This window comes from Vulpes vulpes, chromosome 2 (assembly GCF_048418805.1).
Source record: "Vulpes vulpes isolate BD-2025 chromosome 2, VulVul3, whole genome shotgun sequence".
NCBI lineage: Eukaryota > Metazoa > Chordata > Mammalia > Carnivora > Canidae > Vulpes > Vulpes vulpes.
In genome coordinates, this window is record NC_132781.1 from 125,059,232 (window position 1) to 125,609,140 (window position 549,909).

The 549,909-nt window shown below is 41.0% G+C and overlaps 3 protein-coding genes, 1 long non-coding RNA gene and 1 pseudogene across 16 annotated transcripts; 4 read left to right on the forward strand and 1 right to left on the reverse strand.

Moving 5' to 3' along the window:
* Window positions 1–13,662: 13,662 nt before the first annotated feature.
* PPP2R2B (protein phosphatase 2 regulatory subunit Bbeta) lies at window positions 13,663–456,691 on the reverse strand. 13 transcript variants are annotated; one of them, XM_072749919.1, is made up of 12 exons: window positions 456,341–456,550; window positions 456,142–456,219; window positions 257,946–258,030; window positions 199,182–199,269; window positions 119,329–119,426; window positions 116,292–116,457; window positions 110,527–110,639; window positions 66,494–66,671; window positions 52,305–52,469; window positions 26,871–27,040; window positions 17,800–17,891; window positions 13,663–14,382 (listed from the first exon to the last, which is right to left on the reverse strand). In XM_072749919.1, exons 4-12 carry the CDS (start codon window positions 199,195–199,197, stop codon window positions 14,103–14,105), a joined length of 1,278 nt encoding a protein of 425 aa, XP_072606020.1. In that variant the 5' UTR covers window positions 199,198–199,269; window positions 257,946–258,030; window positions 456,142–456,219; window positions 456,341–456,550; the 3' UTR covers window positions 13,663–14,102. The 13 variants fall into 13 exon arrangements, with proteins under 13 accessions (XP_072606020.1, XP_072606017.1, XP_072606016.1 ...); XM_072749916.1 differs by lacking the exon at window positions 199,182–199,269 and adding an exon at window positions 279,350–279,543 and having other exon boundaries at window positions 456,341–456,444; XM_072749915.1 differs by lacking the exon at window positions 199,182–199,269 and having other exon boundaries at window positions 456,341–456,691.
* LOC112935029 (uncharacterized) lies at window positions 427,290–470,943 on the forward strand. Its single transcript, XR_003238099.2, has 3 exons — window positions 427,290–427,407; window positions 427,850–427,976; window positions 469,169–470,943. It is a non-coding gene; the product is annotated as an uncharacterized lncRNA (long non-coding RNA).
* LOC112935020 (probable UDP-sugar transporter protein SLC35A4) lies at window positions 442,295–445,715 on the forward strand. Its single transcript, XM_026018604.2, has one exon. It carries the CDS (start codon window positions 443,834–443,836, stop codon window positions 444,806–444,808), a length of 975 nt encoding a protein of 324 aa, XP_025874389.2. The 5' UTR covers window positions 442,295–443,833; the 3' UTR covers window positions 444,809–445,715.
* On the forward strand, window positions 443,093–443,404 carry LOC140597940 (SLC35A4 upstream open reading frame protein-like). The gene has a single exon (XM_072749922.1). It carries the CDS (start codon window positions 443,093–443,095, stop codon window positions 443,402–443,404), a length of 312 nt encoding a protein of 103 aa, XP_072606023.1.
* Window positions 470,944–518,719: 47,776 nt separating the features above from the next.
* On the forward strand, window positions 518,720–519,250 carry LOC112907634 (large ribosomal subunit protein eL13 pseudogene; annotated as a pseudogene).
* The last annotated feature ends 30,659 nt before the right edge of the window (window positions 519,251–549,909 follow it).

Genomic DNA, 549,909 nt, shown 5'->3' on the forward strand with positions numbered 1-549,909 from the left:
CCATTGAGGTGATCATGTGATTTTTATCCTTTATTTTGTTAATACAGTCTATCATGTTGATTTGTGTATATTCAACATCCTTGCATCTCTGAGATAAATCCCACTCAATCATGATGAATGATCCTTTTTAAGGTATTGTTGATTGCAGTTTGCTAATATTTTATTGAGGATTTTTGCATATGTGTTCATCAGGGTTTGTGGTTTCATGGGTCTTTTCCGTTGGTTTTTTAAGTTTCTATGTCTTTTATTTCCACTTGGATCTTTAATTTCCTTTCTTCTACTAACTTTAGGCTTTGTTTGTTCTTCCCTTCTAGTTCCTTTAGGTGCAAGCTTAGATTGTTTTTTTGAGATTTTTCTTGTTTCTTGAGATAGGCCTGTATTGCTATAAATTTCTCTCTTTGAACTGCTTTTGCTTTATCCCAGACATTTTGTATTGTTGTGCTTTCATTTTCATTTTTCTCCATGAACTTTTTTGTCTTCCTCTTTAATTTCTTCATTCACCCATTGGTTGTTTAGTAGCATGTTGCTTAGCTTTGCGTATGTGTGTGTGTGTGTTTCCAATGTTTTTTCTTGTGGTTGATTTCTAATTTTATACCATGGTAGTTGGAAAAGATGCATGATTCAATTTTAGTCTTCTTAATTTATTGAGACTTATTTGTAAATTGACATGTGATCTGTCCTATCCTGTAGAATATCCTATAGAATGTCCAATAGTGTTCCATGTGCACTTGAAAAGAATGTATATTCTGGTTTTTTTTTTTTTTGGATGAAATGATCCATATATATCTGTTAGTCCAACTCATCTGAAGTATTGATCAGTGACACTGTACCCTTCTGTTTTTTGCCTGAATGATCTATCCATTCAGGTAAATGGGGGCATTAAAGTCCTATTCTATTATTGTCAGTTTCTCCCTAAATGTATGTTAATATTTGTTTTATGTATTTAGGTTTTCCCACACTGGGTGCACTGAGATTTACAATTGTTAGGTTCTCTTGTTGGATTGATCTCTTTATCATTATGTAATGCTATTTATCTCTTGTTGCAGTCTTTGTTTTGAAGTCTATTTTGTCTGATACAGCTATTTCCACCCTAGCTTACTTTTCCCTTCCATTCCAAAGAAATATCTTTTTTCATGCCTTCACTTCCAGTCTTATATGTGTCTTTAGGTCTGAAGTGAGTCTCTTATAGGCAGCATATAGACTGGTGTTGTTTTTCATCCCTCCTGTCACTCACTGTCTTTTGATAAGAACATTTAGGCCATTAATATTTAAGGTAATTATTGATAGCTATATGTGTATTGTCATTTTCTTTATTGTTTTCTGGTTGTTTTTGTAATTCTTCTCTATTATTACTTTTTTATTCTCATGCTCTCTTTCCTGGTGGTTGATGACTTACTTTAGCATTATGCTTGCCTTTCTCTTTATTTCTTTGTGTATCTATTAAAGGTTTTGGTTGGTGGATACCATGAAGTTTATATGTAACATCCTCAGTATATAGCAGCCCATATTAAGTTGATGGTGACTTAAGTTTGAACACATTATAAAAGATATTCATATTTCTTCCCCCTCCATAAGTTATGTATGTGTTGTCAAATTTTACATCTTTTTATTTCGTGAATCCCCTTAACTAATTTTTAAGATATAATTGATTTTACTACTTTTGTCTTTTAACCTTCCTATTAGCTTTGTAAATGATTGCTCCATTCTTACCGTATGTTTGCTTTTACTCATGAAATTTTTTCCTTTCATGATTCTCTTCTAATTATGGTCTCATGGTTTCCTCCATCCCCCACTTAATGAAGTCCCTTTAACTTTTCTTTGAAACCTGGTTCAGTGGTGATGGAGTTCTTTAACTTTTGTTTGTCTGGGAAAGTCTTTTTTCTGCTTTAATTTCAAATGGTAACCTTGCTGGGTAGAGTATTCTTGGTTATGTATTTTTTTCTTTAAGTACTTTCAACATATTATTCTACTATCTTCTGGCCTGCAAAGATTCTGCTGAAAAATCATTTGATAGCCTTATGGAGTTTCCCTTATATGTTGCTACTGCTTTTAAAATTCCTTATCTTTAATCATTGACATTTATTCATTATGTGGCATGGTTGGATCTCCTTGTGTTCATCTTGTTTGGAACGCTCTGTGCTTCCTGAACCCGGATGTCTCTTTTCTTCCCCAGGTTAAGGAAGTTTTCAGGTACTATTTTTAAGTGTTTCCCCCCCTTTCTCTCTTCTCCTCCTGCAATCCCTATAATATGAAGGTTTCTTCACATAATGTTGTCCAGGAGATCCTTTAACATATTCATTTTTTTAATATATATATATTTTTTGCTATTCAGCTTGGGTGCTTTCCATTACTCTGCCTTCCAGATCATTTATCTGTTTTCTGCATTCTCTAATCTACTGTTGCTTTCCTTCAGTGGATTTTTCAATTTGGTTATTGTATTCTTCATCTCTGATTCATTCTTTTTAATTTTTTATCTCTTTGTTGAAGTTCTCACTGGATTTATCCATTCTTGTCTCTAGTCCAATGAGCATCTTTATAATCATTACTTTGAACTCATTACCAGGTTATTTCCATTTCAGTTGGTTCTTTTTTTGAGGTTTGTCTTGCTGTTTTATTTGGAGCATATTCATCTGTTTCCTCATTTTGCCTGACTTCTGTGCTTGGGTCTATGAATAAGCAGTGTAGCGATTTCTCCTACACTTGGAGGATTGCTCTTGTTTACAATTATCCCTTGTGTAGACTATGTTTTGGATGACTTTGGCTGGCTGGCTGGCTCACTGCAGCTGTGGGCTAGGGGTCCTCAGGCACTCTGTGCTAGGGCTGCACTATTGAGATGGCCAGAGAGCTGAAGTGGGTGTGGGTTGGCATGGTGCCAGGACTCTCTGCATAAAAGGTGCCCTGTCTAGACAGCTGAAGCTGAAGTTGGTGCAAGGCAGGGCTTTCCAGGGCTCTGCATATAGAGAACACCCTCTCAGAATTAACTGAAGCTAAGGTAGGGATAAGTCTGGAGGTCCTGGGGCTCTCTACACAGAGAGTATACTGGCAGGCTAGCTGAACCTCAGGTAGGGGTGGGTCAGCAGTCTCCGAGTACTCTGTGTAGGTGGTACTTTGATGGGGTGACTGGCCTGAGCCAGGTGGCCCAGGAGTGGTCAAAGTCCAGGGTACCCTAGAATTAGTCTAGAGCCAAACTAGTGTGTCACTGGAGTGTTCTGGGGTACTTTGTACCTGTGTCACCTTGATGAGAGGGATAGTGAGTACCAACCCAGGGGTGTCTGGGTGTGTGCTGTGCTGTGGCCACCTTGGTAGGAGGGATTGGGCTGGTGTGGACTAGGGGCTCTGGGGCTCACTGAGGTTGCTGGCCAGTGTTAGTGCCTGGAACCTGCTCCCTTATGCACTAGCAAGGTGGAAAGGGAACTTAAATCAGATGCTCAACCTGGAGAGTTCCATCAGCAACTCTACTGTTTGGCAGGGCTTGAGGGCTGTTTCCTTTATATTCCAGTTCCCTTCCTAAACTGAAGGTTGTTTTGTTCTGTGCCCCAGGTCAGATTAATCTGCTCACAGTCTGCAGTACTATCTTTCCTTACTGCAGTTTGCTCTGTGGGAGGTGGGGCTTCCCTTCCTTACCCTGTCTTTCCCATTCTCTGTGGTCTTTTTCTGTGCAGAAGCTGTTCAGTCAGCTCTCAGTTCTTCTTCAGGGGGAATTGTTCTATAAATGGCTGTAGACTTGGTGTGTCCCTGGAGGAAGTGGGTTCAGGGTCTTCCTCTGTCATGATCTTGGTCTGGAACCCTGTTTTATTTTAAAAAATAGATTTGTTGGACCTGTATTTTCCAATGGGGGAGTTCTACTCTCTTGTCTCCACGATATGCTCTGCCCACGGTTCCTTTGACTCTGATGCTTTCTTCCCTATTGCTTGGGGTGTGCCCCCTTACCTGGTGTCTGCTTCCCAGGGTCCTCTCCTCAGCTAGCAGAGTTTTGATCTCTACTCTCCCTGTGCCATCTCCTCTATAAAGGCCAGGACACATTAATGACTAACACTCCATCATATCCAGTGATATCTAGGTCATAGTACTTTTTTTTCTTGCTGCCCACTTTTTTTTTCTTGCTGATCTCTCTTTATCTGGTTGCCCCACTGGGCAACTCATTTTTTCCAAATTAGATCCCTTATCTATCTCTCTTCCTCCCCCTGAGCCCTGGTCTCATTCCTTCAGTATCTACCTCTTTTCATACCATTGCTTATAATCTTATCTATTAACTGTTTGCTCTCATCACACCAGTTTCTAAGTTATACTGATCTTACATCTTCAGTTTTTCCTACACACTCAGTTTAGGCCCTCATCCTCTTTCCTGGACCACTTCAGCAGCTTCCTAAGCTTCCTGCTTTTCAGTCTTGTCTACTTCACATATGTCATTTATACAGTTGCCAGAGTGATCTTCGAAAACGTAATTGCATCTGTGTCAATTCTCTTCTTAAAAATCTTCCAGCAGTACTCCATGGACTGCTGAGTGACACCTAAGTCCTCTAAATGGCCCTCTGCCATCTCAGCCTGCTTCCTCCCTAGCACTTGAGACAGTCCTAGCCAAGAGGTTTTCAGCAAAATCAAACTGCTGGTGGTGCTCAGAAATTGGTGGTTGCCTTTGCTCATGTTTGTGCTCATCTGGTTAGCTGCATCCTCCTTTGGGATTGAACTTCATTTTATCCATTCCAAGAGATCAGATGCTCTAACCCTTTACACACGTAATAGATTACACATATCTCTGCCATTGCATTAGCCATGTTATATTGAAATCACCCGTTGGAATTAAATTTTTTACTAGACTATCCTCCTAGAGATTAGGAATTATATATTGTTTATATCAGTGGGATATAATCAAATATGGACAATGGTTTAATGAGGAGATCTACAGGAAGGCAAATAATGTAGCATTTAATTTTATGGGTAGATAATACTTAGTGAATAAATGCAATGGTCCACCTTTTTGAATCAGTGCCAGTGTGGACACTAGTGAGATTTGGCGTGAGAAACATCTCCAGCACCACCTGCAGAACTGTCTTCAGTACCATAGAAATGTTGAAAGCTCTTTGAGTAGGAATTAAAACTTCTTATTCAGACATTTTGCCTAGGTTTGAATAGATCCTTTAGTTTTAGGCACACAGAAAAATAAAAAAGCCACACCAATGAAATAAGGCTCATCTTAGAGATTCAGAAGACCTGGTATCAGTCTTGATTTTGGAGTAACTTTCCGTGCAACCTTAGGCAGATTACACCACTTCTCTGGTTGTGAAAGTGCCTGAGTAAACTCAAGTGTCCTTACAAACTATAATAGTCAATTATTGTTCATCACCAGGATAGTTATTCCATCCAGAATGTTGTGACTGAGCAATATAACAAGCAGGTGAGAAAGGAAGTCGTTATGTTCTTATGTGGAGCCATATAATTTTATTATCAACCCAGCCAGCAGAGTTTTACTGTGTAAATGAATCCCCAGTTCTGATATAAAATGCAGTAAAATAATTTACAACATTTGTTTCCAGGTTGTGTTCTTAAGTAGCTGAGAAGCACCTACCATTCTGACCGGAAGAATAATGAATTCAGAGACGATTCCCTGAGAGAGGAATATCGGTTAGTGGGGCATTGAGGCTGTGTGTGTGTGTGTGTGTGTGTGTGTGCGCGTGCGCACGCATGCATGTGTGCATGATACATTAGGAAGAATCTATCATTTGTTTAATGCTGGAGAAGAGGGAAAACCTGTAATTGCCTTTCTTGCAGGATTCAACCCTATGTCCCTCTTGGGACATCTTTAGAAACTGATGGGAGTTAGTTAACCATACCTGTGCTGGTCAAAGTGAAGAGCTGTTTTGAGCCATGTTCTGTTCCTGAAATGGCACATTCTTTTTATACTTTGGAAAATATTAGCTTTTAAGCTGACCTTTATTTTCCATGATGGACACACTGAGTTTCTATGACATTTGTCACATCTTCAATGAATATACCCATCTTTGTGCTTCAGCTGATTCCTTTATTAAACCAGCATCTCAGATGTAACTAAGTAGCCTTTCTACATTTTCAAAAAGAATATGACAAATAAGTTATGCCCCTCATCTTGTTAGGAAATGAAGGGCTGAGAAATGGAGGCTGCCATTAGATAAATGCCCCCCATGGAATTGAGAAAACAACCCTGGTGTCCCTAGCCCTGCTCTTCTTCCTGTTAAGAGTTCCATCCCAGGGTAAAGAACCATGCTGCAGTGTACTTAGGAGCAGTACTGCTTTGTGGCTACTATGTAACATGGCCACTTCCCCCTCCCCTGAGATATAGGTGCTGTTTAACATGCAATTGTTTGCTGCTCTCTTTGATAAATTCAGACTGACTGTTCATAAGCCACTTGCACTTACAGTTGGAAACCACTGGTCTAGATGAAATATGACTTTCAATTATGCTGCAGTCAAAGAAGCTGAAATAAGAAAGTGAAACTGGGGGGACTCAAGTTTTTTTTTTATTCAAGTGACTTGGGCATGGAGAATAAATTCCAGCATTCACACCTCCCACACTCCCCACCAATCTGACCCTCCATCCCCTGCTCCTTCCTTTAATTTGTTGTTGTGCTTCTCAGCTGCCCACAGAGTCTCCCCTTCTAGATTGTGGACACCCAGGCAAATGAAAATGCCAATCTTCTCCCATCCCTGTCTTGCTGTATTAGGCGTGTATTAGGCTCCAAGTGATTTCTTTGGGGAACTGCTTGCCTTCCCCTAAGAACGTCCCGGGGAAGGTTTGCGTCACCTCTTGCTTCCAAGGGAAAGGGTTGAAAATAATAGCTCTTGTCACTTCTCTTTGCCTTGTTATGGGGAATATTTAGTGCTGGAGCTGGGATGTGGGGGTAATATCTTGGATGTGATAATGTTGCTCCCTGCATCAGTGAACACGGTATTGATTGTAAGCTGTCAACCTTTCTGCATGCTCTGTAGGGTCCCAGAAGGCTCACTACTGCTGGGAGGTAATGCATCAGTCAGGGACACATGTGCTCTATTAACTAACTTTGTAATCTGAACTTGGTGGCTTGGTCTTAAAGCATCTTGGCTCACTGGCTCTTTTTTTTTTTTTTTTTTACTATTTTATCATGCCAGAATAATGTAAGTTCCTCAGATACATTATGGGCTTGCTCTCTCTCTCTCTTGCCTTTGCATATACTATCTTGACACCTGGAACACTCTTGTCCTTTCTGTTCCTCTGGATAATTCATTCCCTATTTATCTATTAAGGCTTGCTTAAGGAGGAATAACCTCCTTTTAGTAGCTTCTGGTCTGGGTGAACCACAGTTACTTTGCATTGTCCTGGCACCCTGAGATACCCATTAGAACACACACCATGCTGTTTTATAGTCCTACAAGAACAAGAGCAAGAAACATGTGTGGGGTATTCATTGTTGTCAAGCACCATTCTGATATGTCTTAAGTTGTTCAGTTCTTATGTATATTAAATAATTTGGTCTTCATGGCAATCTTATGATATAGGTGCCATTTTAACTTTATTTTATCAATAAGGACATTGAGACCTAGACAGGTTAAATAATTGATCAAGGGTCATTCAGCTTATTAAGTGGTGGGAGATCAGTTTCAACTTACACAGGCACCCTGGGCTCTTAACCATGACATTCTACTGGGACCGCTGCCTGTGAATTTGTATCCCACACAACACTGTAAGCCCTTTGAGGACAGGTACTGTCACTACTGCTTCCCCAATACTGCTTTGAGGCTGGGCTTCACAGGCAGTACACGATCAGTCATTAAATGTTTATTGAGTGAATGAAAAAATGCATGAGCATGACTCAAACATAACTCATGAGCTGCTGTTAAGAATGTTAAAATATTGTTTTTCCTTTTGCAAATGAAGCAGACCCCCCTCCATCACGTCTTCTCCAGCCCTCCTGGGGTTCTCTTTGACCCACACAAGAATTTAGTGATTTTGCTGGGAAGAGAGTGTACCAGTAGCCAATCAGAGCAAGGATCCCAGCACTTGTGGTTGGTCCTACATCCCTATGGCTTCACAGTTTCTGTACAAGGGTGAGTCTGGGGAGAAGTGCTTTCTCTAGTCCGATTCAAACTGAAGGCAGCAGCCCATATGACCAGGGTCATGACAAAGAGAAGTTGGGAGGAAGGGAGCTGTCTATCAAAAAGACCAAAGAGGACTTTTCAGGGAACTGGGGTGTAGGGAGTGGATTGGGAATATGACAGTTACGAAATCCCTGTTTCTGGCTTGGCAGCAATCACTGTTTTGACAGCATCGAGGCAGGAATCAGCAAAGGTGACAGATCACCTTGTTTGGCTACCAGCAGTGTAACCAGTGGTGTGTGAAAGATCTAAATTGGAGGACAGTTAACAGTAATAATAAGGTCAGGGTTAGGGGTTGAAGACCTCTGTGAGCCACTTGACTTCACTCTCTGCTTTAGTGATGGGCCAAATTTGTACTTGTTGTCAGCTGTCAGCCCATATTTGGTTGCGGAGGGATGGTTTGCTTGTATCCTCAACAGTGTTAAAAAACAAAACAACAGGACAGGGTAGCTATGTGTTACCCATTACTGTGATGGAAGAAGTACAGCATCTGGGACAGGAGAGATCTTGATGAAACTTCTGGCTGGGTCACAATGACTGTCATTGAACCTTTTTGAGTACATTTCTCAACTGTGAAGAAGGAACCCATCAGGTGACTGGTAATGATTTTAAAAAGTGCCTATCTTGTGCTTGTCATATAATTGGTGCCCATAAATATTAGTTTTCCTTTATTCTTTCCATTTTTACATTGAAATATAGGACTTGGATGTGGGAGCTTACTAAATAATTGTTATTGGATGAATGAAAGAAAGAAGGGGGAGGCCAGTTCTGGCAAACTGAAAAGGGGTTTTTGATAGAATGAGAGAAAGACCAACTTCATGCTCCCATGCCATATTCATGCTTGCTTCAGGACCTCATATATGTTGTGTTCTGTACTGGAAATGCCATATTGTGCTTTGACTATTGACTAAACCCCTTTAAAACTCTGCTTAGATATCCCATATTGTGAAAAATTATTTTCTTATCAGTCCTCATTAACTATTTCCTTCTTTGTATTATTTCTGCAGTTTACAAATACCTCAGCATATTGTAGATAGGTTAACAACATCCATGTTGCTACTCTATGGCTGTCATCTCCTGGAGGGTGGGGACGAGTGGCTTATATACCTCAGTAACGCCTCATGCATGTCACATGCCAGGAACTCACTACATGATTAATAGTGAATTTATGGGACAGTACTGGGACTTGATTTCTAGTCTGTAACTTCCACCCATGTATCTATGTATCTGTCGATCATCTATCTAGAAAGTGAGATAAGCTAGATGAGAAGTACACAAATGTCTGGCTCTGTCACTTGTGAACTGTGTAAGCTTAGTGAAGTTACACAAATCCCTCTCAGTTTCCTTATTTGGAAAATGGAAACAATAATAGTATTGGCTTCTAGAATTCCAGAGGTAAGTGAATTAATACATGGGAAATTTTTGAACCAAGGCTGGCCCGTAATAAGAAATGCTCAGTGAATGTTAGCTACTATTGTATATTAGAAACAGTATTTTAAGAACTGTTTTAGAGTCAGATAACCTTGAGTTGGAGTCCTGGGTCTCTATCTTCCTGGCTAAGTGTCCTTGGCTGGGTTGACAACTTGAGTCTATTTCTTCACTTCCAAAATGGAAATAATACTGGCATAATCTCATGGGATTAAAGAAGGAAGTTAATGAGAAATTACTAGTATGTCCTTTTAGAAGTATTGTTGCTGTTATTATTTTGTGGTGCTTTAAACTTATCCAAGCTATTATAAGTTAATACATTTCTTGTGCTTCTCACAGTAGTACTGTGAGCTAGGACAGATGGTTTTCTGACTATTTTATGGTGATGCGACAGATATACACATTGAGTGCCTTGCATAAATTCCTCACTTAGCAGGGGAGCCAGGGGCAGGACCCACATTTCCTATCTCCTAGTTTCTTCCAATAGAAAGCAATTCCTGAGATTTGACTTAGAAGTACAAGAGAAAGTGGCAGGTTAAGGTCTAACAGATGTCCAGTGACTGGATGGATGGATGGATGGATGGATGGATGGATGGATCCAGGGTGGATGTTTCCTAGTGGTGAATCAGTGGATTGCAGTGTTTTTTTGGGGGGGTACTGTTTAAAACACACCCGCCTCATCCACACATGGACATAATGGAGGAGGACAAATTAGAAAGAGTTCCCTTATTCTGGCTGGGCTGGCTGTAGACTATAGTGTCACCCCCAGAGCTTTGCTCTTAGGCCTACTAGGGCTTTCTTGAGAGCTGCAGGCAGAGAGAATAAAAAAGCATGCATTGACAGTGGTGGGAGGGTGTGAAGGAAGGGAGCTGTAGGCAGTTGCTTTGCTGGTTTGAAGGAGTGAAAATTATGGTCTCCCACTTTGTCAGTGATTGAGCACTTTTGGGTCAACTTTTAGTTTAATGGACCCTAGAGTGATGAAAAGAAATACAGGGGGGATGGTTGACTTATTTCATTGGGTACTCAGCTGCAAGAAGTGAAGCCTCATCCTCGTTCCACCTGACTGCTGTTGTGCCTCTCACATGCTGGTTGCATAATAAGTGTTGGTAGGGTTGAGTTAATTAGGAGATCAATGAGAGGTTTAAAGATGTTGTATTCCCTACCCCCAATACAGAGTAAAGACAGGAGCCAGACCTTAAGGATTTCAGAAGCATATGGGTTCTTACTGCCCGCTCACCTGTGTACACTCCACTACTCTGATGCTTGTTTGTGTCTTTCTTCTTTGTTTCATCGAACATCCTCTTCCAGCTAAGAAGGCATGGATGTCTATTCAAGTGCAGCTTTTTAAATGTCAGGGACTGTTTCACTTGGATTATTTCAATAAAGGCTGGGGGTGTGGGCAGCGCTCCTGGGTGGCTGGCTCAGTGGTTGAGCATCTGCCTTTGGCTCAGGGCGTGATCCCAGAGTCCTGGGATCGAGTCCTGCATGGGGCTCCCCACAGGGAGCCTGCTTCTCCTTCTGCCTATGTCTCTGCTTCTCTCTCTGTATCTTTCATGAATAAATAAAATCCTTAAAAAAAATAAAGACTGGGGAAGCTGTGGCTCCCAGTCCCCCTCAGTCACCTGCCGCCCTGCAGTTTAAGTTCACAGCTCATACCAAGCAGTAGGCCTTGGAGTATTAAGCAGTGCAGGATTCTTAGAACCAACAAACTGTTGAAAACATGGCAGGGCAGCTGTCCAGTAGCTTTTAGGGTCAGCTGGAATGGGGACTGAGTTGATGATGAACATCTCCAGCACTGGGACAGAAGGAAGTTGCAACTGCAAAATACCTAGCTCAGTACCTGGCACAGGGCGGGTCAAGTGCTGATACATGGTGGTGGTTATTGCTGCCTGAGGTTCAATCTCTGGGGCATCCCCTTCCTGTTCTGGTCTAGGAGTCTTGGATGTTTTTTCTGATGCATCCTTTGAATGGCCTTAACTCTGAGATCTTTGAATCTGCTCTTAACTCTGAGATTTTTGGCAAATTCCTCCCACTCTCTGGATTTCAAACTGTAAATCTTTGTGCTAAAGGTATGGATAACTTTAGGGGGTTTTATGTGGAGTTCAGGTAGCCTGCAGGGGTGCCTGTGAATCCCTTAAAACCATGACCAAAATTATTATTAGATGTGTTGTGGGGAGCACTCTTGGCTCCAGTTAGTGAAGAACCACTGTCCATTGGGATTCTTGGATGCTTCTAAGTGTTCTCTGACACCACTCAGTGTCTCAAAGTTCAATAAACATGTTCCCGGTGGTTCGCAAAAATGATTGCAGGTGGTACACGGGTATGTTTGTTATATCACTCATTATGTGATTATTTTAATGTTAAAAAATATTAAAATGGACATTTCATGATTATCGTTTCTTTGGAGGAGGCTAAGTCTTGCTTTTTTAAAAAAAGTGACTTAAATGAGTAATAGCACAGAGGTAGGTTGATACCTAAGTTTGAGCAACAGTTATCTCCCCTGACCCCCACCTGGTACTGAGAGAGGAGATGAGTCTCAGGAGCAGAAAGGCCAGAAGGAAGTTGACAGTAAACTCTAGATGATAACTCACTGGTCCTTTTATCTATCCTTATATCTCTCTATAAATTGGAGAAGTTTCTGATCCTCTCTTAGGTTTTCCCCAAGAACATTGCCCCAGTCAGGCCAGGAATCCTGCTCAAAGAGTTTCTATCTGGGTCACTTTGTAGGCAATGCTTGAAGAGAGGCTCTCATTGCATCAGAGGAGAAACCTTGAGAACAGAGTCACATCTTTATCCACATACTCCTTCAGGTTTGAGAAGTACTTTTCACATTTCAATGTTTGTGAAATTGGGCCACATCTTACAAAGTGGTGCTTCCTTAAATGCTAGATAGCTATTACCTTGCCAAGAAGCTGTTATTAAGTGGATAGTAGCTTAGTTGAAACAAGGTTCTTGAACCTTGTTGAAGGTTGAAACAAGACATACCCAAAAGGAACAGACCAGCCTTACACTGTTTTTTCCCCTCTTCCCAGGCGAATTACACTTGGAAAGTTGGGACTTCTAATAAATACACAACTCAAAAGAGAATTTCTCTTTAAAAGAAAAATGCTCATCTCAAACCATTTCCTGTTAATGAAATGGAAGTTAAAGGGAATGAGTCATTGTGACAGGTATGGAGATACTAAGTCTGGGCCCTGCTTTCTGGGTTCCTCCCACCTCCACTCTGAGATTCCTTTTCATATTTATAAACCCATTTGAATTCATTTAGTCTCCTTCCCAGAGGGATGCCACGTAGAACCTTCTGGAACTTACAAGTCTGAATTCTAATCAGAAGGGGAAAGATAGAGCAGACTGCACAGGTTCAAGCAGACTTCATGATATTGTGAAAGATTCCTGACTCCCTCATATTCCGTTTTTGTAGGAAGAGAGTCCTTTGGTGTATTTGTCCAGATGATGAGCTTGGGGTGGGTTAGAAACACTTGATGAGACTTCACAAATCAGCACTTTATTGGCCATTTCTGTTTTAGCTGCAGTGGAGGTGGATGATTGTGACTTTCGGTTACCCAACCCAGGAAGAGGGGAGGGGGCTGCTAAGCAGACACACCCAAAAGGAACAGACCAGCCTTTCTCAGGGAACCAGGGGAGGTGCCACTGCTTCATTTAGAATGCCAGATAATAAACAACCGGGACTCGGCCTTTAGAAGTCAATGGAATAAAGAAACTGGAAAAGGTTGAAGAGAAAAAGCCAATGAACGTGTAAGTAGAGGATTATATGAAGCCATTTAAGATCACAAAAAGCAAGAGTAACAAGGCCCCAGATGGAATCTGGCCCCACATGGCCTTGCCAAGCTAAGTCTGAGAAGCACTGTGTAGAAAGTGTTCTCTTTATGTCCCCTGAAGCATTCATGGGGTTTCCTAGCCAAATTCTCAGGCTGTTTCTATGGTGCTTACAAAAAAGGGTATAGCAGTGTTGATATGTCCCTTCCCTTCGCATTCTGCGTCCCTTTCGCTGCCTCGTGACATAAATCTCTGCTTCAAATGAGCCTCTAATAAAAAAGTGCTGCAGGGGCAGGAGACACTGATTTTTTTCCACCAAAAAAAAAAAAAAAAAAAAAAGGAGAAATTCTCTAAGAGTAAACGGTGTTTATTTTTTTTGTTGATTTTTTCAATCAAATGGAATTGCTTAATTAAAAAAAAAACTTATCTCTTTTCTCTTTAAATACTACAGACAACCTCATTTTATCTCAGCAGACACCTAGAAACAAAACACTGGACCCACCAGAGAAAACTGGGCAATAAAAGCATCAGAAATTCAAGTCAAATATGGAGAATTAGTGTTAGCTGGCAGCTCTCAATTCTAAACAGAAGTGTCTCAGAACCTATTGGGTTTGACAAAAGTTTCTTAGAACTGGGAATCTGGGAAAGTTGGACTCCTTTTAATTCTATTCCAATTGTTTTCTGCATAGGGAAATTAATGTCAATGCATCAAATGAAGACCCAAAGAAACATTTAAAAACATGTCTGACTAGTATTCAGTATGTGAGATTATTAAGTAATAACTTGTCCTCCTAGTTAACCTTGTCCTGGAATATATATAGGTTATTTGTAGCCGCCACTGCTATAATATTTTCTGAAGGATGCCAAGCTGTATGCAAGATCTTTTTGCTAAAGTCCAGACTGTCGACACTGATCTCATCTTTTCTCCGCTTGCCCCCCACGCACACTTTCCGTGGTTTTAGGATAGCCCGAGGTTTGCTGTTTTCCCTCGAGGCCTCCAGGGTGACATCACGCTTGGTGTTCCTGTCGAACATTCTGAAGAAGTTGTTGTAAGAGCCTGTCATGATGACACTGCAAGGTAGAGAGAAAAGAGGGAGTCACTGAGTGCTCTGGAGGAAGGCGGTAGCACATCCCTTTTGTGTCTTTCTGGAGCTAATGACACCACATGGTGGCCAGCTAATGGTGCCAAGTGTTTTACTAAAAACCAAAAACCCAAACAGGTTTGCCTGACTGTGGTCACAGTTTTGAGCCACTAAAAGCAACAAGTTCTTGGGTTGGTTTGGCAATGAAGGATCATGATAATCCTCCTTGTTACTTCCTTCTTCGGTTGGTAGATAGCTTTTGGTTCTTTGGCTCAGTGAGTCCTGTGGTTTTAATGATCCCTGCTCTACCTCCCATAGGACTGTGAAGGTGGAGAGGGGTCAGGAACACTTGTGAAGACACTAGTTGTGCACACTGGAAGTGTGGTTGCAGGAGTGGGGCTTCCGTGCTGATGGAATTTCTGCCATCAGCACAGCGGGAGAAACACTGATACTACAGCACAGAGGAGCCTGGTGTGTCCTCCCCCTGCTGAGGAGCAGCCTTGCTGGAACCCTTACCTAAGAAAATGGATGTCAGAACATGAGAGTCTCCTAACTCCGGGAAACAAACAAAGGGTAGTGGAAAGGGAGGTGGGTGGGGGGGTTGGGGTGACTGGGTGATGGGCAGTGAGGGGGCACTTGATGGGATGAGCACTGGATGATATGCTATATGTTGGCAAATTGAACTCCAATAATAAAAAAAAAAAGCAAAATTACACAATAGCAAAATGAGACCCATGCAAGATATTTATTTGCAAACCAAATATAAACAGTTTTGTCACTGGTGCCATAATTTTCTAAGCTGGTGACTAACTTCTGACAAAGTTTCAAAACATTGAAAGTGGTATGTATACAATGGAATGTTCCTCAGCCATTAGAAATGACCAATACCCACCATTTACTTCAACATGGATGGAACTGGAGGGTATTATGCTGAGTGAAGCAAGTCAATCGGAGAAGGACAAACGTTATATGGTTTCACTCATATGGGGAATATAAAAAATAGTGAAAGGGATTATAGGGGAAAGGATAGAAATGAGTGGGAAATATCAGAGAGGGTGACAAAACATGAGAGACTCCTAACTCTGGGAAACAAACAAGGGGCAGTGGAAGGGGAGGGTGGGCGGGGGGGATAGGGTGGCTGGGTGATGGGCACTGAGGGGGGCCCTTGACGGGATGAGCACTGGGTATTATACTATATGTTGGCAAATCTAACTCCAATAAAAAAGAAAAGGAAAACAAAACAAAACAAAACAAAAAACAAATGGATGTCATTGTGGTTTCCCCCAGGAAGAGACTAAACAAACTCGAAGTTTAAAAGAATTTGGGAGGAGAAGAAAGACTTGCTAGTGGATTGACAGATGGCTTCCACATTTTTATAAGAGTGCTTCATCCTCAGACTTATTTATGATGGACAGAGGGCAGTGACTGCCAAAGCCTTCCAGAGGCAAAGGACTGACTCTTAACTGGTGACAGTTTGTACACAGGGACAGGCTGAGGGGGTTTAATGCTGTTCCAGTAACACCCCAAGGTAGCTGCTGCTGGAGAGGTGGGCTTGGCCTCATTTCTGAGCGAAGCCCTGACCAGCTGGTTAGGAAAGCATCTCATCAATGTTCACGTGGTGTGAGTGTGTAGACAGGTGAAGGGAAAGCTGAGAGCATGGGACCACAGCTAGGGGGACAGGTTTTTGGGTGCTGGGTCAGCTGTGCCAGGCAAATCAATCAAGGGTGAGCTTTCATAGCTCCGGTCCAGGAAATGCGGGCGGTGACATGTGTTTGTCATTGTAGCAGAAGAAGCTGTTGCCACCTTATCAGGTAGGGTACTGACAATGTCACTTGGACTTACCTCATCCCAAATAGGGGAGCTATGTCTGAGGAAAAGTGAGTAACTTGCTCAGTGTCACACTGTGACAAAGTGGCCAAGTCAGGCCTCCAGCCCCCATCTGCCTGACCCCAGGGCACAGCACTCGGCCCTCAGCCTCACTGCTTCCCATGAACCCACACTTGCTTCCTCCATCCTGACTTGTTTTTAAACAGAGAAAGCCCTTATTTTTTGTTTTTTATTTGTTGGTTTGGAAACAACAAGAACAACTCTCAATCTTATCTGAACCAAGAATCTTCTTGGTTATGGAAGGAAATAGTGAAGTTATGAAAAGAATGTCGATCTTAGGATTTGAACTCAAAACTTCTTACTCTTATCTCTACTACATACTAGCTCATGAGCTGGGGCAGTTTACTTTACCTTGCTGAGCCTCAGTTTCCTCAGCTATGGAATGGGGATGATGACAACAACTTTGTCATCTTGTGGTCAGGATTATATAACAGGATGTGTGTGAAGGTAGACTAATAAGTACTTTGTGAGTCTAGGTTAAGGTAAGTTATCAGGGTGATAACAAATATAAAAAATTTATTAATAATGGAAAAGTGAATAAATTCTATATAAACATATGAAAATATATAGAAATGTATTTATAGAAACATACAAATAAAAATTAAGAAAATAGGGCCAGGGCCAGCGACTTTCCGCCTTAGGAGCTTTGGTCTATGTATCACAGCTGCTCTGCTGTCTCTCCCCACTGCCCTATAGTAAGTGCTGTGACTTGGGTCCTCTGTCATGTGGTGGTTCTTTCCAGGCCTGCTAAGTGGAAGGCACATTTTGGTTCATTGGCAAAGGAAGCCAAATAACAGTCAGAAAACACTTGTTTTTACTAGAAGCTCCAGCCTCTGAGTGCCTTGCCCTGACAGACTGTAGTGCTTCCAAGCACTACTGTTGGTGCCACATTTCTCAAAACACTAAATCAGCTCCTGGTAGCCTGTATTTTGTTCTGGAAGCTGGAGAATCATCTGTATTTGTCAAACTAAAAATGAACCATTAGAAGGTAATATGAAGTATTGTTGAAATAAAAGGCCTTAAAACAATAATAAATCACTTTGAGGGAATATGATAAATGAGGCCAACTAGAATTCAGCTAATGAACCACCAGGGCCTTTGGCCAGGTCTACACTAGAAGTGTCTAGCATTAATTTTTGATCAGGAAAGCGCACTTCGCAATAATCTGAACTGTTTATGCTGGAATGTACTGGTGGATTGTTAGTGTTCTTCATTTCAGCCATGTTGACCTAGCTCTGGGGGCTGCTGGCGTGTGAAACATGGGATTTTCGCACTGATGTCACATGGTCATCAGTGTCAGTCCTGAAAGATGATTCAAGGGTGTCACTACATCCCATCCTCCTTTCCAGGTCTGACCTCAAGGGAAATCCGGGGATCAACATGCTGAATTCCTGCTAGGCCCTGGGGCCTGAGTCTGACCTCCCTTTGGCCACACCCTGCTTAGGATAAATTGCCCAGGGCTTCAGCAAATACAGGGCCCACCCTCTGGAAGGTTCCCTAGACACAGAGCCCTTCTTACCTGTCTGACCCATTCCACACACACTCAAATTTATCAAAAATGCAGTCGTTTTCGTAGAGGGAGCACAACTTGCTGCGGAGGTAGTCATGAACCTGTTGGGGGAATACACCAAGACGGTCAGTTACTATTTTAAGCATGCTTATTTCTGTGAAGACCTCCTCTTGGGATGTGAGCTGTTAATTCTTCCAGTATAACTCTGCCTTGAATTGGATGGCCTGGGTCAGAATCCAGTCTGGGCCCTCTGCTGCTTAGGTAGCCGGTGACATGCAGAAGGGCCCGGTAAGTGATAAGAGTCCTATTCTATAAATTGATTTGCTAATGGGCATGAGAGGACACTACTCTTTTGGTCTTTAATTCAGCAAATGTTTATGGCCGGCCTGCTCGGTGCTTGGGATATGCAGTGAACAAAATACCCTTGGTGTGTTTTCATCCCAGCATAGGGGCAGGTGAGCGTTCACATGGGCCTTTTATATCGAGCAAGGTAAGGAGACATCACAGAAAGGACTGCTGAGCTGGCTATGTTGTGATCATGTGAGACAGCAGAGTCAGGGAGGCCGGTGATAGTCTGGTGACAGATGACAATGGGGAGCAGGGTGAGAACAGTGGGAGGAAACGGTCAGCTTCTCAGTATGTTTGCAGGGAGAATGGATAGGATTCGTGGATGATGTAAATGTGAAGCATGGAAAGAATGGGAATCAAGATGGCTTCTGGATCTTTCTCTTGAGCAAGTGGAAGGATGGACTTGCCATGTTCATTTTTGGGTACGATAATTTGAATAGGTCTGTGCAGGTGGAGCTGTAAAGAGACTCTGATGTAAAGGTTGTGGTCCTGAAGTATGTGATAGTTCTCTCCTGTTTCTATTTTTCAGTGAAATAAGAAGGAAAGGTACCAGGTGAGAATGAGGCAGGGTAGAGGATGCTTGGGAATCAATGCAGCACCGTTGGAAGGCACTGAGGCCTCATGAAGTTGTTGGATGTAAATCTTACATGAGACCAGTCAGCATGGTTGGGTCATTCACTCTATGTTCCATGACATGTTCTGGGTATTGAAAAGCTGAGTCATTTGGACAGTGCAAGTATGTCTAACTCTGCAAATGACTGTTCCTAGATAGTCCTGGGCCTTGTCAAGGTACCTGCCTCATTGCTTTGGTGACAAGAGAATTCATCTGCAGCAGGGCTTCTGGCATTGTTAGATGGGGAAGGGGATGCGAGGGTGAGGTTTATGGCCTGTACTTGAGATGTCTGCTATAAATTAACTCCTTGTCATTCCCTTCCTCTCCTGCCACCATTTGGGCATATTAGAAGTGGCACAAGACTGATGTAGGAGGCCATTTCTGTTTGTAGGACTGAAGATCTCTAGTGATTGTTAGGAGTCTTTGAGCAAAGAAGCATTTTCTGCTCCTTTGAGGGCAAACAAAGGACTGATTCTTTATCTTGACCAGGGTTTGGCAAATCTTTTCTATCAAGGGGAAGAGAATAAATATTTATGCTTCGTGTGGCATTGGGCCTCTGTGGCAACCACTCAACTCAGCCCTTGAATGCAAAAGTAGCCTTGGGTCATACATAAACAAATGAGTGGGGTTGTGTTCCAACAGAACTTAACTGATTTACAAAAACAGGTGGGGAGCAGGATGAGCCTCTCGGTCCTGGTTCTGCCTACAACAGACCTTTCTTGCCTTTTCTTGGCTTTTCATGGACTTTTTCTGGGCTCTTTATAATAGAGGAAAAAGGGGGATGAGACTTCTGAAGGGTAGTATGCCAATGGGGAAGTTAATCCAGTGGGCAATGGAAGCCAAGTTTGTTGCTCTAGTATAGGCACACCCTAGAGACACTGTGGGTTCGAGACTGCAGCAATAATGTGAATATTGTAACAAAGTGAGTTAAGTGGACTTTTGGGTTTCCTAGGGCATGTAAAGATTATGTTTATTACACTATACCATATGAAGTGTGCAATAAATCACATTATCTAAAAAAACAATGTATATACTGTAATTTAAACAAAACCTTAATTGCTGAAAAAAATGCTAATCATCTGAGATTTCCAGAGAGTTGTCCTTTTTCTGGTAGTAGAAGGACATGCCTCAGTGTTCATGGCTGCTGACTGGCCATAGTAGTGGTTGGGAAAGGCTGGCATGGGTGTGGCAATTTCTTCAAATAAGACCGAGGATTCCTCTGTAGCATGCGATGCTGTTGGACAGCATTTTACCCACAGAACTTTCAAAATTGATGTCACTCCTGCTGCTTTATGAACTACGTTTATGTGATATTCTAAATCCTTAGTTGTCATTGCAACAATCTGCAGCATCTTCACCAGTGGATTCCAGCTCAAGACACCACTTCCTCTGCTCATCCGTAAGAAGCGAGTCCTCATTCTTTCAAGTTCGATCACATCTGTAAGGCTCCGCCTGCTATCTCCACCACATCTGCAGTGGTTTCCTTCACTAAAGTTTGGAACCCCTCAAAGTCATCCATAACGACTGGAATCAACGTCATACAAACTCCTGTGCCTATTGATAGTTTAACTCCATCCCATGAATCACCAATGTTCTTTTTTTTTTTTTTTTTTTTAATAAAGAGCATAAGATGACAGAGGAACATTAGAAGCAGTATCCCTGGTGAGCAGAGAGCCCAACTTGGGGCTTGATCCCAGGACCCCAGGATCATGATCTGAGTCAAAGGTAGATGCTCAACCAACTGAGCTATCCAGGTACCCCACCAATGTTCTTAATAGTATCTAGAACAGCGAATCCTTTCCAGAAGGTTTTGCCTACACCTGTCAGAAGAATCACTGTCTAGGGCAGCTATAGTCTTATGAAATGTAGTTTTTCAATAATAAGTCTTAGAAGTCAAAATGACTCCTTGATCCATGGGCTACAGACTGGATGTTGTTAATAGCAGGCACGAAAACAACATTAACCTCGTAATACATCTCCATCTGAGCTCCTGGGTGACCAGCTGCCTTGTCAGTGAGCAGTAGTACTTTGATTCTCTTTTTCTGAGCAGTAGGTCTCAGCAGTGGGCTTAAAATACTCAGTAAGCCATCTTTTAAACAGAGTGCAGTCATCCAGGCTTTGTTTTTCCATTTATAGAGCAAAAGCTGAGTAGATTTAGCATATTTCTTAAGGGCCCTGGGATTTTCAGAATGGTAAATGAGCTTTGGCTTCAACTTAGTCACCAGCTGTATTTGTTCCTAACAAGAGTCAGCCTGTCCTTTGACACTTTGGAGCCAGGCACTGACTTCCCCTCTCTAGCTATGAAACTCCTCGATGGCATCTTTTTCCAATAGAAGGCTATTTTTGTCTACATTGGAAATCTGTTGCTTGGTAGAGCCACCTTCACGAATTATCTTAGCTAGATCTTGGATAACCTGCTTCTCTTGAGCTTTAATGTTACAGAGATGGCTTCTTTCCTTGAGCCTCATAAGCCAACCTCTCCTAGCTTTCAGGTTTTCTTTGGCAGCCTCCTCACCTCTCTCAGCCTTGCTCTGGATTACACTTTGGCTAAAGGGGGTGTTGAGGCTGGTTTGATCTCCTCTCTGGACCACTCAAACTTTCTCCATATCATCAATAAGGCTGTTTCACTTTCTCATCGTTCATGTGTCCACTAAGGTAGCACTTTTAATTCCCTTCAGAAACTTTCCTTTATGTTCACAACTTGGCTGTTTGGCACAAGAGGCCTAGCTTTCAGCCTACTTTGCTTTTGACATGGCTTCCACACTATGCTTAAATCATGGCTAGTTTTTGATTGATTGATTGATTGATTCATGAGAGATCCAGAGAGAGAGAGGCAGAGACATAGGTAGAGGGAGGAGAAGCAGGCTCCATGCAGGGAGCCTGATGTGGGACTTGATCCGGGACTGCAGGATCACGCCTTGAGCCAAAGGCAGATGCTCAACTGCTGAGCCACCCAGGCATCCTTAACTTTTGATTTAAAGTGAGAAATGTGTAACTCTTTCTTTCACATGAAACTTGGAGGTCAGTGGAGGGTTATTGACTGGCCTCATTTCAATATTGTTTTGTCCAGGGAATATGGAGGCCAGAGGAGAAGGAGAGAGAGGGAGGCGGGAATGACCAGTTGGTGGAGAAGGCTGAACACACACAACATACATTGTTTAAGCTCACCATCTCATAGGGGCACCGTTCATCACACCCCAAAACAGTTAAAATAGTAATGTCAAAGATCACTCATCACAGATTGTCGTAACATATAATAAAGGCTTGAAAATGGTGAATGTGACAGAGACACGAAATGAGTCAATGCTGTTGAAAAAATGGTGTTGGTAGACTTGCTTGATGCAGGCTTGCCACCTACCTTCAACTTGTATCTTAAAAAGGCAGTAGCTAGGAAGTGCAATACAATGAGACACACCTGTACTCTAGCTCTCCTACTTTTTGAGGGAAAAATATAAGACAAATAGCTCCTTATTTTTAGCCTTCTCTCCCACTACTCATTCCTCTGATCTGGTATGGAGCACTTTTCAGGCAAGGCACAGATGTGAATGTTTGGAGATGGGAGAAATTAAGTTTTAAAAAAAACGGTTAAGCAGGTTTCCATTATGCAGAACTTCTCAGAATCCTACATGGGTTAAGGAATTGTAAAACTATAAGAAATGGATAGATGATTATTTCATTTCACTAGAGTCACTAAGATTTGTTTTTTGGCTCAGGCTTACAAACTTTTCTTGACATACAAACTTTCACCTTTGGCATTTTGTCTTACAGAAATATCATGGGTGAATAGTAAGTATCAAAACATGTGTGCTTTGGAAGTGTGGTTCCATTAGCAGGAACCACATTGCCAAGAACTCTAAACAAAATTCTTGAAAGACAGAAGTCGGGGGGGTGGGGAGGGGATCTAAAGGAAAATCCAGTCTGAACCAGTATTTTGTCTTGCCCAGCAGCTAAATTTCGGGATGCTCCTGTTGCCTTGATTTCATCATCTTTGACTATGAAGGTATGGTGTTTATGTCCTGTTGCTCAAACAAAAAACAAACCCTTAGGCAAACAAGATGGACTTATCTCCATCAGAGGAGAGGATAAGGTAAGAAACATTGATTAGAAACATCTAGAACACAGAGCAAGAGAAAACTTAAAACTCACCCAATTTGATGCTTTTTTCTTCATGTTCCAAATATTTGTTGTCCATGTTCCTATTGTGTATGGCCTTCTTGACACTAAATTGAGACTCCCAACATAGAGGTTCTCAAATCATGAACTCGTAGAAGCCTCATGTTGTAGTTAATGGGACTGCTCATGAGGCCCAGCAAGAGTGAAGTCTGTTGGTTGGTTCTTAGATTTCAGGGCTCAAAAAACTTATCTTATAAAGAGTCAGAGAGCAGATATTTTAAGCTTGTGGGCTCTATCATCTCTGTCACACCTATTCATCTCTGCCATTGTAGCATGAACTAACCATGGACCATGTACACATGATGGGGTATGGCTGTGTTTCAGTAAAACTTCTTTTACTAAAACAAATGGAGACTGGATTTGGCCCACCAGCCAGCCAGTTTACCAACCCCTGTTCTGTAGGAGAACTTGAAAAGAGCTAATGATACTTAAGTCTACAGTTTCTTATTCCTGGAAGGATGCCGGAGACCAGTTGATACAGGTATGAAAATACATGGCAGGAACATTACTTACTTCCCTCTTCAGGGAAGGCATTAGTAACTGGCATTGGAAATTACTTCCCATTGGGTCAGCCTTCAGAATCTTTTTCAATAGTGTTCTAGAAATTCAGAGTTTATTTACCATATTTTACACAGTATGTTACCATGTTGGTTATAGTTTATAAACATAACCAAATTACTTTGAAATATGCTATCTGAAGTTAGACTTCTGTAATATTTCATTTCAGTATGTGTACTGTGAGACCTATCTCAAAGACCTATCACTAGCTGAAGCTGTTTTGAGAATCATGCTCTTGGCTAGCTCACTGGGTTCTTAAACCCTTTCTCCAAAATGAAAGTAACTAATGGCTCCTGCCACTGTAGTGACTAAATTCAGTTTTCACTAATCCAGGTTCAATCAGAAGGCCACAAGTCTGTTCATACCACACACATACCACACACACTCAGGTTCTAGCAGTCATTGCCCCCTGTCATATGACATATTTGTGAAGCTGGAAGAGGACACTTGAGTTAGCTTAGGCCTGGGTTGAACATGAAGGTAAGAGTCTGGAGGCAGGTGCTGGGAAGTAGGGTCCTGGAGTTTGGCCGGATCTGGGGGACAGGAAGACCCCAAATATATACGGCATGCTATTTCAACCAACAGACTATCTCAGCTACATATGTCGTCTTGAATTCTGGCCCTAAAACCTCACAGCACCCTGCATTACTCACAGTTGGTCAAAGTCCTTGGGGTCCTCAATCTTCTCTCTGAATTTCTTCTGAAAGATTGGCTTGTCCTGTGGCCACTCAAGTGGTAGGTGCTCACATGTGTCAAAGTGGGGTAGTGGGCTCCTTGCTGCTCTAGACAATGATTCCTGTACTAAAGCCTTTGGCTCTTCTCTAGTCATGTCATCAACTAAACTCCCTGCTGTCTACCTTGTTAGTGTCAGCAATACTTCTGAGTCCCTCTGCCACATTCCTTGGAAGTAATTCTAGCTCTCAAATCCGCTGCCATTATTCTTCGTAATCATTACTCTGGTTTCTCCGTTACTCAGGCCTCATCATTTTCAGTGTGTTTTGTCTTTTGCTTCCTTGATCACATGATGAGACTAGCCATGACCCTAACTGTATCTGTTTAACAAGTACTACTCTATTGCTACCTCCTATCTTTTTAGTTCACTACCTTTACTATCTTTATTCCATCAGTTCTTCAAATCCATTTTTGTCTACTTTCCTTCACTCAATTAATTCCCTCCTCAACTACCTGAGGTTCAGTGACCTATCATTACACTCACACCTTAAGTATCTCTCTCCTATATTGTACTCAACTGGATCCCTGAGTAACCCTACCTCTCTCTTAGATGATTATTTTCTGCTTTTCTTTCTCATTCACCTAATGACCTTGCTTCTTATTTTGTGAGAAAACAGAAGCAACACGAAGAAATCATCTATGGTTCCCATCACAATGCATCCATAGCTATTTACTCTTCTCTCCTTTCACTGATGGATGAATTGTCCACCTTCCCATCTATGGCCAGTTTCGCAATGGACTCTATTCCCTCTTGCTTCCCTCAAGGAGTCAGCTGCTTGAATTGTTCTTTCTCTCCTGGCTTACTCCCCTCAGCATAAAATACACTGTGATAACTTCCTTATGCCTGTATCCCATTCCTGCTACAACCCATTTTGCTGTTACCCTTTAGACTAAAATTTCTTGGAAGAGTTACCTGTACTCATTACATTCACATCTTCTATTTACAGTCTATGTCAAAATCCACTCCAATTAGACCTTCATTAATACCATTCACCTACACCTATCTCCTCATTACTAAATCCAGTGGCCAATTTTCAGTCCTTTCCTACTTGATTCAGCTATTGGATTTTCAGCTATATAGCATTTAGTAGTTGGTGATTCCTCCTCCTTGAAATAGTTTCTTTACTTGGCTCTTAGAACATTCCTCTCACTTTTCCTCTTCCAACCTCCAAACACCGGGTTCGCAGGGCATAGTCCTGATTGCTTCTTTTCTCTAAGCTAAGGTATACCCAAACTCAAACTGAGCTGTCTACTTGCAATTTCTGGATGTTTACTTAGCTCTACATGTCTCTGACTAGATCTTGATTCCCTCATCTACATAAAATGGCACCATCATTTTCTTAATCACTCAGGATAAGAACCTTGGGATGATGATCCCTGGTGTTTCTTTTCCTCTTACATCAAATTTGTGGTCAAATCCTGTTGATTTTACCTTGGAAATATGTAAGGAATCTGGCCACTTCCATTGCTCACATCCTCATCTAAGCTACTATCAGCCCTTGCCAGGATATTGCAATAACTTGTTAACTGTTCTGTTTCCTCCCATCTCCCCCTAGAGTCTCTCCTCCCCAGAACCACCAGAATATTAGTCAGTGATGAAAATGTTCTGGAATTGGAGAGTGGTGAGGGTTCCACAACTTTGTAAATATACTAATGTAGACTTCCAGAGGGTGAATATTACAGTATGTGAATTATGTCTGAAGAAAAAATATAAAGTTAAATCCGTCGGTCCAGAATTTTCACACCTCTTTAACCCAAAATATATTTAAAAAGACCAGTTTATCCCTGCCTCTTGATCTTTGCTTCTATTGTGCTCTTACCTGAAATGAGCTGCTTCAAATCCTTTCTACCTCACAGTCTGGTCTTCCATTTTCTAAAAAAAGCCATTCTATTCTAAACACTGCCTGCCTTCTTCTTTGTTCCCTTTGTCCATAGACCTACCAATCATTTAGCCAAGGCTCAGGCCAGGAACCTGTACAGTCTTCTTGACTCCTCCCTCCACATTGAGTCAGCAAGTGTGCCTCCCCAACTCTCCTCTTACCTCTCCCTTTATCTGTATGCCACCATTCCAGCACCAATTGCCGTCATCTCCTCCTTTATTTACAGTGTCAAACCTTTTAATGGTTTTCCATTGCACTCAGCCCGAAGACAAAATAACCTAATCTTCATTACTAAGGCCTAGATTTCTAGACTCTTCTTTTTGCCTGTGTTCTATATTTAATATACAAAGAACTCCTTTCTGAACATACCACCTGTGAATATACTATCCTCTGGCTAGTTCCTGGCAATCAAGACTCAGCCTTTGGGTCTCTTCTCATCAGGCCCTCCTTGCCTGTGGTCCCATATACCCAGCACCATCTCTGGCATCACTGCCTACTCAATCCCCTGTTCATCATCGTGCTTCTCCACCAGTCAACTAGCTCTAAGAGAACATCTCTGTCTTCAATATTCATCTCACAGGTTAAATTGAATTCAAGCTCCTCCTTATGTACTCTTGTTTAATATCCTATGGAACTTATAGACTGTACCATCTTATTGAATATATGATATGATGACGTAGTGTCTCTTACTCTTGTGCATTGTAAGCCTTTGCAGGCTGATGTGGAGGCCCACAAAGGAAGTGCCTTATGTACCTACAGTGGGCGGTGGTCCATACCTGGTAAGTCTCAATGGGACGATTTTCCATGTTGAGATCCCAGACTTTAACGGTCAGATAGTCTCTGGTCATGATATACCTCCCACTGTGGCTGAACTTCACATCCGAAATTGAAGAGATAATTTCAGAGAAAAACGACCTGTTGCTTGGATCTTCGGGCTCTTCAAAAACTGTAGACCAGAAGCAAAACAAGACAAAATTAGCATGTCCTTACCCACTAACTCTACCATGTTTGGGCCAGCTACAAAGCCAACACTCTAACTTGGAGTAGAATGTGCAGAGTCTAATCTAAGTGACACAGAGAATCTGAAAGCAGAAACCTTTCTCATGGAAGGACTCACATGGGACCTGTACCATCCAGAGATATGGCACAGAGCCTTTCCAAGCTTTGGGTTGACATATCTGTTTCACAGTTCCACTGGCCTGTGTGTGACTGCACTTAGCAACACGTGGAGTCATCTGCGATGCTTAAAAAATGTGTTTACAGCTTTTTTTGAGATATAAAATTACATACCATAAAATCTGCTCATGTGAAATTTACAGTTCATTTTTTTAGTATAATTACATAACTATATAAAAGCATCACTAATTTCAAATTTTTTTCATCAACCAAACCCCCAAAGTCCATTCCCATTTGTAATAATTCCTCATTCCCTATTCCTGCAGCCCTAGGAACTGGCTAATCTGTTTTCTTATTCTATGAAATTGCTTAATCTGGAAATTTCCCATAAATGAGAAATTATATGAGATAGAGTTTTCCTGGGGCTGGCTGCTTTCTCTCAGTATACTGCTTCCTGTAGTGTATCAGCACTTCATTCCTTTTTATGGCTGAATAATAATCCTTTGTATGGATTGTACCACATTTGGTTTATCCATTTTTCAGTTGCTAAACACTTGGGTTTCTACTTTTTGACTATTATGAATAATGTTGCCATCAATATTCATGGACAATCTTGTGTGTGGACATTTATTTTTATAGCTCTTGGGTCATAGTTGTTAATAGTGGCACTTGACTGAACCTCAGTTATTTTGTATATATTGTGCCTTTGCTCTGACATCCAGGCACTATTACTTCTCAGTAGTTTCAGCTGATTTCCATTTAGAGGAATGAACGTAAGGCTCCTCAGTTGGGACAACAAATCCTATCAGATGCTGCTATAACATGCCTCTCTACCTTAACTTTGAACTTATAGAAGATAGCTTAGGTATATCTTGACCTTTCCCATTTCTATGCCTGATTGTTCTGTCTATATTGACTCAACTTCTGCTGGACTCACAGGCCTCATCTTTCACTACTATCTGGGCCTTAAATGATCTTTTCACACTTGGCCTGGCGCACTCACTTAACAGGACCTCGGGTACTCTCACAATATGATTTAACAATCCCTGCGTTTGTGTTATCTCAACTGTAATGTAAGCTTCTTGCACATGAATGTTTAATAAATATGATTAGAACCAGAGCTAGATCAATGAATGAATGAATGAATTTGCCATCTGGGTGCTCAGCATGTATGATGGAGAGGTATATGCATTTGCCCATACTTATTTTTAATCTAGACCAATGGTAATTGAGTATGGTTCCACTTAACAAGTGTTTGCATCACAATTCTGAACACCGGGATGTATTATTTAATACATCTTCCAGAACTTTCTCTTTCCTGCCTGCTCAACACAGTCACAGAGTCCGTATCAAATTCTATGTAGAAAATCTAAGGCTATAATGAATTCCCTTTCAAACCTTGCTGAATTAAACTCGGAGCCGAACCAAAATACTAATTGTCACCTAACCATTTAAGAGAACAACAAATAACCCTCATCAATCAGAATTGAACTTGAGAATTAGACTCACTGAAACAGAAAAGCCTCTTGGACTTTAATCAGGCATTCATGAAGGCCCCTGGACTCTGACTAGTGTCCTCATAATTGAGAACTAGATTTTCACATTAGTTTCTCTCCAAGGGACTCTCGTTAGGACTGGGAACTTCCAAACTCCAGACAAGCCCCATGCAAACATCTCAATAGCTAAGTGGGAGCCCTGAGGCTTAGCAACTTCCCACCTGATGCACCTGCAGTGAATGGGAAGGGATCAGCACACTGCCCTCTGGAGTCCATCAATTTCTACCTCTGGCACTTACCAGCTGTTCACATTCTATTTACTTCTCTGAGATTCAGTTTTCCCAGCTGCAGAAGGGGGATGTTCCATATTGCTTGGAACATATGATTGGCACATTGTAGGTTCTCAATAAATGTCAGGAGCTGTTTTTATCCTCATTAGCATACACTGCCTCTGTATAGGCCAATCGTATTTTATTCCAGACTGAGACTTGGGGACTGAGGAGTACAGAACTTGTGGGCTATTTCAATGACGTAAAGAATGTTTACAAGGTTATACCTAGCAGCCTGTTCTCTGTATGCATGGCATATTGGGATGTTAGCGTAGCAACCCCGTAAAGCCCGAAAAGGACAGCCCCAGAAGATGTAGCGGAAATGAAAGAAGGCAATTCTTTCATCAGCCTACCACTAATTACCATGTACGACACAGAAGGCAGGTTATAGACAATGGATTGGCCAGCACAGCACTTGGCAGATTTTTCCATGACTATATTTACTGAAGTCTTAATATCAATGCCATGACTTCTTTTCATTCGTTCAGCAGCAACATTTCACATATTGGTAATTACCGTTTACAGGAAGCTTACTATGTTCCAGGCCCTGGGCTTTTCATCTATTTAGTCCTTACACTAATCTCACATAAGAACAGTGATTCCTTATTTCAGATGTGAAGTATTAAGGCACAGAGAGGTTTTGTAACCTGAGGACCGCAGCTCAACTGAGGTAGAGGCATTTTGTACTCCGATCCATCTGGCTTCAAAGTCCTTGTTCTTAATCATGATGTGATTCTGCCCTGCATCATGTGCACATGTACACATCTGCATAGCTGTGAAAAAGGTAACCAGAGTAGAATCTAGAGAGAATCACAGAATCTCAAAGCTGGAAGGTTTTTTCCTCCCTGGTTATCACACTATTTTTTATTATGTATTAATTAGATGATAGTCAGCGGGGGGGCTCTTAATGATGACTGCTCCTACCCTATCCTTTTTGTACGGCCAGAGTCCTCAAAAGAATCAACTCCTTTCAAACACTTAAGGAGCACAGTTTCTACAGTAAGGGGTCATGAGTTCAAGCATTACACCATCAACAGCCAGCATAGTTGGGGACCTCAGAACTTTGTATGACTTGAGACCCTCATATCACAATAAGCCCATACACTCAGGCCATCTCTCACTCCTGGGCTCTAATCACTATGGCCTATCAGCAGAGAGCCAACCTTTCCTCCCACTGGCCCTCACCTCCAGTTTATATGCATTGGCTTTTAATATATTTTGTGTCTCCTAATATGCAAGCTCTATGAGGGGAGGGGTTTTTGTCTGTTTTACCTGGATGTATTCCCTGAAACATAGGCATGCTCAGTAAATATTAGATGAATGAATATTGACAAGCCATTTTAATTTCTACAGGAAAATAATACTTATTAGTTCAACAGGTCCCTAGCTAAGCAGTGCTCTATACACCTCGGATTTGTTCCAATTCCTTGAAAAGTATGAAGATAAATACATTCAATAGGAAGTCATCTGTAATTTAACGTTTTCAGTAATTCAGCCTGTACAATCCTTTATCAGCTATTTAAGTGTCTTTTACATGCATTCATACACATGCAAGAGCACTTAGTACATGACCTAGAACACTCAAAGTATTATTATTATTATTTTTTGGATGCACACATGCCAGGTCCTGTACTATTGATGAAGGACACAAGGAGCAAGATAGATCCAGTCCTACTCTCCTGGAACTCATGGGCCAAAGGAAATGATAAATGTTAACCAATCACACAAACTTAGTTACAGGTGTGAATAAGTGATATTTTTTACTGTATTATCAGAGGCAAGGGAAGGTACTGGGGAACCAGCTAGGGGAATATAAGTGGAACATCGCTGTGTGTTCCACGTAATTTACTAAACTTATGGTACAAAAGGTTCGAGTACCTGGGTATTTCTCTTGGAGCCCCTTGGCTTAGCATTAAAAATCCTGTTGACCTACATGGTTGCCAAAGAGGCTCTAGAATATAAAGCACTCAGGAAGAGAAAAGAAGAGACTTTGGACAGAGAGAAGACAAGCTCTGTTCCCCTTGTGAGCAAAGATTCTGGATGAATGAGAATCCAAAGAGCCCAGATCGAGGCCCTGGGAATGTGTTAGATTTGCCAACAGGGAGTGTGTGTCTCAGAGACAACATCAAAAGCAGTAATGATACCTATCATTTCTTTGCACACATCATCCCATTTACGCTCAAACCTATCAGAATGATACTCTCAGTGTCCTGAGTTAGAGAGGAGATGGACCAAGTGAGGCTGAGTAGCTTGCTCAGGATCACACAGTAAGTGAGTAGCAGAGGGGGACTTTCAAAGGACTATCCATCTGCCTCCCTGTTACACTGTCTCCACAACCAGGCCTTCCCTTGCTCTGTCAGTATCATTTCTCTGCTCATACAACTGAATCAAAGTGGGCTCCCTCATGTTTTAGAGGTACCTGTGAGTTCCCACTTCTGTACTTCTGTTCCTCCTTACCTATTCATGTACCCATCAGAAGATACTGGAAAGACAGTCAGTCAGCCTGAGAATTGCCGATGCTGGGTTGGAATCCAGGCCGGACACAAAATAGCTGCTCCTATTAACACCTATTATTGTTGAACAATTACACTGTGCACTTTACATATATTAACTTGCTCAACATTCACAGGTATTATTTCCCTTTTGGACAAATCAGTCTAGTTCATCAACCCAGGCATGGGTTCTCCTGCTCATAGGCAGGAGGCAGAGCACGGATTCTAACTTGGTCTGTTTCCAGCCTATGCTTTTAATCTCTTATCTGCCTCTCATTTCAATGGCTGAACCACCATTGGCACTCTGGACCCGTCCTCTTGTCTATCATATGAAGGAGGTAGGATTGTCTACCAGGTGACTTCCCCCTCTGGGATCATAAGACCCATGGATTCCAGAGGTCTTATCTTTTAGTTTTCTTCTACCAATGCCCAGTACTCTAGGTTAGCCTTCCCAAGGTGACTTCAGCAGAATACTCATGAATATAGAGGCTGAGGTCAAAAAGAGCTGGGGAAACTCCTACTCAGTTTTGGGGGTGGACACTGAAATTAGGTACAGAGGTACCTAAGGTACAGAGAAGTCCGGCAGGAAGAAAAGGCTTATTATTCTTTAGGAATCCACGTTTTTCAACTTTTGCACTACTGAATTTTGGGACACATAATATTTTGCTGTTGGGACGCTGTGGGATGTGTACCAACATCCCTGGCCTGTGTCCACTGAGTCCCCAAACCCCAGATGAGACAGTCAAAAATGGCCTCAGAAACTGCCAACTGTGTCCCCTGTGGGGCATGACTTGCCCCTGGTTGACAACCAACTGCATTTGTCCTGCCTTCACATCTTATTGGATCACACTTTCTCCCTTCCCTCTATTTACTGTCTCTTTTTTTGGACAAAGCACTCTCAGCCCACGCTCTCCCTCAGAACACCAGGGGTTACAATACTATAGGCAAAAAGCAACCAACACTTCTTTTAAGTTCTACAGGCTCTGTTAGGTGCCCTGTGCAGGAAGAGGTCTGCGTTATAACACACGCACACATGAACATGTCTGCATGGAACTCGAGTATTATCCTTCATGGTGCTTGACACAGCGCTGTTCGCCTGAGAGAACTCAGATGACAGGGTAACTGAAGATTTATCAGAATCCTGGGAAGGAGGTGAGGCAACAAGACAGGAAGAGTTAAGAAGAAAACTGCTGACTCCGGAGAAATCTAGAGCTAAACCCACCCACATTACAACTGGGACAGAAGCTGGTAGGAAGCACAGCATGCTGCGTGTGGTGTAGGCTCTGGGGCCAGGAGAAGAGAGGATGGAGGGAATCCAGAGCTCATATAGGCTGTTTCTGTATGTGGCTCCATTCATCGGACCTCACATTAGACACTGCCCTGGAACTCATGTCCACGGTTGGTGGCTAAGAGGACAAGTGGTTCCAGGTTCAGCGCGTGGGCTGAAACGAGCTCTGTGGCTTCTAGGTTATGAAGCCTTGGACAAGTGGCTTGCCTCCTTCCAAGCTTCATTTTCCTCGGAGGGTAGGTGAGATAGATTTTTCATGTTGAGCCCTTGGCATAGTGCTCATACCCAGAATAACAGAGAAGAGTGTGCTGCCTTAGGGAAGCTTGGCGCGAGAGGAGCCCAAGAGCCTCATGTGTTTTTCCACCAGGGTCAGACAGTAAGAGCTACAAGTTGTGAAATGGATTTCTAGGTCTTTGAACTGGGCTGGAACACGGACACAGCTTGTCTCTGGACTATCACTTGGAATACCCCTTTCTCCGTACAAGGGGTTGTGATTCGGTGCCGAAGGATGTCACCACTGCCCTGCCTTGGATGACTCAGGCAGAGGAGAGGGAGAATAAAGGAAAGAAGGCAGCCGGATGTGATGGTTGCGTTCATGATGCAAAAGGCACAGACTCAGAATCACGCACGGGTTTGAAATTGCTCACTTCTGCTGACATTTCTTCTGTGGAGAAGGACAGCTGGCACGCTCTTCTGTTTGGAGACACGGCTGACAATCTCCCCATAATGGGGGCACGACTACAGAGTGAGGCAGATGGCAATTTTCCTTCAGAGATATGCAGGCCATGGTTTTGCCCCTGGAGAGAAAAGGCTCCACAATTGAGATGTAGCCAGTAATTTTTACCACACAAGAAGCCATGTCCAGTAATTCTGCCCAATGAGAGACCCGGCCAATAATTTTCCCAGGGAGGGTAAGAACTCCCATGAACGGGTAATGCTGGCTTTTCTCCAGCTGAGGACAGTGAGAGAAGGCTAGGATCTAATTAGCGGCTACTATACTACCGTGGGCCTAGTGACACAGTCCCCAGACACGTCCGCCTAAAGGCAACGGAGATCATATGCAGACTCAGAGGCTTCTGCGTTGGGAAAGAGCGATGCCCAGTGACTCACCCTTAGCGATTCACTTTTCATACAATCCTTGATTAACTCTACAAATAACTGTTCAACAGTGAACACCACAGCAACACAATGCACAGCAGCACGGAGAGTAAGCGATACATCTAGAAGGGGTGACATCGGTCCCTGACTTGTATAACTTTTTGAAATAGGTCAGCCTATCCGATACTTCACAAATAGATCTTTTATTAAACAGTCATTCAAAGTTAAGAAATAGTAAGTGAAAAACTTGTTTTTCTTCAGAGAGGAAAAAAAATGGATTGAAACTCAGAAGGAGGAGAAATGATGATGCTCTCTTGCCCAACCCGACTCTGGGAGGCTGCTCTCATGCTCCTGGGCCCAGTGGCATCTCCGTCTCCCTGTAGGTCCCCGAGGAGCCTGCTCCCTCTCAGCAGCTGCTGCTCCACAGCTGGCCCAGAAAGCAAGCCAGCGTGGGCTATGATAGGTTTGGGGAGCCAGTGAACCTGCATGGTCCAGCCACCCTCTCCTCTCTGTGTTCTTGCCACTGCCCTGCTGCTGCACCACCCACAGGCTGACACCACCCAGAAGAATCAGGACAGAGCAGCTGCAAAGAGAGCAAGCCAGGAGGCCCAGACGCCAGGAAGATGTGGTGTCACTGCCCTTTCCTCTTCTGCTCTGATACCCCACTGTGGCCTCACTGGCCTACTCATCATTCGCACCAGGAGCAGAGAGCTCCCACCTCCAGTGGTCGGGCACACAGTGAGACAGTGGCAGGGACTGTGGACAACTGCTGTGTCCATAACCAATAACGGGGGTGGTTTCCACTCAGCACCAGCCCATCACTGCCACGCAGGAATGTGAGTCCAGCACAGCCAGAGTGTCTCATTTGTAAAGTCTTAATTTTTTGAGAAATCCAGATGTTTCATTGTTAGCAACCAATGAAACTATTTTAGTGTGCGGTTGGACATAATCCATCTGTCAGCTGTGCGGGCGGGAGCCTGTCATGTGTGGGTCATGTGCTGTCATACTGATGACTGGTGTTTATGGAGCACTCAGTAGGTGCTAGCCCGTGATGCATGCTCACACCTTCCTGACATAGTTTGGGCTGCTCCTGCAGGAGAGGATAGATGGGTGGCTTATCAATAAGAAGTGCTCACAGTTCTACAGGCTGCAAATTTGAGAGTAAGGTGCCAACAGGATCAGGCTCGGGTGAAGGCCCCCTTCTGGGTTGTGGGTGACCATTGTATCCGTGTAATGGAAAGGGTGAGAGAGCTTTCTGTGGCCTCCTTTATCAGGGCATGAATCCCATACATGGGAGTTCTATCCTCATGATGTGATTACCTGCTAAGGGCCCCACCTCCGAATACGATCAAGTTGGGGGTTAGGATTTCAACATACAAATACTGAAGGGACACATTCAGTCCAGATACCACCTCTCTCTGCTCCCATGTTTCTCTGCCTCCTGCTCTTTTCCAAGAAGCCTTCTTTGACTACTTCAGCCCTCTATATCCTTTTCTTCCTCTTACTGGCTAATTTTGGCCAGCCTCCTTACTTTATTAGAAGCATAGGCATTTGTTGAGGATCCATAAGTTGCTGAGCAGTCCTAGTGCAGGGGGCAGGCCCCACAGAACGGGGGGAGCAGTGATGGCATGGGGTACCTGCCAGGTGCTGTCTGGGGTCAGAATGAGTTCCATCTCCCAGCTGAGGGATCAAGGGCTTGGAGAGATGGGGACCATGTGCCCCCTGAGTGAGGACAGCATCTTAGAGCCTCATTAGCCTCATTTATCATGAAGGAGCCTCAGTTGGAATCTGTGATCTAACAAGAAGGGAAGCAGGAACCTGTGTTTGGCTGAGGGCATACCTGCCCATCTAAAGGGGCAATTTGGGCTAACAGCCACAGACAAGTGTATTAATGAGGGGCTGTTTGTCTTTCCTTTGTGAGGAATGAGCACTTATTAGCCAAGTGGGGCTGGTGCCTTTCTGAGAACTGTCATTCTGGAAAGATGTTGAGTGGAGATTTCTGAGCACATTGTCTCCACCTGCAGCAGGGAAGGGAGGCAGCACCCGTCCAGATGACATGACGACTGGGCATTGGGGTCTTGACAGGAGCCTAATGAAGAAATCTCGTAACAGTGAGGCCTGGCTACACACGTGCTCATATTTGGTCTTTCCCTCCAGTATAACCTCTCTCTGTAAGGTGAGTGAGTTGCAAAGGCATCTATGGGTCCTTATGTTCCCGCTGTGGAAGTACAAATTCCTATAGCCACTGGGCTGCAGACAATGACAACAGGGTCCTCAGGTCCCTGGGCCCACTCTATACATGCCAGGTTAGAGACCTCTCTGATTTTTGTCTCTTGCTCTCAAAATCTGTTCCCAGCAGGAAGCTTTGTGCAGCTGCTCCAAAAGAAGCTCAAGCTCCCTGGGGAGCCTCTGCCCAAGTGTAAGGGATGGTGAGTGTGTGGTGGTTATTAGGGGTGATTGCTGGGAGGCTGGTTGTCATGGCACCACAGAGGCCAGGGCCGCACTCCCAGGATGTCACCATTTCCCAGGCTGGATACATAATCACCGCAATGAGAGGCGCAGGCACGGAAAGGGAGAGAGGAGCGGTTCCCCGCTGACAATAATCTCCTGCCAGAGCAGAGTGAGGGGCTCACGGCTGAGCCGGGGGGGCCCATCTGGACATGGACCAAGCTCTGCATGGAGAGGGGCCTGGTGTGGGCTGGCTGTGGCTTCGTTGTGCTCCATGCTTGGGTGCACTGCCTGGGTTCCAACACTGCTTTTACAGGAAACCCTTGTTCCTAACCCGCTGACAGTCAGACCTGGGTCTCGGGTATTCCTGGAACTCGCATCCTCGGCGTGGCAATAGCTACCGTGTCAGAGTGTGACGAGGAACAGCCTCACGTCTGCCGGGCACCACGCTCAATCCACTCCACTCTCTCAAGCTGTCTGTTTTGCAGATGAAGAGATGAGGCTCTGGAGTCACCTGGCCCTAGCACAGGCCGGGAGGAGGCAGGGCTGGAATGGGAGCCCAGCCGCCACAATGTGGGCCACCACTGTCCCCCCTTCTACATCATTAGTCCTCTGGTCCTGTGATTAGGAAGGGTGACCCCTCCGGCCTGGAGATAGCACCAGAGGGCAGGGCCCCAGGACTATGCATCAGGGTGGTCTACGGATGAAATGTTGGGTCTGGGTTTCATTAGCTGGGTGCTCCCACCCATCACAGAGAGTTACGCTGGGCAGAGATACCTCTTTACAGATGTAACACAGTGCAGCAGGGGCAACATAGACAACAGTCACCAGACTGACGGAGCACCTCACCTGCTGGCTACTCCCTCTCTTGTTCCTCCCTGGCTCCGCACAGACCATCCCCGCATGGGCTCCCCTTCCCCTCCAGGAGCCTCTGGGCCCTTCAAGCCTCTGTGCTCTGAGGCAGAGAGAACACATTTTGCAATTGCTGCACAAAATACAGGCTGTTGTCTCTCAGCAAGCACTTGGGTTTAACGACTTGGTCAGGGGGAGCGAGGGACAGGCTGTATCCCATTCTCGTTTTGAATCTTGCTAAAGATGAAGTGATCTTTGCATTGTTGCTCACCGGCCTCCCTGTGGTGCACACCAGGCGTCCGCTCAGCAGGTGCTCAGGGAACATGAAGCCACGGTATGCTGATTTCCGAAAGCCAGACTCCACCAGTGAAATGCCTGAGCCCTCCTCTGCTCTCCCAGTACCTGGCTTACCCTGCCACCACCTGCCCTGGCCTAGTGATGTAATGGCAGGTAGTATTTCTAGGCATTTTTTCTAAACAGCTTCAGCCATGGGCTTTTATTTTATTTTATTTTATTTTAGATGTTATTTATTTGTTCATGAGAGAATAGAGAAAGGCAGAGATATAGGCAGAGGGAGAAGCGGGCTCCCTACAGGGAGCCTGATGTGACACTTGATTCCAGGACCCCGGGATCACGACCTGAGTTAAAGGCAGATGCTCAACCACTGAGCCAGGCGTCCTCAGCCACGGGGTTTTGACCTGGGTTTGAATCTTGGCTCTCCCTGTGACTAGATCTTTGATTTTGCCTGTTACTTGCTTTCTTGAGCCTCCATTTTTCATCTAAGACTCTGAGTTCATGGGTTGTTGGGATAAGAATAAAATATTAATAAATACTGAGTGCTTTCTGTGAGCCAGGCATTATCTCACTGAATCCTTCTCATAATGCAATAATTCAGGCTCTATTATTATTGTCCCCAATTTGTAGAGGGAGCCGCTGAGGCGTACAGAGCTTAAATGCAAGAAGTTAGGTCCAAGTTACCCACACCGGGTTTGTCTGATGCCAGAACCAGTGCAAGTGACCATTGGAGTATGCGTCCTTTCTCTATCCTCATTAACACCTAGTTTCCAGGGGCACCTGTATGGCTCAGTGGTTGCATCTGCCTTTGGCTCAGGTCATGATCCCAAGGTCCTGGGATCCAGTCCTGCATCAGGCTCCCCGCAGGGAGCCTGCTTCTCCCTCTGCCTATGTCTCTGCCTCTCTCTGTCCCTCATGAATAAATAAATAAAATATTTAACAAAACAAAACAAAGCAAAGCAAAAGAAACCAACCTATTTTCCAAACCACAGTCTCACCAATACCTATAACTGGCCTTTCGAGTTTACCTTCATAAACTTCAGTATAGTTGGGAACTTAATGCCAGAAAGCTATAAGGTGGTCGCTCTGCTCCACTGCTTCCTCTTCCACTCCCTGTCCCCTCTTTTCCCTCTGACCGACCCCACCCATCTCCTTCTGGACAGATGACTCAGGAACAATCATTTTCTTCCCTGAACTTTGGGAGCAGAGCTCTCAAGTTCTCATCAGGACATGAAAGTCAAAACATCATAAAACATGACGATATATTACTCTTAAAATAGGTTGTTATCTAACTCAATAATGATTTAATAAATATAATTTTGTAAATATGATTTTCACAAATATGATTTTGTACTACAGGCATATATACAGACCACAAATGTTTCAGGAAAATTGCTAGGAGGAAAGCTTAACAGTGAGAAAATTCTGAGTTTGAGCTCATTTGACTTTCCTGGGCACCGGGGGGGAAAAGTAACACCCTATGTTTCCATTTACATACTTGGCTCAGAACCCTAGCACCAGTAGATTGTGAGGCACACGCTATATCTAATCTGATATGAGTTCTTTCATAAACAGGTCTATCATTCCTTCATTCCCTCACTAAGTATGAGTTAGCATGCGCTGTTCAGGAATGCGCCTGCTACCTCTGACCTCCTTGGATGTGAGCAACCATGTGCTGTAGTAATACACATCTGTATTTCTCTGGCACTACAGTGACATAAATACAGAGGAATCTCAGTAAACAGGGACTGAAAAATAGGATTCGGAACTTTGGGGGGAATGCCCGGGACACACTGAGGATGACATTGGGCATGGAAGTTCATCTTAACAATGTAACATGATATTCAGCATAAGTACTACGTATGTAGCCAGCATTTTTTCTCCCGGACTCTGGGAATCTAAATTTCACATTCCATTTGAAATGAAGTGTATGTTAGAGACACACCATAGTTTCATATCCTCTTGTCTGAGGTAAGTACACTGAACCACGGACTGCATCCTATGCGTCTGTGTGCCTGTCCCACTGTGTTGAGCACAATACTTTGCTCACATTTATTGACCGGTCGGGTCCTTGCTTTGTTTGATCTCACTACCCCTTTTTTTCCTAAGCTGGGCGATCCTATTTTCTCCTATGTAAACTCTTCAATGACAATTCCATTACATTATGGGGATTTTGAAATGATACCAAAATTACAGAATGAACTAGTCGACCCCAGGATTAAGGATGCCCACCTATAAGATAAACCCTATTTAAATCTTTATGTCCAGGTTAAAGATGTAAGAGAAGATAGAAGCAAGTATCATTATAAGCTTTGTAGGGGTGAGCTTTCCCCTGCCCTCTGCTGCCTCTGGGCTGTGCTTGAGGACGATGGGAGGCCAGCAGGTGCTCTGAGTAATTCAGCAGATAAAGGGACCTGCACTGATGGGGCTGGAAGCTGTGTGAGTGGACAGCAGCTCTCACAACTCAGTTATGGATGCCACCTACTGAGCTGTCAAAATAGAATTATGTGAACTGCACAGGGGGCTGGAATTAGCCGATATACTTAAACATGGGTCAATTACACACGTGAGAGATTCCCCATTCCCTTCTCTACCCTCCAGTGCTGGGCAAGTACGGGAGACGGCCGTATTCATTATAGGAAGAAATAAACCCGCGATAAACCCATGATCTTTGTCGGTGTATGAGATTTAACTTTTCTGGGTTTTCATTTCCTCAAGCTGCAAAAAGGAGGAAATACTCTGAACTCACAGGGTTTTGTCAAGATCAATATAATAACAGAAGGGGCTCTGTAAATGGGAAAGTGCTAAATAGTAAAAGGTATCAATATATTCGTATAGACCTTTTTTTTTTTTTTTTTTTTTTAAGATGCATCTTTTGAGTCCACAGAATTTGTGAGCTTCTTCCCCGAATGGACTTTTCACTAGTCTATGCCAGCTCATCCACTGCCCGGCATCTAGGCACGTGCTTAGGACAGAATGCTGGGCATCATCCTGGATTCTTCCCTTTACCTCACCTTCCAAATTTAGGTTTCAAACAAGTCCTGTTCACATTACACTCAAAGCACAGCCCACATGGGGCCAGTCTAGATCTAAGCCTCCGTTCTCTCTTGCCTGAACCATTTGATGTCTTTCTAACTCTTCTCCCAGCATCTGCTTTTCCTCCTTATGTAGCCTGAGTGATATATTTACAAGTCTATGCATGGCACTTTTTTTTTAAGATTTTATTTATTTGTGAGAGACAGAGCATGCACAGGGAGGAGGGAGGCGGTGCAGAGTGAGAGGGAGAAGCAGGCTCCCTGCTGAGCAGGAAGCCAGTCGGATATGGGGCTGGATCCCAGGACTCTGGGATCATGACCTGAGCCTAAGGCAGGTGTTTGAGCCACCCAGGCACCTTGGCTATGCATGACACTCCTTTGCACAAGCCCTCCTAGATTTCCCTTCCCACATACAATAAAAGCCAAATGCCTTACATTTGCATACAGGGCTACTGACCAAGTGCCTGACTCCTAAACCCTTTGCATGGAATACCCTGAGATTGAGGCCCGGAGATTGTGTGGGGTGACCCCTGAATACTAGTGATCCTCTGATGACCTCTAATGAGTTCTCACTAGAGTCCTCTGGGACCTGGACTACCCAAATCCCCTCCTGCTCTTCCCTCACCATACTACAGAAGGACAAACTGGCCTTCCTCTGTCCCTCAACCTGGCAAAGCACAGTCCAGATTCAGAGCCTCTGCATTTTCTGTTGTTACTTTTCCAGAAACACTTTAGATTTTTTTTTTTTTAACCAAATCTCATGTTACCTTATTTGCCTGTGTGTGTTATCTACTTGGATAGGGTGCCATGGGGGCAGGCGATATCATTTTCCTACTGCCTAGAACAGAGCCTGGCACACAGTAGCAACAATCAATAGTTGTCAAATAAATGATCAGTAGGTTGATTATCATCATTTCGGAGACTCCTCTTCCTTTTATTTTTGTCACCTACAAATGCCAGTGTGTTCCAAAAGCTAGAAACGAGTGAACACAGATGGGGCCAACCACTCCTTAGTGTGAGCCTTTTCATTTATATACAGAGAAGACTCAGGTGCAAATTTATCCCACTGCATGACTATAGCTGTTCTACAGGCATTTGGTTAGCACCTTCGCTATGCTAAGTGCAAATGGGATAAATAAGAGCTTCAGCAATAATGGAAGAGCCATTTAATGACAGAGACACAATGGAAACAGATAATTTCCACCAATAGTATCAGGTGGTCAGTTGGAGGGCACTTAATCCTACTTAGTGACACTTGAGGAATAGGGTAGGCAGAGTCATGACTCCCGAAGGATGTCCACGTCTTAGTCCCCAGAACTCATGAATATTTTACCTTTCATGGCAGAGGTGAATTAAGACTGTAAATGGAATTAAGGTTGTTCATCATCTGACCTAAAATAAGATTAGTTTGGATTACCTGGGCGGATGCAATGCACTCACAAAAGTCCCTACATGTGGAAGAGGAAGGAAGAAAAGCAAAGGGCTGTGTTAAGGATTCATCCCACTGTTGCTGGCTTTCAGATAAAGGGACCATAAGCCAAGGAATGGGGGTAAGCTCTTAGAAGTTCAAAAAACAAAGATATGGATTCTCCCTTAGAGCCTCCAAAAGAACACACCCCTGCCAACACCTTGATTTTAGGCGGTGAGACCCGTGTCTGACTTTTGACCTATGGAACCATTAGATGATACACTTCTGTTGCTTTCAGTCACTTAATTTGTGATAATTTGTTACAGGGGCCAGAGTAAACTAGTACATAGAGGAAGAGGTGAACTTTCTGATGTCACCTGCGGTGGGAGGACCTATCCTGCCCAGGCCCATGCCTCTCTCTCCAGGTACTCCCTTGACTACGGTTCTCTTGAACCTCAAGGTCAGGATGCTCACCCAGTACCTGTGACTGCTTTGCTGATGATGGCTTGTCATGGATGAGGCCAGTTGGTTTTGAGATGTCCCAAGCCCAAAGCGGCCCAGGGCCACCTACAAAGTCATGGCCAGCCTTTCCTGTTCTGTGTCTCTGGGGCTGTAGCCACGTGCCTGAGCCAGTTGTGGCTCTAATGCTTTCTCATCTAAGACCCCCTAGTGAGGGAGAGAGCAGGGCCCAGGAAGGTGTCAACTACTAATGAATGATACTTGCCTCCAAAATTAATAAGCCTTCTACTTCTTAGGAAAATGCATTCAACTGGAGTCTCTAGGATGACTAATTGACAGAACTGGTTAAATTAATCAAAAATGGAAATGAGGATGGGGGAAGGGGGGAAAGGATTATATTTTTACTCGATGGCTTGGGTCTTGCCTATTCAGTTGTTAATGGCTGCTAAACTGGAAGGGGGTTGGCACGGGGTTGGGGTGGGGGGAGGGCTGGTTTTAGTGAATTCTACTCCTTGTAGCATGTCTCTGGCTTTTCCCCAGGAGGGGATGGTGTCTCTCTGTGTGTAATCCTGTCACCAGGCAGAAGCATTTTAATAAAGGGCCTTGTCTTTTTCACCTAAACTCCCCTAAAATAAACAGTTAATTATGTGCCCGATCAATACTGAACCTCTTTTGGAAGCTCTTTCAAACCTCAGAGGTTTTAAGATTCATTGCAGCTGTATTCTCGCTGATGTCTTCGGGCACATTCCACCAGAGACCCGGGGAATGAGCCGTAGCTTTATTAAGGGATCTAGCGGTCTAGAGAAGCAGGACTTGGCAATTAAGTTTGTAGATGAGGGTGAAGAAGGAGACAGTGGGTTTCACATTCTCTGCAAGGGCACAGTTAGTTCTGAAGTTGGAAATCACTGGGCTGGGGGATCCAGCAGGTGGGCAATTATATGAAATGGGGTCCGGTGAAATAATCCTTCTGGATGTTAGCAAAGGGTCATGCTCCTTCGCTAACTGCCAAATAGCCAGGAAAAGAAACACTTCTCTTGGAAGCAGACAGATCACATGTTGGCTCCTTCATTCTGACTTGGGGCAGGTGTCTTGACCTCTGTGCCCCATCTGTAAATTGGAGTTCCTGGTATCAATCTTCGTGGGCTGTTGTGAGGTTTAAACCAAATATAGAGGGGCTCAAAAGTAAGAGGCACCCCCTTCCACTATACACACTTTTGGAGGAAAATGGAATTTCTGATTTGATTGGTTAGAGTGGGCATCGAACTGCTTGCAATGGAACCAGGCTGTTTTCCCAATGACTACGTTATTCACTAAAATATGAATAAGACTTTATGGCCTCCAGGACTTCTATCTATCCTCCACCACATAAAAAAGTCTGATCATCTTCACACCAGCCACATGGCCACAGGTGGAAGTGCACTGTAGGGTTGGTACTGACTGTCCCTAGCTAGGCAGCCTGCCTTGGTGTCATCTGAATGAGGGAATTTCGGTGGTCACATCTTGAGCTGTCGGTGCAGAAGGGCCTGGCTGCTGAAAGACAATGACTGCATGGAGCAGACTCACCGGTGGAGCCAGGCAAGGGGACGGGCGCTGCACAGCCACCCGTCACTGCTGCACACAGGAGCCCCGACTCCTCACCCCCCCTTCTCCCCTCTCTTGGCTTCTATAGCACAGCCTCCCCACGCCCCTCTGTCCTCCAGCCCTTGTTTTCCTCTTCCCTCATGGCAGCTCACTCTCAGACCACCTCCCCTTACCCCCACCCCACTGGTGAATGTTGCTGGGCCTTAGGCCTCTGTCTTGGACTCTCCACTCCTCCCCACGGACATGCTCTCCCCTAAGTGACTTCACCCTGTCCCTTGGCTTTAAATATCATAACAGCTCATGACTCCTAAGTTCTCTCTTCAGCCCACACCTCTCTTCCGACTTCCACACTCAGGTGTCCATGCATTGCACATTTCCCTACATGGGCTGGTCAGAGCCATCTCGATCTGGAACATCCCAAAGAGAATGCTTGGTCTTTCCACCTCAACCTATTCCCATGCTCAGTGTCCTCATCTCTGGATGTCATCACTACGCCCTCAGTCAGTCAAGACCGATACCCATGAGTTATTTTATGCGCCTCTCTTTCTAGATCTCTCCATCACCAGCCCCTCAGTGGGTCCGCTGAGCTCTGCCTCCTTGGGAGATTCTGCATCTGCCTACTTACCAGCCCTTCAGGATTGAGGTCCTGGTCAGAGGCACTATCGTTTCTTGTCCAGGCTGAGGCGAGCACCTGCTAACCAGTCTCTCTGCTTCCAGCTCGCCACCCCGTTGAGAACTTCTCTTATGGCCGTTAGTAGAGTACTAGCCACTTCTCTGCTTAGAAACATCTCCTGGCTTCCACCTCACTTTAAAGGGAACCCAGGGGCTTTGACTGGTCTCCAAGACAACCTTCTCTGGCTCCCCCTACTTTTTTGGCCTCATTCTCCACTCTGTGGCTCGGCCCACCAAGCCTCCATCCACTGGTCTGTCTCCTATTCTTCAAACACACAAGGTTGCTCCCCTGTGAGGGCCCTCATACTTCGATGTTATCTCTCTTTATCTGCTTCTGACAATTCCAATCTCAGTTCAGGGTCACCTCGGTGGCTCAGTGGTTGGGCTCAGGGCATAATCCCAGGGTCCCAGGATCGAGTCCCACATTGGGCTCCCTGCATAGAGCCTGCTTCTCCCTCTGCCTGTGTCTCTGCCTCTCTCTCTCATGAATAAATGTTCTTTTTAAAAAAGAGATGGGCACGTTCATTTGTATATTGGTGTGTTCCCCGTGACCCCTGACTCCCTGCTGGCAATATGAGTTCCATCAAGGCAGGAGTGAGTATGTGCTGAATAAATCTTAACTGAATAAGAGACTTCTGGTGTCCTGGTTAAGGAGTGCACATCTGGATCAAACCCTAGCTCTGTCACTGGGGAGCATTTGGTACTCTGCCACAAAAAGGAACATTTGGTGGCCATCAGAGTATTGTCTCCCCTCTTCATCATCTGTAAAACATGACTCATGGGGCAGCCCGGGTGGCTCAGTGGTTTAGTGCTGCCTTCAGCCCAGGGCATGATCCTGGAGACCTGGGATTGAGTCCCACGTCAGGCTCCCTGCATGGCGCCTGCTTCTGCCTCTGCCTGTGTCTCTGCCTCTCTCTCTCTCATAAATAAATAAATAAAATTAAAAAAAAATGTGACTCATGATGGTATGCGCCTCAGAGGCTGTCAGGAGGGCTGAATGAGCTCACCCCTTGGCCTACTTTCTAGACATCATAAAATGTTCTAGAAGTTAGCTGTGATAATGGCCTCTGACCTTACTACATCTATGGCCATTGCTGCCGCTGTTCCTGTTCTCATTTTTTTTTTTAATATTTATTTATTTGATGGGGGCGGGGGGGAGGTGTGGTGGAGAGCACAAGCAGGGGGAGCAGCAGGAGAGGGAGAAGTAGGCTCTGTGCTGAGCAGGGAGCCAGGGAGCCTGAAGCAGGGCTCAATCCCTGGACTCCAGGATCATGACCTGAGCTGAAGGGACAGGCTTAACCAACCAAGCCACCCAGGTGCCCCTCCTGTTTCCACTCTTAAAAGACACGTGTGGAAAGGAAGCAGGATCGCACCAGCATCCCAGCCGAATCTGACACGGAGCTCCCACAGGCCGGGCACTGCTCTAAGGCTTCACCTGTAAGGTGTGCATTCCCACTGGTCCTAGTTTATAGACGAGGAAGCTGAGGCACAGAGGGGTTAAGAAACCTGTTCCAGGTCACGCAGTTAGGCCATGGGCACAGACTACAATGGATACCGGACTGATGTCCCTCCCTGACACTGGCCCTGTCTCTGAGCTCCTGCACTACTGTCAGTCTAGGCCGGAAGAAGGGAAGAAACAAAGCAAAACGTTCTAGCCTGTGCCGACAGGGAATGCTCTGGACCGAACGTTTGTGCCCCTCGCCCTGGGCCAAGGTCACATGTCGAATCCTCCCACCCCCCGCCCCAGTGGGACAGCATCTGTAAGGGGGGTCCTCGGGGGGGTGATTAGGTCTCAAGAGTGGGGCCCTCATGAATGAGAAGAGCGCCCACTGAATGCTCCCTCACCCCTCCCACCGTGTGAGGACACAGCACTATGACACTGTCTAGGAACCAAGAGGCGGGTCCTCACCACACACTGAGTCTGTCTGGGCCTTGGTCTTGGACTTGCCAGCCTCTGGGATAAGAGAAATAGATGCATGTTGTTTAAGCCTCCCACTTTGTGTTCTCTCCCGGCCTCCTGGATGGATGAGGAAAAGGAGCATCCTGCTGGGCTCTGCACTGTCTTGCCCACCCCAGTACCTAAGGCAGGTGTGAGCAGCCAAGTCAAAGGATGTGTGTGTGTGTGTGTCTGTGCGTGTGTGCGGATGCAGGGAACCCTATGTTTCCACCCCGGAGCCAAGGCACCCAGCAGGGTTTGCTTGTTATTCACAGACTTCAAATCAGGGAAGTAAAAATACGACCCTGGGGGGAGTGTGGAAGACAGGCAAGGTGCCTGCCTCTCAGGAGTCTGACCTCACCCCTTTCACCCGGGCCTGCCAGCCTCCATCTATACCCGCTCTCCTCACATTGCTGCACGTGGGGGTCTGGAACTCAGGCCTACCTTCACGCTTATGCTAGTCACCTCCCACTTCCTCCCTCTTTAACTGCATCCACAGGTTGGTGGCAGGTTCAGTCTCTAGGGCCCTTCAGGGGAAACCATCGCCCCCGCCGCCCTCTGCCTTCTCTGTTTCCATTTGAGGATTTCACCTGCTGCTTTCCTCACCCACAGTAGCAAGAGAGCCTGGGATGCACACCTGGCATTGCTGCTTCCAGGGCCAGTGCTCTTGATTATTTTCCTGTCTCCTGTTATGCGCTGAATTGTGTCCCTTGCTGCCCAAATTCTTATGTTGAAGCCCAACCCCTAGTATGTCAGACTGTAACTGTACCTGGAGGGAGGGTCTTTAAAGAGGTAGGTAAATTAAAATGAGGTCAGTAGGGTGGACCCTAATCCCATATGACTGGTGTCCTTAACAGAAGGGGAGTTTGAGATGTAGACATGTGCCAAGGGAAGATAATGTGAGGACACAGGGAGAAGACAGTCGTCAGTAAGCCAGGGAGAAAGGCCGATAACAGAAGGCCTTTCTGCATGGCATTCAGAAGAAGTGAACCCAGCTAATGCTCTGATATGGGACTTGTGGTGCCAGAACTGTGAAATAATTAGGTTTGGGTAAGCCACCCCATTGGTGGTACTTTGCTACAGCAGCTCTAGTAAATGAACACACCCTCCTTCACCTGTCACTTCCCATCTGCCTGCTTTTCCACCACAGAGATCCAGTGAAGCCCTACCTGTAGCTGGCACTACACTAAGTATTGGTAATTCAGTGGTTGGTAAGATAAAGTCCCTGCCATCATGGAGATTACATTCTAGGTGGGGGGGACACAGAAAGTAAAGAAAACATCTAGAGACGAATGCTACAAAAAAATAAATAAAACAGGGTAATGAGATATAAACAGGGTGCAAATGAAGTAAACAGGGAATTCAATTCCTCTCTGAGGAAGTGAGATTCTCCCAGAGACCTAAAAAAACAAGAACAGTCCAGATAAGCAGGAACACGCTGGGAGAGCATTCCAGGCCGAGGAATAGCCTGTGCAAAGGTCCTGAGGCAGGTCTGCATGCATTAGAGGAGCAGGCCCTGTGTGGCCAGACTATGGGGAACTGAGGTTGGAGAGGTGGGCAGGGACCAGATTCATGCAGCGCCCTGGGAAAGAGGTCAGATGTAATTTCTCTTTTATTTCCTAGGTTGTCATTCATCTGACCTGGGCCAGTGTCTTCACTCACCTGCCAATAGTCATGCACTGGGAAGGGAAAGCACGGTGCAGCCCAGCCAACTGCTATTGTTCCAGGCATTAAAATCTCAAACTGTGAACGCAACCCTTGTCACTGCTGCCAGAAGGGATAGGAAAAAAAAAATAGAGAGATGAAGGAGAGCATCATCCCTTCCAACCCCTGCTGAGTATGCAGAGTGAGGGACATATGGAAATTAATATATGCAGCCCTGATCACACGGCTCTGCTCGGCATTTTGATTAAACGCCAACGGTTATTAAATACTCTCCTTCTCAGAGCTCATCTCCGAAAGCCAATGTTGCTTTTCATCTTGAACTCTGATGAACTGTCTCAATTCTGTTCACACACCTCGGCTGCACCGTCGCCCACCGACGGCTGGCGTTTGAGGAGGATGGAGAAAATCAATATGAAATGTCAGGTGAGAGGTCAGAGCGAGCCCGTTTCCCCAGTCGGCAGGAGCCAGGGCCGCCGCCGCCACCGAACAAAGGGGGATGTGCATCGAAGAAGGTGGGCACTTCGGATGAGTCAGGGAAATGCATTTTGTTCGCTTCTTAATTAGATTAGGAGGCTGGCACTGGCAATTCAGAGCAGCGCTGTGGCCGGGGTGGGGATGGAGCGTGGGAGGCAGGGCTGCAGGGGGGCCTTGGGGCCTTCCTGGGGACCGTCCCCAGGCTCTGCCTCTAGACCTGTGTGACCCAGGCCCCTGGGAGGCACCTGGGGGTGTGGCTCAGCAGGCCTCCTGCTTCTGTGGGCCCCATGACTCTTCCTGGGTCTCTTGTGGAGGGTCAGGTCACAGCTCGGAGGTGACGTCGCACTCCCTCGCAGCACCATGAGCCTCTCCTACCTTATTACGGTTGCAATGTCCTGTTTGTCATTCCCTGATGAATGGGTCTTTCTTTCTTCAACCTGCCTGGGCCGTGAGGTGCCCAGATATTTGGTCAAGCATTATTCTAGGTGTTTCTCTGAAAGTGTGTCTGGATGACTTGAACATTTAAATTGACAGACTGAGTGAAGCAGATTGCTCTCCTGAATGTGGGTGGGGCTCATCCAATCAGTTGAAGGTCTGAACAGAACAAAAGGCCAACCCTCCCCAAATAAGAAGAAATTCTTTCGCCGGACCCCTATGAGCTGGGCCGTTTATTTTTATTTCCCCCTGGATTCATACTTGAACTGAAAATACTGGCTCTTCCCGGATCATGAGCCCACTGGCCTTTGGATTAAAATTATGCCATCAGCTCTCCTGGGTCTGAGGTCTTGGACTTGGACTGCAAATATACCATTGGCTCTGTGGGGCTCCTGCTGCACCACTGTGGATCTTGGGACTTGTCGGCCTCTGTAATTCCATGAGCCAAATACTTCTAATAAATCTCTCTCTCATATGCACACATGTATATGTCTGTCTGTCTATCCATCCACCTCCTATTGGTTCTGTTTGTCTGCAGAACCCTCACTAACAGAGATAGGATGCTCCATGCAGAGGAAACCAGGTATGTCCTCCGCCTGGCAAAGTACCTGATGTATGTATGTAGTATGTGCTCAACAAAAACAACTAAAACAAATGAATAATGGGGCTTCATGTCATGGGAAAAGAGTTAAGGCTGTAGCACTGCACCCCAGCTGCAGGCCCAGTTTGGCGGAGTTCAGGTCTTCTGTGGGAACTACTGCTGCCACTTACTGTCCCCTGTGTGTCCAGCAGACACCAGGTTCTTACGCACACGTTGGCATCTCCTTCCAGTGAACAGTCGGCCCAATGAGGCCGTCCCGATGAATTTTACTTTCAGGCGAGGAACTTGAGGCTCAAAAGGATTAAATAACTTGCCCGAGGTCACACAGGAACTGAAGGTCAGAGTGCAGTTCCAATTCCAAAGCTTCTGCTCCAAACCTTTCTGGTTCTGGGAGTTCCTTTTCCCACCCCAAGCTCCGGGTTCATCAAACCTCCCAGTGAGCTTTATTCTTCAGTACCTGGGTCTGCCACCCAGGGCTGTGAGCACACTGGAGTTCCTTGCGCCACCTCCAGCATCCACCTTGGTCAGGGGACCTACCAGCCAGTTCTGGCTTCACTCACCAGAGACACCTGCCCCCCCACTTCAGGCTGCTCAGGGCACCCCACACAGAGCAGCTCCCCAACTGACTCCCAAGCCTTGACTCTGCCCCAATGTGGCTCTCACCAGTCCCTGTTTCACGTGCCATTTATGTCAACCTTCAGGCATTCATGCATTTATTGAACAAGTATTTACTGAGCACCTACTTATGTGCCACGCATTGGCAATGTGGTGTGAGCAGAACAGATTTAGTGCTTATCCTCAGAGGGTTTGTGTTCTGGAGGGGAAGGGCGGTGAGCAATGACTATCTACGCGCGATGAAGGCCAACCTCTGATAATGCTTACGTCACCCGTAGTTATTTAAAAAACAAATGTCCCTTTTCCTCTTCTCTTCCTTCTGATTTCCATCCTGAATGTCCTTTGTCTTGAGACCAAAGCAATATTTTCTACTTCTCCTTTCTTTCTTCTCACTGCCACTATGTTAATCTTCCATAAACCATAAATTCTATCACTCTATTCTCCAGCCAAACGATCTCAAATTACTCTCCACATGTTAGGGACTGTTTTTCTCAAATTGGGACACATGTACATATCTGAGGAGGAGTGGGAGGAGGAGGAGATGGTGATGCACCAGGCAGTGCAGAAAGCCATAGGATAAACACTCTCTTTTGGGAACACCAATTTTGCTTGAAATCTGGGAGTAGGGTAGAAATGTAATTATTTAATTAAACTGAAAATAGACATTTTATGGGAGTAAAATGCAAAATCCATGCAAAATCTTAAGATGGAGAAGTAAGACTTCAAAGAACATCTGTTATGGTTGGCACTTCCCCAGGGTCTCAGGTCTCACTTACTGTTTTGTTCGTGCTGGTAGACCTGGCTGAGCCCACGAGAGAGGGTGGGCTGCTACTGGGCTCCCTTCCTCCACCACAGCCAGGCCCTCCTGGTCTACCCCAGTACTCACTGTTGGGGCCAGCAGGCTTCCCCTGCTCAGGGAGCTCGTGGAGCCTTTGGCTTCTAAGCACTCAGTCCCCGCTAGTTGAGCTACTTCTCTCCAACAATGCCTAGAAAACCATCATGACTGTGGCTGGTGAGTCCAGTTGCTCTTTATTTAACCCATCCTCTTCCTCTGAAGCTTTTCTCTAGTGCACACTACGGCCACGGGCATTTCTAAAGTTCTGGTCCCAAAGCCACCACCTCTCCAAGAGGGTACTAACCACTTCCTACAGGTGCTGGGTTTTTTTTTTTCTAATTGACATATAATTGAAATATGACATTATATAAGTTTTAAATATACAACATAATGATTTGATATATGTATATACCACAAAATAATCACCAATAAGCCTAGTTAACATTCATTCCCACACAGAGTTACAAGTTCTTTTTCTGGCGAAGAGAACTTTTAAGATGTGGTCTAGCAACTCTTAAACATGCAAGAGAGCTTTATTAACTTAGTCACCATTCCCAGTTGCCATTTGTGATTGCCTGTATACTCTCAGCCTCTCACATAGTCCAGGAGGCCCTGTTACCACCAAGATCTGTCCAGAACCCGCCAGCCCCTCTCCACTTGCACACTAGCACCCCTGTCCAGGCCACACTCATCCCCAGATCGCCTGCCAGCACATTGCAATGATCCCCTAACTGGTCTCCCTTCAGGGAACTCTGCAGATTCATTCTCTCCATGGCAGCAAGAGTGATGTTAAAACACAATTCGGATCATGCCACAATGTGATGTGACAGGGTCTCATTCACCTCTGGATTACATGCCTTAAGCGAATACTTGTGGAATTGAACGTGAGGGTTCCTATGTACCCACACACCAGATGTGGAGCGGATTCTGAGTCAGGCCAACACCTGGACTTTGCTGCCAGGGGGTGTCAGGTGGGGAAGGAGATCCAAATCCTCTAGGTTCTCCCCTCCTCCTCCTGCAGTTCAGGGGCCTGGCCTGCCCACCCCATCACCCCATCCACTGTGCACAGCTTGCTACTCACACTTGCTGTGCCTGTCACACAAGGCCGATGCCCTCATGTCACACAGCCGGATTGTCCCTTTGCTGCTGCTGTACACGAAGCTGTTGCAGTGATGCGGGTGGAACTCGGCTGCTGTGATCACCTCCGTGAGCTCCTCCATGTTGGCCGGCTTAATGTCAACGATATCTGGCACAGGTGAGTCAAGGACGGGACCAGGACCGGGGGCAGAAGCTCAAGGGTGATGAGTAGCGGCACCGCCTAGTTTTAGGGTAACCTGCGAGCATCTACCACACACAGGGAATCTTCACGGTAAACTTGCAAGCAAATGAGGCAGGGCTTACTGGTCTTGGCAGATGAGGCCCAGGGATGCCCAGGTCTGAGGCATCATTAGAACTCAGGTCTCCCTGGCCTCTTTTGAATATTTCATCCTTCACCACATAGGGAAAGCGTCCCATCGCCCATCAAAGTTGTCTGCTCATGCAATCAGGCTAAAATGTGCCAAGCCACAAAGACAACAGTGGTGAAGAAGCTAGCCCCATTCCAACTAAATGATTCAGTTCATTTGAATCTTTCCCCCGATTAGGCTGATAAATGATACCCACAGTAGATTGTGAATCCTCTTCCACGAAATCCCTGAGATCTTCTTTAATAACACGCTGGTGAGAGTAAGAATAGCTGCTGCTACCATTTTGTGAGCACTGACCATAGGCCCATTGTTTGCAAAGCAGATCAGTACTTTAGTGCAGTTAATCCTTAGAACAGCTCTGTAACCTGTCCTTTTCTTATTCCCTCCAGGGATGGAGATGGGGGCCTGCCCTGTGTCACAAGGCTGGAGAAGCAGCACCAGGATTTCCTCCCAGGGGCCAAACTTGTGCTTTTGAGTAATTATGCAAAATGTCTCTCATCGAAGACACTACAGAGGACCTCAAGCTTCCATAAGCTGTGATTTGCCTTAAGAGCTTGGGTGGGAGTTTAAGCACCAGAAAAAAAGCCCTCCAGTTGGATGGTGGGACAGTTTCAGCCTCCCATGGAATAGACCTTTGTTTTATCATCTGTTTTTTTCTTCCTCAGTATTTTCCTTTCTGATCAAGAATGATTATACCTCCATTTTCAAAGACCTCGTCCTTAATTACTGAAACGGATCATTTGGCCCTTTAATTGTGGAGATGCCTCAGTGGACGTAAGGACTTTCAGGAGGATGTCTGGCATGTGGGAGGGAATGAGTCTGTGCTACCCTGGAGTTTGGGGGACCTGCGTGCAGGGTAGGAAGCACCTGTCTGAGGCTGTGATGCCGAGGACCCGAAACTTCCTGCAAAGAAACGGGCCTCGTGATGTGGGTGCTGTTACACAGGAAAGCTGACCAAGGTGATTCCCACTTTCCCAAGACTTCATCACTTTTGAGCCAGCTTTCTGATTGGGCCCCATGTGTATATCAACAGGTGGTATTTGCTTAACATTGTCCTTCCGGTCGGCTTAAATCAACTCTGTTTCCTAGCCTTGTCTAAGCTGTAACCCACTATTCATAAAACTGTGGGTTTAACGAGCTGGTTACATTTTAAATAATATGCATGAAATAAATGCATACCAATTAAAATAAAAATGTTTACGTCTGTGCCAGGAGCTTGTATATCCCATTTGGGGAAACAGTGCAATGATTCAGCAAGAAGTAACTTAACACAGACTCTGCTATTAGGTGGGGATGGATGTTTCATAAAGTTAGTAACACAGTCCCCCTTTTTAGAGTATACATAAGGGGGGCACCTGGGTGGCTCAGTGGTTGAGGTCTACCTTTGGTTCGGGTCGTGATCCTGGGGTCCTGGGATCCAGTCCCACAGTGGGATCCCCGCAGGGAGCCTGCTTCTCCCTCTATGTCTCTGCCTCTCATGAATAAATAAATAAAATCTTTAAAAAAAAGAGTATATATACGGTACAAATAAATGTGCTTGTATTTTTAGTCATACCAGCATCAACATAGGCATCTGTTACCACACACCACCTAAGCTCCAGCACACAATCTGGTGCAATAATGGCTCTGTACTTGGTTTTGCCTCTTTCCCCTTCAATGATCTGTTATAAGTCCTGTCGTGGCTTTCCAAAATTAGTCTGAGACTGAACTAACACTGCATTTTACTACAATTTGCCCCACCAAACTCAGATGCAAATATCACTTGGGTCTGCAGAGCATGTAGGTCCCCTGGATTCACAAAATACTACCTTTCAACTCAACTGCTGCCCGAGTTATAAATATGATTGCAGTTAGCACCACATGCTGGGGGGCAGGAGGCTGTGTCCCCTAGGATGTTCCAAGCTGCACCTCTGATGTTCTCTCCAGCTCCCTGACCTATACCCTGGGCTTGGTGTCCACACCATGGGATGGGGTGAGCAGAGATTAGTGTTCAGTTACCGTCAGATCTCATCGCCCTCCAGAAAGAGCTTCCATACCCTACTGTGCCAGTGAGCATGTTTCTCTTTTCCTAAAATAGGGCAAGAAAATCTGGTGTCAGCTTTCTCAACCTCTACCAGTAGAGCTCTAAAAACAAGCTTAACTGGAAAGGATCTTTGCTGTGTGGGAGGGGGAGGTGCCGCATCTACTATTTCTTTCTTACCTAAAAATAAAGCCCCAAAGTCAGAATGTGTGAAAATGAAGTGCTTAAAGATATCTATGAAAGCAGGAAGGAACATCGCCCAGCATCTAGAACAGCATCACGGGGATGTGCGCACGGAGTCTGCTGAGGGCTGCTTCCCCTGGATCCATGCTCCCTCCCTCCCACCCCCAAGCTGGACTTTTTTGAGCCTCCCCATCATCTCTCATCCTCAAGCATCACCCCTTTGACTAGTATGTCTGACTCTACGCAGTTCAGAGATGATTCAAATCCTCTCTTTAATAACTGTGAAGGACAAGAGAATAATAACCAATAGTTCATGTTTACCAAGTGCCACACATTGTCCCATTTGACCTTCATCTCAGCCCTATGCGATCAATACTATGAACAGGCCTATTCTCCAGTGGAAGGAGCAGTAACTGAGGTGAATTCATCAAGGTCACAGGACTAGGAAGAGGAGGAGCTGGGATTCCAACCCAGTCTGTCTGGCTTCAGAGCCTGGGTTCTCGACCACATGCTACTCTCCCTCCTCTGAGGAAAGGCCCTTCCAGAGACAGCCATTCTGAGTGCAGTCATTCTGGCTCTCTCGAAACAACCTCTGGCTAATCTGAGAGGGCAGCCAGTTCTTTTAATTCACCGACCACCCTGGTGGCTGCATTTTTCGAAATCAGAATTTGGACATAGCATCTCAGGATTTCTGCGTCCTAGGATGTGATAATTACTTTTCTCTTTTTTGAACCATGAACTGGAACAGAAACATATGGAATTTCTTGAACTGTTAACCGATGGAGGATTTGCTGAGTTCTAAGAACATCTGGGACGAGACTAATAACTAAAAATTCAATGGCTTATGGGGATGATGGGACAGGGTATTTCACATCTACATCATCCAGAAACCCAATCCTCTCCTCTGACTCTGTTCTAAAGGGAGATGCACACCTTCAGCATATGTGGTTTTGCCCTTCATGTCAGGAGGGAAAGAGGAGAGAGATAAGCAGTGAATGGCTCCCTGTATTATCTTGAAAACAGAATGATGCATTTTGACAGTCAATTTTCTCCTCCCTATGCTTTAGAGCTCTCTATCCAAATTCTTTCCCTGTTGTCCCAAAGAACTAAATGGCAAAAGCAAAACATAGCACTGGATTCTCGGCTAATATACAAGGCAGACAGCCAACAGATTGCTATTAAATTAACCCTGGGGCTTGACAGATCTGTTCTTCCTGACCCCAACTGCTTATGGCATTCCTTATTAATGCTGAGCCCAGACAAATTACCTCTACTAACAAAAGGGGTTAATCTGCTTCTCTGTTGGGACTCTGGAGGCAGCTTTGAGGACAGGAGGGGGCACAGCTAGTTTGGCAGCTGAGCTCCATGCTTGGAAGGCAGAAGGAGGGAAGGTGAGGGCATCACTGTGCCAGGCAGGGCCTAAGGCATCATTTAAAATAATAATTGAAGACACTGGGAGGTCACCCCTTAAGGGATTGGCTTCAAACAAATAAGAAGCCAGAGCCATAAATTACATCACCAGTGGGGTGAGGGAATGGAGAGGGTAATGGCAGGATGCTAAGGGGTAGCACAGGAGCCATTCAAAAGTCATTTCCCTAATCTCCAATTTAGAAAAAGCTTTCTATGAAAAAAAAAAAAGTCTACTGCAATGTGATAAAAGAGATTGACAATAACCTGTGTATAAAGAAATAGGGAAATGATTAAAATTTGATCTACCTCAATAAATTGTTTCTGAAATGGAAATTCCAAGTCCACTAAAAACCATGAAATATTGTATCTATAGCATGATCATAATGTCATTTAAAACTTACACTCTGAAAATGATGAGCTAAAAGGCAAACTACTAAATGTTAGTAATGGTTCTGTCTGGGTGAGGATAGGGATTTTCAATTATCAGTTAACATTTCCACAATTTCTTTTGACCATGTTGTCTTAAAGGACAGAAAAAGACAAGGTATTTTCACTTCTTTCTATCTATATACAACCAGTAAAATACAAAATATATATATAGTCTGACCAGAATCATGTAAAAAATGAGAGAGAGGGAAAGACAATAGAGAATGGAAGGAAATATGGTTAATACCTTACAGGGATTAGTTGGAGGGTCAGCATGTAAGTCACCCTTTAGTAACTCTAGCTTACAAAGGGTGATTTACCTTTACCATTGGTTCATTTATTCCTCCATGTAAATCCACAAATGTTAACAACGAACCTGCTAGTACTTTTCTGGGTACAGGGGATACAGTCATGACCAAAACGGACCAAAAATCCTCCTGATCTGTGGAGCCTATATCCTAGCAGGGCATATGGTCACTAAGCATGGCAGATAAATATAATATAGAATAGACTAGATGGTAATAACTGCTAAGCAGAAAAATAAAGCAGAGGCGAGAGAGAGAGAAATGGTGTATGTGTGTGTATATCCTGGACTGAACAGGAGAAGGCTTCCTGGATAAATAGAGTTAAGATTTTTTTCCCCTTTTATTATTTATTTACTTTTCTGAGTCCTTATAGCTCAATTAGCTAGCACGATGTTAAAATGGTGATGCTATTCCCCTGTATATACACCAAAACTAGGTGGGGAGATTACAGATGATTCTATATATCTCCACGATAAGTGCTTATTTTTAAACAATAAACAAAAAAAAGTTTCCTTGTGTTAGAACCACCTATGAGAGAGTTGAGAGACCAGGAGCCTCATCAACATGGGCAAAGTTCAAGATAATACTGTGATAAATAGGGATCCCTGGGTGGCTTAGCGGTTCAGTGCCTGTCTTTGGCCCAGGGTGTGATCCTTGAGTCCCGCATCGGGCTCCCGGCATGGAGCCTGCTTCTCCCTCTGCCTGTGTCTCTGCCTCTCTTTCTTTATCATGAATAAATAAATAAATAAAATCTTTAAAAAATACTGTGATAAATATCATGATTGTAACAAAACTGGGTCAGGAGATTGGGATTCAATTCTGATTCCAAGTCTGTTTTGCTTGGAAAATGTGGGAAAGTCATTTTCTCTCTCTGGGTTTCGATTTTTTAGCCTTTGAATGGGTATAATCCTATTTACCTCGATAACCTCTGAGAATTGTGATTATGAAATAATTTCACGAGACAATTATTAAAGTGCTTTATGGTAGCCTGGATAATCCCATCTCTCACTCTCTCTCTCTCTCTCTCTCAAAAAAAAAAAAAAAAAAGCATCTAGTTTTCCCCAGATAGCTTTATATGTTTCAGTTTTGTGGGCTTTTAAAGGTGATGTCCTTGTACACTTGTCTTTATCAGTGCCGATTCTGACATTTTTTGTTTTGTTTTGTTTTGTTTTCTTTCTAAGCCCTGCCAATCAAGGGCAGGAAAGCCAAACAGGAAGCCTTTCAGTAGGCCAGGCTGGAAATCTACGTTCGCCTGGGAAAGACACCCATGTTCAGGAGCAGTTGAAGTTTTTCATGTAGCTGTACTTAGAGTCTGCCAATACTGAAGGTGGAGAACAGCCTATCTTGGCCCTGAGAACTACCCGCATTAGAGTTGGATTTCCTTTTAGGAGACTTGAATTGCTTTGAGGGCTTTTTCCCCCTTTCCAAAGTCTGAATGAAGTCTTTGGATATTAAGTACTGATTACAAAGCATCCAGATCTTATTAGCTGAACGGATGTGTTACTTGATGATAAGACACTGGCAATCTCTGAAGAGGACTCCAAGGGATATTCTTCTTTTAAGAGCTTAAAAAAAGCCAATGTGCAAATATTTATGGAGGGTTTGCCAATTGCTAGGCTCAATATGAGAGACCGACAAAGAGACATATGGTGCCATATTAGTTACTGCTTTAAGTATGTCCTGAGCTACAGAAGACACAGGGCTGAGATGAAATTCATGATTTGGGTTGGGGGGGCACTTGAAAATCTCATCACCACAGACTCTTTCCTATTTTATTCGTGTGACAGAGAGCTTGAATTCCACCATTAGGAAACACCCAGTATTTTCTTCAAAGGTCAGTTCAGATGTTACTTTCTTTATGACTCATTCCAGCCGAATTTCCTTCATGATTCTCCCTATCTTGTGTATCCATAGCACCTTGAATACACCTAACACTTAACACATATTATTATAATCAATTGAGTAATTTGAGACGGTGTGATAGGGTATAGTTTACTGGAGTATAGAGTATGAAAGACTGAATCTCCAAGTCTGGACTAGTTACATAATCATGAAAGCCTTTAAATTTGTTAACTCATCTACAAAAAGGCAGACAACTATAAAGGATGATGTGTAGATTATACCTGGTGCTTAATACAGGCTCCAAAAATTGTTAGTCTCATCTTCCCTAGTATGGTGACATGTCTGTCTTCCTCTGTCCATATACTTGCTTTGCTGGTTTTGTGATATGTTAAGTTGGTTAGGCTGAATCCTTAAGAGTTCCCTTTCTAGGATGTCTCTGGTTATGGTGGGATAACATGGGCTCAGGAAGGTTGAAGGACAGAAGAGAGGAAGCATGTATCACACACACATCTCCTTTCACTTATTCAATAAAACACAAATCCAGGTGCTTCTGTAAGGGAATCTGCAATTCTACAGATGTGATTAAAGGCCCCCACAGGTTGACTTCAAGTTAACCAAAGGAAGATTCTCTTTGGTGGGCCTGAATTAATCAGTTGGAAGACCTTTAAAGGAAAGCTTAGGCCCTCCCTGAGGCTCTCTCTTCCTGACTGCCATGTGTGGACAAGCTTCAAATCATCCTTGTGCTCTTCCAGCTTACTTGTGATTTTCCATTTCTGACTAAGTGCCTAACAGACCCTGACTTGCTTGGCCAGCCTCACAACTGCAAGTCTAGTTCATTAGAGTAAGTCAGTCTCTCTCCTTCTCCCTCCTCTCCTGCCTTTCCCTTTCTCTGTAGACAGATGGACAGACAGACACACACATGCAAAGAGCACACACACATACAGTGCTCCTGCAAGAGTTTTGCTTTTTGCTTGAACTCTAGCTGATACATCTAAGCTTCAGATTACAAGAACCATAATACCAGGGATGGAGTTTTATTCATCTTGGCATTCCAGTACACATAGTAAGTGTTCAATAAATGTTTATGGATTTTACTTTAATTCATAGTGACTTAGCAGCATTCTCTAGGCATAGTTTTTTTTTTTTAATGCAGAAAATCCATCATAGGTCAATAATAGGTCAAGATGCCAGGCCTGGATACTGTAAATCGTTTAGCTTGTGGTTTTCTTAGGAAAGAACGGGATCCAGGCAACAAGATTAAAGAACAGGGAGATGGGGAAATGTTACAGATAATAATAGCTACTATTTATTAAGCTTTCTCCCTGTGCCAGGTACTTGGCTAAGAAATCAACACTATGATCTTATTTAATACCCACAACAACCTTACAAGATAGATGGTATTATTATCTCCATTAACCGATGAAGAAATGGGAGGGTCAGAAGATGTTAACAACTTGTCAAGGTCATACCGATTTTAGGAGAAAAAACTGGATTCAAATCCAGTGAATCTGACTCCAGAGTCGAACTACTAACTACTAAGCATTCCTAACTACTATGCTATACTGCACTGAGGAAGCTCAAAAAGCCCCAGAAGCCTACCTAGTTGCATTCTTGCCCTCTGCCCTGACAACATGAAGTCCAAAGGGCTTTCCTCATGTAGAGGGAAATCCCTCATCTCATAAATCCCTAGGTAGGACGGATACGGAGGGTCAGCATCCTCACAAGCAAAGCATCAGGCCTTCGAAAACCCACCAAGGCAGCACTTATTATGGGAAGGAGGAGGCTGCCCTGGTACATGTGGGCCAATGTGCTGGAGGTGTTACTGGAATGCTCTCCTTTTACACCAAATGCCAGTCTCAACTTGATATGGGAGAAATGGGAGGGTACACTTGTGGATGGAAGCCAGAGCAGCAACAAGGGAGACAGACTTGTATCAGGCCCCACAGTTTGCTTCAAAGTCTGTCTGCAGAAAGAATCCCATCAGAATAAAAGGCAGGCCGCTGTCCATGGTACTACAGAGAGACAGAAGCCAAGAGTTGAGGTTATACAGTCCCCTGATCAGGGAATAAAGTCCAAAAAGGCCTCAGCTCAGTTGACAAATGAAGCTGATACACAGGGATGCTAAGACCAAGGCCAATGATGAAACACCCCAGAGTCCAGATGTCTTCTCTCAGAGAAATCCTGTCTCATGCCCAGAGACTTACAGAGTTCTGTAAGATGTGGCTTCTGCTGACCTTTTCAGTCTTGCTTATACCATGCTCCACCAGAATGTGTAAAGCTTACACATTCTCTGGGTTCCAGTCACAGTGGCCTTTTTAGATTTCCTCCAACATTGTTTTATTACCTTCTGCCACATGCCCTTTGTACATGCTAGACCAATCTCTCCACACCTCTTTCCCAACTTAGCTCATATTCTTCATCTTTCAGATCTCAACTCAATAACCAGTTCCTCTGCAAAGTCTTCTTTTATTCCTAGTTTCTATCAGATTTGAAAAAAGAAGCATTCACACAAATGTATTTCCTTTCCTCACAGGGCTTTCCTCTGTTTATAATTATATGCTCATTAATGTGATTATTTGATGAATGTCATTCTGAAAGCAGAAAGTTTCTTTTCGCTTCTATATCTCCATGGCCTCAGTACAGTACTTGACACAAACTAGGTACTCGGTATACAGTTATTGAGGGCTGTATAATATTTACTTTTACTTGATAGTAGCCTATTAATAGGTCCCATATTGGACTAGGTAAAAGTCCAGATTTAACTCATTCTCATCCTTGAGAAAAGAATTCAAAAGATTCTAAGTGTATCATAGAAAACTAGTTTGAAAAGTTAGGACTGCTTCTTGCCCTAGAATACCACTAATCTAGAAATGAGTTATTATTGTCCAAAAGTAGTTAACCCACTAAGGCCAAAGTCTGACCACTTTAAGACAGAACCTGTTACATCAGATAAGGACAGACTGGCTATGGAGGGAAAGGAGAGGACTCCAGATGTCACGAAGCCAGGAATGTTTCAATCTGATCTAGTGTTAAATACAAGGCCCCGGACCTCAGAGATCCTGCAAATATGTGGTCTATGGTATAATGAGCAATGTCTTAAAAAGAGCATCCAACTGCAAAGCCAAAGGAGGAGTCTAGAATTGAGAAGATGACCCAGGTAATGAATTCAGTAGAATAGAAACCACCATACTAACATCTAACTTTTTTAGTTTCCTTGTCCTTTCCATGATAATCAAGCTTCTTTTGAAATCTGTTTATCATTCATCTAGCAGGGTACTGGCCTAAGCATATATATGTGTGTGTATATATATGCATATGTATATAAAGAGACATAGATGGATATATTTTATATACAGTTGACCCTTGAACAGTGTGGGGACTAGGGCCAGTGATCCTTGTGCAGTCAATAATCCACATATAACTTTTGGCTCCCTTAAATCTTTGTAATTAATACTTCAATGTTGACCAGAAATCTTACTGATGACATAAGTTAACACAAATTTTGTATGCTATATATAATATATACACTGTAGTCTTACAATAAAACATTGGAAAAGAAATTATTGTCTAATAAAGAAAATTCATTATTGCATTTACTGAAAAAAATCTGCGTGTAAGTGGACCCACATAGTTCAAATTCATGCTGTCCAAGGGTCAATTGTATGTATAACATTTATCCACATATACATATTAAAGATATAAATATATTTTTATATATGTGGATAATCATATATATAAACATATTTTTAAAAATTCTCACAATCCTCTTTGATAAAACTCCTCTCTAAAGATCAATTAACAGAGGGTTGGTTAAATTAAGAACCTTATTAAAGCTTACACATCCAGCAAGTGGTAGAGCTGAGTGTGAACTTCAGTCTTTAAGATGTTCAGAACCTCTAGAACTTTTAGGACTCCAAAGCCTGCATTCTCAATCATAATGCCAGTGTCATACCAAATGCCAGGCAGTGGAAGTCATGACTTTATTTTTTAACCACACTGCAAGACCACTTGTCTTACTATTTACTTTTCTTTACATAAACTTACTTTGTAATTTAAGTGGATTTTTCAGTATCTATGAAATTGCCAGACTGATATGATAGTTGTCTTTTTTAGTATTATTATGAATATCTAATTATGAAAATGAAAAAAAAATCCACATAGTGCTTAGAAGTACCTTGACTACCACCCAGTGGTACTCATACCACGTTCTGGGAACCCCACATTATTCTATCCTGCACCATGTTTTTCAGCCACATTATAAAAATGGTGCTAAACAATGTTTGATTTAATAAGACCTGTTGGTGTTTTTTTGAGGGTGTTTTGAAAGATGGCCGCTTCCTACCCCAGAGGTGGCTGTACTTCAGTGACAAGAGGCAAAAGGGTCCCAGTTTGTACAGTCAGCTCAGTGCTTAAGGCAGTGTAGTTGAAAAGAACTATATAGATATCAGTGATCATCATTCTCATGATGACAATGATTATTTTACATATGGCTGCTTTAAGGGTGAATGGCACAGTCTCATTTGTATGCCAGCATCTGGCAGACTGTCACACATCTGCAGAATATAACCTAAATTGTGCTATTAATATTTCCCCTTTGCATTTTCCCCAAGGCATCTGTCTCCCCAAAGGCCTAAAGAAACCACCCCCCTCCATCTTGAAGGCCTGGAGGCAAATCCAGAAAACATGTCACCTAGACTGGGGACAGCAGATGCTCAGAGTGACAGCAGCTGAGTCTGAGCAGATTTCTGGTTCTTGGAAAAGATGTAAAGGGAGAAAGGGCACCACAACACACATTCATTCTATTAGCAGCTGTACTTCCAGGCAAAATCTGTAGGCAGGCTCTCTGAGGCTCAGACAGCATGTAGAATCCACTGTGCAATCAATAACAGATGCCAGTCATGGTCCTGAGGGTCAGGTCCTAGTACCTCCATCACTGCCATTACTTGCTTAAAGCTCCTTTCCTTAGAATGCCTTGGCAAACCAGAAAAACAGACTCTTCAGTACAGAGAACAAACTGAAGGTTATCAAAGGGGAGGAGAGGTAGATGGGTGAAATAGGTGATGGAAGCTTAAGGAGGGCACTTGTTGGGAAGAGCACTGGGTGTGGTATGGAAGTACTGAATCACTCACTATATTGTACACCTGACGCTAATATAACACTATGTTAGCTAACTGGAATTTAAATAAAAACTTAAAAAAAAAAGGCTTGGACAACCATCAAGTACTCTTCTATGGTAGAGACTAGCTAGCTGTGTAGCAATACCATGTCAATTTCTTTTTACATGCACAGCTACACTACATTTCCCAGCCTGCTCTGTAGTTAGAAGTCGCCATGTGACTGATATCTAACCAATGGAATTCATACTATTTTAGGGCCTGGCCCAAAAGAGCCTCCAGTATGTGGTTCTCTACAATCTCCTTTTGCTGTCCTGACTGCAGGTAAGCCTGGTGAGAGTGGGGAGCTGAAAAATGGAAGGACCTATTTCTCTGGTTCACTGTTTGGAGGAGGTTGCTTTCTAGTGGGGATCATCACAATGGACTTTATAACAGAAATTATTTTTTATGTGTTTGAACCACTATGAGGTCTGTTTTTATCAAAACATTCAGAGCTTTACTATAACCTATGTACTCTTACAGTGAAATTTCTGGGTTAAATTTCATGATCACTGGGATGCCTGGGTGGCTCAGTTGGTTAAGCATCCAACTCTTAGTTTCAGCTCAGGTCATGATCTCAGGGTTGTGAGATCGAGCTCCTGTACCAGGCTCCATACTCAGCAGAGATTCTGCTTGGAATTCACCCTCTATCTCTGCCCCTGCCCCAGCTCATGCTCTCTCTCTTTCCCTTTCTCTCTCTAAAATAAATAAATAAATCTTAAAGAATTTCATGATTAAATGTCTACTAGAGAGTTCCACTTCAGCGACCTATCATACTTCAAACTTGACTTGTCCAACCAAAATGGTATTTTCTATCTCAGAATGTTCTAGGTACTAGAGTATAGGAACAGATCATACAAAGTCCTTCTCTCATAGAATTTACACCTGAATATGGGGAAATCCAAAATATACACACAAAATTTCAAATAGTGATATGTGCTGTGATGATAAGAACGATAGAGGGCTATTTGGGGGCTACTTGGCAGTTAATGGGAAAGGACCTCTGAGGAGGCAACGTTAGATTGAAGTCTGAATGCTGAACATGTAGTTAGTCATGTGAATTTCGGGGACAAAGTATCCCAGAAAGACGGAACAGCAAACATAAAGAAGAGACATGAGATCAAGGTTTATCCAGGAACAGAAAAGAGGTGAGTTGGCTGAAGTAGAGAGAATCCTGGAGAGTGCTATGACTGGATATCAAAGAGGGAGGCAGGGCCCAGATCATGTAGAACCTTGTAGCTCAAGGTAAAGAAATTGGATTTTATCCTAAATCCATTGGGGAGTTATTAGAATGTTTTAAGCTGGGGAAGAATGATAACTGAATTAGATACTGAAAGGTCCACTCTGACTGTTATGGGAACATGAACTATGTAGAAGATCAAGAAAAAAGGGAGATTAAGCATAAGCAGGAGATTATTGCAGTCACACAGATGAAGCGGCCTATGCTAGTATAGGGTGGTAGGAGTGGAGAGGGAGAGCAAGGGGTGGCTTTGAGATATATTTCAGAGTAAGCACTAGAGGGCTCATAGATTGGGTCAGGAGTAGGGAGGCTGGTGAGTGAGAGAAAAAAAATACTGACTCCCAGGTCAGGTGCTTAGCTGCGTGGGTAGAGAAATCATTACCTGAGAATGGGCATTCAAATGAAGAGTCAGGTTTGTGGTGGGATGGACCACAGGATAGGTAGTGAATAAATGACTCATCTATATTATGAAACGGGGTCATTATAACGGGATTAGGATGTGGGCTCAAATACTCATTTAACAATTTTCTTGATGTCACTGGATTTTAAATAGGGGATAGTAATATTTATATCAGGGGGTTGTTATATCAAATGTACGTTTCGTGTATGAAGACTAGAAGGAAGCATGATAGGGATGTGAGGATTGCTAATAAAGTTTGGTTTATTGATCTGGATGCTGGTTAAACAGGTGTGCCCTGTGGAAAGCCATCAGGCTGTAAAATTATGATATGTGCACTTCTCAAAATGAGGTTCTATATATTGTAGTGCTTAGAATTCAATAAATGGCAGCCAGTATTATTTTCACTATGTTGACAGAATTGAAACCCTCTCATGTGTACCTGTGGTCCATGCTGCCCATACAGACCATTTATAAATCCTTTCACAATAGGAAGGAACCCTAACTGAATTCTGGGGTCTTATATCATAGTTGATAAAGTTGCAACTGACTTTAATTCATGACACGCAAATGACTTTGTGTAAATGAACTGATGCAGAGTTCCAACCCAGAGGTAGTCCTGGACTACTACTTCAGTAAGTCAATACTTCTCTAAGTTTGTTAGGATGAAGGATGGATGCCAACATAGTTTACAAGGGAACAGTTCACCACAAGTGCTAGGAGTTGTGGTTGTGATTGTTTCTTTCTCTTCTACTTCCCCCCAAGCCTGCTCACAGCTGAATACTTATGATTCAAATCAACTGGTTATTGGCCCCCAGTAAAGGATACTAAAACTTTGATTGGTTATTTCAAAGTTCCATAGGTTAATCCTCAGGTCATCAGCTGACATGTAGGTTTCGTAGTCGCTGTTGACTGATATAGAGTTGATGTGATATGTGTGTGCGTTGGCAAATACTCTTCGCGGGGTGGCCTCCACCATCAAGTCCATGGGTCTCAGGACAGGCACCTGGGATGGAAGAGAAACAAATAACTTCAGAATCAAAGCTCTTCATGAGGGAAAAAGTATGCATGTTGATGTCTTTTATCATCACACACAAAATCATAATCACATTCAAAAACTTGAATTTAGAGGAGCCTGAAGACTATCAGAAGACTGATAAATCACATGTTCCTGTTTCCTCTCTCCCTTTTAGTTTTATTTTTTTTCCTTCTACTCCTTTCAGGTTTACTTCTTTCTCAAAAGCTGTCACCATCACTTAGCCCTCATGGGCAATTTCATCTTTTATAGATTCTAAGCTTTCTTCCTGGCCCCTCTAGGTGGCCTCATCCTGGGGGAACTGAAATTAGAATCTACTGTGTGGTCATTAGCTTTCTGAGCTGTTGTTCCAAGCTGCTTGCTTGTTTGTTTTCAACATGAAGTATAGTTTAAAAAGGAAGTTGTGGGCAAATTTTAGAAATATGTAGTTCAACTTTGATCTAAATTTATACTTCAGGGCTTAGGAGGTCTAGACGCCATCCTGGCTTTTTCTTCAATCTTTACAGGGATTTTGGGAAAATATATAACCACCCAAGATTCTAATAGCCCAAATTTAGCCATTAATATAGACGGCACTCATCGACATCCTGTTTTACCTGGAAAAATCTTGGTTTATACCTGTTGTCTTTGTGTACCAACTACAAAATATCTACTTTCACAACAAAACTGTCCTAGTTTGGACAATAAAGTATGTGGTCATCTTAGTGATATATAAGGTGTACTCAGTGATTATTTGTTGAATGAGTAAATAAGAATATTCGAGCAAATGTTTTCTTTCCTGTGGGTCAAAGAATCAGGCCGTTAAATCGATTCCCACACATGAAGCTCTTCCTGCCAAATATGAACAAAGATTCATCACTCTTCTGACTCCCTCTTTGAATTCAAGGGCACTTCTGACTACACCTGGGTCAACTGGCTCCTGAGAAAGTGAGAAAGAACACCTATGCCTGACAGGGGATAGACTAAAAGCAAAACAAAACAAACACAAACACAAACACAAAACACCAGATGTGGTCCTTAACCAACAGCTATTTCCCTTTCAAAAAAGTCATCTTTTGCAACTGAGCAGACTTGCTGACTGATTTGCTTCCAGATGGTCAATGAAGACTTTAATTTCTGGATTTGTTTCAACCCAGGGGGTGAGGGGAAGAGGACAGAAGCAAAGGTTACATTCTGTGAAGTGTACTCACTTCAACAGTATAACCTTTTACAAAACAGAATTCTCCCAGTTTGGTCTTGAAGGAGCTTAGGTCCCTCACACTTTTGAGAGAGTTTTAAAATTGAATAAATAATTCAGGGAATCAGAGTCCTATGTAGCTGTGGTGCTATATATCCTGGAAGGCAGAGGTGGCTTTCAATGTGGATATAGGAAGAACCAGTTATCCTCTGAACACCAGGAAAGGGAGGGGAAGGAAAGTCTTTGTGAGACTTCCACTCCAATTATGGATAATGATTTTAGAGCATAAGCTCAGGGATGGCAAGAACTGGAAGACCTGGGTTCTCATCACAGATTCACGACAAACCTAAAGGCTGTGTGACCATGGGTGGTTAACCTGCCCCTTCTGGGCTCTCAGGATACTATCTGAAAGTTATCAGGAAGGGGGGGTTGGGATCTGTGGAGATAATATGCCCTTTGGTTCACCCTTCTCACCCTTTCAGAAACTTTTATTGGGCTCTATACAAGGTCCTGGGGCAGTGGTTGAGCATTTGACTGCAAGATCCTGGGGGATACAAGTAGTGAGCAAAACCAGACAGTTCCTGCCTTCATCCAGCTGGTCTAGATGGAGGAGGTAGACACGAAGTCATATCATAATAAAATACAGTAAGTGCCCCAAAGGAGAGGATATCGTGCAAAGGGGGGATGATCAGGGAGGCCCAGGGAGCCATTGCTGAGGAAGTATGGGATGGATGACTGCAAGGGATGAGAGGGGTTTGCTGGTCCAGGAGAAGCCACAGGAAGTCCTGTTGGCATTGGGAAACCTGTTTTGAGCTCTGCTACCTTGGGGTGGGTGCAGAGGAAGCACAGATAGCCCTCATAAGCTCCAGGTGGGATGTTCCTTTATGACAGACTACAAAAGCGTGGCATGTGTTGTTGAAAGCACACAGCATAGTCACCCTGATTCAAATACCAGGAACACCTACAACACCTAATTGAGGCTTCTAGAGGCAGCCTAAGTACAAAACTCGATGACTACCACTACAGTCGTCATCAGTAATACTGTCGATGCCATAAATACTACTGCTGGTTTATTTGGGGAGGGAAGAATGTTCCAGTTGGAGAAAATAGCATGTGCAAAGGTCCTAGAGTGGGGGTAGGGCCAAGAATGAAGGGCTGATAGGTCAATGTGGGTGAAACAGAGACAGTGATGGAAACCATGGTAAGAGCCAAAGTAACAGGGTAGGTCAGAGGCAAGCCCCAGCCCCCAAAGATTTTTGCCATTATTGTTAAGGAAATGGGCAGAAATAAAAAGATCTCCAATGATTGTGATACGATTAAAGTTTTGAGATCATTCCTGATGTACAGTGGAGAATAAGAGGCTAAATGAAGTAAAAATTTGGAAAGAAAGGTGATACCATCAAACACCACCAAAGAGTACATCTGAGTCAAGGCTTTGTAATGGATAAAAAAAATATGACTCTGCTTTTGGGAACTCTCCCCACAAATATTTCTTAGGCATTTACTCCTCTGGGTCATTCTTTATACCTCTGCTAGTATAAAGTATTTATTACCTCTGCTAATTCTTTCAACAGCTCTGTTAAATAGGTATGAGTGTAAGTACTTTTACAGAGACAAAGGTCAGGCTCAGAGAGGCGAAGTCACTGCCTAGGGTTGCCCAGCAATAGGAGGCCGTAGGAGTTATGAGGCATCGTCGGATTTTAGTACCAGAGCCTACCTGACTGTAAAGCTGTGCTTCTTCCACTGTCTCACACTACACTCTTATATCATACATGGTGGGAAGTGATAAATGCTCCATATGTCACATGAATAAGCTGGCAGAAGTATTTATGGCATCGACAGTATTACTGATGACAACTGTAGTGGTAGTCATCGAGTTTTGTACTTAGGCTGCCTCTAGAAACCTCAATTAGGTGTTGTAGGTGTTACTGGTATTTGAATCAGGGTGACTATGCTGTGTGCTTTCAACAACACATGCCACGCTTTTATAGTCTGTCATAAAGGAACACCCCACCTGGAGCTTATGGGGGCTATCTGTGCTTCCTCTGCACCCACCCTGAGGTAGCAGAACTCAAAACAGGCTTCCCAGTGCCACAGAAGAAATGCAATCTGCAAGGACTTCCTGTGGCTTCTCCTAAACCCTTCCCTGAGCATCCTTCCTTACTGTGCGTTGTCTGCAGAGGCTTCCCATGGCTGTGGTGACAGGGAGGGAGCATGACAGCTAGGATCAAGAGGCATTACAAAGTGGGAACTGCCAGCCCAGAGCATTAGCTTAACGTGACGGGCCTGCCTGCTAATTCAGTCTGACATATTCCATGATGTACCACTTAATGGGGAAGGCTCCATGGAGGTGTCTGGAGAGGGAGCCGCTAATGCGTTACCCAGATAAGGCAGAAGGATGAATGTCATCCATGGTATTCCAGCACCATTCTCTTGCCCAGGTCAAGGCCTGTCCACTGCCTAGTGATGCCCTTCCCAGGAAGGAAGAAGGAGATTAAATCTGGACAGCATGACTGGCCAGGAAGCCCTATTGGGACTCTGTGTTATTTGCTCTGGCTACATACTGTCTTCAGGGCTAGACAGGGAGAAGAGTAGGACACAATGCTTCAAGTTGGGCCCACAGGCCCTCATTAGGGCTTTCTCTATACAATATTCAAGGAGGGCTTCCATACTGTGTGCCAGTCACACTGTCAGAGATCCCCTGCCCCAAGTCCAGGGCTCTGCAGCCCTCTGCCTTCTCTGGGCACAGGCCTGGGGAAGGTTCTTCGGTTTGCCCATTTTACAGCAGAGGTTCAGGGAGGTGAAGTATTCTGTTCAATGTCACACAGAGAGTAAGCTGAGGAGTGGAACCTAGGCAGTTTGGTTCCCGAGTGAGCATACTATTGCAGATGAAACTATTAGAGGGAAATATGAAATTGCCATTTTTGCAGGAAAAAAACCATCAAGTCCCCATTACTGCAAACAGTTTAGCTTATTACTTTGGAAAGACTCTGGTATGCAGATGTGACACTGGGTCACAGAATAAAGAATCTTAGAAGGGTGCTTAGAGTCTTTTTCAAAGACCATCCTGTGTGTGCATGTGTGTGATGTAGAGGGGAATTTAATGAGCGGCTATGGCTGTCTAGGTTTTACCTTCTTCATCACTCTTGGTAGTACGTGTTTGTATTCTCAATCACATCTTGCTTAAATTAATATTTCTGTGATTAAGGAAAATTTGAAAACTACTGACCCAGGCAGTACCTACAATATGCAGATGACAAAATCAAGACCCACAGAGGTGCCTTAGCCATGGTTACCCAGGTACAGTCCAGGTCTCTACCTCCCATCCTAGAGCTTCCTCTGCCCCCCATACCATGTGCCTGAACCATTCTCCATGGAACCAGAGCCTTACTTTTGCCAAATGTCAGAACCAGAACTGGACAAAGCCCAGGATTAAGCCAGGACCTTTAGCTTGTAGTTCAAAGCCTCCTTTCTGAGCCATGTCAGCAGGTAGGGGACGAGGCTAAAATCAACTCTGAGACATGATGAGTGCTGGATTGTACTTTCAATGAGAAGAGCATCCTTGGCCCTCAGAGGGCTCAGGTGGGTCTGTGGTACGCTGTTGGATTTCCCTCACATCCCTCCCTCAGTACCTCCAATTCCTTCTGCATCTGGATTCCATTTCACCTCATCTCCCTGAGCCTGATTCTAAAGGGGGAACGCATTAGCCCAGCTGGCCAAGACAACCAACACTGTATTAGAAAATCAGCCCAATAAGGTCCCATCTCCCAAGAGAGTCTCAGAGTCTAACCAGCCGTAAAGCCTACACAGATAGCTCTTGTCTGTAATACTAGTGGGATGCAAAGAGCCCCAAGAACCACATAGCTGCCTCCCTCTCATCACTGAGGTCTCTGTTCAATTATCATCCCTTGAGAGAGGGATCCTTGAGAGAAGCTTCCATGTCATGCCCACCATATCTCAAATAGTGTACTCTCCACTCACTATCCTCTTACTCAGCTGATGGCTTAGTATGTTTTCTTTTTTTTTTAATTTTCACTCTATTTTTTAATAATAAATTTATTTTTTATTGGTGTTCAATTTGCCAACATACAGAATAACACCCAGTGCTCATCCCGTCAAGTGCCCCCCCTCAGTGCCCGTCACCCATTCACCCCTACCCCCTGCCCTCCTCCCCTTCCATCACCCCTAGTTTGTTTCCCAGAGTTAGGAATCTTTATGTTCTGTCTCCCTTTCTGATATTTCCCACACATTTCTTCTCCCTTCCCTTATATTCCATTTCACTATTATTTATATTCCCCAAATGAATGAGAACATACAATGTTTGTCCTTCTCCGATTGAGTTACTTCACTCAGCATAATACCCTCCAGTTCCATCCACGTTGAAGCAAATGGTGGGTATTTGTCGTTTCTAATGGCTGAGTAATATTCCATTGTATACATAGACCACATCTTCTTTATCCATTCATCTTTTGATGGACACCGAGGCTCCTTCCACAGTTTGGCTATTATGGACATTGCTGCTAGAAACATCGGGGTGCAGGTGTCCCGGTGTTTCACTGCATCTGAATCTTTGGGGTAAATCCCCAACAGTGCAATTGCTGGGTCATAGGGTAGCTCTATTTTTAACTCTTTGAGGAACCTCCACACAGTTTTCCAGAGTGGCTGCACCAGTTCACATTCCCACCAACAGTGTAAGAGGGTTCCCTTTTCTCCGCATCCTCTCCAACATTTGTGGTTTCCTGCCTTGTTAATTTTCCCCATTCTCACTGGTGTGAGGTGGTATCTCATTGTGGTTTTGATTTGTATTTCCCTGATGGCAAGTGATGCAGAGCATTTTCTCATGTGCATGTTGGCCACGTCTATGTCTTCCTCTGTGAGATTTCTCTTCATGTCTTTTGCCCATTTCATGATTGGATTGTTTGTTTCTTTGGTGTTGAGTTTAATAAGTTCTTTACAGATCTTGGAAACTAGCCCTTTATCTGATATGTCATTTGCAAATATCTTCTCCCATTCTGTAGGTTGTCTTTTAGTTTGTTGACTGTATCCTTTGCTGTGCAAAAGCTTCTTATCTTGATGAAGTCCCAATAGTTCATTTTTGCTTTTGTTTCTTTTGCCTTCATGGATGTATCTTGCAAGAAGTTACTGTGGCTGAGTTCAAAAAGGGTGTTGCCTTTTTGCTTTTCAATTAAAAAAATAGTTAAGAAATTAGTTCTAAAAAAAGCTAATTTGAAAAAAAAAAAAAGTCCAAGATATACTGTTAAATAGAAAATGTCCAAATGGGCAGAGTAGTATTTTAAAGTATGCCATGAGGGTTTTCAAAAGGGGAGAATGAGAGAGAAAGATGTTCTTATAGGCCCAGAACATTTCTGAAATAACCTACAAAGAAGTATGGTTACCCCAGTGGAATGGGAGGAGCGTGGATCAGAAATACAAGGAGGGCAGAAACTTTTTGCTTTATATTCCTGTACAGTTTGTTTTTTTAACCACGTGTTTTTAATGCTTTATTAAAAAAAAAAAAAAACACTAGTTAAAAAAAAAAAAAAGACATCCCTGTCTTGTTCCTGATCTTAGGGGAAAGGCTCCCAGTGCTTCCCCATTGAGAATGATATTTGCTGTGGGCTTGAGAATATTTGCTGTGGGCCTTAGTATGTTTTAGTATGATGTATTATTTCAGCAACACATCAGGGAATTCTCATCAGTACTGATAATCATCAGTATCCTATGATTTAGTTTGGTAGATATTATGATCCCTATTGCACAAGTGAGGCAACTGAGGCCAGAGGTTAAGTAATTTGTATAAAGTCACACAGCTGGTATGCATGCCTGGTTCCCTTGACTCTGTGTTCTCCTCTAGGATTTTGATGGAATCTTGTCTCACATTTAGATCTTTCATCCATTTTGAGTTTATCTTTGTGTATGGTGAAAGAGAGTGGTCTAGTTTCATTCTTCTGCATGTGGATGTCCAATTTCCCAGCACCATTTATTGAAGAGACTGTCTGTCTTCCAGTGGATAGTCTTTCCTCCTTTATTGAGTATTAGTTGACCATAAAGTTCAGGGTCCACTTCTGGGTTCTCTATTCTGTTCCATTGATCTATGTGTCTGTTTTTGTGCCAGTACCACACTGTCTTGATGACCACAGCTTTGTAGTACAGCCTGAAATCTGGCATTGTGATGCCCCCAGATATGGTTTTCTTTTTTAAAATTCCCCTGGCTATTTGGGGTCTTTTCTGATTCCACACAAATCTTAAAATAATTTGTTCTAACTCTCTGAAGAAAGTCCCTGGTATTTTGATAGGGATTGCATTAAACGTATAAATTGCCCTGGGTAACATTGACATTTTCACAATATTAATTCTGCCAATCCATGAGCATGGAATATTTTTCCATCTCTTTGTGTCTTCCTCAATTTCTTTCAGAAGTGTTCTGTAGTTTTTAGGGTATAGATCCTTTACCTCTTTGGTTAGGTTTATTCCTAGGTATCTTATGCTTTTGGGTGCAATTGTAAATGGGATTGACTCCTTAATTTCTCTTTCTTCAGTCTCATTGTTAGTGTATAGAAATGCCATTGATTTCTGGGCATTGATTTTGCATCCTGCCACGCTTACCAAATTGTTGTATGAGTTCTAGCAATCTTGGGGTGGAGTCTTTTGGGTTTTCTATGTAGAGTATCATGTCATCGGTGAAGAGGGAGAGTTTGACTTCTTCTTTGCCAATTTGAATGCCTTTAATGTCTTTTTGTTGTCTGATTGCTGAGGCTAGGACTTCCAGGACTATGTTGAATAGGAGTGGTGAGAGTGGACATCCCTGTCTTGTTCCTGATCTTAGGGGAAAGGCTCCCAGTGCTTCCCCATTGAGAATGATATTTGCTGTGGGCTTGAGAATATTTGCTGTGGGCCTTAGTATGTTTTAGTATGATGTATTATTTCAGCAACACATCAGGGAATTCTCATCAGTACTGATAATCATCAGTATCCTATGATTTAGTTTGGTAGATATTATGATCCCTATTGCACAAGTGAGGCAACTGAGGCCAGAGGTTAAGTAATTTGTATAGTCACACAGCTGGTATGCATGCCTGGTTCCCTTGACTCTGGAGTCTAAGCCCTCCGTTGAGCTCTATTCTGGGCTCTGGAAGAGCGCAGTGGGGAGTGTGGGACAGAGATAATAAAGAGACATGCCAATGCAGGGGATCTGTGCCATGATGAAGGTCAGTAGGTACTGTCCAGGCTGTTCTAGTTGAATGGGTTCTGTGGCTACCTGGGGAGGTCAAGGGAGACCTTGAAAGGGGAGGGTTGAGTGATGAAACCAGACAGGGTGCAAAGGGTTTGTAGGACTCCATCAGGCAGAGTAGGGTGTGGGAGGAGAAGGGATCATGCTTTAATCAGAGGGACCAGCACATGCAAAGGCTTAGGCAGGAGAGAACAAAAACAGGTGTGTAAGTATGTGACTCCACATGTTTCTGAAGGGGGGTATCCGTGACTTAACTATTGGCTCAACAAATACTTAAGTCCCTATTCTGTATTAGACATGGAGAAAGCCTGGATTGGGTAAGGTGGTAGACAGTGGATAGGGTGCAACTTGAGGTGGGATGTTTTTGGAAGGCCTCTCTTACAGCATGACTTTTGAGTGGAGATCTGAATGCAGTGAGGGAGGGAGCTTTATGGCCGTCTGGGGAAGAGTATTCGTAGCAGAGGGAAGAACAGGTACAAAAGTTTGAGCACCTGAGGTTGGAGCACGACACTGGAACTTGAGGTTATGATATAGGAGGAACAGCAAGGAATCTTTGTGGCCAGAGAGGAGTTTGGAAGCGAGCAATTGCAGCAGATGTCGGATCAGTAGTTAGTGCTGGATCACAGATGTGACTGTGAGGGTAAGGAAGATTCAGGGAGGTGCAGGTAGCTATCCAATACACACCCCCTTCCTGCTCAGGAACTCCTTGCTCACTCGCCCTCTCACCACTCCTTCTGTCTCTCCCCACCCCTCCTTCAGTCTTCTTGCCTTGGCTACTTTCTCATTATCTTCCCTGCCTCTCCTCTTGGAAAATACAAGATCATCTTTCAGTTCCCAGAACCCATTTACTAACAAAATGAATGTTGCTGTCATTTGGCTTATTTGGTGACCACACAGGCGATTCTTCACAATCTTCCACAGCACCTAAGCGGGTGTCTGTGGGTCACAAAGCCCCCCTTCAGAGATACACAAGGAAAGCTGTGCAGAATCCTGAAGCCCCTGAGGCCCCCACTTGAAACGACATCTGTGAAAATGCACAGCAGGGAGAGGCTAGAGGTGAGGACTCAAGTGCCTTCATGCACCGACTCTTCACAGAGAAAAAACAACAGCTGTGTTTACCATGGCAACCTCCAGTGCCCCAGCAAGTTGACAGACTCAAGGCAAGGCTCAGAGAGAAGAGATGGTGTGATAGGAGGTAAAAAGAGCAGAGAGAAGATGGAGTCATGCAGAAGGAAGAGAGAGATGGTCAGGTGTAGAAGGATGTGAATGGATTTTAGCTGATCGATAACAGTGGCTTAAATATGTTTGAGTTCGGCAGACAAACATTTGAATACCCTTGGTTGTCAAGAACAGTTAACATAATTGGCATTATGGTTTTTTTTTTTGGAAAAAATTGCTATCAATTTAAATCCATGCTTGCTCCATATCTTTTTCTCAATGTTCAACAGATGCTCCCCACTATTCCCAATAGTTCAGAGTACTTGATATTGGGACTGATAGGATACATTAGAGTCATGGGTTAGGTGGTCTCCATGTCATCACTTAGGAAGTACATATGGCAATGTTATGACCACATACTGGCCCGAAATAAAGCCTTCAATAACCATGCATTGAGCATTTATTACATGCTAGGCAGTTACCACACAGAGGATCTTCAGGAATCTTACTGGAGGCAGATATTATACAAACTCTCCTACCTTTTCTTTTTTTCCTAACAAGCCCTTTGGGGAAGCTGAAATCATGGCTGCTGTTTGACATAGAAAATAAACAGATGAGAGCTGTCTACCTCCTCCTTGGTGAAAGGAAACCATGACCCTGGTGCTTGGGACCACAGATGTAAGGCTGAGTGGAGAACTGGGGTGAGTATCCTATCCCATCTAGAAGCAGTAAGTGGTTAGGCAGGTGGAGAATCTAGGAGTTACAGATCCCAACCTAACTTCAAGTTGGCCACCATGCTTCTCTCTGGGCTTTCTTCAAGAAAAGTCCTTCATGGCCCTCCAATGACAATTACTATAAGCTTAGGATAAAGCCAAAGTTAAGAAGAACTCAAGACTTCAGTGTCAAGGAAGAGTGAGTAGGTCATCTTAAAAATGGAGAGCCATTGGGTAAGGCTCCTTGTTCCAAGGATCATAGATTTGTGGCAGAGCAGCTCTCTTCAAACAGGAGTATGGGATGGCTTCCCAACAACTACATGGAGTTTTAAAAGCAACCCTCGGGGATCCCTGAGTGGCTCAGCAGTTTAGTGCCTGCCTTCGGCCCAGGGCATGATCCTGGAGTCCCGGGATCAAATTCCACATCAGGCATCTTGCATGGAGCCTGCATCTTCCTCTGCCCGTGTCTCTGCCTCTCTCTCTTTGAGTGTCTCTCATGAATAAATAAATAAAGTCTTAAAAAAAATAAGAGCAACCCTCTTGGAGCATCTGGGTGCCTCAGCCGGTTAAGCATCTGACTTTTGATTATTGCTCAGGTCGTGATCTCAAGAGTTTTGAGTTTAGATCCAACATTGGGCTCTATGCTGGATGTGGAGCCTGCTTGAAATTTTCTCTCCCTTGACCTGCATCCCTCTCCCACCTCTTAAAAAAAAAAAGTCAACCATTTCCCCATATCTAACTTACACATATTTTCCTTTCTGAAACCAAATCATCTCAGGAGATACCCACAGCCTAAGTCTCCTTCTCTTTGCAAATAGAAAAACACAGAAGAAATACATTCACCCATCTTCAATCTTATTGTGGTGAACTATAAACACTTCTCGGAGAGATAACTGGATAATGCCTTTAATCAGTGCCCCACAAATGTCACCAGCCATAGCTCAAGATAGTATGAATTTCTAATAAAGTTTTACATTTTATATTTAATTATTATTTGTCAGAATTATATGTCTATGTCATTCAGGTCAACTGTATTCTATTAATTTTAGAAACAATTATATTCACAATAGAATTTTAAACCGTTACAGTCATACATTCATTGGGTGGGACCTATTCTTGCTACAGAAATGATTTTTTTAAAAAGGCTTTTAACATTTATTTGGGGGAAGTGAAAATACATGTTTCAAGAAGAAAAGCAATGTAAAGTTCTGACTTTTAAAGAATTTGCTCATGTATTCTTTTAATGGATAGTAGTGGGTATCCAGTTAAGATGGTATTTAAATTCTAGTGGATGCATTAAAAAGGTGATATAATTTTAAATTAAACCACCTATGTTCGAAATACTCCTGTAATCATCTTCAATAATTATATACCATTACAATGGAAAATACTTAGTCTACTTATAAACCTGTGTACCTCAGAAATGTACACAGGTTTTCAAACTGGGGTACACAAACACAAAATCTGAAGTTGTATGGTATAAGAGAATTTCTGAAGTAGAACTGGGCTTGAGGGATGCCCGGGTGGCCCAGCGGTTTGGCGCCTCCCTTCGGCCTGGGCTGTGACCCTGGAGACCTGGAATCGAGTCCCACGTTGGGCTCCCTGCAGGAAGCCTGCTTCTCCCTCTGCCTGTGTCTCTGCCTCTCTCGAATAAATGAATAAAAAAAAAAAAAAATAACTGGGCTTGAATCCTGGGTGAGCCATTTACTAGCCACATGGTCCTGGGGCCCTGGTGCCTTCCACAATGTTAGAGATAGCAACTTTCAGTAGCTTTTTTGAGAAAACTTAGCACAGGGCCTGATGCATACCATCTAATAAGGAAGAAACACTTATGGAGAACCTAATTTGGCCAGGATTGTGCTGAGCTCTTTATGCATACCATGCTACTGAACCTACACAATGACCTTAAGAGGTAGGTGCTGGTATTGTTCCCACTTTCCAGACGTGGATTCTAAAACAACAGAAATCATAATGCTTATTCAAGGTTATACAGCTATTAAGTTGTGAAGCTGCCCTTGAACTCGGCAGTCTTGCTTCTATGTTTGCTACTATTAGAATTTTTACCATTAACTTGCAATTGTAAAAATATGGTCCTTTCCGAGACTGCTGAGGGAAGATTTTAAGACTTTTTCTATTGGCTCTGGGGTTTAGGCATCCCTTCTAGGGAAATCAGTCATGATTAGAGAATTCAGCATGGCTCAGGAAAAGTGGATAGTGGGATGATTATTCACTGGGTAGCAATTAACTTCATAAGAAAAAAAAAATCCAAAACAGCTGAAGGCTTTTCTGGTTAGGAGTTTTCCAAATAGCTTCTGTCCACATTGTCATGAAAACCTTGGAACAATATGGTCGTTCATCCAATTATCAAACCAACCTGGGGGGCAGAGTCTGGCATTACGTGTACCCATTATTAAAGGGTAATTCAGTGTAACAAACCAAATCGAGTATGTACAAAGACTGTCAAATAAAATAAACCACTAACAAATTAAATTACTTCCCATTTTCAGTGGGAAGAATGCCAGTCATTTTTCATTTTAAAAAATATGCATCTTAATTCCATTTTTTAAAAACATGAAAAGAAGCATTTGAAGGTCTCTTGTGCTGTCAGCACTGCCGTTTATTTTCCACAGGCGCATCTTTCCTGGTCCTGGGGCATGTTCTTTAAGAGACTTAATGAAGCATTAAGTCTCACCCTGGTCAAAAAACTTGTTTCCTCCATGGACCAATGGTGGATAGAGTTTAAAAAGCAAGAGCGATAGGTTGGCTCTGGCTTACAGCGACATATCAGAGCTGTTTGCAGAATGAAACTGCCACTCAAGAGCACCCCGCCAAACCCCCAGGGAATCCTATCCAAATAATATAATTTTTAGATTTCCCTGATCACACCCTTCAACAGCCTCAATATGGCCCTGATTTCTTTTACTGGCTTTGTCATGTAGATTGAAATATGCCTTAGAGGAAAAACCCCTTTGGACCAAGTCAGGCTTTGTGCTTCAGGTTCTTAAATATCCGAGAATTATATTCTTTCATTTGACAAACATTTATTAAGTGCCAATCACTGCTCTAGGTGGTACGTGTATAGACTGAACAAAACAGATTAGTTGTGGCACTTAAAGTCTAAAAGAAAAGAAAGACATTAAGGTCTCAAGGTAGATAATCCTGTCCTCAAGTGTCACTGATGCAATAAAGAGATGTATAATGTCTCAAGAGAGAAAAAAAAAATACTGTTTCATTTAAAAAAAAAAAAAACAGGGGCTCTAATTTAGATTGGGGAATTAGGTAAATTGTTTTTAAGGAAGTGAAAATTCACCTCCAAAAAGCAGAACCAGGGCAGTCCCGGTGGCCCAGAGGTTTAGCACCGCCTTCAGCCCAGGGCCTGATCCTGGAGACCTGGGATCAAGTCCCCTTCTGGCTCCCTGCATGGAGCCTGCTTCTCCCTCTGCCTGTGTCTCTGTCCCCCCCCCCCCCGCTGTGTCTCTCATGAATAAATAAATAAATCTTTAAAACAAATAAAAAACAAAAAGCAGGACCATAGTATCCTCTAAATCAGTGCTTCTTAATTGAGGGGAATTTTACCATTTGACAAATCTGGAGATATTTTTGGTTGTCACAATTCGGTCTATGCTACTGGCAACTAGCAGGAGGAGGCCAAGGATGATGCTAAATGCTCAATGATGTAAGGATAGCTCCCAGTGACAAATAATTATCTGGCCCCCAAATCAACAGTTCTGAGGTTGAGAAACCCAGCTTTCTAAGGAAATCCATCAGATACAATCTCTAAATCTAGGATAGAGAAAAGAAACCCAGTATTAACTTACACAATATGCAGCAAAGAGTTTCTGTTCATTCACAGAGATGTTTGGAATTAAAAATACACACACTCCTATATACATAAATACTCCTGTAGATACATATACACACGTATATAAATACTTTCATATACATGAAAGTCTTATCCTCTATTACCAGCTGTAAGAACAACACAAAACCCATAAAAACTGCCTGAGGAATTAATATATGTATTTTAAACCCAATGCATCAAAGATAGTTTTAATGGCAGACGAACAATTTCATGCTCTTAGTGTCTTTGACTTCTTTTGGCCTCTCTATGGAAAAGACAGGAAAAATATCTTTCCCTCAGAAGATAAACTCACTATCTAATTACCAGTCCATGCAGCAGCCTGTAATTCTGCCAATTTTATCTTATTTTTTTTTCTCCCAGACACTTCCATTTTCTGCCAACATTGCTATTTCTCAAAGCATGTTTCCCTATTCACTGCCTTTCCTGTTATTTCCCTTGATGTTTCACATTGTGTAATTCTGCATGAAAAAAGGAGACATCTTAAAATATCCCAGTAGGGGAAAATTTCAATTAACGCCTATAGGTGGGGAAGGAGATGGGATGGGAAGAGGCAGTGGTGTAATTTCTGATTAGTTTGGTTAAATTAATCGCAAAACTGTTTTTTGTCTTTCAACTCCTACTGATAAAAGTGTTTCTAAAATCTGTCCACACACTTTCTTCTATCAGTGATTAGCATAAACATCGCTGAGTCTTTGATGACCAAAGACTGACAATACCTCAGGAGCATCATATCACATTCTGTTATTCATTCCTGCAGAATATATAAACCAAGAAGAGAAATACAAATTTGATATTTACGTCAAGAATATTAGACTTGGAAGTTACGTCTAAGAGGTCATGACACTGAAAAGATGTGGAGGTGTACAAAGAACTTTGAAACATGGCCTTTCCTAGACATGCACAAAGCTTTACAAATAGCTACATGGCGAGTGCTGCCTCCTGCCAACAGATGGCAGTAGTGATTACTAATGATGCCACAAGTTAGGAACAATTGACTTAATGAATCACCTTTCAGAAGTGCATCCTCTGGTTCCCATTCCTGGCTGCCTATCAGAATCAAATGAGGTTTCTTATTAAAAGCTGATGCCTGGGCCTGACCACTGATCAGTTAAGTCAGAATGCCTGTGAAGTGGAACCCAAGTACTGGTATTTTCAAAAGTCCCCTAACTGACCATATGTAGAACCAAGGGTGAGAGCCAATGAGTCCGAGGGGTTAGATGGAAGGATTTCATACAATAAACTTGCAACAATGATTATATTTCGTATGAGACTATATGAATTTAAAATTATGTTTATGGTTTTGTACTGATTGAGGTTTTTTTTTTTTTTAAGAATTTTATTTATTTATTCATGAGAGACACAGAGAGAGGCAGAGACACAGCAGAGGGAGAAGCAGGCTCCCTGTGGGGAGCCTGATGCAGGACTCGATCCCAAGACCCCGGGATCACGACCTGAGCCCAAGGCACCTGCTCAACCACTGAGCCCCTTGATTGAGGTTTAAACTCTGTTTTAAATAAACAAATAAACAAATAAGAAGGATTTCATTTATGATTTCCAAAAATGGCAGCAAAAGGTTACTATTCTAAATATGCAAAGAGTTCCTAAAACCTGATAAAAAAGACACTCAGTAAAAAAATGGGCAAAGGATATGAACAGAGTTGGAAGTGAAAACCGAACGACCAGGAAATATACAGAAATATGCCCAGCCTTATTAGTTGTCAAGGAGATGTAATTTAAATTTGTGAATCTTTAATCTTATAGAAGATTAATCTTATTAATCTTTAATTTTTACTTATTTAAAAAATTTACTATATGCTAGCCACTGTTCTATCTTTATCACTATTAATTCATTTAATACTCATAACAATTTTATGGGGTAGGTATTCATATCTTTACAAAGGGTGATAACAGACATAAAGCAGGTACATGTCTTAGCTTAAAGTTGCACAGATAGAATGTGCTAGAGCTGAGATAGGTACTTTTATATTCTAGCCAAGAGCATCCTTACCCCTAAGGACTACACTACACTCTCTTGTCTGCAGTACCTCCACTGGTATGGGTAAAAGTTACAATGACTAATAATACCCTATCCTAGAAATGGCAGGAAGAAACGGGCACTTGCCGGTGGGATTCTAAAGGGCAACAAAGATTTTCAGAAGGTGATCTGGAGTAGCTATTAAAACAAAATAATGTACACATCTTTTAATTTAGCAAACTCTAATGAAAACTACAAAAACAAAACATTAGCTTCTGATAATACACGTTTGCGAACATTTATTGCAGCATTGTTAGTTATAATTGCATTGTAGCAAAATCTAGAAACAACCCAACTGTTTATCAATTAGGGGATGATTTAACAACTTGTAGTGCACCCATGCTTTAAAATATCTGCTGCTATTTCAGAGAAGAATTGACCTGAAGAGATGCTAATATTACTGAGCAGTGTAAAGTGTATAGTATGGTCTCGATTTTGTATGAAAAACATAACAAAGTCATATCCATCTATGAATGTTAATATGTGTTTGTGCAGGCAAAGAGAAAGGTATGGGAAGACACACAGCAAACAAGTAATATGGATTTAGTATGAGTTAGTATGATTTGACCTGTTTCTGTAACTATGTGTTAATTTTGGAGCATAAAAAAAAAAAAAAAAAAAAAGCAGAGAAATCCTTATGTCTAATGTCCTGCCAGGGCAAGATTCTTAGGATTCTTAGTCTGCACCAGACTCTTCCTGGGAAAATTGAAGTGGCTCAAATGAGCACAACTTCCTCATTCCTATGAGCTCAAATCTTCTTTCCTTAACTGTCTACCTATTAGTTCCCTAGGTCATCAAAGAGCCAGGCCACCCGCTTCTTCCACGCAGAAGCACTTCAGATATTTGAGGCCAGCTCTCAACCCATCCTATTCCTCGTTAGTATAGCTATACCTAGACCCCATCTTCACACCCCACCAATGGTCAGGGCTGTTCACCCCTACTGAAGCTTTGCTTTACTGAACACACCTGTCAGTTCAGAACATAAAGGGATCTGTATTCTTCTACACAAGACGTGTGTTTTTCCCCTTAGTTTTTTTTTTTTTAAGATTTTATTTATTTATTCATGAGAGACACAGAGAGAGAGGCAGAGACACAGGCAGAGGGAGAAGCAGGCTCCATTCAGGGAGCCCGATGTGGGACTCAATCCCCGGACTCCAGGATCACGCCTTGGGCCAAAGGCAGGCTAAACCGCTGAGCCACCCAACCGTCTCTCCCTTAGTTTAAAATTGATTTACCTCTCTCTTAGTCCATATCGCATGATCAATTAAAATTGCTAGGCCTTTTTTTTCTTTTTAAATAAATGGGTATCAATCAAGTCAAATATCTTCTCCACTACTGACTGTTTTTAACTTGAGTATGAGTTCCTAAATTCTCCCTGCCTCATACAGGATTTACCTCTTTCTCTTAAAAGTGAAATGCAGGGGTGGGGAAATGGTATGTGTGTGAGTGTATGAAATTAATGATTTATGGATTCCAGATAATTGGATTTTCTGGATAATGAAGACGATGGGTGAATGAGTTAGGAACACGAAGAGGACAGGATAATGCCCTGTAGTTTGGCTGCAAAGTGGGAGGTACCTGAAATCTTCCATTCTCCAACGGCAGGGTTGAATTGGAAATGTAATAACCCCAGAAAATAAAACTGTTACGTGAAGTGGGTGAGGAAAGAGATAGCTCTGGAGGATAAGTTTTGCTAGTTTTTGAGAGAAGAGAGGTGCATGTGCCTGAGAGTGAGTGGGAGGAGGGGCAGACAGACTTCCTGCTGAGTGAGAAGCCCAATGCAGGGCTGGACTCCACAACTCTGAGATCATGGCCTGAGCCTAAACCAAGAGTTGGACCCTTAGCCAGCTGAGCCATCTAGGCACCCCTGGGGCTGCCTGGTCTATTAACCTGCTTCTCCCTGGATGTCTGGCCCTTTTTCCTCTCCTCGCCAACAAAAGTTAACTCCATCTGTTTATAAGTCTGACTGTGGCTTCCAATGAGTCCCTCTAGTCCTATCTCTATTATACTTTCAAACCAAGTGCTCACGACTATTATAAAGGAGAGGAGGGAATAAAGTAGGAAGAATGGAAGAGTCATCCTTGTAAAGGCATCTCACCTCTACCCTTGTACATATCATGTTTATAGTCACCTCCATGCCTCACTTCCGATTAAGGCTTTTTAAAAAGTCTTCCCACGTTCTGACTGTGCCAGTTAACAGATCTCCCCTTATTCCTCATGCCACATATATACTCAACCCAGTGGAAAATCTGGCATTTAAAGAGTCCCGTAGAAAATGGTGAATTTTCTAACTTCCTCTTTCAACCTGGCACTATTTTGACGGCCTTCTTGGAATCATTTCCTGACTAAAGCTCCTAGTATTATAATTCAGACTTCTGACAGTCTCTCGTTCAAGAGCAAAACACAATTGGTCACTACTCCCTGGATAGAAAATTTATTGTGTTTGGAATCCTATTATGCTGCCCTTCAATCTGCTTTAGGCAATGAACCCGAACCCATTTCTTTAACTCTATCTTACCATTTTCCCTCTATTCCCTAATAATTGTACACATTGTGACTTGTCTGTGGCAATCACATACTTTTTTAGGCTAGATTGTTAAAGCGTACTAGAATAAGAGTTTATCTTGAATAAGATTTGGTAAGTACTTCTTTCAGAACAACATTACTATTTTGGATGACTTAGGCCTATCTGGTTCTACTAACACTTTTTAAAAAAATTATTTTATTTATTTATTTGACCAAGAGAAAGAGCACAAGCAGGGGGAGTAGAAGAGAGTGAAGCAGGTTCCTCGCTGAGCAGGGAGCCTGATGCAAGGCTCCATCCCAGGGCCCTGAGATCATGCCCTGAGCTGAAGGCAGACACTTAACTGACTGAGCCACCCAGGCGCTCCTTAACTAACACTTCTATATTATTATTCACGAGGACCCTGGGATGTTTTTCTATACATTTGCTTCCTCTTTTCACATTCTATACATGAATGGTAAGATTTTCTCTTTCCGTGTACCAGCACTATGCTTTGTCCTTTTAGAACTCTGTACCCTTTTAGAACTATTCCCCTCAAGTTTGTAAGGTTGCCATTCATTTCCTTACTCATTCGTGACCTCTCCTTGTCCCCTAGTTTTGCAAAATGTGAGCCTATATAATGGTGGGGAGCAGGAGGAAGGACGCAAAGATGGAGCTTATAGCCTTTGAGGCTAACTCATAGGACTATAAACTCTATTAATTTTCTTTTCTTCCTTAAGGGAAGAATATAAGTTATTTTCTCAAAAAGCCAAAGCAGGGGAGTCCTTTAAAAACCATAAATCTCTGAGGCTAACAGTTAAAAGGAAGGAAAAACTAATCATACAGATGGAAAATAGGACAAATATGCAGTTCATTTAAAATCACTGTAGTTGAACACCAAATTATTCCACCTGACTTCCACTTACTCCACATTTTTTTGAGAATCCATTTTGCATCTAATCTAGGAATAATTATTATATACTGAATTGCATTAATATGTGGATTCAACTATATATGCTTAGCATAAAACAGAAAAATGAGGGAAGGAAACAAATTTAAATAATGTTGACTGCTGTGACTGCATTCCCCTCAATGGATAGAAACCCTGCATAAGTATGAGATGGCCATAATCAATCTGCTCTTTCCTCTGACTGACTGACTGTGTGGATCTCATCTCCTAGCATCTTGATATGCTGAATGAGCTACTAAGGTTTAAAGCAATCTTGGGGCTCCTGGGTGGCTCAGTTGGTTAAGTGGCTGACTCCTGATTTTGGCTCAGATCATGATCTCAGGATTGTGAGATTGAACCCTGTGTCGGATTCCATACTGGGTGCCGAGCCTGCTTAAGGTTCTCTCTCTCCCTCTCCATCTGCCCAATCCACCTGCCCCTTTCTCTCTTCCTCTCTTAAAAAACAAACAAACAAACAAACAAACAAAACTAATGTTTTTCATAAACGGCCTTTCAGATTTTTTGTATAGCTTTATATTACAAATTATTCTTCATATGGTACATATTTATTTATATACATATTGTATAGGGTTTACAAAAACTATGTCTAGTATATCTTTAGGGTGATGTAAGAGATTTTTCAAGGATATTTTTGAACAAACTTGACTCTTGCATTAGGGGATGACTTTGGAACCTAGCCTCTTTAAAACTGTAACTTCACTGACCCTTTTACAAATACCTACTATTTCCCATATGCCATTAGATCCTTTAGGCTTCACAAAAATCCCACACAATTGATATTGTTTTATAAACAGAATTGGGATTCAGTGAAGTTAAATGACATAGTCATGAGGCCATTTGGTTAGGATCAGCAGAGATAGGATCTAAACACAATCTGAATTCATGAAACATATTTTTTCTATGTCAGGGACTCTATGTCATACTACTATGACATAGTATACAAACATACTATGTCAGGGACTCTAAAATCCTGATATGTTTCAAGCTCTTCAATGGCTTATACTACAGATATTCTATCTTCTTTTGCCAAGGACTAGATAGCATACAATATTCTAATACTTTAAAACGTTAATATACCAATTTATAAGCAATATTTTTTGAGCACTTACCAAATGCAAGGTGCTATTATATACTCAGAAAATGAGAAGATAAAACAAGAAAATCATCAAATAATTTGTAGGCAGGAACCAATAATAGGGCTCCAGTAAGTCATGATAAGGACTTTGGAATTCATTCTAAGTGATAAGAGAAACCAATGGAGGCTACTAAAAGAGAAGGGAGAGATCTTATTTGCACTTTTAAAAGCTCCTTCTAGAGGCGCCTGAGCATCTGCCTTCAGCTTGGGTCATGATCTTCCAGTCCTAGGATCAAGCCCTGCATGGGCGTTCTGCTCAGTGGGGAGCCTGCTTCCACTTCTCCCTCCTCCCCTGCTTGTGCACACTCTCTTTCTCTTCCTCTTTCTCTCTCAAATGGATAAATAAAAATATTTTCTAAAAACTATAAATTCCTTCTAAGTGTTTGTGGTTATCAGGTTGTTGGGGTGGAGGAGTGACTGAATGTAGGAATAGCAATCGGGAAGCTTTTTACATCATAGTGATGGATATAGGTTAGAAATAAACTAGCAGAACACAGAAAGGTAATAAAACAGTTATAGATACAAGCTGCCTTGAAACAACTATACTCAAACAGAGAAAATGTGGAAATCAGAGTTATCAACATGCTTTATAGACTTGAGGATATATTACAAAACAAAATGAAAAAGTACAAAGATATAAAAATCAATGAAGAACAGAATATATATACACAAGGATCCAATGTATGTATAATTGTTGGTTATGAAAAGATCAAAAGAAGTGAATCTAAAAAAATGTAAAATGTATTTATAAAAACTTATAAAAGTGAAGACTCAAATCCAAGATTAAAAAGATGGAAAGGGTATAATAATCCAAGAAAAATGGGCAGAGGAAGTTTAATACCAAGTTATTAGTGAAGTTATGTTACTTCAAACATAAAGAATATCTATGGGTTACACAGATCTTTAAAATGAGTCAAGTACAAGAGGTAAAAATAAAGACTGGCTTCAGACAGGAAACTCAATGCCAGAAACACAACTAGTGTCCACAAAGTTATAACAATTGAATAAGCTTTAAGGCTGTGATTTAGCATAGGAGCAACTTTCTTAAGGAAGCAAAAAGGGAACACAGTATTTACAAGCTTCTACTAGAATGTAAGCTCAATGGAGGTAGGGTCTACTACTGTATTGTTTTCCATTCTGTTCTCAGCATCCAGGAAATACAGCATTACACACAGTAGGTACTGAGCAAATGTTTGTTGATTGAATGAAAAAATTACAGAAAGGAAAATTGGAAATTTTTCTCAATCAGAGATTTCTAAGCTGATTTTTTATCAGAACCACTTGACACATCTTAAAGAGAAGCAGAAAATACAGATTGCTCAGATTTACACTTTGGAACTCAAATTCACTTGGTCTGGGGTAAGGCTTGAGTATCTTCATTTTGAAAAACTTCTTCGATTTTTTTTTTTTTACCTTATCTGCTTTACCCAGACTATTACTTACTTAGCATTTTCTTCAAATGAATTTGCTTTTTAGTTAACTAAATTAATTCTGGTAGGGAACTTTACATTATAGCAATACATGAAAACACAGTTTTCTTTGAATTGAAGAAAAAAAAACATTGAAGAATGTAATAAAAATAAACACTAAGAAAAAAAACTTGTTCTTAACCTACCAAAACTAAAGCAGAAACAGAAAACGTGAACAGACTAAATACCCTAATGAAATTGTGTTAGTAACAAAAAACCTCCTAAAAATAAAAGTCTAGGACCAGACAGCTTCACAGACAAATCCTACCAAACATTTAAAGAAGAGTTAGTACCTAGTGTCCTCAAACTATTCCAAAACTAGAAGAGGAAAGAAAACTTCCAAATTCATTATATGAGGCCAGTATCATCCTGATATCAAAACCAGATACAGATATTACAAAAAAAGAGTACTACAGGCCAATATCTCTGATGAATACTGATGCAAAAATCCTCAACAAAATATTAGTAAACCAAATCCAACAATAAATTTAAAAAAAATCACAGACAAGGGTGGTTTACTATTCATAAAACAATCAACATGATACATCACATCACAAAGAGAATACATAAAAACCATATGATAATTTCAATAGACACAGAAAAAGCACTTGACAAAGTACATCTCCATTCACAATAAAAACCCTCTGCAAGGCAGGTCTCAAGGGAACATATCTTAACATAATAAAGGCCATATATGAAAATTTCACAGCCAACATCATACTCAGTGAGGAAAACTGAGAGCTTTTCCCCTAAGGTCAGGAACAAGAGAAGGATGTCCACTCTCACCACTTTTATTCAACATAGTAATGGAAGTCCTAGCCACAGTAATCAGACAACAAAAAGGAATAAAATGCATCTGAATTGGTAAGGAAGAAGTAAGACTCTTGCTATCTGCGGATGATAGCATACTGTATATATATAACAGTATATAAAAAGAGTCCACCAAAAATCTACTAGAACTGATAAATGAATTCAGGATACAAAATAAATGTAGAGAAATCTGTTGCATTCCTACACACTAATAATAAAGCAGCAGAAAGTGAAATTATGAAAGCAATCCCATTTACAATTGCATCCAAAAAATAAAATATCTAGGAATAAATGAAGATTATAAAACACTGATGAAAGAGATTCAGGATGACACAAAGAAATGGAAAGACATTCCTGCTCATGGGTTAGAAGAATAGATATTGTTAAAATCTACAGATGTAATGTAATCCCTATGAAAATACCAACAGCATTTTTCACAGAAGTAGCACAAACAATACTAATATTTGTATGAAACCACAAAAGACCTCAAACAACCAAAGCAATCTTGAAAAAGAAAAACAAAACAGGAGGTATCATAATTCTAGATTTCAAGTTATATTACAAAGTGGTAGTAATTAAAACAGTATGATACTGGCATTAAAATAGACACATTGGTCAATGGAATAGAGAAGAAAACCCAGAAATAAAGCTACAACTATATGGCCAATTAATCTTTGACAAAGGAGGAATGAATATACAATGGAAAAAAAATAGTTTCTTTAACAAATGATATTGGGAAAACTGGAGAACTACATGCTAAAGACTGAAACAGGACCAGTTTCTTTCACCCTATACAAAAATAAATGCACAATGGATTGAAGACCTATATGTGAAACCTGAAACCATAAAAATCCTAGAAGAGAGCTTAGGCAGTAATTTCTTTGATACCAGTCATAACAACACACTTTTCTAGATGTGTTTCCTGAGGCAAGAGAATAAAAGCAAAATAAACTATAGGGACTATGTCAAAATAAAAAGTTTCTTCACAGTGAAGGAAATAACAAAACTAAAAGACAACCTACTGAATAGGATATGTCATTTGCAAATGACATATAAAGGGTTAGTAGCCAAAATACATAAAGAATTGATTCAACTCAACACTTGAAAAAAGAAATAATCCAATTAAAGATGGGCAAAAGTCATGAACAGACATTTGTTCAAAGAAGACATGCAGGAAAGCTCGGGTGGCTCAGTGGTTGAGCGTCTGCCTTTGGCTCAAGGCATGGTCCCAGGTCTGGGGATTGAGCACCACATCAGGCTCCCTGCATGGAGCCTGCTTCTCCCTCTGCCTATGTCTCTCTCTCTCTCTGTGTCTCTCTCATGAATAAATAAATAAAATCTTAAAAAAAAAAAACAAAGAAGATATGCAGATGTCCAACAGACCCAGAAAAGATGCTCAATATACTCAGCATCAGGAAAATGCAAATCAAAATTACAAAATTACAATGAGCTATCACCTCACACCTGTCATGATGGCTAAAATTAAAAACAAGAAAAGCAGGCAGCCCCGGTGGCGCAGCGGTTTAGCGCCACCTGCAGCCCAGGGCGTGATCCTGGAGACCCTGGATCGAGTCCCACGTTGGGCTCTCTGTATGGAGCCGGCTTCTCCCTCTGCCTGTGTCTCTGCCTCTCTCTCTCTCTCTCTCTCTCTCTCTCTCTCTCTCTCTGTCTCTATGAATAAATAAATAAAATCTTAAAAAAAACATAAGAAAAGCAAGTGTTGGCGAGGATGTGGAAAATAAGGAACTCTCTTACACTGTTGGTGGGAATGCAAACTGGTGCAATCACTGTGGGAAATAGCATGGAGGTTCCTCAAAAACAGAACTACTCTACAATCTAGTAATCATATTACTATTTACCAAAAAAATACAAAAATATGAATTCAAAGGGATACATGTTCCCCCATGTTTAGAGCAGTATTTATAATAGCCAAAGTATGAAGGCATCCCAAATGTCCACTACTAGATGAATGGCAAAAGAAGATATGGAATAGTATTCAGCTATAAAAAAGAAATGAAATCTTGCCATTTGCAGCAACATGCATAGGGCTGGAGGCTATAATGCTAAGCCAAGTAAGTCAATCAGAGAAAAGACAAATACCATATGATTTCACTCATATGTGGAACTTAAGAAACAAAACAGATGAACAAAGGGGAAAAAGAAAGAGAGAGATAGAGACAAACCAAGAACAGACTTTTAGAGAACTAATGGTTACTAGAGGAGAAGTGGTGGGGGATGGGTGAGATAGATGATGGAGATTAAAGAGGGCACTTATCAAGATAAAAAAAAAATGTTCTTAAATTCTAGCCAGATGGATCACCTAGAAAGACTAAACTACCTTCCAATCTTAAAAAAACCAAGGTTTAGAGAGGCTACAAAATAATAATATCAAAGTAGGGCTTTGGGCTTGATATAATCAGAATGATTTTTTTTAAAGATTTTATTTATTCACAAAAGACACACACACAGAGGCAGAGACATAGGCAGAGGGAGAAGCAGGCTCCCTGTGGGGATCACAACCTGAGCCAAAGGCAGATGTTCAACCACTGAGCCACCCAGGTGCCCCAAACAGAATGATTTTAAAAACGAACAAGAAAGGAAAAACTTTGTGCGTTATATGATTCAGTATTACTTAAAGCTGCATCTTTGTACCAATACAAAGAAATACAGAAATACACAGCCTAGACTTTGGGGAACAGAGTGACATTTGACAGTGACCAGCACAATACTGGAGACATGTCAAATATTTATAGGTAATGTACTTTGCGTCAGGCACAACACTGGGTCTTTGGAACGGGACATCAAATAAGATGGTCTCTGTCTTTTGGTGGCTCAACGCTATTTTATGTGCCTCTACACAGTTGGGAAGTGCTAAGTGTTTCCTGTGATGAGCCATTTGCATAAACAGAGAGCTGGTACCCTTGGCTGGCCATATTTAGCTACAGATTCCAAATCCAGGAAGGTGTTAGATATTGTCTCTTACACTTGCTTTCTAGAACCAAAATGGTAGCTAAAGCTTCTGGGGTGGGGCTTGCCATCTGCCACTCCATCAAACACGTGACATGATTTATCTCACTTAATCCTCACCACCGCCATAGGAAACAAGGACAGTATGTGAGGGTTAACCCTCACACAGCTCAGACACGAGGCCCCATCCATGCCAGGGAACACAAAACTACCTACCTGATAGTCACCCTACTATGGCTTTACTTCTATTGTATCGCCTGCTACTGCCATTAAATTCTGTTTCCTTATCATGGTGTCATCAGAAAAGGAGCATGTGACTCCAATGGCTGTCTCATTAACTACAGGTTATTAAAAGGGAAAATGAGAGGAATCAAGGCAGTTGTAGATTGGGGACAGTTGGACTGAGAATTAAGCGAAATGATAAGCAAGACAGAGGGAGAGAATCAAGAGAAGATTTTACTGGAGGTTAAGAGAAAAATAATGAGCTCTTTTTTAAACACAAAAGGAGCATGTAAGCAGTGAAGAAGGAAACCAGACTGCTGGAGCCTGGCAGGGGGTAATTTATTGATCGACAAGAATGTGCCCAAAAGAAAGACATAGAGGAGGAAAATTATTCGCTGCAGTTTTCACAATGGGAGATGTCCAAGGAGGCAAAAGATGTAAATTTCCCAGGGGAGAAGATTACGAACTAAGATTTTTCAAGTCCTCCAAAAGAAAACACTGCCTTTTTTTTTTTTTTCCGGGTTTTGTTGATGAACAAGCAACACACCATCAAACCACACAGTTGGCCTCGATGCTGACAGACACCTGAAACTGTCTGGAGTAGAGGAAACTGGGACTAATTATTCCTTAGTCTCCTAATGACTGGGTCAAAGGAGACCTCGATTCACTCAGGGAACAGACTCAGTGGGTTTCTGTGGACTCTGTCACAGAAAGGAGGAGAATCCTAAATTGAGGGCAAACGAATAGCTTCTCGACAAGGAGAGTGCCGGAATGGGGGATGCCTCCACAGACACAGAAAGCATAAGGAGAATTTGTCCAAACATTACAGACGAAAGCTACATGATCAATCTTGACAGGGGAAGCGACTGGCCGAAATGGAGAGGCCTAAGGACCGCTGGGGAAAAGGGACCATAGTAGGGTTCAGCATGGAAACAAAGGTGGCAGACAAACCTCTCGCCCTTTACAAGGAGAACCTGCAGCTGTTCAGGTTGGAGGGGTCATTTAATATTCTTCTGTTCATTCCTAAGCCTTTGAAGGCATCTTGACTCCAGACTATCCCCAACTATTTATTTTTCCTTCACGAGAACTCTTTCATTTCAAATGACATTCTCTTCGAGATATATTTATAGGTCTATAAATTTTTTTGTCTTTAATTATAGAGAAGGAGATAAACCCAGCTCTTGAGTTATGATACCAAATATAGGGAGGCATTTTCATTTTTTAAGATTGCAGATTTAGGCAAGCTAAGTTTACAGACTGTTTGGAATTTCAATCTTTCAACATATAAGGCACTTGCAAATGCTTCTGCTCATATATATATTTTTTTCCTTCCCTAGAAGGGACCAACGCCAATAAAGCTCATCTCTGCCTGAGTTATAGCTTTTTCCTTTCTGATAATCAGTAAGAATTATGCAGAGGTGTAGCGTTGTTAGCAAACAGAAAGAGCAATCTAATTCCACCTGATTATTTGTTTTTTCCAGAACATACCTTACCACAGATGCTGGCAGGATGGTTTCTATAGAAAAGCGGTCCAATTAAGAGGAAAATTTCTGCTAGGTCAATTTTAATGTCCAATGTTGAATTCGAATTTGTGAATGTGAAATAGATTAATAATGGGCTTGTGCTGGAAGAAAAAATTAGAATTCTTTCCTCAGTGGTCAAAACAAGGAGAAAATACTGAGAGAACTTTTTGGGTTTTTGGTTGTTTTTTAAGTGAAAGTGACATTTGTAGAAGGTTTTCTTCATTTCTAACAAAATAAAGACAGAAGGTCTAACACCCTAGAGTGGATCCTTTGACCCAAGTAAAGAATTCTACACTTTTGCTGACTGACAGTTGGAGGCTGAGGTGGAGAATCTAAAAGACTTGCAGGCACCTGCATGGCTCAGTGAGTTAAGTGACTGATTTTGGTTCGGGTCATGATCTCAGGGTCCTGGGATTGAGCACCATGTCAGGCTCCCTGCTCAGTGGAATGTCTACTTCTCCCTCTCCCTTTGCCTCCCACCCCGCTTATGTGCGCTCTCTCAAATAAATAAAATCTTAAAAAAAGAAAAAAGACTTGCTACCAGAGTCCTGAGGCCAACTTTTATCAACCTTCCGGGGAAGGATTAAATGCTACCCCAGAGGCTGCTCCCACCAGGGCCGCAGCTTCTTCTCTACGAAGCAGTTACTACTAAGCCTGGAATTTTTCTCACTGGAAGTTCACTGGTCTTCCAAAAAAGGGTGATACAGCATGGGAACACACCTCGATTTATCCAGAGATTCAAATCGATGACTTATTTTCCGTTATCTCCTTATCTTTGCTTACAGAGTTTGCCATTGTATATTTATGAATCTTTAATGGTAATTTCCTTTAAGCCAGTGATAGGAACATTCACGGAAAGAGTCTTAAATATTGAGGTTGATGTGGCTTAGGTGAGGGAACTTTGGCCATTTAAGTCAGAAGTCTTTCCTTTCCCACCTATCCTCGGAACTGTATGCTTCCACCCAAAACCAACAACTGGGGTCTACTGATGATCTCTCTTTACTGAGGATTCCGGATTCCTAACCGAAGGTAGCTATCTATTGCTGAATGGTTAATACTAAAAGCCAGATCCTCTGCTGGTATTTTTTTCTGCTAAGTACTATGATGTAGGTCCTTTCCGATGATAAAATCCATACTTTGAGAGCTTAAAGGCCCAAAGCCAGAGGCGCTTGGGTGGCTTAGTCAGTTAAACACCTATCTGACTCTTGATTCTGGCTCAGGTCATGATCTCAAGGTCCTGGGATCAAGCCCTGCTTTGGGCTCTGTGCTCAGTGGGGAGTCGGCTTGAGGATTCTCTCTCTGCCCCACCTCCCTGCCCCACACATAGACTCTCTCTCTCAAAAATAAAACAAATAAATAAAAAGGCCCAAAGCCATACAATGACAGAGTTGGGATTTGAATCCAGAGCTATTACTCCAAACTCTTTTAACTGCCATACTAGACGGTCTCCCACAAAAGTTCCAACTGTGGGCTTCCTTCCCTTACCAGAGGATAAGTAGAACGAAGTCGGCCTCACATTTCTTCTGGCAATAAGAACATTTTGCTCACACATTCTGAACAAACAAGCAATTATTCTGTTTTATTTTAAAGTACCCATGTGACTTGTTCCCTCGGCTCCCACATCCCTCTGTGTACTGTCTTGACTCATATTTTGGGTTTGTTCGCAAAAAATATACTGCATTTCTAACTCCTAGGGAATTTTAACTGGCAGCCAACACATTTTGGGCTGTGTTGTGATTTTGAAGATATGCTTCTCTTTAAGATACATGAAGGCAGAAAAGAAGAAAGACTCTTCTATCATTGGCAACAGGAATATCTGAGCTGGACAAACATATGTTTTCCTTTCAATGCAGGTGCTACTGACCAAAGCCCCTTTCAAAAGTCCTGGGAACTGGATCTGTCCTGGAGAATGAATGAGTTCCTCCTTGGTTTTGTACACTCTGTCTGCCATAGCCCACAGGAAGCACAAGACAGTATTTCTTGAGGTTTGCTACACAAGTTAGTAGTTTGGGTTTACCCAGCGCTGGGGCTTCTCCAACTGGAATCTTCCAGAACCCCACATTCTGCTAGCTATTTGGTATTTTATAGAACATAAAATGCAATGAATATTTGACTGCTGTCCCATCAGTTTAAGCTTTTATATTTTTATTGAACATCTTTGGACTTGCTATTCTTCATTCAATTCTTTTCTTCAGATTTTCTGCCCCTAGACGCACCTTGACATCTTAGACTATGGGACAGCAGGTTAGCCCCAGTTGGTCCCTGACTATCTTGGAGATTTTTGGCTAGAGAATGAGAGAAGGAAAATGTTGAAATAACCATGATTACTACGGTGATTCCACAACAGAGAAATCAAGGACCATACAAAAAACAAGCATAGTACCAAATGTGCTCCCTTTTGGAGCCTGGGAAAGCTTTGGTGGCTGCTCTTATTAGATGAGCAGTAAAAGCCCTCAGTAAACACCAGAGAAACAAACCCCTTCCTGGAGCCAGTGGGCATTTGTCTCTGTCCTTCTTCTGAGCATGGGGCTCCGTTCTCTTTGTGTGGATAGCAGCGCAAATCCTGCATTGGAAGCAGGCAAGGGCTCTTCAGAATGGTTCTGCACTGCTAACCAACCTCAGTCACTTCTTTCTCTCTGGCCCAATTCTTGCATGGAAAATTGAGGTAATGATTTATATGTCGTAAGCAGTTCTGACAGGTGCACTCTGTCTTGGCTTCCTCCAGCCCCAGGACTAATCGGAAGCTTATCTTTTCCTTTGTGTAATAGGGAGCTGTCAGGTTCCATGACCCTCCAAACAATTCAATCACTCACAGGAGGATTCACCTTGGAGGGAGGACGCCTTTGTACTAGAGAAGGTCATGGAGGCCATGACCTGACATGTATCAAAACAGTGGCAGGCAAGGGGCTGGAGGGTGACATGGCCACACTGACAAGACGCCATTTGCTTCCTCAATTTAAATCCTTCATATCTGCCAGTAACTTCCTGGTTTGTGCCAACAGCTTTTCTACCATGGTGTATATCCTGTCTCATGTGCAGAACATTTTGCTATCTGAGCAAAGAAGGGGTCTTTCCGAAGATGACCAGTGCAGAGAAGAAAGGGCTTGTATTGCTCTTCGAAAGAAGGGGCAAATTCCTTGGCAAGGTCTATGATGCCTACTAGCATGGTCTGGCCATGATTGGCCTGCTTTGTCACTTGAACCTTGATGTCACCACACACTTCCTTGTGTGTGCATTCCAGCCACTCTGGTTTTCATTCCATCTCCTGCTCACCTGTGCAACCTCCCACCTCGTGGCCTTCTCCTATGGTATCTCCTCTGCCTGGAATGTCCCTCCCACTCCTCTCGTCACCCACCTCCTGCCTCAGCTCAATCCAAAGTTGCTCAGGAACTTATTCTCTGCTCTCCCCAAATGGATCAAAATATCCTGTCTGTTCTCCCATGCACCATCCACCTCTCTTCTGCAGCCCCTGCCTGGCATGAGTTTCACATTAGGGGGCATTTGATTTGTGCCCTTTCCAACCATAAGAGACTGTCAGATCCGTGAGGGCAGGAACCAAGTCATTCACTACTGCCACTCCAGGGCCAACCACAGGGTGTGGCTCACAGTAGGGACTCAAGGAGTACTTTTAGAATTAGTGAGATCTGGGTGGTATATCTGTTGTTGGTCCATTTGACCAGTGCATAGGGCAAAGGCACATTTAATCAGGACCGATAAGTCAACTGTGGGTTCAGGTGCAGGGATGACTTTATGTTTTATTATCATTATTTTTTAAGAATTTATTTATTTATTTATCTATCTATTCATTCATTCATTTATTTATTTTATTCATTCATTCATTCATTCATTCATTCATTCATTCATTCGAGAGAGACAGTGAGCGCATGGCAGAGGGTGAGGAAGAAGCAGGCTCCCCACTGAGCAGTGAGCCTGATGCAGGGCTTGATCCCAGGACACTGAGATCATGACCTGTGCAGAAGGCAGACACTTAACTGACTGAGCTGCTCAGGTGCCCCACAGGGATGACTTTATCATGGGAAAGAACAATGGTAACCAACATGGCTGTCTTTTGTTACTCCTGTTTCAATACCTAACCTCACAACTCCTGAGCTCATTGATAATCTTACATTCCCCCATTTCCTTCACCCTCTCACCCCGAATAATTTTCTCAGATGCTTTTGAATTTGGAGAGCAAAAGATTTTTTTTTCAATTGAGCTTTCACATGTTTCTAAATGTCTGCTTGTTTGCTACTGAGATAGGATAATTGGATGAAGTTTGTTCCCCTTGTGTCTAGATGTTTTGGCATTAAACAGACAATGCCCTTATTTAATTCAAAGTTGCAGAACTCTAAACCTCTGAAATAATTAGAGGAAGTGGAATCAAAGAGCAGAAAAGGAAATGTGGAGAAGGTGCTGGGGCAGTGGGGTAGGGCTGAAATGCACGACAGGATGGGCTGCAGTGTCAGGCACAGACCCATGAAGTTGGTTCCATTCCGTTCTCAAACAAAAGCATGTATCCACCTAGTTCCTCACTGATGGTCAGCCCCATGAGGGTGCCCTGTCTGTCTAGGACTATAGATGTGGAACCTTCTTTTTATAAATGTAGATTAGATGCTAAGCTACACAGGAGGAAACGTTTGTGACAAATGATGGTTTCTGGATTGGCTAATGCAGTGTTCCTGCGTCAAGAGGTCTCTGACAATGGGATAAAACCTCCACTGGCTTACATGGTAAAAACCCTTGCTTTGGGGAAGCCATTTAAGTGGCTAAGAGGGGGGAGTCTACTTTCAGATAAACAGGAATGAACTCTGGTTTTGCCACTTGGTAGTGAGCAAACTGCTTTTTCCATGTAGAGCAGCTGCCTTATCTGAAAGAGCAACAATAGATTTTTGCTTTTGTTTTAAATATTTTATTTATTTATTTATTTTTTGGAGAGGGAGAGAGAGAGTGTGAGAGTGTGGGTACCTGAGTGGGGTGGGGGATGAGCAGAGGAAGAGTGAGGATCTTAAGCAGACGTGGGGTTCTATCTCACAACGCTGACATCATGACCTGAGTAGAAACCAAGACTTGGGCACTTACAGACTGTGCCACCCAGGTGCCTCTGGCAACAATAGTTTTAAGCTCGTGGAGTTAAGGTAAAGCTTAAATAGGGAATATGCAAGGTGCCTGGTGCTGTGCCAGGTACTAGGAAGTGCTCAGTTAATGTTAATGAACCTGAAAGTTAAGGACACGTGATTCTGTGGCAGCAAGGCCATAAGAGCAGAGGGAAAACACTGCCAGGCAAACTCCTCCTTCCCCAACCCAATCCTTTCAGCCAGCATTTCCCTAAATGAGGTTCTAGGGCTGTGCTGCTTGAAATAACAGACCCACAAGCTGCCTGTTAATGGTGGGTGATAAGATAAGGAGCTTTAGACAGAATCAATGCATTGCTTCCTTCAATGAGAAAGTCTTTCTATGGAAAATAAAAGTGTCAGCTGAACAAGGCAGTGGCTGGGTGATGTGACAATTCATACTCTGGTACCTTATCTGTGGACTGGCACTGGGCCAAAGATCACATTTTGAGGAGAATGTCATAAAGAAACATGATCCCATGAGCTGAGCCAAGGGCTTTTCATAGTCTGCTAAGTTTGGTGGGAAATATCGCATGTTGTGTATCTTTCTTGGAGTAAGATATCTCTGTCAGTAAAGGTTTCGAGAAACCCTATGAAGTAAATAAATTTGTTTAAATGTGTTTGAGTGTTTCCCCATATACTCTTGAACAAGAAACATTTGTGAGAGTGAATGTGTCTATGTGTTTTTATCACTGCCTTTAATGTTTTCCTGGTAAAGGATGTGAGCCCAACTGATCATCTGATCATAACAAACGACCAGGGTGGGATCCATTCTCCTCTGCTCAAGCAAATACAAATTAACACCCTAGGTGGAAAGTTCTTTTCCTTCGGACTCAATCATTCTAAGGAAACTAAAGAATTAAGTATTTTCTCTGTTAACAATCTCCTTTACCATGAAAGTACCCTTATATCTTCCTCCAATCACTTCCTGTGCACCCCTCCCCCCCAAAGGGATCTCCTTGTACATTAACCTCTGGGGAAATATTTAAAATCTTTTTCTCAGGTAAGGACAGGTAGGGGGTATTTAATATGCAATATCAATGCATGAGGTAAAGCCTGGTTTGCAATGTACTAGGATCAAAGTGATATCTTCCACTGAACTTGATTTGAAACCTATTAGTGTTAATTATTTTCCACAAAAATCTTATGTATAATGAGCAGGAGCCCTAGACTTTCTTCTGTGGCTTCAAATTAGTTCTGTGTATAAGCCGGTAGCAAAAGGGGGATAGGCACATATTTCTGATCTCTAGTTAAGTAAGTCTAACTGAAAAACAAATACAAATCCATTCTAGGCTTTGTGAACATTCTAAGGTTTTTTGTGCCCTGTGCACGCCTATACATGCATATATGAGCACGTGTCTCTTCAGGGGATGGGGCTCATATCTCTTACAGCGGCAACAGTGAGTTCACATTTCAAAGCCAGGACTTGGTCTGAGGACGGTGTCTTTCCCATCATACTCATAAATCAGGTTATTCCACCCGAAAAATTCAGAAAATGGAGATACTTTTCTCCTTGAATCAACTGGTTGTACCTGGATTTTCCACTTACTGTAAAAATATACAGACAGCCCTTAAAAGGAAAAGATGGGTGAAACTAATACTGGTAACTTCTCTTCTGAGAAAAATCCAGCAGGGTCAGTGTGAATTAGGTTAGACACAGTGACAAGATCTTTGCTTTCAGAGCCTGAGAAAGACCAGCAGCTTGCCTGGCCTGGCCAATCTTACCACCCCTCTGAAACCCAGGCGAGTTAATGAGCAACATTAGGAAGAGACTAGAATAGGGTCCTGCCTCATGACCAAGATAAACTGCATCAGAGGCCATGGAAACAGCAAGATTTTCTTCCATAACAGGATTCTTTTCTTTTTCTAATACTAGTAGGTTTCTCAGCCTCCTACTGGCATTGAGTGTACATAAAGGGAGAGGCATTTATCAGTTCCCATCACATTCAAGAAGCCACAGTAGCCTTCCAAAATGGGTGGGAGCAAGAGACAATGAGAACTTGATCTTGAACGAGGTATAGGATTCTGCTTATATTTACATTTACGTTGGATCTGTAAAGGCAGCAGAACAAAGGTAGCTTTCAGATGAAAGAAAATATTTTATAATCTGTGAATACACTCTGAATCTGAGGCAGCTTTGCAGAGTCAGTACAAACACATATTCAAAATAAAGCACAATAGATTGCTGGTCACCAGACGTCACACTGCTTTGAACCTTTACAATTATATTCATTAGACTTTCCTGAAACTCTTGGTGTCCAGGTGACAGACAAGAGGGGAGGGAAGCAGAGAAAGGTGGTGGTAATGCTGATCATCCACAGTTCACAAGGCATCGCACTACATATGTCGACATGTTACTCTATTTTATTAGCATGACCTCTGTGGGAAGGACATATGGTGATTTTCATCTTACAGATGATGGCTAACATGTGGTCAGAGCCCCTAGCCCCTTTCCTGGAGACCTGCAGAGTGGTGTTAACGTAGAGACTCCGGAGTCCGTGTGAATCTGCCTAAAAATGTGACCCGGCCACTTAGCAGCTTATGGCCTGTGGGCAAGTCATTTCAGGTTTCTGAATTAAAGTTCCTCTTCTGTAAAATGGGGATAACAATATTATGTACCCCACGGGGCTACTGTCAGGCGGCAGTAGATGGTGTTTGCAGTGTTCCCAGCAGACGGTATATATTTAATTAATGTCTGCAACAGTGTTAACTGGCCATCAGGTGGGCTGTCCCCTGATTCCATAAGGAGTAGGATGGGAAAAGAACTTGAATTTTAAAGGTCAGAATCACTCACACACAACCTAAACCTCAATGGCCTGCAGAAGCTTACTCCAGGGTGCCTGGGTGGCTCAGTGGTTGAGTGTCTACCATTGGCTCAGGTCATGATCCAGGGTTCCGGGATGGAGTCCCATATCAGGTTGCCCACAAGGAGCCTGCTTCTCCCTCTGCCTGTGTCTCTGCCTCTCTCTCTCTGTATCTCTCATAAATAAATAAAATCTTTTAAAAAAAGCAAACAAACAGCAGCTTACTCCAAATCAAATCACTCAGTATAGGACCAACTTCATTTTGATAATAAGGTTGCCCTCAGATTATTCTGTATAGAACTTTGATGTAGGAGGAAGGAAGATCACAAAGAAAGAACTTAAAAAAGGAAACCAGAGAGCCTTTGAGGTCATCATGCCAATGCCCCTCAAGCCCAGGTGTTCTTCAGGATAGCCTGGGATAGAGCTGAAAGGTAGGGGGAAGATTCTGAGTCACTGAGCTGGGAATGATGTAAGCCATTCCCAGAGTCTGATCATCATCCAGGTTTGGTTCCATGCATCCTTTCTGCTCCACTATCCCCCAAAACGACATGGGAAACTGACCTGGGCCCAAGGCACCAGCAGCTTCTACAGTTTCCTCAACAGGCTGTCCTCTAGTTCCTGCTGACTCAGAGTGTGGTTTCCAATGAATATTCATTCAGATGAATATACCAGATACTCTATTTTGATATGAGAGGAAGGATAGTAAAAACACGAATTCAAGTCCAAACACTACCACTCACCAGCTGTGTGACCTCAGGCATATTGATTAACTTCTTTGGCTTCTGGTCCCACTTCTCTAAAATGGGTTTTTTTTTTTTCAGTCCCTACATTGAGGCTTTATCTCAAAGGTGAAATCAGCCAGTACATGCAAAGTGTCCCTGGAACACAGCAAATGCTCAATAAGTGTTTGCTGCTCTTATTATTATTCCAACAGAATTAGTACCTTTGCCTAACAATGAACACAACTAGCACTGTCTCACCGAACATTAGCCAAAGAACAGGACAGGGACACGCACAACCCTCACTCCCAAGAGGTGAAACCCATCAAAACGCAGGGGCTTGTCAGTGAGGGCTGCGCTTGAGGTTCCTGTGGAGTGCTTTCTGATCCCATAACTGAAACCCCATGACACAGACAGATACAATCAGATAATGATGGCAATCAATAATGATAACAGAAATTATTATTTATTTTCATAAACACAGACTATGTGCGTCCCGCTGAGTTACACACATCACATGCCAGCATTCTCTTTCGGGGCAGTCAATCAATGGGAAATCTCAATATCCACCCGCCGAGGCAGGAGGGGGAGGGATGGAGCGAAGGTTGAGAAATTACCCACACCAGACTGACACATTCACAAAGTTAATCTAATCCAAGGGGCCATCCGGGTGCCATTGCAAGCCTGTGAATATGGAACAGGCTTGATTGATTTTTCGCTGCAGTAGCTAAACACTTCATTGTTATTTGCAACAAATATAAGGAAAGGAAAGATGAAACTGTAAAAGGATTGGATATTAAGTCCCCAGCACAGCAATAAATCACAAAATGAAGTCTAGAAAAATTAAAAAAGGGTCGGGAAGGCTGCATCTGTGTCCTAAGAGGCCTTGGGTATCAAAGCATAAAACCAAAATTAGAACCTGGGCAGGCCTGGCTGATCCTGACTCACCTGCTAATCTGTCCTGAAACCAGCCTGGAGTTACACACCCACCCCCTCACCCCCTGCCCCTCGCCCTCTCCGGAGTGAGCATCACCACATAGGCATCACAGAGGCAGCAAGAAAGCATAAAGGTTGTGTCTACACAGGAAGTGTCTGCTTCTCAGAGCCTCAGTATCCTCCTTTTATAATGGGGATACCTACATCTATACCACTAGAAAGAGCAAAATATCAATTCATGTCCTGCTTGCCTCCCAGGGTCCATGGGAGCATCACATGAGGTTCCCAGAGTGAAAGACCGTCTATCCTTGAAGATGCATCTTGGAAACTCCTTCCTAGTCCTGCACCTCCTTCTCCCCTGTTCTTCCTCTGATACGGCAATCTTCTATGCTGTCCCAGGACACTTATCCCATCCTGTGTTTCTCAGAGGGTGGCCCAGGGACCATGTGCATTGGAATCATCTGGGGGGTTTTCCAAGAGGCGTCTTGTCAAAGATGTCACGGGGTGTAAGTCAGACCTTTTAACTCAGAATCCTTAGTGAGAAAGCCAGGGACTGTCCTCCACAAAGCATCACAGGTCCCATGAGGCCCTCCAAAGTTTAAGAACCACTGCTTTGATTAATGTCATGTTGCACCGCTTACATTTTGTTCTCTCCTTCCTCTTGAGGAAAGGGGGTGCCAATTCACACATCTTTGTGAGATCCGCATGGTAGCACATACATACTTAGCACAGTGCCTGACACACAGTAGGCACTCACTGACTAGGATAAAAATACATGAAAAAGTCCTACATGTCCGATGCTCTCACCTTTACTGTTTTCCGGATCAGGGGCCACACAATCAACAGTCCTGCATGATGGTGAAGGGCAGGTGCTCTGGGATCACACTGGGGCTCTATTCTTGGCTCTGTCACTTATTATCTGTGGGACACTAAGCCAGCACTTACCTCCCTGAGCCTCTGTTGACACGTCCATAAAATGGACATGATGCCGAAGTCACAGGATGGTGATGAAGAAAGAATTGTAAAACATACATTACTCTGCTCAGCCCAGAGCCTGTCCCTCGGAAAGGCTGAGTCCACGCAGTTGCTATTAGTAAACTTAACCCACTGGCCTGTTTAATCAGTTCTTTAGGAAACAGGTCAGGTAGTGAGAGTAGCTGTTTCACTGGAAAGGCTCACTTTCGGGAAAACAGCTAGTCTGTTTAATCAACCCTACTACCCCCATGACCTGTTAGCAATAATCCCCAAGATGACCTCTTTAGAGTGCAGAGCTGGCAAATGCTCATGCTGACCGGCCACGGTGTCGCAGATGGTGGCTGGGGGAGATCCAAACAGCCACTGATGAGATTTGCAAACATCAGGGTCACTCTATGTGGAAAAATGTTAGTCTGAGACATCCCATGTGTGTGTCCTGCGGCTGAGAGGAAGACAGAGGCCATCACCAGCAGAAGGCTCGTATATAAAACAGGAAGCCATTTGATCTTTCTATCTTTAATCTCTCTAGAAACAGGGCATCCACTGAGTGCCCACCCCGAGACAAAAGCCTTTGCGGTCCTTGTCCCCCACTTCCCACTGCCAAATTTAAGCTTATGCATTAAGAAAGCTCTGCTGAAGGATTGTGAGAAACACAAATAATGAAACTCCCCTCACTCTCCGATCATGAACTAATATTTTTTTAGAAGGCAGAAGCTATAAGGAATCATAATGGAAATATTGGGTTCAGGTAGACTAGATCTGAATCCCAGTCCTACTCTTTTTTTCTAGCCATGAGATCTTGGGTAAAATCCTCGTCAATGCTAGGACTCCATTTCTACTTCTGTGTACTGCATTCATTTGACAAATACATGGCCTTACATGGGCCATGGGTTCTTCTAGGTGTTGGGGCTCCCAGAGAAAACATAACGTGTGAGATTTAAGTGGAGGTGGAGGGGCAGCAGAAAATGGACAAATAGCATCCCAGGTATGATGCAAGCTAACAAAAAATGGGACAGGGTGAGGCCATTAAGAGTGAATGGGAAGATGTGAGCGTGCAATTTTCCCTAGGATATTCTAGGAGAGCTTCTCTGAGGGAGGAAGGTTTTGGGTGACTCAGAGATAACAGAACATACCTCACAGAGTTACTGTTGGAGCTACATGATTAAGGATATGAAATCCAGCCTCTGGTGTATAGTAAGCACCTAATAAACATGGTTATTATTATTATTTATATTAGCTGTAAGGAAGATTTAGGTAAAACCCATTAGAAAACTGGAATTCATTACATCCCCTACATTTCTGTGGGTGGTTACGGCAAGTCACAGCGTGGGAGATCACACTTTCTGAAATCTATATTTACAACTGGTTAAAAAACAGATTCCAATCTGGCCTAGGTTCCCAGGGCACTGGCAGCCAACCATAATGAGGCAAATAATAACTCCAGGCTCCTCCTACAGGGAGAAATATGCTAAGTGAGATTTTTCAACACCCAGCTCCCATCCCAGACTGAAGAAGTTACTAGAACTATGAGTTTCTGTTGCCAAGGGCTCTGAGGGCCTCTGACATCTTGGTATTGGGAGGCCAGGGAAGAAGGCCAGGGGACTCTCACTCAGTGGAACTACAGAAGACCTCAGGGTCATCGTTTTTGCACGCTGAGCTCAGGGATCTACAAACTCACTGTGTATGAATGAGAAAGGGGAGTGGGTGGGGACAGAGACAGACATCCTGATGTAGAATAATAATGGTATTAATTACTGAGAAAGCCATTTCAAATCGTCAAATGTATATGTCCAAGTGTAAGAGCCATAGCTCTGGATTTTTAGTCCCAGCTCTGGAATAACCAGTTAGCAGTCACTTCTCTCTCTTGGCCTGTACCAGGTCTAAGGGCTCAGGTCCCAGAGCAAAGTAGATCAAGATTTGATTCTTAGTCTTGCATGATCCTGGGCATATTATTTACCCTCTCCGAGCCTCATTTGTACAGTGGGTATTTGACAGTAAGCTGGACCTCACATGGTAGCTAATGCAGACACAGTGTACAGTATGGTGCATGGGATATAATAAATGCTAAGTACTGGACACCAGCATTTTCACTGCCCTTCCTCACTGGCTGTTCTAAAGGTGAATCAAAAGATTAGGTAAGAAAACACTTGGTGACATAAATGGCACTTTACAGCTATAAGGTGTTATTATTAAATTATCATTATGATTATTGCTGTGAATGTTATATACTGAGCAGGCAATATGGTTTTCAAAAAGCACTTCTCATAGCCTCTCTGGGTGAGTGATTGGATTTAAGAGGCTATCTCTTCCATGAAAAAGGGGAAAAAAATAGCTACATTCTTATTTTGAAAAGCTGAGCCTCCTAGCACTGAAACAGAACAGGTTCATTACTCAGTGAGGATTAATTAGCTGTCGGGTATTATTAAACGTTCTCACTCTTCAGATCCACACAGAACTGGATTCTCTGAAAGTGAGCAAGAGGTAATCATAAGACAGGGAGGAGGGAAAGAGCCACAAATGCTGGCAATGCAAATTTGAGAGAGGAGCATGTTAGTAAATTACAGTCTGATTAATATCATGTCAGCTCATTCTCTGTTTGGAGTCATTGTTCTGAATCTATGGTCTTCGGGTTTGCTTGTTTTTTTTTTTTTTTCCCCTTCTTCTACTACTGGGATCAAAAAGAAAAGGAGGTTGGCCTTTTCAGTGTTTTCATCCAAAGAATGCCGCAGTGTGGATGATTACACTGAAACACAGGATATTGGAAAGCCTAGGAAAGTAGATGGGGTGAAATCAAATACGGGTATTTACGTGATTATAGCAAATGTGTCTCTCAAATTGATGCAGTAACTATTGAAATGATTGAAAAGTAGTAGAGGCTTATAAAAAATAATAGCTCGGGAGAGCCTTAGAGATGATAAAATCCAGTGACCACAGATGCCCCCTACTCAATCACCAGGGGTTTGTGCTAAACATGTAGATATCTCTGGATCACCCCCATTTGCTGAGGGGAATCACTGCGGTCAGGTCCTGGGAATCTGCATTTGGAACTTGTACTGTGGATACAAAAGCACAGACCACACAGTCCTCAGGATGGCAGTTCAGAAACGAAGCTTGGAGAGGAGAAATGCAATTCACGGGCCCAGGGTCACACAGCTGGTTTAGATGAAAGCAAGAATCAGAATTGAGGTGTTCTAACTCCCAGCCACATTTCAAGGCCTCCTTCCACGTGGTCGCAAGTCCACTTCAGCATTTCTGCTCTAATGGAAACATAGAGATAGGCCTTCTCCTCATCATCGGGGTGACATCTCTGAGTGGCTAACCGCAGGTATATGAAATCCTATAGGACACCATGGACAACAGGAATTCATTGTGGGAACTCCAGACGGCATCTGAGAAGGTCAATCCAACAGAGGAAACCAGGACAAGGTGACATCTGGGCAGAAGTTCATGTTGTGAACTCCCCAGTGGCACCTACACCATCTGTTTCCCCCACAGGACTGCAAAGTTCCAAGGGGCGAAACACTGTCTTATTCCCCTTGGAGAGCCAGAAGGTTGCCCGCCACTCCCTAGGTACCAATGAATAGCTAGCTTGTAGACTGAATACAGTAGAATAAAAAGTATATGAAAAGGGAAAGCATATTAATTTTCTTATATCAGTAGGGAGTAACAATAGCCAGGATAATAATGATGAAGACAATATTAAACCAACAGCAGGGAACGAACATTAAGAAGTGCTTTCTGTGAGTGAGACACTACAAGGCTAAGTACTTCATCACACACAATGTAGCATAGATTTCTCACAAAAATCCCAGGAGGCAGTGAATCCTTGTAATGCACATGGGACTTTGGAGGCACAAGGACTTCAGTTAGTATGTCCAAGGTCCCCAGCTGGAGACCTACAGTGCCATTGTTCTAACCCAGGACAGACAGACTCAATGTCCACATTCTTCACTCTTCACCACCCTCCCCTCAGGTCTGCAAAACCTCTGAGCATTTAGAGCATCAGCCCAGTCTGATATGGAAAGAAGACTTGTGTGGCAGTTCTTCAGGCTGAAGGTACAGGTTGACAAGAGGAAACAGAGCAGCCAATGCTTACCTGCTCAGAAGCAGCTCAACAAAAGACCAGCTACCCGTGAGTACTGGGTCAATACTTGGCAGCCTAGCACTGTGGGCAGCAATGAGCCTATGTTCAAAAAGCACCTGCTGGGGGCATCTGTGTGGCTCAGTCAGTTGAGTGTCTGACTCTTGGTTTCAGCTCAGAACATGACCTCAGTATTGTGAGACTGAGCCCCGCATTGGGGTCTGTGCTTGGTGGGAAGTCTGCTTGCGATTCTCTCCCTCTATTTCTGCCCCTCCCCCTGCTCATGCACTCCCCCTCTCTCAAATAAATATTTTTTTTAAAAGCACCTGATGAATAAAGAGTGGAACAAATGAATTAATGAACAAATAAACAAGTGAGCTAATCAGGCACACACTGATCATTCAATCCCTGTATCTGCTTCTAAACCCTAGAGTGACAACCTCTTTTCCCCACATGCACTGCACTGCCTCCCTTTTCAGTTTTTGGTCTTCAGTAAAGCAGCTGGTATCTGAAAGCACATATTTGATACAGTTTTGAAAGTCCCTTGGGGCTAGGGCTGGTCTCAATATGTGCCTGCCCTTGTGCTCATTCATGTTAAACACATCCCAACCTAAATTCACCACCGAGTCCTAAACCATTTTAACCTGTATCTGGAGAGCCTTCCCTTAAAAGTTTGCTTTTAGAAATCCATTTTTAACAATCACTTTCCTAAGAGACCTTTCCTGGTTCTCCTAGAGCCAAATATAATTTCTTCCTCCTTTGATCAAACTGTAACTCTCTGACACTCTCTGCATTTATCTTACTCTATTTAGCACCATAAGCATTTTTATATTAGACCTACAAATCCCTTCTTCACTGCGTTTCTGGATGGCAGGAAGGGAGCTATTCAGATTAATAGCAGAGATCACATATTGAGTACTGGCCACGGAAGGAGGGCTTTCCACCCTTACCACCTTTTCACCCAAGTATGAGGTTCACTGTTTTACAGACAGAGAAACTAAAAATAACTTACATGGCTCAAGTTCAAGAGGGTTAAGCAACTACAGGCGATTCTGGTGAGTGGCCAAATTCCAACCCAGGCCCATTACATGCAGAAGTTCGTGTCCTGAATCACAAAACCCCAACCTGCCATATGGGCAGTCCCATCACCTGGACCTTGAGTACAAAAGACGCTCAAGACATTTTAGGAAACGTGAGCAGAGGCTAAGAATATAGTAAGGCACGGTGGTGGCCATGAAGACCAGTCCTAGGGGAATAAAGGAAGGACACACACTCAGGTCAAGTCTCTGCTTCATCCCCTTCACTCATACATTCCAGTTGCATCCTAGGGCAGCACCCAGCCCATGCACACCAGGGGGCCCTTCCTTTGCGCTTGGTGGCCAAGACAAATGAAAGATGGTGGCAAAAGCTGCCCCCGGGCTCACCCTCAAGGTCGTGATGGTGGCAGGATCCCGGAGCCGGCCCTCCTCATCTTTCAGATTGTAACCTTCTGGCCTCTTATCACGCTCGCTGACTTTCCACAGCTTCACAGTTTTATCTGTGGAGGGCAACCAGAGGAAATCAAAAGTACAGTGAAAACAAGCTTGTCAAGGTGTTCTATGTGTGGATGGCAGGAGGAGAGGGGTGGAGAAGCAGGGAGAGGTGGAGATGAGCACCGGAGACATGCTACCGACGCTGGTTCGAGTCAAGGGCTCAGGGCATAACTCATTTGTCTGGAGGCAGCGCTCATGTTTCAAAACAAAACCATATTATACCCAGACCAATGGTTTTCCTGACAATGGCCTATGAAATCTGGAGCTTAACCATTATTTTGGTTCATTCAATAAAAATATTTATTGAACACTGAATAAGAGGAGCCACATGGACAGAATTAGCCGTGTAACTATATTATCAGCACTTGCCCTGGACAATTTATTTAATGTGCACCCTAACCCCGGGAGGTAGGTAACCCCATTTCAGTGTCCACCCCACAAGCACTGCCCTGACCATGACCTGAAAGGTCTTCCATGATCTGTCTTTCCTCACCCTTTCTGGTCTCATTGATTGCCTCCTTTGCCCTGTGCTCCAGCCACATGGCTTCCTCACGGCCCCCCATACACGTCACCTCCACTCCTGCCTCGGACTTTGCACTAGCTGCGCTTTTTGCTCAAAAGCCCTTGACCCTCTTCTTCATGTGACTTGTTCCTTCCCTTTGCTCTGAGTCCCACCCTCAGAGGGGCCTTTCCTAACCAACCTACATCAAAACGTCCCCACCATTCTCTCGCCTGCTCCTCCTGCTTCAAAATATTGGTGCTTCCCTCTATCTGATATAGGCTTTTTTATGTCTCCCTTCCTAGAAACTCACTGGAGGCAGGATTCTGTGTTGTCCATCACTACACATCCAGCACCCACAACAGTGCCTGGGACACAGTGGATGTTCAATACATATTAGGTGCGTGAATGAATGAATCCTATCTCTACAGTGCATATCTTGCTAGCGATACTCAGAGATAAACAATGGTAAGAACATTCATCAAAAGGCTCCTTTCCCCTTGCACTCTCCTTGGAATCTCCAGCTGGAAACTACCTTTCTCACCTGTGTACTGTTCCAGAGCTTTATATCACTTGCTGACACCTATCATTCTCCATAGCAATAAAGCAGGGCAAGATCTCCAATGTCTACAGGGGTGAGGCAGTCCAGGGGAATGAGTGCGAGGGGCTGGGGGCTCTGGGAGGCAGGAGATGGCATGCCTCACCTGTAGGCTTTCGATCCCATTTCTTAAGTAAACATGTTTGGGCCAATCAGATCATATGTGGGGGCCATGTGACTTGTAGGCTTTGCCGAACAGGTCCTGCCTTCATTATTTGTACTTCCTCTAGCTTTTCTTGTGGGAGGCCCCTTCCTTAAATACCTCCTCTGTACCTTCCTCTGTGCCTGCACAGGGTAGGCTTTGGAACCAGACAAGCTCGGGCCACACCCTCATTCCCACTCCAGCCAGCCAAGTGGCTGATGACTGGGATTCTCATGTAGTAGGTGCCTAGTTTCTTCAAGTGACAGGAGCACCCGACTGATCAGGAGAAAGAGTACAGAATGCCTAATTCAATTTGAACCTCAGAGCAGCAACAAATGACATTTTAGGATGTGTCCCAAATATTTCCACCTCACAAATAAAGACACTTAACTTTACTATGCTTTGGTTTCTTTATTTTTAAGTTGGGGCAAACAGTGTCTTCCCCACGGGGCTCTCAGAAGGATTACACGGAACACCCTGTGTACGGTGTTGAACACGGGTGGCCTTCTAATACTGGCTGACAAAGGGTAGCTGTTATTAGAATTAGCAAAGTGGGCGACTATTCTCTGATAATAACATGTTGCTCTGACAGCAACAGTTTCATCCCGGGGTGAAGTCAGCACATTTTGTTTCCTCCCTAACACTGTGGGCAGAAGAGCCACCCCCCCCCCAGCCTCTATTAGGGTTCCTTTTCTCCTTCCCCACCCTCATCTTCCTTCCCACGCCTCCTCACCAAAGGCCTTGTTCCCAGTGGTCTGAAATGCACCTTCTCCTGAAGTGGGCTTTCAGCAACCATCTGGCTACTTTAACAGGTAAGTACCCCTGTTTCCTCTTATCTGGGGACTCCTCCAGCTGGTCATGTCTGCTGGCACACCTGGCTGGGTTGCTAAGTGTAAGATCTGTGTGCTCTGAACTGTGTGCCCCCCCCCCCCCCCCGGCTTTTACTGGGAAAGAAGGCAAGGAAGCCTTTCCTGAGACATTGAGTTGAATTCTGAACTTCCTATCCATACAACAACATGCCTCTGGTCCTACCCTCTCTGGACACACTGCAGCATAATGCCCGGTATTTTAGGGTGAGAAAATGAAGCAGAGGCTCTGCTTTATACAGTCATTGGATTAGTGATGGTCAAGCTGTGACTCAGAACAACACAAAACGGGGACTTTCAACACCAAATATTTTCTATTGCTTGGCTTTGGAATATATCCTGTCCCATTCGGCAATTCTTCTATTTCTCTTATTATGGATGATACGTTGTGACACAGAGAAATAGAGAAATCACAGGTAAAACATAAAGGGCAAGAATCAACTATAATCCCTCTAGTCAGGGACTATCCTTGTTAACATTTTGCAGAGACATTTGCAGTATTGTTTCTCTACATTTTGGCAGGAAGAGTACAAACCTCAATAGGGATACTGCATATACAGATTTTGTATTTTCTCATTTTATTTCCTTTTATTATACAAGTGGTAAGTGTAATTGCAAAAACTGAAAATGGGCCCTAAAGTTAAAAAAAAATAAATTAAAACCTTCCTCAATTCCACTAGATAAAGTATTATAAAAATTTTGAATGAAATATCCTTTCATTATATTTATGTATATAATTATATAACTTAATATATGTAATATGCTATGCATAGCTTATTTTTTCCTGATCCTATCTATCCATACTAACATCTACTCCTATAAATATATAATTTATTAAGAATAAGAATTTCTTGATAATTAAAGGTTGAATAATGGGAGATTTATTAGCAAATTATAGAAAACTCATACAAGGGAATGCTATGCAGTCATCGAAAATGTGATGATATTTTAGAAGAATATTTAACAACTAGAAGATATTACTATTGTTAAGTGTTATATTATTAAGTAAAAAAATTTGTTGCAGAACAGCTTATCAAATAATCCCACTTTTGTTAAGAAGCAAAAAGATTTATCTATTTATCCATGTCTCTGCTTTTTTCTTTAAAAGACATCAACACTGGTTCTCTCTGGGTGTAAACACTTTGTTATCTTCATTTTGCTTCCTTGTATTTTCTAAAAAAAAATTTTATGGTGAATACACACTACTTTCATAGCTCACAAAACAAATCATTTCCCTTTCCCTCTCATCCTAAGAATTAAGATAGAAGTAGAAAGCTAGGTAAAGCAACGTGTTTGTACCTGGCAAATAATTTCAAAGTACTGATTCACAATGGAATGTTGGTTTTATTTTTCATGAAAAATGGTAAAGTTGAAAATATATGCTAGCAGAATGTAAAAACTGCACCAAACTGTAATGAGATAAGCACATATATATATTTTTTTAAGATAATTGATGGCAAATTCAATCCAATTCCCCATGGCTGGGTTGCCTGGAGTCATTCTCGACTTTATTATCACACAATTTTTCTTGACTTAGTATCTTGAAGCTTTGTGGATAAAAAAGTCTAAGGAACATGTGGCTGTTACTATGAGTAATGACTTTTTCTTTTTTCTGGCTGGCTCTCTGAGTAGTTTATCATTACTTGTGGCAGCTTTTAAACACAATCTTATCATCTATCTTCATTTTCTCTTTTGTACAGTAATTCCAATTGTCTTTCATTAATTTTTGCATGTTAACCTATTTGGCTTAAGGGGAATTCTCAACCTCAATATTAGTACAAAAAAGAAAATCGCAGAAGAACATGGGAATTTTTCTTCTCAGAATCATTTTGAGATGCTGTTGGCATATGAAATAGCATCCCAAATGGGAAGATAATATCCTTGTTAATCAAAAAACTATTTAAAAACTCAATTAACAGAACATTATGCTATATAATTAATCTTCATTGCATTTCAATGATTGCCATCCCATCCCCCCCACAAAGCACTTAATAAGTCTTTGGGTTTTATAGTAATAATCAATAGGGTAAATTTTGTAATATAAAGTAAGTTAGCCATAGAAGATAATCAGACACTTTTACTGCCTGAAATGATTAAGTCAACATCATCAGAAGTCTCTTTTATTCTAAAGGGTTGGATACACAGGGCCTTTGAGTAAAACCAGCAAAACGAAAAAAAAAAAAAAAAAGAAGAAGAAGGAAAAACATGCATGTGGTCTGGCTTTCAAGAAATCTGAGTTGAAAAAAGTAAAGTGAACAATACATACAGTTCTGAGAAACAATCAAATTACTGAGAATCTGGAAAAACAGAGGAGTGGAGATCTGGTCATGTTGAGATAAGCCATGCTTGAATAACCCTAAACTGGCTATTTCAGAAGTGCCCATGTTTAAGTTTGTATACTGGCTTTGTCATCAAGGGAGTTTTAGTTCATATGCTTTAAAAACTTTCCCCCTTCTTTTCAGAAGATTAACATAAAACTCACTGTAAAAGCTTATTAGCAAGTAAAAAATGATAAAAGGAACAAAATCTACAAGACATTCAACATGCATGATCCAAAATTAATCATAAATCTTTCTGTGTGCTTCCTGTCTTTAAAAACGTTAATATATACCTGATCATATTATATACATGTGAGCATGGCCTTGTCAGTGCTGGGCATAGGTAAAAAGCAAATTCCTGCCTTCTTGACTTATATTTAAATGTATATCCCTCTGAGGCAGACTCACATGTGGGATGAAATGAAGTGCTCTCCAGCTTGGTAGCGGGTTTTCAATTTTTATACACTAATCCTCTGAATTGTTATGCTATTCAATTAGCACCCTTTAGGATGTGATTTTACTCTGAATTGTTCTGAGCATAGATGGCTTCTTTCAGCAAGGGTATTATGAACCTTTAGGGTAGGTCATTTCACTGCATGAAAGTTTACCAAACAAATACGGAATTTGGCTCTCTGTTCAACCCCTAATGTCCTCTCTCTTTGACCTATTTCTATCAACTCCCCCTATAATAACAAATGGTATAAGAAGAGGATGGAAGGACCCAGAGAGAAAGAAATCACTTTTTGGTCTATTCTTTGGTAGGTCCCTCTCTTTTCTTGATCTGTGCTCCCGGCCAAGAACTTGAGGGTGAAAGAGAGACACAGCCATTTCCTTTACGAACCCCCAATACATCCAGGAACTAATAATTTTGATTCAGTATGCCCAACTCACAGGGATGGCATGTTGAATTGTCTGAACTGTATTCCCAGAATAACATTTAGTCAATCTTAAGAAAGGAAGTCAGATTCTAAAAACACCTGGAAATAATCTGCACTAGTCAAAAAACTACGGACAATGGGTCTCACATAATTTGGTCATAAATCCGTTATTTTTAAAAAGGATAATAGCTATGTACTGAGGGGATACCCTGTGCTGAGAACTCTGGTAGACATCTTGCATATACTGTTTGAAAGTTTTTCAACAGCTCAAAAAGTGAGCTCAAGAGAGATGGAAATACATGGTTTGCTGATTGTATCTCTGCAATTACCAAACAAGCAAAGTCACCTCCACGTACCATTAGTAGACAGAAGGAAGTAGGCTGCATTCTGCTGAGGGAGCCATCTTATTTTATTGATTTTTTCTTCTATTTCTAAACTCTTCAGGTAATCGAACTCGGGTTCATGGCTCTGGAATGTGCTGTAAACATTGTATTCACCCCTACGATGAACCTGATTCTTACTCTGTAGGAAGGGAAAAAAAACACACACAAAAGAAATGAAATCATATAAGCCAACTGCAAATTCACCAATTCCTTTTTTCTTTTTTTCCAGCATTAGAGTCCCTTGGGTGGGCTGGTCAGGCCACGTCAGTGTAGAATGAGGGCAGACCCATGGCAACTAGTTGATCTTACCTTACTGGCCTCCCCAGCATTTGATTGTGCATCCCTGTTGGTCATAACTGGCACCTCCAATATACATCTATTTATTTATAAATTATATGCATGAACTTCTGCACTAATATGTAGTGTGTACAAAATACACATAGAAATAGATGTCAAAATAGGACACGATTTAAAAATGCATGTAAAGAGAAATTCTAATATTTTCTTTCTACATCCTAATAGAGGTCTCAGACACCTTTAGGAAGGAGTCATCCCACAGCCACATCCACACTGACCTATATTAATCCCTCACAAAGACTCCAAAGCAATGATATCTATACCTTTTGCTGGCCTTTAAAAATCACACTGGATCCTCACAGAACCTCTGAGAGGTAAGCAGTGCAGGGAAATGGACCAAAGAGGTTCAGAGGTATTAAAATGACCTCTTCAAGGTCACACAGCTTATACACAGATTTGGGCATCCGATCTCTCCCTTCCCCATTTTCTTGTGGCACAAAAGACAAAACAGACATTGGCACAGAGATGCCACAGGAGTCCCTGGAGGACTGTCAGACTCTACCTCTGGCTTCCCCTCAGCTCCGGTTATGCATAGCATGGAACCACAGGAACTACGCACAAGATGGGAGAATGAAAGAGGATAGGATCTGCAGAAGGGCACAAGGGTAAGAAGAGGGTGGAAAGGAGAACAAAGAGGGTGTGAGGGAAAGACGAGAAGGAAAAAAAAGGGGGGGAGCTTTTATTGCAGGTGTTATAGGACATTATTACCAAGCGCTTCCAGATTCAGGCTTTGGAAAACTGCATACAAATTCAAATTCAGGTCTTACCACACATTTGTCGTAGAAACTTGACTCTAAAGAAAAGTCTCAATTAGAAAAACACAATCATATTCCTGGATGGATATTGAACATTCAAACCCAAGTCTCCATTTATTCCATTTGATGGGTGCTGGTGCCGATGGCCGGTGTGGGGTGTGTTTGCAAGGGTGCTGAGGGTCTATGAGCAAATTCTCCCAGAGTGTGCCTCCTGAGAAGCCACTCACACAAGTCGGCAGTGGGCCTGACCCTAGATGTTGTCCTATGGCTTTCTCAGGCTTCGCGTTCATTCCAACCCAAAGCCTTGCCACAAAGCAGAACACTCAACTGTATGCTACCAACCTCCACGTCTATATTTTATTGAACAAAACCACCCTCCTCCTTTGGAAAAACGTGTGCCCTTTCCTTCTGCTACTGACTCAGGCTTCCCAAATAGTTCAGTCAATTAAAATAGGTGAAATCCATAAATAGCTAATGGAAATCGTGATATAGAATATGACCGGCAACATGCTGCCTTGGGTAATTTATGTTAAATAGTTGCTCTGGATCTTCTTTATCATCACTATGAACCTAATTGGATTTTTTTTTTTTAATGGAAGAAGGTTTGAAAATCAGTTTTCAAAGGACTTTTAATGCTAATATCCTGCTTACTACAGAGACAGCCAGTCCACCTTAACAATAAATTTATGTGTGTTGATTTGCTACCATCCAAATCAGACTGTCAAGTGTGTGTAGTATGTGCCAGACCAATTAGCACTAGGCAGCTCTGGAAAAGCAGGAAAAATTCCAGGTCACGAAGAGCTATTAGTTCCTACTTGCCAACCACATTTTCGTGTTTCCAGGGCCAATGGAATAGGCCGGGTGCCTGATTTAATGCTGAACACTTGAATTTCTACGGAACCCCGAGGGATCACGATGCCCTTATAGAAATTAATTGCAAATAATGTGCAATTACCAAATATATCACCTCTAAATGAGGCTTTCCTTTTTTTGAGGGGAGGTGGAACATAAATGGCTTTGAGGCACAAAGCAGGCTTTAAATTGCTAGGGAAGTCTCTTGCGAAACCTTCCTCCTGCACTGGGCCTCCCCCTGCACTGGGCCTGGTGAATCTCAGAGGCAGGCGGTAACAGATGGGAGAGGTCCTAGAACACACACTGGCCTGCTGGAAGCCCCAGGACCATGCCAGGGGAGGCCAAGGAAATCAGATTGGGTTGTAATTCCATTCTGACAAAACAGAAGCAGGCACCAAAAACTCAATTTATATGAAAAAGAGAAACAATTCCTAGTGGAACCCAAGTCTCAGGAGGAAATGGGCTTTTCTGAGATTCAATTCACTGGAAGTTGGAACTCCTGCTCCGAATGCACACAGCACCGAGCTCCAGGAACCGTGATGACTCCTACAGTAAAGTGCACGCCACATGCATGACTGAGATGTTATTTTGTGGGTTCTCACTCCCTTTGGTAGGGTGAACTGTCCCTTTCTTCTCCACTGACCCAAGGTGTCCTTTTCATATCTGTTGGCAAAGAGCTGTCTTTTCCCCCTCCTACATATTCTGCAGGAGCACCTGAAATCTGGAGACTTCGTTTCAAAGGCTGGAAGAGAAATCCCAGTCAAAAAAGAGTTCTCTGCTCAGCAGCACCCATGGAGTTTTGCAGGTCGGATGGGAAGTGAGGTCGTTTTGAATGTGCAACACCCAGGTTTGGAAAGATTAGGCTCTAGCATCAGGTGCTTTCAATGAGCCTGAATGTGGAACTGTTGATGTTAATGACTTTTTGGCAGTTTTTAGCTTTCGAGCAAAGCGGCAAGGTTAAAGGCGACACGTGAGGATTAAGGAACAGTAGGAGGCCTCCTTTAAAAAGAGAAGAAAATGGGCATTTTGCATTCACTGCCACTTACCTCTTGCTCTCGTTGAAATATTACAACCCGACCCCCCTTGTCCCCTGTCGCTAGTAATTCTCCCGTGTGGTTGAATTCTACCGTAGAGATAATGTCAGCTGAAAAGGAGAAGACAAAGGCAATTAAAGTAACTGCACACTTACTTTGAAACGATAGATAATAGATATACTTTTCTGTGCACTGAAGGGCTCTGGGCTTTGTCTCTGCAGTGGAATTTATAAGAATTTGATGCTCCATATTTTAAGTGCCACGAGGAGTGGTGTTTGAGAAAGGCAATTTCCTAGATGCCCACACGGCAGCGTGGGCTCTTGGAACATCTGGGATGACAAAAGGGAGAAGCACATACAGACCCATTTGTTTGGGGCAAAAGAAAATGCCTTTCCTTAATGCCCCCAGGAAATGGCAATGTTTGCTTCTTGCTTTTGATTTTTAAGAATTTTTACCAACCGGGGACCTTTTACCCACCCGGGGCCTTGGGCCTCCTCCTTCCTTCTACACAGGAAGGACTCCTCCTTCCAAACTTCCCCAAACAGGTTTCAGTTGTGGCCTTTTGAAAGCAGGCTGAAGACTGTGAAGCACCAGGGCTGGGGGTGCTTGAAGCTCAGATGTGGGGATGCAATAGGAAGGTACCACTGGGATGCTAGGAGGCAGAAACTCAGCCTGACCACAAATACTCCAGGTTGACCCAGGCCCCCTCTTCCCTGGTGAGCCCAACACCCCTATCTGGAAGAGCATGGCCTTACTCCAACCCCAGGAGCAAGATGTTGAGAACAGGGTCACGAGGTCAGAGGGGAGAGGGCAATTTGTACTCTGTTATTTCAGAATGAAGAAAATACACAGGCGCCAGGAACTCAGATCACAGATAATTGCTGAAGGAATGCCAGCCTGCCAGGTCTTTCTTCAACCCTGGTTACCCCGGAGCAACACGGACAGGTAAATTACCTATGATTGGATTTATTAGGGCTATTTTTAGAAAAATGTCAGAGGTTAATTCCTCTGCAATTATTCCCCTGCAGGGCTCCAACAATTGCTACCCAGAGTACAAATGAGTTTTTTTAAAACAAAACAAAACAACAACAACAACAAAAAACAAGAGGTAGGGGAATTATGACTATGGCCTTTGACAGAGGAACATTCTGAAGATTATGTCCAGGTGAGGAAAGCAAAGGGGAGACAGTGAGGTGGAAAACGAAGGCAATTACCCCTGAATAATTCAAATCTCAAATCTCACTTTAATATCATCATTTCAGGATTTTCTTTGTATGCCTGATTTATTCAGGCAAGTAGTGTAAAATTCTCCACTTTGCAGGGAACAGTCCCGTTCCATATACAAAAACACTTCGATAGTCATTCTCTGTGCAGAAGTAAAAAGACTAAGGACAAGCCAAGGCCGCTCTCAAGTAGGGAGCATTTAAAAGAACAATTCACGATTTCCTTTTTTGGCTTCTTGGGTGTCTGACTCCAGTGGTAGCAAATTCAAGCCCTGCGGAGCCATGAGGCATCATGGCCCAAAGTAAACCAGGTGAAGGAGAAAGCTTCCTCTTAAGGGGAAGTGGCTACTTGTGGATATGAAATATTTCACGTGCTGCTAAAAATTTTTTTTTGTTTTAATAAGAAGCTGAAAATCCAGATTTTATGCAAAATCTCTGAATTTTATAATATTGTCAACTATTTTACTCCCCCAAGCCATGACATTAAAAAAAAAAAAAAAACTCGCCTGTGGGTAGAATGTGTTTGGTGAGTCATGAGTTTGTGACATCTGGTCTATCGAGTCTTTCTTCAGGAAAGGCCACCCCATTCCTTACAGATGATCTCAACTAGAGATCTAGTCTGTCCACTCAGGAAGATTCCTCCAAATGAATAGGACTTTTAAGGAAAGCCAATTGAAGCTGGGCGGTTCCTTGGTTCCTGATGTAAGTTTGGAAGCCCATTTCTAGAATGAGTGCTCACTGAGGAGTAAGCAAGCCCAGCAAGGCTGAGAAGCCAGCACCTCAAGTGAATTATGACGCCACTTTCCTTTGTTAGAGTTTATGTATCTTAGCAAAGCACTTTCATGTAAAGAGGAGAGAAGGTGGCTGTGCAGGGTTTGCAGCTGCCTCAGGATGCCCTGGGAAAAGCACTTGAGCACTAGGACACACTTCTAACACTTGTTACTGATTCTGGCCTTTCAGTGAGGGGTTGGCAATGGGGTTATCCACAAAGCTTCCTGACTTGCGTGCAACCTAAAGTGGACATGGCAGCTTCTGTCAGGTACCTCAGTAGGAGGCGGAAGCTCTCAAAATATTAAAACTATAAATACCTCCTGAAGGAAAGAGTGGTGGGGAACAAAGGGGGAGCGGTGGGGAAGACCCCCTGTCTCTGGTGGACAGGTTACCAGAGTCATGTTTAGGATGTCTTTAGGTCAACAAGCAGCCTAACGGCACTTTACACCCTTCCTCTTAGAAGCAATGTTGACACAGACTCCAGAGTTCTAGAAGGTGCACTGGGAACTAAAAGATGGGCCTTCCCTGTTACTGAAGTTAGGAATCAGAAGGAAGAATTAAGCACCATTTTCCAAGGTCAGTCTCCGACTCAGTTTCCAAGAAAACATCACACCAACAGAAACAAAATTCACTCTCCCAGGGATGACATACACATTTGTCTTTTTGCCCAGACTCCCTGAGAAAACATCTTCACTCTCCCTTTCAGAGATGCACAGGTCAAAACAAGGTCGGACTCCAGCTCACAGCTGAGCCACCTGATCCAAGCTGGTGTTACTCAAACTCTGCGTTATGAGGGATCCAGGCATGGCCCCAGCTAATAAACATGACCCATTTATTTTCTAGGTGTTACAGTTATTTGTGCTATGCCTCCCTCAAGAACCTTGTAAGAGGAAAAGGTGATTGGCACAGCAGGATTCTCAAATTCTTTAGTCTTTTTGCCAAGTCCTTAGTTTTGTTTTAATCCTGCCAGTGAGCTGGTCTGTATACTAGGTTGTTTATATCCAGCTATTGTCTACCTCCCTTCAGAGCACAGGCCACTGCAGCTCGAGTTAATACCTGTTTTGAACCTTCATGTTTCCTGACTCATTTATCACTGCTAAGCCAGTAGGTGTAACCAGAATACTGTAGGGCCCCATCTACCTCTGCAGATCTTCATCTATGACTGTTTAATAATTGATGCAAACCTCATGAATCACCCTACATTCCAATTAAGGACACTCAAACTTCTGATGCAAATACTCTGGTGTGCAATGGGCTCTCGGTAGAGCAACTGAAGTCAGAAAACCCATGCTGCTCAGGACAAAATAACTCTGGTTGAGTATAGAGAGGACACGGTGATAATAATCAACTAGCAAGCCTGAAACAAAAACTTCATCTGAGATCATGGCCAAAAGAAGTAAATTCATCAAGTTCAACATAACTTTCACCTTTAAATGATATGTGTATGTGACAACTCATTTTATCAAATGCCGAGCCCAGTCATACTATTATATAAAAAGCTGTAAACTGGAGCTTTTTCCCTCTGCTCCAGAGAGATGTAGATAAAGTGCCTGTTTTTGACTAAAAACAAAGACCAGAGGCCAAAAACAGTTATGGAGGTCAAATGTAGTTAACGTGATTTTTTAAAAGGAAACCCTGGGAGGTATGACGTTTGCCCTGTTCCACATTTATTTGTGCTGATTTAATTTCCACAAGATGGTGGCCTGGTAACCCCATTTCTAGTTCAATAGGCACTGCCAAGACTGAGTGTTTCTTTTCTAAAATCAATCTCTGCATCTTACAAAGGTTCCAAACTAGTAAATTCATACATAAAGTCTCCATTTACCTGAATAATAGAAATTGACGTGGCCTTTAAATGCCTGTGATTAGGTTGAAGAAATGGAGGGAACCGCCAGCACATGCCCTCGTCTCTCACTGTACCACACTAGGCTGGAGCCTACACAATGCCTGGGCTGAGCACAACGATTAGGCGATGGACAACCCAAAGAGCACGGTGACTGTTTCAATCAAATGATGGCTCAGTTTAAACCTGGAGAGGACCTAAACCCAGGTCCTCTGGTGAGACAAGGTCTTACTGACCAGGTCAGGAGCACTGGCCTCTCTGCATCAATCATAGGGATTCAAATGAGAAGGTAATGCAATTTAGCCTTCAAAGCCCATTAAATGTTTTATCTTTCATCTATGAAACATTTGGGAGATAATACTATAAAGTCATTTACTCTGCTTATATCAGCTGGCCAGTTCTGCTCACTCAATTCTTGGCTTTCTTCCAGATGGTAAGATGGGCTCTAGGCAGAGTTGTCTGCGTCTTTTGTGAGGATGAGGATGTGGCCAGCCAGGACGGAAAACAGGTGCCACAGTGGAATACAGGTAGTTGATGGAAAATTTGTGTTGAGAGTGATTTGAGAGGTCACTTGCAGGCTGAAGTGCTTTAATCGGCAATGGGTCCTGCGCTGCGTGGTGAAGGGCAGGGGGCAACATGTGTATCCTTTGTGGTCACTGCATAGGGGCTTGTAGCTAGATTGGCAATGCTTTTGTGGCTCATTAAATAAACAGGGAAGACAGACTCCCAGCAGGAATTAAAATTACTCCCTCCATCTACAGAAAACGGTGGCCTCCTTCTCGGGTTCTGGTTCACGGCCCAAAGTCAGCATCCATTTTCTTGGAAGAGGTTTCCTCTGGTAAGTTTTGATAAATGAAATAGTGTGTTACAGTATATTTTCCATCTCAAAATAGGGGGATAAAATGAAGTCTGGTTGTGGCCAAATAAGTTATGCCCAAGTTCTGCTACTGGGATTGTGTCAAATGGCCTAGTTGTTGAAAAATGTTAATATATTGTAAAATTCAAACAAAATTGGGCAATAAAACAGTAGGTGTGCAATGACTGCAATTTTTAAAAGGTATTCTCATTTAAAAATATACTTTTAACTGGTAAAGAAATATACACTTTCATTTATTCAATAAAAACTTTCATTAATACCAAGATGGTGCTTAAAATATAAAATGAAATTTCTCTTATAATCTGACTCCCTGGAAAATAATAATTAACTCCTATAAATACACACACACAGGCAAATAGTCAAAGGCCTAAGTCTGTTGTTAGAGTCCAAAATGATGTTCTAGTGTAGGATGTTAATGATTTAACTTTTCTTATAGCCTTTTTCTAAGTTTTTCAGGATTTTCTAATTTTTTTAAAAAATCAGGACCATCAATCTTGAATAATTTTTAACTTGTAAGCAATTTTAATTGGTTTTCAAACTGAATACAGGGTTTTAGCATTTATCTCAGCGATTCTATAGACGTTTTAAACAATTTCTTTTTAGGGAAGCCTGGTGGTTCAGCGGTTGAGCATCTGCCTTCAGTTGAGGGCATGATCCTGGGATCTGGGATCAAGTTCTGCATCGGGCTCCCTGCAGGGAGCCTGCTTTTCCCTCTGCCTATGTCTCTCCCTCTCTCACTCTGTCTCTTATGAATAAATAAATAAATCTTTTAAAAATTATTTTTAAATTAAATTTTAAGTTCCCAGATAGTAAGATTCACTCTTTGTGCCATACAGTTTTATGGGTTTGGATCAGTGGGTATAGAGGTGTATCCACTATCACCACCATGATATAGAACAGTTTCCAAACGTCAAAACCATTGTGAAGGTACAGAGGCTTAATACTGCTGGCTTCTATAGAAATAACTCAGGTGGAAACCAATGCTTATTTCTCACTAGTGAGAGTCAAAGGTTTTGTTTTTTAATCTCACTGTTTAGATAGTATCACTATTTAAAATTCTGCTTTTAGAGTGGCCGGAAACTAAACTCATCAATATGCCTTTGTTAGCCTGCATCACAAACTAGGTTTATGCATGAAGTTTTCTGCCTGTGAATTCAAAGTTTTCTTGGTAATGAAACAGGACTATGTTTCAGCCCTTAGTTCAGTAGTAGCATTAGCTTCGTAACTCAGTACTATTTCTCACATTCCTGGAGCTCAGTTCTAAGTGACAGAAGTAGTAAATATCAAGCGCTGAGCAGTGAAAACAAGTGGATCTAATTTTGTTCACGAATTTTGTTTATTGGCAAGAGCTTCCCAGTGAGAAGGATTCTGATATCATGCTGGGCTTGGTGGGAGGGTGCTGAGATCAACTGGTTATGTCCGGCATGGGTATGGCAATGGCCAGTACACATGCCATGTCCTTGCTATCCTAACCTTCTGTGTGTAATAGACACTCTCTGACTGATCCAGACTTGATTCCTTTGTCACCCAACCATTGTCTGGTATTTAGATACTGAATCCTTTTCCTTTCATTTGAATGTAATTAATTCTGTGCATATTGGTTTTAACTTCAATCTGGCACTGGTATTCCTCCTATACGAAAGAAAGCAGGTAGAAGGGTCCAATAGTCCCAATTCCCAAGAACTTATCACAACTGCTGCTTCCTATGTAATTGCAAGCCCAGTGCTGGAAAGTGGGCACTGTTTCAATGTCAGCCTGCCGGTATAGACCAAGCATACTAAGGGCAAATAATGTCTTGTGACAGATACTCTCAGTTAGCAGCTCCCACCTGGTGCTTTTCTTCTTTGCCTGTCTCCCACTATAGAGGCTGAAAAATCCAGATTCTTGCTTCCCAGCCTCCCTTGTATCTAGGGATGGCCATGTGACTGAAACATGGCCTGTGAGGCACACAGGAAGGTCTGCTGGGGAGCAAGGAGGCAGAGATTCTGGGAACAAGTTTTCCTCCCTGAATTAAAGGAAGGAATCAAGTGAGGAGCAACCTTTTGGCTACACTTACATACTCCTTGCACAATACTATTTTTTTAAAGATTGTATTTATTTATTTTGAGAAAGAGAGAGAGAGAGAGAAAGAGTACATGAGTGAGCAGGGGGGAGGGGCAGAGGGAGAGAGACAATCTCAAGCAGACTCCCCACAGAGCATGGAGCCCTGACATGGGATGTGAGGCTTAATATCACGACCCGACATCATGACCTGAGCCAAACCCAAAAGTTGGATGCTCAACTGACTGAGCCACCCAAGCACTGCCCCCCCATACTACTGCTTTTGCATTTGATTTTATGTGGCCACGACTGGTGAGGCTGTGGCAGCCATCATCTGACATGAGGTGACAAGCCATGATACTGAATATGACAGATGGAAGAAAGGGACAATGTCCTTGGTGACATCACTGAATTGCAAAAGCCTACAAGAATCTGAACTTGTTAAACAATAGATACCAAGGGGTTTAAACCACTGCTAACTAGATTTTCTGTTATTTGTATCTAAATGCATACATAATAAACATGTCTTTCTGTCTTTATTCTCTTCATAGCATTATGCACAGGGCTAGATTATCAATACAAGTTGAATTGGGAAAAAAAATGGTTCTTTGTCTTGCAACATCTGTACTTAAGCTCTCACACACTTTTCATGTCACTTTATCACATGATCAGTGTTCCTTCATACTTGCTTAGTTCCCAGCATTGAGGTGGTTTGTTTCCCCATCTTTCTCTGTGTGGAAATGGTACATTATTGTTCCACCGTTCAAATATGAAAGCAGCTTACTGGGATAGAAGCATCCCCTACCTCCAACTTATCATGGTGTCCATTATAAAATTATGACTTCAGAGAGACTGAGCCATGTTCTCCTTAGGAGCCAGGTTCTTTCACTAAGTCTAGGGAGCCTACCATGCTTGCTGAGCTGTGAAAATCCAGATGGTGGGAAGCCAGTGAGTAATGAATGCCATACTGTTCCTACTAAAATGCACACAGCTTCCCCACACTGACCAAATCCCCAGCACTAGCCGGGTCTGGGACGACCCAAGACATGTGGGTTGATGGAGACTGCCTTTCATTTAATACAAGTTCTTACCACAAAGAAGCTGAGAAGAAAGAACATTCCTGTCGTGGGGACAAAACCTGGGGCAAAGTCATTTTAAAAATTCTAAGTCCTCCAAATACAGAAAAATCCAGTGGGAAATTGGTAGCAGTCCAGACTTGCATACAAGCCTGCATGGTTTATAGTGGAATCTGCTGTCAAGGTATCTACCATCTGTCACCCCCTCTTTCAGAAAGCAGAGGAGTAATTAACTGCTTAGGCAATGCCAACTCTGTCCATCATTCAGATTTATTATCTATATAACATGGGTCATCTAGCATGGACCCCAAAGTTAGTGGGACTCTGGGTCTAAAGTGAGGAAATTCATCACATCTGCGGGTCTCTATAGGAGCTTTCGGGAAGGCCTTGTGCCACCCAAACATAACACAATGTGGAGTTCATTTGGCATGTCTTTGGTCAAAAATTTTGACCAGAGCCAGAGGCTCTGAAGTCAGAATATATGCACCTACCTTATGGGAGCTAAACATCCCCTGTTTATGTGTTGGATCTAATTTCACTTATTTAGGGAAGCCATGTATGTGTTCTCCCAAAACCCAGAGATCCTCTCTTACTTGGCACCTCTACTGCTCCCCATACTTCCCCTTCCTAACAGACCACTTACCATTTAGTGCTTACAACAGTGATTGAACCATTTTAAATGCCTTTATCACTCTCTGAATTGTAAACTCCATAAGGAACATATTCATCATTGAAGCTTTGGTGCCAAGCTTAATGTCTTAATACATGATGGATGCTTCTCAAATTTTTTCTTTAATCAATCACTGAACAGCAGACAAAGAGAGTCAACACCAAAGTGGGCCACCATAAAGAGAATAACCCTAAACAGAGTATCAACAAACAAAACATTTTTGCTGGATGAATGTAAGAAACACATTTTAAGGGGTGTGAGACAATGGGATATTCTTATTTTGGAATGAGTATTTTATGACTTTAGAACCATGTAGATTGATCAATAAACACCAAAAAGCCTACAAAGCCTTTGTCATTTGGCAGGGATATAAGGGTCCTGTGAATCACAGGAAGAGAAAACACCAAATGGGTTAGTGAAGAGAGGGTACCAGGAGAGGGCATGAGGTAGCAATGACACCCTCAAAGCAGATTTGGAGCAAACAGGTCTGAAATGCAAGGAATCTACTTAGTGAACACCTACTATGTACACATCACTGGACTGGGTGCCAGGTATATTCTATAAACAAAACACTCTTGGTCTTTGCCTTCTAGAAGCTTTCAGTCTACAGGACTGGGAAGCAGTGGTAAATAGGTATATGGTAAAAAAAAATGTTGGAGAAGAATTGTTCAAACACCCTATAATGGAAGTCTTTGAGCCAGAGAGTAAGAACTCTACAGTTGACCTAGAAGGCAAAAGGAAGTTACTAATAAAACTTAAGGTAACTCACATGTCATCCATATGCCTGTATTCAAGAACCCTATTTTTTTCTAAAGAACAAATTGAATAATCAATACTTCTGTGAGCTAAAATCTAGATGGACTTAAAGAATGAAAGAGGAATGTAGTAGGACAAGAGCTGGATTTTCCCCCCCTAAAACATGACGTTTCTATGTCACACACAAGAAAGATGCTAACATTTTACAAGGTATTATGCAATGATGGTTCTTCAATGGTTTTAGCAAAGAAAATAGAAAGTATTGGAACCAAATGTGTCATTTACAATTCTATGAGTCAGTATTTCTCTTTCTCTCTTTTCCTCTCCTCTTCCCCTCTTTCCCTACATTCTCCTGTCTCTCTCTCTCTGGCCAGGAGTTGTGGCGTTTTGAAGACTATTAAAAAATATTTACTCTCCAGGTGACTGCCTAGCTCGGTTGGTGGAGCAGATGACTTTTGATCTTGAGGTTGTAAGTCTGAGTCCCATGTTGGGTGTATATATTACTTAAAAATAAAATCTTAGAAAAAATATTACACCCAGGGCACTTGGCTGGGTCAGTCGGTTAAGTGTCTGACTCTTGATTTCGGCTCAGGTCATAATCTCAGAGTCGTGAGACTCAGCCCCACTTTGGGATCTCTGCTGGACATGGAGCCTGCTTAAGATTCTCTTTCCTTCTCCCTCTGCTCCTCCCTCCTCTTTTGGATATTGTTTTATAACACTGAATACAGTACTTTATACATAGTAGGTAAACAGCGAAAGATAGCATAAACAAGTGTTGATTTCCATCACCAGCATGACCAAAACTTTAATAAATATGCATCAGGCAAAAACACTAATGTATATCCCTACTGATTTTTTATATCTGCTGAAAACTGGATATTTAAAAAATCCATTATATTTGATATCATGTTCATATGGCAGTTTAGAAACCAACAAAAAATATAAAATGTAGAAAAGTCCTAGGACTACTACATGTTGATAGATTTATTCATAATTCCATTTTTCACTCAAAAAATATTCAGTGACCACATCTATTAGGTGTTGAACACTACTCTAGGAATTGAATGTATACATCTGTTAATAAAAGATAAAGCAGTTTTCCTCACAGCACCTACATTCTACTTGTAGAGAAAAAATAATCATCAAAAGAGTTCTGTAGGTAGGTGGGAGGTTTAGATTTGAAATAGGGTGATTTCAAATAGGCCCCACTGAGCCAACTTGAAAGAGGTGAGGGAGATTACCATGTGGGTATCTGAAGGAAGAGTGCTTCAGACAGGGAACAGACAGTGAGAAGACCCTAAGAGAGAGAGATGCATGTGTCAGCAAACCTGTGTAGCCAGAGCCATGCAAATAAGGGAAAAATGAGGTCATACAAATAAGAAGTTCAGATGATATAGAGCCTTGTAGACCATAGCAAGCACTTTGGTCTTAGCATGGGCACAACAATGTGAATGTACTTAATACCACTGAACTGTATACATAAAAATGGTTCAATGGTAAATTCTGTGTTATGTTCCTCTCACCACTGTTTTTGAAAAAGTGAGAAAAAATGGAATCAGAGGCCATTGGAGGGGACTGAGTAGAGGAGTGGGATGGCCTGACGTGTACAAGTATCACTGGGGACAGACTGCAGAGGGCTGAAGGAGCATCAGGAAGGGTATTGAGATAATCTCAGTGAGAGGTGAGGGTGGCTTGGACCAAGGCTGGCAGTGAAGGTGGAGAACCGTAAACAGATTCTGGAGTAGACTGAGTCACCTTGACAGGAAGTGCAGATGGGCTGGTTATGGGGTATGAAAGAAAGGATTCAGGATGACTCCAAAGTTTCTGCTCTCAGCATCTGACATGAGGGAGTTGCCTTCATTGAGATGGGAAGTTGGTGCCTTCATTGAATGGGAAGTTGGTGGGTGAAGCAGGCATTCTGGAGGAAGACCAGATAGTAAGTTTCTGGCATGTGGAGTATGAGGGGTTTATACGTAGAGATAGATATCAGAGTTTAGAATTCAAGAGGGGTCTGAGTTGAGGATATAAACTTGGGAGTTTAATAGTATCTCAGATGATATTTAAAGTCATGGGATTGGATGAAATCTCAGGGAGTCTATTAAATAAGAGGAAAGCCAAGGGCTGAACTTTGGGGGCACACCCAACATCTGAAAGGTTGGGAGAAGAATCAGGAAAAGGGAAGAAGGAGCAGTCAGTGAGATAGGAGGAAAATAAAAGAAGCCGAGTGTCCCAAAAGCCAGTGAATTGCAGAGAAGAGGGTGATCAATCACGCCACACACTGCTGATAGGCAAGGTAAAAGCCTTCAACTGACCTTTGGATTTGAACCACGGAAGTCACTATTGACTTCATCAAGTACAATTTCTGTGGTTCAGCAGAAGTAGTTTGGTGGAACCAGAGAGTGGGTTTCAGAGTAAATGGGAGGAGGAAGATGGGAGAGAGTGACTGTGGATACTTCTCTTCAAGGAGTTTTGATTGAGAAGCCTACCAAAGAAATGAAGCAGGGGATGGTAAGGGAAGTCAGATCAACAGAGCTTTTTTTTTTTTTTTTTTTTTTTTAAATCATAGACACACAGCAGCATGTACATAGGCTAATGAGAAAATTTCAGCAGTTAAGGAAAAATTAAGGGTGAAGAAGAGATTAAGGTGGAACTACTGAATGAATGAATGAAAGCAAGCATGAGTAAACAAGCCAGTGCCCAGGAATGGTCCACCAGTGAGAGGTAAAATCCCATCTGCCCAGGTTCAATTCCTACCCACAGCCAAAAGATGGTCAGGAAGAAAAATGCTATGGAAACCCTATCTTCATAAAAGACTTAATAGGATTTTCAAAGCATTTAGTACTACAAGAATTTCTCCCACAAACCAACCCATCAGATGCCCATGTGACCACCTTGAATCAAAGAAAAACCTCTTGATTTCCTTTTTGTTTCTTCTTTCCTTCCTGCTTGTCTTCCTCTCCTCTTTCCCTTTCTTTTTCCTTCCTTCCCTTTCTCTCTTTTGCCTTTTTCCCTCCCTCCCTCCTTCTCTTTTCTTTCAAATTCAGCAGCAGAAAGAAATGTATTCCTTCTGCTACTCTGGAGCTCTAGGTCCATTATCTCCTGTCTGCCAAAGGGATGGAAGCCTGCTCACCTGCAGACACTTTAAAATGCTAGATCTACTACAAGATCACTCCCACATGGATAGCCTGACCTCTTTATGGCCTTTCTTGGGTAACTTTCACCATCATTCCTAATATCACATAGAAAGAAACAAGTCTGTCAGAGGGGAAAGAAAAAACCCACACTCTCATCTGGCCCTGTGGAAGATTTATAGACACTTTGCAAATAGCCAGACACAGGTGATGGTGCCAGGAACTTTCCAAGTGATTTGTAGATCTTCCTGCCAGGAAGTCAGTCTTCAGTGGAAAACTTTTCTAGCTGAACATTCTTTTACTACGCGAGGCTACAGGGAGAGGATGGCAACTGTCATGCAAAAGATTCGCTGAAATTAACTAGCTATTCGCCTGGCCTCAAGATAGTTCAGTCTCACAAAAATACCACAAAAATATTCCAGTTTTTCTTTGAAGCAACTATTTACTGAGCTGGACTACTGTGTGCCAGGCATTGGACTAGATCCTTCACCCTAGACCCTAGAGGCCTTCTCTTCCTCAATCTGTATTATCAGGCTCATTTATCGAACACCAACTTTGGCCAGGATCTGTGCTTTGTGCTTTACATGATATCATTTAGGTGTCACTTGGACTCTATGATTTCAGTCCCTTCGTCCATTTTTCAGATGGGGAAATGGCTCAAGCACTGAAATGTCTGGAAGGCTTAATAGGGAGTTTGAGAGCCCATGCTTGCAACCTGCCTTTTGGGTCCTTTTCTTTTCCCTCTGCATTCTATTATTTCTTGTCCCCACTCCCATTTGTCTGTCATTAATTTTTTCCTAATCCTTTCTTCATCTTTCACTAGTAGTTACTTATAGGCTTTATTTCTTAACATGGCAGAGTGGATCTTCTGGGTTCAGCCTTAACTTTTCCATCTACCTTCTGTCCTCCTTGCCACCCACCTGGCACTTGAGCTACTTTAACTCTTGGACCCTATGCAAATATAGTCTGTGCTGACCAACTGTGAGGCAATTTCATGTTTCCTAAAATGTTTTCTTCCATTACTTGTGCCTGCTGACATGAATGCCCCTAAGGCCAAGATCTTACTCACTATTTTAGCCTAGGGACCAGTCTAGGGACTGGCGCTCAGGAGATTTGCACAAAGTGTGTTTAGTAGCCAAATGAAAAAAATGAACACCTGAATCCTTCAAGGTCAACTCAAATGTCACCTACTCCATGAAGTCTTCCATGAGCTCCCCTGATTGGAACATAATCCTTTCCTCCACACAGTTCCCCAACTCTCTGGACTACTCAAGTGTACTTATATAGCTACATAACTGAGAATGTACTTGCTCTATTTCCTTAATGAAACATATTTCATCAAGGGCACAAGTCCTATTTTACTCATCTTTGGCTCTGCCGATAAATTCCATATAAAACTTCACTAATTTAGCATCTTCTTATTGGGCCTGACTCATGCTGGATTATGGTATAAATATTAAGAGAATGCTTCAGTATCCTGTGTGTGTGTGTGTGTGTGTGTGTGTGATGTTTCTTTAACTAGATGGTAAGTTCCCTGAAGACAGAATCCTATCTACTAGAATAACAATAGATAACATCTTTATTGGTATCTCAGAGTCAGAAGTACTTCCTCCAAGCACAGCAGATGTAGAGAAGTGGAAATAGGAACATATTTCCATGTCTCTAAGTACTCTACTTTGGGGGACATTTCAAATACTGATTCCAACAACCTAAGTTATTGCCTTTGGAGAGTTATGGAAAAGTGTAGGGAACAAAAAAGGCAGTAACTGTTAAATGCAGTAGCAAAATTCCTTTCTATCCAACACACACCACAGCAGGTTCTTAGCCTAGATTGTGATGCATTAGACATTTCCCGCAAAGTCCATTGGAAGAAATTAAACATCAATATTTTATCAGGTCATAGAAGAAATAAAACCATTAAACACCAAAGATACAGACTTAACACTGTCCACAATCTCAAATCTTCACCCAAGCAAAATGTTACCAGAAGCCATATGAAGAAAACCTTTGGAAAATACAACATTTGGTAATTTATCACTAAGGTAACATTGGGAACTGGCCTTTTCCTGCCACTGAAACCTCATCTTAAATCATCTCCCTGACCCACTATCTTCCTACATTCTGGCCTGGCCAGTTTGCTTTCAGCATCTTATAAATGCCATGCTTCCTCCCACTCTGGGCTCTGCAAACACACTACTCTCTCTGCCCGAATTATTCTCTCCTTCCTCCCTTTCCCTTGGCTAACATTTATTAATTTTTTAAATTTCAGCTTAACCAGCACTTACTGAGACAAACCTTTTCTGACAGCCTGTGTCAGAGTCACTCTACACTGCTCTATATCACCCTATTCTTTCCCTTTAAAGTATCTACCAGAATTCCTCATTGTAGATTTGTGAGTGTTTATTGTTAATCTCCGTCTCCCCTCTAAGACTGCAAGTCTACCAGGGCAGGGATTACAACTGATTTTTTCACCTGCTATTCCTGGCCCACAGCCCCATCTTTCATACATGATCAATGTTCAATGAAAGTAAGGTTTTCTAGAATATTTGTTAACGGTTATTACCTGGGTTATCACTTGGGTTCATATTCTCCAATATTGTTCTTGCACATATGCACACACACACCATGCACACATTTGGTTTTCAGTCAAATTGGGTGTAGCACACCTGTACCATCATGAAAATTTACAAACCAACTAAACTTCCCTCATTCTCTTTAAGATCTACATTTGCCTTATTCTCCTGAGGGAATCACATATGAAAACTCACACATTATAAAATGTATACACACCCTCTGATTCTTAAATTCTAGCCCTGTCTAAACCAGTCTCCACCCTGTTCAATTTTCAGGAAGAAAGAGAACAGAACACCAGAGACTGGGTGGGAAGAGCTTTCTATGCCAAGAAGTCTGACCTAGTGAACTATTTCAGTCAAACACGCAGTTTGAGTTGGATTGCCCAATTGCTGAGAAGGGCTTTCTGGATTAGACAGTTCCCTAGTGGCTGAGCCAGTTTCTAGGACCTGTCCGTCCTTGCTCTGCATGTCTGGAGTTAGCAAAGTGACACAGTGAAGGTTGCTAGAGGGACAGGTTCTGGTGAGTCACAAGAAATAACGGGTGAAAGAGCAGGCTACCCAGAGGCGCCAACCCCACCCTTAGGCTCAGGATCCCTAGAGTGTACACAGCTGAAAATGGGGCTTGGTGTCAATGGAAAACTATTTGCTGAGCACCTTCTGTGTGCCTAATCCGGGGCGTGGTTTTGCGAAGCAATTCTATAAAGGAGTCAATGGCAGTCTCCTAGCTCCAGTTTTAATTCCAGCATCGCTGGTCAATAATTTTCTTTTTTTTCTTCAGTTTATGGTATTTAAAAAAAATTAAATTCAATTCATTAACATAGAATGTATTACTGGTTTCAGAGGTAGAGGTTAGTGATTTATCAGTCTTATATAATATCCAGTGCTTATTATGGGCAGAAGTCTTAACTTCTCTTTCCCCATCAGTTACCCTAATCTGTAAAATGGGGGTGGTATTATACCAACACTGAAATGAGTAAATTTATGCAAGGTACTTAGCATGGTGCTCGACATGCATAGCAGTAAATAAGAATTAAAATAATGTTTTGCCCAAAAGTAATACAATGAATGGTAGACATCACTTTAGATGTCAGAGAGAACCCATTTAGCTCTGCCACTTATAACAGATGTGCTTTTGAACAAGTTACCTGAATTCACTGAATCTCAGTTTTATTATATGTAAAATAAAATTATACTGGTATCACTTTGGCAGAGTGTTACAAACACTAACTAAGGAAAGTAAGGAGCTGAGCGTGATGCTTAGCATGCCATAGGCATTGGATAAATAGGATAATGGGTTGTTTCTCCATATGGATCCCAGAGAGGCAGAGCAAGGCCCCACACTCTGTATCATAGGAACAAATAGTCCAGAGACCACCACCTACAGTGTACCATCATATCTGGCCAGCAGGATTGTTTTATTTGACACTGCAATGTTAGTCCACATGAAGATCTCCAATCTTTGGAACGGGATGCTTACATTTAGAAATTATGAAGTTGTGTATAAACAATGCAGATTTTCAATTTCTTTAGAAATTAATGGTTGGGTACCACTGGACCGGCATTCCCACACAGCCACTCTGGGCCTGGGCTGGGAAATGGCTGCCTCATTTAGAAGGGCGCAAGGGCTTGAACTGACCACTCCCTACTGTTCCCCAACCTTGAAGCCAAATGTCAGCTCCCCTTTGTCCTCCTAAGGTTGCTCTCTACCTCTCTACCTTCATTTTTGATGTTATTGCCTCTGTAGGCACCTGAGTTAACAGCCGCTGGTCTTGGGTGCTTGCTCGTATCCTCTGGAAATGGATACCTCCACAAGTGTGCACGTAAGGAAGGAATGCATTTGTCCACATCGTCTGGCCATTTGTCTACAGAGGCAAACCATAGTGTAGAATGAGTCAATTCCACAGCTAAAGTCTGGTCTCTCCATGGAGCTGAGCACATCCTTGAAGAACAGCCTCCCACCCAAAAGCTGGCCCCATAAATTCACAATTTACTCACCCTGAGTCTTCTCTAGTTCCATTTAGACTGAGGGTAAATGATATGGGACAAAGGTTAGGGGGTGCTGTACAATAATGCTTTAGAGCCAAGTTTTCTAAAATATACCTTATGGGTTATCAGTCCCTCAAGATTCTGATCCATGGGTGAAAAAAGTCAAAATACTTTTGGGAAATAGCTCACACTTTATCTTACATCTTGAGGACTCATCTGGGAAATCTCTAACTCAGATATTTATATTGAAACTAGTTCATCCACAATTCATTCAACACATATTTACTGAGCATCTACTATGTGCCAGAAACTCTCCTAGATATTGGGTATTCAGCACAGATAAACAAGAACACTGAACTCAGGTAACTTATTCTAGTATGGAATATAGAAGGATGCTTCACTCTGTTTTAAAATTTATCCAGGGTGTGGTTTTGCTCTTGGGAAATACTGTTATATGCACAGTGATAAAAGTATGGTGGAGATTTTCCCTCTATTAATGCATAACAAAGTAAGACCACTCCAGAACTCTTCTCATTTGGAGAAATAGCTTATTTCTTGAGAAGTCACTGAACCCACTAGGGCGGATTTATGTGGGAACAACCATAGGCTCACCTGGGGTCTCAGATTTGGCCAAGGTTTTTTTGAGAACCACACAAAGGGTTAATCTGACTTTCACCTCCAAAGTGGAGTGTTTTTCTCTGCATCTAATATGACCCAGTTGGAAATGTATTTGTTTTTCACTGTTTAATCTTCTGCATCACCCACTGTTGATTAGATTTAATTAATTTATGTTTCTAATGAATTTAGAAACTCACACTGCTGTAGCAGGAAAAATTTCAGACAGCATCTGGCCACCAAATGGATTGATTACCTTGTCTGCAAAAGTCTTTCAAACATCTGGGGCCTGATTTTGTGAAACATCCAGAAGCTCTTTCAGACGTAAGCAACGCCCATTGAGGGGAGAGAGAAGGTACTAGAAATAGGTAGGTTTGCTTTGATTTGTAAATCTGGATGCTGGCATTCCCCCAATGTGAAATCACAATTTGCTACTCACTGGCACAGTTTCAATGGCGCCAAATAGACTGATCTGAATCTATTTTGTTTGACATAATCAGAATCTACCAGGCCCGAGCCCAGACTGTCACCCTGTGAACCCCTTTGGCACTTCTTTTCATGAGGAGGCCCCCACTGATCATTAAGATGAAACATTTATAGAAAACATTTAGAGAGAAGCACTTTGCTCTCATTCATTCAACAAACATGATCGGGGGCCCACTGTGTCTGGCACTGAGCCACTACACCTCCTCCTTAGCTGCTTTTGGCAGCAACCCTACAAGGTAAGCAAACATTGTTCTCCGATTTTCACAGATATGACCAAGTACTATAGAAAATAACAATTATGAAGATTAATATCAACACTACTAATAGGGGATATATAGACAAACATACACACACATACACAAACATATACACCCGATACTATATGAAGCACTTTAAATGCATTAACTCATTTAACCCTCACAATAAAACCATGAGGTGGATGTCATTATGACCCCCATTTTATAGATAAGAGTTCTGAGGCATGGGAGCGTGTGTGATTTGCCCAGAGTAACCCAGCAGCCTTTGGCAGGGCCTCAAACATAGGCTGTGCTCTAAACCACTTCGCATTACTGTATCTGCATAACATTTTTGGAGGATCTACTACTACTACGTGTTAGACACTGCCTAGGGATTTGCTGTATTATATTTTACTCACTGGCATTATATATGGTGGTATTACTATTTCTAAACAGGGAAGCTGAGGCCCAGAAACATCAACTTATCCAGGTCAGGAGAGTCAGTAACTCAGGTCTGCAGGGCTACAAAGGCCACATTCTGCCTACTGAGTCACCTGCTCATGGTCAAGAGGAAAAGTGGTAGTTTGAACCCCCTGCTTGCTCAAGGCTGTGCAAGGAAACCTGCTGGACAAGTCAGGGCAGACAGGTGGCCTGGAAAATCAGCATAGCCTAGACCACTCCAGAAAAAAGGAGATAAAGAATGTAAAGACAATCTAAGAAAAGTTCTTCATCTTCAAGAGGGAGAGGAAAGATGCTGGAAGTTTCATTGCCTGGTTGGTTTTTATGGCTCAGCTTCAAAGAGAAATGACGGACAACCAGGTGGGCTGCTTACAAAAAAAGCAACAATGAGAAGGCATGCCACACTAAGCATCTGAAATATTCCAAACAAAAGACACTGACTTGTGCCATCGGGTTGCCAGGATTATATGCTGGTGTTGAAAAGACCTGGTGTGGCATGGCTCCTGTGATAGAGTATCGTTTACGAAGTCTGGCTACTTCTCTTACTTGCAAAGCCCCTTGTCTCCGACCATTCTGCTCTGCCCAAGCCTCTACTTCAATATGGGCATTTGTCTTCTTTGTTCCTTTATAGATACTCCTTCTCTGCTTGGACCCATATCCATCTCAATCCCTGCCTTGGTCTGGCTCACCTCTGTTTGTCCTTAAGCCTCAGGGAGGGCATCTCTTCCTCTGGGAAGCCCTCTTTGACTTTACTCTTCTGGGTTAGGTGCCCATTTTAAGTGCAGCTGGTACTTCTTCCTATTTCAGCACTTGCTACAAGGGAAAGTAACTGTTTCTCTGTTTGTTGGTCTTCTCACCGAGAGAGTGTATGCTGGTTACTGTGGTAGCCCCAGTGTAAGGGTATGGTACACAGTAGGTGTCCTGTCCAATACATGTCCAACATGGGTGGATAGGGGGTATGTGAACCTTATAACGTCCTCCTGGCTGCGCTCCCTCTCTGAAATATCTCACCTTCACACTCCATGCTACATCAGAGACATCACTATTCTGGTCGTTACTCTCCACTATGTCATTGGCCTTTTCATTACTTCCTTTGAACACTTACATGGGAGTCAGATAGTGATATCTCAGGGGCGGGGAGGAGTTCAGTCAGAAGGGGCATGGGGTCCCAAAAGTCTCCTATATCTTGATCTTGGTAATGGTGACAGGGGTGTATAGGTATGTAAAAATCTTCGAGCAAAACATGTGTAAACAATGCACTCTAATTAATTAATACTTTAGTATCAATAAACATCCCTTAAAAGCTCATTGTGTTGACAGTGTAATATTTGGACCTCTTTGCTCCAGAGTTCAAGGTTCTTCACTCATGGGCCACTTGTCAACTTCCTTGTTCAAACTTATTGTACCAAAATACATGCCCTGAGCATCACAATGGTCCCCAAACTCTTGTCACTCGCTCCCACCTCTTTGCTTAAAATCATTACCATTATTATATATTATATAATATATATTATATATTATTATATATTAATATTATATATTTATATATATTTATATATAAATATTTATATATAAAATATTATATAATAATATATATTATATATTATTATAACAGTACCATCAGTACCATTATTAATCATTACAATGGATTAAAACACAAGGAATATATTTAAATCCATGAAGTCATATGACACTCTAAAAGTCACCAAAACAGATGCTTTATGTGCCCCTTATCACCACCCACCACATTTTTATTACTTTCTTTTCGACCCTTTGGTAGCTCTTCCCATTCTGGAAAGACCAGGATGAATCTTCCTTCACGGATCTCTTAATCTCTCTCTTCTCTGAACCACTGACTATTTTGGTTATTCATACATGGCAACATTTCCCAAAGACTGTAAGCAACTTGAAGGAAGAGACTTTATCTTATTTTCAATTTTTATATTCAGAATAGTGCCTGGTACAATGGTGGATTCTAAATATGTTCTTGTTATGAATACATTGAGGGCCAATGTATGTGCTCAGACCCTCAGCAGTTATTAGCTTGCACAGAAATTAAAAAGACAGGTTTTCTGTGTCTTCTAGGATGAAACCTTAGTGTTGCTGTGAAAACCATGGTCTTGGATTCATGCATGGTTTCAAATCCAGGTTTTGAAACTCACTGGCTCTCTGCATATCCTCAGCTGTCATCACAAAATCCCTGTTCCCTCACCTGTGTATTAGGGACTTTCTCATTAGGGCTGTTGTGAGAATTATATAAGAACATAATTATTTTCTTAGTGAGCACTTACTGAATCAGTCATTTTGCTAAAAAAGAATAATGGTACCCAAATAAAAGTCCATGCTCTTAAGAGTGTCAGGCAACGGATTCAGCCCAGTGACTGACTCATAGAAAACATTTAACACATGGCAGATATTATTACCAGAGCTATTAAATGGAGATAGTATAGTTTCAGGGAAGAAAACCTATGACTGGTAAAAATAGAGAAGGCAAGAAAAGTGGGCGCATCGTAAGATGCATGTGCACATAAACACAGAATGAATTTAATCCAAAAGCAATTCCTTTGGGACATTCCATCACATCCCATTATCACGGTCCCAAAGGCAAGAGCTGGCCTCTGATCTTTACATATTTAATATCTTTGAAAAAATTCTGAAACTATAACCATCCAGACACGGTATACAAAGGCAAGTGTATGTGGGAGTTGTGTGCAAAATCGTTGTACTTTACTTCTGGCTCCCAGAATTCTTTAATCATCGTAATTCTTCATGCTTCTCTGCCAACTTTTGACCTTAGGATAGCTCTTTGATTGCTCAATAGGATTTGACAGCAAGGAAGGGAGAACAGTGAGGAACACGTTCTCTGCATGCTCTTACACACTCATTGAAAAGACAACAGTTTAATAATTCTAATTCATATATACTTCTACTCATGCAATCAATAATTTATGGCAATTCCTCTGCAGCATTTTAGTGACAACAGAAAGGGCAAGGTATTTCTTCTCTTCCCTTCACCTTCCTTTCTTCACATAGTCGTGCCTGGAGCCTGGAGAGTACAGAATCTCAAGAAAACAGTTTCCATGGTGATTCTTCCTTTGAGTACCCGACTGTATTTCACTCTTTCTGGAGTGAATTAATGCTTTTTATTGCTTTCATGCTAAATATATTGAAGATTAGATTTGAGTTCCTCTGCAGTGATACAGTTTTATCAGGAAAATAGAAAGTAAAAACACAGCATGACCAAACTCTATCTTTCTGCCACTACACTTTCAGAAAGAAAAAAGACATTTCAGAGGGAAAAATCACCAGCCACAGGGAAATGGATGCAGGTGTCTGGAAGCTTGGATATGCATGTGTGTATCTCAATGTTAGAAAGCCTGTCTTTGAGAGGAAATGATCTTAATTCTTCTACATGTTGAAGGTGGTATAAGTTGACCACAAACACTGAGTTATAAGAAATAATCTAATTTTTTATAAAAATTATAAAGAACTTATTAAACTCAACACCAAAGAAACAAACAATCCAATCATGAAATGGGCAAAAGACATGAAGAGAAATCTCACAGAGGAAGACATAGACATGGCTAAAATGCACATGAGAAAATTCTCTGCATCACTTGCCATCAGGGAAATACAAATCAAAACCACAATGAGATACCACCTCATACCAGTGAGAATGGGGAAAATTAACAAGGCAGGAAACCACAAATGTTGGAGAGGATGTGGAGAAAAGGGAACCCTCTTACACTGTTGGTGGGAATGTGAAATGGTGCAGCCACTCTGGAAAACTGTGTGGAGGTTCCTCAAAGAGTTAAAAATAGACCTGCCCTACGACCCAGCAATTGCACTGTTGGGGATTTACCCCAAAGATTCAGATGCAATGAAACACCGGGACACCTCCACCCCGATGTTTATAGCAGCAATGTCCATAATAGCCAAACTGTGGAAGGAGCCTCGGTGTCCATCGAAAGATGAATGGATAAAGATGTGGTTTATGTATACAATGGAATATTACTCAGCCATTAGAAATGACAAGTACCCACCATTTGCTTCAACGTGGTTGGAATTGGAGGGTATGATGCTGAGTGAAGTAACTCAATCGGAGAAGGACAAACATTGTATGTTCTCATTCATTTGGGGAATATAAATAATAGTGAAAGGGAATATAAGGGAAGGGAGAAGAAGTGCGTGGGAAATATCAGAAAGGGAGACAGAACATAAAGACTCCTAACTCTGGGAAACGAACTAGGGGTGGTGGAAGGGGAGGAGGGCGGGGGTGGGGGGTGAATGGGTGACGGGCACTGAGGGGGGCACTTGACGGGATGAGCACTGGGTGTTATTCTGTATGTTGGCAAATTGAACACCAATAAAAAATAAATTTATTATAAAAAATTTTTTAAAATTTAAAAAAATCTAATTTTTAATGTACTACCTTCTCATTAGGACAGAAAATACAAGAGTGCATAGGATAAGGAAATCTTCAAACCCATAAGACCTACCTACTCTATTCTTTATCAAGGAGAGTCTTGCTTTCTATTTAAGCTAAATAAATGGCCTTCCTTACTTTTCAAAATGGTTCACAGACTCTCCTAAGGTTCCCTAGGCAACTCTGAGTTTCCTGCCAGAGAACCTATCCCACTAGTACTTAACATCTACTGTACAGCTTCCCCACCATAAGCATCATCCCCACTTACTCCCTTGCACCCAGTACAGCATGCAGAGGGAATGAAAATGAGGACCAGGAAACTATGAATGGGTAACTCCGAGGCACTGAGTGTATAAATGAGAAACAAATCTCACCAACAGCTATGGTTTCATGGTCTCTCTTCTATCTTGGGGCAATCAGGAGTTAAAGGGAAGAATTGGTGTTGGGAGGTGGTGGTAAGCAAAGAGCATACCATCCACTGAGGCTTCTTTCTTCACCATTATATACCCACCTCACGGGGGTATATAACCAGGAGAAAACTGGGATTTTTAGCCAATTTGAGCCAACTAATAAGCATCTATGCCAAACCAGGTGGTGACCCAGGTGCAGAGGGGCACAGAATAGAGCACAAGAATTTTTATCCCCAGAAAGTTTAGAGTTCAAGAGAGATATTTTGAGAGATCATGGGGAAGGGGGTGTGGCTGAGTATAAACACAGATACCTTTGATTACCAGTAACAGTGCCAAAACTAGTATTTACTCAACAGTATCTTAGGTACTCTTTTAAGCACCAAAAATGCATGAACTCACTTGATTGTTGCAGCACATCTACAAGTTGGTACTGTTATTTTAATTAACATAGAAAGAAACCAAGGCTGAGGAAGGCTAGGTCACTTGCCTAACAAGTGCCTAAAGCCACTTAGTAATGGAGGCAAGCTTCAAATCCGGACAGTGTGGTCCCTGAGTCAGTATCTTTACAACTACAAGGTTCTGAACCTCAGGCTCCTGGGATCTCACTTAAGAAAACTATGAAGTGTTTCCCACAGTCTCATTTGCTGTATAAATCACCCAAAGTCCATTATGTTCATAAATCCTGGGCAATCCCCAGGATTCATAAAGGGCTTTGTAAAATTCCAGATTCCAAAAGGAAAAGTACCTTCTGTGGCTAAGTAGATGTGTGAACAGACTGACTTACATGTCCTTCTAACTCTAACAAATACTATGACTCTGGTTCAGGGAGAAGTTTTCAAAAGGACTAAGTGTTGAAGGACTGAAGGTTAGGTTTCGTCCCATAGAACTATTACACTCCAGTTGTGAGGTGGGTCTACAAAGGGGCCCTTTTGGAGCTCATTTTCTAAAGTATCTTTGAGGAAATACAAAATTCACTAACTGTATACTAAATTTCACTCAGTAGAAAACAGTGTCAAGAACAAGGTCTCAGGGTTTTAGCTCAGAGACACTTCCCTTCACTGCAAAGAGTGTGGATCCACTCAACTATGGTAAACACACTCATTAAATTAAAAAATCACAAGAAGGAAGTGTATTAAGCCTCAAAGTGCAAGATTCTAAGGCTTTAAATTTTGCTTTTGCTTTGCTGAGATAAATTTCTGTTTCCTGTAATGGGCATGTATAATTTTAACTATTACAAAATATCTCATTTAAAAAGATGCAATGACTCCCATCTCACTGAAAGATGGGTGAGAGAGACATTGATTTAGTGACTGCTATCTCTTTTGAGTTCAGAATTAGGAAGAAAAAAAATGATTTAACCTCTAGCATTCTCTGTCCTACTGCATGACTCCCATACATGGAATATTTTGAAATGAGACTCTTCCATAGTTAGTAACGAGAGTCATTACTTATCAGGTAGTGAAAACTGCAAGTGTGTGTGTTTGTTTTCACCAAGGAAGAGAGATCGGGTATCTCAGAGTTAACCAATCCCTGTGGGTCCTTTGGACTCCAGAGCCCATGCCTTAACACTGCTCTCCTGTCCTTCCCAACTGGACAAATTCATGCTCCAATGTGTGTGGAAGATTAACCTTCATCACTAGAAAGAACAGCCTCAAGAGTCATGATCATGTCTGATCAGGCAATGTAGGCAGAGATATTCTCTGCATTTTCAGAAGAAACTGATGAGGTCTTTGAGGCACTTAATGGAAAGAGGGAGGGGGAAAGCTCTAGGCGCCTACAAGGTGTGAGTTTGGAGAGAAAAACACAGATTAGATGTGTCTTCCTGCCGGAGCTACATGTGGCATGCCAGCTGGCTCCCTTTCCAATTGCCTCTTTATTAGTGAATCCAACAATCATATTTTGCTAATCTTCTCATAAATAAAATATCATACATATCACAAAGGCATCCCTGATGGCAGACTGCGCTCCAAGTTAGCTAGAATGGATGAAGGGAAAACAGGGCACTTTCAGGTATGTGTAATTATTGCAATTACCGGCATTGTAAATGTCTGCAAAATCTGCAGTATGGCGGGCTCCTTGATGTTCAGTGCATCCCCAGGAATACAGTCTGCTGTTGGGACTTTTTAGGGTCTTATGGTATCTGTTTAGGGGGCTCTCTTTTTATAGTACTTGGCAGAAAAATTAAATTGTTTTGCCAGAGACTTTATACCATCCTATATCTGTTGCTAAATAATTAGCATCTTATATAGCACAGAGAAGGTCAACTTGCATTTCTGAATATTCTCCTCTCCCTCTTCATTTTCCCTGGCCTCCCAGAGAGGATAACTGAGTAATTAAGAGCTTGGGCTTTGAAGTCAGATGGATCTGGGGTCAGAGCACAGTCCTGCCGCATATTAACTGGAAGATCTTGGGAGTGTCAGTTATTCTTATTCCCAGTTTCCTCCTTGGTAAACAGTGAAGAAAAATCTTTCCTCTTTTATAGCTTAGTTGTGAGGATTCAATGAGATAATGCAAATAAAGGAGCTAGCACCAGGCATAGCATCTGATGAGCCTTTAATAAAGGTTAGAAAGAGAGGGGGGTGGGAAGTGGGACACGAGGGACAAAAATGTGGGGGGCAGAGTGGGTATGTTCATTGAGATTTTTTTGTCTTTCTTTCCTTCATGAGAAGTTTATCATCTCACAATGGGTTCCAACTAATCTACCCATACTGTTGGCTATAGCTTTCTTTTCTCCCCCAAAGTCAGAAGTATAAATCTCTCCCACTGATATGATGATTGAGATAAGGTCCAAGTACTCATTTACTGTTTAAAAACAACCTTTTGTGGGGATTTTTGATGGACTGCAGGGATATTTATGACTCAGGCCTCCTGGCAAAGTCCCTGATGCTGACTCATTCATTACCCGAGGAGGAAAGGAGGCAGCTGAAATCATCATTCATTTATTCTGCTGCTCAGTTATGGTGAAAGGTCAGAGGTAAGCCACTCAGCACAGGGCTCAGTACGAGAATCAGAATTTCAATAACATCTCTACCGCAAGAGAAAAAAAAAAAGAATTTCCAACATTCATGAAAAAAAAAAAAAAGAATTTCTAACATTCATGAAAAGGTTTGCAAAGTCCTTCTTAACACAAATGCCACAGCAGTGCTAAGCGCTAATATTCTGTGTGATGCCTCGGGCTCTCAGCTCCAAACTCACAGAAACTCCAGCTCCTCTGCAGAGGAAGTGAAAACCAAGTGACAGCTGACAGGGAGGACGGGCAGAAATAGAAAGGAGGCAAGATTCGGAATTTCCACAGCGACTCAGGCCCTGACATGATGAATGAAGAGCAAACTTGCAGAAATAGACGTGGAAATAGAAAAAGTTTCCAAAAACAAGAAGTGTAAAATTGATGATTATTACCCTGCACAGTAATAACATTCCTAACACTATCACCATCATACTACAATCACCAATGAAGACAATATCGACAAAATTTACAAAATATAAGTTCAGGGGGTGCCTATGTGGTTCAGTTGGTGAAGTGTCTGCCTCTGCCTTCGACTCAGGTTGTGAACCCAGGGTCCTGGGATTGAGCCCCTCCTTAGGCTCCCTGCTCAGTGGGGGGTCTACTTCTCCCTCTCCCTCTGCCCCCACACCCTAGCTTGTGCTCTTTCTTTAAATCCTTAAAAAAATAAAATCTTTTTTAAAAGTTCAGAAATATGTAAACCAGAAAGAGGAAGCACAAATAATTGACACTTCTTTGAGTACTTTGCATTAGGGATGGGGCTACAAAATCTAAATGCATCGTTTCATTTCATCCTCAAGCAGTACTATAAGAATGGTTCTCCTTCTACACATACCTACAGCAGCAGAACTTGATTGAGGCTTAGAAAGGTACATAACTCTCGCAAGACCACATACTTAATGCATAAAAATGGTTTCTAAAGCCCATTTTCTGCTGTCACTGCTTCAGCAAAGCAGAGTTGTGTTGAAAGCACTATCCAGTGCCCATAAATTATTGACATATACATGCCATACAAATCATTTTGGAGTATTCCACATTAATCTTGGCTCCCAGTATAGGATATGGGAGAAAATTTGGGTCAAATTTGGACTTCCAAGCCAGTGTGAACCCTCAGCATTGCTTCCTTTGCAAATCTCTATCAGTGAGGCTGCTATTTCATAATCTACAAACTATAGACAAGTAGCAAGGAGCACATTCAGTGCAAATTATATGGCAACACAGGATAAAATTTATTTTATTTCCAAAGCACAGGGCTGAGCAGTACAAAAATTATAATGGCATTTATAGGATTGCAAGTTTACTTGAGGTCAACGTCAACAGAAATATTTTTGTAAGATATGAAACTGGCGAGGGGACATCTGTCTAGTTTCAATGTAGCAGATGCTCCCAACAGAACCACCTTTGCTCCATATTTTAAATAAAGGAAAAACTTCTCTAGAACCCATCCATCAACATTTGGTTTTCAGTAAGAACATATGGCCTAATAAAGTATACATACCAAGCCTTAAAACGAGAGAGATAAGATGATAGGAAACGGAGTTCTTGAATGGAAGGCTGTTTGTGTCTAAGCATGGGCTAGAGTTTTAGATCAAATGTCCTTCAGGCAAGCCTGGAGTTGGCATCTAGTTTGAGAAGGGCATGTGTAGATCTGGGGTAGGGAAAGTAAAGCAAGCATGCCTGCATACACACACGCACATGCACACACACACATGCATGATTGTTCTTATAGTAGTATCAGGTATAATTACTATCATGGGGTGAATTCTGCTTCTCACGGTCCCACCTCAAGGTCTTTGCAACACACTGGTTGGATACTACTGATCTGTGTGGGATTTAGTTTGAATCATGACGATCACAATAACAGTAGTAATAGTAGTGGTGATGGTGAGACTGGAAGTAAAGGCAGTAGGAGCAGTAGTAATAACAGCTAACGTACATGAGCATTTCCAGGCACTGTTTTAAAGTGCTTTATGCATATTACCTCATAGGGTTGTGGTGAAGGTAAGTGGGTTAGGGACTATTATTCTAGCCTTTTAACAGATGGAGAAATGTATTAAGTGCTCTGAGCATGGTATCTCACTCGCTCCTCCAAATTACCTATGTTAGTACTTCACTATCCCCATTTTACAGATGAAGAAATTGAGGCACAGATGGTTACATGCTCAGAGTCCCACAAAGAGCTGAAATTCACCCCCAGGTTTGTTTGATTTCAAAGCTCACGTACTTACCTGCTATCCTGTGTATCAATATTCCTTCTGACCCTGTGGCCATGTCCTACCCTGTCCTCCCAGCCTCCAATTCTCCTTTCTCCCATTCTTCCTGTTCTAGTGAGACTGAGACACAACGTGTCTACTTGCTCAGTTGCCACATGAAATAAAATCAATGCCTACCTCCAAGGGCTGGTGTGACAACTGAAATCCTAGAATATATGGAAGGGGTTTGCACTGTACTTCCCACTGAAAGACCTGATACTGATTATTGGAATCAGATTGTGGCTCTCACCACCCTCACTGTTCCCTGCGAAGGGCCTTTACTTCCCAGCTCCTGAAGAAAGCTGAGGATGTATTTCCAAGGAGATGAAGTAAGGGGGCCAAGGGTTAACACGTGAGAGGTGAACTGAACCAGATGAGGGTGGGGGTTGTCAGCTTTGGATCTCATTGCTGGGAACCCTCATCTTTTTAATTATTTGTATAAATCACTTGACTGTGAAGGCACCACACACCAAAGCTTCCGAGTGTGCCGATGATAATAAATTGGGTGGCACAATAAATAGTAAGGGAGACCAGGCTGCCAAATAAAGAAGGATTTAGATCATTTAAATCCTAGGCTATGGGTTGTCAAATCCAGTTTAATACTGGTAAGTGTGGGATAATAACTCATAGCAAACACTCCTCCCATCCCCAACCCCCCGGCCACAGCTCTTCCAACTACTTCCCTCACCCCTTGCAAACAGAAAGAGCACCCCAAGGGGATTTTCAGAATGAAAAGGGACGGTATATACTGACCAGAAATGAGCCCAAGTTATTACATAATAATCCCAGACGCCTCAGCTTGGGCTTAGAGCAAATACGAACAGCTAATAGAAAGCCGCAAGGTTCGATTAGCTGCAAAAGAGATTCTAAATCAGAGCAGGTTTTATACTATTAAATTGGATGGGGAAAAGGAGTCTCATGGTTGGATATAGTGGAGAGATGGAAAGGATTAGGGAAACACAGAGCTGTGAGCATTGCTGGCTGGAGAAGGAGTGGCCTCAGGGTGGAGTCAACTTGCAGGGCATTAATGTCAAAGCACAAGACAATTTAGTCATCCAAATGGCCCATTCTCAATAGCCAGCCAGTCCTGAGAGAACTCAGACTTACATTCAGAGACGTGGCCTTGAGGGCGAGGGAATTAGGATCCTACTTAGTGCCATGGGAATCTCAGCAAATGGAATAATTAGTCATTGCTGGATGTGATGATGAATTATTTCATTAATTCAACAAATATTTATTGAACACCACATATGTGGCAGGGATTGTTCCAGAGCTGAAGATATATCACTACACAAAACAGACTTGACAGTGACAATACTAGCAATTGAGCATTTACATCATACCACATTCTTCACATTCACTAGATCCTTCAATCTTCACAACACTCTAAAGATTCAGTTACTGTTACAAACGGAACTCATATTTTGAAGTCCTAACCTACAATGTGATGGCATTTGGAAGTGGGGCTTTTGGGAGGTGGTGAAGTTCAGAAAGGTCACGAGGATGGGGCCCTCATGATGGGATTAGTGCCCTCACAGGAAGAGAAACCAGATACTGGCACAGAATAGAGAGCCAAGAGATAGGCCCACACTTTTATGGTCATTTAATCTACAATGAAGAATATACAAAGAGGAAAATATAGCCTCTTCAATAAATGGTGTTGGGAAAACTGGACAGCTACATGCAAAAGAATGAAACTGGACCACTTTCTTACACCATATGCAAAAATAAATGCAAAATTAAAGATTAAATGTGAGACCAGAGCCCATAAAAAATCCTAGAAGAGAGCACAGGTAGTAATTTCTTTGATATCAGTCATAACAACATTTTTCTAGATATGTCTCCTGAGGCAAGAGAAACAAAACCAAGTATAAACTACTGGGACTGTATCAACATAAAAGAACTTTTTGTATAGGGAAAGAAACTATCACTAAAATTAAAAGACAACCTAACAAATGGGAAAAGATATTTGCAAATGATATATCTGATCAAGGGTTAATACCCAAAATATACGAAAAAACTTAACACCAAAAAAACCCCAAACAATCTAATTTTAAAAATGGGCAGAGGACCTGAACAGACATTTTCCCAAAGACATATAGATGGTGAACAGACACACAAAAAGATGCTCAATACCACTAATCATCAGGGAAATGCAAATGAAAATCACAATGAGATATCACCTCCTACCTGCCAGAATGACTAGTATTAAAAAGACAAAATAAACGTTGGTGAGAATGTGGAGAGAAAGGAAGCCTCATACTGTTTTGATGGATATGCAAGCTGGTGCAGGCACTGTGGAAAACAGTATGGAGGATCCTCAAAAAATTAAAAATAGTTATTATCACATGATCTAAGAATTCTACTGAGTATTTACCCAAAGAAAATGAAAACACTAATTTGAAAAGATGTATGCACTCCTCTGTTTATTGCAGCACTATTTACAATAGCCAAGATATAGAAGCAACTCAAGTGTCCACTGATAGATGGATTAAGATGTGGTGCACACACATACACACACACAGAATGAAATATTACTCAGCCACAAAAGAATGAAATATTGCCATTTGGAACAATATGGATAGACCTAGAAGGTATATGTTAAATGAAATAAGTCACAAAGAGAAAGAAAATACTGTATCATTTCACTTATATAAGGAATCTGAAAAAAAAAATCAACAAAAAACAAAAAAGCAGGGGATCCCTGGGTGGCTCAGCGGTTTAGCGCCTGCCTTTGGTCCAGGGTGCAATCCTGGGATCGAGTCCCGTGTCGGGCTCCTGGCATGGAGCCTGCTTATCCCTCTGCCTGTGTCTCTGCCTCTCTCTATATATCATAAATAAATTTTAAAAAATCTTTAAAAAAAAAAACCAAAAAAGCAGACAGACCTATAAATACAGAGAACAAACTGGTAGTTGTTGGCTGGGATATGTAGATAGGGGATGGGTAAAAGGGGTGAAGGGGAGGGGCAGGTGCAGGCTTCCAGTATGGAATGAACATATCACGGATGAAAGGTACGGCATAGGGAATATAGTCGATGGTACTGTAATGCTGTTGTATGGTGACAGATGGAAGCCACACTTGTGGCAAGCAGGGCATAATGTTGAGAATTGTCAAAAGCACTATGTTACACACTCAAAACTGATGTCACATTGTATGTCAACCATACATCAGTAAAAATATATATAAAGGAAAAATAAAATAAAATGACTTTAAAAAGACACCAAAGAGCTTGCTTTCTCTCTGCAACGTGAGGACACAGAGAGAAAGTAGCCATCTGCAAGCCAAGAAGAGAGTCCTTGCCGGGGAAATGAATCAGCCAGCACCCTGATCTTAGACTTTTCAGCCTCTAGACTGTGAGACATAAATTCCTGTTGCTTAAGCCACCCAGTCCACGGTATTTTGTTATGGCAGCCTAAGCAGACTTATATAGTTACTATTATCATCATCATTTTATAAATGAGGACATGGAGGCTCAGAGAGATTAAGTAACCTGCCCAGATCATGCAGGAAGAATAATCCTGACATTCGAACCTCATCTGTCTAAAGCTTAGCTGCTTTTACCCTGCTACCAAATGACGAAGTTAGTCCTAGCAGCTTCTGTAACCAGTGATGACATCTCAGCCAGCTTTCCCTCACCCCAGCTCCACCCCCTTTCCTATGTGTGTAGGTAGGGACACTTCACTATGAGTATGAGTTAAAGTAGATTAGAATATTCTGGCTCTGGGATCTGGTAACGACTACCAAAAGCACCATGAGGCTATGACGTCATGACTGCAGCTTTGTGTTTTCATCTCTGCTCCATCACAACCCCATAGGACACATCTATGGGTCATTTCCGGCATCTCTAATTGGCTCTTTTTTAAAATCAGTAACTCGGGCAGCCCCAGTGGCAGAGCAGTTTAGTGCCACCTGCAGCCCAGGGTGTGATCCTGGAGACCCAGGATCGAGTCCCACATCAGGCTCCTTGCATGGAGCCTGCTTCTCCCTCTGCCTGTCTCTCTCTCTCTCTCTCTCTCTCTCTCTCTCTCTTTCTCTGTGTGTGTGTGTCTCTCATGAATAAATGAATAAAATCTTAAAAAAAATCAGTAACCCATTTATTTATTCTCAAGCCCAGTACTGCCCAACAGGAGTCATGTGAGCTACATACATAATTTTAAATTTTCTAGTAGCAACATTCAAAAGAAGAAACAGGTAGAATTTTCTTTTAAGATTTTATTTGCTAGAGAGAGAGAGAGAGAGAGAGAACGAGCAGGGGTGAGGAGAAGAGGGAGAAGCACACTCCCTGCTGACTCCATCCTGGGATCATGACCTGAGCCAAAGGCAGATGCTTGACCAATTAAGCCACCCAGGAACCCAAAACAGGTAGAATTTAACATTTTATTTAACCAAATTTAGTGAAAATATGATTTCAAAATGTAATGAACAAAATGTATGCTCTCTTTTTTTCATACTAAGTCATTAAAACCTGGTGTGTATTTTATACTTACAGCTTATCTCAGTTTGGATTAGTTACATTTCAAGGGCTCAATAGGTAGCAGGGCTGACATCTTAGACAGTGAGCTCCAGCTGCATTCCATAGTTTTCATTGTCTTGTCCTGACTATATTATGTTATACTGTCCTACTACATTATAAAAACTGCGCTTTCTAGTGGCGTTTATTGAGTATCTAAAACATGCCAAGAATGTTCTGAGCATTTTCATACACATCACATGTAATCCTTCCAGTAGCTCTCCTCAAAAATATTGTTGGCTCTACCTTACAGCCAGAAGAAACCAAGGAAAGTGAGTGAAGGCTCCAAAATTATAGGAAATATTTAATGTTGTGTCTTCAACACTTAGCACACTGCCTTGTCTAGAACATGATAATATCAATGGAATGAATGGAAAGTTACTTAGCAAGCCTGCAGAAGAGCTGGGATTTGAATCAGGTACCCTTGATTTTTTGAAGATTTAATTTATTTATTTGAGAGAGAGAGAGACAGAGCACATGGAAGGAGGGAAGAGGGAGAGGGAAAATCAGACTCTGCTGAGCAAGAGCCTGACATGGGGCTCTATCCCAGGACTCTGGGATCATGATCTGAGCCAAAGGCAGTCACTTAACTGACTGAGCCACCCCAGGTACACCTGATTTTGAAGCTGGTAGGCTTCCATTGATGTCGCCTTAATTCTTGTGGGTCTGTCATAGCACCCAACACAGTGTGCAGTGATTCCCCAATGCTTGTTAAATAAATAAATTTTTTAAAAAAGCCTTTCATCCTGGTCAAATAATTTATAGGTGTGAAACTCTTCATCTAGGTGTTACAATTACTGGTGTCTCCCTCTCCTTTGATGGCATTTGTTTAACAAATAGTTGCTAGATACCTACTCAGAAGAGGGGATTATGGCCATCCTCAGGTGTGCAAAGTCATCAAAACATGATCCCTCTCCTCCAACCCCAGTCTGGTTTGGCAATCAGGCTATCGGAGTGTTTAATACAGTGAAATGCTATTAAGAACCTGATATTCTCAGAAAGACCAAGCTGGAAGTGACTATAAATACCATTTTATAATCTGCACGACATAATATACTATCCAGTTTCCACACAAAGGACTCTCATGTTCTCAACGTGAAGTTCTTGAAGGAAGAAATTCATAAATTCTTTACTCCCCAGGGTATTTTACAGAATGCTAAGTAAGTGACGGGTGATCATCTCTTAATTAACTGACCCAGCTCTGTTTCTGCTTCTGTGTGTACCAAGTAACCAAGAGTCAGATTCCTCACAGACAAGGAGTGTCTCGGTCAGACACTGTTAAAGTTCTAATTATAGAAAGCATTTCTTAAAGAATAAAGAGGTAGGAGGGCTCTCCACTTTGACTTATATTTGAAAGCCCTATAACTAATTCTGTTGAGAGTTTTTTTTATTAAATTGACTAATTACTAAATTAATTCATTCAAAAATTTATTAAGTATTATGCATTAGCCAGTATGACTAGAACTATGAACATGGTGCTTCCTGCCCTTGAGGATATCACTGTCTGGTGAGGAATACAGACATATAAGGAGGTAAATGCAGCATAGTACGAAAGATACTAAAATGAGGGTAAGGATAGAATTCTATGGTAATAAGTAGAAGAAGCATTTAACTTAAACTTGAGGATATCAGGGAAAGCTCCCTGGAGAAAGCATCCAAAGTCTAGTAGTACAGGACAAATCAGTCAGCCTGACCAGGGGCACCTGGATGGCTCAGTTGGTTAAGCATCTGCCTTGGGCTCAGGTTGTGATCTCAGGAACCTGGGATCATGACCTCTCCCCCAAATCATGCTTGCTCTCTGTCTCTCTCTCAAAAAATTAAATAAAATCTTTAAAAAAAAAAAAAACAACTCAGCCTGACCAAAGGGCAAAGGATGGGGGAGGGAAGTATACCAGGCAGAGGGAGATAGCTCATAAGACCCACAGAGCAGGACACATTTGGGGATGAACAGAGACTTTAGGGAGATAGGAGCATGAAGTGCCAGGGCGGGGCAAAAGAAAGATGTGTCCAAATCATACTGGAGAAGTAAGCTTGAGGTTCCTCATGAAGATTTTCATGGACAACAGGAAGAGGAGGCATCACGTTTAAGGAAAGAAGTGAGAATTATGCTGTATAAGCATTATAGTGTTTACCATGTTTCATTATGGTATTTCTCACATTCTGTGGCCACTGTCTATATACCTCTACCATTAGACTGACAGCCTTAAGACAAGACTCCTATCTTATTTCCTTTTGTATCTCCATTGCCCCAATACAGTATCTACTGGATAACTGATGTTTAATACTTATATTCATGACTGATTTCTCTAGGAATCCTTGGTAGGTTTGAGGGGATTCAGTCTGCTGAGGATGTATCACCACAGAGGTCCTTAACTTAGATTCCTTGGACCTCCTGAAATCACAAGCACAAATCTCAGTGTAAATATGTACAAGTTTTCAGAAGTGAGGGATCATTACTTTCTTGAGATTCTCAGAGGGGTAAGACTGCGCAATGATCATGAAGTATTATGTAAATGGAGAACCTTGGGAAATATGGTCTTAGAGCCTGCTTTTGCTAGGGAAGACCTCTCAGAGGCCAACTGCTCAAGGACAGTTCACACCAAAGGCAGCAAAACGATGGGCAAATGTGGATTCCCAAGTGGAGAAGATGGAGGGGGAAAAGAGACCAGTTCTAGGATGGGAAAATGACGTGTACAACAAAAGGAAAAGAATCTTGGAGATGGTACAGTCACTTCCCTCATGTCTTCTGAGTTAGCAATCAATAGCAACCCAGTCCTTAATGAAAACTATTCTAAGTAGAGGTATGAGGAGTTGTGAAGTCACCACTGGAATGGGCCATTGTAAAGGAAGCGCCCTTAGAGGCCCAGAGCTCAAGGAAGACAAGGTACTGGTTGTTACTACTGGCAGGAAAAGGTCTTGTGGAAGCTACCTGCCTCCCCCTTTCTCTTTCACGAATTTGGGTCTGCAGACGTAAAACAGTATTTTTAAATGATAGAAATTACACATACACACACACATACACACACACACACAGAATTTCTTGCTGGGTATTCATTAAAATTTTATGGCAATTCTGTCTCCATGGCAGAAAATTGATGATTTTTCTTATATTTTCTAAATTTTTGAAAAAATAATAAGCACGTTTTGCTTTTACAGGTGTCACACCTGGGGGGGGGGGGAGGATATTCCATTTTGAAAAAAGAATGGTAGAGTAAAAAAATGCAAAAAACAAACAAAAAACTCTCAAAACCATGATGGTCACAAGAAAGGACAGTACTCATTAGTGTTCCATAGGCCATGAAGAAACACATTAAATATGCAGATGCCTGGGTCTAGCCCCGGTTCTACTGAGTCAGACTCTTAAAGGAATCTGAAGTGTGAATCTGCAACTTACAAACTCCAAAAATAACTCCTATACTCAATGCTGGGATTTTGAAAATACCTGGTCAACAGTGGTGAGGCTCTCTCCGTAAGGAAGGTTCAAAACTAGCATCTGACCTCTCTTCTCCATGTATGTATGTGCCATAGACACTAAGAGGGCATGGGGAAGAGGTGAGCTTAATACATCCCCTTAACTTTTCATCTAGTGATTTCACAAAAGTGATTTTTTTCCCACCTTCCAAAACACTGTCATATATATATATCTTTAAAATAAACTTAATAAAAATAGACCTGCCCTACAACCCAGCAATTGCACTGTTGGGGATTTACCCCAAAGATTCAGATGCAATGAAACACCGGGACACCTGCACCCCGATGTTTCTAGCAGCAATGGCCACAATAGCCAAACTGTGGAAGGAGCCTCGGTGTCCATCGAAAGATGAATGGATAAAGAAGATGTGGTCTATGTATACAATGGAATATTACTCAGCCATTAGAAATGACAAATACCCACCATTTGCTTCGACGTGGATGGAACTGGAGGGTATTATGCTGAGTGCAGTAAGTCAATCGGAGAAGGACAAACAGTGAATGTTCTCATTCATTTGGGGAATATAAATAATAGTGAAAGGGAATATAAGGGAAGGGAGAAGAAATGTGTGGGAAATATCAGGAAGGGAGACAGAACATAAAGACTCCTAACTCTGGGAAATGAACTAGGGGTGGTGGAAGGGGAGGAGGGCGGGGGTGGGGGTGAATGGGTGACGGGCACTGAGGGGGACACTTGACGGGATGAGCACTGGGTGTTTTTCTGTATGTTGGTAAATTGAACACCAATAAAAATTAATTTATTAAAAAAATAAAATAAACTTAAAATCTGAAGTTGGAGGTAATAGTGGCAGGGGAAGGAAGACAGTATAAAATTATGAGCTGACAATGTTGTATATCCATACTAATGCCACCTTTCTGAGAAAGTAGGATAAAATCACTAATGGCATCCTGGTAGACAGCATACTTCCTTATAGACACCTGAGAATTTTTCACCCTCTTACACATCTAGATGCCAGGGTAGACTCAATAGCTAGGGGTATTAATAACAACCCAAGGGGCTGTCACTCTCAGGTGGTGGTGACAATCCCCAGGGCTCTGAGGATCATGCCAGATTAGGAAGAGCTGGGTTTTCTATAGCTGCCAGTCTTGCCTGTGCTAGAAAAATGGCTCCCAATACCCAGGCTATAATTTTAGGTCATCCAATTTTTAATTTATTCTAAAATGTTATATTTGATACAACCTTGTATGTCATCCTAAATTCTTTTGAAATAGAGTGGAGTAAAAATATTCTAGTTCAACAACCCTGTTTTGACAGATCAATATCAGCCTAGTTTCCAAATATAGACAGGTGGACTGAATGCTGCTGTTTCTATGCTTCTAGGTAAGAGACTGTATTTTTTTGTGGAGGGAGACTTGTCTGGGTTTGCATTTCACTGGTGATTCTTCATGGAGGTAATGGGATTTCCTTAATCGAGCCCATTAGACTATCTTCTTGTAATTATCTCAGGGGCCAATCTGTCTATGTAATGGGCTCTGGAGGAATCAAACCTTCAGGTTCTTACAAAGGAAAATGTTGTGTACATGTCAGAAGAAAACCGTTTTGAAGAATTACTGGCTAACCATCTCAACAACAGCCGGGGGGACTTTGCTATGATACTGCAGGAAATTGCTGGATTTGGGACTTTATTGCTCCAAAGGGGATTTCTTTTTTTCATGGGTGTTTTAATAAATCTAAAATGTGCATGACGCCAGTGGCACGGGGGACTCCACACCATCTGCTGAGGTTTGGGCAGGCTGCTGCCTGCTTACCGTGGGAAGATACCAGCATCTTAAGGTTGGAGAGATTGCCAAAACTGGATGGTTTTGGGTGTAACTAATGATTAGCTCTGCTGTCTTGCTGGATTCGGCTGGCCAATTGTCTTGGTTCCTTTTTTCAGGACCACAAATGTCCTGACATTGTGGACAAAATTTTTCAGCCAGTGCTACTAGAAGATATTCACACTATGTGGTGATATTTCAATATCCTCATTCTCTATTTTTTTTGCAATTTTTAATGTGTAGTATATAGAAAGTAGATCCATAGTGAAGAGGAAGTCATGAAAAGCTAAGAATCAAACAATGATTAACACATAATAATAAGTAATAGTAATTGCTATGGGTTGTTATGGGAAATTTATATGTTCAAATCTTGACCCCCGTATATTATGGGGATTTTATTGAAAACAGAATCATGGCAGATATAATTAGTTAAGATGAGATCATCAGGGTGGGCCCTAATCCAATACGACTGGTGTCCTTATAAATACATGAAATTGGGACATAGAGATACACACACAGGGAGAATGCCACAATGACACATAGGCAGCCATCAGGATGATGCATCTACAAGCCAAGGAATGCCAAAGATTGTCAGTAAATCATCAGAAGCTAACAAAGCGGCATGTAGCAGCAGTTTTTTTCTCATGACCTTCAGAAGTGACCAACCCTGCCAACACCTTGATCTCAGACTCTCCAAGCTCCAGAACCATAACATAATACATTTCTGTTGTCTAAACCATTCAGAGAAGAGGCCATTTTCAAAAGATAGAAAAGAGGAGGCAGCTTCTGTGTGCTTAATGAGAGAGGGGGACAGTATGAATTTTAGCCCAGTGGCTTTAAGGGCATTCTTTACTTCTGGACTCAATGCCTGCTCCCCCAAGCCTAACTGGATTCAAACCTCTCTAAGTGCTACAGTTCTATGATGTAAAATTTCCTTTCTGATACTGCTTGAAACTCTTTCTGTTCTCTCCCCTGTCAAGTTAATTTTCCCATGCTTCATTCCAAGAGGCCCTTTGTAGGACAAGGAAAACAATAGACTCCACACTATGAAGCCCAAAGGACAAAAAACTGTATAGCACATCATAAGCTGAAACGTGCCCTACATATGGTCACCAAGTCATCCAGCCAACACGACTGCCAATCAATCTGCCTCCATATTGAGTGGTCTGCAGCAGGACCACCAAGATTAAAACCAGTCCTGATGACGTGCAAAAGTGGGCCTGACTGATCTTATCGATTCTTCCCCACTGAGAGGGAATCACAGGTTAGCGGGCAGAAATCAATTCAACTGCATTAAGCTAAGCCAAGTGAAGATTTATTCATATCATGCTTGGGAAGAATGTCTTTAGAAAAATGGCAAATTTTTAAAAATCTGTATATAGACACATATACTCATTAATAAATAAATACTTATGTATTTAGATACATAAGATACTGCTTCTTCCATTTTATAATATTTAATATTTGTACTATTTTCTGAAACAAAATAGTACAGAACACAAGGCTGTTCTCTCCCATCTCCAATAGGGATTCTTTCTTTTAAATGAAAGAAGCTGTTTGTGTTGGGATGTCGTTGACTTGGCTGGTCTAGCAGCACCCCAGATTTCAGGATGGAATGGGAGAGCAGACACAGATACACTGCAGCCAAAGAGGCAATGGGAGCCATTTGCTCTTGAGGAAATCATCATTTTTGGCTCCTTAGATTAAAGGAACCTGGCCCTAGGCTTCAATGCACCATAGGGAACACAGAATTCATTCTCTTCTCTCCTCCATTGAGAACACACAGGCTGAAGCTGAAGAGAGCTTTCGGAATGAACAATTGGTAGAAAACACTGCCCTTCCAGCAGTGAGAAATGTGAAATTCCACTCCTACCCTCACACGTGTCACCAGGGAGCCATCCTGTGTGCTCCATCAGGACTGGGACATGAGCCAGGCAATCATTTGTACTCAGGGGCTCAGCCTTAACCTAAAAAATCATCAGAGGAGCCAAAGAGGGCTTCCTCCTCATTTCTCATCTCTAAGAAATAAAGAGCACCCCATTTTCCTGCAAGACACTGTGGTTCTGATCGAGAATAGCTTACAGTTCATTTTTGCTTTAGGTAAGCTGTCTAGCAACTTCCTCACCTGCTTCACATGCTAAGACATTTATTCTCTGCCTTCATGGCCATTCACAGCCACTCAGGCTCTTTAAATGCATTGCTGAGCCTCTGGTGGGTGGCCTATAAGCGAACAAAGGTAGCTTCAGCAAACACACGGTCAGCACTGCAGAGATCAGGCAACGAAGAGACTAGGGGTCAAGTTTATACTCAGTTTGAATATAAACTGCCCATTCCCAATCCAGTGGAAAAATCAATCACTGACCAAAATCTTTCAGTTAGTTCAGAGCTGGGCACTGGGCAGTAGGAGGCATCTGTGTCTTTACAGCACAGCATAAGCTACACTGCCTCTTGTGCCTCTCACTCTAAGATGCACCTTGCCCCTGAAAGCATGTGTGGAAGGGTGGGCAGGAAGGCTGGGTCTGAGTCTGCAAGCCTCGGTTCTCACCCTTGTATTACCACTTGGTGACCATATGCCCTTGAACAAGTGACAGAAACTCACCAAAACCATAGTTTCCTCAACTCTAAAAAGGAGACGCAGGACTCCCATGGTATTGAGCTTTTTTTGTGTGCATAAAAATGATATAATAAAGGCAGCATTCACAGTGCTATTATGGGAGACCTGATAAGAAAATAACTATAGAAGCATTTTTTAGTTGTTAAGTGATGTATGTTAATTTTTGCCATATGGACAGGAGAAAACTCTTTAAGGACTCATCTTTATTTTATTTTTTATTTTTTTTAAAGTTTATTTTATTTTTTTTAATTTATGATAGTCACATACAGAGAGAGAGAGAGAGAGAGAGAGAGAGGCAGAGACACAGGCAGAGGGAGAAGCAGGCTCCATGCACCGGGAGCCCGACGTGGGATTCAATCCAGGGTCTCCAGGATCGCGCCCTGGGCCAAAGGCAGGCGCTAAACCGCTGCACCACCCAGGGATCCCAGGACTCATCTTTATCATGAGCGGTTTGGTATAATTATCATTGTCCTATTAGTGATAAGTCACTAAATCTCTCCAAGTGTTGGATTCCCCACCTCAACTGCCTGCCTTTCACAGGAGGAGAAAATGAGGGAAGTGTAAATGTGCTTTTAAACCATGAATTGTCCTAGAAATGCAATTATTATTTAGAGAACTCGGGATCCCTGGGTGGCGCAGCTGTTTGGCGCCTGCCTTTGGCCCGGGGCGCGATCCTGGAGACCCGGGATCGAATCCCACGTTGGGCTCCCGGTGCATGGAGCCTGTTTCTCCCTCTGCCTGTCTCTGCCTCTCTCTCTCTCTCTCTCTCTGTGACTATCATGAATAAATAAATAAAATCTTAAAAAAAAAAAAATTATAGCATTTATTTAGAGAACTCGTTTTGACTTTTGGTATTATGATGCACACACTGTTAGTTCTTGGCTCAATGACAGATTTTAATTGGCCTGGCTATGAAAATCTTATAGAGCTATTATGTGCTACACCTGTGATGGCCGTGCAGCGTGTTAATCAAGACAATTAGGCTGGGGACCCAGAGAGTGGCTTTCCACCACTGTGCATAATCCTCCTCACTTTGAGAGGGAAATTAACAGCTGCTTTATGGTCTTTCCTATCATCTCACTTTCTTGGAGAGAGATCCCAATCAGATCCACCTTGACAAAGCGACATCTATCACTAATGCCTGGAATGACACGACATCTGTGAAGAAATATTAACTTTGACTTTGGAAAGGCTTTTGGGTTGGGAGTAAAAATAAAAAATGTCACATGCAACACTAGCTGGATGAAACAGCTCCCGGGTGACAGCCAGAATCAGAGGAAGAAAGTTGATCTCTTTTAAGTGATATATTGGAAAGAAAAAAAGGAACAGGGAATGAGTAGATCAATTTAGCTCTCAAAGAATTTATTCTCCTGTTTGCAAAAAGGAGAAGGAGGCTCCCATGGCAGTATCACTCTACACTCCCAAGCTTCTCATTAACATCAACTACAAAACCTTCCAGAATTTTCTTCCTTCCCCCACCTCTTGATAGGTCCACCTCTTCTGAGGAGAGTGAGAGATACATTTTGTTGTCTGGGAATCTTTTCACCCTTGGACAAAGCAGACTGAGTTGATAATTAGTGATTTCAAAAGTGGCAAATATAAGTGCTTACTATATGATGGTCATAAGGTTCTGAATTTGCATGCATTTACATCATTAGCTCAGCCGGGGGGGGGGGGGGGGGGGGGGCGGGGGCAGGTAAAGGTACTATGCACATAGTAAGCACCTGTTTGGCAGATATAGAAACTGAGGCTCGGGGCACCGGGGTGGCTCGGTCAGTTGAGCATTTCCCTTTGGCTCAGGTCATTATCCCAGAGGCCTGGGATCAAGCCCTGCATTGGGCTCCCTGCTCAGCAGGAAGCCTGCTTCTCCTTCTGCCTCTCCCTCTGCCTCTCCCTCTGCTTGTGCTTGCTCGCCACTCTCTCTAAAATAAACAAATAAAATATTAAAAAAAAATAAAAAGAAACTGAGGCTCTTGAAGCCTGATCAGAGCCTGAGGCTCTGATCTAACAAGTAAGTACACTTTGCAGAGTCTGGACTGAAATTCAGGTCTGCTGACTGCAAGGTTTCCATAACACTGTGCTGCTTGTCATCTGTGGAATGGCTTTTAATACCCATTACTCAGGGATGCCTGTGTGGCTCAGTGGTTGAGCGTCTGCCTTTGGCTCAGGGTGTGATCCTGGGGTCCCAGGATGGAGTTCCGCATCGGGCTCCCTGCTTGCAGCCTGCTTCTCCCTTTGCCTGTGTCTCTCATGACTAAATAAATAAAATCTCTTTAAAAAGTACCCATTACTCAAAGGTTGGGGAGCAGGCTGACCAGTTTCTGTGACCCCCATACCTAGGACTATACTTGTCACCTTCTAGGTACTTATATTAGAATTTAATTTTGAGAGAAGAGGAGCTTCCTAAATTGCTTACTATCTCTGGTATAAGCCTTGCACAAGAGTGCATCCAAAACAGTAAGCATCTAAAATGGTCCAGCATCCATTTTTTAAAAGATTCTATTTATTTGAGAGAGAGAGAGAGAAGACAAGTGGGAGGAGGGAAGGGGCAGATGGAGGGGGAGAACACTCCCTGCTGAGGGCGTAGCCCAGATGCTAGGCTCTATCCCAGGAACCCAAGCTCAAGACCTGAGCCGAAGGCAGATGCTTAACCAACGGAGCCATCCAGGCACCTCTCCAGCTTTCATTTTTAATCATCTCCTCTGCCTTGGTTGAGTCAGAGGAAGTACCTCTTGTTCCCTAAAGACCTGTCCTGGAGACACAAGTATGTCCAATAGCAGGTGGCTCACTCCAACTGGGAAGATCCTGGAGGGTAACTTTTTGTCTGGGTCTCTCTCTTCTCTACTTTGCTTCGGAAAGAGGCCAAAAACGAACCATTATACCTGCAGTTTGCAATCTATGCACCAAAGTGCCCTATGGCATCAAAGCAAACTCACAGGGGTGTTGGAAGATGTTTCACATTTTGAGGGAAAAAAAGCAATATTTAACATCTGTCAGACACTGCAAGAACTAGCATAAGGAAATTCACTACTTTAACATCAGGATCTGTTTTTTTCCCCTTTAATATCATATTTTTGTAAAGTTGGTTTTGACAGTTGATGTGATTAAAACCAAATACTGCATCAAAATTAAGGTGGAACAGATACAAAGGGTGGCAGTGTCCAATCCGATGCTGAGGTTGGAGAAGCTGTGCAGAGTCCAACAGGGGCATTTATTTCTCTGTACATGACTATAGTTAAGAATGAAATTAAACGTTTTTTCTCATTTATGTGTACTCTTTTTTTCAAATGGTTCCTAAATTGTTAGGGTGCACATATGTATAAGTATTTTGGACCTAGCTAGTTAATAAACAGAAGTGCTGCAGATTTCTTCCAGCCTAGAAGCACCATGAAAGCTGTGACTACAACACTAAGGATGCATGAGCTGAGATCATGGGCAATCTCTGCTGGGCACCCGCCCTGGTTTACCCTCTGGAGTACCCGGGGTGACCCTGCCTCTGATTCTTAACTGCACTCCTGATACAGCTAGCCTTCAAGTACTGTAAATGCATGCCCCCACTTCACTGATCTCTAAAACAATGTGAGCATGAGATGTTTAAGATCCCCAGTTTTCAGATGAGGAGAAGCAGCTCAGGGAGGCTAACAAACTGCCTAGGGTCACTTAGCTACTAAGTGGTAGAGCAGGGATTTCAGTCTAAGGCTGGCTGATTTCCAAGACCTGTATTTTGCTTTAATTAAGCTTTTAATTTTGAGATAACTATAGATTTACACTTCTTATTTCCTAAGGAATAATACAAAGAGTTCCCATGTACCTTTTGCCCAATGCTTCCTAATGGTAACACCTTGCAAAACTACAGTACAATGTCACAACCAGATACAGTCAAGATACAGACCACACTGTCATTACATCAAGGATCTCTCATGGTGCCTCTCTATAGCCACATACCCACTTTCCTCTAGCTGCCACCCTCTCCTCACCCCCTGGCAATCACTAATCTTGTCTTCATCTACATAACAATCTTGAAATGACAGAATTAGAGAAATGGAAAACAGATTACTGGTTGCCGGGGGTGACAGAGAGGTCCATCACACCGTACCTGAGCTTTTGCGGTTGGCATTTTTTCACTCAACATAATCTCTGCAGATTCATACAGGCTGTTGAGTGTATCAAGAGCTCATTCCTTTTTATTTCTGAGCCATATCCCGTGGTACAGAGGTAAGACATTTTAACCATTCACCCACTGAAGAATGTCAGAGTTGTCTCCAGGTTTTGGCAATTACAACGCAACAAGAAATGTTGTGTAAAGGTTTGTGTACAGATTTTGGGGTGAGAGTAATGCTCACTTTTTGAAAGATAAATGTCAGGACTATAGTTCCTGAGTCACATGGTAGTTGCATGCTTAGTTTTTAAAGAAACTGTCAAACTGCTTTCCAAAAAGAATGTACCATTTTACATTCTCACCAGCATTACACGTGATCAAGTTTCTCTGCATCCTCACCAGTATTTGGTATTGTCACTATTTTTTATGGTAGCCACTCTGATAGGTATATTGGCAGCTACTGTGAATTAACATAAAACATTAACCTGGTAGGCTGGGCCCAGGTGACCAGCAGCAGCCTCTCTGTGGTTTCTGAGTTACAGGAGACAACAAGAGAAGGTACTCAGCCTCAAGGAGCTTGCACTCCAGCAAGACCAAGAGACAGATACTACAAAGCAGTAGTTCATACTCTGATATCAGTGGGAGCTATAGAGAAGCACATGGGAGGACTCTTAACTCTGCTCTGGGAGGTTAGAGGTAGCTCCTGGGGGAAGCGCATTTACACAGCAACTCAAAGTAGCTGATTCCATATGTGCTATTTCATCCATAGCATCTCAAGCAAACACTGGTAGGATCAAAGAGCAGCATAAACCTCTATTCCTGGGCATCACAGAAGGTAATAAAGAGGTCATACAGTTCAATGTTTCTCCAAATGTCACGTCACTTGTTAGAAGGAATTATAAAGCAAAAGCTTTCCAGAGGTGAACAACCTCTTGATCATCTTAGAATAATTCTGAGCTCCTTAAATTCACTTACATGGTCTTGTGTTGTCTGACCCCAGGCTTCCTCTTTGATTTCCTCTTTTCTCTTCCCACGCTTGACTTCCATTTTTCCAGTATATCAAGACTCAGTCTTTGCATTTTGTCACTCAGCCATCCATCTATCCACCCACCCATTCATCTACCTATGCATCCATCCATCTACGCATCTAAGAAAAAGTGATCAAGGGCCACTATTTCAGGGATTGGAAATACAAAAGTGAGCAAAGCTGATTCATTTCCCATTCTCATGGGGCTTATACTGTAATAGCAGAGACAGACAGACACATAACACGCCCACTCCGTTACATAAGGAGTATACGAAGCAAACTTACAAAGTGTTGAAGCTACAGGAAGGAATGGTGATTGTCATTTTCATTAGTTAGGGTGGAAGCTTCTGGTTAGTATGTGGACAGAACTTGAATTAAGTGATGGAGCAAACCACAGAAGCACGGGGTGGGTTAGGGTGAGCTTTCCAACAAGAAGAAACCACAAGAGCAAAGTGCCCAGGGTGGGAACATGCTTGGCCTACTTGTGGAGGAGCTAGAAGGGCAGTGCGCCTGAAGCAGGAGAGCAGTAGAAAATGGGGCTGGAGAGGAGGCCAGAGGACATGAGACTATGTAGGCTTTAGTCAGTACTGAGATTTTACCCTCGGTGTGAGGAGAAGCCACAGAAGGATGTGAACATGAAGTGATTTGATCTGACTTACAGACAGTGGACAGTGGTGACATGAAAGCAGAGAAACCCGTCAGGAGGTTATTCCAACAGGCCAGATGAGAATGGCAATGGGCTAGACTAGTATGGCTGGGGTGAGGATGGGGAGAAGCCGGCCAACTTGGGACCGTTTGGAAACAGGGGCAATGAGAGTATAAGAGGAAGAAGTCAGGGATGACTCCAAGGCTTCTGCCCTGAGCAACTCAAACCTTCACTAGCATCAAGATAATTCTGCACCTGCACTTCCTTACCATGAGTCAGGTTTTGGTGCTATGTGCCCTCTTTAGAGACTCTTCCCTGATTGCCCCCCCCCCCATCCTATTAGTCCTTCTCAGTTTAATTTTCTTCTGAGGACTTAAAAATACTTGAATTTATCTTGTTCGTTTTATTTGATGAATTTATGATCTGGATGCCCTGACGGAATGCAGGGTCTGGGATGGTACAGATCATGTCTAGTTTATTGCTACATCCTCCATTCTTAATTAGATGCCTCCCTCATAGGACACAGTAGAAAAAGATTTGCTGACTGAAGCTTGGAAGGTATGAGGCAAGTTAAAGAAGTCTCCAGGTTTCTTGAGCCTTTAATAAAGCAATTAGTTAATGGACTAAATAATATCGATTATCCAGTCCAGGCTCTGTGCCAGGCTCTAGAGCAACAGAAGTGAGCAGGAAAAGCACAGACCACAGCCCTGTGGAGCTTACAGTACCTTGGTGTGGGCACAGCAAACAATCTCACAGATGTGAAGTTCCACTGTGCCAAGAATGCAGGAGGGAAGGTACACAGCATGTGATCTGAGGATCCAACCTGGCCAGGGAGCTCAGGGAAAGCTTTTCTGAGATGAGATCTACAGAAGTGCCCACTGGAAGGCCTCAGGGATCTCTAAGCAAGGTATGTGCTATCATTATGGCATTTTCATGGAGCTTCTTGTAAGAAAAAAACATATTGTGGCAAAAGGTAAATTAGTGCAGCCTTCTAGGCACTAGGGTTCAGCAAGACTAGGAACCTAGATAAAGATCCGCAGCTGGCTCATGAAAGAACTAGGGTTTTACATTTATCGTGACATTTATAGAAGGGCAATGCTATCTACTCCAACAGGACTGTTGAGAAAGAATGAAGGGCATCACTGTCCATAAAGAACTGAATGCAGTGGCCGGTACATAAGATGCACAAATTATCTGGTAATAATTAAAACGAGATTTCAAATTCTTGCAAGTATTAATCATGTTAACACTCTTCCTACATATACATACCAAGCAGCACAGTACCTAGTAGGGGGTCAATTAATATAGATTAAATGAATGAATGACGATTGCCTCAATGATAGACTATTTTGGATCTGCCCAAGCATTCTCACTCCTGATTGGGCAGTAAATAGATATAAATCAGACCAAATCCTTTTGTGTGGTTCACTTGTCTCAGGGTCGGTATCTGCTGTTAATTACTGATATTATTAATTATTTATCAGGATTGGTAGCTGCAACTAATGATTCTTGCCAGCCAAGGACACTTGGAAGCTTGAACAGAAGGAAATCAGTCCAGTTATTGGGTTTAAAGTGAGGTTAAGTTACATGATGGGAGGGCTCAGAGGATTCTGTGATTTTATGCATCACTAACTTGCAATAAAAAGGCACAGTCAAAGTCCAGAAATAGTTGCTACTAAAATGGCATTTAATTTTGCATTGAAATCCACATGCTGCTTTGTGCATGTGATTTCTCAGCTGCTACCATAACAGAGGAAGTCATTTTGAATGAACAATAATCAACCTGGTACTCCTGGGGCAACTTGTACCTGAGAACCTGAGTCCTTTGTAAACAACAGTTAAGCCTCCCTGTCTCCAGAGGGATGAGCTCCTGTATTTTTGTTTAAATCAAGCAGAGTTCAAGGAGAGAGGCTGCAATCATGAGCAAAGGGGGATACTTCTCAGGCCTCTCCCAAACCCAAACTCGTAAAAGGCCAAAATAATCTGCAAGTGGCCCAAAGCTGTTTGCCCTAATAAGGTTCTACCACAAGTCCTCCCCACAAGTCTCTCCCCTACCTCAAGTGAGAGGGGAATAAATGATTGGAAATAAGAATCATCATTCTGCAGGGCCATTTGATAGCAACTGTTATAATAGATAGACACTTCAACTCGCTAATTCTACTTCGATATATTTTTTACTAGAGAAATCCTGGCTGGCATACGTGCCAATGAGGCATTAAGAAAGCACCCTCACTGCTGTATCTATAGGAGTGAAAATATGAGATCAATCTGTCCTGAGGAGAATGATTAAATAGACAGTGTGATAGTACGCAGCTGTTATACGAATAAGCTAATACATAAAGTCAGTACATATAATCTGTCCATAAGAAGACATTATTACATGAAAAAAAGGAAATTGTGGAATCATATGTGCAGTATGCCATATATAGTGGTTTTAAAATGTGTCCAGAAATTCTCTGATACTCCTTTAGCAACTGGAGCTTGATTAGCTTCTCCTTGACTGTGGGCCAGACCTAGTGACCCACTAATGAATAGAATATGGCAGAAATGACCATGTGTCATTTCCAAGACTAGGTCATGGTTTATTCCTTGATCTACTCTGCTCTCTCGCTCTCTTATCACTTGTTCTCAATGGCGTTAGCTGTCACACTGTAGGGATACTCAAGGAGCCCCATATAGAGGCCCATGTGGCAGCTTCCTATTAAGAGCCAGTGAGGGACTCTGTCATCCGGCCAGCAGCCATGCGAGTGAGCCATCAGCAAAGCAGATCCTGTAGCCCTAGTCCAGCCTTCAGATGACTGCCATCCCAGCTTACATCCTGACTACAGCCTTACAAGAGACCATAAGATAGGGCCCCCAGCTTAGCCACACATAGATGGCTCCCTCTCAGAAAACATGTCAGATAAAAAGCTTTCATATTTCAAAGCATTAAGTTTTATGGCAGCAATTGACAACTAGTATACCATTTATACCAGCATAAAATTTCAAAATGTAATACATACACATGAGACAAACATGTAGAGAAAGATCTGGAAAGAGATGTGCTAAAGTGACTCCAGGAGTCACCTCTGAGGATTGGGGTGAGGGGAGAGCAGGTGAAATTAGCTTCACCTCTTCTGTCTTTATGTTTCTTGTACAGACCTTATTAATGCTACTGGCTGAATTTTTTTAAAAACTAAAAGGGGGGAATATAATTTAAAATTCCACTACTTTGGAATGTCATGGGAAGTCTGATAAGTCTGAGGCTTACCTTTGATCATCTGCAAGAAGTAAGGTTGCTTAGCAAACTTGTTTAATAATAAGCAAGGTGATTAGTGGGGCTCTTCAACCTTGTTAAGAGAGCCAACTCCTGCCAGTTATTCTTAAAAATCATCTCAGCGTAAGTCACACACATTAAGCGATTATTTTTACTCGTATTTCATATCAGGTCAAAGAGACCTTTATTTGGACAACACCAATTGGTAATATTCCTACTTTCAAAGAGTAGCCAAATTCTCTTGAGAGTGACAAAGTTACATCCACTGAAAATGCCAAGTTATATATTAATACCTGCTGGTCTTCCCAAGCAGGTTAACATCAAAGGGGTTTTATTATCCAACCAAGGTTGCGCAAAAGGTATTTCTAAAGTAACTTTGGTATTTCTAAATCCAACTTTGTATTGGATTTGTTTTAGGCTTGTGCTGATTTGTTTTTTAACTTTGAGCCTGGGGATCTGCACCATTTAGTGTAAGTTTTGTGGCAAAGACCCTGATCTCCATCTCGGGCTAGACTGGCTGCAGGCACCAAAGCTTCATGCATTTTCAGTGGAATTGGGTCCAGAGCTTAGTGCAAAATGCCTTCTGGGTGACTGACCAGAAATTCAATCACAGCACATTCATTTCAGAAATCCCTTTCATGTATCATTTAAAAGCAGCCTGCATATTTAAATTTGCATATCTCTGGATTTTGGAAATGCAGGAGAAGAATGGATTCCTGTTAGTTTACAGGATGATAGGAGGGAACACACCGGAGGCATTTCCTTTCCTTGACTACCAGGTAGGTTTAGTTTTAGTGAAACCTTCCAAACCAGCAATTCTATAACATAAGCCATTGTCCCATGGAGCTTGAGTATAAGAATAACTAATGTGTATAGAGCGTTTTACTCTCTACAAACTGCGTTAGCATTCATGGCCTCATTTAATAGGCAGAGAGGCTCTTAATTATGCTTTTCTGATGAAGGGACAAGGATTCTTTCAGGCTCAGCATCTGCAGAGATTACTCTGGTTTCCCTTTCATATGGACACACTGAAGAAATAATGATGCCAGCTCCAGTTTCCCCCAGGCTGGGAAAGAGTACACTGGAGCAGGTGTGAGATCGATTCATTTCCCGGGGCTGCACTGCAGTCTGCTCCAAGTTTCTTTCCATGATCTCAAATGTGATACATATCTCGGCTCTAGGAAGCCAGGAGGGACCTGTAGCAGTTTGGGAGCCAGATGCCTGTGTCTGAATTTTGGCTTCGTCATTTTGCAGCTGCATAGTCTCGAGCAGATTTGTTTGATCTCTCGAATAGTTAAAATTGTTTAACCACTAGGTTTCCTCATCTGAAAAATGGGGCTGACAAGGACTGTACGGTCCTCAGAGGTTTTCATGAAAATTAAATGGGTGCGTTCGGACAGGGTGCTTAGGAGTGTGCTCACCCTGGAGTCAACACTTAGTGACGGGGTCTCCTGTTAGTATACACAACAAGTTGCATCACAGGCTGGGTGGGGGATATCCATCATTCATCCATTTCAGGGTATGTGGGAGCAGCACTCTGATGGGCACAGTGCCAGGCTTGGAGGATATGCCAGGTGAGTCCTCCCCATCTCTCTCTTCACAAGGCTTACACTCTGGTGGTAGAGGTAGATAAGACAAGAATTAAATAAAGGCTAATGAGGTGGTCAGAGAACAAAAAACTGGGGAGTGGAGCTCGAGACTGAGTGCTAGAGAATGAGTGGGAACAGGGTATCTTCTGATTTTAGGATGTGAAAATCCAGTCTTTCAAAACATGTGGAGTGGAAGTGTCCTGGTGATGGGAATTGATGAGCAAGGGCTATGCAGGAGGTGAGAGTGTGGCAGGTTTGAGGAACTACTTGCTGAGGAGGGAGAGAGGTAGGTAAGGCATGTGGGCCACGGTGAAGTGCTGTGGTCCTGTGTGTACACGGCAGCCTCACAAGGGTGTGAGGCAGCTAAGTAACATGGTTCCATATCATATAAATTTATGACATTTAGTACAAATGTATTAATGATATCATGTATAATGATCTATTACACACATATACACATAGGTTTAAAGAGCGCTGGCCGTGGTGTGTGGTGAGGATTGTGGGATGGAAGGACCAGTGTAGGAACAGAATAACAAAAGAGACATGTGCCAGCCAAAAAGGACAAAGTACCAATGGAGTTCTCAAGAAAAATGTAGAGAACCAGAGAAGAGAGTACCAGTAGAGGTGACTTTGAAGAGGTCATTGCTTTGAGACATGCAGGGGTGTCTGGAAAACACAGATGCCTTCACTAATTGTTGTGTATCTTGCAAAGAGGCCAAATGGATTTTCCCTGGAGTGTCCCACATTAATGTATGGATCTCTGAAAACTGCAGGTAGATGGGGCATGGAGGAAGAAACATCAAAGTATGTCTTGCATCCCAAGTTACTGGTACTTAGACTTGCTGGTAGAATCAAACCACAAGGAGTTTTCTAAGATAACCATGACTTGAGCACTACCCAAGTGGAATCCTTTGCCCTGACCTCATCTTGGCTTCTTAAGGCCAAGGAAACCTAAAGAACCCTCCATTTTCTACAAGGCATCAAGGTAAAACAAAACTCTTCCACACACTGAAGCTGAGCAAACATAGGCAGAGTGATGTCCAAATGAAAAGGAAGGAGGAAGGACATGGAACTCCCAGTGACAGCTGAATAGATCAGTCCAAACAAAGAGCTTGCATCGTGACACTACTGCTCAGCTTGTTTTGCCCACATCATAGTTCCGTTTATGCAATATTTCTGCCTGGTAGGCCACCCCACCTCTCAATATGAACACCAGGGATGTCAGCATTCTCTAGAATTGCTCATACAAGCATTCTCTTTGGATGAGAGGGTTACAATGGTCAGATGACTGAAATTCCAAATGACTGCCCAAAAGCTTCAACCTGCAGCATCAAGAGAGCATGCAAACTAGCTTTGGAGGACATGGGTTCAAGTCATGCTCTGCCATGGAGCAGCTCTGGGATTGAGGGCAGGACCCCTTATTGCTTTGAATTTCAGTTTCCTCTTCATTAAAATTTATCAACACCCACCCTCAAAGATTTGTCCTGAGATTAACTATGATGTATGTCAAAGTATTTGATCAAATTAATAAAATACAAGTATGTGCTAGCATCATCTTCAAATAATATCAGATGTTTACACACCACTTTTAATCATTTATATTATTTTCACTTGCTATATTTAATTTGCCAATTAACCAATTAATGAGTTGCACTAAGTCTATGCTAAGTTGGCTCTGTCAGAGGCAAAATAAAAAAACAAAACAAAACAAAACAAAACAAACCCTTGGTCTGATTTTGGCTCACCTTGCCTCCCCACCCAGCAGAGTAACACCAGCTAGTAGTAGGAGGGTCTCAACACACACGTGGTGAATGAAAGAAAAACGCAAGAAGTAACAAAAACCACTCTAGGGAACAGAAGGAACAAAAACCACTCTTGGTTGTAAGGCACAGATGATCACTTGTTTCACGGGCATAGATTCTGAGCAACAGGAAGGGTTAGTTGTGCCACAAACTAAAATTTCACAGTGAAATCTGAGATGGAACTGGGCCTAATGCTGCCTCTACTGCCTCCTAAGCATGTCCACGTTGGAGCTCTCCTTTCTCCTACACGGAATATGTTTTCCAACGGAATTAAAGTGCCATGCTTTCCTAGTGTGGTCTTTCAGTTCTTTTCCTTAAGCCATCTGCTCTTTTGTCTGTCAAAACTTATTGATTTTATTTGAAAACTTTTAATGAGAAGCTTCCAGGCAGTGGCAGAGTTAAGTTTAGAAGCTTCCAGCTTGTCTCATCCTCAGCAGCTGCAGTAAGGCAATAAGGCTTAGGATTTAAATTCATTATTATCTCCACACTGATGTCACTTTCTTTCCCCTGGTTCTTGCATTGTTCCAGGAAGTTACATAAGGCTTAAGAGCCACGAGACTAATACTACTTCTTAGAAATGACCTTTCAGGGAATTTTCCTTATGTGATGAGATGCTGGTAAAGCTAGGATAATAAAGAATGTACTTCCCTTCTACTTTACCTCTTACCCTAAAATGGCTGAAAGCTTTACGAACTTTAATTAAGCCAACCTCATAATACTCCAGGAAAAAGGAATTATCCACTGCAGAAGATCAAAACTGAGTTTAAAGGCATCTCACCAACATATTCAGAGTCAGCCGATCACAGAACCACCCCCACCTTCACCCTACCTCCACTGTAGGCTTAGGAAGCTCCTACTCATCCTACAAGGCCCTGCTCAGGTATCACCTCCTGTATGAAGCCTCCCATACCTCTACATTCCATGTCCAATTAGGTACATCCTCTTCCATCCTACCCTCAACATTTTCTGTATGCATCATCCTACAATCCTTATTAAAATTCTGCAGTTTTTATTCTTGCTTATCCTCTTCCTAGACTCCAGTTTACTCAGGATATGCACCCATTTTTCTCAACAAGAACATGTACAAATTCATTACTTTGGTGTTCTCCAAATCGATAACATAGTCTGGCATGCAGCAGACTACCATAATATAAACATAACATAAAACATAAAACATAACATAAAATATAATATAAACATATACTTTATATATGTTTAACTGGACAAGAACCCCATTTTGTTTTGGTAATAGATTATTTGTTTATTTATGTATTTATTTTATAAAGGTTTTTAAAGCTTTTGTTTTTAAGTAATCTCTACACCCGATGTGAGGCTCTAACTTAGAACCCTGAGATCAAGAGTTGCATGCTCTACTGACTGACCAGCCAGTTGCCCTTAGATTTTATTTTAAAGCTATTTTAGGTTCACAGAAAAATTGAGCAGAAGGTACAGAGATTTTCCATTTACCCCCTGCTTCCACACATGCATATCCTTTCCTATTATCAACAACCCCCAGCAGAGTAGTACATTTGTTACAATTGATGAACCTACACTGACACATCATTATCACCCAGAGTCCATAGTTTACATTAGGGTTCACTCTTGTTTTTGCACATTCTATGAGTCTGGACAAATGTATAATGACCCATCCCACCAGCGTGGTATCATACAGACTAGTTTCACAGCCCTAAAAATCCTCTGTCCTGAAGGCTTCTGTTATGTCATTAAAGCACACTTTCTACAGAGTGGCTAGAAAATTCTTAGCTTATAATTCGGCACCAAATTGATTTTAAAAGAAAAAACAAAAAAATCTTACAGGACAAGACTTTTTCAACCCAACCTGCTCTAACTTCTCTAATAAAATAAACCAACTAGGCACTGAAGAACTCGTGGTCAAATTTACTAGTCTAGATCACACCCCACAGAGAAGCTTCTACTTTGTCTGCCTTACAAGTATTTCAGGGTCCTAAAAGATTTAATGTTAACACCTAGTGCCTGGACCAGCGGTTCTCATCCTGTTTTGTACAGCAACACACATTACTGATAGGGAATGTGGGATGTTCTGATTGGTAGTCCATCTTGACTTTTTCTCTGACTTGAGAGAGAAGGATAAGGACATCTTTGAGAAGGAACGATGGTATCAACAATTTGGATCCATTTCAACTTACATAAGAAAGCAAAACATTAGTCATTCCTGGGCTTTGGCTGCCATTAGTAATTACTGTGTTAAGTCTAACAATTACCGTGAAGTACCAAGAGTGTGTTACAACGCCATATTATGCGTGCATGGCCTGCTACCTCTGAGGACAGTGAGACCAACTGGCATTCTTAAATAACTTTTGGATAAAAAAGAAGGGTATTTTTTTGAAGTTGGCAAGTCTTTTCTATACTATGAAAAAAATTAATACTATGAAAAAAATTAAATGAGATAATTGCATACAATGTATTTAGCACAGCAACACCCAATGAATTCAGTTATTTTGTAATAACAATATTAATAATTACTAGTTATTGAGAGCTTATTACGTGCTAGGACCTATGCCAAGTGCATTCTCTGTTCCTTTTTAATATTCCCAATAACTCTAGAGGTATTGTTCGAATCCCTGTATTATAGTTGGAGCCGATGAAATTTCGTAATTTTTACTAGTTGCAACCCATTGTAACTTCGCAGGTAAAGAACAGAGGTTCTCTGCCTTCAGAGTCCAATAAATTATCCTGCCACTCTTTAAGGAAACAAGGGGCATTGATTAAGTGTCCACGCCCCATAGTATGTTCAGCAAGTGCCATATGGGAGGGAATGAACTCTCAGCCCTCTAACAAATTAGTTGCAAAGAGCAGGCAAGATATCCAAGTGGAAGATGAGACGCAATAAGACAGTGCATAATGAAATGTCAATTAAATATTTCATCTAAATGTGTTCTAGGCTTAGGGGAGGGAAAGACTAAGAGGTTGGAGAGATCAGGAAAGACTTCAGAACTTGAGCTTGATTTGAAACTATCTGCATGGTCTGCATACTCTGCGGTGATTTTGTGAGTGAGGAATGTATTGGAACTATCCTGAGGGTGGGGAGTGGTGCTTTCTAAACTTCACTCCCCTCACCTTAACAGACATATGTAAAGAATTACTGTTGAAGTCTGCCGTGGACAATGATGGCAATATTTACAGTATACCAATTGTGAGTGTGGACCGTGCAAGTCAGACTATCTAGGCTCAAATTTGGGCACACTCAATCTCTCTCTTTGAACCTAGTTCTCTCATCCATAAAAAGGGAAATATTAATCACAGTAATAAGAAAATGTATGTAAAGTTCTTAGCATGAAGCTCAGTGTGTAGTGAATGTTCAATGCATGATGCTTAATGTTAGCAGTACTGCCTTGGCTTGATGAGGGAGAAAGAGGGTGGGAATCACTGACCTAAGATATATGTCAGACAACAAACTGCTCTGAATTCTCTGCAAAGAGCTAGTGCTGGAACTGTGACAGGGAGGGGGCAGGCGAAGAGCTGACAAGCAGTATAATTTCAATTTATCTTGGGACCTAAACTTTCCAACCTAAAGACATCTTTGATGGTTCTTCTTAAACAGCTCTGACTCCAAATGGCCACTTAAACATAATGGAATGGTATGATTTCATACAACATGCTCTTGGGACAAGGAGAATTCCTCCAATGGATAAAATGTTAAAGAAAAAAAGTTAATGATGTTGGCTAAAACACAAGAAGAGTTTACTTCAGGCTGTTGAATAATCTTCCATATGAGATTTTAAGAAGGGACAGTAAGACCCAACAATGTGGGAACAGTGGCTTGACTATTCCTGAATTCACTCAAACATTTTCTTGATGCTTTACTGTCTTCATCTACTAAATGTGAATAATCATTGTACTGGCAGCTCTATATAAAGAGTTGTGAGGATTAAATAATGAATATGAAGCATTTAGCACAGTTTCAGGCTTTTAGTTAGCACTCAACACACATTCAGAACTCATCATCCCAGGTACTAGGCTAAAATTTGGGGCTAGCAAGATGAATGAAATACCTAAGAGCTTTGGTCTAATCCACTGTATTCATCTCTACCCAAACAGTTAAGCATGGAGTTTGAAGTACAATATGTGCTTAACAGTTGTGACTTGAGTGAATGGGTACATGAGACTGAATCCCTGTGTTTAAGAAACTCTTAGGAGGGAAGAGAGAGATGTAGACAAGAAATTATAATGTGGTGTAACTGGTGTGGGCAAAGGACTCTGGGTTCACAGAAGGTCTTGGTGAATACCATCACTCTCCGGGAGGTACACCAGACCAAGTTTAGCTCTGTCCTGTCCCAAGATGGCAGGTAATAATTAACATGGATAGAATACACTAATATCTAACTACAGTCACTTTAAGTTCTCTAGTTGAGCTTCTGTCATTTGGCTAAGGTTCCCCACACATCAGGGAAGTGACCTGTGACCCTCGGGGACCCAAGAGCAGCTCTGTGTGCCTGTTTTGTTAGATTTCTGCCCAGAGCACTTGGCCATAACAAAGTGGAGAAGGGAGAAATCAATACCACCTCAACTGAATACTCACTTAAAACATTAGCCTTCAACTCTGGATTCACGCCCTTGTCACTAACATCCAAAGTGCTTTTGCTCTGTGATCTGTTTTGAGTCTAGTAAGCAAACATGAAGGAGGAAAAAGAGATGGCTCCAGGGCACAGGCAGGGAAACGCACTAGGTTATCAACAGGAACACACAGGAGAGGTTCTCAATGTGGTGGAGTCAAGGACACTTAGGAATCGTTCTCGACCTGCCCGAGCCTCAGTTTTCTTCCTTGGTAAGAGTGGTAAGATTGTTCTGTGAATTCAGGGAGCATTAATGCACGTCAAGCAGCCAGCACACAGCCTAGCTCCTGGTTGATGTTTAAGTAAGTGGGAGCTTCCGAGAACAGCTTTTCTGCTGCTCATAAGGAAGCAGGCAAGGCCAAATGCGGTGAAAATCTTTCACTAACTGTATGAGTCAACACTATACCAATGCAGGCTCTCAGAGTTTTCCATCAGGAATGCTTGCTAAACACTTATCATGTGCTACATACTCTGTTAAGGGCTAGGGACCCGTAGGTAAGACAAGGGACCTCCTCTACAAGAACAGAAATCATTTTAACATAATTTGGAAGAGAGACTTCCAAGAGGAGAGAATGTAGAAAATGTACCAGGTGACAGGATGCACAGAGAGAGGGGCACCAACTCAACATGGAGAAGGAGCAAGCTGATTTGAACATAAGGGACTGGCACAAAGTCAGCCTTCTGAGGAAAGGTAGAGAGGGAATTCCAAGTTAAAGGAAGAACAAGACAGATAGAAATAGTAGGGAGGAGTGTGTAGGGTGCCATGATCTGAGGCTGCTGCCAGGTGAGAAAAGCCTTTTGGGCCCATTTTTGAGGCAATGTACCCAGAGCAGGTGTGAGCAGTCAAAAGCTTTTACGTGGGGATGGATGTGCACTGGGCACATCACTTGGGCTTCAGAGTGGCCTGGGAAAAGCTACCACCCCATGAGAGTAGTTAGGGTGTTATTTCTTCATCCCTTTCCAACTGAAACAAGTACACAATCTAAAGACTCTTCTGGGTGGCCCACATTGGCAATTACACATGCAAGGATGATTTCTGGACACCTATTCATTCCCTCATGGATAAACGGCTTTAAGCAGGCCTCTCTTGGTGCTCATGCTCCCTGCTCCTCAGCACAAATTTGTCCAGTTGTGCCATTGTCTGCAGGACTGAGTTCACTACGCTCCACTATCCATCTCCACTCAGTAATGTGGAGCTGAATGTGGAGGTCCCATTCCAGCCCTGCTGGTGTCTGCTGAAGTTAAGAGAACTCAAGTCCTTGTGATCTCAGGAGGTGAGATCTATCACCTATTGGCCAGGAGAGGTCTATCTGCATGGCTCTTCTCTATTCCTCTGAAGAAAGGGACAAATAAACCAACCAAACACACACATGTGTATGTCTGTCCTTCCTATCTAAACCATCCTATTAGATCTTCATAGTTATTAATAAAAAGTTAAGTTACTCTATCTAATCTCCTATTGCACTGCAACACAATTAAGAAACTCATTCTTCTCAGATATGAGAGTTAATGAAGCAAATGATTAACCTCTTGGTAGAAAACATGTAAACAGGGGATTCATAAAAAAATAAGGTTTTATGAAGTGTCTCGTACACTATTTTGTAACAAATCTATATCCATTATTAAGTTTTAAATGGATGAGGACTTTTTATATGTTGTAGAAAATTTAGTATTAATTTTTTAAAAGGTCACCTGGTTGTAAATAATAGCCATCGCTCACCCACAATGTCCACATTTATAAATTAAAAAATGTTTTCACATGATATCTGAATGCATTCACGCTCCTTAGCTAGAGTGAGCACAGGAGACCCATGACTAGGCACTGTGTGTGCATTCCCAATTGGTAGTAGGATAATTTTTGGAATTACTCTCATTTTGGTAAGAACAACTTCACAAAGAGGCTTCATAGTAATAAACTTATTCTCTTATCTTTATTCCACTGAATCTTTATGTGAGGCCTGCATCAAATAGAAGGTGCCAGAATATGGAGAGAACTACATCAACTTAACGGTATGAGAAGTGACTACAATCCCTTAATGTTGGCTTCTGACATATGATGACACACATGCTGCTCTAACCTGCAGAGAGTAGTCACATTGTTACACTGTGCCCAAAGTGATAGCCTCAAGACCTTAAATTCTTTCTTCACATCTAGCATGTTGGCTGCTAAGCTTGAATCTAGATTCTTCCCATAGTGCATATATTATTTTTAGAACTTGGTTTCCTCATCAGATTTATAGATACTTAATTCAGATTTTGTACCACAGGAAGTGCCTGGGAAAAAAAGCTTGATAAAAGCAACTCATTATTCCTCCCTAAGAGCTATCAGGAGGACTTTAATTAAGTCACCAAGACACACCGAACAGCTTCAACTGGAACACTATTTCTCATGTCTTCACTTACAAATCCAACAATCACCTTGGCAAAGAGTTTTGAGACCTGCTCTTCTGGACAGATCTTGTTAGACTCTCCATTTGTCACAATCCAGTGAGGAAAGAATTAATTTAAGATGGTGGTATCTAAACATGTGCTCATGAAAAAAAAATGGGCATTAGTAAGTCACTAATAATGAAATGAGGAAAAGAAAGTGAGCCAGTGGAGTTTCCTGAAAAGCTCTCATCACACTTTGTGTGCATCCCTGAAATGCATTTGGATGTCTTTGATAACTATCAGCTCATGAAAAGTTGCTCTATCACACAGCAGTCTTTGATGTATTTTGTGGATGATAATCAAATTTCATTCCAAAATAGAAAATTCATGATAGTCTTTTTAGGTTTGAATAAGATGCCTGGAAAAAAACCAGGAGAACATGTCTCTAAGTTAACATGTGGTTAGAGGAACAACGGTTTTCCAAACTATCACTCCCTGCAAAATTTCACCCCAAGCAAGAAGAGCTGTGAATAAATCCTTCAACAAGCAGCAGACAGGGAGGAGGAAAGCGGTCTGGGGCTTTCTGCAGCTGAAAAGAGCCAAGTTAACACTTGACCAAAAGTGAAGTGGAAAACATGTAATTCCTTCCAATAACAAGAGCCACTGTTATTATAGCTAATGTGTTGAAGTTCTTTACCTGAATGATTTCATTAATCCTCTTAAGCACTTCTTAAGGTGAGTTTTACTATTTCCAGTTTTGAAAGACAAACTTGAGGCTCAGAGAGGTAAATCTTCCAAGTCACACACACAGACAGGTGTGGAGTACCTGTCACACTGGGGAGAGCCACCACACCCCTCCTCTGCCCTAGGGCACCCCACAGGGAGCTTAGCAGAAGCAGTACTGGTGCAAAATACTTTAAGGGGCATTCCTGAGCTACCCCTTGCTTATGTTGGGACTTCACTAAATGGTTAGGTTGAGGAAGCAACCACCAAACAGGCATATCTGAGAAAATAGGGAAGCCTCACATATGCTTGAAATTTGAACTCTCACACGCACCCCTCATATCACCTGTTCCAGGAATCCCAAAGGGCTCACAGACTCTTCAGGCAGCCAATCTATAAGCACATTGCTTTCATTCATACTTTGCCTGGGGCAAGCAGTCTAAGTCAGAGATGCTCCTGGCATCATGCTCCTAAGACCATCTCCAGCTTTGACTGGAAATGTGACTGCTCTGTCTCACAGCTCATTCTTATATGGGACACAGTGAACTTCTACCAGAAGACTCTGTGGAGGCTGGAAGAGGGCCAGAACCTTTGAAGTGGTGAGTGCTTTGGCAAATACTCCTAGTGAAGCACTTTATAACCTGAGGTGCTCTGGGGAAAATATCTTATTAGGGATTCACAGTGAACATTTCCATTCTGAAAAGCACAATGGTTAAAGACGGGTTCTGATTTTCAGGTAGCCAATGCTTCCCTAAAATTTTTGGGGGGACAGGGTGTGAAACAGAGCCTCAGTCCATTCCCTTCTCACCGTGTTCCCCAACACTCCATAGGGTCGTACCAACCTCATCTGTCACCCAATTCATGATAGTCTTTTTAGGTTTGAATAAGATGCCTACAGAGAGCAATCTGTTTGTCCATGGTCACAGCCTCCAAATCTGGTCCCTTCAACAGCACTCTTGCCAACTTGCCATCCTTTCTCCTTTGTACAGTGTAAGCTCCTTAAAATGTGAACTGCATCTCATTCCTTCTCTGCCTGCAGTCCTCAGGCTGACTTCAAGTGAATTGCAACCCCCTTGCCATGGCCCTTAAGTTCCCATACCACTAATGCTGAACCCACTTCTGCGAGACTCTGACATTGACTGTTCCCTCCCTCAGTAACTTCCAGCCTCACTGGCCTCCACCCAGCTCCTAAACCAGACAAACCTTTCCTGTTTCTAGACATCTGCACTTGCCTCAGTCTGAAATATGAGACGTTAGGGCTTCTTGTCCTTCAGGTGTCTGTCTAGCCATCCTCTCTTCAGACAAAGCTTTTGTAAGCACCAAAGGAGCAACCCGCTCTCTCATGCTTCTCAATCCCTCACTGCCTATCACGGTGGATTGCAAAAAGGGTGATCCCAACCAATGGCATAGGCAACATCTGGGAACTTGTCAGAAGCACAAGTTTTCTGCCCCTGCTCCAGACCTGCTGAATCAGAAACTCTGGGGGCAGGGGGAGCAGCCATTTGTGTATAAACAAGCCCTCCAGGGGATTCCGATGCATACCAAAGTTTTTTACTATTCTGTGACAGCATCCTGTTTATTCCTTGTATGTTTATCACAAACTGCCATTATTCTTTATTAAACTGTTTTATCCAAGTCCCTTGCTAGACTCATAAGCACAGTAAGCATAGGACCTTAGGCAGCAATCACTGCAGTCCAGGACCATAGCTGACTCTAATTAATATCTCCTGATGAATTAATGAATGGAACACACCTTGGGAAATACTGCTTTAAAAATAGGATCTGTATTAGCTTATGGCTAAGCTTCAAGTGTCATGAGCCACATGCCACCAATTTTACTCTTCACTCATTTATTCAATATTTATTGCCATCTATTATAGGCCAGGTACTGTTTCAGACAATATAAGTACAAACAAGAGCAATTAGAAGCAAGGGAGATTGTAAAACCAAAAACCAAAAACAAAAAACAAAAAAACCCCAGGTAAACACACAATTATTTCAATTGGCTAAGTGTTATAATTAAGTCTAGCAAAACCCATCAGAAGCATGAGAAATATGCATGTATTATCTTTGACCTAGTTTTTCCAGTTCTAAAAGTTAATTCTAAGAAAATAATCAGGGACATACACACAGATTTACCAAATGAATGGTTATCACAGCATTAGTTATACTAGCCAAAATAAAAATCAGAAACAACTTGGATGTAAAAACAAGGAGCGTAATTTGAAAATTATCCTAGACCTAAGATTACAGGATGCTAAAAAACCTATTGTATTTTAGAAGAATTCTTAATACTATATCAAGTTTCTAACAATATGCTGTTAAGTAAAAAACTGTGCAAAATGGTTTTTTACCATTATATGGTCTCATTCATTTGGGGAATATAAAAAATAGTGAAAGGGAATAAAGGGGAAAGGAGAAAAAATGAGTGGGAAATATCAGAAAGGGAGATAGAACATGAGAAACTCCTAACTCTGGGAAACGAACAAGGGGTGGTAGAAAGGGAGGTGGGCGGGGGGTGGGGTGACTGGTTGACGGGCACTGAGGGGGGCACTTGATGGGATGAGCACTGGGTGTTATGCTATATGTTGGCAAATTGAACTCCAATAAGGAAGGAAGGAAGGAAGGAAGGAAGGAAGGAAGGAAGGAAGGAAGGAAGGAAGGAAGAAAAATGGTTTTTACCGTGTATATACTGTATACATACATATTTATGCATTTTGTACAGAAACATACTTAATAAATTAAACATAGAGACATACTTAATTAAATATATTGGAAAGGTGCTTAACAAGATACTAACAGAAGTTACTAGATGGGTGATAACGGATCATTTTTCTCCTTTTATGTTTCTATTTCCAAATTTCCTACAATGCACTACTATAGTTAGAGAAAAATGTCAAGGGCAATGGGTCAGAGTGGAAGGAACAAATAAACCTGCTTTGGGGCATGGAGGGTATCAACACAGAGGACCTGTCATTTGAGCTGGGACTTAAGAATGTACAGGAGCTGGTGTCTGGGAGAGGTGGCAGCACCAGCAAGAGTCAGGAAAGTGCAGTGTGGTTGGGGGACAAGGAACAGCCGGGTAAGGATGAAGCAGTTCTAGAGAGTTGCAGCTCTCCACCAAATATAGCCTACAGAGAGCAATCTGTTTGTTTACCTTCACAAAAGAAACAAAGCCCCATATGGACAATGGCATTCTTTATTAATCAAAATCAGAGTTTACTTATGCATGATGGGCCATCCATGCTCCACAGGGCTCCTTTCTCAGCATTTTGAAAAGCCACAGAGGCTTTCCTGTTGTGTAAAGGATAATACAAATAAATAGAAACCATACCAAGGTTTCATTCTGGCTGGATTATTATGTGATAACATCAGATGAAAGAGGAAGAAGGAGGACATTCAAAGATAACCTTGTATCTCAGACTTAAAGCTCCCAGTGCCAGAATTCCAGAGGCGGTCTAATCTCATGGTCTGGCCATCGTCAATGGTCAGGATTACCGATTGAGCAGTAAAATACCTCTCTGATGTTCATTCATCGCTCAGCACCAATACATAAATTTCAAAGACCATGATAAGTGGCTTGACAACCTGGAGACAGGTGATAAGGTCTCAGCTTCTGATCACTAAACACAATAAATCCCTTGCAAACCAAGTGCTACTAATTTTTTGTAAGACCTATCTTTTGCTGTCAATCATTTTCAGGTCAATTACAGAGAGCCTGTTGACCTGAAGCATACTCAGATTTGGCTAAAATTCAGTTAAATATAAATTTTGGGAAAGACTCATGCAGTTTAAACACAAATTGTCTTGGAGATGATTTATATGAGAGGTTACAAACTCAAATGTCCATAGAGTGGCAGATGATCAGTTGTCTATCAAACCCAGTTTTTCCCTTCTTCAACAGGAATTGAGTTTTAGCTGTGTACCTGAGTAGGTAGAAATATGTTTTAGATTCCCTTGCCGTGGCAGGCATGCTAGAAACTCACCAGACGATCTTTCCATTTTTTCTTAAATAACTTATCGATATTTTCCAATCTCTCATGCAGTTAAGAGAGGCCAAACGACTGCGCTCTAGCCACTGGAATGGAGATGGAGGTGATATCAACCATATTCAGGCCCATAAAGAACTCCCAAGCCAAATTCTATCTCTGTTCTCATGGCCAGAAAAAGGAGAAATCCAAAGACCCACTTATGCAAACTCAGAAAGTATATAACCTCGGAGTCAAAAATCCTACTTCAAGGAAGCTACCGTACAGAAGCATTGGAGTCATTTATCCATAAATAATACACAAAAGGTCATTTATATGGACGTTCATTGCAGAATTGATTATAGTAGGCAACTGGAAACAATTAGATTACTCCACAGGCAATTATTCCATAGGAGTTAAATTATGTTAACATCCATACTACAAATACAATGCAATCTTTAAAAAAAGATAAGATGGCTCCATATATACTGAAATGGAAAGATCACAAGACCTATTGCTGAATACAAAAAACAAGTTGCAAGGTGATTCTGTCCCTAATCCAGCCCACATTTATTCATAGTTTATTCATCAGGTGCTCTTCCAGACACTGGGGATAAACTAGTTAACAACACACACAAAAACCCTTGCCCTATCAAGCTAAATGTATATAGAACATATATTTAAATATTTTAAAACTATCAATTAGTAATATAAATGTATTTATTTCTAAATATAGAACAAGGATCCATAATGATGAGCTCTGGAGAGGGGAGTGGAGATAAAAAGAGGTATATTAACTTCTTGGTTTATATTCTCCTGTATGGTTCAAATTCTTCTTACATGAATGTATTTGTGCATTTGAATTCATCTTTAGTGGAATGTGTTCCAGTAATGGAACCAAGACCCTGCTCTGCAGAATCCCCCAAGGGCCACTTCTAGAAAAGAAGAGGGGGGCATTTTTCCTCCCTCCTCCACCATCAGTGTCATCTATTTTATTTATTTAGACCTGCAGTGAGATTTCTTTTGATCCAAGACTTCTGCAGCAACAAAAATTTAAGAACAGCCAATCTTGCTCATAATCAGAAAATTATTTTAATACACAAAAGAATAAGGAATAAAGATAAAAGCCTCATTTGAGCCTCAAATTGGACTGATCCCAGATCATTTGAGGGTTGTGATTATCCAGTCCTTTCACTGCTAAGGTTTCTCTGCCTATAAAGGACAAGATTTCAGGTTTTCAGATGTCAGATACCACTCAATGAACACCACGAATGAGTTCTGAGGTGGGAAACACATTTTTGAACAGGAGAGTTTTGTTTTATTTTATGTTAAAATTGTGTTAGCACCTCAAAGACCCCTGTAATAGCGAAGATAAAGTTAATCCAGTAATGCATTTACCATAGCAAACCCCCAGAACAGAAACACATTACTTTCCTCTGATGGAATTTTAAATCAGCATAAGGGATTAAACAGTATTATACAGCTGATGGAGAACAACTTGGAAAACACGATGGATTATGGGGAATGACCATTCTGTGCACCATCATTTGTATTGTAGGTCCTTTTGGACCTTCCATGATTAATATGTCTGATATAATTCTAAAGAGGTGGAGTCTTTTCTCTTTTAACTTCTTATTTCATCTTTTCCAAAGGTCTGCACAAAGCAGAGCTAAACTCCATGCTCTTCTTTCAGACTGCCGTTTACGTGATCCAGACCAAATTACAACTGTGGGGATGGGCTCACTTCTACAATTCCTATTTAGTTTGGTTGACTAGGGCAAAGCAGAGCACATTCTCCCTTGTACTAGCACATCCACTATGGCTTACCTCTCAAAAGAAATGTTGTCTGAAAGAATACAGAGTGAGTGGACTCAATGACAAAGATTAGTAAAGTTCCTTCCTTCTTTCTTTCGCCTTCCTTTCCACTTGCTTCTGTGGCAAGTGGTCTAAGATCTGTTTCGTATATACACAATAAAGCAACTAAACAGAAAATTGTCTCCCCTTGATCCAGCTTTGCCTGAAATATCTTAACCATAGGAGCCAAATTTAATTGCTGTGAGATTGTTTTTTAATGTGAAATATCCAGATAATCTGTCTTCCTAGGACAGCCTAGGTAGGTACATAGACCATCTCTTCCTTTAAATGTCTCCCCTTTCCCTGACCCCAAGGCAAATTTGTAGCAACCTGTGGAATGTCAGTGATGAGTGGAAATAAAATATCTTAGCACTTATAGGCCAACATAAGAGCAACTAAACATTTTGTAAGTTTGGTGATTTCTGTGGACTCCAGCATTGGACTAGTCATAAGCAAGATGAAATCTCATTTTTTGAGTCTCTGGAGTTTTTGCTCTAACTTGGTGAGTGCTTTGTGTTTCTGTTTTTCTAAAAAGTGATAGAATATAAAAGTTAAGAATGATGATATTTGTAATCTGTTTCACACACAGTGCATTTACTAAATGTCAGCTTTATTGCTATTATTGTCACTACCAGTAATACATTTTTATCATAAACTGAATTAAAAATATACAGCCTGAGATCCAGGACTAAACAGTAAAAAGCTTCTCAGATTAAATTTTAGTAAAAAATCAAGGAAAAAATCCCTCATGATTGCAGATATAAAAAGTGAATGCACTAACATTACTATTGACTTCAGAGGAGTAAAAAGGATTTTAAGGATTATGAACAACTATACCCCAGCAAACTAGATAGCCTAGAGAAGTGGACAAAGTCCTAGGAACACATGAATTACTATAACTGACTCAAGATGAAATAGAAAATCTGAATAGATTTGTAACAAATAAGGAAATTAAATCACTAATTAAAACCTTTCAAAGAAAAGCCCAGGACTAGGAAAAAAAAATCACGGGTGAATTCTACCAAAAATTTTAACAGGAATCATACCAGTTTTCTCAAACTTTTTCAAAAAAATTGAAAAGGAGGGAACACTTCTTTACTCATTCTATGAGGGCAGTATTGCTGTGATACCAAAGCCAGACAAAGACACTACAACTCTCCCACCCAAAAAACCCTACAGACCAATATTCCTTATAAATATTTATATAAAAATTCTTAACAATATATTAGAAAACCAAATTCAGCAGCATATGATAAGGATTATCCCAATGAAATCGGATTGATTCTAAGATTTCAATAATGATTCAATAACTAAAAACCTATCAATATAAGACACATTAATACAGTGATAAAAAAAAATGATCTCAGTGGATACAGAAAAAGCATTTAACAAAAACCAACACCTTTTCATGAGAAAAATATTCATGAATTAAAAATAGAAAATAAAACCCCTCCCTAACAGGATAAAGATCATATATGGAAAAACCTCTAACGGTATTATACTCTATGGTAAAGACTGAAAACTTTTCCCCTGAGATCAAGAACAAGACAAAGATGTCCATTCCACTGCTTCTATTTGACACAGCACTGAAAGTTCCAGGCAGAGCAACTAGGTAAGAAAAAGAAATAAAAGCCACCCAAATTGGAAAGAAAGAAGTAAAACTACCTCCACCTTCATATGACATAATCTTATATTTAAAAAACCCAAAGAATTCAGAAAAAAACTTTTATAGCTCATATATGAATTCAGCAAAGATACAGAATACAAAATAACACATGCAAAAATCAGTTTTATTTGAAGTGCCTGGGTGGCACTGTTTGTTAAGTATCTGATTCTTGGTTTCAACTCAGGCTGTGGTCTCAAGGTCATGGGATCAGCCTGTGTTGAGCTCCATACTCATCATGAGCTCCATCTCAGCATGGAGTCTGCTTAAGATTTCCTCTCCCTCTGTCCCTCCCTCAACTCATGTGCTCCCAGTCTCCCTCTCTCTCTCTCTAAAATAAAGAAATCTTTTTTTAAAAAATCAGTTGCATTTCTGTACACTAGCAATGAGCAATCCAAAAAGAAAATTAAGAAAATAATTCCATTTACAATACCATATAAAATACTTAGGAATTAAAATTAACCAAAGAGGTTCAAGACTTGTATATTGAAAACAACAAAACATTGCTGAAAGAGATCAAAGACCAAAATTAATGGGAAAACATTCAGTGTTCATGATTAGGAAGATAATATTGTTCAGATGATACCACTACATGGTGGTATATATGTCCAAAGTGATATACAGGGCAGCCCTGGTGGCTCAGCGGGTTTAGCGCTGCCTTCAGTCCAGGGCGTGATCTTGGAGACCCGGGATCGAGTCCCACATTAGGCTCCCTGCATGGAGCCTGCTTCTCCCTCTGCCTGTGTCTCTGCCTCTCTCTCTGTGTCTCTATGAATAAATAAATAAAATGTAAAAAAAAAAAACCACAAAGTGATATACAAATTAAATGCAATCCCTATCAAAATCTCAATGGTATATTTTGTATAAATTTTAAAAATGTAATCTAAAATTCATATGGACTATTCAAACCTCATGAAAAACTGCCAGCAAACATCGTACTCAATGGCACAAACTTAAGTCTTTTCCTTTAAGATCAGGAACAAGACAAAGATACTGACTCCACCACTTTTATTTAATAGAGTACTAGAAGTCTAAGCCAGAGTGATTAGGTAAAAAAAAGAAAGTCCTCCAAATCAGAAAGCTAGAAGCAAAACTATGTTGATCTCATATCTAAAAAAAAAAAAAAAAATCCCCTAATGAATCCACAAAAGAACCTGTTACAGCATAAATGAATTCAGCAAAGTTATAAGATATCAAACCAACACACACACACACGCACACACACCAAAGTGCACTGCTGCACACTAGCAATGATCCAGAAAGAAAATTAAGAAAACGATCTTAGGGGAACTCAGGTGGTTCAGTCCATTAAGCATCTGCCTTTGGCTCAAATATCACCGCCCTTGGGTCCTGGGATTGAGCCCCACATTAGGCACCCTGCTCAGTGAGGAGTCTGCTTCTCCCTCCCCCTCTGTCCCTCCCCTTGTTCATGCGCTCTCGCTCATGCACTCTCGCTCTCAAATAAATAAATCTTATAAAAGGAAAATGATCTCTTTTATAATAGCATAAAAATTAATAAAACACTTAACCAAGGAGGTGAAAGACTAGTCACTGAAAACTATAAAACATTGATGAAAGAAATTAAAGATGACAAAAAAAATTTGCAAAGACATTTTGTAATCATACAAAGGAAGACAGTGTTGTTAAAATTTCCATACTACCCAAAGGGATTTACATCTACAGATCTGTTGCTATCCCCATTAAAATCCCAATGGCATTTACAAAGGCTGAAGAAACAATCCTAAACTTCATACAAAACCACCAAAGATCCAGAACAGCCAAAGAAATCTTAAGGAAAAAAGATCACACTTCCTAATTCAAAATATATTAATGAGGCTACAATAATTAAACAGTATGATACTGGCATGAAAGCAGACATAGAGACCAATGAAACAGAATAGAGACCCCAGAGTTAAACTCATTCATATATGATCCAGTGATCTTCAACAAAAGTGCCAAGAATACACACAATGGGGAAGAGACAGTCTTTTCAACAAATGACCATGAGAAAACTGGATATCTACATAAGCATTCAACCCAGCAATTCCACTGCTAGGTGAATATACCCCAAAGAATTGAAAGCAAGTACTTAAACAGATACTTATACACCAATGTTCATGCAGCATTATCACAATAGCCAAGAGGTGAAAACACCATAAATATCCACCAACAGATGGGTGGAAAAACAAAACCTAGTATAGAATGGCATGTTATTTAGTCATCAAAAGGAATGAGGTTCTGAGACATGCTATAACATGGATGAACCGTGAAAATATTAGGCTAACCGAATGAAGTCAGACACAAAAGTACAATTGTTATAGGATTCCACTGTTATGAAATATCTAGAATAGGTAAATTAATAGAGACAGAAAATACATTAGAAGTTACCAGAGGCTAGGTGGAAGGAGAAATGGCAAATTATCACTTAGTGGGTACACAGTTTCTGTTTGGGATGACGAAAATTTCTGGAAATGGTGGTAATAGTTGCATAACACTATGAAGGTTATTAATGCCACTGAATTGTACACTGAAAAATGGTTAACACGGCATATATTATGTATATTATATATTATTTACCACAATAAAAACAGGTAAATAAAAAATCTACAAGTATCACTGCTGAAATTAGTGATAGTACCAGGCTGTGACCCATACTGAACTATTCACAATTTATCTTTGCACAATTTAGAAAACAAAAAGTGACCTATGCATCTTAGATTTTATATATTTTTGGGCCTAATATAACAGGTAAAATTGATTAAACCAACTTCTTCAGTAATGCCTAATATGTTAATAAACAAAAATATTTAAACATAAATGAATGCACTGCTATGAGGGATGAAACTTTTCTGCACTGAGGATATTCATGGAAAACTGGATTCAGCAGGGAAATGTTGGAAGGAATTTATACAAATGGCAGGATGTTGGACATGGTAAGGGTTCAACATACCTTCAATTTTAAGAGCCTGAGCTTCCATGAGAGTTGTACAGGACCAGAAACATTGCCAAGGCTAAATTATTTCTTTCTTCCTCAGGCAGTGACAAACCTACAGGTTCCAGCATTCCTGATGACAATTTACTACCTTGGTCTGGTGACAGCTCCAACTGAAACTAAGCTCTGCTATCAATCCCCTGCCTGAAATGTTCCTAGAGCATATCAGGTTTCATAAAACAGATCACCTTACAATAATTCTTAGTTACAGAATGGACCAGACTCCTCTATGAAACTGCAATACAGAGAATAAAGCTCTGTTAACCCTAAACATCTGCACTAGTGTGTTTCCAAGGAGACTATCCAGGAGTATGGCATGATCAGGAAGGTTGTAATGAAGATGGGAACATGATTTGCACACGGGCTGCAGACCTCAACTATTCACCCTATGTGGAGGCCATTGGAGCCAAATTATCACGGCTATTGCCAGTGTTTCCACTTCTTGATTTTCTTCTTCCTAGGGAATATGTCTTCTTTACTCTTGGCCTTACTGACGGCATACAGCATCATGCCTTTCAGGCACTCAGTTGAGATCTCTAGAGTTAAATGTTCATTCCTCCCAGGCTTTATCATGAGTTGTCCATAACAAAGACAACTTTGGAGATAGGTCAGTGGATCAAACATAAAGCAGGGGCAAGTGACTGTGGTATCAAAATACAAAGCTGGGCCACAGAAGGCATGTTTAAGTGCTGATTTGGAAAACTGAGAATCTAATGAAACACATCTGTGCCTTACATTCTCTACCTGCTGTCTTGCCTGAAATGAAGATGCTTAAATCCCCATTAGTGGGGCAGGTCCACCCATCTATGGAAAAACAGGGCTGGACTCCAATCTGCTTTGTGGGTCCTCAGCATGGCTGCCAGCTGATCAGAAAACATTTAATGTGGGGGATCCAGTGTGAGGCAGGATGCACACAGCTGGCTGACACAGCAAGCAGTTACGAACAATAACAAAAATGCCATTTGATTCGTGGGCTGAGCCAATCCATCTGGGAAATCTCTCCAAGAAAGTAGCTGGAAATGACATTTCAGCTCTGATTTTCCTCATGAAGTCTGCACCTCAAGTCAGAGACTCAAAAATAGCACTCCACCTAGATGGTGTCAACACAGTGATGCTTGAGCTTCTTTTCCCTTGGTTTTTTGAAAGTGATTTTAGCTCTTTTGGAGATAACACTGGAGACTGAAGGGGCTGCATGCTGGAAAGGGGACCGTACCCACTCCTCATTTCCAGAAAACGGATTGCTATGCTCACTGTTGACTCTTGGATTTTCTATCATGAGATCTGAACCCTGGGCCTGATGTACAGAGAGGCGTGCTATTGGCATTTGCAGAAACCTTGACATCCCACACTGCAGTTCGTGATTGGTGTCAGACAAAGGAGCATATTAAATGACTGCCAGCCTGACGATAAGGCCAGTTATCACCGAGCTGTACTTTCCTCAGGTCTAAAGACTCATAGTAGTGGCACTGAAGCATGCCGGGGAGAAGATAAAATTTAATTAATAATTTCCTTAGAGGCCAACAGTCTATTACAACTATGTTTCTTGCTGTTTTCTGCAATGACCCTATAGCTCATAAACATTACGGATGCACCCTTGGTCATAGTCTCATCCCCAGGTTCAATTTATGGCTCAGGTTGCAATGCATAATCAGCTAGACTGAAATAAAGATTTTCAGATGCTATTGCTGGAAATGTTGCAGGCTCTGCAGAAGGCAGATGTGGACCTCCCTCCCTCTGTGGAGTCCAGTGCCCGGAATGGATAGTATAATTTCCCGGATTATTAATCAATTAATACGGACAAAGCTAAGGATGAAGGTGAAGTCTGCTACTGAGTATAGTGGGTATTTAGGTTTTTGTTAGAACTGGAGAGCCTGGACACTAAATTAGGTGGTTTGTATGTATTTCATAAATTGGCTCAATCTAACTGTTTTTTAGAAAAACAAAGTTACAAAAAGTAATGTAATAGGAGATTTTCTCTCCTACAGTAAAACGTTTGTTCCATTATTCTGGAGCTATAATTTATTTTGGACCTATTATGTGAACATTTTGCAGAGCTGTGGAGGCAACGAAGTTTTAATTATCTTTGGGAACAGCGCCTAGCACAAAATCTGGGAAACTACATGTTTAATAAATACCTATGGAATGAATGAGTCAGTGAATTGATTGTGGGATATTTTATATTTTGAAATCTTGAATATATGATCAGAAAAGTAATAATATGATCAACTAAAAATGATAATCTCTACCTTCTTTAAGAACCAATGTTTGCTGACTGTCTACTGCCAGACACTAAGGTACCAGGAGTGGAAAGGATGTTGCAGCAAGCACTGGTTGACTTTACAGGCTGCCTGTCCAAGAGCCAAAGTAATCTCCTCAACTTGCCAGAATAAAACCCAAACTCTAAGTACAACCTCTTCTACCCTTATCTTTGACATATTCCTCTCCCCACCCTATGCTGTAGAGGTAGATTATTCCTCATACCCATCAAACATCCCAGACTGCTCTGGTGCCTGGCCAGAAAGGAATCTCAAATGCCTGTTGAATACTTGAAACAAAAAGAGAATTAGTCACTATGCTTTGAGTTTAGCATTCTCTTTCCCAATTGCTGGTCCATAACAACTTTCTTTCTCTTTCTGTCTCCACCTGTTCTTCAGAGGCTACCTCAAATACTATCTAGAACAGGGATGCACTGCTGGTGCTCATTCATTCATTCATTCATTCCCTCAACCATGTATTTCCCATCTTCCTTCCGATCCTCACCCACATCCCAGTTGATGAGGACAGTGAGTGCAGTTTACACTACTGATAGAACTTATTATTTGCTCTGGACTGTACTACCTCCTCATATCGCATTACTTCACTCACATACCCAACACCACCCTGATAGAGAAGTCTTGGTCTCCCTGTGTTATGAGTCAGGAAACTAACACAGACACAGTAAGGAAACCCGTCCCCAAATCACACAGCTAGTAATGGCAGTGTCAGGGTGTTGGTCCAGGTCTAAGTCTGAAACTCTGCTCTTAGCCACCACATTACTCGGCCTCTCTCTGTTTCATATCAGAAACAGATGTGAAAGTATGTCTACTGAGTTACATGATTCAAAAAGAACGCCTGGGCACTACGGCTGCCTGTCTGCTGCCAGCTATTCAAATGTGTGCAGTCACTTGACCACCTGGACATTTAGTCTGCATGAACGCAAACATCTGGATATTTGGAAAAGTGATGCTCAGGCAAGCATTTCAGATTTTATCTCATCGCCTGGCTCTATATAATACCCAGGCAAGCCATTTTTCCTGAAAATAGAACATAAGGATGTGAATTAAAAAACAAAAGTTTCAGGCAAAGAGTATTCATTGTTTAATTATTACCAGTGAAAACAGGAATTTTCCTTTCAATCTACCACAATGTTTCATAGAAGCAATGTTGCCTTAATATTATATTTCATGAAAACAGTTCATTTGAGCCAGATCAAATCCAGCTGAGGTTCAAATAAAGGGTGAAGGAAAGTGCTATGAATGAAGTGAATCCTGGATCATTGCAGATTCTTCACCATCCAACATCATAATAGAAGCAGGACTCTCTTACAGCTATGGATGACCTTAACATACTACTTCAAATCTAAATAAAGATACCTGCACCCACCCTACATTTAGAATATGCATTTCAGTATTCACCTAGCAGGCCAAGATCCAGAAGTTTTCATTCAAAGCAGCTATGTCTGTGGCATACCCATAATCTCTCACCAACCTACAGTCAAGTTACAAAGTCCAAAGCAAGTAATACTTTAGCCTGACCTCCCAAGGACCGCCTTACTCCTCCACAATGACACCTTACTTATCGCACAAATCACACTGTAGCAAAAGGCAGGAGATCCTCCAAACCTAACATCTCAACAGCTGTTTTCTTCTTGTCTAATTATTTTAATGTGGTTGGCTTATAGTTTTCCAACCTATACTTTATGTATGCTGACTACCTTCACATATGTCTGGATGCTTTGTTATTTCCCTACTTTAAATGACTGACTTAACCAATTAGTCAGGGGGTGTGTGTGTGTGTGTTGGGGATGGACGGAGGGAGAGAAAGAGATGAGGAAACACAGAAAAGGGGAAGAGTGAAATGAAATGTGGATATAACAGGGTCTTAGGATAATAAATTCATACAGAAAAAAAATCCTTAAAACTGCTGTCACATGTTCTGATACAAATTTACCTTTTAGGAAATTTCTCCCTAATAGGCAAAACGATGTAGATACAGTAAAGGTTAAGATATGGAAAAACTGGAAACAACCAAGCACCTAAGAATAGAGGCCATGTTAAATAAATTAAAGGGCATATTATACAGCTACTGGAAGCCATGTGATAGAAGAGTATTTAATACAATTTGTGATCTATTTCAATTACAGATGCATGCATGGCTGTAGTCTCATCTCCAGGCTGAATTTAGGATGCTGGCTGCACTATGTTAACAGCTGAACTGAAATGAAGATTTTCTGAAGCTACCATTGGAAATATCATAGGCTCTGGGAAAGCAGGTGTGGTGATTTTCTGTGCACAGCAAACACACTCTCTCAGGACCAAGGACCTGAATCACTCAATATTAATTCTGTTTCAGGGCTTTGGGAAACTTTGGCACTCTGGTTAGAGGACAAAAGGATCAAGATGTGGTGTTTCTGCCTTAGTGAACCACAGTAATAACTGTAATAACAGTAATAACCACATAACCACAATAACACAGTAATAACTTATCACATCAAGAGATTATCAGAGAAAAATAAGATAGGTGTGCATGCGTTGTCCAGTATGTGCTTGTTTTGTGTGTTCAGTAAATAATTCCTGGATCTACAGAAGTTGGCCCACCATGGAAGAAGATGTTGAGCCACAGGCTTTATCCTTTAAATAAAAATAAGAAAATGGAATTATTCCATCTAATCTTCCCCCAAGTTGCATTCAACTCCCAGTTTTGTCTGTAGTACGAAACTATGTGCAGAGAAGGTTTTCTCAGTGAAAATCAATCAATTGTTCAATCTATCAATCTGTTTGTCTATTTGTCTGGAATTCCAAATGGAATGATAGTAATTAAAACTAAACTGCAAATACTGTCTCAGTCCCCTAATACAATGAATTTTGATGTGTCCATGTAAGAAATGTAGTCACTACTTTTCTGTCAAGGATGTTTTCATATTACCCTGAAAAACTGCTTTGAATCAGACCTATCTTAATTAAGAAGCATTAGCACCAGGAGTGCTGCTAGAAAGTTGATTTAAGACAACACTCCTTGGGACATTTCTTCCAGTACAATCTTATCATATTCATATCTTTAGTAAATATCATAACTCCATAATTTAGTAAATTAGAATTAACATCAATTAAGAATTAGAACTCCAAATAAATATACATAATTTAACTATGTTGGTCCTTACTATTAAATAAGTGTTAGATGCAACTGATAGACATTTTAACACATCTTCATGTCTTATTTTCTCCTAGATCTTAGCTCTCAATAAGAATGACTGCCAAACAGATATTAAAACATTGTTCATTTTTCTATAAAGGAGGATAATCACCATCTTGCAAGAGAAGGTTCCATTACCTCAACTTTACAGAATGCCAGTTTCCTGATAAGTTCAGTCTTAGACATACTGACAAGTCAGAATCATGAAATTTTAGGAATGGACATACCTATGTTAGAAAAATTCAGAAATGAATAAAAGGGGATGGAGAATCAACTTGTGAAAGTTATGATTGCCGAGAGAGAAGCCAACAGAAAACAAAACTCGCTCACTACTGCGTAGAATACTTTTGAGAAGAGCCCCCTCACCAGGGCCACCTCGGAGCTTTACTACAACACTACAACAGCCCCCTCCTCAATCCCCCGCCCTGACTCTCCACTTTCCTGTGGCACACGCATCAGTAAAGGCTACTTAAAGTCCATTACTGTGGTTCACCCAGGTTGTCAAGTTAAGTGCTCCCCGAGACAGTCAGCCAGATACCATTTATGAAGTTGGCACCTTCCTGTTTATCCCACATCCTGATAAGGAAGACACTGCCATTTCCTGAAACTCCTGGCAGCCATGGCACTCCATCCACCTGTGGAACTACTGATAATCACCACCAAAGTGCTATTCTTGGGGAGCCGGGTTACTTACAGGCAATTGAAGATACTTATATTGCCCTCCACTTGCTCTGAGCTCTTAGTTTACAACCTCTTAGCGTGCACGTGTGTTTTCTTTCAACAAATGGTTTTATTCCTTCACCCATGTTAATGCTTTTCAGTATCATCTGGAGAGGCATGATTTGGTTTCATTTCCCCTGCCTCTTCCCACAGCCCCCCAAAGCAGCAGAGAAAAAAGGAAAGACACACTTGACTATGATGTGACCTAGCAAGTCCCTTCTTAATTAGAGATCAGTCTTCAGAGAAAGAAGACTCTAGAAAGCAATAATAGGACCTCTAAAATGTTTTTTTTTTAATGTTCTTTATTTCAACCATCTCAGAAGACTTCTCTATATGACCCAGCTAACAACAATAACACTAATTATTTACTTTATGCTTATCATAAGCCCAGTCTAATGCATAATGTCTTATAGAGTTTATTTTGTTCATCCCTTACAATTCTATGAAGTCCTTTATTATAACAAATGTCCATTTTGCAGATGAAGAATGGAAGCATTGGGACAATCTGTCCAAAGCCACTTGGCTCTTTAGTAGCAGATCTAGGACTGAATGTCTGTCAAAAATCAAACAAATAGGGGCACCTGGGTGGCTCAGTGGTTGAGCGTCTGCCTTCAGCTAGGTCATCATCTCAGGGTCCTGGGATTGAGTCCTGCATCAGGCTCCCTGCAGGGAGACTGCTTCTCACTCTTCCTATGTCTCTGCCTCTATGTCTCCCATGAATAAATAAATCTTTAAAGATAAACAAATAAACAAAACCAGTGCTTAGAGCCATTCAGTTATTTTCCTTCCCGTGTGCGTGTGTGTGTGTGTGTGTGTGTGTGTGTGTGTTGGGGGGACGCAAGCTCTGATGCTAGGCAGGTCATTTCTAGGAATGGAGCAGGCTAGGAGGAGACTTACAGCAGCCCTGAGCCTCAAGCATGACCTATGGGAGGGCAACTGCTGCCCTCCTGCAGCCAGTGTGGGTAACAAAGGATCTGTGTGTTCACCGTGGCCAGAGGATCAGAGTTTTCAAAGGAAGATGGAAATATGGGTCTGTCTTAAGTACTGTGATTTTTAAATGCTAGCAGCTCATGAAAAAATATTGAAACATTGAGCTAATCCCCAGACCTGGCACCCAGTCAGCCCTCAGAGTCTTTGCTCCCTTAATCCCATCCCCTCTCTACAAGCCACACATCAGCGACCTGGCGGTAGAGTTCAGGTTGTGTGCTCCTAGTTTCTGACCCCTGTCTTTTTCTGCAAGCTCAAACCTTGACAGGTGGGGTCATGTTGCTTTAGTAACAGGAAACATCTCTGAGCCGACCACTCCATCTCTCCCTCTCCTAGTCACTGTAGTAAGGAGCAGAGTAGTACGCTCTTTTTCCAGTGTCTGCTCTAGGAGGCAATGCTAAAACTGAGCAGGCTTGGGAGAAGCCTGCTCTCCCAGCTGGTGACAGGGGAATCTGTCCCTCTCTCCCCCTTCAGGCTGTTGTGGCAGCATCTTGGGAGTTGCTTTCGGCTTCCTTGTGTGGCTCAGCTACACGCTGGCTTCCACTGCATTTAGACATCTATTTTGTGTGTTTTGGAGGAGAAAGTAAAAAAATCCCTGTGAACCTCTGAAAAACACGGTTCAGCTTCGGATTCCTCTGCTCAAATTTTAGAGGTGATGGTCATTTCCACACCCAACAAACCTCATTTTTTTTTAAGCACCTCCTGGTTCAAAAAAAAGACGAAATTTTCCTCCAGTGTAGAGATGTCAGATTTGGACAGAGAAACCTAGAGTCTTAGCATGAGAAGGTGTGGAAAAGCACTTTAAAATCGGTGCTGAGGGGGTACTCTTTAAATCTGATCCTTTGGTTTACAATTAGATCTCTTGTAGCAGCAGAAGCAAACCTCTCTATTTTGGAGTTTAGACTCACACAAACCTCTATATTCATTCATCCTCCTGAATTTCTTCTCCCAGAGACCTGAGCATCAGGAAATCAATCTTGCTCGCTGTTGTATCCCCAGCACCTGGCACAAACATTAATAAGTATTTGTTGAATAAATGAATAAAATGAAAGAAGGCCTCAGATCAGTGGGGACCGAGATAACATCTATGCTGTGATTTATTCATTCAAATATGTTGGAATGAACTCAGGTCCCTAAGGAATATGCTTGAAGAACAAAAGGTGGCCGCTGTTCAGATCACTAGGAGACTTTTGTTTTGCTGTGTAGGGTGGAATCTGAGGGCAACAGCTGATTTTCTCAGGACAAAGGCGGGGGGCAGGGGAGAGGGTATTTCTGAGTGGATGTGAAGGTGAGCAGCAGGGAGAAAATACATGAAACTTGAGTGGCACACGGGCAAGCCATGGAAGAGAGACAAGAGACGAGGGGGTATGTGACGTACTTCCCCCACCTAGTTTCTCTGTAAAACCTTCAGAGAAATACCCCCTATCATCAAGGATTTTGGAGCCAAGTAACAGTCTGTATTAACAGCATAACTGACATGCGTGCTCCATGTGTAAAACAAAGATGAATACAACAAATTCCCTTCCTTAGAGGAACAAATCATCTAGGGTAAAACAGCCAGAGAAACAAAACCTTATACAATGTGAGAAACTGCTCAGAGATAGTTGAAAACCCCAATGATTTAAACAAAGACATTTATTGCAATTTCCTGTGTGCCAGGCACGTGCTGGGCTCTAGTGATAATGGCAACAAAAGAGATAGTCAAAGTCCCCTGCCCTCAAGGAAAAAGAGGCAATAAATCCAAGGAATGGGATGGAATCAGTGATTGGGGCTCCGTACAGAATAAAAAGGGTATGACATATGATGATGATGGATGGGATTCAGCATTAACTAGATGGTCAGGGTTGGCCTCTCTCAAGAGTGACAAGGGAGCTGAGACCTGAAGAATGGGAAGAAGCTACATGAAGGTGTGTGGATAAAGCTTTTCAAGATGAGCCAAGAGCTGCATCCAAAGGACCCAAGGTGGTACAAGGCAAGTGATGAGGAGGAGGGGACAGAAGATGGTCAGAGAGGGGGGCAGGGGTCAGAACAGGAAATCGGACATTACTAGGTCTTAAGGATACCGAGTGGACTGGCAAAGACTCAGAGCCGATGACTGGAACGTAAAGGTAAAATGTAATCACAACACAAGGGCCTTGGCATGCACCATCTCTGGGGGGATGTTCTCAAACGCTGGCTCTCCAGGGGGCAGGAAATAATTTAGTCTAGTTAATTGCCCTTCGGGACTGCTCTGTGTATGCATGTAAAACTATGGATTATCCAGTCCCAGATGCAAATGAAAAGGGCACAGTAGGTCACTGGTTTTCCAGAAGACTCTTCTCACTTGAGGTAGAAGTGAGAATGCCAATTAGCCTCATTTCTGTGGAAGGGAACTGGGAGAAGAGAAACACCCAGAGAATTGTGCTTCCGATTGGCTTGCAAATCATAACAACCACCCCAAAATTAAGAAAAGAGAAAAAAGCTCTTTTGCTCTTGGGACCTTAAATGATTAGAAAGAGTTGTTATTTGGCTGATTTTCACACTTCATTAGCATATGCATAATTTAACAAGGGAACATGCTGGGGGCTGGCACGGGTGAGGGCAGCTCTCCATACCCACGGACTAAAAACTGGGGCAGCGGCATTGGGAGTGCTTAATTATGCCAGCAAGGCAACAGAGATGAGCACAAAGTGGGGTGAGCACACGATGGAGTCTTGGAACAGGCACGGACAGACACTCTGATGTCTACTTTCACTCACAAGCACACCTGCTCTGAGACTTGTAAGGCAATCCTGAATGTTCTTCCCAAGGGCAAAGTCATGCATGTTAATCCTCACATTTCACTCCTCTGGCCATCAACACCTTCTATCAGAGAATCACATTTTCTTCTTCAGAAATCTGGCAGGTCAACAAGAATAGAGTTTTATATTATGGTGGTCCCTATCCTATTCCACTTGGCACTGAAGAGAAGAAGGATGTGGAGTGGTGTTTTAGGGGCTAAATAAAACGGATTCCAGGAGAAGGCTCAGATGTTCAAATTTTACCTCTGAATTCCCTGGTTAGATTTACAAGCAGAGAAGCAAGGACAAAATTTACAACCAATCCTGTAATTTAGTTAACATTTAGACTTTCTTTCTTCCACTCAAAATATCCCTTAATTCCCAAGATAAAAATAAAGAGAAGGCTACCTTCGATGAGACTACTCAACTATGCCCGGTCACCTGCCTTTCTGGACTTGTTTCTCTGCTTGTGGCTCTTGGAAGGACACACACTTAACTCATCAATTGATGGGTGGAATCAGAATGGTAGTTCTACAAAGAAGAGGCAGGGAGTTTTATGATTCTCACACTGTATCTCACAATATCACCGCATTCAATGTCATCTAACTTTAAAATTGTGATCACATCATATTGATCTATCTTGGTCCACTGGTCTATTGTGAGATTATTTACACATCTTTTTCTGCTTCTGATACATTCTCAGCATCAATTTCCCTTTCTTCTGTTAAGAAAATCCTTTTTTTTTTTTTTCTGAATCCAATCTGCTCTCTGTGTGTGTCTTTAAAGGCTAATTGGCATACTCCGACCCCCTGTCATCAGTGATTGGGCCAAACACAAAAAAATACTCCAATGTGGACCAATGAGAGTTAGGTTCAGGCTTCTGCTGCTGCACTAAGACTGTAATATATTACTTTCACCCACTTCACACCAACTCCTCACAGCAATCTAAACATGTCAAACATTTTCATACCTCTGTGCTTTTGCAGATGCTATTCCACTTCTTGAATGAATGAAGAAATCCATCAGTTCTTCCATATGTTATTTTGGCTTGAATCCCCAAACCTTATGCTATCATATTTAACTTAATAAGCATGTACTCGTTACTGTTATACTAGACTAAGAGCTGTCTCCCCATCAACCATCCTTCTCTTCTAATGCCAACAGTCCCCTGGCTTTCCCCCTTATCACCCTCAAGTCATGTGGGTAGTACCCACCCTTTCCTCAACCTCAGAGTTATAGTCCAACTGGCTGAAGTCCACCAGGCAGTCCATCTTACTAAGTATAGGGAATAGACGCAGGGTTGGGCATGGAATCCAAACAAACCAAATCAGAGGAGTCCTTAGGAGTTAAGGAGATTTGAAGCCCTGAACTACAGTAGCCAATTTTCTACCATAAATGAAGAGCCTGCAAATAGCTGCTGGGTCTACGGAAAGTGGAGCCGAGAGACTATCAATTCAGGGCAATCCAGCTGAGCTCTGGATCAAGCTTTAACTGAAGTTAGTATTTTTCTGAACTTTTCATTTGTGTGTATCAAATTTGTGATTGAAGTAAAGTTTTAGTAGAGTTTTTTAGCCTGGTAACCAAAATATTCCTAACCAGAAGTGTAACAAAAAATGTTAAATAGCATAAGTACTAAGGTAGAATCCTGTGGGAAGTTATAGAGCATGTTCTAAATCAAGTCCAAATTGTTCGTGCATTCATCCATTTAACAAATATTTGAACACTTATTATATGCCATGTACTGTTTTTAAGACATTAGAGGTATAGCAACAAACAGAATGCAAATACCTTCTGGAAGCATCAATTCTAGTGGAAAGAGATATTTAATAAAGAATCAGAATGATAAGTAAGTAAATATATAGTATTTATTAAAGACTATGAGAAGACAAGAGGTTAAGTCCTATAAGCAGGGTCAAAGGTAGAAGGGAATTCCAATTTCAAATAGCTACTTAATAAAGGCTTCATGGAAAAAGTCCACACTTAGACAAAAGCTTGAAGGAAAGTGGCTCTGCAGGTATGTGGGAGAAGAGCAGTCTATGCAGAAGACTCAGCCCAGCACTAAGGCCTTGAGGTCTGGGGAGTTCAAACAGCAGCAAGAAGGCTGCTGAGCATGGAGAAAGCAGCAGGCATGAGGTCAGAGAGAAAACTGAAGGACTAATGATGTATGGCCTTCCAGGCCACTGTAAAGACCCTTTTATGCTGAGTGAGATGGAGAGTCTTGGGAAAACTATGAGCAGAGGAGTGACATGATCTGACCTAAATTCTTACAGGAATTAGTCTGGCTACTGTATAGAGAACAGATCTGGGTGTCAGAGGCAAGGGTGGAAGCAGGAGGCTGTTGCAACAGTGAATAATGGCTTGGATCAGCATGGTAGATGTGGAAGATCCCAAGAGAGATGGGATTTTGAGCAGAATTTAAAAATAGAGACAACAGGATTTCCTGACACATTATGTGTGGATTGTGAGTCAACTGTGACTCCAAGGTTTTCAGCCAGGTGGGGGGGAAGAAGGACATTGCCAATGCCTAAGAAAGGGACCACAGCAGGCAAAAAAGGTTTGTTCAGGAGGTGATCAGGAGTTCAATATGAAAATATTAAGTCTGAGATGTTTTATTAGACATCCAAGTAAAGATTCTCAAGACGTTGGGTATGTAAGTCTGGATTTCAGGAGAGGACTGGATTAAAAATAGGAATCTGAGAGCTGCCAGCATTCAGGTAGTATTGTAAGCCAGCAAACTGGACAAAATAACAAAGGGAGCAGTTGTAGATGAAAACAACAGATCCTAAGAACCCATTCATTTAATCAACTCATTTCATTCCCAAGATAACCTTATGAAGTCAGTTATTATGGCTACTTTAACTTCACATTTGAGAAAAATCACAGCCTAAAGATGTTAAGATCATACAGCAACCTGGCCAAGAACACACGCGCTCTTCTGTATATCAACTCTTGGAGTAGGCATGCAAGGACTAAAACCCAAGCAGTCTGGCTCCAGAGTCTATGCTCTTAAATATTACTCAATATTGCTACCAGTTCCCAAGGGGAATTGTTTGTTCAGCTGGTAGACGTTTAGGATTAGCAATAAATGGAGGGTGTAGGACCTAAGAGTGGCCCACTAAGCTAAAAGGATTGAGCATCCTGCCTCCAGAGCTAGAACAGGCTGCAAATACAATGCTGAGACAAAGGGAAGAGTTGATCTTGGGAAACATAAGACCAGTTTTTTCAGTGGTCCTCACACTTAGATTTACTTGGGTGAATCTGAAAAATTGCAGGTTACTAGGCAACCACTGTAGACATGATTCAGTAGATACTGAATGAAGCTTGGGAGTTTCGTATCGACAAGTGTCTCAAGAAATTCTAAACATTTCTTTCTGAGAAACACTATCATAGGAAGTCTACTTTGGTTCATCTCTGTCCAACAGTTGTCCACCCAAAGGATCGATAAAATTGGACTTTAATTCATCTTCGCTTCACAGATAGGGCTGAGACAGAAGAAAAAGAGCTGAGCTTAGAAAAATAGTCTGAAGTTCTTCACAAAGATCTTTAGTCTTCCTTTGTTAACCAATAGTCAGTTTCCTACTTGAACTAAAATTGATCTTATTCTTTACTTAATCGTGCTAGTAAATGAGACAGTGCCTGAACTTTGTACAGCAAATGGTGGGTTGTTACTAAACACTCGTTAAAAAAAGGTAAGATGTGTGACAAATTTATGCCGTGTATTTGTCATAAGCATTATGACCCATGATTAGTTGTACATCTTCACCCAATGGCAGTTACAATCAAAGTGTAATAGCATTTACCTTCAGGGAGTAAGTGAGTGACTATCCTTTATAAAACACTGCCAAAGCAGAGCTATAAATAAAGCGGGTTGGTGTGAATGCTCACTTCCTTATTACCTCTAGTCAAATACACAAGTACAGAGCTTTTCAGAAATGCACATAACTCCAATAATTCAGCAAGCAGTTGAGTAAGTCTGGAGAAACATGAGGAACATAGCTAATATTTGCTCCCAATTTGGTTGGAATCAAAAGGTAATTGCACGAATGATTTCCCCCAATACCAACTACCATTGCCAAATGTTTGCACATCCTATTGCTTTCTGTTTCTACTCAGGGTTTTGAAAACAGGCCTTACAAATTGTCTCTATTGTGGTGATGTGGCTAATCACCATATTAATATGGTGTGGCTTCACTTTTATTTCAGAACCACTGACTCATCCAATTTATTGGTTTAATTGGGAGGCTATCAAATAGAATTGGACTAATTTATAAAGCAGGAGAACCAAGACAACAAACAGTGATTTCTGTTTCCTGCTCCCCACTCACATATCTGTGCAAATGAAAATATGGGGGGCAAGAAGGAATAAGTTCTCATTCCCATCCAACCAACTGTCCATTAACAATCCATTTTTTAAACCATGTTGTATTAAACATTTATGCAGTAATATAGTGCAGTGATTAAGATCATGAACTCTTAGCTGCATGGCCAGGAACATAACATCAGTTTCTTCATCTATAACCGGGGCTAGTACAAATATCCATTTTATAAGGAATGTTTAAAAATTAGATGCGATAACACATGGGAATCACTAGCATAGTGTCTAGCACACATAAATACTAGATCTCTAAATATTAGAGACTATAATTTTTATCTCTGCACCTGCCTGTTGGGAAGCACACAGGCTACCCCAACTTCTGCTACTGTGCATTTCGCTATGGCACTCAGCTGCCCAGGTGCTGCCTGAGAAGCATCTCTGCTTTACCTCTTTTACTGGGGCCGTTCATTCAGTGGTTGTGCTGCTGACTCAAAATGATGGTACACCGATGGATAATAATACCCACATAAAAACGGCACTGCAGTGATCTAACATCTGAAGAGGATTTCAGAAATGCAGTGGCATCATCTTCTTACTAAACTGAGGAATGAAAAAAACAAAGGACATCTTCATGATAGGTCCACATGTGCTGGTGAAGTGGGTGGACTCCAGTGATCTGCTCCCCTGCTTCCAAGTCTGTATGTCACTGTCCCTTAGCCAAGCCATTAAATAATGACAGAGTCATGGAGTAAGTGCAACTTGAAATTATCCACCTGGTCTCACTATGTACAATGCAATTTTCATTAAGGGATAGGTGTGGGCTATTAGGAGATCCAGTGCTACTTTCCTGGCACCTGACTGCTCTGGTAGCTGCAAATGACAGGGTACTTTTTTCTTTCCAATTCCCTTCATGGAGTGCCCCTTATGTGTCATAGACTGTGCCAAGTGCCTTGGGGGAAAGAGGCAACGAACACAAGATTCCTGAAGTCAAGATAATGATAACCTATTAGAAAACACTACTTTACCAACAAACACCTGGCAAAGGACCTGGCCCTTAAATGATGCTTAATAAAGATTTGTTGATCAAAGGAACAAATATATCATCTGGGTAGTCCCATCTACAAGCCCAGGGTAGAAAGTGAAACAAATCAAGTCATATTCAGGAAGCCTCTGTTGGTAAAAGGCATTGTCAAAAGGCATTCTTTGTCTTTCAGTTTCTAAGCCTGGCCAAGAAGCACAAGCTTTCCCTTAGGCCATGGATTCTCAACAAGTACACTCACCCTGCACTTGCTGCATTAGCCAAGGTCTACTCTAGCCTTCTGCGACTAGATGGAGAACTGTCGGGGATGGGATCAGTGTGACTTCACCAACCTGTGCCCCTCTCCCAGAGGAACCTCACCTTTCAAGATGGAAGTCAGAAATCAGCTCCTGTGAACATCTTCAGACTTAATTGTCTGTTAGCTCTTGACACCCCTGCTATGTTCTTGTAGCATGGAGACCATGCACCATGATCCACACAGTAACAGGTATTGTTCCATTGCAATCAAGAGCATAAAAGGTTCTCCAGTACAACCTACAGCTATTATTTATAGTATGAAAACAATAATGCTTCAAAGGGTTTCAAGACACTCAAGAACTTGAGGATGCACCATCTGTGGATTCTTGTCATCACAGAAAGCAAATAATTGCTTTTTAAAAAATCCATGCCGCTATTGCTAATTTTTTCATTTCCACAAGCTACCTCACTAACCACCTCTGGGTATTTACACAGTTTATCTAATTATGCAGTGGTTGTGAGCGTACTGAGCCCCATACGTTAGGTCTGTGTATACAGAATCCATCCTTCTAATTTTTAATATTAGTTCTCTTGCTTTGTTTCTTTTTTGTACTTTTAGCAGGAGAACAATGACACCCATCTTTCTGGCCTCCAGAGGGATTAATGTTTTAAGAGCTGTAAAGCTGAGAGACACTGCCTCCATGCTGAGTGTGATATCACAGGATATATTTGTACCGGCATGCTTAAAGCGACCTGGCTGCTGGGCATCTCCCACTACGGGCTGCTACTGTCATCAGATGGTATTTATTGAACACACAGGCCATGTCTTATGAGCTCCAAATTAATGGGTGACTCCTGAGAACCTAATTTTAAAACATCATCCCCATCTTTGTTATCCATATTTGTTTGTTTCGGAGCCTGACACTTTAATTGGCACCGAGGACTCCAACGCATGACTGCAATTTTCCTTTTGAAAGCTCAGAGAGCTGCTGCCTCAAGATGCCTGGGGTGGCTCTTAGAGTTCGGAGGGTGGTGGGAGCCCCTCTGCCACAAGCACCAGGACATGCCGTGGATCCAGAAGAGAACCAGCCCTGCTCTCGGCTGCAGACCAGGAATCGGACAAACAAGCCATCAGTCTCTGGGGGAGCCTCCTTTTCTGGTCGCTCCACCCTCCAGGGGCACTACTCTGATTTTGTCTCCTTCTGGGGAGCTTTCTGCTTTGATCCTCCAGATTTCTCTAGGGGCTTGGGGTGTCTGGTTTCGATCCTCTGATGGGCTTTTACCCTCCAATCCTTTTTGATTCCCTCAGAAGATGAACTGGCCCATTCCTGGTCTCTGCCAGCCTACCTGTCTTCACTGTTGCCTTGTTCCACTTCTGTTTTTCATCTTCCACTGAGACTTCATCCTTCTCTGACTGCAGTACATTGCTGGGGAGATATGTCATACTTCTCGAAACCTCTGCTTTCCCCACTTTCCCACAGAAAGCCTTCCCCTAGTTTCCCCTAGTCACTAGTTTCTCTTACCCATAACTTCCATGGCCTTCGATTTGGACCTTCCCTCCAACACATTCGGTGCTGATTCGTCCAATGAGCTCCTTACAGACAGATGCCTGCAAAGATCAATCTTTACAGGCCACACACACTCAACAGAGCACTGAGCCGAGGGCAGGTGCTTAGGAAATATTCTTGAGCAAGTGGGTGCTTTAAATTATGTACATACTTAAGAAAGTAAGTTCCAGTGAGGTTAAAATCAACACCTAACATAATCGAACCATGGGCTGGTACTAAGCACAAAAACAATTTTAAAAAATGACAACAGCAAAAATGAGTATTTATTTGGCAACGAACAACATGCCAGGCATGTGGCTAGGTGCTTTGCTTGGGTTTTCCTTGAACTTGCTCAACTTTATGGAGTAGGCGTTAATATTATAGATGGAGAATTGCAGCTTCTTTCATGAACTTCCTCTAGGGCGTATGACCAGTGACGGGCTGATCTGGGATTCGGGTCCCTGTCTTGATCCCAGAGTTTATTCTCATAGCCACTTTACCACACCATCTTCCTTTTCCTCGTGGGCCCATTAAGAAAGATCCATTCAGGCTTAACCAGGTTGACTTTGAGACTTTACAAAACCTTATATGTAAGGATAGGTGATGGACACACTGAATTCTCAGAGGTGACTTTTTAATTTCCACTGGGACTGTTTGCCGATTCCCATTCCATGGCAGACAGAACAAAGCCATTGCTAAACAAAGTTGACCTGTTCTCTAGTTCTTAGGTGGAATAAGAATTTCTTCACTGAACAAGGAGGGGGTCAATCTACATTATTAGGACAAACCTTGTTCCCTGGCTATCTACATTTTTCCTGGTCTTTGTCCTCAGAGCCTCCCAGGCCAATTTAAATATGAACACAGTAAAAAAATTTAATGAAGAGTGAGGGTGGGGTGGGTGAGAGCACAGAGAGAAAGTAAGAGAAAGTGAGAAATTTGGGGCAGTGCTGGCAGGCAGTTCTGTTCACTTTTGTTAAATTCCAGGGCTACCAGCATCCAAAGTCAGTAAGACAAGGGTGAAGCCAATTGGGATTTCTCACCTGCAGGCTGCTTGAGGCCCTATAGGTCACATACCTGAAATACATGGTTTTGCAAGGCTGGGTTACAGTTACTCTTCCATGCTGCAGAATGGCACAGGGCCAAGCGAGCCTGGAATAACACGTGCCCACTTTTCAGTCTTGGGTTAAAAATGCTATAACCCACAAGAACAGAGGGGAACAAAAGAGATTCGGGAAGAATGGGAATAAAGCATGAATCCCAGACAGAGGAGATTACCATCAAAAGCTTAAAAAAAAATCTGCCAAAGCCATATAGCTTCCTGCTAATGACTGTGACTGTAATTTCTGCATATTTTAACAGATGTTCTGTTTATAAAACTGCAACCGGATTTAGGGGTTATGAATAAAGCCAGGAGGCCCCGGAGATGTTTCTTTGTATGATTAACTGACCACAGGCCATTTGTTTTACAACAAAGATGCTCAATGATCCATAGTCCATGATTTATACCAGCCCATGTATACTAATGGCTGATGTCTCCATGGTACTTCTCATTAGCATCTGAAGGGGGATTGGAGGAAAACAGATTATGGGAATAGCTCCCCATTGCTCTAACATGATAGTTCATTAGTGGGTGTGGAATCGATCTGAAAGAAAACTAAGATAATCATAAGCCAAAATTTGAATTATAAATTATAACAATTAAGGAATCCAATTCAATGACAAAAGAAAGAATATGGCTTTTCATATCCCTGGCTGTAGCTGGTAAACCAGGAATGAAAGGAACTTTTTTCTTTCAAATAAAAGACAAATCACATTAAAATTCCAATAATAATAAACATCATAATAGTGCTGACTTGTATCGATCACTTAACTACACATCAGGCATCTGCTGGGTGATTTACATAAATTATCCCACTTCACTCTCACATTACATATTAAGAGGATCCCCATGGACTGGAACCAGAAAAACATTGTGGGCCACTGGCTACTTCTTCCATTTCTCATGACCCCTCTACTTTGCTCTTGTGTGTTCTCTGAAATTCTACCAAATGCATTTGTGTGCTTATTCACATTTACTACTGCCTGAGTCAGCCTGACTTGACCTCCTGGCTACATTTCATCTTAAACTCTAAAAGCCAAAATACTTTGGTGGTATTTTTTAGTCTAAATTCCCAAAAGAAAGAATCTGATATTCTTAGCTAGCTCATTTTGGGGGGGGGGGGGGGGATGGGAGGGTACTAGGCCACATCAGAGATCATAAGCCAGGTTACTGATTGGCTGCCTTTTTGTCAGTCTTTTCCCTCCAGTCCAACCAGCTGTGGTGGGACCAGGTGGGGATGACACAGGGCACAGAATAGGACCCTTCTTTGAACACTCTGAGTGGAGATGGGAACAGGCTAGATTCCTTTTGATGGGGAGATCACCATCGATAAGTCAAGTTCTGCCGGAAGATGGTGAGGAAAGGCACAGGCTGTGAGATCAGGTTAGCTGCCTCTGCTTCGTGGTAGATGCAGGACCTCGGGCAGTTATGAAGTAAGACTGAATTTTATTCACTCATCCATAAAATGGGACTATTATAATTGATATTGTTGTTATGAGAAGGAAAGGGGTACACAGGTGCTTAGCACAATGCCTGGTACATGTAGAATTCACATTTCATCAATACTAGCTGTTATAATGCTTGGACCATATTTCATGAATAACAAGTTATAATTGCAGTAATTTCTCTGAAGATAAACCCAAATTCAAGGACCAGTTGGTGTTCCAAGAGGCCCCACTTAACTGTGCTGGAACAAAAGGGAGGAGCAGCTGTGTGTGTCCATCATTCACATCAACTCAGTAATTTTGCTGTTATTGTTAACAAACCAAAGCTGGTTCCTCAACTGATTCTTAACTCTTGAGGTCCTTTGTGTTTAACAGAAGTCAGGGGTGTCTCAGACCTTCCTGAATGACCTTCACAAATGCCCAGTGGTTACTGGGGCTTCAGGAGGAACAAGTGGCTCTGAGGAATTCACAACAAATTCCAAGCCCCCTGTTTGTGCCTCTCTTTCTCCCATCCAGGGGCCCAGCTCCCAAGACTGTTTTCCCTCTTTTTCTCTGGAATGCATCAGATCCTTCCATTTGAAATGTCTGGGTCAGTACCCAACATCTGGCAGAGCTACCCCCAAATTTGTTGGATAATTAAATTCTACCCAAGAACTCAATAGGGGGTGGCAAATGAATACCTGAGGGCACTGCTTGGCCCTGAAGTTTCATTTGAGTGCAAATTATCACTATTTGTGGGTATTCCTGAGGACAAAAGAATTAGTAAGTGCTCCTGGAACATCATCTCATTCCATCTGTTGCCAAAGTTCACAGTAAGTACCAAATCCAAGGGAGGATAATGAATTATGTGAAAATGAACTTGTGCTTGGAATTTCAATATCCCCAGGTGATGCAAATAGGCACATTTGAACTTGCTCTGAAAAATCCCAAGCTTTGGGACCTGAACATATGGTCCAAGTTATTTAGCCAGATGAGACATGGGATTTCCTGTAAGTAGGGTTTTGTCCACATGTTGGTAAACAGTTGTCCCTTGTCTTGAACATTCCGTCATGGTGGGGGTGGGACAAGAATGTATCAAGGTCTTTCAGCAAAGGGCAACTTAGAAAAAAAAGAGACCAAACCTTCATGTTATGCCCCAAGGCTCACAATACAGCACCAGTTATGCAAGTACTTTGAACCCAAAGGACTTCTGGGGAATTGGAAGGAGTCTAACCTGGCTATTAGAATCAAGCCTCAGATAAATTTCACTTCTGTCTTCACTATCAAGATTAATAAGATGCTCAAGGAGCTAAAGCCAAAGCCATGAGGTTATGTTCAAGCCATAGAAGGTAGGATACACAGAGAAAGTAGGAATGAAAGTTGCTTATGGGTTGCTTTTTCCATATGATGTAAATGCTACCTCTCCCTCAGAAACCTGTTTACTCCATAGAATACATGCCTGGCACTGTTGATCCTTCTAAATGCTTTACAGCTATTATTACTTAGCCTGAATTAGAGCACTTTAAAGCATTTATGGGGAGACTAAATCCCCAGGCAATTTGTGATGCAAAATTTTCCTACATTGTGTATTTGTCAGTGCTGTATAAAACCCACCATTAGAATGACGCAAGCCCAAGCAAATGCCTTGTGTGGGAGAATGCTCCAAGATAGTGCTGGGTATTATCAGCCACATTTGTTAACTTTAGTACAATTTAGACACTTTTCAAGATAAAGGTCATTAATATTTCAACACATCATTAAATTTAAATTCAAAAGTGAGAACTGTTTTAAGTGAGAATCCAACCAGTTGTAATTAGGCATTTAATAAAAATTCTCTATGTGAAAAGAAATACTTACTGGATGGGGGGGGGGGGGAACCACAATAGAATGAATTTTGAAAAATGTTATATTCTAGCTAAGTCACATGGCTTAATTTGAGCCATTAACAAATCTAGCAAATTAAGTTTCTCAAAACCCAACGATGTATGTAGCTCCTAAAAACGTATGGAAATCTTAACCCAGTCAGCCTAGGGTAATGATAAGGAATATGAATGACAGTGTTAGGTACGCTTGTGTTTAAGTGTGCCACTTATATACTATGTGATCTTTGGCAAGTTATTTTGACTAAGTTTTCTCATCTGCAGAGTGGGGGCAAAAGTAGGACCTATCTCATAAAGTTGTTATAAGGATAAAATAGTGATAACCACAGCTAACATTTATGGAACACTTACTATGTGCCAGGTATTATTCTAAACATATTAAGATTTTTTTTTTGTTGAATTCTCCCAAAGAAATAGACATTATCTCTTTTTAATGATGAGGAAAATGAGGCTTAGTCAAGATCATGAACTTGAACCAGGTATCATGACAAGCACCTGTCACACAGGAACTGGAACCCAGGCCCATCTAGGCACCAAGTTGATTCTGGTGCCTGCCTTGTCCCCTCCATCTCTACTCCTGACCCACTGCTTTTTCAACTGACTACCTTATCAGTTCCAATGGAAACACCCTGACTTGCCAGTAAATATTTGCCAAGTGAATATGAATGAGCCTTCAAATGTTGTTTCTGTTCAGAAGCAATGAGAAGTCCCTTGGTTTGAGCCATAAGGGAGATTGTGGACGTTTTGAAATTATTTATGAACTGGACACAAAGCTCTTCAAGTTGGAACAAAAAGGGCTGACTGAATAATTGTCAAACACATGCTAATGACCTCGATAATAAAACAAAGCAATGAGATTGAAGAAAAGCATCATGTTTAGTGGTTCACACTCTATGCTGGGCAACAGACAAGAAATGAGGCTGAGTAGAGACAAGGCAACCTTCTGGGGGTTTTGCATCTGAGAGTGAAGCAAAGCATTCTGACACTTTAATTCCAGGGGGTGCAACTTCTCAAGCTCCAAGAGCTGCTTTGGCCCTCAGAAAGTCGGCTGTTGGACCCCAAGACGGTAGCATAAACAGGAGCAATTCTGCACTCGCAAGCTATGGGGGTCAGATTTTATGTGCTGGGGAAAAGATTAACTTTATTGCACTGAGAAGAACTTAATTGCAGACAGCAATTAACCAAATGATTAGGTCAATAGAAGGCAGGTCAAACTGTGCTCAGAAATATCTATAGCTCTTCTGACATGGAAGGTTGAAGACTGGGAAGCCATTTGGGGACCTCAAGTCACATAGGCAGGACCATCTGCAGACCTTCCCAGAGATCACAGATGCACCCTTTCCTTTACCCAGCAAGGATAGCATGCTGACTCGAGGAATGTTTTGCACCCCTATTCTTGGAACTGGAGAAATCCAATAAAACAGCTGGGATCCTTAAATGCGGTTTTTAAAATTGGGGGAAAAAATCTTGCCTGCTTTTCTTTCTCTAATTGCAGCAAAAATCAATGGTTTTGCAAACTCAGAGCAGAGAGATCTTCCCCATTGACCTAAGAAGATATTTGGGCAGAAGATGGAGTTTTGGCACTAGCCAGAGGTCTCCTACTCAGAGCTGTATTGCTATCAACCTTTGGAAGGAGCTCACGGATATAACAGTGGAACAGGGTAAGCCAGATATGCCTAGAGCACAAACTATATGTTAGGAGGAAAATGGATTGGTTTGAAAGTGCTTTTTTTAATTTAAAGGCTACCTTACTGGCTTGCAAAGCATACTAAGCAACTGAGATTACGCATAAGGATTGTCTCCAAGGGAAAGCTATATTTGCCAGCAACTCCAAGCTGGGGAACCCAAAATGTGTAGCTCCATCTGTGACCTAGACCTGATAGTCAGAGGCTACAAATTCATTTAATTTTCAGCAACTCAACGGGTCTGAATTCCTAGTTCTTGACATTTATCTCTTAGAATCCCACTCACTTGATGGCAAAGACCCAGAAAACTGCCTGACCCTAATCATGGCCACTGAGGCCAATAAAGAGATAACATCGGGGGTAAAAATAAAGTGCAATCTTTCACAATTCTCTTGGAGGCTTGCAGGGGCCATTCCACTTGTCTTAACAAAACATTTGGTGAAGGATAATAATAAGCGATAATATGAACTGAGTGTACCACTGAACATATGGGAAAGTGAGGAGGTAAGTTTATGTGTATGTCTGTGTTACACATGTATACATGACCACACATGTGTGTACACACACATCTCTCTTTATCTGGGGTCACCCAGAGCCAGTAACAGAGACCATCACTGCCCTAAGTTTCAATCCCTTCCCACCAAGTTGTCTTAAGAAACCTTGCAGTTCATGCCTACCAAGGAAACTTTCCCTCTTCTCTCAGACTTTGGTCCTTCATTTCCACCTTTCCCAGATGGGGCTGCCACTCATTTGAGGTTCTCAAGGAATAAAATATTGAACTCCAGGGAATGGCTTATGCACAGGCCATAGGCACAATAATAACTGCTCAGCTTGTATTAAATGCTCTAGAATCCTGTGTTTGTGACATAGAAAAGAGAAAGAAGAGACCCCTGACTTTTTGTTTCCTGAGTGGGATCCTAAATGCAGACTGTCCCCCAAATCCCTGCAAAGACACACCCAGGCTGGAGCTTCCTCAAGATGGAGCAGGGAAGCCCTGGTGTATATAGGAATCATGAGATCAGAATGGGCCCATCAGCGCATTAGCCCCAGCTTCACTAGCACTCACTAAAAGCAGCAGGGTGGGCAAAAGGAGTCATCTTCACCATTCCTTATCCTTGGCTGTCAAATGGAAGTACCGTAGGAAGTGCCATAGAGAAGGGCATTTTACAAACTGCTGAGTGCCATGTACTAATGCAAGAGGCTGCAGCTGCCCAGGGAAGCAGAGAAGTGCACATGACACTGAAGCAGGTAACACGGGAGGCTCCTTTCAGCCTTGGTTCTACTTCTAATGGTCCTGTGACCCTGAAGCCTCCTCTTCTGGGTCTCCAAGTCCTCTTCAGAAAAAAAAGGTATTGGTCTTATACTTTAGACTCCAGGTGCTCAGCAACCTTCACACTCTGAGTATGGACCTTTGGTCAGCAGCCTCTGCAAGTCCTGGTGGCCTGGAGAAATGCCACACCTTGGGCCCCATCCCAATCCACTGAATCAGAACCTACATCTCCTGAGACACCCAGGTGATCTGTTTGCACACTAATGCTTGAGGATCACTGGTCTTCAAAATCCCTTCCGGCTTTATCATTCTACAATTCGATTACAAATGGTCCAGAGTCTTGCAGTTTCATAGAACATCCATTTATTGAGACTCTGCAAAACTTGCTATTCATGGCTGAGGAAGCATGGTGTTTGTTGTTTATAAATTCACTTTTGCTTCGTCAAATGTCTGGTCAGCTCTCTCTGCCAATCCTCTACCTCTCTGATCACAAAGCTCATCAACACTGCTATCCAGATGTGTGTCATATTAATATTAAAAGATACTATACCAAATTTGCTGAGACCTAAATTGTGCCAGACATACAGAATTAGGTATGTGCATATAGTATTAAGTATGCCATTTAAGACATAAGGCAGCCCTGGGAAGTAGGTCCTATTTTTATCTTCATTCTACCAGTAAAGAAATATGAATCTTGGAGAAGTTAAGTAGCTTGTTCAAGATCACACAGCAGGAATTTGGCTGAACTGAGATTTGAACTCACATCTCACACCCATGTGTAGCCACCACAGGACATGTCCTGCCCAGCTATTTGGTTACAACTCCCAAGGAACCTTCTTCTAGGTGTTCCCATTCTACCCTTGTGTCTTGCACATGATTCCTGCTAGTCTTCCTCCAATCATATGGTATTTTAGAGCTGTGCTATCTAATGTGATAACCAAGAGCCAAGAGCCACATATGGCTATTCAAATTTAAATTAAAGATCCAGTTCCTCATTGCACTAGGAACATTTAGCACTTAGTAGTTGGGGCACGTGGGTAGCTCAGTCAGTTGAGCATTCGACTCTTGATATGATATCAGAGTCATGAGCCTGAGCCCTGTGTTGGGCTCCATGCTAAGTGGGGAGTCTGCCTGAGATTCTCCCTCTCCCTCTGCACCCCCACCAGCTCTCACATAATCGCTCTCTCAAAGAAATAAATCTTTAAAAGAAAGTGCTTAGTAGTCACATGTGCTTAGTGGCTACCATGTTAGATAACACAGATATAAATTATTTCAGTCATCATAGCCAGTTTTATTGGATGGTGTTGTTTTAGAAAATCAAATGGATGAAAATCATTACTCCATCATTGGCCTTGTCCATTATTTTACTACTTCTCAGGGCTGAACATTTTTAAGTACATCTTCAGAAAAGTCATTCAGTATCCCTTCCCTAAGAGGTAAGAGGCTCTCTGGGGAAGAACTGAAAGATCTTGTATATCCAACAATATGAGAGCCCTAAAACTTGACCCTGATTTCAAGTTCAAAGACCATGTCCACAGAGGAGAAGGGAGGAGTTGGTGTGCACTGCCAGCCTTACAACCTTGGCCTTTATGATTTATTGCGTCAACTACTCATTTCTGTCAGGGGGAAAAAAAAGTCCAATCAGACAGAGTTTTATTTCTTCCCTGAAATAAAATAGACCTGACTGGCCAAGGTATCTCCAGGGATATCCACGATAGGGTCTTAAATTACTGAGTAACACTTCTACTCAATCCCACTTCCATGTTGGAGTCTGCAATCAACATTTATCTCTATTGGACAGACCATCTGCAGGTTTCTAATACCACTTTTATTATTACCTTGTAAATGTAAAATCCTCGAGGCAGAAATGCCAGCTGCTAACACAAGAGTATGTATAAGCACCCACTTCTCCAGTGATGAATGTCCCTGGGTCCTTAGTCTCAGAGAAAAATATACCAAAGATTTTCCCAGAAATTGTGTCTTATATGGATCCAACATCAGGGAGCTTTTGGGTCAGTTCTCTCCAGTGATCCTACTGACACAGAACGACCTTCCTTTCTCTGACATATATAAAGCCTTCTACTGGGATTGTCACTCTTTCTGTTTTAGAAATTGAAGCAAATAATGGGGACAGAAACTTTTACCAAATGCTCACAAACAGAACAGTTTCTCTGCCAGGTATTAATAAATAGTAATAGCTATTATTTATTGAGATCCTTGCTTTCACCTCTCTACTAATTTAGCAAATGTTTATCATGTGCCTATTTTGTGCCAGACATGTGCTATGATCCATTAGGCCCATAAAATAATAGTTCAGAGTCTCACATAACTCCCAACATAGTGAAGGAGCTAGACAATTAATCTAGAAAGCACCCAAATTAAATGTATAGTGACAAATTTTAATAATGGCTGGGGAGTAGAGAAAGTTCTATGGTAGAAATTAACAGGAAAGACTTTATTTAGATATAGTGGTCAGAGAAGACCTTCTCTGAGAAGGTGGCTGATCAGGTAAAACCTGGAAGATGAAGCAGGTAGCCAGTGTGGGCAGAGTTTGTGACCTAGGACAGGAAGATGTGGCCAGAGGCCAGACACTGCAGACACTGCAGAGTCAGACTAATAAGCAAAGAGTGCTACATTTTCTACTAAGAACAAGGGGAAGTAACTGGAAGGTTTGAAGCAGCAGGATGACATGTGCTTTTGGTTTTAAAAAGATCATTCTAGTTGAGGGGTGAAGAATGGATTGGGGTCAGGGGTGGGACAGAGAGCAGAGGACAGTGACTGGGTAGAGGCTGTGTTCTAGTCCAGGTGGAAGAGGAAGGTGGTTCGGACTTACACCATTTTATAGTATAGGGACAAAGAAATGGAGAAATTTACAAGATATTTTGGGGGAGTACAGAAAAAACTTGCCAGTCATCCTGTTGCATGGGTGAGTAAAAGTTTGGACTCAAAGAGGACTCCCAAGTGTAGGTGTAAACAACCAGTAGGCAGTGGTACCTTTTACCAGCACTGAGTTGGATGCTTTGTATTATTTGCAAGCCTGATGATTAATGTTGCAAAAGTTTGTGTTAACATCTCCCTTTACAAATGGGAAAAGTCATAGGGAATTGTGAACACTAAAGCCAGTATTTGAACCTTTAGCTGCTCTGCAAACCTCAGGAGTACCTTTCCCTTTGACTTCATTGCCTCCTCTACTATTTCCAGTTGCTGGCTTCAAATCCCCACAGCCGCTATCTCTGTGTTGGTCCGTATTAAGTGTTGTCCTTGCCTCAATTCTCTGCTCAAAACATTTCTTCCATATGGAAACCTCTGTCCCCTACCTCTAACTCTACCTGGCTAGCATTATTCCCCCAAATCTTAGACATGCCTTCCTTATTCCTGCCTTTGCTCCCCCAATGAGCATCAGACTTTATAGCAATTAGTTATCTAATTGTTTGATTTCCCCACTGGACTATAAGCTCTATGAATGCAGGACATACCTGTGATGTTCATCACTGCCCTGCTAAGGCCTGCCACAATTCCTGAAATTATCCAGTGGTAATTCAGCAAACCTTTACTAAATGAATTCCTAGTCACTGGTGAAGCTGAGAGGAGGACTCATCCAATTTATGAGTCACTCAAAGAATTGGGAGCCTGGATTAGTGTTCCTATCAGCCTGCTGAGGGGAACCGGGACTTAGAAGATCTGGGTTAAATTTAGGCTTTTATTACTAACTAGTTAGTTCTGTAATGTGTGGAAGGTCTCATTACCCCTTGGACCTTACTTTTCTTGCCACTCAAAGAAAATCAAAACCTGGCTTGGTGATCTCATGGCATGAACCAAAAAATCCAAATATATATGAAAGAACATGAAAGGTACTAAAAGTATATGTATTTATGAATGGTGCCCCATTTGTTAGCACATCAGCATAACATCATTCCCTTTTAGCATGTCCCAGAGGTAAAGATTCTAGAGTCCAGCAGACCTAAGGAGACTGGTTCTAACATTTAGCTAGTTATGTTTGGGTTAGTCATCTTCTCTGAAATAAATTAATGTGGATAATAGCACTAACTTCATGGGGCTCTTCTGAGCGTTATATAAACTCTAGTATATGGCCATGTATGTGGGTGTATGTATATAACAAATAGTATACAGATGGAGCAGTGCCTTGTGTACAGGAAGCACCTAATAAATCTTAGCCTTTTTATCATTTAAAAAAACCCCACCCTTTATACACACACAACCCACATACCAACTCAAACTCTACATCACAAATTTGAGTTTAGGGGTGCCTGGATGGCTTAGTCGGTTGAGCATCCAACTCCATTTGGGCACAGGTTGTCATCTCAGGGTTGTGGAACCCAGGTCCTCATGAGGCTCATGCTGAGTATGGAGTCTGCTTATCCTTCTCCCTCTGTTCCTCCCCCCACTCATGCTCTCTTGTTCTCTCTCCCTATCTCTAAAAGAAAGAAAGAAAGAAAGGATATCTTTAAAAGATTTTTGGGGTTAAACTACTTGCTATACTTGCTAATATTATTTTGAAAATATCACTGAGGATAAATATAATGTCATACTCAACCTCAGGAGCAGCTTCTTCAAGTACAGTTTCCCTAAGAAACTCTCTAGCTTTGTCCTTAGGAATATGTCATTCCAAAAACAAGATGCTTCTTTAGGGATGTAGCCTTTAAGCATGGCTGCCACTTGACATCAGCATGTAGCTCTGTTCAGTGGGGACAAATTCAAATGAGTGCTAGCAGCTGCCTGAATCCTTAGTGAGTTGAAACACAGGCCATATGGGGAGATAATTTTTTAAAACCTCTTTTTAAAAATTTTTTATTTATTTATTTGAGAGAGAGCAAGAACGTGAGTGGGGAGGGGCAGAGGGAGAAGGAGTAGGCTCTCCATTGAGCAGGGAGCCTGATATGGGGCTCCATCCCAGAACCCTCCCTGAGCCAAAGGCAAATGCTTAACTGACTGAACCACCCAGGTTCCCCAATTTTTTTTTTTAACTTCTAAGCATCAGCAAAGCACTTCCTTTTAAAACTTCACCTTCTAATTCTCAGTCTTTCACTTTCCATGCTCTGCTCTCTGTTGCTACTCTGGTTATTAGAAAATCTGCGGCCTCACTGTATTTGGCTCCCAAATATTGACTAACCGAAAGACGAGGGGCCTTGCTTAAGGAGCAAGAATAAATAGTGGGACAAAGGGAGCCTTGATGGATGGCAGGAAAAGTGGAATCCAGGATTAGGTGAGGAGAGAAATGGAAAGAACATTAGGGAAGAGTCCTGGCAACATCTCAAGAGTTTAGATGGGACAGGAGTAGAGAGAACATCACAATCAGGAGAAGGCAGAAAGAGGGCAACAGACTGTGGTGGTTAAAGCCCCTGGCTCCAGCACTTGCTAAGCAAGGACTCTCTGAACTCCAGGCTACTCATCTACAAAATGGAGAGCATCAGGAGGATGGATGAAAACAGTGTCTAGTATTAAAGATGCATTCAAGAAATGCTTGCTTTCAAAAGATTATGGGCAACAGAATGGAGTTAAAACATCCCCCATGTGAAATATATACCAAAGGGAGACAACTAAAAAGAACTCGACATTCTTCTGGCCCTTTCTTCATTTTTTGCATGATGTTAGCTTTCTAATTTACCAAGTTTTGCAAATGCTGCTTGCTTTGTGTGTTCTTCTCTACATGGAATCCAAGGATGATCCATTTATACTACTTCTCCCGCAGAGCCAGAATCTCCTCCAGAGCACCCCCAACAAATGTGCCATCTGGCTCTGCCTGCACTAGTCTGCTGGGGGTGCAGGGGGAAGGGCAGGGCCTCTAGGAAGGTCTCTTTCCCTTGAGAACCTGGTTATGAAAGCTCTTCTCAGCAAGTCAAAGTACACCTTGCTGTTAGTAGCAACAACTATTCTTAATTAGACCTTCTGGAGTTGAAACCCTGTATTTCTTTTCCAGTGAAGTCATGGAACACCACTCCCCCTCTCTGCACGTTCTCACTGCAGGCTTCTTGTGGGCAGAGATGCTGTCAGGTTCACAGTCATCTACAGCGTCTCTCACAATGCCCAGCACACAAAGGTGCGCAATAAACATCTGAATGAAAGACAGGTAGTCACACCCACAAAGGATTTAAAGATCAACTACTAGGAGTGGTAATTTCAGCTGCCTTCAGGAGCCCAGGCAGGTAAATTAACTAGGGAGGGGTGTGGGTTGTGGCTAATTGAGGAGTGGATGTGCTACCTAAAGGCATTTGAATTCAAATTGTTTTTATTTTTTATTTATTTATTTTTTTAAAATTTTTTAAAATTTTTATTTATGATAGTCACACAGAGAGAGAGAGAAAGAGGCAGAGACATAGGCAGAGGGAGAAGCAGGCTCCATGCACCGGGAGCCCGACGTGGGATTCGATCCCGGGTCTCCAGGATCGTGCCCTGGGCCAAAGGCAGGCGCTAAACCGCTGCGCCACCCAGTGTTCCCTCAAACTGTTTTTAGAAGAGTCCAGTAGCAGTACAAATCCATTTACAGTTGAGTTGTTGCTTGAGCCACTAGAGTTTGTGACTGCATTTTGCACCCCCCCCCCAGTCCCACCTCCATCATCTCAGTTAAAAATGTGAATGTTGTCGGTGACTTCCTTTACAAATGCTAACTTTCTGCCTCCCCAAGGATGAGCAGGCAAGATCTTCAAACTTATTTGAAAATTCATTACCTTCCCCTGAAAGCTACTTCCTCACAATTTTTACCCAATTGTCCCTTTGAGGTCGGCAAAAACAAATTGAATGAGTTTTGTTTAGTTTTCCTGCAAATATTTGAAGATATTTACCATCCTCTCTAACCCCACTAAATCTTCACCAGATTAAAGTTCTTTCAGCTGCTCCTTATGTCAAGATTAAGAAACTCCCACCATTCTGGCCATTCGGTTGTTTCCTCTTCAAAGTGGAGTACCACACAAGTATGTAAATGTTATTAACAATAGTGGGAAATTTTGGCAAAAATCCAAATATACAATAGGAAATTGGTAATTTTTGATATGTTTCCTAATACGGATGGTTTATGCATCTCTTAAAATCATGCCGAAAAGCAAAGACCTATGTTCATATTAGAATGAGTCACATTACAAAATGTTGCATACATCATGATCCTATTTTCATTTAAACTACTTAAAACTAATCTATGTAAGATGGCAAATGAGAATGGGAACTTATATTGTCCAAAAATGACTTCTATAATCAGGAATAAAAACACACGTTTGTTTTTCTTAATGTGGTTTTCAGATATTAAAAACTGCAGATTGCAGATAATTTAACATGGAAGAGTCTGAGATGGCCCTCCTTTGACCCAGGTCTGGTTCTAAAAATCAGTCTTCAATGGGGAGACAGTTTCTAAAATCTTTATGTTTAGTCCCTATTCTTCCTCCCCCAGCTTGGAATGGTCAGATGTGCTGTTGAAGGGGGAGGGGTTGTTGCTGAGCATATTTGGAAAAAAAAACCTCTCAGGTGATTTTGATGCATACCGCTGGTTAAGAACCAAACCAGACACTAGATTTCTGTTAATGCAGCCAAACATCATATCCCTTTTCTTGGCAGCCACATCATTCTTTTGACTCACTGTTAATGTTAACTAAGACCCTGGAGGCTTGTTTTGATGAGCTGTTCTTAAGGGCTACTCCCCTCCCTGTGTGCATGCAGGTGGCTCTGTGAGACTTCAGGGAAGATATTGGCATTGATCCCCATACAATTCATGTTATTATTAGGTTTGGCTCATCAATGTAGACTGTCAAGATCTTTCGGTTCTGGCTCCTCCTCCCAGCTGTGAGTAATCCTAAAACTCAATCAGAATGACATTTAAGGTACTTCCTATACAAAAGTCCTTTTTCTCAAAGTAAGCATCACCGAAGTCATCAACAAGAAAGCTGAAGATATTTTTTATCTCATCATCTGACTTGAACATCCTCTGACACAGGTGCTCTCAGGGTAGTCTAGTCAACAACAAGGACAGAGGGCTGTCTTCCCTTTTTAAACCAGATCACAAAGTACAACTTGGAAAGGTCCTTTGTTGCTGCTTAAAGGCTCTAACTAGGGTTTTTAAGCACCAAAGTGATATTTGCCTACGTGTAAAACATGTTTTAAATATACTAAGACATATAAAACAAAAATATGCCCCATCCCCAAACTCCCTTCCTGAGGTGCTTGTTGTTATGAACACGGTGTATACAGGAGGCTTTTTGCACACCTCTCTGCTAGGCTTCGTTTTATCTTTTTCACCAACAATCAAATGCTTCTGCCAGCCATTTCATAATCAGAATTTTATTTTGGCGTCAATTTTAAAAGCATCAATTCATCTTTTTTTTTAAGATTATTTTTATTATTCATGAAAGACACAGAGAGAGAAGCAGACACAGGCAGAAGGAGAAGCAGACTCCATGCAGGGAGCCCGATATGGGACTTAATCCCGGGTCTCCAGGATCATGCTCCGGGCTGAAGGCAGGAGCTAAACCACTGAGCCACCTGGGCAGCCCTCAATTCATCATTCTTACTTCCAAAAACACCACCTGGAGCAGCCCACTTCAGTTCATACCCGTGAGAGGCAGAGCAAGTTACAGTTTTGCTGGTTCTTCAGGCTCATATGGCTTCTGTGAGGCCTGCATGTGGAATGGAGGACAAGAGACCTTTCCAAATGCTAGGCTTCGTTGAGATCATCTAGGGAGCTTAAAAAAAGTAACAGCTGCCCAATATATGTTCCCCAGTGATTCTCACACAGTAGGGATGGAGTGGGCCTCAGGACTATACTCATACCCTAGGCGATACTAATGATGGACAGGTCTGGGCCTAGTGAATTAAAACATAAAGCCAATGCGCCCAATGCCTTGAGCTTGGTGCTCTGGTCCCATCTGTCTTGCCTCCTCCCCAATGCTCCTCTAATTCCTTACCTGCCAAGTCACATCACTTTCCAGCTGAAAAACTCACAGTCAAAATCCACTAGCTCCTTGTAGGAGCTTCTGTAGCTTCTCATTCCTGAGAAGCTTTGTCTCATATTCTAAGAACTTTCCTTCACACACGTTAAAATTCAATGAGACTGTTTATTCCATTCATCCTAAACTTTCTCTGTGCCTGTACTGCTATTGTTCTCTTTCCCTGCTACGTGCCTCCTTTCTTACCTGCACTCCTTACCTCTGCCTGTTTATTCCTGCATCCTCTGAGGTTCCCATCAAATGCTGCCTTGTCCATAAAACCCCTTCTGATCACTGCCCACATCTTGCCTCCTCCTAACAAAGTAGAAGTGGTCCTCTCTTTCCCTGAAACCTCTACTCCATTTCTTCTATTTGGGGCACTCACCTATTTCAGTCTTGTGTTATAATTTATTGAACATATCCTACATTTTCAACTGGGTTATAAGTCAATTTATGAATGTTTGTTGAATGAGTGAATACATGAATCCACAAATGAACATATAAAACCAAAGTGGGGGAAAGAGTGTGGAAGAAGAATCAGTACCCTCTGCCTGAAGAAAATATTAAAAACATATAATCCACCAGCAGTCAGCCTACCATGCACACAAGCAGAGCCTGGTTAGTGGATTCCTGTCAGCATATTTGATATGAAAGAACTTAGTTCATCTCTTCTGCTAATAACTCGGATTTATTACTACTTAAATCTTTTCCCATGGCCCGAGCTAGGAGACTATTCCCTTGAGGAAAGGTGAGATGCTGCCAGACTGGGGGGGCTTCCAGATTGAGTGACAGGTGTATTTATGCCCCCTTGAGTGGCTCTGTTCTCATCCAGTATGACCAATGTACATATAAAGCCACCTAGAAACTAGGTCCTTGATCTTAGGTAAGTCCTGTCAGATCTGGCCCCCACTTCTTTCATGGCCTCATCTGATGCCACCCTGCCACCAGTCCCACAAACTTTGCTCCAAAGTCCTGAGTGTCTTTCTACTCCACAGCCTCACTTTCTGCTGCTCCCTCTAAGCGACATGGCTACTCTACTCCCGAGCCTCAGCCTAAAGGTCACTCCTCAGGGAAATCTTCCCTGATCCCATAAGACTGTGTCAGATTATCCCAGCACACTGTGACTCTGTTAGAAAGGAGCCTTCAGACTTGGAACAGATATTCCTTCTATGATTATTTGATCAAGATTTATCTTTCTCACTAGATTTGAAACTCCACGAGGGCAGAGAATGAAGCTTTTTTACTTAGCTGCCATATAGCCCTAGCATCTGGCATGCTCATGTATGGCACATACGATGTCTAAGTATTATCAGCTGAATAAACAAATTGAAATTCTATTTGTTTATTCAGCTGCTTAAAAAAAATAGGTACAGAAAAATCATGGGGATTTTTGCAAAGCCTCCAACTCAGTCTTTGCTCCTTCTCTTGGTTAATGGATATTTTCTACTCATCCTCGTTTCACAAAGAGATTCCTTAGATTTTTAAACCAGTAAGCTTGGGGATCCCCGGGTGGTTCAGCGGTTTAGCACCTGCCTTCAGCCCAGGGCGTGATCCTGGCTCCTGGGATTGAGTCCCACATCAGGCTCCCTGCATGGAGCCTGCTTCTCTCTCTTCTTGTGTCTCTGCCTCTCCCTCTCTCTGTGTCTCTCATGAATAAATGAAATCTTTAAAAAAATAAACAAACCACTAAGCTTGAACTGAAATGTCTTAGAGATGCATCATCAGTATCAGCCTCATTGTTCTAAGGGAAACACATATTTTGAGTACTTACTATGTGCAGATACTATTCTCCATGCATCTTAGGTTATTTGATCTTCTCAGTGACCCAACAAAGTTTGTTATTTTTTTCACAGATCCAAATCTGAGAGTCAGAGAGACTAAGTTACTCAGCCAAGAGCACAGAACAAGTAATCGCAGGAATCTAACATTGTTAAACAGATAGTCAATGGGAAGGACACTGACCTGGCAATCAGGAGATGTGAGTTTTAGTCCATCTTTGGCCACTGATTCCTTGGGTGACCTTGAGCCAAGCATATAATGTTTGAATTTTGACTTTCCTGTATATAGGAATAGTATCTCAAGATGAGTCCAGACCAGGACTCAAAAGTTTCTGAATAGGAATCAAGTACAGCATTCTATAAAGAGTGATTATCCCGCCTCATTCCCCCTACCCTCAAGAACCAACAGATGGCCTTCTCCTCATTTGAAAATCAAACACTTCTACCAAGGTCAGTTGTGCCTACAAATCACTGTAGGCTTTCTTCTCCTGCACAAAATCTCCAGCTGGAAATCAGCTCTAATTCTTCCTTTTGCTCAGGCCTTGCTCTGAATAATATATTTTGAAAATGAACTATTTTGGGCCAAGAAATCTGTAAATCAGAGCTGATTCATCACTTTCACCATCAGGCTCTTGCTCTCCTGCATCTTTTGCTTTGTCAGATGAAGACATTTTAACTCCACAGTTTCTCACTGGGCTACATGGAGAGTTCTCCCCTAAAATTCTTAGAAAAAGATTAAAAACATGAGAATGGACAGAGTCTAAAGAAATAAATCTGAAGTAAATAAAACACTCGAGTAGGATGGGTGTAGGTGGATAGAGACATAACCGTAGTAGAACCAGAAAGGATAGCAACATGGCACCTGCCTTCGAATGTGCTGATTCCAAAAGTGTCGATTCATGATTGTTGCAATTAATAAAGAATAGGGAGGTAAAGATATTCCAGAAAATGTACTATTTAAAAACCAGCTCTAGTTAGCTTTAGAATACATCTAACTCTTACCTATAAGATTTACCTTTCTAACTATGTTTTTCTTGGATAACTATATACTAAAATGAATTTGCTTTGAGAAATTATGGAGATATCCTTTAAACCATGCTAGGTAGAATGGAACAGCCAGTTTAAAAATAAAAGCAACTGCAATGGATGCTCATTTGTGGATAACTAAGAATCGGCATGTTTTCTTAGAGGCGCACGCACACACACACACACTCCTTTAGAAAACCTCTTTCATCAAGTGGGAGTTTTAGATGCTGTGTAAGAGCAATATGATCACAAAAGTATACCACTGCAATACTAGATGGGACAGGCCAGCTGTGTGGTGACCTTTCCTCTCCATTACTCTTCCTCTAGGCTATACCTTCTCTGAGCTCTGGATCTTATTTCCACATCCACCCCCAATGCTGGCATTTCCCTATGGATGTCAGGCTGCTCAGACTCACTGAGTCCCAAATTTACCCTACCTCCTCCACTCTCCAAATCTGCCTCCACTCCCACTTCTCTAATTTAAGTTCCTAGGACTGCATGGACACCATTTCCAAGCTAGAGACCCAGGATTCACTCTATATACTTCTCTTAGCTGCACCTTGATTAGAGAAGCCACTAATGACCTTATTTCTAAAGTAACATTCCATAAGTCTCCTCTTTTCACTGTATACCCTCTATGCAGCCTTCATTCTGGCCACACACTATCTTTTACCTGGATTAGTGCATTAGCCTCCCCCCAGGCCTCCCTCCTGTCATGCTATTTCCTCGACAGGGTCATATTCCAGCCACATCCTGCCTTCTCACCATGGTCACATACCATACAACTTCTCCACACACCATAAAAACCAAAGATAGGAAAAGATACAAACATACACACACACACTCATCCCACATCTCTCTTCCCTCTCCCCAATACCAAACAAAATCTACAGATAACACTCAAAAATACAGAGAAATACAAGAGCACACATCCTCCAGGCACACTAACTTGCCGGCCATTCTCTCATTCCACATCTCTCTCAGTCCCCAATCTGTTTAGGATACTCTTTTCTCTTAAGGTGACCTTCCTTCCCCATCACACCACCTGATAATGTCCCTTAGAGCTCTTATGCTTCTAGATCAAGTTCAAAGCAGCCCTCCCTCTGTGAAACGAGCTGAAGTTCCCCCTTCCTTCTTGATGCTGTCAGATCTCGCAGTACATGCATATCCCAATGTACCAACAAAGGTTTGTTAGCCTGCTCTCCCTCCTGGTCAACGAAATCCTAAAAGGTAGCAGAACTTTAGCGTAGAGCATGGGTTTTGGGGGCAAACAGATATGGGCTAAACTCCCACTCATATCTTACCAGCTTGGGAAAGTAAATTGTCTGAGCCTTCATCTTCTCAAAAATAGAAATAATCCATGACTACACTTATCATGATGAGCATCAAGTAATGTACAGAACTACCAAATCAGTATGGTGTTTACGTAAAACTAATAAAACATTGTATGACAACTAGATTTCAAAAATAAAATTAGAAATAATTCCATCATTAACTTCATAGCGATAGACCTAGAAGTCAAAGAAAAAGTCCACAGTATCTAGTACGCAGTTAAAACTTACTGGAATGGCAATCATTAGTATTAAAATTCTTTAGATGTCTTGTGTCCTATACTCAAGAATTGTTTAACTGCATGAATAAATTTAGCTTTCAGCCCCTTCAACTTCATAAAAAGCATGTATATCGTCACACCAGAGCTTCCCAACATTTAGTTGCGGAGGCAAGCAAAGGAGGTACTATTATTCCCATTTCACTCAAGGGGAAATGCAGATTGAGAACATAAGTAACTGCCCAGGACACAGAATCAATTGCCCAGATGAGAGTGGAACTCAGCCTTCAAATGTTGTATTACAGGTAAAATATCATCTCACATTTTAGAAAATGAGCCCACCTAAAAATGGCTGTCTGTCCAGACATGTGCAGTATGTTGGGTAATTTTTAAAAACATCCTAATTTTACAAGGAAATTAATTTCTAAAGTAACAAATCAATAAGATCCAGAACAAAAACTGGTTCCCCAAATTAGAGCAAAGCCTTGCAAATGAAAATGCAAATTTGAAAAAGATCTTTTGGAAAGCATAAATATTATGCCATTCCCTTGCTTCCAAAACCCCTAAAGCTTTGCACTGCCCTCAGAATAAAATTATTCTCCTTGTCATGGCCCCTAAGACTCTACATGGTCTGGATCCTGTCTACCTCTCCTGTTACTCCAGCTTTATTCAGTAGGCTCAAGTTGCACTGGCCTTCTGTTCCTCATACTCTCCAAGCTCATTTTTTTTTTAAAGATTTTATTTATTTATTCATGAGAGACAGAGACAGAGAGAGAGAAAGAGAGAGAGAGACAAGCAGAGACACAGGCAGAGGGAGAAGCAGGCTCCATGCAGGGAGCCTGATGTGGGACTCGATCCCAGGACTCCAGGATCAGGCCCTGGGCTGAAGGCGGTGCTAAACCCCTGAGCCACTTACGCTGCCCTCCAAGCTCCTTATTGCCTCAGGACCCTTGCATTTGCTATTTCCCTCCAGAGAGTCCTCATTCCCTAGACTTTACCCATCTTGGTTCCATTTTGTTATTTAGGTATTAGTGTCAAGACTCTCTCCGTCTACTTTATCTAATGTTGGTTCTCCACTGCCCAGAGTCTCTATTATATCATTAACTTGCTCTACTCTGTTTACACCATTTATCACCATATAAAATTCTTACTTGCATTTTGGACCCTACCTCCCTTGAGAATAGGCAAAGACCATGTTGATCTTGTTCATCATTTTATCTTAAGGAGCTATGTATCAGTGTCTGGTACATAGCAGGTATTGTAAACATTTGCTAAATGGATAAATACATAAGCTTCTTTTATCACCAGTAAAACACCAAGGAAGATCCTTCCATGCATTTGCAATCTAGACTGATAGAAGATCCTTGAAACTAAAAACAATACAGTCACCAAAATGAGAACTCATAGGAAGAAGTAAACCAACACTAATCATTCTTATGTCTTTCAGAACAAAGGACTTTATTTTTATTTATGTCCAAGGAAAGCTGAGTCTTTTAGCAAAGGAAACTGCTTGGACACACTCCCTCTGTTTGAACCAAGAGGTCACACATGCTTCTTCAATTTGGAGCTCAATTCCCTGCACTGGTTTCAATCTGGAGATGTTATCTGACAGCCAGCAGGTCACTGCTTACAGTGGACTTGCTCTGTTGCCAGAGTTAACTTACAGGACATGTCACATGAAGATCAAAATGTGCATCAAGAGGGAAAGAAGGACCTTTAAAGTCATCTAATTTCTAAGATTAACTTTGAATTATGTGGAAACTTCATTTCTAATGTTATGGTGCCTGATCCACTTGAATGCAAAAAATCCTGAAAATTTATTTAATTAGCCTTAACAAATACACATTCTTCTCAAGCATAAGGATGAGATGATCCTTCTCTCTATTCCCCTGAATTTTACTCCTAATAACATGAAAAATAACAGCATCCACAGCCTACTTGTAACCCAGTGGAAAAAAGTCGCTACTGCCTCATTTCAGGTTAATTTTAGAAATAAAGATGGAAAAGACATAATCAAGCTTATGCTAAAATGGTTCTTGCTTATAAGTAACCAAGTATCATCTGAAAGGTTAGGGCTGAGAATCCATTTCTTTCCCAGATCTCTGGAGGTTGGTGCACATGTAAAGTGAATCCAGGCACAAACTCCAAGCTCTCTCTCCCAACAAATTCCATTTTCCTCTTCCTCATTTTTACACAGATGAATCACAAATTTTTCTTTATCAGATGCCACAGGAAGTTACAGGAAACAAGGTTTGGGTTGGATATACATAATTATGTCAAATCTAGTAACAGTATAATTTATTAAAGATCAAAGGAGTTTATTGAATGTGAGGTCATTTCTAATACAAAAGCTCAGACCATAGTCTCATCCTCTCATCCCAGCCTTAAAAATCAAACAGAGGGGCACCTGGTGGCACAGTCAGTTAAGCATCCAACTCTTGGCTTCAGCTCAGATCATCATCTCAGGATCATGAGATCGAGCCCTGCATCAGACTCCACAGTCTGTTTGAGATTTTCTCTTCCTCTCCTTCTGCCCCTCCCGCTCATGCTCTGTCTCTCTAAAATAATTTTAAAAATCAAATGGGAGGGATCCCTGGGTGGCGCAGCGGTTTGGTGCCTGCCTTTGGCCCAGGGCGCGATCCTGGAGACCCGGGATCGAATCCCACGTCGGGCTCCCGGTGCATGGAGCCTGCTTTTCCCTCTGCCTGTGTCTCTGCCTCTCTCTCTCTCTCTCTGTGACTATCATAAATAAATAAATAAAATAAAATAAAATAAAATAAAATAAAATAAAATAAAATAAAATAAAATAAAATAAATAAAATAAAAATAAAAATCAAATAGGGACTTATGACATGAAAAAAAAATCAGAGGGAACATGTCCAATTGATGCCTAGAACTCACATTGCCTCGGTTTGTTTCTCATGACTACTTCTTTGGTCTAAGGCCAATTAGGGCAGATATTGCTTGTTTAGCATCTGTGTTGTATCTACTCTTTCTAATTTATAAGCCAGCTTTTAGACTACTTAAGTCCCTTTTCCAAAAGCGACAGGATTAGCATCTATGGATTTCCATTTGGTCCTTATCATCACAGAGAAGAGTTAGCCATACATTGAATAATTGAGTTTGAGGAAAAGCACTTGAGTAAAAGGGTAAAATAGGGGTTATGCTTTAAAAAAAAAAAGACTCATGAAACTCAACTGTGGTAATTACTAAAATGGGCTTTAACAGAGATGGAAGGAAAGCTGTATGAAGGCACTTCATAGTAATTAACTGAGCCTCTCCTCATTTTAAATTGAGAAAAATTAAAAAATCAATAATTTCAAATGTGTCATACTTATTGACACTAATGAAACCTCCTGAATAAGCATTTAATGCAACTCCACTGCTATTTTAAATTTACGTTCCTCACTGAGTGAACATTACAAGGTCAGGTCAGCTCCCCTGGGCTTCGCAGAGCTGATGCTATCAAATAGACAGCACTTTGTTCATGCTGTATATGGAACAACCCTTTAGAGAGTTGCTGAACTGTCCCCGGTGCTGAAAAAAAAAACTGTTCTTTCCCCTTTGGTTCAGCAGGAGACACATACCCAGAAATGACATGATATCTCATAGTGCAGTTACCTACACTTCCGTGTTTATTTGGGGGGAAAAAAACCCAGACTCTCCTCTTACTCTGATTTCCTAGAAAGCTTTAGTTTCATTATGCTATCTCAGTGAAGTCTCTCACTTTACTCTTTTTCAGATATTAATTATCACATTGAGGTATATTAATTTGCACTTGCCTGCATTTTCCCTTGTAATGTAAGTATGCTATCTCCAAATAAACTGTAAGCTCAAAAGCTGTGGAAATACTTATGGACTTGTTGGAATATTTGGTTTCAAATTTAGGCTTAATTACTTATTAGTGGGGTAGCTTGGCTGAGTCAAGTTACTCTGTGCTCAGTTTCCTTCTCTGTAGAAAGAGGGGAGTATCACCCAGGCACTAACTTTTAGGGAGTGTCAAATGCAATGGTGTATTTCAAAGTGCTCTTCAAACTGTAACAGGCAATACATTTGTAAGCATTTATCACATCAAAAAATTTTTTGCTGTATCACAGATATTTTTAACACAGTACTGACAGTTAAAGTTCTGTTGTCTCCTTCAACTCAGAATGGGTCTGTGAAAATTAAGATCCCATGTCAAGCCCAGAAAATATTAGGAGATAAGGACTGTACAGAAAGACAGACTTAGAAGGTAGAAAAGTTGGAAATTGTGAAATCCAGACCCCACTAGTCACTGAAAGATTAAGGTCCAAACTCTCAGTCATTTCCTGGCTCAACATCAACTCCTCCCTAGTGCTTAGTATTCACCAAAACAATGCCCCTGTTAGCATACTATGTAAACACAGATTATCCAATTTAATCTGAATATTCACATTTTGCAGATAAAGGAACTCATTTCAGATTAATAACCTGCCCAAGTAAAGAAAAAATGATAGTGTCAACATTTAAAGCCAAGTTATTCTGAATCCAAAGCTTATTCTCTTAATCATCATATCCACATCCCCCTAAATCTGAAGGGGTCCTTTAGATGTAGGTTAACTTAGAAGTTGGCCAGAATTTCTTTGGTCTCATACTGGAACAGAACTTTTAAGAAAACATTATCTAACACATTCGAAGCAATAGTAAAAACAATTTTTTTTTTTTGGAACAGGGAGAAATTTACTGTAATCTTTGTCTGTGGATTCTAATTTGCTCTAAATACCCTAGATTACATGATGCAACAAATCAGAAGAGGAATAAATTCCTGCAATCACAAAAGCAATGACTTACAAATGACCAATACAGCAACACCACACCAATTAGAAGTTATTTCCCTGTATCATAAAGAATTCAAATAACACGTTCTTCATTTATTTTCCTATTGGAACTCAAAACTCATCAACCTTAATAATTATATTTTAAAATTTCATCTATTATGCAAACCTTTCTCCTTCTATTTAAATCCCTTTCCATTCTTAAAGATCTAGTTGATATTCTCCTTCTTCCAAGAATATCCATGAATTGCTCCAACTCATAGTAATTTAATCTTTCTCTGTATGTATATTGCTTCTGCCTACACCAAACATGCAACAAGTCACCTACTGTCCTGGGGTAGCTCTCCATTTCCCCACATATCTATTTGATATATATTAATTAGTAATATCCAATTAACACACTTAACTTTATTTCTCCAATCTTATTTGAGACTTACTCATAGTAGGTGCTTAATATTTGAAGTTGGTACTTAACTACCTTGACTGTAATTGCTTGCTGAGTTTCTGCTTTCTCCCCCATCTGCTTGTCGATCCCATTAGGTCCACAAAGCAAGAGCTATTTTTTCTGTTATACTTGCTAATGTATCCTTTTTGCCAAACTTATCACAGGAGCTTACGCATATAATTGGAATAAATGAAGGAATGAATAAATGAGCCTGCTAAATTGACAGGGATTATTATCTTACATTGAATGCCCACAACACTACCCCTACCCCAACAGCTATTTGTAAGAAATTTCAAATTTAGTTCAAGTGGATAAATTATGTTCCTAAATGAATTTATTTTATTCAACAAGAGAATCACTTTAAAAGAACCATAGGAGATAACTGCTTGAAAATTCAGTTTCCAGGTATATACAAAAAGGGTATTATAAATCATAAAAACTTACATGGGAATAAAAGGGAAAAGGCACCCAGAACACATCAATTATTTTTTCAATGTTTTATAGCAAGGAAATGTTGAGGCATATTACTTCAGCACAGAGCTGAAAAGGAATTTGCATGAACACTTTTCAAAAGCATGCAAGACGTCTTCACTCCATACATTTACACATTTATTCAATAATATTTACTGCAGTAGATCCTCGGGGTTTAGAAACCTGAACAAAAATAGTATGTTCCTGACCTCATAGAACCTACATTCTAACATATAATGAGAAAATTTATACAGTAAGTATTGATAAAGAATCAATTCTGTGCATAGCACTGGGCTTTTACTTTCTTGGCCTTGCTGCATCTCTAATATTACTGAGTGTAGAACAGATGATACAAGCAGTTAATCTGATTTAATAAATCCTTTAATTCTCTTGGTAAATACTAGAAAAGCAAAGGGATCATGGAGAAAGAGGGTCCAGAAATAGACTTTAATCCCTTTTTCCATCATCTTCCTATACTCTTAAATAGAAATACTGAGACAGTTCCTTGAGAGAGCAATCTCTGCTTTGCTTAGGAGAATTGGAGGTTTCCATGGATGTACTTGGGGTGTGGGGTGTGTGTGTGTGTGTGTGTGTGTGTGTGTGTGTGTGTAAAATAGGCAAGGATGCTTTCATTTATGGTGGATGTTCTGGTCCCTGCAATGGTCACAGCTCAAGGGGTTAAGGAGCAACTCTCTCCTGACATGGACATGCAGATCTCCATGAATTCTGCAATCCATGATGCACATTCTCCAGTTCAAAGCTTTTTTTTTTGCCCTTTGTTGTGATGGAATATCCTATTATACCCTCAAATTAAGCATTACTTTTTTCTAAACTAAGACATTCTCTTGCAATTTTACATGTAGTATTTGGGTTAATAATACAGACACAGGACATCCTAAGGGAGAAACTTTTGTATCAAAAGCCAAATCAATCACCCACAAATTAAAATCAGGGGCTGATGCATTGCTTTAAAAATGCTCCTTATTTATAGATAGCTTAATTGCATTAAGTGCCAAAGAATGTACTGCTTTCTTTGTAATGAGTTTTTATGGTCTTAGTCTCTGGAAGCTCAGATTCCATCTGTGACAGCAGACTGTGGTAGAGTTGGGCTATTAATAGCTGCTGGTACACACTTACTCAGAGCTAAGAGGCCCAGGGCTGTAGAGACAGCCAGATGGAGATAATACCACAGGGTGATTGTATGGACAAAAAGATGATCTATTTTTTTTTCCAACACAAAACAGACAACACTAAAAACATGACAATCCTGTTTTATTGCAAGCCAAACTCTCTGAGGAAATTTTTTTCGCCTTTCTAATTCTCCGGACTGGTTCTAAATCACATGTGATTTATCATTGCTCCCGTTGTTCAAATAACTCCTTACACAGTTTACAAAGACAAAAACATCCAGGTGGGTTAACAACCCTGATTACTAAAATGAAATCCTGACACAGAAATCCTGTTTCCTGATACAGAAAATCAGCAACAAAACAATTTGGCAATTATTCAAGGGAAAAAAAACAACAATAATACTGGACAGTCTTTTGAATCAGAAATATTTTCCTTTACACAGAAAAAGGGATAAAAATGGAATGAATAACACATCAGATATTTCTTAATGTGAAGAAACGACCAACCCCCCCCCCCCCAAAAAAAACTGGTTAGTGTGATTTAACATGATTATGGTCTCCACTCATCTTTATTTTAATTACAGTAAGAAAATACACAGCAAGATTGGAATTACACAGCTACTATACTTAATGTCATGTTGTGATTCTTTTAAGCCAAAGTTTTATGGACACTAATATATTTTTTTAATTTATAAAAACCTGTCAGGTGAATAAGAGGAAAAACTATTTTTAAGTATCTGATTTGTCACAAGACCGAATGGCTACATTATATTTTGGTGAAGCTGCACAAAATGGGAGGCTTTGGGTTTTCCTTTTTTTTTTTTTAAAGACTTTTAAAAAATTTATTCATGAGAGACAGAGACAGACAGAGAGAGAGAGAGAGAGAGAGAGAGAGAGGCAGAGACACAGGCAGAGGGAGAAGCAGGCTCCATGCATGGAGCCCGATGTGGGACTCGATCCTGGGACTCCAGGATCACACTCTGGGCCAGAGGCAGGCACCAGACTGCTGAGCCACCCAGGGATCCCACTTTGGGTTTTTACACACAATGGAAACAGTATCATTAAAAAATGGGCAAGAGATTAGCACATCATCCTGTTTGGTCTGCAACAACGGTAGAATCACATTGTTCTCATGAAGACAAGCACAAGGCAAGAGGTACAGCAGCTTGAGCTAAGAACTCACTTAGTTCTCACACATTGAGGAAATTCCAAGTAAACTAGATGGTGAAGTATGTACCCTATTTCATAAAGATAGCATAGAGATACCATATTTCATAGAGATGCCAGGAAACAGTCCTAAGAATAAAATAAAGCCAATCTATACAGAAGAGACAAAGGCAGCCGGTTCAAATAGATAGATAGGGAACCTGGGATGTTTCAAACTGTACCAAGAATCCAGAGTCTAGCCTATGAACCCCCATTTATTCAAGTTAACTATCCTCACTTTATAGGGAAGCTCTTTTCTTTTTAAAATAAAAAATTCAATAATAAAATATGATAATCTATTTTTAACACAAACAAATTGGTCAGCTTATTGTTTCCAAGAGCATTGGTTTAGGTTATAGAGCCACACAGCATCGGGTTCACAGTCTGTGTCTGCATCTTACTAGTTGCTTAAGCCCGGGCAAGCTTCTTAACTTTAACAAACTGTTATTTTCTCATCAACAAAAAAAGTAGAGCAGGATTGTGAGGGCTATAGAAGATATTCCATGCAAAGCATATTGCTCAGTGCCTAGCATATGGTTACACCTCAACAGATACATCATCTTCTTCCTCTTTTTCTTTATGATTTCTTTGCACTTTGGGTGTATTACAACTACACATATAGTGTTTCTAAAAGTTAAAGATCTGAGTTTGAATCCTTACTGGGAGACATTTTGATCAATACTCTTGTTTACTCATATGTTAAATGAAGCTAAACTACCTACCTTATAGAAATGTGAGAAGTAAATGAGATAATTCATGTCACATGCTTAACACACACTCTCATTTGTGGAAATTAACAATCATGATTTATCATCATATCCTTTCAAAAAGGTTGATATGGCACCTAAATGCAATAATGGATATAAAGCAGAACCACAGTGCCTGAACCTTAAATATTAGTTGATTCTTCTTCCAGCTTGGTTAGTCTGACTGCATGTATCGCATATTATAATTATGGGGTCTTCTGTATACCAACTTAATATTTATTGTTTCCAGGACCATTAGGTGACTTGCTACTACATTATCATTTCACAGAGCACCTGAGGTATATGCCTTACATGCTCTCTGCAAACTAGAGGAGATACTGTTCATCTTCGCTGTCATCCTTTTGTTAATATCAGAGAGCTAACTACTTAAAACATTCCAGATACTTCCAGTCGATAGGTCACAGGCTGTTTTTGCTTCTTGCTTCACTTCTAGCATTATCGTTTCTTCATTTTTAGCACTATCAGCTAAAATTTCCACATTAGCTCATCACCTTCAAGTATTTTCAGCACTAATGTATCAAGCTCATCAAACAGAACACCTTACCTACGTGTGCAATGTGCAGGGCTTTGAGTGAGCACATTCTACAAAGAGATTTTTACCTACCATTCCTAAACAGCGGGGAGACTTTGCTGCGCTGCTTTCCCTCTAGTGGAATGTTTACTAACTAGTCAATAATTTCATTGTCACCTTTAAGCCTTCACTAGTCACAGCAAGAATATGTGCAAGGATCTAAGTAAGCTAAATTCTCAGTATGCCTTGAAACAAAACCTGTCTGTACCGTCATACCAAATTCCACAGACCGTTTGAGCACTGGCAGGAGAAACATGGTGTTTTCCACCTTGACTTTGCCTTCAGTGTGACAAGGCAGTGTCTAACTTCAGGGCATTCAATGGTTATGAAATCTTGACACTTCACCTACTGTGGGAATGACATGTTTAAACAGTTTCTCCATTCTCCCAGGCATTTTCATATTAAGCTCTGGTGAATGGAAAGTAATGAGATGGACCACGAAGTGCTCTGTCAGGCAAGTAATGCCTCCCTCTCCCTCTTTCTTTCTTTCTCTCTTCCCACTCTCCTCTCAGTAGCACAGCTGACAACTTCAAACATTTATTAATATCGATCCCCTAGTCTCCTAACAATCAATAGTGAATGTCCAAAGAACCAAGTAATATTCAATGTGCAGAACCGTATTTATTTTCACATAATACTGCAGGGAAATTAGAGACGACTCATTATATGAATCTGTTTATCTCTTAAGATTAAGAAATTACTACTACTTCTACACACAGTTCAGGGTTTTAGCTAATGTGACTCCACAACAGCCCTGGGGAAATGCTCTTACTACTTCTCTGGTTACATTAACCTATTGTCTAGTGATTTTCTTGGTAAAATATGATTTTACAATATCTAGATTTCTTAAAAGGATATCTGCTATAGATGGTAAATTGTTTGGCTTCTAAAAATAGAAGTAGCTAACACGTTTGAGGACTTGCAATGAATGTGCTAGGCAAGATCTTATGGGTTATACATACAAGATGCACTTCATTCTCATGCTAACTCCATGGAGATAAATCCCATTATCATTCATGTTTTGTACAGAAAAAGACATTGAAATTTTAAAGTACAGTGACTCAACTAAGGTGGTAACAAATTAGTAGCAGAACTAGAATTCAGAATTATTCTATTTGAATCAAGAGCCAAAGGTTTTAACCACTGCCTTACATGTCTTTCTTAGCGATATGTATTTTTGTTTCAGTTTAGCTATAACCATTTCTGTTTTGGTTTACCTATAAATATTACAATTATATCAACTCAACATCCTTGGTATTGAGGTTTCATTAGCAAGGCACAGAGCTCCAATTGATGCTACAATACTGATAGCATTCTCATATGAAAAGTCATAAATTTTTATGATTTTCATAAAGGTCAAGAGCTTTGGTTTGTGGCCCAAAACTGGACTTCAGAAATTGAAATCAAAGATGATCTAAATATTTCTTAAGGATCTATTTACCCATCTGTAGTTATAGTCTAGTAGAAAAATATTCAATGCCTAATAATCATTCAATCTAGTATATATTTTTTTCATTTATTTGGAGAGAAAGTAAGATTGAAGTGTTCCTTTAAGAGCATATCAAGAAACTAAAAATTGTGAAATGTGGTCAAATCAAGTATAAATTTCAGATTGTTCTGAGTTCCCAGTCTACTACTTCACGAGGCAGCACTGAGCCCAGTCCCACAGGTGAGTGAGTCTGGGCCCTACCCTCACAAGGCCCTGTTAGTCCTTAGGAAGATGTTCATCTTGGATGTGTCACCTGTCCACACTGGATCTGGAGAGGAATGACCACTGCTTCACATTTCTCCTTCCTTTCCGGTTTCTAAGACTTGGAGAATGAGATCACACAAAACCTTATAACTCAGTCTATTCCAGCCCTTGTAGTCCATAGTTGAAGAAACACAGGCCCAGAAAGGTGGTAAGCTGGCAGAGTTGGGCCAGTTCTATACATTTTCTACTGTCCCATGCTCCCTCTTCAGTGTAGACAGAACAGGATTCATCATCTGTGAATAAGGCTGACAGAATGTCCTCTCTGCTTAATGTCGTTCACCAGACAGTGCTTTATTTAAGGAAAACAGATAATGCTAGTTCTGCATCAAAGATACCCCGTATATCTTGTTAGTTATGGCCTAATGATCTGGGCTGGAGTCCCAGCTGCACCAGGGGTAAGCTTTGTGACCTTAAGTAAGTCACAAAACCTGCCCAAGCCTGAGTAAGAAAGTAATGGCCATACCACCAACCTCACAGGGTTGCTTGTGTTGCATTAAATATGCAGTAACTCATATTTAATACTCAACAATATGTCTAACGCATCATAAGCACTCTATTATTTTTGTTATCACTATTGTTTTGCCAAATTGCAACAGGAAACTCACCAGCAGGTCTGTAAATAATTCTGCTTACTACTCCCTGCCTAATCAGCTGCCAGCAAGCCCACTGCAGTCAAGACACAACTTGCTAAATCTCAAATGGGTAAAAAAAAAAAAAATTCTAGCTCCCCACTCAACTGGAAGTATGAACTCCTGTAGAACCACCACAATGTATAGTTTGGCTGTGGCCAAACTTCTCGAGGCTCTTGACTGAGAAATGTCTCCAGCTAACATGCTTGGAAAGGTCCACTCATAATGGCATGGTCCTGATACATTGCCAAGTATCCAGTGTAAGGCTATTCTGTAAAGATAAATAATATTGAGATCTATGGCAAATATTGCATTTATCTTCTGATTTCCTTTGTTTAAGAGTACAGAGGCCAAATGAGAGGTGACACTGTTCCAAAATCCAGCTAACTGTATGGCCACTCATATTTTGTAAATTTGAGCTGGCCTTGTTTAGCTCCAAGGGTGACACTGTGTACTTGCTTTTCTGAGATGAACCATTTAGACACTGATGCTCTCCCTAAGTCTGGACCTTGCAAGGAGGCAGTGCCTTGGGTGCTCTGTGGCTTTGCCTAATGAGTGACAGCCAGGTTTCTGTCATTTGCAAAGCACAAACATTTGTGGAATTCTGAGGACTGTTCCTTATAGAGACAAGTCACTGCCAAAGGTCACAGAGATAGCTGCAGACACAGATGCAGTATTAGGACATATTGATTAGCCTTCTGGTTAGAGCTTTATTATGTAATTGACACAATACTATCTTGGTGAGGTATAGGGTGACATTTTGATAGTTTGCAGCCACTGGACTTGCCTTATGCATCACAAACAATGAAAGACTACATTTCTCTGGAGTTTGTAGGCCTCAGAATATAGCTTCTGTCCATCTATCCATCCATCCATCCATTCAACAAATGCATATTGAAGACTTGGTGTTATGTGCTATGACAATACCAATCAATAATGATGGTAAGTGGTGTCCTGGAGTTTCTAATTTAGAAAGCAAAAATAATCCACACAACAAATATAGTATGTTAGAATCATATGGGTGTAGGCAGAATAAGTTGATGTGGCCATAACGTGGCACAATGAAATATTGAACAGCAGGTTCCAATAGAAATAAAATGTGAGCCACACATGGAATTTAAAATTTTCTAGTAGCCACATTAAAAAAAGTACAAAAAAACTCCAGATGAAATTAATATTATCTTTTATTAATTTTATATCTTATATTTTACTTAACACAATGTATCCAAAATATCATTTTATATGTAATCAACATTAAAACATTATTAATGAGATATTTTACTTTTTTTGTACTAATCTTTGAAGTCTGATATGTACTTTACACTTACAGGACATCCCAAGTAAAATAGCCACATGTCAAAAGTACAGTAGCCACATGTGTGGTGACCTTCTTGGATAGCATCCCACTAAGAAGTTCAAGAGATGGAACAACTGCTTCTAGAATAGAGGAAAATGGAATCAAAGAATTTGACTTAAGAGAGATTTGGATATCTGAGCCGATTTCCCAAGTATGTTTGCTGCCTAGTCCCACATCCCACCCTGCAGTAAAAGAATGTCTTTCTCATTATTTTAGGAGCCCCTTTGTGAGAAGACTCTATGTTGTATTCATAACAGTGAGCTTAGCATATACCCATTCTAAAGACTCATGTCTTTACCTGTTAAATAAATATATGCAAAAAAATTAAAATAGCCACCTACCACTTGCCACACTCCAGGTCATTATTTTGCATACAATCTCCCTAACATTTATAATGATGTTACAAGGAGCCACTAATACCTCCATTTTATAAGAGAGGGAGCTAAAACATGGAGTTAAAGGATTTTCCAAGATCATCATGCTAGAAAGAAGGGAGGAAGAAGGCTATGTGCAAACAGACCTAGTAGGAGGGAGAACATTTAGACATTTAGAGACAGAGAGGAAAATAGACTAGACTCTAGAGTGAGCCACAGCATAGACTTAAAGTGGGTATGTGAACAGGGCTCAGTGTATGTGAAATGACTGTCGAGAGAGAGAGAAAGGGAGGAGGGCTACTAACAGAAGGAGAGATAGAGAGAGAAAGGGGGGGCGTACTAACCTAATTTATGACTAATTAGCTTGTTCAACAAATCTTACACGATAATTTGTATATTTTCCCCTAGCCCTTTATTCTGTCCTCGAGGTAAAGTTTCCTTAAAATAAGAAACACAACTGGGGATCCCTGGGTGGCTCAGTGGTTTGGCACCTGCCTTTGGCCCAGGGCGTGATCCTGGAGTTCCGGGATCGAGTCCCGCGTGGGGCTCCCGGCATGGGGCCTGCTTCTCCCTCTGCCTGTGTCTGTCTGTCTGTCTGTCTGTCTATCATGAATAAATAAAAAAAAATAAGAAACACAACCAAACTACTGTTTTCCAAATGCAAAGGGCACTTTGGATAATAAGAACCAGAGAAACTCTTGTCAGAAGAGGCAATGGAGTTTAAGCTCAGCCTTCGCCCTCTTCAACATTTCTGAAAAATGGATATCCATCTTCCCTGTGAAAATACCATATCTAGGACCATCCCTTCCACCCCTGACACACCAAACACCAGAAGAATGTTCCATAGTCTGATTCCTAGGTCTCCTGCCCTGTAACTTCTAATTAGTTGGGAGCTGGCTCTAACTCTGCCCTATGTGATCTTCCTCTACAGAAAGGCATCACATGCTGGTGGAGGTGGCAGATGCTGGTGGGGGTGGCAGAAAAGAAACCATAACTTAAGACTCAAAAACAAAACAAAACAAAAAGCCAACAAACCACCAACCATAGATTCAAATTGAGTCCTAAAATGTAGGTGCAATTTCCAGATAATTAAAAACCATGTATTTGAGTCAGCCAGGAAGTTGAATGCGAGAGCTAGAGCTTGCTTGTCCTTATAAAACTCAGTATTTTCTCATTGTTACTATAGCTTAGAAAAAGATTTATTAAATCTGCTGACCATGCTAAATAGTCATCAGCATCTTCAAGAGCCAGGATTCCATTAAAAACAAATTTACAAGCTGGAATGATGAAACAAGATAAAGTTCTAATTTGCTGACTTCTTAGCTGTGTTTGGATAGCCACTAGCCCCCATGCTGGGGTGTGGAGGAGCAGAACAGAATGCAATAGTGTTACCATTTCTGCAATTTTATTCACCCTTCTTTCCAAATGTTTATTTTTGCTTCCTTGGGGTATTATGAAGAGTGTGTTATAATATAATTTTTCTGGGTTTCTGCCCAAAAGTCAACTTTAGCATCATCTCTGGGCAAATAGCACAGACAAAAGAAAATAACACTTGGGGCCAAATGATGAAAACTTGAGGCTTGTGTAGCCTTAGCTGAGAGAGCAAAGAGCTAAAATGAAAAACTAGTAATGTTGGTTCTTCTTCTCTACAAGAATTTCTAGTTAGAGGAGAGGCAGTAGTGGAAAGAGGATGGGTTTCAAGTACCAACAGCTTTGAGTTCAAACTCAAACTTGATCAGTTGTTGCCTCATTGAGTACCCCTGCATGAACTTAATTTGACACTTAATTCAATTACTCCTCTGTGCCAGGCACTTTGTCCTTACAGAGCTTAAAGTAAGTTATCTCTCTGAACCTGTTTTTAAATTGAAAAGAAGAATATACAATTCCATTTGCAAGGTTCTTATAATTAAAATGAGGTAACACACGTAAAATTACAAAGCCCAGTCCCTAAGCATAGTCATTACGTGACAAATCTTAGTTCCTTTTGTCTTCAGAAAACCAAATAAATTTCTCTTTTGTGTTAACTTTTGATTTAAAAGCACAGCTCTAGGGGCGCCTAGGTGGCTCAGTTGGTTAGGCATTTGACTCTTGATATCAGTTCAGGTCATAATCTCAAGGTCCTGGGATTGGGCTGCCTTGACCTCTCTGGTTGGGCTCCCTGCTCAGCAGGGAATCTGGTTGCCTCCCTCTCCCTGTGCCCCTCCCCTCTCAAATAAATAACTACAGCTTTAATAATAAATAAATAAAAACACAGCCCTAGTATATAAGCAAAAATAAAACCAATAGACAGTTCCATAAATCTAGATATTCTTCAAATACCCCCCAAGTCTTTTTGGGAGATCCATCAACTATGATGACAGAACTTCAAAAATCAGGCACAGATACTACTTCTAATACTTCTATTTTGACTTTAACTTGGTTTTATGGAAAATTTTCTTTCAATTATTAGCAATGTAATGCTTTTAGGCTAGAATCCTTGATCAGGAGAAGAAACAAGATGGACAAATAAGAAACAAGAAGAAATTTGAGTGGCCAATATGCTATTTTATATGCATTAAATTCTGAACTTGAGTCTTTAATATAGAGATTCAGAAGAGATCGACATAGTGAGGATTTTTGGGAAAAAAGTAGCATTTGAGCTGAGACTTTTAAAGAGTAAGGGAAATTATTCAAAATCTTCTACCCTCTTTTTGAAGACAGAACGCACCAAAACTCAAAGCAGCATCTACTTACAATAATGCCTTCTGTTCTTGAATCCCTATTGCTGTCAACTCTATAATTATTCACTAGTACAAATTCTACCTGGGTTCTATCTCATCCAAAAGACAACATAAACTACTCCTCAGAGAAAGAGAATTGGTTTAGATACCACTGCAGGATTTTTAAAGGAGCTAATAATGAAGAGGTTTGATGTTAGAAAGCTTTTAAAATTATAAATCCTGTTTGGACTGGACAAGCTTCACAGATGAGCCTTCTGTGATAGTATTTCATCCCTATTCGCTAACCGTATCATTCTGAAGCTATAACAACCACACTCCATCCTTGGCACAGAAGACAACATTCTCCCCCCCCTTAATGTACTGTACAGTAACGCCTCAGTTACAGTCTGCACATTTGTTCACCTCAACTTTCTTCAATCTTGTGAATTACCTGATCAGCCATTGAGGATGAATGTAATGGGAACCTAGGACTTCTCTGAAATTACATGGTCTATTTTATGTTTGTGACTTTCTTGGCAGTTTTTCCCTACGTAGAAGATTCTTACTATTCATCAAATTCTCCAAGGGTTTCATGAGTCTTCCTAACCCACACTTCCACCAAAAAGTTTAAGAACCTGTATTTTAAATCTAGGATGAAATTTCTATTTATACCATGTCCCAATGGCTATATTCCAACCATAAACTCAAAGAAAAAAATGACACACTTGAATATTTCACTGTTTTTTTTTCTGTGTTAAAACAACCAAGTACTAATTGTTGGAAGGTCTGACTCCTAGACTTTCAGCTGGTAAATTAGATTAAAATGAGTTTTAAGTGCAGGTTTTTTTCCCCCATTCTTTAAAAAAAAGATTTAATTTATTTATTCATAAGAGACACACAGAGAGAGGCAGAGACATAGGCAGAGAGAAAAGCAGGCTCCCTATGGGCAGCCTCATGTGGAACTCGATCCCAGGACCCCCAGATCATGACCTGAGCCAAAGGCAGACACTCAAACACTGAGCCATCCAGGCACCCAGTTTTTTTTTTTCCCATCCTAATACTTAAAAATTATCCAGGTATCAGGCTCTATAAATAGTGATCAACTGGGGTCTTAATAGGAACATTTTTTATTAGCTATCTAATTACACCTGGTAGTCTGCTGAGCACTATCCTAGGAGAAGTACATAAACCCATTATTTTGGACCTTGCAATCAAATTGTTTTATCAATAAGGAAGATTATAAAACTATCCCACCCTCTCTTCCTCCAGCAGTGACACAATAAAGGAAATTAGGTTTTAAACAGTCCCAAGGGAAATAAATTCCCAATGAGCTCAAATCCTATTTTATACATTCCTAAAAGAATGGCCTTAACAGGGTGTAAGATCACAAAAGTCACTGCTATTCTCTCAGGAGAGAAAAAGTACAAGTTAGAAAATATAATTCCCCCTCCACTTTGGCTGCAACTAACCAGGGGACTCTCTACTTCTCAAAGCCTCAGCTTATTCTTCTATAATTTGGAGGTAATTCTGCTTGTTTCATCTATTTTGCAGCTATCATGACCATGAGATAATGATTTCAAAAATATATTTAAATATGTATTTTCAGACAAATAAAAGGTCAACTTCTTTCCTCGCCTTCTTGGATATTTTTCCTTCTCCACACATACAAATGTTGGATGTCATTATGGAATTGCAGCCATTTGTTTCAGGAATAGCCAATCACTTATCTGGAAACCCAGAAACTACAGGCAGAGTAGAAGACCTATATACCTAGCTCCACTCTGTGCAATCTAATTTTTAGGAAAAAAAAATTGACATGCCATTCAGAAAACACGCTGGATGCTGAAAAATACGAATCCATTGCAAAGTAGAGCTCAACAAAGCCAGCTGGGTTTAGCACCTACATATCTTTCCTTTCATTATTTTGCCTCTATAGATCATTATACAGGCTCCACAGAACTTTCACATACCTTATTCCATCTTTCATTAGTAACATCGTGAGATGTATAGAACTAACTTTATTCCATCTTTCAAGTGACTGAATTTTTACCTTTATTCTACAGAGTGATCTGAAATTAAGGCAGTCTTCAAAATCAAAGTCTTAGAAGTGCCTGCCTGGGTGGTGCTGTCGGTTAAACCTCTGACTCTTGGTTTTAGCTCAGGTCATGATCTTAGAGTCATGAGATGGAGCCCTGCATCGGGCTCCACACTTAGCATGGAGTCTACTTAAAATTCTCTCTCCCCGTCCCTCCCTCTCCTTTTGCCCCTTTCCCTCATGCTCTTTTTCTCTGTCTCTAAAATAAATAAATCTTTAAAACTAAAGATTTTAGGGCACTTAGATTAATATTTCAACTACCATGGCTCAAAAAGTTCCCAGACACCTGATCTCTACAGACTTGTCTCCTACCACTATCCCCTTCCTTTACTAACCTTCAGCCATACTCATTTTTAAAAAAATTCTTTCCACATGCTGCAACCCTCAGGGCCCTTGCACATGCCATTTCCTCAACTTGATCTACTCTTGCCCCAGTTTTGTGTGTGGCTGACTGATTTTCATCTTTATTTCCCAGTTTATATGAACTCAACTGAGATTATGTAAAGCCATCCCACAATGGTTATTCAGTATCTCTGTCTCTCATTGCTTTCATCATAGATAATTTACAATAAATTCATTTACTGGGTTTTGTTTTATTTTGCAAGTCTCTTCCACCAACTTGTAAGCTCCATGAAGGATAGGCACCATGAGGGTGGGAGTCAACTCACAATTAAAACACCAGAGGTATACCATTGCCAGTGCTGATAGAGTAGGTATCGCACTACCATATACTGGGCACTCAGTAAAAAGTTGTTGAGGGAAAGTAAAGAGGCAATTTGAATATGTATACTAAAGTCTGTTGGCATGTACATGTATTAAAACAGAAATGTTATTTTAAAAATATTTCTCCAGCTAGTGTAAAGCCAAAAACAATTTCTGAGTAAGATTTTGGAAGCCCTAGACCTGAGTTGTCCAATACAATAGCCATGAGCCACATGTGGCTATTGCACATTTGAAATGAGGCTATTCTTAATTGAGTGTGCCTTAAGTATTAAATACACACCAAGCTTGCACAATGTAAATGTATATTCTTACAGAATGTAAGAAAAATATAAAATCTGATTTATAATTTTTATTTATAATTTTCATCTCCATTACATGAATTTTTCAATGGATTAAAATTAATTTTACCTATTTTTAATGTAGCCACTAGAAAATTAAATTACATGTGGTTTGTGTTATATTTTTAATATTTATTTATTTATTTATTTATTTATTTATTTATTTATTTATTTATTAGAGAAGGAGAGAGAGAGAAAGAGAAAAGAGAGGTGGGAGGAGGGGCAGAGAGAGAATCCAAAGCAGTGGTCTCCACTCAGAGCATGAAGCCTGACGGGGGCCTCATACTCACAACCTCGAGATCATGTCCTGAGCTGAAATCAAGTCAGATGCTCAACCAACTGAACCACCCAAGTGCCCCTGTATTATATTTCCGTTGGATGATCCTGGTGTAGAGCATTCTAGTTAATGTGATTGTTATGTGCTTATCCTTTTTAAAATTTTGAACTCTCTATAGTGGTATACAATGCATATATATGTAGTAGTCTTGAAATCAATGCCTTAAATTCATAATATCACCCTATAGCTTTTTAAATCTTATGCAGGTTATTAGGAAATTACAGGTATTACACACTATGATACTTCTGACTTCTAGGCAGAAAGAGATCTTTACAAAATTATATGGTCAGTATTTGCCCTCTTGTTAGCCTTATCTTTTAACTTTACTTCCAGAGTCACCACCACAACCTAGGCCACCATGATCTCTCATCTATATGGGTGAATTCACTTCCTAACTGGTCTTCCACCTCCAATGCATTTTTTTTTTTCAAACAAAGCAAGAGTGACTGTTCTAGAGTACAAGTCTTATACTGATCCCAGGATAAAAGTCCAAATCCTTACTTCAGCCTCCAGTTCCAAACATAATGCTGGTCCTGCTTACCTCTCCTCTTCCTCCTTCTTAAACTTCACATTTCAGCCATTCTGAAATCTTTGAAGTTCTGGAAAGGTACCATACTTCCTTTGGCTTGGGAACCTTTGCTTCTTCTTCTAGAGCCCACACGCATCACCCACCTTCCTTTTATTCTGTTCTCAGTTTAGGGTCAGAGAAGACCATTGTGTAGGATTATGAGGAGAGCATCTGTTGGCCTCCAGGAACCTTTCTCTTGCTGCCACCACTGCCACCACCACCACCACCACTACTGATAGAGAGCTTATAATATGCCAGGTATATGCTAAGCACTCTGATTTCCCATTGAGTCTTCACCACAAACCTGTGAGAAGACAGCAGCAGCTTACATGTATCTTACACAGTATGCCAGGACTTGTCCTCAGTTCTTCACATACATGATCCCAGACCCCAGGACAATACTCAGAATTAGGTACTATTATTATCCTGTTTACTGATGAGGAACTAATGCCCAGATAGGTTTAGTCTATCACTCAGCTTCTTAATGGGAGCTTGAGCTCCTGTAGCTTGACCTCACAGCCTGTACTGAGTCATGGCAGGTGTTTTTCACCATTTTAGAGAAGATGAAACAGAAGATCAGAAAGGTTAAGTAACCTGCCCAAAGTGGTCGAGTTAGGATTTGAAAAACCAGTTAGAACCCCCATGATGTTTCTTTCAATGACCCTAAACATCCTCCCAATAGGTCTTACAATTGCCTATCAGCTTGTTTGATGATAAGCTTGTTCTTTAATTTTTAAAAGTAGTTTTAGGTTTATAGAAAAAGTGAACAGATAGCACAGGGAATTCTCATATATATCCTGCTGACTTTCCCCTATTATAAACATCTTCTGTTAGTGTGGTACATTTGTTATAATTAATGGATCACAAGTGTTTTAACTGAAATTCATAGTTTAATTCATATTTCCTCAGTTTTTACCTAATGTCCTTCTGTTTTAGAATCCCATCTAGGATACCACATTACACAGTTGTCGGGTCTCCTTAGGCCCGTCTTTTGTGGCAGTTTCTCGGATTTTCCTTGCCTTTGGTGACCTTGACAATGTTGAAGAACATGGTCAGGAATATTGTAGGAGGCCTCTATGTGCTTCTCTCATAAATGAAGATCAGAGGTAAGGCCATTTTCATTACATCACATCATGGCCACCTACTATCAACATGACTTAAGACTATTCACGTGGACCTTCACCACCCAGCTAAAGTAGTATTTGTCACGTTTCTGGTCTCCAAGTTTACTCTTCCTGACCCCTCTTTCCAATAGGCACTCTTTTGATAGATGCCTCTATATGCAGCCCACACTTGGGGAGAAATGGAGAGCTACGCCCACTTGCTATGCTCCTTGAGGCTGAGTCATCTATATAATTTTACTTGGTGTTCTGATTAGATTTTTCTCTGTCCTTTATTAATTTATTCAATTATTTATTGATATCAGTATGGAGCCATGGATATTTACTATGTACTTTGGTTTCTATTCCAATACTAGTATTTCTTCTTTTTTTTTTTTTTTCCTAAATTATTCCGTTTGAGACAGTGGCTCCTTTGTCTCTTAGACATACTCCTAATGTCCCCTTTGACATATTCCCACCAACGTATTTTTATTCAAGAACCTCCTTACATTTTGGCACTATAAAAGGCTCCAGCCTCATCTTGTAGATTTCCTTCCCCAGTCCTCGAATCAGACATTTCTGGAAGGATTCCCAGTTCCTTTCATTGGACAATGGTTTTAGAAATAAAGATGTAAGTGCTAGTTGTACCTGTTGCTACTAGGGTGTCATTTTTTAGGCTCTCTCAAATGACAAAGAAATATATATATGTACATAAGTCCATGCATATACACATACTTAAAAATATCTCTACATGTTATCATGTGTATCTTCAGAAAGTTAAACATGAGCTTTCCCTTATATGTCCAACTCTAATTCATCACCACATAGGATCATCAGCTTATCCTTGTTCCAACAGTCAGGAATGACTGTGAGGATCTTAAAGGCAACAGCAGTACCTTAACTCATCGCTATATCCCAAGTCTAGTGCTTGGCAAAAGTAATGTACATGTGGACTTGTGGTTCCAATAATTTTAATTCTGGAAGGAAATACAGATAAATTTGTAAACATTACCAAATACAGATTTCAAAGACTACAATCACAACAATTTATTAGGGCAACAGTATAAGAGGGTGCATTAACAAAGGTCTGATTTAAGTGTGTTTATTCAACTCTGTGAAGGGAAAATGACAGCAATACATCTAAGCTATACAAAAAGGATTCAGGCTTCCTTGAAAAGGATTCAAGTGGCATAAAATGGTTTGTTTCTCCACAGCAATTTACATTTATTAAAATAGATAATAAGTATAATCATTGTCAAAATAGAGCTTCCACCCTGTATAATGTCTTAATATATTCTCGAAGTTCCTGACAAACAGGCACAAAGCCATGGCAGATTAGACTCTAAGTGGAGGATCACTCTAATAGCACAGCAGAAAAACCAATCTCACACTTCTAGGAAGGAAAATAAGACCCGAGAACAGCCTTTGAAGGCGAAGGGTAAAGTACAAAGGGAAAGGTGCTAAAGTGGTGCATCAGCTGGAAGGGAAACTGGGCTCTAATGTGACACTCTGCATTAATGATGCTAATTTATGTCTGGGTAAGTGTGTGTGCATGACACAGAGGAAATTTGAAGAGGTCTATATTATACCACGGTGGAGCTCATCTTCAATCTCTTGGAAGGGTACGTGCTTTACACTGGAACTGCCTCACATGGGCATATATTATGTAGATTCTGTGTCAGTTTCATACGCACAAATCACTTGTCTCCTTAAATCTATTCTGGAGCATTTCCAATCTGTTCTTTACACTGCAGCCAGAATGATCTTTTTGAAAAACAAATGTGATCGCTGCTCCCCATCTTCCCAACATTTAAACATTTTAACACTTCCCTTTATTCCTGTGATAAAAAATAATAATAATAAAGTCCTCTTACACCCTCAAGGCCCAGCAAGATGAGGCTTCTGCCTAATGCCAATCCTGTGGGAACTCAAGTCATACGGGGGCATCTTTCCCTTGCCTGGACACACTCCTTCTGTGCTACTACTGTAGGGCCCTAGGTGATGCAGTTCTCTTGCCTGAGTCCTGCCTCTTGCTCCTCTCAAAGCAGCTATCACCTATCAAGGCTATAGGATTTAATCCTATGACCCCTTCACCAGGCAAGCCTTCCCTATCTGGGTCCAAAAGTCTTTTACACACTCTCACAGCACCACAAACTCTCCCTTTAGAGTGCCTATCATAGTTATGAGTGAACATTTCATCTGTTATTTTGGATTAATGTATTTCCCTATAGGGCCTGTTACTCCATATCCCTGGCACCTAACCCCATGCCTGGCACACAAGAAGTATCCAGGAAGTATCTCTTCTTGAATAAAACAAATGAAAAATGACCACTCCATCTACCCACACTATTGTTAGGGCTTTCCTGAATGTGAAGGCTCCTCTTGAGATTCTAAAGAGTAGGTCATCACACTAGAAGTTTGATAGGTCGCCCTTGTAATGAGTACAGGAAATATCACTGTTAGGCTTTGGTGGTTTCCACAGAAACAGGAGGTCCCTTTTATCATATGAGTTATTAGTGCAATGAAATGGAAGTTTATTAATGCATTGTATGCACTGTATGGAAGTGGACAAAGAGGGTGTAAAAAAGGCAGAAAAAGTCAGCTGTGGTGATGATTATTTACTAATCCTAATACATAAGATGATTTTTATCAAGTAATTTTGCTTTATTTCACAATATCCCAAATGCTGCTATTAGTTTTCAAACTCTAATCATTGTGCCTGAATTTCACTCAACAAATATTTACTGAGCATATTTATTACACGCCAGTCACTGTGCGAGACCCCGGGATACAAGCTGAGCAAGAGACCCAAGGTGCCTTCTAAGCAGAGGACATAGACAACATGCACTGATAGTCATTTCAGATTAGCGAATGACTAAGCCTAATAAGGAAATAAGTCATGTTCCATGTGAGTAAGATCATTTCCACTGTTTCAGCATGCTCTTAAGTGATCCAAATGCCTCACCAGAGTAACCTGTATCATTATTGCTCTGCGATATCAACTAGATCACAAAATTTTCACCTGACAAAGGATTAGAGGTTCTTATGTTTTAACCTCAAGGTCTCCCATAAGGATTTAAATGTATTTTCTCCCTCTGTTTAAATAAATGACTAAGGAAAACACAAGGTATATTTTTTCTAAGGAGTCACTATCCCTCCAAGTCTCTATTGTCAGTTTTGATGTACCCCCAAGGATCACAGTGCATTATTCTTTACGATGCTTATCTCAACAGAATATGTTTCATGGAAGAATATTTTTCATTTGGTTTTAGTGATAAGTAGTTTAAGAAGCAGTAGCACAGAAATTTTAAAGACATCTATGGGGAGATAGTAAAGTTCACAAAGACTAAATCAAGACTCTCTTCATAACCATTAGAAGAAACCTTAAGACCTAGGACAGTAGTGGCAGCATAACTGGCCCTCAACAATTATGGGTTAGATGTTGCTGAATGAATGATAATACTTTGAGAAAATTAGATAGTTGAAGCATGGGACTATAGTAGAGAGGAAAGAGGAAAACTAATATTGAAGCAGTTAGCTCATCAAGAGCCACAGAGAAAGGACACCAAAAACCATATCCTTTTTGTCCCCATTTGACAAAGGCCATAGATTCATGAATGGTTGGTCAGGAAGCTGGGAAAAATCTCAGAAACGGATGAACAGCAGCTCAGAGGAGCCACAGCTCAAGACTAATGCTCTAGCCTATCGTCTTCAACAAAGAAGAACAATCAGCAGATTGATAAATTCTTCTGTTCACGCTCCTGAACAAATAAACTAATTGCATCTTTGTTTTTAACCTAACAAATCATAGCTTGATTACAGGTCATTAGTGACCATTAATACATGAAACTGTTTGCATTTCACTAGTGTATCTGAATTACGCAGTCTTGCCTTGCACACCAGCTCAATCAAGCTTCCAAAGGGAAACCCCGTTATCAGGCCTCAAGTGGGACTAAAAACAAACTAACAATTAGCCTCTGCAATTGAACTGTGATGCAGAAGAATCCATTAGTTTGGTTCATTGTTGAACTAGCTATTCCCTTTGTAGTGGAGAAATGCTCTTTGGGCCCAGAGAGGTGGCCCAACCACCTCTATGAACATTTTCAATTATTCCCAGTGACTGCTAGTGTATTGGTGAGCCACACGGACCTCCTTGTGTGATACTAGTACAGGCAGTCCTCAATTCCTCACAGGATGGCTGATTAGAGGTGCAGATATGGGCCCAGAGCACAAAGGGGACTGTCCAAAATATTAAGGGACAGGAACAGAGACTGTTTGGCAAAGTGTGGAGGCAGGGTAGGGAATACATATACGTATACACAGACATGTCAACTGAAATTTAAAGACATGCACAAGACATACACAGACATGTCCAGAAATTTAAAAAATCCAGTTGAGGGTTTGGATTACCCATATTAGAAGCCAAGACTCAAAAAGAATCTGACCATTGCCAAGCCTCCATTTCATTTTGTGCTGAGCAGTCAAGGAGGAGCAGGTAGTGAATAACAGAGATTAACAATCTCAGAAATATTTGAGGACTTTCTAACATAGCAATTGCCGTTTGGAAGCAAATCCATGGTCCATCTCATATAATGTTCTGTTGCTTCAAAAAAAAGTCCCCTGGGGAATGCCATGTTTGACTATTAACATGCTGAGGCCATACGATTAGAGGAATTGCTAATAAGGCAGGGGAAGGCAGCCCATACATTGCTGAAGCCATTTTTACTTTTTTATTCTAGGCTAGCTGCAGAGCATATGACTCATGCCTCAGCTCAACATGTGCAAAGACAGCCTAGAGTTCCATGCAGTTTAAAAAGCTCTTTCAAATGAGTTATCCTGCTCATCTTTATTTATATCAGCCCCTGAAAAAGTCAGATTATTAATAACACAGTAATGGTGGAAAACGCAAGCTCTAGAGTCAACTTCTGTTTGCAAGTCAGGTCTTTTCCACTTACTAGCAAGGTGACCTTCAGTAAATTACTTAGCTTTTCTCAGCTTCACTTTTCTCATCTGTAAAACACAGATAATGATGGTACCTACATTCAGAAGGTGACTGTCAAACTCTAGTAGGTAATGAACACACAGAAAGTGCTTAGCGTATTTAAACATAGTACATAATAGGTGCTGAATAAATATTAACTGCTATCGTTTCCCTCTTTGTCTTCCTCTATGACCACAACCAGCACCCACCATGGCCACCAACTCAGCTACCACTATCATCACCACCATCTCCCAAAGGAAGGTAAAGAAACTAAGTCTTCCAGACAGACTTTTTCCTAAAGTCCCTGAACTACTGAAGGACTCAGGTAGGATGAAGCCATTGTCTCTTCTGACCATACCATTCTTTCTACCTGGAAAATTTTCATTCTTCCTTCCTCTCTTTATCCTTCAGGTCTCAGCTGAGCTATGTCTTTCTTTACAAGCCCGCCTCTGAGCCCTCGCACATCACCTCACAGCCCCCTGTGCATCCCAATCACAGAATTTCTCATCCTGCTTTGTCCTGTGTCCCCTACTGATGCATGAGTTCCTTAAGGGAAGAGACCAGCTGTGGACACTACACCTCGGCATTCCAGTACAAAGCACAGCACCAGGCAGATAAATACTTAGTAAATGAAAGGCTGACGGCACACTCCTTTCACACCACTCTGCTGCTACATGGAACAGTAGGACTTCTCGCTGGAGCACCATTCAGGAAGTCAGAAGAGAGTCCTCCCTGGCTTTTTGCCTTATGCAGCTATTAAATAATCTTAGCCTCAGGATGAAAACTCAAAGCAATCTTAACCGAATTTTAATGGATTCCATTTCCAAAGAAAGTAGCGTAACTTGTGAAAATAATGCCTCAAAGTGATGCTTACATTATGTTAACATACGCACATTCTTTCATTTTATACCTCACACTCAATCACAGAGTTATGCACAATGCTTAGTTACCAATCCCTCAGCATTTTGAAAAGGGCACCGTCTTTGTACTTGGAAAGGATTTTTCAGAAACAGTTGGACTTGATAAGGTGCAACGAAAAGCATTCTTCCTCACAACAAGCTCTCAAAATTCTGACTCTGAACTCTTTCCCACTTGCCACTTGTGTGCCTTTGGAAAGTTCGAGTCTGACATGACACAGGTCAGAAAAACATGACCAAATAACAAAGTGCACATACCCCCCCCCCTTCCTTAGAGGAGGCAGGGCTGGCATAAAGGTTGGCAGCTTCAGGGAAACCCATTCCAAGTCCATCTAGTCTTATCTCATTAAGGCAGCAACTTATGCCAAACCAAATGAAACGCACATCCCCAATCAAAACCACATTAGAACACACTGAAAAGGTTACCTGGCTGGTAGGAATGAAAGGTACACTACATTATAAGAGATGTAAACTCTTTATTAAAATAGATCAGACAGAAAAATGTGGAGTTTTTCTATTGCAAGGAAAGAGCTAGACCCCACCCCCCAACACAAACACCCCAAGGTATTTTTTGAAAACAAGGCCTGCCCTTTTTTCTTATATAAAAAAGCACATGAAGAAATATAGGCTATGTGGATCCTATATAAATATATAAAGCAAAGGGTGCATAATTTGCCTTGGGACACCGAAGCCTGACTCACCCATACCCATTACTTGATAGAGAATATACAGGAACATGTATCCATATCCATAAATACGTACACCTACTCTTTGTTTCCTTCTCCCTTTAAGTCTTTGACAACGTTTTTCGTTTCATTTTCCTAGAGTACGTATTTGTCTGAATACTCTTCTTTCCCCCCACACCTTTTCTTAAAAGAAACTTCTAGGGGATCCCTGGGTGGCTCAGCGGTTTAGTGCCTGCCTTCAGCCCAAGGCGTGATCCTGGAGTCCCGGGATCGAGTCCCACATCGGGCTCCCTGCATGGAGTCTACTTCTCCCTCTGCCTGTGTCTCTGCCTCTCTCTCTCTCTCTCTCTCTCTGTCTCTCATGAATAAATAAATAAAATCTTAAAAAAAAATAAATAAAATAAACTTCTGCAGGTGTTACTCCTCAATCTGACTCAGAGTTTTTATCTATCTCCATTACAAACTTCCACCTCAGGGGAGAATTCTCTAAGGATTCTTTTTCTCAAATAAAAATTAGAGTTCTTTGGTACCAGGTATTATTGCCCAGGGCCCCCATACAGTGGAGGCCAATTGTGGAGGCTGTGAAGCTCAACAGTCTCACCACATAGTTTCAAGAAGTGAGTAAAACAAAGCTAGCAGAAGCCTTCATGCTACTTCATTCCAATCAGGTGGGATGGCTCCATGGTTATACTAAAGGGCCTCCACGCATTTAATATGGGTTAGAAGTTACTGTTTTCTACATAGTAATTTCCAGATTTCATTCCTAATTCAAAAAATTGCCATTTGGTAAGGCCCTTCATTCTTCATTGTACGCGGTAAGAAGCTCTTGTCTGTTTCTTCGCCTCCTGACCCAATGCTTTTACTCTGTTAGAGCAGTTAATACATCTGCCTAATTTTCTAGCCTATTCTACATACCTTGCTAGCATTTATACAGTAGGATCTACTCTTACAGAGCCTTGCCTCTCTCCTGGTTAGCTTTATAACCAGTCATTATTTGTTATCGCTGTGTACCAACACATTTCATCAAAACACATTCTGAAAACACTAAGTCAAACAGTGCCTATTATCTACACGTTCTTTCTAAAATGTGAATTAATTTATTTGAGTCCCCCAGAGTAACTTTAAAGCAAGTGGAACTATTCAACACTTCCATATTGCTATTTTATTAAGAATAGTAGGTATAAATAATAATACTAATACCTTTATTTCCATAGGTGCTTTCATCTGGATAATTCATGCTTCATTATTGTGCCACTATTCTCTGTCTTGGTTTCTCCCTTGGCTCCTGTGACAAACATGGGGTTCAGATCCAGACTCCAGGAGGTAATGATGCTTCAATTTTTGGTAACATACAGGTGCATTACACACTCCCCAAGCGCCCCCTCCCCTCATAGCCTCTTGGTAGGAGGTTGCTCCTCGTCTGGCAAAATCCAGGCTAATACAGTAAAATAGCCAACACTATAAAACCTCTCTGTGCTTCAGCCTCAACTGGAAGTGGGCTGCCTTCACATTTTGGAGAGCAGGGATTCTCAAAGTGTTGCTTCCAACCAGCAACAGGGACTTTACCTAGGACTCCACTAGAAAGCAAACTTTCGGGCTCTCTCCCACTCCTATTTAATTAGTCTCTGGGAGGAACCTAGCAATTTATATTTAGCCAACACTTCAGGTGGTTCAAATAAACATTAAGATTGAAAACAGTGGCCAGAAGACTTGTACGAAGTTTTCAGGAGCCTGGGGGCTTTTAGGGGAGTGACCTTCAGTAGTTAAACAGGGATCAAGAGTGCAAGGATACAAAGCTATTGAGGTAAGGCTTCACAGTCTAGGGCTAGGAGCAATGGGTAAAAATACAGACTGCTCTGGTACACATAACTTTTAAGCAACTACAAGTATTCAGAAACAGGAATGGGTCACTTCACTGATTAGAAAAGCCTCTCTTTCTCTTAAAGTGTCCAGAGGTATTGGGATTATACTCTAGAAGAATCAATGAATAAGGCAATACAAGTAGTACTAAAAATAAAGCTACAGGATTAAAAACAACAACAACAAAATTAAGCCTTAATAAGAAGCTTCAACATACCACTAATATAGAAAGGGAGGTTTATAATTTATTTATTATCATTAATTTTTTAATATCTCAAAGCTATTACCTTTAAAAACTATCCTACTGATGTTGCATAGAGTAGATAATGGATTTTCATTTCCTAATGTTTTATTTCATATTCAGAAAAGGGCAGCAGTTGGCCTAGACTCTCACAAGATTCCATATATTATTATATGAGATTATATTTATTTTAAAAAGATCAATGTTTTGATCTGATACTGGATCATAGATGAAGGTTAGGGCATTATTTCTCCTCTGTTTTGTAATGAAAACAACCACCTTTTGGCACTAATGATTTTGTTTAGGATCTAGATAGATGAACTAATATTAATGAAAACACAACCCAACATTATGTAGCAGCTACAACACACTTGATACTGAGTACATCACATACACTGTTGTATTTAATAGTCACAGCAATCTTAGGAAATTCAGCTTTCTTATCTGTATTGTTACAGAGGAGGCACCTGTGTTTAGCAAGGCTGAACTTGTCACAGAGCTAGCAAGTGGTGAAGCCAGAATACAAACCTGGTGTTCTCCAGAGTCAGTGTTGTTAACCCGTTAAATTTATTTTCTTTCTTTTTTTTTTAAAAGATTTTATTTATTTATTCACGATAGACAGAGAGAGAGAGAGAGAGAGAGAGAGAGAGGCAGAGACAGGCAGAGGGAGAAGCAGGCTCCACGCTGGGAGCCCGATGCGGGACTCGATTCCGGGTCTCCAGGACCACGCCCTGGGCCAAAGGCAGGTGCCAAACTGCTGCGCCACCCAGGGATCCCTTAAATTTATTTTCTTAGTAGAATCCTTAGTAGGATTCTAGGGATTTGGTGGGCAGAAAGAATGTATGGTCCGGTGCAAATAATACGACCAGTTAGGTCTTCTAGAAATACTAAAGAGAACCAAACAACCACTTAACTGATGTTTCATCTATGCCAGGTACTGAGCTACCCACTGTACAACTATTTCACTTAATGCTTACAACAACCATAGAAGTAGTTACTAGCATTATCCTGATTTTACATATGAGCAATTAGAGGTAGATGGTTTAAGTAGTAAGCCTCTTTTCTTTATAAAGAATTCATTGCTCACATATTTAAATGGAAATGAAGCAAAAGAAATATACAACATGTTAGAATCATTCAGTAAATGTAGCTTCACTACCCTTATATTATGTTTCCAGGGAAAAGAATGGTGTTAGTGATAATGCATCCATTCTTTCTTATCTATTTTTTGCTTTAAATGGCAGATACTTGTGAGTTAGATATTTGGGCGCCATATGCAGTCACGAAGCTGAACCAAGTCTATTGCCTTCTCCACATCTTCATACATGTTAAACTCTAATTCTCTGAGGCTTGCACCAAAGGCAGTGGGCAGAAGTATGGCCTCACGACCCTTCCATTTGGAATAGTAACAATGAATGACCTTAGAAATGCAATATACCCCACACCCAGTGCCCAACAAAGGACATGCCAAGTTGCTCCACCCAAAGAACCTTGTGCTAAGGATATAGGTAGCCAATATCTTGCAAAGAGAGTCAGCAAAAATGAACATTTTTTCCCCAATACTGCAAAACTTCATCCAGTTGAGAGTTCAATAAAAGTTGATTTTGTTTCTAACATAATGAGAAAAGCTCTGTTTTAGGGATCAGATCTCTGCACCTCTGTCTTGTCTCCACCACAAACCAGCTATGTGATCATGGGCAAATTGATTAACTCTACTAGATTTCAGTTTTTACAATGAGGAAATAAGAAACTCATTCACCAATATTTTTGTGCAGAGTAGTAAGAGCTGTGAAAATACTTTGTAAAAATATAAATCCCCTTCACAAGTTTAAGATGGCATTATTTTATGTAACTCTTTCCTTGCCTAAGATTTGGCAATAACCAGTAACCTGATTAAACCAAGTTGGTTTACCCATAGACTTTATTGATTGATTGATTGATTGATTGATTGATTTTTTAAAATATTTTTTTAAGATTTTATTTATTTATTCATGAGAGACACACACACAGAGAGAGGCAGACACAGGCAGAGAGAGAAGCAGGGATCCTGATGTGGGACTCGAACCCAGGACTCCGGAATCATGCCCCAGGCCGAAGTCAGGCCCTAAACCACTGAGTAACCCAGGGATCTCCTATTGATAGATTTTACTTACTTATTTGACAGAGAGAGCACAAGTAGGGAGAGCCACAGGCAGGGGGAAAGGCAGAAGCAAGCTTCCCGCTGAGCAAGGACCCCCAATGTGGGTCCCATCCTGGGACCTGGGGATCTGGACCTGAGCAGAAGGCAGGGGCCTAACCAACTGAGCCACCCAAGGGCCCCTACCTACAGACTAGTTTAAAAGACAAGAGGAAGAGGGATCATTTAAACTTGATAGTTATCAGCTGTACCAAAAATATCTGTGGAACTGTTTGCTCAGTTGTTATGGTTAAGAGGGATTCATTTCCATTGGCCTTACTTCCCTGTAAGCTTGGCAAGTCCACAGATCAGTGAACATCAGTATGAAATAGCCTGAGAAACCTTTCCATCCTTTTTGGATTCTCACTAAACCACTGTCACTTACAGCACACAGACACTCTCAGTAGCTCAAAGGGAGGCGCAGGAGATCCTGCCAAAGATGCCTTTGGATTCCTATTCAGATTTCAAGGTGCCGACTTACTCTCCCTTGCATGTCTACATTAGAGAGTAGAATTTGGCTTCTATGTAGATTAGTTGGGACAGCAGTGAAAGGGGATAGTGTGAAGGACGTTTTTATGCAAGGAGAACAAAAAAGAAATTCCATCTGGAGTTAAATGTGAAGAGATGAATCAAAGATAGTATATAGCACTATTGACTATTTTTATAGTCTTAGCAGGAGGATTCAACCTAGACACTCCAGCAAAGAGGCAAAAATCAAAGAAACAATTTCTTTGGTGCTTTTACATTTATCTTGGACTCTGGTTTCCCCTCAAGTTATCTGACAGATTAAAATGGCTTTGTGATGTGACACCTTCATGCTATTTTCCTATTTTAGTTTTTTTCTTAAAATATTTTGTAGGTCAACACAAATGGGGAAAACTAAAGTAAATGATTATAAGTTTACATTTTCCTTGGGCCTGTACTTGGAAAGGCATATTCCTTCTTTCAAGTCACTAGTGTGGGACTATGAAGCTGGTTGATTTATCACTTAAACTCTGGCTCTAGATCACCTTATCAAATTTACTTTCAGGACACCAAAAGCAGAGGTAGTGGAGTTTGTTTAGATGGTGATCTATGGCTGGGAAGGAAACCAAAGCTTCTCAGACATAAAACATGCCATAATCCTCCAAAGCCAAGATCATTTCAAGGGGGGAATTTGGTATTTTCAGGCCTAAATTTATCTGATAAAATAAACCTACCATGTTCCGTCACTAGCAGCCACATTGCAATACACTCTACACTTGACCAACTGCCCCCATATGCAGATCTCTCCAGTAGGCCTGGTTGTCAGAAATCCACTGATTAAACATTTAAAGATTGGCTTTGGCAAAACATGCCAGAAATTCCTTCAGGGTAATTAAAACCACCTTCTATGTCAATAAACACAGTCTGTGAGATCCTTCGTGTGCAAAGGGGCTGGCTCTGACCCTCCAGGCTCTAGGACATTTTTTCTTAGATGGCTTTTTCATCATTGCAATATATTTTCAATGACTTATCCAGACCCTTTCCTAGCCCCCTTATGAAGTGATTGGCTGAGGTCAGTGATACCTGACCTTTACTGTTTCAGCCCAGACACAGGACAAAGGTGGCTCTGAACCTAAGGGCCAAGCTCATTGCCAAAGCCCCTGCACACAGACCTACAGGTAAGAGAACTCAAATGGAATTCTTGTTACAAAATTCTAGAGTTACTAGTCTTTATATATCACTACTCTTCCAGGTTCCTTTCCGATTTTTATCTGAAGAATTATTAATGTGACTTCAGAGAAAAACAAAGAACTCTGGTGGATATTTACTACACTGATACCCACAGACTTGTTATCTGCACGTAGTGGACACTCCATGAATTGTTTTCACCATAATGACAGCTTTATTGTTCCTATTACAGAAACAGTGTTTATACTTATTGAAAACTGTCATCAGAAAATATAAACAGTAAGAATTAAAATTTCATCAGCCTGACATAGCAATCATTAATATTCTACTAGCCATTCTTTCCATGGAATTCTTTATGAACACACACAGAAGTTTATAGAAGAGAAATAATATTATATATACCACTTTTATCATGGATATGGCTTCCTTTAATTTTTTAATAGTCTTTTTTGTACTTATTCCTCTCCTCCCCACATAACCCAGTGGTAATAAGCTTTGATATATTTTTTTCATACTTATGTCATCATATACCAACTCATTATAGCATGAGTGAGGTTTTAGTTGTTCAACTGATACTTGCTGAAAGGTTAAACAGTAAAATGAAAAAACATATAAACAAAAAAATGAGTGACTGAATAATAGGCTATGTTCTTAATTAGCTGGCACAATTTCCAAGTGATTGCAAAAATCATATAGCACATCCTTAAACTCCAGTCGGGGTAGGAAAACCTAGGCTGATCATGTCTGGACGGAGCTGTAAGTTTAAACTCCTGAGCAAAGAATAGGTACCTGGCTGATGTCCTAACTACAGTGATATTATCAATCTACTCTCCAACTCAAATCAAGTTCAAAACCACTTACAAAGCACCTATGTGTCAAGCACTGTACTGTCATCTGTAGAATAAAGGAGTGAAAGGGTGGTAATTATCTTCCACGAGTTTCTTTCTAGCTGGGGAGACAATGTGCAGGTCCTCCTCTTCCTGGCAGGCTATCTAAACTTGGATTTTGGTGTCTGCATTCATGAAATGGGGAAAATATCTATATATCATAGCACTGTTGTTATGATTTAAAAAACCCAAGGAATTAAAAAAAAATAATTCATGGGAAAATGAAGATTCAAGGCAGGACATGCAGGTACCAGGAAGATTCAAGGCAGGACATGCAGGTACCAGGTACTAAATGGTACATATAGAAGCAGGGAGCAGGGATGGCCTGGGATGCTGAGGACCCAGGACAAGCCCACATGGTTGACTTGGGATCTCAGTTAGGAGACTCAGAGACATGAGGGGACAGTCAGGAAGCAGTAAAGTTTACAAGCACAGGACAATATAGTCAACAGCCCAAACTTCTTAAAGGGCCAAACACAAGCGGGAAAATATTTTGTCTTTTCAGCACGTGCCAATGTCTAGTTCAAGGCCATCCAAATGAGTGACTCAAAGGCAACCTGCTTGTCAAGTAACTGGAGAAAGAAAAAGCCTGGCCCACATAATGGGCTTAAATCCAAGTTTCTGAGACTTATAGGAAAAATTCTGATCAGAAAATTTCCATCTCAAATTGTGCTGAGGAAGCTCAGGGACTGAGTAAGCATGTTGGCAACAGAAGCACAATATGATAATCAGACTGCTTTTTTTTTTTTCACCACTGTGCACAGAGTTCTTCAGGTCCTGGGGAGACCTCAGCAAGTCTTTGATCTCTGACCCTGCAAGGGGTCAGAGAACCTACTGGGAAATACACCTCATTCACAAATGCCACTGCATGAAAAACATTCTCCCTACATCCTATCAAGTGACCAGAGGGCTGTGACTTTCAAAGCATAGAATGTTAGTTTCATCCAGGCTAATCCTACAGAACTGGGATGGGATTAGGTATTGGTCACTGCAAGAGATGTCAGTTGGAAGCACTGAACTGTCCCAGTCTTTTCTGTTAGCTCAGGATTGTCCAGGGCAGCTCTTCTCCCCTCTGTCATATTTCCTTTTTAAAACCAGTACCAGTGAGGGCTTCCTGGAAGCATATTCCCAGGAATATGTGCTGCCCTAATCAATACTCACTCTCTCACCCCATCCCACCTGCCCTGGCTTCCTAGAGAGAAGAGAAAGGAGATGAGAGATTTTAATATTACAATCCCAAATTATAATTTAAAACTGACGTTTCTAGAAGATGTTTTAATACTTTTAGTCCTCTGAAGAAGCAACTGAGTCTCCTGATTATCACAAATCTTTATCCATTCAAATAGCCACCCATCCACGCAGCCAGCCAGCCTGTCAGCCAGCTAGTCAGACAGCCATGTATCCTTTAAATTTTATCTGCCTGTTAGGTCACTATCTATGTATCATTTTTTTAAAACTTCATAAAAATTTTAAATTAAAAAAATGTCTCGAAGAACTTTGTATTCTCACTTCCAGGGAGAAATATGTCCCAAATACTCACACAAAATGGATTGAGACTTCAAAACAACTCCTACCTAAAATCCCCAGTGACTGCTAAAATGCAGACAGACCATATATTTTGAAAAGGGACTAAAATCACTCACTAAAAATACAATCCCACTGGCAGTTTATAAGATTTATACTTTCCAATTCTATCAAATCATGCACCCAACTTTTGGAGGAGAGCTAGAGATGTCTGCAAGTCTTACGTCAATGATAGGTAAAGTTTAGTTTCCACAGATTTACCTGAGTTCAAACTGCATTGAACCACACACAGTATTAATAGAAAAAAAAAGTATCACAGCTTTCAGAAATGTCAAATTTGAACCCCAGGAGAGGACTAGCTCATTAAACAACCATACTGGTTGTTACAGTGGGTCAATCATTCTTCGAAGTCACTTACTTATCAGTTTGAGGAAAATTAACATTTCTGGGTCACCAGGTTCCATATACTTATGTACAACCGATGGCCTGAAACCATGAAAGTCATTATATTTAATATAGATGGGCAACTAAATCCCAGAGAACGAATGACTCACCCATGTCTTTCATGGCAGAGGCTGAGAATTGAGCTTGCTTCCCCTCTCGGATTGGGTAGAAGTACATGGGCTTTGGGGAAGGACAAGGGCAAAGGAGCAAATTAAGGTTCAATGGTTATGTCTTTATGAATTTATTTCTACTCCACCTGTGTAAATTCCCTCTGAAAATCTGTGACAATGTGAGGTTGAGGAAACACACAGACCAGGCAATGGTGAGAAAGAGCCACAGCAACCACAAAGGTCTTCCTTGACAGATTTTTCTAGAAAACATATTAATTATTATCCAGAAACTTAATTGTTTATATCTAGAAACAATTATTTGTACCATTTAACCCAGGAATCTTGACTTTAGAAAACTCTTCTAAGAAAATAACTAGAGAGCAATTATTTATCACACAATTATTATAGAAAAATATTGGAAATAATCTAAACTTCCAGCATTAGATGAATGGTAAAATTGTGGGTGAACTATACGATGTTATAGAAGAATGCTCACAGTTTTATTTGGAACATAAACAAACAAAACAAAAATAGATATGATACTATTTTACATATAATTCCAGTAGCATCCATCCCTTTCTCTTACACGCACATGCACGCACATGCACGTACTCACACAGCCTGGAAAATACATTGAAAATATTTGTAATGTTTATGTCTGGGGCTAGAGGTAAAATCAATTTTCTTTTTTTCATTTTTATTTATAGTCCAAGTTTTCATCAGTGAACACATCTTCTGTTCTCATAGGCGCTTTTCTTTTTCTACAGAGTATTTAATAAAATTTATATTCATATTCTTATGTTTATTTCATGTGTGTCTTCCCAATAGAATGCAAGTTCTATAAGGACAGAGTCTTTGTTTTTAATTTTTTCACTGTGTTGTTTTTGTTTGTTTAGCATGGTGCCTTGTATATAATAAGCATTTTTAAATGACTATGGAGTGAACATTTGAGGGACACTACTAAGAGAGGTAAGGTTGTGTGCAGGGATTCTAATGGGCTATCGAAGTCTGTTATGTGTCTAGTTTCTAGCTAATTTGCTCAAATAGTATGCTATTCTCTTTCCATACTTTTGCCCCCCTCATATTGCAAAAGACCCCTCTTCTCTATGAAGACAGTCTTTGCCCCTCCTCATTACCTATCAGAATCCCACCAAGACTCCACTTTGGCCATAAGCCATTCCTGTTCAATAAAGAGTCTCTAAATAAATAAATAGTCTCTCCAGCACTTACTGCAACCACTCATTTGGAAAGCCAACATTTTTTGAATGACTATTGAGTTCCAAACATTTCTTTAGAATGGGCAAACTACCATCCAAGGGCCACCACTTGATTTTGTAAACAGACTTGTTTGCTAGATACAGCCATGACCACATGTAGCCAAGACAGAGATGAGTAGCTGGGACATAGACTGTATGGTTAGCACAACCTAAAATGTTGACCACCTGGCTCTTTATAGGAAAGTTTACCAATTCCTGTTCTAGAATATTTACATACTTGTGCAAAGTAGAGCTATCAAATTATTATCCTTTTGGATGGTTTTTTTTTTTAACCGAAAGCATATGTCTGAGAGTTTTATTCTAAAACCCCCACATTATTCTAATATACCTAACTTCATTCTTAAGAACTTATATTTTTGTGTCAGACACTCCTGTATTTTAAATCCTGAGTCTGCTGATTGACACTGGACAGATCCTACAAATTCTCTAAGCTTCAGTTTCATTATCAGTGAAATAGGAGCCTACCCACTTAGTTCCTTAATAAACATGTAATATGCGCTATTTGCCAGGCACTGTGCTAGGAGATGGATATCGGACAATGATGAATAAGATCTAAAAGTCCCCTAATTAAGCTTCAATTGTACATACTTCTGAGGTTAGCTGTGAGGAGTAAATGAAATAGACACGCAAATGTGCACGTATCTGTATCATATACACATCAATATACTGCACAATATAAACATACACGCATGATATATAGTATATCACATAGAATATATTAAGTACAAAGAATGGTATTCAATTTTTGGCACACTGCAAGCACTTAGTACATGGTAGCTCTTTCTCCTCACCATAGTTAAAATGGAAGCTCTTTTTTTTTTAGAAGAAAAAAAATCTATTTATTTATTTATTTGGGGGTGGGGAGAGCTGAACTGGGGAGGAGCAGAGGGAGAGAATCTCAGGCAGACTCTGCACTCAATGCAGAGTCTGAATCAGGGCTTTGATTTCACGACCGGAGATCATGACCTGAGCCAAAACCCAGAGTGGGCTGCCCAACCAACTGAGCCACTCAGGGGCCCCACGGAAGCTCTTTTAACAGACATCTAAGAAGCAGGCTTATTGGATGAAAAAATGCCTTCTGTTGCTTCTATAAAATGGGCCTATAGGATGCTCTATACTCACAGCTAATTTAGCAGGCTAATCTCTGGGACACAGGCACACTCCTGCTTCTTCTGGCTCAGACGCATGTTTACCGCGAGGCAGTTCTATTTGTTCCCATATCTCTTGATGCCAGTTATACTTGTTAGTTAACCAAATATCACGGAAGGCGATGAAGAATGGTGAGGAAAGTTAGAAGAGGATTATTTTGTACGAAAACTAAGTCAGATGCTTTCAAAAGATGACAAAGAGTTGTCAGATTAAATGTGGTAGAGATAAAAGATATGGGACAGCTGTAAAAAAATCTAGAAGGGTCGGTGGTAAGACGGCTTCTCAAGTGTCTATGCTGTCATTTAACCTCAAGAAAACCAAACTCAGACATGCTTTTTGTCATTTTGGGTGTGGTTTGTACAAGAAAAATACAAGACCCCATCAGCAGACTCATATTCAAAGATGAAGCCTTGATTCTTCAACAGACACTTCATCAAAACTAGGCAATGCTATTTAAAACAGCATTCAAACTTTTTTTCTTCTGCCTTGATTTTTCCAATTGACCATCAAGCATTGGTCTCAAAAGCACAGAATAAGAGAGGCACTCTTTTTAATGTACTTCTCACATATAAATGATAGCATGCTAACCAGGGCATGTTGCTTCAACACCTGCCATATTTTCTAAGTAAAAGAAATCATCAGAGACAGAGTGACCTGTTCAAGACCATGGAACTAGTACTGCTGGAGTGATTCCAGAACCAGGCGGGGTCTGACTCCACCACCTCAGCCACCTGATGTAACAGAGAGGCGAGCACAGCACAGACTCACAAAGGCTGGCTTGGAGGGTTAAGTGTATTTTGAGCAGGACAGAGTATCATCTGCTCAAATACAACAGAAATTTTTACTTCATTCACCTTAGTCACCAGCATAACCAACACAGCAGCTGGCAACAAATATAGTAAGTATATTTTGTTTGACTTTGTGAATTTTCTTTCCTCTAATAGTGGAAGAAACTAGAGCCTTCCCGATTTCCACACGAAGAGGTTCACATGGGATTTACAACCCCCTCCAAGGAGTGTACAACAGCAGGGGAGACATTTTATTGTGCCTGTCAGATCGTGGCATGGAGAGCCCAGCCTCACCGATTGGCACTCGCTCTTTGCTGTCAGTGTGGCAAGATGAGCAGCACCCTGCTCACCAGATGGTTATTTGTTCCACCAGGCACCTTTGCTGCATCCCTGATTCACTCCAGCCAGGACAGTCTCCAGCATTCACGCTGCAAGGCAGCTCCTGCCAACAACTTTGCCAAATGGCTCCTCTCAAAGTCATGGGCCGCCCAGACAGACTGGCTCCTCCATCTGCAGCAGCTTTTGGCAAAGAGATGCTTCCCTTTCTGGCTCCACCTCTTGGCTGCACCAGAGACTTCTTGCCAGAAGGATGATCTGACCCATTGGTTCCTATAGCCAAGCCTGGAGTTGTGGGGCCATTTAAAGCCAATGCCTGTGTCCCCCATGCTCACCTATGAGCACAATGTCACAAGAGACTAAAGAGGTCTAAACGACACAGCACATCAAATACAGACATAGGGCATCAAAGAAACTTAGAGCCAGAAAAATCTAGAGAGAGAGCATGCCACCCCTCCCCCCATCGTTAGCCTCATTTTAGGAGATTAGGATACTGAAGCCCACAGAGCAAAAGTACCTAATTATGATGGTGGGACTGGGAATAGCACCCAGGTCTTCTCGTGTGCATTCTACCTCACTGGATACAATGCTTCATCCTCTTCGAAGGTTCCCTCTGTTCATTTTTTAAATTTTGATAAAAATTAGGCCTTTTGTATTGGCATTGATTCAAAATCACCTTTCTGTAGAAAAATGAATAATCTTTTCCCCGTGTCAACATCACAACTTCTGTATTAAGCAGGCGTGTCCATATACTACACTGTCAAACCCTGAAATGACTTCTGTTCCGCCACTTACTGGCGGGTGACCTTGGACAAGTAATAATCTCATTTTTGCTTCAACTTTTCACTTCATGGGGGATAAGGACAGCATTGACCTCTAGAGTTTCGAGGACTAAATAAGAAAAATCTTCAAAACTCAAAGTTTGTTCCTGGCACATAGCAAGCCTTCCACAATTGCTACCAATCAACCTTGTTCTTTATGAACACTTGAATTCAAAATGGTCATAGGACATACAGTGCTTTGCACAGATAAGTAGATATGCCAGGTGTGCCCATATTCTACATTAGGAAATGCAAGCTCATGCAGTTACATGACTTATCCAAGCTTTATTAAAGAAGTAAAGGACCAAAGAGTCCTTCTTGCCTCTTTGCTGAGAAACAGGAACTAGCCTCTTGGTTTTAAAGGTGGTAAAATCAGGAAGGAGAACTTTTGAACACAAATGATAGATAGATAGTTCACCACAGCATCATATTTAGTATAAAAAAAAAGCCAGAAATAGCTTTCCATCCATGTACAAGGAACTACTAAATAAACCATGATACAGTCATACCACAGTGCATTATGCAGCCATTAAAAAGAACAAGGCAGGTGTAGGTGTCCTGACATGTAATGATCTTTCAAGATTGCTGAGTGGGAGGAAAAAACAAAGTACAAACAAAACAAGCAGTATACACTCAATCATGCAAACAATCCCTCCCACAATGTACATGTGTACATGTATATTTATTTATTTTTTAAAGATCTTATTTATTTATTCATGAGAGACACAGAAAGAGAGAGGCAGAGAGAGAGAGGCAGAGATACAGGCAGAGGGAGAAGCAGGCTCCATGCAGGGAGCCCGACGTGGGACTCGATCCCAGTTCTCCAGGATCACATCCTGGGCTGAAGGCGGCACTAAACCGCTGAGCCACCCGGGCTGCCCGTGTACATGTATATTTAAATGTATCAAAGTACATCCAAATGACAGTGCTAACTCTGGGCAGGAAAGTGGGATGAATGTAGGGATAGAGGGTAATTCATGCTTGACTATGTCTATTTCTTTTTTTTTTTTTAAGAGTTTTAAAAATTTTTAAGTAATCTCTACATCCAACGTGGGGCTCAAACTTATAATCCTGAGATCAAGAGTCACATGCTCTACTGACTGAGCCAGTCACGTGCCCCTGTTTTGTCTTCTTCTGTAATGGTTGAATCCGTTCAAGTGTCAAGAAGACACGTTATTATTTGATAGAGGAGAATGTCAATGACAGCAATACAACTATAATGAACCAACCGACCTCTTAACCTCCTAACTTGGGTGTCCCCAGCACCCACTTGACTTCTACAAAGTTACATGAGCAATGTTACTCTCCTCAAGGTTCTTGTAAAGCTCTACTCTTTGGTTACAACACCTTCTGGTGATATTTTGTACTTGAGGATCCAAGTTTTGTCCTTTAGACCACCTGGGAGCGCTCAGCACCTTGCTGCAGCATTCTCCATGAGAGCTGTCTGCAGCTTGTCTACCCTCTGCACCTTTGGGTATCTGCTGAGTGTCACAGAGATGAGTCCCCTACACGAAGTGGAGGAGGATGCCTGCCATTCTGTGATGACTTCGGATTCATTACCTCGTGGATTCACAGCAGTGGAATTGGCAATGCATGTGGAGGACGAGGCTGCCAGTCCCCCTGCATCAAGCCCAGCACAGGTAAGGTACTCTTTGGCACCCTCCTACTAGCAGATCTCACCTGTCTTGGGTTAAAATACTACCCTTCAGGGTCCCTCTAGACCCTGAAATCCCATGTACTCTTCTTGCTCCTTATCCAGAGTTCCCTTCATTTCCCTACATTTGCTGTAAGCAATCAGGTCTCTTTCTTCTAAAGCACAGAACTGAGAGTCTGACATCCCCCTCTATCCACTTACCACTTTCCGTTACCATGACCCCGTCTCCAAAATTAATACTAATTAGTTTTCTGTGGATTTCACACATACAGATCTTACCATCATCACTTCCCACTCTTTCCACAGTGAACTTAGAGCATAAGAATTCAAGGGTTCCTGGGTTATTTAAGACACAGTTCCCAATGGTCTTATAAAGAGATAGTTACATCAGCTTTGGTCTGCTCTGATTTTCAGCCTCATTCTAGCATTCTACTGGAAAGGCAAAAGAAGGCAAATTGGTGGTAAAGATGACAAGTTTGGGGAAAGCAATCTCCTTAATAGGGGATGAGGCGAACAGCATGGGCAAGTCTCTCTGGCCAAAACGAGGCCTCACGCACCTTCGCATTTGTACGCAAAGGACAACTGCCATCACACAGCTGTCTCTATCCATTCCTTCTGAGCCAACTATAGGAATTGTTACCAGCTCCGGAGAACGGGTGTCCAGAAGATCCCAGGGAGCCATCCCAGCACAGCCGGGGAACTGCACCATTAACATCCTAAGCTAAGGGCAGGGGGACATGGACAAGCATCTAAAAACCCAGCTAATTCTCACAATTTGCTCAATCCCATAAATAGTTTCCTTCTTTCCTTATAGAGTAAAATACATCTGGAAGAGAAGGTCAACTGAGGACTCTGGCATTGGGTGGAGGAGTTCAATTTCCTTCCTGTGGGACAATGATGAAGGCCCAGACTTGTGCACTGCCCTTCTAGAAAGATGGAATAAGACAGTCCAGCAGCACTGAATGTGCACCATGGAGATATATGCAAAACAGAGACTATATCCTGCATTCCGTCCCCCCCCCACACACACCAAATCCTGACCTGAGGCAGCAGGGGTGGGCAAAGAGCATATGCCTCGGGTCCAGGGAGTCATGGCTTCCAATCTGGTTCTACCACTTACAAGTATGTGAACTTACATAAGTTTCTTTGCTTTTCCAAAGCTCGAAATTTCTCAGTCTGAAAAATGAGACTAATGAAACCGTTTGCTCACAGTTGTTGAAAGAGATTAAATGAGTAAACATATGTGAAACACCTAGGAAAACATGTGGACTAGACAATACTTGAGAAACCTCAGTTCCCTTCCCTCAGCTAACTGCTGATATTGGACCTTTAGTTTCTTCATAAATGCAAATGCCAGAGTCTAGGAATGTCAGTCTACAGCTGTGCTCTTTTCATTGAGCATTACCAATATTTTGACAGGACTGGCCTAATGTTATTCACCCCAGGTTCATTGGCACATTTCTGACCAGCCCTCATAAAGGGCTTGAGATTGCCCCTGGGGACCTGGATGCTAATAATGAATACTTGCTAGTGATTTTCAATGCACTCTGGTTATTATGTTTGGTAGCAGAACATTTCCCATCCCCAGAAAGGTCATTTACAATAGTGTAAGGCAGCTTCCTTCCACCTTCCATTTCAGATTTTTCCGAGAATGGCAGAGAACTCAAACATTCATCCATATGCATTGGAAGTACTATTCTGATGTGGCATTTGCATACAAATATCAAAGCAACTTAAAGAACTACAAGGCAGCTCTCCATCATATGACACCACCTCCTTTTATTTTTCTAGTGCCTTCCCAGCACCTTCATATCAAAAGCCATTTTCATGTACCTTCCTAGCTTTATTCATCTTGGATTCCTCTAGATTGTGTGTGAAAAGGGGGTGGGGTGGAGGAAGCAGAGACTTCTACTTTCTCACTTTTATTCTGGTGCCCCTAGAAAGCTGTCACATTTCAGAGATCACACAGATCTCACTCAAGTTTGGAGACCCTCTAACACTCAATTCACCCAAGACTGGACCCTTCTTATTCTATCATATTGTTGAAAAAGGCCATATAGTGTTGAATAATTTCAGCGTGAGGTTAGTTATGTTTACACCAAGGCATTCCATTGTGGGGTCCTTTTTGTTATAATCTTTTTATACCAAGCCAAGATAAGTTTCCTTGCTGGCTCAAATTCTGCCTTAGAGTGCTCTTCTCCCAGGCATCCCATCTATTCACATGGTTTTAAATACTTTTAATATGCTGCCAACATCCCAAATTATACATCTAGTCCCATTCTTGCTTCTGAGCTTCAGACCCAGATAGCTAACTGCTTGAGGATCTTGCTGTGAGGCTAAACATCTCACACACCCCTCAAATTAATCAACTTCCAAAGTCTTTCTCCAGAGTCAGTGAAAAGTTCCATTATGTATCAGTCTCACGGCAAAGCCCTGGGAGTCGTCCTTGATACTTACCTCCATCTACTTCTCTTTATCTCTGCCCAATCTGTCACACCAAGCAAATCCCACCCATTCCTCTCCTACGATGTATCAGAGGAGTCACCTAATTCTCTCCATCTCTAATGTTGCCGCCATCCTAGAGTACAACTGTGGCATCCTAACTATTCCCTTTTTGCTCCTATTCCTTTCCTCCCTAGCCCTCCGACCCCACCCTGCATAGCAGACAGATTGAGCTCTAAAAAAAAAAAAAAAAAAAACCTGATCAGATTTCCCCCCTGATCAAAATCCTTTAATGGCTTTCCATCCATCTTTGGATAAAGTCCAAACTCCTTATGGTCAAGGCTACACATGATCTGGTCTCTGAATACTTCTCCAGTCTCTCTTTTGTAACATTTTATTATAAAAATTTTTAAACAGAAATCAAAATGGAAAAAAATTCCAGTGATTACCCATTGATGGGCCTTGCTTTATCGTGTGTGTATCTATCCATTCATCCATCCGTCTATCCTCGCATGAATCTTTCCTGGTTTTGGTACATTCCAAAGTAAACTGCAGGTGCTGGTCTCATTGTCATCCTTCTTCCTCTTGTTCCTTATAGTCTAGCCACAGGCAGCTTTCTATTCTTCAGATCAGTCAGACTATTTCGTATCTCTGGGCTTTGTACCTATTGTCCCCTCTACCTGAATTGTCTTTACCTCTTGTTTATTCCTGACTGATCCTTTAGTTCTCAACTTAAAACTTACTCTTACAGGCTGCACCCCCAACTAAATTAGACCCACCTTCCTGCCTTTTATATGATCTCGAGGCATCTTGCACTCTTCCTGAATGTCACTTGTCACAATTGGTAATTATATGTTTATTTGCAAAATTATTTAATGTCCACCTCCTGTGCCAGCCTGATACCATGTCCGTATTATTGGACCATGCTGGATCACCTCTGCAGAAAGTCAACTAATATTTGTGGAAGGAATTAAAGGCAGAATGAATCAATAATTACATAATAATAATCATAATACATGGAATAAATAAATTCGTTCTTCCTTTAAAATGTGTAAACAGTATAGGTTTTTAAAGATACTTGCAAGAAAGTAGAACTTACTTACTGCCAGAATATAACCACCAAGAACATTAAAGCAAATAACTACATGGTAAGATCCACTGCTGGTGTTCCAACTGAGAAGAGACTGGTGGGTTTTAGTGACTTCTGTCCCATCTCCACTAGCCATTCCCCTCAAGACCATCCAGAATCAACACACAATCCAAAGAAAATGGGTGTGTGTTATGCAAATGTACCTATAAGGTACTGAGGACATTTTACCAAGGTATAGCTTTGTATCAGGCACTGTCTTGAGTATTTTTCCTGTATTAATTTTTTCCCCCTCTATGGCAGAGGTTCTATTGTTATTCCCATTTTACAACTAAGGAAACTCAGAACAGAATAGTTCTTTCATTTTTTAAAAAAGATTTTATTTATTTATTCATGAGAGACACAAAGAGAGAGGCAGAGACACAGGCAGAGGGAGAGGCAGGCTCCCTGTGGGGGATCCCGGGACCTCCCACTCCCAGGACCCCTGGATCACAACCTGAGCCAAAGGCAGATGCTCAACCACTGAGCCACCCAGGTGCCCCCAGAGTAGTTCTTTTAAAACATATTCTCTGACTTCCTCTTCTAACCAGATTGTCATTCCTGTAAAGTCAGCTTGAAAAAAAATATTTATTCTGTCTGTGGTCCCGTTTAAGAGTAGGAAGATTAACATAGAAAACTCTCAAGCTGCTCTAATGGAGAGAGGGGTTTAGTCCGTTCTACCAAGTCTGAAATAAAGAATGAAATCCACATATAGATCAGAGAGATTTGAGAGATGAAGCCTTGGTTAGGATCCCCAGAGTTCCATATCTGAAAAATCCGGTACAAGCATTGTGTTACTTTATTTCTGTATTTGTTCCAACCCCATTTTTTGTCATATGTAATCCCACATACACATCATGTTCAAATGATCCCTGCCAAGAATTTTACCTCAGATGGGAATACAATTTACACACAAAGATAAAACCACAGTGGTCTTCCTCCTTACGGGAGCTAATGGTTGAAGGATAGAAAATGAGGCAGTGCAGAATTTCTTAGTGGAAGGGTACTCATTTCCCACAGTCTTGAGTCTGAAGGCAAGCATTACCCTCATCTGTGTAACCCTCACAAATTAATAACATCCCTGGCCTTCAGTTGCCCAGTTTCCTTATTTGAAAATGTTAATAGCATCCACTTAGCAGGACTTGGAGATACTGAAGTGCTATATTTCAAAAGCTCAGCCAGTACATGGAAAATAGAAGATGCTCAAAGATGGTAACTTTAAAAAGGGGAAAAAGATAGGGAAAGATGGAGGAGGGTGGTGAGTTTGATGCTCAGAAAAAAAAGAGGAGTCATAGGAAATGTCTTTAATAAGTATACATCATGCATCCTTTTTCCTTCCCTGTGGTGGGGGGTGGGGGGTAGGGAAAGGGAGGGAGGGAGAGAGGGAGGGGGTAGTGTGAAGGGAGAGAAGAAGGGAGAGGGCAGAGGGAGAGAAAATAAGAGAAGAGCTTGGGTAAAAGTGTCCTTTAGCATTTGCATTGCTCTTAGCTGGCTGAACTTGCCTGCAGCTACCACTTACAATGCAAATTGAGCTTAGAGTCCTTCACACTAACTACACAGCAAAAACCTTTCAGCTTTAAATAGAATACTGCAGTGTGGAATGATCTGAGCAAAGCAAAGAAAAACTCAGAGATAAATGTGAAGGAGATTTTGGAGAGAGAGTGAAAGGGAAGGGGTGGGAGGGAGAAAACAACAACCTTGACATAACTGGCCAGGTAGGAGAATGCCGAAAGATCAAGGAAGGCAAAAAGCAAAGCAAAATCTGTAGAAGTACCTAGACATTACTGTCAGATTTAAGAGAAAGTAGATTTAAGTGTATAAAGGAGAAAGGTACTTTTGAGGCAAGCCCTCAACAGAAAGGATTTTAACAAATAATATTTCAATCTAGTGATCTTTCAAGGTATACTCAGCACTTCCAAGGTATTCATCAGAAGAGAGAGGATGGACTCTTGCCCTTCTGGCCAGCACCACTGCATGAATGTTCCCTAAAATGAACAAATTAAAAGCATAGAGAACTTCCAGCTCTACCCAACTTCTGCTATTTACATTGTCCAAGTTCCATTTTTTTTTTTCCTTCTTCCCAGACTTTCAATAAGATCAGGTAAAGAAACTTGAAGGCATACTAAGAAATAAAGGTTTTGTTTTGTTTTCGGCATGGTGTGTGTGTGTGTATGAGAGACAGAACGTTCTGAGAGGCTGACTCTTTAGAAAGGTTTTATAGAGCTGTCTGCTATAAACTCATGCCTCATTTTTGACTACATGAACCCAGTTATTTTAACCAAAATCAGAGTCTATAAAAATGCCATAAAACAGGAACAACAATCAGTGCAGTACCTGGGGTCCCCAAAGCACTAAGGAATTCCATTTTAACTCATTTCTTCATTCTAGAGATGATACCCCTATACACACGGCCCCAATTTGCCCATCTTCCCAGCTCAGTAAGTTTCCTGTGCCTGCGCTTGGAGGCATAATGCAATCTAGAAGAAAACACGAAGGCAGCCCTCTTTCTTTGTTGTCACAAACAGAAAGAAGTATCACCTGGAAAAACCAATAGACCTAAGGCCAACTTCTCTCTTGGATGACATGCTCAGACACAGAGACTACACAGGTAGTCATAATCTACCTGGTGACTGAGTCAGTGACAAAGCACTTGAGACTGAGAAAGAACATCTTATCACCACCCTGTCATCCTGCAAATGAAAAGAATAGGCAAGTATGGTGCCTGTATGGGGGAGGGACACGCTGAACATCTCTTAAAAGCCACCTCTAAGCTCCTGAACGCCAGAGCTCATACAAGTCTGCTTAATCTGTCTAGCACCATGGACATATTAGGCTGGATGCTCTCCAAAAATGATGATGAATGAAGAATATATTTTCAATATATTCACTAGGCATTTTTTTTTAACCTAAAACTTACTGGGACGTTTATAGAAGACGCTACCTTTGCCCCCCACAATTGTATCTATTTCTTTCAGAGTTTGAACTCTTTTACTACCTTGCCAAACCCATCGCATTTTTCTTTGAGTCTTGGTTTGATTACATACTACAGAAATATTAGTATCCCATCAATAACAAGAATCGTCCTAAATGAACACACCTTGCTGTGTTTTCCTAAGGCATTTTCACACACATTTACTCACGTGGATATTACAACGTGATAATGCAACACTTTCTATGCGGGCTTAAGGGTAAGGGCCTACAGGTAGAAAATGAAGGCAAAAATGCAAAAGTTTTGGCATTTGAAAAAAAAAATGCCTCTTACTCTCTATTCACACACAAAAGGCAGAATGTGATTCCACCTGCTGACTTCCCTGCCTGCCTGCTAACGTCAGAACAAGCAGAGAGAGAGAGAGAGAGCCTGGACAATTCCACCTCTCGGCAAAGCCCAGCTTACTGAACCCTCTTGCTTTCTGCTGGCTGTTGATTCAGCAGAAACTACTGCTGCAGAATTCATAATGGTGATTTTAAAGGCCCCACTGATCGCATTGCTCGCCCCACGTGTCAGACTGGCTCGCTCGCTGCTGGAACGCCGTCTCCCCGGCTACCTTTTTATTTCTTGCTCCTGCGCTGCCAAGGGGAGAGGGGCTTGCCCTTCTGCCGAGGGAGGGCCTTTCGGGGTTCCGATTGTCTGAGCAGGTGACCTGGCCGCAGACACGGACCGGCAGGAGACGAAGCCGTGCCCTCCCTGCAGCCCCTGGGACGCGGCATCATTCCGCTCAGGGAGGGGAGGCCCCCCCATCCGCGGTCCTCCGGGGCCCCTTCCTACCTCCCCACCTAGACCGCGGCAAACAGCTCGCGGGAGGGGGCATCTGCCCTCGGGGGAGGGGGCGGTCATTTCCCCGGCCGGGAGCCCCACCCTGCAAAGCCCGATCCCCGAGGGCCATTTTAACTCCCGTGGGCGCCGGGTCCACCTGCTGCTGAACGCCGGGCTCGCCTCGCGGAGCCCGGGTGGGTGTGGGGCGCCCCGGCCGCTGCCCCCGCGGGCCGAGCCCCCGCCCCGGCCCCGCGCCCGGGCCGGGAGGAGCCTCCGCCGCTCGGCGCCCGCGGCCGGCCGAGCCCAGCGACCCGCAACTTGCGCCCGGCCCCAGCGGCGGAATGCGGCGGGGCTGGCGTTACCTTCGGTCGCATAGCTGTGGTCGCGCAGGAAACTGTTGTTGATTTTGCGGGTATCAATGTCCTCCTCCATTGACAGCAGGCTTACTTGCGTGGGAACCAGAAGCCGGCAGACAAGTATCCATGATCCCTCCCCGCAGCCAGTCTCACTGGAGAGGGGGGCAGGGGAGCCGGAGGGACTGCACCATGGTCCGCGCCTGAGGAGGAGACGGGGAGGCGGAGAGAAAGAAATAAAAACCCGGCAATGGAGCTGTCACCTCCTCCACTCGGGGTCTCCGAGGCTGCGGCGGCTCCTCCCGCGGTGCGCTCACTCCGGCTCCAGTCCCCGGCGAGGATGCTGCGCCCGGCTCCGCGGCCGCCGGGGGCCGGGATGCGCCGAGCCCCGAGGGGTCCGGCCCGCCCGCCGCCCGCCGCCCGCCGCCCGCCGCCCGCCGCCCGCCGCCCGGCAGGCGCTCACCAGCGGGCTTGGGGACAAGCCCAACAGGTTCCCCACGCCGGCAGCCGCTCCAAAATGCAAAAAAGGTCCCTCCCCCCCCGGGCGAGCGGGCGGCCGCGACAAAATGGTGCCTTTCTGGCCCCGAGCTGCGGTGGCGCGGTGGCAGCGGCCGGGCTCGCGCCGGGCCGGCGGGGAGCGGGCGGCCGGTGCCCCGGGAGGGCGGCTCGCGCGGGCGGGGGCGCGGACGGCGGCGGGGAGCCGGGCAGGGCGCTGCGGCCGGCGCCAGCGCACTCACCCTCACGCCCACACGCGCGCGCTCGCAGCTGCCGCGCCGCTGCTGCAGGAGCAGGCTGGAGGCGGCTGGTGCATTACGGGCGAGGCTCCTCCCCACCGCGTCAGCAGCCCCGGGACTCTCCCCCGGCCGCGCCGGTGGCCGCGGCGGAGGCTGCGGCTGCTCCCTGCTGCAGTGGGGCGCACGCTGCCGCGAGCCCGCACCTGGGCGCCGGCGGCCGGCGGGCAGGGTCCCGGGAGCGCGGCCCGCGCGCTCTGCCAGCCGCCCTCCAGCCGGGCCGCGCGCTCCGGGCGCCGCCGACTCGCGCCCCGCACCCCCGCCCCACCCCGCCCCGCCCCGCCCCGCCCCCGGGTCCCTAACTCGCTGCCTAGATCCGGACACCTGCGCTTCAGGTCCCCGTGGGTGGGCAGGGGCACCACCTCCGGGTCCCCTGCGCTCACCCGGTAGGGGGCACGCGGTCCCTCCATCCAGTTCAGCGGCGAGGCCTGGGGTTCGAAGCCTCAGGGAGGGGAGGGTGTGGGAGGAAGGGCTGCCGCCGTCGCTTAATTGAAGCCTCCTGTGCTAGGAATAGAATCGGGGGAGCGGGGGCCAGAACTTTGGTGCGAGCACCCACGCCTCCTCCACCGCAGAGTCCACATCCCCTTCTCACCGTGGGCGTCTGTGTCTACACCGCAGAGGGAAGCAAGAGGGCTGAGTTTGGGAGCTGGTGCACGGAGTCGGCCTGAAAAGATCCACCGTCCCTGGCCCTTCGAGCTCTCTTTTGGACAAAGTGCCGCAGGCCCCCCTGCAGGTGTTGCCCGTGAAGACTCAGCCCTGCAGGAACCGCTGACATTTGCTCCCAGCATGGAAGGGACGCCGGAGCCCTGTGCCCACAGACGGCCCCTGCTACCCTGAGATTTCAAAGATCCAATTAAGGCGAAAAAGAGACCTGCCGCCTCCCTACTTCACCCAGGAGGAAAATACAGAATTTCCCACCCTCCCTTCCCCCACGTTTCCCCCAAATTGCAGATTCTGTATTTGAAAGAAAAGTGGATCGCTAGTGTCATGAAACCAGTAAAATCCTTTATGAAGCTACCCAACTCACTAAAAAGCCAAGCTGGAGAAGCCATTTCCCCCATTCTCCCCCTTGTAGAAGGTACTCATGGCAGTGGGTGTCACTGCAGGGAGAGACATCAGCGCAGTCTTGCTCAGTTAAGCTCCACAAGTGGAGCTAGATGAGCCCAGAGGGACCTGTGAGTTAATTATATACATACAATGCTTCAGCTAACACAATTTAGAAAGTATTGGAAGTTCAGAAAAACAGGAAAACAAGTTTTTAACGGAGGTTGGGAATTGCCATCAGATTTCCACAAAGAGTGGATGATTCCGGCAGCTAGAATATGGCATCGCCCCCACCTCCAGGGAGCCAGATGGAGAAGAGACTCAAAATCTTCTGTAGAGATCTTCTTGGATATCATTTTTAAGGGAAGTTCAGCTTACAATAGATTCCATCTTCTCGTTTGGTGGTGAAGTCTTAATTAAGCTCGTTTGTTCGAATTTCACAAATGAAATTGCGGTAACAAATGTAGTCTGCTCAGTGTCGGTGCATGGCTGGTTCTTCTGCACAAGCAGCTGTGTCCGTCACCAGGGCTCCAGCGGTCAGCTCACCTGCAGTTACACAGTTTAGCTCCTCTTGCTGTTCAGCATCATGGGGAAGGGGCGGGCAGAGGGGAAATAAGCTAAGTCCCTCTCACAGTGGTGAGAAGACATTTTGCTTTCGGTGGAAATGACCTTAACTTGCGACGGGACACCTAGGTATGGTGTTTGGAAATTGTCCCCTTATCCTCCTGGAAGGTGGGCTAGATTGGAACAGAGCTGCATGATGAATGGGGTAGGCCCAACCCTGCCGGCCAGGCTGTGCTTGAGAGATTTTTCCACTGTAACCAATGGGAGGTGTGCTCTCTGGAGATCAAGTTTCTGGGGTTTACTAAATTTCACCCTTCACGTTGCCTGCAAAAATCCCTCCTGCATTTATGCAACAGAACAGGCAAAACAGATACATTCTGGGTAAGTAGACTGCAAAGTTTCAACTTTTTTTTTTCAGCTTTTCTACCATGAGCAATGGGGAACACGCGCAACCCCTGTGCCAAGACCAAGAAAAATAGGGCTGCTGGCTCAGTTATATATAAGAAAGGAGGTAAGGGGGTGAAAGAACCCTGTGCAATCCTGTGGTGGTAAGAGGACCGTATAGACCATTTCTCAGAAGACCTGCTGACCTTCTGTCTGTGCTCCAACAAAGTTCTTTCTAAAAGCCTTTGAAGTGTGCACGTGCCATTCCCTGTGTTCCTTCCTTATGTTCTTGGCATTCTTTTTTTTTTTTTTTAAGATTTTATTCATGAGAGACACAGAGAGAGGGGCAGAGACATAGGCAGAGGGAGAAGCAGGCTCCCCATGGGGAACCTGATGCGGGACTCAATCCTAGGACCCCAGAATCACAACCTGAGCCGGAGGCAGATGTTCAACCACTGAGCCACCCAGGTGCCTGGTTCTTGGCATTCTTCAGCAGCATGGAAACTGAACCGTCCCTACTTCCCTGAGGCATTACCTGACTGTAACACAATGTCTTTCTCTGGAATTTTCTGTCTCTGTATCTTTTTTTGGGGGGGGAGGGGTCTTCTTCATGGCTCACTGCATTTTGTAATAGTTGTCTCCTTATCATTATCAACCATTGCTACTATATCTCTGATACTAAATGGCTGGCGCTTAGTAGGTGCTCAATTATTTTTGGTAAATGGACATAAATATTTCTTCAGTGAATGAGTAAATTACTGAATTTGTTCAATGTAACAAATATTTGTGATATTTAGGTTTAGCAGCTCAATCCTTATTAAAATTCTTGCCAAAAAACTCCCACGCCCGACGATAAAACCTGTCGTGAGCCAGTAGTTTTCTAGTTTGTAAGCTTTATTCCAATTGAAATAATTGTCCTACCCATTCCTGTATGCATATGTACCAAAACTATTTGCTGAGCACTTAATATGCCAAGAAGTGTTCTGGTGTTGGGGATACAGTTAAAACAGAGTCCCTTTCGTCACAGAACTGAAATTCTATCATCTGATTTTGATAAAATGAGCTTTCTTAGAAATACAACAGATGTGGGACGCCTGGGTGGCTCAGCGGTTGGGCGTCTGTCTGCCTTTGGCTCAAGGCATGATCCTGGGATCCGGGATCGAGTCCCACATTAGGCTCCTTGCATAGAGCCTGCTTCTCCCTCTGCCTAGGTCTCTGCCTCTCTGTCTCTGAAAAAAAAAAAAAAGGAAAGAAAAAGAAAGAAAGAAAGAAAGAAAGAAAGAAAGAAAGAAAGAAAGAAAGAAAGAAAGAAAGAAAGAAAAAGGAAGGAAGGAAGGAAGACAACAGATGCATTATAAATCAACAGACTATAGCATAATGTTAAGGACTAAGGCTCTGATAGCAAGCAGAGCTGATTTTCTGACACTTATCACTGGGTCCTTGAATAAATTACAAGGTTCCTCTGAGGCATTTTTTTAAACCTCTAAATTAGGGAGAACAGTATCTACTTCAAGGAGTTATTGTAAGGATTCAATGAGATAATGTATTGAATAATCCTGGAAAGACTATACTGCTATTACTTGTTGAATATTATCAGTACCACTATCAATAATGAACAAATATTAAAGCACCTACAATGTCAGGCAGTGGGACAGGACTGGAGACTTAGCCACATCTGTGCATAAAGTGAATAGTCAGTTTCTGCTGTCATGCAACTTAGTGTCTAATTTGTAGTTTATGTAAAGGGAATCATAAACTATCAAGAGGGCAGCAGAAGACACTCTGAAAGGCTGACCAAGTTCAGGCCTTACTTTACACACACAGACACAAGAAGGCCAATGGCAAATACACAGGGCTTCTTAAGTTACACAATTCAGTATGATGACACATAGACACGTTCCTTTTTTTTTTGTGGACCTTTGTCATGGTCCTCTTCCCCCTGTACTGTCACATACCCTCACCCAGTTAGGTTAGTGCTGCTTACACTGGAATCTTTCAGGTCGTCCTATCCAATTAACACATTAAATATCTACAATTTTATTGAAAACTTTGACCTAAGCCAGCCTGGAGATTCTTAATATAGACCTTAGGTGTTAGTCCTGGTTTGACCTTTGGCAAGTAATTTAACACCTCTGGGCCTCTGTATTTGCAAAATTGAAGAAAATAATAGAAACTACTGGACAGTGTTGTTGAGTGGTTTCAGAGACAGCTAAATGCTTCATGGTAAAACATCATTTCTCCTCCCTAGCCGTGGCTCCTGTGAGTCTCCACCAGTAGAAAAATGGAGAGATGTACCACAAGTGGATCAACTATGTGAATAAAAGTGACTTAGAAACCCGAGTTTTACTACCTATCGGTCTGTCCTAATAAGCAACTAGAAACTGGATACATGAAATTTTACCATCCTGCAAAAAGCCTTTATAAGTCCTGTGGAACTAGGATTACCCTATTTACGTGCAGACCTAATCATGTTTCTCTGTTGTGGAATCATACGAAATCCCTCTCTAGGATCACTAAGCACTGAATGTACAACTATCTCTCTGAGGGGGTTTATGTGTTGACTGCTCAGTGGGCAACCTCTAGAGTTTCTAGCAAGATTTGCCATTCCTTTTTGTGCACACTACAAAATGCAATACCCCACATGAGTGAACCTTTAACATGGCATTTAACCCAGGGAAAGAAAACAAAACATCTCGCTCTTCAAACGTTGTATTAAATCTAGATCCTGCATACTTAATGGATTTCACAGAGTAAAATGTGCCTTCAATTATCCAAGTACAGTAATTTATGCAAAGAAACAGTGGTATGCTGGAGCTGCTATGTACTGGCTATTGAGAGCCCAACGTGCCGATTATACGCAGCTATTTCCAGCTCTGCTGTGAGGGACATCATGTTGGTAGCTTAAAATCTGAAATCTGCTATGGTGGGATATTTATATCATGGAAATTAAAAAGAAACCCTACATAAATCAGGGCTTTGGGTTTTTTTGTTTGCTTTGAGAGCCAACTGTTAAGCATTTAGCAGCACACCAGTAGAAATGCAATACTTGCTGATTTATCTTCCTTCTCACCCCTGTAATCTACGCAAAGTTCCTTCCAATTCTCAACACTAAATCTCCCAAACTGTGTCAAATTCCAAAGTATCCCACCACCTAACCACACTTGAGCCATTATGCTAAATGACTCTTAAAATCCTACCTTGACCATGAAGCTTTCGCATATCCATCAGGAAACCTGATGCCTTTGTTTGATCCTTGCCAGGCTGGATATGCAATTGCCATGGTAGACCTGGAAGAGACTGCCCCATAGGGGACCTGATGACATGAGGAATGTCAGGTGCATGCCTATTCTAGATGAATCATCCTTTTCTACTGTTCAAGCTCTCTTTACTTTTGCCCTGGATTTGCCTAAATGCAAAACAACATCCACTGATTTCATTGATAGCTCTTAGGATCCAACATGTCTCCTTAGGATTCAATGGGAGAAGAGGAACAAAAATCCAAGAGTCTAGATACAAGAGCCTGAGAGAAAATATCCTCTTGTACCTTTTCTCATTCAGTGGTTTTAGAGTTAAATTTAGGCTATCTTACTCAAGGTAGTTTTAATTTGCATTATATTTGTTTGGTATAAGGTGAGGCTTTACAAAACCACTTTGGTAATACTCAAGGGGTATTGTCTAGTTCCTGATTACATTTCTTAAAATTTCATATAGTTTAAATGAGAATATATATGGGGAAATATCTTTCAAATTTCTTTAAGAGGTACCAAGAAATTATACTTTACAGAATCTATCCTAAGAAAATCATTACAGATATAGACAAAAATTTAGCCATAAGGTTATTTCTCAGAGCATTGTTTAGAATCATGAAAAAACAGAAATAACCCAAATGTGCAACAGTATAACTGGCTAGGCAAATTATGGTGTGTACATATAATGGGAAGGTATTGAGCCATTGATAAAATATTAGTAGCTAACACTTGTTGAGCATATATTATGTACTAGGTGCTGTGCAAGGGGTTTTCCTAGCATTATCTCATTTAATTCTAACAGCAACCCTTATAAGGAAAGTACTATTGCTACCTCCATTTGACTGAGGGTAATAGAGATAAATAATATATCTGAAATCAAACAAATAGGAGCCTGGCACTGTATATGTGTGTTTGTGTGTGTGTGTGTGTGTGTGTGTGTGTGTGTGTTGGGGTAGGTTGAGGTCACTCTTTTTTGGAAAGCATGCACTACTAGATTCCAATTTGTCTCTCTTAGGAATGAATATTATCCTCTCAGTTGAAAACCACTTACTACTGTGTTGGTGAGGGTGTGGCAAAATTGGAACTTTACACATTGCTTGTGCAGTTGTACAATGGTCCATCCATGAATAGTTTGACAGTTCCTCAAAATGTGAAACACTGCATATGACACAGCAGTTTCCCTTCTAGGTATACACCCAATAGAATTGAAAACCCATCTTCATGCCAAGACCTATATATGAATATTCATGATGGTGCATTATTCAGAATAGCCCCAAAGTGGAAACAACCCAAATGTTCATCAACTAATAAATGGATAAAATGTGATATATCCACAATGGATTATCATTCAACTATAAAAAGGAATGATATACTGATACATGCTACAACATGGATCGACCCTGAAAATATACTAAGTAAAAAAAGAAAAGAAAAGAAAATATACTAAGTGAAAGAAGCCAGTCACAAAAGACTACATATTATATGATTTATATGAAATGTTCAGAATGGGCAAATCCATAGAGCAGAAAGTAGATTAGTTTGCCAGGGGCTGGGTGGGGGAATGGAGGTGAATGCATATGGATTTGGAGGTTTCTTTTTGGAGTGATGAAAAAGTTCTAAATGAGATAAGGGCAAGAGTTGCATAATTCTGAATATACTAACCACCACTGAATCGTCTACTTTTAAAAAGTAAATTTTTATGGTATAGTATCTCAATAAAGCTGTTATTAAGGATTTTAAAAATTCTGTGCTATCAGAAGCCACTGTTACTTCTTGGAGTAGGATATGTCTTTCAGGCTAATATGAGTACAGAAAAAATATAAAGGTATGTAATGACAAGGATAGATGCTTCTCTTACGTTGTTTTAATTAAAAAGTCAAAAAACTGGTTTCTCTTTTCTCAGTTAAAAAAAATGTGTGTAAAAAAATGTGTGTATGTCAAAATCAATATATAAAAATACTATTCAATGGTTATCTTTGTTCATATTTTTGTCAAAGAAAATTTAGAATGTCTTATTTTTGTAATAAGAATATTTTTGAAGTATTTTTTGAGGGGAGGGGCAAAGGGAGAGGGAGAAAAAGAGAATCTTAAGTTGACTCCATGCCTAGTGCAGAGCCCCAAAGCAGGGCTCAATCTCACGACCCTGAGATCATGACCTGGGCTGAAATCTAGAGTTGGACACTTAAAGAACTGAGCCACTCAGGTGCCCCAAAGGTTTTTTTTCTTTTTTTAATGTTACGAAACTTTTTTTTGGATGAAACCTTTTATTGGAAAGGTCAAAAATCATTTTTTGCACATGAAGAAATTGAGACACAGATACAAATGTATATGCTACCAAATGCACGGAACAACTCTGTCCAATAGAAATGTAATGCTGGCCATGTTTGTAATTGTAAAATTTTTAAGTTACTACATTAGCAAGTGAAAAGAAACAGATGAAATAATTTTAATAATTTTTAAATGTTTTAAAAAGTTTTAGGAGAAAGAAAATATTTTCTTTAATAACTGGAGGGTATTATGCTGAGTGAAATAAGTCAATCGGAGAAGGACAAACAGTGTATGTTCTCATTCATTTGGGGAATATGAATAATAGTGAAAGGGAATATAAAGGAAGGGAAAAGAAATGTTGGGAAATATCAGGAAGGGAGACAGAACATAAAGACTCCTAACTCGGGGAAACGAACTAGGGGTGGTGGAAGGGGAGGAGGGCGGGTGTTGGAGGGGAATGGGTGACGGGCACTGAGGTGGACACTTGACGGGATGAGCACTGGGTGTTTTTCTGTATGTTGGTAAATTGAACACCAATAAAAATTAATTAAAAAAATATATCAAAAATATTATGATTTCAACATAAATATAAAATTGTTCAACAATATAAAATTGTTACCAATCTATTTATACTCTTTTTCTTTCACCCCAAATCTCTGAAATCTGCTGTGTAGTTTAAACGTCCAGTATCTCTCAGAACTAGCCACATTTCTAGGGCTCAATAACCCCTGTGTCTAGTAGCCATGGCACTGGTATAGAGAAACTTTTCAAAAAAGTTTATTCCATTCACATAATGTGTATTGTCATACTTTTTCAGAGAGGAATTTTTATCTACTAAGGACTTGAACAAGATCCAAAACTAACTAAAACCAAACTAAGCAACCTTAATACAGTGAACCTCACAATTATGTTTAAAACAATAGACTGAATAAGAAAACAAATACAGGGGTGCCTGGGTGGCTCAGTGGTTGAGCTTTGCCTTTGGCTCAGGTCGTGATCCTCATGATCCCCGGGTCATGGGGAGAGGCTACGGGGTCCTCAGGTCCCCACAGGGAGCCTGCTTCTCCCTCTGCCTACATCTCTGTCTCGCTCTGTGTCTCTCATGAATAAATAAATAAATCTTTAAAAAAAAAACAGATATAGACACATGCACATATATTTACATATATATTTTTTTAATTTTTTTTTATTTATTTATGATAGTCACACAGAGAAAGAGAGAGAGAGGCAGAGACGTAGGCAGAGGGAGAAGCAGGCTCCATGCACCGGAGCCCGACATGGGATTTGATCCTGGGTCTCCAGGATTGCACCCTGGGCCAAAGGCAGGCGCTAAACCGCTGCGCCACCCAGGGATCCCTATTTACATATATATTAAATGTAATAGTACAAATGAACTCAATCTGCATTTTCCCCTAAAACGTGTAAAGCTGAAATAATAGAGGAAAAAAGAACCAGCTTCTGAAAGTGCTAAAATGACACCATTTAACAATCCGTAATAGGTATCAGGAAAAGTGTAATTCAGCCACTGTAATAGTTATCACTCTTAGAGGCCAACTGTTTAGTTTGAGCCTATGGCTTCAATTCCAGGTAGGAGAAGGAGCCAGGTTGCCAGATGTCACTGCCGGAAAAAAGGACTTCCACAGCTGGATATCTGGACTCTCTTATGGCCACTAAAGCTGGAGAAATTTAAAGATACAGTGACAAGAGTTTGGCTGAGAATGATTCGTTCTTTTAGACTGAATTAGAGATTAGGACTTTGTGGTCACATGATCAACAGATCAATTTCTGAAGATTTAGTAAATTAGATATACCATTAGCTCTAACACACACATGTAAACAGTTTTTTGTGTGCATGAGCACTTCCTCCTACCTCACACACTCTCCTTACTGATTTCCCAGGCGCCACTCTCTCCTGACCCTCCTGCTACCTTGGTGCATGCTCCTTCCACTGGGCACATGCTGGTTCCTCTTCCCTGCTTGATGTCTGAAATGTCTACCCACCCTAGAGTTCCAAGTTCTTAGATTTCTCTAGCCACAGTCCCATGCCAGGGGACCTCATCCAGTCTCACAGCTTGGCTCTCACACGATGACTAAACCCCACACTTGGATTTTGAGCACAAATCTCTCCTCTGACCACACACTAGTATTACTTACAGGAGACCTGACATTTTACTGTCTACAAGGCACCTCAATCCCTAGAGCCCACTCCCCCATACGCGCTCCGCCTTCCTGTTGCTTGGTTCCTCTCTCATTTCCCACCTCCTTCCAGTCCATCAACAGATCCTGCCAGCTCCAACTTCAGAATTCATCCAGAACCCAACCACTTCTCACCACCTCCGCTGCTGCTACCAAGTGCCAGCTACCATCTAAGATCACCATGACTGTTTCAAGACTCTGAGGAGCCTGTGATCCCTCCTTCGCCCCCTACAGAATGGTTTCTATGCAGCAAGCAGAATGGTCCTTTTAAATGCAAATCACTTCATGTCACTTTTCTGCTCAAAGCCCTTTATTGGCTTCCTACACATTCAAAGTAAAACTTTCTTAAAATGCTGGAAAGATTTGGCTCCAGCTCCAGCTCTGTCATTTTTTTTTCTTTCTGCTCCTTACCTGAAGCACCACCAACTCTTCTTTCAACTCCCTTCGTTCATAGACACAGTGGCATCCTTATTGTTTATGGGACACACTAGGAAGAGCACACCCATCCCAGGTCCCCCCCCCCCCCCCCCCCCCCCCCCCCCCGCATCTGCTGTTCCCTCTGTGCTAAGTGCCTGCCTTCAAACAACAGCAGAGCTCAGTGTTTGGCTTCATTCTGGGGTCTACTCCAGTTATCATTTTTGTGAGATACCTTTTTTTCTTTGATCACAGAAAATAAAATAGCACCCCTTGTTCCCAGCATTCTCCACCCCTGTACTGCTGCCTGATAGTTCCTATTTATTTGGCTTTGGTTATTAGGTCGGTAGAACCTAATTTCCATGGAGACAGGAATGTTTTTGTTCCTTGCTCTATATCTGGCACCTATAACAGTGCCTGGCACAGACTGGTTACTCTAAAGCCTTGTTGAAAGAATGAAAGAGTCAATGTGTGTTTGCGTAATAGTGAAAGTCTATCAGGAGGGAATCTTAATGAACAATAAATCTAGGAAGCTTATATAGTAAAAATTTTGGCCTTGCCCAAAGAGAGGCCTGGCTTTTGCCCTAGGCTTCTGGGCAGTAATGTATGTCAGACCTGATAGCCATGTCTTTGTTTAGGGCAGAGGTTGCCACATTCAACAGTGTAACTGCGGGGACTGGCCACACCAGAAAGACCATGTGATTTAGGGTGGAGGATTTGGGTCATGAGCTGTTGGTTGACCTGGTGATGGAGTTCAACCATATGGGCAATCGATTAATCAATCAATCATGCTTACGTAATTGACTCCAATAAAACCTCTGAACACCGGGCTTAGTTAAGCTTCTCTGGTTAGCAGTACTCTGTATGTGTTATCATACATCAGTGGAGAGGGGTTAATGTGTGTGCCCTGAAGACAAACTCAGTTTGGAACCCTCCCTGACTCTGATCTATACATCTGTTCCTTTGGCTACTTTTTTTTTTTTTTAAGATTTATTTATTTATTTGAAAAAGAGAGAGAGAGAGGGCAGGGGTAGGGAGGGGTAAAGGGAGAGGGTGAGAGAATTGCAAGCAGACTCCCCCCACCCCCCATCCCCCTCCCAGATGCAAGGCTTGATCTCACAACCCTGAGGTTGCAACCTGAGCTGAAATCAACAGTCAGATACTTAACTGACTGAGCTACTCAGGCACCCCTTCTTTGGCTACTTTGTAAAAAAAGATTTTTTAAAATTTATTTATTTATGAGAGAGAGAGAGGCAGAGCCATAGGCAGAGGGAGAAGCAGGCTCCCCGTGGGGAGTCCGATGTGGGACTCAAACCCCAGACCTGAGCCAAAGGCAGATGCTCAACCACTGAGCCTCCCAGGTGCCCTCCATGGCTACTTTTAACCTGTATCCCTTCCTTATTATAAATTGCAACCAAAATATAATAGCTTTTTGTGAGTTCTGTGAATCCTAGCAAATTATTAAAACCGAGGATAGTTTTGGAACCCCCCCCCCCCCCCCAATTCTCAGTTGATGTCAGAAGTGAGGACAGTCTTGGGAACTCTGCTCTTAAACTTTTTAGTTTGGTTAATTGTAGATAAGACTAAACAACTACCAAGCAAGTCTCGTATTAAAGGTAGCTTACAGATCATTAGGTCTAGGCTACCATTTTGCTGAAGAGAAAACTGAAGCCTTGCGCAAAGAACAAATTGCCCAGATTCCCCCAGCAACAGACTGAGAACATGGACCCTGGTGTCCTGGCTCCCCTGCTTATCCCTCTACAACGACTCTTCTTAACTTTTCTCCTCAACATACCGCTTTGTCTTAAGAGGGTGAACAGAAAAGTTGTTGGAAATTAAGTTGGCTTCACTCTCTAGAGCTCTGAGGTCACTATGAAGGGGAGAATTTACTATTACTGTCTTCCAAAAGTCATGGGGGCCATCCCTAAAGGCTCCATGCTCTCCTTCATTCTCATCGTCTCCATTTTTCCAGCCTGAAAAGGTGGGCCAGGTGGAGCTGCAGGAGAGGTTGCATCAGTCCTTATGAACCTCAGCCACAGAAGTCTGAGAAGAAAGCCTTTATGCTCATGTAGAGAAGCAGCAGTTATCACCCTCTGCCTCCACAACCACGTTCTCCCATTTTCTCCTTCTTTGGAAGAAAACTTCGAAGTATAGGCATTTTGGGAAGCTACAGGATATATCACATGACAAACTTAAGTTCATCATGTGGGAAAACATTTTGATAAGTTCGAAGTGTTACACAGACAAGGTTAATACCCTAGTCGTGACTACAGCCATGAGATAAGACAAAGAAGCCGAATTCAAGAATCAGATGGACCTTGAACTTGTAAGCAAGTCTGTATATGTTTTAAAGCTCAATAAATATTTATAGGATAAATACAGAGTGAAAATAATGATATTAAACATGTTTCAGATAGAGACCTCTGTAATTTCCATTTGGCATCTGACAGGGCTATAAGGATGAATAAAGTATGATAATCCAAGTTTATGAATTTACATCTGAAAAGGAGCACGGGCCCTGAGCAGTGACTTTAACATTTTAGGGTCAAAGTCACAGATCCTTTTGAGAGTTTGATGAAGGTTTGGACTCTCTCCCCCCAAAACAACAACAACAACATAGTTTAGAGCACGTTCTGCTTCCAAATGCTGACTCACTGTGTCTATTTCATGCACAGGAAAAGGAAAGGGGGGCCGAGGAACCTGGGACCAAAAAAAGATCCAAAATTAAATACAAGCTTAGAATTACAGTGCCATCACCTCCCATGCATATTTTTATATGGAGAATAATAATAGCTCTCACATATATAGCACTTAATAGTAATGCTGTAAGGCCAGATGTGAGACTCCTTTCTGAGATGGGTCAGCAAAGTGGAAGAGGCAAATGGTCAAACGCATGATTTTTGAGAAACAGACTGCTTAAGTTCAAAACCTGCCTCTGATATTTCCTAGCAGTATAATCTTGGGCAACTTACTTAATCACTGTGTGCTTTAAATGTCAGTGGCAAAATAGTGATCATAGTAGTATCTACTTCATGAGGTTGCTATAAATATTAAATGGGTTAATAGGTATAAAATATTTACAACAGCCTGCAGCACATAACCCCCACCCAATCAGTGTTAGCTAGCAGTATGAAGCACTGCACACTGTCAGGATTTTATGCTCTGTTTTTGTCCACGTGGATGCCAGATTTATTCACTTTTCTAGTTGTCATTCTCATTCTCATTTTGGCAGCTTCTTCTCCTCCCACTCCACCCCTTTCTTAGGTGCACTCAAAGCCAGGATTTCATTATAAGGGAGTATCACACTGTTTATGTCAGTGGGCTCATCAGGGAGGCATATGTTCATTCAACATCAAACATTTTCTACCTGCCTACTATGTGCTCAGCACCAGGCTTCTTAGGCCTTGGTAACAACACAGCTGGATTGCAGAGATAAATGCTGAAATTCACGTGCAAATAAGACTAATCCAGGGTTGACTAACCACAATGCGAGAGTTTAAAGGCACCTAGCTGAGAGCAGCGCCCAAATGTAAAATGGACAATTAAAACACCGGTTCTGAGGTCTGAAGCAGGACTAGCTACATAATTTGTGGGCCCAATCCAAAATAGAAACATGGGGTCCTTTGTTGGAAAAGTATTCAGGACTTCAAGACTGACAGCAGAGCACTGATTCAAGCATGGGGCTCTGTGCATCTGCACGTTACACATCCATGGAGCCCGCCCTGCCCTGAAGGATGGTGGTGGGGGGCTACTCACAGAGAGATTCCAGCCTGCAGCAGATTGGTACTTCCTGTGTGTCATGTGTATTTCTGCTTCCGTATATTTTCTTGTATTTTTCCTACTACCTAAGAAGTTTTTGCTTATTTTTCAACCTATACAAATCCTACATACCCTTCAAACTGTAGCTCAAGTCTTTGCTTAGAGGGAACGTGATAGAATGCAAAGAGCCATTTGTGATGTCTTTTCACCAGTTCCAGAACTGTGGCCAAGTCTCTTCTCTGATACTTGCCTTGGGAAACTGATTTTAAATGTCTTTCACAGGATGATGGGAGTGTCGAAAGGCATCACAAATACAAAAGATTTTTGGAATAAGAATTTCTCATGTTAAAAAAAAAAGAATTTCTCATGTTGATGAAGAGCTTCATGACTTTTTTTGTGTGTGTGATAAAGGATTCACCAGTTTCTACAAACAACAAGTGGTTTTTGCTCTAAGTGAACACACATACACACTTGTGCAAGCACCTACGTGTCCCTTTCACTGCTGCCTCCTACTTGAATTTGTGATCTTTCTCATTTAACTTCTTAAAGTCATCAGGTGTTTAGACTTTACCTCTTCCAATCCATCCTCCTCTCTAAGTGAACATGTTCTTTATAACTCATAGATCTGATCCTCTAATTGTTCTAAACCCTTACGTGGCTCCCCATTCCAAAACCTGATGGCACCGAACTGTCAGTGTCTTTTGAGGTGTTAATCTTTTCTGGGAAAAGAGGTGTGGAATTTGAGAAAAAAATAGAATCATGATATATGCCTCTGTTGTATGTTTACAAAACACATTAAAAAGCTCTGAGAAGTCCTGTAATAAGGAAGTTAATTTAACTTTGTTTAAACCAGAATTTTCCATATAAGTTTGGCCATATTAACATTCTATAAGAAATTTGTATTCTATAGTAAACCTTTGGCCAATGCTGGCCAGTGGGATGACAAACAAACTCCAGCTTGGTTTATGGAGCTTCCATAATCTCTAAGTTCCTAGTCCATTTATTGCCATACCCTTCCCAAGATCTATGCTCCAGGAGCAGTGGGCCATTTCAAGTTTCTTGAAAGATTTTGAGCTCTGTATCTGCTGTGCTCTCTGCTGAGAATGTTGTCAACCACTCATCCCTCCATGTATGCTCTGATGATCTGTTACTCAATAGGGCCCAGTTCAATTGCCCTGTGATGTCTTCTCTGACATGCTTGGTAACTGCATTGTCTCCTAATTTCAGTGTGTTAACTGTTTCTATGGAACTCCACAAAAAATAATTGCTGATGTTTACTGGACATCTTCTCTGTGCCAGGGATTTAGTTCTTAGTGTAGTGTAGGCAATCCACTACAAGATGATTAAAATGAGAAGAAATACACAGAGTAAGAAACTCACTCATTTTTCTGTATTTTCTATCTTTTGAGTAGTACTCATTGTCCACCTACTTGTCCAAACCAGAAACCCAAAAGACATTTTTAACACCTTTCCCTCTACCCTACATCTATTCAAATCCTATTAATTCCAGTTCCCTGACAACCATAAAATCTGTCCCCATCTATCCATTCATGTTACCACCAGTTTAACTTGGGCCATTACCTCTCAGAAATTCCTGCAGTAGCTCCCTAGCAAATATTCCGCTCTCCTAGCACCATCATCCTGAAATACAGGTCTGATTATGCCAACTGCCCTGCTTAACTTCCTGAGTGGCTTCCCCTGAGTCTTTAAGGGGGTGGGGGTGGGGGAACAAGACCCTTAACACAGCTTTAAAAACTCTTTAAGGACTGGCTATTGCCTACTTCTTAACTTTCATTTCATCCAATCAGGATCCCACAGTCTATGCTGGAAGATCCAATGAGTCTCTCAAAGTTTCCTGGCCTTGCCAAGCATTCCTTTGCCCCTGGACCTCTGTTCACAGTTTTTCTTCTTTCTCATCTTTACCTTTTACTCCACAAGCTTCCTAAATGTAGACTGAGGTTCATGCTCTTCCGCTGTGACCTCATAGCTCCTGGGAATCATTGTCCTTTTTCCTATGAGATCTTTGGGAGCAGAGCCTGTGGATTTACTGCTATATCTATACATAATGCAGAGGCTACCACAGAATAATGCTCTGGAATAATAATGTTGAATGCCTGAATGAATCAAAGAATAAATAAATGGATGAATGAAAGCAAAACTAAAGAGCAGCCTGGAGTATTAAAAGAGAAGAGATTAAGAGCTTGATTGCACCTGTCTGCTTGCCTTTGGCCTCCATATCAAAATTCATTGTCCTTTCAACTCCCCACAAACACCTTTTCACTCCAACTGCATAGCCTTTGTGATTGCCGGGAATGTTCTTTCCCTTCCCACCCCTAGTTAATGCTCCTTAAATCCTTCACATTTAAGATTAGTCATCCTTTCTACAGGAAAAATTCTTGCCAATTCAGACCAAGTCAGCCCCTCTACTATGTTATCCTCATGCCACTAAGTGTCTGTCCTTCATCCTTCTCACTACATTATATTTCTACATCTATGTCTAGGACTGTTCATTTAGTAACTGCTTCCTTTAGGAGGCAGTAAACTCCACAAGAGAATCATATCTGCTTTTTATTCACCATTGGGTTCCCAATGCCTAATACCATACCTGACACACAAAATAAAAGTCTGTTAAATGGATTCATGTATTAAAACCTCAGTGTCTCATCAGCAGTTTGTTGGCTCATTTCAGTACTGTGTATATAGTAGGGTTTGCTAAGAAATCATTGTTTATTAAATGAAAGACTAGAACTGATTTTCTTTCCCCAGTTTCCCCAGTAATTATTAACTGGTATGCTTGAAGTAAATAAATTCATTCCTACAAATTTAGCAACATATGTGCATGTCTGCACTAGCTTCTTAGGTGTTTATGTTTATAATTTCTCTAGAAACAAATGTGAATGTTGTCAAAAGAATCTGATCTGTGCTGGATCTTAGACTCTACCTTGATAGGCAAATAAGGAACTGCAAGTCGAATTCTCACAGAAAAGGACAAGAGCTCTAACTCACAGATTCTACAACATGCACATAATTGGGAGACGTCAAAACCTGTCATGTCATAGATTAGCCAGTGATTCTCTAGCGAGTAATTATTAAAATGGCAAAACAAATAATCTTGAGGAGTCATTACTGTTTGTCAGTTCATTGGATATAAACAGTACTGACTAGGTGATAACCTGGCTCAGTTTTCTAATACATTTAGGGCTGAGCAAAATGAAATGAACTTAAACAAAGGCAGAGGGCCGGAGAGAGACATTAAAGAAAGCTAAGTCTACAGCTTGTCGAGTTACACAAACTTGGATGTGACTATGAAGTGCTCTTTCTCCATATTTTAAGGAAGATGGTAAGCACTTATATTATAAAGGCTCTTTACCTCATGATCAAATCAGCTGCCATTTGATGGGTGCTTACTAACTGCCAGGCAGCGGGCTTATGTCTTTATGTACACATTACTTCTCTCTCTCTCTTGACCACCCCAGTATCATTTGTATAATTGAGGCAACTGAGACAGTGTTAGCTTATAGCAACAGAATGGGGCAGATCTGGGATTTGAACCGTTTTACTTGACTCTTAGCCAGCTACTCCATAATGGTTTCATTTACATATTCCCATCTATGTTTAAGGTCTTTTATCCAGAAAGTATATACTTAATATTTGTCAAAAAACCATAAAGCTATAATCCCCACAATTCTTTGAAAATAACATATAAACAGTTACCAGAATGATTTTTCTCTCAAAAAATTTGTTCACTTTGAAGTATCCTGTAATGGTGAGAGTTTATGAAAATATAAAGAAATCCTTGAATTTTTATTGTTGAAAAAGAAATTAAGCCATTTTCTGTGTTTTTTTTTTTTATTTTTTGGTAATTTACCTCTCTATTACTTAGAACATTATACTCCTACCTATTGATTATTGAATATTCCAAATTTAAAGGCATTAGGGGAATTTAATACCTGAAAACAGAGAAACTAGTTATAACTGGGGGAAAAGTGGAGGTTCAAACTTTCAAAGAAGAAAGCTTTTCTACTTTAAAACAAAGTTGCAAGGGGGCACGTGGGTGGCTCAGTCAGTTGAGCATCTGACTCTTAATCTCAGCTCAGATCTTAATGTCAGGATCATGACGTCAAACCCTGTATTTAGCTCCATGCTGGGTGTGGAGTCTACTTAAAAACAAACAAACAAACAAACAAATAAATAAAAACACAAAGTTGCAGAATGTAGAAGTAGACCATCTGAGAGAGGCTGGCATCTCTTACAAAGGTAATAGCCTGCCTTGATTTAGGAAAAGCAGAAAAAGAAAATTAAAGGTAATAGTGAACTGGATATACATTTATCATCTCTTTTTCCCAAGCTCTTTTAAATGATAGTAAAGGGACAAAGCAGACCTCAAACAATAAAGAAAGTATAGGGTGGGGGGCATTAAGGAGAGTATAGGGTCAGGGGCATTAAGTGGACTATGGATTTCATGTTTCTGGGAGAAGAAAAGTAGATAGAAGGATAATGATGATGAAGGGGAGAGGTGACATGAGGCAAAATAGAGTACTTATCTACCTTGCAGAAACCTAGAGAGGTTCAGGACTTAGAAACACCAAAAATGATATAAGACGAGAACCAAAAAATGGAGGAGATGTTAAAATAAAATCCATAGAAAAATTGATTGATATGCCCTTCATCTCCACTGTCTAACTCCTCTCTCTACTTTACCCTGGAGGACACAATAGAATATCCTTCCCTTTGAAAAAATTTAAATAGTCTGGGATAGACTAAGGTGGTGAGGATAGGAGTTGTGTGTCCAAGGTGAAACGTTTTGCATTCTGGCATCTAGAGATTCCCAAATGCAAGACAATTTCCCTGCCTGATCACTTTACTATGAAAGTAGCCAGTGATAAATTCTATTCGTGTTCATTCAACTATTCTATTGATTCATTCTCATATACAACAAGGCAATGTAAGATCACCTAGATGATTGAGTAAAATGTACAATGTAAAAAAAAATAAAGAAAAACATAAAAATAGATACTAGTGGACACAGATATTATATTAGGAACATAAATAAATAATTAGTGCATGCAGAAATACTAAAAAAGGGAATAAATAAAGAATAAATGCTATAAAAAAGGAACAAGTAGAGAATAAGGAAAAAATCCATGAAATTAAAAAAATATGGCTAATTTGTTTTTAAATCATTGGAAGGTTAAAAGTCAAAGAACAGAAGAGAATGCTCAAAAATAAACACATACATATATGGTCAAACTAATTTTTTACAAAGGTGCTAATAAACACATCTTTTCAATAAATGGTGCTGGGAAAACTGAACAGCAACATGCAAAAGATTGAAATTGAATCCTTATCTTACCCCCCCACACACAAAATCAACTCAAAATGGATTAAAGACCTAAACATAAGACCTGAAACTATAAATCTCTTAGAAGTAAACATAAGAGGGGATCCCTGGGTGGCGCAGCGGTTTGGCGCCTGCCTTTGGCCCAGGGCGCAATCCTGGAGACCCGGGATCGAATCCCACGTCAGGCTCCCAGTGCATGGAGCCTGCTTCTCCCTCTGTCTGTATCTCTGCCTCTCTCTCTCTCTCTGTGACTATCATAAATAAATAAAAATTAAAAAAAAAAAGAAGTAAACATAAGAAAGAGGTCTTTAACACTGATCTTGATTTTTTTTAATATAACACTAAAGCACAAAAATAAACAAGTGGCATTATATCAAACTGAAATGTTTCTACATAGCAAAAGAGACAATCAAAATGAAATGAATGAATGGAATGAAAGAATGTTTGCAAACAATGTATCTGATAAGAGGTTTATATCTAAAAAATATAAGGAACTCCTATAATTCAATAGCAAAATAACAAATAGCCCAACCAAAACAGCAAAGAACCTGAATGAACATTTTTCCAAGATTCACAAATGGTCAACAAGTATATAAAAAGGTGCCCAACATCACTAATCAACGGGAGATGAAAATCAAAATCAAAATAAGCTAACACCTCACACCTGTTAGGATGGCTATTCTCAAAAAGTCAAATTATAACAAGTATTTATGAAGTTGTAGAAAAAAGGGCACCCCTATGCACTGTTGGAGAGAAATATACAATAGGTATAGCCATGATAGAAAACAGTATAATAAAGGTTCCTCAAAACATTAAAAATAAAACCACCACCATATGATCCAGCAATTCCACTTCTGGGTATAAGAAAAAGAAAGAAAGAAAGAAAGAGAGAGAAAGAAAGAAAGAAAGAAAGAAAGAAAGAAAGAAAGAAAGAAAAGAAAGAAATCACTATCTCTAAGATATATTTGTGCTCCCATGTTCATTGCAACATTATTCATAGTAGCCAAGATACAGAAATATCCTAGTGTCTGTCGATGGATAAATGGATAGAGAAAATATGATATTTTAAAGAAAGAAAGAAAGAACATCAAGCTCATAGTAATAAAGAAGAGAGTGCTTACCTAAAGCTGGGGGGATGAGAGAAAAGGAAAGATATTGATCAAAGGGTAAAACCTTTCAGTTACAAGATGAGTATGTTCTGGAGACCTAATGAACAGCAGTAGCTGGCTGTACTATTAGGTGACTATCGTTAATAATCATGTACTATACACATGAAATTTACTAAGAGTGTATATCCTAAGTATTCTCACCACACATATACAAACTATGTGAGATGATGGATATGTTAATTAGTTCAAGAATTAATTTGATTGTGGTACTCATTCTACAATGTATACTTATATAAAAACATCACTTTGTACACCCTAAATATATACAATTGTACTTTAATAAAGCTGGGGGGAAGTAGGACAAAAAGAAAATATTAGAGCTAATATAATTAGGAAATTATTCTATGAAGCCCAACAGCCAACTGAAAGAAATATCAGAAAGCTCCTTTTTCATTAGGAAATCAAAAGGAAAAAAATTGTTAAGGAAGTACTTGAAGAGAATTTCCCCCAATTAAAGAACATGATTCCTTAAGAATGAAAAGACCCATTGGGTATTTATATTGATTATTTAAAAAAAAACCCACAACTACATAATTATTTAAAATTTTCAGAGCACCAAGGATAAACAGAAGATTCTAAAAGTTTCCTAGAAGAAAACAGAGGCCAAATATATGGCCATAACTATCTATCTATCTATCTATCTATCTATCTATCTATCTATCTATCATCTATCATCTATTTATCTATTTATTTATGTAATCTCTACACCCAACACAGAGCTTGAACTCATGGCTTTGTGATCAAGAGCCCCATACTCTTCCGACTGAGGCTGCCAGGTGCCCCTGTGGCCATAACTTTTAGATTAGAATCTTCTTCTCAGCAACAGTAGTCCCTTATAAAAAAGAATGAAGCAACAACTTCAAAATTCCAAGAAAGAATGTAGCAGCAATGTCCAAAATAGCCAACTGTGGAAGGAGCCTCGGTGTCCATCGAAAGATGAATGAATAAAGAAGATGTGGTTTATGTATACAATGGAATATTACTCAGCCATTAGAAATGACAAATACCCACCATTTGCTTCAACGTGGGTGGAACTGGAGGGTATTATGCTGAGTGAAATAAGTCAGTCGGAGAAGGACAAACATTATATGGTCTCATTCATTTGGGGAATATAAATAATAGTGAAAGGGAATAGAAGGGAAGGGAGAAGAAATGGGTAGGAAATATCAGAAAGGGAGACAGAACATGGAAGACTCCTAACTCTGGGAAATGAACTAGGGGTGGTGGAAGGGGAGGAGAGCAGGGGGTGGGGGTGAATGGGTGATGGGCACTGAGGGGGGCACTTGACGGGATGAGCACTGGGTGTTATTCTGTATGTTGGCAAATTGAACACCAATAAAAAATAAATTTATTATTAAAAAAAAGAATGCTTTTTAAATAAGAATTCTATACTATCAATTGAGTGACTGAATGACTGGGAAACCGAAAATTTACTGAGCTATCCCATTCTTTTGCCAGATACCTTACTTGAAATATCAAGATACCTTTAAGGGCGGTATTATTTTCACAATTCTCAAAAGAAATCTGCTAATAGGTCAACCCAATGAAAAAGCAGCAAAGTCAGAAATACACCTGCGTCAGTCTGCTACTCTTTTTCTAGAATATAGCACCAGGCCTTTGTTTTTAAAATTAATTTATTATTTTTTTAAAAAATTAATTTTTTTAAAGCAGGTTCCATGCCCAATATGGAGTCCAACACAGGGCTTGAACTCATGAAATCTTGAACACCTGGGATTGAGACCTGAACTGAGATCCAGGGTGGGCCACGTAACTGACTGAGCCAATCAGACATCCCAGCACCAGGCTTTTGAATGCACAAAGGCAGACTAGCTGACACAGTGAGGAAGCTGCAATGTGGAAGTAGGGAGAGTAAACCACTACTGGGACTTTAGGGCAAAGGGAAGGCTGCTGCCACCTATAAATGGCATTGTTGCTACCCTGGCAACTTTCGAAGGTTAGTGTTCCAGCTGACAGCATACAACTGAAGAGATTTCACAGATTGAGGTATATACAATTTTCAAGTCAAATACAATGAAGCAACTCCCATTAAAGATTGCTGGCTTAATGGTGCTAACTTAAAATAGGAAACAAATTCCAACCAAAGCACAGATTCCCCCTACATGTTAATGCTCTCTTTCTCTTTCAAACCATGCCCTGAATCCCATTTATTCACTCATGAAACAAATATGCATTATATCTGAGGACCTTCCCCTAGGCACTATGCCAACGAAGATGAATGAAATAGAAAGTCTCTGTCGTCATGAAATGCTGTCTGCGAAGATAATGAAGAGGATTCGGTGAGAGAAAAGAATGCAAGGGGGAGGGAGACTTGCTTGGTTGGAATGATCAGAGAAGGGCTCTCCGGCAAGGTAACATTTCAGTGGATTCAACAGATCTAGCTATGTGAAGAGGTGCTGTGATGGGTGCTGATTACAGACAGGGAAGAGTAGTGCAAACACCCCAAGGTGAGAAACAGCTTTGGGGGCTCAAGGAACTGAAATATTGGACCAAAGTAATAGAAAGGGAGGATGGACCAAGATGAAACTGGAAAGGTAATTAGAACCATTAGCACATTGGGCCTGTAGGCTACTGTAGGAAATTAGAAGAGACTCCAAGCTGTGATGAAAACTCTCTGAAGACCAAAAAGCACAGCAGGGACATGAACTCGGGCATAGTCCTGTGTTTTATCCACTTAAGGACCTCATCATGTGTGCATACCACAGGCATCTCAAAACCAAAACCAACAGACATCATCTTCCTTGCCCCAAAGCCTTCAACCCTTTCCACGCCTCCCTCTCCTTTCAGTCCCTTCAAATACTTATTGAGAATCAACTCTTTGTCCAAATACCTCCTGGATCCCTTGTGTAGCCAAATGGCAAAATATCACCACCTTAACATTTTCAATTTCCTCACCCACACATCCAGTCAGCAAATACATCCTATTAACAAACTACATCCTACTGCAAAATGTCTAATTCTGACTGCTTTAGCTTTTATCATTGGTTGTTTAATATTAATAATAACAGAGATAACACTATTGCTACAAAAACAACTATTACAAGTACTGCTAATAGTCTTACTATGGAGCAGGCTTTGTTTCTGCATTTTATATAATTAAACACATTTATTTTTCACAAAATCCTAAGAGGTCTAGATCCACCACTTCTTTATAGTGTTCTTACTGGTTGTCAATACTCTTTCTAATCTATCCTACCCATTTCCCCCCACACAAAACTGCGATGAAGCCAAAGGACATTTATGGTATCTCAATGCTTTCAGAATGACATCTCAATTCCTTAATTTGATTATCACTTTATCATGGTCTGGTCCTAATCTGTGCTTCCTAATACATAACCCTCTTATTCTCTACACATAATAGATTTTTGCTACACTGGAATAAAAATATTTGCAATTATCTGAATACAACATTTTTCAAATTATAGTCTGAGCACCCCGAGGGCTCCCTGAAACCCCTTTAGGGGGTCCACAGATTAAAACTTAATAATACTTAGAAGTTATTTGTGTTTTTACTTTCATATTCTCATGAGTGTATAGTGGAGTTTTCCAGAGGCTACTTGATGTGTGATTTCACAACAGACTGAATATAAAGCATATATGAGAACCCAGCTCTCCTCTATTAAGCCAGACATTAAAGAGATTTACAAAAAATATAAAGCAATGCTATTCTTCTTACTAATACTTTGTTTTGAGAAATATAGTAATTTTTCATGAAAGTATGTTGTGGATATTAATATGCAAGTGGTTTATTATTGTTTTAAAAAGGAATTAATAAATATTTCTAAAATTTGTTTTAATTTCTAATACGGTAAATATAAGAAGATAATTACCCCATAAATTAAAAGTCTTTGGGATCCTCAACAATTTTTACAGTTGCAAAGGGGTCCTAAAATTGAGAACCACAATTCTCATGGTTAGGAATATATGCTTTATTATTTTTTTAAAAGATTTTATTTATTTATTGAGACAGAAAGAGAGGCAGAGGGAGAAGCAGACTCCATGCAGGGAGCCTGACGTGGGACTCGATGCCAGGTCCCCAGGATCACACCCCAGGCTGCAGGCGGCGCCAAACCGCTGCGCCACCAGGGCTGCCTGGAATATATGCTTTAAATCAAATTGACCTGGAGGTACTAAAAACTTTTTGACCTCAGGGAAGTTAAAGTTAAATCAGGATCCTGAGTTTCTTCAATAAAAAAATGGAGGGCCTTCTGCCCAGGGTGTGATCCTGGAGACCCGGGATTGAGTCCCACGTCGGGCTCCCTGCATGGAGCCTGCTTCTCCCTCTGCCTGTGTCTCTGCCTCTCTCTCTGTGTCTCTCATGAAAAAATAAATAAAATCTTTTAGAAAAATGGAAATAATAATTATTATCAACTTTATAGGCTAATAGAACCAAAATACTTGAGCCAGAATTGGCACCTGCAAACATGCAAAAAGGGAGAGTCTGCCATTATCATCATCAACATAACAATCGTTTTGTCATTTTCAAATGTGCTCTGGCTTTTCAGCTTCTGAGTTATCAGTGATCTTATCTCTGCAGGGATAATTCTCTTTTAGAGAATTTTTTACCTACTGAGAGCCAACAGCAGTAGGATAATATTTTGTAGAATTAGGAAGTGACTCTCACTCTTCCTTGGACCTATCATTCAGGCAGTTGAGATAGCCCTTTCTGTGCACTCAACTCAGAACCAAAGAAGGCAGACCCAAAAAGACCAAAGTGTTACATTCTTTGTTTATTAGTTTCTAACTACACTTTTATAACTTATAGCAGGGATATTAATCTTAGAGTCTGGTGCCTGGGAAGGGAATAAAAAGGACTTTTGAAGATCAAAAGCTTGGCTTTAAATACTGAGCACCAATGCCTGGCGGATTGAAAGCTTGGCATTTATTCTATGAGGAAGAAAAAGAAGGGAAGAAAGCAAGCTGATTGCATAAGAGCATTATGATGAAAGGAAACCAAAGTCTGACCAAGTGGCAGGAAGCATGAAGATCAGATGGGCAAGTCTACATATTGGATGTCCCCTGAATTTCTGATAAGCTCATTAAATTCAGTCCTGAGAGAGGCAGATGAATGATAGAAATCACAGAGAGATTACGGGAAATCCCACAGATGGCAGTGGAGACCAGGGCCTCAAGTTCTAAAGTATAGCCCTGAGGTTATAAACTTCTTGGAGATGGAGAAACCTCATGTCTAACCACTGTGGGACCTGAGTGACAGGTGTGACAACTGTTCATGAAGACTGCTGAGTACATCAGCTTGGAGTCCTATAATCCTAACATCAGGTGAAAGAGAATGCTAGAAGTGCCTATAGCTCCCTGAGAGAAAAGCAAAAGACAGTTAAGAATATGCTGGTAGACCCAAAGTTGCCAGGAGTCAAATGAATGCATGAGCATTGGATTGGAGGTAACTATATGACCACATTCACTAGTAACAGATAATAACATCAATATCAGGAAATAGAAAAGAGTCACACCTAAGCCAAGACTGGGGAAAAAAACCCCATAAACTAAACATATTTGATAAAGAACTTGTATCTAGCCTCTTTAAAACATCTCTTACAATGATAAAAAAGACAACCTGATAAAATGTGAGTAAAATAGTTGAAGATACTTACCCAAAGAGAATGTACAAATGGCAAATGAGCACATGAAAATATGTTTAACATTATTAGTCATTAGAGAAAAGCAAATTAAAGCCATTATGAAAAGCACTGCATACCGACTAGAATTGCTAAGGCTAACTGTATCAAGTGTTGGTGAGGATGTGGAGCAACGGACCATGTCATACAGTAATGGTGGGAATAAATCACACTCTGGAAAATATTTGGTAGTTTTCTTTGAACAGACACCATTCAGTCCATTCATAGATATTTATTCAAGGGAAATAAAAACATATGTCCACACAAATATTTGTATTTGAATGTTCATAACAGCTTTATTAAATAGCCAAAAATTGGAGGAACCCAAATGTCTACCAACTGGTGAATGCTGTAGTACTTCTACACAATGTAATACTTACCATTAAACAACTAATGATGAACGGTACCTAGATATATCTCAAAATCTTGTGGTAACTGAAAGAATCCCAAAACAAAAGGCTATATGCTGTATGATTCCATTAATATGATATTTTACAAAGAACAAAACTACAGTGACAAATGGTAGATCGTTGGTTCCTAGTGCCACATGGTGGGAAGAGGGGGTTGATTTCAAAAGTGCAGAACACAACCTTTTAGGGTAATGGAAATATTTTCTGTGCTATCCAATATGGTAGCCCCTAGCCACATGACTATTGAGTGCTTGACATAAGGTTCATATCACCAAAGGACTGGATTTTTTATTACATATAATTTAAATTAAATGAAATATAGATGAAATTAAAAGTTACAATGGGGGATCCCTGGATGGCTCAGCGGTTTAGCGTCTGCCTTTGGCCCAGGGTGTGATCCTGGAGTCCCGGGATCGAGTCCCGCATCAGGCTCCCTGCATGGAGCCTGCTTCTCCCTCTGCCTGTGTCTCTGTCTCTCTCTCTCTCTCTCTCTGTGTGTCTCTCATGAATGAATAAATACAATTTTTTTAAAAAGTTACAATGGAAAACTTTTATGTATGTTTGGAGAAAATTGGGCCTTTTAATCCAGTTTTTTTACTGTGAATTTTATAAAAATTTTATACAAATCATGCATTTTTGATGAAAATTTTGTGCCTGAATTGTGATATCCTGTAAGGGTAAAACACACAATGAATTTCAAAGAATTAATGTGAAGAAAGATGTAAAATACTTTGTTGATATATTTTTACATTGACTACATGTCAAAATAACAATATTTGGCTATAGTAAGTTAAATGTATTTAATTGATTTATTACTAAAATCAATTTATCCTTTTTTCTATTTTTTAATAAAATGTGGCCCCTGGAAATTTTTAAATTAAATTATGTGGTTTATATTATATTTCTATTGGACAGCACTATTTTAATAATGATCATGGGAATGGTTACAAGACCTTATGCCCTATCAAAATTTATTGAACTGTACATTTAAAACTAGCACATTTGGGGGCACCTGTGTGGCTCAGTCAGTTAAGTGTCTGCCTTTGGCTTGGGTCATGATCTCAGGGTCCTGGGATCAAGCCCCGTGTTGAGATCCCTGCTGCGCGGGGAACCTGCTTCTCCCTCTCCCTCTGCCGCTGCCGCTAGCCCTGCTTGTGCTTGTGCTTTCTCTCTCTCTGCTAAATAAATAAATACATACATACATACATAAATACATAAATAAATTCTTTAAAAATAAACAAAACTAGCAAATTTGATAACATGTCAATTATACCTCATACAACAGATTAAAATAAAAAAAAACAACATACACCAAAGAATACCATCAGGAAGACCAGTCAAGATGAGCTACATCTGGAGATGGGAAAAATAAATTACTCTTGCGGGGAGGTAAAAAATGAGGTTACACCTGGAGTAGAGGATAAAATGAGTAACACCTGGGAAGGACTTGCTGCTTTATGCCTCTTGGGGATAAGTACCATCTGGAGTAGGGACAAGATGAGTTATGGCTGGAAGGCAGCACCCCAAGGATAGAGGCCCATATGGGACGCCAGAAAAAGTAAATACTCCTTTGCTGATTCCCATGAGGACAGAGGATGGACGAGGGATGCCATTCTGTAGGGGAAGGGGAAAGGACAGAGGGGTTGGGTATGTGTGCAATTAATTGATTGTGTAAATCTTAAATTTTCAGTTGAAAAATGAAAGTCATTGCATTACCATGAGTTGGCAAGACTACATCTTCTGACATCAATCAGCAGAAGTGAAAGTTAAAATCAACCAACAAAGGTACAGTTTTGTACGAGTGAGTTGGTGAGCTATTGTAACTATATGTTTTAAGCCATGAACATGCCCAGAAGTCAAATTCTTTATGTACATTCCCATATTCTGTCCTCTCAAATCAAATGATATGATCCCCCAAAACCATGGTACCCAAAGTGACATAAGGTATACCTTGGACACTACAGCGAACTCACAGGGGTGTATGGCAATTTAAAATTTTTTAAGGAAACACACCTCTCAGATGCCACGTAAACCACTAACATGAGGTAGATCACATGTATCACATTGTGCTTCATGTCACATGTTTGCAAAGCTTAGTTTTCAGTGATTGCTATTTCCAACTAATTATGGTTTGAAAATTAATATGAAAACACAAATCTGGTTCAGAAGTTGAGGACATTGTTCAGTGCTCAGCAGGTCCTTGTGATTACATAAAAGTTATATTAATTTTTTTCTCTTAAATTATATCTATTTTTTCAAAATTCTACTAAATTATTTGGATGAAAATATGTATGAAGTTGTTCAGAGCTACTTAATAGCTCTGTGAAACAATTACTAAGACAGTAAAGGCTCTGGGAACTAAGCAAGTTTAGAGATCTCTTCCCTTCAAGGTTCATATCATTGTTTCCACATTGTAGGAGAAGCAGCTGATAACCTGAGTATGGAGGAGTTTGCCCAAGGGCAAATACTACTAGGTACCAGGCTTCGGTACCTACTTCCACGCACCCCTCGACATAAAACTCATGCTCTTTACGTTCTAGGTTTCCTTTATGATCCTTCAGTACAGCTCCTGGAGACAGTCACCCAAGAAAAGGCAGATGGCCCATGGAGAAGTAATAGTGGGAGAGGAGTTCCCTTGGGAGTGAAAGAGGGCATTGGGAGGTCACAAAAAGAAGCAGGGTCAGTGACCCCAGCTGTTTCTAACCACCAACAATTCCCACAATTGAAATTTACACTGAGAGATTAAGTGACTTATTTGGGGTCCCATGAGGACCTCGTCCATCCTCCTAGAGTATGATATCCTACCCCCAGCAAAAATGGAGGAAAGAGGGAGTAACGTTGTATTAAGTCAAGCTCTCTTGAGTTCAGTTCATTAGCATCTTGGGTGTTCCTGGACTTTTATTCTAACCACAATATGCTTCAAAGAATGATAATGTGACCCTTTTCTTATCCTGATGTGATAAAATTGTGAAGCATTTTCTTCACAATTATACACATATTACTATCCTCTTAAGAGGTCAGTAAAACATTTCATTTAGAAACCTGATTTATTTGCATCCATAATATTCCTGTTAGTTAGACAATATACCTAATACCCTTGCATGAAATATTTTTAATTAGCCTTTCCAAAATATAGAGGGAAGCCTCCTGAATAAGAGAAGGCATTAACTATCTTAAACAGGAACCCATTTGCAGATTAAATTTGCCAAAAGGTCAGCTTGCAGCTGCCACTGTGTTGCAAACCCCAATGTCCTCTGTGTCACATACTGTGACATATCTTGAGAAGAGTCAGGGTCTTTTCCAGTCCGCTGATTCTCTGTTTCAATTAGAATAGATTTAAGAGTCCCCAAGCTCTGGTTTCGAGGTGGCCTTGCACAATATTATTAATAATTCAATCATACCTGTGCTGATAACAGATTACATTTATACCATCCTATACACACACACACACAAAATAGCCCAAACAGAGTAAGGACTACCCCATGGCTAATTTCTTTAGCAGTTTCATATCTGATTGACATCCATTTATCTAATTGCAGCTAGAAGATTTAATTTTCATTTTGTTGGCTTAGAATTAATGAGAAAACCTGTTTACTTTTTAAATATTTGACTCATCTCCTGAATAAGTTGAGATAGTCCATTCCATGGGGTGAATGCTATAGTTTATCAGTTTTCAATTTCTGAATTCATTTCAGCTGAGTCTAGCTATTTACACTTTGAAACCTAATATGAAATTTAATCTTTCATTGCAAATAATTCCATTTTTTATGTGAGGCTAACAATGAAGTGGGCAGCAGAGTGTTCATTTGGAAATTCAGAAAATTTTAGAGACAGAGAACATCTTAAAGAGCTCTCCAGCCCTGGGTTTAAAACCTGCTTTGATTGTTTATGAACTTCCAAGTAACCCAGGATAGTTTATTTAACCCAGATTTGAGACAAGTGAGGTGCCTAGTGCACAAAATATGAGGTGTTCACTCTCAGGGTTGTGGCATGGCCTGTGAGTGAGTACCTCCTTCCTTAACTTTTGTGCCATAGGCTCATAGCTTGCTTGGCTCCAGTCCTGACTCTGGTCTCAGAGGATCCCTTGCTTTATCTGCTAAAATGTACTGCTACTAGCAACCTTTCTCATGGTGGTGTCGTGAGGATGAAATGAAATATTTCACACCAAGCCCTAAACATATTGCCTGGCACATAGTAAGCATCAATCAGTGTTCAATGATGTTGCTATTAATAGTATATTATTGTTATGGACTCAATTGCCCCCTGCTCCCATTCATATATTGAAGCCCTAACTCCCAATGTGATGGTATTTGAGGTGGGGCCTTTGAGAGGTGACTGGGATTAGATGATGTCATTAAGAGTGGGGTCCCCATGATGGGGTTAGTATCATTATAAGAATTTGAGGACACATCATTTGAAGACACAGCAAAAGGTAGCTCTGTGCAAGCCAGGAAGAGGACACTCACAAAAACCTGATCATTTCATCACCCACCCATCTTGGGGACTTTCAGCCTCCAGAACAGTAAGAAATAAGTTTTTATTATTTAAGTCACTGGGTTTTGGTATTTTATTATGGCAGCCTAAGCACACTAAAACAATTATGTTGTATTATGCAATTTGATGGTGTTACATCTAGCCTTTCAGTGGTCTGTTAGGCTCTTTTAAAAATAAAGTAGAAAATCATTAACATGTCACCAAAACCCAGAATGATCTGGTCCCTGAATACCTCTTCAGCTTTATCTTCTAATATTCTTCCTGAAAATCTCTGCACAACAATCACACTGGTCTTCTTTTTGGACTCTTGAACATACCATGCTCCATCTCCTTATCTGCCACAGGGCCTTTACATATGCTGTTCCTAGTCCAAAATGTTTTAGTATCCTTTTTCATACAGTTAACCCCCTTCTCCTTGATATTACACTCCATCATATCCTTAGGGCTTAATTCAGACCTGTCAGACATTTTCTTGGTTTTATAATAAATCACAGTTGGTACTTAAGCATTTATTTACTTGTTTATCTGATTACCATCTCTCTCTCTCCCACTAGATGCTAAACTCCAAGAGGGCAGCAACACTTTTTACTTTGATTGGCAATTTGTCCTCAGCACAGTAACTTGTAATCAATGGATGTACCATAAGTAATTCTTTAGTGATTGGCATAAACAATATTGCCACGGCTTCATCCTTGTTAGGGCTATTTTCAGTCAGGCATAGGGCATGCATGGCCTTCCATGGGAGACTAGTGCCTTTCTTATCAATGGTTCTAAAAGGTTCTGGGACCAGTTCCAATGTGGAGGAGTGGTTTCTCCATAAGAAGAAATGCTTAGACACCAACTGTTTGTGCTATAATTCAACTCATTTCTGACACTACTTACCCCAAATATTGGAGGTTGCCTCCTTGCATTTGATTAGTTTGCTAGAGAGGCTCACAGAACTCTAAGAAGCATTTTCCTTAGTAGATTACTGGTTTATTAGGAAAGGATATAACTCAGGAACAGCCAGATGGAAGAGATGCACAAGGCAAAGCATGGGACAAAGACTCAGAGCTCCCAGCCCCCCTGTGATGCCACCACTCTCCCCAAATCTCCATGTGTTCACCAACCAGGAAGCTCCCCAAACTCTGTCTTTTGGGGGTTTTATGGAGGCTTCATTACATAGGCATCACGGATTAAATCATCGGCCTCTGGTGCTTGAAATCAACCATCAGTCCCTCTCCCCTCCTGGGAGGTTGAATTGGAACCAGAAGTTCTAAACCCTCTAGTCCCATGCCTGGCTCCACTGGTAGCGATCCCCCAGCCCCAGGTAATCTCCAGAAGTCACCTCCTTTCATAACAAAAGACACAATTCTGGCTATCATTGCTTAGGAAACTCTAAGGTTTTCAGGAGCTCTGTGCCAGACAGGGATGAAGACCAAATATATCTATTTCCTATTGTAAGTTATAATATCACCAGTTCTCACTGCATATGTTCCTCATAGTGAGCCCAAATGATTCTTCTTTCTACATGGCATGCTTAGTTCCTATTTTCTTCCACAGGCAGTCATGTTCTTTGCATATTTATCAGCTCACAAGTGTTTGTTGAGCATCTAGAACAAATAGCACAGTATGTTTGGCTGGGTATACACAGTGACTACGGGCTACACTCTCCACTGAAGATTCTCAGCACAGCGTGGAGAACAATGCTCTGATTTATGTGTCTATTCAGTTTCCTAAGACATCTATAAAATACCCTAAGAAGAATGGTCATTTTCTTTGAGGAGCCGGGGGTCACTTCCTGAATGAGGCGACTCAGCTAAACACCTGAAGAGTGAGTAGGAGTTACACAATGCGGGTTGGAGGGGAGAAAACCAATACTCTCAATGACCAAGAACAAGAACAGAGGAAGGGTGACGAGGCATTTTGCACAGCTGCAAAGAGGGGACCTGATCCACAGTCTTTTCTGTTCTTTCAACATTCACTTATTCATTCATGTATTCACTTACTCATACCCAACACTTAGTAAGTTCCTGCTATATGCATAGTATTACCTTGGTATGGAAATACTGTAGGAAAAAAAAAGACAGATGAGTCTCAAGCTCTTTGGGAGATTACATACTGGTATGTGGAAAGCCTTTCTGTCCAGGGAACTTTCATCTAACCTGCAGGAAATGTTGCTGAAAATACCATGCGCTCACCCTGTAGGCAGATCCCTGTCTAATGCTTCATTTTGGCCATTCTTGAAAGGTAGTTGTCGTGTGGAGACTGCTCATAAGGGCAACATGTTTTGGAGGCAAGACTGAGTTTATATTTGGCTGGAAGCATATTTGCTATGAGCTCAGAGGCACAAAGAGAGCCAAGTACTAATGCAAAAACCAGGCTAAACAAATACTTGTTGTTATCATTACTGGGCTGATGGGAGAAGGCAGAGGGATAGAATGGGAATTTTGGAAAAGGCATTCTTTACATGTGACTGGCCTGGAGGAGGAGGCTTTATGTTTGAGTAAGACAAGGAGGATCCTTGAGGCTCACTATCGCCTCCCATATCTACTGTGACTGGTCATTTTACACCAAACTTTCAAACTACCCCTACACTCAAGGCAGAAATATTCAAGGAAGTTCTCTGCTTAGTAAGAATGGAAAGAAATAGAGGCCAATATGTATTTCTAGGAAGGCAAAAATTCCCTTTGCATACTAGGCCTCCTTTTTTTATTTTCTGATTTTCCATGATTTTTCTAAACCTGATGCATTGAAACAGCTCCTTCAGTTTCCCAATCTCATAGCTACCATTACCCATAAGGATCCTAAAAGACCTGGCTCTTAACTTATATTATTATCTCTATTTTGAAAAGAGGAAACTGAATTTGGACATGAAGAATTTGAGGAACTTAACCATCACCTCAAATAAATATAATAAATATGTTTTGGTTGCTGCTCAGGAATTCAAATTGAAGGACTAAAAGCTAAACTCTTAAATCCTTTATTTTTATGTTTTATTTTCTTTTTAAAAAAGATCTTATTTATTTAAGAGATAGAGCAGAAGCAGGCTCCCTGCTGAACAGGAAACCCAAGGTGGGGCTCAATCCCAGGGACCCTGGGATCATGACCTGAGTGGAAGGCAGATGCTTAACCAACTGAGTGCACCCAGGCACTCCCTCTTAAATCCGATAATGAATTAAACTGTAAGGAGAGATCCTTTAAAGTGACAGGACTGTTTGAGGCCAAATTTCCTCCTGTGATTTACTAAAATGAAACTTGCTCATGCTTTCCACTTGCCACTTATGTAGGATTTTCAGATGGGGATAACCCAACTCCAAATGGGTTCTAAAGAATCATCAGAGAGAATGACATACAGTGGAGAGCAGGTGGTTTTTAGAGGCAATATTAACTATGTATATATGAAATCACAACAAGTATAAATATTTAATTTCTAATGTTTAAAAGAGAAAAGAGGGTTTCTTTGAAAGTGGACTTTAATGCATATGTAAATTAATTATAATTCATGACATTCCTCACACAAATCATTATTTCGGAAAATGATGCAATCACTTCAAATCAATATTGACATTTTGAGTGTTACAATACTTTGAAAGATTTACTGCAGTGTATTTTCTCTTTCCCCTAAAGAGAGCCTTCCATCATGAGCAAGAAAGTAAGGTGAAATACAAAAAAAGCCACATGCTTTTCATTTGTCAAGCCTGTGTGCCTTGAGTTCAGAGACCATCTATGGGGTCCCTTGGAAAGCAGTGGTTAGGTGGGCGACAGTTTACACAACTGTCCCATTGGACTGCATCCTGGTACCTCATCACAACCTGTATAAGGGTCACACCCAAAAGCTAATGATCTGTATATTTTCCTATCCACCATTTCTCATCTCTGGTGACCTACAACTTCAAGGTGTATTCACAAGTATCTCCAAATTTGATCTCCTGGCACAACCTGCTAAACAAAGTATTCCACGTGTGGAAACTAACTAAGTATCCAACGGAAGTAATGAAACTGATGCTGTTGTAAAAATATGTTGTTGGCTGGGATGGCCCTATGTTAAGCATGAGTTATCAGCAGATGCGGACACTGGGGAAGAATACAGGTCACGTGCTGGTGAATTAATATTATAGGACTGGGTTTTATGAACAAAGCCATCTTCTTTGCAGGAAGCAGATTTGGTAGCCCAAATGAGAGCTACAAAGAGCCCTACTAGATATTGACCCATCCTTTGTGGTACAGTTTGGGGTCCAGGGACTTCAAGTCCCCTTCTAGCTCAAAAATGTCTCACTAACTAGCCCATCACTCTCTGTATTAGAATCAGCAATGGCTTCCACAAAAACCATTCTCACCTGGATGTCCCAGTCAAACTGCACACATTTTGGAGCTAAAGCCAATGTGTTCTTTTCCTCTTTGCTCTTTTCTTTTCCTCCAAATCTATTTTATCCACAAATCCAGCAAATGCACTTTCTACATAGCTCTCAAATATGTCCTTATCTATCTCTACCACCACTCCTCTGGCCTAAGGCACCATCACCATCCCCTCCATGAGAAGGCAACAGCCTTCTCAACTGGGCCTCCTGCTTCCACTTTCGTCCCTTGAAATCTATAATCTGCAAGTGCTAGAGAAAAACATCTTTAACAATTATGAATTAGATCATGCTGTTCTTCTACTTAAAATCCTCCAATGTCTTCCCCTGTGCTCAGAATAAATTCCAAATTGCTTATCCTGGCATTCAGTTGAAAACATTCTTCCCACAACCCTCTGCAAACCCAGCTCTCTCTCATTCATGTACCTTTTTCCTCTCCCACCCCATCAATCAAGAGAAGTTATCCTCCCTACACACACACACACACACACACACACACACACACACACACACACACTGCATACCGCCTCCACTATTAGGACTTTTTCATAACAGTTTCCCTGCTGTGAAATTTCAGCACCCTAGACATTAAGGTTATATCACAGAGCTGCTGTTCCTTTACCCTGAGTTCAGCTGTCACATCCAGGTGCAGACTTTAAGAAGGGATCTGTTCTAATCATTACATTTCCTTAACCAGTGACTCATTAGATTAACTGCCCTTTGTCCCTGCCCAGATATGATTTTGTTTGTTTCATATAGCATTATATATTCTGAGCCATTGTCAAAAATCACCTATTAACTCCTTCCCTTCTGCTCCAATTCTTAGGCTTGCCTCCTCTTGGCTAATGTTTAAGAATCGTGAACAAAATCAAACAAAACCTCCATATCCACACTTTTCCTGCACTCTTTTTTCCTCATACCTTTTTGGAATCCAACAGTCTTAAGAAAAGTTACACCTTATTGCCCTAAAAGCCTCTTGTCCTTCCAGGGATGATAGAAAAGTCATTTATAGAAACCAGACTGGTGAACACATGACTTTCACTTTGGGGCCAGCTGTGATTCCCATTGAAAGCTCCCTGAAGACAGTGCATTAGAATAACATCTCTAAAGGAAATCAATAACTTTATTCACTTTGAAGTGGTTTATTCAGCATCTGGCCCATAGCTGGTATTAAAATATTTGTTGCAAACACTACATGATCCACTACAAAAAGAGGCAAAGTGTTAATATTTTAAAATGGTATTTGAGTTATGTAAATTCTCTCCAACCCAGAAGAATATAAAGGGAAATTCTAACCAGATGTTACCTATTGTTTTGAATACTCAGCGAACATTCTATCTCTCTGAGGGTACAGTATGATCTCATCATATACATAGTTAATCAAATGATTACAAGTATACACACTCGGTAGAGAGTGACAGAGAAAAAGAGTAAGTCATTTCTCTCCATCTCTCTATGTCCTTGGTTGCTGTTGTACCCCCAACACCAACAGTATCTGGCATATGATTGTCATCTAAGCTATATGGAATCAATCAAAGAATGCACATAGCTCATAGGTGACGGAACCAGGATTCTAAGCCAGATTGGTCTGATTGCAAGCCTATGTCCCAGAGCTAAACTGTATTGACTTTCTTCATTCGTCTGAGTTACCATGATGTTTTCTGGTGCTATCCTTTGAGATGTATGCTCTCCTGACTGTCATTACCTGTGTTTATGTTTTTCTCACCAAGCGCCTATAGGTGCCTCGAACAATGCCTTGTTCGACATTTCTCAGAGCCAAGAAAAAAGCAAGTATTCCCGCTTGCTGGTGTCCATCAATTATTCTGTGTGCAATTAAGAAATTCATTTTATAGATAAAAATCCTTATTTATAGAGAGGCTCAAAGCTATTCCCAAGAATTACACACAGTTATTGGCAGAGTTAGTTTCAGAACCTAAATAACTTGGCCTCTTCGCATTCTTTTATGAACAGGGAGGGCTACAAAGAAATAAATGATCTGTCTCCTGGCTGCCAGTCCATATTCCTGTGAATACCACAGTGACTGCCCACTTCAACCGTTTTACAACCTAGATGTAGCCAGATCAGAAGACAAGGAAAGTGAACAGTCTGATGAACAGAAAAACATTAAGTTCTGCTTTGCTCAGCTCTTACTGAGTTCTGTCATTATACTTGCTACCTGAGGATACAAAGTATTTATTGAATAATACAGTGCCAAGTAATCTGACATCTATCCTCAGCCAAAACACAGGTGAATCATCTCAAGCACAGAGGGACCCATGTCCCTTTTCAGCTTACCTGTGCTGTTCACGGGTGCTCTCTCAAACTGTGAGCATGAGAATGCCTCCCCCCCACCCACCCCGCCTGCCTTCTCTTGAAAACATATAATCTGGCCCACCTGCATTTTCGTATTTAGGCTCCGGCAAAGAGACCATTATGAAATTGATAGAACTGCCAGAAAGGAGGATGACTTCACTGCATGTGAATTCACCGAGGAGGTGGCAGGCAGAGGCGTGGAGAAAAAGGAGGAAGAATATACAGGAAGAGAAATTTGCCTTTGGGCTTCCCACCTCTTTCTGCATGGTGTCGAGAATGGTTTTATCATGAACATGTTTGCTCCGTAACAAACGACCTCAAGTCTCTTTCCATAGAGCACAGTAATGCTAAGAGTAATGAAGAAGTTGCAAATGATAACAACAGCACATACCACTTACTGAGCCGGGGATGAGGTGCTGACACTCTGCGAAGCCTTTGTACATATTCTTTTATCCCATCCTAACAACTCCTCCCTGTGTCATTCCCACTAAGACCCTTTAAGGACTCTGTGTTGCCTTTAGGATGAAGTCCAAATGCCTTAGAGTTTATGAGACCTTCTAAGATGTCATCAACCTTTGCATCTCTCCACCTCAATCTTATGCTCCCTGCACCTCTCTTAAAGGGTTTGTCTTCATCTGTACTCGAACACTTTCCGTTCTTCGCATATTTTATGCTCTCTCTTGCCTACAGGTTTTTAAATACATTCCCTTGGGAACGTATTTCTTCAACCCTTCACCTGGATAACTTGAACTTTCCCTCAATTTTTTAATAGCTTTCTCTCAGGGAGACTTGTCTCCAATTCCACCTAAACTAGATTGGGTACTCTATTGTTTGCTTCCATGATTCATTCTGTCTCCTCTTTTGTAACTCAATACCTGTAGTGACTGGTTAGATACCGACCTTCACTGGTAGATTTAACCTTTGTGAAGGCGTCTTATCACAGTTGCTTCCCTCACATTGAGCTAATTACCCATTGCATGAGTAGATCCTGAATAAATGAATGGAAATAAATTATATGCAAGATGTATATTTGAGCATTTCCATTTTGTAGATGAGGAAACAGATTAAGAGGGGTTAAATAACTTGCCCCAAGACATACACTTAGCAAATGGTGAAGCTAAACTTTGAACCCATGACTGATTCCCAAACCCAGGTTCTCACTCTCTCCGTAGCATTGCCTTCTCCAAATTTCCTCCAATTCTAACAGGAAAATAAAGAAAATAACTATAGAATATTCATCTTACAGAAAAATTGAGTATAGAAAACTGTTGGGATTCAGAGAGGTGATCTTCCTCCCATCTGATTTCAAAGCTACCTGAGAGATGCTGGGTGAGGCTGAGTCTTTCTGCCCCTTGGGACAATGGGGCAGACTCAGCCCCAAATGAGTGCTTTCCCCCAAATATTGTTTTGATCTCTCAATCATAGGTGGTGTGGATAATAAGCAACCAACCCATAGCTACAACTTTTAGTTCTTCCCACAGATCTACATGAAAAAAGGGAAAGTGAGTTTCTCACATTCTAAGTGAGGTTGCCCAGGCAACAAAGACAGAGCCAGAGCAACAGACCACCCATTTGAGATATGATTCAGTATCTACACATTCTCCCCTACTGATGCCCAATTCCATGGTGCAGCAGCCAATCACTTTCACACATTTTTTTCAAGGAGGCATCACTGAAAGATTCACCTGTCCCTACTGGACACAGTTTGTAAAGAGGTCCCCATGGCAGCCAACCAGTTATCTCCAGATCCTTGCTATATGGTCAGGTGAAAAGCCCTGTGTTTAATTTATAGATTATGCCAGAAGAGCAGCTCTAAAGCTGAAAACAGCTCTATAGTTCCAATTTTGTGGCTTGTAATAAGACTTTTAAAAATGGCCGTTGAACTAAACACTAATTTTTGAAATTAAGTTTGTATATAATGGCAGCCACTGACAGAGCTCTGCCACTTAATGGCTGATTAATAACGGTGTGATTTTTGATAAATCGATCAAGAATTTGCTCATCTACAAAATGGGCTTACAAATATAATTACCAAAGGGTGTGTGTGTGTGTGTGTGTGTGTGTGTGTGTGTGTGAAGAGCCAGTAGAAAATGCACGTAAAGTGCTTGACATAATATGCGGCACATGATCAGTACCTAATGAATGAAAGTTATAGCAATTCATAGGATTTACTTGAGTTCCTGAAAAGGTAGCTAGGCAGAGAGATTAGTAAACTCACTATTCCTTTGAGTCTGTCTGCTGGTCTAAGTTTAGAAAAAGCAAGTGGGCACCATGTCTGACCCCATAATAACCAGGGAAATGGGCTTTAAATCCCTTGTGGCACAGACTGTCTTCACTGTGCACTATAAAGCCTTCACCAAGCTTAATACAGTGTGAGGCACACAGTGTGCGCTCAAGAAATGCTTGTTGAAGCTGTCAACGATGGAATATGCAGGCAGTTCAAAGCACCATAGGCAGTGGATCTTAAAAGGAAATTGTACCCTCCTAGGAGTCATTAAACGAGTTCTTCAAGGAGGGCAGTAACAACAAGCCATCTGATTGCTTTGTTCAGAAGTACTTTCCGACTGAGTTACCCCAGAAGAGATGCTGTTTTTTGCTACATAACTGCAGGACTTCCAGTCCCTACTAGGAAATGGCTTTTCAGGATGGCTTGCTGATGCTTTTGTGTATGGAGGGAAGAGAGCCACAGAGCAGGATGAAACTTCTACCAATCTGCTCCCAGCCTCTGGCACTGTTGTGTCCTATTATGCTCTGATGTGTGTGTGTGTGTGTGTGTGTGTGTGTGTGTGTGTGTGTGGTGGGGGAGTAGATACAACAGCAGTACCCCCTTACCTCTGAAAATCAGATCTAAATGCCATTTAATTCTATTAGAAAATTATTCTATGGCATAACTTAGAGTCTGAAAGTCTTTTATCCTTTAAACACCAAAATCTCTTTGGAGAGAATTAAAATGGAAAGGGTATAAATGAGCACTTCTGTAAATTAAGCACTTTCTGGCTGAGCAGACCAAATTAGCCTTTCCTAGGATGCAGAGTACAATACGGTGGCTCTGGTCTTTGTTCTTGAGTAAAAAATTCAAGAGGGTAAATCCATTCCAGAACAAATAACCTTCAAATGCTAATTGTGCAAATCTAATACTTGTGAGTCATTAGTATTTGTAAGTCACCTAGTTTTTGCTATTTTGAAAAACAAACCACATGAAGTAGTAATTAATAAAAGATATCATGTCTTATTAACGTTCATATAGTAATTACCAAAATCACAAATCCATCTGCTAAGTAGTCAGCAAACAAGACAAACGACTGAGCTCAGTTAAACAGATTATCAAATGCCTCTGGGAATATAATCTAATAGCCCCATTCTAAGCCATGAATAAAAAAGGAGCTACTCATTTTGCCATGTGGAAAGGCCATGACAATCCCATCTCCCACGTGAGCCAGGACAGAGCAATGGAGACATCCTGCAACTGGTCCTCTCTGGAGAGAATGTGCTCCTTAGCCAGTGTCAATGTTACTCATGTAGCTTGCTCTTGCAGCCTTTGTACTGACACTTAAGATTTGTTTTCTTAAGAAGACATAAGAGAAAAGACCCAAAAGATGTCACCTAAAGTTAAACACAAGCCCACTAGCTTCTGCAGGTAAAATCTTATCAGGGAGGCTGCTTGGCTCCCAGCACAGAAAAGTTTTTCTGTCATTTTATCCCTATTTCTCTTCCATCATTGAGCCCCTCCTCACATTTCACATCTCTTCTTGCTGGGCATCTAAGGAACAGAAGCTATGTCTTACTGACCCTTCAGGTATAACAACAATGGCAACAACCACTACCGACTGCTACGAATTGTGATTAAGATACCTGCCCGTTTCTCGTGATTGCAAATATGCCAGTCACTTGGACGAGCGCTTTAATTTTCTTAAATTTATTATTTGTTATTTGGTATTCATAATGGACCCTGGAGGTAGGTACACTCTCACCTGACACATGAGGCAGCCGAGGCTCGAAGAGAGTGAGTGACAGAGCTGGGGGTGCCAAGGTCAGAGCCAAGTACACAGCAGGTGCTGATCAATGTCAGTGGAGTAAGTGAGTATCTTAACATCAATTCACGCCTTTATCCCCTTGGTAGTAAAGGTTCAATCTTTGCAGCTTCTGCTTTCCTGTGCATTTTTCCCAGGTGTGCATGATGTTAGGGGGTATTATTACTACTGGATATCCAAAAATGTCAAGAAAAGCTCCCCTTACCTTTTTTACATCAGAAAATAAACACTTTTCCAGGACTCTACCTCTCAGGTTAGTGTCTGCCAGGATGGTATTCAAAATTGGGCCCATTCGATGGCTTTTCATTTGTATTGGTGCTACTCACATGTTGGACTGCAAGCTAGATGTTAGGAGGCAGTCCAGTGTTCCTGGCACCTCCTCCCAGCTTTCTTCAACATCCTGGCTCTATAGTCCCATGGAGGGGAGTTCAGGGCCTGGTGGTCACTGACTTCACAATAGTCAGTGTTTCCCACTGGTGGGGGTAGTGGGCTTTTGATGCCTTCACCCTCCCACACACAGCATTCTCTCTCCTCGGGTAGCTGCTTCTACCATGCAGCCCATGCACTTGGAGGGAGTCATGCCCACCCAGCTCCAGAGAAGAACCCTGATTGCTTTAAGCCAATCAGCACATGCCACTGGCCTTTTCACAGTGATTAATTCATGCCAGAAGACATAGGGCAGGCCAATGATAAACAAGGAGACATCTGCTGGGGCTTCTGGAAACACCATGATTTCTGGCTCAGCAAGCTTCAAGGAAAGCAATTTCTCTCTCCTTGCTGGGCATTTACACAGCATAAGAAATATTAAGAAGGTGTGGGAAATCATTCCGGATCTCCAAAGAAATCCAACCATAGGATTAAGTAAGATATCACAGATGATCAAGAAGAAAAACAAAAAAAAAATTGTTTTTGATGATAGAACTCAGCCACTTACAACTTATTCCAAATCTTGGACTATTTCTGGGGTTTCCAGCTATGTGCGAGTCGAAATTCCCTTTTTTTAGTTAGGCCAGTTTTGAGCCAAATTTTCTCTGACTTGAAACCAAAAGACTCCTAATATTCATAGGTGACAACTTTGTTTCATGCTCGCCATCAAATTCACTTTTTTTTTTTTCACAACAGCAACTATGACGATGGTCTGAAGGACCAAAGGGCACCATGGCTTATCATAAATTATAAAATTTACCTGTTAAAGCCTGAGTAGAATTGGCCTGCATGATTTCGGGCCATGATCTCACAGAGTGCTCTTCAGTGTGTCTGACACTACTGAACTGCATTCCAATCAATTATTTGTATGGTAGTCATAAAGCCTAATTATGAAGACACGATGAGATCACTGCACCACTGAGCCACAAGGTAACAGCTACCCTAACAAGCCCATCTGCTCCCCCCAGCACAGTCCTGCACACACCCTTCCTGGGTTTCCTGTAGACTATGTATTGTCAAGTGAATTCATGAGTATCAGCTACTTGGATGTTCTCGGAGACTGCCTTTCTGCCTTTGCTGACAATGACAACTGCCTTGGAAACCACAGGGTCAGCACATGTAAGGGAATTACAGGTTTTAATGCCCAAAAAAATCTGTAGCAGAGTGTAGTCACAGCTGTCTCACGTGGATGTGAGAGCTAGGATCCTGTCTCTTGGGCTTTCGACTGTGAAGGGTGAGTCCTTCCCAAATGCTGGAGATTTAGGATTCAAGGATGGGAAAGGAAAAGACAATGGGGAAAGACTAGAACAGAAGGTACTATATCCCCAAAGGAAGCTTATGAAAGGAGTAGGAAAATGGGATATGATAACGTCTTATCATCGGGTCAGCTTCACGGGTAAGCAACTCATGCAGTCACAGAGCCCTGTGCTCAGAAGGGCCCCTTGTTTTTCTTCACAATCTGCTGCTGCCATCTTGAAATTCCTAATACTTTTCGAATAGGAACCCTGCATTTCATGTTGACCTCAGTCCACAAATTAAGTAGACCGCTATGCTTGTTATAGATCTTCAGTTCCCTCTTTACTAAAATCACATGAAAGCAGAAAGAGGGAAAATTTTACTAAGGACCTGCCTTCGATTTCTGATATGTCTCCTGCCTTTTTTGACTATCTATTCCTCCTTGACAGCCACCTTTGTGTTGAACAAATATTTTAGTGTGACGTCGTAATTCTGCTGTGGATTTACTATATTTCTTTTGTGTTATTTTCTCAGTAGCTACTCTAGGAATTGCATTTTAATTTATGACAGCCTCCCTCAGATGAATATTAATTTGAAAATTTAGAAACTTTAATATAGTGCCATTTTTCTTCCCTTTGTGTTATTGTCATATATACTGAAGCTACATGTTATAAATGGAACAATACAGTATTAACATTATTATTTCATAAACTCTTGTGTCTCTTAAAGAAGTTGGGGGAAGATGAGAAAAGATGTATTAATGGAATCTTTTATACTAACCTGTGTATTATTTGCAGCGCTCTGCATTTCTTCCTGTGGATTTGTATGGCTTTCTGCTGACTTTTCCTGAAGGACTTCCTTCCTTTAGTATATCTTGTAAGACAGATCTGCTAGTGATGAATTTGCTCAGCCTTTGTTTATCTGGGAATGCCTTTATTTTGCCTTCATTTCTGAAGAAGAGTTTGTTAGATACGGAATTCTTGTTTGACAGTTATTTTTCTTTCTGCATTCTGAATATGTCACTTTACTGCCTGCTGGCCTCCATGGTTTTAGATGAGAAGCCAGCTGTTCATTGTATCGATGTTTGCCTATATAGGATGAGTTGTTTTTCTCTTGCTGCTTTCAAGATTTTTCTCTTTGGCTTAGACTTTCAACAGTTAGACTGTGATGTGTCAAGGTGTGGATCTATTTATATTTATCACACTTTGATTTCTTTGAACTTTTTAGATGTGTGGATGAATCCTTTTTAAAAATCAAATTTGGGGGGATCCCTGGGTGGCGTAACGGTTTGGCGCCTGCCTTTGGCCCAGGGCGCGATCCTGGAGACCAGGGATCGAATCCCACATCGGGCTCCCGGTGCATGGAGCCTGCTTCTCCCTCTGCCTGTGTCTCTGCCTCTCTCTTTCTCTCTGTGACTATCATAAATAAATAAAAAAAATAAAAAAATAAAAAATAAAAAAAAATCAAATTTGGGAAGTTTAGGGCTCTTATTTTTTTCATATAATTTTCCTGTCCCTTTCTGTTCTGTCCGTATGGGACTCCTATTACATGGAGGTTGTTGCTAGCTTTGATCTTATCTCACAGGTTTAGGCTCTGTTCATTTTTGTCTTCATTCTTCAGATTGGATAGTTTCTATCAATTTATAGTTCACTGCTTCTTTCTTCTGTATTCTCAAACCTGCTGATGAGCCCCTTTACTGAAATTTTATTTTATAGCTCTTGTACTTTTCAGCCATAGAATTTCCGTTCAGTATTTTTAATAATTTTATGTCCTTATTTCTTTTTAAGATTTTATTTATTTATTCATGAAGACACACAGAGAGAGGCAGAGACACAGGCAGAGGGAGAAGTAGGCTCCACACAGGGAGCCCGACATGGGACTCAATCTTGAGTCTCCAGGATCATGCCCTGGGCCGAAGGTGGCGCTAAACCTCTGAGCCACCTGGGCTGCCCCATTTTATGTCCTTATTAAGAGTATCTATTTGTTAATCTATTGTCACACTTTTCTTTAATTCTTGAAATGCAATTTCTTTTAGTTCTTGGAATCTATTTGTAATAGCTGCTTTGAAGCCTTCCTTTGTCTGCCAGTAGCTGGTAATACAGAGATGGTTTCTATTCACTGCTTGCTTGTTTGCTTTCTTTCTTTCTTTCTTTCTTTCTTTCTTTTTTTAATTTTATCTGAGAATGGATAACACTTTCTTGTTTCTTGGCATTCCTTTTCATTGTTTTCTTAAAAATGGGACATTCTATTTAATATATTGCAGCTACTCCAATTCTGGTATTTTTTCCTTTGGAGTTTGGTGTTGCTGGTGTTTTGTTTGTTTAATAACTTGTCTGGGCTAAATCTGTGAAATCTGGGTCCCCTGCAGTCGCTAATGCCTCTGCTAAATTGTTGTTTCAAGTATATATATCCTTCATTTTTTAAACCTGGCTTGCTAGAGGCTCTTCCTATGTCTATAGAGCTTAGTGGTATAAAACTAATGATTGCACATCAACTGTGCTCTAACACCTTGAACCCATAAAGCTTCCATCTGTTGCTATTGGATAGGTTAGTGGGTAGGGGGGCACATTTAAAATTCATGCTGCTTTTAAGCCTCCTGGGTTTTAATTTCTTCTGGGCCCTTTTGAGTCTCTTCTGCTCATGTACTCAGACCTAGGACTAACCAGAAATATGTGAAATGTTCATGTTCTTCTCAATCTCCACTGGATGCATAAATAGCCTCAACCAGGAATATGCTGTCTTTCACCACAAATACAATCTGTAACTAGTGGACCCCACAATTCTTCCCACCCATCCACCTCCAAGTGATCATTTCTACTGACAGCTTTGTTGAGTGCTTGCATTGCCCACTTGTCCAAACTGGGTGAGTCTCCTCAACTCTGGCAGAGAGGCTGCTTGGTCATCAAGGCTTTCCCTACCCTCACAGAATCTATAAACTCTGGGGGTCAGGTGAATGGAGAAGACTCAGGCTAGAACTTTACAGACTCCCATTCTTCCTACTAGAAGTTCAGTAGGTTTTTGTTTTGTTTTGTTTTGTTTTAAAGCAGAAACACTTCTCAGATTGTTTTGTGCCTTTGGTTGATTTCCAAAGCACTGTATGGTTGTACCTGTCAGTTTTTCTTAGCACTATGGTTGCATTTTGGGGAGAGGATCTGCCCAATCTTTTCACAGAGCTAAAAGTTTTACTCTGTTTTGGGTTTTGACTTTTCCCATTTGTGCTTTGAGTCCACAAATTATGCAGACCATTCTCCTTGTTACATATCTTCTTTTTCTCTACTCTTCTTTCAGGGATCACCTTTCCACACACTCAAGGCCAACATAACTTATGGCTCCAGAGCAATAAAATTATTCTTACACAAGTAAGATAATTTCAGCAGCAAGTTATACACTGACATTCCTACAAACCACAGAAATTTACTTGAAATAAGTTGAAAGCATTCAGTGAACTCTCCAAACACCAGTTGTTGCTTATTCTTAGTCACGTGGCCCTTCCTCTCAGCAAAGAAGGGTAAAAATCTGATGCTGCCCTTCTAGCTGGCACTTAGCACTCTACAACTGCAGCAGATAGCACCAATCACTAATTTCTTTCCCACTCAGACATGGTCCCAGAATCTTCCTCAGACAGAACTGCAGGCAGCCATTATGTGGTTCAGGAGATGCGATCTTTTAGACATACCTTCTTCAAGTTCCCAAAGCTGAAGCTTCTTCCTACTACCTTCTTTACTTCTACCCATCAATCAAGGCTTTGGGTTTGGTTTTCTGAGAAACATGCCTTTTTTTTTTTTTTTTTTTTTTTTTTGGCTTCAGGCTCAGCTCTGGCTTAGTTTTTTCTTCTGGATCTTTATACTTACTCCCTTGATGATTTCCTATTCTCAGGACTTTAAACTCCATCCATTTATTGGCCTCTCTCAAATCATATTTTTAGACTGAATCTCTTACCCAGACTCCAACTCCCTATACATCATCTTGGAAGTTTTAAGAGCATCTCCAAAGTGACCATGCCTGAAACTGAATCCCTGATTTCCCACCTGGAATCTCTTCTACCCCTGTTGGCTTTCTCCCTCTTCATTGATGTTAAATTCATTCTCTCAGATGCTCAGATCAGAAAACTTAGAGTCACCCTCAATTCTTCTCATTCTCTCTCATACTATTAGGAAATCCTATAATTGTACCTTCAAAATAAATCAGAACCCTATGCCTTCTTCTACTGTCACTGATACCATTCTATAGTCTAAGCCACAACATCCCTCATGGTATTATTACAACTGATTTCACTACTTCTAACTTTGCTTTTTTATATTCTGTACTCAACATAATATCCAGAGTGTTCCTTGATCGCTGCTATTCTATGCTCAACATAGTGGCCAGAAGGATCCTCTTCAAAAGTAAGGCTGATTGTGTCACTCCCCGACTGAAAACATTGCAGTGGCTTCCCATCTTACTCAGGGTAAAAGCCAAAGGCTTTTCAATGACTTACCTTAAACAGCATGCCCTGCCACCCCCTTAATTTACTGATCTCATCTTTCACTATACTTCCTCTTACCCCTTTCCAGCCATGCTGGTCTCTTGATGCTTCTTGAAAATGCTTAGCCAGGTTTCTAGATATTTTGTATTGGCAGATTGCTCCTCCTGAAATACCCTTATGTCAGATATTATGTGGCTAATTCTCTCACCTCCTACCTTTTCAATAAAGCCCACATTGAGGGCCACCTGGGTGGCTCAATGTTTGAGCATCTACCTTTGGCTCAGGTGGTGATCCCAGGGTCCTGGTATTGAGTGCCACATCAGGCTCCCCACAGAGAGCCTGCTTCTCCCTCTGCTTATGTCTCTACGCCTCTCTCTCTCTTTCATTCTCTTTCTCTCTCTCTCTCTCATGAATAAATAAAAACCATTTTAAAAAAGCCCACCTTGACCAGCTTATTTCACGTGGCACATTCATCATTTCCATCTGCCTCTCCTTCACTGCAATTCCTTCTGGCTCTTAACTCTCAGCCTCTCACCCTTTTCTATATTCATCTTTTCTTCCCAGAGAATATCACCTTCTATAGTATGATAGAATTTACTTATTTGTTATCTTCATGGCTTATTATCTATCTTCCCCCTGTCTAGAATGCTGTAACTCAAAAAGCGCAGAGATTTTTGCTTTTCTCACTGACACCTCATAGTTTCTAGAAAAGTGTGTGGTGCATAACAGGTATTCAAAAAACATTAGTCGAATGAATGAATCAGTGGCAGATCTATGGTTCTGATATAAGTAGGTGTTTTTGAAGACACAGACTAAATGTGAGAACAATTTCCAAAGAAACTTCAGGGGTAACACAGTTCAAAGAAATGTCAAGAAAATCTTCATGAAAAAGAAGAGTAGGTGGTGAATGGGAGATTATATCCTTATCTTGACAAGTCCTGGGGGTACATTAGCATATTAAAGGTTCTGAGAAGTCCTTAAGGCGAGAAACTGAACTTTATTTTTCTCTGGCTTTTTTCAGAATCTTTTTTTTTTTAATCTTTGATTTTCTGTAGATTGAAAATTATATGCTTAGGTGAAGGGATTTCTTTCCCCTGAATATTTCTTCTGTTCCATTCTTTTTCTAGTATTCCCATTATGCATATGTTACATCTTTTGTAGTTGTCTGGGATATTCTGTTCCTTTTTTTTTTCTTTCAGTCTTATTTCCTTTGCTTTTCAGTTTCCAAGGATTCTACTGATACATTCTTTAGTGCAGAGATCTTTCCTCAGCTGTGTCCAGTCTACTAATAAGCCCATCAAAGGCATTCTTCATTTATGTTACAGTATTCTTTCTGTCTAGCATTTCTTTTTGGTTCTCTCTTAGGATTTCCATCTCTGCTTACACTGCCCATCTGTTCATGCATGCTGTCTACTTTATCCATTAGAGGCCTGAGTATATTAATGATCATTGTTTTAAATTCCTAGTCTGACAATTCCAATATTCTTGCCATATTTGGTTCTGACACTTGCTCTGTCTCTTTAAATCGTGTGGATTTTTCTTTTTTTTCTTCTTTTTTTTTGCCTTTTAGTATGTCTTGTAATTTTTTGTTGGTAGCTGGGCATGATGTACTAGATAAAAGGAACTGTGAAAAATATGCCTGTAGTAATGTGAGGGAAAGGGAAGTGTTCTGCAGTCCTATGATTAGGTCTTCATATTTTAATGAGCTTATACCTCTGGGCTGTGAATTTCACAAGTGTTTCTCAGTTGTTTCTTGCCTTCTGTTTGGGACAGGATAGCTAGAGTGGGCTGGAGTTTAATATTTCCCTCCTTCCATGTGGAAGGCTAGAGCTGACTGGAATTGGGTGTTTCCCTTTCCCCAGGTCAGTTAGGCTCTGATAAAACCCCAGTAGATTGGGCTCTGGTTAACTGAGAACAAAGTGCTTTGGTATATTTCAAAATGGCTCCTTTTCCCCTCCCTTGCTGGAAGAACAAGGGGATTTTCTTCTGATATTTTGCTATGAGAACCTAGTTGACCTCTTGGAGGTAAACTACATAAATTGTACCTCCTTGTCTCCGTGACTGGGTCCCCTTATACTTTTTAACTCTCAGAGTTGTCCACACTGAGCCTCTAACCAACTCATCAATTATAGTTCAGGATTTCCTATCCAGGCACTGGTTCCCCAAACTGCTTCCACTCATGAGTCTCTGCTCTGGTAAACCGATACTCCCCATATTCACCTGTCTCACCAATCCTGGGGGCAGCAGCTTATCCTGTATCCTCTCCTCTTTTTACAGATGCAAGAAGAGTTGTTGACTTTTCAGTCAACAACTGAAAAGTCAGCTTTTCACTTATTGTTAGGATGGAATGTTAACTTTCAAGCTCCTTGTATGTGGAACTGGAAACAGGAATTTTTTTTTTTACACAATCTGAAACTTCAAAAAAGGTTTATATATAATGTATAGGTAAAATGAGTAGCAGTTGTAAGCATGGACTCTGGAGACAGACCCCCTGGGTTTATTTATATTTTGGCTCTGCCATTTTCAAGAATTACTTTGTGTCTCTAAGCCTTTGCTCTTTTACCTGTAAAATGGGGATGGTAGCAATATCATAGTTTGGGGTGAGAATTAAATAAGATAGCATATGTAAATAATAAGAAGCTCCATATTTTTAAATGAAATAGTTATATGAATGTCATTATTTCCCAGGTATTATCTTAGATGTCAGAGATACAGAAGTAGAAATTGGACCCTGGCCTCAGAGCTGATGTTCTATAGGCAGGAGAGAAACTAGAAACCTGTAAACTAATGAACATTTTTTGATAGTAACAGTGGAATGAAGGAAATAAATTGGGGTTAAGTGATAGAGGGGAATGGAGGAGGGCTTTAGACTGGGTAGTCCCAAAAGACTTTTTAGAAGAAAGAGCCCTTGTACTGGGAGCTGACCAGTTTGGAGCCAGCCAAGAAAAGAACTTTGTGGAAAAACCACAGGGGTGCATCAACAGCAGAGGTGTGAAGGGAGAAGCAAGTTTGGCTTGCTCACAATTGGAAGAAAAGTTGATATGGCCGGTCATGGAAAACAGGGGAGAGAAATAGCATCTGTATTGCTTTAAATAACAGCAACACCTCTGGACCTTTATTTAGAGGATGAGCTCTCAATTTATGATTTTATTTATTTCTTTTTTTGGAGAGGAAGAAGAAAGTGGTTTTACAGGGATTCTAGCAATAATCCAGCGGTCTGGAGAAGGGAGATGCAATGATCAGAATCCTAGGATTCAGGGGGAAGTGACCAGCCTGTCCTGAATGGGTTTTCCAGGTTCGGGTGGTGATTGCTGCTCTCTACTACCTTCCCCCCCACCCCGCACCCCCTACACACAAAGGGCAGTGGGGTTAAGGTGAATGTGAATGACCAACTCAGAGGATAAAGAGATATGAATTAAAAACTCAGAAGAAAAGATCCATATTTGGATCTTACTCATACTGTGGTTCCCCTGCCCCCAAATGCTCTCATTCTTGCTGAAGCCTACACTCATTTCTCTCAGTTGACATGTTAGTCTAAAAATTCTCTTTTGTGTACTGTTTCTCCACCCCCCTCTTTTTGGAGGGCAGAGACAAATCTCTTGGGTATAACTAAACATCCAGAAAAATTCTCAGCAAATACTGCATGCTGTTACTTTAACTTGTAAAAACTCAATTATTTACCCTACCATAATTAAGTCCTTTTCCAGACATAAAACTCTCCCCACATGCTGAGTGAATATAAATTTTCATTGGTGTTCATTTGACCTTGCCAAACTAGCCTGAAAATTGTGTCCCCTTTTGCCAAGAATAATTTTTTTAGTGCTCTTCTCAATAACTATAGTTGAAAGGAGAAAGTGATATCTCTGTAACTCAAACCAGATCCTTTTGCAATAATACATTGGCAAGTGACAATGTGATGAAATTGTTTTATGCGTGCATGCTTTTGTTCCCTATCTTAATGTTTCTGAATGCAGAACCAACCTGTTTATTATTCTTCTGCTACACAATGGAAAAAGGAGGTAAGAGGAGTGCTGACCTCTCTGCAGTTTAGACAAAGTTTCTTAACAAGAATGCTTGCTTCTAACGGCATCCTTGGAAATGTCCAGAAATAGTACCCACTCTCAATAATCTCTCTTTTCTAAATGGGAAACATTTCCTTGACTAATCTAAGCCCAGTCAAATGTACCCTATGGCACCAATTCAAACATTTAGGAATTGTTTGCCTACAGGGACTTATTTAGATGCCATCTTCCTTTTTTCTCAAATTCTTGCCTTTTGAGGCATTTCATTATTCTTAGTAACTCTGGCAGAGGCTAAACAAGAGGTATAGGAAGGAACATTCAGGCCATCTTTAGCTCCTCATTAGCAGGTATGGGAAAAGCCTAGGCGGGTGGTAGAAAGCACCGAAATTGTGAGGTTCAAGAGTTCTCTATGTTTTCATTAATTCCACCTTAGCTTGTTGGTTTATGAATAATCGAGTTGACTCTAAATGAGAAACACTTCTTAATTATCTTAATGACTAATAAAGAAGTCATTTCCTTAAATCTTCAGTGGAGACTAGAAGAGAACCGTGTGAAGGCACAGTGGGCACACCTGTGTATATGTGTTTGCACATGAGTGTGCATATACCTGTGTGAATTTTATTGTGTTCTCACTGCGGGTGTGAGTGGATTAATCTAAATTCTTTCCCCAACCTGCAGTAACTCATCCAGGTCTGGTCAATAGCAACAATGTGGTTGATTTCCCAACACCCATCCCTAGGCAGCAGGAGAGTTCCAAAGTCTTTGGACCCTACTTAGTATGTCCTCAGTTTCTACTCAATTGTTTAGACTCCAGGGAATCGGGATTCTCGAATTCCCGAATTTGTTTTTAAAGATTTTATATATTCATTCATGAGACACACAGAGAGAGGCAGAGACATAGGCAGAGAGAGAGAGAGGAAGAGAAGCAGGCTCCTTGTGGGGGCCTGATGCGGGACTCGATCCCAGGATCCTGGGATCACAACCCAGCCGAAGGCACTCAACCACTTGGCCCCCCAGACATGCTGGTATTCTCGAAATCAAATCCTTTCGTGTTCTAGAGCTTACCAGGTTTTCAGCTTGCTGCTCAGTTTTCGGTCTTGGTTTTAAGGGATCAATCGAATTACCTAAGATAGCCAATCTTTAGACAACAGACACTACGAAGAGCCTGAAGGGTCTTGTGGTCCAGGTGGCTGAGTCCTGTCCCTGCTGCTGCTGAGAGCTTCTTTATGCACATCACACTTGTGACTGTGATAAGCAAGGTCACAGAGCAGTGAGAAAACGTAAGCTAATCACCTCGTGCTTGTCAAGAAATACCAAGTGCTGAGGCATCTCAAGAGAACCTGGAGAGAGAAGGAGAGCAGGTAGAGAGAGCTACATCCATCAGATATATTACAGCTGTGGAGGTCTGAGGGTGGCCCTGAGAATTGGAAGGAGAGCCCAGGAAACAGTGTTTCTTTACCTGTAACAACAGTAAACACGCTAAAATGTCCATGTGGGAATTCTATTGTGTGCTGTTTTAATTAAAGCAAATCGTATTCTACCTTGAAATTGTAACTTATTCTGTTTGCACTTTGAAAAATTCTGACAAAAAAAAAAAAAAACCCTTTGCTTCAGCAGCTGAGATGTCAAGTAAAAGGGGTTGGATAATAATCCCATGTGTTTCCAATTGGATGAATTGTTTACTTGTAAAGTTATTTCCTAAGATTTTTTTTTCAATTAACATATTAGATCCTTGAGGAGTACTTTGGATAAATGCCCAAGTTGCTCTTTGGTTAAGTGGAATAGCACAAAGTCTGCGTTCTGGGAGGCCAGTCCTCTGATTAGTGAGGTCAAACCTCACCTTAATTCTCTCTTTTAAAAATCAAAAGACTTTTTTATGATTATTTGAGAGGGTTGCTTTTTTTCTTTCATTCTCCGTCAGATAAGCATTTTGGCTATGGCACCTAATTGTTGAGGAAAAAAAAGAAAGAAAAAAACCCCTATCAATCATACTTGTGATGCTATTAATCACCATTTTGTTTTGTTCCAAAATTTCCCCTTCAGGCAGATTTCCAAGCATCCAAACAGAAGCAAAATGAAACACGTACACTATGAGCATGACGCTTATTGTGACAAACAGAATCTATGAGGACTCAGAGGAGGTAATCTTTGACAAGTGAGGGGAAAATAAAAAGTGTTCATAGGGTGTAGTGACTAGGAGAGACCCTGGTCTCAAAGAATGAATGCACAACTTTCCTAGGTTTAGCTGTAGCTCAAACTGAAATTTTGAAACTTGAATCCTATTTCATCAAAGTTGAATAAGAAAATCAGCAGAACAAACTTTTAAGAGTGAAAGGTATTGTTAATGTGAACCAGACTGCTAATTGGTAATGTCTTTAAAGAGGCAGTGCTAGCCTGGGTACAGAATTATGAGGAAGGTGGGACTTGCCATTGGTGTGGAAAAATAGATGGGACATTGTCACTCTCCCACTGCAATGCATTCCTATTCTACTTGTTACTGTTGATTCATTGGTGTACTTAGTCATTCATTCCACTCTTCTCTACTAAATACCAGTTACCAGGCCCTGAAGATACAGCAGTAAACCAAGGGAACTTGCATCTAGTCTTCATGCTACTTATAGTCCAACAAAAGATGGAATTACATAAGACACAGCTATGCGGGATGCCTGGGTGGCTCAGCAGTTGAGTGTCTGCCTTTGGGCTCAAGGCGTGATCCCAGAGTTCTGGGATCAAATCCCGCATCGGGCTCCCTGCAGGGAGCCTGCTTCTCCCCTGTCTGTGTCTCTGCCTCTCTCTCTCTGTCTCTCATGAATAAATAAATAAAATCTAAAAAAAAAAAAAAAAAAAAAAAGACACAGCTCTGCCACATGAGCCATGCTAACATTCGGGATGGCCAAGTAGCCCTGGGAGCACTTGGTGGGGCTGTCCAACAATATCTGGGGATGGTGTTGATCTGGCAGGAAATAAAATTTTCTGGGGAAGTGGCATTTTAGCTGAGTCCCCAAAAGCATAAGCCAGAGAGCAAAGGGGGATGGTGAAGAGAAAGAAGACAGTTGTCATAGTGGTGTGTTGGAGGAACTGAAAGAAGTTTGGTGTGTCTTAGTTGTGAAGTTTGGTAGAAAACATAGCTGGGGGAGTGAGTGGATCTTAGAGCCATGCTGATCTGAGACCTGACTTCTGAAGTCTGCACAGGCTTAGAATCAGATGGTGCTGAGTGTAATTTGCAGTTCTGATCTTTCCTAACTGTTTGGGCAAGTTACTTCACTTGGAAGCCTCGCTTTCCTTATCTATAGAATAGAAATCTTTCCACTTCATAGGATTGTTTGAAAAATTAAGTAATTGAACATGTATCTAGGTGGCAGGTCAGAGTGTTCAATTAATGGGAGCTATGGCTGTTCCTTCTGCATGCAATGGTCAAATACAATGGCATTTCCACGTGGAACAGTATCTTAGATAAAGTAAGCTCTACTGTCATCATTTTAGGCATGCATCAGCAAGGCTAGATGTGTTGACATTTTGGGGTAGAGTGACTTCCTAATGTGTCTCAGTTACATATTCCTTATGGGAGGCTGGTCATGGCTCTAGTGCCAAGAGAGCAAAGATTTCCCAATATAAGCAATGGAATCACTTGACAAAATACCATTTTAGTCATTTTTTCCATCTGCTAGTACACTGTCCTGACCATTCACACTGTTTAATAAGATCTTTGAATTACTATCACATCCGCCTCTGAGGGGACACAGGAAGTAAATGAAAGAAACTAATAGCCATATGCAAGGATGACTAATACATGAAATACCATGTTTTTGTTAGCAGTCTTAAGAATCCCAGTAAGCAAGAAAAAAAACTCCCAACCCTAGACAATTACAATGAAATTTTTTCGTATATTTTTTTATTGGAGTTCAATTTGCTACAACAAAGTTTTTTAAAAAGGCTGTTCTATTGAGATCTTCTAGTCCTTTTGATTGCTTTGCACATCTCTAGGCTCAAACTAACAAAACCTTCTCTATAGACAGACAGATAGTAGGCCATTCACAAAGCAGAATATCTCTCTTGAGCCAAAGAGAGAAGTCCCTCGCCTAATTTCTTTTAGCCCCTAAGGCTGTGGGCTTAGTTTTTCTGTATAAGCATTTTAATGCATTTGTACTGAGTATTTGTTCCGTATCAGGTAAGTGGGATCATAGAGATAAAGGAAGAGCACTGGTTTGCTTGGGGAGACAGGGAGCCAGTAAGCTAGTATTTTTCCCCCCCTCAATGTTTTCCAATGGCCAGCACCTGTGCTAAGTGCTTCATATGTTTTATTAGAGTTGATTCTCTAAAACAGTCTTTTGAACAAGGCAATGCTAACTTTAATTTGTAGATAAGAAAATTGAGACTGAAGAGCGATTACTAGTAATTTGCCCAAGGATAGATAGGTAACAGGTGGCAGATCTGGGATGAGCAGGAACAGTCTTACCCGAGTCCTGCTTTTGAATGCTAGGAATGCCCCCACATTCCTCATGGCAGGTGAAGAGGTTGCACGATGTGTGGTTTTAAATAGACCAAGTACTGTGGAAGCAATGCTGACAGAAGGCAGGGACAGAGGAGCCAGAGCCACTTCCCAAAGAGGGCAACCTCTGTACCCAGTGTTGAGGGCCGAGCAGGATGTGGCCAGGTGAAAAGCTGGAGACAAGGGGATACCTCTTGAGTGAAATGAGCAGCGTTTATTCTTTCCAGAAGAGAATGGTGTCAAGGAAATGCAGGTAGCTCAGAGGAGCATGGACGCAGTCATGTGTGTCAATAAAGGCAACATGGGTGACGGATGATCTAAGATGCATGCCTATTTGGCTTCTGTATAGATAATGTTTTTATTTATTTATATCCTGCCTTGTTCCACAAAGGTTTTTAGGTAAAATTCATTACACGGTTTTTATGCAGTGACCTTCCTAATTAAGTTTTTCTCAGCACTGTCATGTTCATCTTTATATTCCCTGAGCCATATGCACAGCAACGTGAATAAAAGTTGAATTGAATTTACATACTTTGAGCACACTGCAAGTAGTTAGCAAGGGCAACTGGTCCCAGAAGCTTGGTGGGTGGCAAGGGAAGCTGGGCCAAAACTTAAAATTGCTTAGATTGAATACCATATTTCACTGGATCTAAGATGCCCGTGATCAGAGGGCATGCCGCTACTTCATGTGCTCCTAAGAGAGGGGAAGAAAAACACTGCCAATTAAACCAAACCACAGTGTTGAGTCACTATCTACTGCAAGATGCAATCTGTTTTCAGATATGTTAAAATATGAAAAGCTGTGTGTCTTTAAAGACATGATATATGGTGAGGATACTATCCACCCCCCAATAGTCAGAATTTCTAAAAATTAATGATATTCTGATGGAGTGTGGGAGATGATGAAAACTCTTACATCATTTTGGATGCCAACTTGTTTCACCATCCAAACCCTTAAAGATTCTGGAAATACTTTGAATTAGCAATTGTACCTCTAGGAATTGAACCTAAGGAAATAAACATAAAAGTTTATAAGAGTTTATACAGGTATCAACACAGAATTATATGTAGTCATAAAAAATAAAGAATATCCTAAAGTCTTCATTTTATATATATATGTATAATTAGACATATATAATGTTATATATAACATTCTGTAATGTATTATATAATGTATAATGTAATGTGATATATGATTAAATATATATAATGTTAGAGTTATACAATAGATTAAAATGATAGAAAAATATTCATTTAAATGGAAAAACATTTTATGATGCATTATGGTTTACAACTGCAGTATAAAATATGCGCTATAAGACAAAATCACTGCTGTGAATGAGAAACACATTTACACCCTATATTTACATAGAAATAAAGCCTTGAATGGCATATATCAAAATTTAAAAGGGGTTGTCTGGATGAAGGGATTTTAGTTTATCTTTTCTCTGTGTTTTAATTTTTCAAAAACTAGAAAACCAGACACTTAGCTAGACATAGATTTTTTTAAAGTGTTTCATTTAAATTAAATTTAACGAGGGGATCCCTGGGTGGTTCAGCAGTTTAGCGCCTGCCTTTGGCCCAGGGCGTGATCCTGGAGTCCTGGGATCAAGTCCCACATCAGGCTCCCCACATGGAGCCTGCTTATCCCTCTGCCTCTCTCTCTCTCTCTCTCTATCATAAATAAATTTTTAAAAATCTTTAAATTAAATTTAACGTATAATGTATTATTTGTTTCAGAGGTAGGATTTAGTGATTCATCAGTTGCATATAACATCCAGTGCTCATTACATCACGTGCCCTCCTTAATGCCCATCACCCAGTTACCCCGTCCCCTCCCCCACCTCTCCTCCAGCAACTCTCAGCATCTTATGGTTTTAGACATAGACTTTTAAGTAGATAATATGAATGTGGTTAATGGAAAACCAACTGACTTGACTTAGAAACTTCATTTTCTATAGAGTGCGCTCCTGAATCTTTCCTTTCCTAAACGAGCCTGGCTGGGCTGCTTCCAACTGAGGCCCTGTTTAAAAGGTATGGAAAAGGCTATATGATTCCCAAATGGAAATACAACTTCACCACCTGGAGTCTTCCCTCAAATGCTGATAGCTAAAATGAGAAAATAAATAGTGCAGACCACAACTATGCAAGGGTCTGAGGAACTCTACTGTCTGATGTCATCTTAATCTCAGCAAAGAGCTGAGCTCAGGCAAGGCAAGGTCCAGGTCCTCCCATCTAGGAGGGAGCGTGATCAGAAGTCAAGGTCATATCTCAGTTTTTACCATGGCTACAATGGAAAACCTCCAGCTCTGTCTCTCTAAGCACCATACCTGCTACAGATCCACAGCCTTTATTTAATTCTTTTTTTCTTTTGCAACTCATTTATAATTCTTCCTCAATGAAGTCATTTCCTGATAAAGCCTTGGTGGCCTAGGCCCCACTTTGAGAATAAAGTGCACTATTTGACTCTATCTATATAGTGAACTGGTCTGCTCAGAATTCACAGGAGACACTGTTTTTGGATGGCCACTCATAGACTTCCTGCTTGAATAGGTAAGATTGTAGACTGAATTTGCATGCTACTTGTATATATTATCCCCAGTCTCGAGTTGCCTTTTGATGTATTTTTAATATAGCTTTGTATTCTTTATAGCTGGCTTTAAAAAACAAGCTGTCCTTTATACTTTCCAAGGATTATGTATGGATCTAACTCTTCCTTAATCTAAACCTCAGTTAAGATACAAATTTTATTTCGCAATCAATTTTTACTTGTTTATACACTTGAGTTTGTCATTTGTTGTTAGCTTTGCAATTTTGATCCATTTGTTATCTGTTATGTATCATCTATCTTTCTTTCATATAATATTGGACAGTTGTAACCTAAAAGAATAAAGATTTCAAGTGGCATGGAAGCCTAGATAAAGGGAGGGAGGACAGTATTTGGGGAATGTCTGGATATCCTAGCAGGCATTTACTGTTTGTCTTTCCTGCATCACTTTTTTCTTCTGGATAACAGCACCCTGACTTCTTTGAGGAAACTTGATCTTTCTATCCTATATTGTCTCAAGAGGGTTGCCAATCCCATTACCTTGCCCTCCTGGCAGTGGATCTAGGCCTAGTGAAGCAGAGTATCCTGTTGACCTGGTCAGGATGACTAACTCAGGTATGGGCCTCTAATCCCAAACTAACCATGACAGAGCTTCTCTGAAATGATTTACGTATGGAAACTGAAAAAGGAGAATTTTTCTCCTTCATTTTGGGTTATGAGCCATGGGAACACATGTCTGGAGCTGAGCCATACTTGTTCCAACCACATAGGAGAAGGCCATTAGCAGGAGGGAAAATGAGGCCACCACCCAAGGAGAACCAGAGCTTAAAGGGAGTATACAGTGATAAATAGACACATTTAATGATGAGTCCTTATAGACAGGATGCCACCTGTACTCTTTAATCTCCCCCAAAATCCCTTTCCTTTTTTTAAATTATGAGCCTGTTGAAGTTGGGTTTCTATCATTTGAAACTACCCAAGTTCTTGACTAATCCTTGGTCTTCTGGTTACCTTCCAAATCACACTAGGCACGTACACATGTTCTTTAGGCACATAGAAGTGGCTGTGCTCAGTTGAATTCTCTGTCCTAAGAGCATCCAAACAGGTATAATTTGATTAAAGTGCAGTTAGTCTAAAAGAATATGAGTGACTTAAGCTCCAGTGCTATATTCTTCATAAGCTACAGCCTTACATACATACCATAGAAGTATGCCTTGTCTTTCGTTCCTCTGTCCTTGTGTTTAGACTCCACCCTGAACTGGCACATTCACCCACTCCTGATGCAATTAGATCTTCAAGTTTACTTTGCCAAAGACGCGGCATAGTTAGAAGGCATGAGTTTCCTGCAATCATATCTTTTCGGTTCTCAGGATTACAAAAGACCACTTAGAAAGAAAATGATTATGAGCCTAAATAAGATACAGTAAGATTTTACAGAAATCCAGGCTGACTTTAGGAGGCAGCTGGAAAACAGGACCCTCCTCCTCCCACCTCTCCTCTCCCAAACAAATGCCATATGTCTGTTCACAATGCATTCTGGCTCACTGCTATGTGGTTGACCTTCGATACTGAAAATATGCCAAAACACTTGGGACCTAGTTTTCCTTTCAGCTCATTGGTACAGTCATATTTAATACGGTTGAGGAAAAAATGAAAACTGTGATAAGCAGGCCTGTAATTCTTTAAAGTAGTGCATCAATGAGACATAGCTCTAGATATTTCACAGAAATATCATCTACATGATGATTCACAGAAGAAGAAGCCTTTTGGAGCCTTGGAAAAGAATGCTTCTGTTACCTGGGAGTGTATTCGGACCACTTCAGCATTTTGCCATCTGTGGAACAGTGAAGAAGTTAGACATTTTGAATTTCTTTTTCTAAGTAACATGAATTAACTTCCAGATCAGTAAATTGGATGCAGAACTGTGAATAGTAGGGTTTGCTATTCCATGTGTGGCAGGGTAAGATGATGTGTCTTCTTTCCACATCCAGAGAGTAAATAGAGTCTCTTCCTTTAGATTAAAATGGCTTTTATGTTGGTTTTCTAGGGCTGCTGGAGCAAACTGGATGGCTTGAAGCAATGGAAGTTTATTGTTTCATAGTCCTGAAGGTTGGATGTTGAAATCATGGCGTTGGCAGGGCCATGCTCCCTCTGAGACCTGTACGGAAGGATTTTTCTTTGCTTCTTCTGACTTCTGGTGTTTGCCAGCAATCTTTGGCACTCCTTGGCTTGTAGATGCATCACTCCAATCACAGTCTCCACTGTTACATGGCTGTCCTCTTACTGTGTGTCCTTCCTCTTCTTCTAAGGACACCAGTCATACTGGGTTAGGGGCCACTGTAATTCAGTATGACCTCACTTTAGTGTGATTACATCTGCAAAGATCCTATTTCCAAATAAGGTCACATTTTGAGGTACTGCTGGTTAGAATTTTGATATATCTTTTAGGGAGACACAATTCTATCGCTCTATTGTTACCCTGATTGTAATATTAATGCATGCTTATTAAAATAATAAAATTATTAAGAAATGTACAAAGAAGAAATTAAAAATCATCTACACTTCTATCACAAAATTTGGTGGACATCTTTTCAAATATTTCTCATATAAACCAAAGGGTTTCCTTCTTTATAATCAAAACTAAGTCAAACTGAAATACATAGGCCATTAAAGATGTCTGTGGTTTCATGCAAATTATAATAAATGATGCTTTGATATGCTGTGTTTTCTTTCTTACTCTTTTTTTGATTCAACTTAAACCTCTTTAGGGTAAATGCCTAAAAATAAAGTGTCCTAATTGAATGAAAATATACATTTTTATTCACATTACCAAGTTATTCATCCAATGAAGGATTATTTACTTCTACCAACAATGCATGAGAGTTCTAGTTTCTTCCACCTGCTTTGCCCTGTTGATATAATTATTAATGAGATATATAAGTTTAAAACTTTATACATATGACTATTTATAAATAGATTCTCCTTTATGGAATTCTAAAGCATGGTTCTCCTTTACTCATAGGTAACAAACATGAATCCATTTTTATTTAGTGTCTATTATTTGGTTTTTTAATCTTTAAACCTTGACCCATCTAGAAATCTGTGTGTGTGTGTGTGTGTGTGCATGTGTGTGCACGTATATGGTATGAATCTGCAATCCAGAGATTCTGTCAGAGTTAAATGTCATTTCTTTGTCTTGGTTTTTAATTCTCTCTAAAAAATTGTATGGTTTAGGAATGTGAATGGGGGAAATTCAGTGTGTTTCCTCTTCCCCTTTCCAGGGGATCAGATTTACTTAATAAAAGGTCCTATCCTAAGTCACAGAAAAATGCGTCTGCAAAAAGGAATCAGGGACATACTGTTGAGCACACAGTCAATAAGCAGTACTTTCAGCCTCAATACCATAGTTAATTGAATTTCCCAGCATTCTTGCTATAACTACCCCCTTTCTCTCCCACTCAAAATAGCTTGTGAGACTGTGAGAATAAATGAAATTATAGGGTTAATCTTTAATCCATTCTAATTTGTTTTCTTTAAATTGCAATATTGGCAAACTTGGGTCTTTCTAATTTTCACTAGTTCAGGTTACTTGCAAATCATCTCCCCAGCTCTTTGTAACAGGCTTGAGGTCAAGTTCCTTGGTTCAGAGAGAAAAATTTTGACGGCAAGACAACTAAAGCCCAGAGGGAAGTATGTTTATTCCCAGAGAAAACTAGTAGAGACCCATATGAGAGGTCCTGAAGCAAGCGTACCAAAACAATATCTTCAGATAAAATAAAGACAACATCCTTGAGTATCTCTTTCTCTGGATCCTCACATGGATTCAGTATTGAAGAACACTCATTTCCCCAATGCACCATCTTCACACTCGCCTTTTACTGTTAACTTTCCATTAGTTTGCTGGGTGAGAGAATTCTCAGCATTATCAACATGTATTCAACAAGAGGCAGCCTCAATGTCTTGTCTCAGGTAGACGGCATTGCATGTCAGTGAGTTGCTATTTAGCTACAGAGATCAACCTCCTCAACCTTATCTCTTTAAATTGAGTAAATGAATACAAATTAAAGTTTTAATCTCAGACTGTAACATAAATGGTATTTTCACTACAAGTAGTTTCATAATGGTCTCATTACTGTTCCTGAGTGCAACACATTGAGATGTTTAAATTGTCAATTGCTACTACATATATTCTTTGAGAACAGGTATCCAGGTAACCATGGTAATGGTGTCTCCAGGCAGGATGGGAGTGGGGTGGGAAACTATTTCATTAATTGAAGGGAAGGAACTGAAAAGATATTTTCAAGCTGTAGATCAGAGAGAAAGAGAGAGAGAGAGGGAGAGAGAAAAAGTAAGTTTCACAATCTTATTTTCTTTTCATTATTAAATTATGCAACCCAGAGAATCTCCGAATTATTTGAAAGGTTTAAAGAAATCAAAGATTAAATAAAGCAGCATTCTTAGCCTTGCCACATTATTACAGTGATTGACCCATACTAGATTTTATTTGGCTGGGTTCTTACATAGTTTGAATGAAATTCAATGTATCTCCTGAGAAAGCAGAATTGTGTCCTGTGATTTAAGGCAAAAAATGGAAGAATATTCGCATAAGCAAGAAGGCTGTGTAGGCGGTCTAAGAGCTCTATTTATTTCAGGCTGGTAGCACCTGAAAAAAGCTGATATTATCAGTAGAATTTTATTTTCAACCTTCCTACCCTGCCCTCCCTCAACCCCTTTGGCAGTCAACATTAAAATATATATAACAGCACACCATTAGTGCATGCTTGCTCTCTCTCTCTCTCTCTCTCTCTCTCTCTCTCTCTATATATATATATATATATATATATATTATATAAAAACTATGAGGAAAAGAGGGCATCTGGATGATATGGAGAAAAATACCAAATGTCTGATATGGTTTCTCAAAGGAGCCTAATATTTTGCTTTCATTTAATTGGTGATTAGATCAACTTGTGTTATTTAACCAAATGTACCCCTTGTGTAACTTGCTGCTTTAACTATCTGACAGACATGTTCTAATAGACAACTTAGGATTTGTAAAAACCCAATTACCCAGATAGACATCCTGACTTCTAATATATGTTGGCCATAGTTTGTAGAATTTCTTTTCAAATTAGGCCAACATATGGCACCTTAGTGACCCATGTTGAATCTCTCCAACTCCTGATGAATGCCTCTTTGGTGCCTTCTGTGTGCCGCATCATCTAATTATTCAGGAGGAAAAATAGCCAGAAAACATTAGACGCCACTATTACCAACAGGAAATGAGGACTTGGCTATCTTCTTAGGATCCATTCCTCAAAAGGTAAATCCACTTTTCATCCATCACTGGGAAAGGCAATGCAGGAAACTTTATTTACAGAATTCTAGAAAGAAACCTAACGGGGTGGGTAGTTATTAATGAAATAAATTTCATTTTAAAACAAACATTTCTCTTCTGCCAAACAGATTTCTATCTTGGATAGCAGTGAATTCCCCCAGAATGAGGCCACAATTCATGGTTTGAATTTTAAGAGCTACTTAGGTTCTTCTAAGTTCAATATACTGATTACCTTGCTCCCCATTGCAATACAGAGGCATTCAATTTCCAGAGGGGCATTTGTGCTACTGGACCTGCTGCTACTGCTGTTTTCTAAGGGCTTTGTTTCCAGGGTGCACCCATGAGGAGAACCAGTGGGAAATGAAAATGGCAATCTGTTTTTCTGAAAGCTTATGTGACAGTCGGGGCAGGCATCTTCCACTCTGTCATCATGGATAATATGATATTACGTTATGTGCACATGAGTCTAATTTCTGAAAGCAGAAAATCATCATGCAAGGCAACCTAATTTGAGAAAAAATACTGCTGATAGAATGAAAGAAGAACCATTGTTCCCAGTAATGAGCTGAGGTCTAGAAAGGGAGGTAACACACACCTGTGTCAGGTCGTTCGGCTAACAAAGTATGACTATGGACCCCTGCCTCATGGCCAGTGTGTCATTAGCTGCTGGCCACTCCTACCACAAATGACAAATACTGGGATTGAGTAGTGGCCACGGGTGGCCAGAAGGCTGAGCGGCATTTCTTATATTTGGGTGGTTAATTCTAGTGCATGAGTTAGCTTTAGAGCCAGTCCAGTTATTACACACATGGATTCTATGAAGTGACTCATCTAAAACCTTTTTACCCTTTCTTAAAGGGTAGCTACTTGAGCAGGGCCTTACACAAAAGGGCATACAATTAGCCAGCAGCTAGGAGAGCACACCACCCCCAGGGAAAACTTAAGCATTCCACTTGCAGGCAGTACCAGATGCAGAGACACGAGGTTCCTTTTTTGTTCCCTCAAAGGTGGCTCTGAATTTTTTCCCTTGGCATCTAATGGGATACCAGTAAGAATGCACATGCAAAGTGATGTTTGAATTCATGGTTATCAGTCCTTGCCTTCTGAGTTCTGGGGTATAAGTTAGGGTATCTCATAGAAGTTGGCCCTTCAAACAACAGTGTAATCAATGATGTTACTTTTCTCAGCCCCCAAGTCTGCTGCTTGGTCTCAGCTTTTCAGATGACTGTGAGTCTATTTGCATAAGCTAGAACTGTAATTGGTGAATATTTTTATTAACTGAAATCACACTAGAACTGCTGGGCCAAGAGATTACAATTTGTCACTGAATGTGGATGTATAGAGAAGTGTATGTAGAATATATAAAACCTTTTCTGTTCTGATTTGCATTGCAAATAGAGAAGCTAACCAGAGGTCTCGAGGAAATAACATAAATAAAACATGGCTTCACTACTGTAAATGCTCAATTCATGCCAGAGGAGGCCAAGGCTGTTCCAGAATGATTGTTTCCATCTAAACAATTCCCGTCTCGGGAACTTCCCCTCTAAAGTTGCTGCCAATAGGATGGGGATCATGTAGTTGGGGGCGGGGGTGGTCTAATTAGGCAACTTTGGCAAACACTCAGCAGAGTGAGCCTGGGAGGCTTTCTCTAGAAATCCAAAGCATGGTTTATAATCCGTATCTTGTTCCATGGTGAACATCCTCACAGCTGAAGGGGAGACAGAAACCTACTTTTCAACTCAGTTTGGGCCCAAAAGAACAAAAGCAAGGTCTCTGGATGGCCAGTGACCAAACAAAGCTCATTGCTTGAGGCTGAGAAAGAAACTCCATAATACAAGGTGAAAAAGCTTTGATCACCCGTTACAGACAACATCCAAGGACTCTCAAAAACTGAACTTCTACTCTAGCGGGCATTTGTTATGTTGCCACCCAGTATGTAGTTACTCTTCTTGTGAACGTGATACCCCAGTTCTACTTTGAGGCATATATCTTCTTTGCCCACATGCTCTGTGACTAGTTCATGACTTCCAAAGGTGAAGTGTAGGACTGAGGCTAAACCAGTCTATGCATTCCACCCTCGAGTGATTGGGGTAAGGACAGCGGGGACCAGCATTTGCCTCAAATCTGATCAATCAGGGTCAGTGAAATGTATTTCTGTGGGTTTTCTGGAAGTGCTGAAGAAGTGGACTCTCAGTTGCTGAGTTTAGTACTTTGAGCAGAAGATGATTATGTTTTGGAGCTGCAGCCAAAGAATGGCGCTAAGAGACAGAGGCCAAGTTGAGAGACCGTGAGAAAGACACAAGATGTTTAACATATGATTTGAAGTCTTACATCCTTGTGCCCAAGGCCAGCCCCATCCTGTGACCCTGTTTAATGAGGCAAGACAGTCTCTTGCTGCTTAAGTCCATTTGAATGAGACTTTCCGTGAGAGTTCTAATGATCACACCCACCTTTCCTGTCTTATCTGCCAGTATTGCCCTTCCACATCTCACCATCTACCCTTGCTTCTTTGAAGCCACCATAAATGCACTCAGCCTAAAGCCTATCCATATACACCATGAGTTCTCATGTGTCCATACCTTTGGCCACATTCCACTAACGATCTTTCGTGGCTCAACCCAAACCCACCTCTTGAAGTCTGCATTACTATGTTTTCCCTACATACCTCAATGCAAGAATTAAAACTTCCTGAGCTGTGTACTTAGAACCACTTTCCCTTACTCTATACCTCTATACGTGACATGAGAATATGTTTTGACATTGTCCATCTCTCCTGTGAGGCTGTGAGCTCCTTAGCATCAGGGACCTAATGCTTTGTCATTTAGTAGCAAGAAGCTCCATTAGGCTCAGAGGAGCCTAACGTGTCTGGATCCAGACTGTCTGAGTTCAGACATTGGCTCCATTACTTTCTGTGGTGGGTGACTTAAGTACATTACCTAACCTGTGCCTTACTTTTCCTCATCTGTAAAATTAGAGACAATGCTAATATCTATATCTCAGGTTTCATTGAGGTTGAAATGAGTTAATCTATCAATGTAGATTTTCAATAAACATTATTATTCTGTTTCTAGTATCTACCAATACCTGGCATATAACAGGTACTTAAAAAAAATAAATGCAACTGTGAGAAGAAGGCTTATGCTATGTAGAAAAGAAAGAGTAAGAAGTCACTTAATCCTTACAACTTTCTTTACTTTTATTTTTTTTTAAGATTTATTTATTTTAGAGAGAGAGGACATGAGCGGGAGGAAGGGAAAGGAAAGAATCCCCAGCAGACTCTCTGCCCAGTGTGGAGGCCAGTGCGGGGACTTGACCCACGACCCTGAGATCATGATCTGAGTCAAAATAAAAAATCAGACCCTTAAGCGACTGAGCCACCCAGGCCCCCTAACTTTATTGTCTTAAATTCATATGTCCCTGTGAGAAATCATGAGGCATTAAAGAGAATTAAAAAGTCTGAGATTTGCTCATATTCATTTGTTTGGTGCAAAAACATGTATTGAGAGAGAATTATGCTAGGCTCTGAGACATCAATTTGATTAAGATAACAGTCCTGCCTTTAAAGAGCACATGGCTTAGTAGATGAATTTGAAGGGTAAATAAATAACTACAATTGAGAGAATGTGTAATAAGAAAAGTATGGACACATACCATGGGAACTAGAGTGCTGTGTTCTTTGATGGCTGCACATAAGCATTATCTAAGGAGTTTACTAAAGACAGGGTGTCTCAGGCCCTATCCCTGAAATTTTTGAAATACAAGGTTGGAGGTTATATATCCGCATTTGTAACAGATATCCATGTGTGAATCCTGGACTAGAAGACAGGATGGTCCTTTTGGCCTGGCTGGGTCCAGGAAGGCTGCACAGTGGAAGTTGCATATACTGGATTCTCACAGCTGATGAGGAGTTTGCTAATCTTTAACATAAGCAACACAACCGTGCTTGGAGAATAGCTTTCCTCGGTGCTGCATTCAAAGACAGAATTCAGAGCCTGACAGCTGTTCCATGAATCCCAAAGTGTGTGACAAGTGTATTTTTTGACTGAGTCTAGTGGTCTCAACCTGGCTATGTGTAAAGTAAATCACCTGGAAAGCCCTTGAAAAATAAAGATATTTGGGGCCCGCCCCCAGTACAGATTGAATTGGTCAGCAATGATGCCAAACATCAGTACTTTTTAAAAACTCCCAGGTGATAACAAATGTGCAGCTGAAGAATTGTCACTTAGGCAGTCCTCAGTGTCCCTAGGAGGACTCTAAGTATTGGATCTAACGTTGAGATGAGTGCAGGTCAGGCTTGTGCCTCACAGATGCCAAAAGAGATCAGACTCCTTGCTTGAAGATATGTGAAGGGGGTGACCAAAATTATGGTATATTTCATAGGTTTGCAATTAACAAATTAATGCTTTTAGTGCAATACAGGTGAATACACAGGTGTGCCACACATCAGGTAAGAAATAGTACATAATGAATATTTCATTCTTGGTGCCCAAATGTTTAGGTGGATGCAACATCAAGAGTGTGACTGCTGCCATTTGTCAATCCTGGCAGCTAGTTCTGTGATAGCATAGTCTCATGGAGAGATAAAGTTGATCATCTACATTTAAGATTCTTCATTGATTGTGAGGCCCAGACAAATGGCCCTCTGAGGTCTCTACTTACTGGTTTGGCAGTTCCTCAAATTTACTTGTGGAGATAAACTCCAGATTTAAATAACACACTATTTCTGGGACTCTAAAATCCCAATTTTCTTACAGCTCCATGGTGATTTAATACAGCTGGTCCACTCCAGTGTTTCAGAATCACTGAAATTTATTATCTTTAGCACTTTCTAATTCTGAAGTCATACAGATAAAAAATTCTGCCTACCCGAATAAACTGAAAATATTATCATGATCTTCATTATCTTCCCACAGGAGGAAAGGAGTAACTCCCTCTTCTTTTATTGCCCTTTTGATTTCACTTCTTAGTCTTCTTTTGGGTGGATACATTTTCTATAATAATCATTTATCATAACCAGGTAAACAATACTATAAAGTGCTTGTGATGACTTTCCCCCACCCCCCATCCATTCACTCATTCCTTAGAGTAGTAACATCATCCTCCACCAGTGCCTATGATCTTAGTGAACATGTCCATCAAGATGCCTGGCCTGTGATCCAAGCTCAGATAATCAGGTTTTCTCTCCTAAGACTTTGGACCTTGAGCTGAGCAATGCAAGGACAGAAAAAAAAATATTGGGGCCAATTCATTCTGAATAGATTCCAGATGAGAGAGATATCTAGACACCCTGCACTGCCCCAATTCCTGCCCTTTCTCGGCCAGACTTTCTGTTTGCCGAGCTACCTAGATTCTGCCAACAATGTCCTATTTTGCAAAAGTTAGCCAGAGTTGGTTTCTATTGCTTGCAATTGAACAATTTTATAAGGAACAACGTTACAAGCGGTCTGTGTCACCTGGAATGGTAGGAGATTACAGCCAGGTTGGGAAGAGTGTGAGAGAATGAGATTATGTGACTAACCCTGGCTGTTAGAGGTGTGAGTCACATTCTTTCGAAAATGACCAACTTGAATTGTTATCCACTTGAGACCCAATGATAGCAAATGAACAGCAACCAGTAGATAATAAGTGAAAGGGATGGGGCACTATAATCACAGTAAATTTGGGGGTATAGCCACAAATATTAAAAAAAAAACATCTGAATTTAACACATAAAATGTATTTAAAGAACAACACCATTTAGAAGCCCCTGCTTTACAAACCAAAAGCCAAATGACTTGGTACCGAGTTATATGCCTTCCCACTAATCAAACAGATCACTGAGTTATAACCTAGAAAATATAATGAGAAATCCTCATGGATACACATTTGAATAAAATTACTGATTATGCATAAATCTATAACATGGCATCCTTTTTTTTTTTTAAAGTTTTTATTTATTTATTTGGCAGATAAAGAGTAGAAGCAGGAGGAGTGGCAGGCAGAGGGAGAGGGAGAAACCGACTCCCTGCTGAGCAGGAAGCCCAATGTGGGGCTGGGATCATGATCTGAGTGATCTGAGCCAAAGACAGATGATTAACCAACTGAGCCACCCAAACACTAATATGGCTTCTGATACAGTGCTTACTTCCTTCATTTACCTGACCTAAAATTGTTGCATTCAAAATACATACACATACACTTATATATTTATATTTACAATTTATATAACACCTTTGAAATACAATACTCCAAGTCATTTGCAAAAATGTTACCAAGGCATTGGGAGTATATATAGTTAAAACTATATCATCCAGGGAACAATGGGAACAGCCAGCTGTCAACATGGAGCTCAACTGAATTGCCACATATACTCATGCCATAAGCACTTTACTTTGAGCTGAGGAGAACTTCACATCATTTAGTTGGGAGAGGCAAAAATAAATTCGGAAGTGTTATTTCAATCAGTCAAATACTTGTTATATAAATGACAAAATGAAATTCAGTGATACAAAACTGAATTTGATGAATTGATGAAGGAAATGAACCCCACTACTGAAGGAGTGAATAGAATATAATGGCCACCATTTATGGAGCACTCAACCTGTGTTAAACATTGCACTGAGGGCCATCAATTTTACAATAATCTTATGGAGCACTCAACCTGTGTTAAACATTGCACTGAGGGCCAGCAATTTTACAATATGCTTATGAAATAAGCAATGAGTTAATTACTGCTCCCATTTAACTTTTAAGAATAGACGTAAGAAACACCAGTCACTGAGACAACAGCATCTAATGATAAATTCCTATGGAAGAATGCATACACCTAAAAACAAACATGGATATTTTAGCAAGACTTTCAAAGCCAGAAAACAAATAGATGTGTTACAAGAGAACGGCAGAAACTTTGTTAAATAGCATCAACTAGTTTGGTCAGCCACTAAGGAAGGACACAGTTCTCCATTATTTCTAAACTGGGGTATGAGTACTCTACTGATTGCTATCTGAGGTCAACTAGGCTACGTGTGTATGTGTAATTTTCTTTTGCCTATAAATACCACGTTACATAAGCATGTCCTGAAGATGAAAAGATAACATAATTTAGTTTTACCCAAAGAGACTCTTTTTCAACAGAGGGAGCATGGGGTCAATGTCTAGCCCCCATATGAACTCATCACTCCTACTAGAAGTACTGGTATTAATTCTCCAGTACCCCTGAGTGTATAAGGACCCTTTAATAAAGATATTGCCCTGATAACGTGGAATAATCAATGTTGAAATGATGCCTGGGCCAGTTTTTAAGACAGTAGATCAGTTGTACCTCTGGAAAATTTAAACACTGAAAAATGTCCAGATATGCAGGAAAATACATGCACCAAATGCATACCCATGTACATATGTTAAGGGTATGGTAGTGATGGAATTACTAAGCATTCTCTCCATGCACTCAACTCTTGCCCGAGAAAATGTATTTTCTGATCAGTAAAATAAACCAAGTACATTTCCACAGCATGGTGGTTCTCAAACTTCACTATTAGAGTAAGAATAGCCAGCATTTCTTCTATTACTTCCTATGTACCAAGACCATAATATCTTGTCTCCCAACAGCCCCGCCAAATAGTTATCATTTCCCTCTTTCACTGATGAGGTAACAGACCCAGTCAGGTCACATTGTTTGATTGTTAACACATCTAGTAAGAGGCAAATCACACTTTAAACCTAAGCAATCTTCACCAAGAGCTCACACTCTTACTCATTGAGCTAAAATGTAATACACTAGGGTTAAAGCCTAGGAATGGAAATAATTACAAGCCCCCAGGTGATTCTAATGCATCCAGCTCACTATGGATCCAAAAATTCACTGGTAAGTCTTTAACGGGGATATAAATCACCTAGGGATCTTATTAAATAGCAGATACCTATTCAGTAGGTCTGCATTTGGGCCTGAATGTCTGCATGTCTAATAAGTACCAGGTGACACCAATGCTACTGGTCCTCAGCTCACATTTTGAGCAGCAAGGCACTAGAGTATAGCACTCAGCTATACAATGCTAAATGCATTTTCCTCTAATACAATTATGAATTATTGTGTTCCTAGATAAATATAAGTACCTTACCTATTAGCATCTTGCAAGATATCTCCAACCCATAGTAATGTTAGATCTATTAGAAATAAAGTCATGTGATGAATGCTTGTTGAATGATTCTTGAGAGAAATATTCTTTTTAAAACAACATGAGATGAACCAGATCAAAGGAGTTTCCTCTCAGAGTGCAAGTGCTCTGATTTACTTCAACCTGGAAGGAGTTATGGATTCTGTCCCTATATCTGGTCACTTGACAGGTTATAATTGACAAGAGTCAAACTTCTCAGGAGTTCTGGGAAAATGGACTCAAAAGAGGCATCCACAAAATCATTAGATCACAGGATAAAGGCAAAGGCATGTGTTCCTCAGGATTTACAAAAAGATATAGCTAACTTGAATTAAACCAATTCCCTAGCGTCGAAGTTCCACATATTTGTTATTCAGAATTATTCCTATTCATTATTACAAGGTCCATGCACAATTCTGTTTCCTACACATTCAAATCCCATGAACAGAAAAAACTCTGCCTGAATTCTTGACTTGTGCTCTTCGTTCTCCTATCTGATCCACAACTATGTGGAGCTGTCATCACAGAAAACTAATTGCCCTGGTCACTCCCCAAAGAGCTTGCTCATGATTTTATCAACCTGCATTTGACCAAAGATTAGTCTTTTGATCTTGGAAAGAAAAATATGTCCTACTCAGTCAGCCAGCTTTTAAAATAACCCAGGATATTGTCATCATGCTTTTTTTTTAAAAAAAAAATTAATAATCACTTCAAACCTGGAGTGCCCTCCATTCCTCTTATTAACTCCCCCAGTGCCAAACACACAGTTGATAGACTTAAGAGTTAACTTATTTAAAAAACAAACAAGCAAACAAACCAATACAGACATGCATGTATATATTCTAGAATTGCTAATACATTTTGAGACTCAAAAATTTCTTATTGGGAAGACATAAATAGCCAAGGCATTCTTCAAGCGGAATTCAATGCCTGATACATCACTGCCTATAGCAAATAAGTGCCTTGCTCTCTAGAGAAGTGAGCTTTAAAATTTAGAGGGCTTAAGCTGCTCCAGGAAAAGTCTTATTGGAAATACAGCTTTTCAGATTCTGTGCCCAGCAAATCTGATTCAGGAAATGAGGAATCAGACTCAGGAATCTACATTTTCATAACCCCCTCAGGTGGTCTTGCTCTAGAAGCTCAGAGTTTAGAATAGGAGCCAATCATGTGAACAGATAATTGCAATTCAGCATGACAAATTCAATGACAGGAGAGTGTACCATGCACAGTGCTAGCAGCGAAGGACAGAGCAAGACTTTTATTTAGTCCAGAGCAGAGAAGGTGGCTAGGGATGGCTTCTTCAAAGGGTGTGTTTAACTTGAGTCTTGAGAGAGAAGTAGAAGTTCAGTAGATGCTAATGAATGGGAGATATGCAAACACATCTTCTGAGGTATGATCACTGAAGATTAAGTTAGGGAGCAATGGGAGAAGGGAGAGGTGGCTGGCACAAAGCATTATGTATCTTATATGCAATTAAATCTCATGGGCATTATGGTTGTTATAGTCATCACATTGTAGTCATAACAATTTTGTATATGTATTGCAATAATTTCATATGGCAAAAAAATTCTTAAAGAAAGGGCATCTGTTTTTAAGCTGTTTCTAACTACCCAAAAGACCAGCGGACTAGTTGTAGGGTTAGAGGAGAGGAGATTCAAGGACCAAATTCCTTCTTTCCCACTTGTCAGTGCACAAATGTACTTACCACTTGATAAAGAAACAAAGAATCCTGGAGGAAAGGCTACAATCACACCCACTGTGTGGACTTCATGTCAAAGGTTATATACTTGCTCAAAATATAAAGTGATCTTTGGGCTAGGAAAAAGGATCAAATAAATGGAGAAGTGGGTAAAGATCACAAAACATCATATTTGCTGTTTTTCTTCAAATGTTGGTTCCAAGACATTAATCAAATAATCAATACCCAGAATTCCTCAGATAGGACACCAAGTAGCTAGAGCCACAGATCTGCTGAGGGCCTTAGGCTTTCAAACTTCAGGCACATCTGTGAAGAGCGCATCTTTCATTTCCCCTGAGGACCTTTAGGATGCAGTGTCTCTAGCCCTTATCTGTGTCTTTACCAGCCCTCCACTCTGTTGAACTGGGTCTTCATATTCATTCCAATATCTCAATCCTAGGGAGACGTTTTCCGTTTTGAAGGGCATATCACCTAGTTGATCTGCTTACATACATAAGATGTATTTTCCTTCTAAGGAAAGGTAAGGAAACTATAGAGTCAGTGTTGGCCATCTTCTATAACCAACCTCATTATCTTATTATCATAACTATTAAAAATAACATCTACTCATCACTTTCCATGTGCCCGGCAATTGTCCTAAATCTTTATGTCCACGATTTTCATGTAATCCTCACAAGAATTCCATGATCTATCTGTTATTAAACTCCATTTAGGCAAGAGCATGCCATAGTTCAGAGACGTTAGGTAACCTATCCTCAATCACACGGTTAATAAATAACAGAGCCAGAATACAAACTCAGCATCGTCCACCTCCAAAGGCCACAGTGTTAATCAGTACATAATACTGTCTCCATCCCTTCTGCTTCAGATAATGAGCTTTATCATCATAGTACTTAACCTTTTGTGAGCTAAGTTCTTTATAGGTCTTCACTCATTTAAACCTCATGGCAACCTTCTGCACTGAGTTCTATAACCCACAGTTCAGAGATGAGAAAACGAACGCAGAGAGAAATTAAAGTATGTGCCCAAGATCATCCATTTATTGAGTGGGTGGATGTGGGATCCAAATCATTCAAAATAGTTGCTGAGATATTGTTTAAAACTGCCTCCAATTCTATATTATGTTCTTACACAGCAGTCTTAATCCAGCTAGATCCAACATTTTCAAGGTGTTTTAACAAACACCTAGAAAAACACTCTGAGTAATCCAGGGTTATGTTTCAATTCAAAGGGAGAGTGCAGTAGAACCCTAGAAGTTCTAAGTCTACGATCTTTGTCTTCAAATGTAATTGAAACTAAACAGAATTTTGTAGTAAATGCTCAAAACCTGTCTGCCTAGCATGTCTTGTTGGTATTAATTTCTTCATCCAATTGTTCAGTGATTGACACATGTTTACTGAGTGCCTGACATTTCTGGGACTGGGGAATCAAAGTGGATTGAGACATGATCCAGACTTCAAGAAGCCTACAGTCTGGTGGAGGAGACTCAGAAGGAAACCAGTAATTATAGTAGAGTGTCAAGTGCTACAATAGATTAGGAACTCCACGAAGACAGGATTTCTGCCTTCATTTGCTTTATCTCCACCCAGCACTCAGTTCACTGCCTGGCAGAGAGCACGAACATGAATACTTATTAATTTAGGTACGAAAGAGTAGACTAGTGAGGTGGTGCTGAGTGTGAGGTGCTAAGGTTATGAGGGAGGGGCTAAATTAGCCAAGGGTAGGGCAGGGTGGAAAGGAGAGAATTCTGTATCCTTGAAGGTGGTGTTCGTAGTAGGTATTGAGAACTGAGAATTATCAGGAGTGAGGCAGGCAAGGGAAAGGGTTGGAGACACAGGGATTGGAGGAACAGAAAAACAGACTGGGAATGAGTGGTGAGCTGATGGTGAGCGTGTGACAGGCATTCTAGATTTGGCTAGGGGGCACACAGAGAGGTGTGACACCAGGAGGAAGAAGCAGGAAGACTAGAGCAGAGAGGGGAGGCAACAATGAGAGATGGACCTTAAGACGTCAATAGAAGAGTCAGCTCTTTCTTGGGCTAAGGATTTTTCAACCTGACTCTGAAAGCCATGGCAGAGTCATTGATAGGTTTGTTTTTTTTTTAAGATTTTATTTATATATTCATGACACACACACACACACACACACACACAAAGAGAGAGAGAGAGAGAGAGAGAGAGAGAAAGAGAGAGAGAGAGAGAGAGAGAGAGAGAGGGAGAAAGGCAGAGACATAGGCAGAGGGAGGAGAAGCAGGCTCAATGCAGACAGCCCAATGTAGGACTTGATCCTGGGATTCCGGGATCACACCCTGAGCCAAAGACAGATGCTCAACCACTGAGCCACCCAAGAGTCCCCACTGATAGGTTTTAAGTAGGGAAATGTCCTCATTGATTTTAGTTGACTATGAGCTCTCTCTCCTTACCCCCCACAGGGATGGCTTTGTTAGATAACACTACAGAGAGTTGTATCAAGACTTAATGAGCAGTAGTCATTCTACCTCTGGTTCAGGTCTTAATCTACCTCTGAGGTTCTTCCTGAGGTTCCCTTGGTCCTATACGGGACCTTTTCTGCTACAGACAGAGGGCAATCCATCTATCAGACACTCTCTAATTCCACACCTACAAAAGCTACTGGGAGAAAAGACAAGCACATGTTCTTTTAAATTAAAATCACACAGGATCTGAAGAGAGAGGCATAATAAATTAGAAAGGAAAGCCACCAGACCTAAATGGAAGTGGACCAGGTAGTACAACAAATCTAAACACATTAGACTCAGCTCAGGTCAACATCTTTCAAGCATGGCATCAGCCCTAAATCCACAGGTGACAGGTCTTCACATGTTTGAGGAAGATATGTCATAACTTTCTGAAGCTATAGTAAAATGACAGGTTTTTATTTCCAGCCTGTTGACGCTGTAAGCCCTCTCTCATCACATGTGGTACCTCCCCCCCCATATCTTTTCCCATCTTTTATTCTATTTTCTGCCTTCTTTGCTATTTTCTGATTACGAAAGCAATTTGCACTCAGTGTAATAATTCCAATGGTACAGAAAAAGAATTAAGTAAAAATCATTCTTCACGCCTCAACCTTCCCAACTGGAGTAAACAAGGCATCACATTTTGGAACAACTCTTGCCCCAGCTTCTGGCTTCATATCCACATAATGTTATTTGTTCTTGTTGCTTTATTGTTATTGTTGTCTTTTAAAGGAATATTAAAATAAAAATATTAAATTATTAAAGTTGCATAATTTGTCTTTTTGTACTTAACTTACTGTGAATATGATTTCTAAAGCCTGCAGAATATTCCATTATCTGGATACACCATAATTTTCTCCTCTTCATACTTACTTGGATTATTCATAATAAAAAAAGCTTATGGAGAGAGAAGGCTCTGATAAGCTTCCCTATAGCTCAATCGTCTTATGTTTCCATGCTTATTTAAAATAAAATCCAAGAAATAGAATTGCAGAGCCAAATGGTAAGCACATTTAAAACCTCTGCTTTGTATCACTGAACTGCCCTCCAGAAATGTAGTATCTATCTATTGTCTCACCAAAGAAACGTATCTGTTTTGTTCCATACTTATCAACTTCATATATTAGGTGAAAATTAGCATCTCATTGTTATTTTAATTCTTTCATTACTACTAAGTGTGAATACCTTTTCATATGGTTATTAGATATTTATTCTTTTTATGAGTTGTCCTTTGCTTATATTTCTGTTTGGTGGTGCTTTTTACATATTAGGAGCACTAAGAGTATTTAAATATTCCAAGTATTTTTATAGACTAAGACTATATATTAAGAGGATGTTGCAAACTCATTTTCTAGACAGAAAATTACAATCTGGTCCAGTCACCTACAGATAGCTTCCAACCTAAATTCTACCTTATATCAGTACTAGATGTTTAAGCCTTAATAATCCAGAGCCAAAAAGACCTTAGTGCCCCATGGAAGAGCTCTTTTCAAGAGAAATGAATCACAAACCAAATGGATTTTCTATGGTGGCCCACTTAGTACAGTAATCTGTGGTCTGTGACCCACTTTTGCTTGGGCAATTTCTGGTCCTTGCCTGTGTGTGTTCCTAGAGATCTGAGTGAATTATGGAGTCACCAGTTAGGGTGATTCAGAGAGAGGTTTGGCAAACGCTGATTTAGCTAGTCTGGGATTCATCTGCTGAGACAGCCAGCTGTGAGTTTCAGGGAAAAAGGAAAGGGTCAATAACCCCCCCTGCCATCTGTCTTTCCAGGTCTGTATTTACCTGGTCTACCTACCTGTCTGGTATGCGGTATGAGCTCTTCCTTATTCACATGTGTTCCAAACCCTAAAATCACTTAAGATGTGAAGAGCATTATGGCTGTCTTCCTTTGGGTCGGTCAAAGGTTTTGCTTAGGCCAACCCTTCCCCATCCTCTTGCCTTCACTTGGTTTCCAGTGCTTCCCTTTTTTTGTTTTTCAGGATGAGGGAGAAGGATCTAGCAAAGCGTATGTGTGTGTGTGTGTGTGTGTGTGTGTGTGTGTGTGCACACAGTAAACAGATAAGAAGATTTCAGGACAAAAAAGTTTAAAGCTAAGAGTCTTAGAAGCCAATACCAACTGAAGACCCAACCAGAGATACCATTTCAGAATTACAAGCATACCCTTACTGGATTCTGATAATCCTTATTTCACAGATGATAAGGCATTTGCTGGAAGCCTCAAAATTAAATGATGGCAGAGGTGACATTGGAACTCAGGTTACTAGGACTCCAAACCCATTTCTGTGAGGTGATAATGCCTCATGAATCACCACGCCTGCTTCTCCTTGATTTACAGGTGAGTGAACCAAGGTCCAGTGGGCTAAGCAACTGGCCTATGGCGCTCAAAGTTCCTTAGCAGAGTGGTGAGCACAGGCCCCTGACTGGAAGGCCATAGCTGCTCTCCTTCACTGTGCTGACTCATCTTTGAGACGATGATGCTATTTAATGAGAAAACATTATTAAATGTGTACAAATTGGATCGAGGCAATTTTGGATCGAGGCAATTAGGCAGGAACACATTTTGTAAAGTGAGCTAAAGCCCATGTTCTTCGGTTAGCTCCCTATTTAGGAGTATTTCCCCTGGCCCCCTATAACACCCCTCTCTGGTGGTCATTACCTGGTGTCAGTTACCTCCAAATCAAAACCAACACAAGCAATCAATGTGAGAGAGTTACCATCCTCACTGAGGTTTTGTGAGGTGACTGACACCTTGGCCTGGGACTGCTTGGGGAATTTCCTGTGAAAACACCTTACAGCACTGCTCTTCACAGAATTCCTCCTCTTAGCACCGTGGGGAGCGGGCCTGTCAAGGAACTGAGGTTTTCCCTCTCTCCCCTTCTGCTTCGTGCTCTCTGCCTCACCTCTCACTGGCTTCTCTTCGTCTACCAGGTTAGTTCTCTACCCACACTCAGAGATCTTATCCTCTTACTATGCAGAGCAGTCAACTGAGCATATTTTGTTACTCGAGCATTTTCTTGGAGTCCCACGTTTCTTCCCAAGTGGTTTCTGCGTGACTATTTTGAATAAAGATGCTACTGTCTGTGTTTTTCTCCATCTTTTCCCATAGGTGCTCTTGTTATCCCAATTTTCCCAGAATGTAATTATCCCCATTTTAAGGAGTCTGGAGGTCAATGGGGACAATTTGCCTAGAGTCACTGCTAACACTGCATCGTGTGAATTCAAACCTGTGTTTATCTGACTCCCCCAGTTCTGGCTTTAATGACACAACCCCCTAATTCATTGTACAGAAATCTCACCATCTTTGCTCACTTCTAAAACATTGTATGAAAAGATTGCCCTCCCCCAAAAGAACAATTAAATTAGCTTGACCTTTTCAGATCTCATAGAGAAGGTTTCACAAAGGTGGCTCTCTACTCTGTTTAATTTCCCTTTCTGAAGGCTGGATTTCCTCTGAGGACACTTGATATTCCCTAGGTAGAAGAGCCCTCCAACCACAGCCCTTAAGCTAGCTGGATGCTGGGACTCAGAGATGGTTCTGTTTTATCCGTAGCTGACTGAAGCAGTTCCTAAGTGTGCTCCAAGATACTCTTCAACATGGGGTTCCACGACCAAATGCTTTGGGAAAGACACATAACAAAAATTAAGTCATTGTTTTCCCAGTTGTGGTCGACTCAACATTGTTGTGTGAGCCATTAATGAACATAGTAGTAATCAGAATTTGAGGTCAAATAATTTTAGCAAACTACAAATACTCTGGCTCCCTCTTGGAGATTCATAGGAAATATTAGTACATTAAAGGTTCTGACAACTCCTACTAAAATTTGTTGAAATTTGCTTGACTTGATGCATCTCAGATTTATTTGATCTCAGGGCCTTCTTTGAACTTACAGCAGCAGCCCACAAGGGCCCACTCTGGATGGCCTCTGGTTTGAGTTCTGGTCTCCTGTGCTCTGAAGGGAGTTGGTAGAGGATCCTCTTTTGGAAATCTAGGCCCGATCCTGCTATTAGCTGGTTGGATAACTGTGAACAAGTCACTCTTCTCTGGGCCTCAACTTTCCCAGCTATAACATGAAGGAGTGTCTGTAACTTCCCTTCTAGTTCAAGGCTACCATCACCTGAACATATGGAATTGGTAGAGCCACAACCCAAAATATCATGATAAACTGTGCATTTACATGTACTCATTAAATCTCATTCCATCACCTAGAGACAAAATAGCAATAATTCTTTTCAAGCTGTAGAAATCTTAAACACATAAATATTAATTTGCCCCCATCTGCTAGTAAAATATTCTCTCGAAATACATTATCATTTACTGTTTTAGAATTTGGAGCTATCTTTGATCAGCCAGTTTCCAGGATAATGGGAAAGACCCTGGAACCTCCAGGGTGTTCCAGGGAACCACTGTGAGTCCTCAGGCAGGAACTTCACTTCTCTGACTTAGATTCATCCATAAACGACAGTTTGTTCTTGATTCTTTTAAGACATCTTGTGAGGACTATCAGTCACAGTTTAAAAAAAACACACACACACAAACACCTCTGTCCTCTGGCTATATACCGACCACTGCCTAAGCCCTCAGAAGTTTCTGGTCTTTCAGAAATAGGAACTTTCCTTCCTTCCGTTCCCCCCCTATTCCTAGAGCTGGGTTAAGTACTCCCTTTGAAAGAATTAACACTAGTATTACATGGAGGAGAATGTGATACCTTACTATGGGAGAAAATTTGCTGTTTCCGTGCACTTATCCTAGTAAAAAGTCTTCTTTAAATACAGAGGAATACAGCGACGGTACTAGCTGGACTTCGACATCAGACAAATCTAGAGTTGAACCTGTCAGCAGTGTCACATACCAGCCGTGCGTCCCCAGGCAAGCTGCTACCCTCTGATGCTCAGATTCTTCATCTATAAAGTGGGAGCAATATGAGTCACTGCCAGGCTGCTGCAACAATGCCACGTCATAATTTTTGTAGAGCTCTCTCTACATTACCTGGGCATGTGTGTGCTCAGTCATACCCTTTAAAAACATTGTTTATTTCAGACATACAATGAAAGGAGATCTAGAAAGAAATCGCTTTGTCACTGTACAAAGGCCAGGAATCCTGCACAGCCATCAGAAAGGATAACTGTCATTAGTGCTCCTAGCAAATGTTTGTTAGGGGGCCTGCGATAGTCACGCTGGCCAGAGGTCCTCTTTAATTAAAGCCTTCACTGTTCATTATTGAACACTGCCACCTGGTGGAGAGAGAGGCCACACGCAGGCAGGGAAACAGCAGGGGTTACATCAGGGTACCCCACCCTGGACCAGGAGGATGTTGGGGCCACCTCGACCACAATGCTTTCAGCATCTTGACTTGGAGCTAGGCCCGCGGGGAGATCTCTGGATTCCTGTTTATGTGGACTCCCCTTCATTTTCGCTCATTTGTCACAGTGACACAAAGGTGAGAAAAGAGTCTTCCATCGACCACAGGATCTGAGCCGAAGGGCAGCCTTCTCTGACAACATGATCTGAAGACCCCTCCTCCGTCACCCTAACCCAATCACCTTTTTGTTTTCTACATAAAGCATATCATTGTCTAAAAATATATACAGGTATTTTTTTTCTCCTTCTCTCACTCTTTCTCTCCCCAGCTGGAATGGAAGGAAGCTCCCTGAGTGCAAGGTCACATAAGCTATAAGCTGTCTTCCCTTACCTATTCCTCCCAACAAACACAGGCCTGGCACATAGTAGGTGCTCAAAAATGTTTCCTATAGAATAAAAAATAGCAAGAATATAGCTTTAATGTTAATGGATCCTTACTTATTTACCAGAGAGCTAAACTCTGTATACAGACCATCTCATTTACTCTTTACAATCACTATCCTAGTGGGGGTAAAGTCACCACCCATGGAGCATCAGAAATTTCTAGGACCTAGAAGTGATCCTCCCAATTCAGTAATCACAGCACCTCTTTGTCCAACAGTATAATGCCATATGTTTTTTTAAAAGATTTTATTTATTTATTCATGAGACACACACAGAGAGGCAGAGACACAGGCAGAGGGAGAAGCAGGCTCCCTATGGGGAGCCCGATGTGGGACTTGATCCCAGGACCCCAGGATCACGCCCTGAGCCAGATACTCAACCACTGAGCCATCCAGGTGCTCCATAATGCCAAATTTTATTTAAGCCTTTTTCTTCTCTAGTCTGTATTATAGTTTGACCCATTTTACAGATTCGAAAGGTGACTCTCATGGAAATGAAACAATTTTCCCCAAAGTTATTCAACCCCTATTTAAAACCCAGGTCTTGTCTAATTCTAAAAGTCCTGTCCTTTTCACTGTAACACATGTCTCCTATGGGATAGGAGAATAAAAAGGCCTTCCTTAATTAGGCCTCAGGAAACCCAAGCCTGAGTTTTGGTTAAGCCTCTTGAAACAAGCCTTGCTCCCAAGCTGCATCTCAAGCTGGACTTTTTTTTTTTTTTTCAAGCTGGACTTTTCTGTAGCCAGGTCTTTATTGGTCCACAGATGTTTCCTGCATCTTTGCTTTAAAGAAAAAAACTAGCTAAGATTCACTGAGATTTTAGCATATGCCAGGCAAGGTTCAATGATCTCATTAAATTCTTACAACAGCCCCGTAAAATAGGAGATAGATAGACATAGATAGATAGATACTGATATATAAATTGATATATACATATATATTGATATTATTCTCATTTTACAAATGAAGAAACTGAGGCACCGAGAGGTTAAGTATTTTCTCCCATGGATATCCAGGTTGCAAGCCACAGCCCTGCCTTGAACCCAGGCGGTTTGCCTCCAGGTTACACTCCACAGCACCAGCTGACTCTGTAGAGGGCTCATTCTGGTGCAAACCTTATGCTCTAGAAAACCTCAGGGCATCTTGCTTAGTACAGCACTTCCTGCAGTGTTTCAGCTCAAAAACTGTGCAGAAGTTGGAACAAGACAGGAACGCCAGGGTGCCCTGTGGCTCCCCCCACCCCCTCCTGCTTGCAGACCTGGCCCACAGTAACTCTTCAATTAGTTTCCATCTGTAGGAGCAGCCATTCCCTAGGGGTACACAGGCCAAAAAGAGAGACCAACTCAGCCAAAATCCAAAAATATCTTCACTGCAGTAAGCAAACTGGTGATGGAGAGAAGGGAAATTTCCCCTTGGAGCCTTGGACATTTCTCAAAGCCCGCCCACTCAGCTTATGTAAGTGGCATTCACCACTGAGGAATGCAACTGAGGCCCTGAGAATCTAGGCCAATCCTGCCAATTAGGTGTTAATGAAAAGTTATTTAGGGTCTACCCAGAGGCACTCTGGGAAACTTGACCCCTCGCTCACTGAATTGTCTCCCCTGCTTCACAGGACCTACGCAAAGAGGTTCCAGGGAACACTCCAGGGATGGCAAAGTTAATACAGTCAATACCTTCTTGAACATTTCTTCCTAAGCAACAGGCAGTGACAGGATTCAGGGAAGTTCTAGGCCTCCTTATATTCATTTTTTTAAAAAGATTTTATTTATTTATTCATGAAAGACACACAGAGAGAGGTAGAGACCCAGGCAGAGGGAGAAGCAGACTCCCCACTGAGCAGGGAGCCTGATTCAGGACTCCATCCCAGGACCCCAGGATCATGACCCTGAGCCAAAGACAGACCTTAACCACTGAGCCACCCAAGTGCCCCTCCTTATGGTCATTCATTCATATTTCCCTATAGTTACACATTTTTCAATAAATATCTCAGAAGCACCACCCCCTTTTCAGGTCAATGCCAGGTATGGGGAACCCCACAGTCAGCTAGACACAGTGCTGAGCCTGGATAATCAACAAAACTATAAATCAAACCCTGGCTTATAGCATTTGACACTTTCATGTGTGAATATGCCCACCACCGACTTGGCTGATGTCAAGATACCAGTATTCGGTCACTGAGCTTGGAACCAGGAGGAGATGCACCATACAGAGATTGGTAATCTCTAGAGCAGGGAGCAAAATGTAGGAATTAGGAGGGGATGAGTTTTAGTATTTATTATTTTCATTTTAAACATGATATACTTAATCACAAGCTTACATAACTTAATTTTGGATAATGGCCACGTTTACCAAGCGGCTCGCAGCAATCCTGCACATTTGACAACGCGGTTCTCAGAAGCTGGTCCTTGTCAGCTCCGGTGTACCACTGCTTAGACACAGACTCATAAAGTGAGAAGTTGACAGGCAAATCAGGGAAAAACTAAGAGAGAGCATGAAATGCTTTGTGAGAAGGAAGTACGAGGTGCTCTGGGAGCATTTGGGAGGCAGATCCAGCCAAGAGTTGGATTTGGGGAGTGCCATCTGAGACAGAGACGTCTGAGATTGGAAGAACCATAAGCATTAGCCACGTGAAGGGTAGCAAGTGGGTTCCAGATGGTGGGTTCCTCTCCACCATGTGCAGAGGTCTTAGGGGAGGCCAGACCACAGAACCTTTTAGAACATGCAGTTTTCCATTATGACTAGAATCAAGTGTCCAAGGTAAGACAGTGACCTGAAATAGGATGGAGGGAAAGAAGAGGGTTCCAGAACATAGGAACCCTGTTCAAGATGGCTCCGAGGTGAGTGGATACTCACTGGCAGCTTGTATACAGGAGGTCCCCCTGATTAAATGTCTTGCCAGGAAGATTGTTCTGCCTGCAGTGTGGGAAAGAGGTGGCATGTGGGCAAGACCAGAGGATGGTGCCACAATCTAGGACAGAGATAAAGGCTGTTTGCATGGTGGTAATGGCAATGGGATTGGAGAAGAACACATGGAATCTAGAATCATTTAGGAGGTTGTAATATTGGACAAAGTGAGGGGTGTGTGCATGTGTGCATGTGTGTATGTGTGTGTGTGTGTGTGTGTGTTTGTGTATTGCAAGGCTGGGGGTGTGTTGAACAAAACCAAGTCAAGAATGATCCTGAGATCTCTGACAACAGCAACACCAGAGACAACTGGAAGGAGGAGCCAGTGAAGGAAGAACAGGTAATTGGCTTGAAAGATGCCGAGTTTCATTTTAGACAGGTTCACGTTACGGGATGTCCAGGTGACGATATCCAGGGGAGTGGATGTAGGCCTGAAGCTCAGGACAGGGGTCTGGGGCTGGGAAATAAATTTGGGAGTCAACAGCAAAAAAGATGATAAGCAAAGCTGTGTGTGCAGACAAGACTGTCAGGAGTAAATCAGAATAACTAGAGTTTTATGGGCCGCTTACCCTGCCAGCACTGCCTGTCCACCATATGCCTCTCACTCTTTTTGTCATTGCAACACCCTGAAGTGTAGGTATTACTTTGCCTCTCTTTTGTGGATGAGGAAACTTGTACAGTATCAGCAGAACCCAGATCTGAAGCTGGTCTGTCCGGCACCAGAACCCACACTCTGAGCTATAACAACACTGGCTGCTTCTGTATCAAAATACACAGACTGAGAAGAGAAGACTGGAAAGATAGAACCTGAGGAAATGAATATTTAACTTGTAGGAAGAGGAACTTACAAAGGAAACAACTCTAAAGCACAGGGTGCAGGTGGGGGAACTTGAGGCCTACCATCTTTCAGGTCGTTCAGGTCAACTTTTGAAAAACCTCCTCACCACAAACAAGGTAGCAGAATTGCCCCCTTAAAGCTTATAATCACACTGCACTTGCTAATATTCTTTTCTGATCATAGAAGCAATGATTTATCCTGATAGAAAAAACAGAATGTACACAGAAGAAAATAAAAATCCCCACCATGAGACCACCTAGAAATAATTGCTATAACTCTTTGGCACATCTTCCTGCAGACTTTTTTTTTCTACACATAAAACAATGGCTATTTCTTTAAAATATTTTTCCAAAGTTTTGTTTTGAAAGCACATTTTATGGTTTCTAAAGCACACATTTAAAAATTAGGCATTTATTGCTTTTAAAGATGCCCATCTTAAAATCAGGATTTATTTTACAGTCAGTGGTGCTTTACAGGTAAATGGCAGGTTTGTGTTCTTAATTATACATGAAGGAATGCTACATTTTGTAATCCATGACATCTTTGCTTTTGTGTAATATGGTAGGCAAGATAGTCACAACTTTTGAAATTCAAAATATAGCAAAAGACATACAGAGATCTATTTCACTCCTTCTACTCCAGTGCTCCTCCCTGGAGGCAGATTAAAATTCCTAATTGTCTGTCTGACATTCCAGAGTATTTTAATGCACATACAAGAAAACATTATACATGTTCCCCTCTCTTCAAGTACATGGTAATATACTATCCACTCCACACTAGAGTATCTTGCACTTTTCTTTCTTTCTTTTTTTTGCACTTTTCTTTAAACTTAATATATGTTGAAAGTTTTTTCTTCCCATTTGCAAATTTTTGATTGAAAAGATATACCACAATTTATTAAGAAGCCCCTACTGGAATGCAAACTGGTGCAACCACTGTGGAAAACAGTATGGAGGTTCTGCAAAAAAATTAAAAAATATGGGCACCTGGCTGGCTGGCTCACTGAGTTTGAGCCCCATGCTGGGTGTAGAGATCACTAAATAAATAAATAAATAAATAAATAAATAAATAAATAAACTTTTTAAAAAGTTTAAAATAGAACTACCCTACAATCCAGTAATAACACTACTGTGATTTTTGCTACCTATTCAAAAAAGTATGAAAACACTAATTTGAAGGGATGTAAACACCGCTATGTTTATTGCAGCATTACTTAAAATAGCCAAATTGTTGAGGCAGCCTAGCGTCTATCAATAGAATAGATAAAGAAGATGTGCTATATATACACAACAGAATATTATTTAGTCATAAAAAAAGAATGAAATCTGGCTGTTTGCAGCAACATGGATGGAGCTAGAGAGTATAATGCTAAGGGAAATAAGCCAGTCAGAGAAAGAAAAATACTATACAACTTCATTCCTCTGTGGAATTAAAAAAACAAAACATATGAGCATAGGGGGGAAAAGAGACAAACCAAGAAACAGATTCTTAACTACAATGAACACATGGATGGTTACCAGAGGGGAGGTGGGGGAGGGGGAATAGGGGATGGGTATCACGGTGTGCACTTGTCTTGATTAGCACTGAGGGGTATGAAAGTGGTGAATCACTTTACTATATACTTGAAATGAATATAACATTCCTGTTAACTATACTGGAATTTAAAAAAAAAGTAGTCCCCTACTGGTTTGCAAAGTTATTTCCAATCTTTCGCTAAAGCAACACCATGATGAATAATCTTGTGTATTTGTACACCTACCAGTATACCTATCAGGTAAATCCTGCTGAGTCACAAGGTAACTTCAGTAATTTTGACAGAAACTGCTAAATTGACCTACATAAATGTTCCAATTTACACTTCTTCTAAGAATACATGAAACACCGTTTTCCTACATCATTTCCACACATAGAACATTATCAAACTTTTTCATCATTGCCAAATTGATCGGTAAAAATGTATCTCTAAAACCCTTTATTTTGGAATAATTTCAGGTTTTACAGCAAAGTTGCAAAGATAGGAAAGAGTGTTGCTAGGTACCCCTCACCCAGTTTCTTCTCATGGTGATATCTGACATTAACATGCTATGTTCATGAAAATGAAGAAATCAACATCGGTATGTTGTTATTAATGGAAGCCCAGATTTTGTGAGGATCTCCACAGTCTCTCTACTAATGTCCCCTTTCTGTTCCAAAATCCCATCCGGGAGAGCATATTGCACTTCGGTGCCATGTGTCCTTATTCGGATCTCTGACAGTTTCTCAACTTCCCTTGTTCCACGTGACTTTGACAGTTTTGAGGAACTCATCAGTATTTTGTAGAATATTCCTTGAGTTGGGTTTTCCTGAGGTTAAACCTGAGGTTTCCTGAGGTTATCTCTCATGACTAGACCAGGGATGGTGACCTCATTCATTTGGCAAAGATATTTTCTCCCAGGTTACTCTACTCTTAGCATGACTCTTCTTCCTTTTTCCACACTCGGCTCTTAGTGAAATCTTAGTGAAACTGCAGTTAGAGAGAGTGAACATCTTCTCCTGAGTTTAAGAACCATCTGTATTTTCTGGACTCTGTTGGCATTTTGCCCATTTTCTTTCTGTTGCATTGTCATTCCTTTTATCAATTGCTGTGAAAAATAAGCTATTTTTCTGTAAAGCAAACTAAACATTTTTACCACTTCTTGCATGTTTCTGTTGTGTTTTTTTTTTACAATAGAGATGTAAATGTTTTAATTTAATGAAACTGATTTTTTTCCCTTTATGATATATAGGTTCTCTTTCACATTTTGAAGTAAACAGCCTGTTTCATGATGGCTTTTGGAGTGTTCCATGGTTTCATTTTTGGAAAATAAGAGTTTAGGTGCACCTCCGTGGCTCAGTGGTTGATCATCTGCCTCTGGCTCAAGTCGTGATCTCAGGTCCTGGGATCAAGTCCCACATTGGGCTCCCCACTGGGAGCCTGCTTCTCCCTCTGCCTATGTCTCTGCCTCTCTCTTTGTGTCTCTCCTGAATAAATAAAAATAAAATCTTTTTTAAAAAAACAGAAAATAAAGAGTTTATGTTGGAATAAAAGTGGGAAGGATCTGATTTCTTATTCATATCACAACCCAGTTGCCCCAACAGAAATTTATTGAAGAGACTATAATCCACTACTTCATCTGAAGTACAAGAGATCATTTTTTCAGGGAAAAACATCATAGGAGCCTCAGTCCTGTGCATTTCAAATTCCCATGTTCTTTCCATAGAGACAGGGCTATATATATATATATATATATACAAACAAATAAACAAAGAAAAAAGATTCTGTGGCTGGGAATTCCCCACTTATGAGCCAACCCCAATAGAGAAAGGAATGCAACTTGATTATTGGGGTAATAGTGTTTGTTTGATCCTGGAACTGGTTAAGGAGGTACATGGGCACACTGACAAAAGGGATGAGTGGTATAATCTACTTATATTTTAAAAACATCTTTGACAAGGTTGCACACAAAAACAAATGAGAAATACAAGTGCCCATGTCCTTGGAAAGGACGTTTTGTCAGGGATTGTCACTGCTTTAAGGAGAACAATGGATATGGCTGGCTGAGTAGACCAGCTTTGCAAAGACTACAGAACAAGGGATCCTTGTTTCCTAACGATCCATTCTGGACCCATCCTTAGTTAAATCTGCATGAATAATCTGGGAGAAGAAGAGCAAACTGATTATTTTTTTTTAAAAAAGGACTTTGTTCATTTATTTATTTGAAAGAGAGCAAGAAAGCAGGGGCTGGGGTTGGGGGTTCGCAGAAGGGAGGGGAGGGGGGAGAAAAAATCATAAGCAGAAGGTGCTGAGCCTGCCAGGGTTCAGTCTCACAACCCTGAGATCATGACCTGACCCAAATCAAAAGTTGGACACTTAAATGGCTGAGCTACCCAGGTGTCCCAAAATGATTTTAAAGTTTTAAGTGATGGTAATTTTTTTTTCAGACTGATTTTTTCCCTTTGCTTGAAGAACCGAGCAAATGACATTAAAGACAGTAAATACTTGTAAATCTTTTCAAAAATTTGACCAGGAAAGCATCACATGAGCTTAAAGGTGTATAAAAGCAGTAACGCAGTACAAAAGAACAAAAAAGTCAAAGTAGACAGAAAATAAAGGGTCCTGCTCTGGAATAGCTCATGCTACTAAAAACACACACTAACATCGTCCTTAACTATGTGTTTTCTACTGCTCTAAGCTCTTCACCATATGCTGGCTTTCCGAATCCTCCCAACCCGCTGCGGGGTAGGCTCCATTAGTCTCTCCTTTTCACACGTTTGAAAATGGAGGCCCAAGAGAATGAGTAACTAGTTAAATGTCACACAGCTTGTACGTGGTGGAGGCGGATTTGGATCGGGCAGTCCAGCCCTGTGGTGTATGCTCTGCATCCCTGGCCTTGCTGCCTTCCTAGCAGGGCCATGCGGATAGGCAGTGGCTGTCATGTGGATGCATTTTATTGTTAGAAGAGCTGTGAGTCCATCATAGTCATGCTTGTATTTTCAGGTTTGGCAAAATACCAGGCACAAACTAGTTGCTTAATAAATTCTGACTCCCAGGGCGCCGGGTGGCTCAGTGGTTGAGCCTCTGCCTTTGGCTCAGGGCCTGATCCCGGAGTCCTCAGATGGAGTCCCACATCGGGCTCCCTGCAGGGAGCCTGCTTCTCCTTCTGCCTGTGTCTCTGCCTCTCTCTCTGTCTCTCATGAATAAATAAATAAGATCTTTAAAATTAATTAATTAATTAATTCATTCATTCATTCTGACTCCCTGAATCTTATCAGGGAGGTATGAACAAAGTCTTACACCGTGATTCTTGGATTGTTTATGATAGGGAATTCTGAGTTTTTTCCCCCAAGTTTTACAAGGATCCTATGGTAGATAGCCTCTAAGAGGACCCCAAAATCCCCACTTCGTGGTATTCATATCCTTATATACTCTTCTCCCCTGGAATGTAGGATGGACTTAGTAATGGGCTTTTGACAACTATAATACAGCAGGGTGATGGGATGACACTCCAGAGATTCCTTAGAAAAGACTGGGGCTTCCATCCTGAGCACTCTCCCTGCCACTCTGTGGGGTCTCTCCTTGCCCTTGGGGAGGCCAGCCCCCACTTAGTGCAACAGTGCTGTAGGGATGCCTGTGTGGGTTTTCTTGGAAGCAGATCTGAGGCCTGCCAACAATTTTGTGAATAAACTTGGAGATGGATCGTGTAGTCCCAGTGGAGCCCTCAAGTGAAACAACTCTGGCTGGTAGTCTGATTGCAACCTTGTAAGACACCCTGGGCCAGAGGCACGGGGGTACCTCTGTGCCACCTCATCAACACCACTCCACCTCCCCACCGCCCGGAAACAAGCATAGGGATTAAGAAGGAAATGCAGCGGACAGAGTGGCATTTTAACATGTTCTCTAATTTCTCTCCACAAATGCTCCTCCGGTGGTATGTTCCGTCTCAGATAACAACGGCCTTATCCTTCTCATTCTCTTTGGTCAGGCCCAAAAATTGTTAGAAGCTATCCTTGAGTTCCCTCATTTCTTCATACCCCATAACCAACCCACTAGCAAATTTTCTCAGGTCCACCCTAAAAAGCAGTCAGAATGTAACCACTTCTCACCCCTCTTGCTACTGGGATCTGGCTCCCTTTATCTCATCCTTGGGTTCTGCAACAGCCTCCTCCCTGATTCTCTTGCATTTGCCCTTAACTCTTTAGAGTCTATGTTCATCGCAAGTGACAGAACAATCCTATTAGAACATTCGTCCATGAATATCACTCTCTAACTCAAAACCATTCAATGGTTTCCATTTCACTTAGAGGAAAAGCTCATGTTCTTAAGAAGGACTTCATTTCCTACTCCTCCCTTTTTTGGTCCCCTCACTCTAGTAACACTGGTCTGCTTGCTAATCCTCAAATAAGCCACCTATACTCCTACCTCAGGGCCTTTGCACTCTCTGTTTCTTCTGTATGAAACACTTTCCTTCCAGATAAGGAAGGACCTTCTTAATGTTTTTGCACATGCGCCAATGAGATCTTCCCTGATTCTTCTATCTAAAATTGCACCCCTTCTGAATACTCCCCATCCACCTTGTCCTGCTTTCTTTTTTTGCCAAAGCAGTTGCCGCTTATAAAAAGTCTATGTAATGAATAATTTTATCATTATGTTCACTTTTTGATTCCTCTCACTAGAATGAAAGCTCCGGGAAAGCAGGGAATTTTACCTATTTTGTTTATGGCTGTGTCTTTACTGCCTACAAGGCACATGGTATGCACTCAAACAGTAGATCTTAAATGAATCAGTATATTATTAACACTGGTCTTCTCACTTTAAAATATATATAATATATTCACACATATTCAATATTATATATAATGTGTATATTGCTTTGTGTTCTTCAATATAGCTTTGTGGTTTTCTTATCCTTCAGCCATCCACAAAATAGAATTTTATCCTTTCATTTCAAAAACTGAGGTAGACTTATATCTATTCTTATGGGGGAGGGATGTCTATATTTTTACAAAAGTAAAGAAACTCAGAACAGTATGTCACATGATTCCATTGTGATAAAGATAAAAATGTGCACATGTATCTATATTTCTTCACTGCTCCCTACCAACTCCCTTGCTGGAGTTAAAAATATCTGGAAGATAGGGTAAGACGAGGATACCTCGGGAACTTCTGGGTGGCTCAGTGGTTGAGCCTCTGTCTGCCTTCGGCTCAGGTCATGATCCCGGAGCCCTGGGATCGAGTCCCCACATTGGGCTCCCCATAGGGAGCCTGCTTTTCCCTCTGCCTTTGTCTCTGCCTCTCTCTCTGTGTCTCTCATGAATAAATAAATAAAATCTTTTAAAAGAAAAAAAGATGAGGGTATCTTGGTAATAGAAAGGATGAGCCAGAAATCCTTTGATTACAAAGCAGGAGAGATGGTATACAAAGAGGTCAATTTTGGCAGAAGAAATGGCCTACTGGTCTGATGAGTACTCTGGCCTCTGCCTCCTTTATATTTTTCCTCCTCTTACTGATATAGGCTCATCCAGAAGGGAACCCTGATGACTGACAACCCATCCCACACATTAAGGTTAGGAACAGGGGTGGGGAAAAAAGACAAGAGTGAGAGGAAGACTGAAGGGAGAGGTTGGAGACTCCCATGCCTGAGCTAAGACTAAGTTGTATTCAACTCCCTGTGGACTGAAGTGGACTGAGAAGGCATGTATATGACATCAAAATATTACCTGCCGTTTTGTTACCATTTCTCATTTTATGTTGCTATGGTACTGATTATTGTGGTATTTTTTTCACATTTGATTTGAGGCTAATATGTAGTCAGTTTTTGTAAAGTCTTATACATGCTTGAAAGGAACTGCCTTCTCTAATTTATAGGCAGAGAATTTCATACACATACGTGTTTGTTATATGACACTAGCTAACTGTACTATTCAAATATTCTATATCCTTACTAGTTTTTGCATTTTGTTAGATTTGCCAATTTCTGGGAAGGATGTATTTCTACATTTCTTTTCACATGGATACCCAAATGTAAGAAATACTGAATCCTGAAAAGATTAAAAAGACATCCACATCTGGAAAGAACCCCTTGCAACTTCAGAACACTTAAGTTACTATTATTTGTATGTCTTCTTCACTAGAGCTTTAACCTCCATAAGGATCAGACAAGAAATTTTGCCTGTTTTGTTCTCTGTGGTCTGCCTTGCCTCCAGCACTGTTGCTTGACACACAGCACACACCTAGAAATATTTCTTAAGGGAATTAATTCAGTCATTCCCTTCCTTCAATCTGGGTTTAATTTCCTTCTTCCTGAAGTTCATACTTCAAGTTTTCTTTTAGGGTGGGTCTTGAGTGGTAAATTCACTGAGTCCATACAATCAAAAGTTTCTATTTCTTTTTTAGTTTTTTAAGGTTTTTTTAAAAAAAAGTTTTTTATTTAAATTCCAGTTAGTTAATATACAGTGTAATATTAGTGTCAGGTGTACAATATAGTGATTCAACAATTCATTTTTATTAAGTGCTTATCTTGACAAGTGTGCCCCTCAATCCTCATCCACCCACTCACCTCCCCTCTGGTAACCCTCAGTTTGTTTTCCATAGTTAAGGGTCTGTTTATTGGTTTCTCTCTTTTTCTGTTTTTTTTTTTCCTTCACTCATTTGTTTTGTTCTTAAATTCCACACATGAAACAGTATTTATATTTCTCTGATTTATTTCACTTAGCACACTACTCTGTAAGTCTGTCTATTTCATGCAAATGGCAAGGCTTCATTCTTTTTATGGCTGAATAATCTCTCTCTCTCCCTCTGTCTCTCAAATTAAAAATAAATGGAAAGGAATTGAATGGAATGGAGAGATTAAATATATAAACTGAAACCATGAATATCCAAAATGGTCATTTTATCACTTCTAGTGAACTATAGAGATCTTACATACCTTCATATTCCTTTACACCATGACTTGTAATATAATTACCTTGGATATTTCCTCTATGTACATTGAGAACCACATCAAACAGTTTAATTTTTGCTTCAACCATTAAATATAATTTAAAGAACTAAAAAAGAAAAAGAACATCTAAGGCATTTACCCACAGTTTTGCTTACCATCTTCTTTCTTCCTTCCTGATATTCTAAGGTTCCTTTTTGTTTAGAGAACTTCCTTTAGCTATTATTTTAATGTTATCTTGCTAGCAGAAAATTCTTTTAGTTCTCCTTCATTTAAGAATGTCTTCATTTCTCCTTTGTTCCAGAAGAATATTTTCACTGGGTATTAGATTCTAGGTTGGCAGTTCTTTTCTTTCAATTCTTGAAAAGATATGCCTCTTTCTTTTAACCTCTGTGATTTCTGTTGAGAAATTCACTGCCATTCAAATTCACATTTGTCTCATGCTTTTCAACTTTTTAAAAAAATATTTTATTTATTTATTTTTAGAGATAGGGCACACACACGAGAGAGAGAGAGAGAGAGAGAGAGCGAGAGAGAGAGTAGGCTGGGGAAGGGAGAGGGACAAGCAGACTTGGCTTTGAGCATAGAGCCCAATATGCGGCTCTATCCCACAATCCCAAGATCATAACCCAAGCCAAAACCAAGAGTCAGACACTTGACCAACTATGCACCCAGGTGCCCCTACTTTTTAATGTACTTCTACTTATCAGGAGTTTATGATATGCCTTGTTGTGAAGTGTTCACATGTATCCTTTTTGAGATTTGCTCAGTGTTTGAATTTTTAGGTAGGCATGTATATTTTTACAAATATACAAAGTCTTAATCCATTATTTATTTGAACACCTTTTCAATCCTCCCTTCTTACTCCTCTACTTCTAGGACTTCCAATGACATGGAGGTTAAATGTTTTGTTATATTTCTGTAGGTTCCTGTGGCTCTGCTCAGGTTTGCTTTTTTCAGGCTATTTTCTCTTTGTTGCTCAGATTGTGTAATTTCTACTGTTCATCTTCTGGTTCATGGACACATCCCTCTTTTACCTCCATTCTTCTTTTTAGCCCACTCTTTAAGTGTTTTTATTGTTGTTGTTATTATATTCTTTGATTCTAAAATTTCCATTTGGCTCTTTTTTACACCTTCTTTTTCTTTTCTTAGGCTTTTTAAAAAAGATTTTATTTATTCATTTGAGACAGAGAAAGAGCCTGAGTGGGGGGGGGGGGAGAAGGACAGAGGGAGAGGGAGAAGCAGACTCCCCCCCTGAGCAGGGAGCACAACATGAAGCTCAATATCAGGACCCCAAGATCATGACTTGAGCTGAAAACCTATGCTTAACCGACTGAGCCACCCAGAAGCCCCCTCCTGAGACTTTCTGTATTTCCATTGGTTTCAAGTGTGTTTATAATTGCTGTTGAAGTATTTTTAAGATGGATTCTTTAAAATCTTTGTCAGATAATTCTAACATTTATGTCATCTCAGTATTGGCATTTGTTGTCCTTTCATGCAGGTTGAGGTCTCCCTTGGTCTTATATTATGAGTTTTCAACTGAAATTTAGACAAGTGGGTGTTTTTTTTTATGAGTCTCTAGATCTTAATTAAACCTGTTTTAGCTGACTCTTTTTAGGGAGGGCACTGTTCCAGAAAAGAAAGGGAGAGAGTTACCAGTTTATAAATTATTTTGGGGACTAAAGTCCATCCATGTTTGTCACTTGGCCTCCATAGACACCTGAGAGCAAAGACTCTTCATTATTAAGTAGTGGCAGTATGAAAAGGAGGTTCTGACTCCTTGGTAGGCCTCCACTGGTACCTCTATGAATGGGAAGGAGAGTTCTGTGTTATTGTCTCCCTTCAATGACACCTGATGTGTTGGGGTGGGGGAGATGGCCTTTGATTCTGCTGAGTGGTGGTGAAAGTCCCGACTCTCCATCAGACATCCTATGACACACTCCTGGTAGTGAAGGGGATGGGTGCTTCATCACTGCCAGATATGGATGGAATCCCAGACATCGCATATGGTCTCCACTGTCCTTGCAGTGCAGGGAGCCTCATTAGCACTTGGCTGGGGGAATGGCCTGGGTTTCTACTTGTCCTTCTGTGATCTCACTTCAGTAGCGATATTGAGATACTTCATCACAGACTCTTGACAGTAGAAGTCTAGGCTCCCCACTTGGCCTCTGGTAGCATGTGTAATATGATAGATAATATGTTACTCTGAGGAAAGACCAAGGAAAGGTGTGGCAGCCCTATCTCCAGTGAATTCTAATTCTCTGCTCTTATGATGGAGAATCTACTAAGGATCACACAGAATATGGCACGGAGAAGATGAGCACAACTCTGTAAGTTGCCACTGTGTGATCTTGAGCAGAAGTTTGGTCTCCAAGCCTCAGCTTTCTCATGGCAAAACGGGGTTAATAACAACAACCGCATAGGACTGCTTGAGGCTCTACATTGGTAGCCAATGTGAAACTCCTCACTCATAGCAGGGGTTCAGTAAATGACACTTGCTATCATCATCATCATTAATGCCATCATCCTCATTGTCACATTAACCAGAAATATCCAACATAGTTTTGCATGAATGTGAGTCATGTACAAACCAAATTCTGATTCCCTATTTGAGGACACTGGAATGGTTTGTAGCCATTCTCTACAGATCCAGAGCTGCTATTTAAGCCAGAAGGCAGGCATAGGCCCCAGAGCAATGTGTGACCTACAGAAAACTACCTCATTAAATCACTGTGTTTTCTCTCTGGGTATGGACCCACTTTAGGAATAACTGAGCAGATTTTGGGTTCTTGAGGTCAAAACATGCAGTCAGAAAATGTCTTCCAGCCACTTGGCTCTTACTCTGCTGTGTCCCAGCAAAGTTAGATGGGCATGTGGTCCATTTCAACAGCTCAGTACAACTTAAGCAAGATTTTCACGAACCATATGTCATTGGAGCCAAGCAACAACCTGGTGAGGTAGGGAAGAAATTTTATAGGGTAGAGGGGATAAGGGTGAAGGCTTAGAGAGGTAATAACTTATTTCATCAAGCAAATAAGCAGCTAAGTCAGGAGGGGACTCACTCATTCACCACATATTTGCTAAGTTTGAAATCCTCTAGAAGCCAATCCTGAGCCAGGGATCTGATGGTGAGTGGTTTATTTGGGATGTGATCTCAGGAAACACTGGTAAGGGAGTAGGGAAGTGAGAAGGGAGGAGAAGGTAGACAAGAACACATTTTTAAGCAATTCAGTGTTGGGGGCCACTGGGGCTAAATCCTTCTATAGGATATAAACCTCAGAGCTATTCCATTTGAGGGACAGGAGAGCTACTGCAGTGTTTACTTATCAATCCCAACAGTCCTTGCTGTGCTGCTCCTGGGAGTGTCAATTCCCTGGCATCTGTGACTCTGCCTGTGGACCTGCTCTGCCCTCACTTCAAGCACTGATGGTTGGCAGGCAGGGAGGTGTGCAGGCAGACATGGCAATGGAGAATGGTAAGGCCACATCTAGGATATTTCCTTCAAGATGCCATATATTCAGCACTATGCCAACTGCAAAAGATACAGTAGTAGTCATGATAGACATAATTCTTGCTTTTGTGGATTTTATTACTCAGTGGGAAAGAGCAGCAAGGTAAATATGTAATTATAATGCAAAATGATAATGGTTGTGATAATAGAAATACAATATGTTTGAGAACATATAGGAGGGGCCTCCACCCTAAGATTGGCAGGGCCAGGGGACATTTGTCAGAGGTAGTAGTATCTCAAATCTCTTGCCTCTGAGATTTCCCAGTTTTGTTCCCTTTGCACAGAACACTCTGTCCTCCATCTTTATCTGGCTGTCTCCCACATATTCTTCATAACACCATGTACATGTCCCTTTTTCAGAGAGGCTTTTCTGAATCTCCACACTGGGTTTTACTTCCCATCGATATGTTTCCCTAGTAATCAAGATTTGTATTAACAATGAACAGGAGGAGTACATTCCTTTTTCATTATTGTATCCTCAAATCTTGGCCCAGTTTCTAACACACAGTAACAATCAATCATTAGCAATTGAATGAAGGAATAGATGATCTGTCTATAGGAAAAGTCACACTCTCTGCTGGGGCTGGAGAACCAAGGGAAAAAGTACTTTAATTGGGGGTGTGACCAGTTCTACATTCTGGAACGAATTCTCTAAGGCTGAATGTGTAAGTTTGAATTCAGAGATGATGTGGACAATCCCCATTTCAATGAAGCAAAAAGTGATCCTTTGCAAAAAACTGGGAAGGAAATCAAGATTGATTTTGGTAGCCACCTACCTGAGTAGCCACTACATGCCAGAGATCATCTTCTGGAAACTTAAAGGCAAATGCTATGCAGCGTCCATTCTAGTGAGCAAGGTTGTGAGCTCCAAAAGCAGGAGAGAGGAAACACACCCAAGATGAGAAATGAAGGCCAGACTGGGGGAGATATTAAGGATCATGAGTATAACACAGGATGTGCAGGGCACAGGAGGACAACTTTTCCCCTTCTGGGCTTTCCACTGGTGGCAGGAATGAATCGTTATTGTTGGGTGGATCTAAGTGTCCTACATTCATAAAATCACCAATATAAATTATGTAGTATGTCATGTTTTAATTTGTTCTGAGCAACGTTCAAACCTCAACTCTCATCACAATAAATGAAAACAATGACAATGTGGTCAGTGTTTGTGCAGGAATCCTCAGAATCCTGGAAGCACGATAAATGACTGCGCATACTTTTGATTATGTTTAGTACCAAAAAGAGTAGGATGTGTGTCTGGGTCTGCTGATAAGCAGTTCCTCATTATGGATGTAGTTAAGCTAGGCCTATGACAGATTCATAAATAAAAATGCTATCAGATCATCAAAGAGAGAAATCAGGTCTTATTGGTCGATTAGGGAAGACTCCACAGAGGAGAGCCTGTCCTTGACTTTACATAACGGGGAGAATCTTGGGTGTCAGAGGAGACAATGAGAGAGGGTAGCTAAAGCAAAAACAGTGCAAAAGTGGTCCAGGGACTTCTAAGTTGTGTGGTAGAGCTGGGACATAGTTTGCACACAGGGAGTATAAAGACATAGAAGTGAAAAGGCAAATGTGTTGAGGGAAGGAGACAACTTGAGTGCCATACTGAGAAGATGGCACCATTGCCGGCCAGCGCTAGGCAGCTACTGAAGACCTTTAAGCAGGAGCACAGTTTGATCTCAGAGAACTCTGGTAGCTGTATGGAAGACTGATTTCAGGAGGAACAGAAAGAATTTGGAGGCTGTGGTGACAGGTGGCCCAGCCTTCAGCAGCAAGAGAGGTAAGAGAAAGGAGGGGGACTGCTGGGAAGACATGGCAACCCCATGCAGACACGGAAAAACAAATTCAAGGCAACCCTGAGGCTTCCAGTTTGGGGCCAAGTTGATACTGTCATTACGGAAAGGGCGCTGGGGGGCGCGGGGCGGGGAATCATGCTTCAGCCCAACCCATCAGCTCTAAACCCTCACTCTTTTTTTTTTAAATTTTTTTAAAGTTTGAGAAGTCTTTTTTATTTTATTTTATTTTATTTTATTTACTCATGAGAGATACAGAGCGAGAGAGAGGCAGAGACATAGGCAGAGGGAGAAGCAGGCTCCATGCGGGTAGCCCGATGTGGGACTCGATCCCCGGGGCCTCCAGGATCACGCTGTGGGCTGCAGGTGGCGCTAAACCGCTGCGCCACTGGGGCTGCCCTAACCCCTCACTCCATGGCCCCACAAGCCCTCATGCCCCTAGACTGTCCCAGATCCCCCTTCCCCTATCCCCTCTAGGCCCACCCTATTTCCTCACTCTTTAGGCAACCTGGCTTCATGAGTTTGGGAAAAATAACATCTCTGTACTCCCATTTCCATTTCTAATATTGGAAGACTGAGACAGGATAGCATCCACCTCTAAAGTTCTGCTTTTTTCTGATTTATTTCTTCTGCCAGAACATCTTCCCTTCTGCCAGAACATCTTCCCACTAGGTGCTGGTGTTTATGCAAGGCATGGTGCCTCACAAAGGAATGCAGCAGTAATGGTGGATTGCAAGCAGCAGCCACAGAGGCAGGTCTAGAAAGGAAAGAGAACTCTTCTGATCCTGAAATCCTTTCAATGTAGCTACCCCTGACTCTGGCTCTGGGTGAGGACAGGACACTAGTGTCTTCCATCAGCAACCACAGATGACTGAGGACAGGTGAGAGCATCAAACGTGATCACCTCAAGGCAGATAGTCCTTCAGGTGAGCCCTGGGGCATAAGATTGAGCAAACAGGCACAGGCACCTGAGGATGTGGCCTTTCCCTGGTGCCTTACTCATTCTGACAACTCCATTTCCAGCACCCTTCTGAATGAAAATGGGCTTCTCGATGTGTGCACCCAGGACCAGCAATCTCAGCACCACCTAGAAACTCATTAGAAATGTAAATTCTCAGGCTCCCCCCTCCAGCCCCACTGGATCAGACACTGGAGTGGGCCTAGCAGTCCCTGTTTTGACAAGCCCTGCAGGAGATTCTGGGGCATGCTAACATTTGAGAACCAATGAGTTAGAGGCCGGCGGGGGGTGGGGGGTGGGGAGAAAACTGCATTACTATTCTTAAATAATACATGAATATATTCATTATTTTGAGCTGAAAGCAGACCCGGTAATATAATGTGGTACAAATTTTAGAATGGATGGAATTTATTTTTTTTTTTTTGTGAATAAAGTAGCTACTTTAGTGAAACCTAGCAACATCTCTATGGACAAAGGAAGAAATTACCCGAGAGGCTGAGGTTTAAAAAATTCAGGTAATTAAGGGAAATAAGTGCTGGGTTTTTATTTGTATCATCTACATGCGTGGGTTTTTAAACTTATTCTTTCTCTTTTTTGAAAGCTACATAACCTTTGATTTAAATGAAATCTAAACTGAAACCCCAAATGTAAGACAGATAATTGGGTTGTACCCTAGGGAAATGGGGAGGGAGTCAGATCTCTGCCTCATGCTCCTTCCTCTCTTCTCTTCCCTCCTCCCCCTCTCACCTCCCCACTCCTCCTCCAGTGGCCCACAGGGCTCCAGGCAAGGCCCATTACTGCAGAAAATAGTTTTAATTCCCTCTTCCCATTGCATACCCGATGCAAAGGCTTCAGGGAAATTCTATCATATTCCTGGTACAGGCATTTTAATTAATACAAAAAGGAAATGTGTTTGTGTTGTGACTGTGTTTTCCCCTGAAGACCAAGGATGGAGGGGAGGGAGGGGACTTCACATGGGAGAGGCCCTTTCAAGGACAAGGTGAGCACAATGAAAAGGCAGGTGCTTCAATCATCTTTGCTGCAGCCCGGATGGAGACTGAGCCACCTGCCCAGGAATGTGCTCACAGTAAACACCCTTAATTGAGCCCAACAATCTGAGAAGCCTATTAAATCGCCAGCCCAGGAAGTGGGAGTGAGTCAGTGTCTATGTCTGTCACCGTGTTTTGCTTGAGCAGATGCGACTAAATATGCCGATTTCGTTTCTCCCAGGCTTTTTCCTGAAAAGAAAAGTGCACCTGTATTTGCACGTAGCTGTGCAGCCTTCTAGAAAAATGACAACCTGACCCTGCCAGCTGTTCCATCCGCTCAGACTTAGTGTGTGTCGAGATTCCTTTGGAAAGCAGTGGTACAGACATGTTGATCTGGAAGGGGCTTTAGGCACCTTCTAGTTCAGTGGGTTTTGAAAGATATTTCTTTAAGAAACTAGCCTCTTTCTTCAAAATAAATGTTAACCCAGAAATAAAGAGGAAGTTCATTCCATTCGCCCCTTCAGCCTTCCCCCTTTTCCCCTCTGTCACCCACCTACTGACCCTAAGGGAAGGAGCAAAGCCAAGTTTGAAAAACAAGGACACAACAACTGAGCTTAAGGAGTAAAAGGCCTTTCCAAAGCTAACAGTGCTAGAAAGAGGGCCTGGGTTACAGATGAATCTCCTGTTCTGAGAGCTTTCCTATGCAATCCATATGCAAAAACCCATACAGTCATTCCTTCAGCTGGCATAGTTTCTAGGCACTCACTTGGGTTTTTTTTTTTTTTTTTTTTGAGCAACTTTTATTAAACATCTGCTACGTTCCAAGCACTGTCTAGTCTAGCTATAGATCCAATGGTAAACAAAAGACGTGGTCTCTGTCTTCACAAAGTCTATTGCAAGAGAAATACACTCATTAGTTGGCCACACAAATGTAAAATTGCAAGTGTATGAAGGAGAGAGGAAGGTGCCAGAAGAACTCATGACTGCTGGTGCCAGGTGAATTTCAACTCCCTTCTCGGTTTCTTTGTTCTTTAGGCAAACACAAAATTTAAAAAAAAATTGTGACAAGAGGATTTTCTCTCATCAGAGAGGTCAGGGAAGCTTTCCCCATGTTGTAAAGCAAATAGTGTAACAAACTGAAAGGCAAGAATGACTAAAGCAGAGAGTCAGGTGAGAAGTGTGGGCTGGCTAAGACCACCCAGGACCATGGCAGGCATGTTAAGATGTCGGTCTCATCCTAAGAGCAATGGAAGAGCATGGAGAGTTTTTAAAGTGAGGGAGGGGGCAAATTATATAGTCAGATCATAGTTTCAAAGTGATTCTTGGGCTTCTAGTGTGGTGCTTCAATTGAGCAAGTGCCCAAGGGCAGACACAAAGTACTGTTTGGAGACCAGAGTTGATCGATGAGGAGTTGATTCGGAATCATGGTCGTGGGAATGGAGAAGTGGACACATTTAGGAGCTACGTGAGCATTAATGTGGACAGGACATACAAGTGGAGGGGATAGAGAAGATGAGGACAGGAGAGGGGAAAAGGTGGTGCCTAGTTTATGCTTTCTGGACTGTGACAGTGAGTACTGCCATCAGACCAATTTTGGCCCCTCCCACACTTGCCAACCTACAGGTTCCCAGTCCTGGATGTTCATTACAACCACCTAAAAGTTTTTTTAAAAAAATAGTGGTGCTCAAACCCTATTTCCAGAGGTCCTGGTTTAGTTGGGTGGGGTGAGGTCTGGGCATTGGTGCTTTTCCCAGTCTCCTAGGGGAGATTCTAGAATGCCACCAAGACTGAAAATTCACCAAGGCTGAAAACCACTGCTCTAAATGATCCCTAGGGGATCTTATGTGGTTTCTTCTTTATTTGATTGTATCTCGCCATAAACAGAGAATGCCAGGAGCTTCAGTGGGCCTCTAAGAAAGAAACAGAGTCACAGGAAATCCTGGCAAATGAGGCTTAGAACAGATTAGGAAGCAGCCAACACACCGGATCAAGAGAAGGGGGAGCAGGGCAGTAGATAAGAAAGGACCCCAAACTCACAGAGAAGTCGTGAACTCTGCCACTAATCAGCAACCTGCTCATCTATCTGTTAAATGAAGGCCCTGGACTAGACCAGTGGTTCTCAAACTCAAACTCACTTCAGGGCCCAGTTCAAACACAGATTGCTGGGCTCCACCCTCAGAGCACTGGAATGAGTAGATCTGGGGTGAAGCCTGAAAATCCAAATTACTGAAAACCTTCCAGGAGATGCTGATGCTGCTCCAGGCACCAGGGCTGGGATGAAGGTGCCATTAGCAGAGAGAAAAAACCCAAGAGAGATTCATTCTTTAGAGATCCTGCCTTTATTTAAATTTTAATATTTTCTTCCTCATAAGTGTTCATTTTGATTTTTAAAAAATACAGCATCAACTTATTATTCATTGGAATACCAAGGTTTGTGGTGCCCCTTTAGATTATGCACCCAAAGAGAGGGCCTCACTCACTTGATTCTAATCCCAGTTGGCCAAGGGCCACATGCAGAGGACCATGGAACTAGGTGATTTCTAAGGGCCCTTCAAGCTTTAACATTTCATGAAACAAGAAGTAGGGTGGTGGTGAGCAGGAGGGGTTCTGAAGCCAAGTTGGTGGTGTTCATGCTGGTGTAAACGTACTCTCCAGGCCCCTGTTTTTCCTTCTCGACAGCATCAAGATAATAATATCGATCACACAGGTTTGTAGTAACTAACTGAGACAGCACACAGAAAGCACACAGTGTGGGCTGAACACAGTGGACACTTGCCATCAGCAGCAAAAAAAGGCCTCTTGCTTTCATGACCCTCTGAAGCTAGCCTTCTGACGAGGGTTATCCTGATTTCTTTAAGGCTTGAAAGGAGACTTTTTTTTTTCGAGACTTCTCATTGCTTATCAGGTCATACAGCTTCTTGTTTCTCATGATTTTCCAATTTGTCCCTTGTGGGTTTGCATTTCCTTTATCCCAGAGAGACCACCTACAAGGTTGCCATGATGAAACGCAGCCTCTTATATAGAAGTCTTTAGAAAAAGCAAGACGAACCTTGTGGATCAAGTCTCACTATTTATTGAACATGAATGAAATAACTTGCAAGCACCTCCCAGAGTTCAAGAATCCTCTCATTTATTTTGTGAAAGCAAATATTTGTATAAAAGGGAGATTGACAGTCAATGGCTTCTGACAGGTAAGCCGTGGTTTCTGCAAAAGGTGACTATTTGTCAAGTTTTGTAATCAATGAGTGCTCTCAATTTGCAGATTTTTTGTCAGGCTCTAGTTTCTTTAGAGAAGTGGGTGAAGTGGATGGAGAGGTTTGCAGTGGAGGAAGCCCAGTCCCCTCATTTGGATGTCTTCATGCTGGAGTCTATACTACCTTCCTGGCCTTGTGCCTGCCATTACTCACTACTTATTCTCACCAAGCAGGACTTTCTGCTGTTTGTGAATTTACTCTGTAAACTCACCCCTTCCAGCATGGTCAGGCTGCTTATCCACCTGGAATGGTCATCCCTGCTTCTCGTTATCAAAATCATATTCATCCTTTGAGATCTAGCTCAGGTGTCACCTGAAAGGACTCCATCCCACTCACCCCGTGTTCCATGTCACTGTGGTTGTTACTGTCAGCCTGTTAGAGCACTCTTTGTCGTCTGGGTTTTCCATCTGGCACACCATCCTTGATGTTTATCCTCCATGGGAGGCACTCAACTCTAGCTTTCTCTGGGTGAGTTGTCAAAGCAACCTTGGTTGACTGTCAATTTTAATCCACAAGCAAAATAAAAGAACCCTAGGTTATACTCAGAGAATTGGACTTGATATTTTTGCTGTTCCATTCTCATCAAAAGCATGCTAACTGATATTCATGAGTCAGATCAACAAATGGAGGCACCCTTAGATCGAGCCATTAGGGCCTCTCTGCTAATCTATACTTGAATGTGCCATCTACCTGAACTACAAAATACTATGAGAATGATCCCTATAAAACCTATTGCTATATTACTGCCAGAAAGCTCTTAAAGAAAACCTGCACTGTGCCTTTATTACCCACTGGAGAAATGGTTTCTATGATGGAGGACTAAGAAAAAAATGTACTTCCAAGGAACCAATGAGCTTTAGTCTTGGTGATAGCAGTGAATTCTGTCCTATTTTCCTTTTTGCCCTGGCTGGGAGAACTTTCTGAGCAAACATTTGTAGGAGTGCTAACAATATTGACTCCATCATTAGCCCTCCCTCCTGTCCATGCCTGTGTAATGACCTCCCTCAGGGCTACATGTTCCAGGCCTTATGGAGATCAATGTAAGCCCCAATAAGACTGCAGAAGGCTTGTCCCAATCTTCCCTAAAGTAGTGCACAGAGACCCACTTTGAGTAATAGTAGTGTTGATGGGTGCACAGAAGGCTGCACTTTAGATAACGATCCTGTGACCTCGCCACCATGCCCCTCACTCCACAAAAGTCGGGGGTTAAGGACCTGATAGGAGTGGAGAATAAGGATGGAGAAGAGCTGCTCAGTGTCCCTGATCTTCCATCTGCCTGCTCAACCACTTGCCCCCATCACCAAGTTACCCTGAATACAACTCTATGTTTGATTGATTTTTCTGTATTTATCTTTCCAGCCTGGAGGATATTTTACTGATGCTCCTCATCTTTCTAACAACATTATATAAAATGTTTTGATGGCAGTTTTTTAGTGATCCTATTGCTAGCCTCACATTATTTTCCTTATTTTTTGTCTTTCTTCCATTTATTTAATATTTTCCTTTTTGTTTATACATTCCTCTAAGACACATCAAATCTTTTTATTAAAAAGCCAGGGGATGGCTTCTTAAACAATATTTCCTTGAAGGTAGATAATATATTTTGTTTTGAATTTTCTTTTTTTTCTTTTTTTTAAATTTAATTTTATTTATTTATGATAGGCACACAGTGAGAGAGAGAGAGGCAGAGACATAGGCAGAGAGAGAAGCAGGCTCCATGCACCGGGAGCCTGACGTGGGATTCGATCCCGAGTCTCCAGGATCGCGCCCTGGGCCAAAGGCAGGCGCCAAACCGCTGCGCCACCCAGGGATCCCTGTTTTGAATTTTCAATAATAAACCTAGAACTTGACAAATTTGTATGTATTTCTAAAAGAAAAAAGGGAAAGAATGACGAGATGAAGGAGAAATTCAAGCTGATGATAGAGCTATCTATGGCCTACTCATACATCTAAATAGTGGGGAAAAAAAAACCAAGAAATATTTTAGGACAATGGAAACCATACCAAATATTCTAGAATATCTGAAAACCTGGAGATACTGCTTTGCATGTTTGCAACTGATTTTTAATATTGTACAGATAATTTAGTTAATATTCAGATATTGGCATACGTAGACACAGCCACTTAACTACTACCCTCCGTGTAGAGGTATTGTTAAAGCAGCTATTTTTTTAACCTTCTGAATCTTGTTTATATACTTTTTTGGCTCCAGATATTGGTACTGAAGATAATTCAAAGCACTTTTTAATACTCAGCATAGCCATTCTAATAGAGAAATGTTGTGAGTATAAAATGACATGAGAAAGCACTTTGTAAAGTTAGAAGTCTTAATCAAAAGCAATGTGATATGTATTTATTCTTGAGCACACACTGTGAGGGGACATTCATTTATCTGTCAAAAGGAAATTCCAGTTTTGTGGCCTAACATAAAAGGGCTATAAATGCAGTGTATATAAAGCATACATATACTGACACACCGCAACAATACATAAAACCAAATAAGAGTCACTGTTGAGTACATGTTCTATGTGGAGTCATCTGAAACTCCTCTCTTTCTCACACACTACACATCCAGTGGGTCAGCTCATATGATTGCCACCAACCAACTCCAAAACTAGACTGAGACCATCTTCCATAACCATCAGCGCTCCCAATGAAAGTTGTGCTATTGTCCTTATCCCTGTTCACATATGCCCCACAGAGAACCTGAATTCTTCTTGAGAAATCTAAGTCAGCCTATGGCACTTCTCTGCACAATACCCTCCAGTGGGGAAGTCTGGGTGGCTCAGCGGTTGAGTGCCTGCCTTTGGCCCAGGGCTTGATCCTGGAGTACCGGGATCTAGTCCCACATTGGGCTCCCTGCATGGAGCCTGCTTCTCCCTCTGCCTATGTCTCTGCTGCTCTTTCTCTGCATCTCTCATGAATAAATAAATAAAATCTTTAAAAAAAAAAGACTCTCCAGGGGCTTCCCATTTCACTCAGAGAAAAAGCCAATGTTTTTGCAATGCTCCTCCTCTATCATCTCTTGGGATACTTTTTCTACCATCACCCCTTCCTCACCCTTCCTGGCCATATGTCCTCTTTATTGTACTTTAAATATGATAGGTATGTTTATGACCTTTCATATTGTTCTCAGTAACTTAAATGCTCTTACCCAAAATATCCAAATGGCTTATTTTCTCACCTACTTTATATTTTTGTTCATGTCACCTTCTTAGGAAGATCTTTACCTACTACCCTATTTAAATTATGAATGCCCTCCCATCCTTATGCAAGAGCTTTCTCTATTCTTCCCTTGCTTAGATTTTTTTTCATAAAATTATCACCTTCTCACTCTCAACCAATCTCTCTGTAGCTCTCTTTCTCTCTCTCTCTCTCTCTCTCTCTCTCTCTATATATATATATATATATATATACCACACATATATATGTAACAATAAAACAATCAATTCATATTATGAGTTACACATAAGAATTATTTGTATATTTACATAATTGTTTATTTCTATGTGTGTATATATAGTTTCATATATATATTTGTATAATTGTTTTTTTGTATGTGCATATATATGAATTGTCTATTTGTTAATTTTTTGTTTCCTTCAACTAGAAGAACTCCATGAGAGCAGAAATTGTTGCCTATTTTGTTGCCCTAGTACATAAAACAGTGTCCAACACTTAATCAATGCTTGTTGAATGAATAAACCATTCTAGACTCTCCTCCCTCCAATCAATTTTACATACTTCATTGGTATCATTTTCTTAGGTCATCACCCTGTTCTCAATTCTCTTGACTTTCTATGGTTCCAAAAGGAAGCTCACATTGCTCAGTAAGAACAGTGAGTTCCTACTCACATTTCAATTTGTGTTCACAGTACTCTTTTTTATGCTTCATCCAAACCGATCTTCCTCGCTTAGCATTGTGTATACTGCACACGTTACCACCTCTGTGACTATATTTAAACTCTCGCCTCTGCCTGAAATGTCCTTCCCTTGCCTCTGAAGATCCAAATTTTAATCATGTTTTAATGCCTAGATCAAATGCCGGCATCTCTCTATGGAGCCTTCTCTGGCCCCTCCAGCAGGAAGACATCTGTCTTGCTTTCTTCTGAGTTGTACTCTTGGCTGACTCTCATAACTAATATCACAATATTGTAGAGAACATAGCACAGCGTCAAGAGTGGTGAATCTCAGAGTGTAACCCTGAGCATGTTCTTTAGCTCTCTAAAATCTTAGTTCCCTCACCATAAAATGAGGATGATAGTAGCTTACTTACATTATGAGTTAAACAAGATAATGGAAGTAAATCTGACTTTCTCATTATCATCACCAACGTCATCATTTCTTCCTTGGAGTATAGTTATGCTATTTTTTCCTGCTGAGCTGTAAGCTTCTTGAAAAATGGAATAAATACCTAATTCACCTCTACACACACTCAGATACTCAGTAAATATTTGTTGAGTAAATTTGAGAATCAAGACCGTGACTTTGTCCTCTAAGTTAAAGTAAAGATACTTGCATAAAAAACCAGCGTTTTTTGCAATCATATTCTAGCAAGTAAATCCATTTCTATCTGACTTTTAGTTCTCAGATATTGTTTGCATAGAATTTGAAGCTCACTAGCATTAGGCTTTCTTATTGTATTTCTCAGTGTACATAAAGAATTCATTAGTTAAGAAAATACCAACCTAAATCTTTCTGAAAGAAGCCCAAGGAAATGTAAGGTCAGGAAAGAAAGTTCAAGAGCAAAAATAAAGTTCAACAAGATGTGGTCCCTGCTATAAAGGAGACAGTCTGTGGAGTCAATACTCAACAAGCAACAGAAAAGAAGCAGGCGTAGAGTGCCATGAGAACACAGGAGGCCTGAGCTAAACTATAAGAGATGAGTGAAAACTAGTCAGAAAAAGACAAGTGAAATGCCAGGCAGAAAACATGGCATAAACAAAGGTAAGAAGACTTGAAATAACATGATATATACTGGGTTCTACAGACATTTTCACATGATCACAGCTTCTGTTCCAAAGCAAGGAACAGAAAAATATAAAGGTCAAGGGAGAATTGTGGGCCATGTCATAGAATACCTTAAATCCCATGCGCTGGAACTTTGTATTCTGGGTGAACAGGAAACTGGAAGGATTTGAAACAGTAAAGCAGCATGGTCATATTTATGTTTTAGACAGATTTTTCTGGCTATAGGTAGAGGAAAGACCTGAGAAACACAAGAATGAAAGCAAAAATAAAACAAAATAAAATAAAACAAAACACAAAAACAGATTAGGAGGCTATCGGAAAAAATCCAAGGTATAAAAATGGAATGCCTAACCAGAGAAGCAGGGCAACAGAAGAAGGGATGGAACACAAAACTATAGGCAATCAAATCAGTTGAATTGTGTAATCGGTATAAAAACTGGATGGGAGGAAGGAAGAACATGAGTTTCCATTTGGATAAGTGGGCAGAAGGTGATGCCAGTCACTGAGAGAGGATACTGATGAGAAGGAGCATAATGGTGGCTGAGCATGTGGGAGGAAGATGGATGATTCAGTTTTAGTTACTATGGAACATCAGTACTCAGTCTTAACCTTAGGGAAGAGGTCTGAGCTGGAGATAATATTTTAGAGTCCTCAGAATATAGGGTGGTTAACCATTAGAGTGCATGAACTTACTCAAGGACAGAGTTCATTTCTCTCTCATGTAGTTCTGTTCACCAGAATTGTGGTGAACACACCATGGAAAGCAGAGTGCCCAGAGGACGCAGAGTAGGAGTGCACAGAGAAAGAGAAGAGGAGAACCAAATGAAAATAAATTTGCAGGGACACCTGGGTGGCTCAGTGGTTGAGCGTCTGCCCTTGACTCAGAGCGTGATCCGAGGATCCAAGATCGAGTCCTGCATTGGACTCCTTGCGAGGAGCCTGCTTCTCCCTCTGTCTATGTCTCTGCCTTTCTCTCTGCCTGTCTCTCATGAATAAATAAGTAAATCTTTAAAAAAAAAGAAAATAAATTTGCAGATACTAAGGGAGTAGAGAATTTCAGAAAGGAGGGAATAATCGGTAGTGTAAAAAAATAGCTGCAAAGTAAAATAGCTGCAACTAAGAAATGTTCTTAGATTTGGGAAAGGCGTTTTACATTAGACTAGGAGCAAGAAGAAAAACAAGAAAGGGTTAAGCTTGCTGCTTGGAAAAAGATGATGTAATGTTAACAGATGACAGTGAGAGAGGAGAAGCATCTAACATTTCCGTCCCTTATCTATTCTATCAAGGAGAACGATCTTCAAACTGGAAAGGTAGAGCCAATGGCTTTAGGAGAGAATTAAAGCCCAAGCTAAATTAGAATATAGTGAAGACAGGATTGTGTTGCTTTACAGATAAGGAATTCTTCCAAGCCTAGACGAATTATATTCTAGGACACACACACACACACACACACACACACACACGCTCTGCAGTATGGTTTTAAAACTTGCATTAGAAAACTTTAAGCATCATAGATAAAAATGTCAGAGGCACCTGGGTGACTCAGTCAGTTAAGCTCTGGTTCTTGTCCTGCTCAGGTCATGATCTCAGGGGTGTGAGATCAAGCCCACATTGGGCTCTATGCTTGGCACGGAGTCTGCCTGAGATTCTCTCTGTCTCCCTCTGCCCCTCCTTCTGCATGCAGGTGCACTCTCTCTAAATAAATAAATACCTAAAAAATTTTTTCAGAGATGCTAAAAGACTGGCAATTAACCAAAAGAAAAAGAAGCGCAGAGAAATTGTGTTCAAATACATAAAGTACTATCATACAGAATAAGACAGAGTAGATTTATTTTGTGACCCCAAAAGGCAGAACTCAAATAAAAGTGAAGAGGGTGGGTAGGAGTGCAGACTTCAGCTAATACTATGAAGGGATTTTTCATCATTCAGTCATGACATGAGCCAGTCTGAAAGCAGCATTTCCCTAGCTTAGAAGTGCTTGAGCAGAGGTCAGAATGGAGAGTTGGACTCAATGTGGTAGGACCAATACCAAATATGGTACTCATGTATTTACCTGCCTTTTAGAGGCATTATTTAGTGGAAACAGCACTTTTTCCTACTGAGCTTAGAAAATGAAATAAATTCTATTTGTCATTTCTGGATTATATTACCTCTAAGTTCCCTTCTAAATAGGAAATCCCATGTATTTAGATTCTAGAAACTATTGTATATGTTCTTTCTATGGGGAATGTTAAAGTGATGGTAAAAAAGAAATAGCTCAGTTAACTAAAGTATTCGTAAAATAAAGTATGAGTGTTGGTGTCGTGTTAGATTTCATTTCCCATGGGACTCTTGCAGGAGAACCAAGGTTGTGGGATAAATTAGGCAGTGTTCCAAGCTGGATTCAGACTATCCGATTTATACACAAATATTTAATGATGTCCTCCTGGTGCCAGACACAATGCTAGGTACAGCTACTGCAAAGAAAATGTGTCAAGACAGGCACGAGGCACACTTAGAACAGAAGGTGATGATGTTATAAAAGACTTTTTGCCATCTCCCTCTTGGCCAGTTAAGATGAATTAGAATGATCAAAGGCATTAGCATTGAGTTCTTGCTTTGTATAGTTCACCCTACAAATCAAATACTGCTCTCTGTTTATTACTGACAGACCATAATTCAGAGAGAAAGGTTTGGAGAGGTCACTATTTATGATTACCCGAAGTGTTTCATTTGCAAGAATTATAAATGGAAAATCTGGCACATAGTTAGAAATGTAGATCTTCTGATACATAAATTTGCCCCATTGATTTTTATGTATTTCTTAAACTGTGCACTGCTGCTTTCAATATTGTTTTGGAACAGATTGACCATAAATATTTAAATAACTGCTGTTCAACAATCAAAGCTACTCACAACAGTAGCTGTTTGAAGATACAGATGTGATTTGCTGAGGTCAAGAAAAGCAAGTTGAACAGAAAATATTCAAAGTAAATTATTATTGGGTATGACTCCAGCCACCAAAACAAAGAAAATTTCCTACGATGATGCTTGTAATATGTCAGGTGTTCAATAGTTTTGGAATGAGATGCATGCATAATGGTGTCTATCACTAACATGGGGATGGGAGAAAAGGAAGATTTTAGGCTTTCACAATGACAAAAATGATATAGCCACAAAGTCACAGTGATCTGATGCCTGATACATAGGAGATATGCTAAAAACACAGAAAGCTTTAAATACAGGGTCTACTGCCAAAATACAGTGAAGTGGCCCTTGTGTTAACAACTAGTCTAAGAAATATGCTCCTTATGTGACCTGATTCACTAGTCTTTCCTTTGTATATGGAAGAGATGCTAGGCACTTAAACATGTTTTAAAAATGTCCTAGAGAAAGCTTCCTCACCTTGCTAGGCCAAGCCCAGTGATCCTGTAAAGCAGCTTGAGTGCTCTGTGCACATCTTCCCTCAGAGAAAATGCACTGTGCTGTGAGGAGTATAGTTAGCTGAATCCTCCACCTGCCATACCTTCAAGATCCACCACAGTAGCAACATTAAGGACACACTCCCTGGGCTGCTCCTAACTAACCACTGAGTGCAGCATGGATACTAGATCTGTCCATTCCGGACCTAACGGAGGAATCCTCTAGGAGGCAATCTTTGCTCTGGGGCTTTCCCTTAATCTGGCCAAGGCTTTCTCAGAGCTGCATAACTGTTTTATGTTCCTTCCACTCAACCTTCTCTCTCTCTCTCTCTCTCTCTCTCGCTACAGGTATCAGACTTGCATCACTGTCTGCAACTTGCCCCACTCCTGTTTTGTCTCCCCTTCATCCTCCACAAGCATTCCCTCTAATAATTCTCGTAACATTTTCGATTCAATCTTGGCATTTTCTTTATGGAGAGCCTAAATGGACATAGCTAGTTACAATGCTCTCAAAGTATGCTGTGTCTTTTCTTCAAAGCACACATGTTTTGTAAGTACATGCTTATTATGTAGTTAGTTGATAAATTATTCTCTTCCCATCAGACCTTTTATTTCCACTGGGATTAAGAAACCTTTCTACTTTATTTCTTTATTTCTAGAATCTGTCAAACAACCTGGAAAATTACAAGTTACTGATAAGTATTTTTGAGTGGATAAACAGGTAAAAAATAGTAATGGTCCCATATCATGAAAGATTTGGGGGTTGTATTAAAGAGGATGGAAAAAATAGTCACATTAAACTTTGGCAAAAGAAGGGACGCAGGAAGAATGGAAAGACAGAAGGAAAAATAAAAATAAGCTAATAGTATTTGTAAATTTATTTAAATTATACCTTTCTACTTATGGGATTTTGATAGGGATTGAGAAGGTATAGTCAATACTGCAAAGATCTCAGAGCTCTGATTCTTACAATCTGGTATTAAAACATTTATTTTAATTCCTAATTCCTAATGAGTACAGTACTGATATATAGTCATTTAGACTGATACCTCGGCAACATTAGTCATATCTTTAAAGTTCAACATTTGTGTACAAACTGAAAAAGGAAGAAATTTTCTAAACTACACCACATAAATTCCTAGGAAAATTGGGAGCTTAGGCAAGTGTTTGAGGAGAAAGGCTACAGAACTAAAAGTTTCCAGGTATTATGTTATTCTGTGTGGCACAGTTATTAATTTTTATAGTCACTGAAAAACTTGTGAGCTCCCTTATGCCATACAGTATCAATAGTGTATATTAACAGATGTGAAAGTAAAAAACAATTTTTGACTTCTGTTTCTGGCCATGATGGGGTAACTGGTACCAGACTGGCCCATTTACTATCAACACTACAAAAACTAGACAGTGAGGGGGAAAAAAACCAAACTATTTTCAGACATAAAACAATGACAAACACAGAATTGTAATCCCATAGAGCAAGAAAACAAACAAGCAAAGCCTTATAATCACTCTTTCAGTCTGGAGGCACTTTATGGACCCCAGGGTAAGAAGGGGGAAGCCAAGCAAATCATGACCTTCTTGCTGTGCCGAGGAAAGAGAGATTTCTGAAAGTGTAAGCCAGCTGTAATTTGAAGGCAGAGTGAGAGTGAGCAGAAAGCAGAGGAAAATTTTAATGAGTGTATAAGGGAAGTCTTTTTGAGTTTCAGACTGTTTATCAAGAGATACACGAATAGTGTGAAACTCCACAAACCTGGAAAAGAGTGACCAGTGAGCTTAAAATATTGGGAAGGTATAAACTGACTACCTATGAGAACAACCCCCCCCACCCCCGCATGGGAGATTATTAATCTGAGATATTCAGTACAAACCCCAGAAAGACCATGCCCCAGTAGCAGGACTAAACCAACCAGAGAGTGATAGCTCATCTAGGCTCTCCCAAGCAAAGCTTAAAACAGTCTTTAAAGGGACAAGATTATTAACAAACAAATCAACTACCAGAATAAAAGGGAATATTGAGTCAATAGAAACAGGTCTAAGCATTATAGGGAGGTAAAGTATTATTAGTCCATCACTTAAAAGATGTATTAAAATACATTAAAAAAATAAAAAAATAAAAATACATTTAAGGATTTACAGGAAACAAAACATAATGAGAAGAGAAAAGGAATCTATACAAAAAAGTACCTAATGGAACTAGAGCTAAAATACACAATGTCTAAAATAAACGGCTTAGTAGGATGAGCTTCAATGTAAATTAAACAGAACAAAAGCAAAAATCACTGAAATTGAAGACAGGAAAATAAAACTATCTAAAATGAAACACTGATAAAATATTGGTTAAAAATTAAAAAACTGTTGGTAATCTGTGGGAAAATATCAATCCACTAAATGCTACAAGTGGAGTGCTAGAAGGAGAGTTAGAGGTGGACACAAAAAGTATTCATAGAAGTGAAAGCTAAACATTTCCAAATTTCATTAAGGAATATAAACCCATAGAACTAAGAAATTCAATAAAGCCCATTTAGCATAAAATTTTTAAAACTCTTTGCAAGGTACATAATGATACAATTAACAACTGTTACAAAAGTAAAATCCTTAAAATAATCAGGAAAAACAGGTGCATTATGTAGAGAAAAACACTTAAGAATTACCACTGACTCCTCAACATAAATACTACAAGCCATTAAGATAATGGAAGAACATCTAAAAGTGTTGAAATAATTTTTAAAAAATTTTATTTATTTATTCATGAGAGACGAGAGAGAGAGAGAGAGAGAGAGAGAGAGAGAGACAGAGACACAGAGGAGAAGTAGGCCCCATGCAGAGAGCCGGATGTGGGACTCCATCCCGGGACTCCAGGATTACACCCCAGGCGGAAGGGAGGCACTAAACCACCGAGCCATCCAGGGATCCCTGAAATAATTTTTTAAAAACTCTATCAACCTAGAATTCTATAACCAATGAAAGTCTGTTTATATCCTTTAGATATGAAGGAAGCATAAAGAACTTTCCAGAGAAGAAAGAAAAAGGTGAGTGAATTCATTGCCATGAAAATGATTGTAGACATGAAGTCAGATGTACATAAAGGAATGAGGAAGAATGGCAATGGTAAACATATGAGTAACTATAAAAGACTTGTTTTCTTGTTTTTGAGATTAAAAAAATGTGACTTAGTAAACCAAACATTCAACTTATTAAACCAAGTAGACTAACAGTGAATTGTGTTATATTATAGGTACATATATCAGTTATATGTACACACATGTGTACACACATGTGTACAGATATCCAATGTCGAAATACACAAAAATCAGACAGGAAAAGGAATACTGCTGTTTACATTACACATTACTTAGACTACAATGTTAGATATTTATTTTAAATCCTAGCACAACCATACAAAAATAAAATGAAGACGTATAAGTCAATAGAGGAAACAGTTGCTAAAGATAGGCAATTAATACAAATGAAGGCAGAAAAGGAGAAAATAAGGACAAAGAAGAGATAGGCAAATAGGAAAAATAGCAAGATGGTCAATTTAAAATAATGGAATAGTAATACCAGTTAAAAAGCAGAGACTTACAGATTGGATAAAAATATAAGCCTCAACTAAATACTGTCTTTAAAAGTGCACTTTAAATATAAAAACATAGCTCTCAAAAAAAAGTGAGAAGCAGTCACACCATGCAAACAAGTCTAAGAGAGCTATTCTAATATCAGAAAAAAGCAGCCTGAAGGACAAGCTATATTTTCAGGGCCATAGGGAGACATTTTGTACTGGTAAATTGGTCAATACATCAGAAAGATATAATAATATCAAATGTGTATGGGCTCTGCAACAGAACTTCAAATTAAGCAAAACTAACCAGAACAGAAAGGAGAAAAAACATATTTACATTTACAATAGAAAACATGGACATTGCTCTCTCAAAAACTGATAGAAGCAGAATGAAATCAATAATGTGATGTAAACTAGAAGCTAAATAAATATTATCTAAATAAAGCTAAATAAATATTAAATATTATCACCCAATTTTCAGTTAACTGACACTGAAAAAACACAATGCCCACCACCTGAAAAAATACATAATCCTTTTAAGTGTGCATGGAATACTCACCTAAAGTAAACATATACGAGGCTGCACAGTAAGTCTCCAGGAACTTAAAAGGACTTAAATCATACCGAAAATGCTCTCTGGCTATACTACAGTAAATTAGAAATTAATAACAAATATAAATCCAGAATATCCTCAAATATTAGAAATTAAACAACATCCTTCTCAGTAACCCATGGCTCAAAGAAACCAGAGAGAAATCTGATGCTATTTTTAATTGAATAACAATGGGGAAAAATCCAATATATCAAAATTCATGGCCTGCAGATAAAGAAGCATTTGAAAATTTATAGCTTTAAAAGCTCATGTCAGAAAATAATAAAGGCTTAAAATTAGTGATCTAAGCTTTACCTGAAGAATCTATAAAAAGAAGAGCAAAGTAAACCAAAAGTGAGGAGAAAGAAGGAAATAATAAGTTAGGAACAGTAATCAAAAACAGAACAAGGCCTAGCCCCTTTAAAAAGAACAGAAAAAAATTAATATGAGGAACGAGAGAAGGAACCTCATTATAGAACCTACAGACTTTAAAAGGGAGGGCGGGGGCAGCCCCGGTGGCTCAGCGGTTTGTTTAGTGCCGCCTTCCGCCTGGGGTGTGATGCTGGAGACCTGGGATCGAGTCCCACGTCGGGCTCCCTGCATAGAGCCTGCTTCTGCCTCTCTCTCTCTCTCTCTCTCTCTGTCTATCTCTCATGAATAAATAAATAAAACCTTTAAAATAAAATAAAATAATAAAAAGGAGGGTATCCCTCGGTGGCTCAGTGGTTTAGCCCCTGCCTTTGGCCCAGGGTGTGATCCTGGAGACCCCGGCCTGAGTCCTGCTTCTCCCTTTGCCTGCGTCTCTGCCTCTCTCTCTCTATGTCTATCATGAATAAATAAATAAAATCTTTAAAAAAATAAAAGGGAAATAAGTAAATATTATTAACCATCTTATGCCAAAGAATTTTCCAATCTAGGTAAGAGGGAATTTCTGAAAGACACAAAGAACAAAACAGATTCAAGAAGATATAGTAAATTGGGAAGTCCCTGTTATCTACTAAAGAATTTAGTTTATCATGAATAAAACCCTTCCCAAACTCTAGGACCAAATGGCTGCAATGGTAAATTCTATCAGATATTTAAGGAAGAAATATTATTCTTATATAGACTATCAGGAAATGGGGAGAAGGAAATAATTTTGAACATGTTATATGAGGCCAGCATTATTCCTACACTGAAATCACACACAGACATTACAGGAAAATAAAATTGAAGACCAACATCCTGATGATCATAGATATGATAATCCTCAACACAATATTAGCAAATAGAAGCAAGCAATACATAAAAAGTACAATCAGTCACGACCAAATGTAAGATTGATTTAAAAGTTAACCTACCATGGAGTGCATAGGAGGCTCAGTCAGTTAAGCATCTGACTCTTGATTTTGGCTCAGATCATGATCTCAGGGTCCTGAGATTGAGCCCCACATCAAGCTCTGTGCTGGGTGTGGAATCTGCTTAAGATTCTCTTTTTTTCCCTCGCGCCCTATCCCTCCCCTCTGCTCGTGCACTCTCTCTCCTTCTCTCTAAGAAAATAAGTTAACCTACTGAATCCACCATTTTTAAAAAAATAAAAGAGAAAAATTATATGATCTTCACAATAGACAACACTTGATCAATTCAACATCTAGTCATGATAACAGCATTCAGAATTGAAGACAATTTCTCAATGAAATCGTATATACAAAAACCTACAGTTAACATAATACTTAATAGAGAAATATTGAATTTTTTCTAAGATTAGAAACAAGATTAGATATCTATTGGGAAGGATATCTATTCTCACCACTTATATTTAACATTGTATTAGAGAACAAGAAAGGATGAAAAGAAAAAAATATTTTGAAGGAAAAAATAAAACTGTCCTTTTTCCAGATAACATGATTGTGAATGTGGAATACCTTAAGGAATCCAGCAAAAAGTACTAGGACTAGTAAGTGAATTTGCAAGTTCTCACAATTCAAGATCAAAATGCAAAATTTAGTTTTATTTCTATATACTAGAAAAAATATTAGAATATGAAAAATTTTAAATGACATCTACCACTGCACTAAACAATATTTACAAGATAAACATAAGAAACCAGAATGAATGGAGAAATATATCATATTCATGGTTCAGAAGATTCCATAAAATTAGATGTCAATTCTTTCCAAATTGATCTATAAACTCATGGCAATCCCAACCAAAAACCTAGCAGCCTTTGTTATAGAAACTAATAAGCTGGTTCTTTCATGTAGAAATGCAAAAGAGGTAGAGAGGTGAAACCATTTTGAGGAAAAAAAAAAAAAGAACAAAGTTGGAGGACTAAGACGACCTGATTTAGAGCCGTGAAAAAGGACATTGATAAATGTTATGTGATCAAAACTAAGAACTTCTGCTCTCTAGAAGATGCTGTTAAGAGAATAAAAAGATAAACTGTAGGCTGTGGGAAGATATTTGCAAATCATGTATCTGGTAAGGGAGTTTTATCTAAAAATATATATAAAGGACTCTCAAAACTCAATTAAAATGCAAACAATCCAAGAAAAAATGGGCAAAATATTTGCATAGACACTTCACAAGAGAAGATACACAGATGGCAAAGAAGCACATGAGAAGATCCCTAACTTCATTGGTCATCAGGGATATGCAAATCAAAACCACAATGAGATGTCACCATTCACCTATTAGAATGACTAAAATTAAAAATATTGACTTTTCAAGTGTTGGAGAGAATTGGGGAAACTAGAACTCTCACACATTGCTGGTGGGATGTAAGATGGTCCTACCAGTTTACTGAACAATTTGGCAGTTTCTTTTTTTTTTTTTTTTAAGATTTTATTTATTTGAGAGAGAGAGAGAGAGGAAGAGCAGGGGGAGGGGCAGAAGGAAAGGGAGACTCCTTGCTGAGTGGGGAGCCCAACACACGTGGGCTCAATCCTGGGACTCTGGGATCATGACATGAGCCAAAGGTAGATGTTTAACCAACTGAGTCAGCCAGGTGCCCAATATAGCAGTTTCTTAAAATATCCCGCTATCATTTTATCCAGCCATTTACCTGGAGAAAAGAAATCCTACCTCATACAAAGAATTCTCCAAAAAGGTTCACAGCTGCTTTATTTGTAATATTCTTACACTTCTTATAATCCAAAAATCCATCAACAGGTAGACAGATTAATAAGGTGTATCCCCACACAGGAATACTGCTCAGCAAATAAAGACTGAACTAGTGATACCCACAGCAAAATTGACGATTTTAAAAATGATGATGCTGAGTCAAAGATACCAGAAAAATAATACTGTATGATTCTATGTATATGAAATTGTAGAATACACAAACTAATAGTAACAGAAAGCAGGAATGGGAAAAAGAGGGATTACAAAGGAGCACAAGGGAACTTCTTGGGAGTGATACATATTTGCATTGTCTTAATCAGTGACAGTTTCATGGATACATACCTATGTCAAAACTTACTGAACTATACGCCTTCACATATACAATTTACTGTATGTTAATTTTACCTCAATAAAGCTTGTAAAATAGGCAAACTATTCAAATAAATATTTCTCAAAAAAGGTACAAATGGCCAATAAACATGTGAATAAGTGCCTAACACCTTTAGCCACTTGGGAAATAAAAATAAAACCACTGGCATGTAAGATACCACTATACATGCACATTTAGAATGCCTAAAACTGGAAAAAGTAGCAATTGCAATGGTTGGCCAGTATTTGAGGAAATTATAACTCTTTTTATATACCACTCATGAGAGTATGAAATGATACAACCACATTAGGAAAGAAATTTTGTCATTTCTTATATTAACATACCTTAGCACATGACCCAGTAGATCTGCTCCTAGTATTTACCCAGAGGAAATCAAAGCTTGTATTTACAAAAAGCTTTGTAAAAGAGTGCTCACAGTAACTTTCTTAATAAAAGAAATTGGAAACAACACAAATATCTATCATCAAGTTAATGAAGAAACACATTTTGGAACATGCTATAGAGCAATAAAATGAAGGGATCACTGATACATGAAACCACGTGGATAAACCACAAGAATATTTTGCTGAGTGAAAGAAAGCAGATGCAAGAAAAGCATTCATACAAGTGCATTTATGTGAAGTTCTCCAAGGATAAGCAAACCTATCGTGATAGAAATTAAGCAAGTATATTCATGGAAAATTGTGACTGTACTAAATACAAATGAATTGTTCATTTCAAAATGGTTGGTGTTATATAAATTTCATCTTAATTTAAAAAAAAATGAGGGCAGCCCAGGTGGCTCAGCGGTTTAGTGCTGCCTTCAGCCCAGGGCATGATCCTGGAGACCTGGGATCGAGTCCCACATCGAGCTCCCTGCATGGAGCCTGCTTCTCCTTCTGCCTGTGTCTCTGCCTCTCTCTCTCTCTCTCTCTCTCTCTCTGTTTCTCTCATTAATAAATTAATAAAATCTTAAAAAAATTAGGGGCATCTGGCTGACTCAGTCAGTAGAATAAGAGACTCTTGATCTTGGGGCTGTGAGTTCAAGCCCCATGTTGGGTAGAGAGATCAAAAATAAAATCTTTTAAAAATTAAATAAATAAATCAGTGTGCATGACTGGGACAGAAAGTGGGAAAATTCACTATAAATGAGCATAAGATCATCATGTGGAATAATGGAAATGTCCTATATCTAGATTGTGGTGGTGATTGAGAGGAGTATACATTTGCTAAAACTCCTTGGGGACACAGTTAAATCTCTGACTGCTGGTTTTGGTTCAGGTTGGGATCTCAGAGTCATGAGATCAAGCCGGGTGGCATCAGGCTCTGTACTCAGTGTGGAGTCTCCTTAAGACTCTCTCTTCTCTTTCCTCTGCCCCCAGTCCCCCTCTCTCAAGTAAATAAATATATCTTAAAAAAAAAAACCCTCCATGGGTTAAACTCTTAAATGGATGAATTTTATTGCATGCAAATTATGTCCTAATAAAATCGATTTAAAATGCATTTCCCCCCATTTCTTGGCAACAATATATCCTCACGCCGTCTGCCTGGGATAATGAGAGGTAAGCAGAAGTCAGGGGGTGAGGCTTCTAGGATATCTTTTTAACAAGACAACTTGGCTGCAATGGTAGCTTTTGTGTTTCCTCCTCTTCATGAAGATGAAATATTTAAAGTCTACTTTATCTATAATTTCCCATGCTCTCTGATTGCTGGTTGGGGTTTAGCTAATATGCATTCCCAATGAGAGAGAAGAAGAGAGGCTAGTGAGGTCAAAGGATTGATACTCCTATGTTTCTTCTCATAAAGTCTTCAGTTGTCTCAACAGAAAATCTTGGCTTCCTCTCAAAACACAGGACTCAATAGAACTTCTTTTCTGATTTCAGTAACCTTCTTGATTCCAAGGACCCAGGGCTAATGAACAGTTCGGCCTCCAGTTAACTGAACTGTACTTTTTTTTATTAAGGAGTAACATGTAAACAGAAAGCACCTACTATGAAATAGACTAAGAAATAGAACCAGTACTCCAGAAACCCCCATGGATCCCCACCCCAGTCATTACTCCTCCCCCACCAAAGGTAACTATTTTGACATCTAATATTCTGATTTTGATATTTACATAAATAGAAAAAATACAAGGTATTGTCATTTCTATAAGTATTTCCTTGCATAAATATACCAAATTTATTTGGTCATTCTATTGTTGATAGACATTGAGTTGCTTCCAGCTTAGGGTTATTATAATATAAAGGTTATTATATAATAATATATATATATTAAGGGTTATTATAGGAATGTTCATAGCTATGAATATTCTTATATGTCTTTTGGTGAACATAGGCATTCATTTCATATATAAATGTATGTATTTGTATACTTAGTAGTGGAATAGCTTGATCATAGTCTACATGTATCTTCAGCTCTAGTGGATTTGCTCAAAAGTTTTCCAAAAGTGGTTGTAATAATTTATACTCCCACAGTCATATATAAAATTACCAGTACCACTATGTCCACATCAATCCCAGTTATTTTTAGTCCTTTTAATTTTAACCATTCTGGTCATTGTGTAGTGGTATTCTATTGTGGTTTTAATGTGCATTTCTCTGATGACTAATGGAATTGAGTACATTTTCAAATGCATTTTGGCCACTTACATATTTCCCATGCTTTTATGACATTTTTCATGTCACTTATGAAGTATCTTTTTTGAAGTGTTTGTTCAAGTCCCTTGCCCGTTTTTTATTTATTTATTTATTTATTTATTTATTTATTTATTTATTTATTTTATTGAGTTGTTAGAACTTTTCTTATTTGTCTGGAGAAATTCATCATCTGGGTTTCAGTCTGTTTTAATTACCTGCGTTTCTTATCTAGTCTCCTCCCCACCCCACCCCTACCCCTCCACCCCACCCCCGCCGTGGTGTGCCTTTTCAATCTCTTGAAGTTTCTTTGACGAAATAAAAATTAACTTTTAGGGGCACCAGGTGGCTCAGTGGTTAAGCATTTGCCTTTGGCTCCGGTCGTGATCCCGGGGTCCTGGGATGGAGTCCCATATCGGGCTCGCCTCAGGGAGCCTGCTTCTCCCTCTGCCTATGTCTCTGCCTCTCTCTCTCTCTCTGTCTCTCATGAATGGATGAATAAAACCATTAAAAAAATTAACTTTTAATGTAATTCAATTTATCCACATTTTCTTTCAAGGTTATAATTTTTTGTGTTCTGTTTAAACTTGACACTAAAAGTCAAAATGAATGTGGGTTTGTTTCTGGACTCTAATATACTCTATTGATCTATTTGTCCTTTTGTCTAATAACCAATATCTTAATTTACCTATATAGCTTTATAAGAACTCTTGGTAAGTAGAAATTTCTGCAATATGCATTGGCTAATTTTCACCCTTTGCATTTGAAGATAAATTTATAATAACTTTTCAATTTCCACAAAAATGGTTCTAGAACTTTGATGAGAGTTGCATTTCTCCATAGATGAACTTGGGAAAGAAGAGACAATTTTACAATGCTGAATCTTTTAAATCTGTGAACATATATCTTTCTATTTAAATCTTCTATTGGAAAAGTTTTAAAAGTTCCTTGTGTTAATGTTTTGACCTCCTTTCCTTAGATTATTCCTTAGAATTGGATTTTTTATTGAGATTATAAATAATACAAGCTAAAAAAAAAGTCATCCTAAATGTTTGTTCCTATTATGTGGAGATATGACTTAATTTTTACATATTAACTAAGAACCTTACAAAATAACATCTAGTTGTTTGTCTATAGATACCTATTTTCTATTTACATAATCATGTCATCTGCTAATAAGGACACTTCATATCTAATTTCCAAACCATATTTTTATTTCTTTGTCTTGCTTTACTTTACTGGCTAGAAACCCTAGTAAAATCTTGAATGGAAGTTGTGAAAGAGGACATCTTTACATTATTCCAAACTCCAGGAAAATGTCCACCTTTTCACTATTAAGTATATATTATTTCTATAGGGTTTCTGTTGCCATCCTTAATCAGGTTAAAATGTTCCCTTCTATATACAGTTGCTGAGAGATTTTATCATACATATTTACAGTACGGGTTTACAAAATCTAGTATGGGAGTCCTTGTTATTAGGGGTTTTCAGTCCATTTACACTTAATGCAGCTAATTGACCATAGGATAATTTGTATTCTACTTGTTTCGCTTGTTCTGTGTCTCTCATTCTCCTTTTTTCTCTTCTTTTGAATCAATCATGCATTTTTTAACTCTAAGATTTTCTTCCCTATTAGCTTATTACTTTCACATTATTCTATCCTTTAAAAATAATGGTTACACTAGAGATTACAGTATACATCTATTCATTACTGAGTATAATATTCACAAGCAGTTTCACTACTCCCCCTAAAAGCTAAGACCTTAAATATTTTAATTCCTCTTACCTTTATCTTTCTCTTCTTTACTTATTGTTTTCTATTTTTTAAGCTAATGTTATTATTTTCAAAATTTTTCATCAATATTCAACACTTTTCATTTTGCTTACTCATTTATGCATTTTTAAGTATGTCTGCTTGTAATAAGCCATCTCAGGTTTTATTTATTTAAGATGTATTTATTTTGCCTTAATATGTGAAAGATATTTTTTAGGAGATAGAGGATTCTAGAGTGGCACTTATTTTCCTTCAGCATTTTAAAGCTGTCACTTCACTGTCTGCTGGGGTTCCCTAATTTCTGTTGAAAACCCCACTGTGCAAATGTTTTCTCTTTGGTGGTATAGTGCATTTTTATGCCTGTTTTTAAGATTTTCTTTGTCTTCAGTTTTTAGTAGTACTACTATGATGTACCTAACTATGATTCTCTCTTTATTCATATTGATTGAAGTTAGTAACATTTCTGGAATCTGCAGGCCCCAATGACTTTAATCAATTTATATAACATTTCAAACCAGTGTCTTCCCAAAGATGATTTTGCCTATTACCTGTTTCCCTTCCACTTCTTAGACTCCAGTTACTAATGTTAGACCTATATACTATGCCTCATGTATCTTTTAGGATATCTTCTTCTTTTTCACACTTTGCTTCATTGTTTCTGTCTGAATCTTTTCTTTTTTATTGACATGACTTCTTAACAGTAATCTTTTCTACTGTTCTAGTATACAGCTCTTAACTCTACTGATTGAGTTCTTAATTTGAATTATTAAATGTTTTTATTCTCTTAGACTAAACTTTTCATCTGTTGCTATTACATGGCCTCAGGATCCACCTTACTTTTCCCCTTCCCCACCTACCCATGCATTTTCCTCAACCAAGCCATCTTTCTTATTTATTTATTTTTTAACATATGTGCCTGTTCTCTCAAGAAGTATGAGGTTTAGCTAGATTCTACAGAGCTCTACTGTCTCTAGAAGCTTTCTCTTGTTGTTTGTGTTCCCTTAGAAAAGAGCTCATTATGTTGCTTGGTTGGAGTAATTAGATATGATTGGCATATCAGATACCTCTCTGCCAGGCTTGGAGGGAGCATCACTGATTCAGAAGCCTGCTGGCTTAAAAATGGGAAGATCTCAATTGATGTCAGAGTTCGCACAATGAAGGACTTTGTCCTTCCTCCAACAGCAAACCAATTACATAAGTAGATGACTTGAGTGGATGAATTCTGGTCAGGAAAGTACCACCCTACATCATAATGCTGGACCCTACCCAGATTCCCATTATATACATTAAAAGAGAAGTCATCATCTGGTATTTCCTGAGGATGAAGGGCTGGAGGGAAGAAGATGGTGGAGAGGGCTCAGCTTATCTGCACAGTAATGCCACAGGGTCCTATCTTTAACTTTTAAGTCTGGCTCTTTCTATCTCCTTTGCTAGTTGGTCACCTGTGCAACCTATAAATATTGGAGAGCTCCCAGAGCTTGGTTCTTGGCCTCCTTCTATTTTCAATCTCTACTTTTCACTTAATGATAACTCAGGCCTTTGGCTTTAAATACCACCTGTTGCTTTAATGCTGTCCTCTTTCCCAGTATTCCAGGTGAAGATATCTAATGGCCTATTTGATGTCACTGCATGGATATAGAATCCATGACTCAAAGTTAATCTGCTTCAAAGGGAAAAGTGATACTTCTACATAGACACTCCCCTGAACAATTATTCTAATATAGCAACCCAACACATCCTTCAGTTCTTATTTTATCAGTAGTGGTTTTGGGTTTCTGGTATCTTATGATATTTACCTATTATTCATAGTCTATTTCCTTACATTAGAACCTAGGTTCCATTAGAACAGTTATGTGCCTATCTTGCTTCCTACCCCTTGAGTAGTACTCAGAACTTGGTTCAGAACATGGTAATAGTAGATGAATGACTATTTGTGGGTTGAATGTGAGAAGATATCCATAGCTAGACTGTGTCTCACTTTGTTGAGATGACATCTGGCCAGAGTGGAGTTGAGAGGGATATGGGTGGACTGGGTTATAAAGTTTCATCCTCATTCTTTGTTACATATAAAACTACATCATAAGCCAACCATTCAGCACAGGGATGCCACTCATATCCCTTTTACTGACACCATATCCACTTATCCAATCCATTAGCAATCCTATCAACTCTATCTCCAAAACAATTTGTCCAAAATCCAACCTTTACTCTCTGCTTCCTTATCCAATCTCATTCCTCTCTGTCCAGTCAATTGTGATAGCCTCCCTACATTCTCCACAGAGTAGCCTAAGTGAGATTTGAAAACAACAACAACAACAACAACAACAAAACAAAGCATACTATGTCCCTGACCTGCTTTAAGCCAGTCAGGGTTTCCTGTAACATGTAAATAAAACCAAGCTCCTTATCATAGCCTTTGAGGACTCACATGGTCTGACTCCTGCTTTCCTTTATGACTGTGAGTCACACCACTTCCCCCCGTTGCCTACACTCTTTCTATAAAACTGTTAGAAACATATTGTAATAAAAATGGCACTGTATTTTGATCTCTTATTGATGCCAAACAATGTGCTGATTATCCCATTTATTTATCACACCAACACTTTGCATAAGATCCTTTCATAATCCATACTTTATAAATCTGAAGTTTAGATATCTCCATTATTTTCCCAGAGTCACAAAATTAAACAATATTTCATCTTACTTTCTCAAGGGAACTTCAGGAACCAAGAAATCAGGTGGATAAGGAGGAATTTTACCTCATTGTTAATTTTTTTTTTTTTTTTTTTTTGCCCAATAATCCTTCTGGTTATCAGTAATGGTAGGGAGGAGAGAGGGAGAAAGGAACAGAGGGAGGTAGGAAGGATATGTGTGGGAACACACAATTCATATCATGATGACTTGATAAAACTTTGATAGCAAGCTCTGAACTCAAATAATTTAACATCAACCCCAGAAGGAAGGACAAGCCAAAGTCAGGTCACTGTCTGTGAAACTTTTCTCCTTGTATTAGAACAACTCTCTAATTAGTAGATTCTCAAAGCGTTGGGTTCAAGAAAAACAGCAAGCTGACTTTGCTTGACCAATTAATCTTAAGGCTTAGCTTGACCAATTCATTCTGTTATCTAAAAAACAAGACTACTAAAAAACAAGACTATTTCTATGAGAAATAGAAACTCATTTACACACCACTAAGAAGTATAAAATTTGAAATAGGAGAGATTAGGAAAAGAGAAAAATAGTTAAGGAAAATCTTAGGAAGATAAAAGTTTACACAGACCAAGAGATTGTCTTTATGCAACCTCAAATATCTTGGTTAAACTGAACAAAAAATAAAGCTTATTATTTGGCTGAAATTTTAATTTTTATCTAATTATTTAGCACTATGGAATTACCATGAGGATAAAGCACTTTGTAAAGCATTTTAAAATTGTTGTTTCTGTTCAACAAATTTTCTTAGAATTTTAGTTTTCTTATATGGATATCTTGAACTACAAAGTTTGGTTATTTTATGAATTTGGAAGATCAGCCTCAACCTTAAAATTCATTAAACACAATCATACAATTGTATCAGTAGGAAAGCTGCCTTCTGGATCTTAATGCTTTACTGATGGCTTACTTCTTATCTGGATCAGTCAGTGGTGGATGCATTGGAGGGTAAACATTAAAAAGAATATTAGCAAACATTATTTGGCACTTTAAGATGTTGGGAAACACTGTGTATGAAACAGATCATTTAATTGCACACCAACCCTATGAGGAAGGTACTATTATGAACCCATTTTATAGATGGGCAAACTATATGTCAAAGAGGTTAAGTAACTTTGCTCAAGTTAGCATGAGTAGAATCAGGTGAACCCAAGCAGTCTAACTTGAGAATCCAAACATGTCAACATGCAACTCTTCAGGGAATGTCAACATGCAACTCTTCAGGGAATGTATAGTTTCTTTGGAAAAAAAATCAAATATGCACAAAACCATTAAGGCACAATAAAGAGGTAATGTGGGATCAATGGTTTGAACAAGTCTATACTAAGGCTCACTTAGTTTAGCACCACAGTGCTAAAATCAGATCAAACCCAAGACAGAGGGATTCATGACATAATGATTCAAGGGAAACTGATCTCCAAGTGTGTAAACTGTAGATAAAAAAATAAATAGGATGGGAGCCTATCCTTGAATCTGGGATATATACAATCATACATATAGACTTCAGAGTCTCTGCTACCTAACTCCAAAATTTCCTTGTATAGCAGCTGCCTTTGCCTTTTTCCTAAAAGAGAAGTTTTGCTCACAACAATCTAGTTTGTCTGACAAACAAGCAGCTGGCAAATCGAGGGTGTGATATTGAGCAAAGAGGGATCAAGATTGGCAAATTCTTATTCCTATCTACCTTATGGCTCTTGTGCCACTTGAAATTTTATTTCCAGTTCCTCGGGATGAGTTTTTGGTGCCAAATGAGAGTTTGATATTGAGTGGTGTGTGTGCACGTGCATGCACATGTGTGTGGAGGGTGAGAGAGGAGCTGTTGTGTGCCATGGGGAGATGCACATGTGTGCCATCTGTGAAACAGTTCTGCAAACTATCAGTACCCCAGGAGTGGTGTGAGGAGGAAGGAGTCAGGCTGGGAATAGCATTTCCTGACTGCCCACTCACAGGCTCATTGCCAGAAGGTTTTATTTTTTACTCTAGGTTCTAGTCTACAGATTTATATGAAAATATGATATTGCTGAAGCTGGCGAGGAGATGCTTTTTATAAAAATTAGGATGATTAATTACAAGACTCTAATCTACTGAGGTCAGGGACCATGTCTGTTTTATTCACCACTGTATACCAGCATCTAATATGCTACCTGGCATGAAGTCAGGACCTAAAAATATTTGTTGAATGAATAAATGAATAATAAATAAACATAATATTTCTTATTTATTGGATAAGATGCTCCCAGTGAATTGCTCTCCTGGGTCACTGAGAAGTTGGCAACACACAGGTTGCATTAAAAATATGGGATATTTTTATAACCATGTCTCTTTGACCCATTCGCAACACGATACATAGGGGTTTTCTTTAATGAATGTGTACGTACAGAATTCAGTCAACAAGTATTTCCTGAGCTCTACTGTTTGAACACTGTTAGAGGGAACTGGGGATGGTGCACCAAACAAGGTACACAAGTTCTCCAAGCTTTCATTCCTGTAGGTTAAGCAACATGACAAGTAAATATTTACTATGACTGGTGGCGATGAATGCTATGAGACAGTAGGGAAGAGAGAAAAAAAAGGGGGAATAAAGGAGCAATATTTATAGTTAGCCCACCATCTCCCCTGAGGAAAGTACTGTCCAGGGCCAGGGCTCAAGTTGCTGAGGATTTTATGGGGCTTTCCTCTACTAAGCTACACAGAAAACTTCAAGGATCTCAATGGCACCCGAAACATGAAGATTTGGGGTATTTTGCACTTGATTGTTTAGAAGACTATTCATGAATGGCTTTGGGGGTGGAGGTGGATCAAAGGATGGCAAGAATGATCAAGAAAGTGAATATTCAGGGGCGACAATGGAGGGATTCCAATAGCCCACTTGCGTTGAGCACTAACTGTGGGCTGGTTAGCGCTTTATATTCATTATCACAATTTATCACCGCAAGACTCCCATGAAATGGGCACTCTTCTTATCCTCTTTTATGGCAACAGCACAGAAAGCTTAAATAAGTTGAGGGAAGTCACTCAGCCAGTGGATAGCAAAACCAGTATTATGTAAAGGCAATCTGAGTGCAGGGCTCAATCGTCAAATCATTACCTTACAAATGTATGTAAGCTATCTCTAGAATCTTATATTTCAAACTACTAATATTTACTGCTGTTTTGAAAAGTATAATGAATTATAGGGCTCAGATATTCGAAAGAATTTTTTTAAAAATCAAAGCTACGAATCCTACCAGCCAAAGATACGATGGTCCACCTTCCCATGCCTCCCATGGCAAATTGATTCCCATCTCCTGGTCTTTGCAGTTGCCGGTCCCTCTGCCTGGAATCCTCTTTCCTGAGCTCTTCATATGGCTGGCTCTTTCTCATTAGTCAGGGGGTTCAGCTTCAGAGAGGGCTCCCTGTCAACCTTACAGCTGGTAGCCTGCCATTCCCCTGTCATTGGCTATGCCATTTATCCTATTTTTATTTTCTTCCCTGCCCTGATCACTATTTGAAAGGTCCTTGTTTTTGATATCTACTTCTGGTCATCCTTTTCCCCTCTTAGAAGGTAAGCACCCCGAGGTCAGGAGCAGTGGCTGCTTTGTCTCCTGAAATTTCTCCAGAGCCTGATCACTGCCTGGTACCTCACAGAGACTTTAAAACCATCCAAATGAATTCATGCTATCCCTGGGGTCTGCAGATTCAGCTCCCAGAGGGCTTTACTTCTGCAGAGGATCAGAAGGCAGCATCTGCCCACCATTCTGTGCAGAATTAGAGCAGCAGATGGGAAAGGAGAGATCAGCTCAGGGGGCCTGACAAGTACTTGCTAGTAAGCACCCAGAATGAGCTGAGAATGCTCTGAGGGCTGCCAAGGAGACCAGGTATGAAGCCTAATTGCCAGAAGACCAGTCTGGAGGGCATTTCTGTAGTTAGGTATGTGAAAGGTCATTATTTAAATGCTACCTGAGTCTCCTTGTTTAGATCTAGTTCTAATTTGGTTGCCGTCCTATCAATGATGGAATGCTTGTAATGCTTTATTACCTGTCTGCCCCCCAGAACATAAGGTCTGTGACAGCAAGGAACTAGCTGTGTTTTCACCTGTGGATACTGTCTAGAATTATTCTATAGAATGAGAACCCAAGAAATATTTCATAAATGGACCAACAAATGAGCCTACGTTGCTGTGTCTGTAGACCAAGGTAGAAGGAAGAACAGAATGGAGCAAATGTTTACTGAGTCGCTCCTTAGCCCAGGCACTGTTCCAACTGCCTGGAACATACCTTTTGTTTGTTTACCCTGTGTAGTTGCAAGCTTTGGAAGGGAGCCTAACTTTTTAAGATGCTAAAATTTACAGAGAACAAGCAAGATACCTTCCTACTACCACATTATAATATCAAGTCTTGCTGGGGGAGTGTTTCTTTAAATGAAGGTTGGGTATCCCTGGAAGCCTCAAACTTTAATCAATTCACTGAGGTCTGTGCTATGACCTGACAATGCTGTGTCAAATAAATAATTTTGTATGATGCTCAGAGCACATCTGAGGATCAATAGAGAATTATAACTAAAGCCTTGGCCACTGTCTCACCTAGAGGATCATTTCTACTGATCATCTCGGTTTGAGTTTATCTGAATTGGAGCCAAAAATACAATTCCCAAACAGAAGACTGCAAATGAGTGCAAATGAAGTGAATTTGGAGGAGGCTGTTCCCAGCATGTACAGCAAGCTCAGCCTGGGTCAGTTTGACGGGAAAGAAAAAAAATGCAAGTTGGCACAGCGGCATGTTTTAGATGTAGCAGAAATTGTAAAAGAATCAGTTCAGACAACGTGTGACCACCCCAAGTCCCCATCCCTGAACTCTAGACAGTCAAGGTCAGCTTGTTGCTTATCAGTGTTTAGGAGGCACAACATGAGGAAACACGTATTGTATACCTGGGTCTAAAATACCTTGTTGGGTACCCAATGTAGAAAAGACAGCACTTGGGAGAACATTCTTGAAGGCTTAATATCTGATAATAATCTTTCCTGCTGATTCTGTGTGTAAATAAGGCCAATTTCAAAGAAAAATGAGTTTCTTTTAAAAAAAAAAGTAAAGTAACAGCACCTTTATACATACCTTGCTTGGCCATTTAAAAGTACCTGGAAGCTGGTTCTCTCCAGGGCTTATCAGCACACATGCTTAGAGTGCGACAGGAAGTAGACTCTACAGTTTATCCTTGAGGGGTTTCTCCCTGTTTATGTAGAGTCTCTACTCAGGTCAGCACATTATTCTAAGATAGTCACAGGACTGTTAGGAACAGTGTGAAACAGTGTGGAACAGTGTGAAACAGGGTGAAATCCCTTTAAAAGACTGAAACCACTTTTAAAGGGATACAGAGGCCAAAACACCACAGGGAAGCCACAGGCTGGGTTTCAGTGCCAGCTTTTAAACTAATTAGCTGTGTACTTTTGGGCAGTTCACTTAAGCTCTCTGCAAGATGGTGGGTGGTGCTCTGACTAGAACTTCGCATCTCTTCCAGCTCTGGCTATCTGGTTTGACGCCAATTGCCAGGACCAATGAGGTGTCCTTGTCTACTCAAGGAGGTAGCAGCCATTCCAAAAACAGCTCTATGCACAGGCAAGGGTGGATATTGATGTCCTTTTGTGTTGGAGATCACACTAAGACCCCTCCCCTGCTTAAGCAAGTCTGCAGCCAACTGAGAGATGACGGTGTTTATGAGCAGTGCCCTGAACCCCTTGCCTCCACCGGCATCACCCCTAATGCTAAGTCTGGAGTTCCTACATCTCTGACAAGACATGGAGGGAGGAAGGAAACCATGCAAAATTCAATGATGTTGCTTATGTATATTTTTTCCTTTCTTTTATCCTAGGACAGTGTTTCTTGAAGGGATGCACTTGGGGATTCCTTCCTCAATGGGCACTGGAGTTCTTGAAAGTGGAGGTTCTAGGGCTCCAGTCAGGATGTACTGATTCAAAATTTTAGGGGGTGTGTGAGCCCCTGAATCTGTGTTTTAAGCCAAGCACTGCAGATGATCTTCATGTGTATGCTAGCACTTGGGAACCAGTGCCTTCCTAGAGAGGCAATATCTGCGGGTCACTGCACTTACCTGCTGCCACTATTAACCATGATTATTCACCATTTATTCAACAAAGATGTGTCACCAACTACCACGTGGCAGGCACAATGGTAAGCAAAACTCAGAGCACCTGCTCTCATAGAGTTTATGGTCTAGCAAGAGGAAACATGATAAACAAATGCAAATATATAATAAGAGGAGCAGTGAGGCCATCTACAAAGTAAAATAAAGGGCAAGTGCTCTGGAGGTATGGATCAGGTTGGCAGGAGGGCCTATGCGAGGGGTGGTATTTGTGCAAAAAAATACAAAATGTGAGGAAAAGAACCATGTGGTTGGGAGAAGAACATTCCAGGCAGAAGGGACACATACAAGGTCTTGGAGAGGGAATATGCTCGGTCTGCTAAAGGAACAGCAAGGAGGCCAGTGTAGGCTGAGGGTAGGCTGAGTGTGGGCCGAGTGAAGAAGGAGGTCACAGGAGATCATTGGGGTGCAGATCTCCGAGGCCTTGGAGGCCACAGAAAGACTTCAGGGTTTACTGTGTAAAATGGGAATCCATGCAAAGAAATGGGCTTTGAACAGAGATATTACACGATCTGAAAGGCCACTATCTTGGAGTATGTCTGCTTTATTTCTAGGGTGCCCAATGCTTTCAAGTCTGGATTGAGGGGGAAGTGGAGCAAATGACCTGTGGTGATACTGTAGTATAGTTTTATTTTCTTTCCTATCCACAGTCCTATGCTTACTCTGGGACTCCTGGTTTCAGGCTCTCCTGAAGGCAACATAAAATAGGTATTTCTCTTGAGAATCAGGGCAAAGAGGGAGAAAGCTTTGCTAGGGAAGGCTGGCCCTGAGAGTCTGCATTCACTTACACCTTTATTGATTCTATCAGTCTTCAGTATGAAGACAGTGTGGGCAAGGCTCTATGCAGCTGCCTTTGCAGATGTTATTTTATGTACTCCCACAGCAGCACGGAGGTAGGGATCATGACTGACATCTTATGGATGAAGAAATGGAGGCTTAGTCTGAAGCAGGTGGTCACGGGAAGTGTTGGAACTTGGATTCAAAGGCGAGACAGTGACAGATAAGAGAAAAGAGTCCTTTTCCCTCTATCATGGGTGGAAGAATGAAGCTCAGGGGCCAGCCTACCTGGATTCAGATCCTACCCCTCTGCTGCTTGCTAAGCATGTGACTTTGGGCGGGTGATTTACTTTTCTGGGCCTCAGTGTCTGTATCTGCAAAGTGGGGATAGTAAAAGTTTCCTCTTCACTCTTATTTGAACAAAATGAGCTAGTGCATAAAAACACTTAGAACAGGATATAGCACCTAAATGCTCCCTGTTAGAATCATGACTAGAGACAAAGTCAAAGGGGACTACTTGCAGGAGCTTAGACTCTTAAGGCTGCACAGAGTACGATAATCATCCTCATAAGGCAGAACTGTCATGAGGAAAAGGTCTAAGATTTATGATTTGAGAAGAAATTGATTTCAATGATTCTAAGAAATAGAGTTCAACTCAATGTAAAGATCCAGAGACAGTCAGCGTTGCTCTGGTACAAGGGTCAGCTTTGGAGGGAGTGAGCTCTCCAGTGCTCCCTTGTCAGGAGTGCTGTGAGCTGTTCAGGGACCCCACGAAGGGCTGGACTAGTGGTTTCGGAGGCCTGCTCCCAAACAGAAGTTCTAGGATTCTTTCTAATGGGATGAAAATGGGGGAGAGGGGGCTAAGGGCTTGTCTTGTCTTTATTTTCCCTGTTCAGTGCCTTTTTCTTTTTTTCTTTAACTAGACTGTGTCGCCTTTGGGCAGGGCTCCAACACACAGACTCAGGATAGCCAATATCATGCCTTTTTGGTTAATATGCTCCCTGCTGGGCTCCTGTAGGAGTTCACATTTGAGGCTTTCACCCACATGCTAGACATTCCATCATCTCAGTTATAGGGCCATGAAAAAATGAATTAATAATGAAGATAGAACAGGACTTCCTAACCTTTCCTCGGTCACTCTCCCCTGAGAAGGTCACCTTGCTCTGTATATATGAAGATACACAGCTGAGCGGATGTACCATTCTTTCTAGAAGCTTTGATGGAGCAGCTATTTTGTGCTGAACAAACACTATATGAAAACATCTTTAGTGGTTTTGTCCCAACACAGTCTTTCTCTTCTTTCTAAATATCATGCTTCGCAAGTGCTATGTCTGGCAGAGCATGCTCAGTCTATTTTTCAATGCTGGAAATGTTTACTGCCTCTTCAGAACAGAGCATAGTGTGTTCCTGCCATTGCTCATTGAGAAGAAACACTTTTCTGGCTGGATGTCAAGACAATGGACAGGTTTCCGCACTGGATTCACGCTACAAACACACCTTGAGGCACTGGGAGCATCCATAGAGCCATCTACAAGTCTCCTGAAATGCAAGGGCACGGATGGCTTTTAGGGGCCAGCTCCCTAAATGTATCCACCTGCCGCTTAGCTCTTCTAGTCTGATGGCAGTCAGGTGAATCTTCTCATGCTGCAGATGTGGACAATTCCCACCACCCCCACCCCCGCCAAATTCATACCCTCCAATAATTTCCAGGTGCTCTGTGGATCAAAGCTATAATTGATATTACAGAGGCATGTAGGACCCACCACCCCAGGGCCTCATTGTTCACTGTCCTCCTGCTGGGTCTCTGTGCATCTGACACGTGAGCTTTCCTTGAGAACCTCACCTTCACCACGACCCTCTAGTAACAGGGCTTCACAAACATGCTCTCCTTTGTCTGGAAAATTCTCTCTCATTCTGCCTACATAAAACTTATTTATCCTTCAGATCTCAGCTCAAGGGACACTTCAGGAAAGACGTCCTCCTTTCCTGAAGAAAAGACGTTCCCTCCCTATTATAGGTATATAACCCTATTAGACTTTGTCTTCATATGTCCTCACCGCTAGACATTTGCCACAGTCTACAGTAACTTGATTAATTGGTCTTCCAGGGATCCCTGGGTGGCGCAGCGGTTTGGCGCCTGCCTTTGGCCCAGGGCGCGATCCTGGAGACCCGGGATCGAATCCCACGTCGGGCTCCCGGTGCATGGAGCCTGCTTCTCCCTCTGCCTGTGTCTCTGCCTCTCTCTCTCTCTCTCTCTGTATGACTCTCATAAGTAAATAATAAAAAAAATTTAAAAAAAAATTGGTCTTCCATTAGGGCAGGAACCGTATGCATGTTTACCGCAGGTGAACCCATTGCCTAGGCAATCTCTGACATGTAAGAGAGATGTTCTTTATGCGTCTGTTTGTAGTTTTTGAATAAATAATTTCTCTTGCAAGGAGTTTCACTGACTGCTAAAATTTCAAGGTAAGTGACATTCCCATGTGTCAACATTCAACAGAGCAGCCCTTCATGCATATCTTTGAAGTCATACATTTGTTTGCCTCCTGTTTGCTTCTCCTACTACTGTGCTTTTGCAGATACTAGTGATGGCTTTGGCCATCTCGGCCCATCTTTTCTCCCAGCTCCATCTGCTAGGGAAGAAACAATGACTCAGAAAACTAATGGGCCAGTCTCTCTAACGATGGTGATGATTTCACCGCCAGTGATTTTTCTATTAGATTTATAAAATTGAGTCAAAATGAAGGAATTGCCTTGGGGCACAAGTACCAAAGACAAACAATGAATTCACAAACACAAATCAGAACACGGCTGGCCAGTATATGTGACAAACAAGCAGCAAAGGTGATGAAGGTTGAAACAATTGAAGAACGCAAAACTGAACTTTTTTTGTTGTTGTTGTTTTGATGGGAACTTAATGGTGTGGGAGGAACCCAGGATGTACCATCAGACCAGCTTGGTGTTACTATCGGTAGGACCCAGACAAAGACACTATCACAGTAAGTACAGGGATCATCTATTAAGTGGCTGTCAGGCACATTTCACTCGATGTCTTTAATCCTTACGATAAACCTGAAAAGGAAATGTAATTACTTCACTTTTACCCTTGAGAAAACAGATGCTCAGAGGATAAATACCTTTAGTCATATTTGGAACTCTGGTTTATGTGATTCCAAAGACAAAGTCTTTTCCAACTAGAGAGTTCACCTCACAGTCCTCCCCCAGGGTCTTCACTGGTAAAACTTGGACATTGCCACACAAAATTGTTGTGATAATTATCTCCGTGTGATAATAATACCTGAGAGAGCTTGGCTCCTGGGCACATTTTTTCTTTTCTTTTCTTTTCTTTTCTTTTCTTTTCTTTTCTTTTCTTTTCTTTTCTTTTCTTTTCTTTTTTTTCTTTTCTTATCTTTTCTCTTCTTTTCTTTTCTTTTCTTTTTTCTTTTTTTCTTTCTCTTTCTTTCTTTCTTTCTTTCTTTCTTTCTTTCTTTCTTTCTTTCTTTCTTTCGGAATTCCTAAATTTTATTAGGAACTCCTAAAACTCCATTACCACTCCCAGCTTCTGATTTAATATGGGAAACTCAAGAGGGGTACATACTTCACAAAGCACCATCACTTAATCTCACACCAACCCTGCCACATTTTGTTATATTGCCATTTGACCCCGAGGCACAGCAGGATTAGACCATTTATCAAGGGACACCAATGTCAAAAGAATACCAGAATGTACATGTCTCTGAACTGCTGGCCTAGGATTCTTTCTATGACCAATTGCATCAAAGTGCTCAAGGCAAGGGTGACGTCTAAGCCCTCCACTAATACGAATCGCATTCATAATAGCAACAGCTCTTATTAAGCTCTTAATATACCCTGGGTAGCACACTATGGACGTTGTAGGAATTATTATGTTTATTCACCACAGTAACTCTGATATGTGCACAATTTTTATTTCCCCTTATGTAGATGACAAAACTAAAGCCCAAGAATCTGAATGACTTTCTCTATATTAGGTATGTGTTTTAGCTGGTACCCAAACATAAAATCTTGAAGCAAAATCATAGCTACCGTGAAACAGGCAAATACTCAGTAGAGTTCCATTAAATGTGTAAGTGAATAACACTGACCTTGAATTTTCCCAGGACAGCCATTTATCTGCCAGACATCAGACATCTTAACCAAAAGCAACCTCTTCTTAGTTGTTGGATCTTACTCTGTCATTTTAAAGGGATCCACAACTGGTCAATCTCTTTCTCCCAAAGCTCTTCCCTTTGAATATATTCCTCAACTCTAACCATTGTTTCTTGTAGACTCAGGTTCCCAGGTCTGACTGTTCATAAGATTCACCTGGGGAACTTTTAAAACTAGATTCCGGGGGGCCCCCTTCCAGGAAATCTGATTGAATAGGGACCTGGTGGAAATATCCCTGTTCATTTGCCACAGCTGCTGCTCATGCATAATCAGGTTAAAATCCACTGTTAGGAGTTGTGTATGCATGCCTTTCTCTCTCCTACCAGACTGTAGCTTCTTAAAATAGGGATGAGTCCTTGCATCTTTTAAGTTCCCATGTGCTAAGAAAAATGTCTAAAATACTGTATTTATGCATTGTATTGTAAAATTCAGTATACTACGGAGCAGATAGGAGCCTGGGCTCTAGAATCTAACAGTCTGGGTACAAAAACCCTGATCTACCACATATTAGCCTGTGGCTTTGGATAAGTTACATACCATCCTGTAGTTACTGCATCTGTAAAATGAGGACAATCAACAAGTATTTACATCATAATGTTTTTCTGAGATTTGTATGATTTGTATGAGGTAGTGACTATTAAGTATTAGCACGGAGTCTGGCAAATAACAAGCCACCACCAACGCTAACTATGTAGGTAGGCAAAAATGATTCAATCAGCATGGAACTATTAATGCCTTTATGTGATTGTTGCTGTGGTAAGTGCAGTGGGAGGATACAGAAGAAATACTGTTAAGTCTCATTCACTGAATACCGACAGGCATTTTTACAGAATTGCAAAAATTTTTTTTCAACCTTCATAAGAATATTGATACATTATTATTGGAAAAGGAAATATACCAGTTCAGTAAACCAAAGGTCACCCAGCAAGTAATGATCAGTGTGAGACTGGAACTCAGGTTCATCTGATGTCGGAGCCCATTCTTCCTATTTTATTACTAAGAGTTCATATAAACATTTATTCATTCTCCCATCATTCAATCAACAAGTATCTATTACATGCATACTAAATGCTAGAAACTGTCCTAGGTGGTGGAGATACAGGAGTGAACAAAAGAGAGAGAGCCTCTGCTTTCATGCAGCTTACATTCTATAGGGCAAAAAGAAGGGCAACAAGTAAATAAAAGGGGATTTAACATGTTCAGTGAGATAAGGGCTAAAGTGGTAAAGGTAACCGGAGAGCATGTGCATGGGGGGGGGGGGGGGGCGCAGGGATAGGGACAGAGAGAGGGAAAGAGAGATCTTAGGAAGGCCAGGAAAGGCCTCTTTGGTGAGGAAACATTTGAGTGAAAGAAGTGATAAGACATGATTGGATTCTGGATATTTTTAGAGGTTAGGCTCAGAGGATTCACTGCAAAAGTAGAAGGATATGAGACAACAGAAATGAATGACTCTAAGGTTTCTGGCTGGAATAACTAGGAGACTGGAGTTCTCGTTCATGGAGCTGGAGAAGCAGCTGGACAAACTGGAAACTTACCTTTCTCAAAGGGAATGAGAAGTTGGGTTTTAAGACTTCTAATGCATCTCTGCGGGAATGCTGGGTAGGCAGTTTTGATGTGCAGGTCTGCATTTGGGGTGAGAGGTTGGAGATGGGGATACAGGTTGAACAGACAATGTCTAATACCATGGGGTTGGCTAAAGCCATCAGGACTGAGCACAGGATAAGGAGAGGCCTGAGGCCTGGTCTTGCATGTTCAGGAGTCTGAGAAAGACGGGCCATGGTGGGAGGAGGAACTGTGGGCCTTGAGGCCAAGACAAAGAACTCTTTCGAGAAGGAAGGAGTGGCCACTGGTGCCAAAGGTGCTTTAGAGCTGCAACAGGAGGAAGCTGGCAGAAATTGATGGGACAGGTCAGTAAGGGGGCTGCTGATGACTCTCATAAGAGCAACTTTGGTGGAGGGACAGAAAAAGAGGTGGCAACTGCGTACAGATGACTCTTTCAAGGCATTTTTCTGCAAAGAGAAGCAGGGAATGGGCAGTAGCTGGAGGTGGATACAGGGTGGTGAGATGAGTATCTAACATGGGGTGATGGACAGCATGTTGGTGGACCACACCAGTGATCCTGTAGAGATGAAAGATGTGGTGATGACACACAGAGAGCAGACAAGTGCAGGAGTGAAGGGCTTGAGTGGAAATCAGGGGTGGGATCCAGCTTCCAAGTAGAGGGTTGGCCTTGGATGAAAGCAGGGACAATACATCTATGGTAGAGAATAATTTTTAAAAATTTCTCTTTTAATCTAAAAACAACGTCAAGCAGTGTAAGGTTCTGTCTCACTTAATCCTTACAACAACCTGGTCAGGTGGCATAATATTATTTCCATGTTACAGAGAATCGCAATGCGCATTTGGGAAAAGCTTTAAATGTAGGTGAGAAAATGAACAGTCAGGGAAAGCTGTAGGTGGAAGTGCGTTTGACGTGGGCCTAAAGAGTAGGTTGGTTCTACATATATGGAAGGGGCTAAGAAGAGAATTCCAAAAATATGAAAAACAAGAATTCCATAAATACGTAAAAAGGCACAAAAAAGACGAATGGATCTTTTCATAGCGGGTACCTTGGAACCAGCCTGTGTGGGTTCTAATCCTAACCCTTGCACTTAACAGCTGTTTGACCTTAGGCAAGTTACGTAACTTCTCTGTGTCTTAGTTTCCTCATTTATAAAATGAAGATAAAAACAGTACTTACCTCAGGGGATTGTGGTGAGGGATACACACACCCGTCCCCACATCCATATGCGTGGGTATGTTGGAATTATGCCCGATAAATAATAAGCATTGTATGTTTTAGTCATTATTTTATCATTATTTGACAAAGAGTTAGAAAAATGTGTATTTTTTCCCTCTGTACATGGGTATAGACTTCTAGCAAGCCTACTTTTGGGGTCACTGGAAGGTATTTTGCTTCTGGGTTCCTCCTCATGAAGGAGAATCACTGGTACGTAGGCACATTTGTCACTCACACATTCAGTGTTTTATTTAGGAAGCATTTCTTGACCACCTACTCGCACGCCAGCTCTGGGCTAACCAGGATGCGTTGACTAACGACAAATGAAAGAACCCCCGTGCTCTAGCCACTCTGGGCCACCAGGACACAGGCACATAAACAGACCGTTTCCATGTAAGCTGACGGCTGTTCTCACACAGGTAACTCGGGAGGAAATGTGTTGTGTGCAGATAAGAGCACTGATTGCCGATTCCAGTAGTCAGGACTTGAGCCTTAGCTCTGTGGCTTTAGTAAGTCTGGCTCTGGGCAAGGCAGGGATGTGTCAGTCTCCTCATTTATTACATGGAGAGAACAGCACCTGATGGGAGATCATTTGAGCAGCAAAAGAGATTATACTGGCCCGGCCTGGAGCACATGGCCAGGGATTGTTGTGGTGCTGCTCGGCTTCTCCTTCTCGTGCCTTCTTCCCACAACTGTTGTGGTTTGCGTGACTCATAACAAGTCCTTCTTTGGAGCTGTTGAGGAAGTCTTCCTGGGAAGCCTGGACTTGACCTGACTTTTCAGAGATGAGCAAGGGTTTGCAACATGGAAACGTGACAGAGACCACGCAGGGAAAAGAAATGGTGTGGGCAAGGCGCATGACCCATGTCCCTTCAGGAAGAGAGAGTGTCTCTACTCATCTGTTCAAGAGCCCAGAAAAGGCCCTCCCATGTTGGGTGCCTAATTAGGTCCACTGGAAAATATCAGGCAAGTTTCCTCATACCTCACTGGCTCTCTTATCCCTGTGTGTCTCCCCTTCCTCTCTGTCCTGTCTGGAATGGTTTCTTTTTGCTTGTGATTGAGACCGTGCCTCTAATCCTGGAATCATTTTGCTGGACGAATCCTTCCCCACTGTGGTGGAGGGAGTTATGTGTCCTTTTAATGAGGTCCTCAGAGAAGGGAAGACAATCCAACTGTCCTCTCAAAGCCCTGTTCGTGCACCAGCATTATTTAGGTGACCTTTTTCCCCTTTGTATCTCCTAATTTCAAGTTAAAGTAGAGCTGGTCATAAAACCAGTCCCCTCACGGCTGGCCACGAGAAGCTCCCCAACCCACAATGGTTAAAACAGCTTGCATTTTTGTAGCAGCAAATGCTTTGCTGAACCGTTTTGCCTGTGTTTTAAAAACATGTCTACACAACAGCCTTGGTGTTTGTCATAGTTACATTCAATAAAAATTTGTTGAGTGCCTATTAAGCGCTCGGTATTGTTCTAGTGCTGGGGGTCTAACAAAGGGCAAAACGACATGTGGGTCCTGCTCCTATGAAGCTTTCGGTCTAGCAGGGAGACAGGCATTCACAAAACAGGTATAGCAGGCCATTCGTGATGACAGACTATGACAGGTACTCTGAAGCACCCCAGGTCTCTAAGAGCTATGACCATGATCACCCGGGGGCCAGAGATGGCTTCTCAGCTTGAGCTGAGAGTACAAGGCCAGAATTAACAAGGAACGGGGCTAAGTGGAGAAAGGGGCTTCCCAAAAGTCTGTGGTGGGAGGGAGATTCCTGAGGAACCAAGAAAGGCCGGTGTGGCTGGAGACCAGGCAAGATGTTCCATGATCAGGGTCAGACAGGAAAGTCAGGCAGGGGTTGGAACACACAGGGCAAAGCCAACGAGAGGTTTTCAACACAAGCATGTTTGTGTTTCAGGGCATTTGAGGGAGGTGATATGATCATATTTTTAAAAAAAAATATTTTGACTGTAATAGGAAGAACCAAACCTCGATCTAATGTATAAAGAAACAGTCTTGAAGGTTGAAAGTGAAAGAAGGAAAGAAAAAGAACAGTTATTTGTGGACCACATATTGTTGATTTACCCCACCTGTGAATGTGTTACTACATCACGTGCTTAGATAACATCTAGGACACAGTAAGTGCAACACAAGCGAAGGCCACTGATGATTATTATTATTATTATTATTATTATTGCTACTACTATGATTATCACCCTGTGTGTGGCATTCTGTGTGTATTTCTTTGCAGCTACCCTATATATCATCATCCATGTTTTACAAATGAGGAAACTAAGATTCTAAGAGGTTAAATAACTACCCAACATCTCCCAGTTGGCAAGTGGCCGAGCTAAAATTCAAAGCCCATGATCTTCCTGTGTTGAGAAAACAATGTCAAGACAAGCTGGGAGGAAAACCTGTCTTAAGTAGAATGGTTCCATTCTCTAAGAAGGCCAGCAATTGTTGCAGCTTCTTTTCTTTTTTAAAGATTTTATTCATTTATTATTTTAGAGAGAGAGCGAGCATGCAAGCAGGAGGAGAAACAGAAGGAGAGGGAAAGAATCTCAAGCATCCTCCACACTGAGTGTGGAGCCCAATATGAGGCTCGATCCCACGACCCATAAGATTGTGACCTCAGTCGAAATCAAGAGTTGGACTCTCAACCAACTGAGCCACCCAGGCGCCCCAGCAATTGTTGAAGCTTCCAAAGTTGTTCTCAAATTACTCTTAAAGGGATGGTTTGGGTATTTCAACTTAATTGATTTTCACAGGGATATATATAGAGAATTATTCATTCTCTGCCTCTTCAATTAAATAAAATAGGAAGTTCACAGCCATAACTTTTCTAGAAACTCAAGCTCAGATTCGTTCTCACATACATTTCTCCCCAGACAAACTCTAATTAAGTGTAACTACTTCTGAGTGACACTGTGATGTTTTTGAGGAAACTATTCACTACTGAAGATAACACAATGAAAAAAGAAAACGTGACTATCTAAGAAAGTACATGGGACTCCAACACGCACAGCACATACCATGTACCAAGGTTCCTAAAGAACTGGAATGATCATACTGAATTCTCAACATCCTGGGAATAAGACTTTATTTCCATTTTATAGATAAAATAGAGCATAGAGCAACTAAGTGACTTGGCTTTGATTGTTTGGTATTTAACTCATGCCTTCCCCACTCAGCTCCAGTGCCTGACTCACGAAGTTAATGTTTGCCACATGCTATTATCCCTACCTATTGTCTATTAGTCTCACAACGGATTGAAAGACAAGTCTCCTCACCTCCCTGACCCCCTAATCTGGTGACAGTTGGTGAATTAGAGATAGTTTTGATAGGAGTAAAACACAATTTCCATCTTGATGGAATACAACAGTTAAAATTGGTCTAAAAGAAAAACAGCTCAAGAAAGCTCTTGGTGGTGGCAGTTTGTCCATATGAGGTAAGATCTTTAGTTTCATATACAAAACAGCAACTGAATAGACCAAGTGTTTGGGTTCTCAAAGTCTAAGCTAGGAGGAGAGAACAGAGGATCAATCAGAAATAGAAAAGTCATCTAGGCATCTTCCTATATGAGTTTAGGTCTTTCGTATATGGAAGGTTCCCCTGGAGATTTCTATCCATGCCATCCCCATCCTTCCCCAGTATACACAGAGGTTTTACTAAATTTCCCTCCATAAGAGGAAAGACTTCTCAGTGGGTCATCTCCTTTAGCCACCAATAAAATTTGTAAGGGAACTATCTGATTGAAAAAAACAAATCTGTAAGATACCAAGATCTACGAAACATGCCATCCTTGGTCTCAATTCAAGGGTGATCCCAAACTTCTACTGGCTTTTCCTGGGGGTAATGACTGTAAATCACTTTATGGTAGAATGAGTCCTTCTCTCGTTTTATACACACACACACACACACACACACACACACACACACACACACACATGCTCCTACCCGGAGGATGAGAAACAAGGCTGGGTGTTCAGAATGGGCTGCTCCCCAGCTCCATTCCGGACAGTGTGGCTGTACAGAGGTGTGGTGGCAGCACGGGACCATCCCCAGCCCTCCCCAGTCGGTGCTGCTCCTAGGACACCCCTCAGGCTGCCAAGCAGCCAGCCAGCTGCTTTTCTTGAAACTGCTCTTTTCCCAGGACGTGGCACATCAAAAGAAACAGGCAAATGACACGCAGGATACGCACCACCAGCTACGAGCTCCAGAAGTGTGGAAACCTGCAGTGCTTAGATGGAGGCAGACCGTCGGATGTTGACAAGGGACACACACGTGCACAGGGTAGTGCCCACGCGCACACGCACACGGATGCACAGCGGCCTAGGGTAGGAGGTCGCGCAGCAGGTCCCCCAAGCACCGGGAGCTGGGCACTGTGTGCACCAGGCTCAGCTCACCCTCGCCCTAAGGCACCAGCTTAGGACCCCCATGAACCCCATTCCCAGCAAGTGCCCAAAGTCAGCTGCGGCTTCCCGCTCGGCAGGCAGCGTGGGGACAGACTGGGAGCCGAGCAGCCCCACGCGCCCCACCGCCACGGAGCCCACTAATTCTATCCGGCTAATTGCTATCTTGGGCATGCACCAAGTTACTAAACAGACAATGACAAAAACAGAGAGCCTGGACAAATCTATGTGGCAGCACCTACTGAAAATTTTCTTCCTTACCAAGAGTTCTAATTACTTGTTTACGTGTGAAGTAGAATAAGGGAACCTGGCAAAATATTTCTGATTTCTTTCTTTCTTTCCTTTTTTTTTTTTTCCGACTCGGCTCTATCGGCTCTGAGATCACCTTTGCAAGATTATCCTGCTCTTTAGCAAATACTTCCCTTTCCTTACAGAAGCCGGACTGATTTTAGAAGCAGATCTAAGTCTGTTGGATCCAAGCCTTTGCCAGCAACGACAGTCATCTGGTGGCTACGGAGAGCCGTATCAGCAGAGCCTGTGGGAAGTCACACACCAGCCCACTTTTTCCCACCCACCCAGACACTCTCCCTCTCTGGTCTGTACCTTCCGTGTGGCAGCTGGAAGAGAGGATGGTATTCGGAGGTCTGAAGATGTAAGGCAGGTAACGAGAGAAGCATTTCATCTTCCAACAAAAATAAAAAATAAAAACCTAAATAAAAAACCAGTCTCCTGAATCCATGAGGATTCTCTTGGCCTTGAGAGCTGGCTACATCACCAATATGTTTATGTAGGTTCTCCCCTGGATCTGCAAAGCTGGGAAGCCCGAGGAATAACTGGAGATGGGTCCCATTTTGCCATCAGCGCCAGGAAGCACTGCCTTACATTTCTGCATGCAGCTCAAACTCAGAAGCCCCCAAGCAAGCCGGGATATAGCCTCTTCATTGGCTGCAGCTTCTCCGAGCAGGATTTGCTGAGTAAGTCAGCCCTGCCTGTAAACACACGCTGAAATGCCCTGCCTGAAACCTCTACCTTTTCCCGTGTGGTCAGTTTCTCCTCCAGCAATAGAAATCCAGCAGGATAGGGGAGCACTGAAGATAAGTGACCATCTCTTATTTAGCTGGAAGATCAGATGAAACAAAGGCAGCACAGTGTTCCACCCTGAAGAGAGATGGCTGTTAAAAGAGCCACCCGTAATGCCATGGGTCTCAGGAATATTAAAGTACAGTGCAATGAAATGGGTCTCTGTCCTTGCTTCATCTAGATTTAGCTCTATGTTTTTTAAATACTAAAGCCCAAACAATAGGACCATTTATCATTTAGGTGAAGCTCAAAGCTGGGGTGAGTAGTCGGTGACAGAGGGCTAACACAGACAGATTCTGTGCTCCACTACAGCCTTCTTTTTTTTTTTCCTGCCAGCCCTCACACCAAGGCAGCAACCTGGTTCTGAGTTATTTGCCGGACAAATTTAAAGCCACAAGAACGGAGGCCAAACCCAAGGAAACGGACCCTTTACCACTTGGTGTACCCTGGTGGCATGGAAAAAGTAAGTTGATCTAAGAATTTGATGACTTTACCAAAACACTCAGATTTCACAAGAGAGGGAATGAGAATATCCCTCATTGAGGCAGTACGAACCACCACATAATTTTGGATGGGGGAATTTGGTTTTGACCCTTGAAATAATAATTATTTTGGGAACTTCATCACTGAAAGGCAAACACGAGCTATCAGTTTGGGATTTTTAAGTTCTGTCAAAGAAACTATTGTCCATGATAGAGAAGAATAAAAAATCCAGGAATAACTTTAACCAAAGAGGTAAGAGACTCTGAAAACTATAAGACGATGGTAAAAGACTAAATAAAAGAAAAATAAATGGAAGATATGTTGTGCTCATGGATTATAAGAATTAATGTTGTTAAAATGTCCATACTACCCAATGTAATCTAGAGGCTTAATGCAATCCCTATCAAAATACCAATAGCATTTTTCACAGAACTAGAACAAATAATCCTAAAATTTATAAAGAACCATGAAAGACCTCAAAGAGCCAAAGTAATTTGAGAAAAAACAAAGTTGGAGGTATGGTAATTCCAGATTTTAAGGTATACTATAAAGCTATAGTGATCAAAACATTATGGTGATGGACAAAACTAGACCTATAGATCAATGGAACAGGATAGACAGCCCAGAAATAAACCCATACAGATGGCCAACAGACACATGAAAGGATGCTCGACATCACTGATCATCAGAGATGCAAATCAAAACCATAGTGAGATATGACCTGACACCTGTCCCAGTGGCTGAAAATAAAAAGACAAGAAACAACAAACACTTACAAGATGTGGAATAAAAGGAACCCTTGTGCACTGTTGATGGCAATGGTACAACCATTGTGAAAAACAATAAAGAGTTTCCTCAAAAAATTAAAAATAGAAATGCCATATGATTCAGTAATTCTACTCCTGGGCATTTACCTAAAGAAAATGAACACTAATTCAAAATAACATATGCAAAAAATAAACCCCAACAAAATAATATATGCATCTCTGTTTATTGCAGCACTATTTATAATAACCAAGATATGGAAGCAATCCAAGTGCTCGTCAATAGATGAATGGATAAAGTAGACATGGGAGATATAGATATAGATATAGACATATAGATAAAATAAAGAGAGATAGATATAGGTAATGGAATATTACTCAGCCATAAAGAAGAATGAGATCTTGCCACGGGCAATAATATGGATGGACCAGAGTGTATAATGCTAGTGAAATAAGTCAGGAAGAGAAAAACAAATATCATATGATTTCACTCATATGTGGAATCTAAAGAACTACTGAACAAATCAAAACAAAATAAAACCAAACAGATTCTTGAATGCAGAGAACAAGTTGTGGTTGCCCATGATGAAGTGGGGGAGGGAGGACACGGGGAAATAGATAAGGTGGGTTAAGAGGTACAAATTTCTAGTTGTAAAATGAGTAAGTCACAGAGATAAAAAGAATAGCAGAGGAAATACAGTCAATAATATTGTAATAACCTTATATGATGACAGATGGTGACTACATTTATCATGGTGAGCACAAAGTAATGTATAGAATTGTTGAATCAATATTCTGTGCACCTGAAACTAATATAAATTGTATGTCAATTTATTTCCATTTTTTTAAAAAAGTGTGCATTGAAATCTGGTAGAAAATTTTTTAATTTTTTTATTGCTTCTTCTCTTTACAAATATACTTAGCACTGGAGAAACATATTGGGCTGTCTAGGAAAGCAAAAACTTCGAGGCATAAAGTAATTATAGTCTTAGCCCAGGCCGTGATGTATAAATAGACCCTTCCACCAATATGCTTTCTCTCTGACTTTTGGGCCACTGTGAAATGACAACAAACTACTGGCAGATACAGGATGTCTAATCCTTCAAAAATCATATAACCCATGACTTCCTTAGACCTAGACACCAGGCAAGGATGGGCCATCCCAAGTAAGGTGCTGTTTAAACAATGCCTAAATGGTCTGGTTTGGTTGTATGAGTCATCTTAACCTCATGACATAAGAGCATATCCAGAGGTGTCTCCCTGAGAGGTACTGCACGCGTGACCTCTATTCAGCAGCGTGGAAGAAGTGTGGGCTTTGGGGTCAGTCTGACCCAAACTTGAATACCTGTGCACTCATTTACCAGTTGGGTAGATATAAACAAACTCTAACACCTGTGAGCCTTCCTTTTCTGTATTAAAATGGGAACAATGACAAGGTTTTCCTTGTGCATTCTCAGGGGGAGTGAGACAATAAGCATAAAGCACATAGCTCACTGTAGCCATGTGATCAACTGTTCCTACTGATGGTGCTCTTGCTGTCGCTGTGCTCCTTCTCTGAGCTTCTATGGCCAGACATGGGCCTGAGAGCAGGGACAGAACAAGTGTGGTGAGGAGGGTGGTGGCACAACTAGACAGCCAGTGTTTAAGCATGCCTTTGATACTGACTTACTGTGTCACCTTGGGCAATTGACATCACATCTCTAAGCCTCATTACATTGTGAATAGGAATAATAGAATCTCACAGGATATGATGAGGGCAAAAGAGGATGGTAGATACGAAGGGTTTAGTACAGTGCCTAGCAAAATGTAAGTGCTTCCTAAGTTTAATTGCGGTGTCTAAAGCAGTAATAACAGCCCTGAATCACAGGATCTTATTGCATTTACTTACCCATCTTGTCTATGCAATGAAATTGTAAACTTCCTGAGGGAAATATCAATGTCTAATTCATCTTTGTACCCCAAGTTCCTGGCACAAAGTAGATACTCAGTAACTATTAATTGAACGAGTAAATGAATCAATGGATGGTTGGATAGGTGGATGGATAGATGGATAGATAATATATATGGGAGAAAACTTTTGAAAGAGATATTTAAGACTTTTTTTTTGTGGAGGTCTTTCACAGCACAAATGAATTTGAGCCCATTATAAAGCCGGAATATATTACTCAGGCAAAGATATTATGGGATTCATAAATAGACATGCTTCCACTTAGCAAGATTTAGTCTTAAATAAACGGTAGGCATTTAGTATATATATACCTTCTGAGTCAATAGCAGGCACTTAGTAAATACTTCCTGAGTGACAAAACATTCACTGATTATGCTGCCCATAATTAACTTGAAAGAACTAAGCAACCGCCCCACGTTTCCCAGCAAAAAGCCCATCTCCTTCATTAGAATCAAAAGATCAGTGAGGCTGGCACCTAAGTTCCAAACTGCCACTCCAAACCAACCAGTACCTCTCAATCTCAATTGAAAGCATCTTTTCCAATCCTACTTTAAAATTACTGATTTTATGCCAGCGCTGTGCAACCCGCCCACCCAGACACAGAATGAGCAAAGGGCAGAAAGAACAAATGTGAAATCTCCTCGATCAGATGATTCTGACACAGTTGGTTTGCACTGCACCATTTGAAGTGTTTCAGTATGCTTGTGTATCTCTTTTTTCTCTTTGATTCTCCAAACCATCCCATTTTACAGAAGGGAAAGCAGGCTGAGAGGATATAATAATTTATCCAAAGACAAATAGCCCCCAAGGAAATCTAGCGTTTTTATACCAGCCTCACTTAGTGAACTTGCATATTTCAGAGCCATCAATCTGACTGATACAGATTCTCTGAGGACGGACAAGGAATCTGCATATTCCACATGCCGAGTGATTCTTGCTTGAGTTTGAGAACCTCCAGGGTGAGGTATTTCATTTCATGCTTTGTCTTGAAACATAAGGGTTACAGAAACTTTTTCAAATACTCTTGTCCCAAATCATGTATCTCGCTGCTTTGATCCAACATTTTGTTGGCACCCTGATGTTATATTAGGCATTCGTGAGTGATTTGCTGACTCTTTCTCTAAAGGACTGCATTTTCCAGAAAAAAAAAAAGGACTAATAAACTATTACAATACAACTTCATAGGGGTTATGATGGAAAGAAGGGATCTGAAAAGATTCTTTGGTATTACAGAGCCCCAAAAACCTCAATGTTAGAGATCCCGTTTGGGGCATTAGACATTATTTACAAAAAGCTCCTGTTAAAAGGCAATTATCTTACTGGGAGCCACAGCAAATGAACAGTAAGCAGTCATTAACCCCATAAGTGGAATGTGACTCTGCTATAACAAATGGCATCACAGATAAGAGCAGAGCTACCAAGACAGGAATGGTCTTACTAGGGAGATGGGAGGCTCAAAGGATTGGCAGAGGTGCCTGGAGGCTCAAAGGCATTGGCAGAGGTGCCAAGAGCACAGAGGGATCTCTGAAAGGGAAACCAGGAGCCCAGGAGGAGGGAGAGAGAAAGGTGACCCATTTTAGGTGCGATGTGAGAAGAGCCCTGGAGTCTGGCGAAACAGAGCCTAGAGATCAGAAATTCCCCAGATGATTTCCACATGCCAGGTTCTGACATCAAATGGCAGAGAAAAAGCAATTAACTGGGAGATTGTTGAGGAGCACTATAGACCAGGGCTGCTCCAAGCTTTTCTTTAGACCACCTCCTGGGAGATCAGAAGTATTCACTTTTGTCTCACAAGGCCCCAGCTGGAGCCCTTGCTTTGGGGCCTCCCTAGAGCCCACTGTGCCATGCCTATTGCCTACCCCCACTGAGCCCGCCTCTTTGGGGAAAGTTATCCTGATCATGGTCTTTTCATTTGTCCTTCCAACCTCCTCTGGGGGACATTTCAGTGTTAACAGTTTTTCATTTTGCTCAGAAGGAAAGTAAATCCCAAGGAAACAAAAATTAGCTTATTTAAGATGGGTCAGGATGAGCCGGACCAGGTTTGCACTTTCAAGTCAAAGCAAAGCAAATTCCTATTCATTCTACAAGTCTTAAACAAAATGTCACATCTTCAGGGAGAGGTTTCTTAATGCCTCAGGCTGGGCCAAACCCTTTTGCTACAGACTCTCAAATACCATCATTTCCCTTCAAAGCACTTATTCATTACTGAACATATTTATTGAGCATCTATGTATATCAGACATCGTACATGGTACTGAAGAATCAATAGTAAACAAGACAGATTCAAGATGCCTGCCCTTTTCGTCAGGGGCAATTATAACTCCTAACATACAGGGTTGTGGCAAAAATTTGATGAGATAATTCATTAGAGTGTTTAGAATTCTGTGTGGCATGAAGTACTGTTCGATTACTTTGGTAATTGCTGCTAAGTGTCTAATTCCCTTGCCAGACTCCAAGTGGCAGGAGGGTAGAATTTTGACTTTTCTCTGCTGAATCCTGAGTGTGGGGCTCACTGCCTAGTGCATAATAGGAATTCGATAAGTTTGTGCTGGATGGAATTGATTTGGACTAAAACAGACAGAAGTGTGACATACTTTTCATCCTCTCCCCCATATTCTCCAGCCAGTATGTGACATTCACAACTTGGTGCATTCTGATTTGGAAGAGGAACCTCTGTTTGGTTAGTTCCTTCATCCATTTATATAACATTTTTAGCAGCTATTAAACACTAGGCATCCTTCTAGATGTTGGAGATACAATAGTAAATAATACATTGAGGTTTAGCATGTTGAGGTTATATTCTAGAAGATGGAGATAGACAATAAGCAGGTAAACATCATATCCACAAAGTTATTTCAGATTGTGAAAAGGAATGATCTAAGAATTTATCCAAAGAAAACAAAAACACTAACTCAAAAAGATATATGCATCTCCATATTCATTTGCAGCATTATGTATAGTACCCAAGATAGGGGAAACACCTTATGTGTCAATTGGTGGAGGAATGGATAAACATAATGAGTACATTATATATATATTCAGCCATAGAAAAGTAGGAAACCTTACCATTTGCGCAACATGAATGGACCTTGAAGATATAATGCTAAGTGAAATAAGACAGACAAGTACCATATGATCTCACTTATATGGATTCAAACAAAACAAAACAAGCAAACCCCCTTCCCCAGCTCAGATATAGAGAACAGACTGGTGGTTGCCAGAGACCAGGTGGGTGAAGTATGGGCAACATGGGTGAAGGGGGTCAAAATGTACAGACTTATAGATATAAAATAAGTAAGTCATGGGGATATGATGCACAGCCTGGTGACTACATTTAATAATACTGTATTGTATATTTTAAAGTTGCTAAGAAAGTGGCTCTTAAAAGTTCTCATGATAAGAAAAAAGACTGTAATTATGTATGGTGATGAATGTTCACTAGACTCACTGTGGTGGTCATTTCACAGCACATACAAATACCGAATTATTACGCTTACACCTGAAATTAATATAATGCTACGTATTAATCATCCCTCTATTTTTTTAGAAAAGAGGATGAAGGAAATAAAATGGGGGTTGTGGTAGAGAGTGATTGCTTGGCTTAGATGGTCAGGGAGGGCTTCTCTGAGGAGGTGACATTTCAGCTGAGGCCTGAAAGAGAACTTGCTGGCCAAGAAATAGTTTCGGCTCGTTCTCTTACCCAACCCTGCTGTAGCCTGTACATTTTCTTTCAGAGAGGTTGTGTGTTCTACCTTAATTCATTAACAATTTAATTCTTTTAAACTAATAGTTAGCTTTTGTCCGTATTCAGCGGGGACACAGATTGTGCTGTGTTGCTCACCAATGCATCCCCCAGACTTTCCCTGAGAGGCCAGCAGAGGCTTGATTCACACGGTTGACAGGGAGTCTGGCCCAACAGCTCAGCTGGTTCCCCAGGCGTGTGACTGAATCAAGGAAGAGGTGGGCAGCTACAGATAAGACTAAAGAGGATTTTGAAGATGGGGAACAGGCTCGATGTAGAGCACATGCGAAGGGAAAAATAGAACCTAGCTGGTTACAATGGACGATTTGGCTCTCAATGAAAAGACTATACAGTGAAAAGCATACTAAAGCCAAGCACATTTTCCACCAAATTTTATATACTAGTTCTCACGGTGCCAACCAAAAGTAGACAGCTTCTCCTCATTTATGAAGAGATGTCAGAGCAAGTGAGCTATATTTTTTCAATCTAAGGCATATGAATAGGACTTGATTTTCATGATGAAAACAGCAGTAATAACATCAACCACCAAATCTGAGTTTTTACGAGGTCCAGTCGCTCTGTTAACCACTATGCCTAGGACACCTCATTTAATCCTCTTGAAAAACTTATAAGAAAGTAAATGTTATTATTTTGTTTATACATGAAGAAATTTGCACGGAGATGTCAAATAACTCGCCAAGTACGAGCAAGTGGAAGAGCTGAGATCCCAGCACAGACTTCTCACTCCTACCCCCATGCTGTCTGGATGCTCCACTGTTTCCTGGGCTGTGTGATCCTGACATTCTCTTCCGTGGAGTCTGGTATAGGACAGGGTGCCTAGAATGACACTCATCTTCTGTGTCTACTTATATGGAATTGGTGGGCATTTGATCAGGGCTGGTCAAATTTACTTCTGCTCATTTGGAAGAAAGGGTTTGCTAATGACTAGCCTAGTCATGTGGGGGAACTATAACCAAATCCACACACAACTACTCATCAGTGCCTCCAGAGACTCACTATGCATTGAAGGGTTGCTTTTTCCAAGATACAGTGCCAAGGACCATGGAGGTGGAGGAATGTGTAAGGCAGAGGTGTAAAGGTGATTGGGGAGGTAAGAAATCAATGAAAAAAATATGAATATATTACCAAGAAGGGCCATAGGAGAATAACAGATAAAGTGCAGAACAGGAAAATCTCACATGTAATTGGGACATTGGGTTGGAATCCACGAAGACTTTCGGAAGGTGGTAGCATCTGAGATAGGCTTTGGAGGGCAGGGAAGATTTGAATCTGTGGAGAGGTTAAGTGGGAATAACATGCTGGCAGGAATTAAAAATTAGAGCAACAGTGTAAGGGTTGGGAATCTCAAGGATTATTTGGGGAATGGTGAGTACTTCTGTTTATTAGTCTATTAATACCGTGAAAGATGGTTTTTAATGCTACTTTGTGAACATGAAAATAGTAATATTGTATTTCCTTAAAATCTAGTAAGCTACATAGCTATTTGCAACTCAAATTCACTCTATTTGTCCTAAATTAATGGAATTATGACACATTTTAAACATATAAAGCAGATTCCAATTTCACTGTTTGGGCTATATACACTCACTAGCTCTCATTTGGAAATAAGAGACTTCAACCTCTCTATCCAAGCCGGACAAAGAACTGCCCAGTTCCTCAAAAGAAATTGCTTTGTCAGCTTCCCTCCTTCACACCTCTGGGCTTTAATTAAACTATGAACAAATGAAAAGGAATCAATAGGCTAAGACAGTATTTTTTAAGGATTTCTGTGGCTATGGTATCTGTGTTGGCCTCCTTCCCCAGTAGGAGGCGGAACCAGTTCCTTCTGGACAGAAGAAAACACAAGAGAATTTTAAGGGAACCCAGCATATGGATCCAGGGGGCAAGCTCTTAGCTTTCTGACCCTTTAGTTACCCCCTCAGGCTTAATGTCTTCTGTAGAAAACACTTTAAACACAAGTTTTCCCTTGATGCTGGGAGGCCCTAATAGTAAATCTTTCGGGAGGCAGCAGAGGAGAAAATGCTCTATCTGGTGTCTATAAGGTGTGGGGAAAAGACGCTCGTTCAGCAAAGACGCTCCTCTAGAAGTGCCACACTGTACATGCAGCCTGCACAAGAGTCCTGTGTGTCTTGCAGAGTATTTTAGTTTTTAATTCACATTTCATGTCTTTTAAGAGGCTATGCATTCACCAGTCTCCTGCATCTGGAGAGAGCTACACACTTAAACGTTGCTCTCTGTTTCAATCTACGGGTTTTGCTCTACAGCTGGGTTTATCTACATCAGCACTATTGATGTTTTGGCCTGGATAATTCTTTGTAGAGGGTGGGAGTGGGCCTGGAGGCAGGGGTGGGGTGCGGGCTAGGGGGTGCTCTCCTGGGTACCATAGGATATTTAGCAACAACCCTAGCCTCGAGCCACGAAATGCCAGTAGCACCTCCTCACTTTGGTTGTGACAATCAAAAATATCTCCAGATATTGTTAAATATCCCCTGGGGTGGGGGCAAGACTGTCTCACACATACACACACATCGAAAATCGTTGCTTTACAGTGACACGGCCTCAGACAACGGGGCTAGGGCAGTGGCCGCGTTCACTATACACAAGGCAACATAGTGTCAGCAAATAATAATTTGAGGGGCAGTCAGCAAACTAAGTGCTTCCATAATTCTTCATGTCTTCGTTTCCTCACCTCACTCTCACACGTCTGCTGTGTAAATCCCATGAAACAATATTTGTAAAAGGGCTTTTGAAAATTTGAAAATAGAATGTGGTTGCCAGTTGGTTTATCTGGGTCTTTAGGCAACCACTGATGCTGCATGTTGGGAAACAACAGCTCTATTCTGTAATTATTTATTTATTTTTAGATTTTTTAAAAATTTAAATTCAATTTAATTAACATATACTATATTATTAGTTTCAGGGGTACAATTTAGTGAGTCATCAATTGCATATGACACCCAGTGTCATATTGCTCTTGCACCAGTTGCTCTTTACACCAAGGGCCCTCCTTAATGCCACTCACCCAGTTATCCCATCCCCTCACCCTCTCCCCTCCAGCAAGGGGAGGGGTCAAGAGCCTCTTAAAGTTTGCCTCCATCTCTATTTTCATCTTCTTTAATTTTTCCTCCCCTTCTCTGTTCATCTGTTTTGTTTCTTAAATTCCACATATGAATGAAATCATATGGTATTTATCTTTCTCTGACTGGCTTATTTTGCTCAGCATAATACCCTCTAGTTCATTCACATCATTGCAAAAAGCAAGATATTATTCTTTTTGATGGATGAGTAATATCCCATAGTATATATTTAAATTTAAAGGAATCCCATCAACCCAGTTTACTAACAGAGAGCTAAAGGCAACAGTAAAAATATAACACTCTTCCCACTAAAATGAATATTATTAGAGTCCCCTGTCTTTATGGCCTTTGCTGATCAGAAAGCTGGTTTAAATTATGCATGCATCCCACGGATTTGTTCAGTAGATATTTATTAAGTGACACTATGTGTCAGGCACTGTGCTGGGCACTAGTGATAGTTATAGAACCTGTAGCTGTAGTAGGCACACCAGATCTGGCCCCACTTTCATGGAGGTTATAAGCCAGGGGAGAAAACATACAAGAAGTAAAGAAACTATAATGCATTTGGCAAGTGCTATGAAGGGTAACAGCCTGGATGTCCTAGAAGGGCCCCCAAGCTTAGAGACAAGGGTTTGGGGAGGCTGGCTTGGGAAAACGACACCAGAGCTGAGGTCTGAATGATGAGGAGGAGTTTGCAGGGAAAGAGAGAGTGAGCAATGTTTGTAACAAAGGGAAGAGCATGTGTGTAGTGCTGGAGGGGATAGACTATGGCATGGAAGGAAATACAAAGCACAGAGTACATGCAGGCAAGCAGTGAGCCAGGCTGACTGTACCCTAAGAACAATGAAGCCCTTTGAAAGCTTTAGGGAGGCAAGTCACATGTGTGCGCATGAAGAATACTACTATGGCTACAGTGTGATGAATAGAATGGAGGTGGTCAGGACAAGAAGGAAAATGACCAACCAAAGAGGCTGCTTCCACATCCAGAGAAGAAAAGATGGCATCCAAAATAGAATAGTGACAATGTGGTCAAAGTCAAGAAATTTGAGAGATTATTTGAAATATTTAGGAGGAAGAATGACATAGGACTTAGGGAAGATGAGCATACAAATTGAGGGAAGCTAGAAAGGTGGGGTCAAGGATGACTCTGAGATATTTGGACAGGTTTTTGGAGAAAGTAACTAAAGTTGACTATAGCCATTGCTACTAATAAAAAAAAAATGAAAGAATGTTTAAGAGTTCCTGCTGAGTAGCAGGTCCCTATTGACAAGCACTGTCTCATTCAAGTCCTGCAACATCTCTATCATATAGGATCTGTCATTCTTAGTATGTCAAGGCTCAGAATAACCGGCTCAAGGGCATATATCTGTTAAAGACAGACCCAAGATTCAAATCCAACTTCCTGACCAGAGCCCACTCTGAGCCACCATATGTATTATTAAGTCATTTGAGTGTTTACCTTCTACATTTAAATCACATCTTCCAGTTATTAACAATACCTTTGAAGGAATCACCAAACCATGTAAGCTCTTTGAGTTTTAATTTCTTTAGTCAAAATCAGTGTATTAGAATACTTTCTTTACAAAGTTGATATGATGATTAAATCAGTCCCAATATGGATGAGAGAGCAAACATTTATTGAATGCTGACTATATCCACGCTATATTGTAGAATGTAGAACATTTTATATGTGATAGCTAATTTAATCCTCACAATAATGTTACAAATGAGGACACTGAGGCACAGATAGATTAAGCGCCACACTTAGAGTTACACAGGTGGGATGCAAACCTGGGTTAGTGTTTCTGAAGCCTGTACTCTTCACCACTGGGTCATGCTGCCTCTACAGAGAAGTAAGATCTTAGGAAATCCCTCACACACCATGAGCCACATGCCTGGGATCCTAGTTCAGTGCTGGCTACAATTCTTATTCAATGTTAAGCTTATCATGTTTTGGTAAGTGCTAGGCACTGTGTTAGGCAAACAAGATAGATACGGCCCTTGTTCTAATGCCTTTCTTGGAATATTGGAAAGCCATTTCCAGTCATGATTATTTTTTCCCCCCATCTGTCAAGCTGCCTGTGAGAACTCGGGACATGTCAGTCATTTATGTGAAAGGTTACAGAGGAGGCCAGGGAGGTGACTTCATCTGGAGGCAAATACTGAGCATTGAGTAAAGAGCTGCCAAACGTTGGCCAGAGGTCCCATAGAGGCCCTCAGAGGGGCTGCTGCCTCCCCCACTGGCCTCTCCATAGGCGAGGAGCATATGGGGGCTCAGGGTCAAGGTGAAAGAAAACAACTGGCTGATAAAACGGAGTCCAAAAAATTGATCTAACAGACATTTGGTGACCAGAGGTCAGGGAGCACAGGTTGATAGTATTGTTTTTAATTAATTTATTTCTTTTTTAGCGAGCGAGAGAGAAAGATTGAGAGCAAGGGAGAGAGGGATAATCAGACTCCACACTGAGCATGGAGCCCAACACAGGGCTTGATCTCATGACCCTAAGATCATGAACTGAACCAATAACAAGAGTCAGACGCTCAACTGACTGAGTCAACCAGGTCCCACAGGTTCATGGTATTTTTTAGCCTGAAGAACAATCAGAGAGCTAATCTAACCCCGTAATGTCACAGAGGAGCCTGAGCCAGGGAGACATGAAGTAGTTAGATGGCACTTGTGGCTTTGGTTGCATCCCTCTTCCTTTCTGCAGCCCATTTCCTCCCTCTGTAAAACAGGGAGATGAAAAATGATCTTCCAACTTCCTTCAAAGTCCACTATGCTATGAATCTACATGTTTAAATCATATGGTTACCTATTTGCTCATTAAGAACATGTGGACAAATGATACTTTTATTAGGAATAACAACCATTTATTAATTCGTGTTTGTGGATGATGTAGGGGCAATTAACTACGTATCATTCTCTTTTAACTGCTTTGGCACTATCAACATATAGAGCCTGAACCTAGAATCTTCCATAGATGTTTACTGTTCTTTCCAGAGAGAATGCTTGATTTTGTTTGCAGCCACATATAAGTAATTCTTTCAGTGAACATGTGAGTGTGCTGGCCATTGCAAACTCATTTTGAAGCAAGTTTATCAAACCTATCAGATATTAAACGTTAAAAATAAATAATTATCTGGTGGCTGGGATGACAGATTTTTAATATTTTCTTGGGCTCTGCTTTCATGTGCAGAATAGCTAACATTTACTTAGCATTTACTCTGTGTTCTATTCTGTCCTTTACATGGATTGTTGGATTTATTCTCACAAAACCCTACGAAGGAGAAGCTATTATATTCTCCCATTTTACAGAGGAAAAACGTAAAGTTAAATGAAGCTAAGGTTATGTAACCTATTCAAAGTGACACAGAAAGTGGTGGCATTGGGACTCAAACTCAACCTGTTCAGAGTTTATACTTATTATTCTTTTATTTTTTTGAGTGGAGTTGATAGACACAACGTCCATTAGTTTCAAATGTGCAACTTAGTCATTTGACAAGCGTATCCATCATGCTGTACTCATGCTTTTCACTATGGTAACTTCATTCTTCATGATGCCCTCAGCTTTCATTAGGGACACAAAGAATATCACTTTCTGTGAAAAGAAATGCAAGTATTTTAGAAATAATACCTGGGATTTTTTAATTGGTTTTGGAGGGGTTTTTTTGGATAAAATTTATGAATTTTTTTAGTTTTAGTTTCATGAATTTAAGTTATGATTAAATAACAAATTTTTAAGAGACAGCTTATCTTCAGCAACCTATAAATTATGTATTAAAACACATTTGCTCTCAGGTACATCTGATGAGAAGCTGTACTTTACATGAATCATAGACTCCTAAAGAGCAAGAATGTAAATTCTGAAGCATGTGTGAAGGGGGAAGTTGTAGAAAATTAACACCAGTTTTCCTTGGGAAATAGGCACTTAATATCAATATTTGGAAGTCATTACTGTTTGAATATCATTTATACAAACCTGTCAGCGTGGAAATTGCCTGGTAGGTGTGATGAATGGCATAGAGGACGATGCACACACTGAGAAATGACTTGTGCCATAATTTGGGGAAAGGTTGCTTTAAATTGTAATCAGGAGAATCATTCCTGAAACAATAGGCAGTAATGATTCTTTAAAAACAGCTGACACAATTATGGAAATGTCATGCATAGTAAAGAGTAACATTTAAAAAAACAAAGGATCCTATACTCCCCCAAGGTACAGAGTGAGAGGACACTAGCCGTTTATGAGCTTCCAAACTTAAGTGATCTCAACAATTCCTTGAAAATAAATTTCCGGCGGGCATCTGGGTGGCTCAGTGGTCGAGAGTCTGCCTTTGGCTCAAGCGTGATCCCAGGATTCTGGGATCAAGTCCCGCATCAGGCTCCCCGGAGGGAGCCTGCTTCTCCCTCTGCCTGTGTCTCTGCCTCTCTCTCTGTGTCTCTCATAAATAAGTAAATAAAATTTTTTAAAAAAGAAAATCGATTTCTGGGCACTAAAACCAACATTTTACAAGTTCCTATTATGGTTCTGAGCGAAGATGTGAGCACCACAGTGAGCCCCACGCCACCGGCAGTTTTCCTGCTCTGAGAGGTGAGGTATGAAGACCTCCAGGTGGGAAGCACTAACAAAACAAACGATAAAAAGTTTGAGCTTAAAGGCAAGGTTGAAGGGCATCTGGATGGCTCAGTCAGTTAGGCATCTGTCTTCAGCTCAGGTCATGATCTCAGGGTCCTGGTCCCAAGACTGTTAGGATTAGGGTTAGGATTAGGCTTGTGTCTAGGGCCTTTACACTCACTCCCTGTGTTTAAATGCTATTTTAACAAGTCTTTTGAATCTGGCTTCTACTTATTATCTGGGTCTTAACTCAAATGCTGCCTCTTTAGAAGAGCCTTCACAGAATGACTGTTTAATGGAACACCCCAACCCCTCACATGGCCACTATGTTACCACATTTTATACCCTTTATAATACACATCACCATCTAAAATTATCCTATGTCTTTATAAGTCCACTTTTTAAAATCGTCTGTCTCACCACTAGAATGTGAGCTTCATAACACTGGAGAACATTGGGAAGTTTGAGTTCTACTGTGTTTCCAAAACCTAGTGCCCAACACATACTTACTGAATAAATGGTTGAATGAAATCCAATTTTCTTTTCTTTTTTTTTTTTTTTAAGATTTATTTATTTGGTTTGGAGAAAGAGAGGCAGAGAGAGTGTGTGTGAGCGGGGGGAGGGGCAGAGAGAGAGGGAGAGAAAGAATCCCAGGAAGACTCACTCCATGGTGAGTGGGAAGTCAGACACAGGGCTTGATCTCACAACCCTGAGATCACAACCTGAGCCCAAAACCAAAAGTTGGTTGTTCAATGGCTGAACTACCCAGACACCCCTGAAATTCAATTTTCTTACCCTTAGCCATAGTATCATCAAGGTAACTACACTCTCCGAAAAAAGAAAGAAAGAAAGAAAGAAAGAAAGAAAGAAAGAAAGAAAGAAAGAAAGAAAGAAAGAAAGAAAAGAAGGAAGAAAGAGGCCGGAGAAGATGGCAGATGACAAGGATTCTCTGCCCAAACTTAAGGACCTGGCATTTCTCAAGAACCAGCTGGAACGCCTGCAGCAGCGTGTGGAAGAAGAAGTCAGCAGTGGTGTGAGCCAGGATGGCTTGCTCTTGTCCTCCCCATTCCTCAAGGGCTTCTTAGCCGGCTATGTGGTGGCCAAACTGAGGGCATCAGCAGTATTGGGCTTTGCTGTGGGTACCTGCACTGGCATCTACGCAGCTCAGGCATATGCCGTGCCCAATGTGGAGAAGACATTGGGGGACTATCTTCGGTCTTTGCGAAAGGGGCCTGACTAGCTCTGGATCCCATGGGGGAGAAAGGATGAGCTCCTCTGGCCTGCAGGTAGAGGCCTTTCAACCACAGACACCATATTTGGCTTCCCGACCTATCACCCTTTTGCTATCTCCAACTTGCCCACAGCCTTCATCCTTGCTTTCCTTCCTGTAGAGTGTAAGTGGTGGCTTATCAGCCAGCAGTTTTTGGATGACCCTCCCTAACCCCAAAGAAGCCACCCGAAAACTGTGGCTTCTAGAGCCACCAGCCCCTTTCTTTTACATCCCTGACTGTGGAGTTTGCTGCTGACTCTGATTCTCAGTATACTCTCTAGCAATGTACCACAGCTCCTCCCTCCGGGGAGCTGGCTCCATATTGATTTTCCCCAAACTTGATAGAATTCCCATTGCCCCCTTGCTAGCCACACAAGCCACCCAGGGTCTGGTTTGGGCATGAGTGTAGAGGACGGGGGTATGCCAGGCCTGGGCCGTCCCAGGCAGGCCCGCTGGACCCTGATGCTACTCTTATCCACTGCCATATGTGGTGCCCATGCCCCATTACGGGCACTGTGCCATGTGAACGGCAAAGTGCCCTTCCGGCCCTCCTCAGCTGTGCTGCTGACCGAGTTGACCAAGCTACTGTTGTGCGCCTTGTCCCTCTTGGTGGGCTGGCAGGCATGGCCCCAGGGGGCCCCACCATGGCGCCAGGCTGCCCCATTTGCACTATCAGCCCTACTCTACGGAGCTAACAACAACCTAGTCATCTATCTTCAACGCTATATGGACCCCAGCACCTACCAGGTGCTGAGCAATCTCAAGATTGGAAGCACGGCCCTGTTCTACTGCCTCTGTCTCCGGCACCGCCTCTCTGCACGTCAGGGCTTAGCACTGCTGCTGCTGATGGTGGCAGGGGCTTGTTATGCAGCTGGTGGCCTCCAGGATCCTGGGAACACCCTTCCTGGATCCCCGTTAGCAGTTGCTGCTGGCCCCATGCCCCTGCATATCACTCCACTGGGACTGCTACTTCTCATCCTGTACTGCCTCATCTCAGGCCTCTCGTCTGTGTACACAGAACTGCTCATGAAGCGACAGCGGCTGCCCCTAGCACTTCAGAACCTCTTCCTCTACACTTTTGGTGTGCTCCTAAATCTAGGTCTGCATGCAGGTGGCGGCCCTGGCCCGGGCCTCCTGGAGGGTTTCTCAGGATGGGCAGCGCTTGTGGTACTGAGCCAGGCAGTAAATGGACTGCTCATGTCAGCTGTCATGAAGCACGGCAGCAGCATCACACGCCTCTTTGTTGTGTCCTGCTCACTTGTGGTCAATGCCGTGTTCTCAGCAGCCCTGCTGCAGCTACAGCTCACAGCTGCCTTCTTCCTGGCCACACTGCTTATTGGTCTGGCTGTGTGCCTGTATTATGGCAGCCGCTAGCCCCTGACCACCTCCACCTGGACTCCTGACCCTGAAGATTGGCCACCATCAGAGCCACCTCCCAGGCCTCCCGACCCTTCCTCAGCAGCCAGCCCTGTAACAAGTGCCTTGTGATAAAAGGTGGGGAAGTGAGAGCAGCCAGGTTAGTCTCTGGAAGTGGGTGAATGAAGGGTTACCCCAGGAGACTGAGTTTAATTAAAGAAACTTCCCAAAAGTTGGTCCACACTAAGGAATTGGGGGAGCATCCATACCTCAGCCTAAAAATGACCCCATCTCCATTGGAGGAGACTCCCTGCCTCATCCTGCATGAATGCAGTTGTTTCAAGTGGGGTGTGGACAAATTTGGCTCTCCTTGCCTCCTGTGGTCACCCCAGCAGACCCATTGCCCCGAGGCCTGATGACAACTATTCCACTCCGGCTTTGGTACATGAATCCCCCATTAGAGACATTCATCCCCGCACCATAATGCAAGAAACCCTATTGCTACCCAGGCCTCTCTTCCAAGCTCCCTTGGCTCCAGCAGCACCTGGAGACAATGCCCCCTGCTCCCTCCACAGTGCTGCTCTCCATATCCACCCAGCTTTGTTCTGGAAACTCCAGAGAGGGCTGGAGCTTGACCCATCTCAGGGAATGTTGCCCCTGGGCCCTGGCTTAAGGCTATACTCCTGATCTCTTTGCTCACCCCAAGGGCCCTCTCAAAGCCCACTGCCCCCTCTACAACTCCTAGGAGGTACCATTCTTCTCACTCTGGGTCCTGCCCCTGCCTAGCAGTGTCTTAGCTCTCAACAGCTTAGAGAAGCTCTACACAGAGTAACCTGGAACCAGGCACAGGGAAATTTGGTATTACTCAGTGTCTCTATGTAAGCAATAAGGCTTAATAAAGTATTCTGGGGTGCAGGTTCTGCAACTGACTATGAAAAAAAAAAAAACAAGAAGGAAGGAAGGAAGGAAGGAAGGAAGGAAGAAAGAAGAAAGAAAGAAAGAAAGAAAGAAAGAAAGAAAGAAAGAAAAAAGAAAGAAAAGAAAGAAAGAAAATGCTACCTAATAAATGAAAAATAAGCATGCTAAGGAAAAAGGCTTGACGCTTATTTGAAACCTTGAGCACAAGACCAGGAACCACCCTGCAGTGTTCATATGCTTAATTATTTATTCTCAGCTCTTAAATTCCATTAACAAATAACATAGGCACTAAGTGGAATGATGCTGTGCCTGCTTAATTAGTAACTTAAAAATAAAACAAAAGGCAAGTAATCTCACACACCCCAGACCCCAGGTTCAAGGCAATCTAGGGAAGCTTGGCATTTAGGTTTGCCCAAACAGAATGTTCTGCAAAGAACAAGTCAATGAACCTCTGCTCTTGGCCCAGTGGTAGCAAGAGAATTGGGGAAGCCACATCTGCCCCTTCTTCCCATAGTGGCCACTGTGCTGGGACCACCTATAACTGCACCCCCTTCCCTGCTGCACCCGAATTCTATTGTGGTGTCTTCCACTCAGCGATGGCAGCCCTATACCTGCTCAGATGCAAGCCTGATTCGTGAAGCCACTTAGGCTGATCCCATTCTCTGTGCCAGTGTTGGCTTAGAAGTGGGTGTGTGGGACACTGAGGCCAAGGGGATGTTAGAGAAATTTTCTGGGGACAGTTGGGGGACAAGTCCTTGCCGTTTTGTTTTGTTTAAGCCAAATGACCTTTCATTAGATATTGTCGTGTCCATCTAAAAGTGACACCCAGAATGGCAGCAATTGTTTTAAGACAAAGCTGATATTCCAAGGGCACCCAGACAAGAAGACGGAGAAAATCTGAGTCCCCCATGCTGTACTTCAGCCAGGGAACTAATGAGCTGAGGGGGTTTCCTGCCTCAGGACTTAGGAGACAAACTGGACTACTGCAATACCACTGAACTGGATGGGCTCTTTGTTTTTGACCTTGGCCCCTAATAATTTAATACTGACCTGCTGCTAGACAGTGTGTGGTATAACCAATGGCTCTGCCCCACTTAGGCGGAAGTACAAGCCTTCACCATGATCTAGAAGGCCCCTGCTTGCATCTACCTGCCATCCCCTCTGCTTCCATCTCTCACAGCTCCCCACTTTGCTCACTGACCTTCAGCCATACCAGCCTCATGTTTAATCCTTGAACTTACTAGAGAAGCTCTTGCCTCAGGGCATTTGCACTGACTGTTACCTCTTCCTGAAACTCCCATCCCAGATATCCACATGACTTCATCTCTTACCTTTTTCGTATCACTGGTCAAATGTTATTTTTTTTTGCACCAAAGCTTAACCCTCCTATTAAAAAGAGAACATCCACACCCCTGCACCTCTACTGATTTATTTTCCTCTACTGTGCTTACAGTCTTATATTTCATATTCTACTTATTAATCTATTGTCTATCTCCTCTGCTACTGAATATCCAGGGCCTCAAATGCCTAGCACACCATAGGTAAATATATATTTGTGGTTATTCGGGGAACTAAGGAAGGGGAAATAATTCTTTTACTATCCTAGGCATTTTGAGATGCATTTTCTGTTGCAGCTGAAAGCATCTTGAGCGATGGATTTCCATTGCAGTGCCTTGTAAACAGTGCCCTGCATTTTGAAGACAGTCAACCATGTTTTAAATTCAGAGTCAGTTCTAGAACAGAGTTCTCCCCACCCAAAGCCATCAATCCATATTGTGTAGCAGAAGATGAGAAGTAGAAAAATAGTCTGTGTATGATTCAAAAGTTCGCTTTCTGGTTTCTATGAGACCTTGGGCAATTTAAAATTTATCTCCATCTGCCTTAATCTCTTCATCTCTATGAGGAATAACCTATCTACTATCTATAATATCTATATTATCTCTTTTATCTCTGTAATGTGGGATTATAAGACCTACTTTAGTTATCTCCCCTGGGGGTGATAAGAAATAAATGACCCATACATGTTAAAAGCAGAAAAATGCTGTGTGTATTTGTAATGGATTGTTTGAATGAGCTATTTTATTCTCCTGAAAGCATTCATTATTGTTGTGTTAATGGTAACACTGATTTTTTTCATTTGGTGACGTTTATTACTTACTGAAGACTATATTCATTCAATAAATATTCACCGAGCCTCGACTTGGTGCCAGGCTGCTCCTCAGGAGCGCTTGAACACTAGCTGAGGTCGGACAGGTGCGTAACCAGGAAAAGTGCTTAAACTTTCTGAGCTTCAATTACTTCACTGCAAAAGGAAGGTAAGTTGCCTGGTATCTTATTGTTGTGACAAAGTTGAAATGGGATAATATACTGAAAGTTATTATTATAAAATCTGGCTTTGTGAAGTCTGGTGAAATAGAATTATCTTTTTCATTACTCTACCACAGCCAGGCATTGTGTAGTATTTTCAAAAATCTTATTAACAAAGCCTCTCAACATCATATCAAGATAGCCCAGAAAAAAATGAGTAATGTATCCAAAGGAATCAATGAGCCCTACCTAAACTAGGGTCTGTATGCCTAAAAAAAGCCTGGCTAATTCCTATTCCTTCTTTAGGTCTCAGATTGGCTGCCAGGTACTCCAGTGAGCCTTTCCAGCTCTTTTCCTCTACCCCACTGTGGATTGGGTTGTGTGACTTAACTCTTTTTCTAGCACTTTCCACACTCACACTGGATTGTATTGACAACCGCTTGTTGATATCCCTCCAGGAAAGTATAAACTGCTTAAGCAAGTGGTGGGTGGGGGGGCAACAGTGTCTTGTTCACTCAGCCTAGAGCCTGACACATAGTAGGTGCTCCATATATATTTGTTTTGTAAACACATTTCAGGTGATTGGCATTTGGGCATAGGTGAAAGGATCAGCCACAAAGCCTACTCTCTTTCTTGGTCTGGAACATGCTTAATTACCTAATGCTTACAAAGAGAAAAGGATGTTTGACCCAGGTCCTGGAGTCAGGAGAACTTGCTTCCTCTCCCCCACAGAGCCTTGTGAGCTTCCTGGGTGTCAACTTCTCACCAGCCTGCCTTCAGAGTACCGCAAGCCTATAGCTCTCTGCATCAAGATATCCTCCGTCGCACCTGAGAAAAGTTATCTTGCAATAACTTGTTCATAATCAGACCATTTTTGCTTCTAGTGGACTGGAGCCCTGCACACAGTTAAGTTATTTAGGAAATCCCTTTGTGGAGTACAGATGCATAGTGGAGATCTGAACTTCCTTTTGACACATAGAGGAGCGGTTTTCACTCCCTCCAGCACCTGGGGCAGAGCTGGGCTGCACAGTCACCCTATATTTATTGGCATTCTGGTTTCCTTTAAAAGCACTCAAAATATGATCAGATCTCTCTCTCTCTCTCTCTCTCCTCTGATGCAAGGAAAGAAGAAATAGAATTTCTCAGTGTCTCTTGAATCAACCCATGTTAGGATTGTCAGAGATGCCTGTGAGATTTGCAAGCTCTATGACTCCATCCACGATGCTTGGAATCAGAATATCTAGAGGTAGTCAGTCACCAAAAGGTCACTAGCTAGGTAGCTGGACCCAGTTTCCGATTAGTCCCTCATGAACAATCTGATGTTGGTGGCTTGGCCTTGGTGATCCAGAAAGCTTCTGTCCAAACCAACAGCTCTTCTTCCTGTAACTAGAGTTCTTACCACAGCCACCACTGCACCCTGTCTCCAGGAGCAGGAGAAGCAGGCAAGCAAGGGCTTTATTTTCCATCTCATAGGCTAAGGTCTGTGGTGTAACATTATAATCACCTTGTGCCTTGTAGGATGCACAGACAGCTAAAGGTTGTTTGTCAGTCACTGACTTCTCTCTATAGAATGAGAAGGTCACAGTCTTTACTGCTTTAAGACAACCCAATCAGATTTATTTTTTATTTATTGGCAACAGCAAAAAGTCATCATCCCCAAAGGGAAACCAAAAAGCCATTTCCCAAATCCTGCATTTCTCAGTGCAAAGATGAGAATTTCCTACCTGAATATGTCAGGTAGATGACTTCCCTTTCCTAGGGAGCCACTCAGAAGCATCAGCTTTTAGTCGAGGGTGTATGGAACACAGCTCACATGGGCAGCCAAATTGTTATTTTTCTCTCATTAGGAAACAGAATCAATAGAATGCCTTACCCATTCCTCTACATGAGTTGTCTTTTCAGAAGGAGGGGAAGGAGAGAAGGCTATGCCCATGGAGCAAATCAGAATAAATATCATAGTTATCTCCCATCAATAAGATGGAATGATCTGTACTGACAGATGTTGAGGAACTGAAGAATAAGGAACAAACAAAATACTCTCAAATTGTAACATCAGAAAGAAGATGGCCACAGAAATCCCCTCAGATAATTCTGATCTCTTCCTGTGCACAGAATCATACACCAAATCTGAAGAAACTGACTCATATCCAGAGTGGGCAATTTCCACTGTGGAAAGTGCTCATGTGATGACATCTCACAAAATGTCATGTGATGAAATTGTACATGATGTGTGTGTGCTGCATAAATCAAATACAAAAATCACACAGGGTGAACCTTTCGATGTTTAAGTGTTTTCCAAAGACTAAACTAAGTGAACAAAGCTTAGAAGTCATCCTAACCATAGCAGAAGAGTGGAAGCTTTAGGCCCTTGACAATTGTTTGTTGAGTGCATGTCAACAAGGTTGCATGATGTGAGACCATCCAGTACAATGGTTCCAAATACCACCAAATGTGCTGATACCTCCCTAATTTCAGTTTCTGCCTCCAATGTGTATTCTCTCTCTGAAGAGCCACACTCATGAATACAACCTTCTTCTTGGCATCTACACCTGAGTGTCTTATAAACATTTCACACTTAGTATGTGCAAAATGAAGCTCATAATTTTTCTCCCTGCCACTCTAAAATATGCTACTTTGGTCTATAGACTATTTTGAGCTAAAGGCACTTAAAAAAATAGCAAATGTAAGGAGTGGCTTTCTCAGAACTTCTGCTTATTTGCATTAAGACATAGTCTCCAAAAGGACCTCTGCTGTCACAAATTCTCTCTCCAAGAGTTTCATCAACCAGAGAAGATTGACTCTTATCCCAGGAGAGACTAGAGGAGACCCCCCCACTACCACCCAACAAACTGAGTCACAAACTATCACATCTGCCAACTGTTGTTCTTCTAAGGGCCCATTCCTCTTTCCTAAAAGTCATTTTCTTTTCTCGCAGAGGCTTACTTCCCTCCATCCTTCCTCTATTCAGATGGTACGCAAATTCTCACATCTCAATGCCTTTTTGCATAGTCACTGTTTTTCCAGTGATGCCTCCAGGCGCATAATATTAACAATAAATCTGTATACCCTTTCTCTGTTAATCTGCCTGTTGTCAGTTTATTTCAGATCTACCTATTGAACATCAGAGTGGGGAGAGAATGTCTTTCTTCCTCCACCCCCCAAACATGTTTCCTTTCCAGGTTTCCCAGGCTTAGCAACTGGTGCTGGTAAACTATCCAGTCACTCAAGGCCCAAACCTGGAAGCCATCTTAATTCCGTATGATATCCCTCCCCTAAAATCCAGTCCATGACCTCCAAAATATGTCTGGAATCTCTTCTCATCATCTGTACCTTCTCTTCTCTAACAAAGCCACACTGTCAGTAGAATTTCAAGAATTTATTAAAATGGTATAAACTTAAGTCCTTAAACTCCTTCAAGGACAAGGAGTCCCACTATTCTCAAAACCAAATCCGGACTCTGTGAGGTGACCTAACAGGTCCTGATCTAACCCTGTTCTACCCCTCTGGTAGGTAGCTCAAGACAACAGCTTTTTCTCACAGAGCCCCTGTCATACTGAGCTCTCCTTTATGTTTTGAGAATATCATCTTTTAGATGGCATCAGGCCCATACAAGTCCTTGTTTTATTACTTCCCACAATGGCCAAGGCATGGTTCTTTGAACGCTGGCACATTCTCTTTCTTCAGACCTTGGCTCTAGTGCCCCTCACTGAAGTGATTTCCTCCCAGAGCTCTCTCATGCCACCCCATTTACATCTTTCTTAGTGTTCATCAAAACCTCCAATGATCTTCTAGTTTTATACTTTTTTTTATTGGCTAAATTTCTCATTATAAAATCTTTTTTTTTTTACTTGTATATCATATAATTAGTTTTTTAAAACAGCACATAGAAAATGGAAGTATATCCCAATGATATCATCACAGTATCTAATCATAATTAGTGAACATTTTCTATGTGCTGTGTTGTTTAAAATATCTAATTATATTCTAATAACCATTCTTCAGGTTGACTTTATTATTCCAATTTTCCATATTAAGAAATGGAATAATGAAAAATTTGAGGTAACTTGCTCTTTGACAATAAGTAGTGAAGCCAAATTTTTAACCAGGTATTTTATTGTAAAACATAGGCTCAATCAGTCTACCACATAGCTTTTCCTGCAAAATACAGGGTAGTTATTAGGCATGTTCATAGCAGTGATGTTATAAACCTTGATAATTGAAGTAAATAAATTAGGGCATATCTATGTTCATAATATGAAAGATGGTCACTATATATTGTTAAGTGAAAATAGCTATTAATAAAATAGTACTTGAATTATGACCCTTTTGGTAAAAAAAAAATGTTGATTTTGTTCGGTATAAGCTAACCAGTCTCTTTTGCAGTTTCTGGCACATGATTCCTGTTTGTTGACTGAATTAATTGATGAATATACATGATCTAGAGGTTAGAAAAAATATAACACAAACTTCAGCAATATTTGTCTGTGGATTGTAAGATTATGAATGAAATTTGTTTTCTGATATTTTCTAAGTTTTATTTAAAATTCTCTAGACCAAGAACAAACATTTTAGTAATCAAAAAAGGAAAAGAATAAAAGTTTTATTTTAAAAATTGTTTAGATTCTGTTTTAAATGACTTCTTCCCATTCAGTCTATCTTTGTATCCCAAATATATGAGATTTCTACCTCTTTTGTACTCAAAGCACTCTAGTCTTGAGTCAAAGCAGGTTTTCTTTAGCTTACTTAGCCTCATATTGTTTTTACTGATGTAATTCCTTATTCTTATGTACCAATTCCTGTCTCCTCCCTAAATGGTGCATTCCTTGAGAACTTGGACTCTATTTATCTTTATAACCCTTTCTTTCTAGGGCAGTGCTATGGATCTCATAAGCACTCACTCAATGTTTACTGTTGGGCTCACAGTATTATTTATCCACTATCCTACTGAATAATTTGGAATGAGAAAAATCCTAGCCTATTAGCAGTACCTGATACACATTTAGTTAATTTAGCAATAACTGTCCCATGCTGAGCCATGTTAGAACCTGAAGTAAAGGAAAAATCAATCAGTAATATTGATGCTGTCTTTATGTTACATTTTGATATTTTGCTCATCATGAATTGTTTTAATTTTGGTTTTCAAAAATATTGCATTAAAATCTTTATTTCTGTCAGTTTACCTGACCTCAGCCCTGCTTTTATAGTACAATATTAGTAGGTAATGCAATCTGAGCATCTTATAACAATCTAGATACTGTATATATTATATGTGTATTTCTATTATATATAGAATTATATATAAATTATATATAAAAACATACATGATATATATATCCTAATGGACATCTGTATTGTCTCCATTTCTCATACAAAGAAACTTAAGCAGAGACATTAAGTGACTTTGCCAAGGTTACCAGCTAGAAAGTGGTAGAAAAGGAAGGGCAAGTTATTAGTAGGAATACATAAAGTTGAAGGGAAACTTGAAAGCTGAATTATTTTTTAAAAAGGTTTATTTATTTATTTTAGACAGAGAGGGGGCTGGGGAAGGACAGAGGGAGAGAGAGAGAGAGAGTCTTAAGCGACTCCACACTGAGCAAGGAGCACCACATGGGGCTCAATCTCACAACCCTGAGATCACTGAGCTGACACCAAGAGTTGGATGCTTAACTGACTGAGCCACTCTGGTGGCCCTGAAAGTTGAATAATCTTTAATGCCTTTTATCAGTGTAGGAAACCAACTTGGGTAGAGCAGCCCAATTAAAAAAAAAAAAGAAACTGTTAAGAACTATGATTTTTATCAAGTAAAAGTCATTATTAATTCACTCAACAAACACTCAACTGCCACGGAAGCAACTATTAGTGTGGGTTAAGTGACATCAAAGATATGGTGGCCAGGGAGCCCAGGCACAGTGGCAGTGTGCTAGTATCAAATCTGATTTCTCCTCTCAAAAAACAGTTATCGCTTTTTTCACCACATTGAAGTGGCTTTTCCAGACAAAAGTTGGTAGTGACTATCATTAATTTAAGTAAGCTACTTATTTATTATGGGCAGCAACCATATGACCACATGCTTGCTTCACCTGCATCCATGATGATCATCTAAGAGCAAGCATGTAAAATGAGACTCCTGGGCCTTCCTCCAAACTACCAAGTAAGAGCCTACCTTTAAAACAATGTTTAAAGAGCTGAGGCCATCCAATCCTAAGACTGGGCTGAAAACTAGCTCACCCATTTATTACCTCTGGAGCCCTTGGCAAAGAACTCAGTCTTGTGTGTATGTTTGTTTAGCTTCAGTATCCTCATAAGTAAAGTGGGAATAAAAATACCTACCTCTCATAAGGTTTTCATGAGGACCAAATTAGAATGAAGGTCTAATTATAACAATATTTATAGCAGTTTACAAATAGAGAGTACTTTCGAACTGTCAGGGATTGTGGGATGTGTACCTACATTATCTTATTAACTTCTCTTAAGCACTTAGCAGAGTCCTCACCACATAGTCAATACTCAATTGGTAAGAACCATGGCCTGAGTAGCCACCCAGATCATCGTAATTAATGGGGAGCCAGTCACAGACACAAGGATTAGGTCCAGAGTCTGAGAGTGATGGATAACCTAGAACAGGTCAGCCAGGCTGGTGGTCCCCTATTGCCTCAGAGTCATCTAGGCGAGCTCATTAAAACACATTGTAACACTCTGGTCCTCAAACCTCTAACTCAGTAGCTCTTGGGAGGACCTAGAAGTCTCTATTGTTTAAAAAGCCCAGATAATTTTGAATTACGGTCAATATTTATTTATTTTTTTATGGCCAATATTTAAAGCAAGTAGTTAACTTGAGTTTCAGATTTCTTAAAATTTATCAAGTTAAGGAATAAGTCATTTTTTCCCCTTGCCTTTTTCAGCTCCAGGGCCTAAGACAATGCTGCCATACAGAAGTGCTCAGAAATATTTTGGATTTGATGAGCATAAAATGGGCCTAATAAAGCCTGTTTTGTCTGCTTCCCAGGGGCTTTATGAGAAGTGTTTAGAAAGCTCCAGTCTATAGTACACCTAAAAAACAGAAGATGCCATACAGTAGTGTAATTTTATAGATTTAGTTATTAACTTCTTTTACTGTGCCTTCTCTCTCCCTTTAAACATAAATCATTTGGTTTGGAGGTATCCACTGTTATATTGGATTTCTAAAAATAAATTACAGCAAAACTGCAGATAAAACATCTCCTCCAAATTACTCAAAATTATTTTTACTCAAATTATTTTTACTCAGAATTAAAATGCTGTAGAATGACCCAAAATTTCCCATTAAAGTTCAATCCTGTCAACTATTCAGTTCCTTATTCATTTCTATTAGCTTTAGACCTGTCTTATGGCACATCTGGTTATCTCTACCGACTGCCGACACAATACAGTCTATTGCAGGCACCCTTGTTGCATCCCACTAGAACAGCGAAACCTTTAAGGACACTCAGCAGGGCCATTCTAGTTCCTTCCAGTTGCCTATCATTCAACTATTTTCAAATGCAGACATCCTTTGGGAGAGTCCTGGAAATCTCCGAGCTCAGGCTTATGAGAGAATTAGAAACAAGTTCTCCAGAATGAGAGAAATGAATGTGGTAGCTCAAGAAAAGGGCCTGGAATAGGAAAATCTGAGAGCCAGAAAGGCAGTTATATGTTAATGCTGGGACTCAGTGCAGACATAGTTTATGAGACTAGACTTGAATTCTTCACTCTCCCTGGGTGTTGCATGTAGAGAGAGAAGCAAGTGATCCTCAACAGAAAATGGAAGGAGGATATTAATGTCTGACCACACAACCACATCTGGGCTTCCAATCCTCCAGAGCTGATAGATGGTCACCAAACACAACTTGCCCAAGGGTAACCTTTCTTTCTGTGCAAACCTATTTCACTGAAAGTTCATTTCAGTGCTGCCTCATTTGTGGGAATAAAAGAAGCTTCCAAAGAATAAAAGGATAGAAAGAAATCACTAAATCTATTTCTAGCTCAGAAGGCCATTCTGGGATGTATGGGACCTCGCATTCATGGACACAAAGGTAAATGTTTTCAACTCTGGAACTGGCATAGAACCCCAAGGAGGCAAGGAAAAGAGCAGAGGAAGCTTCTCCTACCTTCCGTGGCTCCGATCTCGATGGTGCCTTTCACTTGGCTGAAGCACCATAGTGTGTCCTGGGTGAGTGCCCCAATTCCTGAAAGCAACACAAGGAGATACTTCAGGTTAGGTGAGAGTTCCTTGTTATCCTTTAAAAGGCCAACCAGAAAGGAGGCACGTGGTGTAAGGCATGCATTTCTAGAAGGAGACTTGCACACCAGGTATCATCCCGTTGGAGAGGAGACCCTAACCAGCGCTGGGAGAAGGTCTGGGCTGCAAGCAGTGTGTCCTGCTGTGAATCAGGGCTCTGTCCCCTCCATCTGACCACGCTGTGGCTCCTCTGAGCTGGAGCAATTGGAGTCCGTCCCTTCTGGTCCCCTGGCAGCGCCCTGGAGCGGGCCTGCCCTCACACCCTGTGTGACTGCCCCTTTTCATGGGAATACTAATGCTCTCGATTGTTTTCCTCCTGTGGTGTAGGGAGGAGAAAGAGGCAGTTCGTTAGAGGGAAGAGAGGAAAAGAAAGACAACTTCTTTTTTTTCTTTCTTTAAACTGGTTTCACTGCCTGATCGGCCAGTAAGGGGTCAGATACTTAGAACTTGTGTCTCTCTTGTTCACTTCTTGACTGCTTGCCAAAGTCCGAGCTGACTGCAGAGGAGAGGAAAGCAAAAGACAGGTTGGGGATGGGGGCCGGAGGGGGGGGCCTGCTGACAGCCCTAGGGAGTCAGCGCTGACAAATGTGACCTATTTTGTGCCGTGGGGATTTGTGTCTCAAATGTGGACCCAACCTTTGAGGGGAGGGTTGCGTTTTCTAGCTTTTCTGGCTTCTGGTTTCTACAAATATATGTATCTGGTATGAATGCATATACTAATATACCTACTAATATATTTATTAATAATAATATGTGTGTTCAAGTCGAAAAAAGTCCCTTTCAAGGCACTTCTGAATAGCAGCGGTGCCAGTTTATGTCTTGACAGCCTGGCTGTTCCCTTCAACTCGACTAGGTTTTAATATTAAGAGGAATGAAAATTAAGAGGAATATTTCATCATCAATTTTAGGAGAGGCTATCATTTTCAGAATGGTTATATTAGTAAAAAAGAGAAAGCAAGTATTAAAACCAAAGTGACTTTCTAAAAATGCACACAAAACTCAATAGCCATCCTATCCTCAGTGTGCGTGACGGACCTTCACTGAACTCTATGGAAGCCTTCACTCCCTCAGCCATGTGAAATAAAGGCTGGGCCCCACATGCTTTTCTCGTTGTTGGTGACCTCACATTTGAAGGAAGCTGCTTAGGGTCACTATTAAGGGCACACACTTGGCGCACAGGTGGCTCAGTCGGTTAAGCCTCTGCCTTTGGCTCAGGTCATGATTTCTGGATCCTGGGATCAAGCCCCACATCGGGTTCCCCACTCACTGGGGAGTCTGCTTCTCCCTCTGCCTCTGCCCTGCCCCCTCGCTTATGTGCTCTCTCTTTGATATAATTAAAACACACACACACAGACACACACTTTACAGTCAGACTGGGTCTACAGTTTGGCTCAGACCTAGGACAAGTCCCCAAACTGAGGAGACTGTGTTTTTCTATTTTAAAAGTGGCAATAATAGTATTGTACCCATCTCTCAGAGTTTTTATAGATATTACAAGTGCTCAGCACAGGGGCATCTGGGTGATGCAGTCAGGTAAGCATCCGACTCTTGATTTCAGCTCAGATCATGATTTCAGGGTTGAGATTGAGTCCCACATTGTCAGGCTCCACGCTCAGCACAGATTCTGCCTGAGATTCTCTCTTTCCCTCTTCTCTGCCCCTCCCCCAATGTTCTCTCTCTCTCTCTCTCTCTCTCTCTCAAATAAATAAATAAATCTTAAAAGGAAAGTGCCTAGCGGGGATCCCTGGGTGGCTCAGCGGTTTGGCGCCTGACTTTGGCCCAGGGCGTGATCCTGGAGTCCCGGGATCGAGTCCCACATCAGGCTCCTGGCATGGAGCCTGCTTCTCCCTCTGCCTGTATCTCTGCCTCTCTCTATGTCTATCATGAATAAATAAATAAAATCTTTAAAAACAAAGAAAAGAAAAGTGCCTAGCACAATGAAGCAACCTAATAAAGGATGTTATTGCTATTATTGACACAGATTCTAAAAAGTTCGATAGAAAAAAAAAAAAACACCAGCTGAGAAATTTCCAGTGAGTTGCTATAAGGCAGGCACCATGCTCAGCACTTTATACAGAGGATCTCATTCTCATGCAGATCACGAGGAGGGTACTATTCGAACCCTCATTTTACAGTGAAGAAGCAAAGCCCCAGGAAGTGTTGGTAACTCATCCGAGCTCATACCTAGAACACGGCAGAGCTGGGATTTCCACCCAGGCTGTCTGAATCCCAGTCTCCCAGTGCGCTGAGGTCAGCCTTCCCCTTAAACAGTTAGGGCTCTGAGACCCACAGAACCTGCACAGCTTAAACTGCAGTCACATCTGGAGGGCTGAAAATTCCCCATGTTCATTATTAAAATCCCTATGTCTCCTTTAAGGCTACACAAGGTTAAAATTTCCTAATGAAATTAGCATCTGGGAGGGAGAAAGGAAGGTATTTGGCAGTATTTGTTAGAACGACCACACCCACCATCCTACTGCTGATCTTGGATTGTACGTCTAGTTCTGATCTTGGATTTCAGCATCAGACACTCTCTGGTAAGTTCTTACCCTTCCTGTGAGCTCTCACCGGCACTCTCTAAACTGCCAATCCTACTGTTGAGGCTGTGACTGCATCACTTCTTAAGGAACTTCAGCTATGGATGAGGGGTCTCCTGATTTTTGTCCTGGCACAGCTCCTGTAGTTTCTATCTCACTAGGTATGACTCTAGGTATAGAGACTGTACTCACTGTACTCATCACAAAGCCTGTAAAGTAAGCAGACCGACCACACACACACACACACACACCTAGGCAGATTGAGATGAGCCAATGTATAGAGATTCACATTGTTTCAGGGAATTTGAGCTTTAGAAGAAAAATCGCCTGTTGTGAAATCAACTTATTTCACATTTGAAAACTCAAGTTTAAAAAAAAACCTCAAGTTATAGAAAGTTACCAACTTGCTCTGAGTCGCAAAGGAATCATGTGACCAATTTGCTGTCCATGACGATTCTGACCATCACCCCTAGATAGGTTGCCTGGGGCTATGAGTTCAGTTGATGAGAGTTCAATTGATTAGTATAAGAAATCAAGGCAGCCAGAGCTTTTGGCAGATTTCTTGTCTAGGGCAGTCTTTGACTGGACCCAGTTTCTGTCTTCCACCAAGATCATGGCCAAATGATGCCATCAGTGATCTAAAGACAGTTTGGGCCATGCCTTCTCTATCCTAAAAGTGACAAACAGCAGGTGAGAATGCAAATGCCAAGCGGGTTAGGACGTACATGTGAAAAGCTGGCCAGGAGTAGGATACTCAGAGGAGCAGACACTTCACGTGAGTCAATGATCAGCTCTGGAAGGGTAAGATGATGGACCCTGGAGAAACCAGGCCTTGTCTACAGGGGGCAGCAGCTACTCAGATCCAGCTGAGAGCTGCCATGAAGGATTCCAGCCTAGTGCTATCTAATTGGCTTTTTCCAAGAGAAGCCAGAAATCAGGATTATTATGTGAAAGCTCAAATTTTTTAAATAGTGTCAACCAATTCAAATTAGAATTCCATGTGGCTCATACAACATAGGACAAACACTTCACATCTGCAGGCTGAATACGGTCTTTGTGCCACCAATCTGCAAACCTCTGTGCAGAATATTTGAGCTGAAATCACCTTAGAGAATACACTGTCCATCTTCACCATTTGGCAGATCAGAAAGCAAAGCCCCAAAGCGAGAAAGAACTCGCAGCACGGTGGAGTTACTTTATCTGCAGACTTAGGACGCTAAGGTGACAATCCTAATTCTTATACCAGATTTCCTTTTACCTCCAAGCTACCTCCCATGGTGATGGTTTGGTGAGATATCTGTCTGGATTTAATGAATGCTCTTCAGGGAAGTGTATTTGATTGCTAAAGTGGATGACCGAGAGAATTAAGCTGACATAGTGAGGAAGGAAAATTTGTTTCTCTTAAATTACAGACCTTGACAGCTTCCCTAAATGCCAGTGCCAAATGACACTCCAGTTGCTATGGTAACGGTGTCAATAAGCAACATTCTCTATCAGGAAGCTGATGCAAATACAGTAGCTAAACATCTTGGAAGATGCTCATTCCTCTCTCCCCACAACTATGGCTCAGAAAGGCCCTGAGTCTCATCTGATGAAAGGCTAGCAGGTCAACCCACTGAGGGCATACACCTGTCTTCTTCCCAGGATCACATAACAGCTGATTTCTAAATCTGGTCAGACCTTGAAGATTGTTTGTTCCAGTTGCCTCATTTGAAGGCAGAGGACACTGAGGCACAGAGGGGGCATGGCCATGCAGCGAGCTGGCAGGAGCTTTGGAGCCAGATCCCAGAGCTTCTATGCCCAGCACAGGCTCTTCTCCTTGTACTGCCCCAGCAGGGCCCTTCAGAGTTGAGGCTGGCCTCTGTGCTACCTCTTCTGTGCCAACTTGGCTGTGTGAATACAATGAACAGAGGGTGTGACACACAGCAAATAAAGCTCCTTATTGATTGGGAGGCCACTGTAAAGAGTTGTTTTCATGGACTTGGCATCAGCAGTGTGCTCCTCTCTGCAGAGAGGGAGAGGTGATCCTTGCCCAGAGAAATTTTTTCTGAGAAGAATGTGTTTTGAAATTGGCTATGATATAAGCTGTAGATGTGCATTCACCTACTTAGAAGGAGCCTACAAGTATGCAATCCTCTCTAAGGGTGTTGTTTTGATACCATGAGAACTTAAGGCAGGCACTCAGGATGAATGGATATCTTGATAAAATACCAGCTCCAACTTGGTGTAAAAATCTTTCTATTGAAGATGCCAGGTTTCAAAGAGAAGAGACACAGCTGCACCAGAGGCATTTACAAACAAGGGCATTCCATACTTAAAGTAATAAAAGAGAGACTTTCATTTTTTTCATTCCCGACTTCAATGCCTCATATACTGCTTAATTTTAGCTGCTGCTGCTGCATTTAGTAAAGACCGGTTACTTCTACATCCCCAAATTGACAGTGAGCTCATGAAAAATACGGGCAAGCAGAAAAAATAGGTCAGATTTTTCAACCAAATGTTTCCCTTTCTTTGCACCAAAATGAATCAATGATTAAAGACATTTCAGTAAAATCATAATTGAATTGAGCCTGCTGTATTTAATTCACTGGATGAATTCAAGTGACAGTCAAGCAAACTGTTAACTGGCTAAACTGACTATTTCAACCGTCCATGTGATGATGGAAGAAAGAGGAAGGAAGTGGAAGAAAGTGCCTACTTTGATTAATAAGAAAGTATAATCAAGAGGGACCCATGGAGGTGATTTAATTCATGAGTGAGGAAATCTTGGGCTGTCCCTGACACAGTACAACTCCTCATTTTTTATCACTTTCTTGATCCTGCATTCTCAGAATTCATTTGCTGAACAAAGAAAAGGAGTTTTACACTCTCAAATAACTAATAATGCTGCAAGATGCCTCACTGGAAACCTCACTCTATTTTTTTTTTAATTTAAACTCAAGTTAGCTAACATATAGTGTAATATTGGTTTCAGGAGTAGAATTTAGTAATTCATCACTTACGTATGTAACACCCAGTGCTCATCCCAACAAGTGCCCTCCTTAATACCCACCACTCATTTAGTCCATTCCGTCACCCATTTCCCATCCAGAAACCCTCTGTTTGTTCTCTATAGTTAAGAGCAAAATAAGTCAGTCAGAGACAGACAAATTTCATATGATCTCACTCATATGTGGAATTTTAAAAATAAAACAGATTAACATAGGAGAAGGGAAGGAAAAATAAAATAAAGACAGAGAAGGAGGCAAACCATAAGACACATTTAAATATAGAGAAACCTCACTGTTTTACAAAACAAGTGGAGGTGTCTAATATCCTCAAGACGACTGATGCAAATGTTTGTATATTAGATGCTGAGAAAATAAGATGGTTGTTACTTATCACCCAATGCATTGTAACCTGCCAACCTATTTGTGTCTTTATAGCTAAAGTGTGTTTCCCGTACACCACATATACTTAGATTTTTTTAATTCAATCTGAAAATCTCTGCCTTTCAATTGGAGTGTTTATAACATTCACAGTTATTGTGCTTACTGAAATAGGTTTAAATCTATTGTCTTGTTTCCTATTTGTTTTCTTCTGGGTTTTGTTTTCTTTCTCCACTTTTACTGTCTTTTTGGTTTATTGGATATTTTCATGACATCATCTAATTTTTTAGTATTGAGCTATACTTCTTAGTTTTATTACTTTAATGTTTGTTACAGGCTTTATAGTATACCTAAATTATCAGTGTACCTTTTAGTGCTTTTATACTACTTCATACATAGTACAAAAACCTTAAATAGTATATTTCCATTTATTCTCCTCAATTTCCATGATATTATTCTTCCAAAGACTACTTTTATGTTATAAACCTTACTTTTTTTTAATCATTTTGTTCAAATAGTCAATTATCCTCTAAAATGATTTAAATAATAATTTTAAAAAGCTTTCATTTTTACTATATGGTTACAACTCCTGGCGCCCTAAATGTCTTTCTGTCTTTCTGTATTTCCACATGGTATCATTTTCCTTCTGCCTGAAAACTTCCTTTAATACTTCTTGTGGTGAAGATCTGCTGGATACAAATTCTTTCAGCTTTTATATGTCTGAAAATGTTTTTAAAGTGCATTTTCACTGGGTATGGAATTCTAAGTTGACAAGGGTTTTCCTTTAGTACTTTAAAGATGATGCTTCATTGTTTTCAACAAGATAACTGCTGTTAGTTTTAACTTTGTTCTTCTGTATGTGTCTTTTTTCTTCTGGCTGCTTTTAAATTTTCCCTTTATCTTGGGTTTTGAGCAGTCTTTTATTTCTTCCATATTTCAAAAATTAATTTGAAAGCTTGTAACAGAATTATAATGACAGCCTTTAAGTCCTTGTCTGCTAATTCTAACATCTGTGTCAGTTCTGGATTAGTTCCAATTAATTCTCCTCCTCATTATGATCTCTATTCTCCTCCTTTTCATACTGGGTAATTTTTTATTGGATGACAGACACTGAATCTTACCTGGTTGTGTGCTGTATTTGTGTATTTTTGTTTTCCTTTAAATATATTTTTTATCTTTCTCCTGAGAGGCAATTAAGTTGGAAACATGTGTGATCTCTTCAGGTCTTGCTTTTAAGATTTATTAACCAGCACCAGAGCTCAATTTAGTCTCAGGCTAATTATTCTCACTACTGAGGCCATACCTTTCTGAGTACTTTGCACAATATCATACGAATTGTGAGGTTGTGGTTTGGCAGTTGGGAACAGGCACTATTGCTGGTCCTATGTGGGCACTGGGTACTGATCAACCTAATCCTCTTGGGTGGCTCCTACTGTTTCTTCACATGTATACACTGATCAGAACTCTGCTGAGTACTTGATGTGGAGCCTCTCAATATACCTGGAATTCTCTTTCTGTGCACATTTCTTCTTTTCAGTTCCTTGTCCTATAAACTATACCTTTCTTAGTCTCTCAGACTTTCTGTTTCATCTCCTCAATTCAGAGAACATTCTGGGATCTGCCTGGGGTCCTCTTCTCTATGCCATAGTCTGGGAAATACCTCAAGGCAGGAAACTGAAGCAATTATAGGGCTGTTTTTTTTCCCCTGAGAGACCACTGTTCTTCATTGTCTAATATCTAAAATGACTCAAAAGCCATGGCTCCATGTATCTTCTTCTTTGGTTATTTGTCACAGAAAGGAGTGTACCGATAGTCCCTATTATTCCATCTTGGTCAGAAGCAGAAGTCCAACAAACTATAGTAATATTTTTTAAAGTGTTTCTCCAGACTTGAGGATCTTACTTTAGTAGATCTGCAACAAGCACTTACCTGATATTTGGACCAGGTTTATCTGTTCTTTTCTTTTCTTTTTTTTTTTTTTGCCATTGGATATTTTGTTTCATAGTCAGTCATTGGTGGAAAAAAAGAAGAGAATTATACCAGGCTGCATTAACCTTCCACAAATCTCTGCCTTTCTATCAGGTGCTTTCAGAATTATTTTGCCAGCCAATGTTTCCACCTAATCAAAATAATCTTTGGCGTTAAGAAATTTCTGGCTTCCCACTGTGGCATCCTATCATCCCTGTGACCTCAGCTGTGTCTGTCCTACAGACTACTCCCTCAGACCATGTTTTCTGAAAAAGGCTATATTAACCAATGAAACCAATAGTTCTAGGCCATAGGTTACTGTTTTAATACTTATAACAAACAGCACGGTAAGTGAATCTTTAAAGAATTCTTACAGAATTCCTGAGAGCAAAAATTTAAGTCACCAGAGAAGACTATTTCTAGATACAATGAGTATTTTGGTTCTTATTCTATTATACTGGGCAGGTGATAATCTTTACTCATATGAAACTAACTTTGAAATTACATGCACAATCAAAACCTTTTATGATATAGTTCTGGCTTCCAAAAAGATCATTGTTATGACACCAAAACACACTGGCTGCAGCAGACTCGATCACTTGAGATGGTTTATCATCTCTCTTCCATTCTGTATTCTTTCCTCATACTTATGGAAAAGTGGTGTGGTGTCAGGAACTTGTCAATGTCATACCCATCCATTCCTTCTATGTATTAACAGATTCTCCTGTTTAAACAAAAAAATCAAACAAAAACATTTGTAATCTCAGACTCCCTTGCAACTGCCTAGAGTTGCCCATGTAACTTTTAACTGCTTCTGCTAGGAGTATGTAGAAACATTTTTGGTTTCATGATACATCTGCTGCTTTTCTCCCATTTTTCAGTGCCCCAGTTTTTCCTTTCTGAAATAGCGTGTGATGACAGGAGCTATTGCAGCCCTCTGGCATCCCAAAGACAGAGGATCAAAAAGACTTTGACCCTGGTATCTTCAAGCCATTGAACCAGCATAGCAACTGTCTGCCTCCAGCTTTTCATGGCAGAAAAACAAAAGAAAACAAAAACTTGATTTGTGGGAGCTACTCTTTATTCAGTTACAGCTGAATCCAATCCTCCATACAGAAATAGGAAAGAGGATGTTACCTCTCCATAATTACACAATATTTTTATTTCTTTCAAAACAAAAACTCAACAGTCATTTTTCAATTTTAAGAGGTAAATCAGTCCAGAAAAATCCATTTTACTCATCTTCTGGCTCACTACTTTCAATGATTAGCCGAAATGTCAAGCATCAAAGCACAGATAGCTACGTTATAACTCTGTATTTACACTTCTGTTTATAGACTCTGAATTCTTCAAGGGCAAGGCCTGCGTCTTATTTATCTTTTCACCCTTAGAAGTTAAAACACCTCTTGGCACCTATTAAATGATCAGGAAGTGATTGTTTAATTGAATTAGAATAGAAAGAGAAGCTCTTTACTTTCATAGTGGAAGCTGTTTCCACAGAATAAAAACCAGAGCTCAGATACATAATATGAGATGCAAGCAAAAGAGAGCAAGAATATAGGGGCAGCGTTTTGTCATTGTACCAGTGTCATACCCCCTATAACACAGAGAACATTATCCCATCTACAAGGATGAAAGTATCTTCTAGCATCCTGAAGAAAGAAGCCTTAAGAGATGATTTAGCGAATACTCCTCCATTTCCAGTATTTCCTGTCTATAATTACATTTCCTCAAAGAGGGTAACATATTTAAAAAAGAGCTGTCTTCTCCTTTCCCTTATATTCCCTTTCACTATTATTTATATTCCCCAAATGAATGAGAACATATAATGTTTGTCCTTCTCCGATTGAGAAGAAATGTGTGGGAAATATCAGAAAGGGAGACAGAACATAAAGACTCCTAACTCTGGGAAACAAACTAGGGGTGGTGGAAGGGGAGGAGGGCGGGGGGTGGGGGTGAATGGGTGACGGGCACTGAGGGGGGCACTTGACGGGATGAGCACTGGATGTTATTCTGTATGTTGGTAAATTGAACACCAATAAAAAATAAATTTATTAAAAAATAAAAATAAAAAAGAGCTGTCATATTTGCTGCACTGTTTCCCTTAAGCTGGATAGTCAATTCTAAAGAACAAGTGGCAAAAAGCCAAACAATGCCTGCTCATTTAATTTTGTTTTCTCCTGTGCCAATTATTGACCCAACGACTGCCTTGGATCTGGCAGGAGTGGTTTTCTCAGGCCCACAGGGTCTGAGACCAATTGCAGCCAATACCAGCTTAAACTGGATTTCTTCTCAGGCCTGTGAATAAAGGTTAGACAAGTTTTCAAGACATGAAACTCCTGAGTCTTGAGTCACTGACAAATGAAACTGTCTGAGTGTGAGATCATATCCCTGCTTCAAGGCTTCAAAGACCATTTTTGGATTCATATTGCTCTGATGGCAAGGACAGATAGAATGTGGCCCAATGGAAGCAGGAAATTTTGATGCTGAAAATTGTTTGTAATTTTATATATTGGACACCATTCTCTTCAAATCCACAGGACCACAAAGCTAAGAAAGATCACTCATAGTGTAGAGCCTTGCGTATTTTGAATTGATTCAGAAAAGCAGAGTTGAAAAGCCCAGTTTTCCTACAAGCTGGGGGGCGATGGATATACAATGAGGATTTTTAAATGAAGGCTGAATTTGCAACCATTCATTTCAACATGCACGCCTAGACCACCTGATAAATAATACATTTGTATTATGCTTATGAAACATGCAAATGGAGTCCAATTTGCAAATAAATGCCTTGAAGAATTTTTTACAATATCAGAGGTAACTGAATCCTAGGGTTCTTTGCATTCTTATTTGTGAGGTTTTTATTTTATTTTGTGACAGCTGCCATAAATTCAATTAAACTCTATGGCAAATGAAATTTTGGTTGGTTTTTTTTTTCTTGCTGAAAGAAGAAAATGATCAAAAAGTTGGCAAGATGGGAAGCAATAAGCACATTTGCAAACAGGGAAATCAAACAGCGCCACATCAAAATGCGAAGGAAGGAAACCCAGTCAGCTAAGCAGGTACAGCCTTACTTATTATCCTTGTCCTTCACCACCCCCCACCATTCTCAACATTCATTCCTTGCTATGGAAAAAAGCAGATGCAATTAGAATCTGCCGAGTGAGAAACTACAATAATGCTCTGACAGCAAACGGAAATAGAAAGCAAAAACTCACAATCTGCAGCCATGGAAAATACTGCAGGGGATGGACATCTGAACATGTTCCAGGATCCTAGGGCAGCCCCTGGCAGCCACCCAGAGCACACGAGGTAAAGCATGTTCAATAATGGCTTCTTATATACTGAAGCAGCCAATTCTGTCTGACATATTTACCCACCGAGGTACGCACATGTAACAGAAACATGCGTACAGAAATGGAAAAACATGGCCATTGAATTCCCTTTACACATGTCCTCTAGCCCTACAGCTATACCATTGAGGCTCTGCTTCATGCTTAGCCCAAGAGAAACACGGATCACACAGTCCCCACAACAGCCCATGGGTTAAGTGATTATAAGTAAGAAAATTAAAGCATGGAGTGGTGAAGGGTCTTGTCCAAGGTCATATGGCTGAGTGTGACAAAGCTACAATCAGAAATCAGCCCGGTGAGCCTGAAATCAGGCTTCCCACCTCCTGTCTTCTCCAGCAGGTACCGATGTTGTGAAAAAGAGATGGTATTTCTGCAACCCAAATTCTATCCTACGTGTAGACGAAAGCTTGCTGGTTAAAAAGCACCTCTGGGTTCCTTTGGTAAATAAAGCATTCATTAGTAAAAGTAAATCAGTACATTCAGATTTTTCTTAAAACTACACATACACCAAGTACAGAAAGCAGCAGACAGAGGGGCATAAGAAAGTAAACACAGAAATGAACTATTGGGACTTCACCAACAGAAAAAGATGCCCAGCAAAGCAAACAGTTGACAAAACCAAAAGACAACCTACAGAATGGGGGAAGATATTTATGAATGTCTTATCTGATAAAGGATCCAAGAGCTGTTAAGAATTTATCAGACTCAACACCCAAAAACCAAATAATCTGTCAAGAAATGGGCAGAAGACATGAACAAACATTTCCCCAAAGAAGACATACAAATGACCAAAAAACACATGAAAAAACACTCAACCTCACTTGGCATCAGGGAAATACAGATCAAAACCACAATGAGATACCATCTCACACCTATCAGAATGACTAAAATTAACAAGACAGGCAACAACAGATGTTGGCGAGGATGCAGAGAAAGGGGAACCCTCTTTTACTGCTGGTGGGAACTCAAGCTGGTGTAGCCACTCTGGAAAACAGCATGGAGGTTCCTCAAAAAGTGAAAAATAGAGCTACTCTATGACCCAGCAACTGCACTACTAGGTATTTATCCCAAAGATAAAAATGTAGTGATCTGAAGGGGCACCTGCACCCAGTGTTTATAGCAGCGACGTCCACAATAGCCAAACTATGGAAAGAGCCTAGATGTTCATTAACAGATAATGGAATATTACTCAGCCATCAAAATCTAAAATCTTACCATTTGCAACACCATGGATAGAACTAGAGAGTATTATGCTAAGTGAAGTAAGTCAATCAGAGAAAGACAATTATTATACAATCTCACTCATATGTGGAATTTAAGAAACAAAACAAAGGCTCATAGGGGAATGGAGGGAAAAATAAAATAAAATAAACCAGTGAAGCAGACAAACCATAAGAGACTCTTAACCATAGGAAACAAAGTGAGGGTCGCTGGAAGGGAGTGTTGGGGGGATGGAGTAACTGGATGATGGGCATTATGGAGGCATGTGTTGTAATGAGGACTGGGTGTTATATGCAACTGGTGAATCACTGAACTCTGCCTCCAAAACTGATAATATACTATAGATTAATTAATTTAATTTAAATAAAATAAACCTTTTTTTAAAAAAAGAAAGGAAATAGTTTGCTTTTTGATGACCTGAATTTTCCTCCTCATCCTTGTTCTTTCAGGTCATACAGCTCCCATGCATGGGAAGACTTCTTGTCTGATTGGAGCAGAGGCTGCTAGAAAGTGTCTCCTGAAGGAACTAGGTGCAGGGAGAGCCCCACAACAATAGACAACAGGGCTCACCTGCTGAAATGACCCCACTGAATCAGATTCAGGATGATCATCATGGAGGGGAGCTGCTGAGGGAAACATCACTCTGCAGGGCATAAGCTACTTTCTGTCTCCTATAGTTTTGTGCAAAAGATGTCTGAATCATAAATCATGGGAAGAACAATTACAATGGCAGGAAAGATGAAGTGAGTAGAATGTGATTGGAATTGGGCCATTTCTCCAAGCTCTATGGCTGGTACAATGCTATTTCTTATGGCATCATTATTCATCTAAAAAGTGTTCAACAAATATTTACTGAGAACCTGCTATGTTCAAGGCTGTGGGGATATGAAAAGAGCAAGGTAGCTTTTCTCATGAAAACGACACTCCAGAAGATGGGATGATATACAATGATTGAAATAAATATATAATTGGTTAAGTTGTAGTAAATTCTGTAAAGTGGAAAGAAGCTGCTCAAAGAGGGTAAAATCTACAGGGAAACTAGTTTTTATAAGGTCAGGAAGCCACCCGCCCCCCCCCCCCCCCCCCGGCCTCAACAAAGTGACATCTGAACAAAGACCTTAAAAAAGTGAATGAGACAGACAGCCAGGAAAGGTCATTCCAGAAAAGTCTGCAAAATCCCTGAGACTGGTAAGTGCTCCACGTGTTCAGGGGACACTAAGGAAATGCTGTGTGACCATAGAGGGAGCAGGAGGCCACAAGGACGGGCAGACCATGAGACAGGGCTGAAACACTCAGAACATTGTAAGGATGTTTACCTTAAGCTCTGAATGACATGGGAAGTCAATGGAGAATTTTAAGCAAAAAAAAAAGTCACTTTGGCTACTGTATAGAAAGTAAGAGTGAAAACAAACAAAGTCAGTTAGGAGACTAGGGCAATCAATCAAGGGAGGGATAGACCAGAATGGGAGCAGTGCAGGTGGTGCGGAGAATTGCATGCTGGGTATACAAGAAAGACAGTGTCAAAGAGGGACACCAAGATATCTTGCACCTAAGCAACTGGAAGAGTTGAGTTATCATTAACTGAGATGGGGAAGGGGAGAATGGAGGTGTTTTGTATATGTGCTGCTCTGATGCCCTCTAGATATTAAAATAGGCATTACGTACCATCACCTGCCATTGCCATGGAGCCATGGCTCCTAACTCTGTGACAAAGCTATCTTATTTAATAGGATGTGTGAATTTTATCGACATTCATTTTCCCCACTGGAGTGTGGTTCCTTGAGAGCAGTGACTATGTCTGTCCCTCTCCACTGTGCTCCTAGCACCAAGCACAATGCCAGATTTGTAGCCAGCACTTAGTAACTAGTGAATGGGTGAATGGATGAAAGTGTGAAGGAATGAGTCCTCCCGACACCTATACGTGGTAGGAACTGGGCCAATGAAAACTTCCGGTCAGAGAGCCAAAGAACGGCACCAGCACAATGGCCTACTTGGTTATGGTTGCAGTGCCTTCTCTTTTCCTTTGTCTCAAATCACACTTTCACTTCATTTTAAGATCATCAAATGCTGGGGTGCCTGCATGGCTTAGTCGGTTAAGCACCTGACTTTGGCTCAGGTCATGATCCCAGGGAGCCTGCTTTCCCCTCTCCCTCTGCTGTTCCCCCTGCTGGTGCTCTCTCCCATCTCTCAAATAAATGAATAAAATCTTCAAAAAAAAAAAAAAGATTATCACATGCTGTGTTTTTTATTTTCAGTATTACAGAATTTAGGAGAACACAAAACATATTTCCAAAATAAAATACTGTAGATTTATTTCCTTGATTTTAAATGGCACCATGGTGCCCTACACTCAAGTTTTCCATGTCCATCAACTTGAAAATTCATCCTGGGGTTTCTCCCTGGTCTCAGGCAACCCACCAAAAGATCTTGGTCATGCAGTTTTTTGCCTCTGACATAGCCACCCTGAAACACTCATCCAAGTGCTAGCTTTCTCTTCAGTCAGGACAGGCTGTGGCCCACTCATTAGCACCTGGAGGAACCTGCGACCCAGTCCCCAGGACAAGCTGACCTTCGTGCTTAAAATTCCACCACTAGGAGGCATTTCTCTGCGCTCATTTTCCCTTTTCAAGAAGTCTTTAATAAGACGGGTTAAGAAATGAATCCATGGAAAAAAAAAAAAAAGAAATGAATCCATGGGTCAGCCCGGGTGGCTTAGCGGTTCAGCGCCGCCTTCAGCCCAGGGCCTGATCCTGGAGACCTGGGATCGAGTCCCATGTCAGGATCCCTGCGTGGGGCCTGCTTCTCCCTCTGCCTGTGTCTCTTTCTCTCTCTCTCTCTCTCTCTCTCTCTCTCTCAGTGTGTGTCTCTCATGAATAAATGAATAAAATCTTAAAAAAAAAAGAATAAGAATTGAATCCATTATTTTCTAGTCATGGGTAATCGGGCTCGAATGATCTCTATGTGAATCAATGCACCTGGGAAGGATGGTTCACCATGGACATTGAAGACTGAACTTTGAGGTAGGGTCCAGAGGAGGCAGTGAGGGCAACTAAAAGAGATCTCACCACTTCCCCACTTGGCTGTTCGAGGAACGTAAGATTCGGGTATTTGGTGGTCAACAGTGTGAGTGCTGGTGTTTTAAAAACCCTCCATCCTGCTACACAGAGGCAAGGGTAAAGGAGCAAAGCCTAATCTGTGGTAGATACCACTGCCCAAACTTTATCTGAGAAAAACTGTTCCACAGTCAAGTAAGCTGGGGGCATTCTTCACATCATGTCCCTCCCTTGGGTGTTCCCAATGGGCATCATGGGCAGGTGAGATGCTGGAAGAAGTCTTATATTTTAGAAATCTATTTAACCCTATTTAATACAGCATTTTTACAAGCTTCTTTTCATTTGTTTGTAGCATAATTTATAAGTGACGTTGCTGACTCACCTTGCCTGGAAGTTGACAGGTATGAAAGAAAGGAGGCTGAGAGCAGCTTCAACAGACCCAAGTTCAAATCGTCCACTAACGATGGGCTGGCTTTGTGGTTCAGGGAGCTACTTAACCTCTCTGTGCCTCTGTAAATGGAGGCTTTAACTTGTTTTTATTTCCAATGCATGTAAAATATCATGATATGGAATAAATAATAACATGGCTTTTATAACCAGGCTTTTATAACCTGGGCTCATCTTATTCTGCTTTCACCTTTGGTGAGCACTCTGGTTTAAGAATAGCCAATGGCACTGGCTAACAGCAAAGGCTCTGGATTAAGACAGATTGACTTCAAATCCTGGCTCGGCTATTTACTAGCTGTGTGGTCTTGGGTAAGTTACCTGACCTCACTGGGCCTCAGTTTCTTTATCCATGAAACAGAGCTATTGAGAGGACAAAAATAATAAAGCACAGACAAGGTCCAGCCAGGGGCAGTATGGAGTCAATGGCACAGTTAAAAAGCTGTTACAAGTGTTCTTGTCTCTATTTCCTATCTCCGTGCTTTCCATCTCTGGCCTGGCTATGATCTGTCTCCTTAACCCCTAAGCACACTCCATCCTGGCACCAACACTCCCTACAATGGGGTCTCCCAAATCGCTCCCCTCACCCCCACTCCTAAACTGTGGCTGTCTCCCTGGGGCAACTGGTGCTTGTAATTTACTTCCAGATCCCTAGCCCAGCTGTAGGGAAGGAGAACAATGATTCCTCTTGCCACAGCCTCCCACGCATTAGTTTTCCCTGCATGTCTGACGTTTGACTTCTAACTCCCCTCGGGCTGTGATTACTCAGGCAAAGTGAAGTGGACAGATGGAACAATTATTTGGAAAGCTCAGCCAATGGAAAACAAAATAAAAAGACAGAAAAAGAAAACCCTACACCAAACCTTGCAGTTGAGGGAAAAGAGTTTATTGGTTTAAATTATTCTTATTGCCTGCTGGCATCGATTGCATTTTCCAGGTGATTGCTCAGCTCTCCCATTAGTGGGTCCGTGTAGAGAAATGATATCTTCTTAGATATTGGCACGATGGGTAGCCCTCTCTGGAAACAGTAGCTGTGTTTGGGCAAGGCTTGTCTATACAGCAAATTTTTTTCAGGTGGCTCCAGTCAACTCATTAATTTTCCCAATAAACACAAGGCATATTGCCATATTGGGGAGAAAAGGGTCTCTGCATGTAATAACAGACATCACTCTAGAATAAAGTCAACTTTAAAAATCTTGAGGCTGACAACTTTCTAAGAAGACCAGAATTCACATTTCATAGATACGGCACCCAACAGCTCATGGGTTCAATCCCTGGCTCTCCCATACCTTTTGTGGGGCTGCCTAGTGCAAATTACTTAGCCTCCGGGTCTCCATTTCCTGGTCTCCCTACAGGAGAGAACAGCACTGACTCATAATGTAATTACAGGAAATAGTGACTTCTACACGGGACTTAGCCTGGTGTCTGCCACATGGCAAATCACTAATAAACAGTGGCTGTGATTAATGAATTATTAATAAATAGATTTGTTTTGAGTTACAAAATCTAAAGATGTAAAGCCTGGCACTCCAGATGATGGCAGCCCAGGCCTTTTACTCTATGGGTTCTGAGCTCTTACTTGTCTGGTTCAATTCATAGACTTTTCCAGTTTCCAAATCTTTGGTGTACATTCTTTTTCACTGAGAGGTATATATATATATATATATATATATATATATATATATACCCATATACATACATATATACCCATATACATACATATATACCCATATACATACATATATGTGCAGATAGATAGATAGATAGATACCCATATATATATATATATATCCATATACATACATATATGTGCAGATAGATAGATAGATATCTGCACATACCTACATACAGGAGACTTTCATGTAGTGTTCCGAGTCAATTATTCCCAAATATAATGAGAATCTGGTTCAATCCCAACCCAACAGGGAGTGTAGATTGGTTGGGGAAGCTACAGGCCTCAATCAGACTTTTAAGGTGGAAATGACCCTCTGGGCAAGAGAGCAGAGTACTAGCCTTGGCCTTCCCTGGACACTATCCTGCCTCAACTCAGACATGTCACATAATGTAAGGTCACAGACACTATGTTTCAGATTTTCTGCTATTCTAGAAGTGAAATCAAAGGCAAGCTTGGATGGCTTTAAGCCTAACTTTTTTTTTCATGTGTGTAACAGGGTCAGCCCAAGAGGTCCAAGAATTTTCCTGAAAGATTAAAAAAAAAATTAACTACTACATACTGAGTACTGAATATATCAGGCACCATTCTGGATGTTTTACAGGAATTGTCTTATTTAATTTTCTTATTTAATTCCTTCAACCATCTTCCTAGAAGGAAATCATTATGAAGTTTTATGTGTTAGGGTTCTCTAGAGAAATATAATCAATATGAGAAAGAATGAAAGAGAAAGAAAGAGGCAGAGATTGAGATTTATTATAGGAATTGGCACACATGGTGATGAAGCTGAGAGGTCCCATGATCTGCCATTTGCAAGTTGGAGACCCAAAAAGCTGGTGGTGTAATTCAGTCCAAAGACCTGAGACCTGAGGGGCCAACGTCAGTCTCAGTCTAGGGAGGAATGTCGAAGAACCAGGAGAGTCAGTGTCTGAGGGAAGGAGAAGATGGATGTCTCTGTTCAAGCAGAGAGTGAATTCACCTTCCTTCACCTGTTCATTCTATTCAGGCCCTCTGTGGATTGGATGATGCCCAACTGCACTGGGGAGGGTGATCCTTACTTGGCCTACGGATGCACATGCTCCCCTCTTCCAGAGACACCTTCACAGACATGACCAGAAATAATGTTTCCCCTGATGCGGGCACCCCCTTCACCCAGCCAAGGTGACATGCAAAATTAACCAACGCATAAGCCTACTTTGCCAATGAGCAAACGGGCACAGAGAGCTGAAGGGACTTGACCAGGTGACACAATTAGTAACTGGTAGCCTTCTGATTCCAGAACCGGAAGGCTTAATTGACTGCTCTATTACCTTTTGTGAGAAGTAGTTTCGGTTGGGTAAGAGCAGAAAACACTTTTTCCTAGAAAACACTTTGGTCTTGATTGGACCCACGCAACCAATCCACGGCCACCTGTAACGAAACCCACACTTGCATCCCAGGTCTGTCTTAAATAACAATGACCGAGACAATTGATACTAATTCAACTGCGATAAAAATAACCACTATAATTTAGTGAACAAACACTTTATGGCAGCTACCAATCTCAGCACTTTAAAATTAACATAACAAACCGTCACAAACACTGCAGCTCTGGTGTCTGATTCAGGCTGCATTTGTGTGTAACCCCGCATTTCCCAGCTGTGGGATTTTCAATAAGGCATTTAGTGTCTCTCCCTCCCCCCAGTTTGCCACACTATAAAAATAAAATTGGCTGTGAGAATTAAATGAGGTAATGTACAGTACATACTACCTAGAAGGTGACAGGCCCCCACAAACGTTAGAACTACTGTCACCCCCTCCTCTATAAGATGAGGACACAGTGTCAGAGGTGTGGATGAACCACCTCAGGCCACAAGACTGTGGAGTCTGTACTCTGGGTCAGTTCCAGCCTCCAGTCAGATGGCTCTTTGTACTTGAGCAGTGACTCTCCCACCATCAGACCTGGCCCCACACCCAAAGCAACTGATAGGCTTGTTTAAAAGCTGGCATCTTGGGCAGCCCAGGTGGCTCAGCAGTTTAGCGCCGCCTTCAGCCCAGGGTATGATCCTAGAGACCTGGGATCGAGTCCCACGTCAGGCTTCCTGCATGGAGCCTGCTTCTCCCTCTGGCCTGTGTCTCTGCCTCTCTCTCTCTGTGTGTCTCTCATGAATAAAAATCTTTATAAAAAAAAAAAAAAAAAACAAAAAACGGGATCTTTCCCCCATCCTGGGGCTGCGCTGCTACAGGAGCGATCAGGACCCACTGCTCCAGCTCCTACACTGCCTCCTTTTCCAGGTCCCCTCTTTCCCTACTCATGTGGGGGATTATGACTGTGACTGCAGAGAACCGGCCTATCCTCACTGGGTGGGCCATAACAAAACACCACAGACAGAAACTTATTTTTCACAGTTCTGGAGGCTAGAAGTCCAAAATCCAAGTGCGAGCATGGGTGGGTTATGGTGAAGCTGTCTTCCTAGGTTGTAGATGGCTGCTTTCTCACATGGTGGGGGCAGGATGGAGCAAGTTCTCTGCTCTCTCTTCTCATTGGGACACTAATCCCATCATGAAGGCTTCTACTCTCACAGCCTCATCTAAATCTAATTACCTCCCAAAGGCCGCATTTCTAAATAGATCACACTGGGGGTTAAGGCTTTAATACATGAATTTTGGGGAGACATAATTCAGTCCAGAGCACCTTCCTAATTAACTTAAGATGTTTTTTTCTATCCCATTTCATCAGCAATAGTCTAATTGGCTGAGCACTTGTTTGCTGGGCACTGTACCCAAAGGACTATTTATTTATATATTCTATACATATATATGATTTATATACTTGGTCTGCTTTCAGAAAAAAGAAGAGATGCCTTCTGGAAGTTTAAAACCATCACAGGAAACACTGACAAGGACACATCGGTTTGCGGGCTACAGAAAAGAGGGCAATCTTCCTGGTGGTGGTTAGCATCCCCCGGTTGGTATCATGATCCTCACGATGGTGGGCATCTGTCCCTCTAGTCATGTTTTCAGGCTCTCAGGCACCGTGGGTGCGAAGCTCCCCTGCACTCCCGGGTTTTTGTTGCTGGGGACAGTGCCTGAGTCATCAGTTGGCTCCGGCCTTCAGGTACCTCAGCAGGAGCAAAGGCAGCATCTTTGTCCTAAGTGATGTCCTGAAAAACGTACATCTCCATGTTCCTGAAATAAAAATAACGCTGAGGATGGCAGAAGCTTATCTCTACTAATTGCTGACTGTGTGCCCAGCATTCACTTCATCCTCCCAGCAGCCCTAGGAGATGGGCACTACTCTACCCCTTTCTGCGGAAGTGGAAATCGAGGCCAGGTATATTGCTCAAGGTCACACGCAAGCCAGTAAATTGGGGAGTCATAAAGCCACGCACAAACTGGCCTCAACCAGATTGTCTTCATTTCCTCAAATGTTCTCTCCTATTGACTTTCCTTAAACACCTTGGCTTAGAAATAGGGCATCCTATTGGCTGAATTTTTCACATCCTGAAGCTGACGTGAATACACAGGGCCTGGGAGGGCATGTCAGTCAACACGAAAGACCCTGCCATCACCAGTCTGGAGAATCAAGAGTGTAAAACAGATTCCCAGACCCAAACCTCATTGCTGACAGTATTAAAACTAATTGCAAGAGACAGCCACCAAGATAGCTGGGCAATTACAAATCCAATTTAATGCATTCTCTCTGATTTTACTTGTCACGTACTAGATCTGGAAGCAGAACCTAAAAATCACACTGAAGTTGGAAATGCTCATTAAGCAGCAGATCGCAAATAAAGTAAAAAAGATGGAATTCAATTATATTTTGTCAGCATCACTTGGTAAGAGATGTTTGCAAACACAATTTCTCTGTTCAATGCCTATTTCTCAAGTAAAACACATAAACTGCGCTCCAGAAAGCATTCAAATTTAAAGGAAGGTGATGAGCCATTTCTCTGGCATTTGTGCCCAACTTTTGCAAAAACAATTCTCATGAAGTATTAAATGCATATATTAGGATGAAGGAATTAAGACTGAGAACCCATTCTCCAAAGTAGGCTGGGCAGCTTGTCACGAGCACGTCCCCATTCACACCGCCTGCGCCTGGTGTCCCCATGACCCAGATATGCATTCAGAAGCCATCTCAGGGGGATCCCTGGGTGGCTCAGTGGTTTAGCGCCTGCCTTTGGCCTAGGGTGTGATCCTGGAGTCCTGGGATCGAGTCCCATGTTAGGCTCCCTGCATGGAGCCTGCTTCTCCTCTGCCTGTGTCTCTACCTCTCTCTGTGTGTCTTTCATGAATAAATAAATAAAATCTAAAAAAAAAAAAAAAAAAAGAAGCCATCTCAGGGGATTTCCAGTTGAAGCCTGGAACATTTGATGCACCTGTATAGGTATCTCTACACATGCTGGATATTGACTCTTTAGAATCAGAAAGGTGTGGTGGTTAAAGACACAAGTTCTGAGATTAGGTAGAGGTAGATTTAAACTGGGGGCTGTGATCTTGACCCCAGCATCTCACCTCTATGTCTTAGGCTTCAGACACAGAATGAAGATGTGGATGACAGCCACTTCCTAGGGCTACTGTGAGGATTATATAAGCCACCCAAGAGACAGAACTAAGTAAATAGTGAGAATGAAACACTATTATTTCTACTACCACCACTACCACTCCTTCTATTTTACTCCTTCTATTTAAAATGGGGAACAAAATTGTTTTTCTTGTCAAGTGAGTAGCTTGAGAACTGGAACATTAATTTATTTGAACAGATGTGTGTCAATATTGCTCTAAACAAAAGGTCTCAGTATGCTCTGCTGACATACTTTATATAAAAATGAAGTTTGGGGGGATCTGGCTGGTTCAGTCCATACAGCATACATCTTTTAATCTTAGAGTCATGAGTTCAAGCCCCACACTGGAACTTCTTAAAATTGTTTTTAAAAATGAAGTATCGGTTATACATAAAGTCATATTTCAGCTCATGTTCCACCTCTTCCCAAAGCCTTTGGCTCTCATTGATGTCTCCCTTCTCTGAAAGAGCCATCATCATATTCTCTAAGTCTTTCATGCTTGTAAGAGATGTCTTCCCACTTAATAAGCTTCCTGAAGTCAGACTTTAGTGCCATCAACATAGCAGGCATTCCAAAAATATTGATATTTGAAGATGGTACTAAAAAAACCCAAGATGCTAAATCCTATAAAGATATTTACTTGCTAATGTAGCCCAGATCCCTGGGTTAGGACAGGGACAGCTGGATCCAGGAGCTCAAAAGATAGATACCCTTTGGGTCCAGTCTCCATATCTCTCAGATCAGCTTCCCTCTCTGCTGTTCCCAGGTGAACTCATCACTGGTGCTCACATTGTCACAGCAACAAGTCCAGGGGAAAATAACCACCCTTCTCCAGCCACTCCTATATCTGTCCCAGGGTAGGTAGCTCTGCACTGAGTAGACTTTAGTCATGGAACTCCAAGTGTGTGGTCAGCCCCATCCAACCACCTGAGCCAAGTAAGAGGAGAAAAGATTTTCCCAAAGAAATTTTGAAATAAGAGAAATGGGCTATAGACGGGGAAAAGCCTTTATAAAGATGTCTTATCTTGTGTAACTACCTTAGTTCTAAAAACATATAAAACATAGTAGATATTCAATGTCACTTTTGAGATTGATAGATTTTTATGCATCGGTCCTTTAATCAAAATCCCAATCTGTTTTTCCTTCTGCCTGACAATTTGTGGCCAGATCTTAAAAATGTGAAAATGGTTCACTCATAATCAACATCGTTACAAAGTTTGGATTAACTCAGGGGTAGCGAGTTCACAAGAACTAGTGTCACCTTCTCTCCTTACTATACAGCCCTTTTCCCCCATGTTCTGCGGGAAGTAATCCCTCCATCCCATGAACTTTCGCTTTACTTAGCTCACATACTTGCTATGGCACTCACCGTATGGTGTCTCTGTTCTTAGGTATATTAGTCAAGATAGCTTGATAGAAATGATAGAAATACCAATTCAAAAAGGCTTCAGAAAAAAATCATCAGCTCACAAAACTGAACAGTTTAGGGATAGCTCTCCTTCAGAAATGCTTTAATTCAAGGTTCATATGATGTCAACAGGGTAGTTTTTCTCTGGTTCCTGACCTCATCCTTAATACTTACTACATTCTCAATGCCACTGCTCAAAGGCAGCTGCCACAGCTTCAGTCATTATCTATTGTTTCCCTCTAATAGAAAGAGGAAGAAGCTCTTTCTCATTTTTCCCATGGTAAGTTCATTGCTTACACTGGCATTGGTTGGGGCTTATGCTTCTTATCGAATCAGTCACTGGCCAAAGCAATGGGGCCTGAGGTCTAGGTCACATGCTACATCCCAGGGCTGAGTGGAAAGTAAAAATCCAGTCTAAAAATGAGGAAAGGATCATTCTCAGAGGAATATCCAATTTGGGAACAGGAAGAAAACTCTATACGAGGGCCATAGAAACAACGAAGGTGAAGTCTGGTTGTCCCTTTGGGTAATGTATTTATTCATGCTTTTGACCACAACGCCTGGTGTTGTGTGACATATGCTGATAGGGTGCTTAATAAATGTTTACTAGAGGCAGGGAGAGGAAGGGAGAAAGAAAAGGCTAGATGAACCCCTGATTAGATATTCCTGACATTTCATAATGCTTCCATCAGTACCATCTTCCCTGGGATAGGATATTTGAAATGGGATTTGGAATCTGAGAATCCAAAGTTACTCATCCGTTTAATTAGCTTTAGCCTGTGCCAACTAAAAGTTTTCCATAAGCATCAGCTGTTTGCTCCCTTACTTGAAATATTTCTTGGTAAAAGCACGAGGGAAAAAATAATTCATGTCTTAAGGGGACTGAATTCTTACCTTTTGGCCTCTGGAATTACAAACTGGGCTATAGAGTCAAATGATAGAAGCAATATTGCCCATTTTGGAAAGAATTTTGAATTACCACTGACAGAATCGGTAAACCAATTTAGGAAAGTCTGCCTTGATGAGGTAATTTACCTTACCTTCTGAGCTTCACTATATGTTTTGGCCCAATGAAAATTCAGCGGCAATAATAGTATCTCTGCACAGGGATTAATCACAGGATGAGAATACAAACCAAACCAGGGTCAGAGTCACTTTTTCTAAGCAGATGTCATGGGTACAATATAGAGGCTCCTTCTTCTCTGACCTTCCCTCAAAGACCAGATTCTCTGAGCACAAACACAGGAATTGGAAATTACAAATTCAGAATCATTGATTTTTTTTTAGGCCCCTGTTGAAGCTACTTAACCCTCCATGGCTCTTCAGCACAGTGCTCATCTCTTCCATTAGCTACAAAGCAGAGGTGGGCTTGGGGTCCTGGAATGAGGATTAAATACATCAATACCTGTAAATTCCTTCAAAGTCTGAATTCTCATGAGTTCAACTCTCTTTTCTTTTCTCTAAAGAGAAAATAACCCATGTTCAAACAGTTTTTATTTAAAATAACCTCAAATAAAATCTATCTACCTCAAGAAGCTAGAAGGTAGAAGAAAGCATATTATGGAAGATTGGGCAAAGGTGTGTCTTGGAATATAACATCATGAGTAGGTAAGATATTCTTGTATGATAAAAGCCAGACTGTAGAAACTCAGCCATGGGAATGTCAAACTTTCATGAAGTTTTATTTTAAGGTGACTATCAAATTATCATTAATCCCTAATAGCTTGTGGACAGGGTCCTGAGTAAAGAAGGCCCCCCTTTTTTTAAGGAATTACACATTTTATTAGTGCTCTAGGTGGTGATTATAGGTATTATATTCTCTCTTTTACACTTTGTGTACTTTTCAATTTGTGAACAAAGAACTTGTATTAATTTTTTTAATATAAATTTATTTTTATTGGTGTTCAATTTGCCAACATATAGAATAACACCCAATGCTCATCCCGTCAAGTGCCCATCACCCAGTCACCCCCAACCCCTGCCCACCTCCCCTTCCACCACCCTTAGTTCGTTTCCCAGAGTTGGGAGTCTTTCATGTTCTGTCTCCCTTTCTGATACTTCCCACTCATTTTTTCTCCTTTCCCCTTTATTCTCTTTCACTATTTTTTATGTTCCCCAAATGAATGAGACCATATAATGTTTGTCAAGAAGGCCCTTTGTTATGACCTGTTTATATCATAACAGAAGGGAAGCAGGTGGGAAATGAGAGAAGGAAATGACACAGAAAGACTCAAAAGGAACTTGTTGGCTGTTCCTCTGGTCTTTAGATTCTTTGACTCCATTTTACTCAGGACATGGGGATGTGCACATAAAATATTATTTGCCACTACCATTTTTGGAAAGATTTTAACTTCTTAATGTTAAGGGCAGAAGCTTGGATCAACAACTGTAGTTAAATTTCAACAGATCTAAAGTTTATTTCTGGCTTGATGTGGAGAAGTTAGGGGAAGAGTAGTGGGTACCATGAGATGCCTACTGAAACAAAAGAATTAGGAACAGACTTTGTATGAAAATTTAAAAAAAAAAGAATTTTTCAAAGAATCAGATTCTGAAGACTGCTATAAACTGCTATAGATCTATGGGAAAATAGAGACTAAAATCTGAATATAGTCTACAGGAACAATTTCGACATTTAAAACATATTATCTTCATTTTAGGTAAAAATAATCAATATTCATTAATGAAATTTTGGAAAATTCCAAACATTTAAAAGAAGATTAAAATAATGTAGTCTCTTTGTCCATAAAGTTACTTTGAGTATTTCAGTACTTTTTCTTCTATTCTTATCTGCATTTCTTTTTTGCTTTTTAAAACCCTTTCTAAGTCTAAAAGTAATTTATATTTGTTAGGAAAAATTTGGAAATTAGAAAAATATAAAAAGCCATATTAAGTTATTTATAAATCTATCAGCAAGCAGTAGACACTATTAATATTTTAGGTATATTTGTTTCCAGTATTTTGCCACAAATGTTTACAGAGTTTTCATATCCAATTCTGCTGGGGGGTTTATGGTTAAAAGTACAACCATACAACACAGCAACTTCATCCTGGGGCAGTTATCCTAGAAAAATGAAACTTACATTCATCCAGAAACCTGTGCATAAATGTTCACAGTAGCTTTATGTGTAACAGCCAAAACCTGAGAACAGATAAATGTACCTCAGTGTCTGAGTGGTTAAACCAACTGGGGTACATCTATGTCACAGAATACTACTCAGCAATAAAAAGGAAGAACTAATTATACATGCAAACACTTGGAGGAATCTCAGGTTAGTTACATGGAGAGAAAAAGACCAATCTTAAAGGTTGCATATCATACATACATATATATACAACATTCTTGAAATGATAAAATATCAGAGACGGAAGACATATCAGTGGTTGCCAGGAGATGAGGGGCAAGGGGGTGCCTCTGCCTGCGAAGAGGTAGCAGGAAGGATCCTTATGTCAGAAATGTTCTAAACCTTTACTGTGGTGGTGCTAATTGAGCATACCCATGCTACGAAATTGCATAGAACTAAACTCACATTCATGTAAAATTGGTAAAATCCAAATGAGGTCAGCGGATCATGTCAGTATCAACTTCTCCGCTAGGATATTATACCCTAGTTGAGCACAAAATTGCTATTGAGCAAAGTGAGTGAAAGTAGATATCTCTTATATTATTTTTTACAACTGCACGTGAACCTACAATTATCTTAGAGAGTTAAGGCAAAACAAAGCAAAAACAAAAATATAGCACAAGAATCTTGCCATGTAAACATAATTTTAGATAGGAAAATTCTCTGTAAAGATCATTTTAGGGGCTATATAACATCTTACAGGATCATTATTTACCCAACTACTTCTCTAATATTAGATATTTAATGTAGAGTTGTGTGCAACATTAACATATCACAAATGATAGTGCAACAAAGATTTTTATGCATAAGACACTCTCCTACTTCAGAGTATTTCCTTACAAAAATATTTCATGAAGTGAGTGCCATAGGATCTTAAGAATTATAATACAAAAATAAGGTTCTCCATTCAAATATATTTGGGAAATGGTTTTTTTTTTTCATTCTGGGAATTCTCACAATCTTTAATAGGCAAATATACACTGTGAGTCACCCAGAGGCAATAATGTAATCAATGTTTCTAAAGTGTATCTTCTCTGGAAAACTCCATGACAGATTAAAAATGACTGCTAATTCTTTGGCTCTACTCCCCTGCTCCCTGAATCTTGGTGGGCTCTGTGACTGCTTTGATCAGTAGAATATAGCAGAAATGATGCTGTACAGTTTATTGGCACAAATGAAGAAACTGGGAGATTCCACTTCTGATCTCTTCAAAGGTTCCCTTTGGGGAACCCAGCAGCCGCATCTGAATACCCTGTAATTGCTCTGTGAACCCAAACTAGCCATGCAGAGGCTCTATGAAGAGAGGGAGATTGTCAGCTATCACCAGCTGTTCTAGCAATCCCAGCTCAGGCATTAGACACGTGAATAACATCATCTTGAAAATTTTAGCTTGAATAGAAGCAAGTGTAGTAAAACCAAGAAATCAAGCCAACAGCCAGAACTGAGACTCCAGATATACGGTACCAATGAAGCTTTCCCACACATCTCAAGCCATTTGAGAAACCTAGATGAACTCTTTATAGGACACAGATAAACTATTCCCACTGTGCTCTGCCCAAATTCCCAAACCATTCATGCCACTACGCACAGGGCTGTTTGTTACACAGTAGTAGATAATCATTACACCTACTCTTTTTTTTGCCCTTAGTACTACACAGTGTTTAAGGTTATTTGGCTTTAGAATTAGAGTACCAAAACACTTTGTAATTTACTAATGGTGTGACCTTGGAAAACCAACCTCTTCATTTTTTTTTTTTTTAAATTTTATTTATTTATTTATGATAGTCACAGAGAGAGAGAGAGAGAGAGAGGCAGAGACACAGGCAGAGGGAGAAGCAGGCTCCATGCACCGGGAGCCCGACATGGGATTCGATCCTGGGTCTCCAGGATCGCGCCCTGGGCCAAAGGCAGGCGCCAAACCACTGCGCCACCCAGGGTTCCCAAAACCAACCTCTTCAAAACTGAGTTCTTTCATTGGAACACTTACTTTAGTCATTTCAGAAACTAAACGAGATTATGCCTGTATAGTGCTTGGTATCACACTTGGTACACAGTAAGCACTCAAACAGAATTTTCTCTGCCCTATCACTGGTCAACCAGGGCTATGTTGTATGGGAGAAGAGTTATTACATTAAAAAGCACATACATTTTTAGTTTCTTAGAAAGATGGGGGTTTTTTTTCTGTCTTCAGCAATACTTACTGGAAACAGCGATGCTTCCTGTGGTAAGAGGTTTATACATTAAGCGGTAAGATTTGCCTTTCACACCACATAACCCACTATCACAGGTGGCATGTCCAAAGCAGCACATGAAACCTCGGAAGGAATCTGTACAGCTAGAAAAATAGAACTCTGCATACCTAACAAGACTTCAGAACTGATACAAAAAAAAAAAAAAAAAAAAAAAGAGAGAGAGAGAAAGAAAGAAAGAAAGAAAGAAAGAAAGAAAACAACCCTCAAAACAAAAAACCACTCATAAACTTACACACAGCACTGTACACACAACATGAAGATGGAATAGAAGGGACAGAAAGAAAAGTTTTTGCTTTTCAGAAAGTGTACACCCATCTTACACTCATCATGGTATAATGTGAAAGTCGAAAAAAAAAAATGTATTCCAAAGCAGGGCTTGACAAATTTTTTCTGTATTGGGCGAGACAGTAAGTATTTTAGGCTTTGTGGGCCATATGACTCCTGTCAGAATTGCTTAACTCAGCTGTTAAAGCATGAAAGCAGCTATGAGCAATTTGTAAACAAATGGGTGTGAGCGTTTGCAATAAAGCTTTATTTACAAATGTTGAGGTGGGCTGGGTTTGGTCTACAGGATTTACCTTGCCAGCCTGTTCTAGAGGTTGGATACAAAGGATTTTTACCCTGGGGATATACTAGTAAGTGTTGAGAAAATGAGGAACTCTGTTCAGGATTTACTACCCTGGAGGCCTTGTGGGCTCTTCTCTTTCAAAACAAAATGGCTAGTTTTCTAGAGCACCCAGAGGAGTGTAGCTTCAATTTTGCATCTTACTTCCTACAAGATTAGCTACATCAGCTGCTTTTACACACTTTAATTGGTAATGATCTATGCACAAGACATATATACTCTAGTACTTGGTTAAGCTTGCAATTAGGAAAGTCAGCTTTTTTCTTGAAGCAAAAATGATTTGGGTTCTTTTTTAAGCACGAAGTAGATATTCAAAGTTAACTAAGGCAATAAGCATAATCACTAAATATAGACACTGGGTTTTGATAGAAAAAAGGCCTTGGTGAGTGAAGAAAAGGCCTGAGTTCTACTTCCAGTTTTAGCCACTAACTAGCTGTGTGACTTTGGGGAAGTCATACCTCTGGGCCTCAGTGTGTCATAAATTTATAAAATGGGACCAAAAATCACTTCCTTTACTGCCTTATACCATTTGAAAAAGTACAAAGGCCACATGAAATTTCTAGATCTCACATTTTATCATAGTTTACTGTCTATGCACCATTCCTCCAATTAGAAAATAAGCTCCTTGAGGTGATGTCTTATGCATTTTAAAATCCCCATTTCTTGATGTAGTACTTACATACTGAGTGCTCAGGAAGTGTTTGCAAAATGAACAACTAAATGGATGGGTGGATGGAAGAGTTTGTGAACATCGCAACAATTAAGAGAAGTTAAAATGACATTATCATCAAGTAAATCAATACCTTTTGAAAAAATATTTGAAAAAGAATAGAGTATCATTTATGCCAGGAATTTCACAGGACCATCTCCTAAATCCCTGAGATGTGAAGACTTTGTGTCTCAGGTGACTCACTCTGTACCAAGTCACCCATCAACTTTTGTTCAGAGAGTATGTATTAGGTATCAGTGATGGCCCTATTTTTAAAAATGACTACTCTGTCCAAAAGCCATCCATGTACACAAGTGTCATTTGCAGCCTTTGAAAAGCAAATAAGAGAAGAAAATATCACTGTTGTGCTATATTCTGTTATGATTAAAAGTAATATTGTTCCTGTAAGAAGCCTAAAGTGAAATTAAAACAGATGGGTTGGTTAAACAAGCACCTGTAAAGTTAATTGATGGATCCAATTGATGCTTTAAGGCAAAATCATTTCAAAGAGCACTATCATTTCAAGGAAATATTTAGCTCTTTGTATAGTGATACATTTCTTCTCCTTCACTGGTCAAGTTGGCCGTCCTTGAATAAAACTCTTAGAGCCCTAGAAGTCTTTGGGATTCTCCTCCTGGCAAACTCACAGGACTGAAGTACCTGCTGCCATCATATTTTATATCCACTCTGATGAACTGATCAACAGCTTGCAAATGAGTGTTTCCTCCCAAAAATCTTTACAAGGAAAAATCTCCAAGAGTATGACGGTTGAGTAATGGATATACTTAAAGGACTGGATGCTAATTTGTGAATGCTTTCCTTGGCAATACTGCAGATTTCTGCATCTTCATGTGAGAAGGAGATTGCATTTGCCCTCTGTACCAGGGCCATGGATGGCCATGTTGACCTGACAGCAGGAAGAGGAGATGGCCAGGATCTTAAACGATGATTGGAAGAGATAGCTGTGAATCAGGGTGACTGTTTCTCCCCTGAAAGTGTGGGAGAGGAGCCTTACTCCTTTTCAACACCTCTTTCATGTGATACAGCTACCCAGAGGAAAGAGGACTTGTGTAGAACTTTGCTTTCCTGGCCAGAATAATTCTCCATAATTCACATTCGAGGTATCCAATTCTTTTCTCCTTTATCCTAAGACTGACTTGATAGTGCTGCTCTGGTGTGTTCATATACAGCCATGTCTCCAGGACAGTGAATTAAGGAAACTTGGTCTCCCCCATCCCTCATTATCTGAATGTACATAATTCTGATAATAGATTATAGCAAATAGACTATATTTGCTTTTTTAAATTTTTATTTATCTTCATTTATTATTATTATTTTTACCCAGATACATTTGACTTTCACAAAGATCCTTAAACCAAAAATGTAGAAAGAGTATGTATTATCCTAGAGTGGCTAAAGAGCAAAGGAAGCAAGTGAAGTGACTGGAAAGATCTATGATAATCATACTACTAGGAACTATAATTCTCTTATTTAAGTAAAATTACTGAGTGACCTTGAAGGCATAAAACACAAGATTCATTATTGTATATACTAGCTCCTTGAGGGTCACATGTAGTCACTTTTCAACACTCCTTGCTTGACTACAAGAAAAGACCCTCCTATTTTATTAAGTCAACATAACAGTGACAGACCCAGGCAATGTTGTCACTATACTGAGGTCATTAAGAAGCTTGGCTTCTTAAAGGTAAAACAATTTTCAAGCACACAGGAAAGTTGAAGTAATTTTATAATTAGCACCCAGTTATCCACCCACAGTACATCAATCTAATGCTATATTGGCTTTAATTTCCTTCCTTCTATCTATTCATCAAACCATTTCATTTTTTACATGTTTAACAGTAAATTGTCAACACCAGAACACTTCTTCCTAAAGACTTCAGGATGCATAGCTTCAACTACAGTCCAGTATTTGTTTATGGTTTTTTTTCTTTTGATGTAAAATTTGCACACAACAAAACACAAAAATCTTAACTATGCATTTGCTGAGTTTTGACAAAATCATACATTCTTATAACCCAAACTCCTATCAAGATACAGAACACTGCCTTCACCCGAGTATTTCCTCAAACTGCTTTAGTCCATAGCTACTCTCAAGTCCCATTACCAGAGGTAACCACTATTCAGATTTTTTTTTCCTCCATCTCAGAGTATTACCGTCTGGCCTAAAATTTCATTTAAATGTAATCACATAGGGATGCCTGGGTGGCTCAGCGATTGAACGTCTGCCTTTGACCCAGGGTGTGATCCTGGGGTCCCGGGATCGGGTCCCACGACGGAGTCCCTGCATGGAGCCTGCTTCTCTCTCTCTGCCTATATCTCTGCCTCTCTCTCTCTCTCTGTTTCTCATGAACAATAGATAAAATCTTTAAAAAAAATGTAATCACATAGTACTTGCTCTGTTAGATAAGCCTTACTTCAGTCATGATACTGTTTCTGAGAGTAATCCGTGCTGGTGTGTACCTGTGGTTTGTTTTTCTTTTAATTGCGGTGTAGCATTCTACTCCTGAGCACACCAACCTTCTATTCATGCTTTGATTGGCCTCAGGGCTGTTTCCAGTTTGGGCCATTAAGATTAAAGCTGCAAAGTGCCTGGGTGGCTCAGTCCATTAAGTGTCTGACTCTGAGATCGTGACCTGCTGTAGGACATGCTCAGCACCTCATCTTAGTAGATGTTCTATATTCCTATCATTGTCAGGAACTCATCCTAGTTTTCTTTCTCTCTTCTTAGAATATTTTTTCTTTCTGGGGAACCTGGGTGGCTCCCTCGGCTAAGCATCCAACTCCTGCTTTAGGCTCAGGTCATGATCTCAGGGTTGTGGGATGGAGCCCAGAGATGAGCTCTGCGCTCAGCAGGGAGTTTGCTTGGGACTCTCTCCCTCAGCCCCTCCCCCTACTCTCTCTCTTTCTCCCTCATGCTCTCTGAAATAAATAAATAAATAAATAAATAAATAAATAAACAAATAAATAAATAAATAAATCTTTAAAAAATAAAAGAATAAAGTTTCTAAGATTCTAGTACCAGTCTTTGGTAAACTTCTGTTTTCCTTTCTTATAAGTGTATACTTACTTATAAGAGGCAGTGAAAGCATTTCTAAGCTCATCATCCCATTTACATTCCTACCAGCAAACAAATAGCCCATTTGCTCCAAAACTATATCAACATTTGGTGTCAGTCCTTTTAATTTTAACCATTGTAGGAGGCTGTAGTCATTTCATTGGAGTTATAATTTGTATTTCTCTGATGACAAATTATGTTGAGCACTTTCTTATGTATTCATATATCTTTCTCTGTGAAGTGTCTGTTCATGTCTTTTACCCAATTTTGGGGAGGGCATTTATCTTTTTATTATTGAGCTAAAAGAATTATTTATAGAGCCTAGATACCAGTCTTTTACCAGACAGACATTTTGTGAGTATTTTCTTCCAGTTTATAGCTTGCCTATTCATTTTTTAAATGCTGTCTTTTGACAGGCAGAAGTTTTTAATATTGAAGAACTCCAATTTATCTCTTATTTCTTTCATGGCATTCCTTTCTGTTATTTTTCTAAGGAATATTTTACTACCCTTAAGTCAAGAAGATACTCTACCATGTTTAACTCTAAAGTTTTATGCAATTTATACAGGGATCGAGCTTCATTATTTTCCTTATGGGTAAGCAGTTATTCTTATTTGATTTGTTGAAAAGACTTTTCTTTCTCCACTTGTTTCCTGTAATGGCTTTACCGGGGAAAAAACCATGTGTGAACCTTTTTCTGCATCTTTGTTCTGCTCTATTGATCTATGTGCCAGCCCTTATATTAGCATCGCACTGCCTTGATTACTGTGCATTGATGATAAATCATAAATTCCAGTAGTGTGAGTTTCCCAACACTGTTTTATTTCAAGATTGCTTTGGATTATTTAGCTTCTTTGCTTTTCCATATACATTTTAGAATCAGTTTATCAATTTTCTAAAAAATATCTACTATGGTTATGATTTAGGATACATTAATCTGTAGATCCATTTGGAGAGAATTAACATTGTAACAATATGGAGTCTTTCTATCCATGAACATTTAGGCCTTTTTAATTTCTTCAACACCATTCTATCATTTATATTATAGAGGTCATTTATTAAATTTATTCCTGTGTGTGTGTGTGTGTGTGTGTGTGTGAGTGTATACATGTATACACATTTGATGTTACTATAAATAGAATTGCTTTTTTTTTTTTTTGAAGTAAGCTCTAAGGTCAGCATGGGGCTTAAACTTATGACCCTGAGATCAGGAGTACCCTGATCTCCCTCTTGAAACCCCTCTTGAAACAGACTCTGCCTCTTGATGGGTGGATCAACACGCACAGACAGGGATGGAAGGATTCATGGCAGCCAGTTTCTGAGTCCCATGCTCCACTGAATGAGCCAGCCCAGAGGCCCCAGTGGAATTGCTTTTAAAATTTATTTCCAATATTTGCCACTAGTATATATAAACATAAGACTGATTTAAATTCACATATTATTTCCTGTAGTTTATTTTCCTTTGAACTTTCAATATAAGCATTTACCTCAATTCTGAAGATAGTATTAATTCTTCCTTTGTAAATTTTATATATTCTCTTTTCCTTGAACTATTGCAACAGCTAAGGCCTATACAACATTATATAGATATTGTAGTGGTTAGAATGGGCATCTTTCCATCCCTCTTGATCTAATATTGGTATTTCAGCAAAGAATGAAGTTAGCTATAGATTTTTTATAAATGCCCTTTGTAAGAATGAGGAAGTTTCCTTCTATTGTTAATTTGTTAGTTTTTACAATGAGCAGATTTTTAATCTTGTCAAATACTTTTCTTCACATATTTGAAAGCAGCACAAGTCTAGAACTGGGAGGATATCACTTTTCCCAAACTTTTTTTTCTTTCAAGATGTTATTTAAATTCTAGTTAAACAGCTAACATATAGTGTAGTATCAGTTTCAGGGGTAGAATTTAGTGATTCATTAGTTGCATAGAACACCCAGTGTTGATTATACCATGTGCCCTCCTTAATGCCCATCACCCAATTACCCCAACCCCTCAACCCCCCTCTGCTCCAGCAAACTTTAGTTTGTTCCCTATACTTAAGAGTCTCTTATGGTTTGTCTCTCTCTCTGTTTTTATCTTATTTTTCCTTCCCTACCTCTTTGTTCATCTGTTTTGTTTCTTAAATTCCACATATGAATGAAATTATATGGTATTTGTCTTTCTCTGACTTATTTTGCCTAGAATAATACACTTTCATTCTATCTGTGTGGTTGCAAATGGCAAGAGTTCATTCCTTTTGATGGTTGAGTAATATTCCATTGTGTGTGTGTGTGTGTGTGTGTGTGTGTGTATATATATATATATATATATATATACACACACACACTCTGACATACACACACACACACACACACACCCCACAACACCACATCTTATATCCATTCATCAGTCGATGGATATCTGGGCTCTTTCCATAGTTTGGTTGTTGTTCATAGTGCTGCTATAAACACTGGGGTGCATGTGTCCTTTCAAATCATATTTCTGTATCCTTTGGATAAATACCTAGCTGTGTGATTGCTAGGCTGTAGGATAGTTCTATTTTTAGCTTTTTGAGGAACCTCCATTTTATTCTCCAGAGTGGCTGTAGCAGTTTGCATTCCTACCAGCAGTTTAAGAGGGTTTCCCTTTCTCCACATCCTTGCCAACATCTGTTGTTTCCAGAGTTGTTAGTTTTAGCCCTTCTGACTGGTGTGAGGTGGCATCTCACTGTGGTTTTGATTTGTATTTCAAGGTAAGTCACAAAGCAGTACAGCCCAGATTCAAGGGGAAGCGAAACAGACTCTCCCTCTTGATGGGTGGATCAACACGCACAAACAGGGATGGAAGGATTCATGGCAACCAGTTTCTGAGAATACCTACCACAGTTAGCGTTATATGCTACAACCAGGATTCTAATCTGAGTCTATCATATCCCTAGAGCCAGAATCCTTCTTTTAGGCACTACTTAGGGGAAATGGGAACTCTTTACATGCGTTATCATCATTAGTAACTCTCCTTAGCTCACTGTGGTCAGAAGGCATTGGTCTCACACATTGACTAAAGCCAAGTCTTGGCCTTCTTCAAGTCACTGCAGATCCCAGACAACATGGGAGACTTTGAGGGTAAATCTGAGCTTTTGATTCAAGCTGCTCAATTAATTTGCAATCCAATAGATGAAGCCCTCTTTTCAATATTGTCTCCACTTGAGATACTAAGGCTAAAACATTCTGATCTTATTTATTGGCTTGGTTACTTGTATTAGACTGTCTCATCTCTCTAGAATCTATGCTACTTCAGGGCAAAAAACTTGTCCCTTGTTCATCACTATATCTCTGTACATAGAATGGTGCTGGGTACATGGTAGGTGCTCATGAAACCTTTGTTAAACAATTTCTGTTTGATTCGACAAACAAAAAGTCTCACTTCTTTGCTTAACAACTCTATTTACGGCTTTCATGAGAAAAGTCTCAGTATTTTCATATAATCTATGAGACCTCCCATGATCTTATTCCTGCTTATTTCTACAGCCTCATCTGTTTCAAATTCTCCCTTAATAGTAAGCTTACTTTCTTTACACACCTACTAGGGGCCAAGAATGTTCAATACATTAGCTGATATAATCCTTGAAAGAATACATAAGGTAGATGGTGTTATTCTCATTTTGCAGAAGAGGAATTTAAAGTTTACAGAAGCACAGTCACTTGTCCAATTCAATGACAGAATCACGATTCAACTCCACATCCATTATCATCATGCCACAGAGCCTCCCCCTAGACCTCCAAATGCACTCAGCTATGTGCATTTCCTGAGTAGCCCATGCCTTCTCAAACTTTTACACAAAACCATTCCCTTTTTCCTGAAACACTTTATCTGACCTACTCCTACTCATCATTTGAGTCAGGTCAAATACCAGGTCCTCCAGAAGGCTTCCCTGTGCTTCCCCTTTGACAGGCCAGGTTATGGTCCCTCTTTGTGTCCTCCCAACATACCCTGTGCCTTCTCTGTGACTTTACTTTCCATATTGTGTTAAAATCATCACTGTCTTATCTGCCTCTTCCCCTGGTGTTTCCTTGAGAGTGGAAACCTAGTTATTCACCCCTGCCCCAGCAAGTTTCCAGAGTTGTGCTCTCCAATGTGGTAGCCACTAGCTATGTGTGTCAACTGATCATCTGCAATGTGGCTACTTAAAATTGAGACATGCTGTAAAATATACACCGGATTTTAAAAACTTAGATGAATAATAAGAATATAAAATACATTGTTAATAGTTTTTATATGGGATGCATATCAAAATGATAATATTTTGAATCTATTAGTTTAAATAAAATATATTATTAAAATTTTCTGTATCTGCTTCTTACTTTTTTTAGTGTGGCCACTAAATGGCATATATTTCTTTTGGGCAGTGGTGTTCTTAGCATTCTATCAGAGAGAGAATTTTGAGCAAGCCTTGGCTAATAATGAAATGATCCAAAGGTATGTTCAAAACTATCTTTATAGTTTTGCTCTTTCTGATTGTTTGTTTTCGGTTTCGGTTTTTGGTTTTCTCTATTAACTTTGGATAGACCACCACTGGAGAAGAGGGAGATGAGGGGTATGGGTTTCTGTGTGTGCTTGTACTGTAGTTTAAGATATCAATGGGCAGCAGCTGGTTGGGTCAATGGGTAGATACCTTACCAGCTGTGTTGCCATAGGCGAGGTACTAACTAACCTCTCTGTGTCTCATTTTCTCAAGAATAAAATGAGGATGATAATAAAATCCACCTCATAGGAATGTTGAAAGGATGCAATGAGTTAATTTCATGAGTCGTTTCACAGATCAATCTGCCTGGCAAGGAATAAATGTTCGACACACGTTAGCTTTATTACTCATGCCATAGCCATGTAGCTCCTGGTGGTGAAATGTAGAGAGAACACCTCACGCAATGCACTGCCACATTCCGTGGAAGCCCAGAGTAGAGAATTACTGTCTGTGTCCTTGACAGTCAGAAGCCCCTCGGTGTTACGCTGTGGGGACAGCAGCAAGGTCTTAGGAGGCCAGGCCATCCCGCGGCTGAATAACAATCTGGTGACTCTTCCTGTCAGCTCTGGGGCCTTCACACACAGACAGCTTCTCTTCCTTGGGGCACTGGGAGCTGAGCATCTGGAGAGCAGCAAACTTAATTAACTATAAGCAAAGGGGGGTGGGCACAGCAGAAGAAATAATGGTCATAAGTCCCAAACTTCCTAATTAAAATGCAGAAGGCACTGTGGGTCACACATACAACTCAGCAAGCTTATTCATGGACTATGCCTTCCATTTGAGTTTCCACAGTGGGTCTATACAAAACTGATCCTTGACCCAAAAAGGGAGACAAAGGGAAAGGAGCTAGTTTGGGCTCCATTGGCATTTAATGCATCTTTAAACCCACGAGGGAACTCCTTCCTTCTTTGATCTCATGTAACGTGGGCTGGGCTTCCAAATTAAATGCCTTTCTATTCAGATCTATAAGGAGCTTTTCAAAGATCAAATATGTCTGCAGACTCAATTGTTCCGGGGACCGATGGGATTTTAATGATATTTTCTGGCACTCCTTGCTAGCTGAGACTAGCTGGGGATTGCAAGCAGTCCCCAGGCAGGTGAAAGAGTAGAGGAACTGGTATTTTTAGCCTTTCTGCCTTCCTAGCTCTGAATGCAAGCCTGGTGCAGAAAAGGTCTGGGTGACCTAGGGAGAAGGGCTATGACATTCCTGGAAAAAAAACATGGGTTTCAAAGTCAGACAGACATGGTTTGGAAAGCCAGCCCTGTCACTTACCAGCTGTGTAAACTTGGAAACCACTGCTCCTCTCTGACCCTCAGTTTTCTCACCTATAAAATGGTCATGATAATAACCTCATGGAGTCCAAGTGAGGACTAAATGAGATAATCTGTAACACTCCCGGCACATGCTTGGGACACAGTAGGAACTCAAACATCATAACTATTTTTTCTATAAGCCACAATAATAAGCCAGCATGTTCCTATACTGTCCAGACCCTACAAAGAATCATAGAAAGCCTAGAATTGTTAAAGCTCTGCCAAACTGTTAAGACCTCATTACAAGTATTAAGATGATTTTTTTATTTATTCAGTTATTCAGCTACAAAATTAATACCCCATATTTATACATTTATTAAGCCTCTTGTAAATGCAAAAAAATTGTACCAGCCTCTAGATAAAGGGAAGAGAGATATTACTAGGCCTTCCTTATGGAATTTAAAATCCTATTGCTGAGCAAATGATGTGATCCTAATATTTTTTAATATATTCTGAGCTATTAAAGCTTTTATAGTTGAGATATAAATTCTCAGGCCATTTGTTTAATTTTGAAATGCACAAAATGATACGTAAAAAAAAAAAAATCCCAGTCCTCACTCTTTAAAAATGTCACGTTACATAACTAATAAGGAAAACAGAGATGAGAGGATTCTCACATGTCATTTCATTCTATTCACAGTGGAAACAAATTTAGTCTGAGTGAGCCTAAACACAAATACAGAAGTGCTTCAGCCAAGAAGACTTTACCTGCTGGAAAGGGGGGAAAACATGAGGTATTTTAGTTTACAGTGATCTAAAAAATGACATTTGCCTAGCTTTGCTGGTTTTTCCTTTCCTTCTCTCTAGGTTACATCCACATAGACACAGAAAGAGTGAGGACATATATGATACAATATCCATGTCCTGCTGATCTGCTTCCCATCCAATTTTTTCATAATTATAACAAAATAATGACATTAACAGCAGTTAAGACAGAGGTATTCCTATGGTCCAAGCACTATCTATACATTTTCTTCTTGAAGCCCTGCAACAACATTATGGCTAAATAATTGTCAAAACCAAATGACCAGGAAGGGATGAAGGCAGGGGCGGGTGGGATTTTAGCCTGTTGCATAAGACGCTTGTGCTTGGCTTTTCCAAAGTACCTACATGAGTATCAAAAATATGGGCAAATAAAAAACAACCATTTTTTCAGATTCCTAAGTATGGTGAGGCTTAATAAATATTAGGGTTTTTTTTTTCATTTTTATTTTTGAGAGAGAGAGAGTGAGCAAGCCAAGGACTGGAGGAGATAGAAAAAGAGAGGGAGAGAGAGCATCTTAAGCAGACTCCATGCTGGGCACAGAGCCCAACGCACCTCAATCTCACAATTCTGACATCATGACCTGAGCTGAAGTCAAGAGCTGGGCAATCAAACAACTGGGCCACCCAGGCGCCCCCATGACGATGATTACTTGGGAGTCAGCGATGTGTCTCCTAGAATTATAAATTTAGCTCAGGAATCAGTTTTCAGCAAATGCTAAATGTGATGCTGAGTGTTTTTACTGTCATTGTTTTTTGGTGTTTTTCTAAAACAGATCTAGTGACTTTATATGATCAGTAGTATTATTAGTATTGTTATTAAGTATATAGATTATACCAATTTTTGACAAATATGACAGAGGATGTATAGAATTCAGTATTTGGTATTGAATGGGTATCAAAATAAGCATGTGATATGGATGGTATCAGGTGAGTGTAACATTAGCAGTCAACATTTACTTAGTGTCTACTGTTTACAGACAAATCCTAAGAATTCTAAAAATATCTTTATGTTACCTTATAATAAGGCTATGATTATGCCCATTTGAGGATAGAGAATCTGCCACTCAGAGAAGTGATGGAACTCATTCAAGGCCCACATTGGTACATGAGCAAGTGGTCATTTGAAGCCACTTCTACTTGCTCAGAGTGAAGCAACCTGGAGCTATGTCCTGGCAACCTCTACCTAGGAAGATACAAGATTATATATGCATATGCAGTGGTCCTCTAGAAACTGGAGAATAAAGAAGTTTGGGATGCTATCATTACGCCTTCTATAATAGTCTCATAGAGAGGCTCTACTTTGCTAAGAGAGCCCATGCTTCCCATGAACTAGGTTCAGCATTAAGGAAGCCTCGCGCAGTACATACTCATGCTATGAGAAAAACTGAGCTCCAGAAATAGCAGAATGGGACCTCAGGGAATAAGCTGACTCAAAGTACACAAACAGCAGGAAGGGACCTTGTCTTCACTGCTATGTCACACTGATTCCTTTCATTGCCTGTCTGCAATCTGCAGAGTAGCAGCCACACTTAGTAACCCAGAACACAAGCTCTGAAATTGGGCAGATCTGAGTTCCAGTCCCGACACTTATAGAGCATATAATCTTGGTCCAGGGTTTAATTTCTCTAGGCCTCCATTTCCTTATCTGTAAAATGGAGCTAATGGTGTTTACTCCATAAGGGTTTGCCAGGATAAAAAGAAAAAGGTGGAGGTACCGGATAAACCATTGTACCACCACCCCTGGACCATGACAAGCATGCAACAGGGGCAGCTCTGACTGAGAGAAGTGGCTTTCACACAGGGATAGTGTCCCCTGAGATACCTAAATACAAATTCCTGATAAACACTTTTAAGGACAAAAATTGAAGGAGGAAAATGTCCAAAATGCTTTCTTTTTTCTGTTAGTTGTAGGCTTTGCTGAAAGCCTTTGAAGATTCCTAAGGAGGAAGGCCAGGGAGGAGTGGGGATCTGTACTGGGAAAATGCATTTCCTTTAGTGGCAGGAGCACCTCCATGCCCAGAACCACACCCTGTCAGGGAAACCGGCTCAGGCGGGCTCATAAAGCCCCTGGATGTTCAGTAATTTTCCAAAGCATGACAACAAGCCTGAGAAAGGGATGCAACTGAAAATAGCCAAGGAGGAGGCCCAAGGGGCCGTAGAGTCTCCAATGCTGAGCAGGTTTTCAGTCACCTCACCTGCAGTGGCCCTAGCAGCTTCTCCCACTAATAAGCTACGTGGCAAAAATAATGCTGTCAGCAGAATGTAAGGGAAGTAAGCCCAGTGTAAAATAATGATTCCATTCTTCTCCTAAAGGCACACAGTCCTTTACAGGCATCACATACCGTGTTCTTTTGAGGCTGGGGGTTGACAGGTAACTTCAGAGGGAAGAAAAGAAGAATTTGCTCAGTCTGTGAGCAAATGCATAGAGGAATGCATAGAGGAATAAGCCGGGGCTGGCAAACTGGCCTGTGGATCTAGTTCAGCTGCAAAAATCAAAATGTGACATGCGCAAGCCCCTCCACCTCTGAGTCATTGGTCTCAGTTTCTTGGAATTTGAGGTGAAGGGGTTCTGAGAAGAAGCTGAGCTCCAGGAAGAGGCGGACTGCTGAAACCTTTGTCCCCAGAGTAGCGCCTGACATACAGTAGGTATTGAGAAATCAAATGTGGCTGTTGTTAAGCTAGAAGAGTTGGTAAGGTCCTTTGCTTTGCCAGAGACTCCATTCTATGAGCCGATCCAAGAAGCTGTGATTCCAAGACCAGCCATGTAATTCTTTCAAGGAAATGATGTTCCCTCCCCAAATCCAGGCTAATGGTACATGCTGCCTCCCCCCGACCCCCACCAGGCAAGGATACCCAGCCCAGAGCTGAGTGACTGCCTCCCAGAATCCCAGGGCTGTGAGGGACAGTCAGGCCCTTCCTTCTCTGAACTACCAGCATGGTATCTCCCCTGAATAAGGCAGGAGTGTTTGGAGGAAACCTGACAGTCTAGGGGATATGGTCCCACTCTCCTGTCCCTTGTTTACAAAGTTCCTTTCATCTATTGTCCAATCCGGTACCCCCGGGAGCCCTGCGGAAAGGGAAGCGGGTGGCTTAGCCAGTGTAGGATGGTGAACCCGAATCTCAGACAAGGTATCCACTCCATCAGAGCTCATTCACTGTAAGCCGACGTCCAGGAGCTGAGCCTGGAACTTCTAACTCTAAAGACTGAGCTATTAACACCATTCTGTACTAAGAGACTGTGTAATCCACCTGTGCCCAAACAGGGCCTACCAATCCTGTGTCCTGCGCACAGTAGTATTAGTAATAAGCAGGACTAACTGCCACTCATATTACCAGCTTACTACCTTTAACCCTTGAACAATGTGGGGGTTAGGGACACTGACCCCCAAAAGTTAATGCTGAGAGCCTACTGGTGATCAGAAGTCTTACTGATAACACAGCCAATTAACTTATATTTTGTATGATTTATGTATTACATAGCATATTCTTAGAATAAAGTAAGCTAGGGAAAAGAAAATGTTATTACGAAAATCATTTGTCGTTATAAAAAACAACCCACTTTATAAGTGGATCCACATAGTTCAAACCCTTGTAGTTCAAGGGTCAATACTATATCCCAGGCACTGTTCTCAGCACATGGCACGTGCTGAGAACCCACTTAATCTACCACAACGATGCTGTGAGGCAGGACAACTCTGATCCCCAGGTGAAAAGTGAGCGAGCTCCCAGATCTGAGAGTAACTCACCCAGGTTTAGGACGGGAAGGAGTGTGTAGACCATGAGGGTATTATTAAGTCCTTCTCTTACCCAAGGCCCAAGAGGTAGAAGATCAGGGGAGGTCATGGTTTACAAAGGGCTACTCTGCCTTCGGCTCACCAGAGTGAGGCTGAGGAGCCCAAAGGCACTGGCCTGTGGTTGGGGATAGAAATGGGGCAGGTCCCTGTCATTCTGGGTTTGGGGCTGCCGACAGACACCACAGGGTTGGTTACCCTTTCCCCCTAGAGACCACAGGGTGCGTTCCTCTTTTCTATTTTTAGCAGCTGTGCCCTTTTATTTTGCCAAAAGGCGTCACACTGACGAAGGCAGGGCTGGGAACAGAGCTGCCTGGGTAGTTAGCAAGAGCCCTACTGTCACTAGTGTGTCTAAGGGAGGATAAGACCACCAATGGTGGGCAGGAGGAGACAGGGCCTTCAGAATAATTTCAGCCAGACTCAGACTTACTAGTGTTTAAGTGCCTATGAAGCACCAAACAGTGTAGTAGCTCATCAACTCAATCAATTTACTGAGCACCTATTCTGTGCCAGATGCCAACCTGGCTATTCAATATTTATCTATCTATCTATCTATCTATCTATCTATCTATTTATTATTTTGTTTATTTATTCATGAGAGACACATGAGAGAGAGGCAGAGACTCAGGCAGAGAGAGAAGCAGGCTCCATGCAGGGAGCCCGACGTGGGACTCGATCCCAGGTCTCCAGGATCATGCTCTGGGCCAAAGGCAGGTGCTCAACCGCTGAGCCACCCAGGCATCCCTATTTTTAAAATACCATTGATCCTCTATAAATATTGGAACTATAAGAGGCATCATGAGCATGAATTGTACTGGTTATGATAAAAATAATATTGATTGAAAACTTTAAAATTTTTTCTAAGCACATTATATTTAGTACCTCCTTGAAACCTCATGACTCTAACGAGATTGGTACTATCATTGTTTCCACTTGGCGGATCATAAAAGTGATGCCCAGGGTGGTTCAGTAAATCAGCCAGAATCGAGTAAATGGCAACTACTAGACCCTGGATACAAAGCTAACTAAAAGTCAGCCCTGGCCTGAGGGAAGGTTCAGGAACTGTAAGTTATTCACCCCTTTGCAACAATCTTGTGTGAGATAAGTAGTATTACTGCTTCTATAGGGGCTCACATATGTTTAATTTCAATTTTAAGTGCTCAAGGGGCAAACCACATAGGAAACACACATTGTTTTATAAAGCAGGAACTGTATGGCACAGCAGTTTTTCACCAGCTGTTAACTGAAACAAGGACCTTTCCCAATGCCTGAATCATACATAAAAGCATATCTAATCCACTTAAAACGATTCCATTTCACTTGAAACTGAGAGCCAAAGTGATTGTTCAGGTCCCACTGCTAGCAAGTGGCAAACCCACTCCATGCTCCTTCTACCAAACTCCACTCGCAAGGAGACTTACAGGAAAGCTGCTTATCTTTTAAGTTATCTCTAACACTAATGGTAAGCCTGCTGCTGAGGACTCTTTGGGGAAGGCAATTATTGATCCTCCACAGCCTCAATATGCATTTCAGAGTTGTCTGACCAAACCTGAAAACCTGCCAAAGCCAGGCCCTTGTTTTGGCTCCCTGTGCAAATACTGACAGAAGAAGGATGTGTCTGTTGAAGGATGGAGATTTAGGATCTGTCTGGGGTGCGGTTTGGATGCCTGAGGTGGAGTACTCCACATATGATGGAGGAACCTGCGTCTGTGCTGTTATGTCCTTGCAAAGAAGGAAATGGAAACACTCTATGTGAGTGGGTTTCAGGCTAGCAAGTCACTGAGGAAGTTTGGAAAACTTCAGAGATGTTCTCATCTTTTGAGAGAGATTTAAATCTTGGATATACTCATGACCCACTCTCTAACTGCCTTAACCAAAGACACAAGTTTTGAGTGGATATACCTGTCCCCTGAGATATATGTGGCTGGCACTCAGAAAGCAGATGTCCATGTCAAGTTGTGACATCGGGCAAATCTTTTTAACTTTCTGGCTCTCAGTTCCCCAATTTTTTAAAAAAAGAAATATACAAAAATTAATCTTACTGTAATCTTTTGTGGAGCCGTGGGCCCCTCTGAAGCTAATATTTCTAGATCCTCTCCCCAGAAATATGTAAATTTTTGATACATAAGTTTGCAGATCCCCTAAAACCCAGGAGTGGGCCCCCAAATGTATGTGGATCCCAAGTTTAAAGATTTCGGTCTAAATTACCTCTGCAATCAATTCCAAAAAATGCCTTATTTTTAACAAGTATAAAGTTTGGGATTTCTTATCTACATAGGCAGCATCCACTCTTGCTCTTCCACTGTCAGTGACTGAGCAGCTTATGGCGGAGTCTAAAGGAAGTCTCTTGGATTAATAGACGTATGCCCAGAGCTAACAAAGAGCCTAGATCCTTCAGAACTTCCCTTAAATGCTTACCTTTGTAGAAGGATAAGTGAGAAGAGCTGCTCCACCAGGCTCAGAGAGGGTGTAGGATTACTAAGCTAGTAACTTCTAGGGGTAAGAGACTCCTTGATGCCAATTGATTGTTGCCAGGAGAATGTAATCACCTACTACCTCCCTATATTTCTGAAGCATTTACTTTTGATAATCTTTGCTACAGAAGCAGGTATCTGTTTGCCTCAGTCAACTAATATTGCTTGAGTAATTACGATATGCATGTAATTGGGAAATACAAAGATGATTCTTTCAACTTTTTCTTTATATTATGTGGAGTTCTCTTATTTGCTTTATTAATAATCCCAAAATTATTTAGGTCTTTGCAAGTATTATCTTGCCACTTGCTGTTTCTTCTGATTCTTCTCATGCCGTCCTGTTTCCATGTGTATTTCACATGTGTACATGTGTACATGTCTGTTTGCTGTGAATTTGTGTTCCTTGCTAATGCAACTTGAGGTTGCATTCCCTCAGAGAATAAGTGTATTTCTTCTTGTAATCACCTGGGGATATTAAAAATTGGGGACTCGTTTAATCAAAATCTCCTTTTGAGGCATTTTTTTACCCTACAGACAAAGTGAATTCTGCTACAAACTACACAGAAGTGTTTGTGTATTCTGTTTATTTCATTTATTCAGTGGGTGTTCCATCCTGAGCAGTGGGTTTGTTTCTCATTCTTTCTTGGTTTGAAGCTATTGCCCTTTAGGGATCCCAGGAGCGGAAATCTCATATTAGATCCTCATATGTAGATGAATTGTAGGCTCTATCACCTATCTCTCCTGCAATCCCAAAAATGGAAGCACAACATCACCATTTTTCTGGAGATGCCTTCTGGGGTTACTTCTTATTGAGAAACTATCATGTGCCAGAAATGTTGTGGGACACAGTAAGCCCGTATTTCTTTAACTTTCACAAATTAGATGTTCACTGTCCACATTTTTCAGAGGAGCAAATGAGATTCATTACATGTGGATATCTATGAGGAATTCATCAGCAAGTCATTTCTTGGCTGCTCTGAACATGCCACTGCATCCCGTGTCCCCTGGTTTACCTTTGCTTTTCCTCTCTTCCTCTCTACAGCTTCCTCACCTCATATGGTCTTAGTTCACTTATAATTACTTCAGCTTAGGAAGTGATATGTTGCGCACTTGCATGGGTGCCTAAGTTTTCACTGACACCTCCAAAAGGTTATATCTCATTTTTAAAAATCCTCATCTTAAAACCATAATCCAGAATTAACTTCCCCCCAACATTTTAAGTATTCCTGTAATCTATGCAAGCCTACCTGAATTTCCGTCTTGGACCAGGAGCATTACCATCAGCAGCAGCTTGTTAGAAATGCAAATTCTTGAGCCAGCTTCTGACCTACCAGATCAGAATTTCTCAGCCTGGAGCCCAGGAATCTGTGTTCTAACAAGCTCTCCAGGGAAAAAGAAAAGTCATGATAGGTGTAGAAAAAGTTTAAGTAAAGACCAAGGCTGGAAGAGGTGATGGGACATGAGAATAATAAGTCACTCAGTTTGGCAGGATCTCCTCCTTGGCAGGGCCAGATCATTTATGAGTTGACAATTCAATTACATTCTTCTTCAGTCTCTTCATGTTCCATCAGAAAATGGAAAGTAATGGAGACAGAACAGCCTTGGGGTAAGTAATGAGTTCTTTCCTAAGATCCATGGCAATAACACATAACACTGTCATTGTGCTCTGCAAAAGGAATCAGGAGGATCCACAGAGGCAGATGCTAATATTAGCCCAAAGCTTGGAATCCTACTGATGCATTTTATGGCCCTGTGTTGGCAAGGAGGTTGTGGAAGTGAATTTTCACAATTCGATTCAGAAGACTGTGGGAGAAGCTTGCCAAGTGCACAGATGCAGGGGGTGTTAATTATTCTCATGGACAAAGCACCTGAGAACTTCATGTGAATTATTAAAATGCTGTGTTCGCTTATTGTATTTGAATATCAATTGACTGGATTTCATTGATCTTTACTTCAGGACTAAATAATACAATTTCTACTTATTCCCTGTCTCACAAAGCTGCTCTTGCTGTTGCCTTTATTGAATTAGACAGTATGGAAATTTGGAACAGCAATATTTCTGCACAAATACAGACACTGAGGATTTTTAGAAATAGATGGTAGGGCAAAGAAGTGTTAAGTTTGTGTCAGTGACTGTTCCTTGAGGAAATAATGTCATCAATTTTCCCAAGAAATGCTATCCTGATGCACTACTTATACAACACCAAAGGAAAGCACTCGTGCAGGGACACCTGGTGGCTCAGTGGTTGGGCGCCTGTCTTTGGCTCAGGGTGTGATCCCGGGGGTTCCGGGATCGAGTCCCGCATTGGGCTCCCTGTGGGGAGCCTACTTCTCCCTCTGCGTATGTCTCTGCCTCTCTCTCTGTCTCTCATGAATAAATAAATAAAATCTTTAAAAAAAAAGAGAGAGAGAGAGAAGAGAAGCACTCATGCAGTTAAAAGAAGACTTTCCTGGAAGAAAGATGGGGACACGGGATGCTGTGGCATGTTCAGAGCTGCCAGGAAATGACTTGGGATGAATTCCTCATAGATTTCTGCATGTATTGAATCTCATTTGCTCCTCCGAAAAACATGGACAGTAAACATCTGATTGTGAAGATTAAAGAAATATGAGCTTAAAATATCCCACAAAATTTTTGGCACATGGCTCAATAAGTGGAAGCTTTTGTTCTTGTTAATGAATCAAATGTGACCAACCAGGGGCCAGACACAGACCATGGGACCGATTGCCTACTGCTTTGATCTGCCCAGTGCCTGGTCCTCCTCCTGCTGATTATTTGTCAGCTCTATTCCCGAAATGATTCCTTCTGAATTACACAGTTTTGGGTTGGGGGGAGATTTTCAGGTCCTTGTCTTTTCCCTGGTGAGAGGCTGCAAGACCAGGCTAGCCCAATGAGATGCTTACTTGCTAGTCAGTAAGGCCTGTGCATAAAATAGGCATGAGTTACTGCTCCCAGGTTCCAAGAGCATCTGTGACTTTTGTCCGTTCCAAGCAGTTTAAGTGGTTCAGCCTACTATTTGGGGTCCAAACATTCCTAGACAATTATCTCACAACATTGTCAAAGGATTAATGTATATCAAGTACTTAGCACGTGGCCTGGCATGCACTCAATAAATGTGAGTTACCCTATTTCTTCCATATTAAGGTACACCTTTTTCACATTTTAAATGTCTCTGAAAGTAGAATGAAGTTTACAGTCGATGTAGACAATTAACGTGGTATTACTGTTTCCTTTTTTTCCGAGAGGATGTGATTAAACAGCTTTTTTTTAAATAGTTAAGTATTTAAAATTTGACTTAATCTAGTACCACTATTAACCTACAGAATTAACAAGGATTCGCTCTATATTAATTAGTAAGTTTACCAAATTAGGCTTATAATACGTACCTTCCTTCAAAGGATTTTTCTTGCTTTGTTTTTGCCTTTGTTTGTTAGTAACTGGAATAAAAATAGCCTGCTTTTAATAAGAGACTATTTTATGCAGCTAACATTTTAGATCCACCGATAATGATAAAAATCAGAAATAAACCCTGTCAAACCCTTCAAAGTTTGAAGATTTGAGCCATTTATGCAGACACCAGCTATTACCTATGTGGGAATTAACAAAAATACTCTTTTCATGTGCCTGATGTTAGGGAATCAGGGCTCAATTTACTTTTCCAAGATATCTGGGCTTGCCCCTGTTAAGTCTCTCTGTGCCAACCAGATGGGGGGGTACCTATGTCCCCAAAGCTTGCCATCCACCAGCAACACTTTTATTCTTTTCATTGGAAAATGGCTTCTCTAAACAGAGTTAGTAGTGTATAATCATTTTCACAAACCTTCAACATCTATTGTTTGCCTAATATATTCCAGGAATTGTTCTCGGTCTGTGGTTTATAACCCATTAGCGGGTTATGGCCAACATTCTTTAAAAGAAATAGAATAAAATAGAATAGAAAAATATCACAGCACATCACAGATAGTAAGAATGTTGTTTCATGAATTTTTTTCCCCCCTGTAGGTTCAGGGTGTTGCTGTGCAGCATGGTCAAAACATTTAAATGGCACTGTGGTTTCACCCTAATGGGAAAGGCAGATAGAAAACAACAAGCAAACAAAGCATAGGTCAGAAAGGGATAAAAATTGTGAAGAAATACTGCAGGATAAGGTGTAGAGTGCTGGGGCTCAAGGCTCCAGTTCTAGATAATGGGAAGGAAGGGCTCTCTCATAAGGTGACATCTGAGCAGATTCTCAGAGAAGTGAGAGAGTAAACTGCTTAGATATGGAGGGCAAGTTGCTGCAGGCAAGGAGCAGTGCAAAGGTCCTGAGGTAGAGGTAATCTAGGATTACTCTGTTTCTATTCTGAAAACAACAGGAAGGAGGCCAAGGTAGCTGGAATGGAGGGTGTATGGGGTAGGTGACATAGGTAGAAGAAGAAGTCATAAAGGTCACCAAGTGCCCATAGTATAGATCTCACTGTCAACAGAAAGGACAGTGGCTTTATCACATGAGATGAGGAGGCTTCCAAAGGCTGCCGCCCAGCATGGTTGAGCATAAGAGCTACTCCAGAGTCCTCTCTGCCTGAGACCCTAGATATCAACTCCCCTCACGTGATTCTTACTGCCTCCTCTTGGTCGCATCAGTCTCTCTCTGTCCAGGGTGTCAGTTCTTCGAAGGAAATTTAGGTCTGTGTGTCTGAGTGTGGCTATGGAGACAGATGTGGAAGCAGATGTTCACCCATCTTCACCACTGGGCCAAATTTAAATTAAGGCCACCAGCAAGCATCTCGATTCTCTGCATTTCTCTGCTCGCCTGCCTGTTGCTAGGTCTCTACCTTTATGGCCTTCTTCCCTCAGCCTCTAAAATGTCCATCGTGTTGGACCTGGCAATCCAGCTCTTCCCCTTAGGTTTCATACTCCATTCAAACAACAAAAACCCAGCAGTGAACACAGAATTTTCCTTCTAAGTCACAACCGATTATAGGCCACTTACAGGGTTGTCCCTACAGGGTTGGCCTCAGTATCCACCAGGATGCAGAGAATGTGGGAGGCATGGCAGGGCTGCTACAAGGAAGTGGCACAGCTAAGATCTAACTGCACCTCGTTCCCTCTCCTGTGCTCCAGGCATTAGGTGTGCCTCTCTAGATGCATCTCTGTTGCGGAGTGGGCAAGTAGATGGTTCCAGGCACTGAGGAACGTTCAGATAAGTGGCTCACACAGCACTCCGCACTCCAGAAGCCATGGTTTTCTCTTCTGGGACCCAGTGATTTGCTAGACCTTGTGCAAGTCATTTCTCTTCTGAATTTTCCATCTAGGACAGCTGGACTTTGCCCAGACATTTGAGATGAACTATCAAATGATTAAAAAGTCGGCTGTACAGAACAACACAATCGAAGCATGTGTTTTCACACCCTGATCCCAATACTACAGAGCAGATTTCCCTCTTCCCTTCTTCCTTCTCTCCTAAACTCCACAGCTCTGCTCTCCTCCCTCAGGGCATTTTCCCTCATGGCTCTGGGGATGCTTGTGTAAAAATAACAAAGGCATGCGAAGCATGTGGGCCGCCCAGGTGTGAAGTCACCAGTGTTGTGCGCAGGTATGACTGCTGATGAGCGGCCAGGAGTAACATAGCCACACTCCTGAAGCTCAGGCGCTGGCCCACACTGAAACCACGATAGAATAGCCCATGGAGGGGGGACGGAAGTCGGAATCCCTCACTCAACCACTGACTGCAAAATCTGCAAGTGAAGGATGCCCAGGGCAGTTGGGGGGGGGGGTGTCCACCTGGCCTCAGTGGATCTCTCTGAAATAGAAGGAGAAACCAGAGGAAGAAGAGACTTGCCTTTGTGGAGTATTTCTTGCCTCCTGAACTACTCTTTCAAGTGCCTTGCTTATCATTAAACATTAATTTCCCTAGAAACTGGAGCTTTCACTTCTTTGAGCAGCAGCAATTAAGGGCAGCTCTGGCTGGGTGGCTCCGACTTCCCAGCACGCCTCTGTGGGCTCTGTGGCCTTTCCTCAACAGACAGCCTTGCTCATTTACAAGCCACGTTATTTTTCTGGGAAACACAAGCTGAATCCTGCCCCAGTGCAAGAACCTGGGTCAGACCCGTAAACGGGATTCTAGTAATAAACAAACTGGAATTGTTGAGAGGAAACTACATTTTGATGAAGCCCCCCCTCCCCTGGTGATCTCCAAGGAGGGCATCTCATTCTCCCCAGGAGTGTGCCTTTTTTTTGTTTTGTTTTTGTTTTTGTTTTGTTTTGTTTTTTATAGCTCTCTGAGCTGTCCTGCAGGTGTGGAGCACAGGGACAAGTGATACTTCCTTCTCCGCAGCATTAAAACTCCAAAGGGCCGCCTATGCCTCAGAAGCCCGGTCTCCTTCGTAGCAGCCACCTGTCTGTCTATCTCAGGAAGGGACCAGGTGTCACACATGACGGGCACAGGACAGAGCGGTGACTTCACTGAAGTCAGAGTGAACCAGGTGTCTAGGCTCAGAACACAAGCTCTCTTCCTTATTCTTGTTTTATCTGGCAATCTCCATGATCATCACCAATTCATGTTTTATAATAAACCAAACACTGAAGGCTTTGTGATCTTACGTGTCACTTGCAGCTCTGAAAGATTATGAACCTGCCATAGATAACCCGGGACAGGTGGAATGAGTACCCTCGGTGAGAGATTGTCTTTGCCTCCGTGAAGGCTGCTCTGTTGATTCTCAATTACCCCTGTAAATAGAGGGGAAGGGATAATAAAAACACGAGATAATCAGAAAGTCATTAATAGCGTACAAGGATTAGTCTCCACGGATATTTGCTGCAGCATTTTCACAAGGAAAGCCTTATCTCTTTTCTCTCCAGGGATTCCAGAAGTTAATAGAAAGGCAGCTAGTCTTAAAAAAAAAAAAAAAAAAAAAAAAGACTAGAGCTGCCAAATATCCCTCACTGCAAAAGAACACCAGAGATAGAAGATAGAAGCTGACAAAAGATGACACTGTTACAAATTGTTAGACTTGTGGAAGGATGGCCCTGTGTGACAGCCTGGCTGGGCGGGAAGGCCCGGCTGATTTCCAAGCCATGTTGATGGGCCCCAGGGCTGGTGGGACCAAGGCTCACCCTCGGATACCTGAGAGGCCCCATCAGAAGCACCAGAGGCCTGGAGAGTAGACAAGGACATGCACCAAACCCAGATGCAAACCTAGTTACTGAGAACATATGAGACTCTGATTCATTGGGTAGAAAATGCCAGACTGGACAGATCAGAAATCCCACTGAGAGCAGCAGGGAGCCAATCAGAGATGTTTGCATCTGAGACTCAGCCTTTGCAATTCCTATCTGGGTGACATTGGGTGACACTGGGCAGGTCACTTATCCAAGCTTTGGCTTCTCCTCATGGCTGTTACGAGGATGCAGTGAGTCAATACGGAAGAACAATTTATTTTTTTAAAAGATTTTATTTATTCATGAGAGACACACACAGAGAAAGAGAGGGAGAGAGAGAGAGAGACAGAGATGGGAAGGGGACAGAGACACAGTCAGAGGGAGAAGCAGGCTCCATGCAGGGAGCCTGATGTGGGACTTGATCCCGGGTCTCCAGGATTACGCCCTCAGCTGAAGGCAGCGCTAAACCACTGAGCCACCCGGGCTGCCCTGGAAGAACAATTTAACGTAACCATTGGCACATAATATGCCCTTAATAGACATTCCCAAATATTCTTTGTTCTGTCAATATTATTGCCATCTTATGGCAAAAGGTGATTTTCCCATTCTTTGAGTGTGGACTACACTCGGGGACTTTCTCCTGAAGAGTACAATGTGGAAAGGGGAATAGTAGCCTTATAGTAAAGAAACTTGATGACCACTGTCTCAGCCAGGTGCTCGGCGGTAAGCCACGTTGGTGGTACGTACACCCCTTATGATGTGACGCTGTGGCTCTGAATCTCTGTGCTTCTCCTCCAAAAATTCCCTGACTCCAATACTACCATGAGCAAAACATCAAACAACTTCCAGGGAAAGGGACATTCTATTAAATATGAGACCAGTCTTCCTCAAAACGAGATAATAAAAAATAAGGAAAGGCTGAGAAACAGTCACAACCCAGAGGAGCCTAAGGAGACCTGACAACTAAGTGTAATGCAGTGTCCTGAATGGGATCCCAGACCCAGAAAAGGACATTAGGGAAAAAAACTAATAAGATCCAATTAAAGTATGATGTCTAGTTAACAGTAACATCAGTACTGGTTCATTGGCTGTGATTAAGGAGCTGTGCTAAAGTAAAATGCTAACAGTGGGGGAAATTGAGTGCAAAGTGTACTGTGCTCACAATCTTTCTATAAACATATTCTTTAAAAAAAAAAAAAGGTTATTTAATCAAAAAGCAGAATCAGACCTCTAAATACAGAGAAAGAATGTGCTTGCCAGATGGGTGGGGGTGGGGTATAGGCAAAATGGGTGAAGGGGAGTGGGAGACACAGGCTTCCGGCACAGGGAATGGTGATACGGTAACAGTATGGTGTGGTGGCAGGTGGGAGCCACACGGGTGGTCAGCACAGCATAACACCCAGCGGTGGCGGTCACTATTGCTGTACACCTGAAATTATAGTAACACCGTGCATCAACTACGCTCAAAGGGGAAAAAAAATTAAGGTTACTTAAATAAAGAGGCTACAATGCCACTTGGCACAAGGGGTGTTTCGAGTAGCTCTTTACACATCAAAAGGGAGAAGGGGCACAGAGTAGACTTTACAGCCTCTGAGATCCAACACTAAACCAATGTAGGGCAACTTTGCCACTTGAAAAGCCCTCCCAGCCACTTTTTTGACATATCTGCTTTCTTAATGGTTGCCATCCTACCCCTTCTGGCCCTACAGGCCATCCTCCCAATACCAGCTTTCTCTTCCTTGCTCCTTTCTCCTCCTTGCTAGGCCACCTGCATAACTTACCTCTTTTCTTTTTAAATGTTACGCAGGGAAGCAGCAAACAGGTAATCAATGCAACCCACAGGGAACTTTACACAGGCTTATACGAAAGCTCTGTTACCTTCCCGAGACAGCAACTTGGAAAAGTGACCTACTATTTATTGACCACGTACTCAATGCCAGACAACAGTCTACTCATTTTGCAAAGCAATTTCATTTAATCCTCTCCAACAGGGCACAAACAAGTTACTATTAATATCCCCATTTTGCAGATGAATAAACTGAGGCACAAATTATTTAAGTGACTTATGCAAGATCACACATGAATAACATATTGAAACATTATAAAGATAGAATAAAATTCAAAACCAGGGACAATTGGGTGGCTCTGTGGCTGAGTGTCTACCTTCAGCTCAGGGCATGATCCCAGAGTCCTAGGATTGAGTCCCACATGAGGGTCCCTGCATGGAGCCTGCTTCTCCCTCTACCTATGTCTCTGCCTCTCTCTCTCTCTCTCTCTCTCTCTCTCTGTCTCTCATGAATAAATAAATAAAATCTTTTTTAAAAACCCTCAAAACCAATCCGTTTTGTATCCACAACCCAATAAGAATGAAACTTAGCAAATGTCCCCATCTCTGCATAGAAAGTTGGACCTAAAATTCAACAATCATAGAATGATAGGTTTCCAATCAGTTGTCCCCTCACCTCCAATGTGGGATTCATAATTTAGAGCCTTTCTGATAAATTCAGGAGGCAGCCACTTCAAAGGGGAAAGATGCATCTTCACTAATTGATAATTTTTTTAGCAATGTATTAGTAATTTACAACAAATATTTCTGACCTCCACCTCATCTCTGAATCTCGGTCACCAACTGCCCTATTTCTGTTTTTCACTTTGGGCCCAGCCTGGGTTTGAGACTGAAGAAAGACCAATGGGCTGTAGGAACCTGCCACCTCCATCACCTTCTTGCTCAAAATCGCTAAAAACTTAATGGATTGATTTTCACACTTTGTCAAAATCTCCCCATTTCAAAACAGCCTTTTGACAATGTTAGAAATCCCTCCAGGTTGGGTAATCCTCATTCAAGCTGTCTGATTCCACAGGTAAAATGTCTACCGGGAGGCTTGCTTGAAAATAACAACTACAGCAATAATCATACGTAGGTTTACTGCACCAAGTTACACTAAGGAACCGGACTGGCTTGGAATTTTATAAAACATGTATTTCGTGCTAACAATAATGATCAAATAAGGGTTCCTTTTCTCCATCTCAGAGTTGAAAAAAATACGCTGAGAGAGGTTAACTACTTATGCAGAGTCACACAGGTGGTAAGTGCAGGAGGGGTTATTTGAGTACAACTTCACCTGATCCAAAGCCTGAGGATTTTCCCCTTGTGATCTTTCCTCATGGCCCGTGGCCTCTCGGCTGTTCTCTCTTCCCAGCCTCATATGCGGCTTCTTTCCTGGTGCCTTGAAATGGCCCCTTCTTCTACACATCCTCTCAAATTCAGGGTGTCCTCTTTCTCAGGTGATGAAAACCCCATGTGAGGTCAAGTAGGCCACAGGGGGAGCTGCCCGTGCAGCTGCCCCTCTAGCTCCTCAACACCCGCACTTCTACCCGGAGTCTCAGGAGAAGATCCCCACTAGTGATCCCCACTAGTGTCCTTCACTAGCTCAGCAACGGCTTGCAAGCCATTGAACTTCTGTGAGCCCTAGTTATTTCTTCTTCAAATGAACAGAATGCTGGCTTGTCCTGTCTACCTAACGTCTATGAAATCAACACTGATCATTTTGGCAAAAGTTTGCCAAGTGTAATTCATTTTTTAAAAGATTTTATTTATTTATTCATGAGAGACACAGAGAGGGAGAGAGAGAGGCAGAGACACAGGCAGAGGGAGAAGCAGGTTCTTGTGGGGAGCCTGATGCAGGACTCCATTGCAGGACCCCAGGATCAGGCCCTGAGCCAAAGGCAGACGCTCAACCTCTGAGCCCCCCCTGCCACGTGCCCCTGTAACTGCATTTTAAAATAAGTTTTATGGGGTGGGGGTGACTGGGTGGCGGGCACTGAGAGGGGCACTTGACAGGATGAGCACTGGGTGTTATTCTGTATGTTGGCAAATTGAACACCAATAAAAAATAAATTTATTATTAAAAAATAATAAATTTTATGGCCAGCAAATATCAACTGTGCGGATTCCATGTAACAAGCACTAGGCTGAGCGCATCACGTCATGATTTTAACATTCATAGCAATCCTCGGATGCCAAGTATTACTGATGAGATCGCTGTGGCTCAAAGAGGACAAAAGACTTAAAATATATAACCAGGAAGGAGCAGATATATCTGTATATAAAATATGCTCAGGTGGTTTTTAGATTGTGAAGAATGAGACCAAGAAATCTAAAGTAGAATATACAGGTGGGTTTCAGATTCATAAATTCCTGTAAGAACCAACTATTATGCTAGGCGTGTGCCTAAAAATAGCTCATTATTCTTCTGGGTTGCATAAATAGCTTTCAACCTAGGATTATGACATGTGATCACTTCTCTATTACCTGGTTTACTCCCCACTGTGAGTTTCTGCAGCATAAAACGCATAGCTTGTTTCCTGTTCTCTCCTTAGCACCTAACATAGTACCTAACTGGAATCTTGTTGGGCAACAATAAAGACAATATAGTCATTAAAATTTTACTCATTCTTTTTAAGTTTTTTATTTTAATTCCAGTGTAGTGAAATAGGTGATGGGGATTAATAGGTGATGGGGATGCTCATGATGAGCATTAAGTGATGTATAGAATTGTTGAATCACTATATATTACACCTGATTCTATACTACACAATAGATTATAATCACTATAATCTATTTCACCGATTCTATACTACAGACACAAGAGAAAATATCCAAAGTAGAGAATCCATGTGATTAATCTCTGAAGAGGACGATATTAACATTCCTGATGTTATGATTAATATCAGTATTGATGCAATAAAAATGAAATTATGATCTGGGAAGCAAGAGACATTTGTTAAGGTAATTAATAAGGATAAAGATGCTGAATATAATACTAACACCTAATATTTATTAGCCAAAGAATCATACAAAGAATTTTTTTAGTGTGTATTTTTTTTTTCATTTTCTCTCTACTCTTGTCCTAAGAGGATAATAACATCCGGCTCTGGTCATCACTACTGGGCAGATTATATGAGACTTATGTTATTGCTCTCTACATATCATACTTGAGAAAACTGAGCCTTAAGAAACTTGAAACCATTAGCCAAAGTTTATACATCTAGCGAATTGCAGACCTAGAAACCTAGAATGAGAATTCATGTCAAGTTCGAGATTAGAGTCTGAACTTTGACCACCATGAACTCAGCCTCCCTGTGAGGGGGAAGCCCAACTCAAGGCAGGTGGGCCTGAGCTCCACCCCTAGCAGCAAAGATAAACCTGGACACCAGCATCCACCACTCAGCTTGCTGCCACTCCTTCCCTGGTGCCTTTTCCATCAAGTTCAAAATATTCTCTTCCTACTGCCTTTAAACTAAATTGGCCTGCTTTCTTCTTTCTCTTTTTAATGAGGCCTTTACTCCCACTCAAGCACCCCTTTACTACCTGCCTTTCTTCTGTGTTGTAGCTGTTGAAAAGTCACACCCAAGCAGCTGGAACATAGCCAGTGCCAGTGCCATAGGGTGACAGATGGTAGCGACACTTGTGGTGAGCATAGCATAATGTATGCACTTATCAAATCACTGTGTTGTACACCTGAAACTAATATAAATTGAACGTCCATTATACTCAAAAAAGGGAAAGAAAGAAAAACAGGGAAAGAAAAAAGGGAAGAGGAGAAAAGAAAAAAAAAAAAGAAAATTCACATCCTTTGGTCTTTAGTACCAATCAATAATCCATTTTAGGGAATAGATTTTCTCTCCCTTCATGCTTCTACACCTGTAATCAGCCTCCGAAGCTGGAATGCAGAAAGGCCAAAACCAAATCATCCGTACCTTTCACAAACACTGCTAAGTCAGCCACAGCAGCATGAGTGCTACGAATGCCCTACTGCAGACATTTGGTTTGGCAGCCAAACAGATAGTATAAGGGGCCCCAAAATAAACCATTTGTGAAATCAGCTTCTTCCTGACGTTGCTGACCAACAAGTAGCCCCAGGCACTTCATTTCCCAGGACCACAATGCCCATGGCACTCTCAACACAGGGCGTGGCCTGGTATAACTGAAAGGGCAGCAATCTTAAAGCCCGAAGACCAGGCTGGCTATGTCTCTTACTGGGTACACAACCTTGGGCGGGTCATTTAACTTCTCTGAGTCTCAGTGTCCTCAGACACATAATGAAACATATTCTTCCTTTTTTTTTTAAGACTTTATTTATTTATTCATGAGAGACAGAGAGAGAGAGAGAGAGAGAGAGAGAGAGAGAGAGAGAGAGGCAGAGACATAGGCAGAGGGAGAAGCAGGCTCCACGCAGGGAGCCCAACGTGGGACTCGATCCTGGGTCTCCAGGATCAGGCCCTGGGCTGAAGGCGGCGCTAAACCGCTGGGCCGCTGGGGCTGCCCGAAACATCTTCTTCCTAATGTTACATCAGATGAGCCAGAAACCTAAAACCCATCCTTGTTTCTTCCCTCTTCCCCATCCCCACACCCAATCTGTCTGAATTCTGTTGATCCATGTCTTAAATAGCTTTCAGATCTCCTTGTCTCCATCCTCAACAGCTAGGTTAGTTCAGGCATCATGAGTTCCTCACTAGACTCACACTAGGTCCTCCTAGCCCATCTTCCTGTTCCTAGTCTAGCACCACCATCAATCCTTTCTTCTCACTGAAGATGGTGCACATCTAAATCATGTTGATCCTCATTAAAATCATTATATGACTCTCCATCATCATCAGAATAAAGTACAAAATTACCAGCCTAGGATACAAAGTCCTCCATGACCTTGATCTTACCTACTTATAACAGCAGGAATCTTTCAGATGCTAGTTCATTGAAACACCCTTCCCATAGTCTTACTCAAAAGGCAGAACTTTGCTTCTGAAACAACAGTGAAACCCTGGGCAAACCAGAAACACCTAGACCTGAAGGCTCACATCTCATTGGGAAGCAAATTCTCTCCATCTTCTGCTTTGCTTTCGTCCATAGTGACTTTATTCTCAATTAGACTCTTCCTAGTCAATAAAAAAACCCTGCTCCTTAACATTTTAGGCTTACCTGCTAATTATTTTGCAACCTCTTTGGAAGGGAGCGCCTTTCTCACAAATTTCAACACAAGGCAAAATCACAATGGTACGCCTTGGGTCACTGGTCCATCCTTTTACCGAACACTGTTCCTAACAGGAATATGGCTATGCAGCAGGCACATTCAGGAAGAAATGGACAGGGCCAGACACACCTGAACTACATGGCTTAATAATAGGGTCACCTACAAAAATCAGACTTACCATCAAAATAAGAAGAAAGGAATGCTAGAATGGCAAAAACAACTCCTATTTTATGACTTTTACCTACAAGAATTTCTCTCCTATTCCAGGCTTCAAAATCTAGTGACTTAAAAATACCACTTTATTCTGTTCCCTCTATTTACTTTGTTGGTTTTTGAGAGGTCAGGAATTCAGAAAGGGGCCAACTAGGCATTTCTTGGTTGGATTGTCATGTGGTTGCAGTGAGATGTCACCAGGACCCAAGTGGGCTAGGTGTCACAGATGGCTCCCTCATAAGGTGACCACTCATGCTGTCTGACGAGAGCTCAGCGGAGCTGTCAACCGAATGCCTACACGTGGCTTCCTCAGCATGACCATCTCAAAACAGATGGGCTTCTTACATGGCAGTGCACGACTACATGGACTGGCATTCCAGCAAAAAGGGGGAAGCCACCTCACCTTTTTGGACCCAACCTGAGAAGTCATCTGGTGTCACTTTTCTGCATTTTCATCATTACAAGGCTTGCCAGGTTGCACCTTTGCACAAGAGGGGTATCAAATGATTTGTCACCTACTAATCATTTCCTTTGTTCCATGAACACATTGCCACCATTTATACAACTTTTGCCTTTGTCAATGCATTTCTCTCTGTGTCGAGGGTCCTTTTTCTCTTCTTTGTGTGCCACACTCTACAGACCCTGCATGACCAACCCATTCCTACCACAAAGCTTTCATTCTCCTCCCTACCAGTCATGTTCATCGCCTCCTTTGGGCCTACCACATAACTTCTTTTATAATGCCTTTTCCTGATCTGACTGTTGACTTCATTTCTATGGCTGCTGTAAGCTCCTCGAAGGCAGGAACAGCCTGATTTCCCTCTGTGCTTCACATTGTAATTGTCACTCAGGGCCCTCAGTACCTGCTCACTGGATGACACGATCACATTACATGGCTAAAGAGCTTTTCAAATGTTTCAGTGCTATTCTAAGAAAATCTGTTATTATTTACAAAACAAGAGTGAGCCTTTTATTGAGGAAAATGAATAACATCTCATGGTAGCTTTCTGCCTGACAAATGCTAAATGGATAATCTATTTTACTGTCAAAAAAGTTATTTAAGTGTTTTTTTTTGTTTCCTTCTCTTGATTAAGTTCTAACAATACCTAGTTGTTTGTCCTTTATACTTTATCTGTTATTTGGATCACTGTTCCCAGTTTTTATCAGTAAGTCACCTTTCCATTAACCTGTTTTATAAGGCCAATCCTTTACATTTTTCATAGTTTTGGACCTAATTTTTTTATCATCTAATTTTCCTGCACCATTATTTCTTATCTTTGATTAGTCTTTTATTTATTCAGTATAAATTTTGGGGGGATTTGAGGGCCCACTATGTGCCAGGCATTATAATGAGCCCTGAAGAATCAGTGAGAATCAAGTTGCAATCCATCTTCACAAGAAATTCAGTGCTCAGTGGAAAAAGAAGATGTGGGAGATGTTAAGTCAGAGAACTGCAGAGAAGAGTATGGGGTTGGGTACCTGTCCTGTCTGCAGTGAGGAGGAAAAACTCTGCAGAAGGAAACAGCAACCCACCTATAAAAACGAAAAGAAATCAGACTAATAAAGAAGGGGAAACTTCAAACAAGAGAGAACCTCCTGGCCACAGGTATGGAGATAGGAAAGAACAGAAGTGGGAAGAACAGCAAGCAGGTCATGTTCTTGGTGTGTAAAGTCTAACACAGAAAATGGCAAGTTTCTGGAACCTCGAGCTAGCAAAATTGTAGACTATCTTGGTGTTCAAGTAGTATAGTTTCTGGAAATCTCTGACTAGCTGGGAAGCTGGTTATTTACCAAAAGAATTCAAGAAACAATTATGGGCATTTGGACTCAAGGGAATTTAAAGAATTGTAATGCTGCCATGTATCCAAGCCAAGTGGAATTGGCTGCGTCAGGGCCCATCCAGCCAATCGTCCTCTGCCCCACGGTGAGGTACCATGTGAAGGTGCTGGCTGACAGGGGCTTCAGCCTGGAGGAGCTCTGGGTGGCCGGCATCCACAAGAAGGTGGCGTGGACCACTGGCATCTCGGTGGACCCATGGCGGCGTAACAAGACCACGGAGTCCCTTCAGGCCCACATGCAGCGGCTCAAGGACTACCGCTCCAATCTCATCCTCTGCCCCAGGAAGTCTTTGGCCTCCAAGAAGGGCGACAGCTCTGCTGAAGAACTCAAACTGGCGACACAGCTGACAAGACTGGTCATGCCCATACGGAATGTCTACAAGGAGAAAGCCAGAGTCATCACAGAGGAGGAGAAGAACTTCAAGGCATTTGCCAGCCTCCACATGGCCTGTGCCAATGCCCGGCTCCTTGGCATCCAGGCAAAAAGGGCCAAGGAAGCTGCAGAACAGGATGTTGAAAAGAAAAAATAAAGTGCTATTGGCAACTCAAAACATGGGATATATATATTCCATTCCAATTCTACCTTTTACCACCTTGGGAGACTTGGGGAACAATTTATTTATAGATCCTCCTTTTATCAAACAAGAATACATGATATTTCTGCCTATCTCACCATTTGTGGCAAGACCACAAATGGTGTAAGGAGAAGTTCCTTTTGTGGAAGAGGGTTACTTTTTCCCAGCCTGCTTCTCTGCCATTTCTAGTGGTGAGAGAATACTTAACCTTTCATTCTCTTTTGGGGACCAACTTCCTTTACCTCACTCCATGTGTGAGCATGTGACCCCTGTCAAGCCAGTCAGAACTATTTACCTGTGTCCATATTGAACCATGCAGGACTAAGCACACATCCCAATTTGGTCCACAAAAACCAAGTAGCTTCACCTTGTTCAATCAGGATAAATCTTATAATTCAGAAATAATTTAGTAAGAAGTTTTATTTCCAATGGAGCTACTGAGTCATTTTAGTTCAAACCAAAAACCACTAAAGGGCCATAACTAGTAAGGAAATGCCCAACAAAGAAGACCACAGAGGAAAATAGAGCAGAGCAAAGAGATGGATAACTATCATGTGAATGTCTGGCTACAGCTATCCTTAAAATACACTGCAGCTATTAATTAATTTCCATTTGTAAGTGACTTTTACTTTTGTTTCTGCATCTTAAAACATAAGGAGTACAAATTTATGAAGTTCTGCATGTGATTTATGGTAATATAATATCTATAGATCCCCCTCGTATATCTGAATATATCCTTTACTTTTAATATTACATTCTGACTTTCATTTTCAAAACAATATCCAAAAGCTATAATTCAAGGAAACTTTCCGGGAAACAAATTAATTAGACATACTATATAATGGAGAAAATTGACTGATAATAATTATCACCAAGATATGTAATTTATGTCTTAACAGCTTTATTGAGCTATAATTTGCATATCATCAATTCATCTGCTTAAAGTGTACAATTCAATGTGCTTTGGATGTCATAGCCAAGAAATCATTACCAGATCCACTGTCATGAAGACTTTCCCCTGCGTTTTCTTCTAAGAGTTTTATATTTTTAGTACTTACACTTGTTTTCCTGATTCACTTACAGTTCAGTTTTGTGTATGGCATGTGGTAGGGGTCCAATTTCATTTTTTTAACATGTGGATATATCCATTTGTAGCATCATTTGTTGAAAAGACTAATCTTTCCCCATTGAATTGGCTTGGCACCTTTACTGAAAACTGGTTGATTATAGATGTAAGAGTTTATTTCTGGACTCCCAATTCAATTCCATTGTTCTCTATCTATTCTTAGTCCAGAACTGTATAGTTTTGATTATTATAGTTTTGTAGCAAGTTTTGAAATTGGAAAATCAAAGTCCTACAATTATGTTCTACTTATTCAAGATAATTTTAGCTAGCTATTCTGGATTTCTATATTTCCAAGAATGACTTACAATTTTTGCAAAAAATAAAGCTGTTTCCTGACCAAGATTACATTGAATCTATAGATCAATTTGGCAAGTACTAATGTCTAACAATATTATATCTCCTGACCATGAACATAGGATGTCTTTCATTTATTTACATCTTTAACTTTTTTCAACAATAATTTCTAGCTTTCAGTGTACAACTCTTGAATTCCTTTGACTGAATTTATAGTCTAGTATTTTTTGATGCATTTGTAAATGTACTGTAAAAGTAAAAAATTAATTTGGAATATCCATTGGAATTCATCTGGAATATTCATTAGTATATAGAAACACAATCAATCATTTTCTTAAAAATTTTATTTTTAATTAATCTCTCCACCCAACATGGGACTTGAACTTACAACTCTGAGATCAACAATCACATGCTCTACTTACTGAGCAATCCAGGTGCCCCCACAATCAATCTTTATATATTCATTTTGCAACCTGCCACCTTGCTGAGCTTCTTTATTACTTATAATAACTTTTTAGTAGATCCCTTAGAATTTTCAATATATGAGGATCATGTCATCTGCAATAGAGATAGTTTTACTTCTTCCTTTCTGACCTAGAAGTCTTTATTTCTTTTTCTTGCCTAATTGTTCTGGCAAGAATCTCCAATACAATATTGAATAGAAATTATAAGAATAGTCATTTTTTTCTTATTCCTGATCTTAAGGGGAAAGAATTAAGTCTTTTATAGATATGGATTTTTTGGTAGAGATTTTTTTATCAGAGTGAGGAGGTTCTATTTTATTTCTTATTTGTTGAGACTATTTTTTAATCATGAAAAATTGTTAGATTTTAGCAAATGCTTGTTCTGTGTTTACTGAGCGAGATATATTCCTGACAGAATTATTAACTTCAAAGAGGAAAAAGTTCCTTGAGCATATAAGCAAGACAAAGTCACTATAAAGAAAGAAAAATCAAATCACCATGAGAAGTCTCAATATCAGTGTTTTATATCAGAAGAAAATGGAGTAACATATTTAACATACTCAAGGAAAGTAAATGTGAGCCACAGATTTTATATCTAGACAAACTGACTTTCAAGCATAAAGGCAAATGGCTATCAAAATACAAGAACTCAGAGTATAATGTTACTATAAGCCCACATAAGCTTTGACTGTAATTAAAGCATAGACTTTAAAAATTATAACAAATCAATTTTAAATAAATTTTAAAAGTGCATCGTTTTAGAATTTAAAAACTCACCAAAACTAACTCTAGAAGAATCACAAATTACAAGGAGACCTTTACCCATTAAGGAAAGTAAACCTGTAATTAATAATTTATTCTTATACACACAGAAAATACCAGACTTCCAGAGAAGAAAAAAACAGTTCCCAACTCATTTCATGAAGGTAAGATAACCTTGAGATGAGGACAGTGAGAACAAGGAAAAGTAACAGCTAGATAAGCTTATGAATATAAATGTAAATGCACTAAGAAAATATTAGCAGTATGTAACTCTGGCACAAAAAAAAAAAAAAAAAAAACCATTGCCTAGGGCACCTGGCTGGCTCAGTCAAAAGAGCATACGACTCTTGATCTCAGAGTCATGAGTTCAAGCCCCAAGGTGGGTATAGAGATTACTTAAATAAATAACATTTTAAAAACTGCCTAATTGTGAGCAAGTTGTGTTTGTTTCCAGTAATATAGCAATAGTTTAATATCAGAAAATTAATCAATATATTTTATAATATTAAGAGATTAATAGGGAACAAAATAATTCATCTCAATACATGCAGCAGAAACATATTAAATACAATTTGATTCAATATCCATTCATGATAAAGCAATTAGCACAGAAGGAGTAGAGGAGAAGTTTCTTAATCTGATTATGGACATCCCTGTAAATACACTTTCTTGTTATTTAGTGTTAAAGGGAAAAAGCAAAGCACTAATTATTTAGATAAGATAGGATTATCTAGATTAAAAAAGAAATGATAATATACAAATGTGTTTTGTCAATTAAGAAGAGGGTTAATTGCACTTCTATTATTTATTATTATTTTATTCCTATTATTTAACTAGGAATAGTTAGCAAATACAATTTTTAACAGTGTAATATACTATTTTAGAAAGATTTAATTAAAGATATGTAATATTTCTAAAGAAAAATCCTAAAACCTTATTAAAAGATTAAATAAGATTTAAATAAGTATAGAAATAACTGAGAAGAATCCACACAGTAAAAATGTCAATTTTTCCAAAATTAATTTATAAATTCAATTCCACTTGAAACACCAATATTTTTTATGGATTTTGGCAAGTCAGGTTATTTTGTAGATTCCACTTATGAGTGAAATCATATGGTATTTGTCTTTCTCAGCCTGACTTATTTCACTTAGCATAATACCCTCTAAGTTTAGCCATGTTATTACAAATAACATCATCTTATCTTTTTTTGTGACTATATAATATTCCTCTGTGTGTGTGTGTGTGTGCATGCACGTGCACACGCACAGCATCTTCCTTATCCATTCATCTATTGTTGGACACTTAGGCTGCCTCCATTATCTTGGCTATTGTAAATAATGCTGCAATAAACATAGGGGTGCACGTATCTTTTTGAATCAGTGCTTTTGTTTTCTTTCAGTTAATAAGTCAGTTTTTTTCTTTAATAAGTCTGTTTTAAAATTATTTTGTAATGCAAAGTTCCAGGAATAGCTCAGAGAATTTTAAGAAAACTCAAGCTTGAAGGCAGTGAAAAACATGAGAAAAAAAAATGAACTTTGGAAATTTTTACTACCAGATACCAAAACTGCAAAATTATAGTTAATTAAGATAACATAGCATTGGTAGATTTAGACACACGGACCAATGGAACAAAATAGAAAGCTCAGAAACAAACCCATACATATGCAGAAACTGATATAAGTCAGAGAAGGTTGTTGAAGGTCAGTGGAAAAATGATAAACTATCTACACATGATACTAGGACATATATTGGTGACTAATAACTGGATCTTTACTACATACTGAACCAAAAATCAATTCTTGATTTGATAAGGATCTAAATATGAAGAGCAAATACCTCATAATTTTGAGAGAAGTGCACCAACTTTGTGACATTGGGGTGTTATTAAGCAAAATACAAAATGCATTAAGAAAAATTAGTACATTTAACTATATTAAAATTAAAACCTGCCCATCAAAAGACAGCAAAAACATATACAATATACATCAAAATCCAAAGATTTTTGTTAATAATATGACAAAAGATTATCATATATGTGTGTGTATGTATCCCCCCCCCCAACAGATGTATGTTTTCTACAGACCTATAAGTAATAATAAATTTGAAATACTGGTAAGGTATATGAAGTTAATATCATAGAGGAAACTCAAATATATATAAAAAAATGTTCACTTTCACTAATCAACATAAAAGTCATCATTAAAACCATAACAGAAAACCATTTCACACCTGTACAATAGGCAAAAATATTTAAAGAATTGGGGAAGATTTGAAAAAATAGGATATTTCATATACTGATGAGTATAAATTGATACAACCCCTTCCAGAACAATTTGATATTTAATTAAGTTGAGCAAGGTTCTACCCTACAAGCATTCAATTCCACTTCCAGGTACATAGAGCTACTTTCACCCATATGAAGAAGGAGAGCTATATAACCATATCCATCATCTCATGAGTGAACAAATAATTTGTGGCATATTTATAAAACGAAATGTTACACAATAGTAAAAATTATCAAAGCTACAGGTATCAACATGAATGAATCTGGGAAAAATTACACTGATGAAAAAAGGCAAGTTAACAGAAACATTACCATTTGACACAACATAATATCATAAACCAGATAAAACAAAACTAAAAATCCTAAAGCTGCATAAATGTGTAATAAAAATATAGAGAGCTGATGGAAATAATAAATAACAAAAAATAATAATAATAAATAACAAAATAACAAAAAATAACAAAATAACAAGATCTGTATTATCTTTGAGGGTGCAAGAAGAAATTTAACTGGATTGGTCATGACTGGTGGTGGATACTTAGCATGAGGTATACCTTATACCTTTCTATGTCCAAAATATTTCAAATAATTAATAATTTTAAAGAGAGAAAAATCTCACACTATGTTGGGAAGATGTTTAGATAGTAAATAAACAGAGTGAAAATATATCAACACCCCCACATATGCACTGCCCATTTAAAAACAAAAATTTGGGATCCCTGGGTGGCTCAGTGGTTTAGCACCTGCCTTCGGCCCAGGGCGTGATCCTGGAGTCCCAGGATCGAGTCCCACATTGGGCTCCCTGCATGGAGCCTGCTTCTCTCTCTGCCTGTGTCTCTGCCTCTCTCTCTCTCTCTGTGTCTCTTGTGAATAAATAAATAAAATCTTTAAAAAAAAACTCAATGGAAACATACATGGAAAATAAAAGAGTAGAAAGATATATGCTATAATATAACTACATTAGCTGTTAACAATAGTTAATATTTGTGTTAGGATTATGATAGTTTTTAGTTTTATTTGTGTTGTCTGCTTCATTTTCTTTAGTGAGCATAATTAGCTCTTAATCAATCTGTTGAATCAATTAACAAACATTTTTTAATGTCACAGGTGTAACAGTAACAATCGATGCACTTGTGCTGAAATGTCTTTAAGAAGCAAACATCATCAGAAAAAAGCTTCAGAGCTGCACCTCTACATACAACATTTTATGTGACCTAGTTGAGAAAATAGGTTTAAAGCAGGACAATGCCCCAGTCCTCCATGAACTTCCCAATTGAAAGCAGATGGTTAAAAAGTAGAAGAGTCCCTTAAGTTTGGCGTAAAAGAATTGCACTTGAATTTCAGTGCTCTCTGACATTTTAGACAAGCGGATGGTCCCCACTCTGCCTTTCTGGCTCCAGAGAAGAGCTAATGTCTTTCACAGCAGTGTGAAATAGCTGTCAAACATGTCTTTTTTGTCACTGCCTTTTTCGCACCAAATGTTCTACTTTCTTTTTCAAACAAGGAAAAGATAGCACTGCAGCCTTCCCCCACTATAGGAAATGGATATAATTGAAGCATAATTTGTGCTGGGGTTTTGTTTTTAACTCACCTCCTTAGTGAAGATGCCTCTCTCAGAGCAGCCAGTTCCGCATGGGTGGCCAGGACTTCCATACTTGTTCTCTGGCCCAGCTTGTGGGAAAACAGCAACAACAAAAACAGTGTACATTTCTCTGCAGAAGTTGACTTCTAACAAATATATATATATATATATATATATATATATATATATATATATATATATATATCCCAGATTATAAAAAGGAAAGGGTTTCAGAAATGTAGGAAGAGTTGCTGGTTAGTCATTTTACAAATATTAGGAGGTACTGATGATCATGTGATGCACAGCACCTGTGTTGAGAATCCTGGTTAACTTAGGACCAAACTATAATACCTTGAGCTTATCCGGTGTTTGCCTGTGCTTAATATACTGCATTAAATGCTTGGCACTCATCATTTCAATGAACCCTCCTGGCAACTCTAGTAGGTAGATTCTCCCTTAAGAGCTCCAGGTTAGAAATGAGAAAACTGAACTTCAAGAGAAGTTACATGGCTTGCCAATCCCTAAAACTAGTAAATGACGTAGCTGGGATGTGAACCTTCAGAGCCTGTCTTAACCTCTATACCTTTAGAGGTATGGCTTCAGAGTCATTGAGTCAGTTTTTTCACCTATAGCATCCCCCCTTTATGCTCCTTCTGTAACAACTAGTGGTGGATATTCTAATCTGTTGCCTGATAAAGTCACTGAATCTCTGACCGACCAAATAATTTGCCCAAACAACCAGAGCCATCTAACTTAAAAACCTATACATTTAGCAGTAGGTCACATTCCCTAACAGAGATCCACCGCCCAAATACAGTTCCTCTTCCTCCCTCCTTTTCTCCATCTGCCAAAGAAAGGGGATCATATTTTTATCCCTTGAAAACTTCAAAGGTTTTTGTGGGGATCAAATGAGATTCAACGTAAAGGAACTGTGAAAGGTATAAAGACACAAAGAATTCAAGTTTCAGTATTTCACTCCAGAAACCAATACTGCACTTCTATGTTAACTAACAAAATTTAAATTAAAGAAAAAAGAAGAATTCAAACCACCACCCATATTTCAGCTAAGTTCCCTTATCAGGCACCAATTAATAGAAAATGCTAAATCTCTCTCGTTTATGTTTATAAAGCTGCAAGCAACGATATGTTCCCTATTCTCTATCTGTAGCAAGGCACAGATAATTATTCCATTAGCCCTCCTTTTCCTATATAGCTGTGTGCTTTGAAGTTATCTCACTCACGTTCAAATCCAAGGTTGGACCCAACAAGCCTAAATCAAAGTCATTCTAGTTCCCCCAGACAATGTGATTCCTTCAGGTACCTTTGACTTAATACAAACAACACATTCATTCCCCTTATAGGGAGGCTTAACTAAATTTGGGCCAGGGATATGCGTACTGATGGTATGTGCATATGAAGCCAGAAACCACATAGACATTGTCTACCGTACCGGAGGTTGGTCACTGGATGATGGCGACACCATCAAAATGGGTAAGAACTTCCTAAATGTTATTTGTTACTACACTAAAATTTTTGGCCATTTCTGTTCCAACTTTGATGGTGCTAAAATTCCTTCCCATGGGTAATTATTTTTAGGACATTCTCATTCCAACTTGCACATCCCATCTCCAGCTCATCTCTGCTACCACAGTTGCCAACATCATTTTATTGGACTCATTTGTATGAAAAGGTAATGTCCTCTTTCCTCTGTTATTCTCTCATTTTCTAAGGCACTAACCTTTTGTGCCCATTTCAGGTAGTGGGGAGATAGGAAGGCATTTCCTGGCACTGATAATGAGCTTCTAGTTCTGTTTCTTTCTCTTTGGAAAAGGCACCTCAATCACAGGTGAGCAACTAGTATGAATTTTGCCAGTTAAAATTTGTTAAGTGTAATTCCTTGATATAGACTTATTCTACATTTCATCTTTGTGAATTTGAAGCATCTTTCCCTTCACTGCCAAATGCCACTGACTGTTCAAGCCTCTGTTATTTTTCCCATGTAAAACTAATGAATATTACCGAAATCAGATAAATAGCTTTAATACTAAAATAGATTTTTTTTTACTAAAATAGATTTTTAGTATTAAAATGCTATTGTTAAAGACGTGTGCACCAACACCCACAAAAGAACATTTCTTGAATATCCTTCAAAGAGGAGCTTTGAGATGGTAATTCATGATAACTGGGAATGGTTTATTCCACCCCAGGAGTGGACCTCATATATGGACATTGCATTTCTCCATTTGCATCCCTTTCACTTTTGCTTTTCCAGGTGGCCAATTTCTTGCAGCCAGGAAAATGCTAATTTGCATTAAATAGCTCCCAGCAAATTTCTGTCCTTAAGTGCTCTCAAATCCACCCAGTCTTGTATCCATGCCAGTGGCTACTGCACCATTTCAAGGCTCTCACCTGGATTATTACTCCAACAGATTTCTCAACATTTGTCCCTTTTCCTGTTTCTACACCCTACTGCTCCAGAACTTTCTCTTGAAAGGCTCATCTGATGATCACACCACTTTCCTATGCAAAGCCTCTTGTGGCTGTCCACTATCCCCAAAATAAAATTCCAGCACCATGGCCTCATGTTCAAGACCCTTTATAATCTGGCCCTGACACACAGACAACCATATTCCTGAGCACTCCTGTCTTGTACCTCTGCTGCACTACACTTAGTCGTGGCACTTATAATATTGAGCTTTGACAAAATAGAGTAGGGCCACATTTTAAAAGAAAAACTTTTTTTTAAAGGTGTTACCTATTTATTTTAGAGAGAGAGTGTGTGAGCTGGAGTTGGGGAGGGGCAGAGGGAGAGAGAGAATCACAAGCAGATTCCCTACTGAGCACAGAGCCCAACTCAGGGCTCTATCCCACGACACTGATCTCATGACCTGAACAAAAATCAAGAATCAGACATTCAATTGACTGAGTCACCCAGAAACCCCTGAAAGAAAAACTTTTTAATAAAATCAGTTAGTTCTTCCTTATATTTTAAAAAAGTTTTTCTTTTCATATACAGTGCTTTAAAGACCCCAGCATAGCTTCTAGTATGATATGAGGTAGAAATCTAACTGTATTGTCTTTCATATGATTAACTAGTTGAACAAATGGCATTTAACCAACCAATATCCTTATGGTGGTCATTGCCAATCTCTGGAATATTATATGTGTAAGAGAGCTTAGAAATGTTTTTTGGGGATATGCAAAAGCTCTTTAAAATTTTATTCCACACAGGGCACCTGGGTGGCTCAGTGGTTGAGCATCTGCCTTCGGCTCTGGCTGTGATACCAGGGTCCTGAGATCAAGTCCTCTGTCAGGCTCCCTGCATGAAGCCTGCTTCTCCCTCTGCCTATGTCTCTGCCTCTCTCTCTGTACCTCTCATGAATAAATAAATCAAATCTCTTTTTTATTTTTTAAATTGAAGTTCAATTTGCCAACATATAACATAACACCCAGTGCTCATCCTGTCAAGTTCCCCCCTCAGTGCCCATCACCCAGTCACCCCGTCCCCCCGCCCACCTCCCTTTCCACCACCCCTTGTTCGTTTCCCAGAGTTAGGAGTCTTCCATGTTCTGTCAACCTCACTGATACTTCCCACTCATTTTCTCTCCTATCCCTTTTATTCCCTTTCACTATATTTTATATTCCATAAATGAATGAGACCATATAATGTTTGTCCTTCTCCGATTGACTTACTTCACTCAGCATAATACCCTCCAGTTCCATCCACATCGAAGCAAAGGGTGGATATTTGTCATTTCTAATGGCTGAGGAATATTCCATTGTATACATAGACCACAGCTTCTTTATCCATTCATCTTTCGATGGACACTGAGGCTCCTTCCACAGTTTGGCTATTGTGGACATTGCTGCTATAAACATTGGGGTGCAGGTGTCTCAGTCTTTCCCTGCATCTGTATCTTTGGGGTAAATCCCCAGCAGTGTAATTGCTGTGTCGTAGGGCAGATCTATTTTTAACTCTTTGAGGAACCTCCACACAGTTTTCCAGAGTGGCTGTTCCAGTTCACATTCCCACCCACAGTGCAAGAGGGTTCCCCTTTCTCACATCCTCTCCAACATTTGTTGTTTCCTGTCTTGTTAATTTTCACCATTCTCACTGGTGTGAAGTGGTATCTCATTGTGGTTTTGATTTGTATTTCCCTGATGGCCAGTGATGCAGAGCATTTTCTCATGTGCTTGTTGGCCATGTCTGTGTCTTCCTCTGTGAAATTTCAGTTCATGTCTTTTGCCCATTTCATGACTGGATTGTTTGTTTCTTTGCTGTTGAATTCAATAAGTTCTTTATAGATCTTGGATACTAGCCCTTTATCTGATAGGTCATTTGCAAATATCTTCTCCCATTCTGTAGGTTGTCTTTTAGTTTTGTTGACTTTTTTTTTTTTTTTTGCTGTGCAGAATCTTTTTATCTTGATTAAGTCCCAATAATTCGTTTTTGCTTTTGTTTCCCTTGCCTTCATAGATATATCTTGCAAGAAGTTGCTGTGGCCAAGTTCAAAAAGGGTATTGCCTGTGTTCTCCTCTAGGATTTTGATCAAATCTTTTTTAAAATAAAATTTGACTCCACCCAGTTTTTCTGTGTATACAGGATTTCTCAAGATGCAAAAAGTATAATTCAAAAAGAAAAAATTCACTTGACGGGATGAGCACTGGGTGTTTTTCTGTATGTTGGTAAATTGAACACCAATAAAAATTAATTTTAAAAAAAACAAAAAGAAAAAATTGATAGATTTACCAAACTTCATCAACAGGACCAATAAACAAAATGAAAAGATCAGCTGGAGACTGGAAATATACATTGATCACACATATGTTCACTTGACACACGGCAAATATCTAGGCTACATAAAGAACTCAATCAATTGAAAAAGACACAATAAACCAAAAATGTGGGGAAAAGCTTTTGAACAGCCTATTCACAGTAGAGAAAATCTAATAAATATGCTAAAAGTGCTAAATTTTCTTGGTAATCAGAATATCCCAATAAAAACACAATAAAACTATACTGTACACTTAACATTTTAAGGGGCTAGACTTCACATTATGTGTGTTGTTGCTATTTACCAAAATTAACAACAACCAAAAACAATGAAAAGCAACACCACACTCACCAGAATAGCAAATAATAAATCTGACACCAAAGGTTGGTGAGGACAGGGCAGTGGTAATACTTGTTACCCCCACTGCTTATGGGAATGTAGATTGGAACAGCTACTTTGGTACAAAGACCTTTGTTGCACTTAATGGATCATTTCTGGGGCCCTGTGAATCTAGCTTAGGGTTTTTGAATCTGGAGTAAGATCTCAGTTTATGGAATGAGCTATGCATGGAATGGAACAGGCTATCTCCAGAGGTGAAGCAGGAATCCAGGAGAAAGACTTCCCAGAAGACTATCAACCCAGAGGGCTCTACAGAAGGTCCCAGACTGGCTATAGGTCAAAATGTCTGGACAGGTGGACTGAGGGACAAAGCTAGGAGGGTCTCAGCAAAGGAGGAGAGAATTCCCAAGGCTTTCTCACGCAAAACTGTTCATGCAGGATTCCATGAACGTGTCTGCAGCCTCCCCCAGTGGTGGCGATTATGAAGCCCCTGTCAAGCAATCAGCAAATTCCTCTACACCAGATCCAGAACTTACCTACCTCCATGTTGGGGAAGGAAGAGTCAGTATTTTCCAAGGTCCCACAGCCAGGAAGCAGTGGAGCCAGCGTCACAGCCATGCCTAGGTCATCATTTAAATACTCATCATTTTGTTTCAAAAACTAATCCTGTCCATTTCTCCTTTTCTTTTCCAGACTGAAGAAGAAAAGTAAGCACTCATATACACGTGGAGAATACAATCTAGCCCAAGACACTGTCCCCTCCTGCTCTCAAGGCTCTGGTCCTATGGAGCTCAGGAGACTATTTACTTCAATATTAACATGAGTTCTTTCTGTTATGGCTTCCCTCCCACTTTCCATGAAAATAGGCAGATCCTTTGGATTTCTTCTTCCCAGGATGTTTTGCAGAAGTGAAGTAGTAGGTTGCTGGAGGACAGATCCCCACTTCTCCCTCCTTCTCCATTCTCCCTTGCTCCCTCTTGCTCCTTTGAGTGAAAACATTTATGATAGGAAAAGAGGAACCAGGAGAGCACCTTTGCAGACAGCCAGAGAAAGGCTTCAATCAGTAACACATCTTTCCTATTGTTGGTCAAAGTCTTATTGACCCTAAGGCCTACTCGGAGGAGTGAGACTCTAGATCCCCAGTTTCTTCAAGCAAGAAACGCAAGCAGCAGGTGCTTGACCTCAGGAGGCCAGTGGGGACAGAAACCCCAAGAATAGGCACCTCCTTGACATTTGACACTCTCTTAGACCCATGAGACTGTTAGGCAATTGGGGGCAGTGAGAGCTGCAGGGAGCCCCAAGAATGACAGTCTGGTGGGGTGGGGGCTTGGTCATATTTAATCCAATTCATAAACAGCAATGACAACAAATGGGATATTCTTTACAAACCCTTGTTTGCACACTGTTAAGACTATTCCTTACAAACCCTTGTTTGCACACTGTTAAGACTCATATCATCTTCTACATTTGAAATCAGAGAACGGGAGGTGCATCTGGGTGGCTCAGTGGTTGAGGGTCTGCCTTTGGCTCAGGGTGTGATCTGGGGGTCCTGGGATTGAGTGTCTCGCATGGGGGCTCCCCGCAGGGAGCCTGCTTCTTCCTCTACCTATGTCTCTGCTTCTACTTGTGTCTCATGAATAAATAAATAAAATCTTAAAAAAAAAAAAAAGAAATCAGAGAACATGGGAGCTGGAGTGATTTTCTTTTTTAAGATTTTATGTATTTATTCATGAGAGACACACAGAAAGAGGCAGAGACACAGGGCAGAGGGAGAAGCAGGCTCCATGCAGGGAGCCTGATGTGGGACTCCATCCCAGGTCTCCAGGATCACACCCTGAGCAGAAGGCAGATGCTCAACCGCTGAGCCACCCAGGCGGCCCTGGAGTGATCTTTAAAACTCATCCAACCCTCATCTTGCCATCACATCAATGAACCTGACCCCAGCAAGCCCAGGGATTGCCAAAGATCAGGGAATTGCAAACGCAGGATCACAAGTAAACTACAACTCAGGCAATTTATCCAGCACTATTTCCACAGACTCACACCACTTAGTTGGAAAAGAAGGGTGCTCTGAAAAAGCTGGGACATCCTAAGCATTTTAAAGCAAGGAAACAACAAGCAGATGGAGAGGCGAGTGAGGATCCCCAGGTAAGGCTGCAGGAGCGGTCCGAAGGCCCGCGGACTCCAGAAGCAAACTCTGCCTCATACTGCCCTCTGGTGGATTGGAATAAAAACTGCTGTGCTGGGGTCAAGGAGATTTTGAAACTTGAATTTAAAGGATGGTTGGTGGGCAAGCCCTCTGTTCAAATTCAGGTCGTCTCTGGAGAGCTTAATAGATCTAAACCCTCTGATCACTCTGACTATTGCCCCAAGAAAAATGGTAACATGTTGGACATAAGTAACAGGAGCTCGTAACAGAACGGCGGGTTGGGGCCCAGCTCTGGGACCCTGGAGATGCTGTCCAGTGTCTCTAAGGCTCATTTTACGCATCTGTAAAATGGACATAACAGTAGGACGTCTCTTATAGGGGATTGTGAATATTAGAGAAGAAAATCTACGTTAAGAAACCTTACAGGGCAGCCCGGGTGGCTCAGCGGTTTAGCGCCCCCGTCAGCCCAGGGTGTGATCCTGGAGACCCGGGATCGAATCCCACGTCAGGCTCCCTGCATGGAGCCTGCTTCTCCCTCGCCTGTGTCTCTGCCTCTCTCTGTGTGTGTGTCTCTCATGAATAAATAAATAAAATCTTTAAAAACAGAGAAAAAGAATCCTTACAAAGGTGCTCAGTATGTAAGAGTTCACTATAGAAGCTATTCTTATTTTTCTTCTTTCTGTTACATTTATTATGACCATCTTGACAAAGTTCCAAAAAAAGAAACTCTTATGCACATGCATAATATCTTGATCTTAGAAAAGTTATCAAGGAATTATTTTAGAATGGTATGATTATGCTTATTTTATTTACATGTTCTAGGACTTCTGTAAGCTGGTTGAATTACCTTTACCTCGGTTTTTGGTATATTTATCTTAAAGTTCACGCCTCACATTCATTCATTCATTAATTCATTCATTCATTTTTTCATTTCTCATGCCTCACTTTTAAAAACACCCTAAAAATTTTCCCACTATTGATTTTTCACTGCTGTCCTTTCTCATTCCGTGACAGCTAAAGCAGAGGAGTCACTGGCTTACCCTAATTTGAAGACCCTCAGGAGAATCAGTTTCTACTGCTGGATCTGTCCTGTGGGGGGCACTCTAAGCCTTTGCCTCCTTGGTTAGCTGTTGGATAAAGGCCAACCCACATTAAAACAATTCTGATTTCTTATTTCCCCTGAGTTGGGGGTTGGCTGAAAAGTTCACCTGAGGCATAGGCCTAGAGTGAGTGGCCTTGCTCGCCTGGCTGAGCCCCTCCCTCTGCATGTCACTCATCCGCTAATTGGTGTTGGTGGGCCACTTGGAGGGGACAGCCCCCAGCGTACAAGCACTTTTCAAGTCTCTGCTCTTGGCACAGTTGCTAATGCCCATTAGCCAAAGCTAATCACATGGGCACACTCAGATTCATGGGGTAGAGAGATGGGGTCTTCATCTTGATCAGAGGAATGGCACAGCCATACTGCAAAGGGATGTACGTACAAGCACTGTGGGCGCTTTTTTGCCATCTACCATAATTGACGCTCAAAAACCTGCCAGTCAACAACAACCAAACCGCCTCAGTGATGGTAGCTGACATCTATCGAGTGCCTTCCACGTGTCACACTTCAATGCCTATGGAAACCAGGCTAATACTGAAGGTGAGAGGAGATTTGAGGCAAGAGACTATGGCAGCATGTAGCTCATATGCCCATTTTGCTGCTCAGCTCCACTCAATTGTTATCAGTGGAAATGTAGGCTCAATGTTTCTGGATATTCTGATTTTTCAGGAGATGGCAATAACCTGGACTGTTATATAAAATCTCCTAATATTGGGGCCCCTGGGTGGCTCAGTCAGTTAAGTATCCAACTCTGGATTTCAGCTTGGGTCATGATCTCAGGGTCATAGGATTGAGCCCTGTGTTGGGAGCCTGCTTGGGATTCTCTATCTCCCCCATCCCTCCCCCACTCATGCTCACTTGCTCAGTCTCTCAAAGCAAATAAATAAAATATTTTTTAAATCTCCTGATACTTAAATGCTGACAACTAATTCACTTTCTTAAACTTTGTGCAGGAAAAAGCAGACTCTTTGGGCTTTGAGATTGCCATGCGTGGAAGACAATTTGAGTCCTCTGGCTCACCCATGCTGGAATGAAGTGATTGCCATCAATATGGACACAGGAGCACTACCTTCCTTTTAAAATGTGTCGCATATAAAGTGGGAGGAATCCCAGAGCAACAGCTGCATTTTCTGGAAGGAGGGAGAAAAAGTGCCCAAGACTGAATGGAGCTTTTTAAATTCAAGCTTCTGTGACATTTGCTAGAGGAGGCAGTAGGTCACAGTGCGTACGTGTGGTTATTTTAGAGTGAGATGGACAGGCTCTGTTGATGACCAATGTTCCTCTCTCTTGTTAACTTTGAGCCTCTCTCAAGAACTCCAAAGCACATCCCAGGGAGCCAGACTGCCAGGTTTCCATCCTAGCTTTGCCACTTACCAGCTGTGCGAATGTGCTATTCTCACTGCCTTATCCACATTAAAAGAGCACTTTGTGTATAGAGATTCAAAGCAATTGTTCCCTGCGTTATGTGAGTTGTATGCCTATCTGCAATCTTCAACACATCATGATCACCTAATAATATTAACAATACTAGAAATTATTCATAGAGCTTTTAAGCTATTTATGTGCACTGTATCAATGAACACTCCCAACTGTAGGACAGCTTTCTTTTCTTTTCCATTATACAGAAGGAGAAACAGAGCCCAGAGGATTAAGTAGCTTGTACCCAGTTCACACAGTAAATCATCATTTGAACCCAGAAAGACTGACTGTGGACAGGGTTACTCAAACAAGGATCTACGGACCTCTGGTGGTGTCTGGGGCCATACTTTTAGGTCTTAAATTCATCTCTAATTTTTTTAAATTGCATTTCTTTTGATATCTTAAAACACTATCAGCACTTCTGGAATATTTGGATGACTGCTTTGTAAGCAAGTACTAGTGCATGAATTCAGTGCCTGCTTTCACATCTGTGCTAATGCTCACATTGGCACTTGGTGGCATACTTCAATCATCACAGGCCAATGGGAAAAGGGCAAAGCAAGGCAATATGTCAATGCCATGCTCAAGCTATGTGAAGACCAAGTGATCATCACAAACAAAGGTGTCATGGAATTTTTTTTTTAATTTTTTATTTATTTATGATAGTCACAGAGAGAGAGAGAGAGAGGCAGAGACACAGGCAGAGGGAGAAGCAGGCTCCATGCACCGGGAGCCCGACGTGGGATTCTATCCCGGGTCTCCAGGATCGCGCCCTGGGCCAAAGGCAGGCGCCAAACCACTGCGCCACCCAGGGATCCCATGTCATGGAATTTTTAATTGAGAAAAGTGGTGGCGGTGGCAAGGCATCATGGCCCAGAGGACCAGAGGCATGCCCAATCAAAAAGAATTCCACCAGAGAAGCACCACCAGATTCCTGCTGTGAGTGGCAGTTTTATTTCAATAAAGCAAGATTCATTTTCTCCATTAAATTGTGTTCATTTGAATTTTTTGGTCTTATTCTTTGTTTAATCTACAAACATATTTGATTTTTACAGTTTTATATGAATTGTGAGTATAGAAACATATACCTAGATTTATGTTTTGACTTATAATAAGCAATATTACAATAAAAATAAATTAAGCAAAATAGCTGACTGCTAAGTTTTTTGGTTTAGTTTGGTTTGGTTTTCATTTAAAGAGAACACATTCCTCAACTGTGAGAACATGGTATTACACAGCAGTATGCTTAAGGGTAGAGTCTAATGCAATGGTTTAGAGCCTGGGCTCAAATCATACTGGATGGGGCTGAAGCTCAATCTAACACCTGTTAGCTGTGTGACCTTGGTCAAGTCACTTCTCTAAGATTCAATTTCATAATGGATGAAATAGGAAAAATAGGTTGTCTATGAGAACAAAATGAGATAATGTAATAAACAGTTGGCAGTGTGATTGGCATAAGAGAACTGACTAGAGCTGGTACTATGAACAAGAGGACACATGAAGACAATTCTTGCCCAATGAATAAATGGATTCATCTGTAGACTTTGATACACGGCTTGTCTGGCTATGATTCTGAGCCGAGAACTTTACTAGATGGAGGGAAAGAATTCTCCTCTGATACAACAGAGCTTATAGTTCCTGAGATGAGAGGTACAATCACTGTGGTAGATATGCAGCTATTTAATTTCTGAGAGCATCTTCCTTTTATTTTAAAGAGAAACTTTCAAAAATCTGGGACAGCTTCCAATCAGGCAATTAGACTGGTTTCCCAGAATTCATTTCTGATTTCCAACTGAATGCATTTTTTTAAATCTATCTTCTCTTAACATGCCTGTGGTCCAGAATATGGGAAATTTACTGCAGATGTTGCTTTATTTCACTAGTGAGTTAGCATCCTTCTGACCCATGGTTTGGCAAGTCAAATTGGAATAATTTCAGCGGAAGAAAGGTAATATTTATAAGAAAGAATGTGGTTCTTAAACATGATAAATATTCAATTGAGACCTGATGACACTTTTTATGATGACATTTTAAATAATTATGTAATAACATTTACCACTATGCCATTAGACAATGCCATAAGTGAAAGAAAGCTGGCCATTTGTGGCCAGTGCTATTCAGTAAAGAAACCATGCATTTCAGTATCCGTATTAGATTTGAATTCTAGCTTGACTGCTAATAGAGTGAACCTGAAAAATTGTTTTTACTTCTCTTAATAGCCTCTACTTCCAACTGAGAAAGAATATTATTTTGATAGCATGAGTTTTAGCAATTTCTACTTCTTTTATTTCTATCTTCCCAGCAGGGTCTTCTAACCTAAAAGCCTGTTATAATTACTATAATTACTGTCATGGTACATTTCATTCATTCATTGATTCACTCAGCAAATAATTATTGAGTGACTACTATCTGCCATGTACTCTAATAGCTACTGGGGATTCAGTGGTAGGAAAAGAAGACAAGTTGTCTGTTCTTGAGGAGTTTATCTTTCATTGGAAAAGTTAGAAAATAAATGCAGAAACAAATAAGCAAAATAGTCTCGAGTATGAATGAATGTTAAACATGGTGCTATGATGGTAATAAAGCAAGTCCATAGATGGAGAATGGGGCTTCTTCTAGAGGGCTACTTTTTAAAAATATTTTATTTATTTATTCATGAGAGAAAGAGAGAGATAAAGAAGCAGAGACACAGGCAGAGGGAGAAGCAGGCTCCATTCAGGGAGCCTGATGCAGGACTCAATCCCGGAATCCCAGGATCATGACCTGAGCCAAAGCAGGCTTTCAACCACTGAGCCACCCAAGTGTTTCTAGAGGGCTACTTTAATCAGGATAGCCAGGGAAGTTCTTCCTAATTAGGGGAGTCAAGTGCTGAAGAATGAGAGGCAGTTGGCCATTTGAGGATCTGAGGAAAGAGATCCTAGGTAGAGGGAACCATTAAAAAAAAATGCTGTGAATGATGAAGGAACTTGGGCAGACTCAAGGATCAGTCCACAGGTCAGTGTGACTGTAACACATTAAGCAGAGGAGCAAGTAGGAGAACACACCAGTGAGCCAGAGTATTTCAAATCTAATAAGCCACAGTAAATTTGGATTTCATTCCAGGTGAGGTAGGAAGCCACTGAAGGATTCTAATTAGAGGAGTGATAGGATTTGGTTGCTGCGTAGGGAACATAGTGTAAGGAATCCAGAGAGGGAGGCCAGGGAGTAGGCTATAATTGTAGCCCAGATGACATATGCTGATGGCTTGGACTGAAGTTACACAAAAGGACATGGAGAGAACAGAGGGGAGTGGATGGATTCAGTACACATTTTAGAAGTAGAATGGAGAAAGCTATTATGAGTTATTGTCTCTTCAGTGCCTTTAGTGTTAATATTTTTAAATGGAAGCCAGGATTATGATGCCCTGTTGTTTTCACCTACTTTGTTGAGACCCAAAAGAGTTGTAATAAATTGTCTGACCCTCTTGGGACAGAGTGCTAAAACCTACATCATCCAACAAACTAGTACTTCTGTCCAGAGTTCTGAAACTTGCTCCTGCTCTCAAGGAGCTTGTAGGCTATAACAGAGTACATTCAGAGAGAGAGAAAAAAAAAAAGGAATGAAGATGTTGGTCACATAAAGTTTGCAGAACTTTTTTTCCCATACAGAAAAAGGGTAAGGGGCTATAAACTAAACGAGGAGCTGTATTTATTCAGGTTTTGCTGTGTGAAGTTTGTGGATGATATCTTTTAGGGCAATTATATTGATAGAAATTGCCTTCTGTTTACTCAACCCTGAAAGATTCCAGTTCCTTGTTTGTTTGTGTGTAGTGTGTGTGTGTGTGTGTGTGTGTGTAGTGTGTGTCTGTGTGTGTGAGTGTGTGTGTTTTGAATCAGTATACTAGGTAAATACTGGTAAACTGTTGGAGCCTGAACTGGTCTGTTAGGAAGGCAAAGTATTGGGTTGAAAGCATAAAATGAGATAATATGTGATAGTTGTACCCAAAAAAATATGATTCACAAAAGACATTCTTGTGAATTTTCTCAAAAGAGCCTCAGACCTACCCTGTATGTCAGTTGCTCCCAATCTTTTCTCATCATGGAACATAGAAAATTAAGATATTTATATAGGATACTGGAGTAAACTGGAAGAGATTTGAGAGTATCTATATGAGCTGACACAATTTTTATTACACCTTATTTGTATTGTTATAAAAATAAAATACGAGGACACCTGGGTGGCTCAGTGTTTGAGTGTCTGCCTTTGGCTCAGGCTGTGATCCGGGGGTCCCAGGATCAAGTCCTGGCATCAGGATCCCCACAGGGAGCCTGCTTCTCCCTCTGCCTGTGTCTCTGCCTCTCTCTCTGTGTCTCTCATGAATAAATAAAAATAAAATCTTAAAAAAATAATAAAATACAAAGTATTACAGATTTGTCTAAATATTTACTTTGTAGAAGTTCCAAATAATAGCTTGATAGAATTCTTAATCAAATCTTCTTGAATGATGAGCTCTTCAAATTCAGGTTAGACATTATCCATAAAAACACCTATTTACTCAACTCTATAATTTAAAAACAAACAATTTTAAGCAAATATTTGCAAAAATTAGCTTTAGGTAAAAGTTCTAGGAGTTCCTGTATCTTTTTTGACAAGTACTGTGATAATAAAAGCAGATTGTAAGTAGATTTTTCAAATCAAATGTTTCCAACGAGTGATGGAATTTCCATTTGTCAAATTCACATGCTTGGCTACAGGAATTCTGAAGTCAGTTTGTGTAACACTAAAGGAGCACACTCTACTATAAAAGGATAGACATACCTCATAAATAGAAAGACAGATTTTGGCATTCAATTGCAACTGCACCAACCAGATGGCCTTGTCCAACTTTCCAGTACTGGTCACATTTTGGGCATTGTGGCATGCTCCTTGGACAACCAGAACATGAAAATGTCTGGCAATTCTATTTGGTCTTTGTCCGCAATGTGAAGTTGTGCCAAGAGAAGGCAGCCACTAGTGAGAGAAAACAAATCTTGAGGTTTCATCTGCCCCAGAGCTGATTTAGCTGCCTTGAGGAGTAGGAGTGGGGATGGGAATACATTTTGCTGGAATCAAAAACTGTATGGCTATATTCAGAGTGTCACAGAGCACTGGTTGGAACATGAGGCAGTAAAGTATATAAGGAAGATCTTTATGCACATGAAGAAGCAGAAGAGTGACATGCCTTGCTAACTGCCCCAAAGTTAGAATGTAGAAGGTCAGGGACAAAATCACTTTTATAACGGCACATTCTTTCCACTACAGCTCATTCCCTCTCTTGATGCAATAAGCTCTGTGGGAGGAGAATTAGAAAACCCAGCAGCACAGATTCCAAATGGTCTTTGGGGATTCACATTTATAAGGTCATGTTTTCAGGTTTTACATGATGAATGAGAATCTATAAGGTTATGTATTGCAAAAAAAAATATGCAAAACAGTTTACCTCTTCCCTTTTCAAAGGATCCATTTATCCTGCACTTATGGAGTGGGAATTAATTATACTTTAGCTATTGGTTTTATAAAGTGAAGCAATGGGTAAGTTTGCCACTATTCAGAAACCAAATGACTATAAGCGGTCTATTTTAGTCATTGTTATGGTTTCATAATAATAAACTATTCCTAGGGTGCCTGGGTGGCTAAGTCAGTTGAGCATCTGCTTTCCATCCAGGTCATGATCCCACAGTCCTGCTCAATGGGGGAGCCTCCTTGCTTCTCCCTCTCCCTCTGCTGCTCCCCCTGCTTGTACTTTCTCTCCATCTTTATTTTTCTGTCAAGTAAATAAATACAATTTTTTAAAATAAACTATTCTGGGGCACCTGGGGGCCTCAGTGGTTGAGCATCTGCCTTTGGCCCAGGGCATGATCCCAGGGTCCTGGGATTGAGTCCTGTATCAGGCTCCTCACAGGGATGCTGCTTCTCCCTCTGCCTATGTCTTTGCCCCTCTCTGTGTGTCCCTCATGAATAAATAAATAATTTTTAAAAAACTATTCCCCTTCAGCTGACAGCCTTGCAAAGTCAGACTGTCATGGCGGGAATGTGCCAGCTGCCTCCATACTTGGCTCTTATACAATCAGGAGATAGAAATTCCTAAGTAAAAAAAAAGAAAAAAAAGAAAAAAAAAGAAAGAAATTCCTAAGTATTTGCTAGTGCCTTAGAGATAGCTGGGACAACAGAGCTGGTAAATAGATTTCAGGTGACTCCAGTGTTGTGCACAGGCAGAGACTCTGGTCCTTTCAACAGCAAAATGCACGAGACTCCTGAAACTGAAGGAAGTATGGTAAGAGTGGCATGTGAGCATCCCTCATCACCACAATAAGTGCTATTGCCCAGAAGCAGCTATTGGTCACCTGTTACCAACCCCTCAGCAGCCTATCTCCCATGTTAATCTGCCTTCATAGAATTATGCATAATCCCAAATCACCCCAGGATATAGGAAACCTGCAGATGAGGAGTGGCATCAGGAGAATATCAGAAGAGTCCCACACTTTGGGAAAGTTCCGGGGGGTGGGGGGTGCTGCATGCTGATAATCAGCCTGTACATACCAGTATGGCCACCATGATTATTAATGACCAGTGACCATTCTGGTGAATACCAGTGCCAGACAAATGCTAAATATTTTCAGCATTGCCCATAATAATATGTATTCAGATGATGCCAAGAGCCATGAAAAACACAGAAGATAATTTCCTTGTGAAACGGTTCTTTCATTACTACTATTACCATCATGGAAATGTCTCAATTGGGGCTTGTACTTATTTGTCATATATGTCATTTGGTTTATCACCTAAAATTCTCACAATAGGCCCATAAGGCAAGTATTGAATTACTGTAATTTTAAAGGTGTAGAAACAGAGGAACAGAGAGATTAAGTAAGTTTTTCAGTCACACAGAATATTAGTAGAGATATCAGGGCTCAAACCCAGTCAGTCTAACTCCAGAACAAAATGTATCTGTGTGTGTGTGTGTGTGTGTGTGTGTGTGAATGAGACTCTGTGTGTGTGTGTGTGTGTGTGTGTGTGTGTGTGTGTGTGTTTTAGGTAGACAAGGAACTATAAAACGATAATAAATATATATAAATCAAAAAAGGAAGTATGGAAGCTGCTGAAATGCCCACCCCACTAGAAATAGCCCTGATCAACAAAGAATAGATAGATACTTTTTTTGGAGACATAGGTTAATGCTATGGTCTGAATATTTGTGTTCCCCCAAAATTCACATGCCATAATTCCAAATTCTAATGCCATGTGATGATACTAGTTAGGTGGGGCCTTTGGGAAGTGCTAAACTCATGAGGGTGGAACCCTCAAGAATGGGATTAGTGCCTTATTAAAGAGTCTCTGGAGGGATCCCTAGCCCATTCCATGTGTGAGGACATAGCAAGAAGGCTCTGCTATAAGCCCAGAAGAAGACTCTCACCAGAACACAACCATGGCGGCACCTTGATCTTGGACTTCCCAGACTCCAGAACTGTAAATAATAAATTTCTGCTGTTCATAAGCTACCCTGTCTATGGTACATTTTTATAGAATCCCAAATGAACTAAGACTGTTAATATTCATACGTGTTGCCTAAGGGAAAGGCTCAATGTATACTGTGGATTTCAGTAACTGCTTGTTTAGTATAACGACTAAGCAGAGCACATTCACTGAGTGTCTCATTCAATAAGTATTCATTATTAAGTACCTTCTGTGTTCAAAGTGTTGTGGTCAACATTGGGGATATAAAAATTGGACCATGCTCTTAAGGAATAGTCTAGAGGGGGAATTAAATTCCTAGGGATTATCATACCCTGAAGCAGCATATAACATTAAATGTTCCCTTCATTTGTCCTTTGGTGGACCATTTCGGAGGAATATTCTACAAGCTTCTCAGAGGGATCCTGCAAGGAGTAACCTCAGTGGACCACAGTTAAGAACAGCTCAATAATCCCCTCTTCTGTTACCTTTCCCCTTTTCCCAGTTATGGTCTTCTGAGTCTTCCCCTCCCCTATTCCTATTCCCTAGGATCACTTACTTCCCAAAGTAAACCGACTTGTCTTATATTCTGCTTTAGAGGGGAACCTAGGTTAGGCAGTGGATATGAGAAATGGCCCTAGATATCAGACCCTAGACATGAGGATAGGATTCTAGAACTAGATAATCTGTCAGAAAATAATCAGGACTCTTTTGCTAGTAGTGAGTAGATACAGAGAACCCCTGCTAGTGGCTATCTCCCTGTTACTAAGACTTTCACCAGTGATGGACTAAGATAACCTAGAGGTGAAGCACTGCCTTTTGTAGTAGTATTACAGGTGAATGATAGAGGGACAATGGTAATCATAAGTATTATGGAGTTAGCTACTTTTTACTAATGCCTTTAGAAGCTTTGAAGAAAAAATTGACAGACTCAAATTAACTGTCAACTCAAGAAACACCATGACAGTCATTTGGGGTCCATGATGGGATTTCATAAGATTCTTATCTCCTGCAGCCACAGGACAGACAGTGCTGAAAATCAGACCTAGGACTTAATAATAAGTGTAGCAGAGCTACAAAGGAGATTGTATATATGACAATCTGTGGGCTATCAGTGCCGTCTTCTAAAATACCATGTGTGCATTGAACTAAAAAGTCCACCATATTTACTGTGTCCCTAAGAACTAGAATATATGATCTGGGAACCAAAGATTGGAAATAGGATTATTCTTACCCAAACTGCTAGAGATCTACTTGGATAAACTATATTTTCCATCCCTAAAAATTTAGGATTTTTTTTTTATCTGAACTTCAAATCTGTGATTTAGGAACATTTCAACCACACTGTTCAGAGAAGGTTACACCAAACTTGAAGCTACAACCACCATCTGGTTATTTAGGACTTCATACGTCAAGTAGGCAGGCAAGGGAGTTGCAAGGTTATTGATTATAACCCTATAGGTTATACTTTATAACAACTATAAATATATACATACCCAATATCGGAGCACCAAAATATGTGAAGCAAACACTGATAGAACTGAAGGGGGAAATAGACAGCAACACAGTAGAAAATTTTAATACCTCCATTTGTAATAATGGAATAGACCATCCGGACAAAAGGCTGATAAGGAAACAAAGGACTTGAACAACACTACAGACTAAATGGACTTATGAGGCATATACAGAGCACTCAACCCAACAGCAGTAGAATACATATTCTTTTCAAGTACACACAGAACATTCTCCTGGATAGATCACATGTTTGGTCACAAAACAAATAACTAATTTAAGAAGAGTGAAGTCTACCACATGTATTTTCTGATCACAGTAGAATGAAACTAGAAATCAACAACAGAAGAAAAACTGGAAAATTCAAACTCATGGAAATGAGAAAACATGCTCTTGAATAATCAATGGGTCAAACAAGAAATCAAAAAATAATTTAGAAAATACCTTGAAATAAATGAAAATGAAACACAACACACCCAAACTTATGGGATGCAGCAAAAGCAGCACTAAGAAGGAAGTTTATAGTTATAAAAGTCTACATTTAAAAAGAAGAAAGATCTCGTGGGGCGCCTAGGTGGATGCTTAGTCAGTTAAACATCTTACTCCTGTTTTTGGCTCAGGTCATGATCTCAGGGTTGTGAGATCAAATTTCATATCAGGCTCTGTGCTGGGCATAGAGCCTGCTTAAAATTTTTTCTCCTGGTCTCCCTCTGCCCCTCTCCACCTCTCCCTCATGCTCTCTAAAAGCAAAAAAGAAGAAAGATCTCAAACAAACTGACTTTATACCTTAAGAAACTAGAAAAATAACACACTAAGCCCAAAATTAGCAGAAGGAAGGAAATAATACAGATTAGAGCAGAAATTTTTTAAAATAGATATTAGAAAAACAATAGAAAAATCAGCAAAAATGAAAATAGTTTTTTAAAAAAAGATTAACAAAATTGACAAACCCTTAGCTAGACTAAGAAAAAAGCAAGAAGGCTCAAGAAAATAAAATTTAAAATGAATGAGGAGACATTACAACTGAGACTAAAGAAACTAAAAAGATTATAAGAGACTACTATGAACAATTATGTACCAACAAATTGGATAACCTAGAAGAAATGCATACATTCCTAGAAATTTACAAACTGCCAAGATTGAATCATGAAGAAAAGGAAAATGTGAACAGACCTATGATAAGGAGATTGGATTGGTAATATGATTTACTAATCAGCAGGAATTCTACAAAACATGTAAAGAAAGATTAACAACAATCTTTTTCAAACACACCTAAACTTATTTTATGAAGCCAATATTACCCTGATACCAAAGAGAAAAAGATGTTACAAAAAAAGAGTCACTGGCCCATATCACTAATGAAGACAGATGCAAAAATCCTCAGGAAAATATTAGAAAACAGAATTTTATAGCACATTAAAAGGGTCATGCACCATGACCAAGGGGGATCTAGGCCTGGATGCAAGGATGGTTCAACCTATGCATATCAATCGATGCAATACACCACAGTAACAGAAGGAGGGATAAAAATCATGTGACCATCTCAATAGAGAAAAAGCATTTCATAAAATTCAATACCCTTCCATAATAAAAATATTACAGAAACTAGAAATAGAAATAAATTATCTCAACATAATAAAGTCCATATGAAAAACCCATAACTAACACTATACTCGGTAATGAAAAACTTCAAGCTTTTCTTTAAAATCAACAACAGACAGGATGCCCACTCTCAACACTTCCATTCAGCCAGTACTGGAAGTATAGTACCTGCTAGTACAATTAGGTAAGAAAAGGAAAGAAAAATCATCTAAATCAGAAATATAGGTGTAACATTATCATTGTTCACAGATGCCATGATTTTATATATATATAACCCTAGGAACTTTACACACACACTCACATAACTTGGGCCTGATAACTAAATGCAGCAAAACTACAGAGTATACAATCAAGACACAAAAATCAGCTGCATTTCTAACAGTAACACCAAACAACATGAGAAGGAAAGTAAGGAAACAATTCCATTTACAATAGCATCACAAAGAATGAAATATTTAGGAATAAACCAAGGTGGCAAATGACTTACAAACTGAAAATTTTGAAATGCTGCTGAAAGAAATTGAAGAGGGCACCAATGTGTTTAGGACTGGAAGACTTAATATTGTTACAATGGCCATATTACCCAAAGTGATCTACAGATGCAGTGAAATCCCTACCGAAATCCTAACATCATTTTCCCACATACATTTATACTTTCAAAGAAATAAAAAGACCAATCCTAAAAGTAACATGGAACCCCAAAGATCCTGAATAGACACAACAATGAGAAAGAAAAAAGTTGGAGGCTTTACACTTTCTCATTTTAAAAATTAAGAAGCCACCATCATCCCAACAAAATGATACTGACAAAAATACAGACATACAAACTGATGGAACAGAATAGACAGCTCAAATATAAACCTCTGCATATACAATGGTGCCAATATGACATAAGGGGGAAAGAAAAATCTCTTCAACAATAGATACTGGGGGCACCTGGTGGGCTCATTCAGTTGGGGATCTGTCTTCAACTCCAGTCATGATCCCAGAGTCCTGGGATAGAGCCCCGTGTGGAGCTCCCTGCTCAGGTAGGGGAGACCTGCCTCTCCCTCCCCATTTACCTCTCCCCACACTCATGCTCTCTCTATTCATATCTCTCTGTTAAATAAATAAATAAATAAATAAATAAATAAATAAATAAATAAATAAAATATTTTTAAAAAACTAAAAGCTGCTGGGAAAAAGTGGATATCTGCATGCAAAGAATAAAAGTAGATGATAATCTTACACTATAGACAAAATAGATTTAAAAATGTAAGACTTGAAACTATAAAACTCCCAGAAGAACACATAGGGAAAAGCTTCATGACATTGGTCTTGGCAATGGTTTCTTGCTTAGGATACCAAAACCTCAGACAACAAAAGCAAAAATAAACGAGTGGGACATCAAATTTAAAAGCTTCCACACAGAAACAGAAGTATGATTCAACAATTCCAATCGTAGGTATTTATCTAAAGGAATTGAGATCAGGGTCTTGAGGTGATGTTTGCACTCTTGTGTTCAGGGTAGCGTTACTCATAGTAGGGAAGAACTAAATCTACCCTAAATGTCTAGCAACAGATGGATACATAAAGAAAATATGGTATTTACACACCATGGAATATTATTTAGCCATAAAAAGGAAATCTTGGGGTCCCTGGGTGGCGGAGCGGTTTAGCACCTACCTTTGGCCCAGGGCGTGATCCTGGAGACCCGGGATCGAATCCCACATCGGGCTCCCGGTGCATGGAGCCTGCTTCTCCCTCTGCCTATGTCTCTACGTCTCTCTCTCTCTCTCTCTCTCTCTCTCTCTCTCTCTCTCTCTGCGACTATCATAAATAAATAAAAATTTTAAAAAAATTTTTTTAAAAAAGGAAATCTTATCATTGGGTACAACATGTGTGAACTTTGAGGACATTATATTAAGAGAAATAAGAACAAAGAAAGATTGTTTTGAATGATTCCACTTTAATAAAATATCTAAAGTAGTTGAAGACATAGAAGCAGGAGGTGAAATAGTGGTTGCCATGCCATGCCAAGGGAGGGGGAAATGGGGAGTTGCTATTCAATGGGTATAGAATTGCAGTCATGCAAATAAAAAAAGTTCTGGGGGTCTGATGCACTGTGCTTATAGCTATAAATATTGCACTATACAGTTAAATATTTAAGAGGGTAGATCTCGGGCAGCCGGGGTGGCTCAGCAGTTTAGTGCCACCTTCAGCCTAGGGCTGGTCCTAGAGACAGACCCGGGATTGAGTCCCACGTCAGGCTCCCTGCATGGAGCCTGCTTCTCCCTCTGCCTGTGTCTCTGCCACTCTCTCTCTCTCTCTCTCTCTCTCTCTCTCTCTCTGTCTCTTATGAATAAATAAATAAAATCTTTTTAAAAAAAGATCATTTAAAAAAAATTTTTAAAAAAGAGGGTAGATCTCATGTTATGTGTTTTTACCACAATTTAAAAAAAAAACTAAATTAAAACTAAGATTCTAAAAAGATATTTGCCTTGACCCATATAGCATTAACTTTCCAGAGGACAAAATCAGAAATGACTAAATTTCCAGGTTTCTAAAGAACAGCTGTAATGTCTCTTTATTGCCAGAAAAATGTAACCTTTCACATGTTACCAAATCACCGTGGAAAATTATCAGAGCTGTATAATTAGGCAGTGCCGGTGGAAGTCAGGAAAGAGGGGGGGAAATTAAACACTGGCAGTACTGTGTTCACTCCAGAAGATGGAAAGAATGCTTCTCTTCATCTATAACATTATTTTCTTTGACTTTCTAGTTGCATCTGGAGTGAAAGGAAACTATTTATAACACAAAGATTATTTGTGCCATATCATCAAGTTGATATACAGCCAGGGCAATGGATTTTTTGTTCTTACCCAACCAATAATTTGGAAGAGTGTATTTAGCAGATAGTTACAGGCTGTAAGAAGAAAAGGGTATCTGCTGGGTAAATTAGAACTAATTGGTACAAATAAGCCTATCTGTCATAAACCACGAATAATCATCGTGATTGAGCAATAATTGTATTATCATAATTTTTACATAGTATACCAGTTAATTAAGGAATTATACTGAAGCACAGTATATCATTTATTCTTGCAGTCCTCTTGTGCCAAAAGAGACAGATAGAATACTCTCTTTGTGCCACAGATAAGAATATTGAACATAATCAGCACATAAGGCAAAAATTGAATAAAGCCAGGTTTTTCTAATCTGTGATTAAAACTGCAATTTTTACCTGGATATTCTGCTTCTGTACTTTCCCAAGGCTTTATATAAATATTTAAAACTGGGATCAAGAAGGGGAATGATATTTTGAATTTATATCTGTCTTTATATGAGTTCCATATCTGTTGGGTAACCAACTTCCCTATGACAGAAACTGTGCCGAGCAAGACAAAATGGCAATGTAACTTGTATCTATATAAGTTGTGATCAGTACAGGCATCGGCCAAAAACCAGGTGTAGACTGACATTGACCCTGGGCAAGGACCTCAACTTCTACTACTGGAGTTCAGGATTGTCGGTTGAACTTCTGTTTGTCTGGTCCCATTTCTTCCTAGGGTGGCTACAAGGGCAAATACTTAGCACAGACATTTTAATGACTAAGGCAAGCTAATGGTTTGAACATCAATTAAGTTATCAGAAAGGTAAAGAATACTCTTTGGCCCTGCTGACTATTCCTTTACTCCAAATATCAAAGTCTGAGAAAAAAAAGAATAAGTAAAGACATCATTATAGAAAGTCCTTCTGGAACTTCAGAGGAATGG

Excerpts from the sequence above, each read along its gene's own strand:
- PPP2R2B (XM_072749911.1), bottom strand. The coding sequence starts at position 427,110 with ATGCTTCTCTCGTTACCTGCCTTACATCTTCAGACCTCCGAATACCAT. Across the intron at positions 110,640-116,291 it reads CTTCCTTCTGTCTACTAATG|ATAAAACTGTGAAGCTGTGG; the intron begins GTACGTGGAGGT and ends TGCCCTCCACAG. Across the intron at positions 66,672-110,526 it reads CCACCATCACGACCTTGAGG|GTGCCTGTCCTGAGACCCAT; the intron begins GTGAGCCCGGGG and ends CTTCCATCCCAG.
- LOC112935020 (XM_026018604.2), top strand. The coding sequence starts at position 443,834 with ATGAGTGTAGAGGACGGGGGTATGCCAGGCCTGGGCCGTCCCAGGCAG.
- LOC140597940 (XM_072749922.1), top strand. The coding sequence starts at position 443,093 with ATGGCAGATGACAAGGATTCTCTGCCCAAACTTAAGGACCTGGCATTT.